General features: G+C 49.1%; 17 protein-coding genes, 5 long non-coding RNA genes and 1 pseudogene across 70 annotated transcripts in view; 12 read left to right on the top strand and 11 right to left on the bottom strand.

Annotated features, from left to right (window-relative positions):
• Nucleotides 1-5,899, bottom strand: part of KEAP1 (kelch like ECH associated protein 1) — a 9,062-nt gene extending 3,163 nt beyond the window's left edge. Inside the window, exons 1-3 of one of the 3 annotated variants that reach the window (XM_077121836.1) lie at nt 5,746-5,899; nt 3,103-3,788; nt 175-860 (exon numbers count right to left, since the gene is read on the bottom strand). In XM_077121836.1, coding sequence (XP_076977951.1) covers nt 175-860; nt 3,103-3,741 — 1,325 coding nt within the window. In that variant the 5' untranslated portion in view covers nt 3,742-3,788; nt 5,746-5,899. Of the gene's footprint in view, nt 1-174; nt 861-3,102; nt 3,789-3,930; nt 4,861-5,369; nt 5,448-5,745 lie in introns of those variants that run through there. The other 2 variants (XM_077121835.1, XM_077121837.1) reach the window with 2 other exon arrangements.
• Nucleotides 5,900-12,029: 6,130 nt separating this feature from the next.
• S1PR5 (sphingosine-1-phosphate receptor 5) lies at nt 12,030-18,197 on the bottom strand. Of its 3 annotated transcripts, none has more exons than XM_077119604.1 (2): nt 17,696-18,197; nt 12,030-14,450 (listed from the first exon to the last, which is right to left on the bottom strand). In XM_077119604.1, exon 2 carries the CDS (start codon nt 14,430-14,432, stop codon nt 13,236-13,238), a length of 1,197 nt encoding a protein of 398 aa, XP_076975719.1. In that variant the 5' UTR covers nt 14,433-14,450; nt 17,696-18,197; the 3' UTR covers nt 12,030-13,235. The 3 variants fall into 3 exon arrangements, with proteins under 3 accessions (XP_076975719.1, XP_076975718.1, XP_076975720.1); XM_077119603.1 differs by lacking the exon at nt 17,696-18,197 and adding an exon at nt 15,857-15,886; XM_077119605.1 differs by lacking the exon at nt 17,696-18,197 and adding an exon at nt 14,851-15,324.
• A 17,575-nt stretch (nt 18,198-35,772) lies between these two features.
• ATG4D (autophagy related 4D cysteine peptidase) lies at nt 35,773-41,274 on the top strand. Of its 3 annotated transcripts, none has more exons than XM_077121834.1 (10): nt 35,773-36,264; nt 36,780-36,863; nt 36,943-37,116; nt 37,342-37,618; nt 37,692-37,756; nt 38,770-38,900; nt 39,678-39,829; nt 39,902-39,994; nt 40,075-40,194; nt 40,750-40,887. In XM_077121834.1, exons 1-9 carry the CDS (start codon nt 36,033-36,035, stop codon nt 40,187-40,189), a joined length of 1,323 nt encoding a protein of 440 aa, XP_076977949.1. In that variant the 5' UTR covers nt 35,773-36,032; the 3' UTR covers nt 40,190-40,194; nt 40,750-40,887. The 3 variants fall into 3 exon arrangements, with proteins under 3 accessions (XP_076977949.1, XP_076977948.1, XP_076977947.1); XM_077121833.1 differs by having other exon boundaries at nt 35,775-36,264; nt 37,342-37,578; nt 38,770-38,862; ... (1 more) ...; nt 39,918-39,994; nt 40,750-41,274; XM_077121832.1 differs by having other exon boundaries at nt 35,776-36,264; nt 39,678-39,756; nt 39,918-39,994; nt 40,750-41,274.
• Nucleotides 40,943-49,329, bottom strand: KRI1 (KRI1 homolog). 2 transcript variants are annotated; one of them, XM_077121830.1, is made up of 19 exons: nt 49,235-49,329; nt 49,054-49,127; nt 48,273-48,378; nt 47,792-47,900; nt 47,487-47,541; nt 47,360-47,409; nt 46,995-47,091; nt 46,807-46,884; nt 46,414-46,541; nt 45,781-45,907; nt 45,568-45,663; nt 45,307-45,477; nt 43,983-44,058; nt 43,816-43,886; nt 43,610-43,736; nt 43,391-43,521; nt 42,521-42,585; nt 42,344-42,439; nt 40,943-41,813 (listed from the first exon to the last, which is right to left on the bottom strand). In XM_077121830.1, exons 1-19 carry the CDS (start codon nt 49,326-49,328, stop codon nt 41,474-41,476), a joined length of 2,091 nt encoding a protein of 696 aa, XP_076977945.1. In that variant the 5' UTR covers nt 49,329; the 3' UTR covers nt 40,943-41,473. The 2 variants fall into 2 exon arrangements, with proteins under 2 accessions (XP_076977945.1, XP_076977946.1); XM_077121831.1 differs by having other exon boundaries at nt 43,816-43,883.
• Nucleotides 49,330-49,765: 436 nt separating this feature from the next.
• Nucleotides 49,766-51,932, bottom strand: CDKN2D (cyclin dependent kinase inhibitor 2D). Its single transcript, XM_077119602.1, has 2 exons — nt 51,616-51,932; nt 49,766-50,705 (listed from the first exon to the last, which is right to left on the bottom strand). Exons 1-2 carry the CDS (start codon nt 51,754-51,756, stop codon nt 50,346-50,348), a joined length of 501 nt encoding a protein of 166 aa, XP_076975717.1. The 5' UTR covers nt 51,757-51,932; the 3' UTR covers nt 49,766-50,345.
• A 1,345-nt stretch (nt 51,933-53,277) lies between these two features.
• On the bottom strand, nt 53,278-66,493 carry AP1M2 (adaptor related protein complex 1 subunit mu 2). Of its 3 annotated transcripts, none has more exons than XM_077121827.1 (12): nt 66,365-66,493; nt 65,124-65,280; nt 64,825-64,892; nt 63,319-63,449; nt 63,045-63,192; nt 62,830-62,956; nt 62,272-62,420; nt 62,104-62,175; nt 55,162-55,320; nt 54,517-54,642; nt 54,121-54,196; nt 53,278-53,711 (listed from the first exon to the last, which is right to left on the bottom strand). In XM_077121827.1, the coding sequence occupies exons 1-12, from the start codon at nt 66,404-66,406 to the stop codon at nt 53,689-53,691; spliced, it is 1,278 nt and encodes a 425-aa protein (XP_076977942.1). In that variant the 5' UTR covers nt 66,407-66,493; the 3' UTR covers nt 53,278-53,688. The 3 variants fall into 3 exon arrangements, with proteins under 3 accessions (XP_076977942.1, XP_076977943.1, XP_076977944.1); XM_077121828.1 differs by having other exon boundaries at nt 62,272-62,414; XM_077121829.1 differs by having other exon boundaries at nt 66,328-66,438.
• LOC143650707 (uncharacterized) lies at nt 65,279-66,191 on the top strand. Its single transcript, XR_013159644.1, has 3 exons — nt 65,279-65,443; nt 65,558-65,680; nt 66,108-66,191. It is a non-coding gene; the product is annotated as an uncharacterized LOC143650707 (long non-coding RNA).
• A 10,050-nt stretch (nt 66,494-76,543) lies between the features above and the next one.
• On the top strand, nt 76,544-103,517 carry SLC44A2 (solute carrier family 44 member 2 (CTL2 blood group)). 4 transcript variants are annotated; one of them, XM_077121824.1, is made up of 23 exons: nt 76,544-76,640; nt 91,383-91,431; nt 93,712-93,785; nt 93,906-93,990; nt 95,233-95,317; nt 95,481-95,591; nt 95,687-95,747; nt 95,852-95,975; nt 96,064-96,147; nt 96,231-96,343; nt 97,638-97,769; nt 97,865-97,964; nt 98,057-98,149; nt 98,347-98,431; nt 99,052-99,314; nt 99,400-99,494; nt 100,096-100,199; nt 100,314-100,387; nt 100,473-100,543; nt 100,733-100,821; nt 101,955-102,039; nt 102,499-102,608; nt 102,924-103,517. In XM_077121824.1, exons 1-23 carry the CDS (start codon nt 76,610-76,612, stop codon nt 102,996-102,998), a joined length of 2,193 nt encoding a protein of 730 aa, XP_076977939.1. In that variant the 5' UTR covers nt 76,544-76,609; the 3' UTR covers nt 102,999-103,517. The 4 variants fall into 4 exon arrangements, with proteins under 4 accessions (XP_076977939.1, XP_076977938.1, XP_076977940.1 ...); XM_077121823.1 differs by lacking the exon at nt 76,544-76,640 and adding an exon at nt 90,676-90,806; XM_077121825.1 differs by lacking the exon at nt 76,544-76,640 and adding an exon at nt 90,677-90,806 and having other exon boundaries at nt 102,499-102,621.
• A 51,097-nt stretch (nt 103,518-154,614) lies between these two features.
• ILF3 (interleukin enhancer binding factor 3) lies at nt 154,615-179,511 on the top strand. 6 transcript variants are annotated; one of them, XM_077121819.1, is made up of 21 exons: nt 154,615-154,633; nt 164,406-164,503; nt 164,848-165,077; nt 165,211-165,388; nt 167,280-167,427; nt 168,772-168,863; nt 169,250-169,345; nt 170,023-170,134; nt 170,556-170,653; nt 171,223-171,334; nt 171,439-171,549; nt 171,900-172,099; nt 172,528-172,695; nt 173,032-173,157; nt 173,291-173,467; nt 173,567-173,720; nt 173,828-173,881; nt 175,901-175,923; nt 177,307-177,672; nt 178,534-178,662; nt 179,253-179,495. In XM_077121819.1, exons 2-21 carry the CDS (start codon nt 164,501-164,503, stop codon nt 179,370-179,372), a joined length of 2,697 nt encoding a protein of 898 aa, XP_076977934.1. In that variant the 5' UTR covers nt 154,615-154,633; nt 164,406-164,500; the 3' UTR covers nt 179,373-179,495. The 6 variants fall into 6 exon arrangements, with proteins under 6 accessions (XP_076977934.1, XP_076977932.1, XP_076977935.1 ...); XM_077121817.1 differs by having other exon boundaries at nt 173,020-173,157; XM_077121820.1 differs by lacking the exon at nt 175,901-175,923 and having other exon boundaries at nt 179,253-179,511.
• A 4,186-nt stretch (nt 179,512-183,697) lies between these two features.
• On the top strand, nt 183,698-185,545 carry LOC143649671 (small nuclear ribonucleoprotein E). The gene is made up of 2 exons (XM_077119601.1): nt 183,698-183,852; nt 185,194-185,545. The coding sequence occupies exon 2, from the start codon at nt 185,230-185,232 to the stop codon at nt 185,506-185,508; it is 279 nt and encodes a 92-aa protein (XP_076975716.1). The 5' UTR covers nt 183,698-183,852; nt 185,194-185,229; the 3' UTR covers nt 185,509-185,545.
• A 3,166-nt stretch (nt 185,546-188,711) lies between these two features.
• QTRT1 (queuine tRNA-ribosyltransferase catalytic subunit 1) lies at nt 188,712-222,352 on the top strand. 4 transcript variants are annotated; one of them, XM_077121809.1, is made up of 12 exons: nt 188,712-188,729; nt 213,699-213,806; nt 214,648-214,716; nt 214,819-214,957; nt 218,995-219,073; nt 219,162-219,277; nt 219,574-219,672; nt 220,872-221,010; nt 221,193-221,268; nt 221,418-221,527; nt 221,617-221,704; nt 221,811-222,352. In XM_077121809.1, the coding sequence occupies exons 2-12, from the start codon at nt 213,741-213,743 to the stop codon at nt 221,961-221,963; spliced, it is 1,134 nt and encodes a 377-aa protein (XP_076977924.1). In that variant the 5' UTR covers nt 188,712-188,729; nt 213,699-213,740; the 3' UTR covers nt 221,964-222,352. The 4 variants fall into 4 exon arrangements, with proteins under 4 accessions (XP_076977924.1, XP_076977923.1, XP_076977925.1 ...); XM_077121808.1 differs by lacking the exon at nt 188,712-188,729 and adding an exon at nt 213,026-213,329; XM_077121810.1 differs by lacking the exon at nt 188,712-188,729 and having other exon boundaries at nt 213,711-213,801.
• Nucleotides 222,353-224,879: 2,527 nt separating this feature from the next.
• Nucleotides 224,880-324,081, top strand: DNM2 (dynamin 2). Of its 12 annotated transcripts, none has more exons than XM_077121802.1 (21): nt 224,880-225,100; nt 252,719-252,792; nt 276,702-276,851; nt 278,050-278,253; nt 280,138-280,236; nt 283,510-283,670; nt 290,200-290,342; nt 292,378-292,513; nt 296,665-296,732; nt 298,473-298,611; nt 299,605-299,691; nt 302,168-302,238; nt 305,774-305,825; nt 306,602-306,613; nt 310,223-310,336; nt 315,026-315,135; nt 317,689-317,800; nt 318,258-318,422; nt 321,088-321,320; nt 322,104-322,355; nt 322,900-323,460. In XM_077121802.1, exons 1-21 carry the CDS (start codon nt 224,940-224,942, stop codon nt 322,964-322,966), a joined length of 2,610 nt encoding a protein of 869 aa, XP_076977917.1. In that variant the 5' UTR covers nt 224,880-224,939; the 3' UTR covers nt 322,967-323,460. The 12 variants fall into 12 exon arrangements, with proteins under 12 accessions (XP_076977917.1, XP_076977915.1, XP_076977916.1 ...); XM_077121800.1 differs by having other exon boundaries at nt 224,881-225,100; nt 322,897-323,460; XM_077121801.1 differs by lacking the exon at nt 298,473-298,611 and adding an exon at nt 297,242-297,380 and having other exon boundaries at nt 224,881-225,100.
• On the bottom strand, nt 323,609-327,249 carry TMED1 (transmembrane p24 trafficking protein 1). Of its 4 annotated transcripts, XM_077121814.1 has the most exons (6): nt 326,611-327,223; nt 325,952-326,049; nt 325,641-325,821; nt 324,896-325,063; nt 324,286-324,400; nt 324,054-324,166 (listed from the first exon to the last, which is right to left on the bottom strand). In XM_077121814.1, the coding sequence occupies exons 1-6, from the start codon at nt 326,791-326,793 to the stop codon at nt 324,069-324,071; spliced, it is 843 nt and encodes a 280-aa protein (XP_076977929.1). In that variant the 5' UTR covers nt 326,794-327,223; the 3' UTR covers nt 324,054-324,068. The 4 variants fall into 4 exon arrangements, with proteins under 4 accessions (XP_076977928.1, XP_076977927.1, XP_076977929.1 ...); XM_077121813.1 differs by having other exon boundaries at nt 323,609-324,400; nt 325,641-325,767; nt 326,611-327,249; XM_077121812.1 differs by having other exon boundaries at nt 323,609-324,400; nt 326,611-327,231.
• Nucleotides 324,935-342,991, top strand: C11H19orf38 (chromosome 11 C19orf38 homolog). The gene is made up of 8 exons (XM_077121816.1): nt 324,935-326,060; nt 333,956-334,043; nt 335,036-335,347; nt 337,025-337,111; nt 337,582-337,609; nt 338,296-338,339; nt 339,341-339,378; nt 342,413-342,991. Exons 2-8 carry the CDS (start codon nt 334,013-334,015, stop codon nt 342,560-342,562), a joined length of 690 nt encoding a protein of 229 aa, XP_076977931.1. The 5' UTR covers nt 324,935-326,060; nt 333,956-334,012; the 3' UTR covers nt 342,563-342,991.
• Nucleotides 342,992-344,310: 1,319 nt separating this feature from the next.
• On the top strand, nt 344,311-381,449 carry CARM1 (coactivator associated arginine methyltransferase 1). Of its 2 annotated transcripts, XM_077121787.1 has the most exons (16): nt 344,311-344,524; nt 365,583-365,708; nt 366,939-367,045; nt 367,906-368,010; nt 370,968-371,078; nt 372,042-372,219; nt 374,460-374,550; nt 374,763-374,844; nt 378,384-378,469; nt 378,660-378,749; nt 379,129-379,266; nt 379,350-379,439; nt 379,525-379,637; nt 379,732-379,809; nt 380,117-380,185; nt 380,342-381,449. In XM_077121787.1, the coding sequence occupies exons 1-16, from the start codon at nt 344,311-344,313 to the stop codon at nt 380,482-380,484; spliced, it is 1,821 nt and encodes a 606-aa protein (XP_076977902.1). In that variant the 3' UTR covers nt 380,485-381,449. The 2 variants fall into 2 exon arrangements, with proteins under 2 accessions (XP_076977902.1, XP_076977903.1); XM_077121788.1 differs by lacking the exon at nt 380,117-380,185.
• Nucleotides 381,442-385,466, bottom strand: YIPF2 (Yip1 domain family member 2). 3 transcript variants are annotated; one of them, XM_077121791.1, is made up of 10 exons: nt 385,058-385,466; nt 384,849-384,908; nt 384,329-384,486; nt 384,157-384,237; nt 383,165-383,252; nt 382,688-382,804; nt 382,442-382,608; nt 382,177-382,359; nt 381,961-382,080; nt 381,442-381,859 (listed from the first exon to the last, which is right to left on the bottom strand). In XM_077121791.1, exons 2-9 carry the CDS (start codon nt 384,877-384,879, stop codon nt 381,979-381,981), a joined length of 927 nt encoding a protein of 308 aa, XP_076977906.1. In that variant the 5' UTR covers nt 384,880-384,908; nt 385,058-385,466; the 3' UTR covers nt 381,442-381,859; nt 381,961-381,978. The 3 variants fall into 3 exon arrangements, with proteins under 3 accessions (XP_076977906.1, XP_076977905.1, XP_076977904.1); XM_077121790.1 differs by having other exon boundaries at nt 381,961-382,095; nt 385,007-385,464; XM_077121789.1 differs by having other exon boundaries at nt 381,961-382,095; nt 385,058-385,463.
• TIMM29 (translocase of inner mitochondrial membrane 29) lies at nt 384,737-391,631 on the top strand. The gene is made up of 2 exons (XM_077121792.1): nt 384,737-385,395; nt 385,470-391,631. Exons 1-2 carry the CDS (start codon nt 385,191-385,193, stop codon nt 386,156-386,158), a joined length of 894 nt encoding a protein of 297 aa, XP_076977907.1. The 5' UTR covers nt 384,737-385,190; the 3' UTR covers nt 386,159-391,631.
• A 4,631-nt stretch (nt 391,632-396,262) lies between these two features.
• On the bottom strand, nt 396,263-396,362 carry LOC143651073 (U6 spliceosomal RNA; annotated as a pseudogene).
• A 45,602-nt stretch (nt 396,363-441,964) lies between these two features.
• On the top strand, nt 441,965-450,916 carry LOC143649670 (uncharacterized). The gene is made up of 3 exons (XR_013159144.1): nt 441,965-442,072; nt 450,036-450,148; nt 450,764-450,916. It is a non-coding gene; the product is annotated as an uncharacterized LOC143649670 (long non-coding RNA).
• An 11,911-nt stretch (nt 450,917-462,827) lies between these two features.
• On the top strand, nt 462,828-556,363 carry SMARCA4 (SWI/SNF related BAF chromatin remodeling complex subunit ATPase 4). Of its 8 annotated transcripts, none has more exons than XM_077121783.1 (35): nt 462,828-462,935; nt 479,358-479,607; nt 480,226-480,358; nt 481,297-481,683; nt 481,881-481,979; nt 483,460-483,718; nt 485,687-485,813; nt 486,976-487,149; nt 488,562-488,735; nt 489,978-490,145; nt 490,651-490,698; nt 495,585-495,715; nt 495,904-495,961; nt 506,964-507,085; nt 508,179-508,329; nt 509,486-509,649; nt 514,727-514,793; nt 515,784-515,894; nt 518,196-518,438; nt 520,718-520,831; nt 521,148-521,255; nt 521,969-522,055; nt 522,763-522,809; nt 524,455-524,621; nt 529,041-529,204; nt 531,314-531,541; nt 531,843-531,941; nt 532,181-532,258; nt 533,522-533,740; nt 537,860-538,113; nt 551,825-551,933; nt 552,235-552,336; nt 553,413-553,545; nt 553,679-553,821; nt 555,855-556,363. In XM_077121783.1, the coding sequence occupies exons 2-35, from the start codon at nt 479,386-479,388 to the stop codon at nt 555,885-555,887; spliced, it is 4,923 nt and encodes a 1,640-aa protein (XP_076977898.1). In that variant the 5' UTR covers nt 462,828-462,935; nt 479,358-479,385; the 3' UTR covers nt 555,888-556,363. The 8 variants fall into 8 exon arrangements, with proteins under 8 accessions (XP_076977898.1, XP_076977897.1, XP_076977892.1 ...); XM_077121782.1 differs by having other exon boundaries at nt 490,648-490,698; nt 551,828-551,933; XM_077121777.1 differs by having other exon boundaries at nt 490,648-490,698.
• Nucleotides 488,063-492,370, bottom strand: LOC143650693 (uncharacterized). The gene is made up of 3 exons (XR_013159642.1): nt 492,113-492,370; nt 491,218-491,365; nt 488,063-489,626 (listed from the first exon to the last, which is right to left on the bottom strand). It is a non-coding gene; the product is annotated as an uncharacterized LOC143650693 (long non-coding RNA).
• On the bottom strand, nt 521,699-528,605 carry LOC143650694 (uncharacterized). The gene is made up of 3 exons (XR_013159643.1): nt 528,439-528,605; nt 525,489-525,620; nt 521,699-523,589 (listed from the first exon to the last, which is right to left on the bottom strand). It is a non-coding gene; the product is annotated as an uncharacterized LOC143650694 (long non-coding RNA).
• On the bottom strand, nt 552,526-560,367 carry LOC143650692 (uncharacterized). Of its 5 annotated transcripts, none has more exons than XR_013159638.1 (7): nt 560,242-560,367; nt 559,635-560,080; nt 556,642-556,713; nt 556,146-556,320; nt 555,104-555,260; nt 554,370-554,594; nt 552,528-554,122 (listed from the first exon to the last, which is right to left on the bottom strand). It is a non-coding gene; the product is annotated as an uncharacterized LOC143650692 (long non-coding RNA). The 5 variants fall into 5 exon arrangements; XR_013159639.1 differs by having other exon boundaries at nt 552,529-554,122; nt 554,481-554,594; nt 560,242-560,365; XR_013159641.1 differs by having other exon boundaries at nt 552,526-554,594; nt 560,250-560,365.
• Nucleotides 560,368-562,540: the final 2,173 nt, after the last annotated feature.

Genomic DNA, 562,540 nt, shown 5'->3' with positions numbered 1-562,540 from the left:
GTCTTAGGGGCAGTTTCCAGCCCCAGACACATCATCTAGGATTATGAATTGCAAATGTCCCCAGGAGTTTAGCATCCGCCCTGGAAAGCATGGAGCGGAGAGGGGCGCTGGACCCGGGCCCGCCCTCCCCCCGCCCAGCACCCACCCCCACCCCGCCCAGCGCCTCCCACTCGCCTCTCCACGCTGTTGTGGTGGATGCAGCCGTGGGAGCCGCCCACGGCATAGATGTGCCCGTCGATCACCCCGACGCCGATGCGGTTGCGCGGCACGCTCATGGGGGCGCACGGCGACCACTGGTTGGTCATGGGGTTGTAGCAGTCCAGGGCGCTGGAGTCGGTGTTGCCGTCGGGCGAGTTGTTGCGGCCGCCCACGGCATAGAGCAGCCCGCCCACCACGCAGCCCGCCAGCCCGCTGCGGGGCACCTGCAGGTCGGCCAGGCGCAGCCATGCGCCGTCGCTGGGGTTGTAGGCCTCCAGGTAGCTAAGCGACTGGCGGAAGTAGCCCCCGGCGGTGTAGATGAGCCGGCCCACCTTGGGCGCCCGGCAGGGCATCACCTGCGTGGGCTTGTGCAGGGTGAGCTCCTGGAAGATCTTGACCAGGTAATCCTTGCAGCGGGAGTCCGACTGCAGGATCTCGCACTTCTGCAGCTGCATCTGCAGGAAGTGCGGCGTGAGCGAGTGGCAGCGCACCGCCCGCAGCAGCGCCTGTATGTAGAAGCGCCTCTGCTCGCAGTCGTACTTGACCCAGTTGATGCACGCGTGGAAGACCTCAGACTCGCAGCGCACATTCAGGTCGTCACGGCTGATGAGGGTCACCAGCTGGCAGTGGGACAGGTTGAAGAACTCCTCCTGCTTAGCCACCTGCGGAGGCACGAGCGTGAGCTGCTGGCTCCTGGGGGCCGCCCCCACCCCTCTCCCGAAGGGGCCATGTGACCTTGGACAAGTCACTCTCAGTTTCCGATTCTGTAAAATGGGGATTCGAATAGCAGGACCCATGGGGGGTGGTGAGGAGGCAATGATTTACTGCCGTGTGCCAGGGACGGAGGACGTGTTCAGGTAAACAGGCAAGGATGCCATGTACCAGCTACCCTTTGGCTTTTGAACAGGAAGACTGCATTAAAAAAAAAAATATTACCTTTTAAAAAGGACAGGTTGTGCCCTCCCCCTCTACATGGCACAAGCCATTCAGGGGTGAAAGTCCCCCTGAGAGCATGGGGCATGACTCCCGGGGATGTGTCTGGCCCTGGCACTGTGGGATCTACACACTCTCCTGACCAAAGAGGGGGAAAGAAGTGCAATAAAATAAGGCATCAGTGGCCAAGAGAGATCAAATGGAGTCAAGAGGCTATTCTGGGGGCCGCTTTTATGCAAGCTTCAGTCAGACAGTGCTGATTGCCATGGTTGGCTAAACCTCAACCAGCACTGCTCCTGTTGACTCTTAAGAACACCCAGGGCTTGAACTGAGACTCTGTAAAGGTTTCATGCACTTGCATTGCTTTCCTGGAACATATAGTTAATTTCATTCCCCTATGCTGTAGTGTGGACACTCCTTCTCAACATGAAAAAGTCAGAACAGGCATTTCCCAAAGATCCCTATGGATCAGGAGAAGGATTAAAGGAAAAAGAGGAGGTATACGAGAGAAAATGAGATTTAACCTACGAGTATGGCTGCTGAATCTCTATATTAATATTCCTTCTAGCCTCCTGTGTTTCAGAGCAGCTAGAAGGAAAAATCTGAGATGGTGGAATAGTACCCATGACAAACTCTGGGATTTGTTCTGCAACTACATGTTGTAGCGTGCTTTGAAAATTATTACTTTTTTCTCTCTTTGCATCGTATATGTTATTTTTTTTACAATAAAAAAGTTTTTTGTTTTTAAAGTACAGGTTGGTTAAGAGGGAAAAAGCAACAGCAGTAGAATAGTCTGGGGGCAAAGGTGGGGGAAGTGCAGGCTCTGAAAAAACCAGCCTGAGTTGCAATGTTGGATCCACCACTTTCTAGTTGAGTGATCTTGAACAAATTTTAAACTCTCTGTGCTTTGGTTTTCCCCACTCTGTAAAATGTGGACTGTATTAATAGCTGTTTTAGAGCAGGGCTACTCCTAGGGGTCGCAGGTCCATGGGCAAATATGGCTTATCAGGAGCCTGTGACTACAGACAACGTCAGTCACCCCAAATCAGCAGGTCAGCACGTTCTTGTACCCCATTCCATGTGAAACACCACTCACACCAAATGGGAGCGACCTTCTTACCAGGTCACCCTCCTGGCACCAGGCCCCAGGACGAGCCTGGAGACGTCAGTGCTAGACCTCTTTGAGGCATCTGGTCAACCACTTGCAGCATAGAGGGAAGCAAAGCACCCAGAAGTGGAGAAACGGGAATGGGGCACCCTCAACCCCAGCTAGTCCCAGCCACCAGAAAACTTAGAAAATGTCAAGGAGGGCACCCCAAAGCCCGGGGTTCCCTGAGGCTTAGAGCCTGGACCACAGCCTGCTTAACCAGGTGCAAAGGTAGATGGCTGACGAGATTCAATGACTGAATTGAAAACAGGGGCTGGCACACAGGTAAGTGCTCAAAAAACGCTTAAATCAGCTCAAAGGCACAAGTGCTGTCGTTGCCTTGCAGGAATTAGGTCTCATCATCGAGGTTTTTCAAGAATCTTCCTGCCATTTTCTGTCGACGGCTTCCTCTACTTAAGAACAAAAATGAAATCATAAGCCATCAGAAGAAGGACCCGGCATGGGCCCCCCAAAAAACACACCTAAAAGTCAGTCTTGCAGTTTGCAGCTGCTCACGGGTGTTCATTAAATCTCTGCTGCCTGCCTGCAAGAAAGGGTCCTGCTGGGCACACCCTGGGGTGGGCTGGGGAGGGGGGAGAGTGTGGCTGCCGTCCTGCCTTTCCTACCCGGTCCCCAGCTTGACCCCAGAGACCCATGAAAACCTCACTTTCCCCAGCCCTTTCCCTACTGTGTGGCCCCGAAGCTCAGAAGCCCATCTCCCCGCAGCCACCTGCCTGACTCTGCACACACGACGGGGACACAGACCCGTGAGGAACTGCCCGCCATCCCGGAGCGCCCGCACGGCCCGGCTTCTCCGTGCTCACCTCCCCGAAGTGCATGTAGATGTACTCGCGGGCGCGCTGGTGCAGCTCGGCACAGCCCATCTGCTCGGCAAAGTTGGCGATGCCGATGGCGTTGCTGGGGTCCAGCTGCTGCACCAGGAAGTCGCTGCAGGCGCGGACGACGCTGTCAATCTGGTACATGACAGCGCCGTTCATGACGTGCAGCACGCACTTCTCGCCCACGGAGATGGACGCCGTGTAGGCGAACTCGATGAGGCGCTCCATGACGCTGGGGTGGATGCCCTCGATGGACACCACCTCCATGCCCTGCTCCCGCAGCCCGTTGGTGAACATGGCCTTGAAGACGGGGCTGGACGAGGCCAGCACCACCTTGTGGGCCATGAACTGGGCGGCCGGCGTGTCCTTGTACTTGACCTGCAGCGTGACGTCGCACAGCTGCTGGCTGAGCCGCAGCTCATTCATGATGCCGAAGGCCTGCTTGGTGTGGTCCTCCAGGGTGTAGCTGAAGGTGCGGTTGCCGTGCTGGGAGGGCGTCACTTCGGCCTTGCACTCGGTGAAGGCGTACATCACCCCGCTCCCGGCCCCCTCGGGGCGCTGTGACCACGTGGGCAGGAATCGGCTGTGGGCCCCCGCCCGGCTAGGCCCGGGTTCTGGCTGCATGGAGCTCCGGGCAACGAGGGACACCGCTGCCACTGGCACTCAGGGGCCTGGAGAGGGAGAGCACTGTGTTGGGGACGGGCCTGGGGCTTCCTTCCGTAAGCTAAAGCGATCCCGGCATGGGTTCCTTTCCCAGCAAACCAGGTGATGCAGCATCCATTTGCACTTGCTAACCGCTCTCTATAATCTCACCAGCAGGAGGGCCGTCTTAAAACACAGGTCGGGTCATCGACAGCCCCTGCTCAGAATCATTCGACAGCTCCCCGTGGCGTGCAGAATAAAACCAAACTCCTCAGTGGCCTGCAAGGCCCTGCCCATAAAGCCCCTGCTCACCTCTTCCCTTTGCCCCCTCTGTCCCAGCCATCTGTGGCCTTTCCCTGCCTCGAGCACACCAAGCTCTCTCCTTCCTTCACCTGTCACACATTTATTGAGCACCTACTGGATGTCAGGCAGTGTTTTAGGCACCGAGGACACATCAGTGAACAAGAGAGACCAACAAAACAAAAACAAAACCCTGCACTCTCATGGAGCTAACATTCGGAGAGGAAGAACCATAAAACCCAAAGCTATGAAGAACATTAAAACGGCCTCATGACACAGTGATGAGGGGTGATTACTTTAAACCTGGGGTTCCAGGAAAGGCTTCTCTGAAAAGGTAAAGTAGGAATAACTGTGAAGGCAGGAAGGGGAGTGGGCTGCAGGCAGAGGGAACAGTGACTGCAAAAGCTCAGAGGCAGAATGAAACAGACCAGCAGAAGCAAGGGAGGAGGAGGTGGGGCTGCATGCAGTGTAGACAATGAGGGATGGGAGTGTTAGATATAGCCTGGAGGGAGGACTGCTGGCCAGGAAAAGGGGTGCAATCCCTAAGAGTTTCTCAGCTCAGAGTCACCTCTCCTGAGGTTTCATTTTGATCACTGCACTTGTCAGAAACTGAAAGCACCTCCTTTGCTAGTTGGCTTCAGGATTAAGTGTCCCTCTGGCCACCAGTCCCCCAGGGATCTCTGTAGCAGGAGCTCTTGGTTAAGTCACAGGCTGTGTCCCCCACCCCATCCCATGTGCCTCCCCCTGGGGTCTGGCACTGCCCAGGGGTCAGGAAACGCGGGTGGCCGGCTGGCAGGCTGCCCACTCCCCTCGCCCCGGCCCGAGGCTCTCCTCCACCCGGGCACCACCGGCTGAGGCCGAGGCCCAGGACCTGCCTCTTCGCCTCCTGCTCAACTCCCCGCAACCCCGCTCCCGTGGCCCCCAAGAAGCGACAAGTGGGCACTGCGCATGCCCCGCCTGAGCCGCCGCCAAGGCCTGGAGAAGGCAGGAAGTGACCCCGCCGCCAGCCCCAGGGAGCGGACCGAGCCCCCCGCCCCGGCGCCAGCAGCAGCAGAAGCAGCGGCGGCAGCGGCAGCAGCAGCGCCCCGAGGTCCCCGGGCCTCGGTGCGAGCGACGTGGCCTGGGCCCCCCCGCCTACGTCCCTCCTGGGCCGCCCCGTCCAACTAGGGGATGGCACCCGGGCCGCGCCCTCCCGGCCCTTCCCCGGGCCGCGGGGATCCCCGGAGGCGCCCGGCCCGCGGCGGCCGGCTCCCCGACCTCCGGGCTCGGCCGCCGGGCTCGCGGGCCCCGGCACAGGCCGCCTCACTCACCCCGCCATGGTCGCGCTCGGGCTCCGCCTCCGCCGCCGGGGCCCCGGCGCCTCCATCGCGGCGCGCGCGCAGGTCACCATGACTAAGCAGAGCCGGGCGCCCGCGTGTCAGAATAAAAGTCCCCGCGGCCCGGGCCTCGGGCAGCCCCGGGAGGGGGGCGGACAGGGCGCGCTACCCGCCTTCCGCACCCTCGGTCTTCCCCCCTCCACCCCCCGCCGCGGCCGCGGTCGCCCGGGCGCAGCCCCAGCGCCCGCCCCTTCTGCGCGCCCAGGGGCCTCCGGCGCTCGGGAACCGGAGCCCCGGGGTTCGAAGCCCGGGCGCTCTCCTGCCCGCACCGGGGACCCCCGTGGGCAGCCCTCCCCGCAGCCGCGCTCACCTCGGGCCCCGCGTCGGCGCCGGAGTTCGCAGGTGCCACGCGCTCGCGGCGCTTCCGGGACCCGATGGGGGCTCCGGCCCGGTCAACCGCCGTCAGGGACCCGCGGGCACCTCCGCCGTCGGGGGGCCTGGGCTCCCGGGCGGCCTCGGGACGCCTGGGAAGGAGGCGGGGAGAGGGTGGGGAGGGCGCGCCTGGGCCGGAGCCGCGATTCCCCGCCCTTCCCGCAGGTGCAGGGCGCCGGGCCGGCGGGGACCTGTCCTCTTTGCGCTGTCCCTTCCATCGTCCCGGTTTGGTGGCAAGGGCCTCTGGGCGCGAGGCTTCCCTCCACCACCTGCTCTTCCTGTAGGCCCGCTGGGGGCCTTGGCCACAGGATCCGCTCAGAATTAGCTACACGGTTGGGTTTTCATTGGCTTTCTTCTTTAGTTACCTCTTCTTACAGGGAGAGCGGACCGAACTACTTACACTGACTGGAAAAGAAATAGACGATCTCAACCCACCAATAACGAGTAAAGAGACCAACTCAGTCATCCACACCCTCCCCAAAAAGAAAAGCCCAGACCAGGTGGCTTCACAAGTGAATTTTACCAAACAGTCCAAGAAGTAAGCCAGCCCTGCTCAAACTCTTCCAAAAAAATTAAATAGGGGGCCAACCAAAAGCATTATTGCCAATTCTAAGGAATACCTAGGGCATTATGTAAGATTCCACAAAGGTTCCATGCACTAGAGTAACTTTCCAGAAACCTTCAACCTCCAGATGGGTCTCTGGACCAGATAAGTCCTGAAACCTAGAGGCCCAGCCTCTCCAGAATGTCAGCTAGTTCCATCTCCCTACCCCATATTACTGACAGCCCCTTCCAACATGAAAAAGTTAGAATGGGCATAGCCCAAATACCCCTAACGAGTGAGAAAGATCAAAGGTGATGGTGGCGTTTATACAAAAACAGTCGGTTTTACAAATGAGTATGACTGCTGAATCATTATATTGATTTTTTTTTCAGTCTCCAATATGTTAGAGCAGCTAGAAGTAAAAACCTAAAATGGTGGAATTGTAAACCATACACCAAACTCTGGAATCAGTTTGACAACTAATTGTTGCAAAGTGCTTTGACATTTATTGCTTTTTTTTGTATATATGTTATTTTTCACATACAAAAAAAAGTTTTAAAAAATTTGAATGGGGGAACACTTCCTAATCCATTCTATGAGGCCAACATCACCCTCATACCAAAGCCAGGTTTTAAAAAAAAGGAGAGAGAGAAAAAGTTACAGAGCAATATCCCTTGTGAATATTGATACAGAAAGGCTCAACAAAATACTAGCAAACCAGACTCCACAGCACATTAAAAGAATTATACACCAAGACCACGTGGGCTTTATCCCAAGTATGCAAGGAGGGGTTGAATTAAGAAAAATCAATTGAAGAATGCACTGCATCAATTGAGTGAAGGGAGGGAAAACAAATGATCATTTCAACTGATATAGAAAAAGCATTTGACAAAATCCAGCACCTCTTGGTAAGAACACTTAAAATACTAGGAATCAAAGGAAACTTTCTCAACACAGTAAAGGACATATATGAAAAGCTCACAGCTAAAATTATACTCATTGGTGAAAGACTGAAGGCTTTCCCTCTGAGATCTGAAATAAGACAAGGCTACACCTGTCACCACTGTTATCCAACATTGGGCTGGAAGTTCTAGCAGGGGAATTAGGCAAGGAAAAGAAATAAAAGGCACCCAAATTGGAAGGGAAGAAGAAAAACTTTACTTATTTGCAGATGACATGGTCCTCTACATAGAAAATCCTGAAAAGTCCACAATAAAGCTACTCAAATTAATAAACAGATTCAACTGGTGAATACAAGATGAACATGCAAAATTCAGCACTGTTTCTATATACTGGTAATGAACAATCAGAACAGGAAATCAACCCAAAAAATCCACATACAATAGCAACTTAAAGAAATATCTAGTGAAGGACTTAAATATGGAAAACTACAAAACATTGCTAAAAAGAAATCAAAGAAGACCTAAGTAAATGGAAGGACACTCTGTGTTCATGGGTTGAAAGACTAAATATCTTACGTCAATTCTCCCCAAAGTGATTTACAGATTCAATGCAATCCCAATTCAAATTCCAACAGCCTTCTTTGAACACATAGAAAAGCCAATCATAAAATTTATTTGGAAAAGTTAAGGATTCCCAAACAGGCAAAACCATCGTGCAAAGAAAAACAAAGTTGAAGGGATCATACTTTCTAATTTTAAAACATATTACGCACAGAATCTAGACTATAGGTTACCAGGAAATAGAATGAGGCTAAAGAATAGGGAGCAGTTGCTTAAAATGTGCAGAATATTTAACTAGGGTGGACTTAAATGTTTGGAAATGGGTAGAGTTGATGGTAGCATGTTATCGCAAATATAATTATCGGTGCAGAGTAGTGTGGGAATGCGGTGAAAAGGGGAAGTTTAGGGTCATGTCGTTCACCAGAAAGAAAGCTGAAGGTTAAAATATGGGAATACATAATACAATGAGTCTGTGGTAGACGATGATTGTGATTATCAATACAAATATTGAAAAGTTCTTTCATGAACTAGGTCAAATGAGTGACACTGTTATAAGGAGTTAATAATAGAGTGGCACAGGGGGAAAGAAAGTAGCTACTGCAAACTGTGGACTAGAATTAACAGAATATCTTAATATTCTTTCATCAGCAGCAATAAATGTATTGACTCCAATACTAGGGGCCAATAATAGGGAGGGATAAGGGATATGGGATGTTTTGGGTTTTCTTTTTTATTTTCTTTTTCTTTTTTTTTGAGTAATGAAAATGCTCTAAAATTGTGGTGATGAATGCATAACTATGTGATGATATTGCCAGTAAATAGTTGTATACTTTGAATGGATCGTATGGTGTGTCAATATAGCAATAAAACTGCACTAAAAAATATTAGAAACCTACAGTAATCAAAACAGTATGGTACTAGCACAGAGAGACATGTGTATCAGTGGGAGAGAAGTGAGAGTTCAGAAAAAAAAACACCCTCTCATCTTTGGCCAATTTATTTTTGACACGAATGCCAAATCCACTCAATGGGGAAAGAGGAGACTCTTCAACAAACGGTGCTGGAATGTGTAAAGGGATGAAGTTAATATGCAAAAATTAACTCAAAATGGATCAAAGACCTAAACATAAGAACCCAAACTACAAGACTCCTAGAAGAAAGCCTCGGGGGAAATGGGCAAAAGACTTGAATAGACATTTCACCAAAGAAGACATACAGATGCTCAATAAACATTTGAAAAGATGCTGAACATCATTAGTCACTAGGGAAATGCAAATTAAAACCATAATGAGGGTGAGCCACGGTGGCTCAGCAGGCAGAGTTCTCGCTGCCATGCCAGAGACCCGGGTTCAATTCCCGGTGCCTGCCCATGAAAAACCAAACAAAAAACATAATGAAGCACCATTTCACACCCAATAGAATGGAAACTATTGAAAAAAAAATAACAGAAACTAAAAAGTGCTGGTGAGGACACAGAGAAATAGGAACCTTTTTGCATTGTTGGTAGGAATGTAAAGTGGTGCAGCCACTGTGGAAAATAGTTTGGCGGTTCCTTAGAAAATTATGTACAGAATTACTGCATGACCTGGCAATACCACTTCTAAGTGTAAACCCAAAATAAATGAAAGAAGGGACTCAAACATAATTGCATATTGATGTTCATAGCTGCATTATCTGCAAAGTCCGAAAGATGGAAGCAACCCAAGTGTCCATCAGCCGATGAATGGATAAACTAAATGTGGCATATACACACAATGGAATATTATTCAGCCGTAAACAGGAATGCAGTTCTGATACTTGGGACAACATGTGTGAACCCTGAAGACATCATGTGGAGTGAAACAAGCCAGAAGACAAAAGGACAAAGATTGTATGATCTCACTGATATGAAATAGCTAGAATAAGCAAATGTGTAGAGTCAGAGACTGGAAAAAGAGTACCAGGAACCAGGTTGGAGGTGGGGAATAGAAAGTTAGAGTTTCATTGGTACAAAGTCTCTGCTTGGGGCAGTGGAGAAGTTCTGGTAAGGGGTGGTGGTGATGGCAGCACTTTGTCAAAGTAACTGACACCACTGAGTTAAATATTTGCATGTGGTTGAAAGGGGACAATTGGGGTTGCATATTATGTTAGCAGAATAAACAATTTTAACAAAGAACCATGGGACTGAACACCACAACCAGTGACCCCTATGGTAAACTAGAGACTCTAGTTAATAGTATAATTATAATGGTATTCTCTCACCATACTAAGGAGAAGTGTTGATAACAGGAAAAGCTGTTAAAAAAAAAAAAAGGATAAGATCAAAAACAAAAACAAGAAAAAAAAATAGGGAAAGCTGTATGTGTGAGGTGGGGGTTATATAGGAACGCTGTGCTTTCTGCATGATTTTTCTGTAAATCTACAACTTCTCGAAGTAAATAAACAAATTTTTAAAAAATGCATGGACCTCGTCTGTCTCGGGTTGGAATCCCAGCTCTGCAACTGGCTAACACGTGTGAAACGACCCCATGCTTAATAACCTCCCTGCTAGATTATCCTGGCACCCAATAGATATAAACGATTGTTGTGTTTTCCAGCACGAGGGATACTGATTTGCCATTTATGCCAGTTAGGCTGTGAAGTTAATTTTTAAATAAATATTTCTAAGTTTCTTTTTAAGGCAGTCCATCTGAGTGGAAACATTTCATAGAAGTGAGGGAAGTTTGGGAAAGGCTGGGCTGAAGAGAGAGGCAGGTCTAAATAAGGATTCCGCGAGCCTCCGGGGGGTGAATTTGGAGGATAACCCTCAGCTCAGGTTTGACATTAAGCAGGCGCCTGGGGCTAGGGGGTGGGGTTGCGCCCCTCCCGGTGCGTGGAACTGCGGTTCCCGACCTCTCCAACAGGGGGCGCACAGCCCGGGAACACCCCGAGGCTGTGCGGCAACTGCAGGCAGCCTTCCAAATCAGATCCACATATTATGAAAACCTTGTGGCTGGCTCCCTTTATCCAGGGTATGGAAAGATGAGTAAAAAATAAATAAATAAGGACAATAAATAAATAAAAATAGGGGGATAAGGGGTAAAAAACAATTGGGGTAGATTGCAATATAGTGGTCAATGACAGGGAGGGGTAAGAGGTATGGGATGTATGGGTTTTTTCTTTTTGTTTCTTTTTCTGGAGTGATTCGAATATTCTAAAAATGATCATGGTAATGAATACACAACTACATGACGATGTTGTGAGCCACTGATTGTATACTTTGCATGGACTGTAGGTGTGTGAAGATATTTGAAAAAATATATATATATATAATCAGACCCACACGTCCTGTGAGGCCCCGGTGGGACTTGGAGGGGTTTATCCAAGACACACTCGCCGGGTGAACTGATTGCAAAGGATGGGTCGCATCCCTCCATGTCCCTCGGTATGGACGCTGGTTTAATAAGTGGTAGCACATCCACGCCATGAAATAGTATGCAGCCGGTTAAAAAGTGCACCGCATGTACTGTTTGAAAGCTAACCTCAATTAAATGAAAAGGCAGAACAAAAGGGGAGAGGGGATTGCAATACTTTCCAAGACATGCTATTGAACGAACAAAGCAAAATGCAGGGTGATGCTCAAGTCGTGTAAAAAAAAGAGGAGATGGTGTTTATATTTTGGCTCATTTATTTCACAAAATAGCCCTGTTTGGTTCCCAGGGATCTGGAGAGTGACCCTGGAGGAGAAGTGTAACTGGGTTTGGGAATTTTGAAAAATGTGACTAAGTCCATAAATCCTCTGGCACCATCAAACGAGCCACCAGTGGGGCCGGGGGGAGCAAGGAGGCTTCGGGGTTCCCTTGGGAGATTAGAGGAGCCGCAGGGAGGCCACCCCGGGCCGAGCGCCCTGGGACCGTGCGACCCCAGCGTGTTTGTGTTCTAGGAAATGGGTTGAATTCCCATGTGTGTGACCTGCAGGGCGGCAAGTGCATGGCCGGAGGAGGCTCGGACACACAGCTGGGGTCAGTCACGCTCCAAGCAACCGATTCCTCCCTCCCTGCCCCACCCCCCGGATCTTCGAGGAGGCCTGCAGTTCCGCAGTCTCCCGGAAGGTGGCGCTGCTCGCTCTGAGCCCAGTGCCACCGATCCCCTTACCCCCGCCCCACTCCACCCCTCCCCCCGGACGGCCCCGTGTCGCAGGGGTCAGGAATGCGCTCTGCGACACGCCCGGGGCCGGGACCAGCGCTCCTGGAGCTTTTTATGGGCACAGATGGGGTCTGGTAGTGTCCCTGGCCGAGAATGCAGACCCCCCGGGGCAGGGGCAGGAGTGTCCCCTCACGAGGGGACCAGATGCCACGCCTGCTGGCGTCTCGGGACCAGGAAGTCTCCCCGCCAGTGCTAGAATCCTGGAGGCACGCTGGGGCCAGTGACCCACTGCTTGGAGCCTCAGTTCCCACATCTGTCAAACAGGGGGCCCTACCCTTACCCGGCCAGGCTGCAGTGAGGGTGAGAAAAACAAGGTCTGTGTCCCAAGCCCAGGCACTACAAAGTATAAACACTATTATTTAAAAATTATGTTGTATATATATATATATTTTAATGAAGGATCTCATACTGGCGCTGGAGGAAATTTTGTGGTCAGACAGGACTTGGCAGAGTTTCCCAGAGTCAGAGTTTAGGGTCCCTTATCCTCTAAAAAAAGGGAAGTCGTTTTTTTGCCTCATACCCACACTCACAGGAATTCGGTCCACTGCCTCCAAAATCTATCCAGAATTCACTTGGTGTCAGCATTTTGGGGGTGCTCCATCGTCCCTTCCTTGGGTCTTCCCATCCTGTCCTGCCCTTCCCTTTCAGAAGCTGGTAAAAACCTGTGAACACTGAACTCCCCTGCTCTGAACCCTCCGTGGTTCCCACCTCATTCCCAGCAAAAGCCCAAGTCCGCTGGGCATCCCACGAGGCCCTGATCAATTTTCACCTCCCTGAACTCATGCCCTCCTGCCCTTGCCCTCACTCCCTTGCTCCAGCCACAACCCTTTTCACAGGACACACGGGCACCAGCCAGCCTCAGGGCCTTTGCACCTGCTGTTCCCTCAGGCAGAAATGTCCTTCCTTTAGGTGTTCCCAGGCCAATGAGTTCTCGGATCACATGTCACCCCTGAAGAGGCCTCCCCTGACCACCATTTGTAACTGAAATTATCTCCACCATTTCTTCACTCCATGGTTTACCCTGTCCCCAGCAGAACATCTGTTCTAGGAGGGCAGGGCCTTTGGTCTGTTTTGTGCACCGGTTAGTTCCTAGTGCCTAAACTAGGTCTTAGCACACAGTAGGCACTCAGTAAACGGAGTTTTTCATCAATAAATATATTTTCCCTGTTTCCGTCTTCTGGGGCTTTACCTACAACTTCTTTTGCTTAAAAGGATTACAAAACAGGTCCTTGGAGGCCGAGGATGGGTGGGAGGCCGTCAGTCCGCGGCAGATGCGGGGAGGAGAGTCCGGGCAGGGATGGGCGCTCCGGGGCCGCAGGTGGAGCCGCTGGTGTCCAGCCCCTCCCGTCGGGGCGACGAGTGCTCGGAGCGGCTGGAGCTGCCGTCCAGACCAGGGGGCAGCCACTGGTGCAAACCGCCAGAAGCCCCCGCCTCGCTCCCGGGCCGTGGGGGGCCACCCGGGCCCCGGCTGAAGGGCCAGCGGCCGCAGCAGATCAAACGCAGGAGCCCGTGGCGCAGGTCGCGGTTGGTGAGCGTGTAGATGATGGGGTTCAGAAGCGAGTTGGCCATGGCCAGGCCCAGGAAGGGGTCGGCCTGCAGGAGAACGGGGCAGGCGCGCGCCGGGCACGCCACGTCGAGCAGCAGCAAGAGGAAGAGGGGGCCCCAGCACAGAACAAAGGCCAGGAGCACCACGCTGAGCGTGCGCAGCAGGGCCAGGGAGCGCGGCGTCCGGCGCGCCCGGGCCGAGATGCCGCCACCAACCCGGGGTCGCGCCCGCAGCCGGCGCGCGTTGGCGCGCACCTGGCAGTAGATGCGCGCGTAGAGCGCACAGATGGCGGCCAGGATCCCCAGGAAGACAAGCACGCAGAAGAGTACGTAGGCCTTGGCGTAGAGCGGCAGCAAGGTGGAGCAGGCGTCCAGGCGGCCCAAGCAGTTCCAGCCGAGGGCGGGCAGCAGCCCAAGCAGCAGCGACGCGCCCCAGGCGGCGGCCGCCAGTGCCAGCGTGCGCCCCCGACGGGCAGCGGGCGCGAGGCGGCGGCGCGCCATGGTGAGTCGACGCTCGAGCGCGATGGCCAGCAGGCTCAGCACGGACGCGGTGAGCGCCACGAAGACGCCACCCTCGCGCGCGAACCAGAGCGCGGGCGACAGGCGGAGGGTGAGCGGCCCCGACAGCAGGATGTTGGTGGCGTAGGCGGCACCGGCCAGCAGATCGGACAGCGCCAGGCTGCCCAGGAGCAGGAACATGGGGGCGTGGAAGCGCGGGTGGCGTCCGAGCACGAGCAGCACGGCCAGGTTCTCCAGCACGATGAGCGCGCACACGGCCAGGCACACTGCGGCGTCAGCGCGCAGCCCCGCGCCAGGCTGGTAGCGCGCGCCTCGGAGCTTGCCGGTGTAGTTGTAGTGCAGCACCACCACGTCGCTCACCGGCGCTGGCCGCAGCAGCCCCGACTCCATGGGCTGCCGGCCCCAAGGCTGTGAAGAAGCCGGGCGCAGCGTCAGGCCGGCGGCCACCCCGCGCGCCCCTTCCCCGCGGCCCTGGGAAAGGAGTCCTAAGCCCTGCCCACCACCCCAGGCTCACACCGGACCTCGGGAGCGGGGAGGGCGGGGGGAGCTCGGGAGGGAAGGGGGGCTGGTGCCCGTGGAGACAGACACACACAAACACACAGGAATACTATCACAAGGCGACAGGGTGACGCACAGCCCTTGAGAATAAAGCGCCACAATGCATTCACACCCAAGCCAGAATATCCAGAGACAAATTCCCTCATAAGCAGAGACGCATACAAATACTGCCACACACAAAAACGGACACACAAGTACAGTGAAATGCGCACAAGTACACAGACCACGGCAAATATTCAGACGTCCCTACCGGGGGAACCTGCAGATACTTTCTTGCATGGACAGAGCGACAGGCGCAGAGAGGTGCAGGGACGCAAATTCAGCACCCTGCCGATGGGTGGGTGGGTGGTGGTGGGGAGGGGACCCACACAGGGGCGCAGGCCACAATTTCACAACTTCCACCCACACCATATGGTGTCATCCAGCCTGGGGCTCACAGCCCCACACTCTACAGGGCTCTCTGCACATAGGGTTGTTTCCGGCCAAAACTCCTTCCTCCAAGCCTGACCCCCGTGGGAAAGCTGATCGCATTAGCCCGCAGAACCCAAGGGCTGCAGACAGATCCCGGTAGCACAGACAGGCTCTGCGAACAGCACACACGTCATTAAAGTATAAACACACACACACACAACTGCACACATTAATCTCTTTGACAATGTCCCCTATTTCCAGTTTAGGGATGAGGAAACTGAGGCTCCAAATAGGACAGAGCAGACCCCCAGGTTTTCACACTCTTTGGCAAACACAGCCATGCAGAAATGGCTACAATCAAGCGAGTCCCAGTGAACCAATGAGAAAACCGAGGCCTGGGGAGGGGAAGGGACTTATTGGCACAGGGCAAGGACAAATGCATCCCAGAGGGATTCTGTCGCACACTGAGGAATCACACGAGGATACGAAAGAGCCACACTGGGGGTAAGGCACCAAACACACGCAGACACAGGCTACACTCGCTCTCACCAGGACACCCGTGCAGAGGTGCACAGCCTTCTGGCCATGGTCCGACTGCAGTAGGGAAGCTTGCAGGGTGCGAGGCCCGGCTATTCCAGGAGACCCCGTTCCACCCTGGGCCTAGCACCCCTCCAGGGCGCTGCCAACTTCTCCCTCCCCGAGGCCTCCGTAAAGGCCGGGGAAACCCCAGGTAGGGGCGCTGTGCCCTTACCAAATCGGGAGCGTGGCCAGGGCACCCCTCCCCCCACAACTCGTGGTCGGGCCGCACGACCCGCGTCCCCAGGGGTCCCTTGCTGCACACTCACCCCCGCGCCCAGGCAATGCTCCCCCGCAGCCGCGCACCGAGCTGCAGCGAGCCAAATGAGTGGACGCCGCGCGGGGGGCGGGACTGGAGGTGGCGAGCCCGGGGGCCGGGCCAGGCGGGCGGAGGGCCGGGCGGTCCCAAGCATCGCCCCCTCCGCTTGGGACCCGGGCATCCAGCCCGCGGCTGCCAGCCTGTGCCACCCGCCGCGGCACCAGAGCGCGCCCCGGCGGCGACTGGCACCGTCGAGCCCTCCGCTCCCCGCTCCAGGCTGGGCTCCCCTCCCAGGGACTCTCCGTCGGGGTGGGGGCACCCGGAAACGCGGGGCTCGGGGGTGGGTGGGGTCTCCAACGCGGGTAGTCCCAGCTACCCTGGCACAGGCCCCTTCCCATTTTCCGCCCATTTCCTGCCTGAGGCTGGACTGTCCCCAAGAATGCCCGGTCGGTGGAGAGCCCCAGGCAGCGCGCGGGAGGAGGGGTCTTCAGCAGGGGCGACCTTAGCATGATCTCCTCTCCCCGTAACAGGGTGGTCCCAACTGCCCCCGGAGAAGGGGACTCAGGCCCCTCCTTGTTTCCCCATTCCCACCCTTGAGCTGGGGCCAAGGCACAGCAGGTGGGAACTTCCCCCTCAGAGATAAGAAGGCTCCCCCCACCCCTTCTCACCGACCCCCCACCAGGGCCACTCCAGGCAATGTGATTTATTCTGCCCCCACTGGGCTGCCAGGTCCATGGACAAGGATTTGTGTCTGTCCTGGGCACTTCAATAAACTCAGCCAGGGCTTAATAAATGTCCCCTGAGTGAGCGAATGAATGATGCGTGTCTTTCACTTCCTGTATGCGTTTCTCTCCTCTGAGTCTCTCTCAGAGACTTCCCCTCTCTGTGTCTCTGCCTCTCCATCTCTGGTTCTCCCTGTCTCTCTCTGTCACGGTCTGTGTCACTCTCCCACGCCTCTCCCAGGCTGCCACTCCTCCAGTGAGCCAGTCCTAGCTGGCCCCGCACACACCCCCTTCTAGTTCCCAGGAACCTCCTCCCTGGGCCCAGCCCCCCCACCCGCACCCTGGTCCACAGCCTGGAAGGGAGGCTGGGCCTGTGTGCCGTCACCTCCGCTAGGACACTGCCCTGTGCACGATGCCCCAGGTCCTGTGGCTGCTGATGGGGGTGGGGGTGAGGGCGCCCCAGGGGCCCTCAGCCTCCTCATGGGAAGGATCGCAAGGCGTACCCAGCTGTGCACTCCCCGGGGGCACCCCCAGACCACACGGCTGTGTTAAGCTCTGTAGATCCAGTTATGCTGCAAAGTTATGTCTGGTATACAGCAGGCACCCTATAAGTCACCTCCTTTTGTGAAGGGGAAGTGGCATGCGGGATGACTGCTTCACACTTTCCGGGGGTGGAAATCTCACCTCCCACAGACTCTGCAAGGTCTGGCTTCTGCAGCTGCCAGTGGGGACCGAGCTCTGCCTCACCCCTCTGCCTCTTTCCCACGGACTGGGCCCCTGGGGACTAGAGGTCAGGCACCTCCCAGCTTCCACCACCATCCACTGTGTCACACACACAACCCCCCAGCCACAGCTCTTGAATCTCAGATCATGCCTCTCCCTGCTCCAAAGCCTCCCGTGGTTCCTGTTGCACTTGGAGTAAAAGCCAAGTCGTCACCCGGAGGCCACAAGGCCCTGCAGATCTGTCGCCCCCTCTTCTCCCACCCTTCCCCTGTCCCACTGGCCTCCTCGCTGCCAATCACACATGCACAGAGACTTCAGCCTCTTGGGGGCCCCTGTACTTGGTCACCTCCCTTTCCCATCCCCCCCGTCACACTCACAGGGCAGATGGCACCATTGGAAATTACCTCGTTCCATCATTTATTCATCTGGCCCCATCGTGCCCCAATTCTCAGCTCCAAGGTGTGTGACTCTGCCCAGAAGCCACCTAAGGATGAAAAGAGAAGAATCCGGAATCAGGTGCCTGGGTTCAAATCCCTGCTCAGCCACTTTGTGGTCTACTTTATCTCGGGCAAGGGGTGCCCTCTGCAGAGCCTCAGTGGCCTCATCTGTAAAATGGAGGTGACAGCCCACGCTCCAAGGTCTGTCCTTGAGAATGAAAGGAGCCTTTGGGACAGAGACTTCCTGGCACGTGGTGAGATTGGTAAGAGTTAGCCGGGGGTGCCAAAGCCCACTGCAGGGAGGAAAGTAAGAGGGGCCTCGGCTCCGGCCGGCCCAGCCCCAGCACCCCATCCAGACGAGCCTGGCCCTGTCGCAGGCCAAGCTTGCCCTGGCCTCCTCCACGCTGCTCCTGTCACCGCCCGCCCGCCAGCTGCATGTCTGGGCTGGTGCACCCGCCCGGCAGGTTATGCTTCCAGCTGCCCCCGACCACAGGAGCAGTCTGCCCAGGTGCACGCCTCTGAGAAGGCAAAGCACCAAAGCACCAAAACACCCGCCCCCACCCCCGGACCCACCCAGAGATTTGGAGGGCGGCCACTCTCTCCCCAGTGCCCCTCCATGCCGTCCTGAGGCTGGAATGTGAACTGACAACTTTCCCACGGCCAGAAACCAGAACAGGCTCCTTTTGGGGTTCTCGAACTGGAGGCCTGCAGGCCAGGTCCAGCCTTTCTTTGCTTTGTATTTATATTATATTATACAATAAAACAGTTTTAAAAGAAGAAAAAAAAAAGAAAAAAAAATCTCTCCGAACTGTGCAGATACACCGTACTCTTGCGCATAAATTTACTTCTTGCCAGGATACAGAAGAGCACTTCTGAAGCTACTCGGATGTTAAGATTGAATAAATAAGTCAGTTTCTCCTAGATGGCTACAGCCAGGTTTCTCAGCAGTAGAGAAGGAAGTTAGAAACAAGCAAAGAGGGAATTCTAGAAGGTATCTTGTGGGGCTGGGCTGGAGTTAGCAGCATGAACTGGTGTTTAATACACACACACACACACACACACACACACACATACACACACACAGAAAGAAAGTAAATGTAGACTTGTGTCTGTACCTGGGTTCGTATGCAAACACATTGCCTGGCTTCATTCACCAAGGGCCCAGAAGCAGTGACATTCCAGTAGGAAAGAGCACACTCAGCTCCCAGATCTTGGTTTCTAAATATCATTCTCCAACGGGAGGAACCAGGGCCCTTGGGAGAAATGGCTGATTCTAGAGCTGGGGCAGGGCAAGCAGATGAGCCTTGAACCACGTGGAAAGATGCTCAACATCAGTAGCCATTAGGGAAATGTGAATTGGAACTGCAAGGAGGTACCACGTCACACCCACTAGAATGGCTATTTTAAAAAATAATAATAATAAATGGAAACAGGAAATAACAAGTGTTGGTGAGGATGTGGACAAATTGGAACCCTCATACGTCGTTGGTGGGAATGTAAAATGGTGCAGCCAACGTGGAGATGAGTAAGTTGAACGTAGAATCGCTATACAACCAGGCAATCCCACTTCTCGGTGTATACCCTAGAGAATCGAGAGCAGGGATTCAAACAGATGTCTGTACACTGGTGCTCATAGCAGCATGATTTGCAGTAGCCAAAAGGTGGAAGCAACCCAAATGTCCATCAACAGGTGAATGGACAGACAAAATGCATTATCTTCACGAAATAGAATATTATTCAGCGTGGGAAGGAAGGAAACTGCGGTGCGTGTTATCCCACCCCAGGATGAGCCTGCAAGATAGCACACTGAGTGAAATCAGGCAGAAACAAAAAGACAAATATTGCATCTTTTGTCTAATATGAAATAGTTGGAATAAGTGAATTCATGGAGCCAGAAAGCAGAGTAGTGGTTCCCAGGGGCAGCGGGAGGGGGGAATGGGTGTTATTGCTAAATGGGTCTGAGGTTTGGTTTAGGATGATGAAAACAGTCTAGAAATAGGAGGTTGTGACAGTCACAATATCGTCAGTGTACTTAATGTCAAAGAATTGTGCACTTACAGTGGTGAAAATTATGTTATGTGTATTTTACCACAATTAAAAATAAAGACTTTTTTTTTTTTAAACTAGAGGAGGGACCAGGGACTAGTTTAGATCCAGTGAGCAGGAAAGGGTCTCTAAGACGGTGAAGGATATTCGTGGCAGAGGAATCTTCTTAGTGACGATTGGACCAGGCGCTGAGATGAGCGGCTTTGAGCTGGGAAGGGAGGCTGGACCAGGCGCTGAGATGAGCGGCTTTGAGCTGGGAAGGGAGGCGAGAGCAGGAGGAGAGGGAGGCACACTGTCCCCAGGGGCAGGGCACAACGACAGGGCGGTCTCTCACCTCACCCCTGGTCTGGAGCAGTGCCAGTGGAAAATCTGACCTCACCCTCCTGCACACGTCCCCAGTTATGCCCTGGGTTAAATCCCGGCCAAGGAAGGGGACTAGCTCTGCACACTGTCACTGTCTCGGTATTTGAGGAGCCAGGTCTGAGTGAAGTCAAGGAGGGGGGCCCTGAAACTCCTCCACCCCCTGCAAGCAGACTCTTTATGTGCTTTTAGCAATAATCCCCCCACCTTCCAGGCCCCAGGCTTGGAAACTTGGAGTCAGCACCTCCTCTTACCAGCCTCTTGACACTTAGACATTCATTTCACAGGGTAGGTGGGGAACTAAAGGGAAAGAGCAGCTGCGCTGAGGGATCAGCATATGCCAAGCCCTGGAGGCTGGAAAAAATATGTACACCAAAGAAATCGGAATCAAGGCAGCCGGGCAGGAGTTTGGCACACAGTAATGACAGAACAGGTGTGGCAGGTAAAATTGGGGATTGGGCAAGGGTCAGGTCTGCTGGGACCTCAAATGCCAAGCCTCTGGAGTCTGACTCCTCTGGAGTCCTCGCTGTGTGACGGTGAGCAGCTGGCTTAACCTCTCTGAACTCAGTCCTCCCACCTATAAAACGGAGACATGGTATATCCTTTCTCAGAGCAAGCCTGTGAATAGGTCATTGGTATTAAGTGGTTAAGCATTAACCCCTTAATAAATGTTAGATATTAATTATTTTTAAACATTTTATTGTGTTATGTTTCATATATCATACAACTCACCCATTCTAAGCATACAGTCCACTGGTGTTAAGTGTGTTCACAGTTGTACAACCATCAACACAATCGATTTTAGAACATTTTCATCATCCCAAAATGAAACCCCATCCCTACTGGCAATCACTCTCCATCCTGCCCTACCCCCATTACCTGGCAACACTATTCTACTTTCGGTCCCTAAGGATTTGTCTGCTCTGGAGATTTCATATGAATGGAATCATATAATAGGTGGTGTGCTGGTTTGAAAGGAAGCATGCCCCCTAAGAAAAGCTATGTTTTAATATAAATCCCATTTCATAAAGGTAGAATAATCCCTATTCAATACTGTATATTTGAAACTGTAATGAGATCATCTCCCTGGTTGATGTGATTTAGTCAAGAATGGTTGTTGAACTGGATTAGGGGATGACATGTCTCCACCCATTTGAGTGGGTCTTGATTGGTTTACTGGAGTCCTATAAAAGAGGAAACATTTTGGAGAAAGAGATTCAGAGAGAGCAGAACGATGTAGCAGAGAGTCCATGAGCCAGCAACCTTTGGAGATGAAGAAGGAAAACGCCTCCCAGGGAGCTTCATGAAACAGGAAGCCAGGAGAAGACGTTAGCAGATGACGCCGTGTTCGCCATGTGCCCTTCCAGCTGACAGAGAAGCCCTGACTGTGTTCGCCATGTGCCTTCTCCCTTGAGAGAGAAACCCTGAACTTCATCGGCCTTCTTGAACCAAGGTATCTTTCCCTGGATGCCTTTGATTGGACATTTCTTTAGACTTGTTTTAATTGGGACATTTTCTCTGCCTTAGAACTGTAAACCAGCAACTCATTAAATTCCCCCTTTTTAAAAGCCATTCCGTTTCGGGTATATTGCATTCTGGCAGCTAGCAAACTAGAACAGGTGGTCTTTTGTGACTGACTTCTTTCAGTTAGGATAGTATCTTCAAAGTTCATCCTTGTGGAATCAGTACTTCCTTCCTTTTCATGATTGACTGATATTCCATTTTATAGGTATACCACATTTTGTTTACCCACTCTTCAACTAATGGGCAATTGGGATGTGTGCTGGTTTGAAAGGATATATGCCCCCTAAGAAAGCCATGTTTTAATATAAATCCCATTTCATAAAGGTAGAATAATCTCTATTCAATACTGTATATTTGAAACTGTAATGAGATCATCTCCCTGGTTGATGTGACTTAGTTAAGAATGGTTGTTAAACCGGATTAGGGGATGACATGTCTCCACCCATTTGAGTGGATCTTGATTAGTTTCTGAAGTCCTATAAAAGAGGAAATATTTTGGAGATTCAGAGAGATTCAGAGAGAGCAACACTACAAAGCAGAGTCCACCAGCCAGCAACCTTTGGAGATGAAGAAGGAAGACGCCTCCCGGGGAGCTTCATGAAATAGGAAGCCAGGAGAGAAAGCTAGCAAATGACGCTGTGTTCGCCATGTGCCCTTCCAGCTGAGAAAGAAGCCCTGACTGTGTTCGCCATGTGCCTTCTCACTTGAGAGAGAAACCCTGAACTTCATCGGCCTTCTTGAACCAAGGTATCTTTCCCTAGATGCCTTTGATTGGACATTTCTTTAGACTTGTTTTAATCGGGACATTTTCTCAGACTTAGAACTGTAAACTAGCAACTCATTAAATCACCCCTTTTAAAAACCATTCCATTTCTGGTATATTGCATTCCGGCAGCTAGCAAACGAGAACAGGATGTTTCCTGTTTGGCTGTTTTGAATAATACTGCCATGAACATTCATATACACATTTTTCTCTGGGTTGCATGTTTTCATTTTTCTTGGGTAGAGACCTAGGAGCGGAATTGCTGGGTCATGTGGTAACTCCACGCTTAACATCTTGAGGAATGGCCAGGCTGTTTTTCAAAGTGATTGCAGCTTTTACATTCCCACGAGCTGCATATGAGGGTTCCAAATTCTCCATATCCTCACCAACACTTGTTATGATCTTTTTTTTTATTATAGGCATCCTAGAGGGTATCAAATGGTGTCTCGCTGTGCTCTTTTTTTCCATCCTTTAATTTTTTTTAATATACAGAATCACAATACTATTTCAATTTCAAATTATGGGGAGATCATATTCAAATATGTTTGGATTTGAGAAGTTGCTATTACAATACTGAGAAATTTCATGAAAAACATATTTCAGATAACTAAATATCTTTGTGCTATATTGGCCAACAAATTAAATGTAACTTGGAAAATGTAGTCTTTTGGACTTCAAATTATTACAAAAGGATAACCAAGGGTATATGGACAAACTTTCTGAATTACTCAAATTCATGCCATTTTGAATGCTGAAGGGAAATGTTTATGCAGCAGAACATTTCATGAGACCACTTCTCCTGCACACTTACCTGTAAAAGTCCGAACACTAAACCAACACTTTCTTAAAGATCTAGCTATTTCTAGAATACATTAATGTAATGCTAAAAGACTACTAGAACTGAATTATCACTCGATAGTAACAATTTTCACTACGACACATCTTTCCTAAGGAGACAAAAAAAATAAACACGGAAATTTGAATTTCCCGTACTGCACTTAACATAATAGAATTCCATATATCCTGGCTTTAACAAACCTCAACTCTTTTCCCAGTAGAAGCTACCTGGAGAGCACAGTGCTGCATAGAATTATTCCAGTGAGATGTATATTTAGATTTCATATATGATCAACTCAGAAGTACCATCCAGACTTTTTCTGCAGATACAAAATGCTACGAAAGACCACAGGTCACAGCAGGCAGTGGCAGACAGCACGTACACAGGAGACCACGGCTGCTGCTTAGATTTAGGAGACCACCCATTTCATTTTTTTTTTTTTTTAGCAATGGAAAAACAAAAAACATTTAGAGAAACATAAGAGTAGAAATATATAATTCCACTGTCAATAATGTCATTTTTCAGGTACTACTTTCTTAAACAGGCAAAACAGCTTAACTTCAAGTTAGAGACATCGATTTTAAGATCAGACTATGAAAGGTTTTCCTTGTTTGCTCAAAGAAATGCGCTAGGATTTCACAAGGATCTTTCTGATTCCTGTATCTGTAGGTCAACCAAATGCCCAGGATCTCTGTCAAACTGAGGAAGAGGCCAATGCTGCCAGCAAATCTCAAAATCTCTCCAGCATATTCACCTACTATCGGAGCGCACAAGAAGCACTGGAAACCACTTGTAGCACAGCTGGCTAGACAGGTGTCATTTTGGTGAAAACTTCTGGAAGCCACAGCAGTTTAAATTTCTTTGGACGTCATTTCGAGCACTGGCTGTGTTTTCCCCCGCCCCGCCCCCCCACCCAAGTTCAAGAAGCTGCCCCTACCTTCCTGGCAACGTGAGACAGAAATCCTAGAATGAGCTGGGACTCAGCACCAAGGGATTGAGAAAATCTTCTCGACTGAAAGAGGGAAGAGAGAAATGAGACAAAATAAAGTGTCAATGGCTGAGAGATTTCAAATAGAGTCGAGAGGTTATCCTGGAGGTTAGTCTTAAGCATTAAATAGATATCACCTGCTAGTTAAGGAGTAATGGAGAGGCTGGAGGGAAGTGTCTGAAAATGTAGAGCTGTGTTCTAGTAACCATGTTTCTTGAAGATGATTCTATAATGATGTAACCTTCACAGTGTGACTGTGTGATTGTGAAAACCTTGTGTCTGATGCTCCTTTTTTCTACCTTATCAACAGACGAGTAAAACATATGGAATAAAGATGACTAATAGGGGGAAAATGCTAAAATAAATTTAGTAGATGAAATGCTAGTGATTAACGAAAGGGAGGAGTAAGGGATATGGTATGTATGAATTTTTTTTCTGTTTTCTTTTTATTTCTTTTTCTGAATTGATGCAAATGTTCTAAGAAATGATCATGATGATGAATATACAACTATGTGATGAAAAAAAAGAATGTTCATATTGTATGTTGATTGGTTTTATTAATTAAAAAAAAAAAAAAAAAAGCAGCAGCAGCTGCAGCTGCCCCTGCAGGGCTAAACAAGCACAGGACATGGAAAACTGAACACTGAATACAAGTAAGAGAATAAGAACGTGAAAACACGGCAGCACCTGCTGGTGCTTTGCAGCTCCCACCAGCCCCACTACGGCGATCGGGGACGAGAAGATGCCCCGACCACGACCACCCCCGCCCCCACCCCCTCCCTGTGCTCTTGATCGATATTACTTTTGTTACTATTTTTATTACTGATTCCACCGTCCACATTTAAGTCCAGCCTTTACTGTGTCCTTCACCTGCTTACAATCCTCTATAGCTCCTCGGTGCCTTCCGGAGGAAGTTCCAGCTGTCCATGCCATTGGCATATGACCCTAACCCTGACCCCTCACTCTTACCCTCCTCTGGATCCCCAAATTTGGCAACTGCTGCTTATACTCAAAGACAGGTAGGCTTCAGGATCAGAGAGGTGTGAGTTGGAATCCTGGCTCTGATGAACTTGAGCAGATGGATTGACCTCTGTGAACCCCAGTTTCCTCGTCAGTTCAGTGAAGATCATAATTTTCCCCTCATAGGGTTAAATGAGACAATTCACGTCAACCTGTTAGCACAATGCCCGGCATTGAATCAAGGCTTTATTTATTTAGGATTTGTTCAGTTGCAAGTTCCAGAAAACAACAACAACTAAGTTCAACATCAAAACAACAACAAGGAAAACTCAAACTGGTATGAGGAAAGAAGGAAATGAATTGACCCACGTAACTGTAAATCTAGGAATCTAGGGGTGTGTTGACTTCAGGTACAGCTGGATCCAGCAGCTCCAATGTCACCAGGAATCTATTACTGCCTCTTGGCTGGGGTTTCATCTTATCAGACTTCTTTTGGGGTAGGGGCGGAGATTCCACCTGCCACTGTGAATCCATTATTCCCACTCAGTTACTACTTGGAAGTAGGGTTTCACCGGAAGTCCCAGTACTGAATCTCATCAGCCAGGCTGGGATCACATGTCATACCCAGACCAGTTAGTGGCCTGGGTGATGGACTGCTTTGATTTAGCCAGGCCTGAGTGTGGGAGAGATGGTTCCAAAACTGCTTGGGCACCTTCTACCGGACCATAAAGAGCCCCCAAACCAAGGAAGGTGGGAAGGTCGTGGGGCAGCAGGAAGTTTGGGAGCTCAGCTTGGGTAGTTCAGTTTGGGGCTGGCTGGGGTTTCTGATGCCCCACCCCCACCCCAGCCACCTCATGGCGCCATTGAAATAGCCTATGGACAGGAGGCACACACAGAACTTGTGGCTCTCATTCTTCTTATTGCTTTTGTGGAAATGTACTTCGTTACCCATGAAGGAGACAATCTAGAAATGTGATTATGATTTATCATTTCTCCACATGAAATCCGTTGCCTCTTTTGTCCTTTCTTAGAATCTCTTGCAACATCACCTCACATCTGGCAATGTTTCTCCTTCCAACATTCCATATGATCAGATCTATCAAATGATCTATAGGTAGCCTTTCTTTTTTCCTCCCAGGTTCTCTCTGCCGGGAAATTCCTCCTTCTACCCACTTTGGAATTCTCTTCATCTCTGTCCTATATTGGAATCCCTGCTTCCTTGATCGCTTGCTTTATTTTTTCTTGCTTTATCTCCTTATTTGGATGGAGCATATCCTTCAGTAGCTTTCTCAGAATGTGGGAGCATGGAAGGTAACATTTTTGAGACCTAGGTTTTGAATTTTCTTTACTTGTTCCTTACACTTAATCAAAATTTTGGCTGAAAAATAATACTCTGGGTCGAAAACACTTTTCTGTGAGAATTTTGAGCCCATGATTCCATTGTCTCTTTGTTCCCAGTGTCTTTGGACATGTTGTCTGTTCTATGAAGAATGCACTTCCTTCCTTTCTTTTCCTGGTAAATTCTACTCATCCTTTAGATTCCATGTTAGCCATTTCTAGTGTAGACCAATATCAACTGAATGGAAAACAACCCTTGGCAGTTAGGTGGCTCCCTTGACTAAATCTGGCCCTTGGCACATGAGTGGAGATAATGTACGTTCACTTTTAGGCAGATGTGCCAAAAAAACTCATGCCTGCTTCCAGATGGTTCAGCCACAAGATGGTGGCAGTCTCGATCAGCCTGGGCCCTGTATAGCCCCTGCAAACCCGTGTAGGCAAGGTGACTATCTGTGGGAGAAGGAAACTTTGATTTCATTAAGCCACTGACCATTGGGGGTTGCTTGTTACCACAGCAAAACTTGTCCTATGCTGACTAATACAGAACCCAACTTACATGTGGCTTGCTCAGGGAAGTCCCCCCAGCTCATGGGCCCCAAATTATGCTCCTTCCCTCTACTGCAAGCTCCAGGTTTCCTATAGTACCAGTATCAAGTTTTTGAGTAAGTTCTATCTCCCCCATTCTATCTCCAAGACTCCAAAAGGTGGCAACTAGGTCTGTAGTCCGTTGTGTGGCCCCACACCTAGCTTAGTGCCAGGCACGTATATTTTGTCAGGATCTATTTGTTGAAGGAAGGAAGCCTAAAAGAAAGCAACCTTTTGCTTTCTCCTTCCTGGAGCAGTTCTCCTTCCTGGAGCATCCTCTCTCCCCAGTCTATGGCATAACAAGAGCGTGCGAGGAGAGAGGAGCTGGCCCCATGGAAGCAGAGAATTTTGACAAGGAGACTGATCTATCGTGAGAAAGTGTCTACTGAGTCCTTATGTTTTCTTTAAGATTGTATAATTTATCCCAGCAACTGCTCAGCCTGGGAGGGATTTTGAAGGCATGATCTATTTTACCAAGGCCCATGGGAACTGGGTAGAGACACGCAGAAACATTCTTGGAATAGCTGAGAGGCCCGCGATAAAATATAATTAAGGTCGGTAGCCGGGAGAAAATCCTACTCCACTGAATTCTATTCAAGTGCAATTTTGCATTTATGCCCTAACGTCCCAGACTGATTTTTTTTCTAGATTTGTTGAGATTCAATTGCCATAGAGAAAAACTGCATATATTTAAAATGTTCCAGTTACTCCAAATCTTTGCCAACACTCAGTGAGCTCAGTTTTTTAAATGTTTGCCATTCTAGAGTTTGTAGAGGTATTTGTCATGCTGTTTTGCATTTCCCTGATGGCTAATGATGCAAAGCATCTTTTTGTGAGCTAATTTGCCATCCATTTATCTTCTGCAAAGAGTCTGTTCAAACCTTTTGTGCCCACCCCCCCTTTTTAAATTGGGTTGCTTTCTGAGTTTTAAATGTCTGGTGGCTAAAAAAGTATCACTAGGGATAATAGTATCTTAGCTTCAATAGCTGTATGTCCCTGGGGAAAATCCCTTCACCACTTCCAGCCTTCATCTCTTCATCTGCAAAACGGATGTATTATTACCTATCTCTTGGGCTGCATTAGAATTGACCTAGAGCCCTGGACAAGCCAGCTATGGAGACCCTCAGAAATAGCAGGGGGAGGACTGGAGGAAGGCTAAGTTCCATAATCATTCGTTTAGTCATTCAATAAACACTTACTGAGCATCTATCACATCCCAACATGACAGCCACGGGAACAGGGCCGGCTGGTTTTCCCCCGAAGTTTATATTTTGACTAGAGCAATTCCTAATATAACTCATGTAGATAGTTTGATTGAATGTCATAAGTACTTGGAATCTCAGGTAGGACATGAGATTTTGTTGGTTTGTCCAGAGTGATCCCCCGATGAATCCCAGAGTGATTTGATCAGTGACTGGAAAACTATTTGCAAGCCCCCTTCGGGGAATAGTGAGAGTGGGAAGAAATTCAACTTCCCCAAGTTGAATTCTTGATATTCTCACAAGCAGTGTGGACAACCAAAGCTATAGGCTGAGCCCCCAGTCTTGGGGTTTGTTCACATGAAACTTAACCCCACAAAGGATAGGTCAAATCTACTTAAAATTTAGGCCTAAGAGAGCCTCTTTTGTTGCTCAGATGTGGTCTCTCTCTCCAGCCAACATGACGAGCAGTCTCACCACCCTACCCCTCTCTACGTGGGACATGACTCCCAGGGGTGTGGACCTTCCTGGCAACGTGGGACAGATATCCTGGAATGAGCTGAGACTCAGCATCAAGGGACTGAGAAAAACCCTAGAATCATCTGAGAATTAACATCAAGGGATTGAGAGAACCTTCTCGACCAAAGGGGGAAGAGTGAAATGAGACCAAGTGTCAATGGCTGAGAGATTCCAAACAGAGTTGAGAGGTTATTCTGGAGATTATTCTTATGCATTAAGTAGATATCACCTTGTTGTTCAAGATGTAGTGGAGAGGCTGGAGGGAACTGCCTGAAAATGTAGAGCTGTGTTCCAGTAGCCATGTTTCTTGATGATGATTGAACAATGATATAGCTTTCACAATGAGATTCTGTGAATGTGAAAACCTTGTGTCTGATGCTCCTTTTAGCTACTATATCAACAGAAGAGTAGAACATACGGAATAAAAATAAATAATAGGGGGAACAAATGTTAAAATAAATTTAGTTTGAAATGCTAGTGGTAAATGAAAGCGAGGGGTAAGGGGTATGGTATGTATAATCTTTTCTTTTCTCTGTTATTGTTTTATTTCTTTTTCTGTTGTCTTTTTATTTCTTTTTCTAAATCGATGCAAATGTTCTAAGAAATGATGAATATGCAACTATGTGATGATATTAAGAATTACTGATTGTATATGTAGAATGCAATGATATCTTAATGTTTTGTTTGTTAATTTTTTTCAATTAATAAAAAAAGTTTAAAAAAAAAAAAAGAAGAAGCAATGACGGGTAGTGCAATGGTGGCTTAGCAGGTAGAATTCTCGCTGCCATGACGAAGACCCGAGTTCAATTCCTGGTGCTTGCCCATGCAAAAAAAAAAAAAAGAAAGAAGAAAGGAAGAAGCAATGACATTAGGGATTATTGTATTTGTGATCGGTGTGAGGGGAGGGGCAGCGAGACGAGTTGACCCCGTGGAAGCAGAGAATTTTGACAAGGAGACAGATCTACTGTGAGAAACTGTCTGAATCCTTATGTTTTCTTTAAGATTGTATAATTTATCCCAGCAACTGCTCAGCCTGAGCAGTTTCAGCTGAGGCCTGAAGGGGAGAAGGAGTGGACAGGCTAGCCTGGGACCTTTTTATTGAGAAATATTCACACACAAAAAATCCAACCATATTATACACTCAGTGGCTCATAATATCATCATATTGTTGTGTATTGTTCACCATGATCATTTTGAGAACATTTGCATCATTCCAGAAAAAGAAAAAATAAAACAACTCATACATTCCATACCCCTTACACCTCCCGCTCATTGACCACTAGTATTTCCATCTACCCACTTTATTTTACCCCTTACCCCCCCTATTATTTATTTATTTTTGTCCTTATTTTTTTACTCATCTGTCCATACCCTGGATAAAAGGAGCGACAGCCACAAGTTTTCACAATCATATGGTCACACTGTAAAAGCTATATAGTCATGCAATTATCTTCAAAAAACAAGGCTGCTGGAACACAGCTCTACAGTTTCAGGTACTTCCCTCCCGCCACTCCACTACACCATAAAATAAAAAGGGATATCTATATAATGTGTAAGAATAACCTCCAGGATAACCTCTCAACTCTGTTTGAAATCTCTCAGCCACTAAGACTTTATTTTGTCTCAGTTCTTTCCTCCCCCCTTTTGGTCAAGAAGGTTTTCTCAGTCCCTTGATGCTGGGTCCCAGCTCACCTGGGAGTCCTGTCCCACATTGCCAGGGAAATTAACACCCCTGGGAGTCATGTCCCACATAGGGAAGAGGGCAGTGAGTTCACCTGCTGAGCTGGTTGAGAGAGAGAGGCCATCTGAGCAACAAAAGAAAGAGGCTGTCTGGGAGTGACTCTTAGGCATAACTGTAAGTAGATTTCATTTCTGTCTTCTTTCACCCAATATGAGGTCTTCAAGTTTCACCTATGTGTGACATGTATCACAACAGCATTCCATCAAAGGACTAATTTATTTTTAAATAATTTGTATTGTGAATAATTTCATAATTATTACCCTAACCTAACCCTAACCCACCAATATATATATATTGGGTTAGGGTTAGGGTTATATATATCTACAGCAGCTCTGTCCAGTAAAAATAAAATATAAGCCCAGAGAATTCTCAATTTTCTAGTTGCTACATGAAAAGCAAGCAAAAAAAGGAACGGGTAAAACTCATTTTTTTTCCCTTCTTTTTGGCATGGGCAGGATCTGGGAATTGAACCCAGATCTCCCCCACATGGCAGGCAAGAATTCCAGCACTGGGTGACCCCTGCACTGCCCTAGGTGAAACACATTTTAAGCATGCATTTTATTTAACCCAATATATCCAAATTAGTGTCCTTTCACCTAGTAATAAATATTTAAAAAAAAACCACTGAGTGTTCTAGTTTGCTAGCTGCCAGAATGCAATATACCAGAAATGGAATGGCTTTTAAAAAGGGGAATTTAATCAGATGCTAGTTTACAGTTCTAAGGCCGAGAAAATGCCCCAATTAAAGCAAGTCTATAGAAATATCCAATCTAAGGCATCCAGGGAAAGATATCTTGGCTCAAGAAGGCCGATGAAGTTCAGGGTTCCTCTCTCATCTGGAAGGGCACATGGCAAACATGGCATCATCTGCTAGCTTCTTTTTTTCACTATTAATTAAAAAAAATTAACAACAAACAAACAAAAACTTTAACATTTCATTTCATTCTACATATATAATCAGTAATTCTTAATATCATCACATAGTTGCATATTCATCATTTCTTAGAACATTTGCATCGATTTAGAAAAAGAAACAAAAAGACAACAGAAAAAGAAATAAAACGATAACAGAAAAAAAAAAGATTATGCATACCATACCCCTTACCCCTCACTGTCTGCTAGCATGGTCTCCTGGCTTCCTGTTTCATGAAGCTCCCCGGGAGGCGTTTTCCTTCTTCATCTCCAAAGGTCGCTGGCTGGTGGACTCTGTTTCTTGTGGCTATGTTGTTTTGCTCTGCTCTCTCTCTGAATCTCTTGTTCTCCAAAATGTTTCCTCTTTTATAGAACTTCAGAAACTAATCAAGACCCACCCAAATGGGTGGAGACACACCTCTACCTAATCCAGTTTAACAACTATTCTTGATTAAATCTCATCTCCAGGGAGGTGATCTAATTACAGTCAAACATACAATATTGAATAGGGATTAGAAGAAACGGCTGCCTTTACAAAATGGGATTAAGATTAAAACATGGCTTTTCTAGGGTACGTACATCAATTCAAACTGCCTTTTTTTTTTTAACCATCTTCAAAACCCTACGTGCATTTTACACTTCCAGCATGTCTCAACTTGGACAGGCCACGTTTCAAATGCTCAGTGGCCGCAGGTGACCAGTGGCTACTAAATAGGACAGCACAGCTCATGGAACCGCTGCCCAGTTCAAGACATGAGATCTCCTGGGTGCAGCTGGATGGAGCCCAGGGTCCCCTCCGTCCCAGGCCCCAGACTGGCCTGGCCTGAATTGGGGTGCCTGGAGTTTCCAGGAACTGGACCTGGTGGCTTTGTTCCATGGATTTGACCCATGTCCTCCCTCCCCTGCTTCTCTTCTCTCTTCCTCACCCTCTGCCTGCAAAACCCACCTCCCGAGGCCAATTCACCTTCAGGAGAAACTCCGCACCGGGCTGTCCCAGCGTCCTCTGGCTCCAGCAAGGATCACGACTTCGGATGTCCTGTAACAAGAACCTTTCCACCTGACTCCGAGGACGAGCCGGGACCAGGCATCTAGGGATTGAAAAAGCCACCTTCACCAAAAGGGGGATGACACAATTTTGTGAATGCGATTGACGGCAGCGAATTTAACACACTGTAACCGGCCAAAATGTGAAAATTTGCCTTATAGGGATATCCCTTCAAAAACAATTTTTCAAAGTTAAAAAATAAAATAAATACAAATAAAAAATATATATTGGTTAGAGAAAGAGTGGATTCCAGGATAGCAGGGGTGGGGGTGGGGGATGGGGAGCGAATGCTTGGCACGAGCAGCCCTTCTGCTTGGGGTGGTGGAATAGTTTGCGGAACGGACAGTGCTGATGGGGGCCCAGCATCGCGAGCGTAATTAACAGCACAGAATTGTACGCTCGAAAGTGGTTAAAACAGGGAGTGTTATTTTGTCTGTATGTTACCCCAAGTTTAAAAAAATCAGTCCCTCCTGACCAAAAGGGGGGAAAGAAGTGTAACAAATAAGGCAACAGTGGCTGAGAGAGTTCAAATAGACATGAGAGGCTACTCTGGAAGCTATTCTTATGCAAGCTTTAGCTAGATACTGCTATTTATCATGTTTTGCCAGACCCCACCAAAACCATTCCTGCCAACCCTAAAGAACACCTAGGGCTTTATCTGAGATTCTACAAAAGTCCTTTCACTAGGGTCACTTTCCAGAAACCTACAATCTCCAAATGGGTCCCTGGACCAGATAAATCCTGAAACCTAGAGGGCCCAGCCTCTCCAGAACATCAGCTAGTTCCATCCCCCTACCCCATATTACCAACAGCGCCTTCCAACATGAAAGAGTTCGAATGGCTGTAGCCCAAATACCCCTAAAGAGTGGGAGACAGATCAAAAGTGATGGTAGAGTTATACAGAGAAGATAGTGTTTAACAAATGAGTATGAGTGCTGAATCATTATATTGCTATTTTTTTTAGTCTCCAGTATCTTAGAGCAGCTAGAAGTAAAAACCTAAAATTTTGGAATTGTAACCCATACCAAACTCTGAAATCTGTTCTATAACTAATTGTTGCGGTGGGCTTTGAAATTTATTGCTTTTTGTGTGTGTATATGTTATATTTCACAATTAAAAATAAATGTTAAAAAGAAAAATCAGTGCCTTGGGCTGTCGGGTAGGTTGGCACGGTCAGGGGTGGCGGCCAGGGAGCCAGGCTGTGACAACAGGTACTGGACAAGGTGCGAGCAATGAAGCGGTGGCAGTACTGTCACACGGTGACGTGTGTGTGACACTGTCCCAAGCATCTGACGTGTTTGTGTCATCCTCCCCACTACACCCTAGGAGGTGGGGGTAGTTACCACCCATTAGGTGGATGGGGAAACTGAGGCACAGAGCGGCAAGGCCCAGGCTGATGGGTGGGGGCTGGGTTGTGCGTTCAGGCTACCTGGCTGCAGCAGCACCTGCCTGCGTAGTCACGACTACTGTGCTGCTTTGGGGGCGGAGGGTTGGGGGGATGGGGACAATCAGGGACAGGCTGGGGGCCGAGGGCATGGACGGAAAAGCCAGCGCTGCCGAAGGCAGGAGCAGTTTGGGGGAGGGAGCAAGTCTGGGGAGACTGGGGGGCATTCCTGGAAGAAACCAGGTGGAGGCCAGCCCCTGGGATGGGGGTAGAGACTCAGGTGGGGAGCTGAGGAAAGGGGGCTCAGAGGCGATGCACCCCAGTCCCGCCCCCATGAAACACACCTACAGGAAGGAGGGCAGCTGGGGGGTGGGAGGGGGTGCAGTCATTAGCTCAAACAGAAGGGGGTCACCTGTGGCTGCCATTGCCCGTCTGTCCCCCATGAGACACCTCCTGGACCCACCCTGACCCCTGTGACCTCTGAGATCTCCCCGCCCCCCACCTTTAGGGGTGTCTTCCCACCCCTCACTCCTGACCTTCTCTACGTGACCACAGCCGATTCCTTCTTGGGCTCACGGTCTAGTAGCATCCCGCAAGCTCTCCCGGGAACCCTCTGGGGCCTCTTGTCCCCTCCCAGAAAAGAATCCCGGGTTCTCCTTCCACATAAGCTGTTTATGTGCCAGGTGCTGAGGGCTCTCCAGGCGGTGGCGACCTGGGTAATAAACACAAAAATAACATGTGTAAGAACAGGTTAGGTGACCGGCTCTGGGAAAAATATATATAGCAGGGAAGAGGCCCCAGGGGTGGGGTGGGGATGAATTTTTAGGGCCACTGTGGAATCTGAGGGGGTGGCATTTGGATAAAGACCCGAAAGAGTGAAGGGGACCACGTGGCGAGATGTCAGGCAGAGAGGATTGTAAGTGCAAAGGCCCTGCGGCAGGGCAAGCCAGAAAGGAGTGAGGGAGGGGAGGGTGAGAGGTGGGAGAGCCAGGGGGTAAGGCGTCAGGGCAGGTGGGGCCATGGTAGGGGGTTGCTTTCTGATCTTTAGCACCTTGTCCTGCCCAACTCACACCCTCTTCCAAGTCCTCATCTGACGTCCTTCAGCAGGTGAGGACAGAGCCCTTGGGCTGGCCACTAGAGACTCGCCCCCCTTGTCATTCACAAGGTCATCGGGCCTTCCAGAGGTCACGGTTAGCTTTTACACAGATAATCTCAGCCCATCTCCCAGTGTTCTTGAGTTAGAGGCATTGAAATGATTTTACAGTCTTTCGAAGTATAATTGACCTATAATAAACCACACGCCTTTAAAGTGGACAATTTGATGAGTTTTCACGCCCGTGAAACCGCGGGACAATCAAGATACTAAACATTCTCCACTTTCCATCACCCCAAAACGAAACCCTGCACCTATGAGCTGTCACCCCACCCAGCCCCCGGCCACTAAGAATCTGCGCTCTTCTTCTATGGGTTTACATATTCCGGGCACTTCGAATAAACGGAATTACACAGTACGTGCCCTTGGGTGTCTTGTGTACTCGTTTCGCCCGGCTTCTTCCCCTCCGCATCTTTATTAAGGATTCATGCAAGTTGTTGCGCGTCTTTAAACCCATTTTTCATACGAGGAAACTGAGGCGCGGAGAGGCACGGCCTCTAGCAGGGCTCTGCGCTGCCGCTAGGGGCGCTGTGGTACGCGCCGCGGCTGCCGCTGCACACCCACAGTGGGAGCTCAGCCGCGCGGGCTGTTTCCCGCACCTCGGTGGGGGCGGTTCCAAGGGCGGGGCCCGGGGTGGGGCTTCCCGGCCTCTGCGGCGCTCAGATAAGGGCTGGCGGGCGGGCCTCGAGTGCGCCTGCGCGTCGCGATAAGGAGGGCGAGGCCTTGGGCCCCTTCGCGAGCCCTCCATCCGGGAACCTCGGCCGTAAAGATGGCGGTGACGGCCGCTATAGCGGCTGGTACGGCACTCCGGGGTCTGGCGGCCAAGATGGGGGCTGAGTAGCGCCCTCCTTGGCCCCGCCCGTCCCAGGCTGGCGAGGAGCCCCTGGGGACGACGGGGTGGAGGCCGCAGCCCCCCGCCGGGCCCTCGGTCCTCCCTCCCGGCGCGTCCATGAACTCGGTGTCGCCGGCCGCCGCGCAGTACCGGAGCGGGAGCCCAGAGGACGCGCGCCGCCCCGAGGGTCGCAGGCCGAGGGGTTCCCGAGTCCCGGACCCCAACGGCCTGGGGCCCTCCGGAGCCAGCGCCCCTGTTCACGGCCCGCCTGCGGCCGCTCCCGCCGAACCGGACGAGGTGGACAAGTTTAAGACGAAGTTCCTGACGGCCTGGAACAACGTTAAGTACGGTGAGGAGGGGGCAGGCCCGCGAGGGCTGGGACGGGGTCGGGCCGGGAGCTCGGCTTAGGAGGGAGCTTCGTGCTCCGGAGGGGTCAAGGAGAGCCAGAACCTGTACCTGCCGATCATTCTGTCATTTGTTCTCCTGTGAGTCACCTGTAGGTCCCCTGCCCTGCCCAGCCCAGAGCCGACCTGTGGCTGTCGAGCAAGGAAGGTGTTTTCAAGTCCTGTCCCATTTCTCTCCGTGAGACCTGGGGCAAGCTCCTTTGCTTACTTATGCCTCTTGTTTTCTCACCCTGTAAAATGGGTACAATGATAAGAACTGCCTTAATTCATCCTCAGTTTATGGTTGGCACTCGTGGCAGTTACCTGGTGCCTGGCTGCAGCTTCAGAAGAAGATTGCACTGATTCCCTAGAACCACCTCTGAGATAGGACCTAGGATTGTCCCCACTTCACAGATGGGGAAACACAAGAGCTGTTGCTATCTTAACGCTTTTATTGTGTGTCTGCCCCACATCTGCTCAGGTTGGTCTTTCAAAAGCCGCACCAACTTTAGCAAGATCTCCAGCATCCACCTTTGCGGCCGCCGGTACCGCTTTGAGGGCGAGGGTGAGCTGGTGACCAGGGCCAGGGTTGGGGGAGACCAGCAATGTGTCCCTGGCAGCAGCTGACAGGCCGGCTCTCACAGGTGACATCCAGCGTTTCCAGCAGGATTTCGTGTCCCGCCTGTGGCTCACGTACCGCCGGGACTTCCCGCCCCTCGCTGGGGGCCGCCTGACCTCAGACTGTGGATGGGGATGCATGTTACGCAGTGGGCAGATGATGCTGGCTCAGGGCTTGCTGCTGCATTTTCTGCCCAGAGGTGAGCAGTGCCAGGAGAGGGAAGGGGCACTGGGGGTATTAGAATTGGTTGTCGACTAAAGTCATGTTATATGCCAAGAAAATTTTGGGGGAGAGTGAAAATTATAAATTAAGAACTTGCCAGGATTTTGAGAATTTAGGTAAAATGGGGTTCTCAGGAGCATTAGAATTGTGTGTTAGGGTCTCCACACTGGCACTGTTTGACAGTGTCCCCTACTCCTACCAGACTGGACATGGGCTGAGGGCCCGAGCCTGGGCCCCCTTGAGCCGTCGGGGTCAGTTTCTTCCAGCCGGTACAGAGGCCCTGCCCGCTGTGTGCCCTCACGCTGGGCCCAGGGCACTTCCGAGCTGGAGCAGGAGCGCCGGCATCGGCAGATCGTGTCCTGGTTTGCTGATCATCCCCGTGCCCCCTTCGGTCTACACCGGCTGGTGGACCTCGGGCAGAGCTCAGGCAAGAAGGCAGGTGACTGGTATGGGCCGTCGCTGGTAGCACACATCCTCAGGTGAGGGCTGCTGCAGGGAACACGGGAGCTGCTGGGTACCACCAGGAACTCAGGCCTCCCCTCCCGCCCCCAGGAGAGCCGTGGAGAGCTGCTCAGAGGTTGCCCGCCTGGTGGTGTATGTGTCTCAGGACTGCACCGGTAAGGAGGGGGCTGGCCCCCACAGTTACGGGATCTTCCCCTGAGCAAATCACTGCCCCATATACCTCTTGGGACTCAGGCTGAAACAAGTCTGGGGCAGTGGGATATACACAAAGAATTCAAGGCCTACATAGTAGGGGGGCTGAGGGTCTCTCCCCTTTGCCTCTCGCAGCAGAACCAAGAAAGGAAAATTCTGGGGCTTCTCCGTGAATGAGAATATAGGAGATCTAAGGTCATTTTCTCTGGGCCTGTTCATTTTAATGCTACAGCCAGTTTTAACATGCATGAAAGGCTCATCCCCTGTGTCTTAAGGTGTCATTGTAAGGATTAAATAAGTCAGTAATACATGGAAGACCCTTACAGTAGCATTTGTCACGTAGTAAATGTTCACAGAATACAAGTTATTACTGTTGCTATCCCCGACCCCTTCCAGATCTGTTCAGAAAGGGTTGTATTCCTGGTAGCCTTCTTGGATTGCTATCGGGGACTGTACAACGCTGTACAAATGTATATGCACAGTTGGAGGGGTTTGGGGCAGGGTTCCATTTTCAAAGAAAGTTGTGGCCCAAAAAAAGTTCTTTGGGAGATGGGAAAGCGGCTGACAGAGCAGCAAGGGGAGCAGTGGGAATATGGGCACTGGCAGACAAGGGAATCCAGGACTTTCAGTTTTGGGGCAGGCTGCTTGGCGCTTCTGTTTCCATATTGACAGACCAAAGCACTGCACCAAGCAGTGGAACTGGGGAGAGCTTCAGGCTGCGGGGAAGGTTTTCTGCCTCTTCCTGGTTTTATGCGTAGGGCCTTGGTTGCCCTTTCTGTAAAATAGGGATGTCTGCACTTGCCTGGAGTTGCAGGATTCTCGGGTCGTTTGGGGGGACACTGCAAAGATAGTCCTTTTCCATCACAACACATGGTTCCTGCTGAGAGGCAGCATGGAAGAGGTTTTGCCCCTGGGGTCAGAGGGCAGCTCACTGGGCCTTGAAGGGTGGGCAAAGGTAACCTGCCTGTCTCTACAGTGTACAAGGCAGATGTGGCCCGGTTGGTGGCCAGGCCTGACCCTGCAGCCGAGTGGAAATCTGTGGTCATCCTGGTGCCTGTGCGACTGGGCGGTGAGACTCTCAACCCTGTGTATGTGCCCTGTGTGAAGGTGGGTGCAGCCAACTCCACAGCGCCTCTGCCGGGGAGCTGTTACTTTCTCGGCTTGGTTTGGGACCCGTTTCAGCCTCCTCCATTCCTTCACCTGTTTATTCAATAATTGTGGAACTCCTGCTGGGATCCAGTGGTGGACAGAACAGGCAGAAATCTTACATGCTAGGAACAAACACTAATGGAGAAATGAGAAGCAATGTCAGGGAGAGGGAACAGCAAGGCAAGGGCCAAGGAAAGACCCTGGTATATTTGAACTTGGTAAAAACCCACGTTCTCCCTGTGGCCCTCCAGGTCTGGTACCAGCCGCCTCACTCCCTTGCTCTGCTCCAGTTGTGTCGGCCTCCTTGCTGTCTGTGGAGAACTCCAGCCACAGGCCTTTTGCCCTTGCTGGTCCTGCAGTTTGAACTGCTCCGTTCCCCATAAATCCATGTGGCTCTTTTTATCTCCTTCAGATTGTTGCTCAAACGTCCCACCTCAATGAGGCTCTTTCCGACATCCCCATTTAAAACTGCAAAGGCCCCGTCCCCACGACCCTGGATTGCCTTTCCTTGCTTTACTCGCTAGTGTTATCACCTTCTGACATGTGAGATAACTGATTCTTACTGCTCATTGTTCCTCTCCCACCATAGACTGTCAGTTCCACGAAGGCAGGATTCTGTCCATCTTGGTCACTGCTGCTTCGGGGCCTAGCACAGGGTTGGGTGGGTACCCAGTAGGCGGACTCAGGTTTTTGTTGAGTGATTGCCCAACAGCCTCTGCCCACTGTCCCCCACAGGAGTTCCTGCGTTCAGAGCTGTGCCTGGGCATCATGGGGGGCAGGCCAAGGCATTCGCTGTACTTCATCGGCTACCAGGGTAGGCCACACCCCTCCCTGCCCCGTCCTACCCCACCCTTCCCGCCTCCCATCACCTCTCCACACCCCCTCACCTCTCCACACCCCCTCACCTCTCCACACCCCCTCACCTCTCCACACCCCCTCACCTCTCCACACCCCCTCACCTCTTCACCCGTGCAGATGACTTCCTGCTATACTTGGACCCCCACTACTGCCAGCCCAGTGTTGATGTCAGCCAGGCCAACTTCCCCCTTGAGGTGAGCCTGGATCCCAGGCTGGGGCTGGGGGATGGCGAAGGCACTGGGGACCCCCTGATCCTCCCGTCTGTCTGCTCTAGTCCTTCCACTGCACCTCACCCCGCAAGATGGCCTTTGCCAAGATGGACCCAAGCTGTACGGTGGGGTTTTATGCTGGAGACAAGAAGGAGTTTGAGACACTCTGCTCAGAGCTGACCAGGGTGAGCCAGAGGAGTGGAGGGGTGAGATATAGGGGGCTGGGGGAGGGAGGGGTCCAGGTTCCTGGGGTCTGGCAGACCCAGGTCTGAGCTGTGTGTCCTCTAGAAAATGTAGACAGTGTCCACCCCTCAGGACCAGAGTGTGCCAGGCAGACCATCCCGATCATTCTGCCTGCAAGCCATGAAACCTCAGCTCCAACTGGATCCAAAAAGGCACGCCACTGCAATGTCAGGGGTCATTGCTGCCTTGGGGTACAGCTATCTCCAGGGGTCTCAAGCAGGATCCCTCTCTGTCCCTTGCCCCCGCTGTCCTGTCAGGTTTTGACCATTGTGCTCCTCTGGGCACCCATCCTCCCAGCTCAGGAAGAAGGGTGTCCCACCCTCCCTGGAACCATGGCTGAGTCCCCAGGTCTGCTGTCAATTGGCTGGCTGCCCTCATGTGCCTGTTCCCTGATCTGAACTCTGGCCAGGGAACAGGCTGGCCCTCAAGGGGCGGGTCCCAGGGGAGACAGAAACACTGGGTCAGGTTGTTGGCAGTCTGCTCCCCTGCTCCCCCAGGTCCTCAGCTCCTCCTCAGCCACAGAGCGGTACCCCATGTTCACCCTGGCCGAGGGCCACGCTCAGGACCACAACCTGGACAACCTCTGCCCCCAGCTTGCACAGCCAGCGCTGCGGCTCCCTCGTGCAGGGCGGCTCCTCCAGAACAAACGCCCCAGCTCTGAGGACTTTGTGTTTTTATAAAGGGAGGGGATGGGGGAGAAGATGCAACACTATTTATTTTTTTATTTATGTCACACTGGTGTGGAAGCCTGTAGTCTGGAGGTGATTGGTCACCCCTTCTCACCTCCTGGACGAGCTAAGCTGAGACCTGTCCGGGAAACCGCCAGGCTGGGGCTCTCAGCCAGCGCCTGCCTCCCTCCAGCTGGCCCCTCCTCATTCCCGGGCACTCACTCAGGGCCAGACTCAAGTACTGTAGTTTGCACTGGACTGTCCACTCCCCTCACTGGTCCTGAAACCCCCATCCTGCCAAGGGCAGTGGGGAGACCACAGGCACTGGGAGCTAATAAAGCTGTTTGGCTTGAACACAGCTGTGGACTCTCAGCACATGGGGGAAAGGATGGGTTTCAAGGTGAGAGTTCCAAGTTGCCTGGAGAAGCTTAAGTATGCCTCAGTTCCCACAGGTATAAGGGGAGGAGACTGTGCCATCCATGGGGGGATGCAGGGTTTTAGAGAGCGGACACTATTGTCAACAGGAACCTCGCACACTCACTCCATGCTGGGCTCAAGGGCCGCTCTTGGGCCTCCGCTGCTTTTTCCGTTGCCGGCCCAGCTGGCGGAAGTGCAGCCGTTTGGGGTTGAGGCCGAAGGCCTGCAGTCTCTGGCGGCTAAACTCCTGTCCACCAAGTGTTACAGTGGGGCCCAAGAGGCGTGCCTTCTTGCCCCTCCTCTGCCTCTGGGGGGCTGGCTGCTTGGTGGGTGACACACAGGCCGTCTCTTCCTGTGCTGGGGGCTTCTCAGGCCAGGGCTGCTTCCCACAGCCCCCATCAGGCCTGGGCAGCTGCCCCTGCAGGCCAGCTTTGTCTCTCTGTGGCTTCCCTGTGGTTTCCGTGGGTGTCTCCATCCTGGGGGGTGGGGCAGAAGTTGGGGTTAGTTCAGGCAGGTCATGATTAGACCAATTCCTGAGCACATGCCCCCCCCAGTTCACAGATGAGGATAAGTGAGGCTCAGAGAGGTGACAGCCTAGAGATTAAGGGGGTTCCTGGGATTGATGCTAAGGAAAGCAACTTGTCTCCTGAACCCGGTAGCTGCACCATGACACTGACGGTTCTGGCCCCCGTGCCTGGGCCTTCACTGAGCTATTAATGGCTTCAGCTGGCTCCTATAGAGCATTCACTGTGCTTGAAGCCTCCAGGTGATTAACTCATTTAATCCAATAACCCAAAAAAATACCAGCCAGTTTTCATCCGGTTTTATAGACAAGCCCAGGGGTGGGGAACTGATTACCCAGGGTCACAGAGCGAAGATGTGAACACAGAGCTCTGGAAGCCCAGTCCCAAGGCCTGGAAACAAGTGGCCCACATAGCAAGACTCAAACCCCAGCATGGTAGGCGCCCAAGCCCACCCTATCGTCCCCTCCCCTGGCCACACTCACTCCTTGGAGAGCGACTTAAAGATCTGCTGCTTTTTCCAGGAGTTCTGTGCCTTCTGTGTGTATGCTCGCTTGTCCCGCAGCTCCTCTTGCTCTGACCTGCAGATGCCCGACCGGCACACCTGTCACCACCTGGTCCAGGGGCTGCGTCCCTGCCTCCCGGGGGCTCCACCCTCTCACCTGTACATGCAGGTCTTTTTCAGGGAACACCAGCGGTTTAGCTCCTTGTCCTCAGCGGCAAGGATCTGCCCAGGAAGGGAGGGTGGGAGCCTGCTTTATGGCACCCCAGGGACCCTGAGACTCTTGTGAGCCTTCATCACCTCACTGGTCTAAGGAAGAGTGGGTGATGCCCGACCCAGCTGGGCAAGCAGGATGGGAGCCACCCATGTGGGTTATTCTGGGGGTGGGGCGGGGACACAGGCTCAGAGAACCAGAAGGTTCTGACTTCAGTTTCACTTTGGCCTGCCATTCCCGCAGCCCTCAGACCCAACGGCCAGCTTCCACCCTTCTCCCACCTCCTGAATCTCTCCTTCAGGCTGTTTCCTCACTTATGAGACAGGCACCCCCTACTGGAAGGCCACTGGGAGGAGTAAGTTTGTCAGTGTAGATGATATTGGCTCAACTACCATCAGCTATGTTTGCAGCCCCTAATTAGCCATCACTGCCTAAGGACGGGGCACACAGGCACCACGGGTCACAGAGCTCCACATCTCCCCTCTCCTGTCAGCTCCACCCCGGGGTGGTGGGAGCTGCTACTCGGCCCATTTATAAGACAGGGAAACTGAGGAACTGGTGGGTGTTAAGTCACTTGTCCATGGTCACACACACCTGGCTGAGTCAGGATTTGAACCTGGGTCATTTGGCCTTTGCACCCACCAAGAACTAAAAGTGGCATTTCCAGGGACCGTTCTGTGGCACAGGGTCAGGTCCTCCGCCTCCTAGAAATCCCTCGGGGCGGGTGACCGGCCCTTGTCAGCCCTGATACCAGCCACCCCTGCAGTGGCACTAGGGACACGGAGCCCAAGGCCAGCGCCCCCCACCAGGGCAGACCTCCTCGGTGCTGAGCCCGAAGTCACAGGGCACCACGGCACGGTACTTGAAGCGACAGGGGAGGTCATCGATGATGTCCTCGTAGTCCAGCTGGTAATATTCGTCCAGGTACTCCTCAAAGGTGGTGTCTCCTGCCCGGGGGAGCACCAGGCTGCTGGGGGAGCCGGTGGCAGCCTCACCATCCCCGCCCACGCACAGCCCGCCCGCCCTGGGCCTCACCGGGCTCAAACACGGGTTTTGCCTGGCCCACAGCGGCAGCGAAGGGCGACTTGCGCTTCTTCCTGCCTGTTGGGGGCGCCTCCCACGGCCTCCTCCACCGTTGGCTGGGGTCGTAGTCAGCGTCCATCTACCAGGACATGCGAGTCAGGCCAGCCCCTCGGGGGCCCCTGGACACCCCCACCCCCCACCCCATCCACGGCACCTACATTGAAGTTGGGGTCCTCGCAGTGCGGCTCCTGCTGTTCTGGCCCGTCCCAAGTGTCCCAGTTCCAGTCTTCTGGTTCCAGAGGACACAGATGGACGGGAGAGTGGGGTCAGAGTGGACCCCGGGTGTCACGTCCCCCACCACCACCCCCATGCTCACTGACCCCACCTTCAAGCCCTTCCTCTTCTTCAAACTGCGGCTTCTCCTCCTCCGTGGTGCCATAGTATTCATCCCCAAAGCACTTCTGCAGGGGCGGGGTGGAGGGTCAGCAGGGCCCCCCAGGGGCAGAGGGGCTCAGCAAACATGGGGCCTGGTCCCTGTCTCCAACCATGCCAATGTCCCCCTTCCTGCGTTTTACTCCTGCACCTTCTATGGCTCCCCAGTACCCTCATTGGACCTAGCTCCAGGTTTGAAGATCTCTGTCTGGGCTCCTCCACCCTTCCTGGCCTCCTCTCACCACCCCCACCCCACTACTCTCTGCCCTCCACTACAGGCTGCCATTCAGTCCCCAAAACCCAGTTCTCTCTGCCTGAAGGCCCCTGTCCCTGTGGTAGCCCATGCCTAGGGGACTCATTTCCTCTTTGGTCAACTGCTACGCAGGCCAAGTTAGCTGCCCATCCTTTCTTCCCCAGCCTGCCCTGCCCTCCAACACTGATCAAGGGTCTCTTCCAAGACCCCACCTCTCCCCAGATGCCCCCCAGGCCTGAGCAGATCCCACTGGCTTGTAACCACAGAATCATGTGGCTATCACTAGACAGTGATACTCTGGGAGGAAAGGGACTACTATGCTGCCTGGTACTTGATATACAGTAGGTGCTCAATGAAAGTTAGATGGCATCTCTCCAATCCGTGAGCAGAAGAGAACTGAGGCTCAGCTGGTCCCTGCTGGCCTTCCAACATCCAGCAGGGGTCTGGCAAAGGCAGACATGGCTCACTCTGTTGTTTATTGAGCACCTGCTATATGCCCAACCCTAGGCAGCATCTCCCAAAACTCTCACAACCACCCCAAAGGGCGAGAACAATCCTCATTCTGTTATGAAACTGCAGGTCAGGGCTGAGAAGCCTAGAAAGGAAAGGCTCAGCTACACGGCACCCTCCCACTCCAGTTTCCACCTGGCCTGCCTTTCCTGACCTTCCATCCTCGGTCATGGGCCTCCTTTCAGCCCTCTTTCTCCCACTGCCGCCCTCACGACCCTGAGTTTTCATGGCCTGATAATGTGCTTCTCCAACTACAACAATAAACGCTAACGGCATGATAAATGAGTTTTAAGGAAATACAGCAACTGCTATTCCTCATGCACTTATGTGTCTTTGTCTCAATCCATCCTTACACAGCCCTGAGGTACATGTTAGAACCGCTTTACAGACAAGGAAAGAGCTCAGAGAGGTCAAATCACACCCGAGGCCACACAGCCAGGAAACACCACCTGATTCCAAAGCCACGCTCTTGAGGACCCAGGGGTGGGGCTGAGTGGGGCGCGGGGGGAGGCACCTGCATGAGCTGGTCGTGTCGGGCAGGGTCAAAATCGTCCTCCAGGTCTCGCTCTTCAAGGCCCAGCATCTCGTTGCCTGTCACCTGCCGCAGCTTCTCCAGCTTGGCCAGGATCTCCTTCCTCTTCAGGTTCTTCAGCTGTTTCAGCTCCTCCTGTTTCTTGGCTTTCTCCTATGGGCAGCGGGCCGGGGACAGAGGGAAGGTGTGGGCTTGCCTGGGGGGCTCAGGGGGCCCTCCCCAGCCTGCTCCCTGTACACTCACCCTCCTCTTTCGCTCCCTCGTCTCCTCTCTCTTCTCCTTCCTCCGCTCATCCTTGCGGCGCACGGAGGATGTGATGCTTCGTGGATAGGTCCTGACCTGCGGGAGGGAAGGGCCCAGAAGGGCTCACCAGTGATTCCAAGGGCCCAGAAGGGTTCACCAGTGATTCCGGGGCTCTCTGGGCACCAGACTCCCCAACCCCTGCCCTGCACGCACCATAGCCGAGTCTGGCTCCTCAAAGCGAAAGTTATATTTGTGCTCAAAATCCTCCTGCTTCTTCAGAAACAGCTCCCCCTCATCTGAGGAGTCATCTACAGCCAGCTGGACTGGGGGGCCGGGGGCCCTGGGAGAGGAGAAGGGATGGAGCTGGGGGTTAGCTGAACTCAGGTGGGTCGCCCACTCCTGCTCTCTTGCATACCAAATGCTGCCCCCAGTGTTTCCAGGTTTTAGCTTTTTGATTCTCACAAGAACCCTACAATGCAGGGGCTACTATTATCCCCAATTTACAGATGGGGAAAATGAGGCAGGGATGGTTAGCAGCAGGGCCAGGATTTGAACTTGTGGTTCTCCCTCACACAAGACTTACTCTGCCACCATCTGGATACAAAGGAAAAAAAACACACTGTGGGCTTTGCCTTCCAGCCTGCGTCAGCTGCTTCGGAAGGGAACTTGAGACCCGTGTTCCCAGGGGCCACCCCTGGGGAAGGGCTGAGGGTCAGACTGGGGCTTGAGCCACCCAGATTCGTTAACTTTTGTTTGCTTGTTTTACCATGTTCGTGATTTCTCTCTTCACCAAACCACATGAGTTTTCCAAACTTTCTTCAGGACCCCGTAAGCACAGCTGCTCACCCCTCCTCCTCCTCCTCCTCCTCCTCTTCCTCCTCCTCTTCCTCATAGCGTTTGTTCAGGACATAATCCCGCAGGAACCGCTCGCCTTCATCCAGCTCTGGGTTGTTCCAATACTCTCTGAGGTGAGTCTGGGGTTAAGGGGGTGGCGAGGACCCAGGTCAGGGCCTCGGGGGCAGGAGAGGGTGGATTTAGGTAACTTAAGTTTCACAGCCGTGGTGGCTGGAATGACCCCTTTTAAGACTGGGGAAACTGAGACCCAAAGATGGGAGCCGATTAGAATTAGTGGTCTCCACGTATGCACTCTCGCCTCCCCTTTGAGGATCGGTTTCTGGAAAGTGGTTGAGTGGATGAAGGGCTGCTGGAGGCACAACAGGCTGTTTACTGTGAACTCACCAGTTCTCTCAGGGCCTCGGGGTTCGGAACCTCCTCCTGCCCCTTCAACCACTCCACATAGCTGGCCTCCTCCAGGGCCTGGGGGAGACCTGAGCTGAGTGCCTGCCATCCCGCAGGACCCTGTCTGGCTCCATCAAGGCCAGGACAGGTCCCAACCCCCCAAAGCCAGCCCCAGCTCCAGCCCTCACCTTCTCCTCCTCGGTCTGAGTGCGTTTCTGCAGCAACCCGGAGCCACCTTCCCCCGCACTGTCCTCATCCCCACTGCCCTCCACGAAGGCCCGGAAGCTGCCCACGCGGGGAAACAAGCTCAGGACAGGCAGCCGGGACATTGCTCCCTGCCCCAACACGGACCCCATCCACTGAGCCCTTGGTGACCCTCCCAACAGGCACAGAGCTGGGCGGAGACAGAGAGAACATCATTAACTCCGGTTTAAGCTGGCACAGAGACAGCAAGCGATATGCCTGAAGTCACACAGGCAGGAAGTGGCAGAGGTGGATCCGAACCCAGGCCCGTCTCTTCTCCACCTGGCCCCTGTGCCCTGGTCAGGCTCACCTTTCCTTGAGTCGTTTCTGTTCCTCCACATAGCTGCGGGACGCGGTTTGCTGCGGAGGAGAGAGCATCAGGGGTCTCAGCCCAGTCCTGGGCCCCTCAGCCCCTGCCTGGCGTCCACTTCCACTACCTGGAGCCTCTGACTGGAAGTCTCGCCATCTGAGTTCTCCTCATCAACGTATTTGCTGTGCAGGGAGGGAAGGAAGCTTCAGAATACACTCTCCACAGCCTGTTCATCCCTGGGGGGAGGGGAGCTGTGATGAGCAGCAGCTAAGGGTCCCAAGGGTGTGTGTGTGTGTGTGTGTGTGTGGGACCCAGAGGCTGCTGCTCTCAGGGGTTCCCTCCATCCTGTGTGTGTGGGGGTTGCTGGCTTCCTCTCATCCCCACGTGTCTGCCTGCCCTGGGAAAGCTGGGGTTACTTGGCTTTCTCCTCACCCTCCTTTCTCCAAGATAACTTTCCTTTCATAGTCCTTCAGGTACATGGGCCGCGCTCTCTTCTGCTTCTCCGTGGCTGCTGGCTCCTCCTCACTCTCCGAGGATGAGGCTGTGGGCCCACCAGAAAGCACCCACTATCACTCACAGCCCCCCCACCCCCACCCAAGCACAGAATCCCACAGGACCAGGCCTAGGCAGAGGTTTCAAACCCCAAAACCACCAATTCCCCGCCAGAAAACAGGTACCCCAATTGCTACAACCTTGGGGACGGGGGGCATATGTGATTATTCCATAAGTTAGTCACATTTTGAACAGAGTCAAATGTGTAAGTACTGAGCATATGGGAGCCGTCGTCGTTACCGACAACGGAAAACAACCAAAGATGCTCTGATAAACGCTGACCGATAACGTCAAAGTCTCACTAAACTGCTGCGGCACCCCAGAAAGAGACGAGGAGCCTGGGGCCCGGGTTCCCACCCACCTCCTTTCTGGTAGAAGGTGGCATCTTTCTGGTAAATGCGGGGGTCTTTCTTCTTCAGTAAGGAGAGTGTCCTGTAAAAGTCTCGCTCCTGCTGGGGGTCAAATTCCTGGGGTGGGGGAACAGAGAAGGGTGGGAGACAGACTTAGAAGGAGGCAAGAGTCCTGGTGGTTGGGTATGATGGCGGGCAGGTGTAATGGGAACGTGTGGGAATTGGGGGCCCGGCATGCATTAGGGAACAGGGGAGACCTGGCTCGGAAAAGGCAGGTGGGGAGGAGTTCCCTGTGGGTTTGAGGAAGGGGAGGGGGAGTCAGAGAGCCAGATGGGACAGAGAGGCCCTCCAGGGCAAGCAGAGAAGGGTCACACACAGGTATAAGACAGAGGAAGGTAAAGGGCCAAAGGGTAGGCACTTCCGAGTGAGGCTGGCAAGGAAGGGCTGCTGGGGGGGGAGGCAGAAAGTTGGGTGCTCCACGCCGCAAAGGGTGCCCCACTTTGGGGACAAGGCTGACACTGAGAGGTGTAAAGACTCGGGAGTGGGGGCTGTGGTGGGGCTGGGGGTTCCCGGTGTGGGGGGGGTTAGGATCGCAGCCCCCACATCAGGAATCCGTGGGGGGCGAGAAACAGCTGGGGGTCGGGCAGCCCCTGGGGAAGGTGGAGAGCTGACTGCCCCCCACAGAACTGGGGGGCAGGGGCTGGACGCTCCGGTACGTGGCGACGGGGACTGGGGCCTGGAGACCCCTGCACGTGGGATGTCGCACGTCCGGGCAGGGCCGGGGAGGCTCACCACGCGCTCGTCGCTGGAGTCGGATTCGGAGCTGGAGTCGCCGCCGCCGTCGGGGTCACCGTACCGATCCTTCACTGCGGGACACAGGCGGGACGCCCCCCACCCCCGCACCCAGGTCAGTCCCGGGAGGCGGCCCCGACGCCCCCACTTCCCGACCACCCCGCGCACGCCCCGCACTCACGCCGCTGCAGCTCCTCGCGCTCCCGGTAGCGGCCGTACCGCGCGGCGAACGCCGCGTTCACCCGCAACGGCGACGCCGCGCGCGGGCCCGGCATGGCGGTCGGCAGCCCAATGCGCACGCGCGTGGCGGGGCGCAGGAAGGGGGCTGGGTCGCGCTCGGCCCCGCCCCCCGCGCCGTTTAAAGGACGCGCCCGCTCCGGCCCCGCCCCCGGCTATTTCCGGGATTCCCCACCCCTCCCCGCCCCTTGCCGAAGGCCCCACCCCTACGGGGAAGGACGCGGCCGCCGCCCACGCCCGCCCCGGAGCTCCGGGCACCCAGCTGACATCTGGGGGCCCTTTCTCCACTCGCGGTTTCCTGCCTCCCTTCCGTTCCGACAGTGCAAACCGCGGCCCCACCCAGCTCCCGCCCCATCCCTGGTGCCCTGGGAATTATCGCTGTCACCCCTTCCCCGAAGCCTCCGGGCGATCGGCGACCGGCCCCCCACCCCGATCCTACCCCCTCACTGGACGCGCGATTCCCCACACCAGACTCGGAAATCAGAAGCTCAAGTTTTAATTTGAGATCATGCTCAAGTCTTAATTTAATGGATAAAAACATTAAATTATCACACGCAACATTTTCTTTCATAAAGCTTAATAAATAGAATTTTTTTTTAAACACTGTACAGGACACTGGAAAACAGGCCCCCAACACAATATAAATGAACCTCCTGCCACCCTTCTACTGATCTGGAACACTCCCCCCTCCCCAATGGCCAAAGCAGGGAGCATACTTCAGGGCTCTCTCTGGGCACAGGTGGCTCAGACCTGGCCGCAGCCTCACTCAGGGGCTGGTCCACAGCGCCGCCAGCCCGGGGCGCGGAGGAAACAACCGTTTAGGTAGCTGTTGTATGTAGGAGCCCCTCTCTGTCCAACACACCAAAGGGGGTGAGAAAAACCAACGAGAAATGCCCCCCCAAAAAACACACACCCCAGAAATCAACAACAAGCCACAAACTGGTGCCCCTCCCCGTTCAGTACTGGAGGAGAGGAGTGAGGGGAGAAGGTATCTCTTCCCTCCTCTTTCCCTAGGAACCCGTTGGGCTCCTGTGGTTGGAGCCGGCCTCCCGGAGTCACAGTGGGGTCACGGAGTGGCCCTGCAGGATGTCCGTGATCTCCTGAGACCCCCTCTGCCGCGCCAGCTCCATGGGCGTGAGGCCCCCGGCGTCCCGGTGACGGAGATCGGACTCGGCTGCCAGGAAGTGGACCACAGCTGCGTGGCCCTCCCTCACGGCCAGATGGATGGGGAGGGATCCGGTGGCGTCGGGTGCGTTGACATCGGCGCCGTGGTCCACTAGGACCTTCAGGGTGTCCAGGAATCCTGTGCGGGCTGCGTCGTGGGCTGGCGTGGTGCCGGAGGCGTCCTGGACATTGGGGCTGGCTCCTTGCTTCAGCAGCTCCAGGGCAATAGTGGGGCTGCCGAACATCATGACCTGTGTGAGGGCAAAGGGTCAGGGGGGCCCGGAGAAACACCAGGAGCACGAGGCCCCTGGGACTTGTTTGAGACCCCTGGAAAAAAAGGACTTCTGGGGGTCCAAGACATCCTCCCCCAGGGGGTAGCCCCACACCCCCGACACTTTCAGGGAGCCTAAGTCCCTCCCCCAAGGAACCAGAGCTCCCATCTCCCCCAAAATGGGAAATCACCAGGAAATATGAAACCTCTCCCAGAAGATGGGCCCCCAGAGAATGGGGACAGCCCCCCAAAGTATTTGGTGGCTCCCTCAAAGGGAACGGGATGCTCAAAGGGAACGGGATGCTCACTGGGGGATTGAAAACCACTTCTCCAGGGAATACTTCCCAGATAATGAGGTGCTCTCCAGAATACCTGAGACACCCCCCCCCATAAAATGCTCCCCAGGGAGTTAGGGACACTCATGCAGTCTGAAATTGTTTTCCCACTGGGACTCCCTTCCCCACATGACCTACCAGGGAACCTGCACACCACCCAGTAAAGTGAGATTCTCCAAGTAACCGGAGACCTCTCTGAGAACCCCCAGGAAGCATGAAACCCTTTTTCCAAGGACCCCGGCCCCACCCCCATTGCACGGAGAACCCCAAGAAACCTGAACCATCCTCATGAAACCCGGATCCTAAGTATCAGGTCCTCCCGACTGGGAAAACTGAACCCCCCGCCCCCCGGAAACCAGGGACTCCCCCTCCTCCCCCCAACCTCACCCCATCCACCATCCTCCCGCGAAAGGCGACCTCGGCGAACATCGTCGGGGCAGAGAAGGGGAGCCGGTCCCCAGTCCGGCCCCTCCGGGCCCAGGGGAGCGGAGGGGAGGGCTCGGGGTCCCGGTCCGCAGCCGCGCCCCTCCCCCGCCGCGGGCCCGCCGGCCTCACCTGCAGCGCCGTCTTGCCGAAGCGGTTCAGGGCGTCGGGATGCACCAGCTCGCGGTGCAGAAGGCGGCGCACCTCCTGCACGTCGCCGCGGGCCGCGGCCCCGCTGAGCCGGTCGCCTGCGCGGACCTCCTCCAGCAGCATGTCGACACCGGCGGCCTGCGGGACCCCCCGCGGTCCCCCCAGCAGCGCGTCAGTGCGGGCGAGGCCGCCGACCGAAAAGCCCTCCCAGCTCGAGCGGCCGGGCCCGGCCCCGGCCCGGCCGTCCTAGGGGGCGCCCCGGGGCGACCTCCGCCCTCCCAGCCCGGCTCCTCCCCGCCCCGTCAGCCGGCCGCCGGCGAGGGGCCGCGAGCCGGGCCCAGCCCTCCGCCGCCCGCCCCTTGGGGGCCGGGTCCCCCCAGCTCACCCTCCCTCCTCCGCGACGGGCGGGGTCTGTTCTGCGCCGCCGCCGCCGCCGCCGCCGCCGCGCCCGCCACGGGGGGCGGAGCCAGGCCCAGGCACCGCCCCTCGAGCGCGCCCATTTGTCGTCCTACCAACTCGTTACATTGTAGCCAGGCACCGCCTGCCCGGCGCGTGACCCTCTCCTTGCTCCGCCCACGAGGCCCGCGCAACCAATAGCCGCGCGTCGCCGGGGCGGCTTCGAGGGCTCCTGATTGGCCCGGACGCGGCGACCGGTGGGCCGCCGGCCCTGGCGGGGTTTTCGGTTTTCAAACGCGCGCGGCGGGCGGGAAGGCGGGCGGGTTTAACCGACCCGGGGGAGCGAGGCCCGGGCAGAGGAGGGAGGGAAGCAGGGCGGGGGCCGCCCAGTCCAGAATTCCGCTCCGTTGCCCCGCGATCAGCGTGCGTTGGCCCTTCCCATGCGCTGAGCGCTTGGGTTTCATTCATTCACCGCAGTCCGTGCAGGCGCTGTTCCGGGGCGCGCATTCCAACACTGGAACCAAATCGTTTCAGCCTGCAAGCGTGCAAACATTTACCGAGCTCCTGCCGTGCACTGTCGCCCAAATGGGCCCTGCGCATGGGGGAAAGGGCAATAACGCAGTCTTCTCTGAGTGGTGAAAGCTGGGAAGCTGATAAAACAGGACAAATAAGTGGTGGTTCCTTGGGAAAGGAAGAGCGTTGAAACAGGGAGGTCACGGAGGGCTTCCCAGAGAAGGTGACGTTTCTCTAGCGGCCTCCCTCTAGGGAGGGAGCCATGTGGCTTTCTCGGAAAAGGCATCCCCAGGCCGAGAGAACGACCGACGGGAGCGAGTCTGGCACGTGCAGGAACAGCGAAGTGGGGAAAGTGGGCGAAGGGGAGAGCCAGGAGGCGGCAGGGCAGATCAGGGCTTGTGGGCTGCGGCGAGGACTTGACTTTTACTTTTACCCGGGTGGGAACCGTGGGAGGATTCGGCGCAGAGGAGCGTGATCTGACTTAGGCGGTCTGTGGCGATCATGGGATTGGGGAGGGGAACACACTCCGGAAGGGGGGGGAACTGCGGGACCCGCGAACCCGCGTGGAAACTGCGGCACTGGTCCCCGGCAGCAGGCGGGTGGGGGAGCTCGGGTGTGTATGTCAGCTGCCCACTTCCCATCTCAATGTCCCGGGGCCGTTCTTGGCAGCCCAGTCCCTACTCCACCCCTACCCCACCCACCGCCCAGGAAGTACACCGGCAGTGGCTAGACACCTTTTAAAAATTTTTTTGGTAGACTCTTTTTTAATGACATCCTAAAATTCAGAGGAATGGGCCAGCGGGGCCTCTGGGCTCAGCAGCTGATGGAGGGGCTCCCGACACCCCCTAAGGCAGGTCACTGAAAGAAGGCACTCGTGAGGGGGGGGTGTCGAGCCCCTTCCCTATTTCTTCATATAAAATCGGGGGTCACCCCAAGCATTGGGGGGCAGGGAGAACATCCCTGCCAGCCCATGGGTAAAGGAAGGGGGCCAGGTACTGGGATCAAAAAACTGCCAAGTCAGGGGCCTGCCCTCACCGTCCTGCCCCTTCCCCTCTGGGCTCTCCCTCCCTCTAAAATTTCCAGCCTGGAGAGGGGGAGGCCCCCCTCCCCCTCTCCAATATCCAAGCCCCATCATCTCTTCTCCTTCTAGGTGGTCCGAAGTTGATAATCTGCAGGAAACAGGAAATGATGGGCAGAGACCATCTCAGAATTTGGGAGGGGGGGAGACAGAGAGGCAGCCCCCAATTCCATTCCCTGCCCCAGCGCTCCTGAGCCAAAACTACCCCACCCCTCTGTGTGTCACCAGGCCAAGCATGGAGCCAAAGGCAGGAAGGGTAACCATGCCTGTCTCCTGGAAACGGATGAGATGCTGTGTACCCAGCCCTTGGCCTGCTCCCCACGGCCCCCCAGGGCAGCAGTTGCTGCTGTTTTGAAGGTGGGCAAGGCCGGGTGGCTGGGTGACAAGGAGGGGCAGGCCTGTTGGGTTTGGGAGTGCTTCTGAGCCAGATGATGGTCAGGGTCCCCCCATCTCTTTGACCCCACTCCCCCCCACCCCCGCAGGGCGCGAGGCTGCCTTACCACCACTCTGGGTGATGTAGCGTACCCAGGGCAGGGCCTGGTAGCCGCTTTTCTCAATGATCTTCATGTATCGGACCTGGAAGGGAAGAGGAAAAGAGTTGGCAGTGGCTAAGAGGATGGGGAGGGACAGCTTGTGGGAGAGGGAGAGAGAGAAATGAACAAGCTGTGTGTGTGTGTGTGAGAGAGAGAGAGAGAGTGTGTGTATAGGGGGGAGTAGTTGGGACAGGCTAAAGGGAGAGGCAGAGGAGAGGGGACCCAGGCAGAGAGCGGGGGGAGGCATGGCAGGCAGGGGAGAGGTGACTCCAGCCAGGGAATGGGAGGTGGCCTGGGTCAAGAAGCAGGACAGAGGGGGACCTGCCGGCATGGAGGAGAGGCAGCTTCCTGCCCACACCCCACCTGGATCCCAGAGACCGTGAAGTAGGGGATCTCGAACTTGACCCCGATGGGGGGCCGGCCCTCCACCTCTTCCTTCTCCACGCTGGGGAGGCCGAAGTGGGCCCGCATCAGGTACTCCTTGCCGCCCTGCGGGCACACGAGGACATGAGACAGTCCGGGGGCCTCCCCCACGCTCCCAGTCCCACTCCCCATGGAAACGATGCTTGGAGCAGGGGTGTCTTCTGGGCCATTTTACAGACAAGGAACCAAAGGCCCCTGGCCGAGACTCAAAACCACTGCTTCTGAGCCCCCCAAACCTTATCGGGGACCATGACACCCCAGATGTGCTGGGGACAGGCCAAGTCCTCCAGTGGCTTGAGGGGGGAGGGGGGTGTTACACTCCTGCTTCACAGCTGGGCAAACTGAGGTTCCACGGGGAAGGGCGGGGGTAGGGGATGTGGGTTTCTCAATCCCACCAGCTCCGAGAGGCAAGGGCCTGGGATTCGAACCCAGAGCTGGGTTTCCTTGAGATGCACCAGGCTGGCCTGGTTTCCACCTTTGGCACCCCTAAAGGACGACGGTGCGTGTGGGGCCCCATGATTCTCTTCTTTGGGGTCAGGTACCCCCACCCCCACCCCAGAATCCCCGCCTGCGCCCAGTGCTAACCGGGAAGGATTTGATGCTCCAGATCACAACATTCTTCTCCGGCACGTATTTGGCGCTGCCCACGCTGGTCTTGAAGCGCGGGGAGTCAGCATCACTGGGGACAGGCACCGAGACCTCCACGCTGTTAGCCACCGACTGCTTCTTAAACTGTCCCTTGGCCTGTCGGGGGTGGCGGGGAGAGTGTGGGGCACCGGGGACTCACTCCTGCGTCCAGTCAGCATTCGCCAAGCCCTTCACGCACCACCCAGCCTGAGTTTGGGGTGGGGGAGGCATTATTTTGCCCCTTTGACAAATGAGGAAACCGAGGCACAGAGAAGGTAAGGCATCCACCCCAAGACGCCCAGCCCATAAGGGGCACGGTTGCTTCTGGACTCTGGAGGTTCGGCTCTTAGCACTTTCCATTGGGACGGTGCCAACCACCTTTGCCTGGTTCAAAAATAACACCGCTCCAAAAATGGGTCCATCAAAAAGGAGTTTTTGTTTGAAGCTGGACTCTCCTGGGCCCCTCCTGTGTGCCCGCTTCTGAGTCGAACACCCATTCACTAAGGTAAGAATCATCCCCAAGGCCCATTTTACAAGTGAGGAAACTGAGGCACAGAGAGAAAGAGCACTTTGCCCATTCTAAGCCAGTAGCTAGTAACTGGCTTGGAAGGGATTCGAACACAAGCCTTTAATCATCACGTGCCATCCTTACAAATGAATGACTGTCTAAATTCCAATATTATCTACATATCTAGCACCATGTGATACAGGGCAAGCTTTTTTTTTCCTTTGACCAAAGGAACAGAAACTTAATGCTCATGCCAAACATTTTATTTCAATACCCAGGTGTTGCAAAATCAATCAGGGGACAACTGGCAGTTTGATTCCCCGTGGAACAAAGAATTCTCTATTAAGAACACATCACATCATTTGCTTTCTCTGTCTCTAAAGAAGAAAACAATCTCTACAAAAGAAATCTTATTCCCTTGATAATATTCCTAGATATTTGATTTAAAAAGAAAGAGAAAGTAGTTTCTTCCTTTGCACCAGGAAGATAGAGTCCTCATAGAGGCTCCTCCCTTTACAGAGGCTCCTCCCTTTACAGAGGCTCCTCCCTTCACAGAGGCTACTCCCTTTACAGAGGCTCCTCCCTTTACAGAACTGTTTTCTAGACGTGACCAGCGATTGGACCCTGTGATTTCTCTACACTGACTGCAATCTGCGAGCCTTTTTGTAACATCCACAGCCTGCCTCCCAGATCTGAGGCTGGTAGGCTCTCAGGGGCGGCGCCCTCCCTGGCTGCTTCATGCCCTGGTGTTTAGAGACAGACAGAAATTGCTGTTACCAAGCCTGCTCTTTGCTTCCTGTCTCTTAGTGGCATTTCTTTCACTGAGCAGCGTATGCGTGTCTACCTGCAGACTGTGCTACAGTGGAGGAGTTTGGGTGTGCTGCCCTGCGTACACAGCTGTCGCCAGATTATGGTAGATTGCTGTAAATGCCCCGCCCAGATCCTCTCAGCACATTCTAGCTGGTGGAGCTGGACTTTCAACCACCTGGGGACTTCCTGGCCAGCAGGAGTGTCTACATGGCATAAGGCAGGAAGTTCCAGAGCAACAAGCTTCCAACACAGGGATGCCATGTGTCCCGTGCATTGCAGCTATTGTTACTATATCGTTACTGCTTTATTTATTAAGTGGGGGGTGGGGGCTGGGGAGGTAGGATCAGGGCCAGAAGACCTAGTGGGAAAGCAGGAGGGTCTTCTTTCTGGAACGCACCAGCTTTAATGGCCCCTTCCCCTTCCCCTGCAGAGATGGGGCTATTGAGGGACAGCCAGTGCCTCCCTGGTGACCACCCACCCTGCAGCCCAGCGCCCCAGAGACCCTGAGACTGGGAAGCAACATCGAGTCTAACAAAGCAGATGCTGGAGCCAGGCAGACCCCTGTTTGAGGCAGGGCCCCCCTCTTCCTGGCTGAGTGACACCTTAACCCTCTCGGCCTCTGTTTCCCCTTCGACAAAAGAAAACAAACGACATGCTCTGGAGAAGCTCTTGCTCAGGACACTGGGAGATGTGTACAGGCTATTCCTGTAGCATGAAGCACAGCGGTCAAAAGCTGGAAATAACACACAGGAGAATGACAGATGTGGCAGATACCATCACAGGAATATTAAACAGCTGTAAAACTCGGTGGATGCAACAGCAACTAAAAGAATCAAATACCTAGGAATATCATCAAGGATGTAAAGGACTTATACACGGAAAACACAAAACATTCCTAAAAGAAACCTAAGAAGACCTAAATAAATGGAAGAACATTCCATGTCCACGGATTAGAAGACTAAATATCTTAAAGATGTCAATTTTGTCCAAAGTGATTTATAGATGACATAATCCCAGATAAAATGCCAACCACCTTCTCTGCAGAAATGGAAAAGCCAATTATCAAATTTATATGGAAGACTAACGGGCTCCAAATTGCCAAAAACACCATGAAAACAAAGAACAGAGTAGGAGGACTTATACTCCTTGATCGTAAAAACTTATTACAAAGCCACAGTAATCAAAACAACATGGTACTCACACAATGATCTATATGTGTAAACCAATGGAACTGAATTGAGAGTTCAGAACAAAGCCACACATCTTTGGCCAACTGATTTTTGACGGGGGTGCAAAGTCCACTCAATGGGGGAAGAACAGTCTCTTCAACAAATGGTGCTGGAAAAACTGGAAATCTGCATGCAAAAGAAGGAAGGTGAACCCCTACCTCACACCATATGCAAAAATGAACTCAAAACGGATCAGAGACCTAAGTACAAACACTAAGACTATTATAAAGCTTCTAGAAGAAAACCCAGGGGTAGATCTTCAGGAACTTGTATTAGGCAATGAAATATTAGACTTTACACCAAAAGTACGACCAAAACAAGAAAATGTAAATTCGACCTTATCAAAAGTAAAAACGTTTGTGTATCAAAGGACATTATCAAAGTGAAAAGATACCTACAGAATGGGAGAAGATATTTGGAAATTCTGTATCTGAAAAGGGTTCACTATCTAGAATATAGACTTTTACTATTCAATACCAAAAGACACACAACCCATTTAAAAAACGGGCCAAGGAGTTGAATAGACATTTCTCCAGAGAAGACAGACAAATGGCCAATAAGCACATAAAAAAGATGACATTAGTTATTAGGGAAGTGCAAACCAAAACCACAATAAGATACCATTAGAATGGCTACTATTAAAAAAGGGGGGTGGGGGGGCGAAGATAATGAGTGCCGGCAAGGATGCAGAGAAATAGGAACCCTTGTGCATTGTGGGTGGGAATGTAAAGTGGTACAGCCGCCCGTGGAAAACAGTTTGGCAGTTCTTCAAAAAGTTTTAAATTACCATACGATCTGGCAGTCCCACTTCTAGGTGTATACTTCTAGGTATGTACTAGAAGTGAGAACCGAAAGCAGGCACTTAAACAGATACGTGTACATCAGTGTTCCTTGCAGCATTATTCACACTATTCAAAAGGTGGAAGCAACCCAAAGGTCCATTAATGAACAAATGGATAAATAAAACAAGTTGTTACAATGGGATGTTATAAAGCTGTAAAAAAAGGAAAGACGTCTCATGCATGCTACAACATGGATATTACAATATCGTGTTGTGTAAAAGAAGCCAGACACCAAAGGACAACTATTGTACGATCTGTCTGATATGAAATAATGAGGATATGCAAATTCATAGAATCTCTGACTCTGCAGGGTTAGAGGTGGGAAACAGGGAATTGATATTTAGTGGGTGCAGAGTCTCTGGGGTGGTGGAAAATTTTGGCGATGGGTGGTGGTGATGGGAGCATGATATTGTGCATGACACTGAATTGTATACTTGAAAGTGGCTACAATGGGAAATTTACTCTGTGATATATGTTACCACTATAAACAAAAAAAGTAGAACTATACAACCCAATGAGTGAACCCTAATGTAAACTGCAGATTATAAGTAATAATATAATTATTATAATATTGGTTCACCAATTGTAAAAAGGTACCTGCGCTGGTATGAAAGGATGTATGTACCCTAGAAAAGCCATGTTTTAATCCTAATACTATTTTGTAAAGGCAGCCGTTTCTTCTAATCCCTATTCAGTACTGTACGTTTGAAACTGTAATTAGAGCATCTCCCTGGAGATGTGATTTAATCAAGAGCGGTTGCTAAGCTGGATTAGGTGGAGGCGTGTCTCCACACATTTGAGTGGGTCTTGATTAGTTTACTGGAATCCTATAAAAGAGGAAACATTTTGGAGAAAGTGAGAGATTCAGGGAGAGCAGAGAATGCTGCAGCACTACGAAGCAGAGAGTCCACGAGCCAGCACTTTGGAAATGAAGAAGGAAAATGCCTCCCGGGGAGCTTCATGAAACAGGAAGCCAGGAGAGAAGGCTAGAAGATGATGCCATGTTTGCCATGTGCCCTTCAAGCTGAGAGAGAAACCCTGAACTTCATTGGCCTTCTTGAACTAAGGTATCTTTCCCTGGATGCCTTAAATTGGACATTTCTATAGACTTGTTTTAACTGGGACATTTTCTCGGCCTTAGAACTGTAAACTAGCAACTTATTAAATTCCCCTTTTTAAAAGCCATTCCATTTCTGGTATATTGCATTCTAGCAGCTAGCAACCTAGAACAGTACCCCACCAACACAAAATGCTAATGATGGGGAAAACTGTGTATGTGTGTATATGGGGGTGCGGTTCTGGGAACTCTGTACTTTCTGTACAATTCTTCTATCAACCTACAACTGCTCCTAAAAAAAAAAAAAGGATGAACCTAAGAACATCTTAGGTTCATCTCAAATCAATAATATATGAAACATATGCTTAGAACTGCAAAGTTGTAGCTTATTAAATTCCCCCTCCCCCTTTTTAAAATTTTTTTACATGGGCAGGCACCGGGAATCAAACCCGGGTCCTCTGGCATCGCAGGCAAGCATTCCTGCCTGCTGAGCCACCGTGGCCCGCCCTAAATTCCCCTTTTGAAAACCAAAAAATATATATATGTATTATATATAAAAGCAAGTCATATACAAAGATAGTCAAATAACCCATACAGCATGATTCCATTCACATGCTGGTCAAAACCAGGCAGAACGAAATATTTATGGGTTCCAGTAGGGAAAGCAAAAGTATAAAGAAAAGCAAAGAAATTAACCACATAAGATTCAAGCTGGTGTTTACCTCTGAGTGGGGGACAGTAAACTGGGGAAGGGACATAGGGGCTTCATAGGTTCTGATGAAGCATATCCGAATAAACTACGTGGTTTCTCATTATTCTTTATACCACATAAATATCATATAGTGTGCTTTTCTTTTACATATACTTGGATATGAAAATAAAATTGATCAGATGTCAGACAACAGTAAGTGTTAGAGGGATACAGAGCAAGACAGCAGCTGGGGAGTGCTGGGGGCTGCAGGTTTTAGTAGGGAGATCTGAGAAGGGCCCTCTAAGGAGCTGTGTAGCTATCTGGGCGGGTGGGTGGAGGGCAGCAACTCAGGGAGAGGAAAGAGCCAGTGCAAAGGCCCTGAGGCAGGACCTTGCTTGGTGTGCTCCAGGAAGAGCCAGTGTGGCTGGGGCAGAGAGAAGGAGGGGGAGTGGGGCAAGGAGGAGATGCGCAGGTTGTGCAGGGCCTTGGGGGCTGTAGGGAGAATTTGGGTTTTTATTCCAAGTGAAGTGGGAGCCATAAAGTGTTCTGGGCAGAGGAGGGACGTGCCCTGACTCAGGTGCTCGCAGGCGCCCCCTGGCGGTCATGGGGAGGACAGGCGTGGGGGGGCAGGGGAGGTGGAGTCAGCCGACCAGGTGGAGCTGAGCTTCCATGGGGGGTGGGGGGGGGGCGGGACCAGGATGGAGGCCCTGGTGGGAGGATTCGGAACCTATCTGGATGACAGTGCTGATGAGATCTGCTGAAGCTTTGCCTGTCTCCGCAACTGGCCTGTAAAGCTCCTTGAGGGTAGTGAATATATATTGTTTTCTTCCCTTAGATCCTGAACAAGCTAGGAGCTCATTAAAATCATAATAGGGCGGGCCATACTTGGATATGAAAATAAAATAGATCAGATGTCAGACAGCAGTGTTAGAGGGATATAGAGCAAGACAGCAGCTGAGGAGTCCTGGGGGCTGCAGGTTTTAGTAGGGAGATCTGAGAAGGGCCCTCTAAGGAGCTGTGTAGCTATCTGGGTGGGTGGGTGGAGGGCAGCAACTCAGGGAGAGGAAAGAGCCAGTGCAAAGGCCCTGAGGCAGGACCTTGCTTGGTGTGCTCCAGGAAGAGCCAGTGTGGCTGGGGCAGAGAGAAGGAGGGGGAGTGGGGCAAGAAGGAGATGCGCAGGTTGTGCAGGGCCTTGGGGTATGGCACCCATAAATATTTCCTTCTGCCTGGTTTTTACCAGCGTGTGAATGGAATCATGCTGTATGAGTTCTCGCCTGCCATGCCCGAGACCGGGGTTCCATTCCCCGTGCCCGCCTATGCAGAAACAGTAGCAACAAAAAATCATAATCGGACCAGCTAACACTTATCCCATATTCCCACATTATTGGGAGCTGAGCATGTGCCTGATATGGAGGCAAAGGTTGTGGGAAATAAATTCAGGGGTTCTGGGCTCTGAAGAGAAGTAAGTGCAGGGTGGGACAAAAGTGGGGTGTGTGGTGTGGGGAAAGGGGGCTGTTCTAGAGAGAAGCTGCTGAGCAGGGACCTGAAGGAGGGAAGGGAAGGAAAGCCGGAGCCATGAGTGGAGTTAGAGGAGGAGCAGTCCATGCAGATGCGAAGGCCTGAGTGGGAACCAGGCAGGGCACAGGGGGCCAGTGGGGCTGGATAAGGGGTCTGGATGGTGCGGGGAGATGAGCTCAGACAGGTGAAGGGGCAGGAGGGGCGCGGGGCAGAGCGCGCATGTGTGAACCATCCTCCCAGCCCACCTTGACCATGATCTCCACACGGCTATGCGAGAACTTCTCTATGACCGACTCGATCCATATCAAGGGTTTCACCTGGGGAGAGAGGAGAGGGCTGGGGCGGTGGGTCCTCAGAGGCTCTGGGCTCAACCCCAGCCACCCCCACGGGGTGCGCCCCTGCACCGCCCTCACCTGGGTGCTCAAGCGGTAGGACATGAGCTCGAAGTCGCCGTCGGGCGGGATGAAGGAGATGGTGCGGTCGTTGTCGAAGCGCGAGAGGCGCACACACTGGTGGAACTTCACGTCCTCCAGCTCCACCGACTTGTTCTTGCTGCCTGCAACTCAGAGCGGAGCAGGCGGGGTGACCCTCCCCCGCCCGGCACCCCCACTTTGCAGAGGAGGCACTCCCTGGAACCCAAGGGAAACCGGTTCCCACTGTCAGGCTTTTAAACACCACGTCTTACTCTACTCTCTCCCTTCCTCCTCCTAGAATGTTAGCTCAAGAGGGCAGGGATTTCTGTTTTTGCTGCACTGCCGCGTCCTCAGCGCCTAGAACCGAGCTCAGCACACAGCAGGAGCTCAATAGTTGCTGGCGCCAAGGGGGAAGGAGAGGTTGCCAGGTGGAGCAGCGGCTGCAGTACTAGCTATGAGCAGCAGAGGGCGCGCGATCTCCGCGTGCAGAACCGCCTGCTGTGGGCCGCGGTAGGGGTCCCAGGGTGGGACTCGGTGGCCTCCCCCGGGGACACTTACGGCCAGTGAGCTCGAAGAGCACGCGGTCATTGAGGCCTAGCCGCAGCTCGGGCATTCCCGACAGGAAGACCTTGAGCTTGATGGAGCCCACAATCTCGCTCAGCAGGACGCTGCCGTTGGCGTTGACCTGGGGGTGGGGGTGGGGCGGCGGGTGCCGGGGTGAGCCGGCCTGGGGAGCCCACCAGGGCGGGGGGTTGGTGGTGGTGAGGACTCACCAGCAGGTTGACCGACTCAATGACATCGATGAAGACCTCGTTCTTTTTGTACTTGAGGCCCTCGGAGCGCCAGGACACGGCATTGGTGACGGTGGGCGGCACCCGCGACTTGCCGGTCTCCAGCTTATTGCTTTGCTGCGTGATGTACCTGGTGGGTGGGGGACGGGTGGCTGGGCCTGGGGATACCTCCCTGGGCCCCTCCCGGGTCTCCTTCCAGCTGGGCCTCCCTGTGGCAGCCCCACCCCCACCCCCTACCCCCCCGGGGTCCACGCACTCCTGCAGGATCTTGCTGTCCGTGGTCTGTGGGAAACCAAAGTCCATGAGCTCGTCCAGCAGCTCGTACACGATGACGAAGTTGTCGCGGATGCTCTCCTCCTCCAGCTCTTTGAAGTACTCAGAGAACACCTGGGGGCCGCGGGCAGGACAGACACCCACCGTAGGTGCGGCTAGTGTGGCTGGGGCCACGGGCTGAGTCTCCACTCGTTCAGCCAACCAGCCAGCAAGCATTGATGGAGCACCTACTGTATATATATATATATATATGCCTGTGCTGCGAAATGAATGGTGATCAGACCAGACAGAGTTCCTGGTCTTCTGGAACAGTCTAGGGGGGGAGATGGACAAGTAACCAGAACCAGTATAATCCACCACGTTGGGGGCAGTGATGGGAAAACACAGGCAGCCCTGGGAGCCAAGAGGTGGAAAAGCCGAGAGGATTTCCTTCTGGGGGGGCCATGGAGCCCTGAGTTTCTGGTGATATGTGCATCCATTACAGAATAAAAGTTGTAAAGGCAGAAAAAAAAATACATGGGATGGGAAAGGAAACTCATTATAAGGAACCACATCCAAGTTCAGGGACTCTCTGGATTCTATCCACAGGTCCTTGGGGGGGGGGGGCATCTGAGGACCCCTGCTGGCAAGTAGGTATGACCCCAGCAGAGAACCCCTCACCGTCCAACACTGGAATAACCTTCCCCTCGCTCGTCCGGGCTACCTCAGGGCCTTTGCATTGGCCGTGCCCTCTGCCTAGGACGTTCTTCCCCCAGCTCGCCCCACAGTGGGCTCTTAGTCTACCGTCTGAGCCTCAGCTTGAATGCCACCTCCTCAATGAAGACCCCCGTGAATGTTTAGCACCCCAGCTAGTGTTTAACCCAATGTACTATTTAATTTCCTTAACGTCCTTTAATTCTTCAGGATGTTGTCTGGGTCGCTTAATTAAGTCTGAGAGCAGGTAGGAAGGGACTGTCCCCTTTCATTTGGCCGAGAGGAGGCAACTCAATATTTGCTGTTTGTTAAAGAATATGTACTGAGCGCCTTCTCACGCATCGAGAGTGGCACCCAGTAATTGCCCAATAAGTTACTATTACATGATGATGATAACTTTAGTGAAATGCCAACAGTAACAGTGAACATTTATCGAGCACCTACTGTATACTGAGCACGGTTTCAGGCAACTTCACAGGTATCAGTCAGATTAACCTTGAGGCAGGAATTCTTATTCCCAGTTTAAAGGCCCAGGGAGGAGCCTTGTCTTGCTTAAGGTCACACAGCCAGGAAGGAGGGGAGTTGGGACTGGTGCTCAGACCCTCTGACTCAGGACCAAGCCGGACCCTCTCTGCCAGTGAGCAGCCAATGAAAACACACTGTGATGGGGCTTTGATGGGGGCGGCTCAGGCAGCATTTCACCCAGAGGCCCCTCTACCCCCCACCCAGGGAGGACAAGGAAGGCTTCCTGGAGGAGGTGGCAGGACAGACAGAGCAGCCGGCCAGTAGCACCTACCTCCACCGCCTTGTAGAGAAAGGAGTACACGAGGGAGGCATTTGCATTCTTCAGGGTGGTAGCCACCACTGCAGGCAGCAGCGCTAAGGAAAAGGTGCTGCTGGCGGTGGGACATGCACACTCCACACACCCCTCACACCCCCCCACCCCCACCACCACCCGGATCACAGGCTCCCCATGCATGCGCACGCCTTGCCGAGGCCCGCCCAGGTGCTGTGTGGCCCCCGGCCGCATCCCACCCTCTCTGGGCCAGAGCCGCCATCACCCCCTGCCTCACGGGCCGGCGCCTGGCTGGATACAGTAGAGGTTGCTGTGTTTGATCCACAGGAAGTGTACGCGGCCGTGGCTCAGCAGCGGGGCCAGCACGCCCTCCTCCTCCTGCTGCATGAGCAGCGGCATGAAGTACTCGATTTCGCTCATGGCCACGTCACCTTTGTAGTTGCGGCTGATCAGAGGCTGGGGGCGGGCAGAGAGAGGGCCCGGCCACCAGTCACCACCGGGGTTCTGGAACCTTCCATCTGAGCCCGCTTCCTGGCAGAGGGGCCTGGGCAAGGCTCTGTCTCTCTGTGCCTCGGTTTCCTGCGCGGGTGACGTGAGCACGCCGTGGCAATAGCTAACGGTATGGAGCCCTCCTGGGTGTCAGGCTGGGCCCTAAAGACTTGGGGCCTGTTCAGTTATTTCCTTCTCACCCCTATGCTCTCCTGTTGGGGTCATCCGCCTCCCCATTTCACAGGCGGGGAAGTTGAGGCTCGGCCAGGTCAGGACCCGGAGAAAAGCTAGGAGCCTGCGAATGGAACCCAAGTGGCCCAGCTCCAGAATTCCTGCTCCTGCCTGGGAATTCATATGCACCAAACTGGTGAGGTGGGAAGAAGGGAAGGAGGAGTGGGCAGGAGGGAGGGAGAGGAGGAGGGAGGGAGGGAAGGGAAAAAAGAAATAAAAGATTTCACAGGTATAGGGTCCACCTGGGCCGGGCAGGAGGAAGCAGCCATCCTGCTAGTTACTTTCTAAGGCCGGGAGCTGCGTGTTTGGAGCAGGGAGCCCTCCCAGCAGGTCCTCACACACCTGACCTGTCCTGGTTACTCTCAGTGTCCTTCCTTCCACCAGCAGCATCATGACTGCTGCTACTGCATTAAGTGACTAGAGGGGTGAGGGGCTGGGGGGTGGGCAGGGCAGCCCCCAGGGGGAATAGGGCCTCCCAGCCAGGCTGCCTTCCCGGATTTCAGCGCCTGATGTTTGCAGCCGGGCTGCGCGCATGACACTTCCACTTTTATTCTTCTCGCTAGATGGGGACTTCTGTTACTCCCGTTTTTGTGAATGCGGAAACTGAGGCTCAGAGAGGCAAGCTCCTTGCCCCAGGGGCGCCACCGGTAAATGCTGGAGATGGGATTCGACTCCCCGAGTTGGGGTGGGGGAGGGAAGGCCCTGGCGCCCCAGTCGCTTTCTGGGGCCTCCCGGGCCTGCGCGGCGAGGCGGCGCCCCTGGGGTCCAGTTACGCGGCCTCACCTGTTCGCCTCCCCCTACTCCGCTCCATCAGCCTCACCTTGCCCTTGACATCGAGGATGAAGACAGCCGAGGCGGACATGGTGGCGGGCGGCTGACCCGGGAGGCGGGGAGGGAGCGCCGGGAGGGGACGGCGCCGCTGCTTCCTTCTTCCTGCGGAAGCACCCGCGCCCAGGTGAGCGCCCAGGTGAGCGCGTCTTAAAGGGGAGGCCGCCAGGTGCTCCGCGCTGTCGGCGGAGGGAAAGACTGCAGCTGAGAGCCAGGCGGGGGCGGAGCTTCGGACAGCTGTCCCAGCTCGCTTTCCATTTGCACCCAGAAGGGCTTATGAGTGAAGACGTCAGACCATCCCTCCAACCAACCATCCCTCCATCCAACCATCCAATCATCCATCCATCCATCCATCCATCCATCCATCCGCCCAACAATCGAACTATCCATCCATCCATCCATCCAACCATTCAACCATTCACCCATCCCTCCATCCAACCATCCAACCATCCATCCATCCATCCATCCATCCATCCAGCCAACCATTCATCCATTCCTCCATTGCTCCAACCGTCCATCCATCCATCTCTTCTTCCTTCTATCCCTCCATCCAACCATCCATCCAACCATCCATCCATCCATCCATCCATCCATCCAACCATCCATCCATCCATCCATCCATCCATCCATCCAACCATCCATCCATCCATCCAACCATCCATCCATCTAATTTCTCTCTTGTTCTCACCCACAAGCACATCAGCCCCAGCTGGGCAGAGACTATGTCCTGTGCTTGGCCATGTCCCCAGTGCCCAGCACAGATTGGGCACACAGTAGGTGCTCAATAATACTTACCAAATTCATTCTTTCATACAATAAATATTTACTCATTAATTTACTTCTTCACTCCAAGATTTAGTCACTAGTAAATTATTTCTCTAATGACAGGAATTGTGGGTTAGACTCTTCCTGTCATTAGAGAAATGCTTTCATTATTATTCCTAATTTTACACTTATTCATTCACTGAAAAAATATTAAGCTCCTATTATGTTTTAGCAATGCTAAAATGTTGATAGGATGTTGAAAAGAGAGCTGATCATGATTATGATGCTGGTGATGAGGATGACTCTATGATTACATATTATTATTCATTCAACAAATATTCATTGAGTGCCTACTGTGTACTGCACTGACCCTTTGGAAACTGCTTTCACCATGATGAACCGAGTGCCTCTGTTCCCAGTTGGTGACCAAATGGACAAGGTACTGCTCTCACTCTTGATAGGGCAAGAGACACACGATGTATAAACCAAAAAACAAGGTGATGCCCAAGGGTAAAGAGCTCTGGGGCAACTCAACCAGGCTGGGAAGGGGTATAGAGAGTGAGTGGGGGACTGGGAGATCAGAGAAGGAGATGGTATTTTGCAGAGGCCTAAGGGGCCCAGTAAACGATGACACAGTAAGGCGGCATTATTGCCAGAAACTCTTTGCCCAACCCTTTGCAGGTCTGGGGTTTTACTGGCTCCACATGCCTGAGTTTTGAGCTGCAGAGGGTAGTGGGGTGAGGGGCGCATGATGAGGGGGGCCTCTGCAGCACCTGTCAGGAAGCAGTTACTGGTATTGCTTTCGTTGCTATTGTTTATATGTGAACCTGCCAGGCGTGGAGTCCGCTGGCACCGCCCGCCTGGGCACCTGGGCTTCTCTGCCCAGGTCTCAGTCGGTGCATCTGTGAAAAGGGTTAATAACTGTCCTTCCCTCATTGGATTGCTGGGTGGGTCACATGAGTTATTATCTGCAACATGGCATGTGGAACAGTGCCTGGGACGTAGCTGGAACTCATTCATGTTGGCTAATATTACCATTATCGTTATGACTACATGGTGGTTAAAAAGCACAGGTGCTGGCATTCAGCCGTGTAAAGGAGTGATGCTCTGATACTGTATGATAACACAGATGAGCTTGGAAGGCAGCATGCTGAGTGAGAGAACCAGATGCCAAAGGAGAAACAATTATAGGAACTAATTGGGACATGCAAATTCAAGAGGAAGAAATGAAAATGCAGGTTATCAGGGCCTGGGGTGGAGCTGGGAAATGGGGAGTTAATGTTTCATATGTACAGAGTTTCCGTTTGAGGAGATGGAAAAGTCTTGCAATGACTCGGCATGTGAACTCACTGCCCTCCCCTCTACGTGGGACAGGGCTCCGGTGGTGCACATCTCCCTGGCAACGTGAGACAGGACTCCCGGGGGGTGAGCCTGGCTCTGGCATCACGGGATTGAGAAAACCTTCTTGACCAAAAAGGGGAAGCGAAATGAGACAAAATGAAATTTCAGTGGCTGAGAGATTTCAAGCAGAGTCGAGAGGTTATCCCAGAGGTTATTCTAATTTTTAAAAATATTTTTATTGAGAAATATCCGCACAGTAGAGTCCAACCATATTGTACAATCAATGGCTCACAATATCATCACATGGTTGTGTATTCATCAACATGATCATTTTTAGAACATTTGCATCTCCAGAATAAGAAGTGAAAAAAAAAAATCTCATACATCCCATGCCGTTTACCTCACCCTCTCATTGACCCACAGCATTTCGATCTACCCAATTTTTACTCTTTATCAACTCTCCCATTATTTATTTATTTATTAGCCTTATTTTTTACTCCTCTGTCCATACCCTGGGTAAAAGGAGAATCAGACCCAAGCTTTTCACAATCACACAGTCACATTGTAAAAGCTGCACAATCATCTTTAAGTTACACAATCATCTTTAAGAATCAAGGCTCCTGGCACTGGTCTGATTGTTGTGAGGACATTTTGTGGACTTAAAGCATCAGTTAAGTTGACTGCATCTACGGCTGATTCCATCTACAATCAACTGAGGATATTTTGCCTTCAACAATGAGAGAAGGCTCATCCAGTCAGTTGAGGACTTTAAAAGAAGTTATGGTTTCAGCAGTCAGAAGAGAGAATTTCCATCTCTGCTTTAGCTAGTCAGCTTCTCCCGGGGATGTTATCAAAAACCTTCATGGGAATTCCCAGTTTGCAGCCTGTCCTGTGGAATTTGGACTCGTGCATCCCCACAGTCACATGAGACAGTTTTGATAAAAATCTCATAATATTTACAGATGTGTCCTGTTGGTCTGTTTCCCTGGAGAATACAGACTAAAACGCTAAGTATTTCAAGTTTATTGCTATTGTCATTGGATTTAAATTTTTTTAAATTTCTGATTATTTATTCCTAGTATATAGAAATATAGCTGATTTTTGTATATTTTTCTTGTATCCTGAAGCCTTTCTAAGCTTACTTGTTTCTTCTAGTAGCTTCTAAAAATAGATTCTTTGGATTGTCTGTATAAATGAGCACGTGGTCTGCAAACAAACACAGTTTTAGTCTTTTCTTTCTGACTGTGTGCCTTTTATTTCATTTGCTAGCCTCATCGTACCGGTTAAAATCTCCAGTATGATGTTGAATAAGAGTAGTGAGTGTAAGTATCCCAGTCTTCTTGATTTTAGAGTTTTCAGTGCTTTACCATTAAGTATGATAACTATAGCTTTATAAGGTGAAATAAGGTTACTTCTGTTCCTGACTTGCTGAAAATTTTATCATGAATTTATATTGAATTTTGTCATATGCTTTTTTGCATATATTGGGTTTTTCATTTTTAGTCCGTTGATGGCATTGATATATTGATTGATTTTCAGATAAGTTTTGAATTTTGAACCAACCTTTATTTCTGGCATAAACTCCTTTTGGTCATGATGTATCATCCTCTTATGTATTTATAGATTAAATTTGATAACATTTTGTTAATGATTGTCTTCTTTTCTGATAATAGCTTTCTCTGGTTTTGCTATCAGCATAATCATGGCCTCATAAAATGAAATAAGAAATGTTTCCTCTTCTATTTTCTGAAAGAATTTGTATGGAATTAGTATTATTTCTTCCTTAAATGTTTGGTACAGTTTACCAGTTCTTTGTGAGAAAGTTTGTCGTAATTAATTCAAACTTTAATGAATAACAGACAATTTATTCTTCTTAAAAAAGAGAATCAAGGCTAAATATACCATAAACTAAGAAGGGATATTTGTATAATGCATAAGAATAACCTCCAGGACAACCTCTCGACTCTGTTTGAAATCTCTCAGCCACTGGGACTTTATTTTGTCTCATTTCTCTCTTCACCCTTTTGGTCCAGAAGCCCTTATCAATCCCAAGATGCCAGGTCCCAGCTTCATCCTGGGAGTCCTCTCCCACGTTGCCAGGGATATTTACACCCCTGGGAGTCATGTCCCACATAGCAGGGAGGGCAGTGACTTTACCTGTGGAGTTGGCTTACAGAGAGAGGCCACATCTGAGCAACAAAAGAGGTTCTCTGGGGGGTGACTGTGAGGCATAATTATAAGTAGGTTTAGCCTCTTCTTTGCAGGAGTAAGTTTCTTAGGGGCAAGCCCTAAGGTTGAGGGTGGAACCTATGGAATTGGTTATCCCCACTGCTTGTGAGAGTAGCAGTAATTCCCCAGATGGGTAAGTTAATATTTCCTCCTTTCTCCCAAGTTCCCCCAAGGGAACTTTGCAAATGCTCTTCTAATCTCTGCCCAAATTACTCTGGGGCTATCACACTAACTGTACAAACCAACAAGCTCTCATGCGCTATTCAAGATTCCATATAATTATGGTGTTTAAGGAAACTGACAATACAAGTTAAATTGGATAATGTGTTACCTAAAATATAATTTTTTTTTTTTACCAGATAAACATCTCTCCCTTTAGTCTTGCACAGAGGTTGAAGTTTGAAAATACGGGCCATATTATTCTTTACCACGTATTCCAATTTACTTTAGTCCCATCTAGATCAGCTTCATTCACATCTCTAGATGAAGTCTGATCACTTTTTCAGCCTTTTAACAGTTGCTGAATGGGGTAGAGCTGACTTTCACTGCTTCAGAGTTCTAACTCTGAGTCTCAGGTGTCACCTAAATACCCAAAGTTTCAGGGAATGACCAGGTTATACACAAATAGCTCAGTATCCCAGAATTTAGAAATATCAGGTGCAACCTCTAAATATATGTGACTGCTATAAGAGCTTACGGTCTTGGACCCTTTACAGTAGGTCCCAGCCTGATAACCCACGCTCTCAACTTCAGTTCTCTGAGTTTGTCTATTATAGATAATCCATATGAGTGAGGCATCACGATTGTCTGGAAATTATTCTTATGCATTATGTAGATATCCCTTTTTAGTTTATGGTGCATTGGAGTGGCTGGAGAGAAGTCCCTGAAACTGTAGAGCTGTGTTCCAGTAGCCTTCATTCTTTTTTCTTTTCTTTTAATTTAATTTTTTGAAATACCAAGAAACACCAAACAAACGCAAATATTCCTATTTTGATCATTCCGTTCTACATATATAATCAGTAATTCACAATATCATCACATAGTTGCGCATTCATCATCATGATCATTTCTTGGAACATCTGCATCTATTCAGAAAAAGAAATAAAATGAAAACAGAAAAAAATTATCCATACCATACCCCTTACCCGTCCCTTTCATTGATCACTAGCATTTCAAACTAAATTTATTTTAGCATTTCTTCCCCCTATTTATTTTTATTCCATATGTCCTACTCATCTGTTGACAAGGTAGATAAAAGGAGCATCAGGCACGAGGTTTTCACAATCACACAGTCACATTGTGAAAGCTATATCATTGTTCAATCATCATCAAGAAACATGGCTACTGGAACACAGCTCTACATTTTCAGGCAGTTCCCTCCAGCCTCTCCATTACCTCTTGACTAACAAGGTGATATCTATTTAATGCGTAAGAATAACCTCCAGGATAACCTCTCAACTCTGTTTGGAATCTCTCAGCCATTGACACTTTATTTTGTCTCATTTCACTCATCCCCCTTTTGGTGGAGAAGGTTTTCTCAATCCCTTGATGCTGAGTCTCAGCTCGTTCTAGGATTTCTGTCCCACGTTGCGGGGCAGGTCCACACCCCTGGGAGTCATGTCCCACGTAGACACCAGTAGCCTTAATTCTTGAAGACGATTGTATAACGATACAGCTTTTACAATGTGACTGTGTGATTGTGAAAACCTTGTGTCTGATGCTCCTTTTATCCAGGCTATGGACAGATGAATTAAAAAAATAAGAACAAAAAACTAAACAATGGGGGTGGGTTAAGGGGTAAAATGTTCTAAAAATGATCATGGTGATGGATACACAACTACGCAATGCAAAAAGAGAAAAGTCCAGGTAACGGGCGGTGGAGTGGGAGGGCAACAGAGCAACTGTAATCGGCACCAATGAATGGCGTGCTTGAATGTGGTTAAAATGGGAAATTTTATAACATGTATGTTCACCAAGACACAATTATTTATTTAATTATTTTTAGGGGAGTAGCAGCCACCAGTTCCCTTTTTTGGGGGGGTAGGGGGTGGGGGGGTGCATGGGCTGGAATCCACCTGGCTCTCCTGCATGGCGGGTGGGGCTCTCCCACGGCACCACCCCTTGCCCCGGAACAATCCAAATGTTTTAAAACCCAGCATAGACCTGCATAACCCAAACAGTGATCCCTAATGTAGAGTCTGGACTTTAGTTAATAACATAGATATAAGAATACTGTTTCATCAATCGTAACAGTGGAGCCACACATGCCAAATATTAGTTATAGGAAAAACTGGGTTATATGGGAACTCCGTATTTTCTGCATGAGTTTCTGGAAACCTATGACTGCCCTAAAAACAAACTAACGAACTAACACATAATAAAAAACCACAGGTGCTGGGTTCCAGTGTCATTCCAACCAAATACTGGCTGGAAGGCAAGGGTTGACTGCTATGCTTCCTGTGCCTCAGTTTCCATTTCTGTGAAATGCGCGTGAGAATCACTGTGCCCTGGTTGGCTAAGTTATTTAGGGTTGTTTGGGACCTACACTCCGGGTAGGTCAGCTGCTTTGCACAGCTGCCGTTGCTCAACCCCACGACCCCTAAATGGCTGCGATCTTAATGGCAGGGCATTTAAAGGGTTTTAAGGGTGGGGAGTGGAAGGAATCTAAACCTCAGCCGGGTCCTGCTTCAGTGGGGGAGGAAGGGAGAGGGCCGGCAGCGCCTCCAGGGGGCGATACTCAGGGTGCCCAGGCCTCATCCCTCCTTCCCCAAACCCAGTCTGAAAACTTTATCAGCTCCTGTGGGTGGGGTGAGGGGTCCCCTCAGGGGGCGGGAGGTGAGGCAGCAGCCCCGCCATCAGAATTGCCCACTAACCCAGCAGTAGAGAGCATTTTTGGGGAGCACTCTCCCACACTGTTCTCTTTAGAGAAAGAAGCAGAAGCACAAAGAGGTTAAGCCACTCACCCAAGGTCACCCAGCCAGGGGCAGAGGAGTTGGGTTCCAGAGCCTGGTCCCAGCCGGCTCCCAAGTGCTCTGCTGTAGGCCGGGTACAAGTGCAAGTATTGCTAACACAAGCAATTCCTGCTGGCTCTCTCCTGGCACTGCCCAAAACATCTAGCGAGTGGGAATCTTCACTACCAACCCCTGAGTTAGGGAACGCTTTCATTTCCATTTGACAGTGGGGGAAACTGAGGCTCAGAGAGAGTGAATAACTTGCAGAGGGTCACAAGCTGGGGTGTGAGTCCTGCAAAGGCTTTTATGCTGCCTCTGCCCAAAGGTGGGGTGGGGTTGGGGGGCTTACAGTCCTCTTAAGAGCCCCCCGCTCATAAAGCATCACAGGGCGATTTGGGCACCCTAAGTCTCCCAAGGAGCCCTTGTCCCAGTGCCCTTCCTTGATGAGCAATTCTTAGGCAGTAAATAGAACCCTAAAGTCTGGGCCCAGTGCCCTGGAACCTGAAACTCAAGACCTGTTTGGCTGAAAAATTCATGAGCCCAAAAGCTTCAGTGGGGCTGAGAACACAGTGCCTCTGTCTGGGCCCTGCCCAGCCCTGCCTGCCTCAGCTGCCACCTCCCCTGCCCCCCAGAGGCTGCGGCCTTGCCCCAGTTCTCCCCAAACCCCAGCCCCAGCCTCCTGTTCTGCCTGGGCCCCTCCTTCCATACCTTTTCCACGCCTTTAAGGGGGAGCTCCCTGAAATGCACACCCGGTAGGTCCTCACCCACTCTCACACCTTCCATGGCTCCCTTTTGTCCTGGAGCTCATCCCCGTCTGTCCCCCCACACACACCACCAAGCCCCTGCCAACCTCAGCCTCAGGGCATCGCTTGAACCTGCTGCCCCAGACACAGGTTCGCTTCCTTCCTCAATCCCTAATTTCAGTTCCTCTTTCTGTCTTTTGTTCCTCGGGCCCCTGATCTCTGTGGGCAGAATACCCACCGCTTTGCTTTCTTCACCTCCCTGTCTCTTGGCTCTCAGCCCTCCTCCTTGAAGAAGCTCTCTCTGACCTCCCATTCTCGGAACTCCCCCAGTGCCCTGTGCCTCCCGCACCCCACCCCCATCACAGCTGGGTGGCAATGTAAATTTTTAAATCTATTTTTTAAAATAGACTTTTCATTACCCAAGAAACATGAATACTTTCATTGAGAGAGAGAGAGAACATAACAGATCAGGAACAAGTTTCCTTTGACCTGCTTCCCCCTTCTCCATCCCAATGCATCTGACTCCACAGGCCACTGACACGCTCAGCTCTCTTTCTGCCCGGTCACATCTATTCTTCTGTTTATTTATGGCCCCCTCTCTCTTTTTCCCACACCATGCACCATAATGCCTAAATGCAACTTGCTATTTTGACTCAACATCCGCCTTGGCAGCACAGCTGGCCTGCTGTGGAAGGGCTCCGAGTCGTGGGTTGGGAATTTGGACCCATGGGTCGATTGCTCCATCTCTCCAAACTCTCCACATCCCTCTTCCCAACAGGAAAATGGTTGTAATGACTTACTACAATGCATTTGAGACCCTGTCTGATGCCTGCGAGAACTCTCCCTAAAATATTTATTTTCGTTATAACCCAGAGAGTCACCTCTTACATTCTTTTTCTTTTTAACATTTTTTTACATTCTTTCTTAAACTTTTTTTTTATAATCAAGGAGAAAGTCACACCACATTGAATTAACTACCTTAAAGGGAATGTATGCAGCAGCATTTAGTGCACCTTTACTCTTAAACTTTAGAAAAGAAATGTTAGCATGCATTAAGATCGGCAGAGCTCATGGACCTGTAAATGGAAGCGCCTGTGAGCCCAAAGTCCCGACTGCAATTGCCCAGAGGTCACCCCAGTGGCCTTGGAGGTCACTTCAGCCCCTGATGGCCATCAGTGACCTGCCTTCTGTTACCGCAGCTGCATGAGTGAGGCCTGTTCTAGAACGTCGCACAGATGTGTCCCGCCTCTTCTGCTCAATGTATTGCTTCCGCAGATTCAACTACGACGCTGCGTTTATCAGTATTTAATTTTTCTTAGTGCAGAGGAATACCCCCGGGGATGGATGGCCCCACAGTTTGCTGAGCCCCTGGGTGGACATTTGGATTGTTTCCAATCTGAGGTCCTTATGAAAAAGTTGCTATAAAACACTCGCCTACAAGTCTTTCTTTTTCCTTGGGCGCATACCTAAGGAGTGGAATGGCTGAGTCATAGGTCACGTGCTTGTTAAGCTTAATAAGAAAACTCATGATCTTTTTCCCGTCTGCATGTGCCATTTTACATCCCACCCCCAGGCAGTGTAGGAATTTGTTTATTTCCATCTGCACCCTGCCCTGGCCAACACTTGGCGGGGCCAGTCTTTTGAATTGTAACCACTCTGGTGGGTGTATGGTGGTAGCTGGTGGTTTTCATTGCATTTCCGCGATGACCTCATTCTTTTTTACCTCCTGCGTGCTTTTCCCTCCCCTGTTGCTGGACCACGCATGTTTTCCCCGACTTTTCAGCTCCTTTCTATAGAATCTTGCTGGCCAAACCTAGAACCCTTGATCACCGCCCTTGCTGTGAGCACATTCTAAAAATCCAGGCGGATCTGATGAATGAAAAGTGGCATCTTTGGGTCTGTCAATGGCCCGCCGTCGGTGCTCTGACGAATGCGTGAATGGATGGATGAATGAATGAATGACAAGCGGAGCGGCCCCTGCACGCCGCACGCGCCAACATCACCTCTCGGGAACCCCTCCCCTTCGCCCCGGGCCCCGCCCCCGGGCCCCGCGCCGGCCCGCTCGGGGCTCCTATTGGAGGGTGCGCGCGGGGGGCGGGCCCGGGGTCGGGGCCTAGGCCAGGGGCGGGGCGCAGCCGCCCCCGGAGCCTCCCGCCCGCCCGGGCTGGGGTCGCGCGGCTTGGATTCCCCTCCCCGCGGGCCGCGGCCATGGAGGACGAGCGCAAGCACGGGGCCTACGGTAGGAGCCGCCCCTGCTGCCTTGGGGTGTAGGGGGGGAGGGATCTGGGGAGAGGGGGACAGTTGAGGCGCCCGGAACACCCACGCTGCACCGGGGGCCCCCTCGGGGCTCTCCGGATCGCGCTACAAGGAGCCCACCCTCCCTGCTGTCGCCAGGTCCCCCCGCGACCCCTTCCCGGGACCTCCTGCTCCCCCTCCGCCGGATGGGCCTGGGCGCACGGCGCATGCTCGGCTCGGGGAGGTCCCGTTATCTGCGCGGCTCAGATGGCGGGCGGGGGAGGGGAGGGGAGGCGACCGCGGCCCGGAGAAGGGACGGGGCTCCGGCCTCCCCCAGGCCCCCTCCTTCTCCTCTTCCCCCAGTCCCCTTTGCCCACTTCTTCCTCTTGCCCCTCCACCCCCACCCCCAGAAGTAGTAGCCGCCCCGGGCTTTTGGCCAGATGGGGAAACTGAGGCAAGACTGGGCAAACCGAATGCGAGGGTGGGCGCCCCCCAGGTCTCGCCCGCCGCCTGGGAGGGGTGGAGATGAGGGCGTCTAGGGTGAAGGGGTAGGAAAGAAGCCGGAAACAATTGGGAAACTTTCCCCTCCCTGTGAAAGGAGTTGGGGGGCACCAGCCTCCCCTATGGGGATGGCCCAGCGCCCGGGACCCCTGTCGCAGGAACCCCTTGGAGCCCCCGCTGCACCCGCACCGCACGTTGCCTTCCTCCCCGAGGTTCCCACGGGCGTGCGGGGCGCTCAGTTTCCCCTCTCTTTTCTCCCTTTTGGGCTCCCATGTCTGAGGACATTGCCCCTGGGGCAAAGGGGCTCCCTGTCCCCACCTTGAGTGACAGGGACTTCCTGGAAACGGGGAGACTGCAGGGCACTGGGGAGGGGGCCGGAAACCGCTCATAATAACCAAGAAAAACAAAGTAGGCACCAGCTGGCCCCCATTCCCAGGGACTGAGGCCTCCCACTCCACCCCCTACCCCCTGAGACCCTCTCTGCCCAGCCCTGCCAAGAGGGGAGCCAAGAGGGGAGGCGCCCGGCATACTGCCTCCCAGCCGCTGCTTTTGCCCTGCTTGAATGCACGCTGCCAGCCCAGACCTCCTGGGGGCCCCTCTTGCCCTTGGCGGCGGGTGCTGGGTGTCCCCTGGGTGTGGCTGGCTATGACTCTCAGCTGGGGTCCTGCCAGGCCCTGCCAGCCTGTGGGCAGCAGCTGAGGGAGCTTTGGTCTCCCTGGGGCCTGGGGGGGGGGGGCAGAGGGGACAATGACCTGATTCATGGGGCATTGTGTTTGGCCAAAGGGAGCCAGCTATGGGTGGGATGGAGCAAACCCTCTCAGGGGGCCTCTGTGACTGCCAGATTTCTTTCTGGGTACTGAGACCACAGTGGGTCAACAAGTATGTACTGAGTATCCTACACTTGGCACATGGTGGCGAACAAACCAGAAAAATCCTTGCCAGGGTGGAACGACAAGGGAGCAAATAATATAATTTTAGGTTGTTGTACATGTGGAGAAGGAAACAACAGGATACAGTGTGGAGGGGACAACCGGCAGGGAATATTTTAGGAGACTGAGTGCTGGAAGTTGAACCTGTGGCGGGCTGGGGAGAAAAGTTGGGGGATGTGTCTTCCAGGCAGAGGGAGCAGCAGGCAATCAACACAGTTGCTCAGCTATTTCTCTCTCTGAGGCCGCCTGAGTTGGGTCCTGCAGCCAGGCCCTCGCCTCCTCCGGATGGGCCACCTGGCTTGACTCATTGCGGTTGGGGTTGAGTTTAGGTTGTCATCAGAGATTTCTCACCTACATCAAAAGCCCAGGGTCTCGGGCTGCCTGGTGAAGACCCTGCCAGATAATAGAGAGCTTTCCTATGGGGGTGCTGTGCAAAAATGACTCACATACCCTTCCCTCATACCCACAATCCCTTCCTGTTGGCCACCATGAATGTAGGGGTCTCCAAGCCTGGCTCTGACAACTTAGGAGTTGTGCTGCCCCGGGTGAGTTGGTTAACCTCTCTGAGACCATGTGTCTCTGTCTGTGGGGCCAGGCAGACCACATTCACTGATGGGAAGTGTTTTGCTGCATGCTCTGACAGCTCTAGGTGCTCAGGAGGTTTCTTGGGCTGATAATACCCGAGATGCAGATTTTCTGAGAGCCCATGAAGGGACGGCCCTCTCTGTGAAGGGAAAGACCTGAGTTGGACCAGGTGAGTCAGGCAGCTCTTTCTGAAGCAGAGATCCTATTTAGAAGCAGGCAACAGCTCACAGGGGGAAATTGGGAAATGGCTCTGGGCCCTGGCGGATATTAGCAACAGGCACTGCCCATCCTGCCTTGCCCACCCTTGAATGAGCAGCCTGAAAAGGGGTTCTAGAAACTCAGACAACAGATTCTGATCGGGGGCGAAAAAAGGAGTGCTTGTTTTAAATCAAAAAAAAAAAGAAAGAAAGGAAAAAGCAGATTCCCTGGTCCCTTTCCCCAAAGAGTTCTATGTCAGCCTGCCATGGGGCCCTGGCATGTGATTAAAAAAACACATGTTGTTAGGAGAGGGTATTTAATTGTTCATTGCATCTTTATTATTTATTTTATATTATTTTTAATTGTGGCAAGATATACATAACATAAAATTCATTTTAACCATTTTAAGTGGCAGTAAGTACATTGACACTAATGTGTAACGTTCTCCACTGTTACCTCCAGATTGTTTTCATCATCCCCAAACAGAATGCATATACCCCTTTCCCCATCCCCTACCCCTGGGAACCACTTGTTTGTATTTCCTTAGCTGCTCCTTGCCTGCAAATACCATGCGATGGGTTGGCTTAAACAATGGGATTTTACTGGCTCATGATTTGAGGCCAGGAAAAAATCCAAATGCGGGGGCGGGGGGTTGTTAAGGAGGAAAGTGGGGGGCTGGCTGCAGTGATCCTTGGTTCTGGGCCCCTCTGTCACAAGGCAAGGCACCTGGCACCCTTTCCTGGCCTCTCCCTTATCATCTGAGTTCTGTTGACATTCAACTTCTTGCTTCCCTGTCTATGGCACTGAGTTTCATTCTGCTTATAAAGGAGTTCAGTAATAGGATTAAGATCCATCCTGATTGGTTTTATCCACACCTTAACTGAAGTGACCTTATTGGAAGGTCCTATCAACAAGAAGTTTACCCTCACGGGAATGGATTTAGAACATGTTTTTCTGGAATACACAGCTCCAAACTGCCACGCCACTGATTGGCTTTCTAATTCTGTGAATTTGCTTATGCTCAGTATTTCATATAAGAGAAAATCTACAATAACTGTCCTTTTGTGTCTAGCTTATTTCACGCAATATGATTTCTTCAAGGTTCATCGATGCTGTAGAATAGCAGCACTTCATTTCTTGTTCTGCCTCAATAATACTCCGTTGTCTGTGTTTTAATTTCCTAGCTGCTAAAACAAAAACCCTACGATGGGTTGGCTTAACAACAGGAATTTATCCGTTCATGGCTTCAGAGGCTGGAAAACTGGCTTCCTCTCCATGCTGGTATCTCTGACTGGTCGGCCACCTCTGGGGTTCCTTGACTTTTCCATCGCATCTATGCTGGTTTGAATCTGTGGTGGAACCCGGAAAAGCCATATCCTTTCATCCTCATTCAGTATTGCTGGGTGGAATCTTTTTTATTGTTTCCATGGAGATGTGACCCACCCACCAGTTGTGGGTCATAACTTTTGATTAGGTGATTTCCATGGAGATGTGTCTCCACCCACTCAAGGTGCGGTTGCTTTCTAAATCCTTTTAAGAGGGAACCATTTTGGAAAAAGCTTTAGAGCCACCAGAACCAACAGACACAGCCCCTAGAGAGCCACTGAAGAGAAAACTAGCAAGTCTCACCGTGTGACTTTCCAGTTGAGGGAGAAACTCTGAATGTCATTGGCCTTCATGAACCAAGGTATCTTTCCCTGGGTGCCTTATATTGGACATTTTCATAGCCTTGCCTTAATTTGGACATTTTCACGGTCTTAGAACCATAAACTTGCAACTTAATAAATCCCCTTTTTAAAAAGCCATTTTGTTTCTGGTATATCGCATTCCAGAAGCTTGCAAACTAGAGCAGCATGGCAGTGCACATGGCAGTGGCTTCTCCTATCTCTTCTGAGTTCTGTTGACTTCCTGCTTCTGGCCACTCCCTGGGATGGCTTCTTCTTCCAGGTCCAGTTTCCTTTGCTTATCAATTTCCATGTACAATTTCCTTTGCTTCTTCCATATCCAATTTCTTTTCTGCCATAATGGATTAAGGCTCATCCTGGTTCAGTGTGAGCACACCTCAACTAATTACAACAAATTATGAAGGCCCTATTCATACACGGGTTCACACCCACAGGACTAGGGGGTTGGGATTTGAATACGCCTTTTGTGGGGGATGTGATTTAATCCCCAGCGGTATGGATAATTCCATAATTTGTTTATCCATTCATCTGTTGATGGACCCTTGAGTTCCTTCCACCTTTTGGTTCTTGTGAAAAATGCTGCGATAAACATTGGTCTACAAATAGCTATCCGAGTCTTGCTTTCATTCGTTTGGGGTATATACCTCGGAGTAGAATTACTAGGTGATATGGTAACTCTATGTTCAACTTTCAGAGGAACTACCAAACTGTTTTCCTTGGCAGCTGGATCATTTCATTTCCCCACCAACAATGTACAAAAGGTGCCTACTTTTCTGCATCCTTGCCAGCGCTTGCTTTTGTTTTCGTTTTTTAAAATAGCCATCCTAGTGGGTGTGGAGCGGTGTCTCATTGTAGTTTCAAGTTGCATTTCCCTACTGGCTAATGATATCTATCACCTTTTCGTATACTTTTTGGCCATTAGAATATCTTCTTTGGAGAAGTCCACTGATTTCAGGATTCCAGAAGCATTGATTCAGACAGTTCTTGCCAGTTTAATAGTTGTTTTAGTGGAGGGACCGATTCCTGGAGCTTCCAACTCTGCTTTTCCCACGATCCTCCATTTGTTTTTTCTTTTGAAAGAGATAATATGTTCTCATGGTTCAAAATAAAAAATACACAAGATTTTAGAGCTTTAAAAGGAAAAGACTCCTTCTCCATCCCTCTCCTTTGCATCACACTTTCCTCTTTGGAGTCCACTAGTGTTACAACAGCTCATGGTTTTTTTTCCACGTGGAGACCAGGCCTTAAGTTCACGAGCGATTTTATACATATTCATTCTTTAGTGGCTTTTTATTTTTATTTTTTCACAAAAATGGCAGTAAGTTACAAGAATGCTCACTTCTTGAGGGCAGGATGTATGTCCATTTTGTTTGATGGTGTTAGCAGGTTCTCAACAAATATTTGTTGAATGAAAAGATGTTTATTCTGCATCTCACTTGTGTTTGCTTAATGTAGCTTAGAGATGATTTCCCATCAGCCCCCAGAAAGCTTCCTTGATCTTTTTTTTAAAGTTTGTTTCTTTTTACATATTTTTTTATTTTATTACTTCGTTTTTGATGGTTGCATAAAGTAGAGCATTTATGCAACTACTATATATATATATATGATTGATGATATTATATTTAACTAATTAAGAGGGATATTTTAAGGTTTTTACTGAAGCAAAAAATGCATAAAGGGCACAGATCCTAAATGTGCAAAGCTCAAAGAATATTCAGATTAGGTCAGCCCTTCCTTATGAATAGTACCCGAAGCAGGAAAAAGATCACCAGCTCCCTAGGAGACCCTCAGGCCCAAGGAGGGACTATCACTATTATTATCATTTTTTTAGTATGTTAATTTTAGTTGAAATATAACTTACAAAAAAAAAAAAATGCACAGATTTTAGATGTTCTGTTTGTCGAGTTTTGTCAAATAATATGGAACAGGGGCCAGCAAGCTACGGCCTGTTCCAAGCCAACGTACTAAGAATGGTTTTAATATTTTTAAAAGGTTGTAAAAAAAAAATGAGAAAAGAAGAAGATACCGAAGAGTCTGCCTTGGCCTGCCAGGCAGCTATGACATATTCCATGCACTGGGTTGGTTTAAGCCATGGGGATTTATTGGCTCACCGTTTTAAGGCTAAAGCCCAAAATCAGGGTGTGGGCAAGATTTGCTTCCTCCATATTGTCTGCAGGGATCAGGAGCTGGCGGCCAGCCTTCCCGGGGTCCCTTGGCTTGTATCTCTGCCTCCCATCATTCCAGGATGCCCTCTCTTTCCTTCTGCTCTTCTGGTTTCTGCTGATTTCCTGTGACCTTCTCCAACCTCTGGCTTCCGGTTTCTTCTCTTTACAAGGCATCCAGTTGTATGGATGGAGACCCACCCTCACTCCCTTGGGCCACACCTCAACCAAAAATAACCTCTTCAAGAGGAAACTGTTTTCAATGGGTGCACACCCACAGGAACGCAGGTCAAGAACATGTGCGTGTTGGGCTCTAAGTCAGTCTCACGGGGTCCATATGTAGACTGCAAGCCTAAAATTGTTCATATCTAGCCCTTCTCAAAAAGAGTTTGCAAACTCCTGGTAGAGAATATTCCCGTCGTCCAGGAAGAGTTCGTTCCCACTCAATACCCAAAGGGACAGTTATTTTTAAATAGGATCTTAAACGTCTTTATAACAAAAGTAACATATTCTCTTGGGGTGGGATGAAAAAACCCTAAAACCTACAAATAAGCCCTGGACCCTACTGGTGTTAGCCTTTCTTATGTTAGCACCTTTCCAGAGGCTCCTTCCCAGAGGTAACACTGCCCCAAAACCTTCTCCAGACCTATTTATTTCCAGCTGTAAATATGCAGTATCTGTATGTTTTGAAAGTGCCTCACACTGGTTTCATGAAAAATGGTGCTGTTCCCACAAAGGAAAACATTGTAGCCACAGAATAAGATAAGGTAGATCTAACATGCTATTGGTACAATGTGCAATTTTGCTAGTCTATGAAACAGCAAACCTGGAAGGTGTGTAAGAAAACAGGGGTGGAGGTGGGGTAACGAGCTGCAAATCTGCGCGTTTATGTGTACTGCAGACCTCCTCTGGAAGAAGAAAGGAAGAGGAGGTGGAGGCTCTGGGCCAGGGGTGCTAGGAAGAGTGATTTTTCTCCCTCTAAAACTTGTTTCAGTTGATGTTTTGATCTTGATAAATATACACTGGTAACTTAATAGAAATATGTTCATTCATAACTTCCTTCAACAAATATTGATTGGGCTGGAATTGTATACTAGAGTCAGTTCTAGGTGCTGGGGACCCATTAACAAGCAGAACAGACAAAGAGCCTGCCCTCATGGAGCTGACATTCCAGAGAGGGAGGCAGACAAGAAATGAGATTAATAAAATAGGTATAATGACGGAGAAAAGTTTCTGGAGAAAAATAAAGCAAGGTAGGAAGTGGGGAGTGATCCAGAGAGCCTGAAGGAAGGGTTTAAAATGTAAAAATGGGAGTTCAGGAAAGGCATTGCAGGGAGGTGACCCAGAGGAGTGAGAGAGGAAGGGTTGAAGAGTACTTCAGGCAAAAATCACAGCCAGTGCAAAGGCCCTGGGGTGGGCCAGACTGGAGCTGTGAAGAGTCCTGGACTGGAGCTGTGAAGAGTCCTGGACTGGAGCTGTGAAGAGTCCTGTGCGGCCAAAGCGGGGTGAGAATGAGGGGGAGTGGAAGGAGGCGAGGGCAGAACAGTGGTGAGACAGCTTGCGCAGGGTCTTGTGGCCTCCAGGGAAAACTTTGGCTTTTGTTCTAAAAGCAATGGGAGCCCTGGAGAGGATGTACCCTGACTTAGGTGCTCCCAGGTTCCCTCTGGCCTCTGTCATCAGCTAAGGGGTGTGACGTGGAGGCAGGATGCTAAAGAAAAGAACATGTCTGCACCAAAGCTGCCCGCAGGTCATCTCGGCCAGGCTTCAGAACCCAGCCTGGGCTCTGCTCGAGTGCCAGCTCCATGCTTCCTCCCTCTGGACCCTCTGTTCAGTTTCCTCCCACAGAGCCTCGGTTTCTCCTTCCACGTGGACACCATGCTTGGGCCTCAGTAAACACCCGACCAAGGGGGTTCGTATAATACAGAGTTCAGGAGCAGGGTTTCCAAGCCTAGCTTCTGCTTGGCTGCGTGACCTTGGGCAGGTCACTTAACCCTCCCTGTGCCTCAGTTTCTTCATTACATCCTCAGAGCCTCGTTGGAGGATTAGCATTCCTAGAGGTCAGCTGTCCTGTCTGATGAATGGCAGAGTCAGGGCTCTTATCTTTTCGCCTTTGACATTGCAACTAGGAGCATCACCTTTAACTCCCCCCACTTAGAGGTTGTTCCTTAGTCCTTTAACGTCGGGACCTGCCTGGACTCACGGATGCCCAGTCCCCAGGCACAGGCTTCTGGGAAGGCAGCAGCAAGCTGGCCTGGCTGCGTGGGCAGGCCCTTGGGCCGCCACCACCCTTGGGGACTCAGTGGTGCCTGGAAGCAGTGGGGGCGGGTTGGAACATGGTATCCTGGCATGACTGGACAGCCTGCGCTGTTCCCTTATCTCCCACGCCTGCTGTGCCGGACCAGTCGTTATGCCCAGCAACAATGGGACCCAAGGGCCACCTCCCTGCAGCCCCAGCTGCTCTAACGCCCCAGCTCCCCCCACCCCACCCCCTGCCCACCTGCTCCCCTGTTATCCCAAGCTTCAGCCTGGCCTGGCTTAGGGCCACAGGCGTTGTGATTCGATTCCAGCAGGGGGCGGGGGGCAGGAGCTGGCAGTCTCGGCCTCAGTTTACCCATTTGGAAAAGGGGGGCGCTCTCCCCATTAGCCACAGACTGCGCTAAGTGCTCTTTGAGCATCAACGTCTGACCACACCAAGGAAGGAAATGCTAGAACGATTACTCCCATTTCCCAGAGAGGGAAACAGTGGACTGGAGACAGAAAGGGCTTCATCCAATGAGTCCTGGAGTTGTCGCTCGGCCTGACTCCCCCATTTCCGGACTGCAGGACCTGCTGGAACATTTACGTCCGCTCCCGGTGCCTCGATTTCCCCACCTGTATTGCGGGGGAGTAAAGGACAGGGCTTCCTGCTCCCAGTTGTTAGGAGATGAGCACGTGAAACAGAGGCTGGCACAGGCCTGGGACGTGAGAACCGATAGCCTAGAGATGGGGGTAGGGACATGAGAGGGCGGGAGGGGCAAGGAGGGGAGGGAGCAAAGTTTGGCAAAGGGCCCGAGAATAAATGTTTTCAGTTTGCAGGCCACGTCCAGCCTCTTATCGCGGTGGGTTGGTTTTGCTGTTGAAGCTGGAGAGCCGGTGTAGATGGTATGAAAATGCGTGAGATGCATGTGTCCCATGCAAGCTTTATAGCTTTATTTGTGCACACTGGCATTTGAATTTCAAATAATTTCCGCACCACGACGTATTCATCTCCTTTTGATGGTTTTCAACCGTTTGCAAACATAAAGACCCTTCTGAGCAGCGGGCCACAGGGAAATAAGTGGAGGGCTGGAGTTGGCCAGTGGGTAGTTCTTTAAAAAAAAAAAATTTTTTTTCTTTATTCAGATATCTTCATGTACATACAATCCATCCAAAGTATACAACCAGTGGCTCACAGTATTGTCAAATAGTTGTGTATTCATCACCATGATCATTTTTAGAACATTTGCGTCACTCCAGAAGAAGAAATGGAAAGAAAAAAAAACGCACATCCCATACCCCTTACCCTTTCCTCTCGTTGACCACTAGTATTGCACTTTACCCAATTTTTTTTTACATCCCCCCCATTCTTTATTTATTTTTTGTCCTTGTTTTTTTTTACTCATCTGTCCATACCCCGGATAAAAGGAGCATCTGACACAAGGTTTTCACAATCACACCGTCACACTGTAAAAGCTGTATCGTTATACAATCATCTTTAAGAATCGAGGCTACTGGAGCACAGCTCAGCAGTTTCAGGGACTTCCCTCCAACCACTCCACTCCACCACAAACTAAAAAGGGGATATCTATATAATGCATAAGAAGAACCTCCAGGATAACCTCTCGACTCTGTTTGAAATCTCTCAGCCACTGACACTTTATTTTGTCTCATTTCTCTCTTCCCCCTTTCGGTGGAGAAGGCTTTCTCTATGCCACGATGCCCGGTCCCGGCTCATCCTGGGAGTCCTGTCTGTTAGGTGGTTCTTTGCCAACTCCCCTCCCCCCTCCCCGTTCCCCATCCAAATTGCTAAAATTTTGCAGAAAGCCTGGAACCTGCAAATACCGTTATCTTATATGACAAAAGGGGCTTTGTAGTGACGATTCAGTGAAGGTTCCAGATGGCCGAGATTTCCTTGGACTATCGCGGTGGTTCCAGAGACATCACAAGCTCCTGGAGGGAACCAGGAGAGGCCGAGCAGGACATGCGATGAGACTGCGGGCTCTGAAGACGGAGAAGGAAGCCCACTGGCCCAGAGAAGCTGCAGCAGGCCAAGAGCCAGACTCTCCTCGGGGGCGCCCACAAAGAATGCAGGCCTGCCCACACCCCGATTTTAGCCCGGAAAGACAGGTTTTGGAGTTTTGGACCTCGGAACTGTCAGAGAATAAAGCTGCATGCTCTTCGGCCACCAGGTTCATGGTTATTTATTGCAGCTGCAGTAGGGAAACTGAGGCAGAGAGACACTGACCCAGGAGCTGGACGGCCTGGCCCAACTACTCACCGCCCGTGTGGTCCTGGGCACATCATTTTCCCGCTGTGGGCCTCAGCTTCCACCCCTGTCACATTGGGCTTATGATAGGACCAAGCTCACAAAGGGGTTGTAAGGGTGAAATGAGGTGAGCTGCAAAATGTTTTAGAAGAGTGCCTGGGATGTGGCAAAAGGTCCATAAAACTGGGGAGCGGGGTGGGGGGAGGACTTTTCTACTTTGCTTCTTATTTTGCAGCATTGTTGCAGGTTTCCATCTTACGGGGTTTAAACCAGGCTTAGTTAGCAGGAACCATTAGTGTTCTCCAATGCCCTTTCCTCCGCTGCCAACTGCTCACGCTAACGACAGCTAATGGAACCCAGCAGATGGGGATATTAGCGGTTCCCTCCTATATTTCCTGAGAGCCCACAGGACCAGGCCCTGAGCCAAGCCACTGCCAGAAGTACTTCCCTGCATCCTTGGTCCATTTCAGGAAAAGATAAGCCAGCAAGGGCGTGGCCCAGCTTTTCCTTTCTTTCACTGAGGGTTGTCCAAAAATCCTGCCCAGCCTGGCTCTGCCATGCTCCTGCTCAAGCTCCCTCAGTGGCTCCCACTTACCCATCACCTTCAGAGCAGGGATCATCCACATGCTGCTAGCTGACTGGACAAGCCTCCCTCTCCCTAAGCCTCAGTTTCCTCGGAAATAGGTCGATGATGTGACCTCTGCTGAATGGAGAGGACCAAGCCTGTTCAGAAAATTCATCCCGACTGTTTTTCTGTGGAAGTTTCCACTGCTTGTCTGTTTGTCCAGGAGAATTTCAGCACTCCCAGCCTCCCTTATCTCTCTTATCACCAGCTTTACCTGTTTCACCTCCTATCAGAAAGTAGAAGTATTCTCCTGTGTTTCTCCTTCATACCTGTAATAGTTTGGCTTTTTATATATTCGCATGACTAACCTATGTGGAATTCGTTTTGCATGTGACGAGTGGGGTGGGGAGGGGGTTAAATTGATTTTTCCCAAATGTACCTTCAGGCCTACTGACGAGTGATCTTTTTTCCACCAATGGGAAATGATCATGTATCAATTCCCTCCATGTATTCAATTCACAGATTTATTATTATTTTTTTATTGTACACAAATGGAAAACTCTAAACTGCCTTTTTATATTGTTGTGTTAGTGATGCACACAAGGCTGGCAAATTTTAGCTATTCACACAACAAACACTTATCAAGGGCCCGTGCTATGCCAGGAGCTAGGCTGGGTGCAGGACGCACAGCTGTAAACCTCCACCTTTATGCAGTAACCAAAGGCAGGCGTGGATGGGTGGGTAATCCGTTCATATGTATGCCATATGTCAGGGGTGATAAGGAACGATAAAATAGGGTGATGGGATAGAAAGGGAAGGGGTGCTGTCTTTGGTGTGGTCAGGGAAGGAGATGATATTTGAGCAGAGGCCTGAAAGAAATGAGAGTTGCATGTACAAAGGCCCTGAGGCAGGATGGAGTCCCATGTTCGAGAAGCAACAGGAGGCCAGAGTGGCTGCAGTTGGGTGGACAACGGATAGAGCAGAAACCATGGGACAGGGAGGTGAAGGGGGCAGATCTTGGAGGAATTGGGCTCTTCCTCCGAGTTCTGTGGGTGCCACGGAGGGTTCTGGGGAGAGGACAGGCATCCTCTGGGCGCTGCAGGAGAGCAGACTAGAGGTGGAAGATGGAGCGCCGAGGAGGGGCGAGAAGTGGGTGGATTCTAAAGACCCAGTGAAGAAAGAGAGGGCCCTGGGGTTTCTATCCTGAGCCCCCAGGGAGGAGCTGTCGTTGCTGAGGCGGGCATGTTGGGATACGAGTGTGGGGTGCCCGGAGGCGGGGGACACAGGGCCCTGCAACGTTTGGAAGCTGTCAGCATGGGGTTGGCGCTTCCCCGAGCTGCTGAGTATGGCCTGCGGCCCGAGCCCACTACTCTGCCCAGCTCGGGGTGGGGGGAACCAGGAGGCCTTCCTGTGGGTTGCAGGGGAGGGGCTCGGGAACCACAGGGTTTCTTGGGGAGTCCTGGTCACCCGAGGGCAAGGCTGGCACCTTGGGCCCTGCCTGTTTGCTGAGGCCTGTGGTTAGGGGTTCAGGCGGGGCCTCCTCAGCTGGAGGCTATTTGGAGGGAGGCGGTGGCTTTCTTGGGACAAGCTGAGTTAGTGATCCAAGCCCCATCTGGAGGAAGTGCTGGGGGAGGGGAAAATGACAATTATTGAGTGCCACCTGCATATAACTACAGTGACTGTGTAAGCCTGTGACAACACTCCTGCTGTCCGTACACCCCCCACACCAATTGACTGAGGCCAACTGTATAGTTGACTGTGCTTTAATGTATACAGTTGGCATCAAAGGGCTGTTGGGAGATGTAGTGAGACCAAGCAAGGAGCAAACAGTCAGCATGGGGGGGTGTAGGGTCAATGCAGGGGTGTAGGGTCAGCGTGGGGGGTATACCAGCCCACTGGCCTTGTGCCAACTGGTATACTTCATACCAGCTGTATACCTCTGTACCTACTGTATACCCCACGCTGACAAAACAGTACATCCCTTGCCACCTGAAAACCCCCATACCTACTTACTATATAACCCCTCATAGTCCATGCTGCTCCTTTGAGGCTGATTTTATACTTTAGCCCCATTTCACAGAGGGGGAAACTGAGGCTCAGGGAAGGCAAGCTGCTGGCCTAAGTGTCTTGAGGCTCAGACCAGGCAGAAGGAGCACTTGCACCCATGGCCCCGCAGTAGGATGGGGACTCCACGAGGACAGGGCTTGGGTGTCTCTCGGCCGCCACTGTTCCCGGTGCCCAGCCCAGGGCCTGCATCCAGTAGGTGCTCAATAAATACTCAACAACTTCAGGATTCAAGATTCTGAGTCTGCAGGGATGGCAGGCGTAGGTGTCTTTGGGGCCCACAAAGGTGCCAGGCAGGATTGTGGCATGGTGTGGGGGAGCTGCCTGCCTCTCTGGCCAGTTTTCAAGACACACTGGAGACGCGGAGTTTTATGTAGACTCTCCATGTTTACCTGTTGGCACTGGACTTTCAAAGAAACGCTGCCCAAAATAAAACTCCAACACTGGTTGGCCAATTTTCTGCCCACATTTCCATATCTGGTCCCCTGGCCTGGGCCGTCTAAGGGTTGGTTGTGCGGCTCTGGGCTAGGGACGGCCTCCCTGTGCCTCAGTTTCCATACCTGGAAAATGGGCCACACAGTAGACTGCCTCGCCCAGGGTGGGGCAGCGTTTTGGCCTGGGTTAACCGGGTGGGTGGAGGCAGGCCCAGTCCCCCACCCTCGTCCTGTGTCAAGCCCCCGGGGAAGCCTTCGGGTTTCCTGGGGTGGGGGGAGGATGGACAGGTGGGGGGAGCGGGGAGGGCTAAATCAGGCCCCTCCCGTGAGTGGCGGGAGCAGCTGTGGCCGGGCCCTCCCTCCCGAGGCCTTGGCTCAGTTCGGGCTGGTCCGACCGGTTTGGGCCGCCCCGCCTGGCTCTTAACTGGGAGGAGCCGCCGCCAGTCCGTCGGTCCGTCCCTCCCTCCGGCGCCCGCGCCTCCAGACCCCGGGCGGCCCGGGCAGCCATGGGGGCCGAGCGGCAACACTACTACGGGAAGCACGGTAGGCCCCGGTCCGCGCCCCCCACCCCAGGCTGGGTCTCCCCCCACCCGGCTGGGGCTGGGTCCTGGGCGGGAGCTGCAGGGGGACCCGGGAGGAGAGGGAGCCGGATTGCAGATCGCTGCCTGAAGACCCCCCCCCATTCTCCATCACCTGTGTGCACCCCAGCCCCCGTGCTACCCAGAGCTGCTGTCCACGCCCCTCCCTGCCAACCCCCCCTGCCCCTCACACGAAGGACCTGTGTAGGTCCGTCCCTAGGACTCAGGCAGGAGCTTTCTCCCTTAGGTCCCATCTCACAACCTTCCCCTTCCCTCCTTGTTCCTTGGCGCCTGCCAGCCCCTCCCCACAACCCCCCCCCCCCCAGTGGGTCCCAGGTGATAAATCCCCCACTAACAACACCGAACCACTCTTGCCTGTGCTCTGGCTTGCTCCCATGGGGGCTTGGACGTGGGTGCCACACTTGGTGGGGTGGACTGGAAGTCTCTGAATCTAAAGACACGCCTAGAAGGCTTCTGGGGGAGGGAGTCCCCCCCCCCCCCCCCAGCCTCTTCTTGATCCATCTCTCTTGCTGACTTTTAGGAACCCCACAGAAGTATGACCCTACTTTCAAAGGACCCATTTACAACAGGTAAGGGCTCTGGGGCTCCTGGGGAGAGGGGGAGCCCCTGCTAACTGCCCCCATCCCTGTTCCTTCATCCCTCCACCCCCTTCTACAACAGACTGGTGAGAAATACTTTGCAGTATTTCCTTCATAGACCAAGAGCTTCTACAAATGATTTTTTTTTTAAATAGGCAAAAGGCTGAAACAGATATTTATAGAAGGAATGCCAGTAGAGGGTGAACTTGAGGAAAGAGGCCCAGCCTTACCAGGCAATCAAGGAGTGTAATTTAAACAGCCACAAAGTTTGATTTTCCTCTGGCAGACTAGGAAAGATCTGAAAACAAAAATTTCACACAGAGTTTGCTTGTGAAACTAATTGGTACTGCCCTGTTGGAGGGGATTTTGTTATAGCGTGAAATTCTTTGACGGGCATCCTTTGTGCCAAAAATTAAAATTCTAGAAAGAAAATTCTCCCAGTGAACTTGGCACACATGGGAAAAACGTATAGTATTAGGGTGCTCGCCTGCCGTGTGGGAGACTCGGGTTTGATTCACACACCCCCAAATGCCAACCCCCCCAAAAAAAGTATGCTGCTGCTGCTTTTTTGAAAATGGCAAAACCAACCAACAATCTGAACATTTCCTCCCTGGAGGAGTTGGGGGACTCGTTTGATAAATTATAGTACATCCTTAGGTCGTAATAAGTTGTTAAAGGGTACATATGGTAGCCCATGACAAACTCTGGGATCTCTTCTGTAACTACTTGTTGAAGAGTGCTTTGAAAACTTGCTTTTTATTTCTTTGCTTTGTATATATGTTATATTACACGATAAAAAAGTTAAAAACATACTGTGGCATACAAATAATAAATTGAATAAAAAATTTTAAAAAATTTAAAAAAGGATACGTCTTTTTTTAACTTTATTTTAATTGTGAAATATAACATATATACAAAGAAACAATAAATTTCCAAGTACATTTTAATAGGTAGTTAATAGAACAGATTTTAAAGTTTGTATGGGTTACAGTTCCACGATTTGCTGTTTTTTCTTCTAGCTGCTCAAGACCCTGGAGACCAACAGAAATATCAAAATAATTGATTCAGCAGTCATACTCAATTGTAAATCCTATCTTCTCTGTTATAACTCCTCCTCTTTAAATAACATATATACATAAAAGCAATAAATTTCAAAATATATCGCAACAGTTAGTTATAGAACAGATTTCAGGGTTTGGTATGGATTATAATTCCGCAATTTTAGGTTTTTATTTCTAGCTGCTCTAAGGTACTGGAGGCTAAAAGAAATATCAGTATAATGATTCAGACTTCATACCCATTTGTTAAACCCAAATTTCTCCGTATAACTCCACCATCACCTTTGATCTTTCTCCCACTCATTAGGGATATTTGGACTATGCCCATTCTAACTTTGTCATGTTGGCAGGGCTGTCGATAATATGGGATGGGGGATGGAACTAGTTGATGTTCTGGAAGGGCTGGTCCCTCTGCATTTCAGGACTTATCTAGTCCAGGAATCCATCTGGAGATTGTAGGTTTTGGAGAGTTACCCTAGTGCATGGAACCTTTGTAGAATCTTATATATCGCCCTAGGTGTTCTTTAGGATTGGCTGGAATGGTTTTGGCTGGGGGTTGGCAAGTTATGATGCATAGCAATGTCTAACTGAAGCTTGCATAAGAGTGACCTCCAGAGTAGCCTCTCGACTCTATTTGAATACTCTCAACCACTGATACTTTATTTGTTACACTTCTTCTCCCTCTTTTGGTCAGGATGTCATTGTGATCCCAAGGAGTCCTTTTATGTAGGGACGTGGTGAGACAAAGAACAGTGGGTATATTATAATCATATTTGGGTTAACCAAAAAACATTTTTTTAGAAAACATTTATACCTAGTAAATAACCCGAAGGACTCACAAGAAATCATCAACAGATTCCTTATAGGAGGGGGTTGTAGAAGACTGATTTCTTTATGGAATCCATGCCTGTATGATTTTAAGCCTTACCACAGTTGCATTTACTCTTTTGATAATAAAAATAGCTTAAACTTAAAAAAATTTTAATATCAAGTGCTGGTGAAGATGTCAGGAAACAGGCACTTTGGGTTAAAAGAAGGTGAATATTGTTGAATATCATTGGAGGACTGGGTGGCATTACATATGAGAATTTAAAATGCATGTCCCCTTTGGAACATTGTTTCCATCACTCAGGAGCACATATCCAGAGAGTACAGAGATGCAGATAAGTGTGCAGGGCAGGGTCCCACCCCTCTGCTCCCCTCTGTTCCCCAGGGGCTGTACCGACATCATTTGCTGCGTGTTCCTCCTCCTGGCCATTGTGGGTTATGTGGCTGTTGGTATCATAGGTGAGTGGAAAAAGTCGGGACTTGGGGCTCCAGGGTAGGAGGGACAGCCACAGCCTCTGGGTCACAGGTGGGGTGGTGCTAAGGGGTAGTAGAGCCTCAGTTCCCTGGATCCTTCCACAGCCTGGACCCATGGGGACCCTCGGAAGGTGATCTACCCCACAGATAGCCGAGGCCAGTTCTGCGGGCAGAAGGGCACGAAAAATGCGTGAGTGTCATTCCCTGGGGCCTGAGCAGGCATATCCTGAGCAGGATAGGAGAGCCTCATGAGCCCTGGGGAGAAGGTTTTAGGCTTCCTCCTCCCTCCATCCATTCATCCACCCCTCCCCCCATCCAGCCACCCACCCATCCATCTACCCATCTACCTAGCCATCCATCCACCCTCCCATCCATCTGTCCACCCATCCATCCATATCTTTCCATCATTCACCCATCTGTTCATCCAACCATCCATTTATCCACCCATCCACCCATCTACCCCTCCACCCATCCAGCCGCCCACTCACCTATCCACCTATCCATTCATATATCTATCCACTCATCCATTATCTTTCCATCCATTCACCCATCTGTTCTTCCAACCATCCCTTTATCCACCCATCTACCTTGCCACCCACCCACCCATCCACCCATCCACCTAGCCATCCATGCACCCACCCACCCATGTAGCCATCCATCTATTATTCACCCATCCATCTATCCATCCATCATCCATCCATCCATCCACCCACCCACCCAGCCAGCCATTCATCCAACCACCCATCCACCTATCCAGCCACCCATCCACCCATCCACCTAGCCATCCATGCACCCACCCACCCATGTAGCCATCCATCTATTATTCACCCATCCATCTATCCATCCATCATCCATCCATCCACCCACCCACCCAGCCAGCCATTCATCCAACCACCCATCCACCTCTCCAGCCAGCCAGCCACCCATTCACCTAGCCACTCATCCATCCATATATCCGTCTACTCATTCATTTCCTTTCCATCCATTCACCCATCTGTTCATCCAGCCATCCATTTATTCATCCACCCACCCACCCATGCATCCACCCATAGGCCCAGTCAGCAAATATTTAGTTTCCACTATACTGTGCCTTGGGGACATAGCACACAAAACGAGACATGTTGAGTGTCCTGTCCACCAGTGGCTCAACTTTTAGAGGTGAGACAGAAGAGACCACGTTGAATCTGTTATGGGATGGGGATGATTGGGTGAGGTTACAGAGTGAGTTCAATCTGCACCCCAGCTGTGTAACCTGGGGCAAGTGTCTCAGCTTCTTTGGGCCTTATCTCTCAAGTACTGCAATATGTACAGGATTCAAAATAGCCCCTGAAGTTGCCACTGCAGTGACAGCATCATTATTTACCTGTAGGTATTTTACGTAGGGTGGTCGAGAAAGTCTTGAAAGTTTCCATCCCCTTACCCCCAACTCCAGGAACAAGCCCTACCTGTTTTATTTCAACATTGTGAAGTGTGCCAGCCCCCTGGTCCTGTTGGAATTCCAGTGTCCCACCCCGCAGGTAACTGTCCCCTCCCCTTCCCCTTTACCTGGCTGCAGGTCCCTTTCCTCATGCAGTGGCGTCTGCCTGCCTCCACAGTCAACATGGGATGGGACCTCGGTCCTGGGGGGGGTGGAATCTGCTGAGGTCCCACACAACCCCTCCCGCCTGCGCCACCCTCCAGATCTGTGTGGAGAAATGCCCGGACCGCTATCTTACCTTCCTGAGCGCCCGCAGCTCCCAGGACTTTGCATACTATAAGCAATTCTGCGGGCCTGGTTTCCAGGACCAAAAGGTGAGCAGGAGGCAATCTGGCGCCCAGGTGGGGGCAGGTGGGGGGGCGAGGGGCCTGGCCCGGGGGTATTCACTCCCTTCCCTCTTTCTTGGCAGAGTGTGGCCGAGGTGCTTCGGGATGGTGACTGCCCGGCCGTCCTCATCCCCAGCAAACCCTGTGAGTTGGTGGTCCCAGATGGGGGTTGGGGGGCTTGGGTGGGGCTCAGGAGGTGGGGGGGCCCCACCTAACTGGTTTCACCCCCTGCCCCCTGCCCCATGCAGTGGCCCGGCGATGCTTCCCAGCCATCCACGCCCACAAGGGGGTCCTCATGGTGGGCAACGAGACAACCTACGAGGACGGCCACGGGCACCGGAAAAACATCACGGAGCTGGTGGAAGGCGCCAAGTGAGGACTGCGCTTAGGATGGGGGTGATGGTGGGGGAGCCTGTGTGTGTGTGACCTGAGCCCCGTTCTCCTCCCCCCGCCCACCCAGGATGGCCAACGGGGTGCTGGAGGCCCGGCAGCTGGCCATGCGGGTGTTTGAGGATTACACCGTCTCCTGGTACTGGATTGTCATGTGAGTCGGGAGGCTGGGCCGGCGTGGCGGGGCTAGCGAGAGCGGGCTCCGGGATTCACGCGCCCACCCTGTCTCATCTCCAGAGGCCTGGTCATCGCCATGGTGATGAGTCTGCTCTTCATCGTTCTGCTCCGCTTCCTGGCTGGTATTATGGTCTGGGTCATGATTGTCATGGTGATTCTGGTGTTGGGCTACGGTGAGTGTCCTGGCGCCTGGCCCCTCTCCTGCCCCCAGGGCTGCACTGTGCCCTTTAACCCACCAAGAGTTTGTCATCTTTGTGAAGATGTGCATCATTTATAAGGGCGGACACTGGAAATAGCCTCCAGGGCAGTGGGTGTTGCCTTCTGAACCAGGCAGGGTCCGTGTGCCATCCACAGCAAAAGGCATCCTCCAGCATTCCGCTCGGCACAGGGCCTAAGGGCTCCCGTGCCAGCCCCACAAAGCTGGGGGCCCCAATCCCGGCTCTGCCACCACCTCCTAGCTCCGTGACCCCGGGCGAGTGAGCCAACTCCCATGCCTCAGTTTCTTCCTCTATTAAATGGGGATAATTCGTATTTACTGGTTGGGAGGCTCGATAAGGGTGAGATATTGGGAGGTCCCTGTTTAGCTCAGGCCTGTAGAAGCCAGAAGAGATTCTAAAAAAAATTATTTTCTCCCCTCTATATCTGTGTTTTGCAATTTTATTCTACAAAGAGTGGTGGGGAATGCTGAAAATCCCTACTGCTCCCCGGATGACTAATAACTGCCTCCCCTATGGCTCATGGTTACAGGGTGGCAGGGGGGCCAGAGGGGGCCCCAATTCACACAGCATCCAGACAGCCACTCCTTCCCTCCCTCCCTCCTCCTTCCTTTATTCCTTCCCTCTGTCCCTCCTTCTTTCCAACATGAATGGAAGTTTTCTAGGCCCTGGGCTTACTGTAGTGGACAAAACTGGGCAAACCTGGTTCTCTTGTGGAGCTTATATTCTTAGGGGAGTGTGTAAGATGGACAAATTCTCTAATCAGAAAATTCTTTCAGATGTGAGAGTAGGAAAAGGGTGTGAGAACCAAGTGTGGGCAGTAGGATTCTCGATGGGGGGCATCTAGGTGGTGGAGATGGAAGCCCAACATGGTGCATGGAATTAACCTCACTGAATTGCTGGAAAGGGGTTCAAATGGGAAATGTTAGGCCATATATATGGTACCACCATAAAAATTTAAAAATAACTCAGTAAGTGGAGCGTTGGTGGGGCAAGGATTCAGAAAGATCTCCTGAGAAAGTGACATTGAGCAGAGACCTGATCCTGCGAGGGGCCCAGATGTGGGAGGAGCAGGTCCAAGGCAGTGGGGACAGCGAGTGCACAGGTCCTGAGGCAGGTGCCAGCATCGGCAGCCTTTCTCGGCCTCAATCTTTGCTTCTGCCGAGTGGAGGTGGTCATGCCTGCTTTTGCCAGGCTGAGAGAGGTGCCAGCGGGCTGGGGTCAGCCTTTGCCTGGTGCCCCCCACGTGCAGGGATATTTCACTGCTACATGGAATACTCCCGACTGCGTGGCGAGGCCGGTTCCGACATCTCCCTGGTGGACCTAGGCTTCCAGACAGACCTCCGCGTGTACCTGCACTTGCGGCAAACCTGGATAGCTTTCAGTGAGCCCTGCCTGCCCCAGGGGGCCTGGGAGGCGGTGGGGGGCCTGGAGGGGGTGGTGCGCTCAGATCCCCCCCCACCCCATTGCCCTCTACAGTGATCATTCTCAGCATCCTGGAGTTGATTATCATTTTGCTGCTCATCTTTCTACGGAAGAGAATTCTCATTGCCATTGCACTCATCAAGGAAGCCAGCAGGTGGGGGCCAGGGGGCCGGGGGGTCGGGCAGGAGTTGACTCCCACCCTGGGACTGCCACGGCTCTGACACCTGCGTGTCTCCCCTTCCCCAGGGCCGTGGGATATGTCATGTGCTCCCTGCTGTACCCGCTGGTCACTTTCTTCCTGTTGTGCCTGTGCATTGCCTACTGGGCCAGCACTGCCGTGTATCCACCACTGGATGCTGGACGCACCCCGAGCCCTAACCTGGGGGGTGGCCAAAGGCCAGACTTGCCTGGAAGTGACCCCCAGCCTGGGGGCAGGGCTGGAACCGGGTGGTGGTGGGGGGAGCGACTGGATCCTTTCCCCACAAGCCCGTGTGGCCCCCTGATCCCCGACCGTGGGTTCCTTAACGAGCCGCCAGCTTCCTGTCCACTTCCAACGAAGCCATCTACAAGGTCTTTAATGACACTGCCTGCCCGGCTGCTGGGAAAACCTGCAACCCTGAGGTAGGTGTCCCCAGAACAGGAGCAGAGGCTGCCCATGCAGCACACATACCACCACCACCCCCCACTCCCCCACCCCACCCTCAGCTGATTTTAAACCTCTCATCCCCACTTGGGGCTCATTCAGCAAACACTTGGTACCTGTTGTCTGCTCTGCACTAGGTATGAGGGGCACAGAAGGGAAGCCACCCCATCCCTGTCCCCAGCAACATCCCACAGCAAGCTTGCTTCCCCTTGACAACTGCCCTGGGTGCTGACTTTCCATCTAATTTCTCCTCAACTTCGTTTCCTGCCCCATACCCCTCTCGTGAGCTGCATCAGAGCCAGGCTGTGCTTGTAAAAGCCCTTCCTTGCCTTTCACTAGCCCCTCTCCTGAGCCCACTGGTCCTGCTGACCCTGTAGTCCTCAAACTGACCGATGGCCCCCAGCAAGCCCCAGGATTCCTAGTCTTGCTTCTAGAGCCCCTTTCCCAAGACCCTCTCCTGAACCCCCAATTCCTTGCCCTAATTCTGTTCGCCCTGACTCCCCTCCTGCCCCGTGGGCTGCCGACCCTGGCCGGGATGCCCAGGGCACTCGGAAGCTCTGGCCGGATAGCCTGACCCAGCCCCATGTCCCTCCCGCAGACCTTCTCCTCCTCCAATGAGTCCCGCCTGTGCCCGGGCGCCCGCTGCCAGTTCGCCTTCTACGGGGGTGAATCGGGCTACCACCGGGCGCTGCTGGGCCTGCAGATCTTCAACGCCTTCATGTTCTTCTGGCTAGCCAACTTTGTGCTGGCGCTGGGCCAGGTCACGCTGGCCGGGGCCTTCGCCTCCTACTACTGGGCCATAAACAAACCCGATGACCTCCCCGCCTTCCCGCTCTTCTCCGCCTTCGGCCGGGCGCTCAGGTGAGACCCGAGCGCGTGGGCTTGGGGGCTGGGGTGCCAGGAGGGGTGCCAGGCCCTGACCCATTCTTTCTGCCTGGGCTGGCAGGTACCACACGGGCTCGCTGGCCTTCGGCGCGCTCATTCTGGCCATCGTGCAGATCATTCGAGTCATGCTGGAGTACCTGGACCAGCGCCTGAAAGGTGCGGCCCGCCCCTGAGCTGCCATTGGCTCCCGCTGGGGGCGCGGCTGGCGGGCAGACTGTGATTGGATTGTGCTGGGAGGAGGTGGGGCCAAGATGAGGGACTGTGATTGGTTGCTGCCTGGGTGGGAAGCGGCTGAGAGAGCAGATTAGATGGAATCCTTATGGCTCAGGGGGTGTGGCCAGGAAGCCTGGGCCGCTATTGGGTCCTCCATTAGAGGGTTGGGCGGGGCATTTGTTTGCCCTTGGGGGCGGGGCTAAGGCTTTTTTTTCAATTTGGAGAGGAGGAGCTGTGGGGCTGGGATTGGTTGTACTTTGGAGGTGGGGCCAGGAAGGAGACAAGCCTTGGTTTCTGCTTAGGGGGTGGGGCCTGCAGAGTAGTGTGGGTCGTGATTGGTTCCTGTCTTGGAGGCGGGTCTGAGGGTCTTCATTGATTCCTGCTAAGGCGTGGGGTGGGACCCTTGAGGGGTCTCAGCTCCTTGTCTCTTTGGGGGGCCGAGGTGGGGTTGCTTTGGGAGTCCTGTACTGAGGCAGGGGTGTGATTGGAAGGTGAGGCCGGCCTGGGTCACCCCTCAACTCCCCATCCTTCCTCCCTTTTCCAGCTGCCGATAACAAGTTTGCCAAGTTCCTCCTGGCATGCCTCAAATGCTGCTTCTGGTGCCTGGAGAAGTTCATCAAATTCCTCAACAGGAATGCCTACATCATGGTGGGTGGGCCTGGGACCCCCCTACCCATACGCCCTGGCTTTCTGCTGGGATGGAGGGGCCCCCACCCCCACCTCCACCCCCAGGCCTGATTCCCCCTTCCCACCCTCCTCCAGATCGCTATCTACGGCACCAACTTCTGCACTTCTGCCAAGAATGCCTTCTTCCTGCTCATGAGAAACATCATCAGGTCAGGGAAACCACCCCTCTCGGCGCTCCCTCTTCCACCACACTCTGAGCCGGCGCTCATTCCTGCCCCTTGCTGTCCCCCGCAGAGTGGCTGTCCTGGACAAAGTTACCGACTTCCTCTTCCTGCTGGGCAAACTTCTGGTGGTGGGGAGTGTGGGTGAGTGCCGGTCCACCCCTCTGCGTGGGTGGGCAGGGTGGAAGCCTGTTGGGGCTGGCTCATGAGCCCTGTCATCTTCTCCTCCTGAGATGGGTGACCCCCCTCCAGGCTTCTTCTTTTAGGGGGGGTGGGGAAAGCTACATCCCTTGATGAGAACCTCCAATGGTCTTACTTTCTTCTCCCCTCCAGGGATCTTGGCTTTTTTCTTTTTTACCCACCGAATCAGGATTGTGCAGGACACGGCACCACCCCTCAATTATTACTGGGTCCCTATACTGGTACGGACCTCCGGGCACTGGTGGGGGTCCAGGGAGGAGAAGGTTCCCAGGCTTGCTTGGCCTCCTTTAGACTGGGCAGATGTGGATGGGGGTCTGAGGTGGGGGTTGAGTATTTAGTCCACAAACATTTATTGAGCACCTACTCTGTGCCAGTCTCTTAGGGCAGGGTGGGAGGGGGTGGCTTCCCTCTAGAGGGCCTACAGTTGAGGGGTAGAACACACAGTGATCAAATAGTCATGTTGACGAGTGTGTGATTGCAAATTGGTGAGTGCTCCAGGGGAGAACTACAGGGGACTACAGGGGAGTAGAGGATCTGAGGATCTGGGGGTCCAGGTGGCTTCATGATGGAAGTGATGTTGAATTGGAGGGGATATCCAGGCCCAGGGAACAGCAGCTACAGTGGCCCCAAGGAGGGACAGTGCCACAAGCAGCAAGAAGCCAGTGTGGCTGGGGGGTGGGGGTGGGGGAGTGGGGGAGAGGGGAATGGAGATAAGGGCAGGGAGGTGACAGACCTTAGATGGTTGGGTCTTCATCCTAAGAACACACTGGTGTCTGAGCACAGGCCTGGGATTGATCCTAGCGACCCAGGTTTTTCATCTTAGTTCCCCTACTTTCCAGCTTTAAGATAAATGACTTTCAGCAAGTTATTTAATCTCCCGAAGGTCCACTTCAGTTAGCAGTTTCCTGGAAGGCTCCAGATGGCTAAAGATTTAGTGGTAAATTGGACAAACGTGATCTAGTGGGGACTAAACCTGCAGTGCCCTATACTCGCATGAAATTGAAACCAGATAAAGGCCTCAGACTTATGAGGGTATAAAATAGGGAACTTTCTGGATCTGGGGTGTCAAGAGGTGGCTTCCTCAAGAAGATGGTACCAGGGCAGTCAATGTTTCAGCTGGAAGCTGAAGGACAAGGAGGCATAAACTAGGCTGATCAGGGCCACAGCAGGTGCAAAGGCCCTGGGGTTGAAGAGAACAAGCAGTGCTGTGTGGATGCTGTGCTCTAAATCAGGGACAAGGGGTTAGATTGTTATTTCAAGTGCAGTGGGGCCAGGCCAGGGGGGAATGTGATTCTGTCCTGGGAAGTATGTGGCAGGACTGGCTGTCACAGCCGCCTCATTTCCCCTCACTCAGACCGTGATCGTCGGCTCCTACCTGATCGCCCATGGCTTCTTCAGCGTCTATGGGATGTGTGTGGACACACTGTTCCTCTGCTTCTGTGAGTGTTCTTTCTGCTTCCCTGCTGGGCCCTGCTTCCTTCTTCCCCAGACGAGGCCACAGATTCACCTGCCCGCTGTCCCCAGCTTTCCTGGGCACCAGCTGTCCCACTTCCTAGAGCCCTGGCATGCCCTCTCAGCTTCCTCCCTGCGCTCACGGCGGCTCCCTCCTATTGTCCCCTGCCCTGGCTGCCGCTGGAACTTCTGTCCCTGGGGCCCTTGGCTTTGGTGTCTCTGGCTTTATTGCGGGTGGGAGGGAGGTGATCTGTGGCTTCCACTAACTCTGCTCTCTCCATCTGTCTTTTTTTTTTCCTTCTACTTTCCTCCCTCTTTTCTCTTCCTCTCCTCCATGCCTGCTGGCTTCCCCGCCCTCCTCCTGCCTTCCTCCCTCTGTCCCTCCCTTCCTGACCACCACCACCCCACCCTCGTTTTCCCCCTGCTGGTTCCCGGGGGGAGCGCAGGTGAGGACCTGGAAAGGAATGACGGCTCTCAGGAGCGACCCTACTTCATGTCGCCCGAACTGAGAGACATCCTGTTGAAGGGGAGTGCGGAGGAGGGGAAGAAAGAGGCAGTTGAGGAGTAGAGTGAGGACCTGGGGGAGTGGGGTGGGCTGGGCTGGCCTCCTGGTTTCCTTCGTTTAGGCCACGGGGTGCATGTGGGGGAACTTCCTGGTGGGGGAACTTCCTGGCCGGGGAGCGTGCGCGTGCGCGTGCATGCATCCCCTTCCCGAGCCCACTACAGTCCGCCCCTTTCCTGGTCCCCAGTGCGTCTTGCTTCCTAACCCTCTGAGGCTTCTCTGTGGCCCTAAGCCCGTCCCTGGGGGGAGGGGCTTCCTTCCCCGGGGCTCTCCCCTTCACGCCGCCTGCTCCGGGGTCTCTTTCCGCAGTGGAGGACCTGGAGCGGAATGACGGCTCGGCCGAGAGGCCTTACTTCATGTCCTCCAACCTCAAGAAGCTCTTGAACAAGACCAACAAGAAGATGGCAGAGTCGTAAGGGGCTGCCGCCTTCCCCCAAAGCCTCCCACCGGGTGCTCTGCGGCTGGGTCAGTACCCCCCAGCCCCCTTGGGCCGTCACTGCCCCCACCCAGCCCCATCATCCGGTTCCCACTGGCTTACAGGGACCCAGAGGATTTGTGTATAAACCTCGATGTATACCTATGCTGAGGGCGGGCGGATATTCTCATGGCAGCCTCCCCAACCCTGCCCCGAGACTGTGAAACGAGTCGCACCTGCCCTCACCGGCCTGGTGGGGGCCTCCATGCGTCCTCTCCCCGTCTTTTGATGGGACTGTGTTGGTGTCTGAGGCTGCACAGGGCTCTCCAGGGCTGGAGCCAGGAAGTTCTCTCCCTCTGCTTTACTCTCTTGGGTCTGGCCGGGACTGAACCCCCTTCCCTGCTGCCCCAGTAGGTGGCTCCAGAGATGCCAGAAGCCCTTCTTTTCTATAACCTGGAATGCTATTAAAGTTCACCTTGTTTTTTTTCCATCTGTCTCCAGCTGAGGAGGGGCCCCTTGGAGGTGCCTTCCTTTGTCTGTCCCTCTTCCGGCTTGGGGTTGGGGGCGGGAGGCGGGGGCGGGGGGGAGCATGAGTGCCAGGGTGGGGTTGTTCCCAGTATGCATGTGGCGCTGTGTGCAGGGGAGAAGGGAAAGGGGAGAGCTTTGGGGGAGGGTGGCTGGGAAGAGCGTGCTAATTATTTGCTCCCTAATGGAAACCAGACGCACGAACGGAGCAGTTGGGCCCAAATCCTCCCCCTTCTTCTGCCAGTTATCAACACAGCTCCCTTTGTAAGAGAGAAAAGAAACTGAATCCACCCAAGGGATGTCTTGGGCAGGGGGAGAGGTGAGATGCCCTGGTGAAACCAGCCCCCCCCCCCTCTGCCCAGCCACCTCCCCTCCACCATCCCTTTGCCAAACTTGTCAAATGAACTCAGGGGCTGGGGTTTCCTGTTCCCCCTTGGCAATATCCCCGGCCCACCCCCACTCACAGCCCCAGACTCTTGTCTTTGTGCGTCAGCCGCCTTCCGGAAGCCCAGCGAGCTGAGAATTCACAGCCTGGGGTCCCCCTTTGCTGTGCCTGCCGTCCCCCATTCTGTCTGCACGCCCCCTCGTGTAAGTGCAATTCCAACTACTAATAAAGTGCCTATTGTATAGAAAGCACAGGCCTGGCGTGTTTGTGGGGGTGGGCGGTAGAAGGACCCTCAGACCCATTTCCCTGGGATGTTAACTTCCAGTGCTTGGAAGGCACGTGAGCAATAAATGCCCCTTGGTAGGCTGGGATCCCTGGCATCCACCTTTGTGGTCTCAAGGCCTGGACACATGCCCCAAGGCCGACTTTCTAATGCTGCCTGTGGGTCCACATATTTCCTGAGCCTGCAAAGCTGCACCAAGGGGCCCTGTGCTACCTGGGTGGAGATGGGAGGGGTGGCTCATGACTGTCCCCTGGTGGCTGCTACCAGTAGCACCATCTGCCGCGCTTTCCTGGAATTTTTTCTTAAATATTCAAATAAACCACCATTTTTTGAGTACTCCCAATCTGCTATACCCAATAGCGCACGTCTGTCACTCTCCCTGTTTTGCTGCTCGTGAAATTAAGGCAAAGAGGGTACCCTGTGAGTAAGGGGCAGGGGCATTTGAACCCGGGACTCCCTGACTCCGAAGTCCCTCTCCTCTGCCCTGGAGTGCCTTGTTCACCTCCACTCTTTGACTTAGCTCCTGTTAGCCTCCTAAACCTGCTCCCTTCTCACCTGGTCTTTAGCCCTTGCCAGCGTCCCAGCCCCTTCATGGCTGCCACACCCCTCACTACTGCCCACCCAAGTCTGTCTTCCCACTACAGCCAGTACAGCCTGTGAATACCTGAGGTTCCCTTTTCCTCTGCTCAGAACCCTCCATGGCTCCCACCTTCCTGGGGATGAAAACCAAAGTCCTCCCCACAGCTCACAAGGAGAATTCCAAGCTGGAGACGTGCCACTGGGATTCCCCAGTGTTCTGATGATATTTAAAATCACTTTCCTGGCCCTCATTGCCCCTCATTGCCCCTAACTCATGGGATCTAGCCCCTTTGATATCTGGGCTTGTATCCAAAACGCTCATCATCTAGCTCACCATCACCTCCTTAAGGAAGCCTTCCCTCTTCAACTAAGGTTGGCACCCATATTGCCCTGTTTATTTTCTTTGTAGCATTTACTGCCATGTGTAATTAAAGACTTCAGTTGTATGTTCACTTGCTAATTGACAATTTCCCCAGCCGGAATGTCAGCTCAAAGAGGACACATTTTGCCTCTCTTTTACCACCTTCTCCCAGGGTGGAGCAGGGTGCCTGGTCCACAGTGGGCGCTCCATACATGTGCACGGAGCAGCTGGAGATGAGTGAGAAGGGCTTAGTCCAGTGCCCATGAGGGGAGTGCACAATGCCCGTGATTGTTAGGAGTACATACCAGCATCTATGTTCCTGGTTCTTTTATCTCTGTTCAAAGCCCTCTGGCAGAGATTGGATGACACTGGGAAGAAGCAGGCAAACCAGTGAGGGGCCACTGCACCAGTCCAGGCGAGTGCTGATGGCAGCTAGACTCGAGTGGCAATGGTGTAGGTGAAAACAAAGTGTTCTGATTTTGGATATGATTTGAAGATGGAGCTGATGTTACTGAGTACATGTGGAATGTGAGAGAGAGCAAGGAGCCAAAATGCCTCCCAGAGTTTTGGCCCAAGATCAAGGATCTCAGACTGGGTTCCCTGGAAGCAGACCTGTGATGAAGATTTGTGTGCCAGTGATTGGGTAAGGAAGTGTTCTCAGAGAGAGAGAGAGGGAAGCAGGGTTGGGGAAGGGGAAAAGCCAGGCAAGGTGGCAATCAGGCCACGTGTACACTGATCCCTCAGGGAGCTCTGGGGTATGAGTTAAATTTGGCATTGTCCTGGCCAGTAACTCAGGGACTAAAGACTGCCGCAGGGGACATAAAGTCCTTGACAATTCTCACTTCTGAGCATGTGGGCAAAGGGCCAGGTGCCTCCAGAGCTCGAGGGCCATCTGCTGGAGGACATTTGCGGGTGTCAGCTATGGGAAGCAAAATGCAGAGTCCAGGGAAGCGTGCAAAAACCAAAGCAAACAAAAAACAACATGAAGCATGTGAAGGTGCTTGTATGAAAGTGTTTGGAGAAACATTATTCAGAATAAGGGGGAAGCACCCCAAGTGTCAGTCAACAGTAGACAAAACGTGGTATAAACACACAATGGAATATTTTTCAGCCGTAAAAAGGAATTAAGTTCTGATCCATGCTACAGTGTGGCTGAACCTTGAAGATGTTCTGCTGTGTGAAATAAGGCAGCCACAAAAGGACACATTGTGTGATACTACTTATATGAATGATCTAGAATAGACAAATTCATAGAGACAGAAAGTAGATTAGAGTTTACCAGAAGCACATATATTTGTAATTGTTAAATGGTCTTCATGAATTGACACATATCAACAAATAGTGTCCTTCTTTGTCCCTTTTATCAGTTGTTGAATAAAATCTACTTCAGCCACCTCTGCTCTCTTTTGGTTACTATTGGCATGAGTATTTTTTTTTTTTTTACATCCTTTCACTTTCAAACTACTAGTGTCTGAATACGCTGTGAGTTTCTTGTAAACAGTATATTGTTGGGTCATGCTTCTTTCTTTTTTAACTATTCTGCCAATCTATGTCTTGGAGAATTTAATCCATTTACATTTAAAGTCAGTAACGATGATGAATCAGAAGAAAGAATCAGAGCTTTCTTCTGATTCTAATTGGTCTTTGTAAGTCTTATACAGAAATTTTTCTCTCAGGTTTTCCATGACTGCCTACTTTTTTTTTTTTTTTTTTAGGAATAAGTAGTATACTTTATTAAACAGAGAAGTTTGTTAAAAGGAGAAAGTACATGTTAAAGAGGTTACCATGGACCTGCCCAAGAGAGGGACACACAATGAGTGGAGTGGACCAGCTTAGATTTATAGGAAAGTTTTATTGGTAGCAGGTTTCCATAGTAACATTTGAATACGAGGTCTTCTTTGTTCTAAGGGGAGACAGCTAGCAGAATTCTAGGCTTGTTGTCACATACTTAAAATTTGTCTTTGGGTAAATAGCTAGCAATCTTTATGACCCTGTGCTTCCTATTATAAGCTAAGAGTTTGCTTTGGGCCCAGAATTTTACAAATGTTGATGGTTTGGGGAGTCTTCAATAGTTTGGGGGCTTTAGGGAATTTTTTTGTGTCCCAGGAAGTCTGTAGTTCTGTATTAGTTTCTTTGGAGCTAGATAAGAAACAGGGACTTGCAGTTGTCTGTTAACTCTTCCAGAGTGGATAGGAAACAAGGGACTTACAGTTGTCCTATTTTATCCTGCTTCAATCCCCCCTCCCCAAAAGAGTTTAATCCCTTTGATCTTAAAAGGAGGCTGAAGGATAAATTTTTGATGTTTTCACAGAGTTGAGAGAGTACATGTAGGAATGTGCATAATTTCTGGCAATGTTGGAAGGGTTGGGAGATATTGGAAAATCTATAGTTACTCTGTTACAATCTGCCTCATCCCACCACTCTTAGAATCTTTCCACCACCTCCTCCGCATAAGTCCTGAGCAGGGGAGGTTCTAGGTTTACAGCTTGCAATGTGAGAAAAGAGAAAGCAATAGCATTTGGGGGAAGGCAGGTATGCTGTGGCTCGCTTAGAGCTGCTTTGCCCCCCTGCTCATTTATTTTGTCGAATAATGATGTGCCAGTCACATTTGAACGTGGACAGTCATCCTAGGTGCTGGTATGTAGTTGAATTGGGATTTCTGGTGCCCAGGATGTCACCTTTTGTGATTATCCAGATTAAGCTGTTCCAAACACATGTCACAGATGGGCAGGTCCTGTTTAGAGGTAGTCAACCATGTCTGGAGATACTTGGGGCTCCACAACTTGCATATTTGTTGGTGAGAACCAGGGAGCCATTGGCCCTGGGCCCCTGCAGCCCTGGTTGGGAGCAGCCAACAGGGTTTTCAGAGAGTCTTCGCTCTGCTATGGGGACCAGATGCCCTCTCGGGTCCAGGATCCTGCTGTGAAATTTGAACCTCTTGTGTCCCCTGGGAAAGGCATATCCGTTCATTCTCATTCAATATTGCTGGATGGTAGCTTTTGATTACCCATGGAGATGTGACCCACCCAATGGTGGGGGTGGCAACTTTTGATCAGATGGTTTCCATGGAGATGTATCTCCACCCATTCAAGGTGGGGTTGCTTACTGGAGCCCTTTAAGAGGGAACCATTTTGGAGAAAGCTTTAGAGCCCACGCAGCCAGAGACCTTTGGGAATGAGGAAGGGAAATGCCTCCAGGGGAGCTTCCTGAAACGAGAAGCCTGGAGAGAAAGCTAGCAGATGTTGCCATATCCATCATGTGCCTTTCCAGTTGAGAGAGAAACCCTGAATGTCATTGGCCTTCTTGAACCAAGGTATCTTTCTCTGGATGCCTTAGATTGGACATGTCTAAAGCCGTGATTTAATTTGGACATTTTCACAGCCTTAGAACATGTCAACTAGCAACTTAATAAATTCCCCTTTTTAAAAGCATTCTCTTTTTGGTATATCGCATTCCGGAAGCTTACAAACTAGAACACCTGCCTTCCTGCCTGGTGGACAGGGCTCTGGAGGCTCTCTTCATCTTCAGGGGCTCCTTTGGTCTTTGGAGGCACTCCTGCCTCCAGTGCCCCGCTCTCCACATCAATGACAGGCTCTCTGTGGCTTCTGCCCTGAGTGGTCCCAAGGTGGTTGGTTACCATTCATAGCTAAAGCTATGAGCCAGGCCTTATTCAGGTCTCCTCTTGCTTTCTCCTCCTTCGTAACTGAAATGCAGGTCTTGAAGGTCAGTGCCCTACTTGGAAGATGCTACTGTCTTGAGGTCTTTTGAAATCACTCCTGCCTGGCTTGCCAGAAAATGTAACTGGTGCCATGCTGACAATGTACTAGCTGAGTTACGATCCAGGTTTGATAGTCTCAGGACTAAAAGAATTTAAAGGCGAGAGGGCCAGTAAGCATAAGTAGTAAAGTTTATTAAAAGGAGTTTATTAAAAGGAGAAAGTACATGTTAAAGGGGCACATAGATGTGCCCAAGGGAGGGAAGTGGTGACTGCCTACTTTTTTTTTTTTTAGGATTCTTTAAAAACTTTTTTTATTGTATAGTATAACATATATACAAAGCAAAGAAATATAAAAGCAGTACTTTTCAAAGCACTCTTCAAAAAGTGGTTACAGGATAGATCCCAGAGTTTGTCATGGGTTACCATACAATCTTCTCATATTTTTCCTTCTAGCTGCTCCAGAATATAGGCGGGTAGAGGGCTTAAATACTTTTTTATCATCACAATCAATTTTTTTCCTTCTTTTTTTGTGAACAATAACCTATATACAAAAAAGCTATAAATTTCAAAGCATAGCACCACAATTAGTTGTAGGACATATTTCAGACTTTGATATGGGTTACAATTTCACAATTTTAGGTTTTTACTTCTAGCTGCTCTAAAATACCGGAGACTAAAAGAGATATCAATGTAATGATTCGGCATTCATATTCATTTGTTAAATTGTATCTTCCCTGTATAACTCCACCATCACCTTTGATCTTTCCATACTTTTCAATGGGGTTGTTTGGGCTATGGCAATTCTAAATTTTTGCTATTGGAAGGGTCTGTCACTAATACGGGGTAGGGAGATGGAACTGTCTGATGTTCTGGAGAGGCTGGGCCCTCTAGGTTTCAGGACTTATCTGGACCGGGGACCCATCTGGAGGTTGTAGGTTTCTGAAAAGTTACTCTAGTGCCTGGAACCCTTGTGGAATCTTATACATTGCCCTAGGTCTTCGTTAGGATTGGCTGGAATGGTCCTGGTTGGGAATTGACTGCCTACTTTTGTCTTCAGTTGATCTTTTGTGGAGCAGACTTTCAATCCCTTCTCATTTCCCTCTGTGCTTATTCTTCAGATAGTCTCTTTTTGTGGTTACCATAGGACTTAAATTCAGCATCCTAAATCTACAACAATCTCATTTGCTTTGAGACCAACTTCACTTTAATAGCACACAGATGATGTTCCTGAATCCCTCCGCCCCCCACCTTTATGTAGTTCTTATCACAAATGAAATCTTTATACATTGTGTGCCCGAAACCATAGATTTATTGCTACTTTTCCTTTGTTTGCATTTTAGATATGTAGGGCGTAAAAAGTGGAGTTACAAACCAAAGTGGAGTTACAAAATGCAATAGCACTATAAAAAACAGAGAGCTCTGCATCAAAAACAGTGGACCCTAATGTAAAGGGTGGGCTCTGGTTAATAATGTAATTATAATAACATTGTTTCATCAATTGTAACAAAGGTACCATGCTAATGCAAAATATTAATAACAGGGAAAACTGTGGGGGGTGGGGGAAGTATATGTGGGGACTCCATAATTTCTGCATGATTTTTCTGTAAACCTACAACTGCCCTAATTGAAAAAAAAATACAATAGTACTGGCATTTATATTTACCCATGTAGTTATCCTTACCAGATACCTTTATTTCTTTATACAGTTTCAATATACTATGCAGTGTTCTTTCCTTTCAATCTGAAGAACTCCCTTTGGCATTGTTTATAGGGCCAGCCTGATAGTGATAAGCTCCCTTAGTTTTTGTTCATCAAGAAATGTCTCAATCTCTAACTCATATTTCAAAGACAGTTTTGCTGTTTGTTTTTTTTTGTAATTATATTCATTTAATTTGGCATGCTCATGTAATAAATAGAAATAGTTCATATTCTTCTCAATAGGTGTAGAAAAAGGTTTTGTCAAAATCAACATGTACTCATGAGACAAATTGTGTCAAACTTGGTAGAGGTGGGAGCATTCTAAAATTAACAAAGATATCTACCAAAATCCTATAGCACAAAAAGATACCTAATAGCAAATTATGCCACTTTCCTTCCCTGCACCCATTCAGAAGAGGAAGATGAAGGAAAGTAAAAAATAAAATTTTAAGTAGAATATCTGATTTGAGAAATTCTGCATTGTGACTGAGATTCAGATAAATATGGCCATATAGAACTGGAAGGATTTAGAAGGTCTTAAGGGGATGCTGTCTGTTCATCAGGGAAGGAAAATATCAGAGTACGACAGAAAATCATCCTCAAATGTCCCCAGCATTTGAACTCAGACCCTTGGGGTGTTCCCTGGGCTTGGTGGGTCCTGGACACCTCTGAAAGCCCAGCCCTGTCCTGCTTTCCCTGCAGGAGAAGTTGGTATCTGGGCTCACACTGCTTTCCCTTCACTTGCAATTCCCACAGTAATACACGTCTGGGCCCTCATCGTTCATAGAGCTCAGCTGCAGAGAAAACTGGTTCTTGGGATTCCCTCTGGAGTCAGAGTCAGCTATAGCGTGACAGGTTGTATGCTATGCCACTGTCAACACCAGTGCATCCTACTTACTGAAGTCGCTTTTAGGGCTGGAGAACCCACCTTCAGCAGGAATTACTGATTCTGATGGAGAACACAGAGGCAGAGCAGGTAAAGAAAGGGATCTTTGAGGGATTCTCCAGTCCTGGACCTGATTTTTTTGCAGCTGAATCTACAACAGGATATCTTGGTTCAAGAGGGCAGATGAATTTCAGGGTTTCTCTCTCAAGTGAGAAGACATATGGCCAACACAGTCCAGACTTCTCTCTGGGCTGGAAGGGCACATGGCAAACATGGCATCATCTACTAGATTCTTCTCCTGGCTATTTGTTTCATGAAGCTCCCTAGGAGACATTTTCCTTCTTTGTCTCCAAAGGTCCCTGGCTGGTGAACTCTGCTTTTCTAGCGGCTATGTCATTCTGCTCTGCTCTCTCTGAATCCAGTTTTGCTGGTTTTAGAATTATTTTCTGTCAGCACTTTGAATGTGTTATCCCACTGCCTTCTGGCCTCCACCGTTTCTGATGAGAAATGAGCGCTTACTCTTGAGGTTTAGGTGTAGGTGACCAGTTGCTTCTCTTTTGCAGCTTTCGGGATTTTCTCTTTGTCTTTGGCATTCAGTGTGTCTGGGTGTGGATCTCTTTGAGTTCATCCCATTTGGAGTTTTTTCAGCTTCTTGGAAGTATCCATTCACGTCTTTCATTCGATTTAGGAAATAGTCTGTCATTATGTGTTTGAATACTCCTTCTCTTTCTTCTCCTTCTGCGACTCCTTTAATTCATATATTGGTTCCTGTGATGGTGTTAGGCTCTGTTCACTTTTCTTCATTCTTCTTTCTGCTCCTCAGACTTATTTTTCCAAGTTCACCGATTCTTTATGTGTGTGTCTGTGTGTATGGGGCGGGTGGGGGGAGAGAGCGAGAGAAACTTTACTTTTTGTGTATTTTTTTTCCATTTTTAAAGTTTTCTTCACATATCATACAGTCCAACCAAAGTGAAAAATCACTGGTTCCCGGCATAATCACATAGCCATATCTTACTTTTATAACAGCCTTTTCATGCTTTCTTGCCCTACGCCTTTGGAGCAGTTGCTTTCCTCAATGGAGCTTTCTGACCCTTTGTGTTAGTTAGATTCAGTTGTCAACTTGGCCAGGTGCGCATACCTAGTTTTGTTGCTGCGGACATAAGCCAATGGTACATGAACCTCATCTGTTGCTAATTACATCTGCAGTCAGCTAGGAGGCGTGTCTGCTGCAATGAGTGACATTTGACTTAATTGGCTGGTGCTTAAATAAGAGAACGCAATGTAGCACAGCCTAAGCAGCTTGGCATTCCTCATCTCAGCACTAGCAGCTCAGCCCAGGCCTTTGGAAATGCAGAAAGAAGTCACTCCAGGGAAAGTTGTTGGAACCCAGGGGCCTGGAGAGAAGACCAGTAGAGACCATCCTGTGCCTTCCACGTAAGAAAGAACCTCAGTGGAAAATTAGCTGCCTTTCCTCTGAAGAACCAACAAAATAAATCCCCTTTTATTAAAAGCCAATCCATCTCTGGTGTGTTGCATTCCGGCAGCTAGCAAACTAGAACACCTTTCTTGGGAGCCTCCACCTTCTGGCCTGCAGTGTTCTGGGCAGGAAATTTCTGGGCTGAAGGCTTCTTGCCCATAGTAATCATGTTTTTTTTTTTTTTTTTACATGGGCAGGCACCGGAAATCGAACCCGGGTCCTCGGGCTTGGCAGGCAAGCATTCTTACATGCTGAGCCACCGTGGCCTGCCCCATGTTTTTTTTTTACTGGAACTTTAGCAACAGCTGCTGTTCCCTTAGCAGCAGGTGCTGTTTGGGGAGGAGCTTTCAGAAGAGCTGCCTTTTGAAGCTGTGATTCAGTTTGCTAATGTTGGAATGCAATATAACAGAGATGGGTTGGCTTTTATAAATGGGATTTATGCATTTTAACTTTTTTTAAAAATAGTATAACATATATACAAAGCAAAGAAATAAAAAAAGCAATAGTTGTCAAAGCACTCTTCAACAAGTAGTTACAGGACAGATCCCAGAGTTTGTCATGGGCTACCATATGATTCTCTCAGATTTTTTTCCTTCTAGCTGTCCCACAATATAGGAGGCTAGAAGGCTTAAATATGTTCTTATCATCACAATTGATTTTTTCCTTCTTTTTTTTTTTTGTGAAAAATAATATATAATTTCCAGGTCAAGATGGCGGCTTAACAACGTGTGAGTTTTAGTTCGTCCTCCAGAACAATTGCTAAATAACCAGAAACAGTACAGAATAGCTCCTGGGGCCATGTCAGTGACCAGACACACAGCGTACCCCAGTCTGAACCAGCTGGACTGGCTGCGAGCACCCCCCGGAACCGTTGAGTTCCCAAAGCTGCGGCAGCCAGCACCCCTCCCCCACAGGCCGCTTCCCAGAGGGGAAAGGAAAGGACTTCACCAGCAGCAGGGACTGGGCACAATCAAACGCCAATTGTGGAACTAATTAACAAATTCTGACTACTAAAAATAGGCCCCCAGCTTAGGTGAACCTGATCAAAGTGGAGGTTGCTCATTTTTGCCCCAGCGCCAAGGGAGCAGGACTAACAGAAAAAGTGGGAGGGGGGGAAAGAAGGAAAGAGGTTTTTGTGGCTGTGTATCTACAAAGGCTTGACTGCCTCTGGATACAGCGGCAGGACTTTTCAGGCTGCAACTGCCCCAGGCATAGGCAGAAGTGAGCTCTTTTGGGGGCTTGTCTGGAGCCTGTGCCTTCCCCAGGGGAGGGGTGAAGCCGCACCCAGGTGGACTCCCTCCCTCAAGGAATTCAGACCCCAGGGCTTGGTAATTTGAAGCCATTAAAACCAGCCTACAACCTTTCCTCTGTCTCTACCACGCCCCCAGCAGGGAGAGTCTGCCAAAGTTAAAGGTACCGCATCATCTTATGCTGGTGGGACCTGCAGTCAGACAAGCACCACATACTGGGCAGGATAAGAAAAACAGAGTCCAGAGACTTCACAGGAAAGTCTTTCAACCTGCTGGGTCTCACCCTCAGGGAAAACTGACGCAGGTGACTCTTTCCTCCTGATAGGAGGACAGTTTGGCCTGGGAAAATCTGGCTGGGGTCTATAATATCTAAGTAGACCCTCCTAAGTGTGTGTGGGGGAAAGGCACCACATAAGCAGGGCAAGAAACAAGAAAACAAGAACTGAAAAATTCTCCTCTGTTAAACAAAAGTTAAGCGAAAGGTCCAGATAAAGCTGAACGGAATGTCAAAGAACAGATAGACAACAAATTCATCCAGCAAGAAAACCCTAGATAAAAGAAGTGAAAGCAATCTCCAGAATAAACTAATTAAGGTAATTAAATGCCTAGACACCAGCAAAAAAATAACAAATCACTCTAGGAAAACTGAAGATATGGCCCACTCAAAGGAACAAACCAACAATTCAAATGACATACAGGAGCTGAAACAATTAATTCAGAATGTACGAACAGACATGGAAAACCTCATCAAAAATCAAATCAATGAATTGAGGGAGGATATAAAGAAGGCAAGGAGAGAACAAAAAGAAGAAACAAAGTCTGAAAAAACAAATCACAGAACTTATGGGAATGAAAGACACAGTAGAAGAGATGAAAAAAAACAATGGAAAGCTACAATGGTAGATTTTGAGAGACAGAACATAGGATTTCAAAACTGGAGGACGGAACATCTGAAATCCGACAAGAAACAGAAACTATAGGGAAAAAATGGAAAAATATGAGCAGGGACTCAGGGAATTGAAACGCATATGAAGCTCATGAATATACGTGTTGTGGGTGTCCCAGAAGGAGAAGAGAAGGGAAAAGGAGGAGAAAAACTAATGGAGGAAATTATCACTGAAAATTTCCCAACTCTTATGAAAGACTTAAAATTACAGATCCAAGAAGTGCAGCGTACCCCAAAGAGAATAGATCCAAATAGACATACTCCAAGACATTTAATAATCAGAATGTCAGCGGTCAAAGAGAAAGAGAGGATCTTGAAAGCAGCAAGAGAAAAGCAATCCATCACATACAAGGGAAGCCCAATAAGACTATGCGCAGATCTCTCAGCAGAAACCATGGAGGCGAGAAGACAATGGGATAATATATTTAAATTATTAAAAGAGATAAACTGCCAACCAAGAATTCTATATCGAGCAAAACTGTCCTTCAAAAATGAGGGAGAAATTAAAACATTTTCAGACAGAAAACCACTGAGAGAATTTGTGACCAAGAGACCAGCTCTGCAAGAAATACTAAAGGGAACACTAGAGACAGATACAAAGACAGAAGAGAGAGGTGTGGAGAAGAGTGTAGAAAGGAAGACTATGAGTAAAGGTAAAAAGAAAGAAAATTAGATATGACATATAAAATCTAGAAGGCAAAATAGTAGAAGAAAGTACTACCCATGCAGTGATGACACTGAATGTTAACGGATTAAACTCTCCAATCAAAAGACATAGTCTGGCAGAATGGATTAAAAAACAGGACCCATCTATATGCTGTCTCTACTCAAAGGCACGAGGCCAAGGACACAAATGGACATTTACACACCAATGTTTATAGCAGCATCATTAACAATTACCAAGAGATGGAAACAGCCAAAATGTCCATCAACAGACAGTTGACTAAACAAACTGTGACATGTACATAAGGTGGAATATTATGCAGCTGTAAGACAGAATAAAGTTATGAAGTATATAACAATATGAATGGACCTTAAGGACATTATGCTGAGTGTGATTAGCCAGGAACAAAAGGACAAATACTGTATGGTCTCACTGATAAGAACTGACATTAGTGAATAAACTTGGAATATTTCCTTGGGAAAAAAAAAAAAAGAATTGTCAACTCCCAGGAGATGAAAGACTGCGTCTGAATAGTCAACTCTACTCTTTTGTGCATTTGATCAATTCATCATTTTAGGACACACTGTTGAACCTTCCTTTTACTTAGTTATTGGGTTTGACCACTGAAACTGAATTAACTGTAGATGCCTTTTGAATCTGATTAATTATATGTGCTGATCAGGCCTTCCTTTTCTTGCTACTAATCTACTTTTGCTAAGATAATTTGGCTTTCTTATTATGTATTCTGTATTGATCAAAGAAAGTACATACCTAAACTTTAAAAACATATATTTAATTAACATTTTATGTATGGACACTTTCTTATATATTAAAGAAATAAAATAGTAAGCAAAAAAAAACATATATACATAAAAGCAACAAATTTCAAAGCTTGGCCCCACAATTAGTTGTAGAACATATTTCAGAGTTTGGTGTGGACTACAGTTCCACAATTTTAGGTTTTTACTTCTAGCTGCTCTAAGATACTGGAGACTAAAAGAGATATCAATTTAATGATCCAGCATTCATATTCATTTGTTAAATCCTATCTTCACTGTATAACTCCACCATCACCTTTGATCTTTCTATCCCTCTCTTTAGGGGTGTTTGGGCTATGACTACTCTAACTTTTTCACATTGGAAGGGTCTGTCAGTAATATGGGCAGGGGGATGGAACTATCTGATGTTCTGGAGAGGCTGGGCCCTCTAGGTTTCAGGACTTATCTGAACCAGGGACCCATCTGGAGGTTGTAGGTTTCTGGAAAGTTACTCTAGTGCATGGAGCCCTTGTTGAATCTTATATATTGCCCTAGGTGTTCTTTAGGATTGGCTGGAATGGTCCTGGTTGGGGGTTGGCACGTTATGATAGGTAGCAAGGTTTACCTGAAGCTTGCATAAGAGCAACCTCCAGAGTAGCCTCTCGACTCTATTTGAACTCTTTCTGCCACTGATACTTTATTAGTTACGCTTCTGTTCCTACTTTTGGTCAGGATGGGATTGTTGGCCCCATGGTGTGACTCATCCCTGGGGGTCATCTCGCATGTTGCCAGGGAGACTTTTACCCCTGGATGCCATCTCCCACGTATATAAAGGGAATTTATGAAGTTACAAGTTTATAGTTGTACGGCCATAAAAATGCCCAAACTAAGGCATCCAATGAAAGATACCTTGGCTCAGGAAAGGCTGATGGCATCTGGAACACCTCTGACAACTGGGAATGCACATGGCTGGCATCTGCTGATTCTTTGGCTTCTGGTTTCAAACAGCTTCCTCAGGGACATTTTCTTTCTGCATATCCAATAATCTCTGTCTGGGTCAAAAATGGTTTCCTCTTAAAGAACTCCGGTGAGCTAAGACCCACCTTGAATGGGTGGAGGCACATCTCCATGGAAACCACCTAGTTAAAAGGTCCCACCCACATTTGGACGGGTCACATCTCCATGGACCAATTTAATAAAGAAGAGCCCCCCCTAAAATACCGAACCAGTATTAAAGAACATGGCTTTAGAGAAACTCAACATTTGGGCCTCTAAACTAAAACATAAACAGTAAAGACTCCCCCAAAAAGAAATATTTTTGAAACTTAAAAAGAACCTAGTTTATTTTCATCAGTCATTACTCAGCAAACATTCACACGAGCAATTAACATTTAGCTGTTTATTGGTAAGTATTACTCTAAATTTAATTTAATATGGAAAACATAAGTTAACAATTGTCATCAGAAGTGTTCATTTTTCAGATTTAATTGGTTATAAATAAACAAAAACTCATTCTAAAAAAAAAAGAACCTGGCTTTTCTGGGGTACACAACAGTTTCAAACTGGCACAAATGGCTTAACTTCAGGCTTAATTATTCCGTACCTCATTTTCTTTGCCTTTATGATTTAAAACAATCAGAATCTGTCATCTTGGTTTTCCTTTCTCTGGCTTCAATCTTCTTGGTCCATCTTGTGGCTGCAATTTTGTACTGATATCTGCTACGCTTGGAGCCAGATATGACTCTTTCTTCTGCCAGCTCCAATCTGCTGTTGAATCCCTCTAGGGAAATTTTTATTTCATTTATTGTGGTTTTCAGCTGCAGTATTTCTGATTTGGTTCTATTTTATAATCTCTATTTCTTTATTGAAATTCTCATTTTGTTCCTATATTGTTTTCCTGATATCCTTCAGGTCTTTGTTCATGTTTTCCCTTATCTTTTGGGGCATATTTAAGACCATTAAAAAAACTTTCTATTTTTAAATAATTTCAAACATACAGGACCATTGCAAAAATAATAAAAACCACACATAGAGGCCTCAAACCACCCCCCACTTCACCCCAGGCCCAGATACCCAGATCCACCAATTTTAACATTATCCATCTGTGGTAATTAGATTCAGTTGTCAAGTTGGCTAGGTGAAGGCACCCAGTTTTGTTGCTGTGGACATGAGACAATGGTAGGTGAACCTCATTTGTTGCTAATTACATCTGCAGTCGGCTAGGAGGCGTGCCTGCTGTAATAAATGACATTTGACTTAATTCGCTGGTGCTTAAATGAGAGAGCACAAGGTACCACAGCCTAAGCAGTTCGGCATTCCTCATCTCAGCACTTGCAGCTCAGCCCAGGCCTTTGGAGATGCAGAAAGAAATCACCCTGGGGAAAGTTGTTGGAACTCAGAAGCTTGGAGAGAAGGCCAGCAGGGACCATCCTGTACCTTCCCACGTAAGAAAGAACCTCAGTGGAAAGTTAGCTGCCTTTCTTTTGAAGAACTAACAAAATAAATCCCCTTTTATTAAAAGCCAATCCGGTTAACTAACAAAACATTTAGAAATCATTCCATTCTACATATACAATCAGTAATTCTTAACATCATCATATAGTTGCATATTCATCATTTCTTAGTACATTTGCATCGATTTATAAAAAGAAATAAAACAATAATAGAGAGAGAAAACAAAAAGCCAATCCGGTTCTGGTGTGTTGCATTCTGGCAGCTAGCAAACTAGAATACCATCTATCTATCTATCTATCTATCTATCTATCTATCTATCTATCTATCTATCTATCTATCTATCTGTCTGTCTGTCTGTCTGTCTGTCTGTCTGTCTGTCTGTCTGTCTGTCTATCTGTCTATCTGTCTATCTGTCTATCCGTCTGTCTCTCCATCTATTCTATTTTCCTGAATGCTGACAGCAGATTCCACACATCATAATCCTTCAACACGTAATATTTCCATGTACATTTCCTATGAACAAGGATATTCACTTTTTTTTATTTTTTTTTTTAACGGAAAAAAAAAGTTAACACAAGATTTAGAAATCATACCATTCTACATATGCAATCAGTAATTCTTAACATCATCACATAGATGCATGATCATCGTTTCTTAGTACATTTGCATCGGTTTAGAGGAACTAGCAATACAACAGAAAAAGATATAGAATGTTAATATAGAGAAAAGAAATAAAAGTAGTAATAATAGTAAAAAAAAAAAAAAAACCCTATAGCTCAGATGCAGCTTCATTCAGTGTTTTAACATGATTACTTTACAATTAGGTATTATTGTGCTGTCCATTTTTGAGTTTTTGTATCTAGTCCTGTTGCACAGTCTGTATCTCTTCAGCTCCAATTACCCATTGTCTTACCCTGTTTCTAACTCCTGCTGAACTCTGTTACCAATGACATATTCCAAGTTTATTCTCGAATGTCGATTCACGTCATTGGGACCATACAGTATTTGTCTTTTAGTTTTTGGCTGGACTCACTCAGCATAATATTCTCTAGGTCCATCCATGTTACTACATGCTTCATAAGTTTATCTTGTCTTAAAGCTGCATAATATTCCATCGTATGTATATACCACAGTTTGTTTAGCCATTCTTCTGTTGATGGACATTTTGGCTGTTTCCATCTCTTCACAATTGTAAATAACGCTGCTATAAACATTGGTGTGCAAATGTCTGTTTGAGTTTTTGCCCTTAATTCCTTTGAGTAGATTCCCAGCAATGGTATTGCTGGGTCGTATGGCAATTCTATATTCAGCTTTTTGAGAAACCGCCAAACTGCCTTCCACAGTGGTTGCACCATTTGACATTCCCACCAACAGTGGATAAGTGTGCCTCTTTCTCCGCATCCTCTCCAGCACTTGTCATTTTCTGTTTTGTTGATAATGGCCATTCTGGTGGGTGTGAGATGATATCTCATTGTGGTTTTGATTTGCATTTCTCTAATGGCCAGGGACATTGAGCATCTCTTCATGTGCCTCTTGGCCATCCGTATTTCCTCTTCTGGTAGGTGTCTGTTCAAGTCTTTTTCCCATTTTATAATTGGGTTGGCTGTCTTCTTGTTGTTGAGTTGAACAATCTCTTTATAAATTCTGGATACTAGACCTTTATCTGATATGTCATTTCCAAATATTGTCTCCCATTGTGTAGGCTGTCTTTCTACTTTCTTGATGAAGTTCTTTGATGCACAAAAGTGTTTAATTTTGAGGAGCTCCCATTTATTTCTTTCTTTCTTCAGTGTTCTTGCTTTAGGTTTAAGGTCCATAAAACCGTCTCCAGTTGTAAGATTCATAAGATATCTCCCTATATTTTCCTCTAACTGTTTTATGGTAGGATATTCACTTTTGTAATCACCTTAAGTCAGTTATCAAGTTCAAGAGATTTAACATTTTTATAGAGTGTAATTCCATACTTCAATTTTTTCTTACATCCCAGTAATGTCTTGTGGAGCCATTTCTCCTCCATTCTTAGATTTCACCCAATATCATGCATTGCATTTCACTGTCATTATCTCTTTAATTTCCTTCTTTTTTTTAAATTGTGGAACTATTTATAAAGCATAAATCTTCCCATTGCAAACCCTCCAAAGCACACCATTCAGTGGAATTAATCACATTCAGTATTGCAGTACAATCACCGCCATTATTACTAGAATTTCCCCTTCACCCCAAACAAACAAACAAGCAAAACAAACAAACAAACATAAAACCCTACACTCATTTTGTATTGCCTCCCCATTGCCCCACCCCATACCCCTGGCAACCTGTACACTACCTTCTATCTTTATACGTTTGCATATTCTCTGATATTTTCTTTGTGGTTACCATGATGCTTAAATCCAAATTCGGTAGCAATCTCATTTGCTTTGATACCAACTGTGCCAGTTTGAATCTCTTGTGGACCCCAGGAAAGTCACGTTCTGTAATCCTTATTCAACATTGCTGGGTGGGAGCTTCTTTTTTTCTTTTTAATTTAATTTATTTTATTTTTTTAAATATCCAAAACACCTAACAAATGCAAATGGGTGGGAGCTTCTTGATTGCTCCCATGGAGATGTGATCCACTCAATTGTGGGTGGTAACTTTTGATTAGATGGTTTCCATGGAGATGTGTTTCCACCCATTCAAGGTGGGGTTACTTACTGGAGCCCTTTAAGAGGGAACCATTTTGGAGAAAGTTTTAGAGACTTCACAGCCAGAGACCTTTGGGGATGAAGAAGGAAAACGCCCCTGGGGGAGCTTTGTGAAACAAGAAGCCTGGAGAGAAAGCTAGCAGATGTTGCCATATTCGCCATGTTCCTTTCCAGTTGAGAGAGAAACCCTGAATGTCATTGGCCTTCTTGGACGAAGGTATCTTTCCCTGATGCCTTAGATTGGACATTTTTATAGTCTTGCTTTAATTTGGACATTTTCACACCCCTACAACTATAAATAAGCAACTTAATAAATTCCCCTTTTTAAAGGCTGTTCCGTTTTTGGTATATCACATTCTGGCAGATTTCAAACTAGAATACCAACTTAACTTCAGTAACATACACCACGTTCCTAAACCCTGCCGCCCCCTCACTTTTATGTAGTTCTTGTCGCAGATTACATCTTTATACATGACAAATAAAAAACCATTGATTTATCATTACCTTTTATGCATTTGTCTTTTAGATCTTGTAGGAAGTAAAAAGTGAAGTTACAAATAAAAAATATAATAGCTTTGGTATTTATATTTACACATGTCATGTTTACCAGAGATACTTATTTATTCCTATGACTCCAGACAACTGTGTAGTGTCCTTTCCTTTCAACCTGCAGAACCACCATTAGCATCTCCTGTAGGACTGGTCTAGTGGTGACGTAGTCCCTCAGCTGTGGTTTATCTGGGAGTGTCTTAACCTCCCTCATTTTTGAAAGACAGCTTGGCCAGATATAGAATCCTTGTTTGGCATTTTTGTTGTTATTGTAAGTAGTTTAAGTATATCTTCTCACTGCCTTCCGGCCCCCTTGGTGACCAGAGAGAAATCAGGACTTAGTCTTATTGCATCTCCCTTTTATGTGACATGTTGCTTCTCTCGGGCAGTTTTCAGAATTCTCTCTTCATCTTTGGCATTTGAGAGTTTGATGATAACATGGTGCGGTGTGGGTCTATTTGGGCTTATCCTGTTTGGAGTTTTGTGAGCATCTTGGATGTGTATATTACTGTCTTCATTAAATTTGGGAAATGTTTAGCCATTGTTTCTTTAAATAATCTCTCTGCTCTTTTCTCTCTCTCTTTCTTCTCCTTCTGGGGTTTCCACTTTCTGTGTGTATTGGCATGTGTTCTAGTTTGCTAGCTGCCAGAATGAAATATACCAGAAATGGAATGGCTTTTTAAAAGGGGGATTTAACAAGTTGCTAGTTTACAGTTCTAAGGCCAAGAAATTGTCCCAATTAAAACAAGTCTATAGATCCGTCCAATCAAAGGCATCCAGGGAAAGATACCTTGGTTCAAGAAAGCCAATGAAGTTCAGGGTTTCTTTCTCAAGTGAGAAGGCACATGGCAAACATGATCAGGGTTCCTCTCTCATCTGGAAGGGCACATGGTGAACACGGCGTCATCTGCTAGCTTCTTCTCCTGGCTTCCTGTTTTATGAAGCTCCCCAGGAGGCATTTTCCCTTTTCATCTCCAAAGGTCGCTGGCTCGTGGACTCTCTGCTTCGTTGTGCTGCAGCATTCTCTGTTCTCTCCGAATCTCCCATTCTCTAAAATGTTTCCTCTTTTATAGGACTCCAATAAATTGATCAAGACCCACCCAAATGGGTGGAGACATGTTGTCACCTAATTCAGTTCAACAACCACTCTTGACTAAATCACATCATACAGGAAGATGATCTGATTAGTTTCAAACATACAGTATTGAATAGGGATTATTCTACCTTTATGAAATGGGATTTTGATTAAAACATGGCTTTTCTAGGGGGCATACTTCCTTTCAAACCAACCCAGCATGGTTGATGGGTTCCTGAGTATTACTGTCCCCTCTTCCCTAAAAACATGACCTCACAGTCCTGGACACTGCACTGCATATCCTACAATCAGAAACCCCTTGCCTCAGATATCTGCTAGACCGCTGTCTCACAGTGTTCTGTAGGAGAGCTCTGTGAGCCACCTTCTACGTGCAGGACAAGTTCTAGACAGTGAATCCTTCAGGCCACTACCAGACCGATTGGGTCAGGCACACATATTCCCAGGACACAAAGGTTACTCTGCTCCCTCTGGAACCAGGAACAGGGATTAGTACTGGAAGTGTGACCCAGCTCCATTCCAAGCCAGTGAGTGTGGAAGGGTTGGCCAGGATTCCATGAGCTCTTACCCCCTTTAAGTAGCCTTTTTCTTGATTTGGTGCTCACGGTGTTATTATGGTCCTTTCTTTACTGGATCTTTGAGAAAGATGTTCCTGGCAGTTCTTGCTGGTTGTTCAAAGCTTCCGACATTGTCTAGAGGGTTTTTACTCTGCCATCTTGATTGGGCTGGGACCAAGACCGTTATTAAAGATCTGTGCCAAGTATATTCACAGTTTTGTCTTCTTTGTTGATGGTTTCTGATTTTTCATCTTGCTCTTTTAATGGGCCATCATTTCGTATTTTTTTTGTATGCCTTGTAATTGTTCATTGAGCATTGAACATTTTAACATCTTAATGTGTTATCTCTGGAATTTAGCCCCTGAAATGTCTCATCATTAAGTTTGTTTCTAGCCTGTAATATAGTAGAGATCCCTTGCAGGCTAGGAGATAACAAAAACCAACTAACATAAAAAACAAACAAACAAACACCTTTTACAGTCTTTGCAGATTGACTCTGTGCTGGCTGGCACCCTACTCCAAAGCTCAGCCCCCTGTTCTAGTTTGCTAGTTATAAAATCATCATCTCACACCCACCAGAATGGCCATTATTAAAAAAAAACACACACACACAAAATGACAAGTGCTGGAGAGGATGTAGAGAGTGGCACACTTGTCCACTGTTGGTGGGGAGGCCAAATGCTACAACCGTTGTGGAAGACAATTTGGCGGTTCCTCAGGAAGCTAAGTATAGAACTGCCATATGACACGGCAATATCATTGCGAGGTATCTACTCAGAGGACACAAGGGCAAGGACACAAACGGACATTTGCACACCAGTGCTTATAGCAGCATTATTTACAATTGCCAAGAGATGGAAACAGCTCAAATGTCCATCAACAGAAAAGTGACTAAACAAACTGTGGTATATACATACTATGGAATATTATGCAGCTTTAAGACAGGATTAACTTATGAAGCATGTAAAAACATGGATGGACCTAGAGAACATTATGCTGTGTGAGATTAGCCAGAAAAAAAAGGACAAATACTGTATGGTCTCACTGATATGAACTAACATTAATGAGAGAACTTGGAGAATTTCCTTTAAGAACACTGATTATAGTGAATAAAAAAAGTATTTGCAAAGTCCCCTTCGGGGAATGGTGAGAAAGGGGTAAAACTCAACTTCCATAAGTTGAATTCTTGATATTCTCACAAGCAGTGGGGACAACCAAAGCAATAGGCTGAGCCCCCAATTTTGGGGTTTGTTCCTATGAAACCTAACCCCACAAAGGATAGGTCAAGCCTACTTAAAATTAAGCCTAAGAGTCACCACCAAGAGAACCTCTTTTGTTGCTCAGATGTGGTCTCTCTCTCCAGCCAACACAACAAGCAAACTCACTGCCCTCCCCCTGTCTACATGGGACATGACTCCCAGGGGTGTGGACCTTCCTGGCAACGTGGGACAGAAATCCTAGAATGAGTTGAGACTCAGCATCAAGGGATTGAGAAAACCTTCTCCACCAAAAGGGGGAAGAGTGAAATGAGACAAAATAAAGTGTCAATGGCTGAGATTTCTAAATAGAGTCGAGAGGATATCCTGGAGGTTATTCTTACACATTAAATAGATATCACCTTGTTAGTCAAGCTGTAATGGAGAACCATACCCCAGCAGGGAGAGACTGCCAAAGTTAAAGGTACTGCATCATCTTATGCTGGTGGGACCTGCAGGCAGACAAGTGCCACATACTGGGCAAGATAAGAAAAACAGAGTCCAGAGACTTAACAGGAAAGTCTTTCAACCTGCTGGTCTCACATTTAGGGAAAACTGATGCAGGTGACTCTTTTTTCCTGACAGGAGACCAGTTTCGTCTGGGAAAATCTGGCTGGGGTCTATAATACCTAAGTAGATCCTCCTAAGGGTGGGGGTGGGGTGGGGTGGGGAAGGCACCATACAGGCAGGGCAAAAAACAAGAACTGAAAAATTCTCCCCTGTTAAACAAAACGGAAGCTAGTGGTCCACAAAAAGCTGAACTGAATGTCAAAGAACAAACAGACAACAAATTCATCCAGCAAGAAAACCCTAGGTAAAAGAAGTGAAAACAATATCCAAAATAAACTACTTAAGGTAATTAAATGCCTAGACGCCAGCAAAAAAATAAAAAATCACACTAGGAAAACTGAAGATATGGCCCAGTCAAAGGAACAAATTCAAATGAGATACAGGAGTTGAACCAATTAATTCATAAGGTATGAATAGACATGGAAAACCTCATCAAGAATCAAATCAATGAATCGAAGGAGGATATGAAGAAGACAAGGAATGAACAAAAAGAAGAAATCAAAAGTCTGAAAAAACAAATCAGAGAACTATAGGAATGAAAGGCACAGTAAAAGAGATGAAAAAAAAAAACAATGGTTACTCAAAGGACTTAAGGGCAAAGACACAAACGGACATTTGCACACCAATGTTTATAGCAGCGTTATTTACAATTGCAAAGAGATGGAAACAGCCAAAATGTCCATCAACAGAAGAGTGGCTAAACAAACTGTGGTATATACATACGATGGAATATTATGCAGCTTTAAGACAGAATAAATTTATGAAGCATGTAATAACATGGATGGACCTAGAGAACATTATGCTGAGTGAGTCTAGCCAAAAACTAAAGGACAAATGCTGTATGGTCCCACTGATGTGAACCGACATTCGAGAACAAATTTGGAATATGTCATTGGTAACAGAGTCCAGCAGGAGTTAGAAACAGGGTAAGACAATGGGTAATTGGAGCTGAAGGGATACAGACTGTGCAACAGGACTAGATACAAAAACTCAAAAATGGACAGCACAATAATACCTAATTGTAAAGTAATCATGTTAAAACACTGAATGAAGCTGCATCTGAGCTATAGGTTTTTTTTTTTGTCTGTCTGTCTGTTTGTTTGTCTTTTTTTTCTTTTTCCTTTCCTTTTTTAAAATTTTTTTCCTCTATATCAACATTCAATATCTTTTTCTGTTGTTTTGCTAGTTCTTTTCCTAAATCGATGCAAATGTACTAAGAAATGATGATCATGCATCTATGTGATGATGTTAAGAATTACTGATTGCATATGTAGAATGGAATGATTTCTAAATGTTGTGTTAATTTCTTTTTTTTCTTTAATAAATAAATAAATAAATAAATAAATATTCATAATTCAAAAAAAAAACAATGGAAACCCACAATGCTAGATTTCAAGAGGCAGAAGATAGGATTAGTGAACTGGAGGATAGAACATCTGAAATCCAACAAGTAAAACAAAATATAGGGAAAAAATGGAAAAATATAAGCAAGGACCCAGTGAACTGAATGACAATATAAAGCGCATGAATATATGTGTTCTGGGTGTCCCAGAAGGAAAAGAAAAGGGAAAAGGAGAAGAAAAACTAATGGAGGAAATTATCACCGAAAATTTCCCAATTCTTAGGAAAGACTTAAAATGACAGATCCAAGAAGTGCAGCAGGCTCCAAAGAGAAAAGACTTAAAATGACAGATCCAAGAAGTGCAGCAGGCTCCAAAGAGAATAGATCCAAATAGATGTACTCCAAGACACTTACTAATGAGAATGTCAGAGGTCAAAGAGAAAGAGAGGATCTTGAAAGCAGCAAGAGAAAAGCAATCCATAAGAGACAAGTGAAGCACAATAAGACTATGCATAGATTTCTCAGCAGAAACCATGGAGGCAAGCAGACAGTGGGATGATATATCTAAATTACTAAAAGAGAAAAACTGCCAACCAAGAATTCTATATCCAGCAAAATTGTCCTCAAAAATGAGGGGGAAATTAAAACATTTGCAGACAAAAATTCACTGAGAGAATTTGTGACCAAGAGACCAGCTCTGCAAGAAATACTAAAGGGAGCACTAGAGACAGATAAGAAAAGACAGGAGAGAGAGGTGTGGAGAAGAGTATAGAAATGAAGACTATCGGTACAGGTAAAAAGAAGAAAAATTAGATATGACATACAAAATCCAAAAGGCAAAATGGTAGAAGAAAGTACTGCCCATACAGTAATAACACTAAATGTTAATGGATTGAACTCCCCAATCAAAAGACATAGACTGGCAGAATGGATTAAAAAACAGGAACTATCTATATGCTGTCTACAGGAAACACATCTTAGACCTAAGGATAAACATAGATTGAAAGTGAAAGGTTGGGAAAAGATATTCCATACAAACAACAGTCAGAAAAGAGCAGGAGTAACTATATTAATATCCAACAAATTAGACTTCAAATGTAAAGCAGTTAAAAGAGACAAAGAAGGACACTATGTATTAATAAAAGGAACAATTCAACAAGAAGACATAACAATCAGCAATATTTATGCACTGAGGGCTGGCCACGGTGGCTCAGCAGGCAGGAATGCTTGCCTGCGATGCCAGAGGACCCAGGTTCGATTCCCGGTGCCTGCCCATGTAAAAAAAAAAATTGTGCACTGAGCCAGAATGCTCCAAAACATGAGGCAAAAACTGAAAGGAGAAATAGACACATCTACCATAATAGTTGGGGACTTCAATTCCACACTGTCATCAATGGACAGAACATCTAGACAGAGGATCAGTAAAAAAACAGAGAATTTGAATAATACAATAAATGAGCTAGACTTAACATACATTTATAGAACATTACACCCCACAACAGCAGGATACACCTTTTTCTCAAGTGCTCATGGATCATTCTCAAAGACAGACCATAGTCCTTCAAAAATGAGGGAGAAATTAAAACATTCTCAGACAAAAAGTCACTGAGAGAATTTGTGACCAAGAGACCAGCTCTGCAAGAAATACTAAAGGGAGCACTAGAGTCAGATACGAAAAGACAGAAGAGAGAGGTATGGAGAAGAGTGTAGAAAGAAGGAAAGTCAGATATGATATATATATAATACAAAAGGCAAAATGGTAGAGGAAAATATTATCCAAACAGTAATAACACTAAATGTTAATGGACTGAATTCCCCAATCAAAAGACATAGACTGGCAGAATGGATTAAAAAACAGGATCCTTCTATATGCTGTCTACAGGAAACACATCTTAGACCCAAAGATAAACATAGGTTGAAAGTGAAAGGTTGGGAAAAAATATTTCATGCAAATAACAACCAGAAAAGAGCAGGAGTGGCTATACTAATATCCAACAAATTAGACTTCAAATGTAAAACAGTTAAAAGAGACAAAGAAGGACACTATATTCTAATAAAAGGAACAATTAAACAAGAAGACAACAATCATAAATATTTACGCACTGAACCAGAATGCCCCAAAATATGTGAGGAATACACTGCAAACACTGAAAAGGGAAATAGACACATATACCATAATAGTTGGAGACTTCAATTCAATGGACAGAACATCTAGACAGAGGATCAATAAAGAAACAGAGAATCTGAATATTACTATAAATGAGCTAGAATTAACAGACATTTATAGGACATTACATCCCACAACAGCAGGATATACCTTTTTCTAAAGTGCTCATGGATCATTCTAAAAGATAGACGATATGCTGGGTCACAAAGCAAGTCTTAACAAATTTAAAAAGATTGAAATCATACAAACCACTTTCTCGGATCATAAAGGAATGAAGTTGGAAATCAATAATAGGCAGAGTGCGAGAAAATTCACAAATACCTGGAGGCTCAACAACACACTCTTAAACAACAAGTGGGTCAAGGAAGAAATTGCAAGAGAAATTAGTAAATACCTTGAGGCGAATGAAAATGAAAACACAACATATCAAAACTTATGGGACGCAGCAAAGGCAGTGCTAAGAGGGAAATTTATTGCCCCAAATGCCTATATCAGAAAAGAAGAAAGGGCAAAAATGCAGGAATTAACTGTCCACTTGGAAGAACTGGAGAAAGAACAGCAAACTAACCCCAAAGCAAGCAAAAGGAAAGAAATAACAAAGATTAGAGCAGAAATAAATGAAAGTGAAAACATGAAAACAATAGAGAAAATCAATAAGACCAGAAGTTGGTTCTATGAGAAAATCAATAAGATTGATGGGCCCTTAGCAAGATAGACAAAAAGAAGAAGAGAGAGGATGCAAATAAATAAGATCAGAAATGGAAGAGGAGACATAACTACTGACCTCACAGAAATAAAGGAGGTAATAACAGGATACTATGAACAACTTTATGCTAATAAATGCAACAATTTAGATGAAATGGACGGGTTCCTGGAAAGACATGAACAACCAACTTTGACTCAAGAAGAAATAGATGACCTCAACAAGCCAATCACAAGTAAAGAAATTGAATCAGTCATTCAAAAGCTTCCTAAAAAGAAAAGTCCAAGACCAGATGGCTTCACATGTGAATTCTATCAAACATTCCAGAAAGAATTAGTACCAACTCTCCTCAAACTCTTCAAAGAAATCGAAGTGGAGGGAAAACTACCTAATTCATTCTGTGAAGCCCAACATCACCGTCATACCAAAACCAGGCAAAGATATTACAAAAAAAGAAAACTACAGGCCAATCTCTCTAATGAATATAGATGCAAAAATCCTCAATAAAATTCTAGCAAATCGTATCCAACAACACATTAAAAGAATTATACATCATGACCAAGCAGGATTCATCCCAGGTATGCAAGGATGGTTCAACATAAGAAAATCAATTAATGTAATACACCATATCAACAAATCAAAGCAGAAAAATCACATGATCATCTCAATTGATGCAGAGAAGGCATTTGACAAGATTCAACATCCTTTCCTGTTGAAAACACTTCAAAAGATAGGAATACAAGGGAACTTCCTTAAAATGATAGAGGGAATATATGAAAAACCCACAGCTAATATCATCCTCAATGGGGAAAAATTGAAAATTTTCCCCCTAAGATCAGGAACAAGACAAGGATGTCCACTATCACCACTATTATTCAACATTGTGTTGGAGGTTCTAGCCAGAGCAATTAGACAAGAAAAAGAAATACAAGGCATCAAAATTGGAAAGGAAGAAGTAAAACTATCACTGTTTGCAGATGATATGATACTATACGTCGAAAACCCGGAAAAATCCACAACAAAACTACTAGAGCTAATAAATGAGTACAGCAAAGTAGCAGGTTACAAGATCAACATTCAGTAATCTGTAGCATTTCTATACACTAATAATGAACAAGCTGAGGGGGAAATCAAGAAACGAATCCCATTTACAATTGCAACTAAAAGAATAAAATACCTAGGAATAAATTTAACTAAAGGGACAAAAACCTATATAAAGAAAACTACAAAAAAATTGTTAAAAGAAATCACAGAAGACCTAAATAGATGGAAGGGCATACCGTGTTCATGGATTGGAAGACTAAATATAGTTAAGATGTCAATCCTACCTAAATTGATTTACAGATTCAATGCAATGCCAATCAAAATCCCAACAACTTATTTTTCAGAAATAGAAAAACCAATAAGCAAATTTATCTGGAAGGGCAGGGTGCCCCGAATTGCTAAAAACATCTTGAGGAAAAAAAACGAAGCTGGAGGTCTCGCGCTGCCTGACTTTAAGGCATATTATGAAGCCACAGTGGTCAAAACAGCATGGTATTGGCATAAAGATAGATATATCGACCAATGGAATCGAATAGAGTGCTCAGATATAGACCCTCTCATCTATGGACATTTGATCTTTGATAAGGCAGGCAAGCCAACTCACCTGGGACAGAACAGTCTCTTCAATAAATGGTGCCTAGAGAACTGGATATCCATATGCAAAAGAATGAAAGAAGACCCATATCTCACACCCTATACAAAAGTTAACTCAAAATGGATCAAAGATCTAAACATTAGGTCTAAGAACATAAAACATTGAGAGGAAAATGTTGGGAGATATCTTATGAAACTTACAATTGGAGGCGGTTTTTTGGACCTTAAACCTAAAGCAAGAGCACTGAAGAAGGAATTAAATAAATGGGAGCTCCTCAAAATTAAACACTTTTGTGCATCAAAGAACTTCATCAAGAAAGTAGAAAGACAGCCTACACAATGGGCGACAATATTTGGAAATGACATATCAGATAAAGGTCTAGTATCCAGAATTTATAAAGAGATTGTTCAACTCAACAACAAAAAGACAGCCAACCCAATTACAAAATGGGAAAAAGACTTGAACAGACACCTACCAGAAGAGGAAATACGGATGGCCAAGAGGCACATGAAGAGATGCTCAATGTCCCTGGCCATTAGAGAAATGCAAATCAAAACCACAATGAGATATCATCTCACACCCACCAGAATGGCCATTATCAACAAAACAGAAAATGACAAGTGCTGGAGAGGATGCGGAGAAAGAGGCACACTTATTCACTGTTGGTGGGAATGTCAAATGGTGCAACCACTGTGGAAGGCAGTTTGGCGGTTTCTCAAAAAGCTGAATATAGAATTGCCATATGACCCAGCAATACCATTGCTGGGTATCTACTCAAAGGACTTAAGGGCAAAGACACAAACGGACATTTGCACACCAATGTTTACAGCAGCATTATTTACAATAGCAAAGAGATGGAAACAGCCAAAATGTCCATCAACAGAAAAGTGACTAAACAAACTGTGGTATATACATACTATGGAATATTATGCAGCTTTAAGACAGGATTAACTTATGAAGCATGTAAAAACATGGATGGACCTAGAGAACATTATGCTGAGTGAGTCTAGCCAAAAACTTAAGGACAAATACTGTATGGTCCCACTGATGTGAACCGACATTCGAGAATAAATTTGGAATATGTCATTGGTAACAGAGTCCAGCAGGAGTTAGAAACAGGGTAAGATATTGGGTAACTGGAGCTGAAGGGATACAGACTGTGCAACAGGACTGGATACAAAAACTCAAAAATGAACAGCACAATAATACCTAATTGTAAAGTAATCATGTTAAAACACTGAATGAAGCTGCATCTGAGCCATAGGTTTTTTTTTTTTTTTTACTATTATTATTACTTTTATTTTTTTCTCTATATTAACATTCTATATCTTTTTCTGTTGTGTTGCTAGTTCTTCTAAACCGATGCAAATGTACTAAGAAACGATGATCATGCATCTATGTGATGATGTTAAGAATTACTGATTGCATATGTAGAATGGTATGATTTCTAAATGTTGGGTTAATTTCTTTTTTTTCCGTTAATTAATAAAAAAAAAAGACAGACCATATTCTGGGTGACAAAGCAAGTCTCAATAAATTTAAAAAGATTGAAATCATGCAAAACCTTTCTCAGATCATAAAGGAATGAAGTTGGAAATCAGTAATAGGCAGAGTGCAGGAAAATTCACAAATATGTGGGGGCTCAACAACACACTCTTTAAAAAAAAATTTTTTTATTAATTAAAAAAAATTACAAGAAACACAAACATTCCCAACACATACACTCAGCAATTCACAATATCATCACATAGTTGCATATTCATCATCATGATCATTTCCCAGAACATTCGTATCAATTCAGAAAAAGAAATAAAAAGACAACAGAAAAATATAACAAACAGAAAAAAAAATTTTTACATGCCATACTCCTTACTGATCCCTTTCATTGATCACTAGCATTTCAAACCAAATCTATTTTAACATTTGTTCCCCCTATTATTTATTATTATTTTTTTTATTAATTAAAAAAATTAACAAACAAAACATTAAGATATCATTCCATTCTACATATACAATCAGTAATTCTTAATATCATCACATAGTTGCATATTCATCATTTCTAGAACATCTGCATCAATTTAGAAAAAAATAAAAAAGACAACAGAAAAAGAAATAAAACGATAACAGAAAAAAAAAGATTATACATGCCATACCCCTTACCCCTCGCTTTCATTTACCACTAGCAGTTCAAATTAAATTTATTTTTAACATTTGTTCCCCCATCATTTATTTATTTATTTTATTAATTAAAAAAATTAACACAACATTTAGAAATCATTCTATTCTACATATGCAATCAGTAATTCTTAATATCATCACACAGATATATGATCATCATTTCTTAGTACATTTGCATCGATTTAGGAAAAGAAGTAGCAAAACAACAGAAAAAGATATAGAATGATAATATAGAGAAAAAATATAAATAATAATAATAATAAATAAAAAAAATATATATAAAAAACAAAAAACAAAAACACAAACAAACAAAAAAAACTATAGCTCAGATGCAGCTTCATTCAGTGTTTTTTTTCACCCTACAATATTATTTTATTTTATTTTATTTTTAAACTTTTTTATTAATTAAAAAAATTATCAAACAAAACATTAAGAGGTCATTCCCTTCTACATATACAATCGGTAATTCTTAATATCATCACATAGTTGCATATTCATCATTTCTTAGAACATTTGCATCAATTTAGAAAAAGAAATAAAAAGACAACAGAAAAAGAAATAAAACGATAACAGAGAAAAAAAAGATTATACATACCATACCCCTTACCCCTCGCTTTCATTTACCACTAGCAATTCAAACTAAATTTATTTTAACATTTGTTCCCCCTATTATTTATTTTTATTCCATATGTTCTACCCTTCTGCTGATATAGTAGCTAAAAGGAGCATCAGACACAAGGTTTTCACATTCGCAGAGTCTCATTGTGAAAGATATATCATTGTTCAATCATCATCAAGAAACATGGCTACTGGAACACAGCTCTACATTTTCAGGCAGTTCCCTCCAGCCTCTCCACTACATCTTGAACAACAAGGTGATATCTACTCTATTATTTATTTTTATTCCATATGTTCCTCTCATCTGTTGACAAGGTAGATAAAAGGAGCATTAGACACAAGGTTTTCACAATCACACAGTCACATTGTGAAAGCTGTATCATTATACAATCATCTTCAAGAAACATGGCTACTGGAACACAGCTCTACAGTTTCAGGCAGTTCTCTCCAGCCTCTCCATTACATCTTGGATAACAAGGTGATATCTACTTAATGCATAAGAATAACCTCCAGGATAACCTCTCGACTCTGTTTGGAATCTCTCAGCCATTGACACTTTGTCTCATTCCACTCTTCCCCCTTTTGGTCGAGAAGGTGTTCTCAATCCCTCGATGCTGGGTCTCAGCTCATTCTAGAACAACACACTCTTAAACAACCCGTGGGTCAAGGAAGAAATTACAAGAGAAATCAGTAAATATCTCGGGGCAATTGAAAATGAAAACACAACATATCAAAACTTATGGGATGCAGCAAAGGCAGTGCTAAGAGGGAAATTTATTGCCCTAAATGCCTATATCAAAAAAGAAGAAAGGGCAAAAATTGAGGAATTAACTGTCCACTTGGAAGAAGTAGAGAAAGAACAGGAAACTAACCCTAAAGTAAGGAAAAGGAAAGAAATAATGAAGAAAAGAGCAGAAATAAATGAAATTGAGAACATACAAACAATTGAGAAAATCAACAAAAGCAGAAGCTGGTTCTATGAGAAAATCAATAAGACTGATGGACCCTTAGAAAGATTGACAGAAAGAAGAAGAGAGAGGTTGCAAATAAATAAGATCAGAAATAGCAGAGGAGACATAACCACTGACCCCACAGAAGTAAAGGAAATAATGAGAGGACACTATGAACAACTTTATGCTAATAAACATGACAACGTAGATGAAATGGACAACTTTCTAGAAAGGCATGAACAACCAACTCTGACTCAAGAAGAAATATACGACCTCAACAAACCAATTACAAGTAAAGAAATTAAATCGGTCATTAAGAAGCTCCCCAAAAAGAAAAGTCCAGGACCAGATGGCTTCACACGTGAATTCTATCAAACATTCAAGAAAGAATTAGTACCAATCCTGCCCAAACTCTTCAAAAATATCGAAGAGGAAGGAAAGCTGCCTAATTCATTCTATGAAGCCAACATCACTCTCATACCAAAGCCAGACAAAGATATTACAAAAAAAGAAAACTACAGATAGGAGTGGAGGAGGGGCCAAGATGGCGGCTTAGCAATGTGCACTTTTTAGTTCGTCCTTCAGAACAACTACTAAATAACCAGAAACAGTACAGAACAGCTCCCGGAGCCACATCAGTGACCAGACACACAGCGAACCCCAGTCTGGACCAGCTGGACCGGCTGCAAGCCTCCCCAAAACCGTGAGTTCCCCAAACCATGGTGGTCAGCGCCCCTCCCCCACAGACGGCTTTCCAGAGGGAAAGAAAAGAGACTGTAAACGTGGTCGAGCGGAGTTTGCTCATCGGGCTCACGGAAAAAGAGGAAAGGGGAGGAAACGGAGGTTTTAGTGGCTGTGTTTCTATGGAGACTTAGCAGCCTCTGAATTCAGCAGCGGGACTTCTACGGCTGCAAGTGCCCCAGGCATAGGCAGAAATGGCCTGCTTTCAAGGCTGTCTCCCACCTGTGCCTTCCCCAGGGGAGGGGTTAAGCCCAACTCTGGTGGAATCCATCTCTCAAGGAATTCAGACCCCAGGGCTTGGCAATTTGAAGCCATTAAAACCAGCCTACAACCTCTCCTCCGTCTCCACCACACCCCCAGCCGGGAGAGTCTTCCAAAGTTAAAAGTGCCACAATATCTTTTGCTGGTATGACCCGCAGGCAGACGTGCCACATACTGGGCAGGATAAGAAAAACAGAGCCCAGAGACTTCACAGGAAAGTCTTTTAACCTGCTGGGTCTCACGCTCAGGGAAAACTGATGCAGGTGACTCCTTTCCCTGAGAGGAGGCCAGTTTAGTCCGGGAAAACCCGGCTGGAGTCTATAATACCTATGTAGATAGACCTTCCTAAGGGTGGGGAGGGAAAAGTTACCATACAAGCAGGGCAAGAAATATGAAAACAAGAACTGAAAAATTATCCTCTGTTAAACAAAACCTAAACTAGAGGTCCGGAAAAAGCTGACCTGAAGGTCAAAGAACAGATAGACAACAAATTCATCTACCAAGAAAACCCTAGGTAAGTGAAGTGAAAGCAATCTCCAGAATAAACTAATTAAGGTAATAAAATGTCTAGAAGCCAGCAAAAAATAACAAATCACACAGGAAAGTTGAAGATATGGCCCAGTCAAAGGAATAAACCAATAGTTCAAATGAGATAGAAGAGCTGAAACAACTAATTCAGAATATACGAACAGACATGGAAAACCTCATCAAAAACCAAATCAATGAATTGAGGGAGGATATGAAGAAGGCAAGGAATGAACAAAAAGAAGAAATGGAAAGTCTGAAAAAACAAATCACAGAACTTATGGGGATGAAAGGTACAGTAGAAGAGATGAAAAAAAAAAACAATGGAAACCTACAATGGTAGATTTCAAGAGACAGAGGTTAGGATTAGTGAACTGAAGGACAGAACCTCTGAAATCCAACAAGATATTGAAACTATAGGGAAAAAATGTAAAAATATGAGCAGGGACTCAGGGAGCTGAATTACAATATGAAGCGCACAAATATATGTGTTGTGGGTGTCCTGGAAGGAGAAGAGAAGGGAAAAGGAGGAGAAAAACTAAAGGAAGAAATTATCACTGAAAATTTCCCAACTCTTATGAAAGACCTAAAATTACAGATCCAAGACGTGCAGCACACCCCAAAGAGAATAGATCCAAATAGACATACTCCAAGACATTTAATAATCAGAATGTCAGAGATCAAAGAGAAAGAGAGAATCTTGAAAGCAGCAAGAGAAAAGCAATCCATCACAAACAAGGGAAACCCAATAAGACTATGTGGAGATTTCTCAGCAGAAACCATGGAGGCGAGAAGACAGTGGGATGATATATTTAAATTACTAAAAGAGAAAAACTGCCAATCAAGAATTCTATACCCAGCAAAATTGTCCTTCAAAAATGAGGGAGAAATTAAAACATTTTCAGATAAAAAAATCACTGAGAGAATTTGTGACCAAGAGACCAGCTCTGCAAGAAATACTAAAGGGAGCACTAGAGACAGATATGAAAAGACAGAAGAGAGGGGTGTGGAGAAGAGTGTAGAAAGAAGGAAAATTAGATATGACATATAAAATAGAAAAGGCAAAATGGTAGAGGAAAGTACTACCCATACAGTAATAACACTAAATGTTAATGGATTGAACTCCCCAATCAAAAGACATAGACTGGCAGAATGGATTAAAAAACAGGATCCTTCTATATGCTGTCTACAGGAAACACATCTTAGACCCAAAGATAAACATAGGTTGAAAGTGAAAGGTTGGGAAAAGATATTTCATGCAAATAACAACCAGAAAAGAGCAGGAGTAGTTATACTAATATCCAACAAATTAGACTTCAAATGTAAAACAGTTAAAAGAGACAAAGAAGGATACTATGTACTAATAAAAGGAACAATTCAACATGAAGACATAACAATCATAAATATTTCTGCACCGAACCAGAATGCCCCAAAATACATGAGGCAAACACTGCAAACACTGAAAAGGGAAATAGACACACCTGCCATAATAGTTGGAGACTTAAATTCCCCACTCTCATCAATGGACAGAACATCTAGACAGAGGATCAATAAAGAAACAGAGAATTTGAATATTACAATAAATGAGCTAGACTTAACAGACATTTATAGGACATTACACCCCACAACAGCAGGATACACCTTTTTCTCAAGTGCTCATGGATCATTCTCAAAGACAGATCATATGCTGGGTCACAAAGCAAGTCTAAACAAATTTAAAAAAATTGAAATCATACAAAACACTTTCTCAGATCATAAGGGAATGAGGTTGGAAATCAATAATAGGCAAAGCACCAGAAAATTCACAAATATGTGGAGGCTCAACAACACACTCTTAAACAACCAGTGGGTCAAGGAAGAAATTACAAGAGAAATCAGTAAATATCTCGAGGCAAATGAAAATGAAAACACAACATATCAAAACTTATGGGATGCAGCAAAGGCAGTGCTAAGAGGGAAATTTATTGCCCTAAATGCCTATATCAAAAAAGAAGAAAGGGCAAAAATACAGGAATTAACTGTCCACTTAGAAGATCTGGAGAAAGAACAGCAAACTAACCCCAAAGCAAGCAAAAGGAAAGAAACAACAAAGATTAGAGCAGAAATAAATGAAATTGAGTACATGAAAACAATAGAGAAAATCAATAAGACCAGAAGTTGGTTCTATGAGAAAATCAATAAGATTGATGGGCCCTTAGCAAGATTGACAAAAAGAAGAAGAGAGAGGATGCAAATAAATAAGATCAGAAATGGAAGAGGAGACATAACCACTGACCCCACAGAAATAAAGGAGGTAATAACAGGATACTATGAACAACTTTATGCCAATAAATACAACAATTTAGATGAAATGGACAACTTCCTAGAAAGGCATGAACAACCAACTTTGACTCAAGATGAAATAGATGACCCCAACAATCCAATCACAAGTAAAGAAATGGAATCAGTTATTAAAAAGCTTCCCAAAAAGAAAAGTCCAGGACCAGACAGCTTCACATGTGAATTCTACCAAACATTCCAGAAGGAATTAGTACCAACTCTCCTCAAACTCTTCAAAAAAATTGAAGTGGAGGGAAAGCTACTTAATTCATTCTATGAAGCCAACATCACCCTCATAGCAAAACCAGGCAAAGATATTACAAAAAAAGAAAACTACAGACCAATTTCTCTAATGAATATAGATGCAAAAATCCTCAAGAAAATTCTAGCAAATCGAATCCAGCAACACATTAAAAGAATTATACATCATGACCAAGTAAGATTCATCCCAGGTATGCAAGGATGATTCAACATAAGAAAATCAATTAATGTAATACACCATATCAACAAATCAAAGCAGAAAAATCACATGATCATCTCAATTGATGCAGAGAAGGCATTTGACAAAGTTCAACATCTTTTCCTGTTGAAAACACTTCAAAGGATAGGAATACAAGGGAATTTCCTTAAAATGACAAAGGGAATATATGAAAAACCCACAGCTAATATCGTCCTCAATGGGGAAAAACTGAAAACTTTCCCCCCTAAAATCAGGAACCAAACAAGGATGTCCACTATCACCACTGTTATTCAACATTGTATTGGAAGTTCTAGCCAGAGCAATTAGACAAGAAAAAGAAATACAAGGCATCAAAATTGGAAAGGAAGAAGTAAAACTCTCACTGTTTGCAGATGATATGATACTATATGTCGAAAACCCTGAAAAATCCACAGCAAAACTACTAGAGCTAATAAATGAGCACAGCAAAGTGGCAGGTTACAAGATCAACACTTAAAAATCTGTAGTGTTTCTATACACTAGTAATGAACAATCTGAGGGAGAAATCAAGAAAAGAATTCCATTTACAGTTGCAACTAAAAGAATAAATTACTTAGGAATATAACTAAAGAGACAAAAGACCTATACAAAGAAAACTACAAGAAACTGTTAAAAGAAATCACAGAAGACCTAAATAGATGGAAGGGCATACCGTGTTCATGGGTTGGAAGACTAAATATAGTTAAGATGTCAATTCCACCTAAATTGATTTACAGATTCAAAGCAATACCAATCAAAATCCCAACAACTTACTTTTCAGAAATAGAAAAACCAATAAGCAAATTTATCTGGAAGGGCAAGGTGCCCCAAATTGCTAAAAGTATCTTGAGGAAAAAAAAAACGAAGCTGGAGGTCTCGCGCTACCTGACTTTAAAGCATATTATGAAGCCACAGTGGTCAAAACAGCATGGTACTGGCATAAAGATAGATATATTGACTAATGGAATCAAATAGAGTGTTCAGATATAGACCCTCTCATCTACGGACATTTGATCTTTGATAAGGCAGTCAAGCCAACTCACCTAGGACAGAACAGTCTCTTCAATAAATGGTGCCTAGAGAACTGGATATCCATATGCAAAAGAATGAAAGAGGACCCATATCTCACACCCTATACAAAAGTTAACTCAAAATGGATCAAAGATCTAAACATCAGGCCTAAGACCACAAAACAGTCAGAGGAAAATGTAGGGAAATATCTTATAAATCTTATAATTGGAGGCGGTTTTATCGACCTTACACCTAAAGCAAGAGCACTGAAGAAAGAAAGAAAGAAATGGGAACTCCTCAAAATTAAACACTTTTGTGCATCAAAGAACTTCATCAAAAAAGTAAAAAGACAGCCTACACAATGGGAGACAATATTTGGAAATGACATATCAGATAAAGGTCTAGTATCCAGAATTTATAAAGAGATTGTTCAACTCAACAACAAAAAGACAGCCAATCCAATCACAAAATGGGAAAAAGACTTGAACAAACACTTCTCAGAAGAGGAAATACAAATGGCCAAAAGGCATATGAAGAGATGCTCAATGTCCCTGGCCATTAGAGAAATGCAAATCAAAACCACAATGAGATATCATCTCACACCCACCAGAATGGCCATTATCAACAAAACAGAAAATTGCAAGTGCTGGAGAGGATGTGGAGAAAGAGGCACACTTATTCACTGTTGGTGGGAACGTCAAATGGTGCAACCACTGTGGAAGGCAGTTTGGCGGTTTCTCAAAAAGCTGAATATAGAATTGCCATATGACCCAGCAATACCATTGCTAGGTATCTACTCAGAGGACATAAGGGCAAAGACACAAACGGACATTTGCACACCAGTGTTTATAGCAGCATTATTTACAATAGCAAAGAGATGGAATCAGCCAAAATGTCCATCAACAGACGAGTGGCTAAACAAACTGTGATATATACATATGATGGAATCTTACGCAGCTTTAAGACAGAATAAACTTATGAAGTATGTAACAACATGGATGGACCTTGAGAACATTATGCTGAGTGAGACTAGCCAAAAGCTAAAGGACAAATACTGTATGGTCTCATTGATATGAACTGACATTGGTGAATAAACTTGGAATATTTTGTTCATAACAGAGACCATCAGGTGATAGAAATAGGGTAAGATATTAGGTAATTGGAGCTGAAGGGATACAGACTGTGCAACAGGACTGGATACAAAAACTCAGAAATGGACAGCACAATACTACCTAACTGTAATACAATTATGTTAAAACACTGAATGAAGCTGCATGGGAGAATGATAGAGGGAGGAGGGCTGGGGACATAAATGAAATCAGAAAGAAAGATAGATGTTAAAGATTGAGATGGTTTAATCTAGGAATGCCTAGAGAGTATAATAATAGCAAAATGTACAAGGTACAATTTTAAAAATGTTTTTGCATGAGGAAGAACAAAGGAATGTCATTATTGCAGGGTACTGAAAATAGATGGTAATTAATATTTTAAAATGTCACCTTCTGTGTGAGACTAAAGCAAAAAATGTTTATTAGTTACAAAATTTATATTTTGACTAGTGCATTTCCTAATATAACTTATGTAGATAGTTTGATTGAACGCCATAAGTACTGGGACTCTCAGGTAGGACATGAGATTTTGCTGGTTCATCCAGAGTGATGCCCCAATGAATCCCAGAGTGATTCGATCAGTGAGTGGAAAAGCATCTGCAAAGCCCCCTTCGGGAAGTGGTGAGAACGGGGAGAAATTCAACTTCCCCAAGTTGAATTCTTGATATTCTCACAAGCAGTGTGGACAACCAAAGCTATAGGCAGAGCCCCCAGTCTTGGGATTTGTTCATATGAAACTTAACCCCGCAAAGGATAGGTCAAGCCTCCTTAAAATTTAGGCCTAAGAGTCACCTCCAAGAGATCCTCTTTTGTTGCTCAGATGTGGCTCCTCTCTCCAGCCAACACAAGGAGCAGTCTCACCACCCTACCCCTCTCTACGTGGGGCATGACTCCCAGCGGTGTAGACCTTCCTGGCAATGTGGAACAGAGATCTTGGAATGAATGGAGACTCAGCATCAACGGATTGAGAAAAACCCTAGAATGAGGTGAGACTTAGCATCAAGGGATTGAGAAAACCTTCTGGACCAAAAGGGGGAAGAGGGAAATGAGACAAAGTGTCAATGGCTGAGAGATTCCAAACAGAGTCGAGAGGTTAACCTGGATGTTACTCTTATGCATCAAGTAGATATCATTTTGTTATTCAAGATGTAATGGAGAGGCTGGAGGGAACTGCCTGAAATTGTAGAGCTGTGTTCCAGTAGCCATGTTTCTTGAGGATGATTGAATAATGATACAGCTGTCACAATGTGACTGTGTGATTGTGAAAACCTTTTGTCTGATGCTCCTTTTATCTATCTTGTCAACAAAGGAGTAGAACATATGCAATAAAAATAAATAATAAGCAAAAAAAATAAATAAATAATAGGGGGGAAAATGCTAAAATAAATTTAGTTTAAATGCTAGTGATCAATGAAAGCAAGGGGTAAGGGGTATGGTAGGTATAATCTTTTTTTTTTTCTCTTTCTTGTGTTCGTTTTATTTGTTTTTCTATTGTCTTTTTATTTCTTTTTCTGAATTAATGCAAATTTTCTAAGAAATGATGAATATGCAACTAAGTGATGATATTGTGAATCTCTGATTATGCATGTTGCTTCATTTTGTTTATTTTTTATTAATAAATAAATTAAAAAAAAAGAAAACTACAGACCAATCTCTCTAATGAATATAGATGCAAAAATCCTCAAGAAAATTCTAGCAAATCGATCCAGCAACACATTAAAAGAATTATACATCATTACCAGGTAGGATTCATCCCAGATATGCAAGGATGATTCAACATAAGAAAATCAATTAATATAATACACCACATTAACAAATCAAAGCAGAAAAACCACATGATCATCTTGATTGATGCAGAAAAGGCATATGACAAAATTCAACATCCTTTCCTGTTGAAAGCACTTCAAAGGAAAGGAATAGAAGGGAACTTCCTCAAAATGATAAAGGGGATACATGAAAAACCCACAGTTAACATCATCCTCAATGGGGAAAAACTGAAAAATTTTCCCCTAAGATCAGGAACAAGACAAGGATGTCCACTATCACCGCTGTTATTCAACATTGTGTTGGAAGTTCTAGCCAGAGCAATTAGACAAGAAAAAGAAATACAAGGCATCAAAATTGGAAAGGAAGAAGTAAACTCTCACTGTTTGCAGATGATATGATACTATAGGTCGAAAACCCTGAAAAATCCACAGCAAAACTACTAGAGCTAATAAATGAGTACAGTAAAGTGGCAGGTTACAAGATCAATACTTAAAATCTGTAGTGTTTCTATATACTAGTAATGAACAATCTGAGGGGGAAATCAAGAAAAGAATTCCTTTTACAATTTCAACCAAAAGAATAAAATATTGAGGAATAAATTTAACTAAGGAGACAAAAGACCTATACAAAGAAAACTACAAGAAATTGTTAAAGAAATCACAGAAGACCTAAATAGATGGAAGTGCATACCATGTTCATGGATTAGAAGACTAAATATAAAGATGTCAATTCCACCTAAATTGATTTACAGATTCAAAGCAATATCAATTAAAATCCCAACAACTTACTTTTCAGAAATAGAAAAACCAATAACCAAATTTATCTGGAAGGACAGGGTGCCCTGAATAGCTAAAAGTATCCAGAGGAAAAAAATGAAGTTGGAGGTCTCACACTGCCTGACTTTAAGGCATACTATGAAGCCACAGTAGTCAAAACAGCATGGTACTGGCATAAAGATAGATATATTGACCAATGGAATTGTTCTAGTTTGCTAGCTGCTGGAATGCAATATACCAGAAACGGAATGGCTTTTAACAAGGGGAATTTAATGAGTTGCTAGTTTACAGTTCTAAGGCTGAGAATTAAAACAAGTCTATAGAAAAGTCCAATCAAAGGCATCCAGGGAAAGATACCTTGGTTCAAGAAGGCCGATGAAGTTCAGGGTTTCTCTCTCATCTGGAAAGGCACATGGTGAACACGGTCAGGGCTCCTCTCTCAGCTGGAAGGGCACATGGCAAATACAGCATCATCTGCTAGCTTTCTCTCCTGGCTTCCTATCTCATGAAGCTCCCCGGGAGGCACTTTCCTTCTTCATCTCCAAAGGTTGCTGGCTCGTGGACTCTGCATCGTGGTGCTGCAGCATTCTCTGCTCTCTCTGAGTCTCTCCGAATCTCCAAAATGTTTCCTCTTTTATAGGACTTCAGAAACTAATCAAGACCCACTCAAATGGGTGGAGACATGTCACCCCCTAATCCAGTTTAACAACCATTCTTAACTAAATCACATCAACCAGGGAGATGATCTCATTAACAGTTTCAAATATACAGTATTGAATAGGGAGTATTCTACCTTTAAGAAATGGGATTTATATCAAAACATGGCTTTTCTTAGGGGGCATACTTCCTTTCAAACCAGCACAGGAATCGAATAGAGTGCTCAGATATAGACCCTCTCATCTATGAACATTTGATCTTTGATAAGGCAGGCAAGCCAACTCACCTGGGACAGAACAGTCTCTTCAATAAATGGGGCCTAGAGAACTGGATATCCATATGCAAAAGAATGAAAGAAGACCCATATCTCACACCCTGTATAAAACTTAACTCAAAATCGATCAAAGATCTAAACATTAGGTTTAAGACCATAAAACTGTTAGAAGAAAATATAGGGAAATATCTTATAAATCTTATAGTAGGAGGCGGTTTCCTAGACCTTACACCCAAAGCAAGAGCACTGAAGAAATAAATGAATAAATGGGAGCTCCTCAAAATCAAACACTTTTGCACATCAAACAACTTTGTCAAGAAAGTAAAAAGACAGTCTACACACTGGGAAAAAATATTTGGAGACGATATATCAGATAAAGGTCTAGTATCCAGAATTTATAAAGAGATTGTTCAATTCAACAACAAAAGGATAGCCAACCCAATTACAAATGGGCAAAAGACTTGAACAGACACTTCTCAGAAGAGGAAATACAAATGGTCAAAAGGCACATGAAGAAATGGTAAACTTTCCTGACCATTAGAGAAATGCAAATCAAAACCACAATGAGATATCATCTCATACCCACCAGAATGGCCATTATCAATGAAACAGAAAATGACAAGTGCTGGAGAGGATGTGGAGACAGAGGCACACTTATTTACTGTTGGCTGGAACGTCAAATGGTACAACTGCTGTGGTAGGCAGTTTGGTGGTTCCTCAGAAAGCTAAATATAGAATTGCCATATGACCCGGCAATACCATTGCTAGGTATCTCCTCAGAAGACATGAGGGCAAGGACACAAACAGACATTTGAACACCAATGTTTATAGCAGCATTATTTACAATTGTGAAGAGATGGAAACAGCCAAAATGTCCTTCAACAGAGTGTGGCTAAACAAACTGTGGTATATACATACGATGGAATATTATGCAGCTGTAAGACAGAATAAAGATATGAAATATGTAACAACATGGATGGACCTTAAGGACATTATGCTGAGTGAGATTAGCCAGAAACAAAGGATAAATTCTATATGGTCTCACTGATATGAACTGACATTAGTGAATAAACTTGGAGAATTTCACTGGTAACAGAGACCATCAGGAGATAGAAATAGGGTAAAATATTGGGTAATTGGAGCTGAAGGGATACAGATTGTGCAACAGGACTGAATGTAAAAACTCAGAAATGGACAGCACAATACTACCTAACTGTAATATAATTATGTTAAAACACTAAATGAAGCTCAATGTGAGAATGATAGAGGGAGGAGGCCTGGGGGCACAAATGAAATCAGAAAGAAAGATAGATAATAAAGACTGAGATGGTATAATCTAGGAATGCCTAGAGTGTGTAATGATAGTGACTAAAGGTACAAATTTTAAAAATGTTTTTGCATGAGGAAGAACAAAGGAATGTCATTACTGCAGGGTGCTGAAAATAGATGGTAATTAATATTTTAAAATTTCAACTTATGTGTGAGACTAAAGCAAAAAACGTTTATTTGGTACAAATCTATACTTTGACTAGTGTATCTCCTAATATAACTTATGCAGATAGTTGATTGAACACCTTAAGTACATGGAACTTATGCATTACATAGATAACTCACATTCAGCTTCATTCAGTGCACTTATATTATTGTACTACAAGCAGGTAGTATTGTGCTATCCATTTCTGAATTTCTACAATCAGTCCTATTGCACAATCCATAGCCCTTCAGTACCAATTACCCAATCTCTACCCTATTTCTATCTCCTAATAACCTGTGTTCTTTATTTCAACTTTTTAAATTAATTTTTTAATTTTTAAAAAATATATAACAACAAACACAAACATTCTTAACTTATGATCATTCGTTCTACGTATATAATCAGTAATTCACATTATCATCACATAGATGCATATTCATCATCAAGATTATTTCTTGGAACATTTGCATCTCTTCAGAAAAAAAATAAAAAGAAAACAGAAAAATTCATACATACCATACCCCCACCCCTCCCCCTCATTGATCACCAGCATTTCAAACTAAATTTATTTTAGCATTTGTTCCCTCTATTATTTATTTATTTTTTTTTATTTATTTATTTTTTTTTATTAACGGAAAGAAAAAAAGAAATTAACACAACATTTAGAAATCATACCATTCTACATATGTACTCAGTAATTCTTAACATCATCACATAGATGCATGATCATTGTTTCTTAGTACATTTGCATCAGTTTAGAGGAACTAGCAACACAACAGAAAAAGATATAAAATATTAATATAAAGAAAAGAAATAAAAGTAGTAGTAATAGTAAAAAACAACAACAACAAACAAACCAACAAGCAAACAAAAACAAAAAAAAATATTATTTATTTTTATTCCTTATGTTCTACTCGTTTGTTGACAAGGTAGATAAAAGGAGCATCAGACACAAGGTTTTCACAATCACACAGTCACATTGTGAAAGCTCTATCATCAGCCATCCTCAAGAAACATGGCTATTGGAACACAGCTCTACATTTTCAGGCAGTTCACTCCAGCCTCTCCACTACCTCTTGACTAACAAGGTGATATCTATGTAATGCATATAGAATAACCTCCAGGATAACCCGTTGTCTCTCAAACCTCTCAGCCACTGAACTTTATTTTGTCTCATTTCTCTCTTCCTCCTTTTGGTTAAGAAGGCTTTCTCAGTCCATCATCCCTGGGAGTCAATGCGCCTGGTGCATGGCTTCCAAAGCCACATCCTCCTGCCTGCCCTGGACAGCCCATAGGTTCCCAGCAGACTAGAACCTGGCTCTTTACTGCTAGGCTTGGTCTTTGAGTTCTGTTGAGCAGCTGTAACAAAAGTACCAGCTAGGGGATATCCTAAAACAGAAATATATCATCCCTCACAATTCTGGAGGCAAAAGGCCCAAGGCAAGGTGTCGGGAAGGCCCTGCTCTTGTTGAAGCCCAAGAACCCTTCCTTGCCTCTTCTGGCTTCTGGTGGTTGCCAGGCCATCCTCAGTGCTCCTTGACTTGTGGCTGCATCTCTCCAACCTCTGCCTCCGTCCTCACAGGGCTCTCTCTGGCCCTCGTAATCTGTTGACTCTGTGTCCAAACTTCTCTCTACCTGTAAGGAGCAGCAGTCATATTGGTTTTAGGGTCCGTCCTTGCCCAGTAGGACCTCATATTATTTGATGCCATCCGCAAAGGGGCCACTTCCAAACTCAATTTATTTTAGCATCTGTTCCCCCTATTATTTATTTTTATTCCATATGTTCTACTCGTTTGTTGACAAGGTAGATAAAAGGGGCATCAGATGCAAGGTTTTCACAATCACACAGTCACATTGTGAAAGCTATATCATTATTCAGTCATCCTCAAGAAACATGGCTACTGGAACACAGCTCTGCATTTTCAGGCAGTTCCCTCCAGCCTCTCCCTTACATCTTGGATAACAAGGTGATATCCATTTAATGCATAAGAATAACCTACAGGATAACCTCTCGACTCTGTTTGGAATCTCTTAGCCATTGACACTTTGTCTCATTTCATCTTCCCCCTTTTGGTCCAGAAGGTTTTCTCAATTCCTTGATGCTGAGTCTCAGCTCATTCTAGGGTTTTTCTCAATCCCTTGATGCTGAGTCTCAGTTCACTCTAGGCTCTCTGTCCCACATTGCCAGGAAGGTCCACACCCCTGGGAGTCATGTCCCACGTAGACAGGGGGAGGGTGGTGAGACTGCTCGTTGTGTTGGCTGGAGAGGGAGGCCACATCTGGGCAACAAAAGGCTCTCTCGGGGTGACTCTAAGGTCTAAATTTTAAGTAGACCTGACCTATCCTTTGTGGGGTTAAGTTTCATATGAACAAACCCCAAGACTGGGGGCTCAGCCTATAGCTTTGGTTGTCCACACTGCTTGTGAGAATATCAAGAATTCAACTTGGGGAAGTTGAATTTCTCCCCGTTCTCACCATTCCCCGAAGAAGGGGCCACTTCCAAATATGGTCACAGCTCGCGCTTCTGGGTGGAGGTGAATTGAGGGGGGAAGTATTCAGCCCTGAGTAGTTGGCCTGAGTTTATCTTTCTGGTTTGCTACTCTTGTCCAGATGACACCTCAGTACAGATCCAGAGTACATGGAGGAATAAGACCAGGCTGTTGTAGAAAGGACGCACGGAGACACAGGTGTGCTGGTCCGTGACAAACTGACAAAAAACCCTCAAAGTGCCCTAGGGAAATGACAGACACAAATGGGTCTGCGTGAGATGCTTCCCAGTTCAAAAAAATTCGAGACATGAACAAATAAGTGAATCCTGGTGATGTAAGAAGAGTGGTCTGTCTGGATCAGAGACTGGAAAGGGAGGGCCCGAGGGAACTTTCTGGAATGGTGACAATGTCCTTGAACTTGACTGGGGTTCTCCAGAGACATGTTTAAGTCCTAATCACTGATGCCACGAATGTGGTCCCAATAGCTAATAGGGTCTTTGAAGATGCGATTGGGGTGGGCCCTGATCCCATACTACGGGTGTCCCAAGGGAAATCCAGACAGAGTCAGACTGTGGGGAGCAGGAGGAGCAGGTATGGGAGTGAAACGCAGTCCCAAGTCAAGGAATGCCTAGAGTCAACCGAAGCTTGAGGAAGCAAAGGAGCCTTCCCTAAAGGTTTCAGAGGGAGTGCGGCCCTGCCACCACCTTGATTGTGGACTTCTTGCTTCTGCAACCATGAGAGAAATGTATTTCTGTTCTTTTAAGCCACCCAGTTTGTAGCACCTTGTTATGGCAGCTCCAAGAAACTAAGACATAGACAATAAATAACTAAACATATAAATAAGTATTAATAAATACTTTGAAGGAAAATCAAGCAGAGTAATAGTACAGACCTAAGAAACGGGGGTCAATCCCAGGGGTGTAAACCTCCCTGGCAACGTGGGACAGAAATCCTAGAATGAGCTGGAACTTGGCATCAAGGGATTGAGAAAACCTTCTCGACCGAAAGGGGGAAGAACAAAATGAGACAAAATAAAGTGTCAGTGGCTGAGAGGTTTAAACAGAGTCAAAGGTTATCCTGGAGGTTACTCTTACACATTATATAGATAGCCCTTTTTTAGATTAAGGTGTATTAGACAGGCTAGAGAGAAGTGCCTGAAACTGTAGCGCTGTGTTCCAGTAGCCAGGTTTCTTGAAGATGATTGCATTATGATATAGCTTTCGCAAAGTTGACTGTGTGATTGTGAAAACCTTGTGACTGATGCTTCTTTTATCTAGGGTGTGGACAGATGAGTAAGAAATATGGATTAAAAATAAATAGGGGGAACAAATGTTAAAATAAATTGGGTAGAGGGAAATACTAGTGGTCAATGAGAAGGAGGACTAAGGGGTATGGTATGTATGAGTGTTTTCATTTTATTTCTTTTTCTGGAGTGATGCAGATGTTCTAAGAAATGATCATGGTGATGAATACACAACGATGTGATGATATTGTGAGCCAGTGACTGTATGCTATGTATGGAATGTTTGCATGTTAAGAATGCTTGTGTTTGTATGTTATCAATCAATCAATACATACATACATACATACATATATATATATATATATATATATAAAGAAATGGTGGGCAATCAAGGCAGACTTCTCTGAGGATGTGACATTTGAGTAGACCAGCAAGAGGATGAGAGGGCTCCGAATATCTGACACTCGATGTTTCCAGTGGCCTTGAGAAGGGAGGGTGCTAAAACTAATGGAGTAAGGAGTTAAAGGACCCATTAAGCTGCATCTCCTGGGCTCACGTCCTCCCAGCCCATCCTGCCCTCCAAAGGGCACCCCTCTTTCTCAGATGACCAGAGGCAAGTCCTAGAGCTGCCTGCCTCGTCTTGTGCCCATGTGGGTGACATGCTGTCTCTGAACCAATCAGAGGAGATGTGGTGTTCTGATTGCCACAGCTGGGGCAGAAGCTGTAAGTAAGGTGGCCTCACCTGGGAGGCACCAACAGCTATTATGCATGGCAACAGGACTGACCAGAGCATTGGGCTTCAGGGTGGGAGGGAGGACCCAGGCAAGGCAAAAGTGAGGCTAAGGAGGTTGCAGTCCTACTTGGGATCCAAGCGATAGCACCACTGTTTGTGGTAATGTGAATTTTTCCCCCAAAACTTCCTGGGGGGGGGAGAGGTCAATTCCAAACTCAGGGCCTGGTTGGATCCAAGGGCTCGAGGTACTGTGGCCACAACTTCGGCCTTGCTCTCACTCCAGCTTTTGGCTCTGCTTTCTGCTGGGTGGTCTCATACTCTCTCAGGCATCTTTCATGAAGGTGTACCTTCTGCCTCCAACCACACCTTCCATTTTCCCGGCTTCAAGATCAGGGGAACCAGAGCTTCTCTTGCACAAGGTTCTGGGCCTGATGCTCAGTGGCTCCAATGGCTCCGGGGTTGGGCCACTCACTTGCCCCTGAACTGATCATCATGGCCAGAGCATGGGTACAGTTTTGGAGTCAGGCAGTGGGGAGTCACCATACACACTACATGGATTGAGAAGGGAAGATTGGTGGTTCCTTAAAGCTCTGTGGTCACCCCGCCGCAACCCTGCTGAGAGGGTAGAAGGCAGGAGGCACTGACTAAAAAGCTGTCAGGTAAGTTCTTGGTGTGGTCTGAAGCGGGAGATGTCTCTGAAGACTATACACTGGGGAGGCTATTCATGAAACCCTAATGTCACTGAGGTCAGCAGAGCTGGTCTAGAGAGGGATAACGAGAAGGGATTTCTGACCTCAATCTTCCATCAGTGAGGGGGAGGGGGTAATAAAAGACAGGGGCACAGCCCGATATGAAGAAAGGGTCAGTTAAAGCAAAAAGGTGAGAGAATAGATGAACATACACTGAAAAGGTTTGGGTGGTGGCAGAGGTAGGGTCAGGGTAGAGATGGAGGACAAGAGAGGACACATGGCATCTTGAGATTTCCATCTCTTACAGTGACCAAGGAGATTATAAGGACAAGCATGATGGATTTTATGTAGATAGTCAGGAGGCTGGGCTGAAAACACGGGATCCAACAACTTCTGGTGGGTGGTGTGGGCCAAGACCTCACTTCTGAGGGAGTCCTGGTTTCCTTGTCACCTCTATTCCAGCCCAGGGGATGTCACTAAGGAACTAGGTTGGATAGGACAAGAATCCAGTTGGGAACAATCAAAATCACCCCCATTTTCCAAGCACTTACTCCATGCTGGGCACTCAAGTGACCCCTTGTGGTTGAATAAATCCCCAGTCACTCCTGGGCTTCTCAATGGAGGGTTTTTGAGCCAAAGCTTGTGCTTGTAATCTCAACCCTATCTGCCTTTTAACGTGGTTGGGGCCCCTTTGATAAGTGCTGCCTTGGGCGAATGAAACTCATAAGAGCAAGTCCTCGAGAAATGTAACCTTGGGCTCCTCCCAAGAAAGGTCTCGACTAGGGAGTCAAAAACTAGTATCTATCCCTGTTGTGCCACTTGGTAGCGCTGTTAGCTTAGGCAAGTCAACGTCCTTTATCCTTTCTGAGACAGGTTCCCTCAGGTGTCACTCTGCTCACAGCTTGGGGCCTCAAATGAAATCACAGGTATCAAAGCCTGTTATCACCATTATCTTCACCCATTAATCTATCTCCCATTAATTTTGCCAAACCTTTCTTGATTCTTAAGCTTTATTTGTATAAGAAAGATCTCTAAGGGACATCAAATAAAGATGAAAAAGCAAGATGCAGAAAGATATATGTATTACCCATATTAAAAAATTAGAAAAATGCATTTACACACCTCCGAAAATAACATTTCTCCGCAGAGATACACAGAACAAGAAGGCAGGGACTTGCGTGTTTTGGGGAGATGGACTTTGTTCTTCCTTATCCTTTTGCACATTAGACGCTTTACCGCATATGAATAGATCATCTATTCCAAAACCCGTAACAAAATGTAAATAAAAACAGTAGGTACAACGTGCATCCATTTTTTCTTGTTTTCATATCTCACCTTCTTAATAATAGTTACCATTTGGGGGCATTTGCTTTGCATAAAGAACTGTGCCAAGTGCTTTTAAAATCATCACTGTTTTGTAGCTAACGAAAGGAAGGCTGAGGAGATGCACTGTCCTTGGTCACTCAGGACGCAGGATTCTGCGCCGTCCCTATTTTTTTTTTGCAAGGAAGACAATTAGGCCACAGGTCTTGAATGACTTCTTCCCTCCTCCAGGAACGAGACTTTCAATAACTCCTCGCTCTTCTTGCTCCTTACCCCGGCAGCGTGTCAATAGCCTTGTGCCTGCCTGCCAACCTGCCTTGTGCGCTCAAACCCCATCCTGACAACGGAGAGAGCCGGGCTTAGTCAAAGCAGAGACCACACGTCGCGGGTCTTACAAAGCCGAACCAGGCTGTAAATAGAAGGCATTCGGCCACAGGCTTTACTGCTGAACCCGCGCTGTTGGCCCAAGGACCCGAGTTCCAGCCTCCGCTCCCCAAGGAACGGGCCCTGAACCCTCGGAGAGCATCATTTCCTTTCCTCAGACTCAGTTTCTCCTTGTGTGAGAAAATGGGCAGCTGAAGGATGCCGACCAGCTCGGCTCTGCCCTTCGGAGGCTCCGGCCCCGACGCTATATCCGGAAAGGCTTAGGGGACCACCGAGGCGCTCGATCCAGCTGTTTCTCGCACATGCACGCGACTCACTTGCGGGTCTTGCGGAGCGGAAGAAAGAAGCCCCGAAGAGCCCTCTCCGTGAGCCAGTGGAACTCCGAAACTGAGATCCCGCCACTAACGAACACTCCCACTCAGCCTCTCACAGTTGTTTCCGCCAACGTACTCATGGCGTAAGATGGCGGCCGCGCAGGCGTGCAAACTCGCTTCCGCAGAGAGGCTCCCCCCCCTTAGCCCTGCACCACGTGGTAATAGCGGCTTAAAAAAAAAAAAAAACCGCCATTGAAAGAAGAGCGGCGACCTGGTCCCATGACGTAGATCCACCAATAGGGCACACGAAAGGCGCAACAGTTCCCGTCACATGGGCAACAAGCCCTGGGATTTCGCCACTGTCACATGATCGAGCGAAACCTTCGAGAGGGGAGCGGAAGGCATCGCCCCCACGTGATCACTCACGCAGCACTCGAGCCCCCATCACGTGACCATGGCTCGCCTCCTTACCTGCCTTTGCCCCTCCCTCACGCCGCGGCCTGCCCTGCGTCGAGCGGCAACGCGGCGGCGAGGGGGCGGGGCTCCGACCAGTCACGTGTGCTCGCACCTCCTCGGCGCGCGCGTCCGCTCGCCCGCTCGCCCCCGGCCCGGCTCCTCCTCCTCCTCTCGCCATTGCAGTTGGACCCAGCAGCCCGGCGCGCACCGCGTGGCTTTTGGGGGGAGACCCCGGCGGGCTGTGGCAGGAGGGCGGTGGCGGCTGCGGTCGGGGTAGGGGACGCAGACGAGGTAAGCGCCAAGGTGGCGGCGGCGGGGCCCGCTCCCGCCTCTGCCCCTCCCCCGCCCGCCCTCCTTCTCAGCGCGGGCCCGGCCGGGAGGTCGCGGTGACAAGGCCGGAGGCGCCCCGAGACCCCCGGCTCCGCCCGGGTCTCTCACTCCGGCAGCCTGGCCCATGCCTCCCTTGCCAGCCTTGCTCCCGCGCTCGGCCGTTACTCTCCCCCATTGTGCCGAGGAAACAAAATGGCGGCGGCGGCGAGGGCCCGGTGCCGGGCTTTGTCTGTTGCGGCTCCCGGCGCGCACGCGCGCACGTGCTGGGCGCACACACCCCCTTCGGGCCGCTAGCATCCCGGCCGGCACCGCGGGCCACCCCCCTCTTCGCCCCCTCCTCCTCTTTGTCCCCTTCCCGCCCCGGGTTCCGGGGGGAGGGGGTTGTCCCAGGTTCCCGAAGCGGGAAACGTCGTCTCCTTTGTCCTTTGTGCGCACGAGGGGGCGGACCCCCTTCCTGGAACCCCCAGCCCCGCGCTGGCTCCAGAGAAGGCCTTGGTGCGTTCGTGGGGTTTCCAAATCTCTGGTTAGTTCATCCTTCCCTAGATCAGGACCCAAACTTGGGAGAGTTTCCGCTTTCCCTTTCTTGGGTTCAGGTATATCATTGATGGTGAGTTTTCTCCAGATTGCTTAGGATTTATTTACTTTCTCCCCCAAACCGGTGATCTGGTGAGAGATGTGGGATGCTCGTCGTTAAGTGATTAAGAGTCTATTCTGGTTAATCTTCCGTCTAGATGGAGTGTTTGGGAGGGGAGGGTCAGCATGGTTACTCCCAGTTTACTGTCCAAACTTGGGGAGGCCAAGTCATCTCTTCTCAGTGTTTCCGAAATTGGTAGTTGCTTGGGATCCTGCTTAGGGAGATGACAGATGGGCACGGAAGCATCAGTTTCGTTGATAAACTCCCATTTCCTCCACTGAGGGATTTCAGTGATTTTTGAGTCTCTCTGATTGCTTAGGCGTTCGCTGTCTTTAAAATGAGTGGTCTGATGGCATTTTTGGGGCCAGCGGGGAAAATGCTAGGTGCCGCCTGATGAAGTTAGGATTAAAGTTAGGTCTTTAAACTGTCCTTGTTCAGGTATTTGCGTTTGGGAATCTTCAGGGATTGCTCTGGGTGCTGCTACTGTATTTTGCGTGTGATCTCTTGGGATGTAGCTACAGCAACTCAGACTATGAATGAAGTGTGGGAACCAAAGCCTCATTCACAGCTGGAAAAGAGAAAAGAAGTCCCCAGGGGACTGGCAGGTGTTACTGTCCCTTCCCTGTCTTCCTGGGGTTCTTGTTCCTGAGCTGCCTCTTGGCCTGGTGGGTAAACAACTGGTCCCTGGGGTTGTCTGGAGTACTTTCTCATTCATTTTGGAGTCTGAGCGCATGTTGGCCTTGCCGACTCTGGGCACTGATTGAGCAGAGACTCCTTCACTTTCTGGCACTTGGACCAGCCTGGAAATCATCTTTGTGGAACAGAGAAGTGCCTAGTTGTTGGCAGTTTTTGTTTTAACTGATGGAACTCATGTAATGCCTGAAGGCAAAAATTGCTTTGCCTCCTAATGTGCTTAGCGTTTTGGAGACTCATATTCCTGAGAGTGAGGAATCCCAGGCTGTTTCTTGTTTTGTTTTGTTTTTAATTCACCCATCAGAATACCATGTTGGCAAAGGGAGGCTGCTAATATTTTGATCTTAGGAATGCTGTGCTCCTTTTCATGCTCTTCTGGTGACGGCTTCCAGGTAGGGACAGACAGCCAGTGATGAGGAAAGAGTTTTCTCTGTCAGCCTCTTTCCCCTCTTGGGTTAAATTTAGGCATCCTTTTGTCTTCTAGGGTTTTGCCAGATTTGGGAGCTGAGATTCTTTTTACTTCTGAAAAAGACTTTGGAAGTTTTGTTTGGACTCGAACAGATCCCGGTTATCTACCTTTTTCAGCCTCCCCAGTTTGTTTGAGTTCACCTTTCACCACCTCAGAAGAGTGATTCCTTTCCTGAAGAAGACAAAGTTTATGCCTCTTTGGCCTCTACATCCGCCATGTTTTGTTAGCCAAATTAACGTAGTTCTGGAAGGTGTGTAAACGTCATCTAGTATGAACACATATGGTTCCATAAAGTGAGACACCTTATTTGAAACACGCTTTAATTGAACTCTCTGTTCCTTTAATATCACAAGTATCATCTTCTTTAATATGAGGTCTCTATTTCGGATGCTATTTTTCTTCTTCACAAGCCCCTAGGAGAGAAAGATTTGATTTCTCTTTCCCATGGAAAGATTTGTAATTAGAGACAGATAATGGTTTGGCTGGCACCTACCTACAGTGAGGTAGTGAAGGAGGTTGGTGCCCTGCTGAAGCATTTGGCAGTTCTGTGCGAAACAATTCGGTTTACTCTGCTTTATTGTTTAGGATAAGCCAATATTTCTTCTCTGTGATGCTGGTAGCATTACAGAAAAAGACAGTGAAAAAAGAGTGAGTAGATGTTAGGGAGCCTCATCAGTGTACTGATTTTTTTAAATTGTCTCTTAGGGTTTATGTGATTTGTTAAATCCCTGGGAGATTTTTCCAAGATATCCCTTAACAGGTGATCCCATTATAAATAGTTGGAATTCATACAGAATTGTAATGTGTTATTTTCAGATGTCTTGTTCATATGTCTGAATTTGAGTCTGAAAGAGATGTCCAGTTGAAGTGTAATTCTCACCTCATATTAAATATTCACAAAGTGGAGAAATTGAGAATATAGCTGCTAGTTTTAAATTAAAGTGAGTTTACTCTGTAAGAGCTATTTTCTTGGGGGCCGTGTATGACCATCAAAGATTATTTAGTCACAAAGTTGAAATGTCCATCCTTTTATTAGAGAGTAAATTTGCTCCAAGTTTTTTTGGGGGGCGGGGGGGGGGGGGTGTGGTCCAGAAATCGAACCTGGATCTCCCGCATGAAAGGCGGGCATTTAACCATTGACCTACCCATGCACCCTCCAACTCCACGTGTTTTTTACATCTTAGTGTGAAGTATTTGCTTGGCCGTTTGAGGTCCATGATAATTTCTTTAAAGGTTCCGGTCAGTTGCCCTTGTTGACATCATTAAGATTGTGGTTCAAACTCGAGGTAAGGTCTTATTTGGGTATTAGTTTTCCCGGCCACTTGCTTTCCTACTGTTTCTCTTGGGATCACTTTCTCTTATCTGAGTGTGTTTTTCATTATGAAACGCTGCAAGTTAGGTTTACTTCCCAACACATTCAGGTTTTTTGCAGTTTAATGTCTTGTTATGGATTCGTAATTCCCCCCAAAAAATCTAAATGTGAGCAACATGGAAATACCAGCCAAGCCCCATGGCTCATAATGGCACTTGATAAATACTAGTTGAGTGGGTGGCTTGTGCAGAATCCTTCTAAGAGGAAGTATAAATGGCCTGTAGATATGGCAGGTCTGGGGGGCTGCCTGGTGAGTGAGCGCACTGTGACCTTGGCCTCACTGAGTGGGCATGGAAGTGGACAGGAGGGGAGAGATTGTGAAGTAAATTGATTTTGGTGAAATTGCTCAAGTTTTATTTTTAAAACCCAGGGCTTTGACTATGGAAAGCAGTTTAGCAGTTTTCTTCTAAAACTAATCAGTCAGTTGCCATAGGACCCAGCAGTTTCACTCTTGAGCGTGTATCCCAAAGAAATGAAACTTGATGCTCACACAAAAGCTTGCACGGGGATGTTCATAGCAGCTTTATTCATAAAAGGCAAGAACTGGAAACGCCCCAGGTGTCCTGAATGAAGGCTTAAACAAGCCATGATAACCACAGAATACTACTTAGCAATCAGAAGGAGCAAACTCTTGATCCTCGAGGTGATTTGTGTGGAACTTGAATCAGTTAATGCTGAATGAAACTAGCTAATCTGAAAATGTTACACACTGTACAATTCCATTTATATGTAACATTCTTGGAATGGCAAGATTATTGAAGTGGTGACTGGATTAGTGGTTGCTCGGGAAGGTTAAATAAGAGGTGAGGTGTGATCCAGGCTGCATTCTGGGTTTCTCGCCTTTTATCGATGTTAGTTACGTCGCACTCTTGTTTTGCAAGATGTTACATATGGGGAACTGGGTCAAGGACATATGGATTTATCTGCATTATTTCTGCATGTGTGCCTACAATTATCTCAAAAAGTTTAATTTAGAAAAAGGCACCCTTTCATACTAAAATAATTCATGTGTCTGCATGTTAATATTTAGTGTCCTTTGAGAGGTACCTTTTTTTTTAACTAGTAAACAACACCTTTGGGAGAAATAAACTCAAAATTAAATTGCACACTTAATTTTAAAAAAAAGGAAAGAAAAGAAAAGAAAAATCCAAGGCTTCACCTGACCACGTGGAAAGATCTCCTAAACTTGCATCCCCATCCTCTCACTGCCTGAAGATCTTTTTGGAAAGAATCGTCGATACTTCTCAGTTCCAGATAGGTTAAACATTGTTCTGGGATTTGATGTCCACTCATAGGCAGATTTATATATATATATTTATTTATTTATTTATTTATTGAGATATCTTCAAACATATAATTGATCAGAGTATGCAATCACTGGCTCACAGCATCTTCACACAGTTGTGTATTCATCACCATGAGCATTTTTAGAACATTTGCATCACTCCAGAGAAAGAAATAAAAAAGAAAAAAACTCATACATCCCATACCCTTTACCCATCTTTCTCATTGACCGCTAGTTCTGTCAGTCTATCCAATTTTTTTTTACTCCTTATAACCCCCCCCCCCCACTATTTTTTTACTCATCTGTCCACACCCTGAGTATAAGGAGCATCAGACACAAGGTTTTCACAACCACATGGTTACACTATAAAAGCTGTATAGTTACACATTTGTCTCCAAGAATCAAGGCTACTGAACAAAATTCAATTGACAGTATGTCCCTCCAGCCATGCCAGTATGCCATAAACTAAAAAGGAATAACTGTGTGGTGCATAAGAATAACCTTCAGGATAACCTCTCGACTCTGTTTGGAATCTCTCAGCCACTGAAACTTATTTTGTCTCATTTCACTCTTCCCTCTTTTTTGGTCAAGAAGGCTTTCTCATTTCCATGGTGCTGGGTCCCGGCTCATTCCAGCAGTCCTCACAGGCAGATTTTAAAGCATTTCTTCTAGTGGTTCATCCAAGAGCAGTTAAGATCATCATTCTCTTTGCTATATTGCATTTATAGTTTTGTTGTTTAGAAAACATCTTCCCACATTCCCAGCAGTCATACTAACTACCTGCAGCTCTTAGGTGTAGGTGATATTTTCATCTTCAGTTTTGACTCTGAAGGTCAGAATGATCTGTCTGAGGCCCTGCAGCTAGCTGCCAGGTTGGGGAGGCCAGGCTCAGACCCTCGGTTTCCGTCTTCAAGACCTGAGGGCCCTGCACCATACCAGTTGGTCCCAGAGTCCTGGGTGTCACAGAGCAAGTGGGAATTCCAGAATCATTTTGGGTAGCAACTTGAGTTTGCCAGTTGTTTATTTTGTCAAGTAAAAATTTTTTTTTTAAGTTGATTACTATAGTTGGTTCTTTAGAAGAAAGGATCAAAAATATAGGAAGAAAATGGACAGGATCAATTGAAGATATTTGTGAAAACCTTTATTCCCAGTTTTATTATCTCCTCATGACAGAAGTTGTAAAATACTGTTTAACATTGTTGCAGACAGAACAGGATTTTTGTATTTTGTAGAGTGCATTTGGTAACCAGATTTTAAAATTGGCATTTTCTGGCTAGATTGCTTTGTAAATATTATTTTCAGTATGTCTTGACGATGTGAATCTGTAAAAATTTAAGGAGTCACTAAAAGATCAGTCCATGTGCATCGTTTCACTTCACAACCCAGGACAGGTCAGGAAACCAAGGTCAGGGGTTGGATCAGTGTAATTCTCAAACCGAATGGGGTCTTTCTGAGATGAGAATTTGCTTCAGAACCATTCCTTGGAGTCTGTGGGGCTGCGGTGGGACTCCATGCACTACCCTAGAGGTGCTTGCCAAGTGGGCCTGCCACCTGCTTGGGTGAGAGTGCTTCCCAGCATCTCCTCCCCTCCCATCTCCATACCTGTTAGGGGTCGGGCACCCCACCTGTTCGTTCATCCTGCAGACATGCGGCGAGCCAGACCTGCTGTCTTGAGTGTCTTGTCTTTTCCAGCAGTACGTGCTGTGAACCTCGTGTTGTAATTAGTGAGCAGTCAGAAAGATGGTCATCGCATTACAAGCATAATGTTTGTGGTTTAAACTTTTTAACTTGGAATGCTGTGGGTGGGCTGGTTTCAGAAACAAAAAAAAAAATTGAAACTTGATCCCTGTGTGTTAGAAAATCCCAAAGCACACAGAGTCATATTTTAAAATCCTTGTATTTCAGTTTCCACTCACACCTTCCTTCAGTTTCTTTCCAGAGAGGCTGCAGGCTTTGTTTTTGCCCAAGTTTGAGTCTTCAGTGTGGTTACTGTACCAAATAAGTATCGTTGTTGACTTCTGGAGTTTTTTAACTTTATGTTGAATCAATTATAGGTATGTTTTTGCAACATTTTATTATGAAAACTTTCCAACACAAAGAAAAAGTAACAGCTTTACACTGAACGTCTGTATACACACCCAGGCGTCTGCCATTGAGATGTGTATACTTGTGTTTCATGTCTGCCCATCCATCTGTTGTCTGTTTATCTGTCAGTTCACTGTTTTTCGGATGCATTTCAAAATAAACTGCAGGCTTCCCTCAAAATTGTAACTAGAGTTTGGTGTTTACAGTTCTTGTTTTCTTTAGATGTAATACACATATCTTGAGTACACCATTTGGTGAGTTTTGACCACTGTACACTCCCCACCCCTATCAAGATCCACTCCTGTCATTACCACTAAGGGACCATCACCTGATCCCTTCCCAGGTGACCCCTGCCAACATCTTCCAAAGGCAGCCACTATTCTGATTGTTTTCCCCTCACTGAGTTGTTTTGCCTGTTATAGAATTTCTTGTAGGTGGAATTCTTTTTTTTTTTTTTTTTTTAAAGTTTAACTTGTTACACTTTGGAACATATCAAATAAACTAGGTTATATTGGAAATCATTTATCTGTCCAAAATAAGAGGCTCACTTATCAGACACTTCAGAGGGCCAGAGGTAAGAACACTGCAGCCCTGCATCCCATTTACCATGGGACCCTTGGGCAGGGCTCTTAACTGACAGCCTGCAGCTTCTGGGACCCCTATTTTGCTGATGACTCCCTGAATCTGACTCCTTCCTAAGCCTAAGGTTCGTCCATCTCAGTGGTTCTGTTAAATGTGCAAGAATAACCTGGAAGACTTGTTGAACAACTGCAGAGCTCAAGCCCAACTCCAAAAATTAGTATTTCTATCCTTTTCCATTAGTCTGTTTGATACGCAGATGTCCCAAATGCAGCAGTGGACAGCCTCAAGCCTGCTGCTGTGTTCTTTGGACAGTCCTGCTGATCTCTTTGAGCACTTGCTCGCTTTCTGATGCTGTACTGGCTTACCTGCACATTTCCTGTTTCAGGTGTGGAGTCCATTTTTTCTCCAAACAACTCCTTTAAGTAGGTTTTTAGACCGTCTTAATCCTAGAAAAACTTTTATAAAAAGGTCTTTGCCAGCTGCAACCTTGGTTTAATCTAGTGGGAAGGAATTTAAGATGAACAGGTTGTTATATGTACTTTAGAGTTCATACCACCATGTTGGACTTAGAGGGGAAAGAGTTTCTCCTTCAGGATGCACCAGACAGTCAAGTTCCTGGGAATGGGGACTTGTCTGTCTCATCTGTCACTGTCCCCAGCATCTAGCCGAGTGCCTGGTGCATAGGAGTGACAAGCTAAATACTTGTTGAATAAATAAGTACAGTTTTAAACATCAACCATCCTTACCAGATGGATGCGATTTCAGCATAGATAAGGCCAAGACTGGTGGCTTTATTACCTGTGTATATATAACTCCTCACTGTTCAGCACAGAGTGATTTCCTGGGCTGTGTCAGGAAGCAAGTTGTGATTTCTGCTGATCTGGTTCTTGTTAATTTAAAATTGTGTTTCCAGAACTTTGGTTTGATTTTTAGATTATCTACCACGGTTTGTAAAAGTTTGCTTAAGTTTTCTGTGCGTTAAAAAAAAACAAAAACAGCAAAACGCTTAATAGGGATGAATCCTAGTATATCCATCACCCAACTTCAACAGCTACCAGCATTCCGTAGTTTTCCTTTATCTTCCCCCTCACCACTCCCTACTTCACCTTTGCTATTTTAGAGCAAACACCAGGCATGTAATTTCAGCCATAAATGTTTAAATAGGCGTATAGTAGATGGAGATGTCCTTTTTAAACAGAACTGTGATGTCACTCACTCTTACCTGAAGGAATGGTGTCATTCCTTACTACAAGATGCCCTTTAGCACACGTGTCATTCCATTGTTAGCCCTCTCAGCTGGGCGGTCCAGATCCTGGGGGTGCTGTTTTTGAGGTTCTGAAATTTGTGCTACTTGCATTACGTAGGTTGACTCGTTTGTCGACCCTGGTGCTTCTGCAAAAATAGAGGGGCCATTCCCGTGTTGCAGATGTAGAAGGAAGCTCCAAGAAAACTTATAACGTGCCACATGGCTAGTGGCTGGGCAAATAGGGTGTCAACAGAGCGTCTCCGCAGATGCTCCACCATGGTGGAGACTGATGGGCTCACCAAGAGCCTCTTCTCACTGAGCAGCTGGGACTGCTCTTTCCTGCTTTCCACCCTTTGTTCCCTCATCGCTCCTCTATTACTGTGGGGATTTTTTACCTCACTGCTACCTCCTCTTTGGCTCTGCTGGGGCACTGCCTACGAGTAGACCCTTATGCTTTTAAGTTCAGTTTGGCAGCCTTTAAATTTGCCATTAGAATGGCAAGGTGGACCTGAAGCATTTGGGAAATTCATGTTTTGGCCAGTCAGGTCAGTTTATCCTTGATGCATTTGTCTTTCCAGGCTTAAGCAGGCTGCCCTGGCTCTTAAGAAAGTTGAGGTTCAAGGGGCTTGTTGGTATATGGAGTAGTAGGACTCTGTCATATGCTGTGCTCACTTTTGTGGCTGCTGTTTACCCATTTGAAAGGTTTTAGTATGGACCAGACTGTCTCCTGATTTTTCAGAAGGTTCTTATCTTCCCATTTTACAGGAACCTCCTTGGGCCCTCTGTCTCCTGCCTTCATGCCATCTCTTCTTTACCTCCTTTCAGGAGCCGGCAATCTTTCCCTCCCTTTTCCTTCTCCAGACACTCAAGATTTTGATGAACAGACTACATCAATTTTTGAAGGCTTGTTAATATCTTTTATATATGTATATATCTGTAAACATCTTACTCTAATATGTAAAAATGATGAAATAATAATAGAAAAGAAAGAAACCATCTGGGTAGGATCCTGCTGTCAGACCTGGCTTCCAGAAATTAGATGTTTTCATTGTAGGGAAACTTTGTAGCTAGTTGTCTAAGTGCCTTGGCAGGGCAGTGAGTACCTGGACATAAAGGCATGTCCTGCTGTGTTATGGGGCACCTTCATGTTACAAACTAATGTCAGTCAGACTGCTGAGTATCTGGCTGCTAAAACTAATCAGTCTGGGGCAGGCCACGGTGGCTCAGCAGGCAAGAATGCTTGCCTGCCATGCCAGAGGACCCAGGTTCGATTCCCGGTGCTTGGCCATGTTAAAAAAACAAACAAACAAAAAAAACCTAATCAGTCTGTGAGATATTTGCACTAACAGGATTTTCTGATCTTATAGATAGTTGAAGTGTTGATAACATCAAGGAAATCTGTTACAATTTGAAAAGATAAGCAAACATTTGATTTCCAGACACTACAGAAAAAGAAGTAAAAATGGTAAGAATATATATATTTTTAATCACAGCTGTTATGTTTTCATTCATGCACTGAGATGCTTGTATCATTTAATTACTGTTTTTCGTTAGAGTTTTTACACTGTAAAATAATGCATGTTGTTAAAATCCAAATAGTGAAGAAGTGTATAGTCAGTCCCTCATTCCCCTTGCTGTCCAAAGAGAACAGCTTTTAAGTTTGTCTGACTTCTCAGATGTCCCATTGTATTCTTATAGTTTCATGTTTACATGAAAGGTATAGCCTCATTCTGACTTGTGCAGTCTAAGATAAAAAACATATTGCTTGGTCTCTTTCAGTCTTTTTTAACATGGTTTTTGCATTTCCAGCGTCCAATGCGAATTTTTGTGAATGATGACCGCCATGTGATGGCAAAACATTCTTCTGTTTATCCAACCCAAGAGGAGCTGGAGGCTGTCCAGAACATGGTGTCCCACACGGAGCGGGCTCTGAAAGCTGTGTCAGACTGGATAGACGAGCAGGAAAAAGGCACTGGCGAGCACGCCGAGTCCGAGAACATGGATGTACCCCCGGAGGATGAGACCAAAGAAGGTGCCGGGTAGGTTGGGTTTTTTCCCTCCTCTTTCTAGTGAGATAAGCTAGATATCCCTTTTTCTAAGGGCTTTTCCTGGGGCCCAGGGTTCTGGCCATACTGCATCCCTCATTGTGCCATGCATTGGTCTGCCCCTCAGGGAACAGAAGACGGAGCACATGACCAGAACCTTGCGGGGAGTGATGCGTGTTGGCCTCGTGGCAAAGGGCCTTCTGCTCAAGGGGGACTTGGATCTGGAGCTGGTACTGTTATGTAAAGAGAAACCCACAACTGCCCTCCTGGACAAGGTGGCTGACAACTTGGCCATCCAGCTCGCTGTGAGTGACCACCTCCAACAAGTGGGGTGGGGCTGTAGGCAGGGACGCAGGCAGAGGACTAGGCACCCAACCTGTAGCATACACCAGGCTCCAAACTCTCCTTGCACCTGTGGTGCTCATGTCTCCTCATTACGTAGTGGACAGGGTGCCACAGAGCCACCAAGAGTTATGATGAGTGGCTGGCTGCACCTACACCCGAACTTGTTGCCAGCAGAGAGCAACCCAGGGGCTCTTGTATGCCAGACTGTCTGACAGTGAGTTTCTGGCATTAATTTCACATCCAAACTCCATTCTTCCCAGATCCAAACTAACCTAGACATGAACGAGAATCTTTAAAAATCAACTTCTTTTCTCATTACAAAAGTGTTGCATCATAATGGCCTCTGACATTTATTGAGTATTTACTATGCCAGGCCCTAGGCTGTAGGTGCTCTTGACATGGATTGTTTCATCTTTGTAACAACCCCAGTAGTGGGACTTACATCATCTAGATGTCATGGGTGACATCAGACACCGGAAGCCCCGGGTGAGGCTGAAGATTCAGAGCTTGCACGCCGTCCTGCTGTGTGCTGCTCCCTAGCACACGATGCCCTTCAGTTTGGCTGCAGAAGAAGCAAATAAGTGCCCATAAGTCTCACCCCTTAGAAAACCACTGTTAATTTCCATGTGTATTCTTTACATATTTAAGTATGGATCCTGTTGCATGCCACAGACAATGTATGGCCCACTACAAAGGTCGCAATTGAAATAGGGCACTAATGCAGTGCAGAAGATATTTTTGAGGAGATAAAATTTAAGGTGAAATCTTAATTTTTTATTTAGGCACTTCTAAATCATCATTTACTATAAAAATTTATTAATTGAAAAAAATAAAGTTAAGTATAAACGTAAAGGGAGGACAACTTTTGCCAAGAGTCACTCCTTATGATTTTTTTTAATCAGTTTCGATCAGTGGTTCTTAACTGGGGCAGTTTTGCCCCTCAGCGAACATTTGACAATGTCTCTGGAGGCATTTTTGGTTGTCTCCTCTAGGAAGTACTGTTAGCCTCCAGAGGGGGAGGCCAGGGATGCCACTGAAAGTTCTACAGCGCACAGGCAGCCCCCGCCACAGAGGAGGAGCTGCCCAGGATGTTAAGGAAACATAAATTTAGGTTTTTAAAAATGCGTTTGTTTCCCATCCTTCCCACATGTGATACTGTTTCCTTTAACAACAGCAACAAAAAAGCCTGAATTTTCCTTTGGCTTATCATGTAAACTGGTATAAAGAAGAAAAAAAATCAGTCTGTGGGGAACATCCTTAACTTACACATTTGCAGCAGATGCATACTTTTATGTGCATTTTATACATACTTTTATGTGCTTTTATGATGGGAGCTGTTTCACGGCTCACTGTTTTCATTCTGCATTCTGATTGCTGCTATGCTGGTGTGGAAATACCACGGGTCGGATGCTGCGCCCGTAGAGGACACCATGCTGTCTGTGTATAATGTCCAGTGCAGTCTGCCCACAGCCTTGTGTGGGGCATGTCATCAAGCCCACTTTATAGATCACAAGCTTCCATCTTAGATGATTTGTGCAGAGTTATACAACTGTTAAGAGACAAAATGGATTTAAACCTGATCTCCTCCCACATCCTAAAGTTTTGCCCATCATTGTACTATATAGCTTCCATGCGCCACTTCTTTCTGTGTGTAGTTAGTTACCCCCCATCTCTGGGATACCCAGAAAGTGGCCAGAGACCTGTTCAGCAAGAGGGAAATGCCTAACAGCCTAGCTGAAGGCACTTCCTGTCACCTCATACCCCAAGAAGTTGGCCTGTCTGCTGTAGTAACCAGGGAATTTGAATAGGACTATGGATTGGGTTCTTGAAAATTGCCATTTCTGTTTTTAGGCTGTTACAGAAGACAAGTATGAAATACTCCAATCTGTCGATGATGCTGCAATTGTGATAAAAAACACAAAAGAACCTCCATTGTCCCTGACCATCCACCTGACATCCCCTGTTGTCAGAGAAGAAATGGAGAAAGTATTAGCTGGAGGTAGGGAGACTGAGAAGGGCCAGCAGCCCTTAGGAAACTTGGTGTCTCCTCACTTTTCAAATGTGCTATTCAGTTTTAGACGGTTTTGATTAGAGGATATCGGTGTAGATTTGGCTTACTCTGAGATCCCATCTCCCGTTTGGTTTGAGTTACTGGGAGTTTGACAAAACAGTTGCACTAAAAGTGAGTAGCACTTTTCACAGGGGAACTGCACCATTTTAGTTGCTTTAATTCTTTGAATGTTATCCTAAGGTTTGAACTTGTTTTTCTGTTGAGCCATTCTCTGGCTTTGGAAAAATGTGCCCCTGGTATTTTATGGTTTTCAAATTGTTGAAGACAATCAGGTGGTTTCTGCATGAACGTCACGTTGGAGTCGTGCAAATGGCTTGTGTTGCAGCAAAACTGAGGGTGTCTTCGTTTGTCTTCTTCCACTGGCTGCTTTTATCAGCTGAAAGTTAAAGAGCTGATGCAGAGTTTTGGATAGAGTTCTAAACAGTTGGGCAGTTTTTCAAACTAAATCTTTGAACCTGAGAGATGGGTAATGCTTTCACAATTCAAAATCCACCCGGGCCCCTCATCTGTCTTTTCTGTGTGGATGTTTTTTATCACAAAACTCACCCTATAAAGTAAAGATAACAGGCCTCATCCAAACCCCTGATGTACACATGGCAGAAAAGACAAACCCTTCGGTTCTGCTGCAGCACAGGCTGACTGATCCCCCGGTTACTCTTATGTTGATTGCCTTTGGTTCTGATCTTTGACTCCGATGACCAGAGCCCTCCTAGTCAATCAATTCAGGGACGCTGGACCTTTGACCAACAGGACTCTCTCTGTCAAGGGCTGGGGGCTAGGGCAGCCAAGCCTCGTGGGTGGAAGTGGTCCCTGGCTGCAGATGCCTTTAGGGTATGGCTGTGGTAGAAGCAGAGAGGGAGTTCATTTCTGCTCCCCACACACCCCCAACTTTTTTTTTTCCCCCATTGAAGTTTTAAGCTGAGTTAATTTATGGGGAGACCGTGGGGAGGAAGCAAGGTGACAGTCTATCAGAAAATAGGATTCGCCTATCTGTCCCCTTCCCCCATGGGATTATTCCTATTAGAGTAACTTCCCTCTTTTGTTTTTGTTCTGTTTTGTTTTTTCTCTTTTTTGGAGGGAGCCTCCACTTTTTATGATTTCCTCTCAGGAAAGAGTCACATGTGCTCTAGCTGCTCCTTCCCTGCTCAAGGGTGGAGATGACCTCTCCTGAGAGCCTGAGCTGCCCTTTTAGGACACTGCCACATCCCTTTCCACCTGACAGAAACCCCTTGGTCAAACTGTGCCTTGTCTTCTTATTCCATCCATGAATAGAAACGCTATCAGTCAACGATCCCCCGGACGTTCTGGACAGGCAGAAATGCCTTGCTGCCTTGGCGTCCCTCCGACACGCCAAGTGGTTCCAGGTTTGCATTTTGTTCTTCTATTTGTCTTTCAGTAGAGAATTCCTAAGTTTTAACTTGGCTAACTTTGACCATAAAGTGTCTTTAACATTGATGAGAGCTGTGCTGAGCTTAGCACCTGCGGCTGTGCAGGTGCTAAAGGAATGCACGTAAACCAATTTGCTGTCCCCAAAGGGGGCTCGTAACCAAGGAGGTGGGCTGCTGCTGCTTTGTGTTAAGAGTAATGTTATTCTTGTACCTACAGGGATGCGACTGCAAACCACATGCTTGATGGTTGTAGACACGTACCGTTTACCCTTGACAAAGCAGCATCGCGAGACTTGTGTTTCATGTTTGCCTTGTGTTCAGGGAAGTTCCTTAGTCTAAAGAGCCTGTGCTTTGTTGTTTAGGCCAGAGCCAATGGGCTGAAGTCCTGTGTCATTGTCATCCGGGTTCTGAGAGACCTGTGCACCCGCGTGCCCACCTGGGGTCCTCTCCGAGGATGGGTAAGGATACCTTCTAGGTATGGCCTCCAGGGCCATGTGCACACACAGAGGTCTCACCCTAGATCCCCTCCCGTCGTACCCCAGGAAACCTGTGGGAACGGGATGAGTGGGTCCTTTGATATTTAGTAGATATGTCCTTATCAGAGCTGCTGGTGAGCAGCTCCCCTGTGCCACTCCTTGGAGGGTGGTAAGAGCAAAACAAGGACCATGACTTGAGGCTGCAGCTCAGTCGAGAGAGGGATGGAGGCTGGCCTGGCAGCACCTTTCAATGTGACATGATCCACTCTAGAAAGAAGTGGCTGTAGATGCTCTTGGGCAGGGGCCAGCAATCTGGCTCACGGACCACTTCTGGCCAGCTGCCTGAGTTTTTTAATAACAGCCTACAGTTTAAGTGTATAGTTTTTATATTTTACACTGGTCACATGTTGAATGCCAGCACCTCTGCAACATCTTCAGCTGGCCTTTAGGCCCAAGAGGCCTAAACTAGTTAACCTCTGGCCCTTGAAGATAAGCTGGCTGAGCCTTGCTCTAGCTGTTCTGCCTTTGGCTTGGCCCTTGTCCTTCACCAGAACTTGTGGACCTGGATGGCTGTGACCTTCCCCACCCCCAGTGAGAGCTCCCTGTGGTGGTTGGTGCTCTCTCGCCAGTGGTGGCTGACTGCCTCTCTTGCCTTTCAGCCACTTGAGCTTCTCTGTGAAAAATCCATTGGCACGGCCAACAGGCCCATGGGGGCGGGCGAAGCCCTCCGAAGAGTGCTGGAGTGCCTGGCGTCCGGGATCGTGATGCCAGGTGGGGCCTTCTGCTCTGCCAGGTGCAGGGAGAGGACAGGGACAGCAGCCCCGAGGCCAGTGCCCCGTGGGCCCCTGACTGGGTTAGGGCCGCAGCAGCCCCATGTCCCCTAGGCCGAAGCATGTGACTACCCTCTTGCACCATCATATCCAGCCCTGTGCCAGGTCCGCAGCTGTGATTCAGAGGGCGGATCCAGGGGCAGGGGTGACCCACTCCCACGTGAATTTCGTGCTCTGAGACACAAGTGCATTATTTCTCTCAAGGGCTGGACGCTGAGTGGGTCACCTAGCTCGGCGTGTTTTCCAGAGCTGGGTGTGGATGGGGCGTGGGGGGTAACGCACCCGATTCCCTCAGCCAGCACAACTCTTCAGAGACGCTCAAAGATAATCCTCTGCATATCTTCCTTGTTTCCTGCCTTCAGATGGTTCTGGCATTTATGACCCTTGTGAAAAAGAAGCCACTGATGCTATTGGGCATCTAGACAGACAGCAACGGGAAGATATCACACAGAGTGCTCAGGTATAGTCATCGCCATTGCAAACGTGAGCCCTTACCCAGTCTGTAATCATTGCTGGCTTCCAGTTCCGTTACTGGGTATTCTCAGGGTAGCACTGGACTTTAGGCTCAGGTCCGGGACTGAAGGCAAAGGGAGCGTGTCTGGTACAGGGCGCCCCAATCTGGGCTGCTTCTTTCCCCTGGCGCCATGCGTGGTTGCTGTCTGTCCCCTCAGTCTGCTCGAGTGTGGTTTTCAGACACCGAGTTCAGCGGGGAGATGTTTGCTGTTGGACAGCTCCGGGGCTCCTTCCCCCGCAGGTCCACCACGTGGCTCCGTGTGGCAACCAGTCCCCAGGTTGGGGTCTCCTGTATTCCTCCTGAGGGGGGTGGTCACAGGCTGGCCTTCCACCACAGCAAGGCTGGGCTCTAGCAGTCAGGCACTCCTCTGGCTGTTGGGGAACCCCTTGCTGTTGTAGGGGAGACCATTAGCAATACCCTCAGCCCCCACCCCTTCCAGAAGGCACTAGTGAGCACACAGCACCTTGGCGATGAGCACAGGGCAGCTGAGTTAGACACCTCTTCCCCTTCTCCAGCATGCACTGCGACTTGCTGCTTTTGGCCAGCTCCATAAAGTCCTGGGGATGGACCCTCTGCCTTCTAAGATGCCCAAGAAACCAAAGAACGAGAACCCAGTGGACTACACGGGTAAGTATGCACAGGCTCCTGGGGGTTGGGTGCCAGCTCCCAATTCCAGATTCTCAGTCACCTAGCAGACCTGATCACTCAGTTGCTTCTGTCCTGTCTTTCAGTCCAAATCCCCCCTAGTACTACCTATGCCATCACGCCCATGAAACGCCCAATGGAGGAAGATGGTGAGGAAAAATCTCCCAGCAAAAAGAAGAAGAAGATCCAGAAGAAAGGTGCGAGCTTTTGAGTGGTGCACTTTAGTGTCCCGTCTGGCTCTGATTATAAGGTTCACCTTAGAGTGGGGAGACAGTCACGTCTGCTTTTGTTTTACTTTTCTTGGACATGATATAAGTCCTTTTTTAAAATGTGAAATAATGGTAGTTGGGACAGAACCCAAGTAGGGATGTCCTTTAGCTGGTGACCACAGACTGCCTGGGAGAGATGCAGTGCATGTCTTGATGAGTGTGGCCAGATAATTGTCGCTTGGCAGGAAGCCTTTGGCAGTGACCCCACCCAATTTACACTTGACCAAGTTTTCTCTGTGGTATGCTTATCTAAAGCAATCTTGGTGTTTACTTTTTAGAGGAGAAGGCAGAGCCTCCCCAAGCTATGAATGCTCTGATGAGATTGAACCAGCTGAAACCAGGCCTGCAGTATAAGCTGGTTTCCCAGACCGGGCCGGTCCACGCCCCTATCTTCACGATGTCTGTGGAGGTAGATGGGAGCTCATTCGAGGCCTCTGGACCCTCGAAAAAGACCGCCAAGCTGCATGTGGCCGTCAAGGTGAGTAGCCTGTTGTCACCATCTGTTCGTCTCCATCCTCTGAACAGCAAAGCCACGTTCTTCATCTTGGGAGCCCATGGTTAGGCCTCATGTGGGGCAGCATGAGTTTTAGGGAGGGCTCGCGAACACTGAAGTGGTTAGAAGTATTTGCTGTATCTCTGTGGCCAGAAGTCCTTCATTGTTGAAGGTAAAAAGCAGAGGTTCCATGAACATGGTTCTGTATTCGAATCGCCTGGGGAGTTAAGAGAAAAACCTTCCAGGTTACTGGTCTCCACCCCAGAAACTACTGCTTCAGGATACCCCAGGGCAGGCTTGTGGGGGTGCAGCGCCTGCCAGACTCGCGGAAAGCCTGAGTGAATGACTGTTGGCCCTGACATGGTGCAGAGCCCTCCCTCATTGGGGTTCTGGGGGTCTTGTCTCCTCTGCAGGTGTTACAGGACATGGGCCTGCCTACGGGAGCCGAAGGCCGGGAATCGAGCAAGGGGGAGGACTCGGCCGAGGAGACGGAGGCAAAACCAGCAGTGGTGGCCCCTCCCCCTGTGGTGGAAACCGTGTCAACCCCCAGTGCTGCCTTCTCCTCAGACACCACTGCCGAGGTGAGCACGTGGTGGGTGCTGGGAGCAACCATCAAAGGACTGAGCAGGCATCCCTATGTCCTGGGGACCAAGGCAGTACTGGTCCAGGGTGGCCCATGGTGAAGAACGTGCTGCTTCCCAGAGGTGGGGTGCTGGATGCAGGTGGGAGCGTAGCATTGCTTTGAGACCCCACTAAGGAGTTGACAGAATCTTTGGCCCAGGAGAGCAGGGTAAATGGAGTGGAGGGCTCAGCCTTAAAACAGGAGAGTGGCTGCTGCTCCTCCGGCTTGTGGCTAGGAAGCCTGTAGCTAAGTTGGTTGGTTTGCTTTTTTTGTTTCCCCTGAGAACGTAAAACAGCAGGGGCCGATCCTAACCAAGCATGGCAAGAACCCAGTTATGGAACTAAATGAAAAGAGACGCGGCCTTAAGTATGAGCTCATCTCGGAGACAGGGGGCAGCCATGACAAGCGCTTCGTCATGGAGGTGAGCCAACGGGAGTACACCCCTGAGCTGCCACAGGGCTGGGTGGCTGTGGGGCCTGGGTGTCTGGAGAGATGGTTTTGGGATTTTGGGTCTCCACGCCCTTGCCTGCCTCACGTACATCCATTCTTTTCAGGTGGAGGTGGATGGGCAGAAGTTCCAAGGGGCCGGTTCCAATAAAAAGGTGGCAAAGGCATATGCTGCCCTTGCTGCACTAGAAAAGCTTTTCCCTGACGCCCCTCTTGCCCTTGAAGCTAATAAAAAGAAGAGAGCCCCCGTACCCGTCCGCGGTGGACCTAAATTTGCTGCTAAGGTAAGTGATTGTATTGAAGCTTAGCCTGAATTCACCCAGGGATGTGAGTTGTGCCGTTAAGGTGATTTAAGGTGACTTGACTTTTTCTCTCTCTTGCAGCCTCACAACCCTGGGTTTGGAATGGGAGGCCCCATGCACAATGAAGTGCCTCCGCCCCCAAACCTCCGTGGGCGGGGAAGAGGAGGGAACCTCCGTGGCCGAGGGAGAGGCAGAGGATTTGGTGGCACCAACCATGGAGGCTACATGAACGCCGGTGAGGGCCTTGTCCTGCGCGGTCCATCCCTATGTGTCCAGCCTGCAGGCGGGGCTGTGCAGACTCGCCTCCACCACCCCTGGTCACTTTGTTCTCTTCTCTTCTAGGTGCTGGGTACGGGAGCTATGGCTATGGAGGCAACTCGGCAACAGCGGGCTACAGTAAGTGCATTTCTCTCTCTCTCGAACTTGGGAAGAAGCTGCAGCTTAGCTCCTGGGCTGGAGTTAGGGAAGGGTCACCCAGCAGCAGCCTCCCTGAGACTTAGGAGTGGCACCCACCTTTTTTTTTTGGCGATTAGTTTAACTGTCCTTGAGCCCCACTCTGCGGAAGTGTAATTTATTCTTTAAATTTGCGTGACTTAAAAGTCAAAATTTTAAATTTCTCTGCTTGAAGCCATGTGAAGCACCAGCCTGTGACTAAGCTCTTCCTGCCAGTGCACAGTTCTTGTCTTGAGAAGGAGCCTTCATGGGGGGTGTGACAAGAGCAGAGAAATCTAAAACATGAATTTCAAATGTGGCGCTCTGTGCCATTTTTCAAAAGAATTCTAATTTTCTTTCTCTGCTCTGTCTCCCCCTTTTGTAGGTGACTTTTTCACAGACTGCTACGGCTATCATGATTTTGGGTCTTCCTAGAGCATCTAAAAGTATTGCACACAAAATCAACTTTTTACTCCAATTTTCTCGAACTCCAAAACCCAAAGTGTCCGTGCTGTGTCCCTGTGCTTCACTGGGTTTCTCTACCGTGGCTTTTCACCGCAGCTTGTCTGAAACTCTTAGCCTGCAGAATTTAAGACAATGGCAGTTTTTATCGTGATTTGCCTTTGAACTTGGTCACAATAAGTGGAAAACAATTTTCAGAAAATGTCTTTTTGTGCAGAATTGCACAGAATTCTAGAGCCAGCGTTGTCCAGCATCAAGGCAAAAGCCCACCTGTGCTTTTTATGGAAAGCATTACTTTATTTAAGAGACAGATAATGAAGCATTTTAATCTACCTTTGTCTTAATTTACAGCAGGTTTTGTATGAATTTTTAACCTTTTAACAATTCCCAAATCCGGTTGATGCCTTTGACAGTAATGGAAACTGTCTCACCACATCTGAATCCAGAGCAAGCTTTTTTTTTTTTTTTTTTTTTAAATAAGCATGTGAAACATTGAGAATGTTTGGGGAATTGTAAATTGTGCTAAGTTAGCTTCTCCGGCCTTTTGTAAACGCTCTGGTGGGTTATTGTCTGGGGATGTGACATTTTGTGGCTGGTTTATAGTATAGAGTGAACTTGAACTCTCAGAGGTATCAAAACTGTGCTTCCATTATTAGTGCCAGGTACAGACAGGCTCTAAGAAGTAGGCAACGGGAAATTTTGCAAGTCTGAGTCACAGCTGCAAGTGCATGGGATTCTGTTGTTTTTTTTGTTTTTGTTTTGTTTTGTTTTTTAAGTGGGACTTTAAAATCCAATCAAGCAGAAAGAGTCCAGCCTGTGTCTGGACCCTCCAGTAGAGAGGTGGTCTTAGCAGGGGCCGTGCCGTTGGGCACCCATCTGTGTCTGACACCACACAGCCTGGAAGCTTCCACCCTCTGATTTTGGGGGCAGACCCGTGATAATGGCATCTCGGCTATGTGCAGAGAGCCCACAGAGGTGGCATTCAGCTCTTTACTGAGCCCATTTCTGGGGAGGCCTTGTCGGAAGTGTTGGCCTTGTTGGCTTTGGGCTCTGGTCAGCAGTTCTTACTGCAACACAGCCCACCTCTGCGTTGACTTGCAAGATTTTGCGTTTATTCAGGCAAAGACTGGTCAAAACAATTACTAAATAATTTGTTCCCAGAGATTTGAAACATTCAGTGAAACTTTTTAAAACTTTTATTGCATGATGTATTTTTTTTTAGAAAGTTATTGTTTGAGAATAATGTCTTTTTATACCAGGAAATAGTTATCCTGAATGACGTTGAAAACTTCCCCTTCCCTTTATTTTTTTTTAATCAATACATGTTAACATAACAAGCCCTTGATACTTGGTGTCTTCATTCGTGTGGTCAGGAGGGGCGAGGTGGAGCCGCGTGCTCGCCCATGGTGCTCAGTGTAGGACACTGGCGAAGCTGGGGGCGGAGGGTCTGGGTGGGCCTGGCAAGGACATGTCTTCCTCCCAGTCTCCTCGCTGAGCCTGTGCATGTTTGCTTTCTTGCAGTGGGAGACACGTCCTCCTCTTTGGTGCTTTGGCTTTGTCATGGGGGGTGGAGGGTGGAGGACACCTGCCCAAAGAAAAGAAAGTGAAGCCTGCAGATCCAAATTCTTATTCAAAGGCTTGAGACATACTAGCGTGGGATACACAACTCCAGTGAGTGGAGGGCTTGTGAGGACTCAGATGAACAATCCCTCACCCCAAAAGGCACGGGTCACTTGGTGCAAAGTGTGGGAAGGAAAGATGGGCTATGTGGGAACTGCCCTTTCCCTGGTGAGCAAGGCAGACCAGGTGCCAGCACTACCCACCATCACTGGCCAGCCAAGGTGACTGTGGGCTCAAGCCTTCCTGGTCTGGGGAACCTGAACCCTGGTCACTAGCTGGCTGTGTGGAGAGCCACCCACATTCCCTGTTCTCCCCTTTTTCCAGCCTCGCTTGCCCACCAAGCCTTCCCATACTGACTGCTAGCAGGAGGGGGCTCTGTTGTAAGCCTGTGATTGACGTGTTGCTTTAACTGACCCACAGCCCCGTTGGCCACTCTGAGGTCCTGGCAGGGCCACTGTGCTGACCAGTAGGTTTCATGGGCTTTTCTGTGCCAGTCTCCACTTCAGAGCCTGAGAAAGGGGTGGCCTTGCTGCTCACTCGTCAGTCCTGCTGTGCTTGGTCCTGCCTGTACCCAGCAGCTGTGCTGGGAACAAGGAGGGGCTTCTGGGCAGCTGCCAAGGCCAGAGTTTTGAGACCCTGCTGTGGATACTCTCACACCTCAGTTTCCCTTTCCCCGGGAGGTTTGGAATCCTCCTTGGAATCATATCAGGAAGATACTACAAATGATTTGACTGATTCACAATTCATTCTACCAAGAAACAGATGAGACCATTTGGTCTTCTAAGATGGTTTTTAAGGAGCCTCATTAAAGAGCGTCTCCTGTAGTCACCCTGGCCCATGACTGAGCCTTTTCCCAGCACAGTATAGGATGAGAAGGGTGGCTGGCTGCTTCTCTGGGCTTTGCTTTTCCTGTCACCGTTGGGGACATCCGGGTAGCATCAGCTAGTCGTGAATGTCATCAGCGCTCGGAGCCCATCTCATTGTAATGTTGACATCCCCTGCAAATGCTGCTGGCAGCAGGCTGCTTGGCAGAGATCCATTGTTGTCATCAGCTGACGGGTGAGTGGAGCTGAAGGCTGGGCCAACCCCAACCAGGCTGCTTTAAGGAACGGAGCCACGGCCCTCTCCTTCCTCTTTCCCTCTGCCTCTGGCAGCCACCTGTGGATGGAGCAAGTGGGGCTTTGGGCTCACCTGGCCTGGGCAGGTGCTCGTGGGTCAGCCTTCAGGGCCTACAGCAGTGCTCTCCCTCTCCTTCCCTGACTTTTGCCTTCCTGGCCCCACACCTGACCTGCTGCCTTCCTGTTTAGGTCAATTCTATAGCAACGGAGGGCATTCTGGGAATGCTGGTGGCGGCGGTGGAGGTGGCGGCGGGGGCTCATCTGGCTACGGCTCCTACTACCAGGGCGACAGCTACAACTCACCGGTACCCCCAAAGCATGCTGGGAAGAAGCCACCGCATGGAAGCCAGCAGAAGCCTTCGTACGGCTCCGGCTACCAGTCCCACCAAGGACAGCAGCAGTCCTATAACCAGAGCCAGTACAGCAACTATGGCCCCCCCCAGGGCAAACAGAAAGGCTATAACCATGGACAAGGCAACTACTCCTCCTACTCCAATTCCTACAGCTCACCTGGAGGTGGGGGCGGATCAGACTACAACTACGAGAGCAAATTCAGTGAGTTGGCTTCCAGCGGCTCTGAGCAGTTCTCAGCCTGGTGGGGTCGGGCAGCACAGCTTCTGGAATGGCGGATGCGCACCTTCACCAGCCCAGACCTCCGCTTTGGGCCTGAGAGGACAGGATAGGTGGTGCTGGCTGCAGAGGTTGTTAGGAAGACGCAGGGGGTGAATTCTTTCTGAAGGCAGGCGTATCTAAGCCCTGATCTGAGCCTTTAGAGGCCATGGGTAGAGGTGGGGGCACAAGGTGGCAGGGGGTGGGGGTGGGGTTCCAGGGCCAGATAATGCCAAGGGGGGACCGCCTGAGCTGGGCTCTGGAGAGTATTGCATCCAGACCCTAGAAGAGCTTGGATTCTTTCCTCAGTGAATGGGGCATGTTGTACTGGCCTAGAGCCCCCAGCCCTATCCTCCTCATGCACACACACTGGCTACGGCTGTGCTGGTCATCTGGCTGGGTAGAAGAGGGAGGTGGCATTGATTCTTCACAGGGGAGTGGTGTTAGCAGCAATGCTGCCATGTGCTTGGGGATGGTTGGGTAACCATCGGTCTTAGGCTGGCCAAGCTGTTTCTGAGCTGCTGGGAAGTTTGGTTGGAGGAGCAGGTGTGGCAGCAGGAGAGACCCCGGTTTCAAAATTGGGTGAACAGCCCGCACCTGGGGTGAGGTGACCCTGCAGGGCTTCAACTGCCCCCTATACTGCCTTGTGGGGCTAACTCTTGCTGAACAGTCAGGAAAGGGATATCTACAAAGGTCTGGGGTCTCGGCCAAAGACCTGCCGAGTCCAGAGTGCATCTGAGGCCCCTTGACTTCATAGCCATGTGTCCTTGCCAAGGCCCCTTAACCACACTATCTTCTCTCCCCCAGACTACAGTGGTAGTGGAGGCCGAAGCGGCGGGAGCAGCTACGGCTCAGGCGGGTCGTCCTACAACCCAGGGTCACATGGGGGCTACGGCGGAGGTTCTGGGGGCGGCTCTTCCTACCAAGGCAAACAAGGTGGGCCTGGAGCCACAGGCGGCTTGGCACAAGGGGCTGACCCTCTGGTCGGTGGGGGCCCTGGGTGTGCAGGCAGCAGAGCAGTGAGTTGCAGGGGCATCTTACGTGGCATTGCGTGGGGTTCCAGTCAGGCGTGGTAATCCTGGGCACATGGGGTGCATAGCTCCCACAAACAGGGCTCTGGGACTCAGATTAGACCCCCAGCTTCCCAGGCTTCTCTGGGGGAGCCCAAAATGAAGATTTCCTCCCATAGTGGCCTTCCTCTTAAACAGGGGCAGCAACATTGACAGAGGATCCCATGAGAGCCATACAGCCTGCTCCATCTGTGCCCCGCGGCCAGGCAGCCTCTCATCCCAGCTCCTGCTGCAGATGAGTCTGTGGCTTGGCAAGTTGCCAGCCCCCACAGCAGGGCCACCATGGGCCCACCTTTGGGGTGACAGGAAAAGCAGCCCTAGCGATGTAGGAAAGGCACTTAGCAGAGTGAGGTGTGAAAGTGCAGGGCTCCCTTCTTACCTCTTGGCCATGGCGCTCCCTGGCATCCTGACGGGCCTGGCTGCCTGCCCCCTCTAACCCCCACCTCTCTCCTCCAGGAGGCTACTCGTCACAGTCCAACTACAACTCCCCTGGGTCCGGACAGAATTACAGCGGCCCTCCCAGCTCCTACCAGTCCTCACAGGGCGGCTACGGCAGAAATGCAGACCACAGCATGAACTACCAGTACAGATAAGCCCCACCGCGGGGTGAAGCTTGGTACCTTCTGCACTTGCACCCATCGGAAGAGGCAGTTTTATGCATCACAGTTAACATGTCATCTGGGCCCTCCAGGCCCTCTCGTCCCTGTCCCCACCCCGGTTCCACGTTGCCGTGTTGTGAGGTGCAGCTGGTCAGGCCATGACCCGTCCTGTGACCCATATTTAGCCGTGTTTGGGACTCCGTGTCTTCAGTGGTTTGTTAGTTGCCATTACAACTTTGTCCGAGTAGTTTTTTGAGTTCCTGCAGTTAAGTATCCCTCTGTCTATTTACAATTGGTGTTCGTGTTAACTCAGTTTGTCTTTAAATAGTTACAGAAGGGATACGTCATCTGTTAATGCTTTTGTGAAGTGAGTTAAACGAGCTTTCTGTATTTTAATGCTTTAGTGTTTCCGTTTTATAAGTGAAGATTTTATTTTAAAAACCAGTGGGAAAGAGTGGGTTTTTTTTGTTTTGTTTTTTTAATGTCTGGATCCTTCAGGCAGCACATCTGAATTAAGCTGAATGTAGATAAATAAATAAAAAGAAAACTCTTTGTCCCCGTCTGAGGCCCGGGTGTCTGCCCCACCAGCAGTCGAGGGACTGGTTCCTCGACTTTGTTCCCACTCAAGAGAGGGGAGGTGGGGCAGCAGGACAGCCCCGGGCACGAGACAGGGACCAGCTTCTGGCCCCGGAGGCCTTTCCTCTGGGGTTGGCCTAGGCAGCATCCCAGTTCAGGGCTCAGCCCCAGGCCTGCAAAGATCCTGGGATCTTACAGACCCAGTGGCCCAACTGGGCCTGCAGCAGGCCAAGCTAGTGTTGCAGTTTGACCACAAACTCCAGGCACATTCTGTTTTCTGCTCTGTGGATTCTCTTGTAGCTTCGATGCAGTTTCACCTGTCCATGATACCCCCAGCAGTACGTGCAACCTAATTTATGAGAGACTGATTCTGCCTGGCTCTTGAACCCCAGGATTTCAGTAGGCACTATTGTGACTTAGTGCGGCTCTCAGAGGGGTGAGCTTGGGGTTCTTTTTTATTGTCCAGCCCTGTTCTAGCTAGTTTCTCTATAATAGTGGTTCTCGACCTCGATTTTCTAATGTTTGGGGGACATGTGTGAAAACTAGGAGGTGCTCCGGGCATCTGGTGGGTAGAGGCCAACAGTGCTGCTAAACACCCTACAGTGTGTACACTCTGTTGTGGTCCCTAGAACAAGAGCTGCCAGTGTCAAATGTCCCTAATGTGCATGGAGAATCCTCTGGCCCTACCCTGAAGTGGAGACAAGGACAGCACTTAAGCTGGCCTTTAAGCTGTGGCACTTCCAATTCGATGTATCTCGGAAGAGTCCCGGGCGCCAGGCTTGGGACTGCAACTTTGAGCCTCAGGCTGCTCTAAAGAGCCCTCAGCTTGCCAGCTGCCCACAGCATCGGGGAGCTGCTGTGCTGTCCTCTCAGGCCAGGTGCTCTTCCAGCCTGGGTCCCAGGCTGCCCCATGGCCCCCTGTACTTGGTAAACCAGGGCCTGTGTGAGAAGCGAGAACTGTCCTAGACCCTGACCCCACTCAGCTGATGCAGAATAAGGGGGCCTTCAAGAGATGAAGATCTGCCTTCCTGGGGGAGAGGCAGGAGAAAGGTGTTCTGTGCTGAGGAAAAGAACATTGGAGGAACTCGGCTGTTGGCTGGAGCAGTGGAGGCTCTGGATACCCAAGTGTCCTGGCACGAGTCGAGGCGGGCAGAGGGGCTACAGGAAGTGGAGCTGACAGGTAGTCCAGGATGTGAACCTGGACCTGTTTCAAGTCAGCCTGCAGGGCCCTAGAGCCCAACAGGTGTGAGCAATAGTGACAGGACAAGAGGACAGACAGACCAAAGAAATGGATCCCAACCACCGCCTTGGATGGGATGTTTCCATGATCCCTCTTCTGGCCATATCCATGGGCTGGGATAAGAAGAGACTCCAGGAGCTCTCTGGTACCTGGTGTTTGAGATGAAAGAGTACAGGCTGTGGAGCCAGTCTGAGTCATTGAGAAGTGGGGGGAAGGAGCACTCACCCCACCTTTCCACATATGCTAACTCTTGACCAGCAGGTGGATTCTAAACCTGGGTCTTCAATTACTACGGTTTCCCAAGCAGTGACCAGCACCACACTGAACTTTCTGGGTACAGACGCACCACCAAGGAAAGGCTCAACCACCTCCTGCTGGCAGTCATCTGCAGGCAGCCAGGTCAGGTGCTGGGCTCCTCTGTCCTGGAGAGTGGCAGGGCCCCAGGGTGCTTGTCTGACTGGGCCAGTGGACTGGCTACCTGAGCTCATGGGCTGGCCTGTGTCCAAGACCAGGATGCTTCGTGCAGAGTACAGAGCAGTGTCAGGGGAAGCGGGTCATGACCCACACCTAGAAAGAGCTCAGTTTTAGGACTTTTCTCCACTCTCTATTGTAAGGTCATGTTTACAGGTCCTGGGGTGGGGATGGGGTAGTATTTGGACGTGTCTTTTTGGGGACACAATTGTACCTACTCCAGGGCTGCAAGAGGCTTTCACCACAGCTACTGCAGCTAGAGGATTGAGGGTTTGTCAGCCACAGCCAGGACTGCAGTGGTCAGTCAGGTCTAGGGACAACCTGGAGCCTGCATCCTGGCAGAACAGCAGCCAGGATGGTACAGTTCATAAGCACGGAGCCTTCCCCTCCCTCCGATGCTGATGGTGTATGTGATGTAGTTGCCCAGTGCTCAGGACCTGCCCCAGCAGGAAGCTGGTTTCAGGCAGATGTGCTGTCCACCTGGAGCTCAGAGAAGAGAAGGCCCTGGCAAGGTTGAAACCAACCTGGAGGAGGTCCAAGTTGAGCCTGATTTCTGGCTCCTGCTCCTTAGGCAGGATGGCCTTGTGAATGAGGTGCCATGCCCCCCGTACTGCTGATGGCTGGTGCTGAATGTCTCAATCGCCACCCAGTGCCCATCTTCCCTCCACCATGCAAGACATGACACCTGTGTGCCCAGGCCTGGTCCTCAGCAGCAGTCTCCCACGTTAGCCCCACACTGTGCTCTTTGCTGGCCTGTCCTGTCACCTACAGACAAAATTCTAGGCAAGAATGCAGTGAGCCTTCTTGGAGGCTTGGATGTTCAACCTAACCCATCCTGTAATAAATGTAAACTTCATTTGTTAATTGTTTCATTCACTCAACATGTAATTTATTCGTGATAAGTAACAGGCTCTGTACTGGGAATATGACAGCAAATCTGGCCCTGCCCTTGAGCTCCCAGGCCAGGCAGCAGTTAGAGCAGAGAGGGTCAGGAAAGGAATCCAGTGTTTTAAGAAAGACAACATAGGTGGAGCCAGAAGGTGTGTTAGGAGGGTGAGGGAACAGCATGTGTAAAAAATGCGGATGGCATAGGGAAACATGGTCGTCAAGGAACTGAAAATAGTGGGGTGGGGGGTGGGGGGCACCAGGTCTTTGTTTCTTAACGTTCTCTGGCTGTTGGGCAGAGAATAGGTGTGGAGGGAGGAAATGAGCTGAGAGACCTGGGAGGGGCCCGAAGTTCTGGAAAGTTCGGAATGATTTGTGCAGCACTCCACGACATTTGGTGAAAGAACAGCTAGCAGACCCGAGTGCAGGGGAAATCGCATGTCCCAAACAGGGCAGAAAGGGGGCACCGTCTCCCCTCAGGACATCTGGGGAGGAAGGAGCCCCTGATTTGCGGGTGCTTTCCCTCCTATGGAGAGAAAAAGGGCTGTCTAGAGTGACGGTGACGTCAGGTCACTAGCTGAGATCTCAAGGACAGCGTCCATCGCATTCCCCAGCGTCGCCCAGAAAGATGTGGGGCGGCGAGATCACAGAGATCAAGACAGGCTCGGGAAGGGCACTGGCCCCAGGGGAGCAGGGAGCAGGATTTCAACTTCGGGGCCTTCTAAGTCCCATCCGAGACCTGTAGGAGGTCTAGGTTGCCCTCTCCGAGCCCAGGAATCCAGCTGCCCGTTTGGTCCGGGCACTTCGGAGCCCTGTACCAACACACCCAGTCCCTGGTTTGGGGAACTCACCTGGGCGGCCTCGGTGATCCCCGGGAAGGATTGTCCGGGAACCCGGTCTCGCACCTGAGGCTGCAGGCCTCCACGTGGGGATCGCGAACGCGGCCCCAGGCCCCGCCTCTGCAAGTACCGTCTCTTCCAGACGGCCGCCAGCTCCGCCCCTTCAGCTAGGCCCGCTTCGTGCAGGCGCCGGTGGCCGACTTCTAAGCGGGCGCCCTCGCTAGCCCCGCCCCACGGCGTGCGTCCCCACGCACGCAGCGCGCCTCGCTCGTAGGACGCTTTCGCAAGCTCCGCCCCCGAGGGTGTTCGCTTCCCCGGTCTCCAGGCAACGCCTGTGGTGCTGTCCGCCGTGCTGAAACCGCAGCCACGGCTTCTTCGATGGCCCAGCGTCTTCACCGCCTCCGGGAAGGGCCCCGTGAACTCGGGGGCGCTTTCCTCTAAAGCAGGTATGGTTGACCCCGGGGCGATAGACAGCGCGCACACCCGCGCCCCGCCGAGAAACCCCCATCCCACCTGGCCTGGGCCTCTGCCCGACCCGACGCAGCCACCTGCCTGCCCCCACTCCCTCCAGCCAACTGACCTCGCTCTCCTGCAAACCCCGGCGCGTTCCCGCCCCAGGGCCTTTGCTCTTACTGCTCCCACGGCCTCCGAGGTCCTCCTGGCTGCGCCCTCTTCTCCTTCGGGCTTTAACTGGAATAGGCTCCTCACCGAGGTCGGCCCTGACCAGCTTGTTTAAAACAGTCGCTTCCCAACTCCTACTTCCCTAACCTGTAAATGTATTTCTAGCTTCTGAGACACTGAGCTGTATGTAGATCACTTGGTATTTCCCTGAAACTTTGAATAACTCTATGACACTTAAGTCCCAGAAAAGGAGTGCTGCAGCCCTGAAGGTTAGTGTAGCTATATACAATAACAGTTAAAGTACCCGAAAAAGAGATCAGACCTCAGTTAGAGATAAAAGCAAAGAAGTGTGGCTGGGACTAAGGTAAATCAGAATACATGGTAAAAGATAATAGGGTGTATACTCTAGACTTTCACATACTGTATGAGACCAAAGGCAGAGAGGTTTATTACGTCTAGAACCTAAATTTCCGGTAACACATCATCTAAATCAACCTATCTGGAGAGCTCATTTAAACCCAGACTCCTGAAGTCCAGGGCAGGAACAAGGCCTTTAATTCTGTATAGCTTAATGTAATACCAGGATACGTCTCAAGACTGTGGTGGGTTGATAATTAAAAAGTACTGGTAGAGTCCCTTGAGGTCCAAAGGAAAAATATATAGAGCTATTAACTTTCCCCAGTACCCTTTCAACCACTGGAATTCCCAAGAAAATAGGTCAAGCCCTTGATTTTGAGGTTGCCCTTATGAAACTTATTTTGTAGTGGAGATGCTAAGACTACCTATAATGAGGCCTAAGAGTTGCTTCCAGGAAACCTCTTTTGTTGCTCAGATGCTCCTCTCTCTAAGTCCAACTCTGCAAGGAAAAATCATTGCCCTCCCCACTACGTGGGACATGACATTCAGGGGTGAAAATCTCCCTGACAACATGAGGTGTGACTCCTGGGATGAGTCTGGCCCTGCACCATGGGCTTGATAATGCCTTCCAGACGAAAAGGGTGAAAAGAAGTGTAATAAAATAAGGTATCAGTGGCTAACAGATCAAATAGAGTCAAGAGGCTGTTCTGGAGGCTACTCTTATTCAAGCTTCAGTTAGATAGTGCTGATTGCCATAGTTTGCTAAATCGCAACCAACATCACTCCTCTTAACTCTTAAAAACACCTAGGTCTCGGTGCGTTCGTGTGATCCGTGAACTTCCACCATGGCGTATCGTGGCCAGGGCCAGAAAGTGCAGAAGGTGATGGTCCAGCCTATCAACCTCATCTTCAGATATTTGCAAAATAGATCCCGGATTCAGGTGTGGCTCTACGAGCAAGTAAATATGCGGATAGAGGGCTGTATTATTGGTTTTGATGAGTACATGAACCTCGTTTTAGATGATGCAGAAGAGATTCATTCTAAAACAAAGTCAAGAAAACAACTGGGTCGGATCATGCTAAAAGGAGATAATATTACCCTGCTACAAAGTGTTTCCAACTAGAAATGATTAATAAAATGAGAAGTTGTTGAGAAGACAATACTTTTTTTTTTTTTAGGTATCCTTTGTTAGGAGTATAGTTCTGTAACATTTGCTCATATTGTTTTGATTGCCCTTATGTTATTACCAGATCACAATAAATGCTGTAGGATTGTTTTTATTTAAAAAAAAAACAAAACACCTAGGTCTCCAACTGAGACTCTGTAGAAGTTTCATGCACAAAGTTTGCTTTCCTGGAAACTTTGTTTTATTAGAGAAGTTGTCGGTTTACAGAAGTCATGGAGACAAGTAGAGAGTTCCCATACTCAACACATGCACATACACACACACACACAGTTTCCCCTCTTATTAACACTTTGCATCAGTGTGGTATTTTGTTACAACTGATGAAACAATATAACAATTATACTATTATACTAGTACATTAGCATTATACTATGATAATAATATGTATTATACTATGAGCTGTTCCCCAGGATTCACTCTTCGTGTGGTACAGTTCTATGGTTTTTACAATTTTGTTCTAGAAATACATTTATATCCTAAAATTTCCATTCCAGCCACTTTTGAAAACCCCTTTTTAATACTTAGCCATGCGGCAGAAAACAATGTGTGCCAAGCCTCAAACCGAAATTCTACTTTCTTCTTCTATTGGAGCTTCGACTTTCCTGGAATCACCAATATTAATGATCCAAGGCCACCATTTCTCCTAAACCAACTTCTAATAGTAAACGAATGCTTCTCTTTCTTCTTGACAGTTTCACAAAAGCCACAGGAAATGGCAAAGCCTGGGAGTTTCTCCCGCAGCCACTGGGCCCCATGCTGGGGAGGAAGTGACCTAGAGCCCGACTGGTGGCATTGGGACACAGGTGACAGCGCCCTGGGGAGTCCCAGACCACATGGCAGGGGTTTGGGGTGTGCTTTCAGTTCCTCCAGGGGAGGGGGGTGCCTGGAGGAAATGAGGTGGCAAGAAGGGAGCCCCTGAGGCTGGAGCTTGGGAGCTCAGTGTACTATCCATGTGTCTATAATTATAGTTTTCCATAATAAAGTTGTTCTTTAAAAAAGAAAACAAAAAACTCCACAGGTTATTAGGTTTCTCCCGCCGTCCCTTGAAGAGCTTGTTTTTTTTTTTTTTAACTTGGGCTTTTATGAAGACAAGACATTTTATAGTTGATTAAATCTACTCTGGACTGAAAACTCCATATATTATACTATTAACTAAAATGTACATGCGATATGTTTTAGTGAATAGGCAGTCAGATTCTGCTATACTTTTTTTATTTTTCTTTTTTTTTACATGGGCAGGCACCGGGAATGGAACCCGGGTCCTCTGGCTGGCAGGCAAGCACTCTGCCTGCTGAGCCACCGTGGCCCGCCTGAGTCTGCTATACTTTTGCAGACACTTCTGTAATGAAGAGGAACTTGTAGTCGGGGTTTGACGGGGAGCTGCACCCCTTCCCCCAGCCCCACCTCCACATTTCTGGTGTTCCTTCTCCACGTGAGTCCCATCTGGTCTTCCCTCCTGCCAGAAGTGTCACTTTGTTACAACAGAGCCCATTTGCATTCGTTCTTAGCCTTTGCTAATGGGCACCCTGAAAGTTTTCTTGGCTTTCTTGGTGCCTGCTTCAACTCTGAGAGGGGGTTGTTCCATCCAACTGGGTGTAGCATGCCGGGCGTTTCGGTTTGCTAAAGCTGACGCGATGCAATATACCAGAAATGGGTAGGCTTTTACAACCGGGATTCATGCGCTTACAATTTATGGTTCTGCGGCCATGAAAATGTCCAAATCAAGGTGTCATTAGAAAGAGACCTTCTCCGGGAACACAGGGTGCTGGCACAGAGGACATTTCTGTCACAGGGGAAGGCACATGGTGACATCTGCTTGTCCTTCCTTCCCGGGTTTCATTGCCTTCGGCTTCTCTGGGCTTTGTCTGTCTTTGATCCTCTTAAAAAGAACTCCAGTAAGAGGATTAAGACCCACCTTGAATGAGATGGGTCATGTCTCAATTGATATAATCTAACCAAAAGATCCCGGGAACACAATAGATGTACACTCACGGGAACAGATTAAAAGAACGTGATTTGTGGTGCATTGCATGGCCGGAGGGAAGTAGCTGAAACTGTTGAACTGTGTTCCAGCAGCTTCAATTCTTGAAGACGATTGTATAACTATGTAGCATGCATAATTTAACCACGTGATTGTGAAAACCTTCTATCTGATGCTCCTTTTATCCAGTACATGGACAGATCGGTAAAAAACTAAATAAATAATGGGGTGGGGATAAGGGGTAAAAAAATGGGATAGATTGCAATGCTAGTGGTCAATGAGAGGGATGGGTAAGGGGTACGGGATGTATGGGTTTTTTCCTTTTTATCCTTTTTTTTTTCTTTTTCTGGAGTGATGGAAATGTTCTAAAAATGATCATGGTGATGAATCCATGACTATGTGATGATATTGTGAGCCATTGATTGTATGCTTTGGATGGACTATGTGGGTGAAGATATCTCAATAAAAATATATATACTTTAAAAAGAACATGATCTTTTCTGGGGTACATAGAGCTTCAAACTATCACACCGAGCAATTGCTTTACCTGCTAACCTGGGCAGGGTTCTCTGAAGGGAGAATGTCACTGTCCCTCTGATCTCAACACTCTGTCCTCTGCTCTTTGGGAGGCATTTTTTTTCTCTTACTGCAGCTCCTGGGGAGGGTTTCAAACTTCCTCTGCTAGGAAGAGGCATGCCTCTAAGGGGAAGAGGTCTGAGGGGAAGACAGAGTCTCAAAGCATTCCTTTTTGGAACATCCTCGATCATTTCTCCAGGTACATGTCTCAGGGTTTTTGTTGTACATCATCCTTGCTGTGATAAAGGCTACAGTTACACTCACAGGGAATGATCTTAATTGTATTTTTATTTACACAATTCATAAGATAGTGGTGGAAATATAGAACATAAAATCTGTCAAGTGCCATATAATTCTTATGTGCAGTCAAGGGCGACAGCAATTAGCTTCAACCAGTGGTTTGTAAAGTGTGGTGTGAACCAGAATTGCCTAAGGCTGTTGAAACACAGATATTTTTTTTGTTGCTAGTGTTTTTTTTTTAATTGTAGCAGGATGTATATAAAGCTTACAATTTGCCATCTTAACCATTTTTCTTTTTTTTTTTTTCTTTTTTAAGTATGGACAGGCATCCGGAATCGAACCCGAGTCTCTGGCATGGCAGGTGAGAACTCTGCCACTGAGCCATCATGGCCTGCCCCCAACCATTGTTAAATATACAAAATATTGTGCTACCATCACCACCTTCCATTTCCAAAACTTTTCCGTCATCCTAAACGGTAAGGGGTATGGTATGTATGAATTTTTTTCTGATGTCTTTTTATTTCTTTTTCTGAATAATGCAAATGTTCTAAGAAATGATTATGATGATGAATACAACTATGTGATATATTGTGAATTACTGATTATATATGTAGAATGGAATGATCATATGTTAAGAATGTTTTTGTTAGTTTATTTAAAAATTTTTTTTAATTAATGAAAAAGAAAAGGAAAACAAAAAGAAAAAGAAAAAAACATGGTTTACCCACAAAATGAACTATTCTTTTCTGATCCACGTTACTACATGGATGAACCTTGAAAACATTCTGCTGATTGAAGTAAGCTGGGCACAAAAGGACACATTCTGTATGCTTCCATTTATACGAAATATAGAGAACAAGAAAATTCATAGAGTTAAGGTATATTGGAGAGGCTGGAGGGAACTTCCTGAAAATGTGGAGCTGTGCTCCAGTGGCCATGTTTCTTGAAGATAATTGTAGCATGATATGGCTGTCACAGTGTGACTGTGTGGTTGTGAGAGCCTTGTGTCTGATGCTCCTTTTGTCTACCTTACCGATGGTCAAGTAAAACATACGGATTAAAAATAAATAAATAATAGGGGGAACAAATATTAAATTAAATTTAGTAGATTGAAATGCTGGTCATCAGTGTAGGGGAGGGGTAAGGGGTATAGCATGTGTGAATTTTTTTCTGTTTTCTTTTTATTGCTTTTTCTGAATTGATGCAGATGTTCTAAGAAATGATCATGATGATAAATATACAACTACGTGACGATAGTGTGAGTTATTGATTATATAACAAGAATGGAATGATCATATGGTAAGAATGTTTGTGTTTGTTTATGTGGTCATGTATCATAAATTAATTAAAAAAAGAAAGAGAGGGGTAAGAGATGTCTGAATTTTTTTCTGTTGTCTTTTTATTTATTTTTCTGAATTGATGCAAATATTCTAAGAAATGATCATAATGATGAATATGCAACTATGTGATGATATTATGAATTACTGATTATATATGTAGAACAGAATGATCATAAAAAATTTTTTAAATAAAAATACTTCAGCATTCATACTCATTTGCTAAACCCAACCTTCTCTGTATAACTCCGCTATCATCTCTGACCTTTATCCCACTCTTTAGGGGTATTTGGGCTACAGCCATTCTAACTTTTTCACTTTGGAAGCGGCTGTCAGTAATATGGGGTAGGGAGATGGAAATAGCCCATGTTCTGGAGAGGCTGGGCCCTCTGCATTTCAGGATTTATCTGGACCAGGGACCCATCTGGAGGGTGTAGGTTTCTGGAGAGTTACCCTAGTGCATGGAACCTTTGTAGAATTTTATATATTGCCCTAGGTGCTCTTTAGGACTGACTGGAATGGTCCTGGTTGGGGTTTGGCAAGCTACGATGGGTAGCGATGTCTAACTGAAGCGTACATAAGAGTGACCTCCAGAGTAGCCTCTCGCCTGTATTTGAACTCTCTCAGCCACTGATACCTTATCCTTTACATTTCTTTTCCCTCTTTTGGTCAGGACGGTATTGTTGATCCCACAGTGCCAGGGCCAGGCTCATCCCAAGGAGTCATCTCTCACACCATCAGGGGAGACTTTCACCCCTGGATGTCATGTGCCATGTAGAGGGGAGGGTGATGTTTTCACTTGCAGAGTTGGGCTTAGAGAGAGAGAGAGAGGCTACATCTGAGCAACAAAAGAGGTCCTCCAGAAGTAAATCTTAGGCATGCCTATAGGTAAGCTAAGTTTCCCCACACATACATAAGCTTCACAAGAGGCAAATGTCAAGATCAAGGGCTTGGCCTGTTGGTTTGGGTGTCCCTAATGTTTGGCACAGTATCTGGGGTTTCCCTGGTGGTAAAGTTTAATAGCTCTATATTTTTTCTCCCATCCTTCAAAGGACTTTGCCAATACTTTTTGTATCTTTTTTTTAATTAAAATGTTTAAAAATATAACAACATACAAACATAAACATTCTTACCATATGATCATTCCATTCTTTTTTAAAAAATTTTATTAATAAAACCAGCATACAATATGAACATACTTTTTTTAATCACATAGTTGTATATTCACCGCCATGATTTCTTAGAACATTTACATCAATTCAGAAAAAGAAAAAGAAAAAAGGAAAAAGAAAAAAACTCATACATACCATATGCCTTACCTCTCCCTCTCATTGACTGCTAGTATTTCCATCTACTCATATATATTTTAGCCTTTGTTTCCCCTATTTTTTTCTATACCCCATATCATTCTCTTTCATTGATCACTAGGATTTCAATCTACTAAACTCATTTTAACATTTGTTCCCCCTATTATTTATTTATTTTTCTTTTTTTATTCAATATAACAACATACAAACACATTCTTACCACATGATCATTCCATTCTTGATATATAACCAATAAAAATATCATCACATAGTTGTATATTCATCATCATGATCATTTCTTTGAACATTTGCATCAATTCCAGAAAAGAAATAAAAAGAAAAAAGGTCCACACCCCTGGGAGTCATGTCCCACATAGAGAGGGGAGGGCAGTGAGTTTGCTTGTTGTGTTCGCTAAGAGACAGAGGCCACATCTGAACAACAAAAAAGGTTCTCTGGGGGTGACTCTTAGGCCCAATTTTAAGTAGGTTTAGCTTATCCTTTGTGGGGATAAGTTTCATATGAACAAACCCCAAGATTGAGGGCTTGGCCTATTGCTTTGGCTGTCCCCACAGCTTATGAATATCAGACATTCTCCACATAGGAAAGTTGAATTTCCCCCCCCCCCCTTTTTTTTTACTTAAAGTCCAAATCTCTCTGGGATTTATCAGGGCATCACTCTGGACAAACCTACAAAATCTCGTGCCCTATTCAAGGTTCCACGTACTTATGGTGTTCAATTAAACTGTCCACATAAGTTATATTAGGAAGTACACTAGTCAAAATATAAATTTTGTACCAAATAAACATTTTTTGCTTTAGTCTCACACATAAGTAAATAACACACTCTTAAATAACCAGTGGGTCAAAGAAGAAATTGTTAAAGAAATCAGTAGCTATCTGGAGACAAATGGAAATGATAATACAACGTATCAGAACTTATGAGATGTGGCAAAGGCTTTGCTGAGAGGGAAATTTATTGCCTTAAATGCGTATATTAAAAAGCAAGAAAGAGCAAAAATCGAGGACTTAACTGCTCACCTGGAGGAACTTGAGAAAGAACGGCAAACTAACCCCAAAACGAATAGAAGACAAGAAATAACAAAGATTAAAGCAAAGTTAAATGAATGGGAGAACAAAAGAACAATAGGAAGAATCAATAAAACCAAAAGCTGGTTCTTTGAGAAAATGAATAAAATCAATGGGCTACTAGCAAGACTGACAAAGAAAAAAAGAGAGAAGATGAAAATGAACAAAATCAGAAAAGAGAAGGGGTGTATTACCACAGACCCTGAAGAAAGAAAAGAAATCATAAGAGGATACTATGAACAACTATATGCCAACAAACTAGACCACTTAGATGAAATGGACAAATTTCTGGAAACACACAAACAATCTATACTGACTCAGCAAGAAATAGAAGTTCTCAGCAAACCAATCACAAGTAAAGAGATTCAATCAGTCATCAAAAATCTTCCTATAAAGAAAAGTCCAGAACAGATGACTTCACAGGGGAATTTTTTTTCTTTGAAAAGCATCTTTATTTACTCCTGGCCAAACAAGTAAGTGGAAAAAGCCATCATTATAAACCTATTTTTTTAGTGTCTTATCCTTAAAATTGCCTGAGTACTTAGAACACAGAAAAACCAAACTTGAATGCATTTGCAATAGTTTAACAATTTACATGTTCTATAAGATTATTTTAATGGAATGTCTTGAAACCAAAGCATAATTCATTGTAAACATAAGTCAGAAAAAGACCATAAACTTTTTTTATCACATGGTTGTATATTCATCATCATGATAATTTCATAGAACATTGCATCAATTCGGAAAAAGTAATAAAAAGAAAACAGAAAAAAATTCAAGCATACCATACCTCTTACCCCTCCCTTTCATTGATCATTAGCATTTCTATCTACTAAATTTATTCTAACATTTGATCCCCCTATTATTTATTTATTTTTAATCCATATGTATTACTCATCTGTCCATAAGGTAGATAAAAGAAGCATCAGACACAAGGTTTTCACAATCATACAGTCACATTGTAAAAGCTATATCATTATACAATCATCTTCAAGAAACATGGCTACTAGAACACAGCTCTACATTTTCAGGCAGTTCTTCACAGGGGAATTTTTTTTTTTTTTGCAGCCAAATTTGCATCTTTATTTGTCACGGTTATGGTTTGTCATAGTTTATTTATTTATTTATTTATTTATTTTTATTAATTAAAAAAAATAACTAACACAACATTTAGAAATCATTCCATTGTACATATGCAATCAGTAATTCTTAGTATCATCACATAGATGTATGATCATCATTTCTTAGTACATTTGCATCGATTTAGAAAAAGAAATAGCAAGAAACAAAAAAAGAAATAAAATGATAATATAGAGAAAAAATAAAAATAAAAAATATATATAAAAAACAAACAAACAAAAAAAAACTATAGCTCAGATGCAGCTTCATTCAGTGTTTTAACATAATTACATTACAATTAGGTAGTATTGTGCTGTCCATTTTTGAGTTTTTGTATCTAGTCCTGTTACACAGTCTGTATCCCTTCAGCTCCAATTACCCATTATCTTACCCTGTTTCTAACTCCTGATGGTCTCTGTTACCAATGACATATTCCAAGTTTATTCTCTAATGTCGGTTCACATCAGTGGGACCATACAGTATTTGTCCTTTAGTTTTTGGCTAGTCTCACTCAGCATAATGTTCTCTAGGTCCATCCATGTTATTACATGCTTCATAAGTTTATTCTGTCTTAAAGCTGCATAATATTCCATCGTATGTATATACCACAGTTTGTTTAGCCACTCGTCTGTTGATGGACATTTTGGCTGTTTCCATCTCTTTGTAATTCACAGGGTAATTTTATCATACATTTCAAAAAGAATTAACACCAGTCCTGCTCAGATTTTCCAAAAAAATTGAGGAAAAAAGGGACACTACCTAGCTCATTTTATGAATCTTACGTCACTTTAATGCCAAAACCGGGAAAAGATATTACAAGAAAGGGGGGTGTGAGGGTCGTTCAGTGGTTGAATTCTTGCCTGCCATGCGGGAGACCCGGGTTCGATTCCCAGCCCATGTAATTTCCCCCAAAACAAACAAACAAGCAAGCAAACAAACAAACAAAAAAACCCAACCAAACAAAATTCAACAAATGGTGCTGCAATAACAGGATACTCACAAGGAAAAAGAATGAAATGTGACCCCACCATACAGCTTACAAAAAAAAAAGATGCTACAAGAAAGGAAAATTACAGGCCAACCTCCCTTATGAACATAAATAAAAAAATTTCAACAAAATACTAGCAAATTGAGTCTAATAGCACATTAAAAGAATTATACATCATGACCAAGTGGAGTTTATACCAGGAATGCAAGGATGGTTCAACATAAGAAAATCAGTTAATGTAATACAGCACTTAAACAAATCGAAAAGGAAAAATCATATGATCATCTCAATTGATGCTGAAAAAGCATTTGAAAAAATTCAACATCCTTTTCTGATAAAAACACTTCAAAAAGTAGGAATCAAAGGTAATTTCCTCAATATGATAAAGCGTATATATGAAAATCCCATAGCCAACATCATTCTTAATGGAGAGAGAGTGAAAGTTTTCCTAAGATCAGTAATGAGACAAGAATGCCCTCCATCACCACTATTATTCAACACTGTACTAGAAGTTCTAGCTAGAGCAATCAGGCAGGAAAAATAAATAAAGGGCATCCAAATTGGAAAGAAAGAAGTAAACCTTTCATTACTTGCATATGACATGGTACTATACTTGGAAAATCCTGAGAAATCTACAACAAAGTTACTTGAGCTAATAAATTCAGCAAGGTGGCAGGTTATAAAATTAATGTGCAAAAATCAGTAATGTTTCTATACATAAGCAATGACCTAGCTGAGGAGTCAATCAAGGAAAAAATTCCATTCAGAATAGCAACTAAAAGAATCAAGTATCTAGGAATGAACTTAATTAAGGATGTAAAGGACTTTTACACAGAAAACCGCATAGCATTGCTAAAAGAAATCAAAGAAGATCTAAATAGGTGGAAAGTCATTCCATGCTCATGGATAGAAGGTTAAATGTAGTTAAGATGTCAATTCCACCCAAATTGATCTACAAAATTCCAACAATCTACTTTGAAGACTTGGAAAAGCTAGTTCCCAAATTCATCTTGAAGGGAAAGAGACCCCAAATAGCTAAAAGCATCCTTAAAAGGAAGAACCAAGCGGAAGGATTAGCACCCCCACTTTTAAAACTTATTATAAAGCCAGAATGGTCAAATAGCATGGTACAGGCACAAAGATAAAAGTGTTGACCAACAGAATTGAGTTGAGAGTGCAGAAATAGACTGCCAAATATATGGTCAATTGATCTTTGACAAGGCCCCCAAACCCACTGAACTGGCACAAAATAATCTTTTCAATAAATGGGCATGGGTGAACTGCATATCAATAGCCAGAAGAATGAAAGAGGACCCTTACCTTATACACTATACAAAAAATTAACTCAAATTGGATCAAACAGGTAAATATAAGAACCTGTACCATAAAGCTCCTGGAAGAAAATATAGGGAAACACCTTCAAGACCCAGTAATAGGAGGGAGCTTCCTAAACTTCACACCTAAAGCACAAGCAACACAAAAAACGTAGATAAATGGGAAGTCCTCAAAATCAAATGCTTTCAGGCCTCAAAAAGACTTTGCCAAACAGATGAAGAGGCAGCCAACTCAATGGGAGAAAATATTTGGAAATCACATGTCAGATAAAAGTTTGATATCCTGTATACATAAAGAAATCTATAACTCAACAGCAAAAGAGCAAACAACCCAATTATAAAGTGGGATAAAGATATGAATAGACATTTTTCTGGAAAGCAAATACTGATTACTAAAAAGCACATGAAAAAGATGTTCATTTTCATTGGCTATAAGGGAAATGCAGATTAAGACTACAATGAGATACCACCTGTTCTAGTTAACTAGCTGCCTGAATACAATACACCAGAAACAAAATGGCTTTTAATTGCTAGTTTACTGTTCTAAGGCCGAGAAAATGTCCCAATTAAAGCAAGTCTATAGAAATCAAAGGCATCCAGGGAAAGATACCTTGGTTCAAGAAGGCCGATGAAGTTCAGGATTTCTCTGTCAAGTGGAAAGGCACATGGCAAACACAGTCAGGGTTTCTCTCTCATCTGGAAGGGCACATGGCCAGCATGGCGTCATCTGCCAGCTTTCTCTCCTGGCTTCCTGTTTCATGAAGCTCCCCATGAAGCGTTTTCCTTCTCCGTCTCCAAAGCGCTGGCTTGTGGACTCTGTGCTTTGTGGTACTGCAGCATTCTCTGCTCTGTCTGAATCTCTAAGTCTCCAAAACGTTTCCCCTTTTATAGGATGCCACTAAACTAATCAGGACCCACCTGAATGGGTGGAGACACGTTTCCACCTAATCCATTTTAACAACCACCCTTGATCACTAAAGATCACATCAAGATCACATCAAGATGTGACTCTCTAAGTCTTATCTCCAGGGAGATAATCTAATTACAGTTTCAAACATACAGTACTGAAAAGGGATTAGAAGAAATGGCTACCTTTACAAAATGGAATTAGGATTAAAACATGGCTTTTCTAGGGCACATGCATCCTTTCAAACCAGCACATCACCTCACACCTATAAACTGAATGGCTGCTATTAATCAAACAGGAAACTATAAATGTTGCAGAGGATGTGGAGAAATTGGGACACTTAGGCACTGCTGGTGGGAATGTATAATGGTGCAGCTACCATGGAAGGCAGTTTGGCGGTTCCTTGGGAAACTAAATATCGAGTTGGCCTATGACCCAGCAATATCACTATGCAGTTTATACCCAGAAGCACTAAAAGTAGTGAAACAAATAGAAATTTGCACACCGATGTTCATAGCAGCATTATTCACATTTACCAAAAGATGGAAACAATCCAAGTGCCCATCAACAGATAAGTGGATTAACAAAATGTGGTATATACATACGATGGACTATTATGTAGCAGTGAGATGAAATGACGTCCTGAAGCACATGACAAGACGGATGAGCCTTGAGGGCATAATGCTGGGTGAAATAAGTCAGACACAAAAGAATAGATACTGTAGGATTCCACTTTTATGACCATGGTAAAGGTAAAATCAGAGGCTTATAATACAGAATATAGGGGACCTAGAGATATACGGAAGCTAGAGATGGGTGAACGGTTAGCTAATAAGGTTGAACTTAATTGTAAGGGAATAGATAGAAGTGAAAGTGGTTCACTACTGGGTCTATAAGTAATATTACCATATTGAAAGGGAACATGATTGAAAGGGGTTATATGGACTCATGTGTTCCACCAATTAACACTACAAATATAAATAAATTCTTGCATGAACTACTGCAAAGATATGAATCTTGTACAAAGAATGTATAATTTCAGGGTATAGGGGAAAAGTGCTATCGCATGCTATGGGCTGTGTTTAACAGGAAAACATCAACAGTACTGCAGCAATACCAGGGATACATAATGGGGGAGGGACAAGAGTTAGGGGGAACGTTCTAGTTTGCTAGCTGCCGGAATGTGATATACCACAAAAATAACAGCTTTTAAAAACGGGAATTTATTAAATTGCAAGTTTACAGTTCTAAAACCTCAAAAATGTCCAAATTAAAGCAAGGCTATAGAAATGTCCAATATAAGGCATCCAGGGAAAGACACCTTGGTTCAAAAAGGCCGATGAAGTTCAGGGTTTCTCCTTCAACTGGAAAGGCACATGGTGAGCAAGGCGGCATCTACTAGCTTTCTCTCCCGGCTTCTTGTTTCATGAAGCTCCCCCAGAAGTGTTTTCTTTCTTCATCTCCAAAGGTCTCCAGCTGTGTGGACTCTTATGGTTCTCGTGACTCTGCCGCTTTTCCCAAAAATAGTTCCCTCCTAAATAAAGGGCTCCAGTAAGCAATCCCACCTTGAATTGGTGGCGACACACCTCCATGGAAATCACCTAATCAAAAGTTACCGCCCACAGTTGGGTGGGTCACATCTCCATGGAAACAATAAAAAAGCTCCTACCCAGCAATATTGAATGAGGTTTAAAGGACAGGGCTTTTTTGGGGTCTACAAATTCAAACCAGCATAGGGAGGTTTGGATGTTCTATTTAGTGAGGGCGTGTTTATTGTGCATTATACGTGATGCCTAATGAAACCCCGGGGCTGAAGTATGCACTGACTGAGAAGTAGATTCTCATGTCTTGGTGTGTACACATGCCCGAACATTGTGCTGCTGCAAAAAGGAACAAAGTTGTGAGGCATACAACAATGTGAATAAACCTGTGGGACATTTGGTGAGACAAAATAAGCCAGAAATAAAAGAGCAAATATTGTATGATCTCATTTGGAAAGTACTTATAAAAAAACTGGGGACTGGACTGTAAGCTCCTATAGTAGTCACATTTAGTCCAGAGTGGTAATTGTTGTTTCTGGATTTTGTTTTATATATGAATAACCTGGTTTTTAGAGATAAAAAAACTGAAGCCGACTATGTCGGGATTAAGGTAATTCAGAATACAAGGGTAAGGAAGACATTGTATTTTAGAGCTTCACTTACCCTTTGAGACCAAAAGAAGAACGGTTTATTTTGCCCAGAACCTAAATTTTCTGTAGCATATAATCTACCTCACCCTGTCTGGATAGATCATTTAAATAATCCAAACACAGGGAGCTCAAAATAAGAATGAGGGTCCTCTTTGTGTTTGATTTCTTTACCAGCTGAGGTTAATAGCCCTCTTTGTTGGTAAATTGCCCCATGTACGTGGGCAGTAGCAAAGGCATAACGGCTATCGGTATAGATAGTCACTCGTTTTTTTTTTTTGCCATTTCTAGAGCTTTTGTGAGGGCAATCAGTTCAGCTTTCTCTGGCACATAGATTAATGTTACATATATGACCCAACCATTTTGGGAGCCCTCCTTGACACCTGGGTACTTAAGTGGATCCTCAATATGAACTGACTATTTGGATTTAATTTATATTTGAGAACTTGTTATTGATGACTTATCTTACTTTTTTTGTTGTTCCCCCTATTATTTATTTTTATTCCATATGTTCTACTCCTTTGTTGATAAGGTAGATAAAAGGAGCATCAGACACAAGGTTTTCACAATCACACAGTCACATTGTGACAGCTGTATCATTTATACAATCATCTTCCAGAAACATGGCTACTGGAACACAGCTCTACATTTTCAGGCAGCTCCCTCCAGCTTCTCCATTACATCTTTTTTTTTTTTTTTTTTGTCTCCATTACATCTTGAATAACAAGATGATATCTACTTGATGCATAAGAACAACCTCCAGGATAACCTCTCGACTCTATTTGGAATCTCTCAGCCGTTGACACTTAGTCTCATTTCACTCTTCCCCCTTTTGGTTGAGAAGGTTTTCTCAATTCCTTGATGCTAAGTCTCAGCTCATTCTATTTTTCTCAATCCCTTGATGCTGAGTCTCCATTCATTCCAAGATCTCTGTCCCATATTGCCAGAAAGGTCCACACCCCTGGGAGTCATGTCCCACGTAGAGAGGGGTAGGGTGGTCAGACTGCTCGTTGTGTTGGCTGGAGAGAGGGGCCACATCTGAGCAACAAAAGAGGCTCTCTTGGGGGTGACTCTTAGGACTGCTGAATTATTTAAAAAAATTTCTTATGATCATTCCGTTGTACATATATAATCAGTAATTCACAATATCATCACATAGTTGCATATTCATCATCATGATCATTTCTTAGAATATTTGCATCAATTCAGAAAAAGAAATAAAAAGACAACAGAAAAAAATTCATACATAAAATACCCCCTTACCTCTCCCTTTCTTTTTTTAATTAATTTATTTGTGATACCAGACAATAAAAAGAAAACAGAAAAAAATTCACACATACTATACCCCTTACCCCTCCCCTTCACCGATGACCAGCATTTCAATCTACTAAATTTATTTTAACATTTGTTCCCCCTATTATTTATTTATTTTTAATCCATATGTTTTACTTGACCATCGATAAGGTAGAGAAAAGGAGCATCAGACACAAGGCTCTCACAACCACACAGTCACACTGCGACAGCCATATCATCCTACAATTATCTTCAAGAAACATGGCCACTGGAGCACAGCTCCATATTTTCAGGCAGTTTCCTCCAGCCTCTCCAATATACCTTAACTAAAAAGTTGATATTTATATAATGCATAAGAATAACCTCCAGGATAACCTCTCAACTCTATTTGAAATCTCTCAGCCATTGACACTTTATTTTGTCTCATTCACTCTTCCCCCTTTTGGTCAAGAAGGTTTTCTCAATCCCTTGATGCTGAGTCCCAGCTCATTCTAGGATATGTGTCCCACATTGCCAGGAAGGTCCACACCCCTGGGAGTCATGTCCCACGTGGAGAGGGTAGGGCAGTGAGTTTGCTTGTTGTGTTGGCTAAGAGAGAGAGGCCACATCTGAGCAACAAAAGAGGTTCTCTAGGGGTGACTATTAGGCCTAATTTTAAGTAGGTTTAGCTTATCCTTTGTGGGGATAAGTTTCATATGAACAAATCCAAGATTGAGGGCTCGGCCTATTGGTTTGGTTGTCCCCACTGCTTGTGAGAACATCTGGAATTCTCCACATGGGGAAGCTGAATTTTCCCCCTTTCTCACCATTCCCCCAAGGGGAGTTCGCAAGTATTTTTTATTCACTGTTCAAATCACTCTGGGATTTATTGGGGCATCACTCTGGACAAACCTACTAAATCTCATGCCCTACTCAAGGTTGCACGTAGTTATGGTGTTCAATTAAACTGTCCACATAAGTTGTATTAGGAGATGCACTAGTCAAATTATAAATTTTATACCAAATAGACATTTTTTGCTTTAGTCTCACACATAAGTTAAAGTTTAAAAATATGAATTACCATCTATTTTCAATATCCTACAGTACTGACATTCCTTAGTTCTTCCTCATGCAAGAACTTTTAAAAATTTGCACATTTAGTCACTATCATTATGCACTGTAGGCATTCCTAAATTGTACCATCTCAGTCTTTATCGTCTATCTTTCCTTCTGATCTCATTTGTGCCCCCAGGCCTCCTCCCTCTATCATTCCCACATTCAGCTTCATTCAGTGTACTAGCATTATTGTATTACAGTTAGGTAGTATTGTGCTATCCATTTCTGAGTTTTTACTATCAGTCCTGTTGCACAATCTGTATCCCTTCAGCACCAATTACCCAATATCTACCCTATTTCTATCTCCTGATGACCTCTGTTCTTAACTGAAATTCTCCAAGTTTATTCCCTAATGTTAGTTCATATCAGTGAGACCATACAGTATTTGTCCTTCTGTTTCTGGCTATCTCACTTAGCATAATATCCTTAAGGTCCGTCTTACAGCTGCATAATATTCTATCGTATGTATATACCACAGCTTGTTTAGCCACTCATCTGTTGATGGACATTTTGGCTGTTTCCATCTCTTGGCAATTGTAACTAATATTGCTATAAACATTGGTTCGTTTGTGTCCTTGCCCCCTCTGAGTCGAAACCTAGCAATGGTATTGCCAGATCATATGGCAATTCTATACTTATGAGTGCTGAATTATTATACTGATATTTCTTTTAGTCTCCAGTATCTTAGAGCAGCCAGAAGTAAAAACCTAAAATTATGGAATTGTTACCCATACCAAACTCTGAAATCTGATCTACGACTGATTGTTGCGCTGTGCTTTGAAATGTACTCTTTTTTTTATATATATGTTATTTTTCACACAAAAAAAGAAAAAAGTTGATTATGATGATAAAAAAATATTTATTCCTTCTAGCCTCCAATGTTCTGGGCAGCTAGAAGGAAAAATCTGAGAGGATGGTATGGTAGCCCATGACAAACTCTGGGATTTGTCCTGTAACTACTTGCTGAAGAGTGCTTTGAAAACTATTGCTTTTTACTTTTTTGCTTCATATATATGTTATATCATACAACTTAAAAAGTTAAAAAAAAAACATTGACTTAAGATGAAGGAAAATAAAGCAGACAGGAAGAGAAAAAATAAACAATGAAAACTCCAAAACAAACAAACAAATAATGGGGAGACACGGGATAAAATAAAGTTTAAAAAAAGAGAGAAAGTTCTAAGAAATCATCTTCTAGTTTTGTTTCTCAGCAGTCCTTTTTTGTTTGTTTGTTTGTTTGTTTGCTTTTTTGTTTTGTTCTGTTTTTGCATGGGTAGGCTCTGGGAATCTCCGTCATAGCAGGCGAGAATTCTGCCTGCTGAGCCACCGTTGCACTGCCTCTCAGCAGTCCTTTTATGGTTTAAAGCAGTCTTGTCTAAGGTTCTGTCAATGATAACAATATGTTCCAGCTTTGGCTTTCATCAGAGCTCAGCACGCCCACACCCTAATGGTGATTCTTGCAATACAGCAGCCTTTTACACAGAGGAAAACTGCCTTTTTGTGTAGGACTGGGTTGGATGTTTTAAAGATGAAATTTCTCTTTGGAGGTAAGATTTAGAGTAAGAATTCTTCAGCAGACTTGAAGGGCAGAACCCCAGCAATTAGCTCATCAGACATGGGGGGACTCTGGGTTTCGTTTGTGGAGGCTGGAGCTTCTGGTATGGGGACCAAGACAACAGAAATGCCTCGGAGGTTTTCTTAGATCTCTCTTCTCAGTGAGCTAGTGAAAGTAGTGAGAGTCAAGTTTATTTCTGAAAACATCACAGAATAAGACAGCAACTCTATTTCCAGAAGCCGACTGTGGACTTTGGATAAAAAATTGTTGCTCAAATGTTCTAAGAAATGATCATGATGATGAATATGCAACTATGTAATGATATTGTGAATTACCGATTATATATGTAGAACGGAATGAGCATATGTTAAGAATGTTTGTGTTTCTTTCTTGTAATATATATATATATATATTCTTAATTAATTTAAAAAATGAAAAAAGAAGTTGTCACTCAAAAAGCATAGAGACAACCAGATCACAAGTCGCAGGAACGTGATCCAGGCAAGGACCTCATCTGCGTGGGCTCAGGAAGGGTCTTTGAAGTGTGTTCCTGCCTAAAATAAGCCCAAGTCATGACACACCCAGGGTGGGGTAGTGAAAACACTTTGGCAGGTCCAGAGAAGCCGTAAGTTGGCGTGAAGCCTGGGAGTTGAGTGTGAGTCGTGGTGCCATCGTTCTGCAGACACACCGTACAGAGCAGACTCTCAGAGGAAGGTGCCCATCACCGCTCCCTCTGGGAGGCCCAGGCCGCTCCGGAGTCCACAGGAGCGCTGACGTGGCCAAGACAACGCATCCTCATAGCTCTGCCTCACAGCCAATCTCCAGTGCTGCGTGCGGAGGCATGCTTGGCGAGACCAGGCTGAGGGCTCTTAGCAGTATCTTGCAGAAAAGAGACCATAATCTCTCTCTCTCTCTCTCTCTTTTTGCCATTTGTTTATTTTACATCTTATGTGTTTTTATTGTATAATATATATATACAAAGCAGAGGGAAAAAAACAATAGTTTTCTCAGCACTCTTTTGACAAGTAGATACAGGACAGATCCCAGAGTTTGTCATGGGCTACCATACCATCCTCTCAAATATTTCCTTGTAGCTGCTCCAGAATATAGGAGACCAGAACGAAGAAATATATATTTTTTTATAATCACAATCAACTTTTTTTCTTTTTTGTGAAAAATAACGTATATTCAAAAAGCAATAAGTTTCAAAGCACAGAACCACAATTAGTTGTAGAACATATTTCAGAGTTGGACATGGGTTACAATTCCACAATTTTAGGTTTTTACTTCTAGTTGCTCTAAGATACTGGAGACTAAAAGAAATGTCAATCTAATGATTCAGCAATCATATTCATTTGTTAAAACCTATCTTCTCTGTATAACTCCACCATCACCTTTGATCTTTCTATCCCTCTCCTTAGGGGTATTTGGAATTCTAACTTTTTCATGTTGGAAGGGGCTGTCGATAATATGGGGTAGGAAGATGGAACCAGCTGCTGTCTGAGATGCTGGGCCCTCTAGGTTTCAGGACTTCTCTTTTCCAGGGGAGATCATTATCTTTAAAATGAGCTATGTTGGAGTCTTTGCTATGTGCCAGAAACTATGCCAGGTCTCTAATATTGATTCCTCACCACTACGTGTATTTTTATCTCCACTTAATGGGTTAGGAAACTGAGACTAAGAGAGGGTAAGTAGCTTAACCGTGGTTATTGTGTTATTTACAACTCCTTTATTGCAGATGCTAGAAAACTGCCCAGGTTACTGTAAACACAAAGGGGGATGTGTTTGTGGGGGATACTGAGGTGTCTCTGGAACTCCAGGGCAGGATGGTAAGGTGGAACGCCGGAAGGCCTGGATTTCAGCTCTGGGTCCTATGGGACCCAGGCAACCTCTCCCTGTCCACTTGTCTCTACCTCTTTCTCCCACCAGCCTCACTGGGTCTGCCTGATGCTTTCGCACAGCGCACAGCTCCCAGTGACCCGTGCAGCCAAAGGGAGCACCAGCTCTCATCTCTTTATCTGACCCGCACTCGTCATCTGACTCACCCTCTCTCCCCCTCTCCCTTCCCATCTGCTTCTTCTGATTCGGAGTTCCCAGGAAAGCAACTCTGATGGCATGAGTGGTCATAAGAGCCCTTCACGAGGCAGCTCATCCTAGAAGGAACTTGGCTACCATTTTTCTTTTAACAATGCTTCTTCAGACTAGAGAGAAATAATGAAGGCAATAAGAGGCCACTGAGGTTTGCTTTGGAACCAGGAAGTGTGGCCGTCCTGTGGGGAAAGCCCTAGGCTGGTGAGGCTGCAGTGTCACGTCCTGAAAGATGCAGCTTTGGACTCTTCATCAGTGTGCTCATCTGCTACATAGGCTGACATTCCCCTCCCTTCCTCAGAGATGTATGGTGAATATCCAATGTTAGCCCAGATGTAAAACTCTGAAAATATTAGCCGAACCTCAGAAATCTGGACCAGTTGAAATCAAACTTTGCACAGCCTAGCTATCACATTTACAAAGTGAAGAGTAACCAATCTATTCATGGGATAGGATTGTTAAGGGCAAACAATCTGTAAGTCTGTCCTGGAAGGACTATTATATAGAAAGATATTTCTAATCTTTACATAAGGATTCAACCGGTCTTTAGCTACCATTGCCAAGTAATGACAGTTATTTCTGCAGTTCCCATGTTAAGTCAGACTTGAGAACACTCCCCCAAAAGCGTGAGCTTAAAATACAAGACTGCAGTATAAATTTTGCTGATGATAGTCACACCAAGAGCTCAATGAAAATGCCAGCTGTAAATGTCTTTTCCAGTTTATCTAAATACATACTGCGTTGGAACTTGAGATTTTCTGTTAGTGTTAAATACTTTTAATTAACTGGGCCAGCATTTGAAAGAACGGTGCCACATTTAAAGTAAGGTGGTATGTTCATATATTGTGGTTTGCCCCTCTGTGAATGAGATAGACACAAGGAAAGAAGACCCCTGGACTTTTCATCTCAGTACCAGTTAATCCAATTTATTAGAGTTCGGTTTCTCTTTATAAAACCCCAATTCATTCATTTTTACCTGTAGAAGTTTAGGGAACAATTTGACGACTTCGTGGCTTTTCAGATTATTGTTCTCTTACAGTGCCAGTTGTGTTAAAATAGCGTTCTTGTAATTTTTACACGCTTTGGGGATGGAGTACTTTTTTGTTATATTATTTTGACTTCTGGATTGTTTCCATTTGCATTTGTTTACATATGGCTTCAGGAGGAAGGCTGAACATTGAGTCCTGGATAATACTAATAAACTAATAACCGCACAGGTTTAAAAAAAAATGCAAGGTACTTTTAACACCATCATCATAATTAATGTCCTTTAGACTGCCAATATTACCACTACCCGAACTGTAGCTGGAGGTGTGATCAGCAGTCAAAACAGTCGTTGTTCTTTTTGACGTGGCGTGTAGATGAATAAGGAACCCAGCCCCTGCTGGAGGGAACCAGAGGACTTTGCTTCTTCAGGCCCTGTGGTGAGGGCGGTTTTGCTGGGCCTGAGGTGACTCTGGCGAGTCCGCTACATTCTGGAGAACAGCCTCGGAGCCCATCTTGATGACTCTTTCCTGACATCGAAGTCGAATCTGTTCTTTCTGGGAGAACTGTTGCTTAAGACCCTTACCTCAGTCTTTGACATCTTAATTGCACTCTATGACCCTTCTAACATTTAAGAAAAGTATCCACTTAATCTTACTGTTAGCAATAAATGAACATTTATGGAAAAAAAGAATGAGGGCAAAATAAAGATTATTTTCAGGCAAACAAAAATTTGAAGAGTCTATCCACAAAGGATTTTTATCACTGAAAAATGTTTCAAAGATGTAGTTCAGGCAAATAGAAATTGATTTGAGATGCTCGATCTAGGTGAGGAGAAGTTACAACAAAGATATTGTAGTATATGTGAGAATTTCTATAAAATATTAATTGTGTAAATCAGTGATAACAATGCCTAATTTGTGGGGAAAAAACCCTGTCAAGACAGAAAAGTTTTTTGAGATCTGAATTTAATTGTCTAGGGGTCTTCTGTTGATTGGTATCATGGTAAATTTATATGATAATTTATTCTATCCCACTCGAAATTGCTAGAGCACCCACCAAAAGAAAAAAAAAAAAGAGGAACTACTTTAAGCCCACAAGTCCCCATCTGGTAGGAGGTAAAAATCAATTGAGAAATATTAAAGAGAGAATCTGATTGATTCAAAAGAAGGCAAAAGAGGAGGGAGGGGAAAATCAAACAGAAGAAACCAAAGAAGGCATGCAAATAGAAAACTGTAAGAAGATGGAATCAGATCCAAACATACCAGTAATCACTATAAACGTAAGCGGACTAAACTTTCCAGTAAAACGCAAAGATATTTGGAGTGGTTTTTAAAGTTGGAGCAGTTATTTTAATATTAAGGGAAAAAATTCTCACAAACACATAGGTTAAGGAGGGAGGGGAATGAGGATTAAAGAGAATAAGGAAAGAGAACAGACTATACTGATGGTCAGAACTATGAACAACTCAAACCTTTGCATTTGAGATCCAGAAAAAAAGGGGAATAAAATGAACTGTAAACCTCAACTGTAAGTCAATAAATCTGACAACTTAGATGAAACAAATAAAATATTAGAAAAATGCCACTTACCTGAATTGACTTGAGAAGGAAAAGAAAACCTGAATTGTCCTTTATCAACATTACAGAATTTAAATCAGTAGTTAAAATATTCCTTCAGGGAAAACAACATAACCAGATCGATTTACAGAGGAGGTCAACAAAATATTTGATAAACAGATAATTACAATCTTGCATGTTTTCATCCCAGGAATAAAATGAGCAGGAATACTTCAATTCTTTTGCATGGTTAGCACAATCTTAATACACCACCCCATGCAAAAATAGTACAAGAAAGGAAAATTGCAGACCAATATAATTTATAAGAGAGATTCAAACATTCCACCTAAAGTACTAGTAAACCTAAAGCAGCCATGTATAAAAAAAAATGCATGCCCAAATTGGATTTATCTCATGAATGGAAATAACCTTTAGAAAATAAGTGTATGCAACCTAGCACATTAACAGATTAAATGAGACAAATTATATGGTTATCTCAATAGATACAGAAAAGCCTTCATCAGACATTTATGAAAAAATTCTGTCTGTGGACTAGAAATTGAAGGGATCCTTCTGTAATTGACACAGCACATCTTCAAAAACTGTACAGCAGACGTGGTGCCTGGTGGTGAAATGTTGGAAGCACTTCCTTTCAGGTGTGCACTGAACGAAGTAGAGGACAGAAGCAGGAGTCCCGTAAGGAGGCAACTACGAAAGTCCAAACGAGAGATGCTGGGCAAGGGCTTTGGAGGAATTGAGAAGTGGTCAATTCTGGATAGATTTTGAAAGCTGAGTGTGATGGTTAGGTTCTGGGGTCAACTTAGCCAAGTGATTACACCCAGTTGTCTGGTCAGGCAAGCACTGGCCTGACTGCTGCTGCAAGGATATTTTGTAGCTGGCTGATAAATCAGAAGGCTGGTGTATTACATCATCAGTCAGTTGATTACATCTGCGATCAACTAAGGCATGTCTCCCACAACGATATAATCCGATCAGTTGAAGGCTTTTAAGGAAGAAGACTCTTTCACTGTTTCTTCACTCAGTGAGACTCTCCTGCAGAGTTTGTCCAGACCCTTCATCAGAGCTGCCGGCTCCCCTGCCTGCCCTGCTGATGTTGAACTCTTTCATTCCCATGGTTGTATAAGACACCTCTATAAATCTCATACTCACGGATATCTCCTGTTGGTTCTGTTCCTCCAGAGAACCCTGCCTAACATGCTGAATCTCTAGGACTTGCTGTCAGCTCAGCTGTAGGAAGTCAGAGTCAATGAGAGGAGCATCCAGAAGTTGTTGGTTTGCACTCCTGGAAAGACTGAGCTGCTCTTACTGAGAATGGAAGGTGGATGGAGGTGGGCAAGCCTGGGGCAGGTTGTGGGGTAGGCATAGGGAGCTCTGCTTTGAACACGTAAAGTTTGGATGCCTGTAGACATGCAGTGAAGATGTCATGGAGGCATTTGTAAAGAGGCGGTTAAGAGTCGAGAAGAGATGACCTGGCATGGCATAAAAATGTAGGCATTAAGAGTTATTTCCAGAGGACCTCTTTTGTTGCTCACATGTGGCCTCTCTCTCTTTTAAGCCCAACTGTGCAAGGAAAATCATTGCCCTTCCCCCTACATGGGACATGACATCCAAGGTGAAAGTCTACATGACAATTGTGACTCCCAAGGATGAGTCTGGCCCTGGCACCACGAGATTGACAAAACTTTCCGGGCCAATGTTTGACACAGTATCAGGGATTTCTCCAGGGATAAAGTTTAATAGTTCCATATTTTTTCTCCCATCCCTCAAGGGACTTTGCCAATACTTTTAAATTATCTGCTCAACACACTCTGGAGTGTATCCAGGCATTACAGTAATCTACACAGGATTACAAGAACTCATTCCCATCCTGGGCTCTGTGTGTGTGGGTTAAATGATGTTTAACAGGTTGAATCAGACAGGTTGAATTAGATTAGAAAACAAACCACTCTTCCTTTGGTGTCACAGAGTAGGTGAAGTTCTAAAATAGAACTTTCCTTTCCCCTGAGTTCTGATTTATCTCAGTCCTGACATGACTGGCTTCATTCTTCTCTCTAACTGAATTCTGATCTCTTTTTCAATTTCTTTAACAGTTGTTGCATGTGGCAATGTTGACCTTCAGAACTGCAGAACTCGTACTCTGAGTCTTAGCCATCACACAGGTACCCAAAGTTCCAGGGAAATAGCAGGTTATACGTATACAGCACAGCTTCTCAAAATCTAGAAATAATAATTACTGCTCTCGACTAAATGTGACTGCTATGAGAGTCCACAATCTAGGTCCAATGTTCTTATAAGAATTTTCTAAATCAGACCATACAGTATTTGCTCTTCCTGTTAACTCTTTTTATTTTATTTTATTTTATTTTTTATTAATTAAAAAAAATTAACAATAAACCAACAAAACAATAAGATGTCATTCCATTCTACATATATAATCAGTAATTTTTAATGTCATCACATAGTTGCATATTCATCATTTCTTAGAACATTTGCATCGATTTAGAAAAAGAAATAAAAAGACAACAGAAAAAGAAATAAAACAATAACAGAGAAAAAAAAAGTTATACATACCATACCCCTTACCCCTCGCTTTCATTTACCACTAGCATTTCAAACTAAATTTATTTTAACATTTGTTCCCCCTATTATTTATTTTTATTCCATATGTTCTACTCTTCTGTTGATATGGTAGATAAAAGGAGCATCAGACATAAGGTTTTCACATTCACAGAGTCTCATTGTGAAAGCTATATCATTGTTCAATCATCATCAAGAAATATGGCTACTGGAACACAGTTCCACATTTTCATCTTCCTGTTAACGCGTAAGAACACCTCGGACTCAAACTAAGACTCTATCAAGTTTCATGCACTCAGTTTGCTTTCCTGTAACCTGCAATTTCCACAGGATTCCTAGGTCAGATAAATCCTGAAATCCAAAGGGGTCCTCCCAATTAATTACGTTCCCCCGTCCTCTGGTGTCGACATCCCTTCTCGACATGAAAAAGGCAGAACGGACATTGCCTAAAGATCCCTATATATTGGGAGAAGGATCAAAGGAGAAGGAGGAGTTATAATAGTAAAAATAAGATTTAACAGACGAGCATGACTGCTGAATCAACTATATTGATATTTCTTTTGGCCTCCAGTGTTTCGGAGCCACTAGAAGGAAAAATCTGAAATAGTGACTGATAACCCATGACAAATACTGAAATCTGTTCTGTAAGCTATTCGTTGAAGTGTACTTTGAAAATTATTGCTTTTTCTTTGTATATCTGTTATATTTCACAATAAAAAACTTAAAAAATCTAAGTATTATCAATGTGGAGTGTTTTTTAAAAATATTTTTATTGTAAAAACTTAACATGCAAACATATATTCTTTTTTCAAAATTTTGATTAATAAAACCAATCAACATACATGCAAACATTCTTAATGTATGAACATTCCAAACGTAGTGTGTGATCAATGGCTCACAATATCATCACATAGTTGTATATTCATCACCATGATCATTTCTCAGAACATTTACATCACTCCAGAAAAAGAAATAAAAAGAAAAAAGAAACAACTCATACATACCATACACCTTACCCCTCCCTCTCATTGACCACTAGTATTTCAATCTACCCAATTTATTTTAACATGTGTTCCCCTTATTATTTATTTATTTTTAATCCATATGTTTTACTCATCTTTCCATACTATAGATAAAAGGAGCATCAGAACAAGGTTTTCACAATCACACACTCACTTTGAGAAAGCTATATCATTATACAATCATTTTCAAGAAACATGGCTACTGGTACACAGCTCTACAATTTCAGGCACTTCTTTCTAGCCTCTCTAATACACCTTAAACTAAAAAGGTGATATCTATATAATGCATAAGAATAACCTCCAGCATAAACTCTCAACTCTGTTTGAAATCTCTCAGCCATTGACACTTTATTTTGTCTCATTTCTCTCTTCCCCCTTTTGGTGAGAAGGTTTTCTCAATCCTTTGATGCTGAGTCTCAGCTCATTCTAGGATTTCTGTCCCACATTGCCAGGAAGGTTTACACCCCTGGGAGTCATGTCCCATGTAGAGACGGGGAAGGCAGGAGTTTGCTTGTCGTGCTGGCTGAGAGAGAGAGGCCACACCTGAGCAACAAAAGAGATTCTCCGGAGGTGACCTCTAGGCCTAATTTTTTTTTTTTTTTTTTTGCATGGGCAGGCAGGCACTGGGAATTGAACTCGGGTCTCTGGCATGGCAGGCGAGAGCTCTGTCTGCTGAGCCACTGTGGCCCACCCCCTAGGACTAATTTTAAGTAGGCTTAGCCTGTCCTTGGCGGGGATAGGTTTCACATGAACAAACCCCAAGATTGAGAGTTCGGCCTATTGATTTTGTTGTCCTCACTACTTGCGAGAATATCAGGCCTTCTCCAAATGGGACAGCTGAATTTTCCCTCTTCCTCACCATTCCCCCAAGGGGACTTTGCAAATACTTTTATATTCACTCTTCACATCACTCTGAGATTTATCGGGGCATCACTCTGTACAAACCTACAAAATCTCGTGCCCTACTTAAAGTTCCATGTACTTATGGTGTTCAATTAAGCTGTCCACATAAATTGTATTAGAAGATGCACTAGTCAAATTTTAAATTTTGTACCAAACAAACATTTTTTGCTTTAGTCTCACATATAAGTTAAAGTTTTAAAATATAGTACTACCATGTTTTCAATACCCTGCAATATTGACATTCCTTTGTTCTTCCTCATGCAAAAATATTTTTAAATTTGTACACTTAGTCACTATCATTGTACACTCTAGGCATTCCTAGATTATACCATCTCAGTCTTTATCGTCTATCTTTCCTTCTGATTTCATTTGTGCCCCCAGCCCTCCTCCCTCTAGCATTCCAACATTCAGGTTCATTCAGTGTTCTAACATTATTGTATTACATTTAGGTAGTATTGTGCTATCCATTTCTGAATTTTTACAGTCAATTCTGTTGCACAATCTGTATCAAACATATATATTGTTGACATAAAAACATTCCATACATGATGTACAGTCAATGGTTCACAATATCATCACATAGTATTATATTCATCACCATGGTCATTTTTTGGACATTTGCATCACTCCAGCAAAAGAAATAAAAAGAAAAAAGAAAAAACTCAACATTCCATACTCCTCACCCCTCCCTCTCATTGACCACTAGTATTTCCATCTACCCAATTTATTTTGCCCTTTGTCCCTCCTATTATTTATTTATATCCATATTTTTTTTACTCATCTGTCCATACCCTGGATATAAGGAGCATCAGACACAAGGTTCTCACAATCACACAGTCACATTGTAAACGTCATATCTTTATACAATTTTCTTCAAGAATCTAGGCTACTGGAACACAGCTCAACAGTTTCAGGTACTTCCCTCCAACCACTCCAATACACCATAAACTGAAAAGGGATATCTTTTTAATGCATAAGAATAACCTCCAGGATAACCTCTCGACTCTGAAATCTCTCAGCTACTGAAACTCTATTTTGTCTCATTTCTCTCTTCCCCCTTATGGTTAAGAAGGCTTTCTCAGATCCTGGCTTATCCCAGGCTTTCTGTCCCACGTTGCCAAGGACATTTACACACCTGGGAGTCATGTCCCACGTGGGGGCGGGGGGGGGGGGGAGGCAGTGAGTTCACATGCTGAGTTGGCTTAGAGAGAGAGGCCAATGTGGAGTGTTTTTAAAAAGCACAATCAGTTACAAGTCATGTAATATAGAGTGCTGCACGGGTGGAGGGTTCTCAAGACTTGGAGAGATTCAAAATGAGCATTATGAGGTAGCCAAAGGGAATTTAGAAGGAAGATTGTTGCAGACAAATGTAACAGCTAGTGTAAAGGTCCTGAGGAGGGTCTCCTGGGCGACTTTTTCAGGGTGTGGACTCAGTGAGGAGTCAACACTACCCTATGAAACTGGCATTGTTAAGACTTTATCACAGGATGGAAGGCTGAGGCTTCTACAGCTATGGAGAAACTTGCCCAGAGTTGAGGCTGTGCTTCCGAAAGGACAGATTCTGGGACAATGCCGCCCTCTACTGGCCAGGACAGGTGTCAGTTCTGTTTCCAGCAATAGTAATAGTGATCCTTAATGATCTTTAGCTGGTTAGAAATCCGCGACCCAGCCTCTCTCTATCCCGGGCGGCATGGAGGCTGAAGATGTACATGCAGGTGTATTGAATGAATGAACCAATAAGTGTGGCCAGGTTCTGGGCCTCAGCCTCCTCACCTGTAAATCTGTGATTCCTTCTTTCATTGGATAAACTCATCTTCGTTGAGCACTTACGATATACTAGGGACTGTTTAATCTCTCGGGAGAAGGCAGTGAATAAGATAGACAAACGTCCCTGCTCTCGTGGAGCCGACATTCAAGGGGGGAAGCTGAGAATGAGTAAATTAATATACCTGTAAAATGTTTATAGATGATGATATTCTGAGATGACATTTAACCCGAGACCTGGACGATGAGATGGGAATTGCTGAAACTAGAAGATTCCAAAGCGTGCAAAGGCCGTGAGGCAGGAGGTGAGGTATGTGTGAGAAGGTAGATATATTTAGTGATATTCACACTAATTGAGCATCACGTCTCAGGTACTGTGTAAAGATCTGTACATCCAACATTTTTATTCAATCCTCACAACGTCCTTATCTGGAGACGGTATTATTTGTCTCATTTTATGGAGGAGAAAATCATAGATCAGCGAGGTCTTGATTATGGAGCTAATAAATAGTAGGGATAGGATTCCAAGCCAAGGTAATTTTGATTCTTAGCGGTAGCGCGCCGCTTTCGCGCCTTCCTGGGACTAGCCAGCAGGGTCTGTTGCCATGGTTCCCCGACGCTCTCAAGGCGCGGTGCACCACGTGACCGGAGCCAACATGGCACCGCCCATGCTGTTCCTTGAGCCACGTGGTTCCGGCAGCCAAGATGGCGGCGGCGGCGGGCAGTCCGGTTTCTCTGGAGTCGGCCCCGCGGATCCTGCGGCTGGTGGCCGAGTGCAGCCGCTCCAGGGCCCGAGCGGGCGAGCTGCGACTGTCGCACGGGCCGGTGGCCACTCCGGTGTTCATGCCGGTGGGCACGCAGGCCACCATGAAAGGCATCACGGCTGAGCAGCTTGACGCGCTGGGTTGCCGCATCTGCCTGGGAAACACCTACCACCTGGGCCTGAGGCCGGTGGGTGGTGGGCTTGGTCGGGGAGGGGCAGCGGCGGAGCGTGAGGAGCCTTGGGCCGACCCCCAGGCCAGCGCACGGCTCCCAATGTCAATCAACAAACGCGTATTGAGCAACCAGCCCCGCTCAGGGCTCGGCCCCACAACACGGGCCCCAAGGGCCGCGCTCACCTCCAACCTGGCTCCTTCTTTCCCGCCATCCAGGGCCCCGAACTGATCCAGAAAGCCCACGGTCTCCACGGCTTCATGAATTGGCCCCACAACCTGCTGACGGTGAGATGGGAGTCAGGGCTGGGATCCGAGGGCGCCCCTCCGGGGTACGGATCCCCCATCCCCAGCCCTTGACTGCCCTGCGTTGGGGTTTCCCCCCCCCAGGACAGCGGCGGCTTCCAGATGGTGTCCCTGGTGTCCCTGTCCGAGGTGACGGAGGAGGGCGTGCGCTTCCGCTCTCCCTACGACGGCTGCGAGACCCTCCTTAGCCCGGAGAAGTCGGTGGAGATCCAGAACGCGCTGGGTGAGCCGGCCCGGGAGCCGCCCCTTCTCTCCGTGGGTGGCAGGTGGGAGGGGGGATCAGGGCTGCCTCTTAGGTGCTGCGTGACTGTGGGCGAGTCACTCCCCGCTCTGAGCTTCAGTGTCGCCAACTAGAACGGTAGAAGTAATATCAGGTACTTGGTAGTACTAGTGACAGCAATCAGCCAAGTCAGTTCCGTGCACAGTGCCTGGCAGGTAGTACCTTTTATAATAATAATATTATACAATATTGTAATATTATATAATAATATTATATAGTAGCGTTTACAATATTAGCGCTGTTGTTTTTCTTAAGTAACAAATTAAGGAAACAAATATCTGGCGAAATAATGGTGGCATCCAGAGGGAATTGGGGAGGCCATAGGCCCCTCCCACCTCCATCAATACCCCCATTCCTTGATAAGGGCAACTAAGTGCTGGTAGAACGCATTGCATGTTTCTGTTTGTATGGGAGAAGACCAAAAACACATATTGTATATGTAACATCAAACTTGCCATTTATTTTTCATGCATACCGTTACGTGGCGTTTTCATCACATTCAAAATATCATGCCGTCACCTCTCCATCCATTACCCAAACTCTTCTGTCATCCTAACAGAAACTCTGTACCCGTTAAGCATTCAGTCCCTATTCCCCCTCCCCCAAGCCCTTGTTAACTTCTCATCTGCTGACTCTTATGATTTAGCTTATTCTTGACATTACATGTAAGTGGAATCATGCAGGATTTGTCTAGTCTAACTTCTTTCACTCGGCATAATGTTTTCAAGCTTCGTCCAGGTTGTGGTGTGGATTCTTTCATTCGTTTTTCTGGTTGAATAGTATCCCATTGTATGGAAAGACCGCATTTTCTTTATCCATTTCTCCTCTGTGATGGATACTTGAGTCTGCACCCACAGGAATGGATTAAAAGAAACTGGCCTCTTCTGGGGTACATAACAGCTTCAAACCACCACACAATGATTCATTAATATCATCAAATATCTGGCCAGGGTTCAAATATCCAGTTGTTTCCTAAATGTCATATATATATATATATATATATAATTTTTGTTTTTACATAATTTTTAAGTTTAGTGTAGGATCCAATAGACTCTAGAAATGTGTAATTGGTCAAAAGATCTTTTAAGATAAACTACTCTTCTTATTTTACCTCCTCGTGTTCTTTGTTTTGTTATGTTTTTTTTCTTTGGAAATTGCTGCTTCAATTTGCCTGGTGTTTCCTACTGTCTGAACTTTGCTGGTTCCATCCCCATGGCATCACTTCTACCACTCTATGCACCTTCTGTGGGCTAGTAGTTGGATCTAGAGGTTTGAGTCAGATTGAAGTTCACTCTCTTTTTGGCAGAACTGTTTCAACGGATGACTGTGTCTGTTTCCATCATGGGGTGCCGCCTGTCTACCCATATCTCTCTGGGTTCATTATGCCATTAGGAGTTGGAAAATGGTGATGTCTTAATTCTGTCATTCTTTCTTCATTTATTAGCTAGATTATTTCTGCAAAGAGAAACATCTTTCATCTATTCTTAGGTGACCAAGTGGTCCAGGTCCTAAAGGAAAAGGGGAACGAATGTTTTTGTGGATTGATTACTAGCATCCTTTTAACAGTGATGAACTAACATTTAGTTTTTTTTGTTTATTTAGTTTTATAGGATCATCATGAATTCATGGAGTTAAGCATATTTGATGTGTTTCCATCCATTGCAGTCAAAATCCTTACTGATTCTCAAACTGTCCCATCTTTGCCTTGTGTGGTGCACTGTGCTTTTATCCTATAACCAGACATCTTGGTGATATTTCCTTGGGCTTTTTCAAGCCTTCTGTTTCCTTTTTGAACTCCTCTCTGTTGCTCTAGTCACTATAGAGAGTGCAGTATTGAAATCAACTATTATTGTTGAATTATCAGTTTCTCCTTTCATTTCTGTCAGTATTTGTTCATATATTTTGGTGCTCTGTTGTTAGGTGCATATATGTTTTTAATTGTTATATCTTACTGATGGATGGCCTGTTTATCACTATGTCCTTTGCTTCTTTTTTTTTTTTTGGTGGTGGGGGAGGTTTGCATGGTCCAGGAATCAAACCTGGGTCTCCCTCATGGCAGGCAAGCATTCTACCTCTGAACCAACCATGCACCCCTTGTTTGTTTCTTTTAACTTTTTGACATGTAGTCTATTTTGTCTGAGGCACCATACCTCTCCTGTGGATGCTTTTTCTGTGATATATTTATTTCCATCCTTTTACTTTCAGTCTATTTGTGTCCTTGAATCTGATTTTGTGTCCTGTAGACAACATATTCTTGGATCATGTTTGTTTATCCTCTGCCTTTTATTTAGATTGTTTAATTCATTTATAATTAGTATTTATTATGGATATAGTTGGATTTTCATCTGCCATTGGATATTTTTGTTTTCTATATGTCTCATGATTTTGTTGTTGTTTTTATTCTCCTTCATTTAGTGCTTTGTTTTGCATTGAGTGAATATTTTCTAATGTAGCATTTTAATTTTATTAATGACTTTTTCAATATATTTTTATCAGTTTTTTTTTTAGTGGTTGCTCTAGGGTTTATCATACACATATCTTAACTTGTCAGAATTTGTTTCAGATTTATACTAGCTTAATTATATAATATATAGGAATATTACTCCTACAGAACTGTTCCTTTTGGCCTTTTTCACAGTATTATTGTTATACATATTCTATTTGTTAATGTTACAATCTCAACAATACATTGTTATAATTATTGCTTTACCATCCGTTGCTATTCTCTGAAGCCATTACAGCTTTGTTCCCACCCACCTCCTTTGTGCTGTTATTGTCGAGTTTTATAATGCTATAAGCCCCAAAATACATTCCATACATAGTGTTATTTTTTTTTTGCATGGGCAGGCACCAGGAAACGAACCTGGGTCTCTAGCAGGCATGTGAGAACTCTTCCTGCTAAGCCACCATGGCCTGCCCCATACATAGTATCCTATAGAAATGCCTTTTAAATCCGTTAAAAGGACGAAAGAGAAAAATATGCACTTACAGTGCCTTGTGTAATTACATAATTATCTTTGTGGTGATCTCTGTTTATTAGTGTGGTTTCAGATGACCATCTGGGGCCACTTGCTTTCAGCCTGAAGGACTTCCTTTAGTATTCCTTATAAGGTGGGTCTCCTAGCAACAGATTTTCTCAGTTTTTGTTTCTCCAGGAAAGCCTTTATGTACCCTAATTTTTGAACGATAGCTTTGCTGGATATAGTATTTAACATTTTCCTTTTGAACAGTTTGAATAGTCATCCCACCACCTTCTGGCCTCCATTTTTTCAGCCGAGAAGTCAGCTGTTCATCTTATGTCTAAGTGACATGTAATTCCACTGTCCCTGATCGGAAATTCTCGAAGCCAGAAATGTGTTAGAACTCAGAACTTTCAGATTTTAGAATGCTAAACAAGGCACATATCATCTAGTATGCAGCACCCCAGTGGCGCCTGGGTTGTAAAACATTTTACTTACCACATTAACATTTATGAACCTTCCTACAAAATTGGATTTTAAAAAGATTATAACAACCATAAAAAGGGTTCTAACCATCCTGGTTTCTGTTCTGCTGCCATAGGATAAGAAAAACCCTTTGATTTTTGAGACGTTTCTGGAAGTCAGAATTGTAGGAAAGGAACATTCCATTAAGGGCAGGGTGTGGTTTATTTATCCAGAGTCCTGTTGGCAGACACCTGTTTTCCCAGTCTTGCTGTCGCACATCAGACAGTAAGATATAACTTCGGATGTAATTGTTTTATTCTTAAAGGGAAATTGGGCGGAAGTAAGATTTTCTTCTGTGTGCCAGGGCAGGTTTTTAAGCTGGAGGGAGGCAGAAGCAAATGTGCATATTGCAAAGCCCCCTTTGACTGCTGTGTAAACAGACTGGGAGAGCTAAGTGGGAGTCACAGAGACCTGGGGAGGGGCTTGTGGAGTCCAGCTTGCCCCTGCAGGGAGGCTGGAGCCTTCCCAGTGACGGTGATGTGTCTCTCACCCCAGGCTCGGACGTCATCATGCAGCTGGATGATGTGGTGAGCAGCACTGTCACGGGGCCACGTGTGGAGGAGGCCATGTACAGGTGCGTGTGTGTGTGTTTGCTGGGGGCTGAGGGGTCCTGGTCCTGCAGCCTTGTCTCCCTTCCCCTAGTGACCCGGACTCTCTTGCAGGTCAATCCGCTGGCTGGATCGATGCATTGCAGCCCATCGGCAGCCAGACAAGCAAAACCTCTTTGCCATCATCCAGGGTGGGCTGGACGCAGACCTGAGGGCCACCTGCCTTGAAGGTAGAGCCAGGTGCCTACAGGACCAAGGCTTGGCCATTGCTAGCAGCCCCTGCGTGGCCCTGGCATGCAAAGGGGCTCAAGTAGAGGTAGTTAATGGGCAGGAAGGTGTTCCAGAGAAAGGGAACAGCCTAAGCAAAGGTACAGAGGCAACATGGAACAGAATATATGTGGGTGGAGAATAGGAGTAATTCTTGCAGCTAATGGTTTTTGGGTGTCAACCAGGCACTGTGACAAGTGCTTTTAACAGATGGACGTCTTGAGGCTTCACAAGAACTGCCATGCTTTCAACTTTATAGGTGGGAAGCTGAGGCACAGAGCTGTTACATCACTCACTCTAGACCACACAGCTTGGATTGGAACGCCGGCCTTCGGGCCCAGGAAGCTACCATGGTCAGGTTAACTGCTGTGCTGCACTGTTCTTGCCTAGGGGAGTAGGATAGGCAGGGGCAGGGGCAGGGGGCTGGGGCTCTGTGCAGACAGCAGGGCCCCTGGGATCTGTACCAACACACTGGGGAGCCATGGAGGGCAGCTGAATGGGAGTATGACAAGAATCGAGGGATGTTGTAGAAAAGTCCCCGGGGAGACAGGAAGTAGGATGTGTGAGGCCCACCAGGAGGGTAGAGGCCTGAAGCAAGGCCATGGCCATGGAGACGAGGGGACACCTAGGTGGTTGCTTTCATTTAAAAACAAACAAACAAATGCTGGTCTCACCCCCATTAGATTCATTTCTTGACCACCTGCAGTTTGATAAGCTCTTCCCTGACCATGCTCTATGGCTCCCCTAAACAGAACCACTTGCTGGGCGTTCTGGCAAAATGCACCCTCTTGGGCCTCTTCACCCAGAACTGGAGCAGAACGGAGGAGGCCTGGGAATCTGCATTTAAGCAATGCATCCCCAGAGCTGCCCTCTCCAGTTTCCAACCTGACCCCAGACCCCACCTGCTTTGTCAATGCCGTGGCCTCCCCGGGGTCGAACTGGGCAGCTCAGGCCTGAGACGAGCCTGGGCTTTGGGGCCAGGTCGCACCTCAGGCCAGGGGTTTAAACTCTGTGCGCCTCCACTTCCTCCCCCGTCAGGTAAGTTCAGCCATGGTGCAGACCCCCGACGCCTGTCTGTGCGAGTCCAGAGCCTAGGTGCCCAATTGTTAACCCCAAGCAGCTCTGCAGTTTGCAGTGAATGTGGTGGCAAAACCGGAGGTTAGGAGCCTTCACGGATTTTGCTGTGGAAATATTATAGAATTGGGTGATGGGCTGTTATTCAGCATGCAGGGGGTTCACTGTCCTCACAGCTGGAACATTCTGGATTCTGAAACCCACCTGGCTCCATTGGCTTCAGCTGAGAGAGTGTGGGTCTGGGGCCAGCTCCTGAGGCTTGAGGGAGTTTCTTGTCCCTAGCAGCCCACTCTTCGTGATTCCAGCTGAGATCACCAGCAGCCTTCCCCTTCCCCCTGGAGACAGATGGACAGATACACAGGCACATGCACTCTCTCGTTCTGCCCAAGGGACTGTGGGGGACTGAGCAGGGGGTCTGCCAGGGTGCCAGGGGTTTGGATTTGCCTTTGCCTGGTCACACCTTACCCACCCCTCTACCCCCAGAGATGACCAAGAGAGACGTGCCTGGCTTTGCCATCGGGGGCCTGAGTGGGGGTGAGAGCAAGGGCCAGTTCTGGAGGATGGTGGCCCTGAGCACTTCACAGCTGCCCAAGGACAAGCCCAGATACCTGATGGGCGTCGGGTAAGTCGGGGAGAAGGGGAGATGGGGCCCCCTGCCCCAGGGGGATTGAGGAGGTCATACATGGCCCCTGCCTGGGGGTGATCCTGGGAGGCCGGAGGGTGGGGAGGAGGCTTGGGGGTGTGATCAGGCCCAGGCCGAGAGTTGAGGCCCCCTTTTCCCTCCCCCTACACCCCGGCCCCCAGCTACGCCACTGATCTGGTGGTCTGTGTGGCCCTCGGATGCGACATGTTCGACTGTGTCTTCCCCACGCGTACGGCGGTGAGGCCCTGGGCAGGGTGCAGACTCGGGCTGGGTGGGGTGGGGGGAGACACAGAGGGCAGGGGCAAGGAGGGGGCGTGGAGACTGGGGAGGGTGAAGACCCGGGTGAACCTCTCTTCCCCTGCCCTCCCCACCGTCCCCACCCACAGCGCTTTGGCTCCGCCCTGGTGCCCACGGGAAACCTGCAACTGAAGAAGAAGCAATATGAGAAAGATTTCGGCCCCATCGACCCCGAGTGCACCTGTCCCACGTGCCAGAAGTAGGCGGGGAGGGGGAGGAGGGGTGGGCGAGGGCAAGGGCGTGGCCCAGTGGGCGTGGCGCAGCTGAGCCCTGCCCCCCGGCCCGCAGACACAGCCGCGCCTTCCTGCACGCGCTGCTCCACAGCGACAACACGGCTGCCCTGCACCATCTCACCGTGCACAACATCGCCTACCAGGTGTGCGGCGGGGGGTGGGTGTGGGGGGCGGGCGGGCCCTGGGGTGGGGGGCGGACTGGGGGTCCCCGCAACGCTCACGCATTCCCCACACCACCCCTCCTCGCAGCTGCGGCTGATGAGCGCCATGCGCGCCAGCATCGTGGAGAAGCGCTTCCCCGAGTTCGTCCGTGAGTTCATGGACACTATGTACGGAGACCCCACCCTCTGCCCCGCCTGGGCCGCCGAAGCCCTGGCCTCCGTAGGCATCACACTGGACTGACGCCCCTCGCCCCCCCGCCCCGATATCGGAGGAGGGCAGGAGGGAGGGCATGGAAGCTACTGAAGTTTTTGGATTTTTTTATTCCAACGAAAGCGTGACTGTGTCTCTCTCTATTGAATAGACTTCAGTTTATTAAGCAGTTGTCAGTTCATGGAAAAATTAGGAGGTACAGAGTTCCCAGCACCACCCCCATTATGACCATCTTGCATTAGGGAGGTACATGTGTTGCAAGATTATTAGAGTTTATCTTATTAACTGAAGTCCGCAGGTGACCTTAGGGCTTTCTCATTGTATGGGTCTCTGAGTTTTTAAAAAATAATTTGTATTGCAGTAACGCATTTACATCAGATTTCCCATGTTCAAATATATGGTTAATTCGGTGGTGGTAATTATGTTCCCAAATTTGTGCTACCAACACCACCACCCATTACCAAAGCTTTTCCATCACCCCAAACAGACTCTTTACCCTTTAATCAATAACTCACCACCCCCCTCTCTTCAGCCCTTTGTGGGTTCTAATCTACTTTTTGGCCTTTTGCGTTTGCTTATTTTGCATATTTCAAATAAGTGGAGTCATACAAAATTTGGCCTTTTGTGCCTGTCTTATTTCACTCAGCAGAATGTTTTCAAGATTCATCCATGTTGTGGCATGGGTCAGGACTTTATTAGTTCATTAGACCACATGTCTTCTTGGGGAAGTGGTCTGATTTGGCCTTCTACCTGGTCTTGAGTGTCACTGCTGGATGTCCCCCTGCCATGGATAACAAGAAGTAACCATAGCGACAGTGGGTCACTGTATACCAGATGGTACAGCCCAGCACATAGCAGTGCCCCTAGTGTAGGAGCCCATTCCTTGTGGCTCAAGCCCCCTAGCCACCTTGGAGGTGGGCTCTCTTGGCTTCCCTCTTTTTACAGGTGGGGAAACAGGTCCATAAAGGGTCAGTAGCTTGTCCCAGGCCATCCATAAAGTGGTAGGCACAGGACTTGAACTCAGAACTCCTTGCCTCTAGGGGCACCCGGCTTAATCCCATCCTCAGTAAAGGCAGTGACATAAGATGGGTGAGCCAGCAGGTGCTTGCCCTGTGCCTGGCCCCATTCTAAACGCTTGTCAGGTGTATTTAACTCTTGCAACTTTTGATGCAAGGATAGTTGCAGTCCCTTCACAGAAGAGGAAACTGAGGCTCACAGCGGTTAACTCACTTGGTCATTATCACCCAGCAAACAAACAGGCCCAGGATTCTAACCCAAACATGGACCATTATAAAGCTGGAGAAGTTAAAAACATTTAAACTGAAAAAGTAATACGTATTTATGACCAATGATCGAAACAGTCAAAAACTGCAATTGCTTTTTAACGGTTTGTGTCTTCTTCCCGAAAATTTCCATGTGTACATATATACATATTTTTTTTTCATAAAACTCAGCGTCTTTCACAGGTGCTTCTATACCTTGTTTGGTTTTCCCCTTAAAAATTGTTCATGCGTCAGTACAGGAAGCTTCCTCATTCTTTTCACGCTGCTTCATGTTCCGTTTATTGAACCGACCTCCACGGACGGACAGTTAGGGCGTTTCCAGGTTCCTGCGATTCTGGGCAAGGCTGCTGTGAGCGTGGTCGTGGAGCAGACAGACAGCCTTGGCCGCCCCTCCTCCTCACTGAGTCTCCATCGCCCTGGGGGCCGCCTCGTGTCAGCCAGCCCCTCACCCCCTCCATGGCTGCTGCCTGCTCAGCGGGCTCCCTGCGCTCTGGCCCATCTGTGCCCACGGGGATCAAATCACTTTTCTTCTTAAAATCCTCCTTTCCCTCTCCCATTTCCCCTCTTCCTCTCCAAGAAAGGTCAAGGATCTCAGATCCCAGAAACCCCAACGTCCCGGCAAGTAGCGTTAAGTCTCCTGGGGAGGCGCCCCATTGAGTGTCACTGGTCGGAAAGTTTCAGGATCGCGCTGCGGTTGAACAGGCGGGGGAATAACCCTGAAGCCGAGGGCGAGAGCGGGACGTATTTCCAGGGAAGGACACGACATTTGGAAAAGCCTGGAGGCGCGACGGTGCAGGAATGTACACTGGAGACAACCGAGCGGTGACAGACCGTCTCTTCCGGGAAGCCCTGACGCCGTCAGACCCGCGCGTCCAGGTGCCCTGGGGCCGCTTTGCATGCCGGGAGCCGGGATGCATTCTGGCGCGTGTAGTTTTCTGTGGAGACAGGAAACAGACGATTAATATGACCACCGAGCCCAACCAGTAGGGGTCGCCCTTCGGCGAGTACGGATGGACCTTACCTTCTACTTCGGAAGACAGCAGACAAGCACAAGAACTTTGATTGACAGATACATTTGTCAATCATAATCAAGATTGGACGTTTAAATCCTCCCTCTTTTGCTCTGTTGGCTGGAGGAACGGAGTGATCTTTATAGAAACCAATGGGAAATTTTTAGGGAACCAGGTAGCGCGAAGAGACAAACCAGCATTTAAGTTTCGATCCCTAACATCATTGGCGGCTCTTTCGACTGGCGGGTCTTTCTGCCAATAACGCGGCGGAACGCCCATCAGTGGGCGGTCTTTTCCGGAGACACCGCCTCCCGGCCTTGACAACTCGGCTCCCGCTACTATTGGCTCTCGTACAACAGCGACAGTTCCCCTGTCCAATGAGCCCACGAGAAGGTCCCCAGGGGGGAATGCTGACCCAGCCGCAAGCCCGTGCTTCGCTCCCATTGGCTTGTGCGCCAGAGTAGCAGGGAGGCCCGCCAATCGGGGACGGCGCGGGGGCTCTGGGCTCAGCCCCGGGGGCCGGGGCCGGGAGGTCGCTAGGATCGGGTGTCGCCTGAGAACCGGATGAGGCGGCGACCGTGAGGCCGAGCCGGGAGCGGGGACGTCGCGCCGAGGCCCGGGCGGGCGGGGAAGCAACGGCTGCAGGACCGCGTCGTTGAGCGCCGGGGGGCGGGCGGGGAGCGCGGGCCACTCGGGCCGGGGCCGCCGGCGCCATGGGCAACCGCGGGATGGAGGAGCTGATCCCGCTGGTCAACAAGCTGCAGGACGCCTTCAGCTCCATCGGCCAGAGCTGCCACCTGGACTTGCCGCAGATCGCCGTGGTGGGCGGCCAGAGCGCCGGCAAGAGCTCAGTGCTCGAGAACTTCGTGGGCCGGTGAGCGAGCGCGGCGGGCGGGCTGGCGGGCGGCGGCCCAGGGCGCGGAGGGCGGCCCGGGAATGGCGCGTCCTGCGCGGCGGGCGTAACTACGCCGCCTGCGTGCCCGCGACCGGGCCGGGGCCGGGGCTCAGGTACGGTGTCCGGGGCTGGGGGGCGGGGGTGGGGTGGGGCAGGAGGAACGGTGAACCCCCGCCGTCTGTACGTCCGCTCCCCAGCCGTGAAGGGCGAACTCTGACATCTGGTTTGCGTGGGGGCCCGTGGGTAGGTCCCCCTTCCCCTCCGTCTGTCCTTCGGTTCATCTGGATGGACTGGGGCGACCCTTTCTACTGGCTAGCGGTCCATGTAGAGGCAGCAGCCCCCTGTCGTCGGACTGGCAGCCTGTGTGTTTCTCTGCCCCGGCCACAGTTTCACTGTCCATCTGTCCAGTCCCACTGGGCGGCCCCCTGCTGTCCGGCTAGCTGTCGAGGGCGATCTCTGCTGTCTGGCTGCCCATCCGTGGCCCTCGCAGACTTTAGCACTTAGCGGCCCCCCTGTCGGTTTACCTCAGCTGGACTCTGAGTGGTTGGCTGCCTGGTGCACTCCAGGGGGACCCTGTTGTCTGACTCTTCACTTCGGTCCCTGGTGAATCCTGGTTTCCCTCTTCCAATTGAATCCGACAGTCTGTCCTTGCGGACTCAATGTCTGTCCATCTCCTAGTCTGCCCACTACAGCCCCAGCAGCCCTGGACTGTCTGGACCAAGCCCTTGGGCAAGAGGAGGATAGAGGAAAGATGGAAAAAGGGGCTCCAGTCCCTCCCCTTCTCAATTAGAAGTAAAACCTTAGAGAACTTCCTTCAGAATTTTTTTCTGGTCCAAGTCAGGGTGCTATGGGACTCCAGAAACACAGGGGCCAGTCCCCCAAGCCTGCAAATTGGGTGTCTGCCCTGGAGCCTCTGGAGGGCCTCCTTGGTTGGTCAGGCTGCAGTGGCAAGAGGTGGGATCCAGCCTTGAGAAGCCTCAGTTTGCCCCATCTGTTCAGTGGGCACATTCCACTTTCTGGGCTGTTTGGGGGATCGAGGCAGCTAATGAATGAGGTCCAGGAAGGATGATTTTCCTCCCCTTCTGGCTTCCCCCGCTTGCCCTTCAGGCTCCTAGTGGGACAGCCACTTCCCTTTTTCCGGAAGGATTCCATTGGTGGCAGCTGTGTTGCTGCCAGATAACAGCACGGTTTTTCTTCTGTTGTTGTCGTCGTCAGTATGGGGATAATGTTCATCTAGCGGGCCCTGGGCTGCATCCTTTCTTGGTTTGGAGTCTTGAATTCCAGGATGAGCCGGTGCTTATCATCCCAATCTTAGCCATGGTAGGGAGGGGCACAAAGGACTCGCTGACTTGCTCAAGGCCACCAGGGCTGCTGGCCTGCAGCGGAGCCCAGCGGCAAATTCCCTCCTGTGCTGGACTGCCCCTGGTGCGTCGCCCTTTGTCTAGTGTGGCCAAAAGGTGGGCAGCCACAAAGCTCTGTCCGTTTCATTTGCCTCATGACCTTGTGCAGCTTGCTTAACTGAGCCTCAGTTTCCCCAGGTGATGGTCCCTCAACAAGGTGGATATGAGGCTGCAGTAACAGGGTGCACTGGAAGGGCTTGGTGCAGTGTCCGGCACACAGCCACGTCTGCACGGGCGGGGGTGGTCTCACTGGGCTGATTCTTCCTTTCAGGGTTTCATTTAAGCCTTAGGCTGGTCTTGCTGGGATGCCCATTTACAGAGCAGGAAACTGAGGCTCAGAGAGAGGAACAGGGGTTTGGGGTTGGGGGGGACCCCTGTCTCTCTTCCTCCCCCCATCTCCTCAGTCCTGCCCCTCAACCTTTCCTTCCTGCCCACCCCAGTGTCCCCGACCGCTTGCTTCTGTGGCAACCTCTGCCCAGAACCCTACAGTGCACACTTGGATTGTTAAGCCCACGGTCGGCGGAATTGTAAAAAGGCTTCTTTTGGGGTACGGGGTGCTCCAGTAGAGCTTAAATTCTTTTTATGTCTGGAATGTGGGTAAAAGCATCTCAGTTACAAAGCCCTGTTCTGAGGGGATGGCACTCTGAATCCCAGCCCCCACTTTCTTTTTGTGAATTGGGCCAAACCGTGCTGCAAGCTCAAAGCCTGTCTCTCCCTGCCACACACACATACACATGCACATTGTAGACGTGCACAGTGGTCGTTTGGCTGGTTTCAAGGAACAGATGAGAGAGCATGTGCTGGGGTTTGTGTCCAGCCCGGGGCCCAGGGCTTATCTGTTCTGCTCTGTATCATCAGCTCCTCTTATGAATTTTCTGAGAACATGGTCCAAGCAGAAATGGCCCAGTTGGCCCAGCCCGGCACCCGGGGTTGCAGATTGGGCCCAGGAGCCAAGGCGTACCTGCCGGCAGGGTCTTTTGTTTCCCCTTCCTGGTATTTAAAACAATTTTAATTAGCTGCCAATATTTAAAAATTAGATTTTCCCTGAAAATCCGCCTCGACGGAGAGCCAGGACTGATGGAAGCACGCAGGCTCCTCCTCCAAGGCGCCACCACAGTCAGTTGCGTCATTTGGTTTATCTGGGCCTCGGGCTCCTTTTCTGTACAGTGGAGGAGACGGGTGAGTTAATGCTGGTTGAGGAAGGGCTCTGGGCTCCTGGCTCATGCTGTCATAATCTTCGCTGTCTGTCCTTGCTGGGTCTGTATCCAGCTTAGCACCTACTTCCTGAATCTCAGAAGCAGCAGCCACTGCCTTGGGAGTGACTGCTTAAGTTGCCACAGTCCCCACCATTCCCTGGTGCACACCCAGGCCCACCTCATTGGCCCTGTAGGGCTTTGAGGTGAAGACCCCGGCCTGCCCCTCCTACCAGCAGTGAGACCTGTGGCCTGAGGGGAAGGCAGGGTGGCTTTCTAAGTGGTGACACTTGCCACTTAGCCCCAGGCAGTGGGAGAGGGCAAGAGGAAAGGGCTTGGGAATTTCTTTCCTCAGAAGAGCAGGAGGTGGCTTGGGACTTGAGCCTGGGAGGCCTCTTTCTCCAAGCCTCAGTTTGTCCAGCTGGGAAATGGAACTGTTAATAACATCCACTCACAGGCCCCATTCACATTTCCAGGTAAGGTGTGTTTCACCTCTCAGGGTAGATGAGATCACCAGGTACCCCTCATTTAATACATGTTAGGTGACCTGGGCTAAGGGGCTTAATCGTTCCTGGCCTTCTGTCTAAAATGGGAGAATGATGCTTCCCACATACGGTGGAGTGAGGAGTAAATGAGATTATGTTACAGTCCTTGGTTCAGTGTCTAGCAGGAAAAAGTCCAGGATAAAGGAGAGAGCTGATGTGTGTGTGTGTGTGTGTGTGTGTGTGCATTGCAGCTTTAAACAGGGGTCAGGGAAGGCCTCCCTTGGAAGGTGACAGCTGAGCTTGGTGCAGGTGAGGGAGGAGCCCCATGAAGATGTGCAGAAAAGGCCCTGGGCACAGGCAGTGCAAAGGCCCTGAGGCGGGAGCATGCCCAGAGGCCGGCATAGTAGAGGGTGGAGGGAGACCAGGTCAAGGAGGTGTCAGGGTGAGCCCAGAGCCAGTTACACAGACTCTCAGGGGCCAGGGCAGCCTCTGAGTAGAGGTGGAAGCTGCCTGTGCTGCTATCAAACGATCTTTCTGGGCCTGGGAAAGCTGGGGGTTCTCTCCGTGTTTAGAATAATCCTAATTTGAACACCTTTGATATCTAGTTTCACTCTTTTTTCTCCTTGAGCAGACCCCAGTGCCTCTAGGGGGCCTATGCCACTTTCTTTGACAAAAAGTGCAACCTGTGGGACTCCACTTTCTCCGTCTGCATTCCTGCTTGATCTTTGGTGATCTGTCCCTCTAGGGAGCCACAGCTGTGCCACAGTCTACTGCCTGGCACTAGATAGGCACAGACCAGTGCGTGCAGGACGACCGCCGGCCCATGTCTCTGCTGGACTGAGGGGGACCTGGGGCACCTCTGGGCTGCTTTGTCCTTTAACAGATTCTAGTTGTTTAAGTCCACTTGGAAATAATGGGTGCTGTCTCTGTATCCCCCCTCCTTTGGGGCAGACTCGAAGTCCATCTTTGAGACCCTGCCATGTGGCCTGTGGTACCAGGGCCAGCCGGAAGGGGTAGAGCCACAGGTGTCCTTAAACATGGCACCCACTGCTGGGCACTGGGTCAGCGACCTCACATCTCTGGGCTTCAGGTTTCTCATCTCGAAAATGGGGCCAACATGGTCCCTACATCCTGGGAGTGGGCTGAGGATCAGACAAGCTAATCCTGTCCAAATGTTGGGCCAGGGTCTTTTGTGATCTTGTGGTGGGGTCCCCTTTAGCCCTGGGTCAGCATTCTGATGATTCATTGTTGATTTTTTGTTCCTTAAGGGAAAGGACTGTATTATTGTTTTGCTCAATATGAGTAAGTCATCATTTTAGCACAAATACAAGTTGCAGTGCATCTCCGGGCAGGCATCCTTCTAGCTTGCTGGACATAGCTTGGGGCAGGACACCTGCAGCCTGTCCTCCCCAGGTCCTGAGATGTTGGCAGAGCTTATTGCCTGTTTGTTTCCACATGGGAGTGGTGACTGCAAACAACTGCTTGGCCATAGGCGTTCTTTACGCCCATCTGATGTATGGTGATGGGAAATGGGGAGCAAAAATGTCCAACGAGAGGGAACCGGTTAGACAAATAGCATTGCTCGGAAGCGGCTACTCAGAACGATCTAGAACAACCTCGGATGACCAGAAAGTTGGGTAAGATATGCTAGGTTTCTAACCGCCCTGGCTGCGTGGTCCCATTTTGTTGGAAACTGTTATATTTGTGTAGGAAAAAAACCACCCTTTCCTTTTGTAGGGGTTGTCTCCCATTTGATTCTTTGATTGATTTTGCTCATTTGGGGGTTCTGTTTATAACCAGGAAGACAGCTTTCTCTAAGGCTCGACTCTGGCTGCCCAAAGGCTTTTCTGGATTATTTGTACTGGTCTAACAGCCTCCCTAGAAGCACGAGACGTCAGTCCCCTGTAATGAGCTGGGTCATTTCCGGGTGAAAGTGGGGGGTGGCCCTGTGGACAGGTCTAGCTCCATTTCCGTTTCTCAAAGGTAGCCTGGGAGGAAGGGGCTGGTCACCGAGCAGAACCCTGTTTGTCCTCTGCATTTGCATCTGGCTCTGGGCTGCCTCTGCCAAGCCTTTGCCTGATTTGAATGAAAATGATGAAATTGCAGGCCCCTCAACTGCTGGGAAAAAAAAAACCAAAAAACGGAAACATCAGCTAACCCTTAATTTACTGTGGTTGCCAACTGCATGCTGTAATTAAGCCCTTATTGTGTTAAAGCATTGGAAAAATGCAACCCAATAATGAGGTATTTATGGGGCATTAGCTTCAATCTGAATAAAAGAAAAAAAAATGGCCTAGCTTCCGTAGCAAGATCGCACTTGGGAGTGAAGACTCCTGCTTCCCATGCATTCTGGATGCCTGTTAACATTGGCAGCTAGGTCTAGTGGATGGGTGGCAGGGAATTTCAGGGAGCCCCCACCCCACCCCAGGAATTGCCCTTGGCTTGAGTAGGATGTCTGACAGCTGTTTTGGTTTCCCCTGCTGCTGGATGTTTACGACAGAAGAGCTGACCACTGTGCAGAAATTGCCCTGTGCCGTGCTCAGGGGAGTTTTGTGTAAAATCTGACCATTTCCCTGCTATACAGGTGGGGAAACCAAGGCCAGAGAGGGCCAGAGCTGGGGCTTGAACCTGGGTTCCAGCTCCTCCAGGGCCAGACGTCCCGGGACAGTAGGGATGGGAGGGCTGGTGGATGCCATGCCCCCCAGAAGAAGTGAGACGTGGCTCAGACCCAGGTGTTGCTGTATGTTTGACTAAGATGCTCTCGGCAGCACCTACTGTGTGCCGTGCTGGCCGGGGAGCCGCAGGGCCAAGATGGCCAGAAGACAGGTGGGCAGCTGAATGAACGAAAACATTTCTGAAGAGCAAGAAGTTCAGTGAAAATGGGGGGCAGGTGAGAGAGAGGCTGGGGGCTGCTTCAGATGGGGCGAGCGGGTAGCTGCTCTGCCAAGGAGCTGGGGGAGGACCATCCCAGCTACCAGTAAGAGGGAAGGGAGGCTGCAGAGGCCTGGGATATCCTGCCTGCTGGGTGCCCACCACGGATGGAAAAGGAGACAGAGTCCAGAACTTCTGGGCACATGGGGGTCACAGTGCCCCCCACTAGCTGCCTACGTTCCCTGGATTTCAGTGACCCGAGTAGGACGTGAGGATGGTGTTCCTGTAAACAGGGAGATCACTACAGATGTGATAAGGATAAAGAACACACTGTCCTCCCTAGCTTGGCCCTAGCTCCAAGTGAGAACATTATTGTCAGCTTGGAGCATATCCTGCCAGAGCCCTCGCGTGTTTTTCTGTTTTTTTATATAGGTGCTGAGACCTATGGAAAAACCATAGTACTGTCATGGGTGGGTTCTTTTTCAGCATATCTTTCCAAAGCTGGGATGCCCCTCTTGGTAATATTTGACAACTTCTTTTCCAACCCCTGGCCCGTCTTGGGTTTTTCTGTGCTGCTGTATTGACAACTGCTGCTTGGAGCATCCTGACAGCTCCAAGAGGGTGAGGAGGAGGCAGGAGCCAGTGGGTAGTCAGTGGCTGTCCCTATGTCCCTCCACAGGCCATGACCCACACAAGGCTCCATGCCCCCTTTAGGCAGCAGCTTGATCTGCATTTACTTGTGGGGAAACTGATGGCACAGAGGTTGAGTGGTTTGTGCAAGGCGCTGGGGTGGCCTACCCCCTGGATCTGCTGGTCTGTACCTAAGGTCCTGCTGTAGTCTCTGGCTTTGTCAGATTGTCCGGCCTTCCTTTTCCTCTTTGCTTGTTTTCATGGCAATCTAGTTTTACAGATGAGGCAACTGACGGTAGGTGGGTCAGGCAGGTGGGGGCCTCTGAGCCCCCATTCTTCCACATGTGTTCATTCAACGCATGAATGTGTTATGGGCAGAGACTGGAATAGGGGTATGACAGCTGAGGAGATTGCAGTCTTATTCCAGGGAGAAGCGATGGAGCCGAGGCCACAGCAGGGAGCCTTGGGGCAGGAATGTGATCAGGGGGAGGTAGCTGGCTTGCCTGCTGGAGTGAGAAGCATGGATGGGGCCTGGCTGGAAGCAGACACCGTGCCCTTGTGCCCCTGCACCTTGGCTGTGGGCCCTGGCTTGTGGCTTGTGCTTCAGGGGCCACAGAGCACCTTCTTTGCTTTTTTACAGCTGTGTAGTGCTTCATTCTACAAAGGGGCACTCATTTGTTTACCTGCCTCTTGGTGATGGACACTGAGGCGCTTTCTGGTTGTATAGTCCCAGGTTTTGAACCTGGATACAGGAGACTCATGGGAAATGGAGCGGTGAGGATACTGGGGGGCCTTGCTGGGGTGGAATGAGTTGCTTTGGAGCTGGTCAGAGAGTCTTTGGCAGTGTTTCCCACTCCCCTCTATCCACACACCACCATCATCAACTCCTCCATGGGCGCCACAACCATTGCCTCCCTGGACCAGCGTGGGCCCCTTCTCCCTGGCCCCCGGCTTCTGCCCTCACTCCCCCACCTCTCTTTGCTCCTTAATGGCCAGAGGGCATCAGTGAACACCTGAGTCAGGGCATGTCCCTCCTCTGCCCAGAACCCTCCATGGCTCCCAAGTCCTCCAGAGGGCTCATGACCCTGCACTGTCTGCCCGGTCCTCCCCACCACCTTTCCTTGCCCCCCCCTCCAGTCCCCCGTCCCATGGCCCCTGCTGCTCCTGTTCGGGCCTTTGCTCCTCCTTTTACCCAGAGCTCTGCACAACTCGCCTCGTCCTCCATCTGAGCCCCTGCTCGCTTCTTGTTCTCACTGCCTGCCCTGATGTGCTTTCTTCAGAGCTCTTGTTAGCACCTGAAATCGTTGTGTTTGCTCTGCCTCCCCCTTTCCCCATCCCTGTTTCCCCGGTGTGCCTCCTCCGGGACAGAGAATTTTGTCTGTCTGTCCTTGCCGTACTGGCCCCCAGTAGAAGGAGCCTGTGCATTGTATGAACTCATGGCATTGCATCGACGTTCATTGAGGATGGGCCCAGAACACCTCACTTCCCTCTCTGGGGGAAAGAAGTAAGCATGTCCTCCTTACAGGGACCTGAGTTTGTGCCTTTTGGTATGAACAGTGACAGCACTGACAGGACGAGGGTGTGGTCATGGGGCAAGTGTGATGTCCCCTGGCTAGGCTAGCTTTCCCAGCTGTGAGTTGAGGCCCCAGGGCCCATCCCAGGCGGTGACATGAGGCCCTGTGCAGCTGGGCGCCCCCAGCCCACACTGTCCAGGGCACCCCTCCTCTTCCTCCTGGTTCCTGGTTGGGTGCCAGGTGGGTTGTGCAGGGCCCAGGTGCCCATGTCCTCACAGCAGGATTCGGGGGCTGGAAGGCACCCATGGGTGCCCGAAGTGCCCACCTAGTCCAGGGGAGAAGCTGGCACCCATTAGCATCCCCAGGAGTTGGAATAAAGCTCTGGTGCCTGGGCCTCGCCCCAGACGAACAGAAAGCTCCCCGGGGGGCTCCGGCACCGGCTGCTGCGGGGGCACCTCTGTCCTCGTTGGTCAGGAACTCTCTGGACCTGTGGGGCGTGGACAAGTGGCAGGTAGAGTCATCCAGGTCCCCAGGGACACCCCCATGCCCAGACACAGGAGGAAGCACCCGGGAGACGCTGGACTCTGCCACATTTTCCCGGAGATAAGAGTCCCTGGGCAGCCGGGCGCCACCCCAGCTGGGACTGTACCTGTGCAGTCGGCCTGCCCTCCGGCGAGTCACCCTGGCGCGGCAGGGACCGGCCTGGCAGAGCCCCTGGGCCCATGGAGGGTCTGGGACATGGCTCCATCTGACTGGGCCCACAGGCCTCTGTCTTCTGCGCTGATAGCCATGGTCCTAGAGCGCCCAGCCTTGCCCGCAGCGTGAGGAAGTTGTTCTTTTCCACCTGGGGGGGCGATGGCAGCGGCAGGAGGAGCCACTGGTCAAGGCCAAAGGTGGCACGCCCGGCTCAGCTCGCTGGGCCTGTCCCGTGGTCAGGCTCCCCAGCTTCTCCTCGGCCGGGGGTGGGGTGGGGTGGGGTGGGGTGGGGGGCTCCTCCAGCACCCAGCCCGCTGGCCCGGCCCACAGCGCAGGTGGCCCCGGGGGTGCGGGGCAAGTCGCCTTCCCCAGGTGCCTCCCATCCCTGCTCCGAAAACCACCTGTGGGCTTGTTCCTTTTTATTTTTTTTTTATAAGAATTGTTTTATGACTGTCTATTCATAAAGTGGAGATTCCTGTTGCCCTTTGTATGGAAACCACCTCTCACAGCCTGCTGCTCTTGGCATATCTTTTCCCCTGTATTTCTAGGTGTGAATAACCCCCCCCCCCACACACACACACCTCTATGTTCATCAACAGACCCTCTGGACAGACCCTCTGGGCCACCTGCGCAAAGTCTCACCACTGTGACATCCTCTCCCCAGGCCCTTGCTATTTAGTGTCTCAAGGGCAGATTTGCTGTTTGTTTTTGTTTTCAGTAACCTTTTGAGTTTGGAAGAATTCTAGATTTACCAAAAAGTCACCCAGATGGTGCAGAGAGCACCACCTAACCCTCACCCAGCTCTCCTGTCGCTCACACCTTACCTCACCCCAGGACGGTGGCCACAGGTGAGAGGTTAGCCTTGGGGTGCTGTTAGTGACCAGAGCCAGGCTTTATTCAGGTCACCGCAGTTTTTCCTTGAATGCTGTTTTTCTGGCTGGGACTTGCCTCCAGGATCCCACACCGCATCTAGTCCTTTTCTCTCCTCTGGCCCCCCCAACCCAGGACAGCCCCTCAGTCTTTCCTGGTGTCTCGTGGCCATGACACTTTTTGAAAGAGAACTGTCGGGCATTTTGCAGAATGTTCTGCAATTTGGGTTTGTATGGGGCTTTTTCTCATGATGAGACCCGGGCTTTTGTGGGTCTGGGGGGAGAAGGCCCTGGACGGGAGGTGCTCTTCTCATCACTGCAGACTGGGCACACGTGGTGTCGGCCGGCCTTCACCCTGGTGACGGCTACCTTGCTCTCAGTGAAGGTCAGAGCTGGGTGTCTCCGCTGGAAAGTTACTTTCCTCTGCCTCCTTTTCCTCCTCCAGCCTTTGGAAGTGCAGAGGGTGCTTTTAACTGGAGTTGCATGACGAGATTGTGTGTTCACATGACATGGCTCCAGGTTGGAAAAATGTAAAGGGTGTAGAGGAGCTGCCTGGCTTCCTGCCTGCGAGCATCCAAGGCCAGGCCCCCCCTTCCCCCCAGTGCTCACCACCCTTCGTAGTTTCTTGTGTGCCCTCCCAGTTTCTCTGGGCAAATAGAAGCCAATGCCAGTGGGTTCTTATTCCACCCCCCAGCTTTGCACTCTGTTTTGTGCCGAGAGATTGTCACTTCACAGTATTTCTTGGCTTGTTAGGTTTTTTGTTTTCGAGGTATAATTTGCATACAGTAAAATGCACCCTCATTAGCGTACAGTTCTGTGAGTTCTGACAAATGCAAGGAGTTGGGTAACCGCTGCCACCACCTAGATGCAGAACACTTCCCCTTCCATCGCCCCCAAAGTTCCCCCCACCCTGAACCCTTGGTGGTCACCCCAGCCCTGGGCCTCAGCCCCTGGCAACCACTGATCTGTTCTCCATCCTCATAATTTCACCTTCTCCAGAGGGTTTCACAAAAGGAACGCTGTAACCTTTTGAGTCCAGCTTTTGCCACTCAGTAGAGTGCATTTCAGTGCCCCCCACTTTGTTGCATTGCAACTGTTTGTTCCTTTTTCTGCCGAGGAGTATTCCCGTGGTTAAGACTGGCCCACTGTGCCCCCTTTAAAGAATGGTGGCTTGTCCCTGCGCTGAGGGCCATGATGAATAATGCAGATACAGATGTTTAGTGCAGGTTTTTGCATGGATCATAAACACCCCTGAGTTAACTTTTGAGAAGATATGAAATATTGGTAGAGGTTCTCTTTTCTGGACATGGGTATCAAATTTTTCCAGTACTGTTTGTTGAGAAGACCATTCTCTCTCCACTGAATTACTCTTGTACGTTTGTCAGGTATCAGTTGGCCATATTCGTGTGGGATTCTTTGAAAGCTCTTTTTTTGCTTCATGAATTTTCAGGTCTGTCCTTTAGTCAGAACTCCGACCATCTTTCTTGCTGCAGCTTCATAATGAGTCTTGAGTTCAGTTCTCGTGAATCCTCTAACTTTGATTTTTCTTTTTCAAGAAAAATTGTTTGGCTAGTGTTCCTGTTTGAAACTATTACGTACCCCAGGAAAGCCATGTTTTGATCCTGATTCAATCTTGTGGGGGGCAGCCCCTTTAATCCTGACTTAGCATTGCAGGCCGGAAACTTGATTAGATCATCTCCACAGAGATGTGACATGCCCAGTTGGGGCTGTGACCCTTAGATGGAGATGTGACTCCACCCATTCAAGGTGGATCTTGATTTCTTTACTGGAATCCTTTAAAGGGGGAGACATTTTGGAGAGAGCTCAGCACAGATGCAGACACTTGGAGAACAGATGGTTCAGAGCTGACTGAGCCAACACAAGACCTAGATGTTTGGAAATGCAGGGCCCAGCAGACGTCACCATGTGCTTTCCCATGAGAGGCTAAGCAAGCCAGAACCCAGAGTTGTGTCCCAGAGCAGCTAAGTGAAGGTCCATAGAAGCCAAATGAGGAACCCTCACAGGAAACAGAGGCTGAAAGCAATAGAACCCAGGAGCAAGGGATGGGCAGATGCCAGCCATGTGCCTTCTCAGCTGACAGAGGTGTTCTGGATGGCATCAGCCTTTCCTGAGCAAAGGTAACCTCTGTTGTTGCCTTAGTTTGGACATTTTCTTGGCACTAAAACTGTGAACTTGTAACTTATTAAATTCCCTTTTTAAAAGCTGTTCCATTTCTGGTATATTGCATTGTGGCAGCTTAACAAATGAATACAGCTAGTCTAGGTCCCTCTGCATTTACATATACATTTTAGAATCAGCTTGTGGATTGCTACAAAGAAAGATCTTTATCAGTTCACGGAGAGCTTCACTATTAGTTTTTGTATCCATGTGTTATTCCAGCCACCTGGGTGGGCCACCTGGACTAGTGCATCACTTCCGCTTTGGTCTTGCACCTTCTGTACTTGCCCCCTCTTCTCCCTGGTCTCTTCACCCTACAGTGGCCAAAGGGAGCCCTTTAAGAAAATGCCTCAGAATCTTCCATGGCTCCCAGCTTCCTCAGGGAAAAAGCGAAAGTTCTCAGCTCAAAGACTGTGCGCAATCTGTCCCTCCCCACCCTGATCCCCATCATTCCTTTCCTTGTCTTCCTATCCCCTTCTTCACTTGCTCCCTTTGCTGCAGCCACACTGGACTCCACGCTGTTCCTCCAATATGGCAGGTGGGTCCCACCACAGGGCTTTTGCACTGCTGTTCCCTCTGCCAGGAATGCCCTTTTCCTCAGAGAGAGAGCCCTGTGGCTTATTTCATTACCTCCCCCAGGCCTCTGTGCAAATGTACCCCTGCCCCACTTAGTTTTTTTCAGAAACACTTGTCTGCCTGTCATCCCCTGGTTTATTGTCCATCTCCCCTACAAGTACAAGGAAGTGAGTACCCCAGTGGTGGGCCTTGCCCCTGAGGTGCCCCGGCCCCTTGCACAGAGCCTGGCATGTGTTGGATGTTCTGGAAACCCCCCTCTCTCTGGATGAGCTCACCAGTGGGCATCTTATCACTTCAGGTGGGGCTCCCTCAGCCCTGCTTCATGTCAGCCTCTGACCCGAGCCGTGACCCAGGCAGAGCCAACTGGCCCGGTCACCCTTTGCAGAACTGATGGTGGGTGAAGCATGTGCTAGACAGACACACAGACACTCTGCCAGGAGAGCAGACTCAGGGGGGAGATGGGAGTAAGAGCATGTGGACTGAGGATGCCCTCTGGGAAGGGCATGGGTGGGTAGCCTTGGCTGGTTGATTTTTTTTTTTTTTTTAATATTTATATATTTTTTTAAGTATATAATTTCATAATTTTTAGTAAATTTACAAACCATCATCATGCTACAGTTTCAGAATCTCTCCATTACCCCAAAGCCCCATGGCACTGCCTTCACTATCCCCCCTGCCCCAGCACCAGACAATCACCAGTCTGCTTCTTGTCCCTATAGATCTGTGTTTTCTGGGCATTTCATATAGATAGAACTGTACAATATGTACTTTTTTTTTTGCTTAATGTTTTTAAGGTTCATTCGTGTTGTAAGATGTGTCAGTGGACCCCCCCCCCTTTTTTTTTCCCTCCCAGGCAGGCACCGGGAATCAAACCCGGGTCTCCAGCATGGCAGGTGAGAGCTCTGCCAGTGAGCCGCCGTGGCCCGCCTGACCCTTTTCTGTTTTAAGGCAGCTTTATTGAGATATATTCACACACCAGAGAAACCATCCTAAGTATACAATCACTGACTTACAGTATTGTCATATAGTTATGCATACATCCCATGATCACATTTAAAATATTTTTATTATTCTAGAAAAGAAATAAAAATTAAAAGGAACATCTTAATCCTCCCGTATGCCTTATCGCCCCCCATCATTGCCCCATAGCATGGTGTAGCCCATTTGACACTGTGGATGAAAGTGTATTAAAATATTCCTGTTAACTATAGTCCATCGCTTGCGGTAGGTACATTTTCCCCCATGTACCCCTTTATTATTAACTCCTTGTATAGTGCCGTATATTTGCTGTAGTTCATGAAAGAACCGGACATTGTCCACCACAAGATCCACCATTTTATGCATTCCCGTGTTTTAACCTCCAGTTTGCTTTCTGGTGACATTCATGGCTCTAAACTTCCCCTTTCCCCACATTCGCCTGTAGAGGGCCACTGTTAATTGTTCTCACAATAACATCGTACCATCACCTCTAACCGTTTCCAAATGTTTAAGTCCACCCTACTAAACATTCTGCACATACTAAGCAGCTGCTCCCCAGTCTTTAGCCTCATTCTGTATCCTGGTAAGCTATTTTTTATATTTTATGTCTATGAGTTTACATATTATTATTAGCTCATATCAGTGAAATCATGCAATATTTGTCCTTTTGGGTCTGACTCATTTCACTCAACGTAATGTCCTCAGGGTTCGGCCATGTTGTTGTGTGTTTCAGGACTTCATTCCCTCTCATAGCTGCACATTCTTCCATCGTGTGGATATATACCGTATGGATGTGTCCATCTGTCCATGGACACTTAGGTTGTTTCCATCTTTTGGGAATTGTCAGTAATGTCACTGTGAACATGGGTGAGGAAATGTCTGTTCGTACCCCTGCTCTCAGACTTTCTGGGTATATCCCAAGTAGCAGAATCACCAGGTCATGAGGCAACTCTAAACTTAGCTTCCTAAGAAACTGCAAAACCATCCTTCACAGCAGCTGTACCATTTTACATTCCCACTAACAGTTAATAAGTGTTCCAATTTCTCCACATCTTCTCCAACACTTGTAGTTTCCTGTTTGTTTAATAGCGACCATTTTAGTAGGTGTGAGATGATACCTCATGGTTTTGATTTGCATTTCCCTAATACTTTAATGAAGCTGAGCGTCTTTTCATGTGCTTTTAAGCCATCTGTATTTCCTCTGTAGAAAAATATCTATTCATGTCTATTGCCTATCAGTAGATCTTGAAGATGCTTCCCTCTACGTTTTCTTCTACAAGTTTTATGGTATTAGCTCTTATGTATAGGTCTTTGATCCATTTTGAGTTAATTTTTGCATAGAGTGTGAGGTAGGAGTCCTCTTTCATTCTTCTGGGTATGGATACCAGTTCTCCCGGGCCCGTTTATTGAAGAGGCTGTCCTGTACTAGTTTAGTAGACAATCAATTGACCATAGCCTGAGGGTCTATTTCTGAACCCTCAGTTCAGATTTCCACTGATCAATATGTCTATCTTTATGCCAGAACCGTGCTGTTTTGACCACTGTGGCTTTATAATAGATCATTTTGGGTAGAATTGACATCTTAATGTCATTTAGCCTTCCAGTCCATGAACACATGGAATGTCTTTCCATTTATTCAGGTCTTCTTTGATTTCTTTTTTAGCAATATTTTATAGTTTTCTGTATAGAGATCCTTTGCATCCTTGGCTAAGTTTATTCCTAGATATTTGATTCTTTTAGTTGCTACTGTAAATGGAAGTTTTTCCCTTGATTCCTTCTTCAGATAGCCCATTACTAGGGATAGAAACACTGTCACTTCTGTGTGTTGACCTTGTGTCCTGCCACTTTAGTGAACTTGTTTATTAGGGAAAAGCTATGCAATCATCTCACTGACGCAGAAAAAGGCATTTGACAAAATTCAGCATCCTTTCATATCAAACACTTCAAAAGAGACGAATCAAAGTAAACTTCCTCAACATGATAAAGGGCATATATGAAAAACCCACAGCTGACATCATATTTAATGATGAGCGGCTGGAAGCTTCCCCTTTAGGATCAGGAACAAGACAAGGATTCTGTTTTAATTTGTTAAAGCTGCCAACATGCAAGATACCAGAAATCAGATGGCTTTTATAAAGGGAATTTATTAGGTTACAAGTTTAAAAGTTCGAAGGCCATAAAAATGTCTGAACTAAGGCACCTAGAGAAAGATACCTGACTTAAGAAAGGTTGATGTGGGAAGACATGTGGCTGGCATCTGCTGGTCCTTTGGCTTCTAGTTTCAAGTAGCTTCCCTGGGGGCATTTTCTTTCTGCATTTCCAGAGGTCTCTGTCTGTGTCAGCTCTGAGCTCGCTCCAAAATATTTCCCCTTTTAAAAGACCCCAGTAAACTAGTCAAGACACACTTTAAATATGTGGAGTCATATCTCCATTTAATCAAAAGGTCACACCCTCAATTGGGTGTGTCACATCTCCATGGAAACAATCCCATCAAAAAGATCCCACCCTATAATATTAAAACAGGATTTAAAAACATGGCTTTTCTGGGGTACACAAGGGTTTCAAACTGGCACAGATGTCCACTGCTGTTCAATATTGTGCTAGAAGTTCTAGCTAGAGCAGTTAAGCAAAAGAAACAAAAGGCATTCAGATTGGAAAGGAAGAAGTAAAACTGACTATTTTCAGATGACATGATCCTATATTTAGAAAATCCAGAACAAAACCACTTGTTATTTTAATAGCATCCTTATTGTGAGCTAATTCATGTGCCATAAAACTCACCCTTTTGAAGTGTACATTCAGTGATTTTTAGAATCAGTGACAGAGTTATGCTACCATCTATGTTTAGGACATTTTCATCACCCCAAAAAGAAACCTCATACAGACATATTCTTGGAGAGTTTGCATGCTCAGTCCCAGACCACTGCAGTAAAGAAAGTCACACAATTTTTTTGGCTTCCCAATGCATATAGTAGATGATCTGTAGTCTGAAGTGCACAAAAGCCTATGACTTAAAAAAAAAAGAAAGTGCATACCTTAATTAAAATGTGACAGACACAGAGTGAACTCATGCTGTTGGCAGAGTGGCGGCCATGGACGTGCTCAATGCATCGTTTCTCTGCCTTTGAGGGAAAATCGAGTGTAGACCTGATCAGTGATGCGGGGTTGCCGCTCACCGTCAGGTCATAAATAAAGCACAGTATCTGGGGAAATGCAGCAAAGCAAAGCACAATAAAACGAGGTGTGCCTGGGCTCCTTAACAGCTGTCGCTCCCCTCTCTCAGTCCCGGGCAACCACTAATCTCCTTTCTGTTGCTATGAATTTACCTGTTCTAGATATTTTATATAAATGAAATCACACAATTTGTGGCCTTTTGTGTCTAGCTTCTGTTGCTATGAATTTACCTGTTCTAGATATTTTATATAAATGGAATCACACAATTTGTGGCCTTTTGTGTCTAGCTTCTTTTACTTAGCACCATGTTTTCAAGATTGACCCGTATTGTAGCATGCATCAGTGCACCAGTTCTTTTTTATGGCTGAATGCTGTTCCATTGTCTGGATGTACTGCATTTTCTTTAACCATTTATCTGTTAACATTTGGGTCATTTCCAATTTTTGGCTGTTGTGAATAATGTTGGTATAACAATTTGTTTACAAGTGTTTGTTTGGATATAAGTTTCTTTTTAAGTTTTATCAATTCTGACTATATATATATATTCTTTTCTTAGTTATTTATTTTTAATTGATGTATATTAACATACCATGCAGTCATCCAAAGTGTACAATCATTGCTTCACAACATCATCATGTAACTGCATTTATCATCACAATCCAATTTTTTTCTTTTTTGTAAAAAATAACATATATACGAAAAGGTAATAGATTTCAAAGCACATTGCAACAATTAGTTGTAGAACAGATTTCAGAGTTTGGTATGGGTTACAGTTCCACAATTTTAGGTTTTTACTTCTAGTGCTCTAAGAAATGGAGACTAAAAGAAATCACAGTATAATAATTCAGCAGTCATACTCATTTGTTAAATCTGACCTTCTCTGTATAACTCCACCATCACCTTTGAACTTTCTCCCACTCTTTAGGGTTATTTGGGCTATATCCTTTCTAGCTTTTTCATTTTGGAAGGAGCTTTCGATAATATGGGATGGGGGATGGAACTCATTGATGTTCTGGAGAAGCAGGGCCCTTTGCGTTTCAAGATTTATCTGGTCCACAATTCTGTCATTTTTGTAGACACTGAATATATGTTTTCAGTTCTCTTGGGTATATGCCTAAGAGTGGAACTGCTGGGTCATTTGATCACTCTTTTGTTTAACCTTTTAAGAAACTACAGGGCTGTTTTCCAAAGTGGGGCAGAGTTTACATTCCCACTGGCAGTGTCTGAGGGTTCCAGGTGCTCCTCATCCTTACCAAATTTATTGCTATCTGTCTTTTTAAAATTTTAACTTCCTAGGGGGGTGTGAAATACCATTTCTTTGTGGTTTTGATTTGCATTTCCCTAATGGTTAATGATGTGGGCATCTTTTCATGTGCTTGGCCATTCATGTATCTTCTTTGGAGAAATGTTCATTCAAATTCTTTGCCCATTTTAAAATTTGGGCAGTCTGAGTTATCTGTCTTTTTATTGTTTTGTTGTAGGAGTTGTTTTCGTATATTTATGTCTATGTATAAAACACACACATATATTTGTATATTCTCTCTTTTAGTCCGTTATGAGATATTTCAGTCTTTTAAAAATCGATAGGATCTTGTTTTATGCCCTGACATGCTCTGTCATGGTGAATGTTTTACGTGTACCTGATAAGAGCATGTATCTTGCAGTCATTAGGTGTAATGCCCTGTAGGTCCTGTTGGCTTATGGTGGTGGTCACAGTTTTGATGTCCTCACTGATTTTTCATGAAGTTGTTCTCTCCATTAGAAAGCGGGGCATTGAAGTCTCCATCTTGGTAGTTGGAGTGCCTGTATTTCCCTGGCCCTGGGCTTTTTATGGCTGCGTAGTATTCCACGGTCCAGCTGTGCCCCTCTTTGCCCAGCCACTCTCGACATGAGGTTTGAAAGCGTTTCTAGTTTCCCCCCCTCCTGACAGCTTTGTGTGGGGGTGGGGGGTCCTGTGCATCTGCTGCACACAGGGCTGGTCCCTGGAAGGAGGTTGCTGTGTTAGAGAAGAAGTGGATTTAAAATTACTTTGCCAGGTCTGCCAGGAAAGGCTGTGCCATGGTCATTCCCTGTGGTGCTGGGGGAAGGGTCCCCATCCTGCGGCAGGGGGGCCCTGCACCGACTGCAGCCAGGAATTTGCACCATGGGCTGGGCTTCACCCAACTCCTACTTCAGTCCCGGTGGCAGTCCGGCAGGCTGGGCACACACATCACCCCCACTTGGCAGGCGGAGACACTGAGAGGTAAGTGATGGCCCTTGACCACATTGCCAGGCTGCGGCCGAGCTTTCAGGCTGCAGACTCTGCTCTCTCCCACGACCTGCTCACCGAGCTGTCCCCAGGAGGGAACTAGAACAGCTTCCTGCCTTCAGAGTCCTGCACTGGGTTTCAAAGGCTGAAGCCGGAAAGGGGTTCCTTCCCATCTTTGTTCTGGCCGGGTGTCGTGGTGACCAGGGGTGGGGCCTGGTAGGCGGGTACCAGAACAAGGATGCTTGGGTTGGCAGCTACGTTCACCAACTCGCCACGCCACACCACGCTGGCCTGGCAAGTCCAGGTTGCCCTCCTGCCCGCGGATGCTCTGGGGGAGCAGGTGTGGGGCTGCTGTGAGCTGTGGCCTTGGTTGGGTGACTTAGCCTCTCCAGCCTCAATTTCCCCACCTGACAAGTGGGGTGGGAGAGGGTGAAACGAGAACCTGTGCACCTGCTGTGTACCAGGCACTGTGCTGAGGGCCTGGGAGCTCCTGAGAGATGGGAGTGTAGGTGCCAGGGTGAGAAAAATGGGAACGGAGCCTGCCTGTGTGTGTCTGGGGGGGTGTGTGCTTCGCAGGCATTGGGCCTGGGGGTGTGTTCTAGAAGGTCCGTTGAACCCATGGGTGCCATGTTGGCCCCTGAAAGAATGGTCTGGGACAGGGAGTCTCCATGCAGGGACCCCGGATGCAGAAACGGCCGGCTCAGTGCAGCAAAGAGGCCAGGGTGGAGGAGGGCGTGAGCGTGGGGCTGGGATGGAGGGGAGGCAGAGTGGCCAGGGCTTCTCGGGCCACTGGAAGAAGATGAACTTGTGTTTGACTGTGTTGGAAGCCTGGGGTGGGTTTGAGGCAGGAGTGTGGTATGATCTGGCTTGCACTTTGCAAAGACCTCCCTGGCTCTGGGTGGAGAACCTCTGTGCAGGGCCAGGAGACCGGGTGGTGGTTGCCATCGCCCGCGAGACTTGGCCTAAGAGGGTTGGGATGGAGCAGGGGGAACGGGTGGGCACAGAGGATTCACTGAGAGAGATGGGCTGTAGGGCTTAAGGAAAGGGGGGGGCAGCCTCGGGAGGTAGGTCTGTCCTGCCTCACGAAACACTGTGGGCCGTTCCACCTGGAAGTCCTTTGTGAAGTGGCACCCATTCCCCCAGGAGAGGCTCTGGGAAGGAGGGGGAGGGTGGGAGGGCATGTTAGGCTCCAGAAGCCAGCGTCTTCTCTGCTGTTTTTGAAGGAAGGGCTTATGTTGGAAGGCACTTTTGTTGTTACCCTGGTGACCAGATGGTTCTAGAATGCTGGGGGAAGAGGAGGCACCCCCTGGCTTTCTGTCCCATGTCCTGCATGTTTATGGACTTTCTCGGGGTGGTGATGGTCCCTGACTCATACCCAGAGTTGGGAATGCTTGTGTGGCCATCCGTGGTTCAGTGAGCACTCGCTATGTCCCAGGCGCTGTCTCCTCCCATCCTCACTGCACCCCATTTACAGATGAGAAAACCGAGGCCCACAGTGATATGAGGCCCTGTCCCCAGGTGCATACCGCTGGTGATGGCAGGCCATCTGCTGCAGGGTGGAGCAGACAGGAAAAGCTGCCGGCAAGGAGGAGAATTCTAGGGGACCCAGAGGGTCCCAGAATGCAGGCGGTTTCCCATTCCACTTTGAAAACGCAGTTGGGCTGACCCAGTTGCTTTGGAACTTCTTGGTACAAGTGGGAAGTTACCAAAAAAATCACAAGATAAATATTTGCTTGTTACAAAAGACTGAAATTCAAATCACATGGAAGATTATAAAACTGAAAGTGATATTGACCCCTTTCCCACTTTTACTCCACGGACAACCGCCCTCCAGGGCTTAGAGTATCACCTCGGAGCCTTTTCCGTGCAGGGCAGAAGGCGTGCACATGCATGAAACCCCCCCAGACTGAAGGACACGGTCCATTCTGTGCTTGGCATTTTGCTTTTGGCAGCATGACTTGGATCGCTGCCCAGGCTGGTTCCAGTGTTTATTGAGCCCACTTGCTGCCGATGGACATTTAGGTCACAAACAGATTTTCGTCTGGAAAGTCCAGCCACGAGGAAGGGCAGTCTTTGCCAATACAATCAGTGTGTTCCAGTGCGGAGCCCCCCCACATGGGATGGATTGCCCCGGCCCCCTGCCCTTGGGTTGCTGATATTGTAGTCGGAGATGACAGGTAGAGAGGCAGTGACCCAGTGAAATCCCAGCTAGTGGGCAGCATTGGGTGGAGAAACTGCGGCCAGCAGGCCTCTCTGAGGAGGTGACACTGAGTTGAGTGGGCTTGGGGACAGTTGTTCCAGGCTGTCTGTCCCCTCTGCAGGGGAACAATACCTGCAAAGACCCCGAGCCAGGAGGGGTTTGACCTCCTTGCTGTTCCTGGACCACCAGGGCTGCTGGGGGAGAGTGAGGAGGGGGAGAGGCCCAGGGCAGAAGGTGGTGGGGTAGACTTTGGAGCCTGCGAGTGTTGTGAGCAGGGGAGGGACAGGGCCTGACTCACATCTTATTGAGTTTTGCTTTGATTTCTGAGGGGTGAATGCGTTATATTGGGCGCTGAGGTAAGAACTTTGGAAAGCCTTCCGACTACTCTAAGGCGGATGGCATTGTCCCATTTAACAGATGCAGAAGCTGAGGTCGGAGCTGTGATCTGGGCCAGCCCAGATGATCCTAGAAAGGGAATGGCGGGACCTGGGTTCCATCTGGAGTGTGGAGGGCCCCAGAGCCATAGCCATTCATTGCCATAGGCTACATCCTTCTTTGCTCCTCCTGGCTGAGACAGGAGCTCAAGGGCGGGGCTCTCTGTGGAGGGATTCCTGTGCAGGGAGGAACCCATAGGTGTGGGGGTACGGGGGTGGAGCAGTGTCACAAGTGCAAATGGGACAGCCCAGTGGGCCCTGACCTGCACTCTGATGGGGAGTGGGGGTGGGGGCAGGGCCAGACCTTAGCTCCGTGAAAAATGAATCAGCTGGAAGATGCCAGTTAGGAAGATGTCACTTGAGACGGGTGGTAGTGAGGGAGGGTGTTTCATATTGGGGGTAGGGAGGAGGCAGCCGGTCATGCAGATGCTGCAGGAAGAGGGTTCCATCCTGAGGGTACCGCTGTGCAAAGGCCCTGAGGTAGGACTTTGCTTGGTGTTTGCGGAGCCTGGTGTGGTGAGACTGGAGGGAGTGAGAATTGGGGAGAGTGAGAGGAGGGGACGGGGCAGGTAGAGCAGCACATGATGGGCTTTTGCTCCAGATGAGATGGGAGAAATGGAGGGTTCTCAGCAGGGGAGGCCCGCCCCCCCCCCCCCTCAGGGCTTCACAGGTACTCGCTAGCTGCTGTGGGGCTGGGTGCCTGGGAGCTATGACTGTGTGGGTCCAGGCAAGCGATGATGGCAGCGATGGGGCCTGGGCTTTGGGTGATGGCTTTGTTTGTGGGGACAGTAGGCAGTTCAGGCTTGGTTTGCAGGTGGAACAGCAGGACCTGCTGTGGCTGGGGTGAGGGGTGGGAGGCACCCTGGGTCTCCAGCCTGTGTCAGGTTGTGCCCATCCTGCCTGCGCCTGGGTGGCCACGAGGGTGGGAGATGCTTGTCCTGGAGCTGCTGGACCCTAAGGCCTGGATTCCTGCAGAAAGGTGCTGGGAGGGTTGGGGTCTCAGGGGTGCATGACTGGAAGACCAGGCTCAGGAGGCTGAGCTTTGACCGCTACTCCTGTTCTAGCAAAACCAGAAAGGAGGCCCCTGGGGAGGCGGCGGGGGGAGTCAGCCTCGCTGATATCTCACCCATGTTCTCATCCCAGCTCTGTCCCTTCCCTACGAGTTTCCTGGGGAGGCCCTGGCCCTCTGAGCCTGGTTGACCCATCTGTGAAATGGGGCGGGGGGGGCGGCGTGTGATCCTGGCATCACCCCCTTGGGATTGCTTGAGGATTTCCTGCGCCATTGCCCAGTAAGGGGTTAGAACCCGGCCAGGTGGGCGGCCTGTGCCCTGAGTGGACTTCTCCCGTGGCTGTAGCTGTGCAGAGAGCAGAGCAGGCCATAGTAATGCCCCGTTATGCCCCCTCCCCCGGGCCCCAGCCCAGCCCCTTGGCTGGGTGTGTCCCACTGACTCATTCCTGGTTTCCTTATCTGTTTGTTTTCCCTCTCCTGGAAAGGGCATCCCCACCCTCCTGGGGACTAGAAGTCAAAGGCTCTTCGTGGGGCTTTGCCCTCTGTTCCACACAGCAACTAGACAGCCTCTGCTCTGCCTGCGGTGCCCCCTCCTGGCCGTCCTGGCCTCCCAGCAGGGAGAGCAGACCCATTTTACAGAGCAGGTAAGCTGAGGCTCCGAGAGGGCAACATAGCCCTCACCGGGTCACCCAGCCAGCTGGGCTCCCTGCAGGGATGGGCAGCGTCCTCCTGTCCCTCAGGCAGAGGTGGCAGAGCTGGTCTTGACCTGGCTGCCTGATTCCTGAGCCTGTGTTCATCCTGCTCATGCCCCAGCCACCTCCTGAGCACCTGCTACCTGCCAGCCTCGTCCTGGGAGCTGGGAATCCAGCCATGCCTGTCCCCAGGTGAGGGCCCATTGGAGGCCCTGCTGGTGGGCGTGGGGAAGGGGCCTGCACTTGGGAGAGAGGACTGCAATCCACTATATCTGTGCCTGAGCAGAGACAGGCAGGGCCTGTGGGGAAGGGTTTCCTGGCAGTGGGAAGAGCCCCTGCAAAGGCTTAGAGGCCAGAAGGAGGGCACAGAGACGTAGGGGGCAGGGGGCAGGATTGTGGGTGGTGTGGGCAGGGTGGGGCTGAGGATGAGGGAAGTGGTCAGAGCATGACTGGTCGTGTGGCCTTGTGGGGGCGGGCTGAGGGAAGAGACCTGGAGGCAAGGAGGCTGGGCCTTTTGGTTCAGAAAATAATGTGGAAGGAATCCTCCAGGCTGAAATGATTATAGTGAACACTTACTGAGTGCCTGCTGTGTGCTTGGCCTGTGTTCTGGGTCCTAGTACCCAAATGGGGGGGCGGGGTGCAGACAAGAGCATGCTCGTGCTGCGGAGGGAGTGGAGGGCAGAGAGGGGATTAGAACTGGGACCAGTCCAAGCAGCCCTCTGCCCACTGGGTCTGCCCTTCCTCACCTCCACAGGAGGTGGAGTGGCCCTGTCTGGTGCCCCAGAAACAGACAGGAGAGGCAGAGAGGCCAGCCAAGGTCGTGGAGCCAAGAGGCTGCCCTCTCAGGCAACCTGGCTGCTGTTTGGAAGGAGGTGAGGGGCTGGCCACTCCTGTCCCAGGAGGGTCCTAGGTAACCTCTGGGGCTGGGGGGCAGGGAAGAGGAAGCAGATGGCCAAGGCCTGACCGTGGCCTCCAGATAAGTGGACAGTCAGGGTTCTAGGCAGAGCTGCTTGGGGGGCAGCTTCCTCCCACGCCGGAAGCCCCAGGGTGCGCGCTCTTCTGCCCAGGCCTCTCTGGGCCCCTCGGTCCAGCTGTCCCCTCAGCTCCCCTCCCTGCCGCCACCCCCAGCCCCCCCAGACGGCCTCTCCTGCCTGGCCCCAGCGCTCTCTGGCTTTTCTTGGGCACCACCCGCATGCTTCTGGTCCTCCAAGGCTCCGATTGTCTGTTGTTCTTTGCTGGACTTTGGTGACTTCTGTGGCATCACCATTGTCCCCACGGTGCCTGGCACCACGGCCGGGCCCAGAGCAGTCACAGTGCAGCCCGTGCAGACGCCGGCTGTGCAAAGCCTCGTTGGTCTGGACAGCAGCCCGCGTCTCCCACCCAGCTGCTGGTGGCCCGAGGGGTCAGGTCCGGGGCCTCAGCTGCCCCCGGGAGATGGAGTTAACATCCGGGTCCTGGGGATTTTCGTCAAGGCCAAATGGGCCGACCCGCAGAAGGTTCTCTGCCCTGGGCCTGGCCCAGCGTGTGCTCCCTAGCTGTTGGTTGTGCTTTTTAATGTCATTTTATCTTTTCTTCTTTTGCTTTCGCTATTCTTTTTTAAAGTAATGTTTTGGACTCAGTAATCCACATGCATGCCGCAGAAAGATGTTTGAGAATGTGCAGTGAATCTCCGAGACCCGCATTGACAGGCTTTCGAGTTCTTCACACCTGAGCTGTTATTATTGGGTAACTAATAAGATTATAATCCATGGACAGATTTAACAGTGTGTTCATTTTTTATATTTTTATCTCCACAAGCATGTCCTCCTGAATTTGTTAGCGTTTGTGACCTTCTATTAAGAGTTTAACTTAGATGCAGTAAATCTCATAAATCTGAAGTACACACCTTGGTGGTGGTGGTGTTTTATGAATGAATTCTCATAACTACCAGACAGATCAAGGTAGAGAACTGTCATTGCGGAAAGTTTCCTTTGCGGTCATTTCCCCCAGGGGATCCGCTGCTCTGATTTCTATCACCTTAGACTAGTTTTGCCTGTTAAAGTCTGAGGCCACCCACCATGACTCAGCAAGAGAAACAAGGGCACATGGCCCTAGAAGGGTGCACGCAGGCATGTTCACAGCAGCTTCATTGGTAATGCCCAGAGCAGACAAGCTCAATAAAGCAGGGGCCCCCATGTGATGGACCCCAGTACCTGGCAGGGCACTTGGGACACAGATGCCATCTGGAGGGAGCAAGTGAAGCTGCCTTGGGCCAAGTAACGGTGCCCACCTCCTCGTTGTCTCCGCTGCAGGGACCCCCCATTCTCCAGATTGCCTGCGACTTGTGCCGCCTTGGTCCGTTTCTTCCTAACCCCCATGCCTGCTCACTGCCACAGTGCCTTCTTGGCTCCTCCTGCCCCGTTGCGCCCATCACACTGTGTGCGTCTGTGTCCCCAGTACCTCCACCCAGTCTGGAGGGAACGAGTGTGTGACCGTAGTCTGCCAAATGGGAATGATGGGCCAACTCCGAGTGTCAGCGTCAGATGCAGCACTTGTACCCTGAGCTCTCGGGAGCACACATGACCCGTTGCACTCGGGGTATGGGGGTCTGGCTGTGCCGCCCCTTGGGGCTTGCGTGGATTCTCCAGGCTGTCTCTGCCTTTGCTCAGTTCCTCTCCCGGTCTTCTCCTTCTGGTCCTCCCCCAGGTCACAGCTGTCCCCCTCCTAAACCACCCTCAGCTCTGTGCAGGGTCTGTCTATGTCCTCTGTGTTCCTGCCACTCTGCCCCAGTCCCCCCTCCTGGACCCCGCAGATGGCTTTTTCCTGGCTGCAGCTCCCATTCTCGCCCTTGTGGCAACCAGAGGGTCGTGATTAACACACACTCATATAATCTGTCTGTCTCTTAACCCCCATGGGGCAGCCTTGCTTTCAAGAATGTGACAAGCAGCCTTATCATCATGGCTGGACTCCCCCACTGGACCCCTGTCAGTTCTTCCCTGCGGGTCCTTCTTTTTCGGCCCCCTGCCTTGCTCATGCTGGCACTGCTGTCTAAGCATGGCCTATTGACCAGTAGGCCCGGGTACAAGAGCTGTGCCGGGTGGGGCGTGGGACAGGCCGGCCTCCACCCTCAGTCTGCCCATTGGTCCAACACGTCCCCAGGGTTCCAACACCTAGCCCAGGTGACACCCTCCATGGCCCACCAGGGGATCCTAATCCAGACAGGGCACTCCCTGAGGCACTGGGGCTCTCACGGTGCTGGGCAGGCTGCCCCAGCGGCACTTGGTCGGGGATCTGCGACTGGGACAGCACCCCGCCCGGTACCAGCCACCCTGGGGCAGCACACCGCCCGGTACCAGCCGCCCTGGGACAGCACACCGCCCGGTACCAGCTGTCCTGGGACAGCACACCGCCCGGTACCAGCTGTCCTGCATCGTGCACAGACTTCAGACAATCCGGATGTTCGTCCGGGTGCGAGCCCTGCCTGAAATTCCCTCAGCCTGGAAACTTGCTCCATTTTACATAAAATAACAAGGAGTCTGCTAGACTGGACAGGCCGGTTCTTAAGGTTTCCTTTCCTGCGGGACAGTGTGGCTCCTGGGCCTCCTCCGTTCCCTGGATCTGGGTGTATTCAGTCAGTGCACACTACTTCCTCACATCTTCTAGAGTGGTTGTGCTGAGTATTTACATAATAAAGAAGATATGTCATTAGAGGGCTTCACTGAGTAATAATTTACATGCTATGAAATTCACCCATTTCAAATTCATTGTTTTTTTAGAAAATTTACAGAATAGTGCACATATCCCCATCATCCATTTTTACGATGTTTCCATCACTGCAGAGCACTTCCTCTCGTCGGTTCACAGTCCATCCCCGTTCCCAGCCCCCAGTCACCACCCGTCTGCTTTCTGCCAATGTAGATTTTCTTTTCTGGATACGAAATACAGCATAGTTTATTTCCAATGACTTTCCTTTAATTCTGTTTTTGTATCATACGTATGGCATTATATTATTATGTTTTCATTTTTATTTTTTACCGTTAGTCGCTCTTAGTATGATCGTAGAGTTGTGCAGTCATCACCACAGTCATTTTAGAGTGTTTTCATTGCTTTAGAAAGGGTTATATTAATTAAAAATATATACATGTATAAAAAATACTGATCTTGTTTTAGTCTGGGGGAGATGGCCAAGATGTTTATGAAGGAAAGGGCCTTCTGGATGAGCTGGGGCCGAGCTCTCAGAGCAGCCCGGGCACAGCCAGCCGGAGGGAAGCAAGTCTGTTTCCACCCCGCTTCCATCAAGTCGTCTCCCCGAGGGACCCTCTGAGGCTAGATTGCAGCCTGGTCCCCGGCCGGGGTTGGTGTCTTTGCTGACGCTGCCCAAACGGCAAGAGGGTGGCCCCGCTGCCTGTGGTCACACTTCCTGCCCCACCAGCCAGACGCATGAGTAACTGCTCTTCCTTTCCCCTCACAGAGACTTCCTTCCCCGCGGGTCAGGCATCGTCACCCGGCGGCCTCTTATCCTGCAGCTCATCTTCTCAAAAACAGGTACGAGGGCGGCCTGCCGTCGGGGCGGGTGGGACTCCAGCTCCAGCAGCACCTGGTTGGGGGTTCCCGGAGGAGCCAGGGGCAGAGGCGGAAACCCCAGGTCCTGGGCTGTGGTTTGGGTTGAACACGCGTTTTCCACATGTGTAGGGAAGTTGAAGCACAGTTCAGTGACACCACGTATCCACACAAGAGGCGATGACTGTGACCCTCCAGGCTGCCATGTTCTCTGCCTATATCAGAGATGGCACATCTTACTGAACCTTTTGAAATGTGGGGCAGACGTGGTGACAGCTGAGCCCTAAATGCTTCAGTGAAATAAGGACAGTGTCCTTCCTTTGTCACAGGAACCACACTGAATCACGCCCAAGGAAATGAATCATTCCAGAATATTCTCAAACACCCAGCCCATAGTCACGTGCTTCCTGGACAACCTCAGACACCTTCTCTGGCGGGTTTTCCAGCTGCACATTCTGTGCTGTGCACACTGCCTGGTCAGGTGTCCTTTCTCTTAACTAGAGCAGCACTCCCCACCATTTTTTCATTACGATATTGGCTCTGGGAAGAGACCAAACCTTTGGCTTCGATTCATTTATGTTCTTCCCTGAATGACCTGGTATGGGCATTTGTTCCTGCCTGAAACCCTCCTGGGCTCCCTTGAGCATGCTGGCCTCTTCCTGTGGGGACCACTGTGGGATGCATGCCAGCCTCCCCAGAGGGCCCTGTTAAATCCCATCACTGGGGAGGCCACTGACACCTCCCCATTTTGCAGATGAGGAAATTGAGGCCAATCTGGGTTACCCATCCTCCCAGCCTGCCTGGGACATGCCACCAAGTGGCCCGACTTCAGAGCCAGGTCTCAGCCGCCAGCCATGTGCACTGCCTTGCTCTCCTGACTGCCCAGCCCAGCTGCAGGGGTGGGGGTGGGGGTGCCTGACTCCACCAAGAAGTGATAGCTAATTGGCTCTCCTCTTTGTGCTCTCATCAGTGTCACATGCCGTGGACGCTCCAGTAGGGTTCTGGTGTCCAATCATGGAAGGGGCCATGGTGGGGCCTTGTTTTCAGAGGTTTCTGCAGATCCTCTGAGTTGGGAGCTAGGTTGGCCATAGTTTTCAGCAGGAGTGTGGAGGCTGTGGAGGAGTGGGGTGGGGGGTGGGGAAGTGGGGGGCTGAGAATCAGCATTGCTGATGAGACCCCAGGTGTGCTATATCTGGCCCCTGTCCACACCAGGGAAACCTCTGCCCTCATGGTTTGGGGCTGGGAGCCAAGACTGCCCAAGTTCGAATCCAGGCCCCTGGACTGGGCCCTAGTGAGGAACCAGGCTCCTCCCCTGTTGGGACAGTGATGACAATTGTAGCCCCACCTCTGTCGGTCTCTGAGAAAATCACATTATCTCAGTACCTGTGCCTGACAATGGCACCTGGCCCATCTGCCAAACAGGGTGCCCTAAAACTGCCTGCTTGGTGACCAGCTGGCTTCCTGCACTGAAAGTTCACGCAATCGTGTCGTGGCAGGAGGCCACCCCTTGGCTGCCCGCCCAGCACGCCCATCAGTATGGGGCTGGGGTTGAGATGGTGTGGGCCCAGCAGGCCCCACCTTCAGAGAATGGGCATGCGCAGGTTGGGGGTGAGCCCCACTCACTGTGTCCAAGGGGTGAGGCATCCGGGCTTCTGAGGACGTGATCTCCCAGCTGAGGCTGGCAGGTGTGTTGGGATGTAGCAGGTGGAGGGGCACCCTTCCTGGCAGAGAGGGGCTGGCATGAAGATCCCGAGGCAGCAGTGCCCAGAGGAACTGAAATTCCCTTAGGGGGATGGCACGTGGCGTGTGTAGGCCCAGCCAGGCACCGAGGGTGGGGTTGAGGGTGCATAGCTCTGCCCAGGGCCTGGCCTGGGTTAGCAGTAAAATCTTCATTCCTGTTGTTCCACTTTAAAGGACAGGTCTCAAAAGTTGAAGCTACTTGCCTGGGAACCCAAGGAATGGTCAGTGGGGTGGTCAGCCTTAAAGCAAGATCTGTGCCTCTCAGCCACTCTTGGGGAGTATGGCCTTAGGCTGAGGTGGAGCTTGACCAGGTCCATGTGACTCCTGCTGGAGAGGGCACAGGGGCCAGGGCGGAGGCAGAGACAGGTACCCAAGTGCATGGTGGGGGCAGCTGGCACTGGGGTGGCCACGTGGAGATGGATACATAGTTGGATCCTGGGCATTTTCCCAAGGGCATGCCACCAGGACTTGCTGTTGGGTGCAGGGGAGGGGGGCAGGTGTTCAGGGGCATCCACTGTTGGAGTGCCCAGCCTCGCATCACCCTTCTTCCCACCTGACCCGACATTTCCAGTCTCTCACTGCTCCAGATGAATGCCTTCCTGCCTCGTGGCGGGAAGGCAGCTGGGGCCGCCCCGGGGGTGCTGAGAGGAGAAAGCACAGGGGTTGTAGGAGAGCATAAAAGGCATCAGATCTACATCTACCTTGGGGCCAGGGGCCCAGGAGAACATTCCAGGCAGGGGCTGGAGAGGCCAGGGAGAGGTGGTTATGGCACCAGGCAGGGGGGGATAGGGGCTGGCCTGGGGGGGTGTAGGAGTGGCCTGCTTGCTGGCTGCCGAGTGTCGGGGGAGTCCAACAGGAAGCCCTGGTGGGAGCACGAACAGCAGAGGTGGGTGGGTAGGGGAAGATGGGACGCCTTGCTAACGGGAAGTAGGACGTGAGTGCAGGGTGGGAGACTGATTGCTGGGGCTTGTGGGGTGCTATGCTGGGCTGCATTGATTGCTCCGAGTAGTTGGGATTTCACTGAGCCTGGCTGTTGGACAGGAAAGCCTTGGGTAAAGATCATGGGTGCCAGCCGGCTGCCTGCTTTCACTAGCCAGGATCCAAGGTGAGCGGCTCCCTCTGGGCCTCTGTTTTCTCATCTGTGAAATGGGGTGACAGTGGTTTTCCCCCTGTGGCCATGATGCCCCCCTTGGTCCCGGCATGGTAGCCTCCTCCTGTGGAGCCCAGAGTCCAGAGTCATGACCCTGACGCTGGGCCTCAGCCTCCCTGGGATTGCTGGGACACCACATGATCCTTCCAGGGCTGCTCCTGTTCAGACCGGTCTGGGTAGCTGTTACTTTTAACTGGCTTAGTTTAAATATTACCTATGACTGTTGCCACCAGGAAGTGTGGTGGCCTGTGGGTGAACCCCACCGCTCCCAGGGCCCTGGGCCTTGTCAACCCCGGCACCAGGGACTCGCCGGTGTGGAGTGAGGACAGCACAGGCATCCCAGGCCCATCCTTGTGCTCAGGAGGAGCAGGAGAGGTGATTTCAGTTCCTGGCTCCAGGGCTCCCTGTCTTCGGAGGACAGTTTAGCCTCCTGCTTGAGGCTTCCTGGCTTGCCTTCTGGGGCCTTGCCAACCTCTGGGACCTCCCCTCCTTGGCCTGGCCTCCGCCGCCATCTCCCTCCCTTCGCGCAAACCCAGCACGTTTGTCCCGCCTCCGAGCCTTTATGCTCACGGTCCTCCTTGCCTGGGACACCTCCCTGCTGCCCACCCACCAGGGCCCACTCCCCGTGGCAGCCTCCTTGACCCTGTGCCTGCCGGCCATGTGCGCCCTTCCTCCGCAGCCCACGTGACGTGGTGTGGCCCTTTCCCTACTAGAATGTCAGTGCCTCGCAGGCAGGGACATTGATCTCTTTGCCCAGTACAGGGCCTGGCATATAGTAGGTGCTCGATAAGTCTTGGCTCAGCACCTCAGCCCTGCTTCCCCGGTGGGATGTTTTTACCCAGCACCTACCCCTTTCTCTAAAACCTTGTGTACTCGGGCAGTCTGGGCTTTCTGTGAGGAAACCACAGCTTGGGGGAGAAATAAGATAGCCAGGGACCAGCTGGAATGCCAGCTGGGCTGTCGGCATCCCCCATGGCAGTGTGTCCCCAACTGGGAGATGCTCAGGACTTTAGGGGGGCTTCAGGGCCTCACAAGTGTGGGAAGTACTGTGCTCCCTTCCTGGTCTGCTAAAGGCTCTGAAAAGTCCCATGTGAACGGAGCCTGTTGAGCTGTGTGGTTCTCAGGGTTTCCCAGATGTGGCTGTGCTGAGCCCTTCCTCCCAGCCTTCCTGCCAGGACCAGGTCTGGGGATGGTGGAGCCCGTCTTCCTGCTGCCAGGAGTCAGCCTGGTGGCTCCACTCTTTGCAGAGGTGGGAGCAGGGTCGGGGAGACCCTGGGAGAAGCTGCAGGGCCGAGCCCCTCCGTACAATGCCCTAGTCCCCCAAGCTGGGCCTGTGGGGTTGGAGCGTGCCTCAGAGCGGCCCCAGTGCAGGGCTCTGCATGGTCCTGTTTTGTTTGTGGGGAAGTTTTGTTGTTGAGGGAAGGGCTGGAGCCTGGAACCCAGGGAGCCACACGAAAGGCTCCCCCTTTTCCTTGCAGTGCTGCCCGAAGCACTTTGTACTGTCTGGTTCACTCTCTCCTGGAGGAGGGGCTGGTGAAGGTGCGTTTTCTCGGCAGAAGCCCCCTCTTCCCCCGCCCTGTTTCTCCATCCTTGGAAGAGGCCAGCAGGCGTGTGACCTGGTCTGTGTGGGGTAGGGACTGAGGACTTGGAGACCCTGCGGGAGGCCAGGCCTGAGGGGACCCAGCCTGTCTGAGAGGTGCTGCTTCCTGGTGTGTGCCCGGGAGGTGGCTGTGTGTACCTTATGGCCCCCTTCTGTGACACCTCTGGGGGCTGAGGGTACGTCCGCAGTGGGGGATTTGCTGGTCACCTCAGGGGGGTCCTGTTTTGGGGTGGTAGAGCAGTGTACCCCTAGGCTGCAGCCCTTGATTCTTTGTAACTGCTCCTTGGCGGGTAGGGGAAGCAGTGACCAAACCAGGCCCTGCTGTCTTGTGGCTCTGGTTCTTGACCTGAGAGACTGGCAGCAGGATGTGAGTGTGGGTGACTGGGCAGGGGTCTGCCGGACCCCAAGGACTGGTGCTGGGGCCTCCCTGAGGAGCCCAGACCTCAAGAAGGCAGGAAAACCAGGTGGGTCCTAGGGAGAGAGCAGAAGCCCTCCAGAAGGAAACTGCCTGTCCACTCGCTGACCCCAGCTAGGCCCTGGGCGGAAAGGGGCCTAGGGGGACTGGCAGGGCCATGTCTGGATAAGGGCCCGTTTCATTCCTTCATTTGATGGCAGACGTCCTGGGAGGGCTTGCTGGGCCCCAGGGCCTGCCCACACTGCCTGAGCAGGGCCAGCAGGGCCTCTGGGCTGATGGAGGGGGTCAAAGAAGGCCTGTTGAAGGCTGTGACCTCCCCCCAGGGAAGCAGAACAGGCTTGGAGGCTTAGGGAAGGGTGTTTAGGCAGGGGAGCAGCGTGGTGAGGCCGGGACCCAGGAAACACACACAGCTTGCGTGGCTGAAAGGTGCACATGTGAGAGAGAGAGGTTTCACAGAGGCTGCTGCACGCTCTCAGGGAGTGAAGTGCTGGCTGCTCTCAGGGATGGAGCTGGGCCGCCTGTGTGGCTCTTGCCTCCTCTCCTGTCTTTTCTCCCACAAGGCTGTGCGTACTTTTGGCTGCTGCAGAAAATCTTTGTCCCTGGCAGGCACATGGCCCACTCCTGAGGATTCCCCTCATGCCAGCTCGTCCTCCTTGTCACCCTCTGAGGAGGGAGATGTGAGGAAACTGAGGCCAGAGCCTGCTACCCCAGCCCCCTCTGCCAAAAGGCTTCTTTTTCCCAGGGTCTGTGGGTGCCAGGACCCCAGCGCTGGGTGGGTGGCGGCAGGGAGGGCTCTCTCTGTGCTGGTGGGGGCCGGGTGGCTGCTGAAATGCCCAGGGCCTGCCAGAACCGGCTTTGGCATCTGCAAACAAGGAAGCTGGTCTGGGTTCCCAGTGCTCCCTGCAGCTGGGGAGGGGGCGCCGGCAGTGGGGAAGTCACCCAGCTCCGGGATGCTGAGGCTCGGCCTGGGCTTCTAGGGGAGGAGAGGGAGGAATCCAGCTGGTGGAGGGGCCCAGCTCAGCTCAGGGCCAGCCTCCTTGAATCAATGGATCCTTAAAAACGGCCCCTCCAGGAGTCTGGCGTGGACAGGGCTACGTGCCTCCTTGTCTCTGTTTTCTCTGTTGTGCAGCTATGTTCCATGTGGGAAACTGAGGCTCAGACGGGGCTTCCCCAGGCAGCCTGGCCTTGTCCAGCTCCCCTCCACCCTCCCCACTGAGAGTATCTGCAGGGCATTGGAAAAGGGCTTCTCTTCTGAGAGATGGTCAGGGGGTGCTGCTGGGCAGCCTCCCGGGGCTGATGCTCGTGGGGGGGGCACTCCTGGTGGCTGACATCTGAGCTCTTCTCTCTGCGCACCAGCAGGCACTGCCCCACTCTGCTGCGACCCGCGCTTATGCGGCAGGGTCTGCCTTCCCCTCCAGGACCCAGCCGACCTTGCTTCCTGCTGGGGCCCCTGGGCCCCACTCAGGGCCAGCCTGGCCCCATGTTGTCAGGAAGCGCCTGGAAGGAGGGTGCTGGGGGGTGGGCAGCAGGGGTCCCTACCAGATCGCAGCCCCGCTCAGCCACCCAAGTGTCCTGTGCTGTCGCCTTGTTGGGGGATTGGATTCCTCACAGATACTGAAGCCAGGGACTGTACCTCCTCTCTGCTGCAGTCACTCAGCTGTGCAAGTCACTGCCAAGCCCCTACTGTGTGCTCTGCAGAAGCCCCGGGGGTGCAGAGGGAACACCACAGGTGCAGGGCCCCACCCTGTGGGGTGGACATTCTAGTGAGGGGCAGAGAAAATAAGGAGGACAAGCAGGAAAATGATGTTAGAAGGCAGTGGCTGGGTGTTTAGGGGATGGTGAGGAAGGGAGAGGTTGAGGGTGTGGAAAGGTTTGCCTTTGGACTGTAGAGGGGGTGAGCTAAGTCAGGCATTGTGGGAAGGAGATTTTTGTAGGGCCCTACAGGTTGTGGTGAAGCCTTGGAATTCCCTAGGGCTAAGGGAAGAGGAAGTCACTGCTGTTGGGGAGAGCAGACCTGGTGTAAGCTTCTTAATCTTGGTGTGGAGTCCTGCAATCCGGCCTGTGCTTCTGGAGTGCCAAAGAGCCCAGTAAAGAAGGCAGGTGGGGAGGGATGTCCTGGGCGGCTGCCCCAGCCCTTTCCTTGTGCACAGAGCAGGGTGCAAGGGCTCGGCTGTTCTCTGACCCTCCTATTGAAGAAGCCCTGGCTTTCTGGTTCCCACCTCCTCCACGTCCTCACCCATCACTCACGTGACCAGCTTAGCAGAGAGTGGGAGAACCCCTTAAGGGAGAAAACAGAATGACACTGCCACCTTCCCTGCCACTGCCACTTCCCAGCCTCTGTGTGACATCTGGGCTGGGAGGGAGGCGTGTGTGGTCCAGAGCTCAGCTTGGGGATCACGCCTGGCCCAGTCCTGGCTCCCCGCGGTGCACCCAGGGCCAGGAGAGTGACTGGGCCGGGCAGACCATCTCTGTACACCTTGGCTCCCTCACCATGGCCTGCCCCCACCCCTGACCCCTGCCAGCCCTGCTGCAGCTGGCACGGCAGCTTCCTTGTGGAGGTCTGCTGCTCAGCTGGGGGAGCAGCATTTGTTCAACACAGGTGCCTCGAGTACCTCTTGGAAGATGGGCCCCAGACCAGCCAAGCCCTTGCCCTTGGGTTGAATGGTGTGAGTAGGCAGGACAGGAGATGGGAGAGAGTACTGAAGGAAAGGAAGGCATGGCTGGGGTGGTATAGGGGCAGGGTTGGGGAGCTGTAGGGAAGGGAGTGAGTGTGTGAGGGGAATGGAGAGCTGTGTGGCTGGTGAGCGCAGCTTGCCCTCTCTGGGCTCCCTCCTGTGCAAGCTGAGGAATGACAGGCCTCTGTGAGTCCGATCTTGAGTCCTCCAGCAGTCCAGTGGTGACACCCCTTTTGTAGGTGGGGAAACTGCAGCCTGGGTGTGCCCTTTAGCTGCAGAGATAGAGCTCAGAACATCACAACCTGCAGGGCTCTAGGGCACCATGGTGGGTAGGTTCTATCTCCATAGACAAGATCCAGGGTGACCTGGTTTTGACTGAGGGGTGGGGGAGGTCCTGAGATGCAGGAGGAAGTGGGGGTTGGGGGGTGTCAGGGAAGTCTCCCTGAAAGAGGCAGCCTAAAAGAGGAGAAGGTGGGGTTGGACCTTCCAGTGTCCTGACCCTCTCCACCCCTTCAATGGGGATATGTCTTACTGGCATTGAGCCTGGGGCCCGAGGCAGGAAGAGAACTGAAGTTGGCTGTGGTGGGCTGGGGGTAAGGTGGGGGGAGATGTTCCAATTTTAGTGATTACTGCAGGAAAGGGGGCCAAGTGTTTCCTTCTGTCCCTCTGGAGGGCCAGAGTGTAATTGCCCCTGGGAGCTGGATCAGCTGATAGCTGGGGGTCTGGGGGAGAAGAGGGGGTGGTTTCCTGGTCTCCTAAGTTTCAACCAGATGCTCCTGGGCAGTCGGGGCCACACTCTCAGCCCACTGTGAACCCCGGTTCCTCAGCAGAGGGCAGAGAGGGACTGATCCTCGTAAAGGCCAGCTGGCATCTGACTCGAGAGCCACGGTCTGGAGCCGAATTATCCAAGTCCCAATTCCCAGCTCTGTCGCTGAACTTGGGTCTCTGAGCCAAGCGTCTCTGAGCCTTGATTTCCCCCATGAAACAGGCTGTGATGGTGCAAGTGGAACCACACGCAGGGCCTGGCCAGAGTGAGCAAGGGTTGAATGTTGGCCGTAGTTTGTTAGATTATGGTGAAAAGATGGACGCCACCCCCTTGTACGCGTTTTGGGTAGAAATTCTGGACCTGCCAGGCCTCTGTGTCATCAGGGGTGCCTTTGCACCACCCTTTGTTCTGAGGCAGCTTGTGGGATCCCAGTGCGATGATTTATGTGACCAGCTCTCCTCCTGGTGGACGTTTAGGTTATATCCACGTTTCACTGTGACAAATGCAGCCGTGAATACCTTTCATCTCTGTGATGGCCCAGTTCTTTGGCCTGTTTCCAGCCTGACCGACTTCCTCTTCCTTCAGCGTCAGTGCAGGGACTGTCGCTGAGCCTTGTGGCCCCTTCCCCCAGCAGCTCACTTTACAAACGGAAGCGGTCGGTCGGGAAAGGTGAGGAATTGCACGTGGAGGCTCACCACCCACGCTCTGTGCTGGACTTGTTTTGCATTTGCTTTATCACATGTTGTGGGTTTTTCTGTTTGTTTTTCACCTTTTATTTCGAAACACTTCCAAACTTACAAGACAGTTGCAAAAATATAAATCCCATGCAAAGAACAGCAACATATCCTCCCGCTCCCCCCAAGATACCCAGGTCCACCAACTTTAACATTTTGTCATGTATGCAGAATCATTCCATGTTTCTGACCATCCAGCTGTCCGTCTGTCTCTGTTTTCTAAACATTTGAGAGTAGGTTGTATATTTCATGCTCCTTGAACATTTAATACCTCCGTGTACATTTCCTAGGAACAAGGAGGCTCACTTAGGTCCGCACTTCAAGTACAGTTATCAAGTTCAGCAGTGTAACACTGATACAGAGCTTGTAGTCTGCCTTCCAATGTGTTCACATGTCTCAATAATGTCCTTTAGGCCTTTTCTCCTCTCTATAGTTCCAGTCTTGGATAGTGAATTGCATTTGTTATTTTCTCTGTAGTCTCTCCCTTTTTGAAGTACGGGACCCTGTGTACAGCCTGGACCTTCTCGTCTGCCGCACTCCTGAGCACGCGGTTCAGTGGGGTTCACCGCCTTGTCAGTCCCCACCATCCAGGGCCAGAACTTTCCCACCACCCACAAAAGACAGTCCAGACCAGTGTACTTCAACTCTCCAATCCCTCTGTCCTCTCTGCTGGTGGCCTGTGCTCTTTCTGTCTCCATGAATTTGCGTATTTTAGCTCTATTCATCCACATGGAATCATATGGTATCTTTCCCTTTTTGTCTGGCATGTTTCACTCAATGTGATGTTTTCAAGATTCATCCATGTACAGCATGGTTCAGAATGTCATTGCTTTTTTTTTTTTTTTTTTAGGAAAATTTATTGAAGAGAAAGTATACCTTAAGGGGTTAGTGTGGGCATGCCTGAGAGAGACGTGCCTTTGTTCCTTTGTACAGCCAAGTAACACTCCGTCGTATGGGTAGACCACATCTCGTATTTCCATTCTTCTCTTGGTGGACACTTGGGGTGCTTTTACCTTTTGGGTACTGTGAATAATGCCGCATTGAACACTGGTATCCAAGTATCTGAGTCCCTGCTTAGGGTTTTGGGGGCTATATACCCAGAAGTGGGATTGCCAGGTTGTATGGTAATCCTATACATAACTTTTTGAGGAGCTGCCAAGCTGTTTTCCTCTGAACCTGCACCATTTCATGTTCCCCCCCAACGATATACCAAGGTTCCTATTTATTTCTCTGCATCCTCACCATCGCATGTTATTTTCTGTTTTTTTTTTCCATAATAGTCATTCAGGTGGGTGTGAGGTGGTGAGCCTTAGGCGTTGATTCCTCCAGCTTGATAAGCCCAGCCCAGCCTTCTGTTTGTTGCCCCTTCATCTCAGCCTTTTAGATACCTCAGGTTCAGGAGGGATAGAGGGGTCTGTGGAATCCATCCGAGGCCCTTCCCAGAAAGCCCATCTCCTGAAGCACTCCTGTCTAGGCAGGGGCCTCCTAAGCCAGCCAGCGGGGCAGGAGGTCAGTGAGATAACTTTGTGGAGATCTCCAGGTCGCCCTGGTCCCCACATCATGGGGTGCTGTGGAGAAGAAGGAGCACACATCTCCTGTGGGCTTGCAGGTGGGGAGCTCTCAGAGCTGGAGGGCCCTGGTGGCTCCCAGTTCCACCAGGACGTGCCTGCAGTGGCAGAGGCTGTTTGCAGTGATTCTGTAGCATGTGTCGCCCGAAAGTGGAAGCTTCATTAAACATGCTTAACACTCCCTCTGGGCGATGCATGCCGGAATTTCCGCTTCTGTCTGTTCAAAAAAAGGAAGAGGAAACACTGGTCACAACCCACCAGTTGGTTTATTTTTTTTGTTTTATTAGAGAAGTTTAGAGAAGTTGTTAAGTTTATAGAAAAACCATGTAGAAAGTACAGAGTCCCTTTATTATCTCACTCCTGCCCCTAACACAACTTTCTCTATTATCAACACTTTGCATTAGTGTAGTACTTTTGTTTGCATTGATGAGATAATATTTTATCATTATACTGGTAACTATAGTCGAGAATTTCCATTAACATTCACTGTGTTGTACAGTTCTGTTTTCTTTTCTTTTTTATTCTGGGAACATATATATATAACCTAAAATTTCCCATTTTGATCATTTTCAAATTACAAGTCAGTGTTAATTACATTCGCAGTGTCGTGCTACCTTTACCACCATCCTTTACCAAAGGGTGTCCTTGCCCCTGACAGAAACTGTTTACCAGTTAAGCATTAACCCCCTATTCCCTCACCACCCATGCCCCCTCCCCGCCCCCTGGGAACCTGTATTCTAATATCTGGCTATGAATTTTCATGTTCTCATTATTTCATATAAGTGAGGTCATACCATCGTTGTCCTTTTGTACCTGGCTTAATGCACTCAACATGATATCTTGAAGGCTCACCCATGTTGTCGGGTGCATCAGGGCTTCATTCCTTTTCACAGCTGAGTACTATTCCTCTTTGTATAAATATACGTGCCACTGTTTTTTTATGGCCTTGCTTAACAGGTGCTAGTTCTCTTTCCTTCTTCTTCTTCTTTTTATTTTTATTAGAGAAGTTGTGGGTTTACGGAGCAATGATATACAAAATACAGGGTGGTTCCCGTGCACCAGCTTATTAGCACCTTGCACTGGTCGGGGGCGTTTGTCATGACTGATGACAGCACATTTTATAATTGTACTAGTAACTATAGTCCACGGGTTCACTTAGGGCTCACTGTTTGTGTTGTGCAGTTCCATGGAATTAAAAAAGTGTTTTAGTCTGTTATCATATATACAGCCCCTTTTAACCACATTCAAATAGATCATTTGGTCTTGTTGATTACATTCACGAGGCTGTGCTCCCTTCACCACCATCTGTTGCCAAAACATTTCCATCACCCCAAATAGAGACTCTACCTTTTCAGTCTTAACTCCATGTTCCCCACCCAGCCCCTTCCCCTGGCAACCTGTATTCCAGGTTGTGCATCTATGAGTTTACTTATTCTAATTATTTCATATCAGTGAGGTCATATAATCTATGTCCTTTTGTGTGTGTCTGAATTACTTCACTCAATATGGTGTTTGGGGCGGGCCGCGGTGGCTCAGCGGGCAAAGTGCTTGCCTGCTATGCCGGAGGACCTCGGTTCGATTCCCGGCCCCAGCCCATGTAACAAAAACGGAGAAACAAAATACAATAAAACAAGAAAATGTTTAAAAGATGTTTCCCTTTCTTCCTCCCTTCCTTCCTTCTATCCTTCCTTCCTTCTCTCTGTCTTTCCTTTAAAAAAAAAAAAAAAAAAAAAAAAAAAAAAAAAAAAAAAAAATATGGTGTTTGGTATCAAGAAGGGATGCTGGATATTGTCATATGACGTTTTTTCATCATTTGAAATGATCATGTGTCTTTTCACCTTTATTCTATTAATATGCTATATTATGTTAATTGATATTGTTATGTTAAACCAACCTTGCTTACCTGGTGTTCTAGTTTGCTAGCTGCCAGAATGAAATATACCAGAAGCAGAATGGCTTTTAAAAGGGAGAATTTATTAAGTTGCAAGTTTATAATTTTTTCTGTGAAAAATGTCCAAATAAAAGCAAGTCTTTAAAATTGTCCAAATTTAAGGCACCAACAAGAGGTTACCTTCACTCAAGGGAGGTTGATGATGTTCAGGTTTCTCTCTCAGCTGGAAAGGCACATGGCAAATATGGCAACATATTCTTGCTTCATGAAGTTCCCCTGGGGGCATGTTCCTTCTTCATCTCCAAAGGTCTCTGGCTGCCTGGGCTCTGGGGTTCTAAAGCTTTTTCAAAAAACGCTTCCTCTTCTAAAGGATCCCAGTAAGGTAATCAAGACCCACCTGGAATGTGTGGCGTCATATCTCCCTTTAATTAAAGGTTAATACCCACAATTGGGTGAGCCACATCTCTGTGGGAATAATCTAATCAAGTTTCCAGCCAACAGGACTGAATAGGGATGAAAAGAAATGGTTGCCTCCACAAAATGGATCAGCTTAAAACATGGCTTTTCTAGGGTACATAATCCTCTCAAACCCACACACCTGGGATAAATGCCTCTTGTTCATGGTGTGTAATTATTTTAATGTGCTGTTGGATTTGGTTTGCTGGTATTTTGTGGAGGACTTTTGCACCTATATTCATAAGAGATACTGGTCTGTGATTTTATTTTCTTGTGTCTTTATCTGGCTTTGATATATGGGTGAAGTCGGTCTCAGAATGAATTAGGGAGTATTCTCTCCTCTTCAATTTTTTGGAAGCATTTGAGCTGGATTGTGTTGCTTCCTATGAAACAGAGCTCGAAAGATATTAAGGAATGGTGAGAAAGAAAGAAAGCCAGAAAAAAAGAAAGAGACAGACGGGTTCAGGGTGTCTGAAGCTTGGCCATAACAGACAACAGACAACTTTATTCTTAACTAGTTCCTGCTTATATAGTGCAGGGTTTAGGTGACTAAAAGCATGCATACATTTCGTGATAAAACAGAGTGCCTACTTATCAGTATATTATTCCCTACATAAAAGAGATAGCTAACAAGACCTTGGGGCTTAAGAAAAAACAAACATTGATCAGTGACTGGAAAAGTATTTGCAAGCCCCCTTCGGGGAATGGTGAGAGTGGGGAGAAATCCAACTTCCCCAAGTTGAATTCTTGATATTCTCACAAGCAGTGTGGACAACCAAAGCTATAGGCTGAGCCCCCAGTCTTGGAGTTTGTTCACATGAAACTTAACCCCACAAAGGATAGGTCAAGTCTACTTAAAATTTAGGCCTAAGAGTCACCCCCAAGAGAGCCTCTTTTGTTGCTCAGATGTGGCCTCTCTCTCCAGCCAATATGATGAGCAGTCTCACCACCCTCCCCCTCTCTGCATGGGACATGACTCCCAGGGGTGTGGACCTTCCTGGCAACATGGGACAAAGATCCTGGAATGAGCTGAGACTCAGCATCAAAGGACTGAGAAAAACCCTAGAATGAGTTGAGAATTAACATCAAGGGATTGAGAGAACCTTCTGGACCAAAAGGGGAAAGAGTAAAATGAGACAAAGTGTCAATGGCTGAGAGATTCCAAACAGAGTCGAGAGGTTATCCTGGAGGTTATTCTTACGCATTAAGTAGATACCACCTTTTTGTTCAAGAGGTAGTGGAGAGGCTGGAGGGAATTGCCTGAAAATGTAGTGCTGTGTTCCAGTAGCCATGTTTCTTGATGATGATTGAACAATGATATAGCTTTCACAATGAGACTCTGTGAATGTGAAAACCTTATGTCTGATGCTCCTTTTAGCTACCATATCAACAGAAGAGTAGAACATATGGAATAAAAATAAATAATAGGGGGAACAAATGTTAAAATAAATTCAGTTTGAAATAGTGGTAAATGAAAGTGAAGAGTAAGGGGTATGGTACGTATAGTTTTTTTTTCTCTATTATCATTTTATTTCTTTTTCTGTTGTCTTTTTCTTTTTCTAAATCAATGCAAATGTACTAAGAAATGATGAATATGCAACTATCGATATTAAGAATTACTGATTGTATATGTAGAATGGAATGATATCTAAATGTTTTGTTTGTTAATTTTTTTATTAATAAAAAAAGTAAAAAGAGAAAAAGAAAAAACAAACATTCTCTCCTTCTTAGACTGTCCTCCAATAAAGCAGATAACAGTCTCCACAGTTTATTGCCGATGCCACTCCGAAGCCAGTTGTGCCCAATAAATTCCGCAGGTTTTCCATTAACCCTGGCTCCTACAGGATTGGTGTTAATTCTTGATGCTGAGTCTCAGCTCATTCCAGGATCTTTGTCCCATTTTGCCAGGAAGGTCCACACCCCTGGGAGTCATGTCCCACGCAGAGAGGGGGAGGGTGGTGAGACTGCTCATCATATTGGCTGGAGAGAGAGGCCACATCTGAGCAACAAAAGAGGCTCTCTTGGGGGTGACTCTTAGGCCTAAATTTTAAGTAGACTTGACCTATCCTTTGTGGGGTTAAGTTTCATGTGAACAAACTCCAAGACTGGGGGCTCAGCCTATAGCTTTGGTTGTCCACACTGCTTGTGAGAATATCAGGAATTCAACTTGGGGAAGTTGGATTTCTCCCCACTCTCACCATTCCCCGAAGGGGGCTTGCAAATACTTTTCCAGTCACTGATTGGTAAAATTCACCAGATGTGAAGCTATCTGGTCCGAGGCTTTTCTTTGTTGGGAGGTTCTTGATGACTGCTTCAGTCTCTGTATTTCCGATTGGTATGTTGAGATCTTCTGTTTCTTCTTGGGTCAGTATAGGTAATCTGTGTGTGTGTGTTACTCAGGGTTCTCTAGAGAAACAGAAACAATAGGAGATACCTGAAAATATGAGATTTGTAAAGGTGTCTCATGCAGCCATGGCAATGAAAGAGTCCAAAAGCTATAAGAGCAGTCTGTGAAGCTGGCAGCTCTGACTGAGGGTCTTGATGAACTCCGTAGGAGAGGCTTACTGGTTGAAGAAGCAGTAAAAATGCCTCTCTTCTTCCTTAAGTCTTCAACTGATTGGATTATCTCATTTGCCCTTAGTTGATCCTAAATGTAATCAGGCACAGCTGTGGTCAGCTGGCTGATGATTTAATATATCAGCCTTACAGTTTATCACCCAGCCACGAAATATCCTTCCAGCAATGGTCAGACCAGTGCTTGCCTGACCAGACAACTGGGCATCATCACAAGGGGACACCAGAAGCATGACCATCACAGTGTGTTTCTAGGAATTTGTCCATTTCATTGTGTTGTCTAACATGTTGGCAAATAGTTGCATAGTGTCCTCTTAGAGTCCTTTTTATTCCAATGTGGTCGGCAGTAGTGTCTCCCTTTTCATTTCTGGCTTCTGTCCTCTTTTTTTCCTTCAGCATTCTTGCTGAACAATTTCATTGTTCTTTTTAAAGAACCAACTTTAGATTTTTCTTTCTTTCTTTCTTTCTTTATTTTATTTATTTATTTTTTCATTCAGTGTTTTAACATGATTACTTTACAATTAGGTATTATTGTGCTGTCCATTTTTGAGTTTTTGTATCTAGTCCTGTTGCACAGTCTGTATCCCTTCAGCTCCAATTACCCATTATCTTACCCTGTTTCTAACTCCTGCTGGACTCTGTTACCAACGACATATTCCAAGTTTATTCTCGAATGTTGGTTCACATCAGTGGGACCATACAGTATTTGTCTTTCAGTTTTTGGCTAGACTCACTCAGCATAATGTTCCCTAGGTCCATCCATGTTATTACATGCTTCATAAGTTTATCCTGTCTTAAAGCTGCATAATATTCCATCGTATGTACATACCACAGTTTGTTTAGCCACTCGTCTGTTGATGGACATTTTGGCTGTTTCCATCTCTTTGCAATTGTAAATAACGCTGCTATAAACATTGGTGTGCAAATGTCCGTTTGTGTCTTTGCCCTTAAGTCCTTTGAGTAGATTTCCAGCAATGGTATTGCTGGGTCGTATGGCAATTCTATATTCAGCTTTTTGAGGAACCACCAAACTGCCTTCCACAGTGGTTGCACCATTTGACATTCCCACCAACAGTGGATAAGTGTGCCTCTTTCTCCGCATCCTCTCCAGCACTTGTCATTTTCTGTTTTGTTTATAATGGCCATTCTGGTGGGTGTGAGATGATATCTCATTGTGGTTTTTTTTTTTTTTTTCCACAAGGGTAAATAGAAAATATTTTTAATTGAACAAAATGAAAACACATGATAAAAATTTGTGGGTGCAGCTATAGCAGTACACAGGGAGAATTTTTTTTTTTTTATTAATTAACGGAAAAAAGAAAAAAAGAAATTAACCCAACATTTAGAAATCATACCATTCTACATATGCAATCAGTAATTCTTAACATCATCACATAGATGCATGATCATCGTTTCTTAGTACATTTGCATCGGTTTAGAAGAACTAGCAACACAACAGAAAAAGATATAGAATGTTAATATAGAGAAAAAAAATAAAAGTAATAATAATAGTAAAAACAAACAAAAAAAACCAACCAGACAAAAACAAACAAAAAACAGAAAAACAACAACAACAAAAAAAAAAACCTATCCCTCAGATGCAGCCTCATTCAGTGTTTTAACATGATTACTTTACAATTAGGTATTATTGTGTTGTCCATTTTAGAGTTTTTGTATCTAGTCCTGCTGCACAGTCTGTATCCTATCAGTTCCAATTACCCATTATCTTACCCTGTTTCTAACTCCTGCTGGACTCTGTTACCAACGACATATTCCAAGTTTATTCTCGAATGTCGGTTCACATCAGTGGGACCGTACAGTATTTGTCTTTCAGTTTTTGGCTAGACTCACTCAGCATAATGTTCCCTAGGTCCATCCATGTTATTACATGCTTCATAAGTTTATCCTGTCTTATAATATTCCATCGTATGTATCTACCACAGTTTGTTTAGCCACTCGTCTGTTGATGGACATTTTGGCTGTTTCCATCTCTTTGCAATTGTAAATAACGCTGCTATAAACATTGGTGTGCAAATGTCCGTTTGTGTCTTTGCCCTTAAGTCCTTTGAGTAGATTTCCAGCAATGGTATTGCTGGGTCATATGGCAATTCTATATTCAGCTTTTTGAGAAACCGCCAAACTGCCTTCCACAGTGGTTGCACCATTTGACATTCCCACCAACAGTGGATAAGTGTGCCTCTTTCTCCACATTCTCTCCAGCACTTGTCATTTTCTGTTTTGTTTATAATGGCCATTCTGGTGGGTGTGAGATGATATCTCATTGTGGTTTTGATTTGCATTTTTCTAATGGCCAGGGACATTGAGCATCTCTTCATGTGCCTTTTGGCCATTTGTATTTCCTCTTCTGATAGGTGTCTGTTCAAGTCTTTTTCCCATTTTGTAATTGGGTTGGCTGTCTTTTTGTTGTTGAGTTGAACAATCTCTTTATAAATTCTGGATACTAGACCTTTATCTGATATGTCATTTCTAAATATTGTCTCCCATTGTGTAGGCTGTCTTTCTACTTTCTTGATGAAGTTCTTTGATGCACAAAAGTGTTTAATTTTGAGGAATTCCCATTTATTTATTTCCTTCTTCAGTGCTCTTGCTTTAGGTTTAAGGTCCATAAAACTGCCTCCAATTGTAAGTTTCATAAGATATCTCCCAGCATTTTCCTCTAACTGTTTTATGGTCTTAGACCTAATGTTTAGATCTTTAATCCATTTTGAGTTAACTTCTGTATAGGGTGTGAGATATGGGTCCTCTTTCATTCTTTTGCATATGGATATCCAGTTCTCTAGGCACCATTTATTGAAGAGACTGTTCTGTCCCAGGTGAGTTGACTTGACTGCCTTATCAAAGATCAAATGTCCATAGATGAGAGGGTCTATATCTGAGCACTCTATTCGATTCCATTGGTCGATATATCTATCTTTATGCCAATACCATGCTGTTTTGACCACTGTGGCTTCATAATATGCCTTAAAGTCAGGCAGCGCGAGGCCTCCAGCTTCGTTTTTTTTCCTCAAGATGTTTTTAGCAATTCGGGGCACCCTGCCCTTCCAGATAAATTTGCTTATTGGTTTTTCTATTTCTGAAAAATAAGTTGTTGGGATTTTGATTGGTATTGCATTGAATCTGTAAATCAATTTAGGTAGGATTGATATCTTAACTATATTTAGTCTTCCAATCCATGAACACGGTATGCCCTTCCATCTATTTAGGTCTTCTGTGATTTCTTTTAACAGTTTTTTGTAGTTTTCTTTGTATAGGTTTTTTGTCTCTTTAGTTAAATTTATTCCTAGGTATTTTATTCTTTTAGTTGCAATTGTAAATGGGATTCGTTTCTTGATTTCCCCCTCAGCTTGTTCATTACTAGTGTATAGAAATGCTACAGATTTTTGAATGTTGATCTTGTAACCTGCTACTTTGCTGTACTCATTTATTAGCTCTAGTAGTTTTGTTGTGGATTTTTCCGGGTTTTCGACATATAGTATCATATCGTCTGCAAACAGTGATAGTTTTACTTCTTCCTTTCCAATTTTGATGCCTTGTATTTCTTTTTCTTGTCTAATTGCTCTGGCTAGAACCTCCAACACAATGTTGAATAATAGTGGTGATAGTGGACATCCTTGTCTTGTTCCTGATCTTAGGGGGAAAATTTTCAGTTTTTCCCCATTGAGGATGATATTAGCTGTGGGTTTTTCATATATTCCCTCTATCATTTTAAGGAAGTTCCCTTGTATTCCTATCTTTTGAAGTGTTTTCAACAGGAAAGGATGTTGAATCTTGTCAAATGCCTTCTCTGCATCAATTGAGATGATCATGTGATTTTTCTGCTTTGATTTGTTGATGTGGTGTATTACATTAATTGATTTTCTTATGTTGAACCATCCTTGCATACCTGGGATGAATCCTGCTTGGTCATGATGTATAATTCTTTTAATGTGTTGTTGGATACGATTTGCTAGAATTTTGTTGAGGATTTTTGCATCTATATTCATTAGAGAGATTGGTCTATAGTGTTCTTTTTTTGTAATATCTTTGTCTGGTTTTGGTATGAGGGTGATGTCGGCTTCATAGAATGAATTAGGTAGTTTTCCCTCCACTTCGATTTTTTTGAAGAGTTTGAGGAGAGTTGGTACTAATTCTTTCTGGAATGTTTGGTAGAATTCACATGTGAAGCCGTCTGGTCCTGGACTTTTCTTTTTAGGAAGCTTTTGGATGACCAATTCAATTTCTTTACTTGTGATTGGTTTAGGAACCCGTCCATTTCATCTAAATTGTTGTATTTATTAGCGTAAAGTTGTTCATAGTATCCTGTTATTACCTCCTTTATTTCTGTGAGGTTAGTAGTTATGTCTCCTCTTCCATTTCTGATCTTATTTATTTGCATCCTCTCTCTTCTTCTTTTTGTCTATCTTGCTAAGGGCCCATCAATCTTATTGATTTTCTCATAGAACCAACTTCTGGTCTTATTGATTTTCTCTATTGTTTTCATGTTTTTAATTTCATTTATTTCTGCTCTGATCTTTGTTATTTCTTTCCCTTTGCTTGCTTTGGGATTAGTTTGCTGTTCTTTCTCCAGTTCTTCCAAGTGGACAGTTAATTCCTGCATTTTTGCCTTTTCTTCTTTTCTGATATAGGCATTTAGGGCAATAAATTTCCCTCTTAGCACTGCCTTTGCTGCGTCCCATAAGTTTTGATATGTTGTGTTTTCATTATCATTCGCTTCGAGGTATTTACTAATTTCTCTTGCAATTTCTTCTTTGACCCACTCGTTGTTTAAGAGTGTGTTGTTGAGCCTCCATGTATTTGTGGATTTTCTGGCACTCTGCCTATTATTGATTTCCAACTTCATTCCTTTATGATCCGAGAAAGTGTTGTGTATGATTTCAATCTTTTTAAATTTGTTAAGACTTGCTTTATGACCCAGCATATCTTTGAGAATGATCCATGAGCACTTAGAAAAAGGTGTATCCTGCTGTTGTGGGATGTAATGTCCTATAAATGTCTGTTAAGTCTAGCTCATTTATAGTAATATTCAGATTCTCTATTTCTTTATTGATCCTCTGTCTAGATGTTCTGTCCATTGATGAGAGTGGGGAATTGAAGTCTCCAACTATTATGGTATATGTGTCTATTTCCCTTTTCAGTGTTTGCGGTGTATTCCTCACGTATTTTGGGGCATTCTGGTTTGGTGCGTAAATATTTATGATTGTTATGTCTTCTTGTGGAATTGTTCCTTTTATTAGTAGGTAGTGTCCTTCTTTGTCTCTTTTAACTGTTTTACATTTGAAGTTTAATTTGTTGGATATTAGTATAGCCACTCCTGGTCTTTTCTGGTTGTTATTTGCATGAAATATCTTTTCCCAACCTTTCACTTTCAACCTATGTTTATCTTTGGGTCTAAGATGTGTTTCCTGTAGACAGCATATAGAAGGATCCTGATTTTTAATCCATTCTGCCAATCTATGTCTTTTGATTCGGGAATTCAGTCCATTAACATTTAGTGTTATTACTGTTTGAATAATATTTTCCTCTAACATTTTGCCTTTTGTATTATATATATCATATCTGACTTTCCTTCTTTCTACACTCTTCTCCATACTTCTCTCTTCTATCTTTTTGTGTCTGACTCTAGTGCTCCCTTTAGTATTTCTTGCACAGCTGGTCTCTTGGTCACAAATTCTCTCAGTGACTTTTTGTCTGAGAATGTTTTAATTTCTCCCTCATTTTTGAAGGACAATTTTGCTGGATATAGGAGTCTTGGTTGGCAGTTTTTCTCTTTTAGTAAATTAAATATATCATCCCACTGTCTTCTAGCCTCCATGGTTTCTGCTGAGAAATCTACACATAGTCTTATTGGGTTTTCCTTGTATGTGATGGATTGTTTTTCTCTTGCTGCTTTCAAGATCCTCTCTTTCTCTTTGACCTCTGACATTCTAACTAGTAAGTGTCTTGGAGAATGCCTATTTGGGTCTAATCTCTTTGGGGTGCGCTGCACTTCTTGGATCTGTAATTTTAGGTCTTTCATGAGAGTTGGGAAGTTTTCAGTGATAATTTCTTCCATTAGTTTTTCTCCTCTTTTTCCCTTCTCTTCTCCTTCTGGGACACCCACAACACGTATATTTGTGCGGTTCATATTGTCCTTGAGTTCCCTGATACCCTGTTCAAATTTTTCCATTCTTTTCCCGATAGTTTCTGTTTCTTTTTGGAATTCAGATGTTCCATCCTCCAAATCACTAATTCTATCTTCTGTCTCTTTAAATCTATCATTGTAGGTATCCATTGTTTTTTTCCATCTTTTCTACTTTATCCTTCACTTCCACAAGTTCTGTGATTTGTTTTTTCAGTTTTTCTATTTCTTCTTTTTGTTCAGCCCATGTCTTCTTCATGTCCTCCCTCAATTTATCGATTTCGTTTTTGAAGAGGTTTTCCATTTCTGTTCGTATATTCAGCATTAGTTGTCTCAGCTCCTGTATCTCATTTGAACTATTGGTTTGTTCCTTTGACTGGGCCATATTTTCAATTTTTTGAGCGTGATCCGTTATCTTCTGCTGGCGACTGGGCATTTAGTCAGATTTCCCTGGGTACTGGACCCAACAGTTTGGAAGATTTTTCTGTGAAATCTCTGGGATCTGTGTTTCTTATCCTGCCCAGTAGGTGGCGCTCGTGGCACACGTTTGTCTGCGGGTCCCACCAGTAAAAGGTGCTGTGGGTCCTTTAACTTTGGAAAACTCTCGCCTTCGGGGAGGTTCGCTAGCCGAAGCGGCTTGGAGGAGTGCCAGCTGGCCCAGGGTCCGAACGTGGGGAGGGACACCGGCCGCCACAGCCCGGGAGAGCGCCCGTCCGAATTTCCTAGTCGGCCCGGGGCGCCAAGTGTGGTGGAAGGGCGCCAGCCACCGCGGCCCGCCCAGGAGAGTGCACCATTCCCGGGGAGTCACGTATTTCAAAAGCCCCCCCCCCAGTCACCGTTCTCCGCGGCCTGGGGATTTCCGATCCAATTCTCTCAGTTGGTCCGTGTTGCTGCGCGTGGTGTGGGCGCCTGCTGCTGCGGCTTAAGGGGACCGCCTGTCCAATTCTCCCAGCCGGCCCGGGAAGGGGGAAGGGAGGAACTCCGGCCGCTTGCCACCCCGCCCGGTGAAGCCCCCCAACTTTAGATTTTGTTGGTCTGTTATTCATTTTCTGTTCTCTATTTCATTTATCTCTACCCTAACCATTGTCATTTCCTTCCTTCTGCTTGCTTCAGCTTTAGCTTGCTCTTCTTTCTTGAGGTCTTCCAATTTTGAGGTTAGGTCTGATTTGAGATCTTTCCTCTTTTCTAATGTAAGCATTTAGAGCTAAAAGTTTTCTCTGAGCACTGCCTCTGCTGCATCGTATAAGTTTTGATATGTTGTATTTTCGTTGTCGCTGACTTCAAGATAGTTCCTAATTTCCCTTGTGGTAGCCACTTGAACCCACTGACTGTCTTAGAATATGTTGTTTAATTTTAATATTTGTGCAATTTCCATTTCACTCTCTGTTATTGATTTCTAGCTTCAGTCTCTTGCGGTCAGAGAAGAAACCTTGTATGATTTCAATATGTTTTAAATTTATTGAGACTTATTTTGTTACCTAAGATATGGTTTATCCTGGAGAATGATCATGTGCGCTTGAGAAGAATATATGTTGTTCTTGTTGTTGTTTGTCATTGCCGTCTTCTATATGTCTGTTAGGTCTAATTGGTTTAGAGTATCATTCAAGTCCTGTATTTCCTTATTGATCTTCTGACTAAATGTTCTATCCATTATTGAAAGTGGTGTATTAAAATCTCTTACTAGTTAACGTAGAACTGCCAATTTCTCCCTCCAAGTCTGTCAGTATTTCCTTGATATATTTTGGGGTTCTGCTATCAGGTGCATATATATTTATAATTGTTGCATCTTCTTGTTGAATTGACCCCTTCATCAGTATATAACGAATAGATCTAGAAGTGGGATTGTTAGGTCATGCTAATTCTCTACTTAACTTTCTGAGAACCACCAAACTGTTCTACAGTTGCTCCAGTGAATAAATTTTTTTTGACTATGTCCTGCTGTGTAGTTAGAAGAAGGCTGCACTCCCAGCCTCGTTGCCAGTTTGTTCTCCTGGGTCAGGAAGGGCACTCAGTCTTGAGGAGCAGCTTCCCACCCATCCTTGCCATGGATGAATCCATCTTGCCCCGTATTCCTGGAGCGACCCTGACCGATTCCCCACTCTTTCCGGGTTTCAAAGCTCTTTTCCGTCGACTTCCAATGAAGAGAGCACTCATTCTAATGTTGAACTTCTTTCCACCCTTTTCAGAATATGCCGAGTTTTTGCACTGCAAGTCCAAAAAGTTTACAGACTTCGATGAAGTCCGGCAGGAGATCGAAGCGGAGACGGACAGGGTCACGGGGACCAACAAAGGCATCTCCCCTGTGCCCATCAATCTGCGGGTCTACTCACCACACGGTAGGCGCCCGGCTGGAACCTGCCGCGGAGAGGCCCAGGAGCTGCCCACTCTGCCTACCGAGCCTGGCAGGAGCAGCCACTGTCACGAAAATACGCCTCCTCCCGGTTTTCTTCACACACCCCCAGCCCTTTTGATTGTTGTCCCCCCACCTTTGATAGCTACAGAGAAATTGATCTGAGCTCTAAGGAAAAACATTACGGAAAGATTCTCTGGAGTGGTAGGGACGGTAGCAAATGGCAGCTGGATGGCCCTTTGAGAGGGGGCAGCCACCACCTGGCTCCCAGGCAGTGGTGGCCACAGATTGACACAGACCTAAGACAGCCAGTCCTCTGCTTCCTTGAGAGGGGCCAAAAGCCGGACTTGCACACCGAATGTCTTGGTTATAAAACCCTGCACCCTTTCAACAGAGCAGCCTCTAACCCCAAGGCCTGGGGTACCAGCTCAGCTGGCACTTGGGGAATATTTGAGTATCTGAACTGCTCTATATGGGTTCCTTGTAGTGGGTTTTCACATTTAATTTATTGTATTGAGATATATTCACACACCATACAGTCCATCCAAAGTATGCAGTCAGTGACTCAAATCTATTTTTGAATGAATAATGCCTGTACCTGGCTTACCAGTCAAAAATTACAAAAAAGAGTATGCAGTGAGAAACCAGCCTGCCCCTCTGTATTACAAATCTATTTCATGCCTTTCAAATGATTTAGAATACCAGCTTAAGCAATTATGAGTATATGTGTGTTTAGTGTATGTCTGTGAATAGCTGTTTTGCTCAAATTGTAGCATAATATAGAGATCAGTTTTGCCTCTTTGTATGAACACATCTGAGTGTGTTTCATATCAGTAAACAAAAAATACCATCTTTGTGTTTTTAAAGCTCCCTTAGTATTGGCTGAAATTTATTTAACTGTTTAAACTGAAACTTATTTAACTGCAAATGGAACTGTCCTGAGTTTAAAACTGTGTATCATCTAAATAGAGCAGGCCCCCGCCTAAGGGTATCCGTGGGGTGGGGTCCTAGAAGGGGTATGGCATCCACACGTGTGACCCAGTTGGCACACCAGGAGAAATCCTGAGGTCTGAGCCCTGATTGCCCGGGGCCCCTGGGAAAATCAGCCAGCTGGGGTGCTGCAGGGTCGGGCGCCTCCTTTCCCCAAGTTCTGACCACGCTGTGCTCCTCTGCTCTCCCCCCAGTGCTGAACTTGACCCTCATCGACCTTCCGGGCATCACCAAGGTACCTGTCGGGGACCAGCCCCCGGACATCGAGTACCAGATCAAGGAAATGATCCTGCAGTTCATCAGCCGGGAGAGCAGCCTGATCCTGGCTGTCACCCCCGCCAACATGGACCTGGCCAACTCAGACGCCCTCAAGTTGGCCAAGGAGGTCGATCCCCAGGGTAACTACTGCACCCAGAGCCTTGGCTCCCTCGTCAAGACGCCGCCAAGTGTTGGCTTGGAATACTTGGTGCGCAGGCACTGGTGTTCTCTCTGGCATGTGGCCTCCCTAGGAAATGTCTTCTGGGGTCACACTGCTTCCCCTGAGGACCGTCCGTCCCCTGGAGGCCACTGTGTGGCCATCAGGTATTCCTCCTTGAGCATGATGGTGCCCCGTTCACCTGCCCAGGATGCTCATGAGGGCAGTGGGATGAGCCCAGAGATCAAAGGTCGCAGGTACACACCCAAATTCTGCCTCTAGAAGTTATTTACCCTCCCTGGGGCTTGTCTCCTCCTCCTCCCACCCCCCACCAAAGTGGGAACAGCAGTCCCCAAGTATGGGGCTGTGGTGAGGGCTGCAGATTGTCTCCACGAACTAGTCAGCTCAAGGTTGAAAATTCAGATCTCCTGAGGGGTCAGCAAGCAAAGTAAAAAGTGACAAGTTAACAAAGCAAGGAAAGGCAAGAGGGAGGGTTGGGAACTGTGGTGTCCCTGGCCACAGGCACTCAGGGCCAAGCTTTTCAAATGGCCATTTACTCAGAAAGCGTTAGTTACGCACTCGCTCTGTGCCAGGCTCTGTTTTGGCTCTGGGATCCCTATAGGACAAAACCGACAGGGTCCCTTGCCACCTGCAGGAAGCTGCTATTCCAGTGGAGAGAAAGAATACAGCAGGGAAGGAAGCAAGTGAGATAATTTCGGGGAGCAGTAAGTGCTGTGAAGAAATGAGGACCTTCTGATTGTGCCTGGGGTGGGAGGGGGTCAGGGGCCTTTGAAGGAGGGAGATTTCAGGCATGACCAGAAGGATGAAAAGAGGTAAAATTGAAGAATATGGACAGTGGGTACTAAAATTCTGGGAGTGACTTGGAGCTCGGTGTATTTGAGATCCAGCAAGGGGACCCAGGTGGGCAGTGCAGAGTGCGCTCAGGGGAGCACCAGGGGCTGGTCGAGCAGGCCCTTGTAGGTCACGTGGGACTTGAATTCTACTCTGAGAATGTTGCGGATGTTTAAGCTATGTATAACCCAAACTGAAATTTTTGCAAAATGCCCTCTGACTGCTGAAAATCCACAGCGGTGTGGGAGGCATTGGGGACCAGGGAGGAGCTGGGTGAGTCACTGAGGCCGTGCAGTCTCTGTGACTTACGTCTTCTGGGTTGACCCTGACCGCCAGCCCCTTTAAGTTCAGGGCTCTGGGCTCTGCTTCGGTCACACTAGTGGGTGGGAAAGAGGCGGTGCCAACTTCCTCGCCACAGTCTTCCAGACTTGCTTTCCCAAGAGAGGCTGCCCTGCACTGTGGGGACCAGTTCCCAGGGTTCCCAGCCCCTCCCAGCTGCCCAGCAACCCCAGGCTGGCCCTCAGGGTTGGCTGTGGCAGTTGGTCTCTGGGCTTGGGCTGTGCTATGAGGATTTGCTTGACTCTGGATGATTTGGGGAGAGGAAGAATTCAATGGGTTGGTTACCAGAGTGGAATTTTGGTCATTCAGGTGGCATGTAACCCTGAAAACGGTTGCTGTGGATTCACATGCTCTTTTGGGACTCTGCCTGCAACTCAAAGGGCACAGCATTGGGGCCCTAACCTGAGATTGGCGTTTGTGTCAGTGCAGTTTGCCCCTGACCCAGCAGCAGCAAGATGCTGTCAGTGACAGTCCCAACCATGCCGATAGGGAAGACCTGCTGAGATCAGGGCCATTACTGATGCCATGTGGTTATGGGGTCCCAAGGAGGTGACGTATCAGTGCATCCCAGATCCCATCGCCTGGAAGTGGTGGGTCTGGCTGTACCCCAGGTGGCCTGTGGCCACCAGCCCCTGCCCCCTCCTGGTAGCACCCTCTGACATCTGGGCTCTTTCAGGCCTGCGGACCATTGGCGTCATCACCAAGCTTGACCTGATGGATGAAGGCACCGACGCCAGAGACATCCTGGAGAACAAGCTGCTCCCCTTGAGAAGAGGTGCGGCTGGAGGCGGGGGGGCCCTGGGAGGAAGGCAGAGACGTCCTGCTGGGACGCACACACCCAGTGCTCACTGTCCCCTGTTGCTCTGCTAACCCAGTACTAGCTGCTTTTACCCTTGGTTGTAAATCATTCTTTTTTTTTCCTATGCATGTGTCTTATTTTTCTGATTTGTATACATTCATTTTTTTCAATTGCCAGTTCACATCTGCTAACTTTTGGAGCATGCAGGATGAGAAAAGTAAAATCACCTGCAGTCCTAGTGCCCTGACATAGGCACTCTAGATCGCCTTCCAAACATTTTTTTTTCCCACTAGCATTTGTAACTTTTAAAAATTTTTTGTACTTCTAGTGTAAAAAAATTTTTCCAAAGCAGATAGAAGAGTTTGACAAGTCACCATGAAACTTTACCCAGCTTCAGGGGTTTCCTACCCTTTGCCAATCTGGAATTCCAATCCTGTCCTCTCCTATTGTTTGGTTTTTTTTCTCTCTTGGGAGTTTGAAAGCAAATCCAAAAAAATCATATAATTTTCACATAAGTATTTTAAGTGTCTTTTTGAGCAGTTCCCCCTCCCATCCTTTTTGTTTTTCCATCCCATTTGTTTGTGGACAAAACCAGATCCTCTGTCCTGTATAATATCACACATTTGGGATGTGGCTAGTTTGTAATTAGATCCGGATGGGGATCTCTCTGGGGTCAAGTTCAGGTTCAGGTTTTCTGATAGAAACAAAGTATATTTATTTGCAAAGATGAGACTAGGAAACCTTTATTGAGTATCTGTTACGTATCAGACCAAGCTCTTTATGTGGAGAGATGCATTTAATCTTGACAGTAACCCAGCAAGGTGACTCCCATCTCCATTTTATAAACAAAGAAACTGAGGCTCAGAGAGGCGAAATCCATGGCCCCAGCTCACAAGACTAGGAAGCAGCAGGGCTGGTTTTGCACCTGACTCTCCAGCTGCAGGCTGCCCTGTACCCTGCTTTTCTGTTTCGTTTTGCAGAATATCACAGTGCTTCCCCAGGACAGGCAAATAGTCTGTGGATAGTGGTGTACTGTACGGGTGGGTGCCTGGGCGTTTGTTGAACACTTCGTTGTTCCCTGCTTTTTACTGTGGTGCAGCAGCGAATATCCACATAGGTTCTTCATGTGTGTGTGTGTGTGTGTGTGTGTGTGGTTTTGTTAGGCCATTTCTTCCCTCTATGCTCTTTTCTCAGCTGTGGACATCTCGGCCCTTATACCTTGCCAGTATCATTTAGGTCTTTGCTCCCTGGGCTTCCCTCCTCAGTGCCTGGGAGCTGAGATTTGGAATAGACAGAGGGAGATTTTGGGAGCCTCATTGCGGCCTTACGCAGTGCAGCTGAGACATTGAGTGGTGGGGTAGCCCTGTGGTAGCAGGGGGCATGCTTGGGGGTGAAATTCAGAAACCCACTTGGCTTACAGAGCAGAGGCCAAGAAGCAGATGGGTTGGCCACAGAGATTTTATGAAGGAAATGTGGATGCTGAGAAAGAAAAACCTAGCCAGACACCTCCTGCCCCCTCCAGCACCCCCCACTGAGCCACCCTAACCTCCTTGCTCCCCTGCACGTGTCCATCTTAGAACCCATGGACGTTGGCATCTGGGAACTCTACTTCCCACCCTCAGCTCCTGAGTGGCTAGATGGCACGCACCTCCCGGCATTGTTTGACCCTGGCTCACTGTCATCCACCTCTCCCTTTTTTGTGCCTTCATTTCTGTTTCCAAGAAAGACAACTCTTTATTCTGCCTACTCACTTGGGTGCTGCTCCCATCTGGGGACCTCGGCTTCTTCCTCCCTCAGCTTTCTCCTCTAGTCATGTGTCTTCAGAATCCCTGCAAAGAATCCTTCTTCTCGCCAACAGGCTCAGATCTCCTAAACTGTTATAGGGACCAAAACCGTACCTCCTGCCTTTTCTCTCCTACCTGCTGTTTCCTGTGTGCGTTGTATGAGAGAGAGAGTTGGGGCTTCAAATGAATCTGGGCTCAGGTCGTGGTTCCCCTTCTGATTCTTTGTCTCGGGCCCCTCATTGTCAAATGGATGTAAGGATATCTATGGGGAGCTCGCAGTGCAGTCGTGTCTGCACAGCACCCAACAGGAAGGGCGTATGGCACTGCTCCCCTCCTTCCAAGAGGACCGTTATGTGACTCCCCACACCCACGAGGATGGAGGAGGCTGCACGTGGCTGTCACTAGAAGGCCTCTCCCTTCCCTACCTGCCTTTCCAAGTTTGCTATAACAAGGCCCATGTGTGCTTACTGAGGCCAGGTCCTTGATTTCCCTTTAATGCCCATTTGCACAGCTGTCCAGGAGGGGCTTCATGCCCATGCTTGGGGCACCTAGCATCCTGGCTTTGTGGAGTGCCACCCCCTGCCCTTCTCCTTTCCCAGTTTCTTCATGTCCAGTGCTGCAAGTCTTGTCCTCACACTAACATTTTACTTATCAAAATAGGTTTTCATGTTAAAAATAAATTCCCAAAGGGTCCCGAAGTCAGTAAATTGAGGCAGTTGTGTATCTCCCAGCCCCTTTCCCAAGAATGGTTTCTCACAACACTGTTAGCTGTTTCCTGGCCTTTGTTCCCGAAAACACGGATGCAAATATATATATATATATATATTTAATTATCCACGTTTTCTTGAAGTACTTCTTCCACTCCATGTGTTATGTGTAAATTAACAATCCCTCAAGAATTAGCTTTGGGTGGCCTCTAACTCGGTTTGTCAACATGGTCCGTTGAATCATCCACCTTTTCCCCTACTGAGTTTAAAGTGTTAACTTTTCAGTTCCCACTGTTTTCCGGGTATATTTTTTGGACTCTCTGTGCTGTTCTTCTTATTTCTATGGGCATGCGTGCCCTAGTATACCCACCTGTTTTAAACATAATCATGCTTTTTTTTTTAATGCAATTTTATTGAGCGGTATCCACACACCATACAATCCCTCCAAAGTGTATAATCATACAACGTAATCATAACCATACAAACTAAAGGCTTTTTATTAGGTTCGACTCCCTGGCAAGGTCCGTTGTAACACGTACTTTCCCTTGCCTGCCTGTAGAGCTCAGCTTGTGGACTTGAGCTTCCCCAGAGCGCTTCTCTGTCCCCCTCACAGCAGGCTGGTGGCAGCCTCTTCCTCCTCCCGACACTTCTGGGGCTCTTGGGGGCACCCCCACTGGTGTTTCCCAGTTGCTTGTCCCCAAGTGTGACCCAGGGGCGGGGGGTCAGCACCCCCGTGCGCTGACACCCCCTGTCCGCAGGCTACATCGGCGTGGTGAACCGCAGCCAGAAGGACATCGAGGGCAGGAAGGACATCCGCTCCGCCCTGGCCGCCGAGAGGAAGTTCTTCCTCTCTCACCCGGCCTACCGGCACATGGCCGACCGCATGGGCACCCCGCACCTGCAGAAGACCCTGAACCAGGTATGCGGGCGGCACGTGGTACCCTGGCCACGGGCCCGGCCCCTGGCCAGGGCAGCCCTCGTTTCAGCTCAGGGGTTCAGTCCCCTGGGTTCAGTCCCCTCATTTGATTCAGGGCCTGGTAGGGAGCGGGGAGTTCAGTGAGCAGGCGCCATTGTGACCAGGACCGGGTGCTGTTCCTTTCATTCCCGTCGTGGTTACCAGTAACCATGAGTCACGTGCCCGGAAGCCTGCATCTGCCACTGCTTGTGGGGTCCTGGGCTGGGTTTGGGGCGCCAGCCTGAGCCATGGCGAAGAGACCAGCGGCAGTACCCTGCAGCTGTGCGAGGGGGGCCCAGAGCCTCGGTCTCGGCCCATCCGAAGCGCAGCCCTGCCACACTGAGCCACCCTTCCTTGACAGTCAGGCAGCAGTTCCTGCTGTCCCTGCACCCTAGGGGAACCCAGCGCCTGTACCGCGTGACTTACTGCAAGGCTCAAGCCCTAGTACCTCCTGGGACTCTGCTGTCATTCATTTTTTAGTAGGTAGCATAGTCACAGGGTTCACAAACAGCTGCGGCATGCAGAGGTGTACAGGGACGCACCCCTTCTGTCGCCTCCCTCACACCCGCAGAGAAACACTGTCCTTACCCAATTTGTATGTCCCCCTGAGTTTCCTTCTGTGAATCAAAGCAGGACACACTAGAGAGAGGCATGCTCCCCCCTCTTATCATGAAATGTGATGTACTCACGGCCCTGCCTCCCACTTTTTTTACTCAAAAACGTATCCCTGAGCCCTGTGCGTGTGTGGGGTAAGAAAAACCCTTCCTCACTGGTTTCTGCAACTGCCTCCAAGTTCCCAAGCAGGTGGGCCCTCATTTATTTCACCAGTCTGCCTTGCACGCCATGGGATGCCCCTTCCTGTGAATAAAAGACTGCAGTTAATAGCGTGGTTTTGCACTTGCTCCTGCTTCTCTGTAGGTCGCGTCCTTGATGTGGGATCAGGTCAGGACACTGTGAGAGGCCGGGCCTGTGGCTGGGCTGCCCTCCAGTGGGATGAGGCCCACGCCCCCTCGCTGTGTGAGGGCAGCTTCCAGAACGGGGCAGAGCCGCAGCATACTGGGGACTACAGCCCCCTAGGGACACAGCGGGCAGTGAGAGCACGGCCTGTCCTCAGGGAAGCACGCTTCTCATGGGGGAGCCAGACGCAAACCAAGCTGGCAGCCCAATGCCTGATCCAGGACAGGTGGCGCTGGGGGCTGGGCACAGGCCTAGGCAGCAGGGGTCCCCGGAGAAGGCTGTCCCCTCCTGGTGAACAGAGAAGGAAGTTGGCATCCAGGGCAAGTGACCCCTGCCCAAGAGGAATCCCGCATCTGCTGGGGTCTGCCTGTGCAGAGGGCGGAGGGAGGGGAAGGGAAGGAGCGCTGCAGGCAGCGGGGCCCCCAAGAGCCTCAGCTCCATAGCGTCTGCCCCTCCACAGCCCAGACCCCGGCCTTTAAAGACTGCAGCACCCACAGGAGAGATGAGGGGCTGAGAGTGGGCAGGGGGAGCCTCTGGGAGACCCCCTACCCGGTCCACACCACAGGGCGCGGGTGCCTTGATGCCTTCTTCCCAGCCTGTTGGATACTTGGCAAATCCTTCCTAAGTGTAAGACAGACGTCACGAAATCTGCTTTCCACTTTTTGTGTATTTGCTACTTTCTGGCTTTTGTTTTACTGTTTGCTTTGCTGTTTTTTTTTTAAATAACTTTCTTCTGTCACAACAACAACAACAAAATCATGCCGCCCCAGTACAGTGACTGCTGACTTCCCCCCAGCCGGGATGCGCGCGTCCCTCCCGGGGGCCCCCAGCGGGCTGCCCTGCTGGGATCCCTTAGAGACCTGCAGGGCCTTGAGAGACATCTGGGGATGTAGAGTCCGCCTTTCTCCTCCCTCCCTCTCTCCCTCCTTTCAGACCTTCATGCCTTCCCTTTGCCTTTCGCTTTCACTTCCTCATTTCCTTCGTCCGTTCCTTCTCTTTTTAAAAAAAATATTATCTTAAACTTTTAAATGTGAAACACTTTAAAAACCTACAGGGCAATTTAAAAATGATACAAATCCAATACAGAGATTCCAACATACTGCTATCTCATTAGATACCCAGATCCGTCAGTTTTAACATTTTGTCCCATTTGCTTTATCATTCTATCTAGATCCATTTATGTGTTCTCTGTCTCTGTCAATTTTCTAAACATTTGAGAAGTTGTATACATTATGCTGTTTGAATACATAATGATTCCATGTGTATTTCCTAAGGGCAAGGATTTGCACTTACCTAACTACCTTAATACTTTTGAACTTGTAACAAGTTCAAAAACTTTAGCATTGACATAAAGCTGATTGTCTACAATCCAGTTTTTTCGTATGTCCCAATAATGTCCCTTTGAACTTTTTCTTTTCCATTATTTGATACCATTCAGTCATGTATTATATTAAATTGTCATTATCTCTTTAATTGCTCATTTTTTACTTGTGATTATAGGAACATATCTGCAACCTAAGCTTTCTCATCTCGACCACTCCCAAACACGCCGTTTGTGCTAGGACGGGTCACAGGCATGATGTTGTGCTGTCCTCACCATTATCCATTACTAGAACCTTCCTGTCACCTCTACCAGAAACTCTGTACCTGTTAAGCATTAACTCCCCATTCTTCCTGGGCCACCTACCCCCACCCTCTGTAGCCTGTATTCTACTTTCTGTCTCTATGTCTCCATAGTCTCCAGTGTTTTCTTTGTGGTTATGACAGCCTTAAATTTAACATCTTAACCTCTATAACAATTGCTTTGACACCAGCTTAACTTCAATGGTGTACACAAGCTGTATTCTCAAACCTGCCGTCCCCCACCTTTAGGTAGGTAGTTCTTGGCACAAATGACAGGTTTATCCATTATGAGTCCCAAACCACTGATTTTATCATGACTTTTTATGTATTTGCCTTTTACATCCTGTAGGAAGTAGGAAGTATAGTTAAAAACCAAAAATTCAAAAGTACTTGCATTTATATTACCTGTGTTATTACCTTTCCTGGGATTTTTATTTTCGTGTGTGGCCTCAAGTCAATTTTCAGTGCCTTTTTCTTTCAACCTGCAGAACTCTCTTTAGCATTTCTTGTAGGGCCAGTCTGGTGGTGACAAATCCCTCGGCTTTTGTTTATCTGGGAATGTCTTAATCTCTCCATCATTTCTTTTCTCTTTCTTTTTTAATAACTGGAAGCTTAATTATTTTTGTTAGAATAGTGGTTAGGACAGGTGGACATTTCATATTTTAAAATATACCAGACAAAGTTAAAGGATAGTTTTCACTATTTTTTAAAAGTATTTTTATTGAGATATTGTCACACATATACCGTCCATACATGGTGTAAAATCAGTGGCTCACAATATCATCACATGGTTGTGTATTCATAACCATGATCATTTTTAGAACATTTGCATCACTCCAGAAAAAAGAAATAAAAAGAAAAACTCATACATCCCATACCCCTTACCCTTCCCTCTAGTATTTCAATCTACCCATTTTTTTACCCTTTATCACTCCCCCCATTATTTATTTATTTTTTGTCCTTATTTTTCTATTCATTGTTCCATACCCTGGATAAAAGGAGCCTTAGACACAATGTTTTCACAATCACACTGTCACATTGTAAACACTCTATCATTATATAATCATCTTTAAGAATCAAGGCTACTGGAACACAGCTCAGCAGTTTCAGGTACTTCCCTCCAGCCACTCCACTATACCATAAACTAAAAAGGGATATCTATACAATGCATAAGGATAACCTCCAGGATAACCTCTTGACTCTGTTTGAAATCTCTCAGCTACTGAAATTTATTTTGTCTCATTTCTCTCTTCCGCCTTTTGACCAAAAAGGCTTTCTCAATCCCATGGTGCCGGTCCTGGTTCATCCCCAAGAATCATGTCCCATGTTGCCAAGGAGATTTATACCCGAGGGAGTCACGTCCCATATAGGGAAGAGGGCAGTGGATTCACCTGCTGAGTTGGCTTAGAGAGGCCACATCTGAGCAACAAGGAGGTTCTCTGGGGGTGCTTCTTAGGCATAATTGTAAGTAGGCCTCTCTTTTGCAGGAATAAGTTTCAGATGTCTTGCTCATTTCTGAAAGACAGTTTTGTTGGATATAGAATTCTTGGTTGGCAGTTTTCTCCCTTCAGCGCTTTAAATATGTCATCTCACTGCCTTCTTGCTTCCTTGGTTTCCAATGAGAAATTGGTGTTAAGTCTTAATGAGGCCCCCTTGTATGTAACATGTTGATTCTCTCTTGCAGCTTTCAGAATTCTCTTATCTTTGGCATTCAGCAGTTTGATTATAATATGTCATGGTGAGGGTCTATTTGGGTTTATCCCGTTTGGAGTTCGTTGGGTATCTTGGATGTGTTAAATTGGGGAAGTTTTCAGTCGTTATTTCTTTGAATATCCTTTCTGCCCCTTTCTCTCCCTCTTCTTCTGAGATTCTTACAATGCATATATTGGTGCACTTATTGGTCCCACAGATTCCTCCGACTCTGTTCCTTTTTCTTCATTCTTTCATCTTTCTCTTTCTCAGACTGAATTATTTCAGTTGTCCTAGCTTCAAGTTCACTCATTTTTATGCCCACTCTAATCTGTCTTTGAGTCCCTTTAGGGAATTTTTCATTTCTGTTACTGTGGTCTTCAGTGCAGCTTGGTTCCTTTTCACAATTCCCATCTCTCTAATGATTTTTCTCTTTGTGTTTATCTGTTGTTTTCCTGGTGTCCTTTAGTTCTTTGTGCATGTTTTCTTTTAGGTCTTTGGGCATATTTAGAACTATTTTTTAAAAGCCTTTGTCTTTTTCTTTTAATCTCCAACGTCTTGGAGCAGCTAGAAGGAAAAACGAAGTCTTCGGTATGTCCCAGATATGGTCCCCCTCACTGATGGTTTCTAATGCTTTAATCTTCTTCTTTGCCTTGGCCATCGCTTTTGCTTCTTTGTATGTTTTATAATCTTTTGTTGCAGCCTGAACATTTGATATTTTAATGCGTTATCCCTGGAATTTAGACACTGAGGCATATGTCCTTCAAGCTTGATGCAGCTAGAGTTATGACAGAGCTTTCCTTGAATGTCAGGAAGTAACAAAAGGAAGGGAAAAAAGAAAACTCCTTTCCCAGTTTTTGCAGCTTGGTCTATTGAGGCATTACCCTTCGGAGCTTAGCCATATAATTAGATTCCCCAGTCTTTTATGTGCATGTCTCAGACATGTGCATATGACCCTAAGAATTTCCCATTTTACACACGTAGAAATAGCCTCCTTCCCCCAGGGAATGGTGTTTCCTCACAGTCCCAGTGCTGCAGTATCTGACCCCCCAGCTGGCACTCTGTTGCACTGGGCTGCTGCAACTTGATTGTTTTCCCACAGTCTTCTGTAGGAGAACCCTGAGAGCCACTTTAAGGCTCAGGGTAAGGTCTGGATGGCAAGCCTCAGGCTGCCATGAGAGAGACTGACACAGGGCTCCGTGCACCCCATGTATGCACAACGGTTATTTTGCTCCCCCCAGGACTAAGACCATGGTGCCTGGGCGGGCTCCAGTCTGAACCAGGAGGGCAATAGGAATTCCCACCATCTTTAATTTGCTTTTCTCTTGACTCAACGCTTGTCAACTGTTATTATAGTCCTTTCATTGTTTTCTGGAGTCTTGAGAAAGATGTTTCTGCCAGTTGTGCTTGTTCAAAGCTTCCGTGGGGGAACCGAGCCCAGAAGCATCTCACTACACCATTGTGATCAGGATGGGGGGACACCCCTTTTTCTTTTCCAAGCTGAACAGTAGTATATTCTACCCAGCTTGTTCTCCCTCGTTCTTTCTCTAACAATCCATCTTTGGAATTGTTCTATAACCTTTTTGCTGTGCTACCTCCCTGCCTCTTTTGAAAATTTATGAATTATGACAATTTCACGTGGTTAGAAAGCACAGTAATATAGAGAAAAAAGGGTGCAGTGAAAGATCTCCTTCCAGCCGTCTGCTCCCCTTTTCCTTCCTGATTATTTCTTGTGACTCTTCTGTTTGCTTAAGCACATACAGACAAGCTAAGAAATACATTCTTGCTTTCTCTCTTTCTTTCACTGAAGGAGGCACATCATATGTGCTGTTCTGTGCCCTTTTTTAGGGAGAGGTTTTCATGTTTGTTTCAAAAGACCGTCCTGTTTGTTCAGCAGCCTGGTATCTGCCATGTGGCTGGGTCGGTGTCATACCTGGTCTCTCGGTGGGTGGACGCAGTGTCGTTTCCTGAGCTGTTAACCGAGTGGTGCCTATTAGAGATTGTTCTGGGACCGCGAGTGTCTCTCCACCTGGCCCTCATGTGGACGCACGATTGAATTCCCCAGTCTCTTGGAAGGACCCGTGGATTCGCTCGTGCCGCTGGTCCCTTGCGAGCGAATCCACGAGCAGGTCCAGAGCTGAGTCGTGTGTCTGTCGATATTCTTAACGATACAGGCATGCCATGCTGCCCCTCTCACCTCTGCTCTCCGGCCTCTCTCCTGCAGCAACTGACCAACCACATCCGGGAGTCGCTGCCGACCCTGCGCAGCAAGCTGCAGAGCCAGCTGCTGTCCCTGGAGAAGGAGGTGGAGGAGTACAAGAACTTCCGGCCCGACGACCCCACACGCAAAACCAAAGCCCTGCTGCAGTGCGTGCCTCCCCCCCCCCCCCCGCTCCTCGGCTGGGCCCTGGTCTCCATTCGTTCATCCGCTTGTGCATTCCGCATGCCCTGACTGAGTGCCTCCTGTGCGCCCTTTCCTGATCCCTCTTTCACAGCAGTGAATGGGGCAGGCACACATCCTGCCCTCGGGGTGGTCACCAGTGGAGTTCAGCATTCACAGAGTGTTCCACTGTGAAATACTATAGTGGGGAAGGGGTGATTTACAGTGGAGTCTTCAGAGGAAGCTGCCCTGAGAAGGCGAGAGACAGGCAGCAGGCCTGAAGGAGCTGAGGAGGGGAGAACCGCACAGGCCCTGAGGCCAGCCCAGGCCTGGCATGTTGGAGGAGGCAAGAGGAGAGCCCTGGTGGTTGGAGCAGAGTGGGCAGCTGGGAGGCAGGGGACTGGATAGGTCACCCAAGGCCTGGTGGGCCGCAAGGAGGACTTGGACTCTTGCTCTGAGTGAGGCGGGAGCCCTGGAAGGCCCTGGGGTGGGGGTGGCTGTGACCTGACTCAGGTGCTCCTGGGTGTCCTCTGATCTCCCTTGGAATCCTCACTGTGACCCTGAGTCAGTGCTGGCTGTCTGACCTGGGCACAGAGGAGTGGGTGGCATCCCCCTGTGAAATGGGGGTGCAGGGGTACCACAGGATACTGCCTATAAGGGAATCTGGGTTACTGGAAGCGCTTGGCGAGAGCAGGAGACCCAGACAGATGTAGAAGGCCACCCCACTGGACGCCAGAGAGCCAGTGTCCCCTTTGGCCATCAGAGTTCTGATGCCTGGTGTCCAGTACAGGTGGCCCTCCACATCTAGCCCAGGACAGCCATGACTGCAGCCTGGATTCTCCCTCCAAGGCAACAGCTGCACCCCACAAGCATCTAAGGCGATTCAGTCCAGTGGATCTGGCTGGAAGCATGTGCCTGGGAAGCCACATCCTGGGCTGACCCTGGGGCCACTGGGCATCCTTGGCCAGGTGACGGCACCTTTTTGAGTCCCCCTCTCCTCACCCTTAAAATGAGGACAACAGCAGCTCTCAACTCACACGGCCATCGGAAAATCTCAGAGTAGAAATGCTTCCCTTTGCCCCCGGCAGGGCGGGCCCCTCTGGGCACATGCCCTGCAGCACGCTGCAGCACATCAAGTGCCATTTGGGAGCAGGACTCTGTGATCTGCAGTCCCCTGGCTAGGGCGAGACCTTCCTTCTTTCAGATGGTCCACAGGCTGGCCAGAGAAACAGAGGTTTCCTTTCTGAGTCACCAGTGCTTGTCAGTCTGGTGGCTTGTCACCTAACTGCCTTCTCAGCCTTTATAAAGAAACGATTACCTTCACATGGGGTGGAATTCCAGGAGTACAGATAAAGGGGCCAACTGGGAATATTCTCCTCCCCTGCAGCCTAGCTCCCATCTTCCTACGTGATGCTCCTCCCCAGGAGAGTGCACGCCAGGGCAGGCCCTCCCCCAGCTCTGTGCTTTCTCACCCCCTTATCATGAAGGCCTCATCGTGAACCTTCCCCCACTTACCAGTGACCCCAGCATCTGTAGGGAAACTTCCGGGATTAGGGGCTTCCAACAGATGCTTGCTGCCTTCATTGTCTGAAGTGCCTGGGTGAGGATTTCTGTCTGACTGTCTCCTAGAAGAGGGGTCGCTGAGTCTGGGATGGGGCACATTTTTAATTTGGATAGCTCTTACTGACAGGGTTTCCAGGGGGCGTTGCCAGTGAGCAGGCCCACCTACCTGGGTTTGTTTCTGGGCACACACAGTGGGATCTGACAAAGGCTTTTTTTTTTAATTGTGCAGCAGGACAGCCTTTATAACCTGTAGTTTGGCAGAGCAGGCCAAGCCCCGGGGAAAAGTAACTAGCTGTGACCCCATGTCTGCCACCAGCAACTCTTGCATTTCATTTGGCTACTTGTTTTAACATTTGTGTACATTTTGCTGCTGAAAATTACAAAAAGGAACTGGCCGACTCCAGAGACCCTCTCCAGAGCTGTGTTGAAACCTCTAACGTTTGGGTTTTCTCCTTGTAGGATGGTTCAGCAGTTTGGGGTGGACTTTGAGAAGAGAATCGAGGGCTCAGGAGACCAGGTCGACACACTGGAGCTCTCCGGGGGGGCCCGAATCAATCGTATCTTCCACGAGCGATTTCCCTTCGAGCTGGTGAAGGTAGCACTGCCAGGGCCGAGTCCTCCAGAACTGGGGTCCAGGTGGCCTGGGGAGGTGGGGGCTCTCCTTCCACGGGTGTCCTTCCCAGAGGGGGCAGCAGAGAGGCTTCACCCAGAGCAAGATGGAATTTCTAATTTTGCAGTCTTACTCAAAAGCAGTGCATGCTCTTTGCAAAAATACATAGAAGAGGGCGGGCCACGGTGGCTCAGCAGGCAAAGGTCTCACCTGCCATGCCGGAGACTCGAGTTTGATTCCCGGTGCCTGCCTGTGCAAAAAAAAAAAAGCCATAGAAGATATAAGATACAGTTGATCTGGAAAGATGTCCCCAGCTCATTGTTGAAGGGCATCAAAGCAGGTTAGCAGGTTACCGAGCCAGCCTGTGTCCCAGGATGAGTAGGTCACGTGTGTGGGGCCTCCTCCTTGAATGGTTGTCTGTGAATTTCTAGACGTGTGTCAGCACAGACACATCTGCAAGGAAAGTCATGGAAACGTCATTAGGTCTGCGTGCTGGGATTTGGGATATTCTTTTTCTTTTTAGTGATTTTCTGGATGTGCTTCAGTATTCACTGTGAGCACCTTATTGTTTTAGAAGACAGTAAATTCTTTTCAAAAAAAAGAAGAAAAACTAAAGGAAAGAAACACCCATAATCTCAACACCCACAGACAACTGTTACCAGGTCTTGTGCACCCAGTCAGAATTGTTGCTGTGGGAAGACATAAATACAGGCATAGCGTTGTATAGTCATCCATATTTGGGTATGCCTATGTCTTTTTTTCATATTATTTTTTGTTTCAGTGCAATTTTATTGATATATTTTGTATAGTCACATACCATGTAATCATCCACAGTGTACAATCTGGTTCACAGTATCATAATGTAGCTGTGCATTCATCACAATCAACTTTTTTTTCTTTTTTTGTGAAAAATAACATATTTACAAAAAAGCCATAAATTTCAAGCACACTGCAACAATGAGTGTAGAACAGATTTTAGAATTTGGTATGGGTTACAACTCCACAATTTTAGGTTTTTACTACTAACTGCTCCAAGACACTGGAGACTAAAAGAAATATCAATTTAATGATATAGTAGTCACACTCATTTGTTAAACCCGACCTCTGTATAACTCCACCTTCTCCTTTGATCTTTCTCCCACTCTTTAGGGTGATTTGGGCTATGCCCATTCTAGCTTTTTCATTTTTAAAACAGGTTCTGTCTCTTTGTACCCTGCTTTTTTCACATGATGACCCTCTTTCTGAACCTGTCACCTGCATATTGTGGATTATTGGTGGCAGCACAGTTTCCCCTCATGTATTTAGCCAACCTCCTCCTGTGGGACGTAGGTCCTATTCACAAATGTCAGTATTTATGGATAGTTCTGTCATTGCTGCTAAATCTTCATTAATTCCTCAGGGTACATTTCTCAAGTGTTGAAACTACGAGGTGACAGCCCTGGTGTGATTATGGAAGTTCTTGATTAGTATTGCCAAGGAGAAAGTTTCCATGAATTCACACTCCTGTCCACAGATTGCACGGATTGGCTTTGCGGCTTCCTTGCCAAAGCTTGGTTTGAATTCCTTTTTTTAAAAAAAATTACAGTTTTATTAAGATATATTCACATACCATATAATCATCCAAAGTATACAGTCAGTGGTTCACAGTGTCATCCAATAGTTGTGCATTCATCATCACACTTGATTTTTTTTTTAATTTAAGGAAACAAACAATTCACTTGGAATCACCAAAAATGGAAATCTTAGTAAGCTTAACCATAGGTGTATTTTAATAAAGTATCCATATCATCATTGTAAAGCCTGTGTTTGTGCAGTAAGTTTCATAAACCGATTTAAAACTGAGACAAGGAAAAAATCTACATATTCAGATAGCAAAGTTCTTAAATTTTAAGTATTAGACAGTAACTTAGATACCAGTTGATCAGCTGTCGCAACTGAATGTTCTCAAAATACCAAGTAGAAAGTTCTTACAAATATGTGCATTGCTATAGTAATGACCTATGTTAATAAATATTTTCCTTATCTCAGGAAAATATGAAGATACAAATGTTTTAACAATTAACAGATGGAAATCTTAACCACCTAAAAGGAATATCTTAGCTTATCCATAGGCAAATTAAAAAATATATATATAAGTAATCATTGTAAAGCCTGTTTGAACAATATGTTTCATAAACCAATTTAAAACTAAAACAAGGAAGGAAAAAATCTATAAATGCAGATACCAGGGTTACTTGAATTCTAAATATTAAATAGTATCTTACCATTTGATTAACTTTCAAAATTGTACGTCATCAAAATATCAAGTAAAAAGTTATTACACATATCGACTTTGCTGTTGTAGTGAGCTATGTTCCTAAATATTTTCAATTTTTTAATTTCAGAATTTATTTTATCTAATATTATCATAACTGCCAATAGTTTTTTTGTTTCAACTGTTTTTTAGTTGTAAAATATAACATATATATATATATATATATATATATACACAAAGAAAAGAAAGAAAAAAGCAATAATTTTCAAAGCATGCTTCAAACGGCAGCTGCAGAACAGTTCCCAGAGTTTGTCATGCGCTGCCGTGCCCTCAACTCAGATTTTCCCTTCTAGCTGCTCCAAAACACTGGCGACTTTATCAGAGATCATTCCATTCTTGATATATAATCTAATAACTCACGGTATCATCACATAGTTGTATACTCATCATCATGATCATTTCTTAGAACATTTGCATCAATTCAGAAAAAGAAAACAGAAAAAAAGTCATGCATACCATACCCCTTACCTTCACTTTCACTGATCACTAGCATTTCAAACTAAATTTATTTTAACATTTGTTCCCCCTATTTTTTATTTTTATTCCATATGTTTTACTCGTTTGTTGACAAGGTAGATAAAAAGAGCATCCCACACAAGGTTTTCACAATCACACAGTCACATTGTGAAAGCTGTATCATTTATATAATCATCTTCAAGAAACATAGCTACTGGAACACAGCTCTACATTTTCAGGCAGTTCCCTCCAACCTCTCCAATATACCTTAACTAAAAAGATGATATCTATATATTGCATAAGAATAACCTCCAGGATAACCTCTTGACTCTGTTTGGAATCTCAGCCATTGACACTGTATTTTGTCTCATTTCGCTCTTTCCCCCTTTTAGTCAAGAAGGTCCAAACCCCTGGGAGGTTTGCTAGTATTTTGTTAAGAATTTTCACATCTGTGTTCATTAGGGAGATTGGTCTTTAGTTTTCTTTTCTTGTATTTATCCAATTTTGGTATTAGAGTGATGTTAGCTTCATAAAATAAGTTAGGTAGTGTTCCTTTTTCTTCAGTCTTTTGGAAGAGTTTGAGCAGGATTGGTGTCAGTTCTTTTTGAAAAGTTTGATAAAATTCTCCTGTGAAGCCATCAGGTCCTGGCACAGTTGCTTTTTGAACATTTTCATTAGTCCAAAAACAATAAAAATGAAAGTAAAAAAGGATACCCAAAACATCCCAAACCTCCCATTCCCCTATCTTATTTATTTTTTTGTCTTTATTTTCTTACTCATCTATCCATATACTGAATAAAGGGACTGTCAGTCCCGAAGTTTTCATAATCACACAGTCACATCTTTAAAGCTCTGTAGTTACTCAGACATCTTCAAGAATCAGTGGTTTCAGGTATTTCCCTCTAGCTACTCCAATACATTCAAACCCGAAAAGGAATATCTATATAATGCATAAGACTAGTCTCCAGAATGACTTCTCAACTCTATTTGAAATCTCCCAACCACTGAAACTTTATTTTGTTTCTTCCATCTTTTGTTCAGGAAGGTTTTCTCAATCCTAAGATTCCTGGTCCTGGCTCATCCCGGGAGTTCTGTCCCACATTGCCAGGGAGATTTACACCCCTCGGAGTCATGTCCCATGTAGGGGGAGGTAATGAGTTTATTTGCAGTGTTGGAGAGAGAGAAACAAAAGAGGTTCTCTGGGGATGACCCTTAGGCATATGAGTTTCTTTTTCACCTTGACCAATTGGAACATTCTGCCCGTGACCACAACCACACAAAGGAGATAACGTTCCCCAAGGGCAGACCTCTCGTGGGTGCCACGTATGCCTCCTCACGTGCATTTGGCCTGTTGCTCTCTTCTCAGATGGAGTTTGATGAGAAGGATTTGAGGCGCGAGATCAGCTATGCCATCAAGAACATCCACGGAGTCAGGCAAGTTCCACGGGGGGTGCCCCGGCTACAAGGCCTCGAAGGGGCTTTCTGCTAGTGCTGAATAGTTGCTTCCCTCGGGGGTCTCCCAGGGCACGTGAAGGCGGACATCTTTCCGTTCTCATGTGGGTCTCTGTTGACCACGGGGCTGTCCCCAGCCCCTGGGTCCAGGCCGCTGGGTTCCTGCCCATTGGGGTGGCCTGAGGCTGAAGAAAGTGCCCTATGGGGTTGCCCAGGGCCGGGGGGGGGGCAAGGCCACCTCCCCATCCGGGCCCCCTGAACCTCCTGGGACCCCTTCTGACAAAACTGGCCACTCTACTTGTCTGATTTCACATCACCCCCGGGTCCTCGGTCCCCCTGGGGACTTCCAGGCCCGGATGCAGGGGCCTGACCCCTAGACCAAACATGCCCTGTGCCCTTTGTTGGGGCGCAGCCAGTGCCTGTGAAATTGCTGACCATGCTTTGTTTCTCTCTGACTTATCTCCCCTGCCCCCGGGTATGGATGTTTCCAGGACCGGGCTCTTCACCCCGGACTTGGCATTCGAGGCCATTGTGAAAAAGCAGGTCGTCAAGCTGAAAGAGCCCTGTCTGAAATGTGTCGACCTGGTTATCCAGGAGCTAATCAATACAGTTAGGCAGTGTACCAGTAAGGTATTGGACCCTCCCAGGGCGACTCCTGGCCTGGTGGAAACAGGGGTACGGGGGTTTGGTATCAGGCTCCCAGTGCCCTACCGTCCTTTGCCCAGCTGGCCCCCTTTTCCCTCACGTTGCTTAGATCTCCAAGAACTTGGCTTCTGCCCGGAGGTGGGGGTGGGAGCATGTTGGCATGGGCCCACCCGGGGGTGCCAGGCCTTAAGAACTGGCCAGACTAGTGGGCAGGTCTCTCTGGGTCCCTGATACCAAGCCTAGCATGTGCCTGATGGAACTTGGGGTTTCGTTGGCCCTGTTGCTTTGCTGCCTTCTGGGAAGCAGAGGGGGAGCCTGCGCCGGCTGCTGGAAGCCGAGCTCCCAGAACCTCCCTGACTGTCACCCCTTCTTGATGAGTGCCCCGGGCCCTCCGGCTTCCCCGGAGCCAGCCATGTCTCTGTCCCCAAGGTGCCAAGAAAGGCCCAGACTCCAAAAACATAGAGTGCCCTGGTTGGCCTGGAGCCACCTTGGCCATGTCCCTGCCTCTACTGGCTCCCTAGTGCCCACACTGTCCCCCTCCACGCCCCTGTTGACGGGCACTGCCTCCTTTGCAGGTCATGCCCAGCTCCCTGGTGGCCTGCTCCCCGGGGCAGCACGCTTTGGCCCCACAGCTAGAGCGCCTCCCAGTGGGCGGTTTGTGCTTGTGCGTCCGGCGTGTCCGTAGGAGCTTGGGTTGGCATTCCAGCCAGGATGGTTGCTTACGCCCTCTGTTCTCAGTCTGGGAACGCCCACATTTGCTGCTTAAGCTTCTTCGATTGGAAAAGGGAGGAAAAAAGATGAACCCCAGATGGGCTAGAAATTATCGTCCCTGAGTCCATTGTCACGCACTGATAACCACCTGTGACACTTATGGCATGAAACCCGAAACCTGGCCACCCCCTTCAGGGTGCCTCTTTGATCCGAAGCAGCTTCCAGGGCAAATGCGGGCGCAGGCCCCTCGCCGCACGCCACTAACCTCTGGCTCTCGTTTCTTCTCTCTCCGTGCCTGTCCCACGTGTGTGGCCTCCACTGCCCCTGGGTGGCTCTCTACCTCGTCCTGCCCTCCGCATGACCCAGGACGGGGCTCTTCACCCCCGACATGGCCTTTGAAGCCATTGTGAAAAAACAGATTGTAAAACTCAAAGAGCCAAGTTTGAAGTGTGTTGATCTCGTGGTCTCAGAACTGGCCACGGTCATTAAAAAGTGTGCCGAGAAGGTAACAGGTTTCATTCTTAATCATCCACACATCCATCCCCCCACCTTCTCCTCTCCATTTGTTTGTCGTAACCCGAGTGTCTGGAACATGTTGCCTCGGCAGGAATCCCCTTCCACGGACCAGGGGCTACTTAGTGACATCTCAGCTCAGACCTTGCAGACAAAACACGGGGAGCTGCGTTGCATGCGTGCTGTGGCTCTCAGGGGGACAGGGGGCCTGTGGCATTGTCAGATTGACCGAGCAGACACGGGTGCCTTCGTGTCGATAGGAGATCCGCACAAACACGCGTGAATGATGAGATGGATTGCCAGCCATCACCAAAGCAGGGAAGCCCAGCGCCAGCGTGCAGACCCATGTTCTCTTACCTTAGGGGTCACTGAGGAGGCTTTCACGGGTCGTTCTGCTGGTCTGCTAGGTCCCCCCAGCCTGTGCGCTGAGCACACTGCAGAAAATGCAGCTCCCCGGCGAGCTTGGTTTAGTTTCTGCTGCTGACCAAGGTCCATGAGGGGCAGTGGGGATGTTAGAGGGGTGGGCTTCAAGGTGAAGGGATCAGGAATTGTGTTTCTCAAAGGGTTCCTTCCGAGGTGCATGGTCCAGGTACTGCCTGCATCATCCTAGAGCAGGTGCCTCACACCCCCGAACTTGGTGAGGCGGCTTGGAGCACATCTGTCCTTGGCCTTCACCTGGCACTGGGTGGGAAGGGGCCATCTGTAATCACCAGATACTCTACCTGCTCCCTCTGCCACCTGCCACCACTGGGTCGCGGCCGGAAACAGCAGCTGCGGGTGGGCACACTTCCTCTCGCTGTGTCAGGCTCACTGACCCCCTGCCATCCATTTCTGTCTCTGGGCTGCAGCAGCTGCAGTGGCAGGAGTGTGGTGGGGGCTCATTGGGCCCATCCCGTGTCTCTCACCACTCCCCCTCCCTACTCGTGTGATACGGCTTCCTGTGCCCAAGGCCCCAGCCGATGCTGCCACTCTGCTTTCCCCCCAGCTCAGCTCCTACCCCCGGCTGCGAGAGGAGACAGAGCGAATCGTCACCACCTACATCCGGGAACGGGAGGGGAGGACCAAAGACCAGGTATGGATTTGGATATTTTGGGAATATAATTTATGTGCGGTACTAGTCTCTCTGTTTAGGGTATAATTCTGTGAGCTTTGAAACAGATGCATACGATGACATAGCCACTGCCGCATTCAAGGTATGGAATGGTTCCTTCCCCCTAAAATGTCCCTTTCTAGTCCCCCTGTTCCCCTGCCCGCCGGCTCTGGCAAGCACTGGGCTGTTCACTGGCCCTGTCATTTCACCTTTTCCAGAGCATCACCTGACCAAACCCCTGTGTTGTGCGCTTTTTTTTTTTTTTTTTTTTTTTACATATGTAAAACTCTTAACTTAAGACAACAAGAATTTGTTGTCTCATAGTTCTGGAGGCCAGAAATCTGAAATCAGGGTGTCAACAGGGCCGTGCTGCCTTGGAAACATGTAGGGGAAGTCTCTTGCCCCTTCCAGCTCCTGGGGGTTGCCGGGTATCCTTGGCTTGTAGAATGCATCACTCCAGTCTCTGCCTCCAGCCTCACATGTCCACGTTTGTCTCTGTCCATATTTCCCCTTCTTATGAGGACACCAGCATGTGAATCAGGAACCCCTACCCCCAGTGCCAATTTGTCCTCATCTGAATATTCGCTTCTGCAAAGGCCCTAGTTCCAAATAAGGTCCCCGTCACCGGGACAAGGGTTAGCCCTTGGACATAACTTTTGGGGGGATACAACTCAGCCCATAACCTGGTTAAATGTTTTTTGATGCACTGGGGGTCGTGATCTGCCTGAGGGTCACCTTGCCATCGTGCGCGGGACATCAGAGTAGCAGGCCGTCTTTAAAATTGCCCTCTGTCACCCACCTTAATGCATTTGAGATCCACCCCCATTGTCTACTGGGTGTCTCAGCAGTCTGTTGCTTTTCTTTGCTGAGTAGTATTCCCTGGAATAGAAAGCTCATGGTTAGTTTACCCAAATGGGGTAACCCTGTCGGAGGGCTTTGGGGTGCTTTTTGGGTCAGAATGTCTTCTTGTGAAGGTATCCAAACAGGCACAAATGCAGAGATTGGGACAGTGCCACCACCCCTCCACGACCATCAGCTCCATTGCCAGTCCTGCCTGTCACCTGCCTCTTCTCTCCCTTTGCTCCTGGAGGAGCTCAAGCCAAGCCCAGGGGCTCACGGGACCTGGGGACATTTCTCTTCATAGGCCCAGTGCTGTCATCACACCTTCATACCTCAGCCCTGGTCTCAGGCCTGTCCCTTGCTTGCCTTCTGTGGTTTCTTGTAGTTGTTTGTCCATGCCAGCCTTGAAGCACGTCCACAATGTCGCATTCTGTCATCACATCTCTTAAGTGTCTTGATTTAGAACGGTCCCCTCGCGGCCCTCCTTTGTTGGGAAGGAGGCCCAATTCTCCTCAGTGGGTCCCACGGCCTGGCTCTGGCGATGGCTCCCTCGGGGAGGCAAAATCATCTGCACCTCCTTCCCTGGACGTTGTGGCAAAAGTTGGAGAGGTTCTAAGTCAGGTTTGGCGGGCCAAGGAGGTTGTGGTCTCCAACACGGCCCAGCCCCTGGGTGCCTCAGTCCGAGGGCTCTAGGGAGCAGGACTCAGGCCTCATGTATGCCAGCTGTGGTGACGCCCTCACACAGAGCTTCCGGCGTTTCCCAACACCTCTGTGAGGTCTGAATGCTTTGTCCCAATTTATGCTTGTAGGCACAGTTGGGTGAAGGAGCAGGCCCAGGTCCAGGAGGCAGGGGTGGCCCCAGAGGCCCTCCTCCAGGTGGCCTGGCCCATTCTTAGCAGGACCCAACCCAACCAGCTGTCTGGGCCAGCGATTCCCACAGGCCAGCCTTATCCTGGCCAGGAAGAGGGGCGGGGCTGGGAGTTCAGGAAAGCACTGTGCATTGTTTAAGGGCCTATTTCCTTACCGACGAGGGTGGGGGGGGTGTACATGGTGTGCCTGCGTATGTTGCTTATACTCACTTGGCCAAATGAAACATTTGAGCACGTCCAGCCTCCATCCAGTTCACCTTTGCAATTTTTTTTTTTTTTTTTTAAAGGAAAGACAGAGAGAAGGAAGGAAGGATAGAAGGAAGGAAGGAAGGAAGAAAGGGAAACATTTTTAAACATTTTCTTGTTTTATTGTATTCTGTTTTTTTAACAGCACTCTTAACCTGCCAAGCACTAGTCTAAAGATGTTACACATTGTAATTGTTTAGCCCTTTGAAGTAGGACCACCTGTTTTCCCACAGAGCCAGTAGGAGGCCAGGCTGGAACTCCAGCCCCAGTGGTCAGCCCAGTGGTAACGCTATGTGCCTGGCTCTGCCATGTGCCTGGCTCTGCTCCGTGCAGGCCCCGAGTCTGGACACACCTGTGCCCCCTCTCCCTGGAGAGCTTCTGGGCCCTGGGAAGCTGCGTGGTTCCCCGGCGCCCTCTGCTGGCGGGTGCGGGGAATAGTTTGGCCGCTACCCTCCGGGCCACACCCTGTCCTATACTCACAGCTGCTCCCGCGTCCCCCCCAGATTCTTCTTCTGATTGACATCGAGCAGTCCTACATCAACACGAACCACGAGGACTTCATTGGATTTGCCAAGTACGTACTTCTGGAGATGGCAGCTGGTGGGGCGGCACCAGGCCCCAGAGGGAGGTGGTCAAGTTGGGATTCCCCCAGAGGGCCAGGGCAGGATGGCTCTGCGCAGCATCTGTCAGGGTCCCGGGGGAGATGCGGAGCCAGCTGGGCGGCCTGTGCGTGGGGTCCGAGAGCTGGGAGGCTGTCCTAGGCTAACAGTGGGCCTGTGGCCCTGCCCTTGCAGTGCCTTCTGGGGCCTTTTGGTGGTTGAAGGGTGGTCCCCTGATCAAGCGTGCCTGGAAAGTGTGAAGTTAGCCAGCGTTGGTCTGCTGCTTCTCCTGCAGGACTTGTCAGAGCCTTTGATGGACTCTCGTGCAGTTGTCCCAGGCCCACCCACACTATGGCTGGCCTCGCTCCCACAGATGCCTTGAGGCAGGCCCAGGCGCTGCCCTCTGGGAAGGGCTGCTTGGCGCTCCTGTGCCTATGGGGCTCTCTGGCTTCTGGCTGAAGAGCGAAGGCTTAAGTCCATAGAATCGGAGTGAGGGGCCAGTGAGGGAAACTTCTGATTTCGGCAGGTTATAGATATAAATGCTGCTTGTGTCAGGTACCCCCACTCATTCTGTGGCCCCCTGGGCACCCTCAGCCAGCTTAGCTGTCATGCCAAGTGTTCTGGTGGCCTGTAGTTCTTGGCTGAGGCTGACCAATAACACTATTAGTAGCAACTTCCTTATGATCACTTACCAGATATTGCTGGCTGCCTTCTCTGTGCTGGGCAGAGGCCGCAGTCAGCAAGCACAGACATGGGTCCTCACCCTCAATGCAGGGTCCTGGACAAGTGGGTAGTTCTGATACAGTGTGGTCCGGTCAGGGGTGGGGGCCCTGTGGGGGCCACAGGACAGCCTTCTGGCCTGGCTTCAGGGTCAGGGAGGCTTCCTTGAGGAAGTCAAGTCTTGGCTAAGTAGCTACGGCGTCTTCTGTGCTGGGCACACAGTAGGTAAGCATGACAAATGAGTGAGTGAATGAATGAACAAACCCACAGAGTTCTTAAAGGAGCAGGCATGTGGCCAGCGGGTGTGATCAGAAGCTTCTCCCCAAGCCCGAACAATCCGGGGACCCTGGCTGGGTTGTCCCCACTGGGAATGGACTGGGGGGCCCTGGACTTGGCTGTCCAGGTGAGGGTTCGCACCTCAGGCGGGTCGGAAGAGCTCTGGGAAAGGCCGCCTGTCCAGCCCCTGTCCTCCTGGCGGCTGGATGCAGGGGGCTGACAGCACTGGTCCGCCTCGTCGGCTCGCTGCTGGTTTCCTCACTTGACGTCTCTGCTTCTCACACTTCATCCGCAGTTTCTTCTCACAATCTCTCCTGTTTTTCCTTTGACCACTCCACTCTTTCCTCTGGATTCCTGCGCCTTCCCATTGCCCCAGCTGTTACTATACTGAGCAGCTGGTGACTGGGTGGGTATTGCCTGCTGTGTGCCTTCCCCTGGTGTGTGAATGGGGATGCCCCAGCCGGGTGCAGGGCCCGGGGTGCCCAGGCTTCCCCCAGCCTGGCGGGAACTCCCAGGGGCCCACTGAGTAGGCACCAACGGCCTTCTCAGACCCAGATCCAGTACTGTGCCTTTGGGCTGGGCCAGGGAACAAGTCAGCCATTTCAGAGCCCACAAGTGGGTAGATGGGGGCATCGAGACTTGTCCTGGGGAAGGTGAGAGTAGGAGGAGTGGGTCAGTGAGAGGCCCTGGGAAAGGGGAGTAAAGGCGGTGCTGATGGGTCAAGCCGAGGGGTGAAAGCGAGGCGATGGGGATGGGAGGAAGGAAGAACAAGAGGCGGGAGCATGGCGAGGGCCTGGGCAGGGGAAAGGGGAGAGGGGCAGCCAGTCCCAGAACAAGGAGGGTCCCATGGGCTGAGGTAGGGATTTGTGCCGCCCACCCCCACCCTCTCCCACCCTGAGGACAGTGGGATGTCTCTCAGTGGGACCAGACCAGGGAGAGAGGTCAGCATGTGGCTGTTTGAGGGAATCAGGCAAGGGTAGAAGCCAGGTCTGTGGGCATTGGCTTGGCTCCTTCCCACCTCCTCCACACACCGCCACTCAGGCTCCTTCCTGGAGATAGATGTTCTAAGCCTCTCACTGCCCTCTGAGCACTTACTGTTCAAAACAGAGTCCCAAAGAAAAAGCCCAGAGTAAACTCATTGGATATCAGGAAAACCCAGGGATAAAATTCTTCATTCAGTCTAAATTTTTAAACCTTTAGTAGTCTAGGAACCGAGGCCCACCTTGAACACACACACTCTTTCTACCCTAGCCAGCAGCCAACTTGAATTTCAAGGTGAAGCATGAGAGTGGGCATTCCAGCAGAGAATGTGACAACGTGGTTTGCTTTTTCACATTGTTGTGTCAGCTCTAGCTAAGGCTGTAAGATGAGCTTAGAGAACAGGACATATGAGAAACAGGAGCTGTGAGTTGTTTGCAGGTGGTGTGATCATCTACCAGGAAGCCTGAGAGAATGAACAGGAAGAGTAGCTGAACCCACAAAGGAACTGAGTAGGTGGCCACGTGCAAAAAACACAGCGGCCTTAGTCTTTTTTTTAATGCAATTTTATTGCGATATGTTCACATATCGTACAGTCTTCTAAGTATACAGTGATTCACAGTATCATCCTATAGTTGTATATTCATCATCACAATCGATTTTTCAACATTTTCATTACTCCATAAATAATAAAAATAAACATCAAAGTAAAAAGCACCCAAGACATCTCTGATCCCCTACCGCCCTATTTTTATTTGCTTTTTGTCTTTATTTTCTTACTCATCTGTGCACTGATAAAGTGTCAGTCACAAGGTTTTCACAATCCCACAGTCACATAAAGCTCAATAGTTACACATTCATCTACAAGAATCAAAGCTCCCGGGATACGGCTCAGTATTGGTGTGTTGGAGTCGCTAGAGGGGCATGCCTGAAACTGTCAGCCTCGGTCTTCCCAGCTAAACTAGCCAGGACATATGGTGGATGGAAAAGAAAAGAGCCCTGTGGCTGGAGACAGTTACGAGACTGTATAGAATCAAGCCCTGATGAGCGGGACTGTCCCCTGAGTGGGGACATTCCACATTGGCCTGAGCTGGGCCGCCACCTCCCCGGCCACGCGGCCCCAGGGCCAGGCCTGGGAACAGGGGAAAGAAGCCAGGGGGGGTGAAGAAGCTCGGTTGTGGTGAAGCAGCCTGGTACTCCGGTTAGCCTGGGCCCACTGGGGATCCCTCCCGGTCGCCTGGGAATCCAGCCTCTCATCTCCCCTCTCAGAGGCTCCAGATTCCAGGGGCTTCCAGAAGTAGCTGGCGCTATCGGAAACGGCTGAGATCAGGGCCTGGAGATTGGGCTAACGAAATCTGTGCTGCCATCCCACATGTCCGAGCCTTGGGCCGTCCTCCTTGTGTGGGGGGCTTCTCTCTGCTTCTGCCCTGGCCCCTCACCTGATCCCTGAGGGTTCTGGCTTGCAGCGGGGAGCAGCAGTTCATCCTCCTTCCTGGTGTCTCGTCCCCAAGAGCCCTCTCTGTGCTTTGGTTCCAGTGCCCAGCAGCGGAGCACGCAGCTCAACAAGAAGAGAGCCATCCCCAATCAGGTAGCGCCCCCTTTGCGGCCCCTCGGCTCCATGGGGGGGGTGCACACTAGGGGACCCCTAACCCCTCCCCCACCTCAGTCTCTGAAGTCTGCTCAGGTTTTGATGTTTCAGGGAGACGATTTGGCAGGGTGGGGTGGGGGGCAGATATTGCGGAGCCCGGGAGGGCCTGCCTGGCGTCCAAGGCTGGGGCTAGGGCTTGAGTCTCAGGAGAGGATACAGAATAGTCACCCAGGCCTGTGCCACCAGCTTGGGCACAAGCTGCTCCATGAGTCAGGGTGATGGGAGCCACTGGTGCCATGCACCAGCCAGAGGCCTGTGAAATAAGAAACAGGAATTCCAGTGTCGGGTACCTTTTTAAAAAAAAAGAAAAAGAAAACATATCATCTTTGAGAAATTGCTCCCCAGGGTCCCCCTTCTCCTCGTGGGGTGGGGGCAGAGCCTCTGCTATTTATCTTACCCATTGGAAAAGAAAGGTGTAACCACTGCATGGTTTTTTGTTTTTGTTTTTGTTTTTTGTGCTTGCCATAGGTAATACATATTTTTTTTGCTTTTTTGTTTTGTTTTGAGAGATGATAATGAATTAAATATTAACACCATGAACATAATTAATAGCATGTAATTTTTTTTTTCTTTTGCTGTTCTCCCCCCTGCTCTTCTCTTCTCCCGTTTTTGTGCTTTTCCTGCTTTTTTCTCCGTCCCCTCATGTCCCTTACGTCTCTTTTCCTTGGCCTGCTCTTCCTTGATTTACCCACAATCCTAACTTTGCATTTTCAAAGGGGGAGATATTGGTAAGTACCCACCTAGCGTGGTAGCTGATGTTAGAGAACCTAGTACTGATGGAGACCCCCCCCACCCCATAACTATCCCCCCACCCTATCCTAATAACACAGAACTAAAACTCAAGCTAACACGAAGCCGCCGCCGCGTTGCCCTGGGCGTAAGCCAACTGACTCGGGCACTAACCTGGCCGTCACCCTCTAGGAGGCGCACCCCTGCGGCCAATCCCTGGCAGGTCTCCCTGGGTTCCTGTAGGTCAGGGATGGCAAATACTCGGCCTACACACCACCATTCCTTCCCCCATGTGTCAGGCCAGGGAAGATTTTGCTCAGGTCTTCCTGGAACTTGTTCTTGTCACTGCTGAACCGCCTCCCATCTCTATCGCAGAGGCCCACTTTTCCCTGTGCAAGAACTTCCCCGTCCTGGACCCGCAGCAGACAGTACTAATCGACCCAGCACATTTTGCCTTGGCCTTTCCCACCCCCTACATGTGCCTGTGGCAGACCTGGCAAATCAATCTGGGCTTGCTTTCTGAGCATGCCTCCCACTTGCATGGCAGATGTGACCACCGGATGAAGCAATTTATTTGTTTCTACACAATATCCTCACATGGTACCCCTCTGGTACCCATGATGGGCCTGACTAGTCAATCAAGGAACTCCTTCCTGGTAGCCTCCCCTGTGCTTCTGCCTTCATGGCAGAGAAGATACTGGGGGTGGGAGCAGGGGGTGCACTGTTCCACATGCCCCCTTCCCTTAGCCTTTGCCTAGGGCAGACATTGTCTGTCTGTCCCCCCCACCCTGTCCTGCCACACCCTGAATTCTTGGCCCCATGCCCAGGGCAGCTACCCAAGACGAAAGTATTTGCCATCCCTGCTTTAGGGACCACCCCCTCCCGTGTGTGTGGAGCCCTCTGCTGGCCCTGGTGGGGGTACCAGGAGGGTGAGAGGTTAACTTGGTCAGGTGGGGGCGGGAGCTGCTTGGACTTGAGGGCTGCGCCCATTCCAAGATGTTGGCCTCCAGTCCTCAGAGGCCGCGTCTCAAAAATACTCTCACCGATCTTCTGGCCACACTGGCATCTTGCCCACAGCTGAGCCGACCTGGTGTCAGGGCCATGAGGAGTGGAGGCCGGTGGCGAGAGGGACAGATCCATCTTGGCCATGGCTCCTGCTCTTCCCGCAGGTCGCTCCCAGATTCCTTCCCCCAGAATAGACCGGACAGGGGCCTGCTTTGCTCCCCTGTCCCCCAGAGGTTTAGTCCTCGTGCTTTTCCTACTGGGCTCCACCTGCATGTGGACGTGGCCTCTGGGTCCCCCGGTAATGGTTTCTGTCCCTACTCGGATGGCTTGGGCCAGGACACTCACCCCGAGGAGGCTGAGCTAGCCTCCCCCTGGGCCCAGCTTTGCTGCTTCTTGTCCACTGCCATCAGCGCCCAGAACCAGCCCTTCCTCCAGCCCCAGCTTACCCGCATGCCAGTTGCTGTGCCCCTGGAGCGTAGGCACCCTGCCCACCTGCCTGCCCCTCCTGTCTCCCCACTGTTTCCTTCTAAGCCCAGTCCCCATGAGCTGGTTCAGGCACAAATCGCCCTTCAGATGAGGGGCTTGGCCACGTCCTTCTCCTAGACTTAGTGCTTACATCTGCCACCCAGTGCTTCTGCGGGGCAGCTTGGGAGTGCCATTCCTGGCTGGGCACCAGCAGTGTGTCCCATGGGACCCCTGCCCCACGGCATGGCCAGGCTTCAGGGCTAGGGTGCAGGCCTTCTCTGGGTTCTGTTCTCTGCTTCTCATTCAGTGGCCAAACGGGTTTATAAAGTATCTGCTCTGTGCCTGCCCCTGGCCTCAGAGAGAGGAAGGGCTCTGGATAGATCTAGAGAACTCCTGGGCTTTGAGACTGGGGGCGGTTGCCAAGGAGGGGGTAAAGCAGCCTTTGTCCTAGTCCCCAGGTCCCTACAACCCCACTCCTTGGAGCAGCTGAGAAGCAGGCAGCCTGGTGGCTCCTGCCCCATGGCTCCAGAGCTCCCACTGTGCAGCAGGGCCCTTTCTGAGCCCTGAGCAGCTTGGCCTTGGGCTCAAATGGGGAGCTGGATCTCCCCAGTGATATAGTCGAACACCCCAGTTTGCCTGGGATTGAAACTCTTCCCAGCACGTGGGACTTTCTAGGCCAACACCGGAAAGTCCCACCTGAGCAAATGAGGAGCTGGTCACCCTGTTGGCAGGAGGATGCTGTCACCTTGTGGGGGCCAAGGGCCCCTCACCCACTGGACAGCCTGTGGTGAGCCACTGCCAGAGACCACCCAGACACATGCAACGGCTAAAGTGCCCCCCTTGCCATCACGGGGAGCCAGGGAGGGAGAATTGTGTGCTCTCAGCCTTAACAGTGGACACAGGTAGCGTCTCATTCTGTCCCCAGCCTACATGGGGCCTCTGTGGGGCACAGGGCGCTCTGTGACTGCCTTCCCCTTCAGGGCTTTCTGTGGCATGGAGCCCACATCTGGTGGCCGTGCAGATGGGACAGACCTGGGCCAGGTTGGGGAAGCCCCTGTGGAGACCCTGCCCACCCTCTGGGGCTTGGCTCTGTCTCTCACTGCCCAGGCCCTGGTGGCTCTGCTCATGCCTCTGTGTGCTTCCTGCCACCCTGGGCTCCACAGTATCAAGTGTTGGGGGGCTCCGGCCCACGCTTGCCTTTGTAGCCTGTGCCCTCCCCGCTTCTCCCAAGGAGCGCAGCCCAGCTCTGGGTCCACCCCCAGGCAGCATGTTTGCCTGTCAGGTGGGTGCTCCTTGCAGGCCTGGCTTCTGCCTCCCGTCAGATGACAGCTGTAGCCAGATAAGCCTCCCCACCAGCCCCCGCCATGGGGTCTTCCCAGCCCAGAACTCCCACCTGTCAGAGGAAAGGGGACCTCACTGTGCCTGAAGCCAGAGGGGGCCATGTAGCCCCAAGGACCCTCAGGGCCAAGGAGGCCCTTCCTCCTTAGTCTCTGCAAAGGGTCTGGGGCACTGGGAAGGAGCCTCTTTCTGGGGGTTGCCCGGGCCTGGCCAGAGCAGCCCCCTGCCTATGCCTCACACTGACCCCTGCCTTGCACGCTGGGGCACAAGTTAGCCGGCAGCATGGGCAACTGGGTCGAAACTGAGCTTGAGCACAGCATGCGGAGCTTGTGCTGGTTCCCCTTGGTGCCTGGGGCCCCAAAGAGCGGAGAGAGAGAGCAGCCACAAGGCAGGACGACCGCCTGCAGAGGGCATGGGGCAGGCTCAGGCCGTCCTGGTAACTGTCACCAGAGCGGGCGCGTGTGGTGCCACCAGCGTCATGCCCCACATGCCACACCCAAAGGCCAGCCCCAAACAGCCCCCTTCGGGTCTCCTCCAGCTATGGGCATTGGCCACTGCCCCTGCTGGCACTCACCCCGGCCCCTGTTGTTGGGGACTTGGGATTCAGTGCATCATGAGGCGGTCCCCCGCCAGCCCTCCGGGCCGGCCTCTGGGTGCCCTGCTCTGGCTTCCCATGGGAAGTGCTTGGGGCCAGGCGGAGCTGGGCTTGCTGGCTTTGGGCTGGCGGGGTCTCTGTCTGGGCGAGGGTCCTGCACCAAGGCGGCTGGGCCCTTCACCCTGAGCTGGCTTCTCTCTCCCAGGTGATCCGCAGGGGCTGGCTGACCATCAACAACATCAGCCTGATGAAGGGCGGCTCCAAGGAGTACTGGTTTGTGCTGACGGCCGAGTCGCTGTCCTGGTATAAGGATGAGGAGGTGAGTGGCCGGCAGGGTGGGAGCGGGGACCCTGGCTGTGCCGGGAGGCACACACCCATTCTCTCACAGTGCCAGGTACCCTCCCCATCACAGTTAGCATAGTCACGGCCAGGGCTGGAGGTCAGGCCCTGCAGAGGAAGAAGGGGCAATGGGGGACTTGGGGCAGGCACCAGCAGCCCGGCCTCCAGTGTCACAGTGTCCAAGAGGGGACCCGACTGGGAGGAGGAACCAGACTCTACACCCAAGCTTCCGGGGTTCAACTTTAAGGGATACAGTCTTGGGCCAGCCCCTAGCCCATCTGAGCCTCAGTTTCCCCAGCTGTGAAATGGGTATCATGAGTGGGTCCTGCCACACCCCCGTGCCCCCAGCATTTGTCTCTGGAACCTTCTGCTAATTTGCCCCTGGCAACTGCAGTGGCAGCTGGGTCCACAGGGAGCTGAGTGGCAGGGGCCTTGTTCACTTCCCCAGGCTGGGCCCAGCATGGGAGATGCCAGCCCATTTTGGGGTCTCAATGAACCCATCGGGGAGGGGGCTGGGAGTGAGCTTCCTTCACCTCCCTTGACAGTAGAGATGAGGCTTAGCTGCCTGGGAGTGGAGCTCCTTCCCTGCCGCTGATCTCGGTGCTGCCCGGGGCCAACAACCCTCTCATTTTCCTGGTTTCCCACGGGAGGCACACAGGCCCTCACTGTCCATCAAGGGTGCTGCCTCAGTGTCTTGGGGCTCCCATGACAAAGTACCCAAAACTGGGTGGCTTTAAACAACAGAAATTTATTCTCTCGCTGTTCTGGAAGTTAGGGGTCAGAAATCAAGGGGTCAGAGGCCACACTTCCTCCAAGGCTCTAGGGGAGGGCTCTTCCTCCCCTCCTCCAGCTTCTCTTCTGGGGGCTCCAGGTGTCCTGTGGCAGCTGCATCCCTCCCTTCTCTGCTTCTGCCACGTGGCCATCTTCCCTGGGCCTCTGTGTCTTTCTGTCTGGACGTCCTTCTTATTGGAACACCAGTCATTCGATTTGGTCCACCTTAATTCATTCCAACCTTGTCTTAACTGAACACACCTGCAGAGATCCTAATTCTAGATAATTCCTGAACGTTGTTGACAGGTTCAGAACTATTTTTTGCCGGGGGACACAGTGCAGCCTGTGACAGGTGGGACACTGATTTGTGACTGAGACCGAACAAAGGGACTTACAAAGACGGGTGTCAGTGGCTTGCTCACATCTGGGGGCGGAGGGCGGCTCTGTCCCATGGGGCAGTCCTGGGCCCGGGCCTCATCCCTTGCCCCCCATTGTCACCTGGCTCCTCCTGGTACCCCAAGATGCCAGCACCACATGCTCTCCCCTAGCCCGAAGGAGAAGAAGGGGCTGGCAAGGGAGACACATGCACCACCTCACTCGCTCCCTCCGACCAGAACGCAGTCATGCAGCCACTGCGGGGGACCCGCTGACAGTCCTGCTGGCCTGTAGGCGGGGAGTGGATGTTGGTGGTTTCTGGGCAGGAGCTGGGGCCTGCCCCCGCCCGGGCCTCCACCACAGCCCTGGGAGCTTCCCCAGGCCCAGCTTAGTGCAGTGCCTGGTGTGCTGAGGGGATGAGGGCCTTGGCCTGGTTGTCCCCCACATTGAGCCCTCCAGCCCCTCCGCAGGACCAGACTAGCGGCCTGGGGCGGGGCACTGGTTTTGTGGACCCAGGGCCTGACCAGGCAGGAACCCCTCGTGCCTGACCCCTGGGTCTAGATTCTGGCATGTTGTAGCTGCAGGGCCAGCTTCTCTGGTCCCCCTTTGGTCTGGGTGGATCCCTGTGACAGGCCACAGGACAGAGCAGGGAAGGGGGGCCTGGTGTTGTCACAGTCCCTGCCCTGTGGAAGGGCCCCAGGGACAGAGGGCCTGGAGGTAGAGCCCTTCCCCTCATTAGGGCCTCACGCTGTCTCCTCCCCACCCCTTGCCAGGTGTCACAGTGAGGGCAGGTCCATGGGGGCTCTGGGGCACCTTACCTGTGGGGAACCCACCCATGGGTGTGTGTGCACCTGTGGGCATCCGTGTGACCCTCCGCCGCGTGTGAATCCCACACCATGGCCTGGGCCTGAGCTTTCTCCCAGGAAGGTATTTGGGGGTGAAGTGTGATCCTCCTGCTCCAGCTGAGTCCAGAGACTCATCCCTGGAAAGGATGAGGAGCAGAGAAGCCCTCGGCAGGGTCCTGCCTGGCTGGCTGTTCCTAGACCCAGGGAGGTGGGTGCAAGACCCAGGACCCTACGCTGCCCTCCAGGGCTGGGGTGGAGACAGGAGGACGAGGTGGGGAGGACGCTTTGCATTTTCTCCCCTCTTTCCCCTCCTGAGGCCTCCAGCCTTCCACAGGGGCTCAGCCTGAAGCTTGGCTCCTCGGCCGGGTGCAAACCCAGTTTTAGGAGCGTCTCTTCTTTAGCGTGAGGGGAGCCCATTCGTTCTCCCTCATGTGGGTGCTGAAGGTGGGAGACCCCAGCCCGCATGGGGCCCAGGGGAGGCAAGGCCGGCGGCCACGAGCACCAACAGGCCTGGGACAGGGCCTGCCTGGGCCCCGACATAGCCCTGGGTTTTTGTTTGGTTCTTTTTTACCGTGCGAGAGAAAGTCCCAGTAGGGGCCCCCGAGCCACCCTGGGGCCCAGGCCCCTTAGAGACGCCTCGGAGAGAAGCAAGGTTATTTACGAACCAAACAGGAGGAGGCTGCTACAGCCCCCCAACCCCTCATCCCGGCATGTGTTCCCAGAGCCTCGCCTCCCACCCAGGTCCCTCTTTAATCCAGAACCTTCCACCCAAATGTCCACCCTCGTGGGAAGCGGGGTGGGGAGATGGCACTCACCTCTGTGTGGGGGTGGCGACATGTTGTGGGGCGGCAGGGGGCCCGCCCCGACGCACCGCTCTCCCGACCCAGCCTAACCAATGTACAGACTACTGTACACGCCAGAGCCTCCTGAACAGGTAGTCTGAACACTGGGCGGGCGGGGCCGGCTCTGCTTCCCGCGGGCCCCCAGCACCCCGGCCCCTGGCCCTCGGCACACCGGCACCCAGCCCCCCGGCCCTGCCATCCCCGCTGCACTCCTGACGTGGCCCGGCTGGGCCGGCTCGCAGCTGGGGAAAGTTGTGGGCTTTCAGGAAACCCAAGGCAGGCGGGAGGAGGGAAGAAGATGGGCGGGAGGGCCCGGGTCCGTGGGCTCCGGGGCCGGGGAAGGCCTCCGCGGGGGCTGGGCGCGCGTGCGAGCCTCCTGGGCGGGGTCGCGCTGTAAACAGTTCCAGATGTGGCGCCTCGCCTGGGACCGTGACTCTGGCTTGGCCTCGCTGGCCGACTGGAAGCTTCCTGCCTCATGACACGACAGGGTGGGGGCAGTGAAGGCCCTTCCAGAAAGTTCTGGGCAGGGGAGCTACAGAAGCCCCCGCCCTGGCCCCTTCTCAAGCCCCCATACCTCTTCCCCAAGAGACTGGAGGAACCGGGGCCTCTCGCGGCTGCCCGCCTGCCCCCTCCGGCTCTCGGCCTGTAGCGGGGCCTCTCCCTGCCTGTCACCCCAGCACAGCCTGGAGGACCCTTTTGCCCCCTTCCTTCTTGCCCAGACCCTGATGGCTGACCCTGGGGCCCTGAGAGAGAAAAAAGAAAGGAACGCCCCCCGCATCTGGAGAAGGCTGACTGCGTGGCGGCCGAGCCCAGCTCTTCTGCATGTTGTGTTAAGCCTCTCTGTGGCCCAAGGAGGGCAGAACTCATTGTGCGCATTTGTCAGATGGGGAGACTGAGGCACAGAGAGGGGATGTCATGTGCTTTTCCCCCACAGTGTGTTTGTGTTCTTAATGCCACTTCCTCTGGCCTTGGGCTCTCCTGGGCTTCCCTCCCCTTCCATTGCTGTGGCTGCCCTTGAATTTGGAGGCAGGGGCTGTGTTAGGCCTCGTTCTGCAACCTTTCAGCAGACAGTGTCAGGACACAGGAAAAGAAGCAGAGTGTAGGTGAGGGGTTAGCTTTTGTCTCTCCAAAGTTGGGTGGAGGAGACAAGCCCAGGCGTTGGCATCCCACTGCAGCTGCAGCCCATCGCTTGCTGGGTGGCCACTTCCCTCTTTGGTGACAAATTGGAGATGACACTTCCCTGGGCAAGTTCTGTACATTAATGGGCTAAGCTCACCGGCAGGCACAGGGGAAGCACCCTGCCACCCAGAGGTGCAGTGCAGGCGTCGGCGAGACCCAGTGCAGGAACCTAGTTAATGCTCCCCCGACCCCGTGTCCACCTGCAACCCCGCCTTGCCTACAGTGAGGCTAACGATGACACGTTCCCGGGCCTAGTCTGCCCCAGGCGCACAGTAGGTGCTTGGCTGATGGCAGTGGATGAGCATTGTGGTGGGGGGGCTGCTGCAAGGAAACAAGTGATGCTTTGTTGGCATCGGGGCTCAGCCATCAGCTCCTCAAAGCTGCCGAGGTCTAAATCCAAGCCCTGCCTCCACTGCCTGCCCCGCTCTGGGCCTCAGTCTCCCCATCTGTGAAGTGGGATCGTAGCTGTAGCCCCCAGGTGGCTGTGAGGGGGTAACTGGGGAGGAGCACTGGGATTCTGGGGAGGGTGGAAGCAGCTGGCTTAGTCCATGGGAAACAGCAGGGGCCGGCGATGGTCCTGGCAGGACTCCCTGAATTGGAGCACTCCTGCTGCGGTGTGGGAGCCCAGGGCAATGCCTCTCCCCCCCCCGCCCCCAGGAGAAAGAGAAGAAGTATATGCTGCCCCTAGACAACCTCAAAATCCGTGACGTGGAGAAGGGCTTCATGTCGAACAAGCACGTCTTCGCCATCTTCAACACGGAGCAGAGGTGAGGGGCCTGCTGGGAAGGGCCTGGGACCAAGACTGATGGTCTCACTCCCAGGCAGCCCCAGTGTCCATAAGCACTGGCCATGGGCGCTGCCCTCCGCCCAGCAGACTCATCAGTGACTGGGACAGACAGAGGTCCTGCCCTGGGCCTCACATTCCAAGAGAAACAGAAGCCGCAGGCACCCCTGATGCAGGGTCGGGGAGGACCTCTCTGGCAGAGACAAGGACAAAATGGGGGTCTAGTGAGGAGGAACCATGGGCAGGGCATGTCCTACACTGCCCACAGCCCTGGCTGCCGCTGGGGGGTGATGGTGGGAGCTGGGTCCGAGGTGGAGGTGACTGCACTGATCCAGGCAGGAAATGGCCTGGACCCGGAAGCCATGGACAGGTTTTGGGGAGAGTCAGACTGGACTGAGCAAACCCTCCTGCTGGAGGTGAGTGAGGGCAAGAAGGGAGTTGGTAGCAACCCTCAGAATTGGGGCTGAGCTGCAGGGACCAAGCTGCTGACAGCTGAGACAGGGAAGGTGGAGGCGGGGTGCTCTGGGTACAGTTGGCAGTGAGTCAGTGGGGCTGGTGAGGGAGAAGGACCTGTGAGATGCCCACATCAGGTGGTGGGGACGCAGCTGAGCAGGCATGAGAGCTGGTGGTCAGGAACCGGTCCTGGCAGGGGATGTGAATTTGGCAGCATCCTAATATGAATGGCATTAACTCATGAGACAGGACAAGTTCAACAAGGTAAGTAGGTGAGGGCTCAGGAGGCTCTACATCCATCACAGGAGGCATTGGAGGGCAACTTTGGCACAAGCAAAGATGCCTTTTTCAACTCACGAAGAGAGCCAGGGGATCGAGAGCAATGGCTGAGCATGGACCCAGGAGGGCTCCTCCCCAGGCAAAAACGCATTCCCTTGTCCAGGAGCTAAGACCCCCCTGAGTCAGGGTGACCTGTCAAGAGTTATGATGGTCCCATGTGACCAGCCACCGTCATTCAGCTCTTCCCTCACTGGCCCCAGGACCGCCTTCCCACTGCCCTCAGCACCAGCCATTCCCCTGAGCCTCCTGGTTTTCTCCAGGGCCATGTAAGAAACAGTCCTACCTGCTGTGTGCCCAGGCTGGCCCAAAGCTCTGTGACCCCAATTTGGCCAACAGCTGGCTCCAAAAACCTGTTTAGCTCCTCTCGCTTCACACCTTACCCCAGCCCTAGGGTGAGGGAGGGGACCTGGGATCGGCAGAGAACCCCGGCCTGGTGTGAAGCACTTCCTGGCCCATGACACTGGGTGGCTTCCGCATCTCCCTGAGCCCTGTGCTGCCCTGTGCAGTGGGCTGATGACATTACCAGATGTGTCACTTAGGAGCAGGTTCAGGAAACCTAGAATAATAGTAGCATAAACAAGAGAAAAGTTTGGTTTTTGATACAAATGAAGACCATGCTTTACCGCCGAGGGCATATAGGGCAGCTCAGGCCCTACTTGTTCTTCTACTTTCCTCGACATGTGGTTTCCACCTCTGTGTCCAAGATGGCTGCCCAAACTCCAGCCATTATGATGACATTCCAGCTAGGAGGAAGGAGGCACAGCAAATAGGGCATGGTCCTCCCCTCAGGACTCCTTCCAGAAGTCAAGGTGACCGCCCACTGACCACCCATTGGACAGGACCTGATCACAGGCCACACCTAACCTCAGACCCAGGTTTCCCACAAAGGCTTTAGGTCAGCTTGGCCATTTCAGCCATGCCTGCCCTGGGGAAGGATAGGGTGCATGGCATGTGGCCTGGGGCCTGGCCTACACTGGTTTGTGTCCTTTTGCCTGTCCTGCAGCCTTGGGGCGCTGAACCTTTTCTCACTCATTGACTCACCTTGCTCAAGGTTTCATGAGCCTTTGCCCTGAGTCCAGGCCTGTGCCTGGACAGTTTCCCACTTGCCTCACCCCCCACCCCCAGGGTATCAGGGCACATTCTAGACCTTCACTCTCCAGCACAGTAACCACTGGTCACATGGCTGTTGAAATTAACCAGAATAAAATGTAAAATGCTCTTTTTGGTCACATGGGCCCCACTCCCAGTGCACAGCAGCCTTCTGGCACACAGGAGCCACAGAGGACAAAACAGGCGGCTCATTCCCACCATCGCAACAAATGCTGCTGTGCCACGCTTTCTAGAGAACACTGAGATGGGAGTCACCCACTTAGAGGAGGGTTTTGTGGGACACACATCCCCTTCTGGAGGGTTCCAGCAATATTTGATCCCGAAAAGGAACCCAAAGGTGGGGGGTGTACTTCCCAAAGGAAGAGAAGACACGGCTGAGCCAACAACAACAGAAATGCAGATGTTACTGGCGCACACCCTCACTATGTGTGTGTTCGGCACTATTGGGGGGCTGCACACCCACAATATCATGACACCCGTCACCCCAATGGGGTGTGGGTGGTGGGGTCTGCTGCGTGCCACCCCCACCGAAGACCTCCCGGTTAGGTACTGACCCCCGGTCGGGCCGCACCTCCCTCAGCTGTCTGCCAGGGCCACAAGCAGGGTCAAGCCGGCACCCTCTCTCCTACTGCAGGAACGTCTACAAGGACCTGCGGCAGATTGAGCTGGCCTGCGACTCCCAGGAGGACGTAGACAGTTGGAAGGCCTCCTTCCTCCGAGCCGGGGTGTACCCCGAGAAGGACCAGGTAAGGGGCTGCCTTGCCAGTCCAGGATTCCGGGTGCCAACCCGACCCCACCTGAGAGAGGAAGGCTTCCTTGGGACAGGCTGTTTCCAGAACTCTGAAAGCATAGAGTAGACATGATTTGAACAATCAAAGCAAAGGGTAGTGTTGGTTATCAGGGCCCAGGAGATTCTGCAGCAGAAGCCAAGGACAGGGCTGGAGCATGGCCTGGGATCCTGTTTGCTTTGTTCTTCTTTGAACATAGCGGGCCTCAGCCCCCAAATTGACATCTTCCAATCCCCTGGCCCAGGCGGCTTAGTCAGGGGCAGGCTGGGCCGTGTGTGCTAGCATTGTCATCAGGGGCCAGCCCTGGAGGGTCAGTGGTTGATGGGCTGGAGAGAGTAGCTCCCGGAGGAGGGGCACCTGCCCTGCTTGCCTCAGGCCACAGCCATCCCTCACTGCCTCCACTTCCTCCTCGCAGGTTGAAAACGAGGACGGGGCCCAAGAGAACACCTTCTCCATGGACCCGCAGCTGGAGCGGCAGGTAGAGACCATCCGCAATCTGGTGGACTCGTACGTGGCCATCATCAACAAGTCCATCCGCGACCTCATGCCAAAGACCATCATGCACCTCATGATCAACAACGTGAGTGCCCGCAGCGGCACCCCCAAGGAAGCCCAGCACGTGGCCTCAGCCAGAGCTGGCGTGTGTGCAGTTCATGTAAAGTTAAAAGTAGAGGGCACTGCCCTCATCCCCATTTTACAGGCAGGAAAACTGAGGTCCAGAGTGGTCAAGAAACCTGCCTGATGTCATTCAGAGAGTAGGAAGAGGGACGTAAACCCTGGCTGAGAGAGGCGTCAGCTCAGCCTGATGTGGAGCCAGCCACTACTTCCCTTTGGCCCCGAGCCCAGCCCACCTTCCCTCAGGGGCTAATGTTGCCTGCCTCCCCACAGGGTCCTCCGACCCCCCTGGGGCTTTGGGCTCCTGTTGAGTGAAATGCATCTCTAATAGTGGCTCCCCACTCCAGGCTGCAGGTGAGGTCAGGCTTTCAGCTCAGCAGTAGGGACTCACCCACATAACTGGGCTTGGTTTGTGTTGTGATTGTAGAAGATGTGAATATGACCAACTGGGTCTAAGATAAAAGTCCCAAATCCCTGATCCTTTCACCCTGCTCCTCTCGGTCCCGTTCTCAGAGAGCAAGTTAACAGTTTTGGGGGATCCTTCCAGATCAATTTCCCTATATATATCCATGGGATTTGTGATACATGTGGTTCTGTGGCTGTGAGATTTAAGATGCATATATGCTTAGACCAAGCCATTCTCTCTCTATATATATATATATAGTAAAGAAGCAATACATTTCAAGGTACATTGTAACAAACAGTTGCAGAACAGATTTCAGAGCTTGGTATGGGTTACAGTTCCACAATTTTAGGTTTTTCCTTCTATCTGCTCCAAGACACTGGAGACTAAAAGAAATATCAATATGAATCAGCAGTCATACTCATTTGTTAAATCCTGTCTTCTCTGTTATAACTCCTCCTTCTCCTTTGATCTTTTTCCCAATCTTTAGGAATATTTGGGCTATGCCCCTTCTAACTTTTTCATGTTGGAAAGGGCTGCCAGTAATATGGGATGGGGGCTGGAACTAGTTGGTGTTCTGGAGAAGCTGGTCCCTCTGGGTTGCAGCACTTGTCTGACCTAGGAACTTATCTGGAGGTTATAGATTTCTGAAAAGTAATCACAGTGCACGGAACTTTCCTAGAATCTGAGAGCCCTATGTGTTCTTTTGGGGTTGGTAAGAATGGTTTTGGTTGGAGTTTGACAAACTATGGTAAATAGAAATATCTAACTGAAGCTTGCATAACGAGTAGCCTCCAGAATAGCCTCTCTACTCTATTTGAACTCTCTCAGCTGCTGGTACCTTATTTTGTTACAATTCTTTTCCACTGTTTGGTCAGGTAGGCATTGTCGATCCCATGGTGCCAGGTCTAGGGATGAGCCAAGCCATTTTATTTTGAGGAATTTCCCCACTGTTTTGTAGCAGCCAAAGATTGGAAAGAAAACCAAATAGCCATTTAATAGAATCCTTTTAATAAGTATTTATTTAACAGTCTAGGGCAGAAAACAAAGGTGAGGAAGCTTTCCAGGAGCAATAAGTGGGAAGAGTGTGGAACATAACAGAATACACAGGAAGCCTCCATTTGTGTCAAGAGGGAGGGAACATATATCTCTGTCATATATTTGCATAGAAATGTTGGAAAGTTTATACAAGAGTCTGGTGAGAACATTTGCTTCCTAGAAGGTAGACTTGGGCACTAGGGAGGCCAGGGAGGGGAAGAAGGCATTTTCACTGTACCCCTTGGTTCCCTGAGGTTAAGTTATCTTTTTCCTTGTGCCGATTTTTAAAAATTCAAGCTTTTGAATAGCCAGTGCTTTCACTTGTTTCACAATTCAAAGACTGCTGAGTGTGGTCATCTTTGCAGATGTTGAAAATGCATTTGGGAAAATTCAACATCCATTCTTTAAAAGGCAATTGAGTAGACAGGGCCTTCCTTTATGAGATAGCATAAGGAATCTGTGTATTTTGATCTCAAATCCAGTCTTGGCCTTAGTAAGGAAGCTAAACTTAGGAAAAAGGTGACCACTTCCGCTTTGATTTAATTTTCTTTTAGACTGATTGTATTTCAATCTGAAATCCAGTCTTGACCTTAATAGGTAAGCTAAACTCAAGAACAAAGTGGCTACTTTTACTTTGATTTAATTTCCTTTTAGAGTTATAAACCAATGCAAGTAGACAAGAAAAATAATTTAGAGATGTGAAAATTGAAAAAGAACAGGAAAACTGATACTTTAGAAGATGAGTTTGTGTACCTGGAAACCCCAAGAAGTATAACAAAAATTACCCTATGCTGTAGGATTATTTTGGGAGGGGACAAAGTCTCAAATATATTAGTTGGGGATGGGACAAAGTATAAAATTAATGAACAAAAAATTATCATTTTCAAATAAAAAAGAAGACAAGAAGGAAGTAAAGAGAACAATAAAAGAGATAAAATACTAGGTACAAGTTTAGTAAGAAACTTGTGAGATCTGTGGGAAGACCTGAAAGCCCCCCTGAGGGACCTGGAAGGATCACCTGCATTTTAAATGCATTACACGTTCAAGGTCGAGTGAAAAACAAAGCACCATGGTGTGTGGAAGGTGCTCTTCCAGCCAGTGGCAGTGGCCAGCTGAGTGCTCTGTGGTGTCTGGAGGAGGCAAGGGATATGGCCCTGCCCCAACCTGACCTCCCCTGCCCCTGCCCCAGACCAAGGCCTTCATCCACCACGAGCTGCTGGCCTACCTATACTCTTCGGCGGACCAGAGCAGCCTCATGGAGGAGTCGGCCGACCAGGCCCAGCGGCGGGACGACATGCTGCGCATGTACCATGCACTCAAGGAGGCGCTCAACATCATCGGGGACATCAGCACCAGCACCGTGTCCACACCTGTGCCCCCGCCCGTCGACGACACCTGGCTCCAGAGCACCAGCAGCCACAGGTCCGGGAGGCCAGGCACTGTGCCCAGGGGGACCCTTCAGGAAGCCTTCTGGCAGGAAGCCCAGGACAGCCCAAGGGAGGGTGGGATTAAGGGAGCTGCCCCCAGCAACATCTGCAGGGATGAAGGGCGAGAATATAGAAAGGCACACATGGCAGAGCAGGAGGAAGCAGCAGAGAAACACCTGTCTTTCCTCCTGCCCTGCCCCTGGTGCCCTCCTTTGGTGAAGCCCAAATTGATGCCAGAGGGCATGAGGGGAGCTCTGCCAAGAAGGGTAGGGGGGACCCAGAAGGGAAATGGGGGGAGTCAGAGCCTCAGCAGGGATACCTGACCAGTGACGGTAGGTGGCCTGGAGCAGAGAGGGCTGGTCAGGCGAATCTCACAGAAAGTACTGGCCCCGCTCAGGCCTCAGCGGTGCTTTAGGGACGGTGAACAGCATCCAGGATAGGAAGCAGCAGGTGCTGAGGCCCAGACATGCGTGCTGTTGGGTGCCCAGAGTAGAGAGAGGGGAGGCAGGGCCTCTGGAGGCATTTGAGCTTCATTTAGAAGGTGAGGTGAGGTCAGGGGAAGCAGGGCGCTGGTGGAGAGGGGGCTGTGACTGCAGAGCTTTGGGGGAAGGGTAGAGAATCCCACTGTCCAGGACCCGGTGCTCATGTGCAGTTCCCTGGGTGGCAGCTGGTGCCAGCCCGTCTTGCCAGGTCACTGCACTAGCACTCCCCACCGAGTCCTGTGGCCCATGGGCCTCTGCCCAGCCACTCCAGCTCAACCCTTCTCCTTCCTTCACAGCCCCACCCCACAGCGCCGACCTGTATCCAGCGTGCATCCCCCAGGCCGACCGCCAGCCGTGAGGGGCCCCACTCCGGGGCCCCCCCTGATTCCTATGCCTGTGGGCACAGCAGCCTCTTTTGCAGCACCCCCCATCCCATCCCGGCCCGGGCCCCAGAGTGTGTTTGCCAACAATGACCCCTTCTCGGCCCCGCCTCAGATCCCATCACGGCCGGCTCGGATCCCACCCGGCATCCCCCCTGGAGTGCCCAGGTAAGGCTGGACCCTCCCTACCTCCCACTCCACCCCAGGGAAGACCATCAAGAGCCACCCCAGGACCCCTGGAGTCGCAGTTCACATGCATGTCTCCCTCCTTCTGTGCTCTCACCGTGTGCTGAGTGGGGTTGCGGGGGGGGGGAGGCTCACAGTCACCTCCCTCAGGGGGAACTGAGGCCCGAGGGGCCATGTCGCTTACCACAGCTCCAGGAGACCCCACATCCGGCTCTCCCCCTGGTCTCCCCTTACTTTCCTTCCTGAGCCTACATGTGGGCTGCTCAGCAGTGGCACTCCCTGCTGCACCCCCTGTGGCCCACTACCCCCATGAGGAGCCACAAGCCCAGGGAGGTTGGCAGTGAGGGTTGGGGTTCTGAGCAACCCCGAAGCCCTGCCCAGGGCCAGAGTGGGCACCCTTGCCCCCCGTGCCACCTCCGGCCTGGGATGGCCATCAGGCAGGCCCTGGGAGGGGAAGGGCTGGTCCTCGCCTGCCCCCTGCCTCACTGCCTGCCCCCTCCCGTTGTCTCTATTCTCTTTGCAGCAGAAGACCCCCTGCTGCACCCAGCCGGCCCACCATTATCCGCCCTGCCGAGCCGTCCCTGCTCGACTAGGCTGGGGGGCCTGGCCCCGTTCCTGTGCCAGGACCAGCCCCCCCCCTCCCCCCCCCCCGCGGGCAGCCACATCCGGGCCTGCTGGACCCTGAGCCCAGGACACAGGGCCTGGGAGCCCCAGGGCGGGGGCGGGGCCGGGGCCTCAGCCGTGGAGGTGGGGCGGGTGCCCAGGGCAACCACTACGGATGCAGGGCCTGGGGCCTGGGGCGTGGGGAGTAGGGCCGTACCAGCGGCTGGCCTCGGTGGCACCGCCCGCCTGTGCTGTATATAGTCCTCGGCCGCTGCACTAACCGCCCGGCTGCTCCGCTCTTGGGGTGCCCAGCGAGCGGGGTCTGGCTAGGCTCAGGGGCTCTTGGGCTCGCTTCAGGGCCCCCTTCACAGTGGGCCCGGCCGGCCCCTCCGAGCAGCCCTTGCCCGCACCCCCTCGGTGTGACCACTGGAAGTGCCTGCACTCTGTAGCCTCTTAATGAACTAAAATAAAGGGAAGAAGCTTCTGGTGGCTGCTGTGTGGGCCTTTTGTGGTGGCATCCAGGCTGAGGACATGGGGGGGGGGACCTTTCCGTTCTCCCCTGCAGCAGGCTGCTCCCCCCACCGGAGCCCCCCCCCCCCGCCCTTCCCACCAGGGGCACCATGCATACCGGGTGGCCAGGGAGTGCCCGCTGTTTCAGCAGGCTAAGCCCTGCCCTAGTGGCTGGAGCTTTTTACTTCGCTTCACACCCGTGGAGTGGGGGCACCGCCACACAGCCCCCCTCAGGCCTGCTGCTGCCCCTGTCAAGCGCTGATGAGCATGCAGGCCACCGTGGCCTGAAATAGCTGAGGGGGGAGTGAGATCCTTGCCCTCCCAGCCCCATCGTCCTCCATCTCTCACCCTGTCCGAGGCCCAGGCCTTCAGGCCCAGCCAGGGACACAGTGACATTCTGCTCTCTGGTTTCTCTCTTGTGCCCAGGCGACCACCTCCATCGGCACCCACCCGGCCTTTCTTCTGAGCTTCGTGGGAGACCCCTTCCGTCTGCCCGACCACCCTGGGCCCAGGGCCTCAGAGCCAGACCCGCCCCTGCTTGTCCCAGCCCCAGTCACCAGCCTCTGATTTTCTGACCATAATTTATTGACTGCGGCTCTCAGGCCATAACTCGCTTTTTGTTCCTTGAGGCTTCTGCACAGGCCTGGCCCAGGGCCACCCCTCAGCCCTGTGCAGGGCCCCTGCAAAGAAGAGGGAGGGATGTGGGGTCTTGCAGGGCCCCCTCCAGAAGCTCTGTACCCAGACCCACACCCTCCCCCCCAGCCTGTGCCCCCACTGGGCTGCAGGGCCAGGTCCCTACCTGTCTCATAAAGCGACTGTCCTGGCAAGAATACTGCTGTGGCATCTCCTTCTGGGCTCCTGGCAGGCACCACCACCCCCAGCTGGGAACTGCCCACAGCATCAGCACCATGCCTCTGATGGGGGTGGTGGGAGAAGGAGGGGTGGGCCTGCAAGCAGCAGGCCCTTCCCCCCTGGGCCTTGTCCAACACCAGACAGCGCTGTGCCAGCTGGAAGACTTGTGCTAAGGCACATTTACAGTAAGGGACAGAGGCAAGGGGCAGGGAGGAAAAGCTAAAGGCTGCCTTCCAATGCCACCGGCCTGCCATGCACAATTTCCAGGAAAGCAGCGAGGCCCTGGCCCCTGTATCTCCTCCCAGGAGGCCCCTGCCTGCAAGGCACTGATGTTCCCTTCCCAGCAGTCAGGTCACACACAGGGGCCACACTGGGGACACAGTGGCCTGGCCTCCCTGGAAAACTTAAGTTGGGGAAGGGACTCCCCTCCCATTCCCCCCAAGTCTCACACTCACATACCATACCACCCCTCTTTCCCCTGCTCTCCATTTGGGGAGGGGCAGGGGCTACGTAGGCACGGGGCGCTTATCCTGGAAGAAGCGCTTGAGCGTGCAGACCTGTGCCACGGCCACGAGCAGCAGCACAGCCACATTGACCGCCGACCAGAAGTTGACGCGCTCCAGGTTGCCCTCCTGGAGGTTCCTGTCCCGAGCCTCAAAGGCCCGCAACAGCGTCAGAATCTGGATGCTGCGCTCTAGCCGGGTCCGCATGGTCTCCATGGACTCCTGTTGGCCAGAGGGCAAGCAGCAGGGTCAGGCCTCCACCCTGCGGGGAGCAGAGTCCAGCAAAATCGGGGGAAATGGAGTGAGGCCATGTTGGGCACTGCCGAGAATACAGGCTGCGGCCAGGCTACCTAAGTCCGAATCCTCCCTCCAGTACTCACTGGCTGTGTGACTGTGAGCAAGTTAATGAACTTCTCTGGGCCTTATTTTAGTCCTCTATCAACCTCAAAACTTGTGAAAATAAGAAGCCTAAGTATATGGAGAGCCCGTACTTAGAAGTGGTTAGTAGAGTCACTGGGGCCAGACTGCCTGGATTCAAATACCAGCTCTGCCTTGGGACAGTTATTTATCCATCCATGCCTCAGTTTCCCCAATTGTAAAAGAGTAATAAGAGCACAGGTTCTGCTTCATGGGGTGGTAATTTAGGCCCTTAGAACCAACAAATGTCCTATACTGTAACTGTGACTGCTACTGTTATTATAATTAAAGTTGGGGTCATCACTCTCTTAGGGGAGGCTGTGTCAGGCAAGGGGAAGAACCCCAACAGAGGAGGAGAGGCCCCAGGCCCAGCCGGACGCACCTTGATGTCCTCCATCTTGACATCCAGCATCTCCTCCGGCTCCACAACCTCAGCCCAGCCCTCCTCCTCCTCGTCCTGCAGGCTGTCGAAGATGAGTTCGAAGAATACCAGCTTTTCAGAGATGGTGCTGAAGGAGTTATCGAAGCACAGTTTGTAGTCCCCGGCCTCTGTGGGCTCCACCCTGCACAGACAGACCCACAGACCTGACCCTGAGCCAAGGGCTCTGCAGGGGCAGGCAGGGCCGTAACCCGAGGCCGCAGGGGCGGGACAGGGCTGTAACTGAAGCCGGGCAGCAGCGGGCCTTAACTCACGTGTGCACCCCGTCGGCCTTGCGGGACTCGCTGACCAGCAGCTCGCCCTGAGGGCTCTCCAGCGAGAAATCCACGTCCAGCCCAGCACCACCGATCACCTGGGGGACAGGTAAGAGGGCACCGTTCCTGGGAAAGCCAGGGCTGGCTCAACCCGCACAGAACCAGACCGACTACCAGGAGTCTACCTGGGCACTCACACTTAAACGTGCAGTCCCGTTCCCCACCCACTCATTCTTCTACATGCGCCCCTTCCCTTAACTCTGCCCTCACTGATGTGACAGTTTGGGGGTCTGCTCTTTCCGCTGTCATACCACTGTGGAAAGACCTGGATCGACTTTTACCTGGCCACGCCCCTTTATTTGACCACGCCCCGAACGAGAAGACAGGGCCGTTTTCTTAAGCCAAGTCCAGAGAAACCCTCAAATTGACCACGCCCCTTTGGATACTGATCACGCCTACACGCGTCCATCTTGGGTCACGCCCACTCGGAGCCCAATCCCCCTTGCCCTCACAGGGTTCTCGCTCCGCCCCCTTGGCCTCGCCCCCGCACTCCCAAGCACGTGCTCCTCCTCCCCGCCCGAAGGCAGGCCTCCCCATCAGGGCCATGGCCACGCCTCCTCACCCCCGTTCCGCTCGATCCCAGGCCTCGGACCCGTTACCTGGTACTCGGTCTCCAGGCTTGCGTTGGCCGGAGCGGACTGGTAGAAACACTGCTTCCTCCCTGCGGGCAGCAGGAACGTGAACTCCCCGTCCTGGATTGGCGGGGGTCCCACCCCTCCCACCCCTACTGGCGGCAGTAGTAGCCACAGGGCCAGGGCTAGGGCCGCTCCGGCCGCCATCATCCGGTCACCCTCCGGTCTACAGACGGGACGCGGCTCCTTTAAGGGCTAGCCCTACCCCTCTGCTGCTCAGCTTTGCTGATTGGTCGCCGCTTCTGTTCCTTTGCCGATTCCAGCAGGAGTAAAGGACCCACTGAGTTCCTAGCTGTCCGAATGAATGCCTGATGGGCCTAAAAACGGTCAACTTCCTTGAGCGTCTTTCCTAGAAGGACTCCATGCCTACTGTCAATCGCTGGTGGGAGAAAATGAACAAAAATAAATGGCATGATGGCCCATCTTTCACAGGCAAAAGTTAAGACAACTAACGGGTCTTTCTGAAGCACCGCCCCGCGGTTTTCCCAGAGTGCGCCGCGCTCAGTGACCATTAGGTGGGCCAGACTGGAAGGGGCGGGCCAGAAACGTTCTGGGCGTGGCCCTGCACGCGACCCGTAGTGCTCGCCTATAAAAGGGCTCACCTGGGGCGGGGACTCCATGCTGTTACGTGTTTTGTTTCTGCGTGAACTTGTGAGGGTGGCCCCAAGATTCGACGCCCGACCCCTCCTTCCCTTTGCGCCTTAGAGCCACCGCTTTATCAGTTTCCTAGTCTGTAAGTTGGGGGGTGAGGGATGCACGACCCCGCAAGACAGCTGTGAGAATTGACCCCTTGCTTCTCTTGCTGAGTCAGGATAGGAGCGTGCCCTAACCCGCACCCAGGGTTGTCACACTCGAGGGCCAGACAGGTAAAGGAGTGATGCAAGTGATGGAAAAATCCAAAGCCCAGGTGCTTAGAGGCAGCAGAGAGGAGAGGTAGAGGGTGTGCCGCCGGAGCCAGGCTTCAAACCCCCACCGCTTCCTTGAGGCGGCCCCCCTGCTGAGCCCAATGTCCTCATCCGTAAAATGGGGGCAGTGACGGCCCTACCCCTTTTAGCTCGTGGTGGTCCTCAGCAGATGTCTGCTGTTATTCGGTTCGTGGTGTGTCGCCCGCCAAGGGGCGGCCTGTCACTGACCCTCAGCGCCTCCATGCCTTCAGTGTGGCTAGAATTTGGAAGTAGACCTGGCAGCAGACAGGAAGGCAAAGAAGTTATCGGAGAAACAGTGGGGCTCTGTGTGGCAATTCTATCTAAACACACAAAAATGTGGAGGTGGAGATTTTTCACGAGAGGGGCTGGGAGAGGTTGGCAGGTGGTCGCAATCAGTCTTCAAAGAGAGCTGGTGGTTTCAAGAATTTGGGGAAGCCACACCACTTTGTACCCTTAAAGCATGTGCACAGTCAGGTTTGCTGTTTATTTTCCACTCCACAAGTTTTCCCATTATTCTGCCTGGTTGCTTTGATATTTTGAAGTCGTTGTGGAGACTGGGGAGATTCTTTTATTTTTATTTTAATTTTTCAGTTGAGGTGAAATTCATATAAAATTATGTTAAAGGGAACAATTTGTTGGTGGCATTTAGTATACTAATAGTGTTGTGCAACTGACACTTCTGGTTCCAAAACATCTTCATCACCCCAAAAGGAGACCTCGCATCCATTAGTAACTCCCCATATCCCGTCACTTCAACCCCTGGCAACCACCAATCTGCTTTCTGTCCCTATAAATTTACCGGTTCTGGATGCTTCATATAAATATAATCAGACAAATATGTAACTTTGTTGTGTCTTCTTTTCACTTAGCATAATGCTTTTGAGGGGCATACACATCCTAGCAGGTACCAACACTTCATTCCTTTTTGTGATTTAATAATCCACTATATGCGTATACCACAGTTTTTAATTTCTCTGTTGATGAACATGGAGTTGTATCCACTTTTTGTCTCTTGCAAATAGCGCTATTATAAACATACACTTACAAGTATTTGAGTGCCCGCTTTCAGTTACTTTAGGTAAATAACTAAGAGTAGAATTGTTGGGTGATATGGGAATTTTTTAGGAACTGCCAAACTTTTCCACAGTAGCAGCACCATTTTGCATTGCCACCAGCAATGTACGAGGGGTCCGATGGCTGCAAATCCTTGCCAAGACGTGTTATTTTCCATTTCTGTAAAAATAATAATTATCATAGCCACCTAGTGAGTGTCAAGTGGTATCTCACCGTGGTTTTAGTTTGCATTTCCGTAATGACTAATGATGGTGTGCATCTTTTTATATATATGCTTGTTGACCATTTGTATGTCTTCTTTGGAGAAATGTCTCCTCAGGTCCATTGCTGATTTTAACAATTCAATTGTTTGTCTCTTTGTCATTGAGTTGTAACATTTATTTGTATATTCTGGAGGTGCAAAATAGAAAACACTCATAGTCTTTCTAGATAGCTGCTATCCTGGGGCACTTCTTTAACTCTGCTTTAGCCTTCTCTTTATTTACGCATTGAACCTAGAGCTCAGCCAGAGGTGAAAGCTTTGGGGCTTTTCAGGTGTTTTCTGAGTGCTGAGCATCACTTTCTACATTCCCCTGTAAACAAGGTCACTTTTGAATGCACTGCCTTAATCATCCAAAGAAACTCAGCCCAATTTTTCCTCCCAGGCTTTCTGCTCTTCCTTCATTGAATTTAGTGTTTGCCTCAGTTGTACTTTTTTTTTGCTCCAGGGAGCTGCTGGTTGTTCCTTTGCCTTACAGTGTTTTGCCTTACGGTGCCCGACATTTTTCCATGCTGATTTCTGAGCTACATAAAGCAGAGAGATGAGCTCCTTGCAAGTCCTTCAGATGGCCCCCAGACAAGTCAGAACAAACAAACGTGATTCTTCGAGAATAGGGTCTGCTCTGCTGCTTCCAGAACCAGGGACCAAGGTTCTGTGCTAGGAGCGCCAGTTGCCATGTTCTAGACCGTCACTGGTCCAGGGAAGTGGGGGGAGAGCAAGTGAAAAGACCACAGAGCCTTCCTACTACCTTGTTGCCATTCTTGTCATTTGTAAGTGGCTTTTTTCTTAATTCAGTATTTGCTTGGTTTGTATGAACCTCTGTTTTCCAGAGTTCTGGCAAAGTTGATTCTGACAGTTTTTGCTTGTTTTGTTTTTTGCTTTTTTAAAAATTTCTGTAGAAGGAAGGGCCCTGGGAGTGCCCCATTGTTCCTCCATTAAACGAAAACAAAAGGTCTCCCTCTCCCAGTTGTCCCAGTAACGTTTGCTAAGTGTCTGTCACTGTGGATAATGTGTATCGCCCGTGTCCTCATGGAGCTGACATAGCCAGTCCATACACAAGCAAGTTCAGCACTGAGGTTACTCTAGGCAGCGGTAGGTGCTGAGAAGTAAATGTGAGGTGGGAGAGGGGACGGGTGGCTATTTCGTCCTGAGTGGAGTCAGGGAAGGCTTCTCTGTGGGCATGCCATTTAAGCTGAAACTTAGAGTAGGAAGAAGGCCCAGAGAACAATGCCTTGAGGTCAGGAGGCAGATAGAGAGTTAGGGGTGCAGAAAGGAGGCCAGGATGTGGGCTGGGGGTGAGAGGAGTGACCCGCAATGGGAACAGTTAGCTAGGGTCACATCACACCAGGCCCCTCTTCCCTTGCAGCGTTGGTCTAGAATCTTAGCCTTGGGAGGTCATAGAGAAGCTTCTGGAGACTGGTGAGCGTCTTGAAATTATTCCTCTGAGAGTGTGTGCTGGGCAGTTTGTTTGTCCCTCCATGGCTGCTCGCTCCCCTTTTCTGCAGTGCTCTGTGCATTTGGCCAACACAGCTGCCTTTTCCTCTCACTTCATCAGCTTCAGCCTGAGTAGGAAATTGGAGGACTGGAGGAGAGGGAGGTCTAGAAACTATTCCCTGGTTCCCGCACTGTCAGGCCGGAGGGAATAGTAGCTGCTGCTCTCTACCAAAGCTTGCAGTCGCCATTCCTTCTGCATTCCATAACTGCTTCCTCCCTGCAGCTTCAGTTAAAGGCTCCCTGACCCCCTTGTTGTCTCCCTTGGCCCTGCCCTTGACACCTCTATCATGCCTGCCTGAATGTGCCATCCAAGAGAGATGCACCCAATGCAGTACAGACAGATGTTTTTCTGAGCAGAGGGTCCACTGAATAAAAAATACAGGTTACAGACTCCTGCACCCTATTAAATGCTCCCAGGATGAAGTCCTTATATTACACGTACCATTCCCTCTGCCTAGGACACCTTCCTTGTTTGTCTTCTCAGGCTTTTGGAGTCAGAGGTAACTTCGCTTAGCAGCCTTCCCCAAATGCGCTGAAGCTGGGTTAAGAACCCTTCTGTGACTGCTCCTGTCATCCCTTTATCTGCTGGACAATAAACAGTTACTTGCCTCCCTCGCTCCTGAACTTGGAGTTCAATGAAGGCACAAGTTGTTGTGTCCATTGCAGAGCCTCTGGCACTGGTGCAGTCCCGGGCCACTGGTGACATGCAGTGGACAGCTGTGCAATAAATAGGTCATGCCTCCGACACACCCAGAATCGAGCCAAAGAAATAAAGTGAATGTTGTCCTGGCTTCCAGGTCAACTCAGGACAATCAAGAAATACTTAGGGTTCACTATGTGCCAAGCATAGTCGTGTGGTGGGCCTAGCAGGAGGCAACCCACACCCCGTCCCTGCGCTCCTGGAGAAACAGGGTTATTTTGAGAAATCATGAAGGACAAATACAATAGATTCAAACATGTTCTGTGAACTAGCTTGACCTAATTCAATGTATAGTTATAGGATTTTACCAAACAACTGTATAATGTACTTTTTAAGAAAATATTTTTATTAATAAATCTTAACATACAAACATTCCATGTGTAGTGTATAATCAGTGGCTCACAATGTCATCACCCAGTTGTGTATTCATCACCATGATCGTTTTTTGAACATTTGCATCACTCCAGAAAAAGAAATAAGAAAAAAGAAAAAATTCATATATACCATTCCTCTTACCCCTTCCTCTCATTGACCATTAGTATTTCCATCTACTCAATTTATTTTAACCTTTGTCCCCCTATTATTTGCTTATTTTTTATCCATATTTTTTACTCATCTGTCCATACCTTGGATAAATGGAGCATCAAAACAAGTTTTAATCACACTGTCACATTGTAAAAGCTATATGGTTATACAGTCAACTTCAAGAATAAAGGCTACTGGAACACAGCTCAAGAGTTTCAGGTACTGCCCTCCAGCCACTCTAATACACCATAAACTAAAAAGGGATATCTATATAATGTGTATGAATAACCTCCAGGATAAGCTCTGGACTCAGTTTGAAATCTCTCAGCCACTGACCCTTTATTTTGTCTCATTTTTCTCTTTCCCCTTTTGATCAAGAAGGCTTTCTCAATCTCCAATGCCAGATCCCTGCTCATCCCAGGAGATTTGCACTCTTGGGAGTCATGTCCCACATAGCGGGGGAGGGCAGTGAGTTCACCTGCTGAGTTGTCTTAGAGAGAGAGGTCACATGTAGAATGTACTCTTTTGATTTTATTTTTTTGGCATGGGAGGCTCCAGGAATCAAACCTGGGTTTCTGGCATGGCAGGTGAGAATTCTACCACTGAACTACCATTGCTCACCCATAGAGTGTACTTTTGTTTCTAGTGCATATAGAATGTTCATCAAGATATAGTGGGCTAAAAAAAAAAAAAAAAAAAGCTCTAATTTCAAAGGAGTATATTCTTTGACCCCAGAGTAATTAAATTAGAAATCACTAAGAGTAAGCTATAAAAAAAGCCCAAACATTTGGAAATTAGGCGACATACTTTTGAATAACCTATAGTTACAGAAACAACTCACAAAGGAAATAAGATTTTCCCAACATTGAGAATGATAGATTTTTATATCAAAATGTATGATGTTAAAGCAGTACTTAGAGGGAAATGTATAGCTTTAAATGTTTATATTGGAAGAAGTAAAAAAAAAAATTTTAAATCAATGATCTAAGGTCCAACCTAAGGAAGCTAGAAAAAGAAGAGCAAATTAAACATAAAAAGAAGTAGAAGAAAGAAAAGAATAAAGAGCAGGAATCTTTGCAATAGAAAAGAGAAAGTTGAAAAAAGCACAAAGCCAAAACTTGGTATATTGTAAAGATTAATAAAACTGACTAACCCCTAGCAAGACAAGGGGAAAAAAACAAAACAAAACTTACCATTATAAGGATGAATGAGGGGACATCAGTACAGATCCTACAGACATTAAAAGGATAAAAACGGAAAAGTAGAACAACTTCATACCAATAACCTTGACAACTTAGATTAGATGGACACATTCCTTATAAATGCAAGCATGCTAATTGCAAATCAAGGAAAATTACAAGACACCCTGGGAGTTTTGAGCAATGGAAGCTTTCTAAGTCTAGGAGAGTCTGTAATATTGAAGCTGCAATCCAAAGAATGGGGGGGGGGGATTCGACCAGGTTGGTAGAAGTGCATCCCAGGCAGGGGAAACAGGATGTGTAAAGGCCCTGAGGTTATAAAGAGCTTTACATGTCTGAAGAATAAAAAGTCTACCCCGATGGCCCTTTTTGGGGTTCAGTGACCACACACTTACATCCCTCCCAGGTGTAAACCTCCGAGTAAAGCTGCTTGCCTTGAACAGAAGTGTTTAGAGAGACCAAAGCAAATCCATTTGTAGGACTGGCTGTTGGAACTTTCCAGACTATAAGCAGGAGGCAACTTATCCTGCAAATTAAAAAATTAAATCCTTTAATTTCCTCCATTTCTGGAGCCAACAGTCCCTTTCTCCTGCGGCTTTCCTTCCCAGCATCTTCACCTGGGGAGCGCTCACAACCTACTAGGCATTGCATCTCTTACTGTGGCTTCTTTGGATCTACTCTTGGCCCTGTTCGACAGAGCTGCAACCTGACACTTCAAAGGAAGGGCCCTGCCTTGCCCAAGGTCACGAAGGCCAAGCCCTAACCACCAAGCCCTACTGCCCTTGTTCTGTTTTTCCATTTTGGCCCTTCTTGGGCGGTGGTTTGTGTCCGGGGCGTGGGTTTCTGAAACAGCCTGCTGCCAGGGCCCCTTCCTCATACCCAGGGGTTCTCCTTCAGGGGGAGAAAAAAAAAAACATTAACATCCAACCCCCTTGTCCGTTTTTGTCCCTCCAGCCTGCAGGGCCACAGCCTCCGACTCACAGAGAAAGGGCCCACGGTTGGATGTGCATTTTTGAAAGGGGCGGGAAGGGGAGCGAGTCCCCTTCAGTGCCCAAGGGTGTGCAACTTCCTACCAGTGACGAAATCCTTGGCTCCAGCCAGCCCTGGTTCTCCTTTACCCACTCTGGCCCCACAGGAGCAGCTGGCGGTGAGCCGTGGGCCGCCCTGGCCTCGGCCAAACCTGGCAGGAGTGATGACCTGGGCTGTGCTGCTGCTGGCGGCCGGTGAGTGTAGCATCCCCACCCCCATGCTCTGTAGCACCCCACTCTCCCCCCCACCCCATCCCACCCACTTTGCCTCTCGGGGGTGGGGGCAGAAACCACGGCAGGGCTGTCCTTCCTGGGTGATGGAGAAGGCTGAGCCCACAGATTTGGCCAGGAACCTCAGAGAACTCCCCAGAACTGTTGCTTTCTCTTGTCGGACTCCTCAGCACCCCAGAGTCAAGAGTATCAGAAATATACCCCCACCAGAGGCAGCCGTACCCACACTCCATGACTCAGCTCTCCTACCTCCAGGGCTGGGGCAGCAGGAGCGTGCGTTGGGGGTGGAGGGCAGAGGCTGGACAAGGGAAGGCTTGTGTAGCCCCCTCCTGAGGCTGGGGGAGAGGCTGGTCCCTGGGAGAATCTTCCTCTTGCAGGAAGCCAGATTCCTAAACCCATGTGCCTTTCTACTGCGGCCGAACTGGCCCCTGCTGGCCTCCACCCTGCTCCTGGCACCCCATGTCCCTTCCATCCTTGGCCCCTGCCTTTGGTTGGCCTCTGCCCGGAGTGCCACCTCCCGCCCCTAGTGCCTTACACAACTCCTCCCAAACCACATCCCTCCTTGTCCCCTCGAAGAGAACATCAGCTCCACAAGGCAGGTATGTCCGTCTATCTGGCATGCTGCTGTGTCCCTAGAACCTAGAGCAGAGCCCAGAGTATAGTCACTGTGGAGTTAACTGTCAATTGGAGTCGCAGAAGTTTTACTGTGTCATTGCACAATAACCACTGCTACTTTTATAGCATGACTTCTATGCTGACGTACGCACCGTGAGCCCTCAGCCTCACTGCGGGGGAAGGAATCACTGTCTGCCTGGTGCATGTAAAATCCAAGGCCCAGAGAGGTTGAGCTACTTGCCCAAAGCCATGCAGCTTGGTCAGGCACAACCAGGATTCCCCAGGGTCCCCTCCGCTCTAACCACCCACCCAGCCGGCCTTCCCTTTTTCTGCCCCTGCAGGCTCCTTGGCCATCCCGGCGCCATCCATCCTGCTGGAGCGCCCGTACCCCAGCAGCCAAGTGGACCCCATCCACATCACGTGCATGGCCCCCGACAGCTTCCCAGGGGCCAACTTCACACTGTACCGCGGAGGCCAGGTGGTCCAGTGCCTACAGGCTCCCCCGGACCAGAGCAGGGTCACCTTCAATATTAGTGGCAGCCCTGGCGGCAAAGCCGCGGAAGACATGTTCTACTGCCAGTACAGTGTGATGGGGGAGCACAGTCTGCCCCAGCTGTCGGATCTCAGCCTGCCCATGCATGTCACCTTCCCAGGTTTGGCCTCCCCCAGAGCCCTTGCCGCCGTGCCTTTGCACGCCCTGTTCCCTCTGCTTGCACCTTTGCGAGGTTTCTCTGCCTTGCTTTTTTTCATCTCGCTGACATTCCACAAGGCAGGGAAAAGGAATCTGAGACACAAGCAGTGAAGGGACGGGGCCAAGTCACACAGCTAACAGGTGGCAGAGCTGGGATTTCATCGGCCTCCAAAGTTCAAGCACCTTCCCCCGGCGGCCCCAGAAATGTCTGAGCACCTCGTGTCCTCGGCCCTGCAGAGTCAGCAGTGGATCAACTAGACCAGGCCCCTGCCCTCGTGTAGCTGACATTCCAGGGGTGCTAAACCAGCAGTCCCTGAGTTATTCAGTAGGCCAGTGGGAAATAAGCCAAACTCAGGAGCCGAAATACGTCCTGGTGCAGGCTGTTCTTTTAGAGCGGGAGTAGGGCAGGCAGAGCAGGCGCCCTGAGTGGGAAGAGCTGTGCCAAGGCCCTGGGGCAGGGCTGAGCCTGCTGTGTTGGGGGACATGGAGGAGCCCAGTGTGGCTGGGACGGATGAGGGCAGCAAGGTGATGGGGACAGACAGTCTGGGCCGCGGCAGGGACTGTGGCTTTTCCTCTGAATAGGACAATGTTTTCTCTGGTTTCTCCAGGATCCAGGGCGGGGCTTGGGTTCTAGATCAACAAGCGGGAGGGCAGGATGATGCTTCCCCTGGGGTCCAGCCTCCAGGGGGACCTTGGCGTCACCTTCCAGCAGCACTTTCCCGCTGCCCGTGGCGATGACAGAGCAGTCTCTGTGCTCTCCCTCGCCTAGAGCTCCACCATCAAAGGCCCTCTTCTCTCGCCTTGGCCTTGTGGTCTCAGAGTGGGGCAGTGACTTTACCCCTCCTGCCCCAGATGAATGAATGAACAAGGGCTAACACTGGGAGAATACCACGTGGGCGCCTTTCTCCTTCCCCGTCCTGGATTGGTTCCTGGGATCAGGGCAGCTCCTCCCGGCTCACTGAGAGATCTCCCTCTCTCCAGGGAGGGACAGCTGAGTCCTCTGTGGAGAGAACTCTGGACCAGGGGCTTCCGTGTCCTTGGTGTTGACTTCTGTGTGGCTAGGGTTGGATGTCCCTGACCCCCTGGTGCCCAGGCTGAAACCACCAGGACCCGACGGTGCAGGCACCTGAAAACCTGACCCAAAACTCACTTAAGCAACCAAAGATGATTTGTTGGTTCACAGAGCTGAAGGACCCAGGAGCAGGCTTGCTTCAGGCATGGCTGGATCCAGGTGCTCAGAGACTGCATGCCTCAACTCCACTCCGTTCTGCAGAGGGTTTTATTCTCAGCAGCCTCCCACCTCCTGCAGAGCAGCTCCAGACGTCTGTCCCCGAATTATTCAGTAGGCCAGTGGGAAATAAGTCAAACTCAGGGGCTGAAATACGCCAGAGTCCCACAGTTAGCTCTCATCGGCTCACAGTGCCTGTCCCTGAGCCAGTGGTGGTGGCCAGGGGGAGGGACTCTGCTAATTGACCAGCATACCCAGGGTCCAGCTGCACTCAAGCCGTATGTTTGGGGAATATGGGGGAGGCCCAGCCCCCTCAGGTAGCCTGGGGGAACGGCAGTTCTCCCCCCTGCCTCCGTACCAGCCCCCCAGCTCCATGACCTGCCTTCTTTCTCTTTTCCCATTTTCCTCTAGTCCCCATTTGGATCTTGGCGCTGTCTCTGAGCCTGGCAGGGGCCTTCCTGGTGGCGCTGGGGACCACTGCCATGGTGATCAGGAAAGGTAACATGGCCCGTGGGCCACCAGTTTGTGATGTACTCACACCCGCTTTTGGGGGGAGCCAATGGGGAGACCCCTTGGGAGAGGGCTCACTGCAAAACTTAGCAGCCAAAGAATCTTCCAGAAGGGAGATGATGGTGGTGGGCAGGAGACATTGAACATTTTAAGCAACAACAACAAAAAACCTTTGCATGCTTGCGCATTGTCTGAGGTTTTCAATGAACACACATGACTTCGGTCATCGGTGGAAAAACATGTGTGCAGGGGCTCTCCTGTGGATGGCAGATCTGGCAGGGGAGAGGGCAAGGGTGCTAGCGAATGTACAAGGGAGGTAGGGAGGGGATGCGCTTAGGACCGAGTCGAGGCTGTCTTTTGGGGTGGGGGGGGTGGGCTTTCGTTTTCCAGAGCTTAGAAACTTGCCCGATCTGACCAGACCCAAAAGCTAATGCACGTTTTTCTCTTTTCACCTCCAGTGAAAGCCAGAAACCTGCAGAAGAAAAGGTGAGACCGCCCCTGGAAACCTTCAAGGGGTGGCTTGAGGGCAGGAGCGGGGACGACACTCCATCCCAGCCCAAGACTTCCTGAGGGGCCTTAAAGAATCTGTTGCTAAGGAGCTGGGCCTGGTTCTTAGGGCAGAGGGCCCCAAATGCACCCCCTGGTGGGAGGGGGCCTCATCTGCCTCCTGCAGCCGTGAGACTTTGCAACAGGCTCACGTATGTTTTAGGAACAAGCCCTTTATCTGAGTGAGAAATAACTCCAGAAATCCATAATGAAGGGTGGGGCGCCCCTGGGGTTGTGCAGCGCCCAACTTGCACCCCTTTGAGAGAGGGCTGGACACCTAACTTTCTGATGCCAGGGAGCTAGTGGCCTCCTGGGGTTCAGATCCCAGTCTTACCCCATCACAGGGCTCAACCAGGTGAATGTCCACCTCTTAGTCATCTGGTCGACCCGGCTAGGCGGCAGGGAGGCTTCAGGATATGGGAAGGGTTTCACGGGGAACAGCAGCTCCACCTTATTGCTTTCCCTGCTCGGGACACCTGTGGGGAGGGGAAGATGCATGCAGTGGGTAGGGGATGGCGGGTGGGGCAAGTTAAGGCCAAGTACTGGGTTCAGTTCAAGGCCAAAGCTTTGGGCAACAAGCCTGCGGTCCCCGGTGAGTCACAGCTTCCTCCCGAATCCCTTTGTAGAGAGCAAGAATCGTGCTGGGCCCAGATGAACATCGCCACCACAGGTTCGTGCCTCCCTGTCTCCCCTGGCCTGGGCAGGGTCACTGAAGCTGCTTCTGTGGCAGGTCACACCCCTAAGGGTTGAGAAGCTCCCCTCTGTCCCCTGGTCCTCCAGGATTCACCTCTCACCTCCTCTGCTTTGTGCCTTTTTCACTCACTCTGCCCTCCGCCCGGAATGCTCTTCCCCCTCCAGTCTCAGCCCGAAGGCCACCTCCTCAGGGAAGCCTCCCCTGACTATCCAGGCAGGGCCCGAGCTTCCTAGTGATGTGCTCCGAGCACTCCGTAATTCTCCTTCTTACCCCTCGGCCGAAATACTGTAACTGTGCGCTGTGTGTTTAGAATTCACTGCCACGGGGGCAGGGCTGCGTCCCCAGGCGTGTGACACCTGGCACACGCTCGGAAAATAGCGCTTCAACGGAGCCCCGCTGGTCTGCCAGAACCTGCCGTGCTGCTGCTCCCCTCTAGGGGGCAGCAGGAAGGCAGTCTGCGAAGCGATTTTCTGTGCTGGATTCCCTGTCTGACACATTTATTGAGCGCCTACTGTGTCCTAAGATCTGTCTGCCCATGAACCCACACCCCAGGGGGGCTAGACCTTGTTGGGGACAAGGTTCCCAGAGGAAGTGAAGTTTGAGACAGAGAGGAGAAGGGAGTAGCTGGGTGGCGAGTGGGCGATAGAGCAACTGGGAGAGAGTCCGGCGAGGTGGGGGAGCTGGGAGGTGGTCCGGAAGGTGCCAGCCCGAGGAAGGCACGAGTTGCGATGAGCCACCCATTTCCCTGAGGGCAGCGAGAAGCACCCAAAGGAGGGCGGTGAGCAGGGGAGGGGCCTGGGTCCGTTCTGGGGGCTGTGAAGACGTCCTCCTGGGTGATGAGTTGGAAGGGAGCAAAGGAGGATGCGGGGAGACCCTTCCTCAAGTCGGCTCGGGCCCTCGTGCGGGGAGGGCAGGGAGCAGGGAGCAGGGAAGCTCTAACCGGCCCCCGGCCTGGTCTTCCTCCCTCTCTCCTGCAGACATGTCCTTCGACAACTCCCTGTTTGCCATCTCCACGGTGAGTGCTTGCTCTTCCCGGTCCCGGCCGCCTGCTCAACGTCCCAACCACGGGAAGGAGAGTCCATCCCTGCGCTGGGTCGACCTGGGGTCTCGGAGCTCCAGGGTGGGGGGCCAGGCCGTGAAGCCCCAGACCCGCTGAACCAGGCCTCGTTGGCGAGTTGAGAGTTGGCTCTGAAAACTTCCCAGGAGGCGAGAGGACGTGGGCGGCAGCGTGGGCTGCACGGGTCCACCGACAGGCCCCCGCCACCCGCCTGCTGTCGTTGTCAGCGTCACCGCTGCACTCCGACGGGATGGGCTCGTGGTCCGGGTGGCCTGGGGGAGAGGAGCGGCCTCGCTGGGGTCCTGGAGGCTTGTGTGGGTGCGAGGCACGCTGTACTCCTCTCCCGGCATGAGGAAGGGCTACCTTTGGCCTAGGGGGCAGGCAACCAGAGCTGGCATTTGAACCCCGGGCTGTGGGACTCCACTGTGTGGCTGCAGCTGGGGTGGCCTTGGCATTTGTACCTTTTAATGTTTGTTCATTGGTTGGTTTTACACTAAATCAGACATATCTTTGGCCTTTGAACACCACGGATAGAGGAAATGTTCAGCCATCTCCTCCCCACCCAGAGGACAGGTGACCCCACAATGGTGACCCCAGAAATGGATGTTTCCATTTGGCCATTGGGGAGCACTGGGTGGGCAGGCAGAGACTAGGCCAACAGCATCCCGGCAGGGCAGTGTTTGACCCACACTTCTCGGGCATGCGGGCGTTGGGGAGAATGGGACAAGGCTCTCGCTTCCTCCCCCAGAGCTTCCGGTGCACGGGAGAGACGGATGGTGCCGTGGGGAATGGAGCGACAAGTTAGGGAGCGGCCAAGAAGCGACTTAGATGGGAGCTCAGGCAAGGCCTCTCTGAGATGGGGTAGTAAGGAGGAGCGAGGAGGTGAAGGGCCAGTTTGCTTGATTCAGGCTGAGGAGCTGTTCTTGGCCTGGCCCAGGAATCTGAGGTGGAGTAAGGAGTTGGGGAGGACTTAGGCTTTTGCTCCAAGTGAGATGGGAGCCATGGAAGGTTCTGGGCAGAGGAAGGACGTGCCCTGACTCAGGTGCTCACAGGTGCCCTCTGGCTGCAGTGGGGGGAACAGCTTGTGGGGGTAGGAGATGAAAGCAGAGGCAGCTGCACTGGTCCAGGCACACAAGGTGATGGATGTTTGGGGTCAGGGTGCTGGCAGTGGAGGTAGAAGCAGCAGAGGGAGGCAGGTCACGGTGGAAGCAGGACTGCTTTGGGGTTGGATGAGGGAGGCCAAAGGAGAGAGGGAAGTGTGAGACAGGGCAAGATTAGGATGGCTCCCAAGGGAGCTGCCCTTTCCCGGGGTAGGGAGTCCTGGGGCAGAGGCAAGCTTGCGGGGATGAGACCACGGGATGCATCACCCCACCCGGTAGTACCCAAGAGCAGATGGAGACGTGAGTCTGGAGCTCCTGAGAGGGGTCAGTTCTGGAAACCCAGACTCAGCCACTCATCCACAGATGGACAGGAAGGGGCCTTGCCCAGGCTGGCCCCAGGCCTGGCACATTCTAATACTTTCCACCACAAGCCATTCTGCTTCACATACCAGCCTAGTGAATTTTTCCTTGGTGACTTTGGGAAAAAGTTATTTATTAATTTTTTTAAAATATGATATATAGTCATCTGTATTTCACTGTATTACAGTAAAACAGTAAATCTGTTTTCTAAATATCATGCTCCTTGAACACATACAAGGTAGGCTTTTTTTGTTGTTTTACTAAGGAGAGACTTTATCAAAAGGATTATTGTAAAGGGGGAAGGATAGACTTTAAAAAAAAATTTATTTATTAAAAAATTTAACAAACCAAATAAAACATTAACATATATAATCAGTAATTTACAATATCATCACTTAGTTGCATATTCATCATTTCTTAGAAAATTTGCATCAATTCAGAAAAAGAAATAAAAAGACAATAGAAAAAGAAATAAAACGTAAACAGAAAAGAAAAAAAAAAGATTATACTTACCATACCCCTTACCCCTCGCTTTCACTGATCACTAGCATTTCAAACTAAATTTATTTTAGCATTTGTTCCCCCTATTATTTATTTTTATTCCATATGTTCTGCTCGTTTGTTGATAAGGTAGATAAAAGGAGCATCAGACACAAGGTTTTCACAATCACACAGTCACATTATGAAAGCTATATCATTATACAATCATCCTCAAGAAACATGGCTATTGGCAGCCTCTCCATTACATCTTGAATAACAAGGTGATATCTACTTAATGTGTAAGAATAACCTCCAGGATAACCTCTCCACTCTGTTTGGAATCTCTCAGCCATTGACACTTTGTCTCATTTCACTCTTCCCCCTTTTGGTCCAGAAGGTTTTCTCTAAGTCTCAGCTCATTCTAGGGTTTTTCTCAATCCCATGATGCTGAGTCTCAGCTCATTCTAGGATTTCTGTCCCACGTTGGCAGGAAGGTCCACACCCCCTGGGAGTCATGTCCCATGTAGACAGGGGGAGGGTGGTGAGATTGCTTGTTGTATTGGCTGGAGAGAGAGACCACGTCTGAGCAACAAAAGAGGCTCTCTTGGGCGTGACTCTTAGTCCTAAATTTTAAGTAGACTTGACCTAGGAAGGATAGACTTTTGAGGGAGTTTGGAATGGGAAGGGAGAGGAGCTATCAGTAATAGATTTGTTCACTTAATGAACAGCACTTACAATGCACCAGGCTGCTGTATTTAATAAGAGGTGGGTACTAGCATTCTCCCCATTTTGTAGAAGGGGAAACTAAGGCCCAGAGGGGTTAAGTCACTGGGCTGAGGTCACACAGCCAAGAAGTGGTGGAGCTGGGATTTGAACTCAGGCCATCTGGTCCTGGGCTCAGGGCAGCGGGACTGAAGCCCAGAAGAGGGTGGAAGTTGGGGGGGAAGGCAAAGTGGGGGGTGGGGTGGGGGAGGCTCAGAAAGGGAGGGAAATCCGAGATCCTGAAACCTTTAGTCACCCTGTTCTCTCCCTCTTTTCTTTCTGGGATGAAGAAAATGACTATGGAAGATGACACAGCCACTTTGGAGGCCCACCCTGGCTCTGCCGCAGCCCCCGGCAGCTCTGGGCCCCGGAAGAGGCCCACGTCCACCTCGTCATTCCCTGAGCCCCCTGAGTTCAGCACTTTCCGGTCCTGCCAGTGAAGCCAAGGCTGGAGCCTCTGGAGTCTGAGCACCCTCCCTTCAGCCCTTCTCCCTCCAGCTGGCCCAGCCTGTTGGGGGCCTGAGGTCCCCACCGCCCTCAGCTCCTCTGGGGAGCTCAGGCTACTGCTTTCTCAGGGAATTGACCAGAGATGATGGGGCCCCCCCAGGCCTTGGCGCCTTCCTCATGGGGGGGCAGGGGCCTGGGCACTGGTCTGGAGGCTGGATGGAGCAGGAAGGCTCTCTCTGGATTTCCAACTTCTGAATACCACCAAGGAAGGAGACCGGAGGCCTGGGCTCTACACACATACACACATACCCCTCCACTTGGGCACTGGACTCCTGGGCTTTTGGAGCATAGGTACCTGGGTGTGCCCTGTGTGCCTGCCCTGCTGGCACGCCTAAGTTATTATAACACGTTTTGAGGTGTTTCCAAGGCCCCCTGTAGGATGTGATCCTTCCAGCCTGGGACCTTGCGGGTGGGTGTGGGGAGAGCATGAAGGGCCCAGGCGTGTGCGTGTGGCCTGGGCTGCTGTCAGGGTGGTGCACGCGGAGGGGTCTCCCTAAGGCGCTCGCACTGGTGGGGGCAAGAGAAGGAATGATGGGGCAGGGGTGGGGTGGGGTGGGGTGTAGGACAGGGGTGGATTGCGGCGAATGAGGAGTAAATGAGAAGGTGCGGGTAAGGGTGGGCGCTTCGGAGGATCGGAAGTGACTACAGGCCCCCTCGGACCTCCCCAAAAGGGGTGTGGCCGCCGAGCAGTGGAGGGGGCTCGGAAGGAGTGGGGGGGACGCTGGACCCACCCTGCGGGATGCCTCGTCATTGAGGGGGGAGGGTACCTGGGGAAAGGGAGAGGCCAGGGGACATATAGAGGTGGGAGTTGAGGTAATCTTTTTAGGGGGAAGGAGAAACTGAGAGGCCCGGAATGGAGAAAGGGGCTGTGGGGAGGGAACGGAGGTGATGCGGCAGCCCGGGGAGGAGGGGACGGGGTGCGGCCGGTGCTGGGAAGGGGGCGTCGGGACCCTGCGCCCACCCAAGCCCTTCTCAATCTTCTGTTCCAGCCGCCGGGCTGGAGGCGGGGCCACGGGCAGGGGGTGCGCCCCTAAACCCTGCGCCCGCTCCCCACTGCCGCCCTCCCGGAGCGCCTCAGGCCTCACAATGATGGGCGGAGCCCAAGCGCGGGGGCGTGTCCGGACCGCCCAGCCCCACCTCCGTCCAGCCCGCGCCGGGCGAGCCCCTTCACGAAGCGTGGCCGTTGGGGCGGGGCGGGGCGGGGCGGGGGCGTGTCCGCACGGGAGAGCCCCGCCCCCACCTCCCCGGGGCACCCACGCCACCGGACAAAGGGCGGCCGTTCCGGCGAGGCGGGGCCAAGCCTCGCGGGCGTGACGGCGCGGCTGAGCCTCCGCCCCGTGACGCACGCTCCCGCCCCGCTCCGAGCCACCTCACAAAGCGGCGACCGTCCGCGGTGGGCGGGGCCCGGTGCGCGTGCGTGAGGCCCGTCCCCTCCACCCCCACCCCGCGGCGTGCTCTCTCCTGGGCCCGGGGCCGCCGGCAGGGGGCGCTGCGCCACGGGGCCGGGCCGCGGCGGTGGCAGCGAGGCGGCGCGTGGCCGGCAGGCGGCGCTGCCCGGCTCGGCCTCGGCTTCGGCCTGCGCGGCGGCGGCGGCGGCGGCGGCGGCACCGGCGGCGGCGGCGGCGGCCTGGGCCCGGGCTCGGCGGCGGCGGCGGCGGCGGGGCCTGGAGCCGGATATAAGATGGCAGCGGCGGCGGCGGGGCCGGGCGCGGGCGGCGCGGGGGCGGTGGGCGCTGGCGGCGCGGGGCCCTGCGCGGCCATGTCCGTGTTTCCCGGCGCCCGCCTCCTCACCATCGGCGACGCGAACGGCGAGATCCAGCGGCACGCGGAGCAGCAGGCGCTGCGCCTCGAGGTGCGCGCCGGCCCGGACGCGGCGGGCATCGCCCTCTACAGCCGTGAGTGCGGGGCCGCCGGGGCCGGGCGATCGCGGGGGGCGGCGCACGAGGCCGGGCCCGCCGCGGGGGTCCCCGAGCCGGAGGGCCGGGCCGCGGTGCCGGGCCAGGGTTCCCCAGGGCGCGGGGCCTCGGGCCGTGAGGGCCTCGCGCCGGGGTGGGGTGCGGGGTCCCGAGCGGAGGGGTGTGGAGGTGGCCGGGGACGGGGAGAGCCCGAGGGCGTGCGCGGTGGCCCGAGGCGAGGTGCCCGGAGTGAGGAGGCAGGCGGGAAACGGGGGCGTGTGGGGGCCTGAGACTTGGGAGGGGGTGGGCAGGAAGCGGGGGCCCGAGAGTGGAAGGGGAATGGGGGGGCAGCTGGGCGGGTGGGGACTGGGGGGCAGAGGCGCGCCGCGGCGGTGGGAGAGGTGGGAGCCGCGGGGCCGGGTGTGGCCGCCTAAGGGGGCGGAGGGTGGGCTGGGGGGCGACCGGCCCTCTCAGGGGGCTCCGGGTGGGGGGCCTGCCGAAGACAGTTGGAAAATGTCTCGCACACTGGTTCCTGGAGCTCAGTTCCTGGGTTGGGGCATGACGTTCAGGATCGAGGAGGGGGAAACTCCTAGGTCCGGGGAGGGGGTCTCAGGAGGGGCTCCTGGTGGGAGTGTGCACCGGGAGGGCCCGTCCCAGATGGCAAGTAAGAGGTAAGGGGGCCTCCTCGCTCCCTGCGGTCCTCTTCTCTTCTCCTGGGGGTTGTGAGAAACTGGATACAATTTCAGAAGCCGGTTTCAGAACTGACATTTCAGTGGGGGCGGGAGGGGGGAACACAGCAAATCACAAAGGTGTTTGCCAAGGACCCTGAGTCTTTGTAGTTCATCCTTTTTCTTTCTCTTGTTACTTTCTTTTCTTCTCTGCCAGTCTTCCTTCAGGTTTTGCTATTCTGTTTCATTCTGCTTTGTCTGCCAGGGTCCTTTGGCCTGCATTGGTCTGTGTGACTTTATTGCCACTTTGGGGACCTAGTAGTCATTCCAGAGAGTGGTAGGCTCACACCGTGGCTTTGAAAAAGAAAAAACAGATCAAAGGAGCTGTGCCTGGTTCTCAGTTGTCACATCTATCTTCTCTTGGACAGGGCTGGGGTCTTCTTGAACCAGACGAGGAGAGGGGAGGAGAAGGTGTAGTTAGTGGGCATCGGAGCTCAGTTGGACAGACATTGGAGCTCCATTTTAACCTGGGCAGGATCCCCAGATCATAAGCAGATCCATTCATTGGGCAAGCACTTGTGGCTAACTCTGTCCTGAACAGAAAAAAGTAGGGCTGCCTTCCTCAAACTAGAGTCCCAGGACTTATCCACAAAAGGCTTACTGTCAAAGAGTCCCAGGAGAGTTTATCTTTCTTTTTTTAATACTTTTTTTTTAATATTAGAATGGTTTCAGATTTATAGAATAATTGGCAAGATAGCACAGAGCATCTTCTACAGCTGACATCTAATCACCTGGATTAGTGATATCTTACTCCTGGAGGGTTTCCTCATCTTGTGTTTTAGTCTTGTTGGTCCTTTTTAAAATGTTACTAGTTAGAAAGATAACACTTCTCTTTTAGAGATAATCCCTAGCTAAGAAGGCTTTTAAAGAGGAGAAAGTCTGTGTTTCTCAAACTGAGTTCCTTGGTTCAGGCTGATACCTTTTCATGGGGTTTGAAAGAAGCTTTTCCCTGTCCGTTCAAGCACCGTTGGTATGGAACAGAGAACCTGGGTTCAGAGTTGGCCACACCTGGGAGTGTTAGTTTCCTAGGGCCTTCAGGACAAGGTAATTCAGACTTGGTGGTTTAAAACAACTAAAACTGGTGGTTGTGGAGGCCAGAAGCCCAGGATGGAGGTGTTGGTGGGACCGTCCACCCCCCACCCCCTGCAGGTTACGGGGGGTCAGGGGTTCCTCCCTGGCTTTGTGCAGCTTCTGGGGGCTCCAGGCTTTGCTTGGCTTGTGGCCACTTCTCTCCATCGCTGCCACTGTCTTCCTATGGTCCTCTCTCCTGTTTCTCTGTACGCTCACCTCTTATAAGGACTACCGTCACTGGATTTAGGGCAGCCTCGTCTGGAAATCCTTCATTACATCTGCCAAGACCCATTTTCCAAATAAGGCCCCCTGCACAGGTTGTGGGGGTGAGGGCTTGGAGCTGCTTTTTTTGTGTGTGTGTAGGGGGGGCACCATTCAGTCTGCCCCATGTGTGAGACCCGTGTCTTGCCGTTTTTACTAATTGTGTAACTTTGTGCCTCACTTTCCTCATTGATAAGATGGAGCCGATGACGAGGTTGGGTGAGCCCATGTGTTTGCTCGATAAGCACATGCCTTTACTTTGGAAGTAGCATCTGGCCCCCTTCTGGGCTGTGATGGGCACGAAGTTGGCTGGGTTTCTGCATAGGGTGAGGTGGCACTCATCCCTGAGATGACAGAAGAGTACGGGACCCAGGGAAGAATTGCTCTGAAGTATGGCAGGACGGTTGCAAAGTCCCAGGGCTGGGGCACGGGGCCTGCATGTGGAGGATTGGAGAGCAGGCCCGGCCAGCTGGGCAGGGAGGGCAGGCTGATAGCCCTGGGAAAGCTCAGAGGTCGTCCAGCCCCTGGAGGCTGAGGCATCTGGGGTGGGGGGGGGCTATCACCCACCCCAGTCCTATGACTTGGGGGGTGAACCTGGCTTCGTGGAGCTTTAAGCCTTCTCTGGAGATGTACTTTTTTCCCCACTTCGCAGCATTTTCCCATCTGGATCCTCTGGCGCCATCGAAAAAGCACCAGGAGCCCTGTTGTGCACTCTCTGCCCATCGTGAGAATTCGTTAAGGAGAGAGAGACAGGTGTCAGGTGGCATGCTGGGAGCCACTTAGGTTTCCTGACCCTCAGAATTTGAGTCTGTCACCTTGGTGGGGACACAGGGTATCTGCACAAATCCCCCAGGTGAGGCCCTCTCACCTGTGGCAAGAGGCTCAGAGCACCTTTGGCTCTGGCAGGTGTGGACCACCAACTCTGCTGCCTCAGGCTAGCCGTTTCATCCCCCCCCACCCCCACTCCAGTGTCCTGTTTCTTCACCTGTACCCACACCGGCCTGCTCGCTGCCTGGGTTTCTTCAGGCTATGCGATGGGAATGTTACCACTTGGATCCCAGGCATGTGGGTGGCTTGGAATGACGACATGAAGCAAACATTTGGTCAATGTTGGACATTGTCATGGCTGTAACGGACAGCGGTGTGGGTTGTGAAGTTCTGACTTTGCGGGAGGGCACCCCTATGTGGCAGGAAGCCCGGCTGTCCTGCAACCCTGGGGCTGGGAGAGGGATTCCTGGGCCCGGACCTCTGCCTCACTCAGCAGGGCCAGGAGAGGGCTGTGGGTGGCAGGACACACAGCTCCATTCCTTGACGGTGGCACCTCTGAGTGGGAGATGACAGCTGCAGAAGGCCCTTCCTGGTCAGTCAGCAGTGAATGGAGCTCCCCCCACCCCCCACCCTTTGGCCACTTCAAGTCTTCCTGGCTGGTGTTCATGGGACTGGCCAAATGACAGCCACCAGATCCAGGCCATTGCCCCTGCAGAGGTGGCAGGCCTTTGGCGTGGGCTTCCCGGGCCTGCAGGAGATTTGGCACAGCCTCTGGGGTTTCTGGACTCAGGCTGCCCTCCCCCAACAGGCAGCAGCTTCTCTAGAAACCCACCGTGAGATAGCCGGGGCTGAAGGCAGCATGGACTCTCAGTTCCTCAGCCTGAGGCATCCCTTCTGGATATGACTGTGTGGCTTTTCTGTTTTGGTCAGCACCATTCAACCTGGTGGCTTCTCTGGACTCTTTCCACCCCTTTGCTGAGAAGAAACCTGCGAGGGGCCTTCCAGTATGCAGAAACCCCAGCAAAAAAATTTTTGAAAGCAAGAGGGAAGGGTGGCCTGCCACCACAAGTCAGGAGCCCTGGGGACTTCCTTTAGTCAAACTCATGGGAGTCTTCTGACACCTGGGTGGCGGGGGGGGGGGGGGGCACAGAGGAGCTGGTTATGGGCCCAGTCTTTAGGATGCTCTCTGTCAAGCTGGGGTGATAATGGGACAAGCTCGTAACATCCTAAGGGCATTTGTGTCTCCAGGGAACCTGCAATTTGCTGCTTGCCATGTCATTTAATTGAGCATTTGCTATGTCCTAAGCTTTGCCTAAGCCTGTACTGATCTACTCAAGCACTTGACCTTGGAAGCAGCTGGGGAACAGAGTATAAATCAGGGGTCGGCAGACTTCAGCCTGTGGGCAGATGAGGCCTACCGCCTGTCCTTCCACTGTGAGGCCTAAGAGAGTGGACTAGATGTTTGGAGGGGCCGTAAGAAAGTACCACAAAGTGGATGGCTGAAAACAACAGAAATTCATTCTCTAGGTTCCAGAGGCCAGAAATCTGAAATTGAGGTCCCAGCGGGGTGAAACCTGGAGGGTTTCAGGGATCCTTCCTTGTATCATCCATTTTCCAGAGGTTCGCCTCAAGACCTAGGCATTCCTCGGCTTGGAGACACTGCACCCCCACCTCTGCCTCCTCTCCACATGGCTGTCTTCTTCCCGTGCCTCTCAGCCTTTACGTGGCTTCTCCTCTTTCTGAGCTGTCTCTCTCCTCTTCTGATAAGGCCAGCCACCCGAGTAGGTTAAGGACACTGGCCTAACCCATCTTCATCTTCACTCGACACATCTGCCGACACCCTATTCCCAAGTCGGGTCCGTTCACGGGGAGCTGGGATTAGGACTCAGAATCTCTCCTTGAGCGATACTCAGCCTGTAACAGAGACATGTGTATATTTTTGAAGGGATGCTTTTAAAGAAAGAATAATCTTCAATGGGCACCAAAGTTAGTGGCACACAAAGCCTAAAATACGTACCTACTGACACTTTTTGGATGAAGTTGCCAACCCCTGGGATAAATGAATGAAGCAGGGGGTAGGAGGAGGGGGCCTGAGCTGCTTGGCTCCAGCCAGTGTTACCAGTTCTGCCACAACACTAAGAGAAATCAGAGATCCTTTCCTTGTGCATGTCTGACTGGACCGTGAAGTCTCCTACGTATGCCAACCACATCAGGTGCATTTTGGGATGGTATGGACCTGTTCGCTTTCTAGCCATGCCCCTCGCCATGTGTCACTGCCAGTCCTCAAGACCATTCTGAGGTCAAGGGTATCTACCAGTCCCATTTCACTGGTCGAAAAACAGATGAAAGGGCTGGATGCCATCACGTTGCTGGCAGGCAGCAGAGCCAGCCTGGGGGTTCGCGCCCACCGGGGCCTCTCACCTCCTTACCTCTGAGGGATTTGAAGAAGGAAAGGTGGTCAAGGATCCCTTTATTCTGCATAAGAGAGACTCAAAGAAATGGTGGCTTAGATGGCTTTGGAGTTCTTTCTCTTGCTGATGTCCAGAGGTTGGCAGTCCAGGCCCGGGGCGGGGACTCTGCTCCAGGAAATCCTTCCAGCGAACATCCCTCCCCCATTCCTGGGCTGTGGTCTTGTCACTGAGGTTCAGCATGGCAGTTGGAGTCCCATCATTAGGCCCTTATCTGCAGACAGCCCGGTGAAGTCAGGGACAAGGGAAAGGATGCAAAGGGCCAGGTTACCTTTAAGGGATGTTCCCAGAAACTGCTGCAGGTCGTGTCAGCTTTCACCCTGTGGCTAGAATGCAGTGGCATGGCCTTGGCAAGTTGCAAGGGAGGCTGGGAAATGTAGTCTCCAGCCCAAGTGGCCATGTGCTCAGTTCAGTTCAGGGCAGCTATTCCTGTAGGAAGACCCAAGAGCAGAAATGGGGAGATGTTGGGCACCTGGACTGTGGTGACAGGGTGTGGACCTAGCCAGAGGGGCGGGGAAGGGCATTTCTTGGGTATGGAGAGGTGCTCAGCCTGGCTTGGCTTTGCAAGAGGTCCCTTCTGGAGAAGGGAGGAGTTTTTGGGAGATGAGGTTGGCCCAGGCTGCAGGACGTTTTCCCTGATGCCTTCTGCAGCCGCAGGCCACTCTGGACAGAAACCTAATATAAAAATTTGGTACTTTAAGAAAATTCCTGCAGCCACAGGATGCATGACAGTTTGCAGCAGGGAAAGAAGCCTGAGTTATCCTCCGGACTATTGGACATGACAGGAATGTAACCCAATATTTCACCTTCTCCAGAAGTGTGTCAGAGGCTTCAGAGTTGAGTCACGGGACAAAAGGTGACTTCCGTCCAGGGCATTGGGGACAAGGTGGTGAAGGCTCAGTCCTGTGGCCGGAGGGCGTTGGGACTGACCTGCCAGTGGGGTCAGCAGCATGGGGGGCAGGCTCAGGAAACACTTGCCGTCAGCAACAGGTCCTTTCTTGGGGACCCTGCTCTCTCTTTCTGGAGTCAAGAACCTGGGGAGGTGGCAGGTTTTCTGGAACATAAGGGCCAACCCAGGGGGGAGTACTCACCCTGGAGAGAACATGGGGAGGAAAGGCTAGGCCTGGGAGCTGCTGCCCGTGGTGGAGAGTGGAGGCCACCAGAGTGCTCAGTCAGCTCCAAGCTGGGGTTCTCCATCTGCGGTCCGTGGCTGATCCCCCTCCGTCTTGCACGCAGCCGTGGGTAATGCTGGAGGCCTCCATGCAGGGTAGAAGGACCCTCTCTTGGTCTGTAGACCTGGGGGTGCAGGGTGGGAGAGTAGGTGGGGGTGACCGTGGCATCTTCCTGGAGCCCAGAGGGCATTGTAAAATGCTTCTCACCCTCAGCCTGCTCTAAGCTGGCGTCCCATGAACTGGGCCACTGTATTTATTCTCTGGGCGTGATTCTGGGGAGAGGTTCCCCCAATTTCATCAGACCCCCAAAGTAATATGCACCGGGCTGTGGACTGAGTGAGGCCCCTTGGGAAGGGTCAGGAGCCGCGAGAGGCAGGGAGAGCGTGTGGTCACCGTGTCAGTCACTGCGAGGGGGCCCGCAGGCCAGAGCCCTGGGGGGGGCCCAGCCAGATGGCGGCTGTGGGGAGGGGGTGCCGAGGAGGCTTGGGGGAGCGGCCTTTCCCATGAGTCTGACAGCTCAGCAGGCCCTGTGCCGGCTCCTGGAAGGTGGTGTGGCCCACAGGAGGTGTGCACCAAGGATGGACTCGCTGCTGTTTAGCAGCAGCGTTATATAACGCTGGCGTTATATTCGTTCACTGAGCGTCCACTGTGGGCTGCCTCCTGTTTTAGGAAGTGAGGGTCCGAGGATGGGCAGGATAAAGGTACAGCCCCACTTTGGGGGTCATGATGGCCGAGGGCTTTGGCCGCAGATACTTGCCAGTGAACACATATACAGGATGGTTCCCAAAAGTGAGGAAGGCTGTGGGGAAAGGAAAGTTAGCCGAGGGGCTTGAGACTGTTTGGGGAGGGCCCTGGTGGGGAAGGGGAGGGAGGGGAGCAGGCGGGGGTGGGGGGCATCAGGGATGGCATCCCTGCTCAGGAAGGACAGGTGAGGCCGAGGGAACAGAGGGACTTAGCTGCTGGTGTGTGCCCCCGCTCCATTTCTCCCCACCCAGCTGTGCTTCAATTTCCCCAATTGTCCACCTGAGGGAGGTGTTGTGAGTAAACTGCTTCAGATAGCCTCTGGTCCGTGGGGAGGATGCCGGCAGGGCAAGGCGCTCCCCAGGCCCAGCTGAGGGTCTGCATTGGGGGGCAGGCTATGGCTCCAGCCTGGCCAGGGCAGCTCGGTCTGGGGAGAGGATGACAGCTCAGGCACCCTGGGGGGGCTCAGCTGTCACTTCCACAGGAAGGCGGAATCTGGTTCTGCCCCTGTCCTTCCCTACACGTGACCCTGGGAAGTGGCTTTTACCTCCCTAAACATCAGTTTCCACCGTGGGAAGGTTCATTGAGGGGCTTAGCTGGTGGAAGGTGGCTTTGGCAAGGGGGCAACTGTTCCTGGACCCCGTGGCACAACTGTGCACAAATCAGACCTGTCCCCCACTCTCGGCGCCCTCCCAGGCTGGGGGAGCAGTGGGAAAGTGGCCAAGGAGCCCCTTTCACCCCATATCAAGTCACCCCGTCAAGAGGATGGTAGCTGAGGTGCTAAGGGAGGGAGGGGCAGGAGGAGGGGACGGCCTGGCCATAGTTGAGGGGACAGGAGGGAACTTGGGGGGCGGTTGAACCTCTGATTTGCACACCACCATTGCAGTCCTTCTGCGCCCCGGGGTGCGCCCCTCTTCTTGGCCTCTGATTCTTCTGGAAAGTGTGGGGGGCAGCAGGGGGAGGAATGGCTCTGAGACCCACCGTGTCACGGAGCACCCCCAGCACATGGTGGGTGAGGGACAGATGGGGTATCATGGCCCGAAGAGAGGCTGTGTCCTCCGGCCTCACAGAGCCTAGCGCCGAGGGCTGGGAGGGGCCCAGAGAGGGCCTGGGGCATCCTGACACCCTCGTGGGAGCCCTTCCCTGCTGTGTGGTGGCCTGGTTCCAGGGCTCCGGGGCCTTATGTCCGGGACTTGCTCTAAGTCGCTGGAAAGGGCAGGGTGGGCCCAGCCCCGACTTTACGAGGGAGTGTGGCGGGCCCTCCCAGCCCCCCTCAAAACAGTTCTCTGGAGACGGTGAGGACCAGACCTGAAGCAGGCCGGGGGAGATGGGTCTGGGGGTTCTGTGGGCCTTGTGAGTCTCCTCCGGGGTGCGGGTGGGGTGGGGGTTATTCTTTTCTTTGTTTATTTTAATTGTGCCATTGTCACGCCCCCATACCTGGCCCTGAAATGTTGTGTTCGACATGCTGGACAACTGTGCACCCGTGTCACCGCCACGCAAGCCAGATACGGACCTTGCAGGGCGCCTTGGGTCGTTTTTGTCCTGCCAGGCCTGGTTGCCTTCCCCACTCGGGCCCTGCTGCCAGGTGGCAGGACCTCCGTGAAAACAGGTCCAGGCCGGGGGCAGGCTCTCCACCCCCCTCCTTGCATAGAGATGGGAGAACCCCCTTTTATTCCTCTTTTTGTCTGTGTCTTTAAAGCGTTTTATTACCCGCAGCGTTGGCAAGAGTGGGTCTGGGCTGTTTTTCTGTAAGGTTGTTGGCAGATTTTCTCCCCTGCTAATTGGGTTCGTTTTTGCTGGATGCATTACACATGTGACGCAGCGTGGAAGGGCTTTCTCCATAGGAGCTGGCCTGCAGCGTGGGTCAGGGCGAGGATGAGGGGCCCTGGCAAATGAGAAAGGGGTGCTCCGGGGGCCTCCTCCCCTGCCAGAAGGCATGTGAGTAGGTAATCAGAGACAGAGTGGGGGGCCTTGCCTTGGGCAGACCCGAGTGGAACATTCTAGAGAGTTGGCCACCTTCCCCCTTGAGTGGCAGGGAAAGCAGAGCAGACATGGGTAGGCTGGAGTTGGGGGACTGAGTTTCCCTGGAGCTGCCAGGGTGGGGTTCTTTGTACAAGGCATTCAGTAGTGTGGGTGGGGGTGAGACCAGCCCTGGGTGGGGGGTGGGGGGCACAGTCCATCCTCCCACTTTGTAAATGAGGAAACTGAGGCAGTGGAGTGGTCGGTGGTCTCCCCTCGGCCACTGGGTACCACTTCTCGGAGCTCTAGACTCCTCCACAGCTGACCTCAGATGAAAGTCCGCTCGTGCCTGGCCTGTTCCCTGGGAGGGCAGGGGCCCCTTGGACTCTCCCGGAGCTCACCAGAGCCAGGCTTGCCACATCCCTGCCTCGATGTTGATTCCTTGGTGGCGTCAGGCAGCATCCACCCCTCACGCTTGTGCCACATCTGCAGCCACATGTGCTGGGCCCCCCTAACCCAAACATCCTGTTTTCCCGGGGCCTCCCGAAGCCTGGCGCCTGGTCGAGGCCCTTCCGGCAGCTGCCTGCGATGCAGGCCCCAGAACATCCGGTTTCTCCCTAGCCAGCTGGGGGTCAAAATCGTCCCAAGACATGCTAGGGACCACAACTCCCAGTCTGCCCCAGTCCCTGGAGTCCCCTGCCTCTCCCAGCTAGGGCAGCCCCCTTCTGGGAGCTCATTGCAGCCCCCGTCAGTATCTCCTCTTCCTGGGCACCCTGCCTGCCAGGGTCTGAGGTGGTGGAGCCCTCAGGCCCCCCCTTCCCAGCTCTCGGGGGGCAGCTCGATTTCCTCCTTGTCAGGGCGAGGCCTAGCCTGCCATCCCACAGCCTGAGCCCTTGCGGCTTCCTCAGCTGTGCACCCCTCCCCGAAGCCGCCCTGGGGACCCACTGCTGGCTGAGCCGTTCTCGGCAGGTCCTCTCTCTGCCTCAGTTTCCTTTCCTGAAAGTGAGAGGCTCCTGGAGACAGTCGGGAGCCCCAGCCAAGGCTCTGCGGGGCCCAGGCCTGAGAGCGCTGTTGCCTGCTCCATAAATCACAGCTTCCCCCATGAGGCCGGAGGAGAAAGGCTGGTGAGGGGCTGGGAGCAAGGGGCTGAGTTCTTTTTTGTCCCCCCACCCCCACATTTCTTAATTATTCTCTAAGCCCCCGCCTTGCTGGCCGAGGAACCCCAGCACACATCTGCCATCCCTTTTGTAGCTCATAAAGCCTGGGGCGGCGGGCTGATTAGCATGGTTGGGGGGGGGGGGGGCAGTTGCCTGAAATCGGTGTGCTTGTCAGAAAAGCCAATCCCTTTCTTTGTCTCCTTCTTCTCACTGGGTCACCTCCAGACACAGCCCTGGTTAGACCCGTCACCCCAGATGGCAGGTCCCTGCCCCAAGAGGGCCTCCTGAGTCTGACCCACCTGGGACCTGCTGCCCCCACCCCCAGTGTTCTGTACTGGAGCCCTCCCGGAATCCTGTACCCCTCCTGCAGCAGAGTTTGCCAGCAGCTATGGCTGTTTAAATCACAAGGAAATGTCTTAGGGGACTAAGGCTAGCATGGCCACTGCTTCTGCACGTCCATCCCCTTTTTCAAGAAAGGAAACATTTTGGTGGCAATCAAGGGCCATCCCCTTCCAGAGAGGTCACTGTGTCCTAAATTGGTGGCCCACCTTCAGAAGGGGCCATCTTCTGAAAGGGCCTGAGAATCTGGCCTCTGTAACTTGGAAGTTAGCAGTGACGCGCCTCCCCATGCGGTGTGGGAGGCTGACCTCACTGTGTCCCCCGACCTTTGCGGAGCCCATGGTCCTGGGCCTGGATACCTGCGGGTCCCGTCAGGCTGGGTCCTGCCAGGTCGGGCCTGATGCCTGGTGTGGCCTGGTGGCCTGATGTTGGGCGTTGGGAGGGCATCACCTACTGGGTGCCAGTAGGTCTCGGATGTGCCAGATGATTTTCCTTCTCCTGATAAGCTGAGGCTTGGGGATGGGGGCAGAGTCAGCCGACTCCAGAGCAGGGCCTCTGTAACTGCACCTGGCCTGATACTTTCCTGGCAGGGGACAAGGGTTTCCCTGGTGGCAACTGCCTGGAAGCCCGGCTGAGGCATCGGGCCGCCCTAACTTAAAGGAAACTGGGCCTTTCGTGCCCGTTACCAGGCCCGTGGGGACAGGTGCCCTGGGAGATGCAGCAGTCGAGAAACCCATGTCCTCCGCCCTCCGGCAGGAAGCACCAGGTTCTGGTTCCTGGTCATGCAGTGGCATCCAGCATGTCCGAGAGGGAATCCAGGCTGTCCTCAGACCCAGTAACTCCTGGGAAGGGCACAACCAACCTGGGGGGCAGGCTGCTTGCTGACTTAGTTGTCTTTTGCTTACAGAGTAGAAATGCAAACAGTTGAGGGGGTGTGACATGAACTGTCCATTTCAGTCTCTTTCTCCTAGTCCCTGGCTTGTCCCATGCTTCCGGCCTGGTGCTTGCTGGGGTGGCGCTTAGCATGAGCAGTGGGAGCCCCTGTCCTAGAGTTAGGCGCGTGGGAACACTGGGGCAGGAGGCCACCCCTTGCAGTGCTGCTCTCCACAGGCTGTCATGGTCATTTTCTCTGCTTTTTTCCTGGAGGATTCTGATCAGGCTTGACCCTCCGCGCCTTAACGGTCACACCTCTGGGAAGTATGTTTTAGTGGGTCTGCCCCTCACTACGCCCTTGAACATGGTGACCGTCACCGTCTACGGATGGCATTCATTTAACCAGCTCCCACGTTGGTGGGTGTTCACCAGGGCTGCGCTCACCTGTGGGATGTCTTCACAGAGGCTTGCACGTGGAGCTATAGAATAAGGGGATTTCTGGGTCAGCATGGGAAATTGCCCTGAATGGAGGGGGGTGGGGCGGTGCCCCCAGGCCTAGGTGCTAGGCACAGGGGAGGGGAGGGCTGGCCAGAGAAGCCCAGGGTGACCTTGTGGGCCTCAGATGCCCGGGGCTGGGCAGTGTGGGGCTGCAGCTGCTTCGGCTTCTCTGGGGACGGCACAGAGCAGCAGCTTCGGTTACGGTGGGAGAAGAGGCCAGGCAGGCAGGGTGCCAGGTTAGGGTGCTTTGCAGAGACAGGCCTTGACAGGCGCCCTCCGGGTTCTGAGGCAGCTACTCCGTCATCTCCTGGAATCTGCACACAGGGTGCGGTGGTCATCCCAGGGTACAGGTGGACTCCTGAGGTCGGGGACGGCCACCAAGCCGGCAGGTGCAGGGTGGGATTGGGGCGGGAGCAGACCAGGGCTCAGAGGTGTCTGGGGCTGGCACACATCCCCAGCTGGAGAACAGAGAGGCTGGATTTGACCCCAGGTCTGTCCTTTTCTTTTCTACACTGTATGGTGTGGGTCACATTTCATTCTTTTTTTCATGTGGCTGTCCCTTTATTGTAGCACCATTTGTTAAAAAATTTTTTTTTTTTTTTTTTTTTTTTTTTTGGTGAGGAGAAGTGCATAGGGCCAGGAATCAAACTCGGGTCTCCTGCATGGCAGGCGAGAATTATATCACCGAACTACCCTTATACCCTTTTCTTCAACTTTTCTATTGTAAAATATAAAATTTATATAGGCAAAGAAAGAAAACAGCAATAATTTTCAAAGCACACTTCAACAAGAGGTTACAGAACAGATCCCAGAGTTTGTCGTCGCTACTATTCCACCATCGCGGATCCTTTCTTCTAGCTGCTCCTCAACACTGGAGGCTAGAAGGAATACTACTAATACAGTGATTCAGCAGTCACACTCGTTTGTCAAATCACATTTTCTCTGTTTACCTCCTCCTTCTTTAATTTCCCAATTTATAGCGATCTTTGGGCAATACCCATTCTGACTTTTTCATGTTGAGAAGGTGTGTCGACCGACACTAAAGAACAGGGAGATGTAAATAGTTGATAATCCTGGAAAAGCTGGTCCCTCTGGGATTCAGGGTTTATCTGACCTACGAACCCTCCAGGAATTTCCAGGAAAGCAAAGCTAGTGCATGTATAGAGTCTCAGTTCGAGCCTCAGGTGTTCTTGGGAGGCAGCGTCCCAGGTCTTTCTTGACACCACTTGATCATTTTATAGACCTGTTCACCTTCCAGAGAAAATATTCCACAGTGAAAGTAGAGAGTTGGGTAAAAAGGGATAGACACCCGGTCTTGGCCTTCCCTGCTGGGCCACCTGAGAGTGACCTCTTCCCTGTCTTTGCCTCCGTGTACCCCGTAGTGTGGAGACGCGGTCGATGCTGCCAGGGCAGGAGCCCCTCCATCTTTGGTTCCTTTCCGTCAGCCCCAGCAGTGGCCCTATTATCCCTTCTCGTTGCACGTCAGGTGCCACTAGCCCGCCTCCCACTCGGTCACTCCTGGGTCCTCGCATGGTATGTGGTTGGCAGAATTTGCTGGATAATCTGGCAGCCCCAGGCGGTTCAGGGGAGACTCTGGAAGACCCTGGAAGTCTCCAGAAATCTTCCTTTTCTGGCCTGGGTGTCTATCCCTTTTTACCCAACTCTCCACTTTTACTGTGGAATATTTTCTCTGGAAGGTGAACAGCTGATGTTTTATGTGGCAGTAGGAGGCGATTTAACAAAACACCTCACATTTGGACAAGCATTTCTGTTCCTTACCTCCCATCTGCCCAGTAAAAGAGCTTTAATTATTCTTGTGTGGTGGCTGTAGGAGTTCTCCTGCTGGAGAAGCAGGGGCTCAAAACATGGCCTTTATGCCCTCGATCATTAAGCTTACTCTTGTGAAGCGTATGTAAGTAGCGGAGAAGCTTAGACTACCTGTAGGCATGCCTAAGAGTTACTTCTGGAGGACCTCTGTTGTTGCTCAGATGTGGCCTCAGTCTAAGTCCAACTCTGCAAGTGAAATCATTGCCCTCCCCCCTACATGGGACATTACAATCAGGGATGAGGGTCTCCCTGGAGAGGTGGGAGATGACTCCCAGGGATAAGTCCAGGCCTGGCACTGTGGGATCAACAATTACATCCTAACCAAAAGGGAGAAAAGAAGTGTGATTAGTAAAGTATCAGTGGTAGAGAGAGTTCAAATAGAGTCGAGAGGCTACTCTGGAGGTTGCTCTTACACAAACTTCAGGTAGACCTTGCTACCTATCATAACCTGCCAAACCCCGACCAGGACCATTCCATCCAATCCTAAAGAACACCTAGGGCAATTTATAAGATTCCGCAAGAGTTCCATGCACTAAAGTAACTTTCCAGAAACCTACAACCTTCAGATGGGTCCCTGGTCCAGATAAACCCTGAAACCTAGCCCAGCCTCTCCAAAACAGCAGATAGTTCTATCTCCCTACCATATCCCATATCAATGACAGACCCTTCCGATATCAAAAATTTAGAGTTGCTATAGCCCAGACAACCCCAAAGAGAGGTATGGAAAGATCAAAGGTGTTGGTGGAATTATACATAGAAAATAGGACTTCACAAATGAATATGAATGCTGAATCATTAAATTGATATCTCTTTTAGTCTCCAGTATTTTAGAGCAGCTAGAAGTAAAAATCTCAAATTGTGAAATTGTAACCCATGTCGAAGTCTGAAATATGTTCTATAACTAATTGTGGTGCTGTGCTTTGAAAATTTATAGCTTTTTTGTATATACGTTATTGTTCACAAAAAAGGAAGGAAAAAAAGTCGATTGTGATGATAAAAAAGTATTTAAGCCCTCTAGCCTCCTATATTCTGGAGCAACTAGAAGGAAAAATATGAGAGGATATTATGATAGCCCATGACAAGTTCTGGGATCGGTCCTGTAACCACTTGTTGAAGAGTGCTTTGAAAACTATTGCTTTTTTATTTCTTTGCTTTGTGTATATGTTATACAATTTTAAAAGTTAAGCAAAACAAAACAAAACAAAACAAAACATGGCCTTTATTTTTTCCTGAAGCGGCGGTTGCTTTCCCTGTCTCACCTTCCATCACCTCTCTGTTCTTCACCTGGCAGAGAATAACACCCCCAGCTTGCATGCAGATGGCAGTTTCCAGGAGAGGAGGGGATTTAACCCCCAGCATTTGTCCCCTGACCCAGGTCACCTGCTTGCACCATCGCTCAGCTCTCCAGCACACACAGCATCCCTGCCTCGTGCCCAACGCCATGTTAAGCGACTTTGTGCAGCCACGAACGCAGCCAGAGGCAGGCTGGCAGGCAGGACTGGCACCCGGGCAACCACATCCTCAGCCACCTGTGCTCTGGGAGGAGCCTCAGCCCCCTCCCCCGACCCCATGGTGGGGGGCTCAGGTCAGCGTTTCCTAGGGGCCCTCGGTGCAGGTGTGGTAAGGCTCACCCTGAGCCCCAGGTCTGTGTGTCGTTGGAACTTGGGGTGGCCACCAGGCAGGCGTTAAGTAAGAAGCTCCCACAGTGTCGGGTGCTGGTCCGGGAACTACCGGCAGACCTCCTGCAGGAGGTGACGTTGAAGCAGGAGGTGAGGCGGAGGGTGTTCTGGGTCAAAGGGCTGGGGGAGCAGAGGCCCCCGTGGCTTGACTTAGAGGGATGGGGGCCACACCAAGGCTGCTGCTGATGGCTGGGGCCTGAGAGCCCGTGAGGAGTGTGGGTTGTTCTAGGAGCCTTTTGGAATCAGTGAAGGGATTGTAAGCAGGCAAGGGACTGCAGCTCATGGGCTGCTCCGACCCCCGCTGTGACCTCGGTCATCTCCTCCCAGAGGTGCTCAACCCTGTGGACCCTTCGGCATCTAATTCTCACCCATTCAGCCCACTTTGTTGACGCTCTCCTGGGTGCAGATCACTGGTTTCGGTCCACGGACAGAAGGGAGAACAGGACAGACAGGGCTCCTGCCATCACTCCCACCATGCTGCCAGTCCAGTCGGCCACCTGGTTTTGCAAATAACGCTTTAGTGGCACGCGACCCTGTGATTACCTGTGGCGCTGCCATGTACAGCAGCAGAGACCCTTGGCCTGCATGGCAGGAACATTCGCTGCCTGGACCTTTATAGAGAAAGTGGCCACTCTGCTCTAGGAGCCCTGGAGCCCGCAGTTCTGCCGCCCATAGTGAAATACGAACCTCCCGAGCCCCGGGTGGTAATGGAGTATTTTCACAGAGGTCGTGTGGGGAGTGTGTGGGCGTCCATGTCAGGGGGCTGGGAGAGAGCCTGAAAGTGTTCTTACTCACGTTAGGACACCCCAGCCCCAGCCCCAGTAGGGGGAGCAAAACCACACTGCCAGAAGGGCGATTTTCCCACCCGAGCCATGGAGATTGCACTCGCCCTGGTTTCCTGGCCCCAGAGCTTCACAGCAGGCTCTGTAGTGCAGTGAGGGTGGTGGCAGGTGGCACTGGGCACCCAGGGCTGCTGGCCTTCCTCAGGCTCCTCGGTCTGCATGTGTCTCCATGTGTTCCCCATTCTGTTGTCCTGCTTGCCCCATTCTTTTTACTGCGGGGAAAGAAATCCCAGATCTGCTGACCTCGGTCAGCGAGAGGCAGCACGGCCTCCTCCCTGCCAGCTCCCCTCTTTTGTCACCCCCTCCTGCCCCTAGTTCTCAGGCCATGCAGACATAGTCCCCGAGTGGGTGCTCGTGTGGCCGCGGCGGCACACTCTGGGCTGGTGATAGGAAGCACAGAGACCCTGGGGGCTTGAGAACTGAAGCTCCTGGGAGTTTCCACTTCCTGTCCTGGGCTCACCCACTGACTGATAAATGAAGTGGCTGCCACCCCTTCAGTGTACAGGAGGTTTCCTGGTGGAAGGAGTCGTGTTTGGAGGGACCTTGTCACAAGGCTGGATCCCGGCCACTGCGGTCCTTGGCCCTGAGACCCCTTTGTGGGACCCCCTCTTCTTGAAGTGTCATCCCCCAGCCAGGTGGCAGGTTTTATATTCCAGCTATACCCTGCCTGGCTGCGGGTGACTCTGGGAGGGACAGGCATGACCCCACCACCCTCCCCCATTGTCCTGAGGGCCCGCCGTAGCAGGCCAGGGGAGCAGGTGGAACATGCAAAGGACATGGCGTGTGCAAAGCTCTGTGGGTGGCCACGGGGAGGGACTTGCTGAATGGGAGAGCCTTGGTGGCCAGACTGAGGATTTAGACCTCTCCGGAATGTTCGTAAAAGCAGGGGGGACATGGTCCAGCTTTATTGCTTTGTCAGCTGTTTGTTGAGTCACCATGGCGTGAAACTCAGAAAGTATAGGTTCCTGGGCTTTGACTGCTGTGGTGTGATGGACAACTGCCCCACCCTCATCCTGGCGTCCCAGCCCAGCCCAGCCCCTGCTGGACGCAGCCACGCTTCTCTCAGCCACGGGCCTGTGGTCGCCTGCCTGGCGCCAGGTGGGATGGGGAACCTCAGGCCACTGTCAGGGTGCCAGGCTGCTTGGTAAACAGGCACCCTCCTGGGCCTGCCTGCTATCGCCCAGGCACAGCCAGGAGACTGGCTCTATCTCCCACCCTAGGTGCGGGCACAAGGCCAAGATTTGGAGTCTCCCACCGGGACCCAAGTAAGACTGGGCATGGCGTACCTTGTCTGGCATCTCTGTGGCTGCAATGTGGCCGTGGTCAGGAGGCTTCTGCCCTGCCCTCCCCCTCGGGGTGGCACCTCGCTCCTGGGGTGAGGGGTCTGCAGAGTCCTGGCCTGTGGCCTTGCCCGGGCCCAGGGCTCAGACCGCACAGCGCTGACCAGGGGCCCAAGCTGGACTCCCTGACAGGAAATGAGCCTTTAAGTCGAGGTGAAGTTCATGGAACATAAAATAGACCATTTTGAAGTACACAATTCAGGGACATCTAGTATGGTCTCCTGTTTTGCCGCCATGACCTCTGTCCAGTTCCAGAACCTTTTCATCACCCTAAAGGACTCCCGTCCCCCCTGCCCAGCCCCTGGCAGCCACTAACATGCTTTCTTCTCGATGGCTTGACCAGTTCTGGGCCTTTTGTGGCCTGTTATGTCTGACGTCTTTCCCTCGGCACAATGTCCTCAAGGCCCATCCATGTTGTGACATGTTTCAGAGCGTCATTCCTTTCTATGGCTGAATAATGTCCCACTGTATCAGTGTACCCTGTTTTGCTGATTCATCTATTGGTAGACATTTGAATTATTTGCACCTTTTGGCAATTGAGATCAGTGCCGCTAGGACCAGATATTTGTTGCTGTTTTCAGTCCTTTTGAATGTATGAGTGGAATTGCTGGATCATCTGATAATCTGTGATTAACTTTTTGGGGAGTCACCAGAATTTTCCACAGCAGATGTGCCATTTTACATTCCCACCAACCCCGCACCAAGGTTCCAGTTTCTCCACACCCAGGTTAACGCTTGTCCTTTTCTTTTTTTTTTAAATAGGCATCCTGGTGGGTGTGAAGTGGTGTCTCATTGTGGGTTCAATTTGCATTTTCCTGATGACCAATGACATTGAGCATCTTTTCGTGTGCTTTTGGGCCATTTGAATTTTTTTTTGAGAAGTGTTATTCCAGTCCTTTGCCCATTTTTTTTTCACATTTCTGTTTTTTTTGTTAATTTAAAAATGTTTTTTTAAATACCAAAAAACACCAAAAGCAAACATTTGTAATTTTTGATCATTCCATTCTACATTTATTAAATCAGTAATTCAGAATATCATCACATAGTTGCATATTCATCATCATGATCATTTCTTGGAACATTTGCTTCTATTCAGAAAAAGAAATAAAAAGAAAACAGAAAAAAATTCATACATACCATCCCCCACCCCTCCCCCTCACTGATCACCAGCATTTCACTCTAAATTTATTTTAAAATTTGTTCCTTCTATTGTTCATCTTTATTCCATATCTTTTACTCATCTGTTGATAAGGTAGATAAAAGGAGCATCAGACAGAAGGTTTTCACAATCACACGGTCACATTGTGAAAGCTATATTGTTATATAGTTATCTTCAAGAAACATGGCTCCACATTTTCAGGCAGTTCCCTCCAGCCTCTCCGCTACATCTTGACTAACAAAGTGTTATCTGTTTAATGTGTAAGAATAACCTCCAGGATAACCTCTCGACTCTGTTTGGAATCTCTCAGCCATTGAAACTTATTTTGTCTCATTTCACTCTTCCCCCTTTTGGTCCAGAAGGATTTCTCAATCCCCTGATGCTGTCTCACTTTATCTATTTTTTAATTGCATTGCTTATCTTTGTTGTTGGTTATAGGAGTTCCTTAAATATTCTGGATATTAACCCTTTTTGTATATATGATTTGCAAACTATTTTCTCCCTTTCTGTCCATGAGCTGTCTTTTCATTGTCTTGAAAGTGTCATTTGATGTAAGAAAGTTTTTCATTTAAATTGAGGTCCTATTTATCTGTTCCTTCTTTTGTTGCTCGTGCTTTTGGTTTCATTTCTAAGACTCTATTGCCAAATTCAAGGAAGGACACAGGGTTCTCCAGTTTTCTCCTAAGAGTTTTATGATTTGAGCTTTTTAATGCATTGATATATTTTGAGTTAATTTGTGTATATGATGTGAGGTAGGTGGGGCTCAGTTTCATTCTTTGGCATGTGGATTTCCAGTTGTTGGTGAGACTCTCCTTTCTCCACTAAGTGCCCTTGTTGAAGGCAGCTGACCACAGATGTGTGGGTTCATTTTCCAGACTCTCACTTCTATTCTATTGGTCTGTCTGTCTGTCCTCAGGCCAGTACTGTACTGTTTTGGTGTCGGTAGCACTGTAGTAAGCTTTGAAATTAAAATGTGATTCCTCCAACTTTGTTTTTAAAAAGTGGCTTTTGACTCTCTGGGGTGATGGGGAACTCTGCCATATTTTGCACTTGTGCTTCTCTGTGTACATATATTTTGTTGTGCTGGTTGTTCGTTTGATGGACCATTTGAATGTAAGTTGCAGATATCCTGAGATGTCACCCTAAATGCTTTGCTTTTTTTTTAAGAGAAGGGCATTCTCCTACAGAACTACACTGCCATCACATCCACGTGATTAAAAGTGATCTCACATGTAGTCTGCATTCACATTCCCCCAGTTGTCCTTTATAGCTTTTTAAAAAAATTTGAAGAGGCTCCAACCCAGGATCCCAGGCCCCCGGTGATGGCAGGTTTCTTCACTCCCGAGTAGCTTGTAGCAAGTGTTTTGTCTGTCCCGACCCTGACCGTTCTGAAGAGACCTGGCTAGCTGGCTCCATTTCCTTGTGATTAGACCAGGTTAAACCTTTTTGCCGGCGATGCGCCGGGGCCCAGCCTGCCGGTCTGTCCCGCTGCTGTCCCAGGCTGGGGTGGCCGCATGCACATCATAATGCTCCTGAACGAGCAGGGACACTGACTCAGCCTCCTCACCCTGCCACTGCCCCACTTGACAGGACGAGCAGACAGAGGCGCGGAGAGGGTAGAGGCTGGTATCTGAGGTGGAGATGGGGTGTGAACCCCAGCGAGCTGGCCCCAGCAGCCTGGCTCAGGACCACCACCCCGTATAGACACCCCAGGGAAAGGCCTTGCTTGGCAGTCATTTCTGGGACCGCCTCCTGTGTGAGGCAGTGGGACTGCTGAATGAATGCATGACTCCCATGCCCCAGCCTGGGGGTCCCGCCAGGTTCCTGTAACCCATTTGGCCTGACTGTTGTCGCTCTTTTCTGCCCATCTTCTTGCCTTGGTGCCCACAGGGCCTGGCACCAGGAGGGGCTCCACTGGGAAGTGTCCTGGCTGAGGTGCCCTGTGCAGTCCCCCAGTCACCCTACAGTCACATCCCTTCTTCCCCTTGATGGCAGCCACCAGGCTGGCCCCTGGCCTCTGCATCCCTGCTTCTGCTGTGCTCTCCTCTTGTTCCCTGTGCTGCTGGGCAGCCTGGGTGCTGGGCTGCGCCTCCACGGTGGGTCTTATGTGCCTAGGAGGCCCCAGGGGTACCCAGGATCCTGCCAGCAGCTCATGCCCGGACTCTCTCCTCCCCAGATGAAGATGTGTGCGTGTTCAAGTGCTCAGTGTCCAGAGAGACGGAGTGCAGCCGTGTGGGCAAGCAGTCCTTCATTATCACCCTGGGCTGCAACAGCGTCCTCATCCAGTTTGCCACCCCCAACGGTGCGTCCTGCCTCCCCTGTCTGCACACAGCCGAGGCCCTGGGCCTCAATACCGGGGCTGTCTGAACCAGCAGGTGCTCCCCCCACAACCCGGGGCAGTAGGTCCGCACCGAGAAATCCCTGCACACTGTCTGGGAGGAGCCTGTCAGGTGGGGTCTGGGGCCCAGGCCTTCCCAGTGAGCGGGCAGCCCCGGGCTTGCTGCGGCCAGAGCTCCGTGGAGGAGGGCAGAATGAGGTTTCGGAAAACTGAGGCTTTCTGAGTGCAGAGAGAAGCGATGGGGGGCCTCCATCCAGGTGGGCCTGGCTTCTCGGGGGTGGGGGGCCACATGTGGACATGTGAGATTACCAGGGGGCCTGGGGAGCGCCCGGTATACACTGCTGGTGGGTGGTTCACGAGGGGGAGCAGGGGTGTGGTGAGAGACGCCCAGGCCAGAGACCATTTGGCAGGGGGAGCTGCAGGGCCTGGTCACCCCAGAACCCTCACTGGAGAGCCCCGCTCCAATGGAGGGGTCTCCCCAGGGCCCAGATAGAGCCCTGCCCACCCTGCCCCTTGTACCAGGCTTCCTGTCACAGACGTTGTGTTACCCACAATCTGTTTCTTTCTCTAAGCACACAAATAATCCAAATTCATTGTTAAAAACAAAACAAAGCACCATCACCAGGAATGAGGAGCACTAGGTGTTGTAAATCCTTCCGGACTTTCCTGCTTTATGAATATTTAAATATTTCAAGAGGTCACCTTCCATCCTCCTTTCTCACATGATGGCATTTGGTGGTCTCACCGAGGGTTAATCAGCATAGACCATTTGAAAGGCCTGCCCTGCGCCACGCCCTATACCGTGCCTGGGCATCCTCCCTTTTACTGGCTGTCAAGGGGTTGGTGCACCCCTGTGTCCGCAGCCTCACCCACACGCTGCCCGCAGCCTCCTGGTGGACCTGTGGCCAAGCTGCCCTTCATCAAGGGGACGCCCAGGCCCTCTCCCTCGGGCTGCTCGCAGCTCCCCTCCCCCAAGCACAGGGACCCCAGCCTGTTGACAGGCCCAGATGCCCTTCTTCTTTCCCTTAACATTTAAACACTGTTTGGGGGAAGAGACTCACCAAGTCACACACTGCCCTGCCCACCTGAGCCCCCCCACCACTCCGGGCCAGGGCTCTGCTCCCTCCCTCCACGGCCCTACCTGCCAGCCTCTGGGGCCGGCTTTGCCAACGGTGACCGGGCTCCCCCTTCCAGATTTCTGTTCCTTCTACAACATCCTGAAGACCTGTCGCGGCCATACCCTGGAGCGCTCTGTCTTCAGCGAGCGAACAGAGGAGTCCTCAGCCGTGCAGTACTTCCAGGTGGGCGCAGGGCCGCTGTTGGCTGTGACTCCTTGCCGCGGTCCTAGACCCCTTCCTGCCCGCCTGCAGGAGTGTGATGTTCCCCAAGAGGCCGCAAGGCATGGGCCAGACACACCTGGGCCAGGACCTGGCTCTGTCCCTTCGCAGCCCCGTAAGCATGGGTACGGGTCCTCCACCTGCTTGGCCTCAGTTTCCTCATGTGTGAAAAGGGTTGCTGCAAGGATGCAACTGCAGGTGAGGCCCATACCACAGGAGTTGTGGAGGATAATGCTAGAGAAGTCAGAAGGTGCTGGGCACTGCCCGCTTGCCTGGCACTGGCCTGAGCATTTGTACGTCTATGGAGGCAGTCGCATCTGTCCAACTACCCTAGGAAGTAAGTGCTATTATTGTCCCCATTTTACAGATGAGAAAACAGGCTCAGAGAGGTTAAGTGACTTGCTTCCAGTCACACAGCTATTATACAACAGAGCCAGGATGGGAAGCCAGGCCTGCCTGATGCCAAAGCCGGTGGCCCTACCTGGGTGCCACGTTGCCTCCCAATGGACACCACAGCCCACTGGCTGGGGGCTCTGAGCCTAGGGCTCTGATCTCTCTGCCCCTGTTCTTCTTTGAGGTCCCCAGGACAGGCCAGGTGGTCTCTGATCCCAAAGCCCTGCCGTGGGCAAACTGGTGCCCTCTGGGTGGCTTTAGGCAGCGCCAGCTAGGGCCTTCCTGCGGTGTTGGCCTCACTGTCCCTCCCCGGGGGCTGCCCTCTAGACTCTACTCCCTCTCCTGGGGCAGCTGGCAGGTGCTGGGGGTCCCAGGCTGGTGGAGGATGGCTGTCTCGCATGTCTCCTGCCACGGGCACGCCTCTGTTGCAGTTCTACGGCTACCTGTCCCAGCAGCAGAACATGATGCAGGACTACGTGCGCACGGGCACCTACCAGCGGGCCATCCTGCAGAACCACACCGACTTCAAGGACAAGGTGAGCGCCCCACCCGCCCCGTGCCCTTACCACGCCCCCGCCTCTACCCTCTTCCACTTACAGAAGACAGACCTGCTCATTGTAAAAACTCACGGAAGAACTCTACACTCAGCGGCGTCATTTCCCTCAGTCTCCGTCCGCAGCCCTGGGGCTCCGGGTCCTCTTTTTCTTTTAGTCCCCTTTCCCTCTCTTTTCTCGCTGATTAAAAACCAGCTTATTCTTTTTTTAACCTTTTTTTAACAATATTTTTCATTGATGAAACAACATGCAAGCGCAAGCATTCTTAACACACAAACATTCCATACATGTTGTACAGTCAGTGGCTCACAGTATCATCACATAGTTGTGTATTCATCCCCATGATCATTTCTTAGAACACTTGCATCACTCCAGAAAAAGCGAAAAGAAAAGCCTCACACATCCCATACCCCTCACCTCTCCCTCTCATTGACCACTAGTACTTCTGTCTACCCAGTTGAAACCAGCTTATTCTTAAAGGCCGGGACGTAGGTGGGTCCTCGGTGGGGTTTCTTTTTTGGACACCTGGGTCCTGTTTGTTCTTCGACTGTGAGGATTTCCCCAGTCCTAGCCTCGGATGACAGCTGCTGTCCTCTCCCCTCTCCTCAGCTCTTGAGTACACCCTAAGGGAGGACTTACATAGGTTACTTTGTTTTTGTTCTTCGATTAAAATACAGTTTTGTGGGAAAACATACATAATAGAAAATTTGCCATTTTAACCATTTTCAAGTACACAACCTGACGGCATCAGTGACATTCTCCCTGCTGTGTGCCTCCATCACCACCTTCCGTCACCAAAACTTTCCGTCCACTCAAACCCAAACTTGCCACCATTCTATGTTCACTCCCCAGGCCCCCTCCTGAGCCCCAGCAACCCGTAATCTGCTTTCTGTCTCTCTGAAGGTGCTTATTTTAGATATTTCATGTAAGTGGAATTGTACAGTGCTTGTCCTTCTGCTGCACACTATGTCTTTGAGGGTCATGTGTCATTACAGGGATTCGGAGCCTAGTTCCTTTTACATCACGTGGGTGATGTGCCCTCACGTGCGTTTACCACGTTTTGATTATCCCTTCCTTTGCTGGTGAACACTGTTGTTTCTTCTTTTGGCGATTGTGAATAATGCCACTATATGTCCCGATTTTTTCCCCATGCATATCCAAAAATTTCTTAGGGCTACTTAATTTTAATTTTTTCAAATCATATTATATATATTTTCCTGCAAAACATTTAAAAAAATAGTGGTAACATATGTACAACATAACTTCCCCATTTTCGCCATTCTTAAGTGTAGGGTTCAGTGGTGTCACATCACAGTGTTGTGCCACCCTCACCCCCACCCAATCCCTAGACTTTGGGAACAATCCCCTGCCCCTCCTACTGCCTAATCTAGTCTCTCCTCCTCCACATCCAGCTCGTCTGCTGTGTGGCCCTCCATCACGGGACTGCACTGTCATCTCATCATTTCCTTAGTTCCATTTAAATCTTTTTAATATCACCAAGTATCACATACTCATGATTAAGAGGAGGTGTTAGAAGGTGACCATCTGACCATTTCACCCTGTTGCCCGTTGACCAGAGTCTCTTTTCACTTTCTTACCAGATAGGAGCTTATGGTTTTCCTTGATGTGCTTTGGGGTTCCCTGCAAGTCCTGGGCGTGCCCCCAGCAATGTCAGGCACCCTCAGGACCCTGCACCCCGGTCCCCGGGCCTGCCCCTTCAACCTCGCCTGTCCGCTCTGCCAGGCTTCCCAGTGCCCTGCATTCTCACAGCCGCTGGTCTCGCCTGTGCCAGAGCCGGGCTTGGGGCCCGGGAGGTGCCTGCTCCCCCTGGCAGGTTCCTTCAGTTCTCCCAGGACAGAGATCCATTTCCAGGATTATCTAGGGCTCTGAGAGGCACCCCAAGGCCCTATACCTTACAGTCCCAGCCGTCCCCTGTTGGATGCTTCCTCTGGGCCAACTCCATGCACAGACCTCTTCTCTAGAAAGCTCATGCACCTCCCCTCCCATGTGTGCCCTTGCTAGAACCTTCATCCTTGTTTGACTCCCACAGAACTAATCAGACAAATCTCAAAGGTGGGATTTCCTACCAGACTCTGGCTGGGACTAAGAGTCAGCGTCAGGGGCCAGCAGCCCTGGAGAGGAAACCCTGGGGCTTGGGTGTGTCACCTGCCTAGCTGAGCCCCCAGATGTCTCTCCAGGGGCCAGCGTGGGCAGGGAGGTACTGCCACTAGCACCCCCTGGGACCCATGAGTCTTTACCAGATCATGCAGGGGCCTGCCGGCTGCAGGCTTGGGGAGAAGTGGGTGCTTTCCCAAGAGGCTTTTCCCGGGTTGCTAGGAGGCTCCCACAGCCTGGGCTCAGGGGCTGTCCCTCCTTGCCTGCCACCCAGGCCTGGCTTGTCCCCCTGAACCTCTGTTTGTGGTTGTGCCAAGGGGCTAAGGTGTCACCACCCAGCAAACCCTTATTTCCAGAGAAATGCTGGGGACCCTGTGCTTGCGGGTGGTCCTCAAAATCTGTCCTCAGTCTGTCGGCACTGAGGAGAAGCAGGCTGTGGGGTGGGGTTCCGAAGCTGAGAGCCTGTGTGTGGTCCACAAGGCAAGGCACTCAGGCTCAGCACTGGCTCCTGCTCTCCTCGCCCTGGGCACCCGGCCCTGCGCTGCCCCAAGACTCAATGACATGCTGCACGTCAGGGCTGGGCCCCCGGCTCGGTTGGTACTCTCAGTTTCTCCTTTTGCCTGTGAGCCTGAATGAGGGACGCAGAGAGCAGAGGCAGGCCTGGGACCACTGTGACCATGGTCTCAGCTGGGCCAGGCAGCATTGCTAAGTGTGGCTGAGCCCGGAAAGCGCTCTGGCCAGGGGTCTGAGCCTGGTGCACGCGCAGCCTTCACGACCAGCATCAGCTCCCTCGTGTCTGCTTCTGACCGCCTCTCCACCCTCAGATCGTTCTTGACGTTGGCTGCGGCTCGGGAATCCTCTCGTTTTTCGCTGCCCAGGCCGGAGCAAGGAAGATCTACGCGGTAGAGGCCAGCACCATGGCCCAGCATGCTGAGGTCGGTGGCACCCACACCCCATCCATGCTTTTCAGCTCTATCCACTCCAGCCTGGTAGCCACAGGGAGCCCCAAGTTTCAGGAGACATGAAACCCTGGCTCCAGGGGAGCCTGAGATGACCCTTTTGTATTTTGGTCTCTCTGTTGTCCCCAAAGCAGAGTGGTCACAGTGAGGAGGGCCTCATTGCGCTGTGGTGCTGTTACCTCCTCGACTGGCAGCATGTCCCTAGGTCCAGGGTCGTTGGGGGGCTCTGGAGGTTGGATGGCCTGGTGCCTCCTGCAGCACTGTGAAGCCACGCAGACCAGTACTTCCCGGCCCCAGGCGCACCTCTCTGGACCCCACTTTCCACAGTTATAAAATGTTATAAAATGTGGTTAACACCAGTGTTTTATTTGATAGTTGTGTTATCTGCTTAATATTTTTTCTTTCACTTAAATCTTCATTCCTGGCATTAAAATTTAAAAGCTATGAAAGGGTCAGTAGTGAAAACACTTCCCTCCCTGACCCCTGGCTCCTAGCCACCTCATCCGTCTCACTGGAGGGTGATAACAGGTGTGAGATCTTCCCAGAGCTCTCTTGGGGTGCTGTCCTGAGGCGAGCCTGTGCTTCTCCCTCAGCCCGTCCCGCCCACCAGGTGGCTCGTGCTGCGCTGCCCCTCCCAGTAACTGAGCCCGGGGGCTGCCGTGCAGCGCTGGGAAGAGCTGCGTGGCTGCAGGGCACCCGCTGCCAGGATGGCACTCAGACCGCACGGGAAGAGCTGCATGGCTGCAGGGCACTCGCTGCCAGGATGGCACTCAGACCGCCGCAGGCAGTGCTGCCCCGGCCCCCAGCCCCCAGGGATGTTTCTGGCACCAGAGCTGCCGGGCTGGAGGGGGTGGCAAACGTGCCCTTTGGCAGCTGCCAACCAGGTTCCCTGTGCCCGCCCAGGAAGGCACTGAGCTCTAGCCGCCTGCCTACCCACAGGTCCTGGTAAAGAGCAACCACCTGACGGAGCGCATCGTGGTCATCCCCGGGAAGGTGGAGGAGGTGTCACTGCCTGAGCAGGTGGACATCATCATCTCGGAGCCCATGGGCTACATGCTCTTCAATGAGCGCATGCTGGAGAGCTACCTGCACGCCAAGAAATACCTGAAGCCCAGTGGTGAGTGCCCCACTGTCCCGCTCTGCCAGCCGGGGGGGTGCCGGGGCTCAGTGGTCAGGGCCCCTGGGTGAAGCCCCTGCCTGCCATGTGCTCTGCCCCTGAGCTGGTTCCCCACTCCAAGCCAGCCGGCTGTGGCTCAGCATCTGCCCACCCAACTCCTCCAGTTTCGGTAGGGAGGGGTCCCTCAGGCTCCAGAGGACCCCCCGAACTGCCCCTGCCATCATGTGGCTCCCCAGAGGACGCCCGGGCTGCCCTTGCCATCATGTGTCCCCTCAGCTCCCCAGAGGATCCCAGGCTGCCCCTGCTGTCAAGTGTCCCCTCAGCCCCCCAGAGGACCCCGGGCTGCCCCTGCCGTCAAGTGTCTCCTCAGCCCCCCAGAGGACTCCAGGCTGCCCCTGCTGTCATGTGCTCTAGTCCCCCAGTGCCTCTGGATCCCTCTGGCTGGGAATAGGGACTTTGGGGGCACGGAAGCCTGGCTTCTTGAGCTCTCAGCAGTATAAACCCTTCCCTTGCCCTGGGAGTGGCATCCTGACAGCCCGGCTCTCCTCAGGGGGAGGGACTAGGGTTTCGTGTGCATGCAGGGCTGGTGGGGGGTTTGTGTGGGTGAGCAGGGAAGCCCTGTCGTCTGGGTCTCCACCTGCTGCCTCCTGTCATCTGGGCTGCTGTGCCTGTCAGTCCACACGTCTGGGCCTGGGCCTGGGTCTCTAAGTGGTTGGGTGGCTGTTGGCCCATCCAGGTCACAGGGGTCCAGGTGTGGCCTGACCAATTGCCAGCCCTTGTCATAGCACATACCCTTTCTCTGCTCAGGTCTGGGCATGTGTTTGGGACTGAGCATCCTGAACAGGCCAGGCTGTACGTGTGCACGTGCGTGTGTGTGTGTGTGTGCGGCCTTGGGGTTGCTGGCCTGGGTAGCAGCCATGGCTGAGTGTGGGAAGCCACTGGATTGCTGGGCCCCTGGCAGGTGAGTGGCAGGCTGTCCGGTGAGAAAGCAGCCACAGGATCCTCTGGCCTTCCTGGATCCAGGCTGCAGGGACTGGCCGCAGGCTCTCCTGGCCTTGGGAGATGGCTGCCGTTTCCCTGCCTCTGGTCCCACGCCCTATGTTAGAGAGTGGGAAACCCTGGAGGTTGTGCGGGTGGGCCCAGCCTGCAATAGGGGTGGGGGGTAATCACAGATGAGTGGGCTTCTCTGGGGGCTGGGTTCTGGTGTGCAGTTGTGTACCCCCCTCACTAGCCAGTGGCTTGCTCAGGACAGGCCTGGGGCCCGCTGCCTGCCCTCCCCAGCCAGCCTGACACTGCCTTTCTTCTACTTCAAGAAGGTCATTCTGCAGCTACCGGGAACTCTTCCCCGAGCCGCAACCCTCCTGGCCAGTAGGAGCCAGGGGTGCCTTTAGGGCTGGGGGCACGTTTCCCCATGATTTCTGCCCCCAGGGGTCTGGCCGGATCTTCCAGGCAGGTGGCTCAACCTGTGGCCTTGGAGCCAGAGGTGCACATTGCTAAACTTCTCTAGCTTCCCCTGTGGCCAGGCTTGGGGTGAGGAGAGGCCAAGACTCCTGTGGAGGAGGGTAGGGAATAGGGAAACCAGCTGACCAAAGTCCCTGGCTCTCTGAGGCCAGCCGGGGCCTGCAGAGCCCTGGGTCTCCCTGCTGCCAGTCCTGACTCATCTGTCACAGATGGAGGACCCTGTCCCTGCCCCTTCCAGGTCAGGGGTCAGGCCACGTTGACTATGGGGCCCACCCTGATGGCTTGGTGTCTCTGCCAGAGCCCGGGCAGGTCTTGTGGGGATTCAGCTTAAACCCCTATCCAACCTCTGGCCTCAGCTGAGGCCTTCAGATGCAAAGCCCAAGACATGGGTCCAGCCTGGGGGCCACCCTCGTTCCCCCAGACTGCATGTCGACAACGGTCAGTGCCTGATGGGCATCACCTAGCTGGTGGGAGCAAGCCCTGGAGGTCTGGCATATCCAGGCCCCTGTGGCATTGCCTTGTCTGTGATGCTGGGCCCTTCCTGCCTCCTGGGCCTAATATCAGGACAGGATGCCAGGCCCACCTCCTCCTGGGGTCCAAGAGACTGCACCTGTCACGCGCTCATCATGGCCACTGGCTTAGAGTAGACGCTCAGTTCCTCTGCATAAATGAGTGAATGAATGGAAGGCCCAGGGCTGAGTGTTCCCTTGGAGGTTCTGCCAGGCCCTGCGGAAGGTCCCACCCTGACCCCAGCACCTCTCCTTACCCCTGACCCCCAGGAAACATGTTCCCCACCATTGGTGACGTCCACCTCGCACCCTTCACGGATGAACAGCTCTACATGGAGCAGTTCACCAAGGCCAACTTCTGGTGAGTACCTGCAGGGGCCTGGGGTCCCTGCCAGCTTGGGGATGGCCCACAACCCTGAGGTGTCCTTGCTGGTCTCCTTCTGTTTCCTTAACTCCTCAGTAGCACCTGAAAGACAAGGCCTGGACGAGGGCTGGCCGGGAGTGGGACAGGGCTGCCCCACCTGCCTCTCCTGCTGCTGGTGACCTTGCCATGGGGGTGGGGGCTCTCCACAGGTACCAGCCTTCCTTCCACGGGGTGGACCTGTCGGCTCTCCGAGGCGCTGCTGTGGACGAGTATTTCCGGCAGCCGGTGGTGGTGAGTGAGGCACCCAGGGCACTGTCGCCTTCAGCGCGTGCCAGGCCTCCAGGGTAATGGAAGGGGCCTCCAGGCTGTGAAGCCCTGAGGAAATGACTGTCCCTATCTGAGCTCTGCGTGAACTTTTCTCTCAGCTCTTGGGAGTAATGTGGCACTCGCACACAGAGCACTCAAACACAGAGAGCACACATGACCCACAAACTCTTCTTCGATAATTGATCCTTGGAGAACTGGTTGATTGATTTCCATGTTGAGATTTTTGAGCTGATATTCACATCCCTGGTTCAAAAATAAAGAAATATTAAAGTGAAAAACCCTCCCACCTCAGTCCCCAGCCCACAGTTCTCCTTCCATAGGCACAGTATTTCTTGTATATCTTTCGAGAGATTTTATACCTCAATATGCATATATAAATTCATATATTTTTTAACCTTTTTTTCCCTCACAAAATATAACAAAAGCAACACGCTGTTCCTAATTTCTCTGTGCCCAGAGAACATGACTGCACAATTTCAGTCCTTCCAGATTCATTGAGACTTGCTTTATAGCTTACTGTTGTCCATTTTGACTTATGCTCTATGTCGGCTTAAAAATATATATATACTAAACTAGGGCAATATTGTATTAATGTCATTTAGGTCACACTTGGTAATCATGTTGGTCAGATCTTCTCCCCACTGATTTTTTTACTCTGCTTTTCCCAGCTCTTCCTGATTATTTTTCCATTTAGTTCTCAAAACTTTTGCTTTATACGTTTTGAAACTGTTTTATTGGTTGCATGTAGACAGATAGATTATGTCTTCCTGTAGAAGTGACCCTTATATCATTATGAAGTGTGTCTTTTCTTTTTTAATTTTAAATTTTTTGATTTTTTATCTCTAATAACACTTCTTGCTTTAAAAATCTATTTTTTTAATAGTAATTCAGCAGTACTGGCTTTCTTTTGGTTAATCTTTGCACAGTGTATCTTCTGCATCCTTGTATTTTCACCTTTTCGTGCCCTTATACTTAAGATTTGTCTCTTGAACATAGCATGTAATTATTTTTTTAACCAGATTGAAATTTTTGTCTCTTAATTAGAATATTTAGACCATTTACATTTAATGTAATTACTGACATCTATGGGTTTAATGATTTTTTTTTTTTTTTTTTTTTTTTTTACATGTGCAGGCACCGGGAATTGAACCCAGGTCCTCGGGCATGGCAGGCAAGCATTCTTACCTGCTGAGCCACCGTGGCCCACATCTATGGGTTTAAATAGTAAACCTTGCTGTTTTTCTGCTGTATTTTGTTTCATTGTTTTCTCTTTTCTTGCCTTCTTTTGGCTTAATATACCTTATTATTTGTTTCCTTTCTCTTAATGTCTTTTGCTAGATTGGGGATATTTGGGGGCAATATCTCCTTAAACCCTCCCTTTGCACTGTTCTGTTTCTCCTTCTGGGACTCTGGTTATAAGTACATTAGGCCTTTTCACCACTGCTCAGGTGATTCTTAAGACTTGTTTTTGTATTTTCCATCCTTCTCTCTGTCGTTTCATTTTCATGTTTTGTACTGATCTGTCTTCCAGTTGACTCTTCCTCTTTGCTATGTCTTATCTGCTATTCTACCCATCTACTGAATTCTTAATTTGTTATTGTGATTTTTCAGTTTTGGAATTTCATTTTCATTACTTTTATTATCCCAGATCTTTGTGACATTGTCCTTTTTCTTTTTTCCCTTGAGTATATTAGTTATATCTCTGATGACTTCAGTATTGGGATGTGTTTCTTTCGTTTAGTCTCTCAGTTTTTGGCCTTGATCCTTTCTTTGATCCTGTCTTTTGGCATGCCTGGTCATTGAATGCCAAAATAAAATATTGTAGATGCTGTGAATGATGTCCTTCTTTCCAAAGAGGATTTGTTTTTTTCCTCAACAGTTCACTTATCTTCTCAGGCCTAAACATCAGATGAGAGGTTTCAGATTCTGCAAGGCAGGTCTAATCCTTGGTTTCCCTGTAGGACAGTGGTTCTCTAACATTTTAGTCTCAGAACCAAACCTTTTACATTCTTACAACAAGTTTTTGTTTATGCATGTTATAGCTATTGATTATCCTATTAAAGTTAAACCCAGGAAATTTAAAAGTATTAACTTATTTTCTAAAATTATTTTTTAGAGCAGTCGTAGGTTTACAGAAAACCATCCAGAAAGTAGCGTTCTCATATATGCCCCCCCATTTTCCCTGTCATGAACATTTTGCATTAGTGTGGCATTTCTTCATTTTGAAACAATAAACCCATCTCTTATTAGCGTAAATAGCATCTTTTATGAAAAATAACTCCCCTCACCCCAATTTTTCATCTAGAAGAGTGGAACTGTTTTACAGTTTACTAATTTTTAGGCTTACTTGGAGACACCAAGTTGTCATATCTGCTTCAATTTGCTGTGATATCACAGGTGTCAGAATATGAACGAAACAGCCAAAAAACTTAGGAAAATGAGTGGATGGCCTGGAAGGAACAGCCGTTTGAGAACCGGTGCTTTAAGGCATGACCTGCAGTGGTCTCAGTGCAAGAGCGGTGGCTTACTGAGCCCCTCTCCCAGCCTCCCTGGCACCGGTTCCCTGAGGAGCAGGCCGCCAGCTTTTTAGTCTCTTAGAAACGGCTTTTTGTTTGGTTTCTTTGCCTACAGCCCCCGCCACACACGCAGCTCAGGGTTGGCAAATGCCTCCAAGTGAAAGTGTGGGCAGGTCATCTCACTCTCTGCCTTTAGCCTCTTGGCCTCTTCCCCTCTGCCTTGGCTGCTCTGAGCTCCCATTTTGTCTCTCTCCTCCACCCTAGAGGCTGCTCAGTGGTATAGGGAGCCTGAGCCCACGTGCTCTGCAGGCAGACAGGCAAACACCCCATGGGAAAGGTGGACACCAGAAAGGGCTTCCCCTGTATGCATCTCCCTTTTCTCTGGGATCTCAGCCCCAAAGCCCTGGCTGCTGTGGTTGCTCTCTGACGCTTTCATCAACAAGCGGCTTTTTTCTCTTCATATTATATCCAGCTTGTATAGTTCCAGGTTGGTGTGTTAGCCTGATGCCAGATCTCTGTCCTCCCTAGGAGTGGACATCCACCCAGCCCTGCGACCAGCTTTTCTCACTCACTAGCTTATCTTGGCGATCGGCCCCCATCTGCCCATAGCGTCTTCATCCTTTTTCATACTCACGCGTCTTCCATGGGTGGGCCGTTGTCGGCTTAACGAGATGGTTTCCAGGGTGTCACTCCTACATACCACTGTAATTACACGTGTAAGGGTGTACAAGCACGCGTCTGCCTGCGAGTCAGAGTCCCAGAGGTGGAGGGGCCAAGTCTGTGAGGCATATGGATACTTGTCATTTTGAGAGCTGTCACCCTATTGCCCTCCACATGGGTTGTACTGGTTTATCCTCTCAGCGGGTCTGAGCACCATAAGCTGGTTTGAGCCCTGTGGTTCTGGAGGCCAAGGCCAGACTCGGACTGTAGGACGGGGTCTCCCCACCCTTGCCCCCCAAAGTCAAGTCCCACCTGTGGTCTCTCCAGGACACATTTGACATCCGGATCCTGATGGCCAAGTCTGTCAAGTACACGGTGAACTTCTTAGAAGCCAAAGAAGGAGATTTGCACAGGTAGTGACCCCTGCACTCCCTGCTCCCAGGCCTGGCTCAGGCCACTGGTCAGTGCCGCCCCAGCTCTCTCTGGCGTTCTGCTGCCTCAGAAATTAGGGGGGCACCAGGACTCTGCACGTGGCCACCCACCTCTTCTCTCCCAGCAGCCACTGTTCGGTTTCCGCAGCAACTCCTGCCCTTTGCCTTCCAGGATAGAAATCCCATTCAAATTCCACATGCTGCATTCAGGGCTGGTTCATGGCCTGGCTTTCTGGTTCGACGTTGCTTTCATAGGCTCCATGTGAGTGCAGCAGAGTGGGCTGTGCTGTCTGACTCCTAGAGGTTCCCTGTGGGGTTGCTGAGTGGGTGCTGGAAGGGTGGGATGTGATTCCTCCAGGTGCCACTGCCCCTTCCAGCAGCCAGTGAGAGGCCCACGTGAGAGGCTGCTGGGTGACTGTCCATTCTGGGACCTTGTCTGTCTCTCGCTCTTGGCACATATGTGTCAGGGCGAATAGGTGCCCTGTGGCCGTGGGCCCTGTGTACCTGGCTTCTCTCGGCTCCCAGGGCCTCAGGAGGGGCCCGTTGGGGGTACAGGTGCCCAGGGGAGCTCAGGGTGTGCAGGGTGGTGGCCTGAGCAGTGGCTCTGGCCTGGTCGAGCCACTCCTCTCCCTGCTCGGCAGAATGACGGTGTGGCTGTCCACGGCCCCGACGGAGCCCCTGACGCACTGGTACCAGGTGCGGTGCCTGTTCCAGTCCCCACTCTTCGCCAAGGCCGGGGACACGCTCTCAGGGACATGTCTGCTTATTGCCAACAAAAGGTGCGGTCCGCCGACTGGGGCTGGGGGGGTCAGGGGGCCACCGGCTGTGCCAGGCTCATGGCTGACCTCGTCCTCACCCCCAGACAGAGCTACGACATCAGTATTGTGGCCCAGGTGGACCAGACGGGCTCCAAGTCTAGCAACCTCCTGGACCTGAAAAACCCCTTCTTCAGGTAGGGCGGGCCTCATCTGGTGTGGGGGGCACCCCCAGCCCCACAGGCCCCTCGGCCCTGCCCACGTCGGTCGTGTCCACTGCAGATACACAGGCACAACGCCCTCGCCGCCCCCTGGCTCCCACTATACGTCCCCCTCCGAGAACATGTGGAACACAGGCAGCAGCTACAACCTCAGCAGTGGGATGGCTGTGGCTGGTGAGTGGGGGACCCTGGCCCACGTGTCCCCCTGCCCCCACCCCCTGCATGTCGATGCTGCCCCCAGCCCTGACATCTCCCTCTCTGGGCACAGGCATGCCGACGGCCTACGACCTGAGCAGTGTTATTGCCGGCGGCTCCAGCGTGGGCCACAACAACCTGATTCCTTTAGGTGAGCGGCCTGGGACCTAGGGGTGGGGGTGGGGTGGGGGTGGGGCTGAGCCCAGGCCTGGCCTGGGCAGAAGGGGCCAGTGGTCAGGCCGCAGGCCTTCTGCTTGATTCTTTGCACCACCGTTGCCATCAACCTTTCCTCTTCTTGGGGGCTCTTATGAGGCCCTGGGACCCTCTCTGCCTTGCTCTGCCGCCTCTGTCCCCCCACCCCGGTGTGACGTGAGAGCGCGAGTGTGAGCGCCCACCCGGGCAAGGGCAGGTGGGGGCGGTGACGCCATCTCCCTTCCTTCCTCCCTCTTGCTGCGCAGCCAACACAGGGATTGTCAATCACACCCACTCCCGGATGGGCTCCATAATGAGCACGGGGATTGTCCAAGGTAACAGGGAGGGGGCGCGGGCTCCCGTGGTGGGGGGGTGACAGCGTGAGTGTCGTCCACCCGCCCTCTCGCCTGCTTTCTCTCCTCTGACTCTGCTGCGGGTCCGGCGGGCGAGGGGGCAGAGCTGGCCCCTGAGCGTTGACCCCCACCCCACAGGGTCCTCAGGTGCCCAGGGCAGCGGCAGTGGCGGCTCGAGCACGCACTACGCGGTCAACAGCCAGTTCACCATGGGTGGCCCCGCCATCTCCATGGCCTCGCCCATGTCCATCCCCAGCAGCAGCGTGCACTATGGGAGCTAGGCGGCCTCGTGGCACCAGGAAACCAAATGAAGACCCGCCCACCCCTCTCCGAGGTGGCTTCACCCTGTCGGGGGGAGCCTGGGCTCCAGGCACAGCCCTCTTTGCTATGGGAACTTGGACACTTTTTTACACAATGTTGCCGCTGCCCCCACCCCACTCCCCCACTGCCCCACCCCTGAGCGCGTGTCGCTGCCATATTTTACACAAGATCATGTCGCGGGAGCTCTCGGCCCCCTCCTGCCTGCTCCACCCTGACCTGGGTTTGACATCGTCCGGAACAGGCATGTCGGCCTGACAGCTGTACCCTGTACCCGGAAGTGTGGGCTGAGGAGGGGGCGCTGCCCCCCAGGTCCCCTCCCTGTCTGGCTGGGCAGGGCCTCCCTTCGACTACCAGGCCTTGGTCACAGTGGGCGTGGCATGCTGCTTTTTTTAATTTTATTTTTTTACGGAAAGAACCAGTGTCAATCCACAGACCTTTTGAGAAACCCGCCGGCCGGGCCGAGCCAGCAGCCCCTCTCCCCAACTCAGAGCTCAGCAGTGAGGGGCAGGCGGCCCTGCCTAAGCTTTGGGGTGGAGGCCAGGCCTCTGGGGCACCTGCAGCCCCCTCCCCACCAAAGGGTTCACCTCACACTTGAATGTACGACCCAGCCCGGCTGTCGGGAAGGCCCTCCGTCCTTGGCCCCTGCCTCCTGCTGCTGTCCTGTCCCTGAGCCCCTGTAGATCAACCTCACCCTCTCCACCCCCACAAGAGCTAGGACAGGTGTCCTGCAGGCCCCGGCCTCAGCCGCTTGTATCTCGGGAGGGGTGTGGTGGAGGGCAACCTGGGCCCGCAGCTAACCCTAGGCCTGTGTTTCCGTTGTTCTTGTGGACGCCCCCTTCTAGACTGGGGAGGGGCCTCACAGGGACTGTTCCCTCCATAAAACCAAACAAAACACAAAATAAACCAACAAGGAAATGTTTCAGCACAGGCAGTTTTCTTCTCCTTCTGCTCCCCTTTTTCTAACATCCCAAACTCAGACGTGGTGGAGCTCAGGATAGGCCCCGAGGCCTGCTGACCACCTGGAGGAAAGGGAGCCTGGGGTGCCTAAGGTAGGTCCCCAACTGCCTGCAGTGGCGTCAGGGCCAGCGGGGGCAGTGGGCAGTCTGTAGGCGTGGGCACTGCTCCCTTGGCTGCTGCCTGCCACCACACCGGACGCGCCCTGCTCGGATGCCCCCCCCACCTTTATATAAACTCTCCAAATCACCTTTGCATAGAAAATAAAAGTGTTTGCTTTGTAAGAAAAGTCTGGCAAGTAGCAGAGTGGTCTCGAGGTGCCAAGGGAGGCTTCATCATCGTCTGGGGGTGGGGGCCAGAGGCGTCTCTTACACAATTTCCCTGAAAGAGAACAGACACCAAGAAAGGCCCCATAACTCCTAGGCTGGGTGGCCTGGACAGTAGGTGCCCTAGCCCCAGCCCCAGCCGAGCAAGGAGCTTACCCATAGGTCCAGGGTATCCTAGGAGACTGCGGTAGACCGTGACAGGGAGGGCGGCAGCAGCGTGGTGGGGGGCAGAAAAGTGGCTTGGGGTGCAGGGACCACATGCTCCAAAGGCAACGGCTGGAAGAAGTACAACTGCACGACGTCCCTGGGGTCAGCACTGGGGCCGTGAACGCCCCACCCAGCCTGGGACCCGGCCACGCCCCTGCACCCTACCTTACAGCCCAGGGCCAGGAGAGCATGGAGCAGCACCACGGTGGCCAGCAGTGCCACAGCTGCCAGCCTGGTGTCCTCACGGACCACGGGCCACAGGGTCAGCACCAGGCCCGTGGCCGAAAGGGCCAGGGCCAGCGCCCCCAGGAGCCACTGCAGCCACGGCACCGGGATGAGCCAGAGGACCTGAGGTGGCACAGGCTGCTGGTGACCACTGTGTCGGGGCCCCCAAGGCGTCCACCACACCCCCTGCCCGGGCCCCACTCACCACAGTGGGGATGAAGACGAAGAGAGAGTAGCCGTAGACACACACTGTCTCCAGGAAGCTGTAAGGCCCCATGCGCTCCCGGGTGCCCGCGCGCCACCGTAGGAAGCCCCATAGTGCCAGTGGCACCAGCCAAGCATAACAGTAGATGGCAGTGCCAGCCACGGTCACTGTGGGGAGGGCCACCACAGCTAATTAGCCCCAGGCCTCCCCTGGCCCCCACCTGCTGGGCCAGCCTGCCTGCCTTACCCTTGTGGAACTGGGGGCTGTAGTGGATAGAGGGATCCCTCCTCTGGGCCAGCACCAATGTCAGGTTGCCAGTGATGGCCAGGACGAAGGCCAGGGTGGCGCAGATCCAGAAGGGACCTAGGGGCAGGGCAGGGTGCCATCAGGGTCCCCGGCCCAGCGCTGTTCACTCTTCCTGGAATGCTCTTCTCTGGATCCCCCCACTGCCTCCTCCAAGAGGCCTCCCCCCTGACTACCCAGGCAAAGTAACGATGCTCTGTACCCTCTCAGCTGCTTGGCTTCTCCTCCTGCCACCTGGCACCCGCTACTTTCCATCACCCCTGCAGTCTTTTATGTCTCCGTCTCCCTAAACAGGAGATCTAAGTTTCATACTCTGTGAACGACTGCTTTGTGCTCAGCTGTACCCCCAGGGCCTGGGGCTCAGTCCTCACTTGTTGAGTGAATAATTCCATGAACTGAAGAAGGCACAACCTCACTCACCATACAGGTCCGGCCGATTCCGCAGATGGTGCCGTACAAAGTTGTGGCCAGGCCGGGGCAGCAGCGAGCCTCGGATCCGGTCCAGCACCTGCGGGGAACAAGGCCAGCCCAGATGGGGAAGCCTACCAGTGGCTCCCCACCACCCTCAGAAGGAAGGGGCCATCCTGCCCCCTTACAAACCCCCAATCTCCTCTCTCCACACCCAACCTGAAAGAGGTCACCTCTGCCTTCTGGGCTTCTACAAAGACTGTTTCGTGGTCTGGAGCCCCTTCCCCTGGCCAGCTCCCGCCTCTTCCGGGCCTGCCATCTTCCCGTTTGCTTCCCCTCCTCTTGGTTTGGCTGCTCTGAACTGCTCTCACTGCCTCCCCTCCTACCCAGTCAGGTCAGTCAGCGAGTCCTAGGCGTTTTCCTTCCCACATCTCCCTCCAATAGGTCCCCTCCTCTGCAGCCCTGCTTTGTCATCACCCCCTCCCTAGCCTCCAATCCATATTCTGTGGCATGCCTACTCATCCCACTTTTCCTCTAAACCCTTCCAAATGCCTCCTCACTCTCACGATAAAACCTGGACACCTTACCCTAGCTCACAAGGTCCTCTGTGATCTGACTTCTGCCTGCCTGTCCCACTTCATCTTGCAGCACCGCCTCCTACTTCATACTCTCCAAGAAGATTCAGTGGCTTGCAGCTTCTGCAACTGTCCATGCATTCACTCACCCCTGCCCCTCTGCATAAGCTGCTCCCTGTGCCTGGATTCCCTCCACTCTCCCCCAGTAAATTTTTCTTCTTTAAGTCTCAGCCAGTTCCTCACCTCCAGGGAGCCTTCCTTTGACCCACCCAACCATGAATGCCAGTCACCCTCTACCAGTCCCTGTTCATCCATGTCAGTGTCGTCAGCACCCTGCCTCAGGCCTGGTGTATGGGAAGTCCTCAATGAGTACCAACTGAACCCCAAGCCTGACTCCAAACCCCCTCCCTCCAGCTTTCCACATCTAACCTGTGAGGTGTCCACATCAAAGAAGCTCTGATAGTAGCTAAAGGTCCAGAATCCCGGCTGTTGCTTCTCCTCCTGCAGAAGCTGCACAACACGGCCTTTCAGCGCCTGCCCTTACCGCCTGGGTCAGCAGGCACGGCTTGAGGGCAGGACATGAAGGACTTGGATGACTCACCGCGGTCTTGTCACTCTCCTCCATTTCCTCCTCAGCTCCATAGCTGCCACCTGAGCCTACGGCCACTGCCACGTGCCCCGGCGGGGTGAGCTGATCGCTCCTGCTGACAGTGGTTGCGTCTGGGGTCTCCGCCAGCAGATCAGTGGCTTCCTCGAACTCTGTGGAGAGTTCCAGAATATGGAACACAGGCATGTTTTGGGGTCCAGGGCAATTCAACTTGGCACTGTGCTCCAATCGGCACCTCCTCAGCGCCCTCCCCCAATGCAAGAAGGGCCTGAGTTGCAGACATGGGACTGCAGTGTAGGGCCTGGTTTGCTTCTGGGATGGGGCCAATGATCCGGGAGAGAGACTCTAGTTTGAGGTCCGAGTTCGGGGCCGGACAGGGTTCGAGTTAGGTCAGGGCTGGGATTAGGGTTCACAGCCGACTGGGGTTTGGGTTGGGTATGAGTCCGAAACCCACAAGGGAAGTTCTGGCCCCGGGCGGGAGGAGGAGCTCGGGCCGGGTCGGGGCCGCACTCACCGTGGAAGGCCAGCTCGTCGGCCGCTGCCATGGCAGTCCAGGACGTCACCGCATCCCGCTCTGAGAACAGAGACCGATCAGGCTCGCCTCCCACCTGTGTCCCCTCCCGGACCCTACCCCTCAGTCCCCAGCCCAGTCTGGCCGCTAACGGCACCCACCGGGAATTGAACTCGCCGCCCGGGCCGACAGGTACACCCCGCCCCCCTCACCTGAGGGTACCTCGGCCCGCGCGGTCCGGCCTCTCTGCGCCTGCGCGGCTCGCCTACATGCCAGGTAGGACGCCAACCCCGCCCCTGCTCTCTCAGCAACATCCGGCGCCGGTCCGTCTTCACTCCTCTTCCGATGGGAAGCCACTTCCGGCGCTGTAGGCGCCTTGCACAGAAGAGCTGCCCGGGCCTTTTATTTCGCTTACGGACGTTTCTCTTCGGAGAACGGACGCCGAGCAGGAAGAGAATGGCGGCGGCCGCTTTGAAGAGGCTTTGGTCCCGAGGCGGCCAAAAGGTGGGCGACGGGGCGGCCGGGAAGCCGAGCGTGTGGACGCGACTGGGTGAGTGGCGGCGGGAGACACCGAGGGGAGGCCGCAGCGGCCGGGCCGTTCTTACCGCGTTCCTCTCCCCTCAGGCATCTGGGCCCGCACGCTGCTCCAGGACTACGCCGAGGCTTGCCGGGACGCGGCGGCGGCGGCGCGGGCTCGGCCAGGGCGGGCGGCCGTGTACTTGGGGCTGCTGGGCGGGGCGGCGGCCTGCTGCTCACTGGCGCCGAGCGAGGCGGCCTTCGAGGAGGCGCTGCTCGACGCGTCCGGGACCCTCCTGCTGCTGGCGCCGGCCACGCGCAACCGCGAGTCCGAAGCGTACGTGCAGCGGCTGTTGTGGCTGCGGGGCCACGGTCGCCTGCGTCACCTGAACCTGGTGCTGGGCTCGCTCGTGTACGAGGCGCCCTTCGACGCCCAGACCAGCCTCTACCAGGCCCGCTGCCGTTACCTCCAGCCCCGCTGGGTCGACTTTCCTAGCCGAATCCTGGATGTGGGCTTCATGGGCCGCTGGTGGGTGCTGGAGGCCCGGATGCATGACTGCGACATCAACGATGAGGAGTTCCTGCATCTGCCGGCGCATTTGCGCGTGGTCGAGCCCCGCCAGCTGCGCTCCGAGACCAACGAGAGGCTCTTTGACGAGAAGTACAAACCTGTCGTGCTCACGGAGGACCAGGTGGACCAGGCGCTGTGGGAGGAGCAGGTTTTGCAGAAGAAGAAGAAAGACAGGCTCGTCCTCAGCCAGACCGACTCGCTGCTGCAGCCGGAGGTCCCAAGATGAGGCTCAGTGAGGCCTGGCTCCAGACTGGGTCCGCAGCCCTGGCAGACTGTTTGCCTGGGATTGTGCAGTTGGTGTGAGGGGGCCTCAAATGCAGAGTGACTGAAATAAATTATGTGCAGTGTTCTCTCACTGGGTTTTTACAAATCGGGGAGACTCTTCCTCACACCTTGTTCCTTGTTAGTTGAAGCTAACACAGCTTTCTTAGTCTAGGAGTTAAGGAAAGCAGAGGATGTGAACATGTAATGTTTTCCACTGCCAGAGCTAGTAATGATAAACCTTTTTTATTTGCCCTCACAGCTCCACCCCTGCTGAGGTACCACATTAGTTGTTAGGTGATTCCCAAAGTCACCTATGACCATTCAGGCTCCTCTTTTTAAAATTGAGCTGGGGGTGGTGCAAGAGTAATTCAGTGGTAGAATTCTCTTTGCCTGCCATGCAGGAGACCTGGGTTTGATTCCCGCTCTGTGTACTTCCCAAACAAACAAACAAAAAAACCTACCAAACAAAAATTCAATAAATGGTGCTGCAGTGATGAGGTACTCACATTGAAAAGTAATGAAATGTAACCCAGCCATACAGCATACAATAAAAAAAATTGAGCTGAAACATTTTTCTCCTATGATCTGTTCTCCTTTTAATTTTTATAACAATTCCTGTTTTAACTTTTTACTTGTTTTGAAATAATTCTCTCACAGGAAATTGGAACAATAGTGGAGACAAGCCCACATACCTCAGGTGGTAACATCTTCCAGAACTAATGCAGTAACAAAGCCAGGTCATTGACATTTATTTGGCCATTTGGGTTTTTCAGAGAAACTTTTTTGCAAAAACAATCTTTTTACCATATGTGTATTGACAACAACTTTAAAGTGGCTTTGAGGGACAAAGCATTTTCTGAAATCTATATGGAGTCTTAGATTCTGATTGCCTTACTCATGGTAGCCTTGACAATACAGAATCCTGTAATGGGCAAGGAGTAAGTTAGCATACACAGCTGGTAGTGACTCTATCATACTTTTTTTTTGGACATGGGCAGGCTCCAGGAATCAAACCCAGGTCTTTGGCATGGCAGGCAAGAAGTCTGCCACTGAGTCACCATTACACCGCCCTAATCTGTCATACGTTTAAAACTAAAATGTTAGGGGAGTGAGATTCTACCACTATGACCCAGGTGGCCTGTGGCTAGTTCATAAAACTAGGAGGTGAAACAGCCGTCTCTGCAGTGATGTCCGTGTTGGTGTGTTTTGCTGCTTTTAAGTTTTGGCTCTTTGACCCTTAGTGCATAGCATAGGTATTCTGGACATGTAATTTTTATATCCTTCTTTTATGGGCAAGGGATGCATCTTGTAAGTCAACAACCCTATTCTAGAGAGGAAATAGCTGAGTTTCAGAAACTTTCCTTTTCCATTGCTGTGGGAGAGCCATGAGCCAACCTCTGTAGCTCCCAGTCCTGTAACTTAATTCTCAAGCTTTAGTCATGTAATACTGTCTTCATCTCAACAGTGTGCTGCTGGGAGTTATTACATGCTCCTATCGCTTGTCAGAAAGAAAACATGAATTCAGACACAAATAACAAAAATGCTATGAAAACAAAGATGTGATTCAGAATCCTAATCCTGTTACCTACTGAATGCCCCAGACCTGAATCCTGCCATCTTTGTTCAAGAGCGAGATCGGCCACTTCAGAGAACAGTTTAAGATATGCTGACGTTAAAGCAAGACTTGTTCTTCGCTGTCATCAGAAATATTGAAAGGGGACTTGCACATCTTCATTGCTTGAATCAGTTATTAAATACCACTTCTGAGTTCCAGCCAGTGTGTCTTTTATGCAGACCTTCTGCAGCTGCAGGAAGCTCTGAAGCTCTGAGCAGCAGCAGGCTGCTGTTTAGTTTCTTGGCTATTGAAACAAACACTATACAGGGGGTTGGCTTAACAGGAATGTATTGGCTCACAGTTTTAGAAACTAGAAGGCTTATTCCAGATTCTTCTGGCTGGTCAGCAATCTTTGAGGCCTTAACTTTTCTGTCATGGCAGTGCACATGGTGGCGTCTTCTTCTTTGGCTATTTTCCGTGGCTTCCCTTTCCATGTTCAATTTCCTTTTATTTGTAAGGACTTCAGCCGTATTGAATTAAGGCCCACCCCTAATTCAGTTGGGTGCACTTGAACTGATAATATTTTCAAAGGTCCTGTTTACAAATGGGTTCACATCCACAGTACCTGGGGTTGGAACCTGAACATGCTTTTTGTGGGGAATGTGATTCAATCCCTAACAGCCACAAATGGAATAACCCAAATCTCTTTGTGGGTTTTGTGGGAATTGTAGTGCTCAGTGTGGGCCTGGAGTACATGTGGCTTTCTTTGCTCAGAGGGTCAGCCTTTCCCAGAGCAGAGCCCATACCGTATTATGGCCACGGTCCTGTAGCACCATTCTCCTGGGCCTGGTGTAGGGCATGAGGAAGTGAGCTGGTGCATCGCAGGAGCCTGGTGGATCCTGTGCTTCCTGGGGTGAATAGGCTCCCTGAGGAAGGATCCAGGTCTGTTCACTGCTGAACCCAGTGTTGGCCTCTGTCAGTGCTGAAAAGGTTAACACACTGCGCCACACGTGGCGGGTGGAAGCTGGTGTGGGAGGCAGGCTGACATTGGGTGCCCGTCCGTGGGCCAGCCCTAGCAGTGAGGCTTTCGGGCTCTGCTCAATGCCAGAGAGCAAAGCGAGGGTACTGCCTTTGATCCCGGAAGGGCACTGAGGGCGAGGGGCAAAGAAGTGGGCTTTGAAATTGGTTCAAATCTCAGCTTGTACATTTATTCTTTCTGTGATTGTGATTTCTCTGCATCTCAAATGGAAATGCGGATGATTCCTTTTGGTGTAGTCAGAAAAAACGAGAAGCCACATCAAAGCACTTACTGGGTCCTCGCAGCCCGTGGTGTGGCTGTGTGGGGAAGATCCTGGCCCTGAGTCCTGTGTATCTTTTCCTGTGTCACCTGGGATGAGGGGCTCACTGTGCGCAGCTTGTAGGGATTGTAGGAATGGGGTGCAGGCTCCATGGTGGAGGGGTGCTTGTCTCTCAGCTTCGGAAGACACTTCAGTCTAATATGAATATTTTCAAGGTCTCCTTTTTCTTAAAATGTATTGATTAGCTTTAATCATTCCAGCTTGGTAGGCCTGTGCCGGAACTGTCTTCCAGTTAGACTCTGTGCTGCGAGTATCTTTCTGGCTGTTGTAAATTGAAAGACCAGTAGAGGGCAGCAGAGATTCAGAGGCGTTAGCGGGATCCTCATCATCCCCGCCGAGGAGTGGCTAGGTGCGGTTTTCTTTCTTTGAGGGGGCGGTGACTGTAGTACAATGACCACAGGGACCAGTTTGCTGTCCTTTGGAACCAGGTAGATGACAGCAGAAGTCAGGGAGGGAGCCACGTCCATCCTGGGAGGGAGCTCCTTCACCTTATTAGCAGTCAGAGGAGGTTGTGAGTCGCGTTTGGACAGGCAGTTCCTTCCCTTTGAGGAGACCTCCCCTGTGTCCTTCCCAGAGCTCCAGAGGGGGCAGGATCCCTAGTGTGCTGGGTGTTGTGTTGAGGCACCCAGCACACTAAGGCCAGGACCAGGCTGAGGCAGGTGAGGTGCTTGGAGCACAGAACTGATGGAGTTACTGCCTCCAGGGATGTGCAAGGATGGGGGCGGTGCCTGCAATTCTGCGTCCTAAGTGCCTCGCTTGCCTCACCCTCGTTCCGGCCTTGCATCCTCTTGCTGTGTTTGCTTCCTGCCCAGCCAGATCACCCACATGTGCCACCAGGACCAACAGCACCCCGGAACCACCAGCTCTTCTCACACCAGAGGCAGGAGGGCCCATGCGAGCATCTGAAGCCCTCCAATGATGGCTAGATTTTGAACTCTCAGCCAAGTACCCTCCTCCCTATTTGGAGGGCAGAGGAGTAAGGGGAGCAAGAATCAATGAGACTTTCCAGTTTAGGAACAGCTAAAGGCTTTTTTATGTATGAAAATTTTCCAGCATTCACAAGTAGGAGAGTCTAACAACCCCCATAGACCCATCATCCAGTTAAACAATTACGAAGAATTTGCCGCATTTGCTTCATCTGTCCCTTTCCTATTTTTTCTTTTCTCTGCTGAAGTAGTTAAAAACAAATCCCAGGCATCATGTCATCTGACCTCTGTACTTCCAGTATGCATTTTCTTACATAATGACAATATCATACCTAACAAAATTCATGGTTCTTTGGTATCTGATATCCAGCCCTTGATCACATTTCTCTGGTGGTCTCAAAAATTGAGTCAGTTTCTTTAAATCAGGATCCAAACCCTCCACATGAAATATTCGTCTTCAGTCTAAAGAAGTCCCCTCTCTGCCACACCTCTGATTTGTGTCTCAGTTCGTTAGGCTGCTATGATAAATACCACACAAGAGGTTGAATTAAACATTTATTAGCTCACGTTATGGAAAGCTAGAAATCCAAAATCAAGGTGTTGACAGTGTCATCCTTTCTCCCCCAGAGTCTGGCACTGGGTTGCCACAGTCCTTGGCATTCTCTGTCTTGCCTCTCTGCCTCCCTTCAGATGGAAGTTTCTCACTCCTTGTGTCTGCTCCTGGCTTCTTCCTGTGTGGCCTTCTATGGTCTGAATTTATTCTGCTTATAAAGGTGTCCAGTCATAGGAGGAAGGCCCATCCTCATTCAATTGGCTGCATCTCACTAGGACCTCAAAGATTCTGTTCACAAATGAGTGCACACCCTGACTCAAACTTGATTTTTCAAAAGTTTACAAACGGCTTTACACGCACAGGAACATAGATTAAGATTAAGAACATGTCTTTCATTGAGGTGGTGCACAGCTCAGTCTCCCATAATTTGATACAAAAAGTAACAAATTTCAGGAACATCCAGCTTCTGGGTTTTGCAGTGTGTTGTGTGATTTAACTCGTTCCTTTATTCCCCATAGTTGTGAAGTCAGTAATTCCCAACACCGACTGTGCATTGGGTCCCCCTCAGGAACAGTAAAACCCTAGGCCTGACTCCAGACCAGTTAAATCAGTGGCTGGGGGTGGGGCCCAGGTGACCACAGGTTCAAAATCTCCCCTGGCATATCAATAAGCAGCAGAGCTTTAGCGCCACCGCTTAAGAGGTTTGATCTGAGTCAAGTTTGGTTGTTAAGCTAGAATCCTTTCTGGGTGCTTACTGCTACATCACATGTCCCTTACCTACTCAGTGACACAGGCACTGCCTGACCCCTCCCCTGTGAGGTTCCCTGTCAACCCTTATCTAGTAGTTGCATTATTTTTGAGCAGTGCCTGAGTCTCTCACTTCCTTAGGAGCTGTGGAACAGAGCCCAGTACTTCTGTGGTTGTCTGGGAAGGGCTGAGATGGGAGGGGAGGAGGATCGTTTCAGGGATATATGCATATGTCAAAATTTATCAAATTGTATTGTATGTCAATAAATAAAGCTGTTTTTTTTTAATTGGCTTTATATTTTAGACTAGTTCTGGGTTTACAGAAAAATTGAGCAGATCTTATAGATGCCCTTCCCGACCCCAAAGTTTCCCGTTATTAGCATCTTGCATTTGGTGTGGTATATTTAGTACAACTGATGAACCAGTATTGATTGATACATTATTATCAACCAAAGACCATACTTTATATATTTTTTGTAAATTAGTTTACATTTTTGTATTTCACTCTTTGTGTTGCTCTGTTCTACAGGTTTTGGCAAAAACATAATGTCATATATCCATTGCAGTACATACAGAAGAGCTTCACTAAAAATCCCCCATGTTTCACCTATTCACACCCCTCTCCTTGCAAGCCCTTGGCAACCATTAGTCTTTCTGCTGTCTCTAGTTTTGTCTTTTCTAAAATGTCAGATAGTTAGAATCTCAGCCTAAGTGTACTAAGAGTCATGCCACTTTGTAGCAAGTATCAAGAGTTCATTTCTTTTCATTGCTGAGTAGTATTCCACTGTAACTCCCAGGTAGCACCTGTTGAGGGACGTTACTGTCCACCTACCTGAGGCTCCCTGGAGACTCCATCTCCTCACCTCAGGGACTCCCGTGCTTGGCTGGGTCCTGCCTCCCTGCACCAGGGCCTGTGGACCCTCGAGGCAGTGTGCTGGGGCAGCCTGGGCTTACCTTGCCTGCTTCATCCTTGGGCATCACCATCCATCAATACCTGAGGTCCAGTCTCTTGAAAACTTTTTCATATCCTTTGCCCAATTTTGAGGGTTGGGTCAGGAGTTTGGAAAAGTAAACCATCCCGTCTTAGACTTCTCAAACCTCCTCTCTCAGCTCTGGAACCTCCTCCTCCCTTCCCACTTCCCATTCTATGCACCCCCCCCCTTTTACTCCCTAGCCCCTCGTGTGCTACCAAAGCATCCTGGATTCCAAGGTTGGCTCTTTAAATATTTAACTTTTATTATAGAATTACATAGTCAATGTAATATTCAGGAGATAGTGATAAGCAAAAAGAAAACATTAAAATAACCCATTCTCCCACTATCCAAAAGTGCTCATTGTTAGCATTTTGGTTTGTATATTTCTAAGCTTTTTTCTAAACACCTGCATACTTACAAACGAAACCACACCAGATGTTCTGGGTGACAACCCCCTCCTTTCCTTTATTTGACGGTGTCGTTCTGCACTGAGGCTGCACCTCTGTTGGGCTGGCCCCAGCACTCTTCAGGTGTCCACAGCATCCACTACAGTATTGGACCTGACTGACACAGCTGATACTGCCTCGCCTTGTCCCCAGTCAGGACTCCTCCCTCTCCTCATTTTAACACACTTTATTCCCAAGGGAAAATCATTTCATTGCCTTGGGAAATTTAATATTCTTGGGTAGAGTATCTCAGAAAATTTAGTGAAAGATCAACCAAAGTTCTACACACCTCAGGAATACCCGAGAAGCTTCCTATCCTAGCTCCGGAAGGAAGGAGAAGGGGATTTTTCACATAGGGTGAACCAGGGTCACGAAGAGAAGGTTTAAAGGTCAGTATGTGCTCTCCTAAGGCATGCAAGTGTTTCAAGCCTCGTATATGATTTCTCTCCCTTACTGGCATGTTTCAATTATTATAGGGCTAGGAAAACCTAATAGTCCCAGGTTACTGATCCTCCATCATCAGGTCTTCCTTAGAGGAGTCTGTTTCACTGTGCAAATGATGCATTGAAGAGAATTCTTCGTAACTCATTTTACCAGGCCAGCATTACCTTAGTACCAAAACCAGAAAAAGACATCACAAGAAAAGAACACTCTTATGAATACAGATGTAGAAATCCTCAACAAAATATGAGCAGATTGAATCCGATGGCACAGTAAAAGGATTATTCACCATGACCATGTGGAGCTTATCCCAGGAATGCAAGGATGGTTCAACATAAGAAAATAAATCAATGTTAGACCACATTAGCAGGATGGAGGGGGAAAAAAATCACACTATCAATTTATGCAGAAAAGGTATGTACAAAACCCAACATCCTTTCATAATAAAAGCACTCTGAAAATTAGGAACAGAAGGTGACTTCCTCTACATGGTATAGGGCATATGTGAAAAACTTATAGTTGATGTTATACTCAGTGGTGAAAGACTGAAAAGCCCTGTGTTCCCCCTGAGGTTGGAACAAGACAAGGATGTCTGTTTTCATCACTGCTGTTCAACACTGTACTGGAAGTTGTTGTCAGAGCAATTAGGCAAGGAAAAGAAATAAAAGTTTCAAAATCTACTTCAAAGCTGTATTGATTAAACAATGTGGCACTGACCTAAGAATAGACCTATAGACCAATGAAATAGAATCAAGAGACTAGAAATAAACCCACACATCTATGACCCGTTGATTTTCAACCAGAACACCAATTCCTTTCAATGGAGATAGAATAATCCCTTCAATAAATGGTGCTGGGGGGCCATGGTGGCTCACAGACAGAGTTCTCGCCTGCCATTCTGGAGATGCGGGTTCAATTCCTGGTGCCTGTCCATGTAAAAAAACAAAAAATGGTGCTGAGACAACTGGAAATATATACGCAAGAGGCTGAGTATTTATGCACACCTCTCACCATATACAAAAATTAACTAAAAGTGGATCAATTACCTAAATATTAGAGCTAATGCTAAAAAATTATTAGAAAAAAAACGTAGGGAAGTATCTTCAGGACCTTGAATTAGGCAATAGGTTCTTAGATATTATACCAATAAGATTTTATACCAATAGCATGAGGAATCGAAGAAAAACAGAGAAATTGAACTGTGTCAAAATGGAAAATTTTTGTGCATGAAACATCAAGAAAATGAAAAGACTACCTACAGGGTGGGGGAAATATTTGGAAGCCATATATTTGGTAAGGGTTTAATATCCAGAATGTGTTTTTAAAAACCTACAACTTAACAGCAAAGAGACAAGCAACCCAATTAAAAAATAGGCAAGTATTTGACTAGATAGTTTTTCCAAATAAGATCTACAAATGGCCAATAAGCACAAGAAAATATGCTCAAGGTCATTAGCCATTAGGGAAAGGCAAATCAAAACCATAAAGAAATACCACTTCACACCCACTAGAATAGCTATTATTATAGAAACAGAAACCAACAAGTATTGGTAAGGATGCAGAGTAATAGGAAACCTTGTACTTTGTTGGTGGGACTGTAAAATGGTGGCATACATTTTGGCAGTTCCTCAAAAATTTAAGTATAGAATTACCATATGACCTACGAATCCCACTTCTAGGTATAAACCCCAAAGAATTGAAAGCAGGGACTCAAACAAATATATGTATGCAAGTGTTTGTGTTGCTATTATTCACAATAGCCAAAAAATGGAAACAATTCAAATGTCCATCAACAGATGAATGGACAAACAAAATGTGGTATATCATACAATAGAATATCTTAGTCATCTTTAAAGAAGAATGAAATTTGGATACAACATGGATATACTTGAAGACAGCATATTGAGGGAAATAAGCCAGGTACAAGAGACAAAATATTGTATGATTCAACTTATATGAAGTAAACTGGATATGCAAATTCTTAGAGAAAGTAGCTTATGGATTGCCAGGGGCTGTGGGGTGGGGTGGGAGAATTGGGAGTTATGCTTAATGGGTACAGAATTGCTGTTTGGAGTGATGGAAGAGTTTTAGTAGTGGATGCTGGTGATGGTAGTACAACACTGTGAAGGTAATTAATGCCACGAAATCGTATGTTTGAAAATGGTTAAAATGGGAAGTTTTATGTTGTATATATGCTACTGCAATTAAAAATATAAGGAAGCATCACTAGACGATTTGGAAAATTCTCAGCCACACAGGTGGCAAAAGAAGAAACATAACAGTCTGAAGAGAATACAAAGGGTTTGGCTGGACAAACCTTTATCGACGAAATTAGTTATGTGACTCAGGAATCCAATCATCCATCTTTGCATAAGTCAAATATAAAGATGGAGTCATCAGAAAAGGTCAGTGGAGGATATTTTTTTCTTTCTCTCTTGTCTGATGGCATGGACCTCATGAATTGCACAGGAGACCTGCAGTTTTTTGTCTGTTTGCTTTTATTTTTTGAGAATTTTATACCACCAGACACCCTGCCAGCCTGCCTGAAAGGGATAGAGACTGGAGGAAATGAAGGAAAAATGACTCTGAGGATCCAATGAGTGGACCTGCTACTACCAGAGGGTGTAGCTGTGGGTCCAGAGATCAGAGTGTTGACTGAAAAAGGATTACTCTATTTTCAGGAACTTGCCATGCTGGATTTTGGACTTGCTTGGGATTGGTGACCGCTGTTTCCCATCCAACTTTTCCTTCCAATTTGGAATTGCAATGTCTACTTTCTGCCTGTCCCACACAAATTTGGAAGCAGATATCTTTTTTAAAAACTTTTTTTGTGAAATACATATACCAAAAAAAGCGATATATTTCAAAGTACTTTTTGTTTTTGCTATTTTTTGTTTTGTTTTGTTTCATTTATTTTTTTTTGCATGGGCCAGGCACCGGGAATCGAACCTGGGTCTCCAGCATGGCAGACAGGAACTCTGCCTGCTGAGCCACCATGGCCTTCCCTCAAAGTATGTTTTAACAAGTAGTTTTAGAACAAATTTCAAAGTGTGGTATGCATTACAGAAAAATATGGAACACTTCACGAATCTGCATGTCATCCTTGAACAGTGGCCTTACTAATCTCTGTCTCATTCCAGTTTTAGTATATGTGCTGCTGAAGCAAGCATGCAGATACCTTTTTGTATATAGTTTTGTAGGTCTATAAATGGAAAGGAATTCTCCTCCAGGAGGGACCATATCCAGAGTCTCACTGATACCTGATTTAGATGATGAAATTTGGGACTTTTTGAGTTGATATTTAGAAATTTGGTACAGTTGATGATGGGATGGTTAAGACTTGGGGATGTTGGGATGGGGTACAGATATCTTGCATGTGGGATGGACATGAATTTGGGGGATCCAGAGGGTGGAATTTAGTGGGCTGAACAGTCTCTCCCAAAAATCTTTGTTCATCCAGAACCTCAGAATGTGACCAAATGGAAATGGGGTCTTTGCAGATATAGTTGAGTTAATATGAGGTCATACAGAGACAAAGAGGAAGAAAGTCATGTGAAGACAGGCAGAGATTGGAGTTATGCAGCCACGAGCCAAAGGTCACCTGAGGCCACCAGAAGTTGGACAAGGGAAGGAAGGATTCACCCCTAAGGGCTTTGGAGGTTTTGTGCCCTGCTGACACCTTGATTTTGGAGTCTAGCCTCTAGAACTCTGAGATGATAAGTTTCTGCTGTTTTAGGCTACCAAGGTTGTGGTACTTTGTATTGGTATAAGTAATACACCATGCTCACTTTAATCGAAAGAAAGCTGGATGGAGTAGCTATATTAATTTTAGACACAGTAGCCCTCAGAACAAGAGAAATTATCAGAGAAAAAGAGGGACATTATGTAATGCCAAAGGGGCTAATTCTCCATGAAGACGTAACAATCCTTAATTTATGTGCACCTAAAAACAGAGTGTTAAAATTGACAAAACCGACTTTAGCCCAGAGGGACTTCCTGGAAGATGGCGGCTTAGTAAGACGCGCGGATCTTAGTTTCTTCTCCAGGACACCTACTAGGGGAGTAGAAATGATACAGAAAGCGCCCAAAGCCACAACAGAGATAAAAAAGACAGCGTACCCCATCCTGGAACGGCTGGCTGGCTGAGAGAAGCAGCTCGGGTGAGATTGCCGAGGCGCGCGGGCCTTACCGGGCGGGGTGGCAAGCGGCCGGAGTTACTCCCTTCCCCCTTCCCGGGCCGGCTGGGAGAATTGGAGAGGCGGTCCTCTGAAACCAAGGTGGCTGGCGCCCACACCACGCGCAGCCCCCGGACCAACTGAGAGAATTGGATCGGAAACCCCCAGGCCGCGGAGAACGGTGACGGGTGGGGGAGGCCCCTTCCAAACCCGTGACTCCCGGGGAACGTGCACTCTCTCGGGCGGGCCGCTGCCGCTGGCGCCCTCCCGCCACGCTTGTTGCCCAGGGCCGACTAGGAAATTCGGACGGGCTCTTTCCCTGGCTGCAGCGACCAGCAACCCTCCCTGCGTTCGGACCGCGGGCCGGCTCAAGCCGCTTCGGCTAGCGAACCCCCAGGACGGCGAGAGTTTTCCAAAGTTTAAGGTCCCACAGCACCTTTTACTGGTGGGACCCGCAGACAAACGTGTGCCACGAGCGCCACCTACTGGGCAGGATAAGAAAAACAGAACCCAGATATTTCACAGAAAAATCTTCCAAACTTTTGGATCCAATACCCAGGGAAATCTGTCTAAATGCGCAGATGCCAACAGAAGATAATGGATCACGCTCAAATAATTGAAAATATGGCCCAGTCAAAGGAACAAACCAATAGTTCAAATGAGATACAGGAGCTGAGACAACTAATGCTAAATATACGAACAGAAATGGAAAACCTCTTCAAAAACGAAATCGATAAATTGAGGGAGGACATGAAGAAGACATGGGCTGAACATAAAGAAGAAATAGAAAAACTGAAAAAGCAAATCACAGAACTTATGGAAGTGAAGGACAAAGTAGAAAAGAAAGAAAAAACAATGGATACCTACAATGATAGATTCAAAGAGACAGAAGATAGAATCAGTGATTTGGAGGATGGAACATCTGAATTCCAAAAAGAAACAGAAACTATCGGGAAAAGAATGGAAAAATTTGAAGAGGGTATCAGGGAACTCAAGGACAATATGAACCGCACAAATATACGTGTTGTGGGTGTCCCAGAAGGAGAAGAGAAGGGAAAAGGAGGAGAAAAACTAATGGAAGAAATTTTCACTGAAAATTTCCCAACTCTTATGAAAGACCTAAAATTACAGATCCAGAAGTGCAGCGCACCCCAAAGAGATTAGACCCAAATAGGCGTTCTCCAAGACACTTACTAGTTAGAATGTCAGAGGTCAAAGAGAAAGAGAGGATCTTGAAAGCAGCAAGAGAAAAACAATCCATCACATACAAGGGAAACCCAATAAGACTATGTGTAGATTTCTCAGCAGAAACCATGGAGGCTAGAAGACAGTGGGATGATATATTTAAATTACTAAAAGAGAAAAACTGCCAACCAAGACTCCTATATCCAGCAAAATTGTCCTTCAAAAATGAGGGAGAAATTAAAACATTCTCAGACAAAAAGTCACTGAGAGAATTTGTGACCAAGAGACCAGCTCTGCAAGAAATACTAAAGGGAGCACTAGAGTCAGAACCAAAAAGACAGAAGAGAGAGGTATGGAGAAGAGTGTAGAAAGAAGGAAAGTCAGATATGATATATATATAATACAAAAGGCAAAATGTCAGAGGAAAATATTATCCAAACAGTAATAACACTAAATGTTAATGGACTGAATTCCCGAATCAAAAGACATAGATTGGCAGAATGGATTAAAAAACAGGATCCTTCTATATGCTGTCTACAGGAAACACATCTTAGACCCAAAGATAAACATAGGTTGAAAGTGAAAGGTTGGGAAAAGATATTTCATGCAAATAACAACCAGAAAATAGCAGGAGTGGCTATACTAATATCCAACAAGTTAGACTTCAAATGTAAAACAGTTAAAAGAGACAAAGAAGGACACTATATACTAATAAAAGGAACAATTAAACAAGAAGACATAACAATCATAAATATTTACGCACCGAACCAGAATGCCCCAAAATATGTGAGGAATACACTGCAAACACTGAAAAGGGAAATAGACACATATACCATAATAGTTGGAGACTTCAATTCCCCACTCTCATCAATGGACAGAACATCTAGACAGAGGATCAATAAAGAAATAGAGAATCTGAATATTACTATAAATGAGCTAGACTTAACAGACATTTATAGGACATTACATCCCACAACAACAGGATACACCTTTTTCTCAAGTGCTCATGGATCATTCTCAAAGATAGACCATATGCTGGGTCACAAAGCAAGTCTTAACAAATTTAAAAAGATTGAAATCATACACAACACTTTCTCGGATCATAAAGGAATGAAGTTGGAAATTAATAATAGGCAGAATGCCAGAAAATTCACAAATACCTGGAGGCTCAACAACACACTCTTAAACAACGAGTGGGTCAAGGAAGAAATTGCAAGAGAAATTAGTAAATACCTCGAGGAGAATGAAAATGAAAACACAACATATCAAAACTTATGGGATGCAGCAAAGGCAGTGCTAAGAGGGAAATTTATTGCCCTAAATGCCTATATCAGAAAAGAAGAAAAGGCAAAAATGCAGGAATTAACTGTTCAATTGGAAGAACTGGAGAAAGAACAGCAAACTAATCCCAAAGCAAGCAAAAGGAAAGAAATAACAAAGATCAGAGCAGAAATAAATGAAATTGAAAATATGAAAACAGTAGAGAAAATCAATAAGACCAGAAGTTGGTTCTATGAGAAAATCAATAAGATTGATGGGCCCTTATCAAGATTGACAAAAAGAAGAAGAGAGAGGATGCAAATAAATAAGGTCAGAAATGGAAGAGGAGACATAACTACTGACCTCACAGAAATAAAGGAGGTAATAACAGGATACTATGAACAACTTTACGCTAATAAATACAACAATTTAGAGGAAATGGATGGGTTCCTGGAAAGACATGAACAACCAACTTTGACTCAAGAAGACATAGATGACCTCAACAAACCAATCACAAGTAAAGAAATTGAATTAGTCATTCAAAAGCTTCCTAAAAAGAAAAGTCCAGGACCAGATGGCTTCACATGTGAATTCTACCAAACGTTCCAGAAAGAATTAGTACCAATTCTCTTCAAACTCTTCAAGAAAATCGAAGTGGAGGGAAAACTACCTAATTCATTCTATGAAGCCAACATCACCCTCATACCAAAACCAGGCAAAGATATTACAAAAAAAGAAAACTACAGACCAATCTCTCTAATGAATACAGATGCAAAAATCCTCAATAAAATTCTAGCAAATCGTATCCAACAACACATTAAAAGAATTATACATCATGACCAAGTAGGATTCATCCCAGGTATGCAAGGATGGTTCAACATAAGAAAATCAATTAATGTAATACACCATATCAACAAATCAAAGCAGAAAAATCACATGATCATCTCAATTGATGCAGAGAAGGCATTCGACAAGATTCAACATCCTTTCCTGTTGAAAACACTTCAAAAGATAGGAATACAAGGGAACTTCCTTAAAATGATAGAGGGAATATATGAAAAACCCACAGCTAATATCATCCTCAATGGGGAAAAATTGAAAACTTTCCCCCTAAGATCAGGAACAAGACAAGGATGTCCACTATCACCACTATTATTCAACATTGTGTTGGAGGTTCTAGCCAGAGCAATTAGACAAGAAAAAGAAATACAAGGCATCAAAATTGGAAAGGAAGAAGTAAAACTATCACTGTTTGCAGACGATATGATACTATACGTCGAAAACCTGGAAAAATCCACAACAAAACTACTAGAGCTAATAAATGAGTACAGCAAAGTAGCAGGTTACAAGATCAACATTCAAAAATCTGTAGCATTTCTATACACTAGTAATGAACAAGCTGAGGGGGAAATCAAGAAACGAATCCCATTTACAATTGCAACTAAAAGAATAAAATACTTAGGAATAAATTTAACTAAAGAGACAAAAAACCTATATAAAGAAAACTACAAAAAACTGCTAAAAGAAATCACAGAAGACCTAAATAGATGGAAGGGCATACCGTGTTCATGGATTGGAAGACTAAATATAGTTAAGATGTCAATCCTACCTAAATTGATTTACAGATTCAATGCAATACCAATCAAAATCCCAACAACTTATTTTTCAGAAATAGAAAAACCAATAAGCAAATTTATCTGGAAGGGCAGGGTGCCCCGAATTGCTAAAAACATCTTGAGGAAAAAAAACGAAGCTGGAGGTCTCGCGCTGCCTGACTTTAAGGCATATTATGAAGCCACAGTGGTCAAAACAGCATGGTATTGGCATAAAGATAGATATATCGACCAATGGAATCGAATAGAGTGCTCAGATATAGACCCTCTCATCTATGGACATTTGATCTTTGATAAGGCAGTCAAGCCAACTCACCTGGGACAGAGCAGTCTCTTCAATAAATGGTGCCTAGAGAACTGGATATCCATATGCAAAAGAATGAAAGAAGACCCATCTCTCACACCCTATACAAAAGGTAACTCAAAATGGATCAAAGATCTAAACGTTAGGTCTAAGACCATAAAACAGTTAGAGGAAAATGTTGGGAGATATCTTATGGATCTTACAACTGGAGGCGGTTTTATGGACCTCAAACCTAAAGCAAGAGCACTGAAGAAGGAAATAAATAAATGGGAACTCCTCAAAATTAAACACTTTTGTGCATCAAAGAACTTCATCAAGAAAGTAGAAAGACAGCCTTCACAATGGGAGACAATATTTGGAAATGATATATCAGATAAAGGTCTAGTATCCAGAATTTATAAAGAGATTGTTCATCTCAACAACAAAAAGACAGCCAACCCAATTACAAAATGGGAAAAAGACTTGAACAGACACCTCTCAGAAGAGGAAATACGGATGGCCAAGAGGCACATGAAGAGATGCTCAATGTCCCTGGCCATTAGAGAAATGCAAATCAAAACCACAATGAGATATCATCTCACACCCACCAGAATGGCCATTATCAACAAAACAGATAATGACAAGTGCTGGAGAGGATGCGGAGAAAGAGGCACACTTATCCACTGTTGGTGGGAATGTCAAAGGGTGCAACCACTGTGGAAGGCAGTTTGGCGGTTCCTCAAAAAGCTGAATATAGAATTGCCATACGACCCAGCAATACCATTGCTAGGTATCTACTCAAAGGACTTAAGGGCAAAGACACAAACGGACATTTGCACACCAATGTTTATAGCAGCATTATTTACAATTGCAAAGAGATGGAAACAGCCAAAATCTCCATCAACAGAAGAGTGGCTAAACAAACTGTGGTATATACATACGATGGAATATTATGCAGCTTTAAGACAAGATAAACTTATGAACCATGTAATAACATGGATGGACCTAGAGAATATTATGCTGAGTGAATCCAGCCAAAAACTAAAGGACAAATACTGTATGGTCCCACTGATGTGAACGGACATTCAAGAATAAACTTGAAATATGTCATTGGTAACAGAGTTCAGCAGGAGTTAGAAACAGGGTAAGACAATGGGATACAGACTGTGCAACAGGACTAGATACAATGGGGTAAGAAGGGATACAGACTGTGCAACAGGACTAGATACAAAAACTCAAAAATGGACAGCACAATAATACCTAATTGTAAAGTAATCATGTTAAAACACTGAATGAAGCTGCATCTGAGCTATAGGTTTTTGTTTTGTTTTGTTTTGTTTTGATTTTACTATTATTACTTTTATTTTTTTCTCTATATTAACATTCTATATCTTTTTCGGTTATGTTGCTAGTTCTTCTAAACCAATGCAAATGTACTAAGAAATGATGACCATGCATCTATGTGATGATGTTAAGAATTAAGGATTGCATATGTAGAATGGTATGATCTCTAAATGTTGGGTTAATTTCTTTTTTTCCGTTAATTAAAAAAAAAAAAAGAGAAGGGATAATTGGAGCTGAAGGGATACAGACTGTACAACGGGACTGGATATAAAAACTCAGAAATGGACAGCACAATACTACCCAATTGTAATGCAATTATGTTAAAACACTGAATGAAGCTGCATGTGAGGTATAGGTTTTTTGTTTTTGTTTTTTTTGGTTTTTTTTCTTTCTATTATTGTTTTAATTCTTATTCTGTTGTCTTTTTATTTCTTTTTCTAAATCGATGCAAATGTACTAAGAAATGATGAATATGCAACTATGTGATGTTATTAAGAATTACTGATTGTACATGTAGATTGGAATGATTTCTAATTGTTTTGTTAACTCTTTTTTTAATTAAAAAAATAATAATAATAAAAAAAATTGACAAAACCAAAACAGTGTTAAAGTATGTGAGGCAGAAATTGATGGAATTGCAATGAGAAATAGACAAATTCACAGCCATATTTGGAGACTTCAAAACCCCTTTATCAGTAATTGACAGATCCAGCAGGCAGAAAATGAGTAAGAGAATAGCACCATCAATCAACTGGATCCAACCGACATATAAAGAATTCTTCATTCAACAAGAGCAAACTATACATTCTTCTCAAGCTTACTTGGAATGTTCACAAAGGTTAATTACATCCTGAGTGATAAAACACACCTTACAAATTTAAAAGAATAGAAATCATACGAAGCATGGTCTCAGACCACAATGAAATTAAACTATCTCAATACAGAGAGATAGTTGGGAAGTTCCTAAATATATTACAAAAGAAGAAAGCTCTGATATCTATGTTAAGACTCCACCTTATAAAACTAGAGAAGTGAGAGCTATATAAACCTAAATGAGGCAGAAGAAATAAATATTAAAAATTATAACAAAAATCAATGAAATTGAAAACAGGAAGATAATAGAAAAAATCAACTAAACACAAAGCTGGTTCTTTGAAAAGTTCCATAACATTAATAAATCTCTAGCCAGGCTAACCAATGTGAAGAGAGAAAAGGCACCAAATTAGTAATATTGGAAATAAGAGGGGCCATCACTACTGATCTCATGGATGTTAAAAAGATAATAAAAGAATATTTTGAATAACTCTGTGTCCACAAATTTGTTAACTTAGATGAAATGGACCAATTTCCCAAAAGACACATCTACCAAAAACTCATAGAAAGAGAATGGGCCCATCCTCTCTCTGAGCCCGACTCTGCAAGTAAAATCATTACCTTCCTTCCTACGTGGGACATAACATCCAGGGTGAAAGCCTCCCTGGTAACGTGGGATCTGATCCCCAGGGATGAACCTGACCCTGGCACCATGGGATCAACAATGCCTTCCTGGCCAAAAGAGGGGGAAAAAGTGTAACAAATGAGGTATCAGTGACTGAGAGATTTCAAATAGAGTAGAGAAGCTACTTTGGAGGCTACTTTTATGCAAGCTTCAGTTAGATACTGCTATTTATCATGGTTTGCCAAACCCCACCAAAACCATTCCTGCCAACCGTAGAGAACACCTAGGGCTTTATCTGAGATTCTACAAGGGTTCCATGCTCTATGATTACTTTCCAGAAACCTACAACCTCCAGACTTATCCTAGGCCAGATAAGTCCTGAAATCACCCTCTCCAGAACATCAACTAGTTCCATCTGTATCTCATATTACCAACAGCCCTTCCCAACATTAAAAAGTTAGAATGGACATAGTCCCACTACTCCTAAAGATTGGGAGAAGGATTAAAGGAGAAATTGGAGTTATAACAGAGAAGATAGGATTTAATAAATGAGTATGACTGCTGAATCATTATGTTGATATTTCTTTTAGTCTCCAATGTGCTTTGAAATTTCTTTCTTTTTTTTCTCTATATTATTTCTTTTTTAAAATTATTTATTAATTAAAAATATAAACAAAATAAAACAACATACATAATCAGTAATTCACAATATCATCACTTAGTTGCATATTCATAATTTCTTAGAACATCTGCATTAATTCAGAAAAAGAAATAAAAACACAATAGAAAAAGAAATAAAATGAACACAGGAAAGAAAAAAAAAAGATTATACCTACCATACACCTTACCCCTTGCTTTCATTGATCACTAGCATTTAAACTAAATTTATTTTAGCATTTGTTCCCCCTATTATTTATTTTTATTCCATATGTTGTACTCCTTTGTTGACAAGGTAGATAAAAGGAGCATCAGACACAAGGTTTTCACAATCACACAGTCACATTGTGACAGCTGTATCATTATTCATCATCCTCAAGAAATATGGCTACTGGAACACAGCTCTACATTCTCAGGCAGTTCCCTCCAGCCTCTCCATAATATCTTGAATAACAAGATGATATCTACTTGATGCATAAGAGTAACCTCCAGGATAACCTCTCGACTCTGTTTGGAATCTCTCAGCCATTGACACTTTGTCTCATTTCCCTCTTCCCCCTTTTGGTCGAGAAGGTTTTCTCAATCCCTTGATGCTGAGTCCCCATTCATTCCAAGATCTCTGTTCCACATTGCTAGGAAGGTCTACACCCCTGGGAGTCATGTCCCACATAGAGAGGCGTAGGGTGGTGAGACTGCTCGTTGTGTTGGCTGGAGAGAGGGGCCACATCTGAGCAACAAAAGAGGCTCTCTTGGGGGTGACTCTTAGGCCTAAATTTTAAGTAGACTTGACCTATCCTTTGCGGGGTTAAGTTTCATATGAACAAATCCCAAGACTGGGGGCTCTGCCTATAGCTTTGGTTGTCCACACTGCTTGTGAGAATATCAAGAATTCAACTTGGGGAAGTTGAATTTCTCCCCATTCTCACCCCTTCCTAAAGGGGGCTTTGCAGGTACTTTTCCACTCACTGAATGAATCACTCTGGGATTCATTGGGGCATCACTCTGGACAAACCAGCAAAATCTCATGTCCTACCTGAGATTCCCAGTACTTATGGCGTTCAATCAAACTATCTACATAAGTTATATTAGGAAATGCACTAGTCAAAATATAAATTTTGTAACTAATAAACATTTTTTGCTTTAGTCTCACACAGAAGGTGACATTTTAAAATATTAATTACCATCTATTTTCAGTACCCTGCAATAATGACATTCCTTTGTTCTTCCTCATGCAAAAACATTTTTAAAATTGTACCTTGTACATTTCACTATTATTATACACTCTAGGCATTCCTAGATTATACCATCTCAATCTTTAACATCTATCTTTCTTTCTGATTTCATTTATGTCCCCAGCCCTCCTCCCTCTATCATTCTCCCATGCAGCTTCATTCAGTGTTTTAACATAATTATCTTACAGTTAGGTAATATTGTGCTGTCCATTTCTGAGTTTTTGTATCCAGTCCTGTTGCACAGTCTGTATCCCTTCAGCTCCAATTACCCAATATCTTACCCTATTTCTATCTACTGATGGTCTCTGTTATGAACAAAATATTCCAAGTTTATTCAACAATGTCAGTTCATATCAATGAGACCATACAGTATCTGTCCTTTAGTTTTTGGCTAGTCTCACTCAGCATAATGTTCTCAAGGTCCATCCATGTTGTTACATTCTTCATAAGTTTATTCTGTCTTAAAGCTGCATAATATTCCATCGTATGTATCTATCACAGTTTGCTTAGCCACTCCTCTGTTGATGGACATTTTGGCTGTTTCCATCTCCTTGCAATTTTAAATAATGCTGCTATAAACATTGGTGTGCAAATGTCCATTTGTGTCTTTGCCCTTATGTCCTCTGAGTAGATACCTAGCAATGGTATTGCTGGGTCATATGGCAATTCTATATTCAGCTTTTTGAGGAACCGCCAAACTGCCTTCCACAGTGGTTGCACCATTTGACATTCCCACCAACAGTGAATAAGTGTGCCTCTTTCTCCACATCCTCTCCAGCACTTGCAATTTTCTGTTTTGTTGATAATGGCCATTCTGGTGGGTGTGAGATGATATCTCATTGTGGTTTTGATTTGCATTTCTCTAATGGCCAGGGACGTTGAACATCTCTTCATGTGCCTTTTGGCCATTTGTATTTCCTCCTCTGAGAGTTGTCTGTTCAAGTCTTTTTCCCATTTTGTGATTGGATTGGCTGTCTTTTTGTTGTTGAGTTGAACAATCTCTATAAATTCTGGATACTAGACCTTTATCTGATATGTCATTTCCAAATAGTGTCTCCCATTGTGTAGGCTGTCTTTTTACTTTCTTGATGAAGTTCTTTGATGCACAACAGTGTTTAATTTTGAGGAGTACCCATTTATTTCTTTCTTTCTTCAGTGCTCTTGCTTTAGGTGTAAGGTTGATAAAACCGCCTCCAATTATAAGATTTATAAGATATTTCCCTACATTTTCCTCTAACTGTTTTATGGTCTTAGACTTGATGTTTAGATCTTTGATCCATTTTGAATTAACTTTTGTATAGGGGGTGAGATATGGGTCCTCTTTCATTCTTTTGCATATGGATATCCAGTTCTCTAGGCATCATTTATTGAAGAGACTGTTCTGTCCTAGGTGAGTTGGCTTGACTGCCTTATCAAAGATCAAATGTCCGTAGATGAGAGGGTCTATATCTGAACACTCTATTTGATTCCATTAGTCAATATATCTATCTTTATGCCAGTACCATGCTGTTTTGACCACTGTGGCTTCATAATATGCCTTAAAGTCAGGCAGCGTGAGACCTCCAGCTTTGTTTTTTTTCCTCAAGATACTTTTAGCAATTTGAGGCACCTTGCCCTTCCAGATAAATTTGCTTATTGGTTTTTCTATTTCCGCAAAGTAAGTTGTTGGGATTTTGATTGGTATTGCGTTGAATCTGTAAATCAATTTAGGTAGAATTGACATCTTAACTATATTTAGTCTTCCAATCCATGAACACAGTATGCCCTTCCATCTATTTAGGTCTTCTGTGATTTATTTTAACAGTTTCTTGTAGTTTTCTTTGTATAGGTCTTTTGTCTCTTTAGTTAAATTTATTCCTAAGTATTTTATTCTTTTAGTTGCAATTGTAAATGGAATTCGTTTCTTGCTTTCCCCCTCAGATTGTTCATTAATAGTGTATAGAAACACTACAGATTTTTGAATGTTGATCTTCTAACGTGCCACTTTGCTGTACTCGCTTATTAGCTCTAGTAGTTTTGCTGTGGATTTTTCAGGGTTTTCGACATATGGTATCATATTATCTGCAAAGAGTGAGAGTTTTACTTCTTCCTTTCCAATTTTGATGCCTTGTATTTCTTTTTCTTGTCTAATTGCTCTGGCTAGAACTTCCAACACAGTGTTGAATAACAGCGGTGATAGTGGACATCCTTGTCTTGTTCCTGATCTTAGGGGGAAAGTTTTCAGTTTTTCCCCATTGAGGACGATATTAGCTGTGGGTTTTTCATATATTCCCTTTATCATTTTAAGGAAATTCCCTTGTATTCCTATCCTGTGAAGTGTTTTCAACAGGAAAGGATGTTGAATTTTGTCAAATGCCTTCTCTGCATCAATTGAGATGATCATGTGATTTTTCTGCTTTGATTTGTTGATATGGTGTATTACATTAATTGATTTTCTTATGTTGAATCATCCTTGCATACCTGGGATAAATCCTACTTGGTCATGATGTATAATTCTTTTAATGTGTTGCTGGATTCGATTTGCTAGAATTTTGTTGAGGATTTTTGCATCTATATTCATTAGAGAGATTGGTCTGTAGTTTTCTTTTTTTGTAATATCTTTGCCTGGTTTTGGTATGAGGGTGATGTTGGCTTCATAGAATGAATTAAGTAGCTATCCCTCCACTTCAATTTTTTTGAAGAGTTTGAGCAGGATTAGTACTAATTCTTTCTGGAATGTTTGGTAGAATTCACATGTGAAGCCGTCTGGTCCTGGACTTTTCTTTTTGGGAAGCTTTTTAATGACTGATTCCATTTCTTTACTTGTGATTGGTTTGTTGAGGTCATCTATTTCATCTTGACTCAAAGTTGGTTGTTCATGCCTTTCTAGGAAGTTGTCCATTTCATCTACATTGTTGTATTTATTTGCATAAAGTTGTTCATAGTATCCTGCTATTACCTCCTTTATTTCTGTGAGGTCAGTGGTTATGTCTCCTCTTCCATTTCTGATCTTATTTATTTGCATCCTCTCTCTTCTTTTTGTCAATCTTGCTAAGGGCCCATCAATCTTATTGATTTTCTCATAGAACCAACTTCTAGTTTTATTGATTTTCTCAATTGTTTTCATGTTCTCAATTTCATTTATTTATGCTCTAATCTTTGTTGTTTCTTTCCTTTTGCTTGCTTTGGGGTTAGTTTGCTGTTCTTTCTCCAGTTCTTCCAAGTGGAAAGTTAATTCCTGTATTTTTGCCCTTTCTTCTTTTTTGATATAGGCATTTAGGGCAATAAATTTCCCTCTTAGCACTGCCTTTACTGCATCCCATAAGTTTTGATATGTTGTGTTTTCATTTTCATTTGCCTCAAGATATTTACTGATTTCTCTTGTAATTTCTTCCTTGACCCACTGGTTGTTTAAGAGTGTGTTGTTGAGCCTCCACATATTTGTGAATTTTCTGGTGCTTTGCCTATTATTGATTTCCAACTTCATTCCCTTATGATCTGAGAAAGGGTTTTGTATGATTTCAATCTTTTTAAATTTGTTGAGACTTGCTTTGTGACCCAGCATATGGTCTATCTTTGAGAATGATCCATGAGCACTTGAGAAAAAGGTATATCCTGCTGTTGTGGGGTGTAATGTCCTATAAATGTCTGTTAAGTTCAGCTCATTTATTGTAATATTCAAATTCTGTGTTTCTTTATTGATCCTCTGTCTAGATGTTCTGTCCATTGATGAGAGTGGGGAATTGAAGTCTCCAACTATTATGGTAGGTGTGTCTATTTCCCTTTGCAGTGTTTGCAGTGTTTGCCTCATGTATTTTGGGGCATTCTGGTTCGGTGCATAAATATTTATGATTGTTATGTCTTCATGTTGAATTGTTCCTTTTATTAGTACATAGTATCCTTCTTTGTCTCTTTTAACTGTTTTACATTTGAAGTCTAATTTGTTGGATATTAGTATAGTTACTCCTGCTCTTTTCTGGTTGTTATTTGCATGAAATATCTTTTCCCAACTTTTCACTTTCAACCTATGTTTATCTTTGGGTCTAAGATGTGTTTCCTGTAGACAGCATATAGAAGGATCCTGTTTTTTAATCCATTCTGCCAGTCTATGTCTTTTGATTGGGGAGTTCAATCCATTAACATTTAGTGTTGTTACTGTTTGGGTAGCACTTTCCTCTACCATTTTGCCTTTTGTATTTTATATGTCATATCTAATTTTCCTTCTTTCTACACTCTTCTCCACACCTCTCTCTTCTGTCTTTTCGTATCTGTCTCTAGTGCTCCCTTTAGTATTTCTTGCAGAGCTTGTCTCTTGGTCACAAATTCTCTCAGTGATTTTTTGTCTGAAAATGTTTTAATTTCTCCATTATTTTTGAAGGACAATTTTGCTGGGTATAGAATTCTTGGTTGGCAGTTTTTCTCTTTTAGTAATTTAAATATATCATCCCACTGTCTTCTCACCTCTGTGGTTTCTGCTAAGAAATCTACACATAGTCTTATTGGGTTTCCCGTGTATGTGATGGATTGCTTTTCTCTTGCTGCTTTCAAGATCCTCTCTTTCTCTTTGACCTCTGACATTCTGACTAGTAAGTGTCTTGGAGAACGTCTATTTGGATCTATTCTCTTTGGGGTACGCTGCACTTCTTGGATCTGTAATTTTAAGTCTTTCATAAGAGTTGGGAAATTTACAGTGATAATTTCTTCCATTAGTTTTTCTCCTCCTTTTCCCTTCTCTTCTCCTTCTGGGACACCCACAACACAAATATTTGTGCGCTTCATATTATCATTCAGTTCCCTGAGTCCCTGATCATATTTTTCCATTTTTTTCCCTATAGTTTCTGTATCTTGTTGGATTTCAGAGGTTCCGTCCTTCAGTTCACTAATCCTAACCTCTGTCTCTTGAAATCTACCATTGTAGGTTTCCATTGTTTTTTTTATCTCTTCTACTGTACCTTTCATCCCCATAAGTTCCATGATTTGTTTTTTCAGACTTTCCATTTCTTCTTTTTGTTCATTCCTTGCCTTCTTAATATCCTCCCTCAATTCACTGATTTGGTTTTTGATGAGGTTTTCCATGTCTGTTCGTACATTCTGAATTAGTTGTTTCAGCTCTTTTATGTGATTTGAATTATTGGTTTGTTCCTCTGACTAGGCCATTTCTTCCATTTTCCTGGTGTGATTTGTTATTTTTTTGTGGAGATTCCTTTCACTTCACTTACCTAGGGTTTTCTTGCTAGATGAGTTTGTTGTCTATCTGTTCTTTGACCTTCAGTTCAGCTTTTTCCAGACCTCTAGCTTAGGTTTTGTTTAGCAGAGGATAATTTTTCAGTTCTTATTTTCTTGTTTCTTGCCCTGCTTGTACAGTGCCTTTTCACTCCCCACCCTTAGGAGGGTCTACATAGGTATTATAGACTCCAGCCTGGTTTTCCTGGACTAAACTGGCCTTCTATCAGGGAAAGGAGTCACCTGCATCAGTTTTCCCTGAGGGTGAGACCCAGCAGGTTAACAGACTTTCCTGTGAAGTCTCTGGGTTCTGTTTTTCTTATCCTGTCCAGTATGTGTCGCGTCTACCTGCGGGTCACACCAGCAAAAGATGTTGTGGCACTTTTAACTTTGGAAGACTCTCCCTGCTGGGGGCATGGTGGAGACAGAGGAGAGGTTGTAGGCTGGGTTTAATGGCTTCAAATTGCCAGGCCCTGGGGTCTGAATTCCTTGAGAGAGGGAGTCCACCTGAGTTGGGCTTCACCCCTCCTCTGGGGAAGGCACAGGTGGGAGACAACACTGAAAGCAGCCCGTTTCTGCCTATGCCTGGGGCAGTTGCAGCCCAAGAAGTCCCGCAGCTGAATCCAGAGGCTGCCAAGTCTCCATAGAAACACAGCCATTAAAACCTCTGTTTCCTCCCCTTTCCTCTTTTTCCATGAGCCCAATGAGTGAACTCCGCCTTGATCAGGTTTAGAGTCTCTTTTCTTTCCCTCTGGGAAGCTGCCTGTGGGGGAGGGGCGCTGGCCGCCATGGTTTGGGGAACTCATGGTTTTGGGGAGGCTTGCAGCCAGTCCAGTTGGTCCAGACTGGGGTTCGCTGTGTGTCCGGTCACTGACGTGGCTCCGGGAGCTGTTCTGTACTGTTTCTGGTTATTTAGTAGTTGTTCTGGAGGACGAACTAAAATGCGCACATTGCTAAGCTGCCATCTTGGCCCCTCCTCTCTTTCTTTTTTATATATATTTTATGTTTCACAATTGGAAAAAGAAAGAGACCAAGCCCATATCAAAGAAATTGAATCAATAATAACCTTTGTGCTGATTTGAAGGGATATGTGTCCCCTAGAAAAGCCATGTTTTAGTCTAAATCCCATTTCATAAAGGCAGAATAACCCCTATTCAATACTGTATGTTTGAACCTGTAATTAAATCATCTCCCTAGAGATGTGATGTAATCAAGAGTGGTTGTTAAAGTGGCTTAAGTGACGACATGTTTCCACCCATTCGGGTGGGTCTTAATTAGTTTCTGAAGTCCTATAAAAGAGGAAACATTTTGGAGAATGAAGGAGATTCAGAGAGAGCAGAGCAGAACGACATAGCCACGAGAAGCAGAGAGCCCACCAGCCAGTGACCTTTGGAGATGAAGAAGAAACATGCCTCCCGGGGAGCTTCATGAAACAGGAAGCCAGGAAAAGAAGCTAGCAGATGACGCCATGCTCGCCATGTGCCCTTCCAGATGAGAGAGGAACCCTGAACTTCATTGGCCTTTTTGAACCAAGGTATCTTTCCCTGGATGAATGCCTTTGATTGGACATTTCTATAGACTTGTTTTAATTGGGATATTTTCTCGGCTTTAGAACTGTGAACTAGCAACTTATTAAATTCCCGTTTTTAAAAGCCATTCCATTTCTGGTATATTGCATTCCAGCAGCTAGCAAACTAGAACAATCTTCAAAAATAAAAAAGGCTATTCCCCTATGTTTTCTTCTAATAGTTTATAGTTTTAGATCTTAATCTATTTTGAGTTCATTTCTATATGGTGTGAGGTAGGGGTCCACTTTCATTCTTTTGCATGTTGATGTCCAGTTTTCATAGCACCATTTGTTGAAGAGACTATTCTTTCCCCATTGAGTGGACTTGGTTCCCTTTTTTTTTTTTGCATGGGCAGACACCCGGAATCCAACCCAGGTCTCTGGCATGGCAGGCAAGAACTCTGCCTGCCAAGCCACCGTGGCCCGCCCAGTTCCCTTTTTAAAAAAAATATTTTTATTGAGAAATCTTCACACACATACATTCCATACATGGTGTACAACCAATGGCACACAATGTCATCAGATAGTTTTATATTCATCACCATGATCATCTTTTAGAGCATTTGTATCACTCCAGAAACAGAAACAAAAAGAAAAAAAACACATATTACATACCCAGCCCCTCTCTCTCATTGACCACTAGTATTTCCATCTACCCAATTTATTTTACCCTTTGTCCCCCCTATTATTTATTTATTTTTATGCATATTTTTTTACTCATCTGTCCATACCCTGGACCAAAGGAACATAAGACACAAAGTTTTCACAATCATACAGTCACATTATAAATAATATATCTTTACACAATCGTCTCCAAGAATCAAGGCTACTGGAACACAGTTTCAGGTACTTCCCTCCACCCACTCTAATACACCATAAATCAAAAAGGAATATCTGTACAATGCATAAGAACAACCTCCAGTACAACCTCTCAACTTTGATTAAGATATCTCAGCCAATGAAGCTTCTATTTTGTCTCTTTTCTGTCTTCCCCCTTTTGGTCAAGAAGGCTTTCTCAATTGCTTGATGCCGGGTCCTGGCTCATCCTAGGAGTCCTGTCCCACATTGCCAGGGAGATTTTACACCCCTGAGAGTCATGTCCCACGTAGGAAGGAGAGCAGTAAGTTTACCTGCATCTGTTAGCTCCCTTTTTGAAAATCAGCGGGCCAGATTTGTGTGGGTTTATTTCTGAATTCCCAATTTTATACCGTTAATCTATATAAATGTCCTTGCTTTCATCATTTTAGCTTTGCAATAACTTTGAAATTGGGAAGTGTGAGTGAACTTTATTCTTTTAAAGATGTTTTTGGCTATTCAGGGCCCCTTGCCCTTCTGTATGAATTTGAAGATTGGCTTTTCCATTTCTGCAAAAAAGAAAATAAAAAAAGGCTGTTGAATTTTGGTAGGAATTGTGTTGAATCTGTAAATTGCTTTGGGTAGTATTCAAATCTTAAAGGTATTAAATCTTCCTGTCCATGAACATGGGGTGTCTTTCCATTTATTAAGGTCTTCTTTAATTTCTTTTAGTAATGTTTTTATAGTTTTCAGTATTCTGAAATACATTCAAATTTGCAAGACAGCTACTGTTCTAGTTTGCTAGCTGCTGGAATGCAATATACCAGAAACAGAATTGCTTTTAAAAAGGGAAATTTATTAAGTTGCTAGTTTACAGTTCTGTGACTGTGAAAATGTCCAAATTAAAGCAAGGCTACAGAAATGTCCAATCTAAGGCACCCAGGGAAGGATACCTTGGTTCAAGCAGGCCGATGGTGTTCAGGGTTTCTCTCTCAGCTGGAAGGGCATGGGGCGATATCTGCTAGCTTTCTAGGCTTGTTTCATGAAGCTACCCCGGGGGCGTTTTCTTCTTCATCTCCATAGGCCTCTGACTGTCTGGACTCGTGTGATTCTCCTGGCTCAGCTCCTCTCTCCAAAATGTTTCCTCTTTTAAAGGATTCCAGTAAACTAATCAAGACCCACCTGGAATGGGTGGAGTCGCATCTCCTTTTAATCAAAGGTTAATACCTATAATTGGATGTGTCACATCTCTGTGGAGATAATATAATCAAGTTTCCAACCTACAGTGCTAAATAGGAATTAAAAGAAAAGGCTGGCTCCACAAAATGGATTGGGATTAAAACATGGCCTTTCTAAGGTACATAATCCTTTCAAACCGGCACAGTTACAGAAATTAGGCAAACGCCATACATAACACTCCAACAACCCCTACCCCCACCCCAGATAGTCAGAACAACTGATTTTAACTTTTTGCCACATTTACCTTCTCATTCTATCTATCCATCCATCCATCCATTTTCGGGACACATGAGTGTGGCGTGTAGGTTGTATACGTCATGCCCTCTCAACACTGAATACTGCCATGCACATTTCCTAAGAAGAAATATATTCACTTTTGTAACCACTTTTAAGTGCAGTTATCAATTTCAAGCAACTTAACATTGATATAAACTGAAAAAACTATATTCTAGTTTTTTCATGTATCCCAATAAAGTCCCTATGAGCCTTTTTTCTTCCCTTGCTGGATCCCACCCAAGGTCGTATATAGTCTTTCTTATCATCTCTCTAGTTCTTCTTTTAGTTGTGGGAATATATTTTTAAAGTTACCTTCCACTTAATACAAAAGATGCTTATTTTCCATTTATCGTACTGGGATATTTTGCTTTCTTTGCATAACAATTTTCAGTTAGTGATGCTCTAGTCACTTGGTAACTGCACCAGTGACCTCTGAAAGTCCTCGGCTGTCTTCGCTGTGACAGCCATTGTGGCTGCCACTTGTGAATGTGGGGTTTTACGTCTGTTTTAGAGGTTTTTTTGTTTTACGTTCTAATCCCTGTTTGTTTCTCTGTAGTTACAACCGAAGAACCACTTGTCTGCGGGAACTGTGTGTGACAGCAACTCCAGAGCCGACTTGGGGTTAGGGGTGCAGAGGGTCTCCCAGCCGCGTGTGCCGCAAGCAGCGGACAGCAGGGGGCGCAGGAGGTGCCCTCTCCTCGCTGCTCGGAGCTGCCCACCTTCGCCCGGAACTAGGGTTGATCTGGAAACCATTTGGGAGAAACACTAGGTTGAACTTGCTTCCTTTGGAATAAAAGCCAGGTTATCATGACTAGTTGTTTTCCTGGGAATTGAAGGGGTTTTTCTTGCTTCGGGGTTTGTGGGGCTTTCTGGGAATAATGGGCTAGCGTTCACTCAGGTTCCAGCTGGATTGTCCCTCTGTGGTGGCTTAAGGCTCTGCAGGGAAGGCTTGGACCTTAAATTCGGATAGATTTTTTCTTTTTGTATCGTGACAAAATTCACAAAAACCAACCATTTAAAAATGAACAGTTCAGTGGCATTTAGTACATTCACATTGTGCCTCTAATTCCAAATGTTTTCATCACCCCAAAAGGAAGCCCTGTCCCCATTAGCAGTCACTCCCCCTTCCCCTAGTCCCTGGTTAACCTCCAGCCTACCTTCTGTCTCTATGGATTTGCCTAGCCTGGATATTTCATATAAATGGAATCACACAATATTTGCCCTTTTATGTCTGGCTTCTTTCACTGAGCATGATGTCTTCAAGGTTCATCCATGTTATAGGACTTTAGTCCTTTTCACGACTGATTAATATCCCATTGTGTATATATACCACATTTTATTCATCTGTTCCTCTATTGATAGATATTTGGGTTGTTTCCACTTTAGGTGATTGTGAAAAATGCTACTATGAACATCCACGTACAGGGTGTTTTTTTACACTTGCTTTCAAAAAAAAAATTTTGGGGGGGGGCTATATACTTAGGAATGAAATTGCTGGGTCACATGGTAATTCTATATTAAAGTCGTTGAGGAAGCACCAAGCTGTTTTCCACAGTGGCTGTACCATTTTACATCCTCCCCCCAGCAATGCACAGGAGTTCCCATTTCTCTGTGTCCTTGCCAACACTTGTCATGGCCTTTTTTTTTTTAAATATCACCATCCAGGTGGGTGTGAAATGGCTCATTTATTTATTTTTAAAAAACATTTTTTATTGTGAGATATAAGATGTATACAGAAAAGTGATAAATTTCTAAGTTCAGTTTAACAATTAGTTATAGAGCAGTTTTCAAAGTATGGGATAGTATAATATGGGTTACGGTTTCAAATTTTCAGGGATTTCCTTCTGGCTCTTCTAATACACTAGAAACTAAAAAGATATGCTATACAATAATTCAGTAGTGGTAAGTGCTAACTTCTCTGTTACAACTCTTCCCTCTCATTTGATCATTCTCTCACTCTACAGGGATATTTGGGCAATGACTGTTCTAGCCTCTTCATGTTGAAAAGGGGTGTTGACATTATGGGGTAGGGGAATGCAACTGGTTGATGTTCTGGGAGACACTGGTACCTCTAAGCTTCAGGCTGATTGGTTTTTTAATGCAATTTTGTTGAGAAATATTATATATTCACATACCATATAATCATCCAAAGTGTACAATCAGTGGGTTACAGTATCATCATTTAGCTGTGCATTCATCATAGCGATAGACTTTTAACATTTTCATTATTCCAAAAAAAGTAAAAATAAGAATAAAAATAAAAGTTAAAAAAGAACACCCAAAACATCGTTTCTTCCAACTTCCCTTGTTATTTATTCATTTTTTATCTTTATTTTCTTACTCATCTGCACATACACTGGATAAAGGGAGTGTCAGTCACAAGATTTTCACAATCGCATGGTCACATTGTAAAATCTATATACTTATACAGTCGTCTTCAAGAATCGAGGCTACTGGATTACAGTTTAACAGTTTCAGGCATTTGCCTCTAGCTACTCCAGTACATCAAAAACTGAAAAGAGATATATCTATCATGCATAAGACTAACCTCCAGAATGACCTCTCAATTCTATTTGAAATCTTTCAGCCACTGAAACTTTATTTTGTTTCATTTCTCTTCCCCCTTTTGGTCAAGAAGGCTTTCTCAATCTCATCATGACAGACCCAGACTCATCCCCGGGAATCCTATCCAGGTTGCCAGGGAGATTCACACCCATGGGAGTCATGTCCCACATGGGGGGGAAGGCAGTGAGTTTACTTACTGCCAGGCAGCGAGTTGGCTTAGAGAAAGAGTTCACATCTGAGCAACAAAAGAGGTTCTCTGGGGGTGATTCAGGTATAATTCTAAGTAGGCTTAGCTGCTTCTTTGTAAGAATAAGTTTCATAAGGGTCAACTCCAAAATTGAAGGCCTGGCTCATGAAATTGACACTCCCTAATGCTTACTGGAATATCAGGTCTTCCCCAGGTAGGGAAGTTAAATATTTCCACCTTTTTCCCCAGTCCCTCAAGGAGACCTTGCAAATGCTTTTTTATCTTCTGCCCAGATTACTCTGGGAAGAATCAGGGCATCACACCAACCTGTACAGACCAACAAGATCTCACTTGCTATTCAAGATTTCACGTAATTATGGTGTTCGAATAAGCTAATCATACAAGTTAAATTAGATAGTGTGCTACCAAAAATATAAATTTTGCACCAAATGAACGTTTCTTCCTTTGGTCTCATACAGAAGTTGACATTTTAAAATACAGTCATTATCATTCTTTACCCTTTAATCTGATTTACCTTAATCCTAACCAGATCAGCTTCACTCATATTTCTAATTGAAGTCTGATATCTTTTTCAGCTTTTTTTAAAAACAGTTCCTATATGGGGTAATTATGATTTTCATAGCTGCAGAACTCTAGCTGTGAGTCTCAGGTGTCACACCTGAGATACTCGAAGTTCCAGGGAGTGCCCTCCAGAGGGTCTGCACCATTCTACTTCCTTATCAACACTGAATAGGCGTCTCTCTCTGTCCACATTTTCTCCAGCACTTGCATCTCCCTGTTAATTTTTAACAGTTTTGTTCACACACCACACACTCCAACCTAAGTGCACAATCAGTGATCTCCAGTATAATCACATTGCCATGCATTCACTATCAAAATCTGTATGAGGACATTGCCATTTCTTCCACAAAGAAAGAAGAGGGGAAAGAAAGACAAAGAAAAAACAAGAAAAATAAAATAAAATAAAAGGAGAAACAATGACAGCAAGAATCCCATGCCCCGCCCCCATATCCCCCACTTAATGACTTTTAATTTTGGCTTAATGCCTTTGTTACATTCAGTGGAAGCATATTACAATGTTGCTGTTAACTATAGACCCTGGTTTCCATTAATTGAATTTCTTCCCCTGTACTATCCCATTTTCAACACCTGGTGGCATTCATTTGTTCTACTGCATGCAGAAGCATTCTTATATTTGTACATTTCATCACTGTATTAGGGTTCTCTATAGAAACAGAGCCAACAGGAAATATCTGTAAATATGAGATTTATAAAGGTGTCTCATGGCTGGGAATGGAAGAGTACACAATCCGCAGGGCAGGCTTTGAAGCTGGCAGCTCTGATGAAGGGTCTGGATGAACTCCACAGGAGAGGCTCGCTGGATGAAGAAGCAGTGAAAAACTCTCTTTTCTTCCTTAAAAGCCTGCAACTGGTTGAATTGTCCCACTGGTGGGAGACAGACCTTAGTTGAATGCAGATATAATCAGCCACACACTCAATCAACTGATGGATGATTTAATACACCAGCCTTCTGGTTTATCAACCAGCCCCAAAATATCCTTGCAGCAATGGTCAGGCCATCACTGGCTAGTTAGTTTGCTAGCTGCCGGAAGGCAATATACCAGAAACAGAATGGCTTTTAAAAAGGGGAATTTAATGAGTTGCTAGTTTACAGTTCTAAGGCCGAGAAAATGTCCCAATTACAACAAGTCTGTAGAAATGTCCAATCAAAGGCATCCAGGGAAAGATACCTTGGTTCAAGAATATTGAGGAAGTTCAGGGTTTCTCTCTCAAGAGAAGAAGAAACCATGGCGAACACAGTCACGGTTTCTCACTCATTTGGAAGGGCATATGGTGAACACGGCGTCATCTGCTAGCTTTCTCTCCTGGCTTCCAGTTTCATGAAGTTCCCTAGGAAGCTTTTTCCTTCTTCATCTCCAAACGTCGCTGGCTCATGGACTCTCTGCTTCGTGGTGCTGCAGCATTCTCTGCTCTCTTCGAATCTCTTTCATTCTCCAAAATGTTCCCTCTTTTATAGGACTCCAGAAGTTTATAAAGACCCACCCAAATGGGTGGAGACATGTCGTCACCTAATCCAGTTTAACAACCACTCTTGATTAAATCACATATCCAGGGAGATGATCTGATGACACTTCCAAACATACGGTATTGAATAGGGATTATTCTGCCTTTATGAAATGGGATTTTAGATTAAAACATGACTTTTCTAGGGGACATACATCCTTTCAAACCAGCGCACTGGCCAAGCTGACACCAGAGCCTGACCATCACAATCACCATCATTGTCCACTCTAGACATCACTAAGTTATACTATCTCAGTCTTTATCCTCTATCTTTCCTTCTGGCGTCATCCACGCCACCAGCCCTTCTCCTCCAATTATACTCAGCTTCATTCAAATATATTATATTATTGTGATACCATCAGATAGTATTATACCACCCATTTCTGGGTCTTTGCAATCAATCCTGTTAAACATTCTGCACCCCTTCAGCATCATATGCCCAATCTCTACCCTCTTTCTATCTCCTGATAACCTGTGCTTTCAACTTTAACTCTCAAAGTTCACTTCATGTTAGTCCATATTAGTAAGACCATACAGTATTTGTCCGTTTTTTTCTTTTTTTGTGAAAAGTGACATATATACAAAAAAGCAATAAATTTCAAATCACATTGCAACAATTAGTTATAGAACAGATTTCAGGGTTTGATACAGGTTACAATTCCACAATTTTAGATTTTTACTTCTAGCTGCTCTGAGACACTGGAGACTAAAAGAAATATCAATTTGCTTCAGCACTCATACTCATATGTTAAATCCTACCTTCTCTGTATAACTACACCATTACTTTTGATCTTTCTCTCACTCTTTAGGAGTATTCGGGCTATGCCCATTCTAGCTTTTTCATGTTGGAAGGGACTGTCGATAATATGGGATGAGGGATGGAACTAGTTGATATTCTAGAGAAACTGGGCCTCTGCATTTCAGGACTTATCTGGTCCAGGGACACATATGGAGGTTGTAGATTTCTAAAAAGTTACCCTTGTGCATAGTACCTTGTAGACTGTTATATAACGCCCTATGTGTTCTTTAGGATTGGCAGGAATGATTTTGGTTGGGGTTTGGCAAGCTATGATAGGTAGCAGTGTCTACCTGAAGCTTGCATAAGAGTGACCTCCAGAGTAGCCTCTTGACTCTTTTTGTACTCTCTCAGCCACTGATACCTATATTTGTTACACTTCTTTCCCCCCTTTTTGTCAGGATGCCATTGTTGATCCCATGGTGCCAGGGCTGGACTCATCCCTGGGAGACATTTCCCATGACGCTAGGGAGACTTTCACCCCTGGATATCATGTCCCATGTAAGGGGGAGGACGATGATTTCACTTGCAGAGTTAAGCTTAGACAAAGTGAGGCCACATATCTGAGCAAAAAAGAGGTCCCCCAGAAGCAAATCTTAGGCATTCCTATAGGTAGGCTAAACTTCTCCACTAGATACATAAACTTTTCAAGAGCAAGCCTCAAGATTAAGGGCTTGACCTATTGATTTCGGTGTCCCTAATGTTTGACACAGTGTCAGGGTTTTCCCTGGTGGTGAAGTTTAATAGATTCGTATTTTTTCTCCCATCCCTCAAGGGAGTTTGCCAATACTTTTTGATTATCTGCTTAATATACTCCGAGATATATCTGCACATTACATTAAGATGTACAGGGTTAAAGGCCCTCATTCTTTTTCTGAGCTGCCTGTGTTTGCATTGTTTAAATGATCTATCCAAACAGGTTGAGTTAGATTATATGATGCAGAAAATTCTGGACAAAATAAACCTTTATTCCTTTGGTCTCAGAGAATAGATGAGGTTCTAAAATATAGACAATGTCTTCCTTACCCCTGTATTCTGAATTATCTTAATCCTGATCTGATTGACTTCATTCTTATCTCTAAATACCAGGTTATACATATACAAAAAAGCCTCTCAAAATCCAGAAATAATAGTTACCGCTCCAGACTAAATATGACTGCTATAAAAACTTACATTCTAGGCCCCTGTTTTCTTATAAGTATTTTCTAATGAGATCAAACAATATTTGCTCTTTTGTTTCTGGCTTATTTTACCTCATCAAATGTCTCATAGGTTCATTCACAATGTTGCATGCCTCACAACTTCATTCCTTCTTTTAGCAGCACAATATTTGATCATATGTATCATTCACCAATCTACTTCTCAGTCAGTGCATCCTTCAGCCACCTACGTCCATTGGGCATCATATATAATGATGTCTTATTTTGTTATACTTCTTTTCCCCCTTCTGGACAGGATGGCGTTGTCGATCCACAGTGACAGGGCCAGGCTCATCCCTGGGAGTCATCTCCCACATTGCCAGGGAGACTTTCACCCCTGGATGTCATGTTCCATGTAGGAGAGAAGGTAATGATTTTCCTTGCAGAATTGAGCTTAGAGAGAGAGAGAAAGAGGCCAAATCTGAGCAAAAAGAGAGGTCTTCTGGAAGTAATTCTTAGGTGTAACTATAGGTAGGCTTAGCATCTCCCCTGCAGAAATAAGCTTCATCAGAGCAAGCCTCAAGATCAAGGGCTTGGCCTATTGACTTGGGAGTCCCTAATTTCTGAGACAGTATCAGGGGTTTCCCAGGGGGGAAAGTTTAATAGTTCCATATTTTTTGTCCAGTCCCTTGAGGGATTTTGCCAATACTTTTTAATTATCTGCTTAACATACTCTGGGATGTGTCCGGGTATTACATTAAGCTCTACAGAATTACAAGCCCTCATTCCCATTCTGGCTTCCATGTGTTTGGGTTGTTTAAATAAGCTATTCAGACGGGTTGAGTTAGATTATGTGCTACAGTAAATTTAGGTTTTGGATAAAATAAACCTCTCTTCCACTTATCTCATACAAAGTAGGTGATGTTCTAAAATACAAATAATGTCTTCCTTTACCCTGTATTCTGATTTACCTTAGCCAGGACTAGATAAATTTTGTTCTTATCTCTAATTAAAGCCTGATCTCATTTTTGATTTCTTTAACAGTTGTTGCATGTAGCAATGCTGACTTTCAGAGCTGCAGAAATCCCACTCTGGGTCTTAAATGTCACACAGGTACCCAAAATTTCCAGGAAAGTACCACGTTATACCTATATAGCACAGCATCTCAAAGTTTAGAAATAACATTTATGGCTCCAGATTAACGTGACTGCTATAAGAGCTTACAATCTGGGCCCCAATTTTCTTATAAGTATTTTTTAAGAGACCATACAATATTTGTTCTTTTGTTTCTGGCTTATTCTGCACCACATAACGTCTCCAAGATTCATTCACCTTGTTGCATGCCTCACGACTTGGTTGATTGAAATTTTTTTTGTATGCTGTGTGATGGGGGCCACATTTCATTCTTTTTCCATGTGAATATCCACTATTTCAGCACCATTTGTTGAATTTTCATTTTTATTTTTTGGAAGTGCATGGGCCGGGAATCGAAACTGGGTCTCCTGCATGGCAGGTGAGAATCCTACCACTGAACTACTCTTGCACCCCCTTGATTGATTTTTAGGAGTGCATTCACTAAGGGTTTAGAACTATAAGGGCTAAGAATCTTAGGTTGCAAATAGGTTTTTAATTATTAATTCGCGATGAATTAGTATACACTGAATCCTCTTGAGCAAAAACTAGATGTTTAAACAGTCTCAGTGTTTCCATGGCAACTTGAGTGACGTTGGAACTCTCTCATTCCTTATTTCCTAGTCATTCTTCTTCATCCCTTTTGAGGGAAATGACATCAGGTCATTTTGGTGAATTCAGAACAACCTGCTCAAGGATAAACTAAGTCAAAATAAGATTTAAAAACAAAAAAATGTTCAGTTCCATCCATGCCTGTGCTACCTCAGACCCTCAAACCACATCCTGCTGAAATCACCACCTGCTTCCAAGATCTTGGAGTACAGCCTTTCATGAAAGGGGAGATTGCAGGGGAGCCCAGCTTGGGGACCGGGGAAGACCTGAAGGATCAACTGGGGCGTCCGAGGCAGAGGGAGCAGTGTGTGTGCAGACCACCAGGTCACTGGCCTTGAGTCCCAGGACAGAGCTGAACTGGACTCTAGAGGTAGTTGGGGTGGGCCATGCATGGTCGCACTCAGCTCTGAGCTCCTCTGAGCATCTCCAGAATGTACCCCACCTTCTTCTCCGGTTCCCAGCCTCAGGGCCTTTGCTCCTGCTGGAGCCCGGCTGGAGTACCCTCCCCACCCCATCTCTGCCTGGCCAAGTCCAAGTTTCAAACTTCCCTCCCACGTCACTTGCTTGTCACTAAGACACACCTTGCATCCATCCTCACATCGGACTTTAATACAGGAAACGCAATGTCCCTGGTAATGCCACTGGGTGCCGTGGCAGAAATTGAGCGGGGGAAGAGTGTAGCAGGAGGTGAGGGCGGGGTTTTGGGAAAGACACAGACAAGGTTGTTTCCTTTGGCTTCCGGCATCCTGGCTCTGCTGTACCACAGTCCCGAGCTGCAGGCCTGGGCTAAGCCCTGCCCCTCCACTACTTCCTTTAGTCCTTCTGCAGGTTTTGAGGGGTAGGGACTCTTGCCGTCCCCTTGTCCCAATTTTGCACGCAACTGGCAGGACCTGAGTTCCAATGCTGGCAGTCTGGTTCAGGCCCCCTCTACCTTGGCAAGGGCCGGTCCACTGGTTCACATCTGTGGTCACATCACCTTCCTGAGCTCCTTCCTGGTTAATTAGTGACTGCCTGGGTCTTGCTAAACTGCCATAACAAATACCACAGACTGGTTTGGGCTTAAACAACAGGAATTGATTGGCTCAGAGCTTCAGAAGCTGGAAGTCCAAAATCAGAGCTGAGCTTTCTCCCGGAAGGCTGTGGCGTTCTGGCTGCCCGGCCCTCGTGGGGTTCCTTGGCTTTCCCGCCACATGGCGATGGCCTCCCCTTCCTCTTTCCAGGTTCCAGCTGGCCTCCGGCTCCTCCCTGTGGCTGTTTCTCTCTGTGTCTGGATTTCATTCTGCCAAAACAGGACTCTAGTAATCTGGATGAAGGCTCAGCCCCATTCAGATGGGCCACACCTGAACTGAAACACCGTCTTCGGGAGCTCATATTTACAATGGGTTCCAGGAATGTGAATCAAGTCCAGAACATGTCGAATTCGGGATCCCTAATGCAACCCCCCGCACTTACCCTAGAGGACACAGAGGCCAGGGAGAGAGACACTGTCGGATAACCTGAGTTCAGGTGAGACCATGTGCCTTAGCCTCAAAACCAACAAACGAAACAGCAACAGAACCAAAACCTTCCTCTACCTTGTTCAGAAAGCCTTTAAGGCAACTAATTCTCAGCAGTGGAGGGAAAACCCCAAGTGGCCCCCTTTCCTCTAGTCCTCATGCTTGTGTGTTTCCCAGGAACCTATGCGGGCAGCCCAGATTGCCTAGTGGTCACCAAAGTCCTTCTCAAGGCCCACAGTTGCCTCTTGGGTCTTCGGCTGCTACTCTCCCTCTTGCCCAGGCCACCTTGTCCACAGCCGCCACCAGGCTCTTCTCAAATGCAAACACACCAAGCTTGGTCACACCTCAGGGCCTTTGCACTTGCCATTTCTTCCACATGAAAGCTCCTTTCCCAGATGCCTGCCTGGCTCTGTCCCATCCTTCTCTGCTGTGCTTAGTACCACCTTATCGAAAAGGTCTTCTCGGAACCTCCTGCCTGAAATATCAAGCTACCCTCTCACCCGCCTGGCTCTATTTTTCTGCCTAGCACTAGATGTGGTCTCTGTCTGTCTCTACCATGGGGGAGTCTAAAGGAGCAGGGCTGTGTCTCTTTTGCTCACTGCCACCTCCCCTCTGGTGCCCAGGTCATAGTTGACACTCAACTGTTATTTGTAGTTAATGAATAAGCTTACGTTACTAATACTCACAACAACAGTCTGATTTGTTGCAAACCTGAAATCCTGCACACTCATTGAGCAATGATTAGCACCTACTGAATGCCAAGCATTAGATCCAGCCATAGATTATGTTTAGGCTTCTAACTATCATAATGTCTCCCCTCCTTGAGAAAGAGACTCCTAAATGTCCCATCTCTTGAGACTGTAGCTTGAAGGCTATTCCACTTTGGCACATGGTCAGTGGAATGACCTTTTGCCAGCCCAACTTCAGGCCATTGCTCCTGAAAGGAACTTTGAAAGGCTGCCTTAGAAAGCAGCCAGGGCTCGTGATGAGTCTTTCTGTACTTTAAAAATCATTCACTGAATCTACAGAGGTGGGAATTGCTCAAGCAGAGATAAACAATGGACCAGCACCTTTTCCCTCCTGCCTCGATCTTGGTCCCTGTGCAACCACGTGCTCAAAGAACAGAAGTGACACTGATAGGGTACAGGGTTGCTATGGAGACAGTGGACCTGGTCCTTGCGAGACCATATTCTTGGGGGATGAAGGTGACATTGCTAGGGGACACAGTTACTATGGAAACAACAGCCTGACCATGTGCTTGAAGTGACACTGATAGGGGACAGCATCGCCATGGAGACGGCTGGGCCTGGTTTTACCAGCTATAATCATGCCAGCTATTTTCCTGGCAAAAAGAGTGTGAAGAAATTAATCTACCTGCAGCTCATGGGATACATGACTGCTACAGAATCTATTATTTTGTGCTTCTGCCAACGGACTAGCAGATATCTCCTGAAACAACCATGAAAGCAGAAGATACAAAATCACCGGAAGGGACGGCCAGAAAGTCTTCTTGCTACCTGCCACATCGAAGGTTCTGTTCCAAATTAATAGCAGGATAGAGCAGAAATTAAATTAGAAATTAGCTTTAAACACACATGCAAGAGAAAAAACAAAATAAACAAGAAAGCAAAGAACATTAAGAAAGAAACCCACCTGGAAAGTTCATTTTTGACCAAAAAAGAGACGTGGGGGGCCACACCAGCCTTTGCTGGGGCCCGTCAGGGGTCTGCAGCTCGGCTGGGCCTAGCTGGGTTTCTCAGTCCTGGTCTGGCTGATGTCCCAGCGCTCTGAAATCTCTCGGCTCCATCTGGAAACAACTAGGCATTTGGGCTTAGGCTTTTGGAAGAAAATGATAAGCCTCACCTTGGAGGGGTTTTACAAAAGCCGCTACAGAGAAAGAAGGCTTTCCAAATATCCAGGGCGAGGAAATTGTAGAAAACGGAGCTGCTGAGAGGTGCCCACGGGTCTGGACTTGAGCTGGTCCCCGTACACCCGGGTCAAACCAAAGGCACCATCCGCGAAGGAGGGCTTCAAAGCACAGCCCGATGGAGAGTGGACGCCGGCTCTCAGCTCATAGCCATGCACTTCTGCCTTTTGATCTTTCTGCTCTGCAACTTCTGGACATCCGGTTTGGCTTGGAGGCAACTGTGGAGGACACCTGAACGATCCTTCCACTCTGCATGCTTGTGCGCCAGCTTCGCCTTCCATGCGACTATCCTGTTATTGCAGCACCATTTGTTAAATTTTTTGTGTCTGTGTGTGGAAGGGAGAGTGCACAAGCCAAAATCAAACCCAGGTCTCCCACATGGCAGGCAAGAATTCTGCCACTGAACTACCTTTGCATACCCCTTTGCCCATTTTTAATTTGGGTTATTTGCCTTTTTGATGTTCTTTTTTCTCCCTCTACCCAATTTATTTTAACATTTGTTCTCCCTATTATTTATTTATTTTTAATCCATATGTTTTACTCATTTGTTCATACTGTAGAGAAAAGGAGCATCAGAACAAGGTTTTCACAATCTCACAGTCACTTTGTGAAAACTCTATTATTATACAATCATTTTCAAGAAATCTGGCTACTGGAACACAGCTCTACAGTTTCAGGCACTTCTGTATAGCCTCTCTAAAATACCTTAAACTAAAAAGGGGTTATCTATATAATGCATAAGAATAACCTCCAGGATAACCTCTCAACTGTATTTGAAATCTCTCAGCCATTGACACTTTATTTTGTCTCATCTATTTCTTCCCTCTTTCAGTCAAGAAGATTTTCTCAATCCCTTAATGCTGAGTCCCAGCTCATTCTAGAGTTTCTGTCCCACATTGCCAGGAAGGTCCACACCCCTGGAAGTCATGTCCCATGTAGAGAGGGGGAGGGTGGTGAGTTTGCTTGTTGTGTTGGCTGATAGAGAGAGGCCACGTCTGAGCAACAAAAGAGGTTCTCTGGGGGTGACTCTTAGGCCTAATTTTAAGTAGGCTTAGGCTATCTTTTGCAGGGATAAGTTTCATATGAACAAACCCCAAAATTGAGGCTTTTTATTGTTCTTAAATTTAAATATACCACAAACATCTGGTTCTAAAAATTCCCACTAAATAAATATATATATATATATTTAACTTTTTACTTTGAAATAATTTCAAATTTACAGAACAGTTGCAAAAATAATACAAATAATACAAAAATAATACACAGAGAACTCCAACATTCCCTCCACCCGCCACCCCCAAATACCCAGATCTACCAATTTAACATTTTGCCACATTTGCTGTATCATTCTATCTATCTGTCCATCTATCAATCCATCCATCTACCCATCTTACCTGCCTGTGCCAATTTAGAAGGATTTATGCACCCTAGAAAAGCCACGTTTTAATCCTAATCACTCTTGTGGGAGCAACGGTTTCTCTTAATCCCTGTTCAGTACTATAGGTTGGAAACTTCATTAGGTTATCTCCATGGAGATGTGACTCAGTCAATTGTGGATATTAAACTTGATTGGACGGAGACGTGACTCGGCTCATCCAGGTGGGTCCTGATTAGTCTCCTGGAATCCTATAAAAGAGGAGACATTTTGGAGAGAGCAGGAGATTCTCGCGGAGCAGAGCAGGATGACAGAATGACAAGAGCCACGAGAAGGCCATGGCAGAGCTGAGCAGAGCCACGAGGCTGAAAGAACACAGAGTCCACCAGCCAGCGACCTTTGGAGCTGATGAAGAATGCTTCGGGGGGAAGCTTCATGAAACAGGAGGCCGGGAGAGAAAGCTAGCCGACTTCACCAAGTTCACCAAGTGCCTTCCCCGTTGAGAAACACTGAACCCATCGGCTTTTCTTGAGTGGAGGTACTCTCTTCTTGGTGCCTTAATTTGGACATTTTAATCGCCTTGCTTTAATTAGGACATTTTCTCGGCCTTAGAACTGTAAATTGGCAACTTATTAAAATCCCGTTTTTTAAAAGCCATTCCGTTTTCTGGTACACTGCATTCCAGCAGCTAGCAAACTGGAACGCTGTCTATTTGTCAATCCATTTTCTAAACACTTGAGTGTAGGCTGTACACATCATGCTCTTCAAACACTGAGTACTGCCCTGTACACGAAAAAAAATATTTTAAACTGGGAGTTATTTCACCCCCACTGAAAAATACCCCAAACTGCAAAACAGACAGCCACGTGCTGTCTTCACGGATGACAGCGGGGCTTGAAGGCATTCTAACCCACCTGCAGTCACTGGAGCACAGCTCCTTTCTTCCTTAGGAAACTCAAAACCCCAAATAAAATAACGGCAGACACCCCTCCCCTCCCCCATGCCAGCAGCTGTGCGTCTAAGCAGCCTGGGCTGGGCTTTGCCAGCGGAACACTGCAGGACAGCTGTCCCGGAGGGCAGGCGGGAAAACCGCCCTGGGGTGCAGTGTGTTGCAAGTGCAAAATTTTCATTCCCACAGAAACCCTTAGGGCCGGGGGTCCAACTTTCTCTACGCAATCCCCAGCCCAGGTTTCTCCGTATCTCCAAGTTCTCCTTCAGGTCTCATCTGAAGCGTCAGTCTAGGGAGAAGGAAGATTTTCCCTGGGTGCTTTCACTCGTAAGACGCTCTGACTTCATAGCACTTGTCACGACCTAATCCTGCAGTTCCCAGTCTCACGGCCACCGTCCGACACAAAAGCATCAGACGCCACATCTGCCTTCAGTGTTGCTAAGTCCCCACACTCTGGCCACTGTCTTTGCAGGAGAACCATTTGTTCAACTCTGACCACCAGGAATTTCTTTTCTTTTCTTCTTTTTTAGAGCACCTGTAGGTTTGCAGAGACATCATGCAGAAAGTGCAGCGTTTGCACAGACACCCCCCACACACACACACTTACATACAGTTTTCCCTCTTATTAACAGTTTTGCACTAGGATGTTACATTTGTTGCAATTGATGAACCAATAGCATTGTAGTTATATTGTTAACTAAAGTCCTAGGTTTACGTTAGGCTTTCCTTTTTGCTCTGTACAGTCTGTTTTACATTTTTATTGTGGTAACATAGTCACAATAAGATGTCCTATTTTAACCACTTTCAAGTATACAATTCAGTGGTGTTAATTACATTGTAATATTGTGCAGCTACTACCACCATCCCTTACCAATATGTTTCCATCCACCTAAACAGGGAGGCACTTTTGAAAAAAAAATCAGTCCTACCATGCGTGGGACCCGGGTTCGATTCCCAGTGCCTGCCCATGCCAAAAAAAAAATCATCCTAACGTCTTTATTTTTCAACTTCACAATACTTAAAATTAGGCCTAACAGTCACCCCCAGAGAACTGCATTACTGCTGCTGTTTTAAGGTCAGCATTCATTTAGATTTGCCCACAGTTACTTTCTCGGATATTAGAACTTCCATCTAGGATCACTTTTCTCCTCCTTCAAGAGCATCCTTTAGAATCTCCTTTAATAAAGGTGGCAACAAACTCTGTTTTTATTTGACTGAAAGTGTCTTCATTTTACCATGGCCTTGAAAGCCGTTTTCAATGCAGAGTTGATTTTTTGGTTTTAGTCAGTGTATCAAAGAGACGATTTTCTGGCTTCTGGCTTTTATCATCATTCCTTTGAGGATGAACTGTCTTTTTAGTTTGGCTGGTGGTGAAATCACCTCTTTGCTTTTGATGTTCTACAGATGTATTGTAATTGGTCTAGTCGTAGACATTCTTTGTGATAACTTTAAAATCGAAATGTAGCATGCATTCAGAAAGCCATGGGTCATAGATATACATATATATTCAATGGCTTAGAAGACACCTTTGCAACCTTAGACCCAGGTCAAGGAAAAGGACATCACAAACACCCCAGAAGGCCCCTTCCTGTGCCCTGCCAATTATTACCTCTCTCTCCTCTTCAGACATAACCGCCAGGATGTCTTCTAGTACCATAGGTTAGATTTTCCTGCTTTTGAAGTTTAAGTAAATGGACTACAGTTGGCATCGAGGAGTAGAATTATTAGATCACCGGGTATACAGGAGTTCACCTTTAATAGGTCAGCCAGCTTTCCAAAGTGCTCACATCAGTTTTCACTGTCCCCAAACAATGGACAAGAGTTCCAAGTGCTCACTCTATCTTCCCCAACTTAGTATTGTTGACTGATTTAGTATTGTCAGTCTTTTACATTTTAGTCATTTAGTTAAGTGCATGGTAGTATCTTGTTATGGTCATTTTCATCCCCCCTGGTTAATTTTCATTTGTCCACTGGCTATCTGGACCATCCTTTTTTCTGAAGGTCTGTTCAAGTTTTTTGCACCCTTGTTGTTGCTTTTCCTATCTTACTGATCGGAAGAAGGTGTTTACATATGCTTACATACAGAATAATTGCTCGCACTAAGTGGTTTGCTCTTTTGCTTTCATAAGGGTATCTTTTGGCGAACAGAAATTCTTACTTCTGATCTTCAGTTGTCCAATCTTGACCTTTATGTTAACTGCTTTGGGGGTCCAGTTTAAGAAAACTTTCTCTATTTCAAGGTCATCCAGATTTTCCCATATATTCACTTCTACAAGTTTTATAGTTTTATTTTTCTCATCCAGCTCTACAGCTCACCAAGAATTTGTGTATGGTGTAAGGAAGTCTCATTTTTTCTCCTCCTATTGATCTCTCCAGTTGACCTAGCACATCGGTTTAAAAGACTATTCGATTTCTAACTGCTCTGCTCTGCCACCTTTGTCATAATAAAGTATCAATCCATCCATGTTATTAGACTGTCCGTTCTTTTTCATTGGTCTATTCATGTGTTCTCTCACAAATACCACCCTATCTTAATTTCTACCATTTATTAACAATTGACATAAAGTAAAATACCCCCCCCCCAATTTATTCTTTCTCTGAATTGTCTTGGACTTTCTTAGCTCTTTGATTTTCCATATAAATTGTAGAATCCCCTTGTCAATTTCCATAAAAATATGCTGGGGTTTGGTTGGACTTGGATTAAATCTATGGATCAACAAAGGAAAAATTTTTATCTTTACAGTACTGAATCTTCTAATCCATGAGCATGGTATATCCCTCCATTTATTTAGATTTTCTTTAATTCCTTTCAACCAATTTTTACATTGGTGTGGTAAGATATATCACAGCATAAAAATAATTTTAACCATTTCCAAGTGTAAAATTATGTGACATTGAGTACATTGACAATGTTTTGTAACTTTCACCACTATTTCCAAACTATTTTCATCATCCCACACAGAAACTTGTACCCATTAGAGCATAGCACCCCTTCTTCCCTTCCCTTTGCCTCTGCAAAACACTGTTTTGTTTTCTGGTCTCTATGAATCTGATCATTCTAATTATTTCATATAAGAGAAATATTTGTCCTTTTGTGTCAGGCTTATTTCCCTCAACACATCTTCAAGGTTCCCCCATGCCGTGGTGTGTGTCATCAGCACTTTATTCCTTTGCATGCCTGGGAATGACTTTAACCAAGGAGGTGAAAGACTTATACACTGAAAACTATAGAATATTGCTGAAAGAAATTAAAGAAGACCTTACTTCACTTACTTAGTGAAAGGACATCCGTGCTCATGGATTGGAAGACTTAATGTTGTTAAGACGTTGGCACCATCCGAAGCAATCTACAGATTCAATGCAATCAGGGCAGGCCACAGTGACTCAGTGGCAGAGTTTTCGCCTATCATGCTGGAGACCCAGGTTCAATTCCCAAGGCCTGTCTATGCAAAATAAATAAATAAATTTAAAAAATTTAAAAAAATTCCAGCAACCTTTTTTCATTTGCAGAACTGGAAAAGGCGATCCTCAAATTAATATGGAATTGCAAATGGCTCTGAACAACCAAAACCATTGGGAAAAAGGAACAAAGTTGGAAGGCTCATACATACTGGTTTCAAAACTTATTGCAAAGTTACAGTTGTCAAAACAGTTCAGTGCTGGCATAAGGCTAGACATACAGACCAATTGATTTTCAACCAGAGTGTCAAGTCCAAGCAGTTGAGAAAGAATAATGTCTTCAACAAATAGTGCTGGGATAACTGGAAATCCACCTGTAGAAAAATGAAGTTGGAACCCTATCTCACACCATAAATAAAAATTAACTCAGAATGGCTCAGTGACAAATATAAAAGCTAAAACCATAAAACTCTTAGAAAAAGACATAGGCGCTAATCTTCATGACCTTGGATTTGGCAGTGGATTCTTAGATATATAAGCAAAGGCATGAACAGCAACAATCAAAATTAGATTAATTGGACTCATCAAAATGAAAAACTTTTGTGCATGAGAGGGTATTATCAAGAAAGTGAAAAGACATTCCAGAGGATGGGAGAAAATGGTTGTGAACCATATACCTGATAAGGGTTTAATATCCAGGATATACAAAGAACTCCCACAACTGAACAACCAAAAGACAAACAACTCAAAAACTGGGCAAAGCACTTCATCAGACATTTCTCCAAAGAAGATATACGAGTGATATAACAAGCATGAAAATATGCCCAACACCATTAGCCATGAGAGAAATGTAAATGAAAACCACAAGATACCATTTCACACCAACTAGAATGGGTATTAATTTTTTTTCTGCATGGGCAAGCACCAGGAATCGAACCTGTGTCTCCAGAATGGCAGGCGAGAACTCTGCCACTGAGCCACCATAGCCCGCCTGGTTATTAATATTTTTAATGGAAAATAAGTATCTGAGAGGATGCAGAGAAGTTGGAACCCTCTTGCATTGTTTGTGGGATGTAAATGGTGCAGCTGCTGTGGAGATCAGTTTGACAGTTCTTCAAAAAGCTAAGCATAGAATTACTATATGACACAGCAATTCCACTCCTAAGTATGTAACCAAAGGAATTGAAAATAGTGACTCAGATAGATACTGTTCACCAATGTTCATAGTAGCAAATTATTCACAAAAGCCAAAAGGTAGAAACAACCCCAGTGTCACAATAAATGAATGGATAAACAAAATACAGTATATACACAGTGGAATATTATGCAGCCAGAAAAAAGGAATGAGGTTCTGATATATGCTACAAGATGGGTAAGCCTAGAAAACATTATGCTGAGTAAAATAAGCCAGATACAAAAGGAGAAATATTGTATGATTTCACTTATTGAAATATCTCAAATAATCAAATTCATCTAGCAGAAAGTAGACTAGAGATTACCAGGAACTGGGGGAAGGAATTAATGGGGAGTTATTGCTTGGTGGGTACAAAATTTCTCTCTTAGGTGATAAAAAAATTGGGGTAATGGATGGAGATAATGGTAGCAGTGTGAGTGCAATTAACGTCACTAGATTGTACAAAATGTTAAAAATGGCTAAAATTGTTAAATTGACAAATTTTATGTTAAATATATATGTATGAAACTGCAATTTAAAAATACCACAGAATGTTAGTACTGTAATTGAGCATCCTCTTTCTTCATTAATTATTCCCTGATTGCTGTAACTTTTTGTTAGATTCATGAGTTCCAGAAAACTTGATTCTGACAGGTTTTTCCAGCTTAAGCTGGAAGCTCCCATCCTTGGAGGTCCCTGCTCTGCCATTTTCTATACCATCACTCCTTTCTGTATTTTTATATTTAAAGTAAGTCTTATTGTAAGTGATAATCTAGTTGCTTTTTTATTCTGTCTGACAATCTGTGTCTTTTTACTGGAGAATGTACTTTTAAATTTTCTGTAATAACTGACATAGTTGAGCTTACATTTTCTCCATTAATTTTTTTCGTTTTTTCCCCAGTATCCTCTTTTTCTTCCTTTCTTGCCGTGTTTTGGATGGAATTTTTTATTATTTTGTTTTCCCTTTTCTTGTTGAGTTATGTACCTTTATTATCCTTTTAATAGTTACTCTAGAGATGACATTTATTAATTTATTAAAGCCTAATATAAATCCATATCTTAATGTATTTTACTTCCCAGAAATTCAAATACTTTGCTATTTACCCCTCCTGACTTTTGTACTATTGTGTTGGATATCCATGTATGTGTAAAACCATTAAATTATTGGATATACATGTGTTAGTTAGATTCAGTTGTCAACTTGGCCAGGTGAGCATATCTAGTCTTGTTGCTGCGGACATAAGCCAATGGTACGTGAACCTCATCTGTTGCTAATTACATCTGCAGTCAGCTAGGAGGCGTGTCTGCTGCAATGAGTGACATTTGACTTAATTGGCTGGTGCTTAAATGAGAGAACGCAATGTAGCACAGCTAAGCAGCTCGGCATTCCTCGTGTCTGCACTCGCAGCTCAGCCCCAGCCTTTGGAGATGCAGAAAGAAATCACCCTGGGGAAAGCTGGGCCTGGAGAGAAGACCAGCAGAGACCATCCTGTGCCTTCCACGTAAGAAAGAACCTCAGCGGAAAGTTAGCTGCCTTTCCTCTGAAGAACTAACAAAATAAATCCCCTTTTATTAAAAGCCAGTCCGTCTCTGGTGTGTTGCATTCCCGCAGCTAGCAAACTAGAACAATACATAATCCAACATTTTAATGGTTTTTCCCTATCAATGGGCGTGCAAACTGACCCACCGATTCACCCTTCCCTGTGCTCTTCACTTCTCCCTGCATTTCTGTCCTTTTGTCTGGGATAGCTTTCCACTTACCAGAAGCTCTCCCTTTAGTATTTCCCTTAGTGTGGGTCTGCTGGTGATTACTTCTGATTAATCTGCAAATATCTTTATTTATTTCTCTGGACATAGAATTTAAGTTCACAGGCCATTTTTATTTTTTTCCTTTCTTTTTTTCCCCCCAAACAACAGAGATTTATTTGTTCAGAGTTCTGGAGCCTTGAAATCCAAAATCAAGGTATTAGCAGGGTCAGTTCCTTCTGGGAGCTTGAGGGAGCCCGTTCCATGCCTGTGGCCAGCGGTCCTTGCCTAGCAGACGTGTCACTCGGGTCTTTGAGGCAGGTGTGCGGGTTTGAAAATGTCATGGACCCCAGAAAAGCCTTGTTTTAATCCTGATTCAATCTTGTGGAGGCAGCTATTTCCTTTAATCCTGATTCAAGACTGTAGGTTGGAAACTTTTGATTAGAATATCTCCATGGGGATGTGACAGGCCCAATTGGGGGTGTGACAGCCTCTTGATTAGATGGCGATGTGGCCCCGCCCATTCCAGGTGGGTCTTGATTAGATTACTGCAGTCTTTAAAAGGGGAAACACTTTGGAGAAAGACACAGTCTACAGAAACGACTAAAACCTCAGAGCCGACAGAAACTTCAGAGCAGAGCTGACACAGATGTGGACATGGAAAGAACAGAGACACGGATGTCTGGAGATGCTTGGAGCCCAGCAGACATTGCCATGAGATGTTAAGCAAGCCAGAACCTGGAGAGAGCCAAAGGAAGCTGAGAGAGGAAAGCCAGCCCTAGAGAAGCAAAGCGAGGAACCCCCACAGGAACAGAGGCTGAAAGCAACAGAGCCCAGGAGCAAGGGACCAGCAGATGCCAGTCACGTGACTGCCCAGCTGACGGAGGGGTTCCTGACCCATCAGCCTTTCTTGAGGGAGAGAAACCTCTTGTCGGTGCCTTAATTGGGACACTTTCACTTCCTTAGAACTGTAAACTTGTAACTTATTAAATTCCCCTTTTGAAAAGCCGTTCCAGTTCTGGTGTACCGCACATGGCAGCTCGCACACTACCACACCAGGGGTTGGGGGAGGAGGAAATGGGGGAGGGACCGTTTCATAGGTGTGGGGGTCATGTTTCGGATGATGAAAATGTTTTGGAACTAGACAGAAGTGGTGGCCGTACAACATTGTGACTGTACTAAAACGCCACTGAGTTGTCCACTTCAAAATGGTTAATTTTGTGTTCTGTGAATTTCAGTTCAATTTAAAAGTAATAAATTGCAGGGTGGGGTAGGGGGAGCCCTTGGCTACCAGTGGAGAAAGGACTGTGAGGAGACAAGGGCTGAGCACTGAGGAAGTGATGGCAATAATTTGGATGAGAAAGGATGGTGGCTTTGGCACGCGCTGGACCAGGCAGTGGTGAGAAATGGTCAGATTTAGGGTGTACTTTGAATTGAGGACCATTAGAATTTCCATGCTGTGGTGGCTTGGAGCTATGTAACCCAAAAAAACATGTTCTTAAACCTACTCCATTCCTGTGGGTGTGAACCCGTTGTAAGTAGGACCTTTCGATGAGGTGACTTCAGTTGAGACGTGGCCCACCTCAGTCAGGTTGGGTCTTAATCCTGTTACTGGAGTCCTTTATAAGCAGAAGGAAATGAGAGACAGACAGACAGACAGAGACAGGGCGAGAGCAGCAGGGAGCAGCCAGAAGCTGGAAGAATCCAGAAGAGAAGGAAGAAGCCAGGAGAGGTCACCATGTGCACTGCCGTGTTCTAGAAGAGCCAAGACCAAGGATCACTGGCAGCCAGCCCCAGAATGCCAGTCTTCTGGAAGGAACCATGGCTTTCATGATGCCTCGATTTTGGATTTCTCCTAGCCTCAAAACAGCGAGCCAACAAATTCCCATTGGTTAAACCACCCCGTTGCATGGCATTTGTTTTGGCAGCCAGGAAACCCAAACACAGACAAATTGGATGTGGGGGTAAATGAAAGTGAGGAGGTGATGATGACTCTGGGACTTTTGAACTGAGTCCCTGGAGAGATGGAGCCGCCATTGACCGATACGTGAGTTGTTGTTATTGTTTTATAACATAGTAACTTAAAAATGAAATAATTTAAAGTGATTCATGTGAATAGTGCTCAACATCTAAACCAATGTGTCGTGGTGGTGGCTCAGTTGAATTCATTCATCCATTCAATCTGTGCTTTTATTCAGCACCTACTGCATACTAGGTATGCAGGATACATTGATGAACAAACCAGAGACCCCTGCTCTTCTGGAATTCACCTCCTCGTAGAGTGTGGCAGGTGGGGCAGAGACGACAGAAGTGGTATCAGTGTAGGAAATATGTAAACCAGATAGTGCGTTCAAAAGGAATCATTTTCACAGAAAAAACTGAAAAGCAGAGCTGAATAAGGGGGCTGGGAGAGCTGAGTGCCGAAGGATGATCTCTAGTTCTAAATGGGGGGGGGGGGGTCAGAGAAGGTGATATCAAAGCAGACACCCAAAGAAGTTCCAAATAGCAGGTGCAAAGGCCCTGAGGCAGCCCAGCAGAACAGCCAGCAGCTCAGTGGCTGGAGGGGAGTGAATGAAGGGGTCCCAGGGGAGGTGAGAGCAGGAGTCTCTGAGTGCCATGGGTAAGGACTCTAGTTAGGAACATTCAGTGACTGGTCCAAGCCTCCTAGCCTCGAAAACTTCTGCAGGCTCTGATTTCCAAAGCAAGAAACGCTATCTTCACCTCGCACTAGAAAAAAAAAATTATTTGTGGCTTCTTCTACTTTGTTCTGCTGCAAGTGTTAAGCATTGAGATGATTTTAAATCTGGGCATCTAGGGGACTCTGTCATCGCCAGTCGGCAACTTTGAAAAGCTTGATAGGTCCACAGTGAGCACGTGATTGTTAAAAGGAAAACCGGGCCTGGAGCTGCTCAGAGTGCAGCCTTCCTTCCTTTCCCCTCTCACCGAGCAAGGTCTCTTGGCATCAGTTAGCCCATGTATGACTCACTGCCTGGCTGGCAGTTTCTCCAATCCACCCTCTCAAAGCATCCAAGATGGCCTCCGCATTCCTTCGGTTTCAAAACTACTTACAAATCCAGCCTTTAGGATCTTGGTGAGATGCATATAGTCTGGATTCCGTGGTGACCAGATGAGCGAGTCCATTCTCAATTATTCAGGGTCGGTTCTTCCAACTTGGGGGCTCTTTGCACCTTCCAGGTCAGCCAGCCTCTAGGAAACCCTCAGTAGAGGTCGGCTGTATAGTTTGGGCTTACGGTCAGTTGTGAGTTTTAAGAAGTTGCTTCTGCCTTCGTGGAAGTGGAGCTTGGATTTATAGTCATTAGAACTGGTGAGCAGCCCCAGTGGGGGAAGTAACGCCCAGAGAAGGACCAGGGAGAAGCCCCACCACCACCACCATGGTCACTGAGCCCTTCCGGCAGCCGCCTTCTGACAGGACTGTTCCACAGAGGATGCTCGTTGCACAAAGCTGGGGCTAGGAGCTGCTCTCTGTCTTCTCCCTTTTAAAGTTGGGCAACCTGTTCTGCCACAGTCCCCCAGCTGCCACGCCCAGGCTTCATTTGGGCTCCAGAATGAGGTCAGTGGAAGAGAGAGAGGAGAATGCACGAGAAGCCAAGAGAAGGCGGGAGGCAGAGGGCTAGGTGAGACAGCTGCTCACTTCCAGCAAGCCCACACACTGCTCCAGGGACGGCCCCCCACAGGTTTGGGGGTACACCTGAACCCCAGGGTTGGACAATGAGTCTTTCCTGTTCAAACCCTCCCAGGGGTGTATAGCTGCTCCCTGGCACGTGGGACAGGACGCCAGGGGATGAGCTGGGACCTGGCATCATGGGATTGAGAAAGCCTTCTCAACCAAAAGGGGGAACAGAGAAATGAGACAAAATGAAGTGTCAATGGCTGAGAGATTCCAAACAGAGTCGAGAGGTTATCCTGGAGATTATTCTTATGCATTATACAGATATCCCTTTTTAGTTTATGGTGTATTGGAGTGGCTGGAGGGAAGTACCTGAAACTGTTGAACTGTGTTCCGGTAGCCTTGATTCTTTTATTTATTTATTTATTTATTTATTTATTTATTTATTTATTTATTTATTAAAAAAATAAAGAAACAAAATAAAACAACATACATAATCAGTAATTCACAATATCATCACTTAGTTGCATATTCATAATTTCTTAGAACATTTGCATTAATTCAGAAAAAGAAATAAAAAGACAATAGAAAAAGAAATAAAATGAACACAGAAAAGAAAAAAAAGATTATACCTACAATACCCCTTACCCCTTGCTTTCATTGATCACTAGCGTTTAAACTAAATTTATTTTAGCATTTGTTCCCCCTATTATTTATTTTTATTCCATATGTTCTACTCCTTTGTTGACAAGGTAGATAAAAGGAGCATCAGACACAAGGTTTTCACAATCACACAATCACATTGTGACAGCTGTATCATTATTCAATCATCCTCAAGAAACATGGCTACTGGAACACAGCTCTACATTTTCAGGCAGTTCCCTCCAGCCTCTCCATTACATCTTGAATAATAAAATGATACCTACTTGATGCATAAGAGTAACCTCCAGGATAACCTCTCAACTCTGTTTGGAATCTCTCAGCCATTGACACTTTGTCTCATTTCCCTCTTCCCCCTTTTGGTCGAGAAGGTTTTCTCAATCCCTTGATGCTGAGTCTCAGCTCATTCCAAGATCTCTGTCCCACGTTGCCAGGAAGGTCCACACCCATGGGAGTCATGTCCCACGTAGAGAGGGGTAGGGTGGTGAGACTGCTCGTTGTGTTGGCTGGAGAGAGGGGCCACATCTGAGCAACAAAAGAGGCTCTCTTGGGGGTGACTCTTAGGCCTAAATTTTAAGTAGACTTGACCTATCCTTTGCAGGGTTGTTTCATATGAACAAACCCCAAGACTGGGGGCTCTGCCTATAGCTTTGGTTGTCCACACTGCTTGTGAGAATACCAAGAATTCAACTTGGGGAAGTTGAATTTCTCCTCATTCTCACCACTTCCCGAAGGTGGAGATACTTTTCCACTCACTGATCGAATCACTCTGAGATTCATCGGTAGCCTTGATTCTTGAAGTTGATTATAACTATATTAAGCTTTTACGGAGTGACCACGTGGTCATGAAAACATCGTCTTTATCCAGGGTATGGACAGATGAGTAAAAAAAAAATGATAAAAATAAATAAATAATGGGGGGATAAGGAATACAATAACTTGGGTAGATAGAAATACTAGTGGTCAATGAGAAGGAGGGATAAGGGGTATGGGATGTATGAGTTTTTTCTTTTTTCTTTTTCTGGAATGATGCAAATGTTCTAAAAAATGATCCTGGTGATGAATACACAACTATATGATGATGTTGTGAGCCACTGATGGTATACTATGGATGGACTGCATGTGTGTGAAGATTTGTCAATAAAAAAATTTAAAAAAAAGAACAAGTTAAGGGTACAAGTATGGTTAGAAGATACCTTATGTCAGTGGTTCTTGTTGTGGAATGACTTTGTCCCCCAGGGGACATTTGTCCAGTTGTGGGGGTGCGTCTGTTTTCTGGGGGTCAGAGGCCAGGGATGGAGCTTGGCAGCCTGCAAAGCATGGGGCAGCTTCCACCACACAGGATTAGCTGAGAACTTTGCCTTCGATCATCTTGTAATAAACTCTCGAGAAAACGGGCCGACGTTGGTGAACCCCCAGCTCAGACTTGCATATTTTCCCAAACAGATCAGGCTAAATGCTACTTTTTCTTTTCTTTTCTTTGGAGCTTCACCTTGGCAAAGGAGAGAAACAAAGAGAAGGTGACTGTGATGGGGTCAAAACCAAGTCCTCTACCAGCTGCAGGGACGACGACTGAATGTGTCATTATGTTCACGCCAAGGGATCTGGAGCGTCCAGAGGACAAGTGCAGGCACCCGCGTGCTTCTGGTTCATCTCGGGGTCACGAGACCGTCTCAAAGAGCAGAGCCTGGCACTGTCTGTTGTCATCCCTGGAGCCCAGGTGACAATGCTGCCGGAGCCCGGGATTCAGGGCTTCCCACCGCGGCTTCCCGCCTCCCCTGCCAGCAGCCCTTGCACGCCTCCACGTTTTCCTTCTAGTTCCGTCATTTGAGGTCAGTCGCGGACTGGCAGGGTTGAGGGCCTGGACTTTGGAGTCTCCCTGCTGTGGTGCCAGCCCCAGCTCTGCCACCGCTGTGCTGGCCTTGGGCCGGCGATGGGATCTGTCTACGCTTCAGCGCCAGCTAGGAAGCGGACACGGTGGTGTTAGAGACAGCAGACGGTGTGGTGAGGGCTATGGAAGCGTGTGCATCTGTTACATTATAAAATACAGAGCCATATTATCTACATAGAGGTGCAATTAATATACTTATATATAAACATATATTCACATGCAAATATATTTTAAACATACATATTTGTAATAAATGCATTTACCTATGATTTTTAAGTGCTTATATAATTAGAACATATAAAATATAATAAAACATACATTAAACGCATAGATGTTAGCTTTTAGGGCAGTTTCAAGTTTGCAGAAAATTGAGCAGACAGTATAGAAAGTTCCCACATACCTCTCCCCCGACTCCTCCCACATGTATCTTGCATTAGTGTGGCACTTTTGTTATACCTGATGAGCCAGCACTGATACATTATTATTACTGAAAGTCTCTAGTTTACATTGGGGTTCACTCTTTGTGTCGCACAGGTTTATGGGTTTTGGAAAGTGCCCGTCACGTGGCCACCGTGAGAGGACCCTTCAGAAGAGTTCCAACGCCCTGAAGCCCCCTGGATACCGCCTATTTGTCCTGTCCTCTCCCTCTGTTCCTTTTCCCCTCGCAATCACTGATTTTTTTTTTATCTCTTTTTTTTTTTATTAATTAAAAAAAGAATTAACAAAACAATTAGAAATCATTCCAATCTACATGTACAATCAGTAATTCTTAATAACATCACATAGTTGCATATTCATCATTTCTTAGTACTTTTGCATCAATTTAGAAAAAGAAATAAAAAGACAACAGAATAAGAATTAAAACAATAATAGAAAGAAAAAAAACAAAAACAAAAAACCTATACCTCACATGCAGCTTCATTCAGTGTTTTAACATAATTGCATTACAATTGGGTAGTATTGTGCTGTCCATTTCTGAGTTTTTATATCCAGTCCCGTTGTACAGTCTGTATCCCTTCATCTCCAATGATCCCTTCTCTTTTTTTTTTTTTTTTTAATTAACGGAAAAAAAGAAATTAACCCAACATTTATAGATCATACCATTCTACACATGCAATCATTAATTCTTTTTTTTTTATTAATTAAAAAAAGAATTAACAAAACAATTAGAAATCATTCCAATCTACATGTACAATCAGTAATTCTTAATAACATCACATAGTTGCATATTCATCATTTCTTAGTACATTTGCATCGATTTAGAAAAAGAAATAAAAAGACAACAGAATAAGAATTAAAACAATAATAGAAAGAAAAAAAACAAAAAAAACAAAAACAAAAAACCTATACCTCACATGCAGCTTCATTCAGTGTTTTAACATAATTGCATTACAATTGGGTAGTATTGTGCTGTCCATTTCTGAGTTTTTATATCCAGTCCCGTTGTACAGTCTGTATCCCTTCATCTCCAATTATCCCTTCTCTTTTTTTTTTTTTTTTAATTAACGGAAAAAAAGAAATTAACCCAACATTTAGAGATCATACCATTCTACACATGCAATCATTAATTCTTAACATCATCACATAGATGCATGATCATCATTTCTTAGTACATTTGCATTGGTTTAGAAGAACTAGCAACATAACCGAAAAAGATATAGAATGTTAATATAGAGAAAAAAATAAAAGTAATAATAGTAAAATCAAAACAAAACAAAACAAAACAAAACAAAAACCTATAGCTCAGATGCAGCTTCATTCAGTGTTTTAACATGATTACTTTACAATTAGGTATTATTGTGCTGTCCATTTTTGAGTTTTTGTATCTAGTCCTGTTGCACAGTCTGTATCCCTTCAGCTTCAATTACCCATTGTCTTACCCTGTTTCTAACTCCTGCTGAACTCTGTTACCAATGACATATTTCAAGTTTATTCTCGAATGTCCGTTCACATCAGTGGGACCATACAGTATTTGTCCTTTAGTTTTTGGCTGGATTCACTAGCATAATATTCTCTAGGTCCATCCATGTTATTACATGGTTCATAAGTTTATCTTGTCTTAAAGCTGCATAATATTCCATCGTATGTATATACCACAGTTTGTTTAGCCACTCTTCTGTTGATGGAGATTTTGGCTGTTTCCATCTCTTTGCAATTGTAAATAATGCTGCTATAAACATTGGTGTGCAAATGTCCGTTTGTGTCTTTGCCCTTAAGTCCTTTGAGTAGATACCTAGCAATGGTATTGCTGGGTCGTATGGCAGTTCTATATTCAGCTTTTTGAGGAACCGCCAAACTGCCTTCCACAGTGGTTGCACCCTTTGACATTCCCACCAACAGTGGATAAGTGTGCCTCTTTCTCCACATCCTCTCCAGCACTTGTCATTTTCTGTTTTGTTGATAATGGCCATTCTGGTGGGTGTGAGATGATATCTCATTGTGGTTTTGATTTGCATTTCTCTAATGGCCAGGGACATTGAGCATCTCTTCATGTGCCTCTTGGCCATCCGTATTTCCTCTTCTGAGAGGTGTCTGTTCAAGTCTTTTTCCCATTTTGTAATTGGGTTGGCTGTCTTTTTGTTGTTGAGATGAACAATCTCTTTATAAATTCTGGATACTAGACCTTTATCTGATATATCATTTCCAAATATTGTCTCCCATTGTGAAGGCTGTCTTTCTACTTTCTTGATGAAGTTCTTTGATGCACAAAAGTGTTTAATTTTGAGGAGTTCCCATTTATTTATTTCCTTCTTCAGTGCTCTTGCTTTAGGTTTAAGGTCCATAAAACCGCCTCCAGTTGTAAGATCCATAAGATATCTCCCAACATTTTCCTCTAACTGTTTTATGGTCTTAGACCTAATGTTTAGATCTTTGATCCATTTTGAGTTAACTTTTGTATAGGGTGTGAGAGATGGGTCTTCTTTCATTCTTTTGCATATGGATATCCAGTTCTCTAGGCACCATTTATTGAAGAGACTGCTCTGTCCCAGGTGAGTTGGCTTGACTGCCTTATCAAAGATCAAATGTCCATAGATGAGAGGGTCTATATCTGAGCACTCTATTCGATTCCATTGGTCGATATATCTATCTTTATGCCAATACCATGCTGTTTTGACCACTGTGGCTTCATAATATGCCTTAAAGTCAGGCAGCGCGAGACCTCCAGCTTCGTTTTTTTTCCTCAAGATGTTTTTAGCAATTCGGGGCACCCTGCCCTTCCAGATAAATTTGCTTATTGGTTTTTCTATTTCTGAAAAATAAGTTGTTGGGATTTTGATTGGTATTGCATTGAATCTGTAAATCAGTTTAGGTAGGATTGACATCTTAACTATATTTAGTCTTCCAATCCATGAACACGGTATGCCCTTCCATCTATTTAGGTCTTCTGTGATTTCTTTTAGCAGTTTTTTGTAGTTTTCTTTATATAGGTTTTTTGTCTCTTTAGTTAAATTTATTCCTAGGTATTTTATTCTTTTAGTTGCAATTGTAAATGGGATTCGTTTCTTGATTTCCCCCTCAGCTTGTTCATTACTAGTGTATAGAAATGCTACAGAATTTTGAATGTTGATCTTGTAACCTGCTACTTTGCTGTACTCATTTATTAGCTCTAGTAGTTTTGTTGTGGATTTTTCCGGGTTTTCGACGTATAGTATCATATCGTCTGCAAACAGTGATAGTTTTACTTCTTCCTTTCCAATTTTGATGCCTTGTATTTCTTTTTCTTGTCTAATTGCTCTGGCTAGAACCTCCAACACAATGTTGAATAATAGTGGTGATAGTGGACATCCTTGTCTTGTTCCTGATCTTAGGGGGAAAGTTTTCAATTTTTCCCCATTGAGGATGATATTAGCTGTGGGTTTTTCATATATTCCCTCTATCATTTTAAGGAAGTTCCCTTGTATTCCTATCTTTTGAAGTGTTTTCAACAGGAAAGGATGTTGAATCTTGTCGAATGCCTTCTCTGCATCAATTGAGATGATCATGTGATTTTTCTGCTTTGATTTGTTGATATGGTGTATTACATTCATTGATTTTCTTATGTTGAACCATCCTTGCATACCTGGGATGAATCCTACTTGGTCATGATGTATAATTCTTTTAATGTGTTGTTGGATACGATTTGCTAGAATTTTGTTGAGGATTTTTGCATCTGTATTCATTAGAGAGATTGGTCTGTAGTTTTCTTTTTTTGTAATATCTTTGCCTGGTTTTGGTATGAGGGTGATGTTGGCTTCATAGAATGAATTAGGTAGTTTTCCCTCCACTTCGATTTTCTTGAAGAGTTTGAAGAGAATTGGTACTAATTCTTTCTGGAACGTTTGGTAGAATTCACATGTGAAGCCATCTGGTCCTGGACTTTTCTTTTTAGGAAGCTTTTGAATGACTAATTCAATTTCTTTACTTGTGATTGGTTTGTTGAGGTCATCTATTTCATCTTGAGTCAAAGTTGGTTGTTCATGTCTTTCCAGGAACCCGTCCATTTCCTCTAAATTGTTGTATTTATTAGCGTAAAGTTGTTCATAGTATCCTGTTATTACCTCCTTTATTTCTGTGAGGTCAGTAGTTATGTCTCCTCTTCCATTTCTGATCTTATTTATTTGCATCCTCTCTCTTCTTCTTTTTGTCAATCTTGCTAAGGGCCCATCAATCTTATTGATTTTCTCATAGAACCAACTTCTGGCCTTATTGATTTTCTCTATTGTTTTCATGTTTTCAATTTCATTTATTTGTGCTCTAATCTTTGTTATTTCTTTCCTTTTGCTTGCTTTGGGGTTAGCTTGCTGTTCTTTCTCCAGTTCTTCCAAATGGATAATTAATTCCTGAATTTTTGCCTTTTCTTCTTTTCTGATATAGGCATTTAGAGCAATAAATTTCCCTCTTAGCATTGCCTTTGCTGCGTCCCATAAGTTTTGATATGTTGTGTTTTCATTTTCATTCGCCTCGAGGTATTTGCTAATTTCTCTTGCAATTTCTTCTTTGACCCAGTCGTTGTTTAGGAGTGTGTTGTTGAGCCTCCACGTATTTGTGAATTTTCTGGCACTCTGCCTATTATTGATTTCCAACATCATTCCTTTATGGTCCGAGAAAGTGTTGTGTAAGATTTCAATCTTTTTAAATTTGTTAAGACTTGCTTTGTGACCCAGCATATGGTCTATCTTTGAGAATGATCCATGAGCACTTGAGAAAAAGGTGTATCCTGCTGTTGTGGGATGTAATGTCCTATAAATGTCTATTAAGTCTAGTTCATTTATAGTAATATTCAGATTCTCTATTTCTTTGTTGATCCTCTGTCTAGATGTTCTGTCCCTTGATGAGAGTGGTGAGTTGAAGTCTCCAACTATTATGGTATATGAGTCTATTTCCCTTTTCAGTGTTTGCAGTATATTCCTCACGTATTTTGGGGCATTTTGATTCGGTGCGTAAATATTTATGATTGTTATGTCTTCTTGTTTAATTGTTCCTTTTATTAGTATATAGTGTCCTTCTTTGTCTCTTTTAACTGTTTTACATTTGAAGTCTAATTTGTTGGATATTAGTATAGCCACTCCTGCTCTTTTCTGGTTGTTATTTGCATGAAATATCTTTTCCCAACCTTTCACTTTCAACCTATGTTTATCTTTGGGTCTAAGATGTGTTTCCTGTAGACAGCATATAGAAGGATCCTGTTTTTTAATCCATTCTGCCAATCTATGTCTTTTGATTGGGGAATTCAATCCATTGACATTTAGTGTTATTACTGTTTGGATAATATTTTCCTCTAACATTTTGCCTTTTGTATTATATATATCATATCTGATTTTCCTTCTTTCTACACTCTTTTCCATATCTCTCTCTTCTGTCTTTTTGTATCTGACTCTAGTGCTCCCTTTAGTATTTCTTGCAGAGCTGGTCTCTTGGTCACAAATTCTCTCAGTGACTTTTTGTCTGAGAATGTTTTAATTTCTCCCTCATTTTTGAAGGATAATTTTGCTGGATATAGGAATCTTGGTTGGCAGTTTTTCTCTTTTAGTAATTTAAATATATCATCCCACTGTCTTCTAGCTTCCATGGTTTCTGCTGAGAAATCTACACAAAGTCTTATTGGGTTTCCCTTGTATGTAATGGATTGTTTTTCTCTTGCTGCTTTCAAGATCCTCTCTTTCTCTTTGACCTCTGACATTCTAACTAGTAAGTGTCTTGGAGAACGCCTATTTGGGTCTAATCTCTTTGGGGTGCGCTGCACTTCTTGGATCTGTAATTTTAGGTCTTTCATAAGAGTTGGGAAATTTTCAGTGATAATTTCTTCCATTAGTTTTTCTCCTCCTTTTCCCTTCTCTTCTCCTTCTGGGACACCCACAACACGTATATTTGTGCGGTTCATATTGTCCTTGAGTTCCCTGATACCCTGTTCAAATTTTTCCATTCTTTTCCCTATAGTTTCTGTTTCTTTTTGGAATTCAGATGTTCCATCCTCCAAATCACTAATTCTATCTTCTGTCTCTTTAAATCTATCATTGTAGCTATCCGTTATTTTTTCTATGTTTGCTACTTTATCCTTCACTTCCATAAGTTCTGCGATTTGTTTTTTCAGTTTTTCTATTTCTTCTTTATGTTCAGCCCATGTCCTCTTCATGTCCTCCCTCAATTTATCGATTTCATTTTTGAAGAGGTTTTCCATTTCTGTTCGTATATTCAGCATTAGTTGTCTCAGCTCTTGTGTCTCATTTGAGCTATTGGTTTGTTCCTTTGACTGAGCCATATTCTCAATCTTTTGAGCGTGGACAGTTATCTTCTGCTGCTGGCGTCTGGGCATTTATTCAGATTTTTCTTGGTGTTGGACCCAGCAAGGTTGTAATATTTTTCTGTGAAATCTCTGGGTTCTGTTTTTCTTATCCTGCCCAGTAGGTGGCGCTCGTGGCACACGTTTGTCTGCGGGTCCCACCAGTAAAAGGTGCTGTGGGACCTTAAACTTTGGAAAACTCTCGCCGTCCTGGGGGTTTGCTAGCCGAAGTGGCTTGAGCCGGCCCGGGGTCCGAACGCAGGGAGGGTTGCTGGTCGCCGCAGCCAGGGAAAGAGCCCGTCCGAATTTCCTAGTCGGCCCTGGGCAACAAGCGTGGCGGGAGGGCGCCAGCGGCAGCGGCCCGCCCGAGAGAGTGCACGTTCCCCGGGAGTCACGGGGTCACCGTTCTCCGCGGCCTGGGGGTTTCCGATCCAATTCTCTCAGTTGGTCCGGGGGCTGCGCGTGGTGTGGGCGCCAGCCGCCTTGGTTTCAGGGGACCACCTCTCCAATTCTCCCAGCCGGCCCGGGAAGGGGGAAGGGAGTAACTCCGGCCGCTTGCCACCCCGCCCAGTAAGGCCCGCGCGCCTCGGCGATCTCACCCGAGCTGCTTCTCTCAGCCAGCCAGCCGTTCCAGGATGGGGTACGCTGTCTTTTTTATCTCTGTTGTGGCTGTGGGCGCTTTCTGTATCGTTTCTACTCCCCTAGTAGGTGTCCTGGAGAAGAAACTAAGATCCGCGCGTCTTGCTAAGCCGCCCTCTTCCAAACCCTTTATCTCTTTATCAATCACTGATTTTTATTCATTTATTTATTGTCTTACTATCTGTATAGCATTGCCTTTCCAGAATGCCATACAGGCGGAGTCATACAGTATGTAGCTTTTTAAGACTGGCTGCATACTTACTGAGATGCATTTACGTTTCTTCATGTCTTTTCATAGCTTGCTTGCTTGCTTGTTTCTTTATATCCACTGTATGGATGGGCCACAGTTTGTTTATCCATTTGCCTATTTATGGACATTTTGGTTGCTTCCAGTTTTTGGCAATCATGAAGAAAGCTGTGAGAAACCTTTGTGTCCAGGCTTCTGTGTGAAGGTATTTTCAACTCATTTGGGTGGATCCCTAGGAGCTCGATTGCTACATCGAATGGTAAGATTTTGTTTAGCTTTGTGAGAAACTGCCAAACTGTCTTCCAAAGTGGCTGTGCTATTTCACATTCCCACTGTGTATATAATATTATAATGTTATTGTGGTAACATATAGAGAACATGAAGTTTGCTATTTTAACTATGTTAAGTTTATGATTCAGTAGCACTAATTAATTACATTTGCAGTGCTGTGCTCCCAGCACACCGTCCATTACCAAAACTTTTTCATCACCCCAAACAGAAACTCTGTACCCATCACTTTCATCTATTTTCAATAAATGAAGCATCAGCTTCACATTCTCTGCCGTTATTCTATCTCCTGGTAATCTATATTCTAGATTCTATGTCTATGAGTTTACGTGCTATAATTAGTTCATATTTAGTGAGATCATACAATAGTTGTCCTTATGTGTCAGACTTATTTCACTCAACATGTCCTCAAAGTTCATCCATGTCACACGCATAAGGACTTTATTCCTTTTTATTGCTGAATAATATTCCATCATGTGTATTTAATATTCCATCATGTGTATTTATGTCTCCATCTTTTGGCAATTGTGAATAATGCTGCCGTGAACATTGGTGTACAAATGTGCACTTGCGTCCTTGTTTTCAGGTCTTCTGAGTATATACCTACTAGTGGAATTGCTGCATCATATGGCAGTTCTATACTCAGATTCCTGAGGAGCTGCCACACTTCCATAGCAGCGGTACCGTTACATTCCCACCAGCAGTGAAAAAGTGTTCCAATTTCTCCACATCCTCTCCAACACTGGTAATTTTCTGTTTTTTTTTTTGTTTTAATAGTTTTCTCATTTTTTAATTTTGGCTATTCTAGTAGGTGTGACATGATATCTCATAGTTTTCTTGTTTAAATATTTCCTTTGAGATATCTTCACATAACATGCAGTCCACCTAATATCTCATAGTTTTGCTTTCCATTTATCTATTAGATCATGAAGTCAAACTTCTTCTCATGTGCTTTTTAGCCATTTATGTATCCTCTTTGGAAAAATGTCTATTCCTGTACTTTACCCATTTTTAATTGGGTTGTTTGTCTTTTTATCATTGAATTGTAAGTTCTCTTTATATAACCTGAGGATCCTAATATATTTTAATTTATAATATATTTAATTTATATATTAATTTATTAATGCATGGTTTAGAATAATATCTGGCACCCAGGAAGTGCAATAGAAGTGTTGGCTCTTGTTACTAATATTAATAGCCAGTCCCTTAAAACTCACCACCTTTAGCACGTACTCTTTGGCTTGCTAAACTTACCCCTTCAACTCACTTCAGAAAGGATTCTTTGACCTGCAGATGCCCTTACAAGAGATCAGGGGATCTAACCCAGTCTGGGAGCGGCAGTGGAAGTTCAGTCTAAGCCCAGACTTCTGTGAGGGGCTACGTGCACCATGGAGTGAGGAAAAGAAGGCAGAGAGAGAAGACCCAGGCTGGAAGGCCAGAAAGGACAGAAGGGAGGAACTGCAGCTCGTTCTGAGAGGCTGTTGTTTGAAGCAGGTAGAGGAAGAAACAACAGGAGGGAGGCTGGAGGGGACAGGTCCTTATGAGCCACATTAGAAAGTCTGAGATTCATCGTAAGCCATCTAAAGACTTATTTAAATTAAACACTAGTACATGCAGCCTGCCCGAGGGGGTGTGGGAATCTCCCAGGCCCCTTCCTCCCATCAGCGATGAGACCACCTCCGTGCTTGGCGAGGGCCTGCCACCTCCTGGGTATGTGATCGAGGATGAGCTTCCAGAGCCCTGGATTCAGTTGTTTAACTTGTGCAGACAGCACTGTGATGACAAGAGCCTGAACGTTTACTGGGTTGCTGTGACGATTTTGCCACCTAACACAGTGGTCCCAGGCCAGCAGGGACAGCTTCACCTGGGAGCTTGTTAGAATTGCTGGTTCTCAGGCTCTACCCCAGATCTACTGCTTCAGCCACTCTGTGAGTGGGGCCCAGGCATCTGTGTGTTCACATAACATAAAACCTGACTTATGTGTCGTAAACAAATAGGCGTTTATTTTTCTCACCAACCAGAGCAGAGAGGTGGATAGTTGCTGGCTCAGAGAGGCTCTTAGAGACTCTGGCTTTTTCTGCTTTCATTCTCCTTAGCATGTTGGCCTTCATCCCTGTGTTTTGGTTGGTTTGCATAATGGCTCATGGTTGCATAATGGCTGCTATTCCTCCAACCATCACATCCACATTTAGAGAATGAAAAAGGGGCACTCAGTGAATCTGTTCCCAGGAGACCTCATATCTCATTGGCTAGAACCATGCCATGTGGCCAAGCTTAGCTTTGAGAAAGTCTGGGAAGTCAAGGAACAGGATCTGGTTTGGATTACTTACAATCCATTAGGCCAGGTACACTGTCATCATAGAAAACTGTGCTTCTGTTACAAGGAAGAAGGGGAAGGAGAAGTCCATTTAGGTGTGGCAGCTGCCATGAAGCTTTCTGCCATAAGGCTTGGGGCAGGTGTTGATCAGCTTGGTGGGGGAAATAAGTTCAGATTCCCTGTGTCAAGTCCATTCCAGAGAAGCCAGGCAGCCCATTCACTGGTGTTCTGCTGCAGGACTCGTATAAATCTCAATTTATGATAAGACACTGAGGCTCAGAGACAATAAGTGACTTGCCCACGTGTGCCACTGAGAATTGTTACAGTCAAGCCCCCTGATAACACCGGTCATATTGGCCTTAGTTTAAATCTACTCAGGCAACACAAAAGTTGGAGGGCAGCAGACTCCACAAAGCCACTCTTCCACCTGCAAGCCCAAGACCAGCCTCAGTTTCAACAGTTTGCTAGGACTGATGGAACTTCTGGAAAGCTGTTATACTCACAGTTACAGCTCATACGGGGACAGGACACAGATTAAAATCAGCTGTGGGAAGAAGAGGGTAGGGCAGGGACCAGGAGCGTTCCAATGTGGAGCCTCCTGTTTTCCTTCCAGGAGCCCTGAGAGTGCTGATGCCTCCGGTAACAACGTTCGACAATATGGTCACAGTGTTGTCGACCGTGGAAGTTCTCTTGAGCCTTTGTGTCCAGAGGCTTTATTGGGGTCTGGTTACATGGCCACCTGCATGGTGGATCTCAGTCTCCAGACCCTCCAGAAGTCCAACTGATACTGCATAACCCAAAACACCCAGCTCTATATCACCGTGTTGGTGTTTCAAAGGTCCACCCTAAATCCTATCTGGCTGTCCAAAGCCTAATTCCAGGAAAATTTTTTCCATAGTTTTCAAGGACCCTTCATTTTACTCACTGATATTTGTCAGTTAGATCTTATTCAATTCTCCTACCCCAAGGCTATTCATATTTTAATTATGATCTGATTACCATGGTTACCTTTGCAAAAGTATTATTGGAAAAAAATAATTTTAACTAACATGGCCTATTCTGCATGATTTTCCGTGCATATCATTTTTTTTTTTTTTGGCTTTTTAACAAGGGGAATTTAATCAGTTGCTAGTTTACAGTTCTAAGGCCGAGAAAATGTCCCAATTAAAACAAGTCTATAGAAATGTCCAATCTAAGGCATCCAGCCAGGGAAAGATACCTTGGTTCAAGAAGGCTGATGAAGTTCAGGGTTTCTCTCTCCAGTGAGAAGGCACATGGTGAACACAGTCAGGGCTTCTCTCTCATCTGGAAGGGCACATGGCGAATGACGTCATCTGCTAGCTTCCTCTCCTGGCTTCCGGTTTCATGAAGCTCCCCGGGAGGCGTTTTCCTTCTTCATCTCCAAAGGTCGCTGGCTGGTAGACTCGCTGCTTCATAGTGTTGCTCTCTCTGAATCTCTGCATATCATTTTTAATCTCCAGGTCTAGTAAAAAAGGATTCTAAACCACACCTTCCACATCTTTCTGCGCACAGTCCTTCCCCCATCACTGCTTTAGGTGGTTAGGCCTTGCGGGAAGGGATAGATGAGACAGGAAGAATGAGACCTGGCATGTTGAACTTGGATTTAAAAGTTTTAGGTGAGGATGGAGTGGGATTTGAAAGTTCCCACACTCCTCTTTTAATTATTTCCAATTATTACATTTATTTCACTTAAGGCAGTTACGTAGATAATTGAAAAGTTTTTTGTCTTTTCCAGAGGCAGTCCTCTGGCAGCCTCTGTTACCTTAGAGAAATTCCAGAGACTTTTTTTCCTAATGACCATGTTTGTTTATAGTAATTACAAAACTAAGGTTTCAACCCTGCTGCTCATAGGGGTTTTCTCTTTTTTTTTCACTTTAATGTACAAATTTATGTAATTATATAAGGGTGCCTATTTATTTTTAAGCAATTCAAATCGAGCACATTAAGAATTTTTCTGTCTGGAGGTATGAGAATAAACATTGAATAGGCAGGCAGACACACACACAAGCAGAAAGTTAGTTACACAGAAACACAAAAGTACTTTTTTTTTTTTTTTTTGCATGGGCAGGTACTGGGAACCAAACCTGGGTCTCTGGCATGGCAGCTGGGAATTCTGCCACTGAGCCACCATCACACTGCCTACAAAAGTATTTTTGAGAGGGACAAATAGAGGATTTGATATACATCATTTCATCCCATTTCTGCCCTTTTGCAGAACAATTTTAACTGTAATATTTTAAAAATATTTTATTGAGAAATCATCATACACATAAAGCCCACCCATAGTATACAATCAGTAGCCCACAATATCATCACATAGTTGTTATTCATTACTGTGATCATTTCTAGACCATATGCATCACTCCAGAAAAAGAAATCAAAGAAAAAGAAAACTCAAACATTCCTGACCCCTTCCTCTCACCGATCACCAGTATTTCAATCTACCCATTTTTAACCTGTTATCCCCCCTATTAGTTATCTATTTTTATCCCTATTTTTTTACTCACCTGTCCATACCCTGAATAAAGGGAGCGTCAGTCACAATGTTTTCACAATCACACATTCACATTGTAAAAGCTATATAGTTATACAATCACCTTCAAGAATCAAGGCTATCAGAACACAGCTCAACATTAACTGTAATGGTAGGTAGCTTTCTACAGAGCCATTCTCAGGCCATTTCTCTGCTGATTCTAAACCATGTTGAGGCCAGATTATGTAACAGAAATAAACCTTTATGTCATAGATTTATAACTAAAATCTTTTAGATTTTCAGTACAGCCCAAAGTTTCCCTTTTTAAAGACTTTCCGTAATTAGTAACCAATTAGGAAGATGCAATATAAATGCAGGGATGTACCAACTAAAAAATTTAAACAGATACTTAGCACTTACTATATTTAAGTAACACACCAATTAATAACTAGACTGAACACACCAACCAACAATTTTAATAGGCATCAAATGCTTAAGACATTGATAAACCATTAAACTAGCATGAAACACTTACCATACCTAGGTAACACACTGGCTAGCACTTAAACAGGCTTACTTAATTTCATTAAACATGAATTAATTGATGGATTACTTATTTTCCAGGAGTATACCCAACAGACAAATTTAGGTCAGGACTTTAAGCCCTGAACAGCATGGCACTCAAAAAGCAGAAAAGTGTAGAGGTCAGAGGAAGGGGGATTGTTCTGGAAGCAAGACCAGCCCTTAAAGCCAGGTCCACAGGGACTCGAGCTGCCATATTAACTCCCCAAACCACTTTTTTGTTTGTTTATATTTGTAAAATGTCTTTCTTACTTGTAAGGTCGAGCAGATTTACATATATTTTTGGCTATGTTTACTTCTTTCACAGAATGCTTATTTAGACTTGTTCTAGTTTGCTAGCTGCCTGAATGCAATCTACCAGAAATGGAATGGCTTTTAAAAAAGGGAATTTAATAAGTTGCTAATTTACCATTCTAAGGCCGAGACAATGTCCCAATCAAAGCAAGTCTATAGAAATGTCCAATCAAAGGTGTCCAGGAAAAGATACCTTGATTCAAGAGGGCTGATGAAGTTCAGGGTTTCTCTCTCATCCAAGAAAGCACATGGTGAACACTGTCAGGGTTTCTCCTTTAGCTGGAAGGGCACATGGCGAGCACAGTGTCATCTGCCAGCTTTCTCTCCTGGCCTCCTGTTTCATGAAGTTCCCTAGGAGGCGTCCTCCCTCTTCATCTCCAAAGTGCTGGCTGGTGGACTCTCTGCTTCGTGGTGCTGCAGCATTCTTTGCTCTCTCTGAATCTCCATTCTCTAAAATGTTTCCTGTTTTATAGGACTCCAGAAACTTATCAAGACCCACCCAAATGGGTGGAGACATGTCGTTACTTAATCTAGTTTAACAATCACTCTTGATTAAATCACATCTCCAGGGAGATGATCTGATTACAGTTTCAAACATGCAGTATTGAATAGGGACTATTCTACCTTTATGAAATGGGATTTTGATTAAAACATGGCTTTTCTAGGGTACATACATCCTTTCAAACCAGCATGTTCCACCTCTGGACCCTAAAAAAAAGACATGTTTTCCCCCTATACAAAATACATTAATTTCATAACAATATCAGAAATCCTAAACCATTTCAGTAGCAACACAAAGTTAGAAACAGTACAAACTCCTATCAAAGTTAGTCGCAGGCATGGTCTGTTCTAAGGCAAGGTTCTCCTCTGGCTCTGGACCTATAAAAACTCAAAACAAATTATTTTCTGCCAACATACAAAGGAGAAACATTCATAGGATACGTATACCCATATCCATAGGGAGGAAGGAACACAGAGGTCACAGGACTTAAGCAGTTCAAAAACCCACAGAGCAAAGTCCATTAGATTTTTTTTTTTTTTTTTTTTTACATGGGCAGGCATCAGGAATCAACCCAGGTCCTCAGGCATGGCAGGAGAGCACTCTTACATGCTGAGCCACGGTGGCCCACCCAGTCCACTGGATTTTCTAGAGTCATTCATCTTCTGGGCTTTAGAAAGAGGCAGTCCCGCCCTTTCCAAGGGCCTGCGGTGGCCTGCCTCTCTTTGAATGCAACCTTGGGGGACTTTGGGGAGACCACCTTTTTCTCGGCTCCACCCTCTCCAAGCACCTGGGCTGCACCCGGGCTCTCTGCCTTCTTCGAGGCACACGCTCAGCCCCTCCATGTGGTGGCAGCCAGGCTCTCCCCAAACCCCAAGGAATATAATGCTTCACTCTCTCCAAGGCCTGAGGCGGCATGACTCTTCCCAATCCATTCTTTTTTTTTTTTTTTTTAACTTTTTTTATTGTATAGTATAACATATATACAAAGCAAAGAAATAAAAAAGCAATAGTTTTCAAAGCACTCTTCAACAAGTGGTTACAGGACAGATTCCAGGGTTTGTCATGGGCTACCATACGATCCTTTCATATTTTTCCTTCTAGTTACTCCAGAATACAGGAGGCTAGAGGGCTTAAATACTTTTTTTATCATCACAATCGACTTTTTTTTTCCTTCTTTTTTTTTTGGTGAACAATAACATATATACAACAAAGCTATAAATTTCAAAGCACAGAACCACAATTAATTGTAGAACATATTTCAGACTTTGCTATGACTTCACAGTTTTAGGTTTTCAAAAACCTAAAACCCCAGCTGCTCTAAAATATGAGACTAGGGCAGGCCACGGTGGCTCAGTAGGCAAGAACGCTTGCCTGCCATGCCAGAGGACCGGGGTTCGATTCCTGGTGCCTGCCCATGTAAAAAAATTAATTAATTAAAAAATAATACTTAAAAATAAATAAATAAAATACGAGACTAGACGAGAAAAAGAAATACAAGGCATCAAAATTGGAAAGGAAGAAGTGAAACTATCACTGTTTGCAGATGATATGATACTATATGTCAAAAACCCTGAAAAATCCACAGCAAAACTACTAGAGCTAATAAACGAGTACAGCAAAGTGGCAGGTTACAAGATCAACATTCAAAAATCTGTAGTGTTTCTATACACTAGTAATGAACAATCTGAGGGGGAAATCAAGAAACGAATACCATTTACAATTGCAACTAAAAGAATAAAATACTTCAGAATAAATTTAACTAAAGAGACAAAAGACCTATACAAAGAAAACTACAAGAAACTGTTAAAAGAAATCACAGAAGACCTAAATAGATGGAAGGGTATACCGTGTTCATGGATTGGAAGACTAAATATAGTTAAGATGTCAATTCTACCTAAATTGATTTACAGATTCAATGCAATTCCAATAAAATCCCAACAACTTACTTTTCAGAAATAGAAAAACCAATAAGCAAATTTATCTGGATATTTCTTTTTCTAAATCGATGCAAATGGTCTAAGAAATGGTGAATTGCAACTATGTGATGATATTAAGAATTACTGATTGTATATGTAGAATGGAATATCTTAATGTTTTGTTTGTTAATTTTTTTAATTAATAAAAAAGTTTAAAATAAATAAATAAATAAAATATGAGACTAAAAGAGATATCAATTTAATGATTCAGCATTCATATTTATTTGTTAAGTTCTATCTTCTATGTATAATTCCACCATCACCTTTGATCTTTCCACCCCTCTCTTTGGGATTGTCTGGGCTATTGCAATTCTAAATTTTTTATATAGGAAGGGTTTTTCACTAATATGGGGTAGGGAGATGGAACTGTCTGATGTTCTGGAGCGGCTGGGCTAGGTTTCAGGATTTATCTGGACCAGGGACGCATCTGGAGGTTGTAGGTTTCTGGAAAGTTACTTTACTGCCTAGAACCCTTGTGGAATCTTATATATTGCCCTAGGTATTCTTTAGGATTGACTGGAATGGTCCTGGTTGGGGGTTGGCAGGTTATGACAGGTAGCAAGGTCTACCTGAAGCTTGCATAAGAGCAACCTCCAGAGTAGCCTCTCAACTCTATCTGAACTCTCTCTGCCACTGCCACTTTATTAGTTACACTTCTTCCCCCCCTTTTGGTCAGGATGGAATTGTTGATCCCACGGTGCCAGGTTTGGATTCATCCCTGGGAGTCATCTCCCACGTCACCAGGAAGACTTTCACCCCTGGATATCATGTCCCATGTAGTGGGGAGGGCAATGATTTCACTTGCAGAGTTGGGCTTAGAGAGAGTGAGGCCACATCCGAGCAACAACAGAGGTCCTCCAGAAGTAACTCTGAGGCATGCCTATGGGTAGTCTAAGCTTCTCTGCTACCTACATAAGCTTCACAAGAGTAAGCCTCATGATCAAGGGCATGGCCTATTGATTTGGGTGTCCCTAAAGTTTGACACAGTATCAGGAGATTCCCTGATGGTAAGGTTTAATAGTTCCATGGTATTTTTCCCCTCCCTCAGGGGACTTTGCCAATGCTTTTTGATTATCTCTTTAATATACTCTAGGATGTTTCCAGGCATTACAGTAATCTATACAGGATAAAAGACCGCTTTCTTATTCTGTGCTTCCTGTGTTTCAGTTGTTCAAATGAGCTATGCAGATAGGTTGAATTAGATTATGCACTACCAAAAATTTCAGTTCTAGACCAAATAAATCTTCCTTCCATTGGTTTCAAAGAGTATGTGTGGTTCTAAAATACAGACACTGTCTTCCTTACCCCTATGTTCTGAATTACTTTAGCCCCAACCTGTTTGATGTCATTCTTATCTCTAAATATAGGTTATATATATATGTATAAAACAGTCTCTCAAAACCCAATCCACTTTTATCCTGATGACCCACTCAAACAGTCAGATGTCCGGACATGGATCTGTAAATGGTTTCTTTCTCTGAAGCTTTGTAAGGTACCAAAAGGGTCTGTAGTGCCTGCAGAACAGAAAAACCTGATTGCTTAGCCTCTAGACTGAAAACAGTCCAGCAACCGCAGAAGCCTCGATTTCCTCTCGTTTGTTACCGTACAAAGGCAGTGGATTCCTTTGCCCAAAGCACTCAAATGACAATTCCTGAGATACTGGGGTTTCAGAAAGAAAAAATTTATTGCTAGGCACGAAGCAAGAGATCAGATGGCCCATTGGCCCAAAAACCTGTTACCCCGAACTGCACTCATTCTGATCATTTTACAATGTTAAAAGATGGGCAGGTTTTAGGATAATGAGCACAATGATCCCAGCTGATATAATAAGAGGTGATCTAATTATTAAGCATGCGCAGATCCATTACATGCTTAGTCACAGAACGTATGTAAGAAAATGGCAGTCTTAATATGATGATGGGTGTGGGGTTTTTTTGTTGTTTTTTTGTTTTTTATTTTGGCATGGGCAGGCTCTGGGAATCAAACCCGGGTTCTCTGGCATGGCAGCTGAGAATTCTGCCACTGAGCCACTGTTGCACTGCCCAATGGGTGTGATTTATTAGTATTATAATGAGGTACAGGTGACATAAGTTAAAGTCTAAGGTACTGTGCATGTCAGGTGGGCCTAGGGGGTTAGATCCAGTCTCAGTTTTCAGGAAAACTCTGGACTTGCGGTGGGTTAGTTCTGGGCTGACCCAGGACCCTTCATTAATAAACATTAGGTGATGTCTTTAATAATCGCAAGACTCTAAAGTTGAGAAATTGGATAAATGGGTACAAGTGAGGTGAGTCACAAGGTTTTTACAACCACAGAGGCACAACATAAAGGTTAAACAATCATTACCAGCAATCAAGGCAGCTGGATTACAGTTTAAAGATTTCAGGTATTTCCCTCTATCTACTCCAATATACCAAAAAGCAGTATCCATGTAATGATTTGATAACCATACTCATTCCTTAAATTCTCATTTCTTGGTTACACATTTACTGTGCATTACTCTTAACAACACTAGCTAAGGTAGGGAGAGCTATAGGGGCCTGCTCTCCCAGATTCCCCATCACCAACCTTTGGAGTGGGTGCCACTTCTCCTTCTACCAGGGGGAAGAAACCCAGGTGTATACCGCTTCAGGAAACCTGCCTGACTTCACCAGCTAACAACATGCAGGTGGGTTTTGTTTTTTTAAATTTTTATTGTGAAATAGCTTACAGGAAAGTTGCAAGGATAATTAAAAAACAATGCATAGAACTCTAATGAACCCCCCATTCAGGTTCCCAGATTTACTTTTAGCATCTTGCCACATTTGTTCTACCTTTTTTTGTTTTGTATGCTGCATGGTGGGGTCACATTTCATGCATATGAGTATCCCGTTATTGTAGCACCATTTGTTGAATTTTTTGTTTTGCTTGTTTGTTTTTTGGAAAGTGCATGGATCGGGAATTGAATGTGGGTCTCCCGCATTCCGTCTTTAAATATTTGAGAGTACTGTTGCATATATCACACTCCAAAACTTAACACTTTCAAGTATATTTCCCAAGAACTCTCACTTATGTCATCACCTTAAGTACAGTCATCACGTTCAAGAAATTTAACGCTGATGTTAAGTTTATAGCCCACGTCGGAATTTTTTTCAGTTGCCCCAGTAACGTCCTTTTGAGTATTTTTCTCTTCTGTTCATATTAGTTTCCAGTGCATACTCATGTTTTGCAATTAATTGTCATTGTCTCTTTCTCTTTTTAAATCCTGGAAACATATACAAGGTAAACTGTCCCATCTCAACCACTCCCAAGCGGACGTATTCAGGGGCATTAACCACATTCACAATTTGTGTTAAGGAGGCAGGTTTTAAACCTAGATCATCTGACTCCAGCATGAGATGTCACCTGCTGCTCTACACTGCAAACCAGCCACTTTGGCCTTGGAAAGAGCCCAGGAGCTGATGCAGGTGCGGTCCTCTAACTCATCAGGCAGCCTGTGTCTACTATGTTTCGATACAATTTTCTTAAGTATCTGTCGTGAGGCGAAGGGGTGCGCCACTACTACATGTTGACTCAAACGGGTTTAAACGAGAGAGTCAGGCGATATAGCGGCGTCCAAGAAATAGCTAGGAAGGGAAGAGGAGGCCCTGATTCACACCGAGGAAAGGCGTGAGGGGGTCAAAGCCAGCGGAGACCAGGAAAATAAGCCAGTCCCGGCCTGAGGGAAGCAGGGGAGGGTCGGTACAGGCTATGGGGCGTGACCTTGGGGGGCGCTTGTCCTGCTCGGGAGACCAAACGAGGCAGCTCTGGAGCTACTATTTTACAAACACAGACGGGCCTTACTTGCAGACCCTTCGCTCGGAGCAGGCTCTCTCCCTCCCTGATTTCCTAACTTTACTCAAAGGTCTTCGCCGCGAGGCCACCCCCATCCCAAGCCCTCGACCCTCCGTGAGTCTTCCGAACAGGCTATAGATTCTCCTTGATTTGGCTTATGTCTCTCCCCTGCTAGACCGTCAGCGCCACGACGGCTGGACCTCTGTCCGTCCCGGGCCGCAGGGCAGGGCCCGGTGCAGCCCATGAATACTGGCCGAGCTAATGAATGGCCCCAGAGGAGACGGCCACGGTCAGGGCCTGCCCAGCCTCGCCGCGCGGGCCAGGGATGAAGACGGTTCTCAGCCCCGGCCTGCCTGCGTCCCGCCCTCCCGGCCCACCTCGGGTCTCCACGTCTGAACCCCCAGACCCGACGGCCGCCGCGGACCACACGCCGCCGCCCCCATCCCAACCCATCCCATCCCCCAATCGCCCGCCGCCCCCGCCTCCGTGGCGGCCGCTCCGCGCATGCTCGGCGGCGTCGGGACGCGCGGCGTGCGGAGGAGGAAGACTGCTTGGGCGCAGGCGCAGAGCCAGCCCGGCCCGAGAGGGGCGGTGCGTCCCCTGCGCGTGCTACCCATGGGCCCCGCCCACCAACCGCGGCTCTCGCGCGGGCGCGCACGCGCACGGGGAGCGGAAGGGCGGGGGCGCGCGCACGAGGCTGGCGCGGGCGGCGGAAGCTCAAGCGACCGCCCGTGGTGGGAGGAGGGGAGTCGGCGCGTGAGCGCGCAGCGGGACCGCGGAAGGCGTGTGTGGAGGGGGGGCGGCCGAGGCGGACGGGCGCGCGCGCGAGGCTTCCCCTTGCTCGGTGACGGCGCCGGCGGCGGCCTCTTTGTTTGGTGAAGAGAGGCGAGACGCCCACTCTGCCCCCGGCCCCGCGCGGAGGGGCGGGGGCGGTGCCGGGAAGGCGACGCCGCCGGCGGCTCCCGGTAAGGAACGCGGGGTGCGGGGAGCGGCGCCGCGCGGGGCGGGGGAAGACGGTTTGAATGGAGCCGGGGCGCCGCGGGGGGAGGGGGCCGCTGGCGCCTGGAGCGGGGCCGGAGTACGGCGGCGCCCGAGGGCCAAGAAGCCCTGGCCCGCAGCCGCGCGCGCGGGCCCGGCCATAGCGGAGCGAGGCCGCGGTGGCTGCAGCAGCATCCGCGGGCGGGCGCGGGGGACTCCGGGCCGCGTGGAGACTGCGCGTCCACCCCCCCCGTGCGCGCGCCCGCCGGGGTCGCTGGACAAAGCTCGCCTCCCGCTACCGTCCCGGGGTCCAATCCCCCGTCTTCGCGGCTGCAACAATAGCCAGGCGTCGGGACTTTTCTGGCTACGTTCTAACCTGTCGGACCCCAGTGCGATCCGGGAAGAACCCAGGTGTGCCCGCTGCCGCCGGGACGCGAGCATCAGTAGCCCCCTGTGTAGTCCCAAAGCCGGCCTAAAAATGTATTTAAAAATCACGGCATTCTAGGTGTTCCAGGAAAGGTCAATGACTCCCCCAGTCCCGCGGAGGTAGCGACTTGAAAACGTTTGCCCCGAAGTGGGGGAGTTGGGGTGGCGGCGGCAAGTGCCTGGCAGCTCGGAGGGAAATGTTTGCTGTTGAAAGCATTGTTTTGTTTGGCACCCTTTTTTTCCCCCCTCCCTCCCAATTTATTTTCAACGTTTAGGCTCTTTTTAAATCGTGAACCTTTCCGGGAGTATTTTGGTGTCCGTCTTGATTTTTCTTTTTTTTTTTTTTTGTTTAGAGGGTGGATCCTGCGGGAAAGTAGAAAGTGGCAAGAGCCACTTCCCAAGCGTTTGAAACAAGTTTTCAATGTAAATTGTCAGACTGGATTCCACTGAGTGTGATTCCTGGCGCTGACAGTCGCCTGGCTGTGTGACCTTAGGCAAGTAGCTTGATCTCTCTGAGTCTCTGGTCTTCTCCCTAGTGAAATAGGGATAATATTACAAATGGAGTTGTGGAAGCCTGTAAAATGGTTCGTGGCGGGTGGAAAGCACTGTTTATTGTCATTTGTCTGGTTCAATCCCCTCTTTCATGGTTCAGCAAATAGTGGTTGAGTCCCTACTGGGTACCACATGGTTTGGGGTTGGATGCCCCTCTTTCATGGTGTAGCAAGTATTGGTTGAGTCCCTGCTGGGTGCCAGATGGTTTGGGGTTGGGTGCTTTCAAGACCAGTCTTGTAGAGGAAGCCGACCTTTAAATAGATGTGGGTGGTATGGGAACAAATCACTTTGGCTTATCGTTTAATCATTTAACAGCCTATCTAGAATCTGGGGGAGAGGGGAGAACCAGGGTTTAGGGAGGCTGCATGGAAGAGATGACATTCACACATACTCAGGGAAGATGCTCAGGGCTGGGTTTTGACTGGCAGGGATGCAGCTTTAGGGGCACCTTCCCTGACTGCCTGGTCTGGGTCGTTGCACCTGTCTGCTGCCCATGTTGCTTCCCCGTGTAGCAGTCACCCCGATTTGTAATTACACATCCATCCCACTCCAAGCACTGTTGGAAGGAGCCACGCCTTCCTGGTTCCCAGTGGCAGCCCAGGCTTGGCATGGTGCTGGGACCGGGATGTAAGCAGTGAGTGCTAGTTGCTGGTTTCAGTGTTTTAAGTTTCCAGGCCGGTGTTTGCCAAACTGTGGTCCCTCTGGAATTGAGGGTGTGTGGGCATCTTGGGCTGGTGATTAGTGTGGGGTAGTGGTGAGGAGGGCTCAATCTGGACTCAGACTTCCTGGGTTCACATTCACCCTACAAATTCCCAGCTTGACCTCGAGCAAGGCGCTTAACAGTTGATCCCCCAAATTGTGACCCTGTAAACGGTTGTTGGGGAGGGGGAGTGAATGAGATAGCAGGGGGAGTGCCTGGCACGTAGTAAGCACTCAGTTTGTTAGTCTTTATGTTTACTTCATCTTGTGTGTGTGTGTGTGGTCAGTCATCTGTTTTAGAAACTAAAAACATAGAGTCACTCTACACCCCAGAAGCCCCAGGTTTGCTGTGCTGATTATATAATGTGTGTGTATTTAATTCCTTTAAAATCAGCGCACATGCACTTATAAAGGAATAAATATCCCTCCCTCCGCCTCAGTCATCATTTCGTGTCCATCCTTTCTGGGGATGTTGCTGTTGGAGGTTGTGGGGCAGGGGAGTAGCATCAGCAGAGTCTGCTGTAGGGCTGTGCCGTGGTTCCCAAACTCTTCCTGTTGGTGAAAAGATTGATTTAGGTGAGCACCCTCACAACAGGAATAATTCTTTACAAATTGTTTGCATACACCTGCCCCTCCTTGGGGAGTAACCCTGGCCTACCCCTTAACACCTAGCCGTTTATTATACATGGAGAGAGGGGGAGGGATGAGGTATGTCGAGTGAGTGTCCACTTGAGAAAACATTCTACCAGCGAAGAAGCAGAGGTCCAAGGATATTTCATCACTGGGGGGCTCTGAAGTCAACCACCAGGTTTGAATCCTGGCTTCGCCACTTCTCCTCTCTGTGCCTCTGTGCAGTGGGGAGGGCAGGACGGCAGGTAGTGCAGCCTCACCCATGCTGGCCGTGCTTGGCCTCTGCCCTCAGTGCGACCCTGGCACAGAGGTCACCTCAACCCTAGACAGATGACAAGCAAGCGTGGCGACTCCTGGAGCTTGCGGGAAGGGACCCTACCACAGCTTCCCGGTTGGTGGAGTGGACGAGTGTCCTGTCCAGGGGACAGCAATGGCACCCCCTTGTAAGATGGTGGCCAGGACTAAGCAACACAGATATGACATGTTAGAAGAGTGGCAGGCGCATGGTGAGTACTCAGCAGCTGGTTGCCGCAGTCATTTGTTACAGTTCTAGAACATTCTGGTAGGTAGAGAGAGGGAGAGAGAATATATTTTTGTCTTACTACAATAGGTAGCATATAGCTACCAAAGTGGTAGCGCAGGAACCAACTCCTTTCTTTCGTCCTTTATATTTAAAAATGTATGCTTTGTAATTTTGCCACAAAGCCCTGGAATGGGGTGCGAGTGCTTGGCGGTGTAGGTTTTTAAGAATACTCACCCTTCATTTTCCCTGACACATATTTCTTCCCAACTTGTAACATTGAAACACTTAAGAGTGGAAAATTAAAAAAAAAAAAAAAGATCAGAATGTAGGGGCCGCGCAAAACCTTCTAGTATAGGCAGAAAGTAGCAGCTGCTGGGAAACTGGGGACCGTGCGTGAGGAGGAAACGTCAGAAGGGATTTAGGGCCCAGGTGAGCCGCCGATGCTGTTGGCCTTATAGATGTTGTCCCCCAGGAGGGGGATTAGGGCCGTTTCTGTGATCCGTGACTTCTTCCTTGGAGTTTCCTGTTGACTGCAGGTTGTTGGTAATTTTTGAGGGCGCAGGATTTCACGGGCCTGTGAAGTTCGGCCTCGGTCGCCTTCGTCCGTGGCAGGGGGCCGTGGGGAAGCCCCAGGCATAGCGAGGTGGTTGAGAGGTTGAATTTCACAGGGCAACAGGAAGGGAGACCCCGAAGCCCCTCCTTCTCCCTCATGACAGTGTCAGCAGGGCATAAACCACGCCCGGCCCCTTTCTGTCCTTCGAACTGGGGCTGCTTTCCAGAACCTCGCTCTGGGCCTGGGCATCTCCCACGTCTGTACCTGAGCCCTCGTCTCTGGGGACAGCCTGAATTTTGCTGCTTGGGAAATTCACCAGCCACAGACCTAACCAGGGAGTTTAGGCCCATTTTGAACAGCGACGGACGTGCATGTGGCCCTGTGGGGTGTTTTAAGTTCTCCGTTCACTGGCAGGTCCTGCCCGCTGGCTCAGGAGGCAGGTGGTCATGCGGCCGTCACCGCCTCACCTGCTGCAGCGGGATGTGTACCCGCCCAACCTGCACCCACATTCCCGCCGAGGGACGTCGCGGATGGTCTTGTCCCATCGCGAAGCTGAAGCCACCTGGCGAATGTGGCGAATGTGGGCCCTGGTGACCACCACAGGCAAGTCCGTCACCAGCTGGACCCCCACGAGAGCTGAGTGGCCTTGCCTACCTCCCTGGAGCGTCCCCTGGAGGCTTCTCCATGGCAGTCCTTTTCCCTGTTCACAGCTCCTGCCGTTCCTCAGCCTCTAGGGCCCTCTTCCCCTACCTGTGGATCCTGCCACAGTCGCGTGGGCCTTGGCGTCAGGCAGGCCTGAGGTAGAGCTCTCCCCTGGACATGACTTGGGCAGAAGACTTTATTTTCCAAGCAGCACCTCTCCGTTCCACCATAGGCCCCCCCGCCTCGGTCAGTGGTACCTCCCCTACCAGGCCTGGACCCAGGGCATTTCGGCCCCAACGGCAGGTTCGCAGGAAGCCGCGTGATGCCTAGCGGCCCTGCTGGCCACCTTAGCCGTCCTGGAACCCTCTCTTCGTTTCACTCATGCATGGATTCCACCCACCACCAGAGAAACCTTCTAAAAACATCGTCACACCAGCCAGGATTCCCACTGCGAAAATGTACCAGGCCACTAGCTGCAGTTGCCACCATTGTAGCTACAACTTGAGTCATTGTCCCGGGGTTGGAAGTGTCCGGCAAACATTGGCAAGGCAAAGCCACCAAGAACGTGCCCTAGGTCTCCAGGACAAATATGGCAGTGCTGTAGTAGCTAGCAGGCCCTGGTGTGGCTGCATGGATGGGCGCAGCAGCCCCCGCTGGAATGAAATGGAACCCGGGACACAACCCTGTTGGCATAGTCACCCCAAGGAGGGAGAGGTCAGTAATCACCCTGGCTGGGGTAATACTGAATTGATTAAAAACCAACTCGTAATTGCTACCAAATGCACGCATTGGGTACCCATCGAAACAGGGCATTATTGAAGAAATAAATACGTTCAAAGGCTTAGACGATAAAAAGATACCTTCTCAGGCCTTGTCACACCCCTTGCCCGGAGCTTTACAGTGCTTCTGGTGGCAGCTAGCATGGATTCCCACCTCCTTACTAACTCCCTCGAGGCCTGTGACCTGCCCTCCCCTCTCCACCTCTTCACCTGCTGCTTCACTCCTGCACCCTCTTGGCTCCAGCTGTGCTGGCTGGCATGTGTGCCTTGGATGCGCCAGGCATGGGCCCACCCCAGGGCCTTTGCAGCTGCCGCTCCCTCTGCTGGAACACTTTGCCCATCGATTTTGCTTTGGCCTCTGCTCAGGCGTCTCTACCACCGCAAGGCTGTGCTTGGCCAGATGATGGGACATGTGCACCCTCACAGCTGCATTGTCTCCCCGCTTGATTGCTTTTTCCATAACTCTCATACCCCTTATGTGACATCGTGACATTTTTATTGGCTTGTCTCTGCTGCTCTGTTGTCAGCTCCACTAGGCAGTGACTCTTGTGCATTGGATGCCCGGTGCCTGGACCCGCTTGGCACAGGGTTGGCACCCAGCTGGTGTTTCTGGGATGATTGACCACGTAGGCCCTGGGACTGTCGTCAGCTTGTCCTCAGCCCCGGGCAGTCCTGCAGACCCTTCTCGAGTCATTTCTCGGTGGGCATGGGTGCCACGCTTCACTGCCTTCTCTTGGCCCCTCTTGGACTCTGGATATCCCCGTCGTGGGGAACTCCCTCTCCACCCCCAAAGTGTCAGGTCTGGTGCTGGGTGTAGGTATCCTGCAGGGAGCATGGAGGTCCTGGGTGTTTCTTAGCATCCATGGAACTCCTCTTAACCAGGCTTTGGAAAGAGAAAGAATAGAAGGTATCAGTGTAGCATAGGGCGTGTGGGTGAGGGCACATTTGTGAAACGTGTTACAGTATTTTTAACAAACTAACCTCCCTCTTCTTCAATCCTCATCCTCCCCCAGTAACCTCTTCTCTACCTTCTGTTTCCACGAATTTGCTATTTCTGGTCATCTCTTGCAAGTGCAGTTGTACATTTGTCGTTAGGCGCCTTGTTTGTTGCGCTGAGCCTGATGGTTTTCCCACGTGGCGGCATGTCAGGACTTCATCCTTTCTTTTCGCCCTGTGATAGGGCGTTGTGCGTCTGTACCACCTTTCATTTGTCCATGCAGAGTGACTTGTGCGTTTGTGCTGTGTTACATCATGAATGCATCATGGTCAAGGAGTTTGAAAAGCAATGGTCCAGTGGGTAGATGGGCTTGTGTTTGCATCCTGGCCGTGTAGACATCTCCCTGTCCACTCAGAGTGTAAGCGCCTGGAGGGCAGAGAGCTGTCCTGATTGGTCTTTCTCTCTGAGGCATTGTAGGTGCTTTTAAATATTTTTCAAGTGAGTGAAAATATAAGAGGGAGGCAGGTTGTAATTAATGAAATCATGTATAATTCCTACTGCTAACAGAATGCTTGGTAGCAGTTTGGCTTGTCTGCCTTGTAGGTAGAGCTGAAAAGATATTGTAATTTATCAACCTAAAGTGATTTTTTCATTGCTGAAATGCACTTCCTTTTTTTTTGTATTTTTTAATTTATTAATTTTAAAAAATTAACAACCGAATGAAAACATTAACATATGGTCATTCCGTTCTACATATATAATCAGTAATTCACAATATCATTGCATAGTTGCATATTCATCATCAAGATCATTTCTTAGAACATTTGCATCAAATGTTCTAAGAAGTAAAAAGGAATAAAAGAAAAAGAAATAAAAAGACAACAGAAGAAGAAATATAACGAAAACAGAAAAAAAAAGATTATACATACCATACCCCTTACCCCTTCCTTTCATTGATCATTAGCATTTCAAACTAAATTTATTTTAACATTTGTTGCCCCTGTTATTTATTTTTATTCTGTATGTTCTACTCATCTGTTGGCAAGGTAGATAAAAGGAGCATCAGACACAAGGTTTTCACAATCACACAGTCACATTATGAAAGCTTTATCATTATTCAATCATCATCAAGAAACATGGCTACTGGAACACAGCTCTACATTTTCAGGCAGTTCCCTCCAGCCTCTCCATTACATCTTGAATAACAAGATGATATCTACTTGATGCATAAGAATAACCTCCAGGATAACCTCTCAACTCTGTTTGGAATCTCTCAGCCATTGACACTTTGTCTCATTTCCCTCTTCCCCCTTTTGGTCAAAAAGGTTTTCTCAATCCCTTGATGCTGAGTCCCTATTCATTCCAAGATCTCTGTCTCATGTTGCCAGGAAGGTCCACACCCCTGGGAGTCATGTTCCACGTAGACAGGGGGAGGGTGGTGAGTTTGCTTGTTGTGTTGGCTTGGAGAGAGGCCACATCTGAGCAACAAAAGAGGCTCTCTTGGGGGTGATTCTTAGGCCTAAATTTTAAGTAGACTTGACCTATCCTTTGTGGGGTTCATATCAACAACCCCCAAGACTGGGGGCTCAGCCTATAGCTTTGGTTGTCCACACTGCTTGTGAGAATATCAAGAATTCAACTTGGGGAAGTTGAATTTCTCCCTGTTCTCACCCACCATTCCCCGAAGGGGACTTTGCAAACACTTTTCCACTCACTGATGGAATCACTCTGGGATTCATCAGGGCATCACTCTGGACAAATCAACAAAATCTCATGTCCTACCTGAGATTCCAAGTACTTATAGCGTTCAATCAAGCTATCTACATAAGTTATATTAGGAAATGCACTAGTCAAAATACAAATTTTGTACCAAATAAACATTTTTTTAATGCACTCCCTTTTACATGTAGGGCAAGACTTTGCTTCTTAGTTATATTGCAGGAAACTCCCAGCCTAGGGGGAGCAGGGTCACCCTGGGAGTCAGCCATCTGCAGCGCTCCCAGCGACCACAGATGCCCTGTCTCATGTTGTTTCAAGGTTCACCAAGGAGAGCGCCCGACGCTGTCAGGTCCCACGTGGAGGGGTTTTGTAGTAACATCCTAGTGGAGATGTCGTTTTGTAATTCAGTTGTAATACATTGGGGTTGGTGAGTTCCTCCCAGGGACCTGCCATTACTTGACTTCCCTGTGGCCTCTCTGCAGATGAAATGTATCCAGGAAAGAATTTCTCCAAGCTCAAGAAGTAAAGTAACATATCTTAGAGTCAGGCTTAAGAATGCTGGTTGGCTCTGTTTCCTAGGTTTGCTAAAACAAATGATCCCGAACAGAGAATTACTCTCTCAGATTCCAGAGGCTGGGGGTTGGAAATCAAAGTGCGGGCAGGGCAGGGCTCTCTCTGAAGCTCCAGGGAAGAGTTTGTTCCCCTCTTCCCCTTCCGCCGGCCTCCTGTGGTTGTCTGCCCTCCGGGGCCCGCGGACACCTCACTGCAGGCCCTGCCTCGGTCCTCAGGTGCCTTCTCCATGTGTGCTGTGGCTCTGGGGCCGCATTTCCCCCTTCGGAGGACCCCACTCATTTTGGATTTATCCCCCGCTCCCCAATCAAGCATGACTGCGCCTTAGCTAATTCCATCCGCACAGACTCTCTTTCCAAATGAGTCCACGTTCATAGAGTACTGGAAACATCTCTTTGGGGGCACACTTGGCCCACTGTGGTTCTCTGGCGAGATTAAAAGCCCCCTCACCCCACAGGCAGATTTCACAGGGTGTCCGGTCTCCTGGCAGCCTCCCGGCCACGGAGCCAGTCACTTTTTTATCGTGTAAGAGAAACGCTAAGGGTGGTACGAAACAAGAAACCAAGTCTGCTTCCACTTTTGACCATCAACAGGTATTTCTATTTTGAATGATATATTTTTTTAATTTTAATTTAATTTTATTTTTTATTAATTTTTAACTTTTTAAAAAATATATAACAAATGCAAACATTCTTAACTTATGATCATTCCATTCTACATATATAATCAGTAATTCACAATGTCATCACATAGGTGCATATTCATCATCATGATCATTTCTTAAAACGTTTACATTAATTCAGAAAAATAAATAAAAAGACAACAGAAAAAAATTCATACCATACCCCTTACCCCTCCCTCTCATTGATCACTAGCATTTCAATCTAAATTTATTTTAACATTTGTTCCCCCTATTATTAAATGATAATTTTGATGAAGTCGAAAGTAGGTGGAAAACAACTCCGTCCTCAGATCCTTAAATCTTTCTCTTTTGTTTCTGCCGAAGGACTTCAGTGAATATCTCTCTGGATATTAATCTCATGGATGTTTTTCTGAACTAGGTTTTTCCCTTTAAAAATAAAGAAAAAAAAAGCCCGATTGCAACCATACTAGATGATTTTTTTTTTTTAAAGAAACAAAACCAAAAAGCCACCAGAGATCTGTGATGTGCAAAGTGCCCATTGCCCTCGTCAGCCTCTGGAGAGACGCACCACCGGGTGTCGTCTTCGGGCTGCTGCATGGGGACCCCCACGTGTGTGTGTGATTCTCAGCAAAACGGGGCTCCAGCTAAATTTTGTCACCCTTCTTTTCCCTGCTTTTGTCTTGGGTCATCCTCTGTGTCTGAGTGTACGAAACTACCTCATTCTTTTTTTTTTTACATTGTGGCAAAGTATACATAACCTAAAATTTACCACTTTTAACTGTTAAAAAAAATCATGTGAAGCTTGTGACAGTTTAAAAGAACAGCTTCAGAATACATCTGTATTTTAACCGTCTTTCATGTGAACAGTCCGGTGGCATCAAGTCCTTTCACAAGGCTGTGCAGCCATCACCCCTATTTCCAGAACTTTCTCATCATCCCAAACAGAAACCTTCCACCCATTAAGTGGTAACTCCCCATCCCCTAAACCTCCAGCCCCTGTTCTAACCCCTTTTTTTTTGGCTTTTTTTTTTTTTTAACTTTTTTTTATTAATTAAAGAAAAATTAACAAACAAAACATTAGGTATCATTCCATTCTACATATACAATCAGTAATTCTTAATATCATCACATAGTTGCATATTCATCATTTCTTAGTACATTTGCATCGATTTAGAAAAAGAAATAAAATGATAATAGAGAAAGAAAACTATACGTACCATATCCCTTACCCCTCGCTTTCATTTACCACTATTTCAAACTGAATTTATTTTAACATTTGTTCCCCCTATTATTTGTTTTTATTCCATATGTCCTACTCTTCTGTTGATATAGTAGCTAAAAGCATCAGACACAAGGTTTTCACATTCACAGAGTCTCATTGTGAAAGCTATATCATTGTTCAATCATCATCAAGAAACATGGCTACTGGAACACAGGTCTACATTTTCAGGCAATTCCCTCCAGCCTCTCCGCTACATCTTGAACAACAACGTGATATCTACTTCATGCAGAAGAATAACCTCCAGGACAACCTCTCGACTCTGTTTGAAATCTCTCAGCCATTGACACTTAGTCTCATTTCACTCTACCCCCTTTTGGTTGAGAAGGTTTTCTCAGTCCCTTGGTGCTGAGTCCCAGCTTGTTCTAGGATTTCTGTCCCACGTTGCCAGAAAGGTCCATACCCCTGGGAGTCATGTCCCATGTAGACAAGAGAAGGGTGGTGAGTTTGCTTGTTGTCTTGGCTTGGAGAGAGAGGCCATATCTGAGCAACAAAAGAGGTTCTCTTGGGGGTGACTCTTAGGCCTAATTTTAAGTAGGCTTGACCTATCCTTTGTGGGGTTAAGTTTCATATGAACAAACCCCAAGACTGGGGGCTCAGCCTATAGCTTTGGTTGTCCACAGTGCTTGTGAGAATATCAAGAATTTAACTTGGGGAGATTGAAATTTCCCCCGTTCTCACCATTCCCCGAAGGGGACTTTGCAAATACTTTTCCACTCACTGATCAAATCACTCTGGGATTCATCGGTGCATCACTCTGGACAAACCAACAAAATCTCATGTCCTACCCAAGGTTGCATGTACTTAGGCTAACCCCGTTCTTTTAAAATGGTGCCTGGGGTTTTGTGGGGGTTCTGGTAGCTGGGTGATTCAGTGCTTGTCAGAGAAATGGAGGGGATGTGGCTAAGTCCCTCTTAGACCTTTTGATCCTGGGGACCCAAGACCCTGTCCTCCATTTATGGCCTCCCGGACATTTGCTGAAGCATCTTCGCTTTCAGCTTTTAGCTTCTTGTCCCTGAGCGGAAGCTTTGCCTTCTATCATCACATCCCAAGGCCTGGGCACACCAGACCAGTTCAGGCTCACGCTGACTGACTAGCTCCAGGCTCACATCCTAGTGGTTTTGCCATTGCAGCCCATGTTCCCTTGTCCTTTGCTTCTCTCATCTGCTTAGGTGTGACCTCCAGGTTTGCTGCATCTTTCGAGTTCGTAAATCCCAGCCGGGCTGCCGTTGGGACTTGGAGCGAAGGGATGTATTGCAGAAGTCCAGGCAGCAACACTGAAACTATCGGAAAACCCCGAGGCCTTAAGGAATTTGCTGGAAAAGCCAGCTCCTTAGTCTCTTGTGTAGAAAGGGCTGGGGGTGCTTGGTGACAGGGGAAGTAGGGGTGGGAGAGAGGGGTGTGCTTTGCCCTCAGTGCCCCCCCCTCCTGGGACTGTGCATCCGGCCCTCCCTGTGCCAGCCCCTCACTGCAGGGCTGTGGAACCCGGCCCCCTGCCGTGCAGCTGTCAGCCCTCCAGCCCCTCAGGACGGGCTGGTTGGCTGAGGGGAGCCTGATGTGCGCCATGAACAGAACATTCAGGGAATGTGCTGGGGACCAGGGGGAGGGGAGGAGGCGGGTGCAGCCGCCCGGCCCTGGGCCCTCAATCGCCAGGCGGACCGCGGCCCCTGTTGCTGGCCCCGCTTGCACCCAGGCCTGTGCCACACAGCCTCTGCCTTCCCAGGGCAGAAGCAAGCCTGTTGCCTCTGAACTGCGGGTGGGAGCCTTGATCAAGGTGTGGGGGGTAGGAGCTGAGCTGAGGAAGGCGGCTGCGCAGCGCAGAGCCTCGGGCTGTGCCTCGGCCAGTGCTTCGGGGTGCCCGCATCCGTCTGCGGGGAGGAGCCCCTACTTCGGGGGCTGGACGGGGGACTGAAGGCCTCGCTCCACTACTTTGCACTACTCCTGGTGTTTTCCTTTTGTACCCCATTATTATTACTTTTTAACTTGTCTGTCTGTACCGTGGATAAAGAGAGCACCAGACACAAGGTTTTCACAAGCGCACAGTCACATTGTGAATGTTTTGTCTTTATACAATCGTTTTCAAGAATCAAGGCTCCTGGTACACAGCAGTTTCAGGTACTTCCCTCCAGCCTCTCTAGTACACCATAAACTAAAAAGGGGCTATTTATGTAATACATAAAAATAACCTCCAGGATAACCTCTCAACTCTGAAATCTCTCAGCCACTGAAACTTTATGTTGTTTCATTTCTCTTTCGTGGTCAAGAAGGTTTTCTCAATCCCATGATGCCCGGTCCCGGCTCACCCCCAGGAGTCCTGTCCCACGTAGGGGAAGGGCAGTGAGTTCACCTGCCAGGTTGGCTTAGAGAGAGAGGTCAGGCCCCCTTCCTGTTACTCACCACGTCGTTCCATCCAGAAATGAGCCTGCTGGTGGTGGCCACGTACGCTTAGCCACCCAGTCGAGCCTGACGCTGCAGAGACAAAAGCTTCTGGAGCAAATGCCATTTTGAAAAGCCCACCCTGGAACCCCGTGGCTGTTCCAAAACAGATGCTGGTGCCTGAACTGAACTCTTTGGCCGGCTGCTTTGCATGGTCATGGTGAAGCCGCAGTTGGGAGTAGAGTAGCCAGTAACCACAGGCAGGGGCGGCTCCGTGGGTTTCTGTGGAAGGAGGAGGGAAGGGGCCCAGTGCCCAGGGTAAACCACCCTTGGAAGAGTACAACTTGAGTCACCTTCCAGTGGGTGCGCGTCACCCTTGCTACTGTTAAGAAAAGATCCATTTTCAGAGATGGTGAACATTTTATTTGGCTGTCCGTTTAGTTGGCTTGACTTAGAATAGAGACCTCTGAGTGAGAGAGACACCGTTAAGTCACCAAACGCTGCAGGATTCCTTTAGTATTTTTCCCTCCCTGCTGTGTTCTGGGGGCTGGAGGGCCGAGGCAAGGGGGCAGGGGGAGGCCCAAGGAGCCGGCCCCACCCGCCCTGGCGTTGTCCTCTTCTCCGGCTCCCACCTGGGAGGTATGTGGCAGGTGCCCAGGCCCCATGGGCCAGCGCGTGGCAGCGCTTCCGAGACCCAGAATTTCCATCTCGGCAAAGGAGATGCAGGGTACAGGTACTTTTACCTGCACCAGAGGCCAGGGTGGCAGCTTGTCATCATCCCAGCACCGGTTCTGTAGCAAAATGGGAGGTTTCACAGAGAGCAGAGTCGGGTTGGATTTTACTTCCCTGTGAATTTGCCTCGCTTTCATTAAAAAAAAAAAGTTTGGTTTCTGCAAACAAAAACAGGGAGCCCTGACATAAGCCATTGTTGTATGGCTCATCGTATTGTCATAACAATGCTCTCCTTGGTTGTAAGGAAGGGACCACACTAGTTCAGAGTGTTAAAAACGGGGGCTGGTGTACGGGACCTCTGATTTCCTGCATGATCTTTCAGTAAACCTACAACTTCCCTAATTGAAAAAATGCCGGGGAATTCCGTGAGTGCCTGGGGGGTGCACCCTAGAGGCAGGTCCAGGATTGTGACTGGGGGGTCCCCCCTGCAGTCCTGGGCAGCTCTCTGCATCCCTGAGGAACCTCCAGCCTCCTACCACCATGGACGCCCACCCCCTCCAGGCCAGGGGACCTGACCCGCCGCCACCGGTCCAGGAGGGTGAGGCAGGGCTCCAAGGGTCCCAGGCGGCCAGCACTTACCTCCATGTGTGGCGGGAAGGTGGGCGGTTGAAAGTTTCCGTATTCTTGTGTTCTCCAGATTTCAGCCGTGAGAATGTCCGGCTTTCTTCTCTTTTTGAAAACTAAAGAAAATTTTAGTTTAAGGCTATATAACTATACAACAGGCTCAGGGTTACCTGAAAACAGACCCCTTACCATGTTTACCAACATTGTTGTTATTTTAATTTTTATTGCGATCTCGTCACACACCACGCAGTCCATCCAAAGCGTACAATCTGCGGCTCACGTTGTTGTCACATAGTTGTGTATTCATCACTGTGATCACGTTTAGAACATTTGCATCACTCCAGAAAAAGAAATAAAAAGAAAAACCCTATCCATCCTGTACCCCTTACCCTTCCTCTCATTGACCACTAGTGTTGCAGTCTACCCAGTTTTTTTTTTTTTAACCCCTTATTCCCCTGCCATTGTTCATTTTTTGTCCTTATTTTTTTACTCACCTTTCCATACCCTGGATAAAGGGAGCATCAGCCACAAGGTTTTCACACTCACACAGTCACCTTGGAAAAGCTGTATGCTTCTTCAGGAATCAAGGCTATGGGAACACAGTTCAACATGTTGGTGTTTTTTTTGTTTTGTATGCTATTGTGCCTGGGGTCACATTTTATTCTTTTTCCATGTGAGTATTCCCTTATTGCAGCACTATTTGTTGAATTTTTGTTTGGTTGGTTTTTTCTTTCTTTTTTGCTTGTTTGTTTTTGGGAAGTGCAAGGGCCAGAAATCAAACCTGGGTCTCCTGCGTGGCAGGTCAGAATTCTACCACTGAACCACGTGTGCACCCTTCACGTTGGGTTTTTCTTTTCCGTCTTTTTTTTTTTAACATGGGCAGGCACCAGGAATTGAACCCGGGTCTCTGGCATGGCAGGTGAGAACCCTGCCTGCTAAGCCACCATGGCCTGCCCTACACTGGGTTTCTAAAAGCTGATTTTTAGATTTCTGTAGAGACTCCAGGCTATACAGTTCTGGATATTGATTTTTAGGTTTTTTTTAACAGCAATATTTGTCAAACATCAGATATTTGACTGTCACTCCTAAGTATTTCAGGTATCAGAGTATCATTATATAATACTTCTCTTTATGTGACTCCACTTTTTAAACTGAAGTTCCTTTATTTTAAAGGAAACTCGGTCTCACTGCCTTACATGGAAGACCAGTGTCACCTGCCATACATATGTGTTTCTGTTGAATTTATGAAGGTCCCATCAGAGGCTGTGGTGTGCTGAAGCTTTGAGCCTTTGTCTTGCCCTCTCCTTAAATTTGAAGGTTAGCAGATATGGGAGCCGTGTGAGGGGCATATTGGCTCCACGCTGAGCACATTCTCCTTGGTGTGATCAGACATCCGGAGGAGGGAGGCTCAGGTGATCCCTTGGCCCCTGCCTCCGCGGCCCTGACTTGCTGAGATCCATGCCTTGCTTTTGTAGGCTCTCTGATTAGATTTTTGAATTGTGGTCACATTTATATAAGCATGAAGTTTGCCATTTAACTTTTTTGTTTGTTTGTTTTTGCATGGGCCAGCACCAGGAATTGAACCTGGGTCTCTGACATGGCAGGTGAGAACTCTGCCTGCTTGAGCCACCATGGCCAGCCTAACCATTTTTGAGTGTACAGTTCAGTGGCATTAATTACTTTTACAATGCTGTGCCACCATCACCACCTTCCATGACCAAACGGTTTTGTCACCTAAAACAGAAACTCCGTACTCTGTAATCAACAACTCCCCATTCCCCTGCCCTCAGCTCCCCCGTCCATAACCTCTGATCTACAGTCTGTCTCTGATTTTGCATATTCTAGATACTTCATACAAGTGGATTTGTACCATCTGTCCTGTTGTGCCTGGTTTACTTTACTCAACGTGATGACTTCAAGGTTCATCTTTGTTGTAGCATGGATCAGAACTTCATTCCTTCTTGTAGCTGAATAATATTCCGTTTCTGTGGCTGGATCACATCTTGTTTATCCATTCACCTGTTGATGGACGCTGGGGTTGTGCCCACCTTTTCGTGTTGTGCATAGTGCCGTGATGAACATTGGTGTAAAGTATCTGCTTGAGTCTTTGTGTGTATCCCTCAGAGTGGAATTGCCTCTGATTCTGTGTGTTAACTTTTTGCGGAGCCACCAGGCTGTTTTCCAGCGGTAAATAAAGGTTCCGGTTTGTCTGCATCCTCGTCAGCACTTGTTGTTCTCTGTTTATAATAATAGCCGTGCTGGGGGCATGGAGTGGTATCTTGTTATGGTTTTGGTTTGCATTTCCCTATTGGCCAACAATGTTGAGCATATTTTTGTGTGCTTTTGGGCCATTTATTTGGAGAAATGTCTATTCAGGTCCTTGGCCCACGTTGTAGCTGGGCTGTTTGTTTCTTGTTGTGTGTGTCTGATCTGATTCTGTGTCCCCGAGATTACTCCCTCCAAAAAGGACGGAGGAGCAAGGCTCGGGCAGTCGGGAGCTGTCACTGCCTGGTGGTGACTCCGGCCTGACCTTGCATGGGCCTCCGTGACCTGCCTGGCTGTGGCCGCGGTCCCCAGACTGACCGAGACCTCTTTCCAGCAGGAGACCACTGTCCGTGGCTACCGTGAAGATGTCCACATCGGACCCACCCCTGGGCGGGACCCCACGACCAGGGCCTTCCCCGGGCCCTGGCCCCTCCCCTGGAGCCATGTTAGGCCCCAGCCCGGGACCCTCACCGGGCTCTACTCACAGCATGATGGGGCCCAGCCCGGGTCCTCCCTCAGCCGGACACCCCATCCCGAGCCAGGGGCCTGGAGGGTACCCTCAGGACGGCATGCACCAGATGCACAAGGTAGGCACCCCGCACCCCCTCCCCTACGAGTACCCCCTGTCTGAGCTGGGGTTCTTGCTGGGGGTGGGGCATGGGGGAAGCCAGCCCCTTCCCCTCCCCCTGGGGGTCACAGGCTCCAGGCCACATATGGGCCGACCCCTCCTAGGGAGGCCAACAGAAGGGTCTCCATGTGGCCTGGCCTGGCCTGGCTCGGCTCCGACACCCAGCCTGGCCCACAGCCTCAACCTGAGGAGGGTTCGGGCATGTGGGGCCCCCCCTACCCAGCCTGCGCTGGGCCCACACACTTGGCGTTGGGAGGGGAGAGGTCACAGTCCCCTGTCCTGCCTATCAGGCTCCCTGCAATGATGAACGGGCAGCCCAGCCTCCAACTGAGACCACAACTCGGCCGGGAGCTGCTGCTCGCATTCTTCCCAGTGCATCTGGCCATCTCCCTGGCCGCTCCGCTCGCCCTGTCTGAGCCCAGCTCAGCTGGCCCCTGGCTACCAGCTGCGCAGGGGGCCCATGGCCGGGGCCTGTCTTGCTCGCTCGTGCTGCGAGAACTGCTGTGTGCCTGTTTCCGGTGGCCTGGCCTCTCGTCTGCCCCACGCTGACTCCGCTCTCTCCCGTCTGTTGTTGCAGCCGCTGGATTCCCTGCACGAGAAGGGCCTGTCAGATGACCCCCGCTATGGCCAGATGAAAGGCATGGGGATGCGGTCGGGGGCCCATGCAGGGATGGGGCCGCCCCCCAGCCCCATGGACCAGCATTCCCAGGGTATGATTTGTTTGTTCCCCTCCTGCCTGGCCTTCATGGTACATTAGGGAGATCCAAGCTGGGTTTCACCCTGATGGGTGCAGGTGGATCCAGGGCGGTGCAGGAGAGGGAGGGGAGGTGCTGCCCTGGGGACTGTCTGGGGTCCCTGGCTGGCCTTGTCCTGGCCATAGTGGCTTAGAGCAGCCCTGTGGGACAGAGTCGCGACAGCGCCATGTGTCAGGTGAGGGCTGGTCACAGAGCCTGCGAGATCTGCCAAAGACAGATGGCTGAGGTGGGGCCTGGGACTCTGTTCTCACCAGCCCTCCAAGTGGCTTCGATGTTTGGGAAGTGAGGGTGTGGGTGACTCACCACCCTGCCCTGTCAGGGACCAGAGACTCAGTTTCCTCAGGGTTTCTGCAGGTCATGGAAGTGGGGGGCTTAGGCTGGGCCAGGCGGAGAGGGCACAACTTATGTGAAGGCAGGAGGGAAAAGGAAGCCGAGGAAAAAGGCTGGATTTCTGTTGCCCGTCTCAGCCATAAGCATTGGCAATTCCCTGAAACGCAGCTGGAACAGAGCTGACTGTACAGACTGGCAGGCCGTGACTGTGTGTAGACCAGCAGGCCCTGGCTGTGTGCAGACCGGCAGGCCGTGGCTGTGTGCGGACCGGCAGGCCCTGGCTGGTCGTGGTGGCCCACAGCCTTGGGGTTGCACCTGCAAGCGCAGCAGAGAGGTTGCCGGCACTGCCTCCGCCTTGAAGGTCCCAGGGAGAAGCTTTGGCAATGGTCAGGAGTGATGGTCTCATGGCAGTGAGAGTGCAGCTGACACCCCTGGGCTGTGCATGTGGAAGTGGCTGAAATGGGCTATGTTTCACTGTGGAACCGTGACCACCGTGAGAGTATAAAGGAGAAAGTCCCGGAAGATGTGCTGCCAGGTAACCTGTGGACTGTGTCTCCCCACAGGCTACCCCTCACCCCTGGGCGGCTCTGAGCACGCCTCCAGCCCGGTTCCGGCCAGCGGCCCATCCTCGGGCCCCCAGATGTCGACTGGGCCAGGAGGCGCCCCGCTGGATGGTGCTGACCCCCAGGCCCTGGGGCAGCAGAACCGCGGGCCCACGCCGTTCAACCAGAACCAGCTGCACCAGCTTCGGGCGCAGATCATGGCCTACAAGATGCTGGCCCGGGGGCAGCCGCTCCCCGACCACCTGCAGATGGCCGTGCAGGGCAAGCGGCCCATGCCTGGGATGCAGCAGCAGATGCCAACGCTACCTCCTCCCTCTGTGTCCGCCACTGGCCCTGGCCCAGGCCCGGGCCCAGGCCCGGCGGCTCCTAGTTACAGCAGGCCCCACGGTAAGGCCCCACGGGCGTGGGGAGACCCAGGCAGGTGGGCGGCATCCTGCCCTCCAACCCTTGCTGGGGCCTGGGCCGCGGGAGGGGCTTGCTGCTTGGTGTTTCCCGTACCCCTAGAGCCGCCTGCCCCAGGCATGGTGCTGGTCCACACCCTGGGTGCGGCTAACCCTCTCTTTGTGTTTCTCTCTTGCACGTAGGTATGGGAGGACCCAACATGCCTCCCCCGGGACCCTCAGGTGTGCCCCCCGGAATGCCAGGCCAGCCCCCCGGAGGGCCTCCCAAGCCCTGGCCCGAAGGTAACTTCCTACTCATGATGGGATGGGCATGTTTTGGGCTTGCTGGCTGCACACCGAGGTGAGCCCGGTGGAGAGAGAAGGGACAGCCTTTCTCAACAGGGCCTGCAGCCTCATCCTTTACCTCACCTGTCACTGCTTCTTCCCAGAGGCTGTGTTTGACTCCCCGCCGCTGTTCCTGCCCACCAGGGTCCTGGGGGTTGTGGTTATTCTGGGGTCTCTTCAAGAAACCCCAGAGTGGGAGAGAGTGAGGCCAGTGCACGCGCCCACTGCAGGGCCCCCGTAGTCCCTTAAAGACACACCCATGCCCACCCCTCATTCTGGGGTCCCAGCGTCTCCTCCCCCTGACTTGGATTTGGAAGCTCCCCCTAAGCAGTCCATCCGCTGCCAGACTGGTTCCCCACGGGTCCATCTTCCTGGGTCCTCCCTGCATTTAAACTCTCAGGGCTCCCCTGACCCTCAGAACAGAGTCTGCACTCCTTTACAACCTGCTGGCCTGCTGGTTTTCTGTCCCCACTGTCTGCTCTGACACCACCTTCACTGGGCTGTGCAGTCCCTTGTGCCCCATGCCACGTGGCCTCCTGGCCCAGGCCTCGGAGTACGCTGCCAGCTCTGCCAGGGTTGCACGCGTCGGGCCCTTGCTCCCTGGCCCAGTTAGACCACCACGGCCTCTTCAGCATCTCTGTGGAATGGTCACTTTCTGTGGGCCCCCTGAGGACATGAACTCAGCCACCCCATGAGCGCCTGAAGCCACCCCCTGGGTTTTCTGTCCCCTGCTGGCGCCTCCTGAGAGATATCAGTATTGCCTGTGAGATGGAGGACACACAGTTTGTCTGCCTGTGCATGGGAGGGTGGGCTTGGCTTGACAAGGCAGTGGGCAGCAAGGGGATATAGAATTTGTGCCCTTAGAAGTTTCAGCTCCCTGGCTTCAAGTGGTTATGCACTTTTGTTGACTTCAGGATGTTTCTCTGGCCAGTGGGAAGCCTCTGAGGATCTTTTATTTACTGGGGTCATAACAGTGGTTAAAATGGTCCTACCCCTGCCCTCTTGGAACCCGGGGCTTAGCCAGGGGCAGTTAAGTGAGAATCTCCACTTGGGGTTGGTGAGAGCTTTACAAATCAAGGGCAGGAAAATGCTGGTCCTGTGAGGCCACAGCCCGGGGGACCCTGGGCCGCATAGTACTTTGGGAGGGAAGGCCTTGAGGTTGAGATCCAGATGAGGCTGGAGCTGAGGCCTGAAGGAAAGAGAAGGGCCCCTCCATGAATGGGCGGTCGTGTGGCTAGAGCGGAGGAGTGGGCAGGGAGGGAGTAGCGGGCAGAGAGGGAGTAGCGGGCAGGGAGGGAGTAGTGGGCAGGGAAGGAGTAGCGGGCAGGGAAGTGAGGGTGCTGGTGTGGGGCTTATCGGCCTGGGGCCAGATGGGCAAGGGTCTGTCTCCCAGGGAACTGGCCCAGGAACTCACCTCTGCCGCTTGGTTCTAACCCAGGACCCCTGGCCAATGCTGCTGCCCCCACGAGTACACCCCAGAAGCTGATCCCTCCGCAGCCGACGGGCCGCCCTTCCCCTGCACCCCCAGCCGTCCCGCCCGCCGCCTCCCCAGTACTGCCGCCCCAGACGCAGTCCCCAGGGCAGCCTGCCCAGCCTGCCCCCACGGTGCCGATGCACCAGAAGCAGAGCCGCATCACGCCCATCCAGAAGCCCCGGGGCCTGGATCCCGTGGAGATCCTGCAGGAGCGGGAGCACAGGTAGGGCCGCTGCCCGGGGGGCCGAGGGCACAGCTCCCCACACCTACCTCCAGCCTGCGGGCCCCTCGCTGCTGACCAAATGCCCACAAATCCTGGGGGCTTACCCTCACTCCCTCGGTTTCATTGGAACGACTCACACAACTCAGGAAAGCGCTGCCCGGAGGATACGTTTCATCCACAGCAAGACAGATATGACTAAGGTGGAGCCAAAGGAAGGAAGTCCTAGAGCAAGGGCCGGGAGGGTCTCCAGTGCCCCTGGCTCTCACTCTGTGGCATTGGTGCCTCCACTCCCAGGACATTGGTGTGCATCAGGATCCCAAGCTCGGGTGTCTGGTGTTTTTATTGGGGTGTCTGGTGTTTTTATTGGAGCCAGTGCCCTGACTAAACTGAGGTTCACTTGTTTCTGATCTTTTGTAACAAAGATTGCTATAGTCAGTATACTCATAGCTCTTGAGTCCTCACGGCACACATGTCAGTAAATCCCTAATGCTGGCGTCACTAGGTTCCACGGGACTTGTGCTTGGAAATTTCATGGATTCTGCAACGCCAGCGTTCCCTCCCTAGAGATTACTAGGGAGGGTCCACACTGCAGACCCTCCTCAGACCCAGGCCTCTGGCTCCCGTGACCCAGGCAGGGTGTCGGGCGCTCAGCAGGTTTGGTAATGCTCTCCCAAGCTGCTCGGTACCCCCAAATTCCGTGTCCGAGCCCCTTGCCCTTCTTTTCACTTCCCATGGTACTGGGGACTCACTCCTTCAGGGTCGGCCCCACTTGCTCTGTCCATGCTCCCTGAGGGACCAGCTGTTCCTCGCACATGGGCACAGGCCCAGACGAGTCAGTGCGTCTTTGTCAGATGATTGTCTGTAAAGCGGGTCTCCAGTGCGGACATGCCCTGAGCTCCAGCCCCCATGCCCGTCTGCTTCCTGCCAGCTCACTTCCCCATCTGTCCCCATTCCCTTGGGTCCTCCCTCCAGCAGCTTTCCAGAACCCACACCCTGCTCTCCCTCTCTCACCTGCCATGTCCCAAGGACCCTTTCAGCTCCTTTCACCCCAGAAAATAGTGCCCTGTCCCCCCATTGCTGCCCACCCACCTGGTCTGTACCTCCTTCCCTCCTTGTTTCTGCTGTTTCCTATCTAGTCTGTTTCCCACAGCAGTTTCCAGAAGTTTCTTTTTTGAATTAATTTTTATCACATCTGTTCCCCAGGTTAAACCTTCCATTAGCTTCCCATTATCTTTCCATTAAACTCCTTTCTGTTCACCCCCTGCCTGTTGCCCTATTCTTGCCTGTTCTACTCTCCCAGTTCCTCTTCCTGTTTGTTTTACAAGTTAGGCTCCTTCCTGCCTCAGGGCCTTTGCACAGGTGGCTTCCAGGCTCCTGTCATCCAGGCCTGGTGCTGAGCTCATCTCCTCATGGAGGCTGTGCCCCCCCGCCTGCCACTCTCTGGGATGACCCCAGGGACTTAGTTTTTAAACTCCTTCGCAGCCTTTCTTCCTGATGAGGCTGTGAGCAACTTGAGAGCCTATGTGGCCTGCCTGTCAGATGCTAGGGCCCCACACCTGGATCGATGCTGGACACGCAGCACGTGCTATTAAACGTGCACTGAAAGTCTGAGTCTGAGTGAGGGGTTGTCCTAGTGAAGCTTCAGAATAAGACTGTAGGAAGCAAGGACATGAGGCTCAGCAGGCCAAAGGGAGGCCCACAGCCACACGTCTCCACCACCTTGGGGCAGGATGGGGTTCCTGGTTGGCCTGAATCCAGAGGCCATGCCCACCTGCCCTGGGGGCTTCCCCTCTGCTGCGGCCCCAGGCCCAGTCCTGGGGGCCTTCCTTCCCGGCTGCCCAGATCTGCCCTGGTGACCATCCTCCTCTGCCTCCCTTGAGGGATGGGCTTTCCTGAGGGGGACCAGGTAGGCTCTCTGTGAACCGACACAGTCCTCACCCCTGTCCTTTTTCTGTCTTTGCACCGCAGGCTGCAGGCTCGCATCGCACACCGAATTCAGGAACTTGAAAACCTTCCCGGGTCCCTGGCCGGGGATTTGCGAACCAAAGCGACCATTGAGCTCAAGGCCCTCAGGCTGCTGAACTTCCAGAGGCAGGTGGGGCTCAGGCGTGCCCCACTCTCGGGTGGGCTCCCCGCCTCCTCTGAGGCTTAGGCGCACAGGCCTGGCCCCTGGGCACTTGTTAAATGGACCCTGACTTCACAGCCACAGCGGGGGCCTCACTCAGTAGCTCCTGGCCCTGTCCCCTCTCCACGTCCAGCCCCATCAGGGGTATTGGCCATTTGGGTGATGAATAAGTGTGCCCCTTCCCTGAGGAGGCAGTTGCCAGCTGGAGGCAGGAGCTTCGAATGGGTCCATTTCTAGGGTGTGGTGTGGTTTTGAATGACTCTAAGGAATTGTGTATGTGGTTGAGGGAAGACAGCGACCGGCCTGTACAAGGGGACCACCTTGCTGGGTTTCCAGATGTGAGTGTCCCTTGACTGGGCTCATTCTGCCACTGGTCACCTGCCCGACAGCCTCTCATCTCATCAGTTTGGTGCTTTTGGCGTTTAAAAAGCGTCCTTTTGGAAGCAGTGGCATTCTGTTTTTTGGATTCCCTCACACTTTTTATTTTGAAATGATTTCAGACTTGCAGGACAGTTGCAAAAATAACGCAAAACTCAGGGAACTCTGGTATACCCCCCTCCCCACCCAGCTGCCCAGAGCTACCAATTTTGACATTTTGCCACATGTGCTGTGCTGTTTTTTCTATGCAGCCCTCCAACCATCAGTCCGCTACCCGCCTACCGACCCGTCCGTCTGTTTTCTGAGCGTCTGAGTACAGGTTGCACACGCCGTGTCCCTTGAACACACAGTACTTCCGTGTACCTTTCCTAAGAACAGGGACACTTATTTAAGCAACCACCTTAAGAGCATTTAAGTCCAGGAAATTTAGCGTTGACTTAAAGCCCTACAGTCTATATACTTTTTGCACATCCCAATAATGTCTTTTTGCACCTTTTCTCCCATTATCCGTTCCAGCCCAGGGTCCCTTATCAACTGTAAGCGTCTTTTCGGCCACTCCCTTGTTCCTTTAGTTGTGAGAACACACGTGCAGCCTACACTGTCCCGTGGCATCCCTTCCCGAGTAGGCCGCCGGGCGGATGCCGTCTGCCAAGTGGGAGCGGCTGCATCCCGGCCGTCATACCCGGGCCACTGTACGTCGTTGCGGGCGTCCCAGCGTTGGCACCTGCAGCCGTGTCCCTCTTTCTCCCCAAAGCTGCGCCAGGAGGTGGTGGTGTGCATGCGGAGGGACACAGCCCTCGAGACGGCCCTCAACGCCAAGGCCTACAAGCGCAGCAAGCGGCAGTCCCTGCGTGAGGCCCGCATCACCGAGAAGCTGGAGAAGCAGCAGAAGATCGAGCAGGAGCGCAAGCGCCGGCAGAAGCACCAGGTGCGTCCCGGGCATGCGGCCACAGCCTGCTGGCGAGGCTCCATGGGCCTGTGTGCAGACGCGCCATTTGTTTCTTTTCCTCCATCGTAGCAGAGCGCCAGGCAGCAGGAAGGCACAGGTGGGCAAAAGCAATGCCGCGCCCCCATGGCAGGGGAAAGACAGGCCAGAATCAGAGCCACGTGTATCATGCTGGTCGTGGTGCATGTGAACAAAACTTAAGCAGGGCAAGCGGGTGAAGGACGTGCCGTGTAGACAGGCGGGCCTGGGGAGGTCTGTCCCAGGAGGCGAGAGCTGAACAGGGACCCTGGGAGGGAGCTGCGTGGGTTTGTTGAGGGCTGGGGGCTGTTTTCCAGGTAGAGTGACAGGAGCAAAGGCCCTGGGGCTGGGATGCACTGGTGCTTCTGTGAAAAGCAAGTTACTGGTGTCACCAGAGCAGAGTGAGCGAGGAGGAGAGGGCAGAGAGGCGATGGGCGGGCGGCAGGAGGACCTTGGCTCTTGCCCTGGGTGGGAGCTCTGGAAAGTTCCGAGCAGAAGTGGTGGTGGTGTGGGTGGTGTGCCCTAGCTTAGGTCTTTACCCGTTTATTACAGGAGATGCGTCTCTTAATTAAGTTGGGTTTGAGGGTGATTCTGTCTACCATTTGCTTATTTATATCTTCTAAAGATTTTCTACTATCAGTATCTGTTACTGGTAAAGTGTAAAGTAGCATGGAAAAGGAAGGCCAAAGGGCAGGCGATGGTGGTGGGTGGTGCATGGCACAGTGGCAGAATTCTCGCCAGCCAGTTCAGAGACCCGTGTTCAATTTCTGGTACCTGCCTATGTAAAAAAAAAAAGGGGGGAAGCTCAGAGCTCACCTCCATTTGTACATCTCTCCAGGGTTTTTTCTGTGTAAGTACATTAATCAAAATTGGGGTTTCGGGTATACACAAACAGCATTCTTTTTATTTTTAATTTAGCACACATTTTCTCATTTTTAAATATTGTCAGAGCATTGTGCTTGGTATCTGCTGTGTGTTCCTTCTTGTTCTGTCCAGCCTCCAGTAGCCCACAGAGCCGTTGCCCTGTGGGGTGATGTGCAGCGTGACACTGGGCTGAGCCTCATGGTCTGGAGTTTCCTTAAAACCAGTGCCCAGGGGAGAAGTAACCCGGGGGGAGTGTGTGGAAGCTGGGAACATACACGCCAGGTTGGCCCTGCAGAGTGTGGTGTGCATGTGGTGCCTCCTCATCGCCCTGTGCTAGTGTTGAGTCTAACAGTGGCACCCATACAGCCGACCCCGAGCATTGCCTCCCTGTGGGCGTACCCTTGTGCTCTCGTTTCCGTCCAGCTCCCTTCACAGCCGTGCAGGCCTCACCTGGGGAAGCTGGCATGATCCCCATGGTGGCTCAGTCTCCCCCTCCATGTATGTCCCTGCAGGAATACCTCAACAGCATTCTGCAGCATGCCAAGGACTTCAAAGAATATCACAGGTCGGTCACAGGCAAAATCCAAAAGCTCACGAAGGCAGTGGCCACATACCATGCCAACACGGAGCGCGAGCAGAAGAAAGAAAACGAACGGATTGAGAAGGAGCGGATGCGGAGGCTCATGGTGAGTTCTGACCTGCAGACCCCAGTGCTGTGGGCCTCAGAGTCCCCCGGTGCCACCCAGAGCCATTGTGTGGCTCTGAGGCAGAGGCCGGGTGCTGGTCTGGGAGGCAGTGGCCTGGGCTCACCTGTGCCTGGCCCCTGTTCCTGCATTGTGCGGTCACTGTGATCACAGGCCCCTGGGCTCGTCAGTGGCTGGCTCATGTTTGGGTGTGGAGGCGGCACCACCTCTATGGCTGCAGGAACCATAGGTAGTGGCCTGGCTGCACCCCCGTCCCCTTTTCATCCGACCTCTGCTTCCTGAATGCATGCTGTTCTGGCCAATATCAAGAGCCTGGCCACAGAGTATGGGCAGGGGGCACTGCAGTGAGCAGGACAGGTCCCTGCCCTTGGGCACATGCTTGCACTGCAGGTGTAACAGCTAAGGTAGTTGTGGAGAGTAGAAAGTGCAACGAAGACAGTGAAGTAGAGTTGCGGGTGGCACAGACGACTCTGAGCAGAGGCCTTGGGCGGGTGTGACCCAAGGAGGCAGGATCCCAGGAGGAGGGAGACAGGGCAGGGACCTAGCTGGGAGGGGCAGCAGGTGGGCCCGGGCCCCTGGGACACCCTGGTGAAGGGGTGGGAGGTCCAAGAGTTGGGCAGGGCGGGCCTTGGATGCTGTGGGAGGGCTCACCCCGGGGCGACGTGACATGATGTGTCCTTGGAAAGCAGAGGGAGGCTGCTGCAGGGGCTTGAGGGAACAATGTGGGTCAGGCCAGGCAGAGAGAAGGATGTAGGTTTGGGTGGGTTTTGTGGACAGAGAGAACTTGCTGGCAGCCTCTTCAAATGACTCCATGGATCTGGTCTTGGAGCTGGTACCCACAGGGTTTGTGCTCAGTAGGCATGAAGGAAAAACCTAAAGGGGGGTAGTTGATAGTTACTGAAGGGCCTTTGGGGTGGGGTACTGGTGAGGGGGCCAGAGCTCCCTAAACACACCCGGCCACTAGTTAAGAACACCAAGTGCTTTTGATTGTTAAGTTTTTCATTATGCTAACATGTATCACAAAAGCTTCCTTTTTAACCATTTTTAAGTACCCAGTTGGGTGGCATTATTTGACCTTACCGTGTCGTGACCAGCCCCACTTTCCACGGCCGAAACTTCCTCACCCACCTGGGCGGCGCCCCCTGTCCCCTGTGCCCAGCGCCTTTGGGTGGCGGGTGCCAGCCCCGGATGCGCGGCGCCCTGACCTGCCCCGCACCCTCCCAGGCCGAGGACGAGGAAGGGTACCGCAAGCTCATCGACCAGAAGAAGGACAAGCGCCTGGCGTACCTGCTGCAGCAGACGGACGAGTACGTGGCCAACCTCACCGAGCTGGTGCGGCAGCACAAGGCTGCCCAGGTCGCCAAGGAGAAGAAGAAGAAGAAGAAGAAGAAGGTGGGCCCACCCGGCCCTGCCCCCCCTGCCCCCCCTGCTCCCCCTGCTCCCCCTGCTCCCCCTGCTCCCCCTGCCCCCCCTGTCCCCCTGCTCCCCCTGCCCCCCATTCCCCCCCCGCTCCCCCTGCGCCCCCTGTCCCCCCTGCTCCCCCCGCCCCCCCTGCTCCCCCCGCTCCCCCTGCCCCCCCTGCTCCCCCTGCCCCCCTGCTCCCCCTGCCCCCCCTGCTCCCCCCGCCCCCCCGCTCCCCCTGCCCCCCCTGCTCCCCCTCCCCCCCCCTGCTCCTCCTGCTCCCCCCCGCCCCCCTGCCCCCCTGCCCCCCCTGCTCCCCCCGCCCCCCTGCCCCCCTGCCCCCCCGCCCCCCTGCCCCCCCCGCCCCCCCTGCTCCCCCTGCCCCCCCTGCCCCCCCTGCTCCCCCTGCTCCCTCTGCCCCCCCGCAGGCGTCTGCGCGGCCGCCCCCCCTCGCCCCACCTCCTGCCCTGACCCTGTCTCTCTCCACTTCCAGAAGGCAGAGAACGCGGAAGGACAGACACCTGCCATCGGACCCGATGGGGAGGTGAGGAGGCAGGGGCTCTTCTCCTGGAAGTGCCACCCAGAGTGGCTTGCGTTTGTTTCACCCTTCAGAAATTTAATTTTTTTTCTCACCATCATCTGGACAGGATGCTGGTGAGAAGTCATATCCGTCCCCTTGTCACCCCCTCTGACCCCCTCCTCCATGCTCTTCCCCAGAGGGAACACAGCTAACTCATGGGCGTGTTTCCGTCCAGCCTTTCGTCTGTGCGTGTGCCACGTCATTTATCACTGTTGCTGTTATTTTATTTTTATTTTTGTGTGTACATGGGCTGGGAACCAAACCCGGGTCTCCCTCTTGGCAGGTGAGCATTCTACACAGAATGCTCCCCCTATCATTCATTCATTCATTCGTATTTTTTTTCCCTGTCATTTATTTTTAAGTTTTCACTCTGACATAATGTCAGATTTCTGGGAGCATTGCAACGACAATCTAGAGTTCTGGTTATTTTTCATCCCAGATTTCCCATTTTCCCATTATGCAGCAGACGAGCCATCCTTTTACCTTCATGTAGTTCAGCATTCGTTCCCTCAGTACAAGGCCGTTCTCTCCCGTGGCACCGCAGTGACCACTCAGCTCCTGGGCGTTGATGCAGTGCTGTGCTCTAATGTGCAGGCCGAGGGAGGCCCTGCCAGCTGTCCCTCAGATGTCCCTGGGCAGAAAGAGGTCGCAGATCCCCCTAGCCCTCGGTTTTCGTCTCTCATCTCTGATCTTTTTCTTTTCTTTTTTTTTTTTTAATCTACCCCTCCAAAAAAAAAAACAGTGGCATGAGGTAGACTATTTCTAGGAAGGGATCAATTATAGAATGACAACAAAACAGTCCAAGCCTTAAAATTATTGAGTCTATAGTGTGTACAATTTCTAATTATAGTGACTTTTCATTTTCAGGTTTCCAGTAGTTGATTGGTTTACTATTATAATAGAAATAAATACAGATTGCATTTAGGTATCTGTACATACATAAATTTAAGAAAAAAATTGATTTCATTCAAACTAGTGTGGTATAACATAGAGATGATAAAGAGTATTTCATTGAATTTCTGGGTAGATTAAATGAAATAATGTATAGTTTCTGACCCAGCGCTTGGCCTATGGTATTTTATCCCTGGGGGGAAGACCTGTGATTTAGAGAGGAGAGCAGAAGGGGGTGTAGGAGGCTGTCAGAGATACACTTAGGTGATTTTAGAAGATTAAAAGCCTTGGCTCCAGAAGAAGGGAGCGTATCCCATTATACAGATGAAGAAATTACAGCCGAGAGGTTAGTAGCCTACTGGAGATGACATGCCTAGTAAGCCTGGTGCTGAGATTAGAACCCAGGTCTGCCTAATGCCAAAGTCTGTGCTTCACCCACCGTGCAGCAGTGCCCTTCTCACCCCGGCAGGCAGCCATGCTCTCTTACCCTGAGTTCATCCATCTGTAATAACTGAGATGTACGCATCTCCTCCCGTCTTGACTCGTCCCTCCCTTTTTCTTTGCTGTTTGTTACCTTGACGTTCTGAAGGGCTCAGGCCAGGTCTTATGCCCTGTGCCCCTCCACTTGGCTAAGGTGGCGTCTGCCTGGCTTCTCCACCATGGCGTTTCCGTCTTCCCCCTTGTAATGGTCCAGTACCTGCTGGGGGCGTCTTGAGGCTCTGTGAAGGCACAGGGTCTCCCAAGGCCCCTCCTGCACATTCTAGAATCCACCGGTTGTCTTCACCCAGATGAGCGTTTTCAACCACGGTTACCGTAGATGACTTTCTACAGTAAGGGAAAGCTTTCCTTTCTCTACTGTTTATTTACACCCTTCAGAGACCTGGGGTTGGCACACTCTTCTGTAAGGGGCTGGATAGCACAAACTTTATACTTTGTGGGCCACTTCTGGTCCCTGTTGCTTTGTTCTGTTTTTGGTTGGTTTCTAAAGACTGTTCTTAGCTTGCCGGCTGTTTGGAAACAGGCTGTGGGTCTGGATTTGGCCTAGGGCTCCTTGTTTGCTGACCCCAGGGTAAACTCATGGACTCTTATTCAGTTTCATGGATTATAACCCTTTACTGTCATTATTTTCATGTTCTAATTGTTCCAGTTTGGGCCAGTTAGGAGCCCTTCGGTTGGCTCCTACATCCTTTTGACAGGCCCCTGTCATTTCTCTGAGCACTTTCTTACCTTCTGGCACAACAAGATGTTCCAGGTACACCTGCGCTTTCTCTGTCCCAGCCTTGGGCAGCCATTTCTTCAAGCAGCCCTGACTCCTTTTGTTAGAGAAGAATATTTAGAAACCAAGATCTGACTTTAGGTCGGCTTTCTGCTGCTGAGGGTACATACATAACTAAGATGTACGCATCAGTGCTTCCAGGCCCTCTTCAGTGGGCAGAGCTACGAGAGGGGTGTGTATATACACACACGCACTTCTTTGTCCCTCTTTACATATCTGTCAAAAGCTCCAATTCTAACCCAGCACACAGGGCTGTCCTTTCTGCAGCAGTGAGAAGCTTGGCTCCTCAGTGTGTTTGCTTGTCTGCTCAGTCCAAGAACAGATAGAGAGTAGTGTGAGAATTGCTGTGGAAAAGAAGCCTCTGGCGAGAGGTCACTTAGGTTAGAGCTCTTTAGGGTAAGGAAATGTGCTCTAAACTACTGTGCCTGAAGTTCTCCCCTAGCCTAACTGGCTTTATGTATCAACTCATCTCTCTATTTCTTCAGTGTGTGAAGCACCAGAGTGATTCCAAAAGCCAGAAGCTTGCAAAGTTGCGCCCTCAGAGAGAGAGGGTCACCGTCCCTCATTCATTCTGTCCTCTCCACGCCGTAACTGCCCTTTTCTTCAAACATACTGTCAAGTGTATTCTCACTTAATACACTCTCTTGAATAAAGAAGTGTGAAGCAGGATGTACAAAATCAGAAGCATTTTCTTTTACTGCCCCGCGCCTGTCCTGCTTCCCCAAGAAAATCCAGGACTCACCTTGGGGTGTTTGCTCTAGGACCTTTTTCTGTTCATCTGTCACTTGATGTTTGTTCATTTCCCACCTAGCAACATATCTCATCCGTCTTTCATAGCTTTCCCTGGTTCTTTCTAACGTCACCGTATTACAGAGGTGGCCTTTTGCTCATTTGAATCATAAATACGAAGCTTCTGATAGAAAAGTCTAAATGGGCATATGCACAATGAGAGTGCCTATGGCGCCTGTTCTCCCCCAGCCCGCCTGCTGGCCCCTGGTTCATGTTTTCTCCTATTCAGAAATCTCGATGCACACGTCATCTTTGTTTTAGAAGCATTTGGGTTCATCTAGTCTTAGCTAGATTTTTCTTTTTCACTTAGTGGTATATCTTGGATAGCCTTCCATCTCACACCATTTTCATTTTATCATGTTGACTTTCGTTGATTTCACCATTCAAATTGATGGCTGTTTGGGATGCTTCCAGTGTTTAGCTGTTACGAAGAGCATCGCACTGAGCGGCCCTGATGCACTGCCGTTCACCTCGCCTCTTGACAGATGTTTCCCTCGTTTCCTGTCACAACATTGCATCTTATGTTCTCGCTCCCACTTGGAATCAGGCCTGATTCCTAGATCTGAACAACTGAAGGATTAACCCGAACACATTCACTTTTAGGGATTTTATTCAAAATGTCACCTTGAATTCTTCCAGAAGAATGTGTGTGGGCACACCGCTGCCATGCAAACCCTCCTCAAGGCCACAGGGGTCTCAAGGGAAAAGATGCAGAGGGAACGCCCAGCTCAGGGAATTCCACTGGGTCCTTCCCAGTTCCTAGTGGCAGACACCCTGCTGTGACAGTGTGGGTTTTCCTTTCTCTCGGCCAGTGCTTATCAGCCTTGGCTGCACATTCGAATCATCCAGGAAGCTTTTAACAGACTGCGGGCCAAAGGGGGGGTGTTGGCGTCCTCCTTATGGGTTTTGTATTATTTTTATGACTATCCTGTAAACTTGAAAGGATTTCAAAGAAGTTTTAAATAAAATAGAAAAAAGTAGAGATGCCCGAGTTTCGCTCTGGAGCAGTGAGAGCCGAGTTTGGCAGGGGTGGAGGGTGTGATAGCTCGGGTGGGTGGTGGCGGCTGCAGATGCAGCACTGTGGAGGGAGGGGGTGCTGTAAGTTTCCAGAAGATGTAAACACATTTTAAACAGAGGGCTCTGCCTCCATCCTGAAGGTTTTCTCTGGGAGATCTGGAGGAGTCAGTGAGAGGGGAAATAGTCATCCAGAGTTGCTGTCTCAAAAGTGAGGAGTTCTATATTTGTCACTAAGATGAAGATAATTGTTTTATTTTTCAGATATTCCAGGTAGTTGTTTAACAAAAAAGAATTAGGGCCCTTGATAAAGTCTCAAATACCAGTAGAAATGGAAAAAATCCAGGCTAGGAGAGCTTGAATATTATAGTCATTTATATAAAATTTGGGGGGTGGGGTGGGTAATACCCAAGTCCCTGTGCCTTATGTGTTGATCTGGAAGGATGCAGAGAGAGACCATGCAGGTGGTGCCCGTGAAGAGAAACTGACAGGTAGGAGGGCTGGGAGAGGCAGGAACAGCCCCCTACACCCCCTTGAATTTGGAACTATGTGAATGTCTTACTGATTGGAAATTTAGGTGTCTCCATCAGGTTCAGCACAGTCAGAGAAATAGCTGTCCCGGGCCAGGCCCCGGGGGTTCGGCTTTACCGCCTCATTGCTGTGCGGTTTGGCCACCCCCCACCTCTGGCCATGTGCGGGACCCTCTTCCCTGTCTGGACAGGTCGCTGCCCTCCCCCACGCGCTCGCTGCCCTCCCCCACGCGCTCACTGCCCTCTCCCACGCGCTCGCTGCCCTCTCCCACGCGCTCGCTGCCCTCTCCCACACGCTCGCTGCCCTCTCCCACGTGCACAGCCTGCAGCCGCCGGTGCGTCTTTTCCAGCCTCTGGACGAGACCAGCCAGATGAGCGACCTCCCCGTGAAGGTGATCCACGTGGAGAGCGGAAAGATACTCACCGGCACAGATGCCCCCAAAGCAGGGCAGCTGGAGGCCTGGCTTGAGATGAACCCAGGGTAAGCCGCCGTCTCCCCCCCCCCCCCCCCCCCAGCAGGCTTTGGCATGGATGGTCTGTCTCCTCCCGGGGGTGCAGGCAGCTGGGAGGGATTTTTCTCTGCTCTTGGAGACTAGCCAGGTTGGCTAGGGAAACACCCCTGCTGGTTTGGGGGAAATGCACGTGCATGCGTGAATATTGCTTTTCTAGGTATGAAGTCGCTCCGAGATCTGACAGTGAAGAAAGTGGCTCAGAGGAAGACGAGGAGGTAAGAGTCTGTCTCTGCCCTGGTGTCCCTCCCCACAGAGGGCTGTGACCCTGCCCTGTTGAGTGGGCCTTGTGTCCAGCAGGGGCTGGGGTGGGCTTCAACTGAGACCCTGGCCTGGCCTGGAGCCCAATCTCTGGAGCAGCATAGTCCAACGGTGCCCTCTGGCCACGGGAGACTGTGTAAGTTTTAAATCAAGTTGGATTAAATGCAGTTCTGCACCACGTTTCAGTTGCGCTGTTGCCCTTTCCCCCAAGGAGGTGGTCAGCATAAAGTTACATGTTGTATTCCTTTCAACTAACACATCACATACATGCCTGACCATGTAACACACCCTTTGAAAGCATATAAATGGCTGTACTTGCTCATTTGGTTTTGCCCACATGCGGGTGAGCACTCGCTGCTCCCTGGTTGACAGAGTCCTCTCGGTGTCTCCTGGAGGTGGCTTCCTGGGGGCCGGCTTCAAGGGGTGCTTGGGGAAGGGGGCTCTGAAGGTCTCCGTCCTGCTGTCAGCCTCATTTATTTTTTTTAAACATTTTTTATTATGAATTATAACATATACACAAAAAAACGATAAATTTCAAAGTACATTGTAACAAGTAGTTACAGAACAGATTTCAGAGTTTGGTGTGGGTTACAGTTCCACAGTTTCAGGTCTTTCTTTCTAGCTGCTCCAAGACACTGGAGACTGAAAGAAATATCAATTTAATGATTGAGCAGTCATACTCATTTGTTAAACCCGACCTTCTCTGTGTAACTCCACCTTCTCCTTTGATCTTTCTCGCACTCCTTAGGGGTATTTGGGCTATGCCCATTCTAGCTTTTTCATGTTGGAAGGGACTGTCGATAATATGGAATATGGGGATGGAGCTAGTTGATGTTCTGGAGAGGCTGGGCCCTCTGGGTTTCAGAACATAACTGGGCTCAGAACCATCTGGAGATTGTAAGTTTTTGGAAAGCAGTCTTGATACATGAAACTTTTGCCTCTGCGTTTTTTTGTTTGTTTGTTTTTTTAGATCATTCTGTTCTACATATATAATTAGTAATTCACAATCTCATCACATAGTTGCATATTTATCATCATGATCATTACTTAGAACGTTTGCATCTATTCAGAAAAAGAAATAAAAAGAAAACAGAAAAAAATTCGTACATTCCGTACCCCTTACCCTTCCCTTTCATTGATCACTAGCATTTCAATCTAAATTTATTTTAACATTTGTTCCCCCTATTATTTATTTGTATTCCATATGTTTTACTCGTCTCTTGATAAGGTAAATAAAAGAATCATCAAACACAAGGTTTTCACAATCACACAGTCACATTGTGAAAACTATTTCATTATACAATCATCTAAGAAAGATGGCTACTGGACCACAGCTCTACATTTTCAGGCAGTTCCCTCCAGTCTCTCTATTACATCTTGAATAACAAGGTGATATCTACTTAATGCCTAAGAGTAACATCCAGGATAACCTCTTCACTCTGTTTGGAATCTCTCAGCCATTGACACTTTGTCTCATTTCACTCTTCCGCCTTTTGGTCGAGAAGGTTTTCTCAATCCCTTGATGCTGAGTCTCAACTCATTCTAGGATTTCTGCCCCACGTTGCCAGGAAGGTCCACACCCCTGGGAGTCATGTCCCACGTAGACAGGGGGAGGGTGAGATTGCTTGTTGTATTTCACCTCTCCGTTTTTAAAGGGAGATTTTAATGTGCATGTCTTTGATTCCTGTTAAGTTTGAGCATTTTTTCAGGTGTTACTGAACATTGAGATTTCTCTCGCTAGGGCTCTGCTTCATTCGCCTTTTCCTAACAAGTTGTGAATGGTTTTCAGTGATGAACTTTTACTGCTCTTAATGTATTTACCTTAGCCCGAAGTCAGCTTAGCATTCACCTCTACCTTTCTTTTGGTTTTCTAGCTTTCACCCTCTCCTTATTTAGTTAGTACATTTACCACTTCAGGTTGTCTGGAGTTTATGGGTATAGGGCAAGAGGTGGAGCTCTAGTTTTTCTTTTCCCTCCCAGTACTAAGTGCCGTTGTGTACCGTTTAATCCAGCCTTTTCCCATTGACTTGTGCTGTTTTAAAAATATAATCTATTCAGGGCAGGCCATGGTGGCTCAGCAGGCAGAGTTCTCACCTGCCATGCCAGAGACCCGGGTTTGATTCCTGATACCTGCCCAAACAAACAAACAAAAAGATAATATATTCAATTTATATATTAACTTGAGTCTTTTTAACAATCTAATTAGATTCTTTGAACAATACCACTTTGTTGTAAATTTTTAACAGCTTTATTGAGGTATAATTTGCATGTCATAAAATGTACCCAAAGGGCGGGCCATGGTGGCTCAGCACGCAGAGTTCTCACTGCCATGCTGGAGACCGGGGTTGAATTCCTGATGCCTGCCCATGCAAAAAAAAAGAAGTACCCAAAGTATGCCATTCAGTGATTTTTATTGAATTTATAGAGTCTTGCAATCATTACCACACACATCACCCCAAAAAGCTCCCTTTTGTTCGTCTCCAGTTAGATCCCATTCTCTCCTCCTGCCCAAAACTCCAAAAACTGATCTGTTTTCTGGACATTTCTTATAAATGGAGTTACCCCTTTCCATCTGGCTTCTCTCAGCGTGGTGTTTGTAAAGTTCACCTGCGTTGTGCATTTTGTTCCTTTTTATTGCTGAGTCGATTTTGCATCAATATACCACTTTTTTTTTATCTGTTCGCCATCTTCTTTTTCTTTTGGCTATTATGAAAAATACTGTCGTTAACATTGGATGCTTGCCTTTGTGTGGACATACGCTTTCATTTCTCTAAGATTGTATGGTAAGTTTATGTTTAACTTTTTAAAAAAGTGTTTTCCAAAGTGGCTGCATCTTTTCATGGATTCTAGGTTTCTCCACATTCTTACCAACACTTGGTATTGTCTGTCTTGAGTATAGCAGTTCTGGTGGATGTGTCGTGGTATTTCATTTTTTATTTTAATTTGCAATTTCCTAGTGACTAAAGCTGGTGGGCATCTTTTCACATGCTTATGCACCATTAGTGTATCTTTTCTGGTAAAAGTCTATTCAAATCTTTTGTCCAATTTTTGACTGTGTTGTCATTTTGACTAAGTTGTAAGAGTTGTTTTTATCTTCTAGATGCAAGTCTTTGGTCAGATAAATAAATTTTCAGATATCTTTTTCCAGTCTGCCCACCTTTTCATTTTCTTAATGGCATCTTCTGAAGTACAGAAGTTCTTAATTTTGATGATGCCCATTCTATCAATTTTTTCTTTTATGGGTTGTACTTTTGGAGACATATATCTAAGAACTCTTTGCTTCACAGTTGGGCATGAAGATTTTCTCCTGTTTTTCCTTCTGAAAGTTTTATAGTTTAAGCTCTTGCATTTAGGACTGTGATCCATATTGAGTTGACTTTTTGTGTGTGGTCTGATAAAAGGATCTAAGTTTATTTTTTGGAATGTAGATACACAATTTACCCAACAGTGTTTGATGGAAAGACTATTTTCTTTAATTAATTAATCTTTTTTTTTAATAATCACAATTGACTTTTTTTCTTTTTTTGTGTGAAAAATAGCGTATATTAAAAGCAATAAATTTCTAAATACATCTCAGCAGTTACTTGTAGAACACATTTCAGAGTTTGGTATGGGTTGCAATTCCACAATTTTAGGTTTTTACTTCTAGCTGCTCTAAAAAGTCGAGACTAAAAGAAATATCAATATAGTGATTCAGTGATCACACTCATTTGTTAAACCTAACCTTTTCTGTATAACTCCATCATCACCTTTGATCTTGCTCCCACTCTTGAGGGGTATTTGGGCTATGACCATTCTAACTTTTTCATAATACGGAATGGAGGAAGGAAGTAATTGATGTTCTGGAGAGACTGGCCCCTCTGCAATGAAGAGACTCTTTTTTCCCTATTGAATGCTCTTGACACCTTTGTGTTAGATCAGTTGACCATTAATGTAAGGGTTCATTTCTGATTCTCAGTTCTTTTCCAGTGAACAGAACTTGTGAACTTGCTAAACTCCTTTTTTGGTTTTGATAGATTTCTTTTTGGAGATTCGATAGGATTTTAGCATACCATTCTAACTCCTGTGTTTTGTTTTGTTTACTATACTTTTTTTTTTTTAAGCACTTTTATTGAGATGCATTCACATACCATACAGGCCACCCACGGTGACTGTTAGTATAATCACAGAGTTGTGCATTCCTCACCACAATCAATTTTAGGACATTTTTATTACTTCGAAAAGAAAAGTCCTGTACCCCTTAGCAGTCACCTCTCAATTACTCTGTCCTGTCCCACCGCTACATAACCACTACTCTAATTCTGTCTCTAAAGATTTATTTAAATTTAAAGAATACTAAAATGTCATTGTTTGCTGTAGTCCATAGTTTGCAGTAGGCGTATTTTTTTCCGTGTCCTGCCCTCTTATTAGCACCTTGTAACTGTGATGTCCATTTCCTATGGTTCATGAGAGAACTTTCTGACATTTGTACTGCTCACTGTCCAGCACACGGATCTTACAGTCCCATGTTTTATCCTCTCACTTTCCTTCTCGTAACACAGCGACCTAAAACTACCCCTTTCGTCCTCACCCACACACATGATGCAGTGTGTTATATATACGCACAGCAGTGTGCTGCCATCACCTCTGTCAGTTTCCACTCACTTCCAGGCAACCTAAATGAAAATTCTGCACAAAGTAAGCATCGGTTCCCCATTCACTACCCCCATTCTGTCTCCTGGTAACCTGTATTCTAACTTTCTGAGTTTATTATACTTGGTTCATATTAGTGAGATCATGCTATGTTTGTCCTTTTGAGTCTTGCCTATTTCACTCAATGTAATATACTCCAGGTTCATCCATGTTGTCACGTGTGTCAAGACTTCATATCTTCTTACTGCTGAATAAGATTCCATCGCATGTATAGACCACAGTTATTTATCATTCATTGGTTGATGGACACTTGGATTGCTTCCATCTTTTGGCAATTGTGAATAATGCTGTTATGAATATCAATGGGATTTTGATTAAAACATGGCTTTACTAGGGTCCATATATCCTTTCAAACCAGCACATATGTATATACCACGTTTTGTTGATTACTCGTCTCTTGATGGGCATTTTTTGACAATTGTGAATAATGCTGCTATGAGCTTCAATGTGGAAATGTCTGTTTGTGTCGTTGCTTTCAGCTCTTCTGGGTATATACCAAGTAGAGCTATTGCTCAGTCATAGGGCAGCTTGATATTTAGTTCCCTAAGGAACCGCCAAACAGTCTTCCATAGTGGCTATGCCATTATACATTCCCACAAGCAATGCATAAGTGTCCCAGTTTCTCCACATCCTCTCCAACATTTATAGTTTCCTGTTTGTTTAATAGCAGCCATTCTTATAGGTGTGAGGTGGTATCTCATTGTAGTCTTGATCTGCATTTCCCTTATAGCTAATGAAAATGAGCATCTCTTTATGTGCTTTTGAGCCATCTGTATTTGCTCTTCAGAAAAACGCCTATTCATATCTTTAGCCTATTTTATAATTGGGTTGTTCTTTTGTTGTTGAGTTGTATGATTTCTTTGTATGTACGGGAAATCAAACCTTTGTCTGATATGTGATTTCCAAATATTTTCTCCCATTGAGTTGGCTGCCTCTTTACCTTTTGACAAAGTCTTTTAAGGTGCAGAAGCATTTGATTTTGTGGAGTCCCCAATTATCTATTTTTTCTTTTGTTGCTTGTGCTGTTTGGATGTAAAGTTTAAGATGCTACCTCCTATTACCAGGTCTTGAAGATGTTTCCCTACATTTTCTTCTAGAACCTTTATGGTGCTAGTTCTTATATTTAGGTGTTTAATCCACTTTGAGTTAATTTTTATGTAGGGTGTAAGATAGGGGTCCTCTTTCATTCTTTTGGCTATTGATGTCCAGTTTTTTCGTGCCCAATTATTGAAAAGATTATTTTGTCCTGGTTCAGAGGATTTGGGGGCCTTGTCAAAAATCAGTTGACCATAGACTTAGTGGTCTATTTCTGCACTCTTGATTTGATTCCATTGGTCAATGCTTCTATCTTTGTGCCAGTACCATGCTGTTTTGACCACTGTGGCTTTATAATAGGTTTCAGAGTCAGGGAGTGTTACTCTTCCTACTTCGTTCTTCTTTTTTAGAATGCTTTTAGCTATTGGGGGTCTCTTTCCATTCCAGATGAATTTGGTAGTTAGCTTTTCCAAATCTTCAAAGTAGGTTGTTGGAATTTTGATTGGTACTGTGTTGAATTGGTAGATCAATTTGGGGAAGATTGACGTCTTAACTGTATTTAGGCTTCCTATCCATGAGCAGGGAATGTCTTTCCACTTATTTAGATCTCCTTTGATTTCTTTTAGCACTGCTTATGTAGTTTTCTTTGTACAAGTCCTTTATGTCTCTAGTGAAGTTCATTCTTTAAAGTATTTGATTCTTTTAGTTGCTATTTTGAATGGAATTTTTTCCTTAACTGACTCCTCAGCTAGCTCATTGCTTGTAACATTTCTCTAACATTTATAGAAATGTTACTGATTTTTGCACATTAATTTTATGACCCGCCACCTTGCTAAATTTATTAGCTCAGGTAACTTTGCTGTAGATTTCTCAGAATCTTCCAAGTATAGTATCATATCATCTGCAAATAATGAGAGTTTTACTTCTTCCTTTCCAGTTTGGATTCCTTTTATTTCTTTGTCCTGCCTGGTTGGTCTAGCTAGAACTTCTAGCACAGTGTTGAATAATAGTGGTGATAGTGGGCGTCCTTGTCTGGTTCCTGATCTTAGAGGGAAAGCTTTCAGTCTTTCCCCATTGAGTACTGTGGTAGCTGTGTGTTTTTCATATATGCTCTTAATCGTGTTGAGAAAGTGTCCTTCTATTTCGATCTTTCAAAGTGTTTTTATCAAGAGTGAATGCTGGATTTTCTCAAATACCTTTCCTATGTCAGTCGAGATGATCATGTAGTTTTTCCCCTTTGATTTGTTAATGTGGTGTAATACATGAATTGGTTTTTGCACCTTTGCATGCCTGAGATCAAACTGATTGCTCATAGTATATAATTCTTTTGATGTGCAGTTGGATTTGATTTACAAATATTTTGTTGGGATTTTTCATGTATATTCATTAGAGCAATTCTATAATTCTTTTTATTTGTGGTGTCTTTACCTGGTTTTGATATTAGGGTGATGTTGGTTTCATAGAATAAGTTAGGTAGGGTTCCTCCTCTTCAGGTTTTTGGATAAGTTTGAGCAGGATTGGTGTTAATTCTTCTTGGAATGATTGGGAGAATTCACCTGTGAAACCATCTGATTCTAGGCTTTTCTTTCTTTTTTTTTTTATTTTTTAATTTTTTAATTGAGATGTCTTCATGTACCATACAGTCCATCCAAAGTATAGTCAGTGGCTCACAGTATCATCACATAGTTGTGTGCTCATCACCTTGATCATTTGTATCATTCCAGAAAAAAAACATGCGTCCCATTCCCCTTACCCCTCTTTCTCATTAACCACTAGTGTTGCAATCTACCCAATTTTTCTAATCCCTTATCCCCCTCATCCATTATTTGTTTATTTTTTGTCCTTATTTTTTTATTCATCTATCCATACCCTGGATAAAAGAAGTGTCCGCCACAAGATTTTCACAATCACAAGGTCACATTGTGAAAGCTAAGTAGTTATACAACCTCGTTTATAAAGATGAAATAAAGGAACTATATTCAGAGTCATTTGTACTGGTCCCCCTATTTACCATTTATTTGTTCTTGTGGATTCTACTTACTGTTAGGTATCATTTCCTTTTAGCTTAAAATAAGTCTTTTGTTATTAATTGTTAAGAATGTCTTTTAGTAGTAATTTATGTCTAGAAATGTATTTATTTAGCCTTCATTTTAGAAAGATAGTTTATCTGGACATAGATTCTTTTTTTTTTTTTATTCGTGAATAATCTTTATTCTTTTTGCTGCAATTGCCAATACAATCTATTTAAAAATTTCCTCTAAGAAGTTATTGATGGTGCATGAGAGTCCCATTTATATATTTTTTTAAAGTTTTATTACAAAACCAATCAATATACAATATGAACATTCTTTTTTATAATTGTATATTCATCATCATGATCATTACTTAGAACATTTGCATCAATTCAGAAGAAGAAATAAGAAGAAAACAGAAAAAAATTCATACATACCATACCCCTTACCCCTCCCTTTCATTGATTACTAGCATGTCAATCTACTAAATTTAACATTTGTTCTCCCTATTATTTATTTATTTTTAATCCATATGTATTTATTCATCTTGGACATAGATTCTTGGTTGACTTTTTCTTTTTCGTCTTATATCCTTCAGCTTTTATTCTTTGAGTGTCATTTGAATGCCTTCTGGCATAAGAATCAGCGACTCATAGCGATATCTGTCTGTACTCTTTCTGCTTTCATGATTTTCTATTCGTCTTTGGCTCTATGTTTGATGGTGAACTGTTTCTTTGTGTTTATTTTCCTTGGTGTCTGACAGCTTCTTGACTGGCTAGTTTTAGTTTTTTTCCATCAAATTTGGGAAGTTCATCATTTTTCTTCTTATTGATATCTCGCATTTGTTGATTCAGGTGGTCATACCATCCTTAAACATGGTTTTCATTAGTTCTTTGAACATGTAAAAAATAACAGCTGCTTTTTAGGCTTTATATGTTTATTCCAACATCTGGGAGCAGAGACAGGTTCGATTCACTGCTTTCCCCCCGGGTATGCAAACACACTCTCATATTTCTTGGCTTGTCTTATGGTGTTTTCTTGCAACCTGTTTTACCACCCTGGATTTTGGTTTGTACTCCTGGGGGGGTTGTCTAGTGGTCTGTCTGGTTAGTTATTTCCCTGCATTAAATTTGTTCCTTGGTGCCAGTGCTGCCTCTGGTGTGTCTGCTCAGTTTTGTTCTGTTTTGCCTGTTTGTTTTACTTTTTTATTTTTAAACCTGGCTTTCCAGGAGTGACCCACATGTCTTTGCAACCTGGTGTTCACTCAGTGATTGAACAAAGATTGTGCTCAAACACACTGGGCCTGTCCACTTCTCTTGCTGATGGGTCACTGTGTGCACAGAGGGGCACATGCAAAATCAGGGCTGTTTCCAAATCTGCCCTGGCTTGTACTTCCTGTTGGGCCCTTTCTTCATCTCTTCTGTACACGTGTGCAGCCTCAGCCAGTAACAGAGGCGTAAGCATCACCCGCTGATAGAGGAGAGCACGCTCCCATCAGCCACAGCTGCCAGGCCTGTCGCCTGCCCATCCTGCAGAGCCTTCACTTTGACAGAAATGGAGCCCCAAGAAAGAATGCTAAAAAATCCCATTCTTCTTGCCCAGAGTTGAGCCTTTTTTCAGGAATTAAAGCATTCATTTTCATATGCTTTTGGCTGTTTTCCTGAACTCTGAAAGAGTTGCTTTTTCCAGATTTGGCTAGCCTTAAATTTGCATTTGGGGGAGAGAATTTGCCGTGCTTATCCTTCAAATATAGCCAGAAGTCCTACCCTGTTTCAGCCTCTGATATATTATTGTGATTAGGATGTCTGTACCAGTTAGGATTTTTTTGTTCCAGATGTTATTATCCCTTTTTCATTTTTTCCAGTGTTCTTTAAAATCATTTTGCCTGTTCCAAGATGTATCCCACTGGATTTTGACTGGAATTATGTAGCAGACTAATTTCACATAATTTTTTCCTAGCTTTGTAGTGATTCCATTATAATAAGGAAAATAATCCATTGTCGTGGTGTCTGATTGATTCAGGACTACAAGGATGGTTTACTGTTGGAAAATGTAGCAGTGTGTTTATTTTGTCAGTGTTTCACTAAGTCCCACCATCTTCTGTTCAGGAGATCCTGTAACACCCTTTAACAAAATGCAATCCTTGTATTTACTTTACAGGTTTACGAACAACCTCTTAGTAAATTGGGATGCCTGTTTGTACCAGTATTATCTGACATGCTGTAGACGTTCTAGCCTTGTCAATAAACCTGAAACGAAATTCAGAGCAATAAATACTGCAAGATGGCTATAAAATGTGTAATACTTAAGAAACTCAGAGAATCAGCTGAAAAGCTACTTAAAAAGTTTGGGCTAAGAATAAATGTGTAATGTCCGTTGTGTAGTGGGGTATGGGCCAAAGGTGTCTACTTTAAAAATAGTAGCCAAGGGACAGATTGCCCCAAGATGACCTTCAAAAGAGGTCCAAATCTGTGCTAGGAAAACTGAAGATGATTTACTGAGCAATGAAGAACCCATATTCTGGGATAGGACGAGGGAGTGAGGGTTGTAAAAAGCAGCACTTGCTTCCAGAATTGTCTTCTCCCCCCTGGAGCCCTGGCTGTGTGGGCTGTGTGGGTGGGGCTGTGTGGGCTGTGTGGACCTGCTTGTATGGACTGTGTGGGCCTGGCTGTGTGGATCTGCCCATATGGACCAGGCTGTATGGACGATGTGGGCCTGTCTGTGTGTACCAGGCTCATGGGCTGTATGGGCCTGGCTATGTGGGCCTGGCTGTATGAATCAGGCTATACTGGCTGTGTGAGCCTGCCTGTATGGGCCTGGCTTTATCGTCCTGACTGTATGACTGGCTGCATGGGCTGTATGGGCTCTGCGGGCCTGGCTGTGTGGTCCTCACTGTGTGGACTGGGCTGCATGGGCTCGATGGGCATGGCTCTATGGGCTCTACAGGTCTGGCTGTATGGACCAGGCTATATTGGCTGTGCGGCCCTGGCTGTATTGACTGTGTGAGTCTGGCTAAACGGGCTGTGTGAGTCTGGCTAAACGGGCTGTGTGAGCCTGCCTGTATGGGTATATGGGCCTGGCCGTGCGGTCCTGACGGTATGAACTGGGCTGCATGTGTGTATGGGCTATGTGGGCCTGGCTGTCTGGACCAGGCTGTACGGGCTGTATGGGCCTGGCTGTGTGTCCCGGGCCGCGGTAACACTGGCTGGTCTCCTGCTAGGAGGAGGAGGAGGAGCAGCCGCAGCCAGCACAGCCTCCTGCCCTGCCCATGGAGGAGAAGAAGAAGATTCCAGACCCAGACAGTGACGACGTCTCTGAGGTGGACGCGCGGCACATCATTGAGTAAGGGTCCCCCCTCGTCAGCCACCGTCCCTTCAACTGGCCCTGGCAGGAGCAGTGAAAGCTCCTGGCCCATCAGTTCCACCACTCTCTGCCCTCCACAGCAGCACGGACCATCCTCCAGCTGGCAGACATCATGGGAACATGAACACACAAAAGTTATTTGTTCAAAACTTCCTTTATTTGTATAGAAATCTGATATAGGAAATACATTTGCAGGGGCCACATGGGTTGAAAAGGCACAATTGGGTGTCCAACAAAAAACCAGCTCCTTACCGTGTTCGCCAACTGCCCTCCCCACCCCTTCCCTTCCGGGGGTCCTTCTTGGTGTCAGTAAGCACAGCCTCCGCAGTCGCGCTTGCATTCAGACTCAGGTGTGTGGGCGCACTGGTCTGCTTTCTCCACCAGCAGCCATCCTGGAAAGCTCTCGTGTCTGTGCAGACGGCCTTCTCACTCCCCTAGCCAGGGGCCGTGTGGGGGAGCCCTGAGCCTCTGCGGGTGTGAGCGCAGTTACAGCGAACGTCCGATTTCCTCTCCCTTGTGGGAAGAAGTACGTGGCTACTGCCGAAAGACATGGGGGGTCTGAGGGTGCTAGGTACAGATGTGAAGGTAGTCACTGCAACAAAAACAGGCCCTTTGCAGTCATCAGAAGAAACCTACAGGAAAATAAAAAAACTTACAAAGCTAAGAAATCACAGAGCATACTGAGGAAAAGTTGAAATAAGACACAGAAGCAGAAAGCATGACATAAAACAAGTCAGATCAGATCTGTCATACCAATAAATGTAGATCATTTAAAGTCACGTTTTAAAAGACAGTTTCAGGAGAAGGGCTCGGCCATTATGACAAGTTTCCTGCTAGAAGGAAAGTGTCTTTATATGAAGCAACAGGCGACATCGTTCTTGGTCTGTGAAGGCGAGTGGGGACCCAGGGCACCCAGGAGTCCAGTCTGGGGTCCCCTTGTTTGACCCCAGACTGCCCAGCTACACTGCCAGGTTTCATGCCACAGCACGTGGGCCCGAGGACCCACTCCCCATAGCTTGTTGTCGCAAGCAAGGATGTGTGTCTTCACATGCGTTTGCCACCTCACCCGCAGGAATGCCAAGCAAGACGTTGACGATGAATATGGTGTGTCCCAAGCCCTCGCCCGGGGTCTGCAGTCCTATTATGCCGTGGCCCACGCCGTCACCGAGCGTGTGGACAAGCAGTCGGCACTGATGGTCAATGGTGTCCTCAAGCAGTACCAGGTGAGAGGGCGGTGGTGCGGCCACGTCCAGGAGAACAGTCTCAGGCGAGGGCTCCCAGGTCCTGGGTGGCCCCATGGGTCCTTGCCCCTCTGGGTCCTTGGGCACCTTACCCTTCCTCTCTGAGCCTCAGTTGGCAAAGCAGAGGCGTGAGCTCTTAGCTTAGCCCGGAGGCTGAGATGAAGCTGAGCAGGAAATTGATACCCTGGTTGCCTGGTGGGCACCAGGCAGAGAGGGACAGGCCCTAAGCTGTTCTCTTCTGAGGCCTTAGCAGCCCTGGGTGGTAGGTGCTGTTATAATTTGCATTTTACAGGCAGGGATGGGAAGGCACAGAGTGATGCAGTGATTCCTCAAAATCACGTGGCTCTTGTGGCCAAGTGAGGACCTGAGCCAAGCCCAGGCACACGTATGCTCAGCACCCCATTTCCAGAACCCTCCTGTGAGGCAGGCTGAGCAGGATAGGAGTGTAAATGTCAGAACTGCACTTCACCCTTTTGTCTGTAAAATGGGGTGGCAGCCCCTCCCGCCGATCTGAGCTCAGCGTCAGCAGCCTCCCTAAAGGGAGCTGGTGTAATTCCAGCCAAGGCGTACACCTCCCGCATTTTCTGTTGGGCTGTGACTGGTCTCTCCTGCTTCCTGTTCCCCTCCTTTCCTTAAATGGACTCTCAGACCCTCCATTCCATCATCAAACCCCAAAGAGGAGAATCTGGTAACCAGAGGAAATCCAGAGGGCAGTGAGTGCCATCCAGAGAATCACAACTTGGCCAGAGCTTACTTCCTTCCTCTGTTACAGAAATTCCAAGTTATATTCAGTTCTCTCTAATGCCTCCATTTCCAGATGCTCACAAGCTTTGGAAAGCTCTCAGTTAATCCTTCACAAATGAAGGCTAGGCAGCTGCTGGTGGTATGGCGGAATCATCGCGTGGGCCCCTTGTCCCTAAAGCCTCCTGAATTGGAGGCATGTTGCTCCAGGCATTGCTCGGAGGGTGTCTGTTAGAAATCGGGGTCCAGTGTGTACCCCAGAAGCAAAGTTCCGTGGACATAGATTATCGGCCCAGCAGACCTGTCACATCCCAGACACGACTGCTAGGGGTGAGGCCGGGTGTGAAAGGTGTGGGATGAGTCGGAGATGGTTCCCAGCCCAGCCCTCCCCCCGCAGATCAAAGGCCTAGAGTGGCTGGTGTCCCTGTACAACAACAACCTCAACGGGATCCTGGCCGACGAGATGGGGCTGGGCAAGACCATCCAGACCATTGCGCTCATCACGTACCTCATGGAGCACAAGCGCATCAACGGGCCCTTCCTCATCATCGTGCCTCTCTCGTGAGTATGCGGCCGTGCGCCCTCGGGCTTGGCTGCAGGGACAGGTGTCCAGCGTCTGTCCCGGCTGGGCCAGGCCTGCAGGGCGTAGCAACTCCCCACACCCAGGAGCCACAGGAGCCCTAGACCCTCCCGCTAGAAGAGTCAGGTGGGGCTGGGGGAGAGGCTCTGGGCAGACCTTGCACAGCTCTTATGGAGTGCCTCTGGGGCCCTCAGGGTCTGCTCTGTCACAGCCCAGCCTGTTCTGCACGGCACAGATGGCAGCACAGATGGCAGGCACGCGCATCTGCTTCCCTGAGCTAGGCCCCTGCCGTTCAGCTCCGCTGGCCTCCTCCCCACGTGGGGCATCCCTTGTCCCAGCTCAGCACCTGCCATACCACGGTTCACCTGCCACAGGGTTTTTCAGAAATCCCAGGGCTGGCTCCTCCTTGGCCCAGCTCAGGTCCCACATCCAGCCCCAGACTGATGACTGGCTGGAATGCGACTGACCCTGCCTGGCCAGGCCTCTGTGACTTGGGTAGCCCTGGAGTGCGGCCTCCCCACCTTTGCCAGGCCCCCCAGCTGGGGCCGCTTCAGCCACAGATCCATACTGGAGAGGGAGTCTGGGAAGCTGAGTTCCTGTGCCCTGGTCCCATGGGAGAAATGCCCTCCTACCTTTAAGATCCAGGCCTCTGGAGCCCGGGCACCACAGTTTTGGGGCTGGGGGCCTCCAGAACTCTCAGAGTTTACTTGGAGATATTTTTCTTCTCCCTTGCCTTGTGAAGTAGGATACCTTGGCAGGGCAGGTCTCCACTGAGGGAAATCTACTTTCATGGCCCAGCAGGAGCCCTCATGATCGGGCCCAGCTGCTGCTGCACCTGCCTGTGCTCTTTCTCCCAGCCCCTCCAGCTGCTGAAGTCCCTTTTCTTCTAAGACTCCCCAATTCCTACAGTCTCTGGTCGTCCTCTGGCCATAAAGGTGGCCAGATCGGTTCAACCTTTACCAATCAAGCAGCACCCTCCATTCCTTCCTTTCCTTTCCTTTGACTTCACACCTCTCAAACCACCTTCATCTCCTCTTGGCCCCGAGCTGTGGGGCTTCCAGCTCCACCGAGGCAGCTCTTTTTCCAAGGTGCTATTTTAACTTTTCATTTTGAAGTTATTTCAAATGTATTAAAAAATTGCAAAAAATAGTATGAAGAATTCCTATGTACCCTCCAATCATCTTCCCAGATCTTAACAAAATCTGTGGACAGTCATTCAAACTGAGAAACCACATTGACTTGATATAAAACTAGTCCCACATTACCAGTTTCCCCACTGATGGCTTTTTCCTGCTCTGAAATCTACCCCAGGACCCCAGGACCTTTAGTCATCAGGTCTCCTTGGTCTCTTCCTGTCTCCGACAGGTTCCAGTCTGTCTGTCCTTTTCCATCTTGGCTCTTTTAAACAGGTTCTCATAAGATGTCCTCAGCGCAAGTTTGTCGAATGTGTCCTTGTTAGGAAATTCAGGTTATGCGGATTTTGTGAGTCTTCCGAGAACAGTGTCACCTCAGGCTGCATTGCTGGGCAGGTTGACCTGGGTCACCTGGGTTATGTGCTGTCTGCCAGGTGTCCCCGTGCAGCCCCCAAAGTTCTCCTTTGTAATGAATAAGTATCTCCTGGGAGGCACTTAGGAGCTTTGTAAATATCCCGTTTCCCATTGTACTTTGCCTAGTAATCTCAGCCGCCAATGGATGAGTCCTGCCTGAAGAGATGCCCTGTTTCCCTTGTGTTTAGCATCTCATGTGACCTTGGGGCATTTGTCACAACTAAGGAACTAGCGTTGGCACATAACTATGAGCTAAAAATCCAGGGCTTATTTGGATTTCACTTGTTTTTCCCAAATGTCCTTTTCCTGTTTCCAGATCCTTTCCAGGATCCCACATTGCATTCAGTCATTGTAAGAAGTCCTTACCCTTCTCTGGTCTGGGTTAGTTCCTTGGACTATTTGTATTTTTTTTAATTTACTTATAGGTAGGATAGTCTTTATCTTTTAAAGCAGTTGTAGGTTTACAGAAAAATTAGACAGAAAGTATAGAGTTCCCGTATTAACCTCCCTCCCAACACACACACACACACAGTTTTCCCTATTAACATTTTGCATTAGCTTGGCACATTTGTTACAACTAATGACTAATAATATCAGAATTACATTATTACCTCAGGTCCATAGATTCCATTAAGCTTCACTCTTTGCGCCATTCAATTCCTTTAAAAAATTTTGGTTGTGGTCACATACACAACCTAAAATCTCCCAGTTCAACTGCTTTCAAGTGTAGAGCTCACTAGTGTCGACTGTATTTGCATGCCATGCCTCCACCACCACCATCCGTCCCCAAGACTTCTCCCCCTCCCCAGGACTTCCCTCAACACCAGTGATCCTGGCAGTTTCATGGCGTCTGGGCCGGTGTTCTCCCCGCTTGCCTGTGGCCTGGGCCCGTCTGATATTTCCTCCAGATAAGCTGGAGTGGTGGGTTATGAGGAGATGACAGGCTACCTGGTCACCTCGGCTGCGTGCGACCAGTGCAGCTCTCTCTGGTGCTGTGACCCTGCTCGCCTGGCTGAGGACAGTGTCAGGTGGACTCTGCCATGAAGGGCACTGCCTTCCCTTCCCGGACTGTGCTCTTTGGAAGCAAAGTCTTCTGAGCTCAGCCCACACACGAGGCAGGAGAAGCTCAGCCCTGACTCCTGGAGGCGGGGGAGCGGCATCAATTATTAGGAATTCTTCTGTAGAGAAAATGGGTCCTTCTTCCCCTGTGAATTAATTTATCCGATCATTTAGCTGTATCAGTGTGGACTCATGGATATTTCTTTTAAACTTTGGAGTATGTGCTCCAATGTTGCTTTGAATAGGTAAATTCTTTGTTACCATCCAGCTTTGGCCACTGGCAGCACTTTCAGTTTGGCCACTCTGCCCCCTTGGACGAACCCCATCATTGTTGGGGGGGCTCGGGGTGGGGGTGGCTGCAGAGCACTGCAGCATGTTCCCAGCTCAGCGCTCACTGCTGACCTCACCAGCCCTAGAATTCGCTGCTCCCAAAGTAGCGCTGGTCTCTCTGCACGGAGCTCGGAGTTAGAAACCATTCCGGGCCCCGGGTGCTTGCTGCCCCCAGCTTAGGGTTTCCCGGCCCCTCTCAGCCAACAGAATGGGCAACACGTGCACAAGTGCAGACCCACATCTCCACACAGATGTCTCCAACTCGACATCTCTGTCGAGTTGCCTGTACCCAGGTGAAGCTGAACCTGAGGTGTGGTGCCGCCTCCACCTCCAAGCCGTGACCGCAGGGGTCATTGTAGCACTTCCTGCCTCACTGCCCGGCAGCCCCAGTAGTCAGCAGCCCAGCTCCTGCCGTCCTCCCTCCATGGGCTCATTTGTCTAGTCCCAGTGTCCACGTTGGGTGCACCCAATGTATGTTTCAGAGTGGTTAGTCCCCGCCAGTGAGAAACGGTAAGAAACCAGCCAGAGCACAGTGCTCATGTCCACCTCCCTTTTGTCTTCTGTCTTAAAATTTCCATTTTTCCCGAGGTTGTTTAGGTCGGCTCCTTTTTCCCCCCACTGCCTTCCGTGAGGCTGTGCTGTACGCTCATCTCCAGCCTTTGGGCGCCCGGGCCAGAGGGACTGCCTGTGCCCTAGTGGCCGTGGACAGGGTGCAGGTATCCAGCTCTCCCATCCTGCCCCTTGGGACTTGCTGCTTTCTGCCACAAGCCTCTGCCCTGCCTCTGTCTTCCCAGAGCCCCTCATGGCCTGGGCTTTGGCCCTTGGCTTCTCTCTTTGTTTCCCGACCTTCCCCCCTCGCTTCCTTCCAGATGCTAGTCCGAGTCATGGTCTCTAGGGGAGTGTGTTAGGCTGTGTGTGATTGTGACCCCAGTGACCAAGCCAGGGAGGGCTAAGGAGAAGACCATACCCAGGCCGTCTGGGGCAGGCCTGGCCGCCCCAATGTGTCACCAGGGCCCAGTCTCCTGCTGTTTTCTGGTCCATCATCCTCAGTGTATGGTTGTCCTCAGGCTTTCTGCCTCATGGTTGCGAGATGGCTGTTCTCCCCCCATCATCTCATCAGGGTTCCCAGGACACTGGGCAGGGCACATGGCCACAGGTACATATGGCAGCTCAATCTGCTGGTCCTAAGAGGGCTGCATACCCCTCTCACCCTGGCAACCCAAGCTTCTACCTTACTTGCTCAGACTCATGTCTGCCTGGTTGGCCCTGGTTGTAGGAAGCTTGGTAGGTATGGGATTAAGCTGGGTGCAGCCCCACCCTCAGCGGAGCTTCTTGGAGGGTGGAGCTAGGTGAGTGACAAGCAGCCTCTTCCACTCGGGCTTTGAGTTCTGTCTCTACAGAGCACCCAGCCTAGACTTCCTGAGTGAGTTCCCTCCCCACCAAGAGCTTGTGTCCTGATCTGAACCAGTTCCCTTCAGAACCTGCTCCCTTAGGAACTTGGCCCTTTTGCTCTCACCATCCTTTCCTGAGGCTCCTGGCCAACTTGTCCTCTCCCCACATTTTACCTGTCTCCCTCCACCTCCGTGCATCCTGGCTGTGGTCACCCATCGAAGCACAGCCTTGAGTCCTTGTCCCCCCTCTCTCACACCCCTCCGGTCCCCCACCCATGTCCAGCTTGGTCCACCTGCTCTTGATGTCTTTGTGTCCCTTACTAGACAGGCGCCTTCAGCAGTGGCATTTTCATGTTGATAGTGACAGAGGGCACACTGGGCCCTCAGCGTCACCTCTGCACAGGTTCCTAAGGTCCGGGCCCACACCTGGCGCCATCCCCTCACGTGTCTGTGGCTGCACTGTAATGACTGGGACCAGTCCCCAAGGTCTGGCTCCTGGGGCTGGGCCACCCCTGCCCAGAGTGATCTGGGCAGCCGTTCCCGGATCTTTGTGTGGGCACCCTTGGTCCATACTGACCCACCCCTCCATTCTGCCACATGGGAGATGGCCAGACCCCCCGCCAGCTCCGGGTCCCCCAGCCTCACTTCCCCAACTCCAGGTCACATGGGGGTGGACGCTGAGCGGCTGATGTGTGACGTGGAACCTGACTGTCCCTTCCTGTTTCCATCAGCACGCTGTCCAACTGGGCCTACGAATTCGACAAGTGGGCCCCCTCCGTGGTAAAGGTGTCATACAAGGTACGTCATGGCCTGCGGAGGCGATCTCTTATCTGTTCCAGAACTCAGGCGTGTGCGGGCAGGGCGGAGGAGCAGAGACAGGGAGGTAAACAGGTGTTAGTATATGACGTGTTGCCATTTGCTTCTTCTGTCCATGCAAGATCATGTGATTAATGCAAGTTTGGGATCTTATTTTAACCTTCTTTTCAGGGAAATGTTTATTTTTTGTAATTAAAGGTGGCCTCAGTTTATAGAATCTGGTAGCATGACTGCCCTCCCTGGAAGATCCCATTATTCCAATCTGAGCTTGGGTTAAAACTTGTTCTCTGGTACTGAGTTAATGCCACCCACTGTCACCTAGGGCCACCCTGCTGCCCTGGTGAGGAAACCGAGGCAGGAGAGGCTCTGGGTGACTGTTCGAGCTCACACAGCTCCTGGGTGGCAGAGCTGGAGATTCAGACCTGCCAGCTGGGCTCCTGGATCCAGGCTTCTCCCCTGCCCTGTGACAGGATCAGCATGTCCAGATGGAGGAAATAGCATGTGCGGGGGCCAGAGAGGCATGGAGGCTCCATGAGCTCAAGAAGCCAAAAGTACTTGAGGCCGAGTGCCGTGGTGCTTGCTGTGGGTCAGTGCGTATGGCGTGAGCCTGGCCATGCAAGCTAGGGCCTTGGGGTTGGGTTGTCACCTGCCTGATCTTCTAACTGAGGAGAGGTAAAGAGCCAGAGTGTAGAGGTGTGCTGGAGCTGCTGTCATGAGCAACCACAGTGGCCTGCTCTCCTGTGGCGGGTCGGGGGGGTGCATCGCAGAGAGCTTGGGGCTTAAGGCCTGGGCTGCAAAGAGGAGGAGAGGATGGTGGTACGGTCAGCATGGCTTTCCAAGGTCCAGGACACCTGCATCCACCCTCCTGGCACCCCAGGGACAAGCTCCCCACCCCGTCAGGAGAGCTGTCCTGGGGCTGTGCAGGGCCACCCGGCCTTGGGGGACTAAGCTGTGTGTGCCTTTCCCCCACAGGGCTCTCCCGCAGCAAGACGTGCCTTTGTCCCTCAGCTCCGCAGTGGGAAGTTCAATGTCTTGTTGACAACGTATGAGTACATTATCAAAGACAAACACATCCTCGCCAAGGTAACGCGTCCTTGTATTTATCAGCCAGGACGGGGCCCTGGGCTGCCGGGAGATGCTGTCTGTATTTCTCCAGCCGGCCCTCTTCTCTAGAGCTGCTTGCTCCTGCTTCCCCAATGCTTCTCTGCATGTTTGTGGAAGGACAAGCTGCCCCACCTGGCTGACTGTGGCTGGCCTGGGGCTGAACTCTCACGTTAGGCACAGGCTGGGTCTGGGTCAGGGCAGGGACCATTTGTGCAGGATGTTGCCTGGCTTTGCTCGGGGCTTCCACCGGCACCAGCTTGTCCCACATGGGGTCTCCCAGCGGCCCCACCTGAGGTTCACCCGAGTGTGGCTGTGCCGAGGCCGGGCTGGTCGCCATCTGTCTCTAGTGGCCTTGGCCCTCTCTCCCTGGTGGCCACACCTCGGGAAACAAGCCCGCGAAGCTGCTGGCCTCGGTGTTAGGGGTGGGGACTGAGGTCCTGCGTGGCCTGTGGGCTTGGCCACTGGGTGCTGTGCTCGGTTGAGCTTCACCACCCTGGAAGCCTCTCGTCTGCTGTGGTTGGACAGGTGGCTCTGGAACCCTTCCCTTTGGCTGTTGAGTCACTGAGAGTGTGCCATTACCTGGATATGAAACCACAGGGTGATCTTTTCCCTCCAAAAAATGTATCTCGGGGTTAGTACTTTCTAACACAGCCACTCTTGAGTGCAGCAAACGCTGAGCCGGAGAGAGCTCCACCCAGGGACGGAGCAGACTTCACAAGTTGCACTCCTCCCAGCACCTGGCTGTGGTGCTGACATCGTGGGGCTTTGAGGGTGACCCTGGACCTCGAAGGAGGGGCTCAGATGAGAAAACACAGGCGTGGAGAGCTGGGTCTGCAGAGGGCAGGCTGTTTCCCCCAGGCCATGCTGCAGGAGCCCCTGCGTGTCCTGTGCCTGCCCGGCAGGGTGCTTGTGCCCATGACTGCTGAGCCAGGGGCAACGCCAGCACTCCCTGCTTGTGCCAGGTGCACTGGGTACCTGGGTCCTCACTGTGTCCTGAGACATGCATGACGTCCCTGTCATGAGGAGTCAGAAGCCGAGCAGCAGGGTGGGCCTGAGGGTTGTGGGGTCGTGAGGTGTGAGCCAGGTTGAACCTGCAGAGCTCAGGGCCGTGGGACAGTCAGTGTAGGGCACGTGTTTATGGATATGTGGCTGCAGGCAGGCCCTGGGAGCAGCTGGGGTGCATGAGAGTCCCATCCCACTCAGACCTCCATGCGTTGCTCTTCTGCCTCCAAAAGCAGCTTGAGCTCACTGGGAAATGCGCCCAGTGCAGGACCAAGTCCCCAGACCCCTGCCTTGGGGCGACTCTCGTCAGTGAGGTGTAGCGTGTTACTTGGGATTTGTTTCTGCTATCGTATATAACTTTTGGGGAAGAAGAAAGCACAGTTGATCCTTGTCATTCACAGATTCTTTATTTGTAAATTCCCCTGAATGCTGAGATGTATTTGTAGCTCCCCGTCAATACCCTCGGCACTGGTGGTCATTCAGAGATAAATGCAGAACAGCAAAATGCTGTAGTCATCTGACCTGCCGGTTCCCAGCTGAGGTCACACGAAGGGGAGTTCTGCCCTCTCGTTTCAGCTCTCAGCCCGTAAACACGTGCCCTTATCATGGTCTATTTAGTGCCACGCTTCATGCGTTTCGAGCTTCTCTCTGGGTGAGTTCAGTGGTTAAAATGCCCCTAGCGTAGTGGTGAAGTGCGGGTCTTGCATTGTGACCCGCAGGAAGGCTGGGGTGGGACATGGGGAAAATACGGGTGTGAGAGGAACTTCCTTCGGGCAGGAGTTCCGGCACTGTTGGCTGCAAGTTCAACGTTAACGAGTCCATGATATGTATTCAGAAAGGTGGCTTAGACAGAAATGCACATGAAACAAGGGTGTGCGGGACCCGGAGACCCGGTGGGACCTAAACCGCTTCCCCCCCAGGTACGCTGGTTCAGATTTACTGACTCAGTGCCTGCAGCAGCTTTGCAGAGCATAAGTGCCACCACCGCAAGAATCGACCGGTTTTCTGCACCTTACTTCATGGCCCCAACCCCATGTCACGGGCACGTCCCCATGGCGGCATCCCCATGTCCTCCCAGGCTTTGTGGCGGCTGCTCCACGTGGACACGGCTCTCCGAGCCTGTCCGCGGCTGGTGACGTGTCACGCCCATGCCCTCGACCTTGGCATGGTCTTCTGCTTGGCGCCCCCGTAGCTGATGCCTGGGTCGGGCCTCGCTGTCACGGTCAGGGCTGGTGACGCCTCCCCCCCCCCCCCACGCACCTGCTCTCGGCCCCACAGATCCGCTGGAAGTACATGATCGTTGACGAGGGCCACCGCATGAAGAACCACCACTGCAAGCTGACGCAGGTCCTCAACACGCACTACGTGGCCCCACGCCGCCTGCTGCTGACTGGCACGCCACTGCAGAACAAGCTGCCCGAGCTCTGGGCGCTACTCAACTTCCTGCTGCCCACCATCTTCAAGAGCTGCAGCACCTTCGAGCAGTGGTTCAACGCGCCCTTCGCCATGACCGGGGAGAAGGTGCGCGGGCCGTGGCAGGGCGTGGGGCAGCTCTGGGCCCAACCGGCTCCTGGGTCCCCGTGTTCACAGCTAGAACGCCAGCGGGCAGGCCCCGAGCTACGTCCGGGGGGCAGATACGCAGCACCGGCTCAGCCGCATCCTCGTGGAGAACAGCCCTGCAACCAGGAGCCGGAGGGGCCGTGGGTTCCTGAGGAGGAGGGCAGAGGTGGAATCAGGGGTCGCTCAGGGTCTGCTCTGATCCAGCCCCAGGCCCCGGGAGGGGGCAGTGAGGAGAATGGCCCTGAGGTGACCGCAGGAACAAGGGTGCAGATGTCCCCCCTAGGCGCTGGGGGGCTTTGAAGGTTCTAAGCCAGGGAACAGCGAGGCAGATGGGTTGGTATTTTTTTCTTGGAGTGCGCTGTGGCTGCAGTGTCTCCGTGTCTGTACATCCATGTGTGCACTGTCAGTCTGAAACCCACACTGGCACAGCAGCAGCCAGGGGCCAGGCCTTCTGAGAGCTTTATGGCTTCGGCTCTCATTTTTGGTTGTTGACCCGTTTTGAGTCATTAACACGCACAGTTGAGCTCGAGGTCCTGCCTCATTGTTTGGCACGTGGAGGGTCCCCATACCCCCAGTCAGCTCAAGCCAGCTCACGTGCGTTCGGGGTCGAGATAGCTCAGAGCTGTGTGTGCTCTGGGAGCCTCTGCCTGAGGAGGTGGCCAGAGTCACAGGGTTAGCGAGGGGCACGCCCTGCCTGCAGTTAGCTGCGCCCACATTGGGGCTGCTGAGAAACCGGCTCTGTATGCAGGACCTCTTCTCGTGTGTGCACAGGGGCCTCACCAGCACCACCCCAGGTCCCCACCCTCCTGTGCCATCGAGGCTAGGGCCCCTCTGAAAAAGAAACCCTGGCCGTTTCCCAGAATCTCCTTATCAAGGAGCCCCCCCAGAGTTCAGGCTCCCTCCCAGCTGCCCCAACCTGGGAGCTGAGGAGCAGGGGCTGCTCCCTGATCATTTATTCTTGAGTTGAGCCACAGCTTCACCAAATGATAGTCAGAACAGGAGAAAAAAAGTTCAGCATGGTTTTATTTTCCTTTCACTTTTTTCTTTTCCCCAGTTCTTTTTTTAAGAGTATATCACCTTCTATTTTAAATTAAAGCATCAAAACTGTCTTTAATCCAAAAAACTCCACATAGATCCATCATTTACATCTAAAGTCAACCTATTTATATAATCACAGAGTTTTTCAAATCCCTGATTTTCCTTTACCCTTGTGATGGACTGACAGTATAACTTTGAGAGCAACAGCTCTGCCTTGTTCCTGACACATTTCTCTTTATTAATATAGGAGATTTGAAATGTAAGCACAACCAGCTGTTTTCAAAGGAAAGCAGCTTTGTGCATATCAGGGCCTTGGCAGACAAATTAGGGAACTGGTTTTTCCCTTCATAGAAGCATATTCAACAAGTAATTTGCTTTCTTTTAAATACAGTTATCCCCTTCTATCAGCTAGAGAAGTTCAAATTAAAATCACTATTCGTCAATTACTCTTGGAGGTATTTGGCAATAAAGCTCACCCGCTGTAATTTTATTCATTGTATCTTAGAGCTTCTCAAAGGGAACAATTTGCGGGTAAAGGGGCCACTGAAAATCCATAGTTGTGACTGACACAAAGGCAGATATTACTGAGGATTTTTAATTTATTTAATCAATCATTAATTTTTTTCAATTAATTTATTTTTTTCCCTTTTTTTCATGAATATTTGCTCTCCAGTTTTTTGTTTTGTTTGGGGGGGGGGGTACATGGTCCTGGAATCGAATCTCAGTCACCCGCGTGGAAGGTGAGTGTCCTGCCACTGAGCCACCTGTGCATCCTCCCCCCAGTGTTTTAAATTTAATGTTTTAGCCAAGTTCCAGAGTCCTGGGAGAGCAGCGTTTCTTTTGCTATTCATCTCACGCAGGCTGGAGGGAGAGAGGGCTGGGGCTCCAGGGCACAGGCCCTCCTCGCAGATGGTCCCTCACCAGCTCCTGTTTTGTGCCTGGGGCCCTGCCGTGCTGTGGGCTTTGCTATGAAGGCATCGGCGGGTCTGCAGACATGTCCGCCTGATCCTGGTACTTCCGGGGGCAGCGTGCTGTGCACGTCTCCACAGGCGTGCACAGACCTGGAACTGAGCCCGGAGGGTGTTTTGCCAAAGGAGGAGGGGGCTGTGTCAGTCCCAGAGCAGCGGGCGTGCCCCCGGGCAGCCCTGTGTGCCCACCCCTGCCTTGGAGCTGACCGGTCCCCGCATGTCTCGGGGTGGCAGGTGGACCTGAACGAGGAGGAGACCATCCTCATCATCCGGCGCCTGCACAAGGTGCTGCGGCCCTTCCTGCTCCGGCGGCTGAAGAAGGAGGTCGAGGCCCAGCTACCCGAGAAGGTAGCTCAGAGGTCGGGAGTCTGGGCGGGGGCTGCCCATGCTGGGGTCTGTCTGCTCTCGCCTCCGTGTCAGGTTCAGCCGCTCCGGGCGGTGCCTGGTGCCCCCTGCTGTCGGGTGGGCAGGGGCTGGGGCCCAACCTGCTGGTGGCGGGAGCTGGGCCTTGCCCCTCCTTGCCTTGGGTCTCTGTCCTGGGGCATCACTCGTAGCCCAGGTCCACCAACATCTGGGGGTCCCCTCACCTACCCCCTCAGGGGGGACGCCTCGGGCATGGCCGGCCCTTGAGCAGCCCCTGAGCCCACCGTCCACCCACATGCAGGTGGAGTACGTCATCAAGTGCGACATGTCGGCGCTGCAGCGGGTGCTGTACCGGCACATGCAGGCCAAGGGCGTGCTCCTGACCGACGGCTCCGAGAAGGACAAGAAGGTCAGGTGGCCCTGCCTCCCACCCGGGGACTGGGTGGGGGCCGTGGCCACCTGGGCCCGAGCTGGCTGTGGTCTGGGATGTTGTGGAGCACAAAGCTGGCGTGAACAGGGCCAGTTGGTGTTAACAGGAGCCAGTGGCCCCGTTTGGGACACATCGGTCACGCAGACCCCACCGCTCGGCTGCTGCTGGGATCCTCTTTGCGTATAAAGTATTGGCTCCCATAGGTGCCTCAGTTGGCAGCGTGGGGCCCAGTGATAGCCCCAGGAGGGTGGGAATATTCTGAGGAGAGCGGGCCAGCTCCCTTACTTTTGCTTCCAGTGCCCTGAGCTTACCCCTGCCTGTACATCCACCCCCTTCTAGAAGTTTTGTGGGGCCCCTGCTTACCTCAGCTGCTGCAGCATCAGGTTTCCTGGTTGGCTTCCCAGCCTGCAGTGTGCCCACCCCACCCTACGCCCCCAAGTCCTTTCTTCACCCAGTAGCCAATGAACTCTTTCTGTGCCCTTGTGGCTGAAACCCTCCAAGGGCTGCCCCAGGCACCCAGGATGAAGTTGGCGTCACCCAGTGTCTGCGACCTGGCCTTGGCTCTGCCACTCTCGGTTCCCTCTGTCCTGCTGTCCCTGCCCCCTCGGGATCAGCCGACTCCCTTGCCCCTGCCTGGGCGGCCCGCCACACCCCCAAGACTAGACCTGATTGGGCCCCTCCCTCATCCCCAGGGCAAGGGCGGCACCAAGACCCTGATGAACACCATCATGCAGCTGAGGAAGATCTGCAACCACCCCTACATGTTCCAGCACATCGAGGTGAGCCGGGCCTGCCTCCAGTTCCCGAGGGCCTCCCATGGCCCCCATCCCAGGCCCCTGGTGGAGCTTTTCACAAAAAGAGCATAAATGACTGGGTTAGGCATTGCCTGTACCCCCCCACCCCTTTACCGATTGTCTCCGAGCAGTTGGGGGTTACAGTAGAAACAGAAGCCCCTGCCAGCTCCCTGCTCGATGGCCAGGGAAGCACATACAGATGGTAGCTGGGGGTCCCCCAGTGGGTGAGCTGCTTTGCTTCCAGGCACGCTTGCTCTCTACCCCGAGGGGTGCAGGGTGGGAGCCATGTAGGGTGGGCCCTTGGGGAATCTGGATTCTCACTTTGGAAAGCACATGTTCGTTGTGCATCCGTGCATTTCAAAGTAGCTGTCAGTTGTTGGAGACACCACCCCCAGCCCAGGCCTGTCCAGTTCCAGCACCACTTGGGGCCTCGGGCACACACTGTCCTTGGGCAGGCTGGCCCCTGGCAGTCAGGACTGTTAGGGGCCACTTCCTTCCTTCACTGGAGCTCGTGGGGGGCGGGGGAAGGTGCTGGGCACGGAAGGCTGTGTGCAGAATCCATCTGGAGGCCACTGCCAGGGGAGGCCCTGGCCATCCTCTTGGCAGCAGAGCTATGGACACGGGGTGGGGCCACATCCCCTCCACCACTCACATCCCCTCGGCCCGCACTAACCCTCTCCCCTTCCTTGCAGGAGTCCTTCTCCGAGCACCTGGGGTTCACCGGTGGCATCGTGCAAGGGTGAGACGCTCCCCGGCCGGCGCGGTGGGGGGCAGCAGCCTGCTCACTTGCCTGGCTGTGATGCCAGGGCCTAGGATCGTCTGATTTCAGAGGCACCCTGTGCGCTTCAGGAAACCTAGAAAGCGTAGATGAACCTGCAGGAGAGAGTAAACGCCCCTCCCCCCACACCCTATCAGTGGCTGATGGCCATCAACCCAGGAGGCAGGATGCAGGGGCAGATCTGACTTCCAGGCCCCCACTGCCGCCTCCAGGCTCAGGGACCCTTGCAGCTCCCGTGGCCTCTCAAGACCTTAAACTCCATTCATTGGCTGAGAGATGCGTGCCTGTTTATGCTGTTTTTGTGATTTAATTCCAGAGATATATTCTATTTAACCCAAGGTCTGCAAAGTGTCATTTCAACATGTAAAGCATATAAGCATCCTTAATGAGATAGCTCACGTTCTCGTTTGGCCCAGAAACTTCAACTCTGGTCTTTGTTGTATTCACGGACTCCCGCACTGCTGGTGTGGAGTAGCCACAAATACTGTGCTGCTTGCAGGGCAGGGGCTGGCCTACCCGGGATGCCTCTCCATGGTGTCCTGATGAAGTGCGGCCTGGGCAGCTGCTTTCTTTACATTTAGCTGTTTTAAAGAGACTTTATTCTTCTAGTGCTATTGTAGGTTCATGGGAAATCACGCAGAAAGTATGGAGTTTCCATATGTCCCCGCTCGCCGTGCCCTGCGGTTTTCCCTGATAGTGCCATTTTGCCTTAGTGAGGTAGCTTTGTTATAATTGCCGCACCTATAGGGTTATAATTATACCCTTAGCTAAAGTCTGTGGCTGATCTTAGGTTAGGCTTCACCCTTGGAGCTGTACAGCTCCGTGGGCTGGTTTGTTGGTTTTTTTTACTTTATACTGGTAGCACCTATGCCACGTAACACTTCCAGTTTTAACACTCTCAAACCTACAATCCAGCAGGCCAGTCACATTTACGGCGTGTGTGCCATTGCCACCATCATCCATCAGCCCCAACTTCCTTGTGTCCCTGCACTGGGCCTTGCTGCTCTCTCAGCTCCACCTTTGCCACTGGCCTTGCTAAAAGCATCTTACAGCTCAAGCCACTGTTAATCCTCTGAGCTCTCCAGCCATTTCTGTGGGCAGAGGGACTGAACAGGAGAGCTTCTTAAAGGCCTTGGTCAAGGCTCGTCCCCCAGCCTCTGTTTCCACATCTGTACCCGGGGATTGGTTTCTGGAGTGACTGGGGGAGGCTGCTGTGGCCCCTGGCTTGGCACCCAGCCCCAAGCTGGTGCCCTCCAGCATGAGCGAGCCTTTCCTCCTGGAGGTTCTGTAATCTGCCCTAGGCAACCGCCCTGTTGTCCTGGGATGACTGTTGGCAGCACCTCCCGGCACTCCCATGAGAGTCCAGGCTGAACAGTGATTCCACAGTCATCCTGGCTCTTGACCAAGGGTGGCCTGAGTTTCTGCTGGGCTGAGACGGACTTACTGAAACCGGGGGGGGGGGGGGGGGGGTCTGTTCCCTTGAGCCCAGTGACCAGTCCCCAGGCCTGGCCGTCGGCGTGGGCCTGGAGGCAGCTTCCTCCTCTGCCTGCTGGAAGGGTTTCGTGCTGCTAATTGCATGCTCTTTCTTCCTCCCCTCCCTCACCAGGCTGGACCTGTACCGCGCGTCGGGGAAATTTGAGCTTCTCGATAGGATTCTTCCTAAACTGCGAGCCACCAACCATAAAGTGCTGCTGTTCTGTCAGATGACCTCCCTCATGACCATCATGGAAGACTACTTTGCGTACCGTGGCTTTAAATATCTCAGGCTCGATGGTGAGTGTTGCAGAGGGGGAGACGTGTCACAGGGTCTTTTAAAAGTCTGCTGTTGCCGAAGCCTCCTGCCAGTGCGGCCTCCCCAGGGGGCGGGTAAGGCCCAGGGGCCCCATCCAGCAGCAGGAGGGGCAGCCCTGTGGTGCCGTGGCTGAACTGAGCCGACATCAGGCCCCCCCAGACGCCAAGCTGGGGGGCTTCCCGCTGTCACGAGCAGCCCTGTGGGGATGGGTGCCCAGAAATCCTGTTCCAGTTGGAAGGGACAGAAACCCATGTTTTGTGGGTGTGAGAATAGAAACACGAGGCGACTCATGGAATGACAAACTCCAGGGATTATTCCTGCATCAGACACGGCTGGGTCCTGGTGTAGCTTGGGGGCTTTTCTTTCCCGGTTTCCTGTGCTTGCAGGCTTCCCTTAACCTGCCCAGCACCCCACAGAAGCCCGGGGCCTAGCTCTCATCAGGGGGCCGGGGAGCTGACACTGGTCAGGCCTGGAGCTAGAATTGACCTGACCCGTGTGCACTCAAGGCTGCAGGACCACAGGGAGGGGCAGTGGGTGCAGCCCGTGCGAGAGCAGCTGATGCCCGGAGAGGTGGCAGCCCCCGCGCTTGGGGGGTCCCTCCTGGAAGGAGGTGGGCAAGGCTAGTGAGGGCTTGTCATTGTTCAGAAATTAGGCATCTTCTGCGAAGGCACCCCCCCACACACCGCCCCTCCCCTGTTGGGTGTGTGCAGCCCTGCATGGGCCGGGACACGCCTGAAACAACATAGCCGTGATGATGTGGGGGGAAGAGTGGAGCAGCCCCCACCAGCTGGGGTGCCCTCCCAGCACCGGGTTCCGGGGCTCCTCTCCTGTCTGCTTTGTGGCCTCACCTCCAAGATTGACGATGGCTCCCCACATGTCTCTGTCCTTGCCAGCAGGGAGGCGAGAGAGGCAGGGAAAGACAGACTGCTTCCTTTCTCTTTTCCTTTCTTCCTAATTAATTGTTTTAGTTTGTTGATCTCCTGGAATGCAATATACCAAAAACGGAGCGGCTTTTAAAAAGGGAACTTATTAAATTGCAAGTTTACAGTTCTAATTCCATGAAAATGTCCAAACTAAGGCATCTAGGGAAAGATACTTTGATTCAAGAAAGGTCAGCTGGGAAGGCACATGGCAACATCTGCAAGCTTTCTCTCCTGGATTCTCGTTTCATAAGGATTCCCTGGGGTTGTTCTCTATCTCCATCTCCAGAGGTCTCTGGCTGTATGGACTCTGTCTGTCTCTGATGACTCTGAGCTTTTTCCAAGGTGGTTCCCTCTTGAAGGGTTCCAGTGAGCAACCCCACCTTGAATGGGTGGAGACAATGTCCCTGGAAACCATCTAATCAAAAGTTATCACCTACAATTGTGTGGGTCACATCTCCATGGAAACGATTAAAGAGACCCCACCCAGCAATATTAAATGAGGATTAAAGGGCATGGCTTTTCTGGGGTGCACAGCAGATTCAAACTGGCACACAAATTAACTCATTTTTAAAAACGGAGGTGCAATTCAGTTTATAGTCAGTTGGTGGCATTTAGTACACTTGCAGCGCTGGGCAGCCACCACTGCTATGGATGTTCAAAACAGTCTCATCACCCCAGAAGGAACCCCTGCACCCATGGGCATTCGCTCCCCATTCCCCCATCCCCCTGCCCCTGGCAACCACCAGAGCACCTCCTGTCTCTCGTTTATCCCATTCTGGATGTTTCGTGTAAATGGGGTCGTATAATACGTGACCTTCTGTGCCTGGCTTCTTTGGCTTAACATGTTTCCAAGGTTTGTTCATGTGCAGCGTGAAGTAGTGCTTCATTCTATTTTTTTTTTTTTTTTTACGAGTAGACTTTTATTGTTTAGAGCAGGTTTAGGTTCACAGATAAACCCTCCCCCTCCACTGCACACAGTTTCCCTCTTACTAGCATCCTGCATTTGCATGGCGCATTTGTAACAGCTGATGAAGCAACATTGGCACATTATTATTTGACAAATACGTGATGTCACGTGTCCACCGTTACAGTATCCTTGCCCTAAAAATGTCCTGAGCGCCCTCTCTTTACTGCCTGCCTTCCCCCCCCCCCCAAGCCCTGGCGTCTTTCACTGATTGTAAGAAGGTTTTCAAGGCTCACCCATGTTGACACGTGTCAGCTCTGGCAGAATAGTACCCCCTGTGTAGGTGGGCCCCATTCTGTTGACCTGTTCATCTGTCAGTGGACACCTGGGCTGCCTCCACCTTTTGCCTGCTGGGAGTAACACTGTGATGGGCGTGCTTGTGTATGTATTTGCTCGATTATCTGGTCTCAGCTCTTTAGGCATACGCCTAGGAGTGGAGTGGCTGCGTCATACCGTTACAGTCTATTTCACTTTTGAGGAACGACCACCCTTTCCCACGTACACCATTTTACTTGGCTACCAGTAGAGTACAAGGGTTCCAGCTGTTATTTTCTGTTGTTTTGTTTTTGTTTTTAATTCTACCTTTCTAGTGGGTATGAGATAGTATTTCATCGTGGCTTTGATTTGCATTTCTCCAGTGGGTCATGGCATTGAGCATCTTTTCATGTGCTTATATCTCTTCTTTGGAGAGAGATCTATTTTTCTGAAGTCCTTTCACCATTTTTTAAAAATAGGGGTTGTGGGTTTTTACACATTACATGTCTTAGAGTCTTTACCTAAGCTCACATGTGAGGTGCATCTCTGTGGCAGGGATGCCCCAAAACTCCATGCCCACCTGTCTCAGTTTTCTCTGTGCATCATGTGAAACTGTTCCTGGACCCTGGGCCCTGGGCCCCGGGCCCCGTGGTTGCTGGGCTGATCTGTCCATGGGCTCTGCCCACCCCAACCTACCCCAGAACCTGCCCCATCCACCCTTGCTGCCTTCCTTTGGTCTGTTTTCTGAATGCTGTCCAAGACCTTTACAAGACACAGGTGGGCTGGCATTTCTCCCTCCTCCCTGCCGTCCCCCCCGGGGTCCCCCACAGCTTTGTGGTCCAAAACCAGTCTCCCTGGCAAGGCCCACATGGCCTCATCTCCCAGCCTTCCTGCTCATATACTCAGGGTCTCCAGAGAAACAGAACCAGCAGGAAGTACATAGCAAAGAGACAGATAGATACAGAGATAGTAAGAGACTCATTTTAAAGGACCAGCTCACACAGTGGTGGGGTCTGGCAAGTGTGACGCCTGCAGGGCCGGCCATAAACTGAACCCTCGGGCAGGAGGTGAGGCTTCCAGTCTTGGGGCCAAGTTTCTTCTCTGGGAAACCTCATTCTGCTCCGCAGGCCTCGTCTGGAGGGCCCACCCCAGTAATGAAGGCTTGTCCCCTTGGCATAAAGCCACCTGAGTGTAGCTGCTAAGCCCTCCTATCAGCCCCTCCATGGCAGCCCCTGGCCAGGCGCTTGCTTGAATATCTGGGTGCTGTGACCTTGCCAAGTTGGCATGATGGCTGCCACCAGCTGCGCCTCTGCCCCCAGAGGCCTCATTTGTGTTGCATCCTCTGTCTGGGCCACTGACCCCACTCCCTTGAGGAGCAGCAGGGCTCCCAGGGGGCCACTGATCCTCGGTAAGGCAAGGACTTCTGTCTGCTTGACCCCTCCCGCCTCCCCAGCACCTTGTGTGGTCAATACAGGCTGGTGGGAGTGAGGACACTGGCCAGGCCCTGGGTTGGGGCAGAGCGGTCTGGAGATGGCCAACCCCTCTGCCCAGACTTGCCCCCTCTGAGAGTTCCACCCTCCTTGGGCTGGGGCAGCCGTGGGCACATCTGAGGTCCGAGGGAGAGCCCAGGCACCAGTGGGAGCTGGCCTGACTCACGTCCTGGTGCGGTGCAGGCAAGCGGCAGGAAGCACTTAATTCTCATTCCATCTCTGAAAATGACTCCGGAGTGTGCCAAAGGCAGTTGCCCAGGGAGCAGTGGAGGGGGTCCCTGTGAACACCTCACTCGCTGCCCCCCTGCAGGGAGACGCGCCTCCATCATGCAGCATCTGTGCACCTGTCTGTGATGTGGCCCTTTGTGAGCCGAGGCCCCCAGCCAGCAGGGTCCCTTGGCCCGCCCCAGGCCCCTCTTACGTTGTGGGCAAAGTATTATGCCCTGTCTCCCGCCAGCTGTATGGGAGAGAGACGGGCAGTGGGGGGATGTCTTGAAGAGCCCATTTGTTGTAAGGACGGTGGCAGTGGTGGCTCCTGGCTCCTGGTGTGTGTCGTGTGCCAGGTGTCCTGCTGTAGCATCTGCTTTTACTTCTCCCTGCAGCCCACTTTATAGGGAGGCAGGGCAGCCCCTCGGGGCCCATCACCGAGACTTGGGTCACTCGCTAACCGCACCCCACAGACCGCGAGCTGGTGCCCTCTGTCTTCTCACCACCACTCCCCACCCCCCTCAGGTCCCCCACTGACCCCTTTCTCCCCTGTGCCGTCAGGAACCACAAAAGCGGAGGACCGGGGCATGCTGCTGAAAACCTTCAATGAACCCGGCTCCGAGTACTTCATCTTCCTGCTCAGCACCCGGGCTGGGGGCCTCGGCCTCAACCTCCAGTCAGCTGACACCGTCATCATTTTCGACAGCGACTGGAATCCCCACCAGGTAAGGGCAAGCTGGTGCCTCCGAGGGGCCCGGAGCCCCAGGGAGGCATGTGCACATGCACACGCATGCACACACACGCTCACACTCACTCACTCCCATGCCCACCGGCCTCTGACACGTGCGCCCAGCCCTAAGCTGGAAGGAGCAGCACTCCCATCTCCTGAGGCCTCTGGGGAGAGGACCGGCAGGGATTGCTATTCCTTTGTTCCTCAAAATAAAAATAGCTTTCTTTTCTCTGATAGCAACAGCAATATATTTCATTCTTATAGCAGAAAATCCCAGCATGACCCAAACACGTTAAGAAAGTGGGTCTGCCCCTGCTGGGTCATGTGGTAGAGGCACGTTCTCTTCCAGCCTGCATGCACATTCCTGGCTTTGTAAAACTAAATTGGGCACATCTTTATGTTCTGTGCTTCCTGCCAGCTTCTGCTGCTTAGCACACCTCACATCCAGTTCTGCATCTGTGAGTGTAGGGGTACATTACTTTTACAGCCCCCACCCTCACCCCCCACTGTGCTGTTAGTGGATATGACAGTTTTTAAATGGGGGGGGGTAGGTTTTCATCATAAGGGTAACCTGTTCCTGTTCTGGTTAAATGCAGACACAGATAGCCCAGGGCATCTGATGGCGAGAGCCCCTTCCAAACTGGCCCCGCTCTTCCCCGAGCAGGAGTGACGTCTCACTGGAGGCACGCAAGGACGTGCTGTTTTTGCCACAGCTGCGGCGGGTTCTGCCACTTGCTTTTCTGTTTGCTGATCTGTGTTGATTAGCTGTCCATGTGTGGACACACCCACCCAACCCTGTCCTTCCTTCAGCTGCCAGGGGCTCCCACACACGACACCTGACAGTGACTTGAGCAAACCTGGGCTGGCTGGCATCTGGGGTTCGGGCTGTTGGCATCAGCATGGGCACCTTGGGGAGCCCCTGTGTGTGAGGACCCGGGATTAGGGTCAGCACATGCTGGCCAGGTCATCCTGAGAACAGGGTGCTAGGTTCATGGCCTCCGGGGGCCGTCCCAGGCTTCCTTCCCCCAGCTGGGTGCAGGCGGGCATTGTCAGTTTAGGATCCTAGGTCCCCGTCGGTGAGTGACCTGGGAGATGGCTCAGTGTCCCCTCTGATGATCACTCTAGTGGTCAGTTTCCCCTCAGACCTCAATGACAGGCTCCTGGTCTGAGGGGTAGTGGGGATGAGTCAGCAGCTGGTGCGGGGACAGATGGCCACGTGGATGCATCTCCTCACCCTGCTCTAGGTCTTGGGGGTGTGGTCAGCTGGGGCACGCTGCTCTAGGTCTTGGGGGGGGCAGTCAGAGGGGGCGCGCTGCTCTAGGTCTTGGGGGTCCAGTCAGCTGGGGTGCACTGTCCTCCACACACGAGGTGGCCTTGGAGCCCCCACTGCTCCCTGCAGGGCAGGGTTGTGTCCTCAAGTGTTTGCTCTGCCAGGAGCCCTGGAGCTGAGAAGCCACTCAGGAAACACAGGCAGTCTTGCATCTGGGGCTGCCTTTGCTGCCCCATGGGGTGCAGCCTCGAGTTTAGGTGTGTTGCTGGTACCCAACCTGGTCACGCAGCTTTCCTGCCCAGAGACAGGATTCTGGGGGAGCCTCCCATTCTAGGGATGGCAATGAGGGTGACAGTGCAGTCTACACCCGTAGCCATGGCTGCCTGTGCAAGGAGAGCTCACTCCGCAGCAGCCCCAGCCAGGCATCCAGCACCCTTTCACCTAGCTCATCGTCCCAGCAGCTGTGAGAGGTATTTGTGCCTCCAGACGGAGACCAAGGCTCAGAGAGGGGAAAGCTAGCGTCCCCATGGAGCTGCCTGGCAGGCCCCCAGCCTGTGGTCAGTGCCAAGCTCTGCAGTCCAGCAGGAGCATCTGCGCAGCCGTGCTGGGTGCTGGCGGGGAGGCCCTGAGTCCGCCCTCCTAAATGCTGCACCTCCCGAGTCCCGTCCAGCCTCAGGCCCATAGCGAGCGGCACTTACGAGGGGACAGGAGGGGAAGCCTCCCCGGCACCCATAGCCGGCACAGCCGAACCCTAAGCGCTCGGCCTGGGGTGGACGGGCCGGCGAGGACCCGGGGCCCCCACACGGCGGGGCGCTGACTGGCCACCTCCCCCAGGACCTGCAGGCGCAGGACCGAGCGCACCGCATCGGGCAGCAGAACGAGGTGCGCGTGCTGCGCCTTTGCACCGTCAACAGCGTGGAGGAGAAGATCCTGGCCGCCGCCAAGTACAAGCTCAACGTCGACCAGAAGGTCATCCAGGCCGGCATGTTCGACCAGAAGTCCTCGAGCCACGAGCGGCGTGCCTTCCTGCAGGCCATCCTGGAGCACGAGGAGCAGGACGAGGTGAGCCCCGCGCCGGCCCCCGCCCTCCCCAGCGTGAGTGCGGAACGCGTGAGCCGCTTCCTTTCATTTTTGTTTTTTTACCTTTTTTGCACTTTTTTTTCTTTTTTCTTTTTTTTTTCTTTTTGCATCCCTTTGGAGTAAAGGGAGTGTGGGCTGAAAGGAAAGAGGATGAGTACTTGCTTTTCCTTTGAAGTGGTTTTTTTTTTTTTATTTTTTTTTTATTTTTTATTTTTTCCTCAACTGCTGGTGAAAGATGCCGGATTGACAGCTCTGGAGACTGAAGTCCTCTATTTATCCACAGAGCAGACACTGCAGCACGGGCAGCGGCAGTGCCAGCTTCGCCCACACTGCCCCTCCGCCAGCGGGCGTCAACCCCGACTTGGAGGAGCCACCTCTAAAGGTGAGAGGGGTAGTTCAGTCTCCACGCCCCTTCAATCCTCGGCTTCCCACTGAGACGCCAGCCAGGGGCCTGCTCCCCGGAGCGTGCGTGTGCGTGTGCGTGTGTCCCCCGCCACCCTGTGGGCCCCTGCCCGCTGCCGCCAGCTCGCCGCCCAGGGAGCGCCGCCGCTCACCGCCGAGCCCGGCCGCCACCCAGCCCAGCGCCCCCACAGCCGCACTAAGTGTCTGCCCGTCTTATAGGAGGAAGATGAGGTGCCCGACGATGAGACCGTCAACCAGATGATCGCCCGGCATGAGGAGGAGTTCGACCTCTTCATGGTGAGCTCCAGGGCCGGGTGGGGGCCGTGTGTCCCCCGCACACCCCTGACCAGTGCTCATGCCGGTCCACCCGTGTGCTGCACAGCGCCTCAAAGGGTTCAGTGCCCCCCTTCCCTACATCCCCGATAGGGCACAGGCCCCCTTTCCCTATGTCCCCAATGGGGCACAGGCCCCCCTTCCCTGCGTCCCCGACGGGGCACAGGCCCCCGTTCCCTACGTTCCCGACAGGCAGAGACCCCCCCCCCCCTTCCTTACATCCCCAACGGGGCGCAAGCCCCCACTTCCCTACGTCCCCGATGGGGCACAGGCCCCCCCCTTCCTTACATCCCCGACAGGGCACAGGCCCCCACTTCCCTACGTCCCCGACGGGGCACAGGCCCCCACTTCCCTACATCCCCGACGGGGCACAGGCCCCCCTTCCCTACGTCCCCGACGGGGCACAGGCCCCCCTTCTCTACGTCTCCGACGGGGCACAGGTCCCCGTTCCCTACGTTCCCGACAGGCAGAGACCCCCCCCTCTTCCTTACATCCCCGACGGGGCACAGGCCCCCCCTTCCTTACATCCCCGACAGGGCACAGGCCCCCCCTTCCTTACATCCCCGACAGGGCACAGGCCCCCACTTCCCTACGTCCCCGACAGGGCACAGGCCCCCACTTCCTTACATCCCCGACAGGGCACAGGCCCCCACTTCCCTACGTCCCCGATGGGGCACAGGCCCATGGTGGGGGTGGCCCTGGCCGCTGGGGCAGCTCCTGGTCTGGCCCTGTCCAGCCTCCGAATGGATGCACCTGTCTCCTGGAGGACACCCCTGTCCCGTTCTGATCTTACAAACCTCGGTCCAGCAGGCCCACTGAGCACCCTGCTGGTGGGACCTCGAGGGCTTCTTTCTCTGGGAGTTAACGCTGTCCAAGTCCAAGGACCGAGTTTCAGACTCCCTCACCCCGGGGTGAGGAGCACAGGGCAGCTTGAGGTCAGGGAGGGGCCTGTGCCTCCCGCCACGGCTCCCCACAGGGCAGCCACCCCCTTTTCCGCCCAGTCTTCTGCCACCCTCGTGTCTCCCCCAGTCCTCCCTGCCCCCAAGGGTGAGCCCCTCGCCCAGGTCCTAGGTCGGCCACTGCAGAACCCGGAGCTCTAGGTTCACTGCCGCTGCGGCATTGGTCCGCGGGCAGTCGGGCCCCTGGGAGCGCCACTGTCCCCCCCGGGCTGCTCCCGGGCCCCGCACACCCTGCCGGCCCTGAGCCCGCCCCCCGTCCTGCCCGCAGCGCATGGACCTGGACCGCCGGCGCGAGGAGGCCCGCAACCCCAAGCGCAAGCCGCGCCTGATGGAGGAGGACGAGCTGCCCTCGTGGATCATCAAGGACGACGCCGAGGTGGAGCGGCTCACCTGTGAGGAGGAGGAGGAGAAGATGTTCGGCCGCGGCTCCCGCCACCGCAAGGAGGTGGACTACAGTGACTCGCTGACTGAGAAGCAGTGGCTCAAGGTACTTGCCGGAGAGGGCCGGACCGTCCCCATGATACACTCAGGCTGGGGGTGAGCCTCCGCAGCTGCACAGTTCAGGGCACTGTCCGCACGCTCGGCCGCCCTCGGGGACCTCCTGCCTGGGGTCAGGTGCACGCAGGGCCCGGGCTGCAGGCAGGAGCCCAGGGAGGACACAGGGCCTGCTGGTGGGTGTTGCGGCCTTCCAGGTCTGAGGTGTCACCTCTTCATTAGGGCAGCTTCCGCCTACTGGCAGGAGGAAGTGTCCAGAGACTATGAATCACATCACCACCAGGTGGTAGGAGCACCAGCTTGGGGGTCAGGCAGCCCTGCTTTGAGGCCTGGCTGTCCTGGGCAAGTGATGCCACCTCCCTGACCTGGGCTCCTCACCCATTGCAGAGAGGGAGGGAAGGAGGAGCTGGCCCAGCCCCACGTGAGGGTCCAGAGGTGCCCCTGGTGCAGGGTGGCACCAGCACATTCTCAGCAGGTGGTGCCTGGCCCCAGAGCCAGGCTGTCCCTCCATGGCCCTCCAGTCTCAGCCTCCTTCCCTGCTCGCCCCCCTAGCCAGAGCACACTGCCCCCATCTTCATGCCAGGGAAGTCTCTCTGTCCAGCAGAAGCCGTCTCAGTTCCCTGGGGCTGCTCTAACGAAGTACCCAAATCTCTTACCCCAAACCAAGTGTCTTAAGGCCACAGAAGTTTAGTCTTCCAGGAGTCCGAAGTCAGGTTGTTGGCAGGGCTGTGCCCGCCCCCAGAGACTCTCGGGAAGGGCCGTCCTGGCCTCTTCCAACCTCTGGTAGCTGCAGGTGTGTCTTGGCTTGAGGCTGCATCGCTCCCTTCTCTGCCCCTGTTTTCACGCAGCCTCTCTTGAGCACATCCCTTCTCAGGAAACAGAGCACACTGACCCACCCTGATCTGGTTTGGCCTCATTGGGTCACATCTTCAAGGGCCCTGTTTCAAATAAGCTCTCATTCTGAGGTTCCAGGTGGACATGAATGGGGGGGGGGGGGGCGTACACAGTTCAACCCATAACGTGCTTCCCAGGGGTTAGCACTGGGTTCAGAGGGACAGATTAGGCCGCCCCGTGAGCGGCTTTGAGTGCAGAGGGGATGGCTGAGTACCCAGCTCTGAAGTAGTTCATAAAAATGGCCCTGCAGCATCGAGGAGGTGCCAGCAGCTTCCAGCTGCTCCGTGCCCCACATGGGCCACAAGTGATCCTGCCTGCTGAGGGCCTCTGCTCTCATACCCTGGGACCCTCCTATCAGCTTTAGCGCTGGGGGGGGCGGGCCCCCTCCTGCAAGCTCAGAGCACAGCCCTGGAAGCTTGCCCTCCAAGCAATGCACAGGGCACAAAGGGGTGGGAGGTGTTGAAACACACCAAAGGAGGAGAGAAAACATTGGGTGGCTGCGCCCTCCCCCAGCCACCAGCCCATTTTTTAAGCAAAACATTCCTGGGGTAAGAAGGGAATCCCTGAAAAGAGGGAGCCAGGACCCCAGCCCCATGCAGCATTGAGGGCAGTAGGTGCCCTGGGAGTGTCGCCAGCCTCTCAGGTTCTGGGTGGCGGGTGCCTGTTAAAACAGGGCTGCCCAAATGCTGGCGTTTCATGCGTGTTTCTATCTTTTCTGACAGCTTTACTGAGATACAGTTTATGCCGAGCAGTTCACCCTTTTAAAGTATACATTATCTGTTTAATGTACTCCAAGAATTGTACAACCATCGCACAATTTTAGAACATTTTCATCAAAAGAAACCCTATCCTGGGCAGTGTGATGGTGGCGCAGTGGCAGACTTCTCACTTGCCATGCCGGAGACCTGGGTTCGATTCCCTGTGCCTGCCCATGCAAAAAAACAAAAACTAAAAACCCTGTCCTCTTTACCTTCTCCCTCTGTTCTCTTTACCCGTCCCGCCTCTGCAGCCACTGACCCACTCCCTGTCTCTGTGGATTTGCCCGTCCTGAACACGTCACAGGAGGGGACTCAACAACACGTGTCCTTTGTGGCTGGGTTCTTGCACTTAGCATCATGTTTTCAAGGTTGTGGCATCAATGCATTCTTCGTTCCTTTTTACTGCCGAGTGGTACTCAGTTGTCTGGGGATGGCGTGTTTTGTTTGCCCTTTCTCCAGCTGTCGAATGTGGATTGTTTCTCCCTTTTGACTGTTGTGAATAATCCTGCCGTGAGCCCTCCTGTGCAGGTATCTGCTGGGTCTTGTGGCCATTCTCTCTTCAGTCTTTTGAGGAAATGTCAGACTGTTTTCCAGGAAGGCTTCCCGCTTTCCCGGCAGCAGTGTGTGAGGTTCTAACGTCACCTTACCCCCGACAGCACTCCTCACCCACTGTCTGTTTGGTTACAGCCATCCTAATGGGTGTGATGCGGGAGCCCGTGGTTTGACCTGCTTGGTGGCCCTGGTTGTTGGCGGTGTTGAGCGTCTTCTCGTGAGCTTGTTGTCCGTTTGTCTGTTTGTCCGGGTCCTATGGAGAAGTGTCTATACAGATCCTAGTCTTTCTTAAAATGGGTTGTCTTTATTTTTGAGTTGAAAGAGTTCCTCACAAAGCCCTTCTCATTCATATGATGTGCAGATATTTCCTCTCATTCTTAGGTTTTCTTTTCAATTTATTGAGTATTTCTTCAAGTATGAAAGTTTTTAATTTTCCTAAATTTCATTTTATCTATTTTTCTTCGGTTGCTGGTGATTTTGATGTTATGTGTAAGCCATTGCCAATTTCAAGGTCGTAAAGATATACCTCTGTGTTTTCTTCCAATAGCGTTGTGGTTTTAGCTCTTCCATGCAGGTCTCTCATCCATTTTTATTTCATTTTTGTGTAAGGTGTGAAGTAGGGGCCCCCTTGATTCTTTGGCACATGGCTCTCCAGTTGTCCCAGCACCATTTGTTTAAAAAACTATTCTTTCCCTAGTGAGCATGTCTTTCTTTTTTTTCTCAAATTATAGTCAATAACTTTTATATTTAAATATATATATATACAGTTTTCCCGAAGAGGCCTTCTCTGACCATGCTGACGATGCTCATGTAATGGTACCACTTTTCTGGTGGCCACTCTGGTGTGGAATGTACCAGAAGCTCCACAGTGTACTTTCCCGTACCACCCATGGGGCCTGAGACCTCATGTCCCCTGCTCGGGGGGGACCCGCCCTCCCCCAACAGTCCCTCCTACCAATCTCCCTCTCATGCTTTTCTTTTGGGCGAACCCCCTGCCCCTGCCTCTGCCCCTGGCCCAGCCTTACCTCCGCGGCTGTGCACTGCTCGTGTCATCTCCGCCGTGCTCCCTGCAGGGTGCTGCCTCCTCAGCACCAGGCTCGTGCGAGTGGGAGACTGTCAGCAGGACCCCCTCCTTTTTCTAAGCCCAAGTTCCCGCCCCCCCCCGAAACCCGCCTTCCCCTTTGCTTTCAGGAATGAAACATGCAAGTTCAGTGAAAATGACTAAATTGGATTATTCTTACTATTGTCAGTGTTTATGTCTGTCAATTCAGCTGTTTCACTTCTAGGAACCTGTCTTAGAGAAAGGCAGATGTTGGTCAGGTCGTCTCTAAGAATACCACACCCAGGGTGGAAAGCACCTAGGTGCTCAAGGCCAGGGATGGGCACATCAGGGCGCACAGCCTGCAGTGAATGCTAACCTGGCATTACCATCCTGTGCTTGAAAAATGCAGGAAAAACACCTGTGAGGTACAGTAAGCCAAAAAGGAAAAAAGAGTTACCATCTGGAGCATAGACCGCACTCTGATTTGGTTTTCAGTTGTGCACATGTGCATTAAAAAGATGGGAAAGGTCTAGAGCAGAAGCGTTGGTGGTGTCCTCTCCAGGGGGGCAGTTTTCTGTCTCTGTGTGGTGACAGTGTGACTAATTCGCAAACAGGGACACTGGCTTGTTTTCTCCAGACAGGCTTGGGTGGGGTGCCCTGGGGAGGCAGTGCTGACTCCTGCCGGGGTCCCCGTGTGTGCTTAGACCCCAGGTGGGCGCAGCTGTGTCCACACAGCCCCGGTAACTGGACAGAGTCTCAGGGCAGGGTGGCCCGCCCCCAGCCGGGGTCCCCACAGGCTGGCGTCGCGCTCTCTGCTGTCAGCCCCGGTGCTGGCTGTCCTATTTTTCCACTATTGACCCTGAAGGCTATCGAGGAGGGCACGCTGGAGGAGATCGAAGAGGAGGTCCGGCAGAAGAAGTCGTCACGGAAGCGCAAGCGGGACAGCGACGCCGGCTCCTCCACGCCGACCACCAGCACCCGCAGCCGTGACAAGGAGGACGAGAGCAAGAAGCAGAAGAAGCGCGGGCGGCCACCCGCTGAGAAGCTCTCGCCCAACCCACCCAACCTCACCAAGAAGATGAAGAAGATTGTAGATGCCGTAATCAAGTACAAGGACAGGTAAGCCGAGGCACGGGGTGGGGGCAGGGCCTCCGCGGGGACGCGCCACGCTGGGAGCCGCCCGGCCTCTGCTCTGGGCAGGGCTTTTCCTGCCGTCCATTTGGCCAGCCATGCTCGGGGCTGTCAGCCGGTCGATCGTTCATTCGTTCAACAAGCGTGTGTTGAGTTTCTGTGTCCGGGCCCTGGGGACAAGACAAGCAGCGACCCTGTCCCCAAGGGCCTCTGGTCCTGGGAGAGGGAAGAGCACACATCGACACTGTGCAGAGAGAGACTGAGGCGCTGCAGGGAGGTGGAGGCTGGGATCCATCTCGGGTGCACTGGGGAAGGACCATTCCAAAGCCCCCAGAGGAGAGTTGGCTGGCAGGGGCGCCAGCTCTTCCCCTGCCCTCGCCCTGAATGCCATTCAACATGCCCAGGGCCAGCTGGCCCCTCTCAGCAACCTGTGCCATCGCCGTCACCCCCGTGCTGAGAACACAGGCCAGGCTGTGCCCCAGGCGTGCCCCCAGTGTGGGACAGCGCACAGCAGGGTCGCCAGGCTGTCCTCTACCAGGGCCACATGTCCTCGTCCCAGACTCAGCTCCCCAGTGTCACAGCTCATTTCCCATCTTTCCTGGCCAGTGGGACTTCCCATAATGGGAGTGACTGCTCACAGTTAGCTGTGGGGCAGATCAAGGCGGTGAGTGCTCTGTCGCAGGACCAGGTGTGAGCCCTGAGTGCCTGTTTGGAAAGAATCTTATCCAGTATGAAGTTTGGTAGCTTAGCTACAGTTGAAGTCCAACAACTGAAAGATACAAATTGCCCTTAAAAATGTATCTGTTGTTCTCAGAGGAGAAACAAATGATGGGGGGTGGGGTGGGGAGTTACATTCAGATTCTGCTGCTGGAAAATGTTGAGTATTGTATTTGTTTGCTAAACGTTGCCAGAAAGCAGTAATACAACAGATGGAACAGTTTTTAAAAATGTTATTTATTAAGTTACAAGTTTATAGGTCTAAGAGCATAAAAATGTCCAAACTAAGACATCCAGAGAAAGATACCTTGACTCAAGAAAGGCCAATGTCTGTCACGTGGGAAGGCACATGGCTGGTGTCTGCTGTCCTTGTTCCTGGTTCTCTTGCTTCCAGTTTCTTATGCCAGTGGTTTCCTCTCTAAGCATCTGTGGGCCTTCACTTAGCTCCTGTGGGACACAACTCCGGGTTCTGGCTTGCTTAACATCTCATGAAAGGTACCTGGCAACATCTGCTGGGCTTGCATCTCCAAACATCTGTATCTAGGCATTTGCTCTAGAGATCTGTCCGCACTCCAAGCATCTCAAAATGTCTGCGTCTCCGTTGATTCTCTAGCAACTGTTCTTCAAGCATCTGAGCTTCCTCCAAAATGTTCCCCCCTTTGAAGGACTGCAATAAACTAATCAAAACCCACCTTGAAAGGGTGGAGTCACATCTCCTTCTACCAGGTCACACCCACAGCTTAGGCGTGCCACACCCCCACAGAGCTGTCCAGCCAGTTTCCACCGAAACAGTAGGGCTGCCTCTGCAAGATTGGATCAGGAAAAAGACATGGCTTTTTGGGGTACATGACAGCTTCAATCCAGCACAAGCAGTATCAGTATAAAGGAAAAATATTGACTGATTTGCAGATTTCATCTTGGAGGCATGTTCCACAAAGAGAAAAACAGACAGAAGCCTGACGCATATTTAAAAACATGGCTTTATGAGATGTGCAAAATACATGAAAATGACAGACCCTGATGTTTTTCCCTAATGAAATTCTTGTGAGGGAGACTTAAATTTATCAAAATGGGGAGGACTCTTCTCATAAAGTCCTGCTGCCCAGTTGGATGGACATCTGCAAAGAGAACTGGATGCTGACCTGCCTCCCAGCATATGTGGACATTAATTCGAACTGGATCATGGATACCAGCACGATGGGTAAAGCAAAGCTCCAGGAGAATACACAGGAGAAAAGCTTCATGACCTTGGGACAGATGTAGGTTTCTTCAGCCGGACACAAAGACCACTAAGAATGGGACTGGCATGTTGGGCTGTATGAAACCAAGATGACTGTTAATCCAGCGTGGTGATGGTGGCTTGGTGGTAGTGACAGAATTCACGCCTGCCATGCCGGAGATCCCATGCAAAAAAAAAGTCTGTACATCCAAGGATCAATAAGACGGTGGAAACTCCTGCCCCAGGCTGGAAAAAGACAACCCAGTTTGCAAATGGGCAAAAGTATTGAACAGACACTTCTTGGGGAAGCTGTCCAGCCACTGCTGACATGTAGGGGTGCAGGGGGACAGGCCATCAGCCTCCTCAGGACAGGAAACCGCACTGTCCCCCAGAGGCTGATACTCGTCTGCGTGCTGGCAGAGCTTTGGCAGAGACGTGCAGCCATCGTTGCAGGCACATTGCCTGTTTGATGGTGTCTTCTGAAGTGAAACACATGGATGCTCTGCCCTTGCAGCCCCACTCCTAGTTATTTACCCCCAGAGAACTGAGCAGATATGTCCCCCTGTGCTAGCTGCTGGAATGCAACATGCCAGAGACGGATTGGCTTTTAATAAAAGGGGATTTATTTCATTAGTTCTTCAGAGGAAAGGCAGCTAACTTTCAACTGAGGTTCTTTCTTACGTGGGAAGGCACAGGATGGTCTCTGCCGGCCTTCTCTCCAGGCCTCTGGGTTCCAACAACTTTCCCCAGGATGATTCCTTTCTGCATCTCCAAAGGCCTGGGCTGAGCTGCGAGTGCTGAGCTGCGTGTGCTGAGCTGCTTGGGCTGTGCTACATTGTGCTCTCTCATTTAAGCACCAGCCAATTAAGTCAAACGTCAGTCATTGCGGCAGGCACGCCTCCTGCCAACTGCAGATGCAATCAGCAACAGATGAGGTTCACGTACATTGGCTCATGTCCACAGCAGTAGAACTAGGCGCCTTCACCTGGCCAAGCTGACACCTGAATCTAATTCCCACACCCCCTCAGAAGACACGTACAAGAATGTCGACAGCAGCTTTGTTCACCATGGCCCCAGGCTGGAAGTGGCCCAGACGTCTATACATAGAAGGTGGGAAAGTGGGGGCTTGATTGTGCAGTGGAACTCTAACGGCCATGAAAACTTCCGCACGCTGTGACATGGAAGATGCTTACACATTTTGAAGACCACCTACTGCATGATTCCAGTTACATAAAGTTCAAAAACTGCTCTGGGGAGACAGATGTCAGGGTAGCAATTGCCTTGACCTGGGGGGGGATGGGGGACAGGGACGACAGGTCTGGAGCAGGAGCTAAACTTCCAGAATGTTCTGTCTGTGGATCTGGGTGATGGAAACTGAGGTGTTTACATAAACATATGTCAAGATGTAGAGACTGGTGGTTCCTGTGCTTTCCTGTATGGTGTTGTGCCTCCATTGAAAACAAAGGCACCAGTTAACAGCGTGCTAAACTTGTTGACGAGGCCTTCCGTGTTTTTACAGAAAAAAATTCATCGTCAGTCCATTTAGTTAGTCATTCTGCAGCTAAAAGAGCCTTGTTGGCATCACATTTAGCTATATGATACACGGCGAAGGAGAAAATGGCTCACCTGCTGAAAAAAGTCATTCTCCTACTTTTATAAGACTTGATGGTGAATCAGCCAATAAATTAAAATGAGCTCTTTAGAAGTGACGTGACCCAGTCCTGTTTAGGAACAGTCTTGATGGTCGCTGTAACTACAAGGCTGGTCCAAATGCCAACCACCCCTTATTTTGTCACCTTTTTCTCCAAAACTTCCCCAGGCCCCTGCTCCTTTCCAGCTCTGCCAGAGCTGCACTCAGGAGCTGCCTTCTTGACTCCTGTGGGGCTAGAGCAGGATGTCCTCAGCGGTCAGTTCCCTGGGTACATCCCTCCGCAGGGGAGTCCTCTCCGCCCCCAGGGAGAGCTGCAGGCCAGGCGAGGCACAGCTGAGCCACTCTTCTCCCGGGAGCACTTTATTCGGGCAGAAAATGTCCTGCCACATTTGTCTGCCTCAGCTGGAGTTTTCTCTACTGTCCGCTAGAAGCCGCCACCCTCATTAAAGACAGCGGGGAAAGGCCATAAATAAAGACAGACAGACTTGTAGTTTATTTTGTTTTTATTTTTAATAAATGTACTTTATAGTAAAGAAAGAAAAAAGAGAGAGAAAATTATGTGACCACCTCGCCAAGAAGTTCCATTGCAGAACTCTGAGCTCCTGGAAGGGACTCCCAAGATCCAGTGTGGTGGAAACACCAATGTCAGAGCCACACGACTGTACCTTAGCATATGTTGGATTCACGTGGCAAGACGCTGCCACAGAGGCTTTAGCCTCACATGTTCCTGGATAGGTGGCTTCATAGAACTGGAAAATGTCCACCAGCCTGGAAGGAACTGTTGGAGAAAATGCAGGCAGGGCAGCCAGTGTGCTTCTTAAAAAAGGGAGCCTCCCTATGAGGGAAAGCAACCAGGTGGCAGTATTTCTTGGAGAAACTGCTCTTCCCCCACAGAGTGGACCTGGCTCCCTTGTCACAAATCAGTTGGCCAGTATGACTTGGAGAAACATCACTCACCATGACAGCCTCGGATTCACTGGTGATCCCCCTGGGCACATAAACTCAGAAAGGACAGTCACATTTTTCTGGGTGAAAACTACCTTGTGGGCAAAGATTTCAAAGCTGATGTTTAGGTCCAAAATGGACATATTTAACTGATACAGGCATTCTTAGCAGTCTGAATTTGAAACTATGAGGGAAAGCAACGATATGGGTCAGGTGGTTGTGAGGTCGGGGACAGCCAAGACCACCTCCACCTCTGTCATCAGCATGAGTTTGGGGGTCCCAGGACCACCCTCATTTCTGATGTCACTGGAGGGACTCAGAACTCACTGAAAGCCTCTGCTCAGGGTTCCAGTTTATGACAGCAAACCAGGAAAGGTTAAACTCACCAAGGGAGGCGATGCAGGAGGCTGGGGTCAAGAAGGGTCCACGCTATTCCTTTTGTCCTCTCCCGGAGGACCTGGGCAGTGCTGATGCCCCCAGCAGTGACATGTGACAGCCAGGGAAGCTCGCCCATACCCCGGTGGCCAGAGCCTTCCTTGGGGCTCGGTCACGAGGACATGGTAGCTACCCACATAGCCAGCCTCAGTCCCCAGCCCCTCCAGCCAGCAAACTGATGCACAGAAACTAGAGCCCACCCTAAATCTCATCGTCAGACCACCTGGCCGGCCGAGACCCCCAGGTGAACAAGTCACTCCTCGGGCAGGATGTTCCCAGGCTGAAGGACCCCTCCCGGGAGCCCAAGGTGAAGGCCAGCCCTCTCTGTCCCGGCGAGTCCTGAGGCTTTACTACACGCCCCCACACGCTAGGAAGGGGTCCTAGGTGGAGCTCGGGTTCTGGCCGGGACGGCTACGCCTCCCTGAGAACTCTACTGGGATAAGATCGCATCATAATCCCACTTTTTTGTCTCACTCAATCAGTCCTTAGCAGAAGGGGAAATGAAATATTAAAGAGAAAATATTTTGATTTTAAAAAAGAAAATCTGTTTGCTCTCCAGACCCCTCTAATGGATTAAGGCCTGCGGCTGAGTTAGCCTTGCAGCCTGGGGAGAGAGTGAATTGTTACAGTTCTGTTCTCCTGGATACCCGAGGGCCCTCGCAGGACACTGGTGTCACCTTGGATTAAACATTAGAAACCCGCCTTGCGCAGAGCATGTGCTGCTGCTGCCCTGCCCTGAGGCTCCTGGTGGCCCCACCGTGGCCCAGGGACTTGGGGGGTCAGGCCAGCGTGGCGTTGCACCTGCCACCACACCTGAGCCGGGCGGCCTTGGGGAGAGGCTGGCGCACACCCCCACCAAGCGGGCTTGTCTCAGCATTGCCTTCGATTATTTATCTGGAGGATTTTTCCCCCATGTTACGTTTGGAAATCAGCGGTGTTGTCTTTGATCGTATTTCTGTGTTTCCTTCGACCCACATGTACAGGTTTGCCTTGTTGGGGAAACTTCTGGTCTCTCCCAGCATGTTAGAACAGGCCGCCGTGGTCAGCAAAGCTCGCAGAGCCTGCGGTGCCTCTGGGAATGGGGCCCGTGAACAGGGCCTGGAGGACGCATGGGCCCATGTGGGGGCAGGGGAGGGGAAAGGAGGAGGCACAGGAGCGCGCGGAGGGACCTGGGGGCGCTGAGCCGTTCCACATGGCTTTGCAGGAAGGGGACTGAGGCACCAAGGGTGGCAGGGGGTGGGTGGGTGGGCCTCACACCTGCTGGGCTTCTCAGCTGGCACCTTCTCGGTGGTTTGGAATCTCAGACTGCATTGGGGACCCGCCCTCCAGAGCCAGACTTGAACCCAGCACTGAGAAATGATTGGGGAATTTTTACTTGAGCACCCAAAGTTTGTTGATAAAGAACGTATAAAAAGTTAGGCACAGGCTGGGCGGCCCTTGTCAGCAGCCGAGGGCACTGCCCCTGACCCTTCAGCCTCACGGGTCAGGTGCGCCATCCCAGCCCCGGGCCAGGCGTGGCATCCTAGACCACATTTGCTCCTGCTCTCCAGGCTTCACGTCCATGTCTGCAGTCAGGACCAGAAGGCTCCATAGGATGGAGCAGGGTGGGTGCCAGGGCCATGGCCTGAGGCCCCAAGCCCAGCTGCACATCCCCTGCCACCCCCACACATAGAGAGCAGGGTGGTAAGGCTGTGCTTGATATGCAACAGAAACCAGCACAGCAGCTCCCAGCCCCGGTGCCAGCCGTAGCATCTCCAGGAGAGGGTGTCCAACTGAGGGCGGCAGGAGGCAGCCGGGACCTGTGAGCCATTTCTTGCAGGGGCAGGGGAGGAAGGAGTGGCCATCCCCGCGGGGTCAGCTCTTGTGTCAGCACCGTCCACTGTGCCCAGCCTGGAATTGGGCGCTCAAGGCTCAGGCAGAGGCGGCCCTGCCCTGTGCTGGGCCAAGGCAGGTGGGCACCTGGAGGAGAGGGGTGCGTGCCCACAGAGGGCCCACAGGCTGAGGCCGAGCTCACCCAGCCCCCAGGCTCACCCACTGCTGATGGGTACCACAGGCAGGACAGATGGACCTGGAGAAAGCAGGGCAGTCTGTCAGAGGTTTAGAATCATCTTAAAACTGGAATCCCACAAATCCCTGCAGCCTCAGGAGAGACAGGCCCACCTGCAGCCCCCTTCCCTGCCCCACTGGGTGAGGAGCAACCCTGCAGTTCTGGGGGAAACCTGCCCGGTCTGTCGGGCATTTCAGCCAGCACAGGAAACCATTACAGAAACGTGAGAAAGTAGTAGAGGACAGGAGATCTAAAAGGGAATGTTGCACACGGCTAAAAACACAGTGGAAAGGCAGAAGAACTAATATGAGATCAGAAGACAAGGCCAAATAAATATGAAGTCACTAAAAACAGGTAAAACTTAGAATAAAGCCAGAGGGCAGCTGGATAAAAGAATAGAAAGACAAGTTGAGAGATGTCAGATCTTGGGGATAAACTAGTTTAAAAAGTTGGTTAACTGGGGTTAAAAATTAGCAACAAGGGAGAGAGAGCCTGGGTATGAGGGGTCAGGGAAGTGTGGAGGGAGGTCTGGGGTCCCTTTTCTTCTCCCAGTGTGGCCACTGTCGCCTCACCCCCCACCCCATTCCCACAGGACAGCCCCTTGGCCCGGGGTCAGCACCCTGTGACCCCTGCCCCTTCAAGAGGGGCCTGGAGGCAGCATGGAGCTGCTGGGCATGCAGGGGCTGCTGGGAATGATAGTGGGGACCAGGCCCAGGAAAGGAGGCCCTGGCCACTGTCCATCCATCTGTCCCCAGTGTTGGCCATGAGGCCCTGGGCCCTACATCACTCTTCTCCAAAGGTCTCACCTCTGTAACAAGGGCATTGAACTAAGTGGTTTTCCAACTTGGGTCATGCAGTGGGGTGTCCCCATTAAAAGTGCAATTTGGACTTCCCTGTTTAATGATATTAGACCTACACGTGGCCCTGGATGTGTCATGCCCAAATGTTGGCTCCTTACAAACTGCCAGCCTTGCCATCCTGCAGCAAGCCAGGAGCACGCACCCAGAATAGGACTGTTCCCACATTCTCTACTGGAAGAGTGTACCAGGGTTGCGGGCAGCTGGCTGGCAGACCACTTTCATTGGCAGCTCCTCACCTGACAGAATATTTTTCCATACTGCACAGCCCTGTGTCCAATACTGAGCTCTTAGATGTGTCAAAAGATAGAGCTTAGAAAATAATCCTGGACTGTACAAGTACCTCTTCATCTGTTTTATTTTTGGGGTGTCTTATGAGGTTTTGTTTCAGACAAATGTTCTGCTGCTAAGTCAGTTTGAAAATCCTGATGAGCCATTCATCACAGAGCACCTTGCCAGCTCAGGTCACTGATTTTGAGTCAAGAGAGAAGGCCCAGAATGAACTGGAAAGTTGAAAGAGGGTGTCATGGGAAGATCTTTTAGAACTGGGCCCTAGGAAGGAGAGTGGAGTAGGAAAGCGACTTCTTCCATCCTGAGATGACTAGGCAGATCAGGACAGCGTCCGTGCTTTGCCACTCTGATGAGGGGACAAGGCGGTTTGGCTTGGCGAGTGGGCTCTGTCTTGAGCCGCATCTCCAGTTGATTGCTTCTGCCTGCCTAAGCACCTTGTGGAGAAGCAGCCTGAGCCCGCCAGAGCAGAGGGACAGTGCTGTGCTCGACTGGCGATGCCTGCTATGGTCAGAGGAGGCGGCGAAGTCACCAGGAAGGATGTTTCCCTCCCTGATACCATTGCTCTTTCTGTGGCTTTCAGGACGCAACCTCCAGGCTCAGTAGACTTGGGCCCATAGAGCCTATTCATGTACAGCCTGTGAATTAAGAACGTTTTCACATTGTTAAATGGCTGAGCAAATGTGCTCGAAAAAAGACTATTTCATGGTGCAAAAATTCTGTGAACTTCACATCTCGGTGTTTATAAGATGACTCGGTGCATAGCCAGAGTGCATCCACTCCCGTATCATCTGTGTTGGCTCTCGCATGTGACCGTGGGTTTGAGCAGCTGCAACAGAGCCCATACGGCCTGCACAGCTGAGGATACACTGTCTGTTCACGGAAGCAGTTTGCCAGGCCACTATTCTGAGCAGCCCACGAGGGAGAGTGGACACGACCCCGTACTCGTGGCCTGCAGCCTGTAGCCGTCTCTTGCGCGCTGACGGCTGTGGCCTGCCCACTTGCTTGGGACCTTGGCGTCCTCTGACCCTCACTGTTTCCCTCCTTGAGTGGTGGTTTTGCTTTAAGGACAAACCCGATAACAGGCTGGAAGAGAGGATCAGGACTTGTGGCTTCTGTCAGGGAGACAAGTCAGACTCCTTCAGTCGGGTCAGGGTTCTTTTTTTCAGCTTGGCCGCCACAGAGGAGTCGTTACTGGCCCCCTGGACAGCCAGCCGCCCTGGCACCTCCTCCCCCCCTGCAGCCCGCAGTCCTGGCCTCAAGAGCACTGCTTCGCCAGCTCCTGGTGGGAGAGCCCAGGGCAGGGTTCTCGGGGGCTGCCATGGTCCCCTCCCAGCCGCAGACTGTCCCTGGGATTCAGCATGGAGAGGGGCGCCTTCCCCCAGGGAGGCTGCAGTGGTCTGGCAAATTACATGAGGGTCACCGCAGGCTCGGGGACTCCAGAGGGAAGGGCTTGTAGAGCCCATTGAGACCGTTCCCCTACGTGTGTCAGTCCATAAGAAACGACCGCTGGGCCCAACCCCTCGGGAGCAAGAGGGGGCCCCAGGCAAGGCCTTGGTCAGTCAGCCGCTGTGGTTCATCGTGCCTCATTCCAGAGGCGGGACGGGGCAAGGTAGAGGAAAACCCCTGCCCTGGGTGTTCATACCCAAGTGGCAGGAGAATCGTCATTGTTGTCACCAGCTACCATTTGCCAAACCAGTGAGAGTCTGGGCTGGGAGTGAGTGAGGGCTGTCAGTGAAGGCAGCTGATCCTGCTGCCTTAGGATTCTTCCGGATCCTTCTGTCCCGTCCCCAGTGCTGCTCGGGCTGGGTGCTTTTGGGCGGGACTCCAGAAATGGGTTTCCCAGTAGTTCTTGGGCTGCAGAAGCTTTCCTTCCAGTCAAGTCTCCTGAACACCCAGGACTGCCTTGGGGTGTGCATTGTACTTTCTCCGGGTATAAGGCTCTCAGGAGTTACTTCTCCAGAACTTTTCTGGAACAGGCTGGTAGGTAGATGCCCACTGAAACGGGGAGCAGCCAGCCCCCCAGTTAGAGAGGGACCCCAGTCAGATGCGGCTCATATCTCTGCTGTATGATATTCCCCCAAACCACCTTCATTTCTTCCTTCAGTCAACAAGTGTTTATTGAGCACCTGCTGTATACCAGGCTTTGCTCGAGGTGGCAGGGATGGAGGAGGGAATAAAGCAGGCACAGCATCTGCCCTCAAGGCTTATGTCCTGGATGGGGAGACAGAAGGTACAGCCCAGGAGGAGTATCGCTCGGGAGAAGTGCGTCAGGGGTGACCCCCTCTTAACATTGGATAACGAGAAGAGGTGAACCACACAGCCTCTGGAAGGAGATGGAATATCTTTGTGCTTTGGGATGGGCAGACATTTATTCCACAAGACAGGAAAAGCACAGTGTAAAAGGCAATACTGATAGCTTGGACCTCATTCAAAACTAAGAGCTATTCGTCACCAGGAAGCATTAGGAGAGTAAGAAGAGAAGCCATAGACTGGAGAAGGTGTTTACAATAAACTCGTCCAATGGAGGATGCTGCAGGGGGTGTAGGGAGTGGCCTGAGCAGGCGCAGCCTGAAAGGGTGTCGGGCCAGTGTGCCCATGGGCAAGTGCCCAGCTCCGTGACCCCTCGAGGAGTGGTGGCTGAGAGCACGGTGAACCTACGGTGGGGCTGTTGCTGAGGTCAGGTGGCAGGTCGCGGGGCCCCTGGCCTGCTGTCCCCTCATGGCAGGGAACAGGACCAGCTCGGTGTCTGCCTGCTGTGACCAGGTGGCTCCCGGGGGCACCGCAGACCCGAGGCCTGCACCTGGACGTCCAGGGCCCAGACGCCCATCGGTTGGAGATGCCCGCGAGGGCTCACCACACGTCCACAGAGCCCAGCTGCACCCCACGGGTTGGTGGGTCAGGGACCAGGGGAACAGTGGCCTCAGGGTGGGACAGGGACAGTCTCTGGAGACCCATGTCTTTGTTAGGTCTCAGTAATTCTTGTCTACGAAGAGGAATGAGGGAGACAGGTCAGGGTCGGGTGCTCTGAGGGGTAGGGTGGGGTGACCGCGAGGGACCAGAGGGGTGAATGTGAAGAGCTCGTGTGGGGTGCTGGCGCCCGATGGGCCGGGCAGCGGGTCCTGGAGGGCGTCAGGACCTGGCGTTTGGCTCGGGGGAGGTGGGAAGCTATGGCCTGTCCCCTAGCGTGGTCAGAGGGCTGTGGGGGTTGGGACATTTTTAAATTGTCCCCCAGTAGCCGGAACCACCTGCTCTCACAGCCTCTGGCACCAGAGAGGGGCTGTCAGGGTGGGTGGGGAGCTAGTTTTGCCTCCCAAGAGGGGCCCGTGACTCCCCACTCTGCTCCCCAAAACAAGTTATGACTAGCCCAGTGGGGGTGCGAAGTTTTACCCTAAAACAGCAGGAGCCAGCTCAGGGTGGGGGTCTTGCCCGCTGTCTGCACACCGCCCGCCAGCCCCAGCCTTCCTGCCGGGCTTTCGAGCGGAGAGCCCGGCCCCTCCTTTAATGGCAAAACAAATTCGGTGGCTCACAGCTGGCATTTCTGAAAAACGAAACCGATGGAAGGTGTCCGAGTGCCTGGTGAGGAGGCAGTCGCATCAGGAAGCTGCCCCTGTAGCTGAAGCTGTGCGTCGCTGCCCAGCTCTTTGCCGTCCTTGCTGAGAAAATCCAGTCAAGGGGAAAGCAGGTCAGCCTTGGGTTTGGGAGTGCAATCTGGGGCTGCCTGAGCATTAGGGCGGTGGTTTCCTGAAGCAGGAAAGGAAAGGGGAGGCCGCCTGCCTCTTCTCCCATCCCTCAGCTCTGCTTATCCTGGGTAGAACAGCAAGCACCTTTGGCTACACCTGCTGTTTTTCAGAGCATGGAGCCATCAATTCCAGCCGGTCTGTGAGGAAATGGGGAAGTGGCGTGTCCCAGGCACCCGCCAGGCGTCCCACAAAAGCCACGGGCCCTGGGTTAGGGTGGGGAGGGCTGGCTCGGCGGACAGAGGCCTGCGGCGGGCTGTGTCAGGGCCAGACATGCTGAACCTCTCGCCTGTTTCCTTGTGGGAACACTTGGGGTGACAAGTGCCTGCTGCAGAGTGCTCGGAAGAGAACTGTGTGTAAAGAGCTCTTGGCTCGATGCCCGATCCAGAGCAACGGGTGAGCAGTGAGCGCGGGGAAGGGCCAGGGAGGTGCAGGCACAGGTTTAGAGCCCCCGTCTCCGTCCCCGAGGTGGGTGCGTCTCAGCCGGCTCCGTGTGCAGGATGGGGAGAAGGTGCTGGACTTGGTGAGACACCAACACAAGGCCAGGGCCACTGCCCCCAGCCACACACAGTGACTCACAGGCCTGGCCAGGTTGGAGCGAGACCCACGAGGCCGTCACATCACCGTGGCATCTCCCAGAACAGTAAACAAAGATGAGGGTTGGGTGCCCCCTCAGCCCTTGGACAACAGCGTGGCTGGGTGAACCGGCACCACTCTGTGCTTTGAGAATTTTCTTGAAAAGCAAAGGTGAGAAACTGTCGACCTCAGCCAAGGTCTCCGAGAAGCACGGCTCCGCTTCTGCCGAGGAGCACAGAGGAGGCTGTGGCCAGCCGGTCTGCATTGCTGCCGTCTCCAGGGCCTGGGGACGTATGAAAGCCACGGCCTGCAGTGTTGCCTGAGTCACCGAGGAGCCGCAGGAGCCAGGCACCACATCCCACGTTTGCAGTGGGACCCAGACAAAACCACAGCTGGAGCACAGCAGCCCGGCTAGAGTGCGACATGTGGCCCCCTGGCCCCCCTCCCAGGCTAGACCCCACTGAGGGGGCCAGCCAGGGTGCCCACTTCTTTGAGATAGAATCCCAGTTCTCGAGGGTGTTGGAGCAGATGAAATTGCTGCTGAGATCTGCTCCCTCAGCCCGTCCACATGGCCATCTTTCTGCCCCGGAATCACCCTGCTCGCGCCAGGCTCAAAGATGGCCGTGGTGCCTTGGCCCAGGGAACGGGTTTCCCCACCAGCAGCGCCCGGAAGATGAGCACAGAGGGCACATCTGATTCTCGTGGGTCCCAGCGCTCTCTGCTGCTTTGCAGAAATCAAGCACATCCTCTGTGGAGAGGGCTGGAAAGCAGCCCCTGTCTCTTCCTCTAGCGTCTTGCCAGGGGCACCTTCTCAGGTCTCTGCCAGATTCTCTCAAGTTCACCACCTCCTTATGCCACGTGCTTGGGAGACGGGGGTCACAGCTCCAGAAATGCTTCCATTTTAGGTTCCCAAATTCACGTCTCTATCAGCATGGCCACTTGGCACTGGGCTGGTTAGGTGGTGAGGTCGTGCCCCTTCTGGGGCTGGGCACGGGGATGCCACCTGCTCTCCGCTTGGGTCCGGGGCCCTGGCCTCGGCCATAGTGTGCAGCTGTCTCTCAGGAATGTTCTGAAAGTCACAAGATAGCAGCAACATGGGAAGTGACTCCAGTGTCTGCTGTGCATTTCTCACCTTTTCTGCCTCCGAACTGTGGGGGGTGGCTGGAGGGGGCTGCTGGGCGGGGGCCGGGCCCACGAGTGACGCTGCCATGGCCTGCCTTGCAGTAGCAGTGGACGCCAGCTCAGCGAGGTCTTCATCCAGCTGCCGTCCCGCAAGGAGCTGCCCGAGTACTACGAGCTCATCCGCAAGCCCGTGGACTTCAAGAAGATCAAGGTAGCCCTGGCCGGGGTGGGCTTCAGGGCGCTGGGGGTGCCGGCAGTGCAAGTGGACACCCCCAGCCCAGAGCCCTGGGCCACCAGGCTGGGGGCCTCATCATGGGCTTTTGGGAAAGCTCCTGGAAGATCCCCCCAGGGGGGCGGGGGCGTGGGCAGGGCGGCAGGGCTCCTCTGAGGTCACCCCCCTGGCCTCAGGCCTCAGATGTGCGGCTCAGCCGGGTACCCGTCAGGCTGTGGGACTAGGGGTGGGTGGGCTGCAGGGCCGGGCCCCCAGGTAAGGCTGCCCCCCCTCGCCACAGGAGCGCATCCGCAACCACAAGTACCGCAGCCTCAACGACCTGGAGAAGGACGTCATGCTGCTGTGCCAGAACGCCCAGACCTTCAACCTGGAGGGCTCCCTGGTGAGGGCATGCCCGCCGCGGGGAGGGGGAGCCCACTCCCGGCCTGGGCACCACAGCTGCGCGCCTTCGGTGCCCTGGAGTCAGGGGGATTGCAGAAAATCTCCCCCGAACTCAGAAGCAGTCAATGCTCATTTACCCCTAACAAGCTGCAAATGGAGACAAGGCAGGTAGAAGGCCTGGGAGCGGTTCAGCATGGGCTGGGGTTCTATTTTCAGTTTGCCGGGAGGTGTTCTTGAGAGGAATGCAGTGGCACCATCCTCTCCCCTGTCTGGGTTTGCTAAAGCTGCCAGAATGCAACACACCAGCAACAGGTTGGCTTTTACAACAGGATTTATTAACTCACAAGCTTACAGTTCTGAGGCTGTGAAAATGTCCACGTCACGGCTCCTGCAGTGCGCCCCCCCGGGACCCCGAGGACCGGCTGCGGGCACCCTCAGCCCCGACCCACGCCAGGCACACGGCGTGTCTGCCCACCTCCCCCTTCTTTTCTCTCCTGGTTTCTTGGCTTCTGGCTTCTGGCTTCAGTGGCTTCTTCTCTGAGCCGCTACATGTCTTTCTCTGAGCTCCTGTCTCTCTGAGCTTCTGTGTGTCCTTGCTTCCATTTCTCTGGCTTTTCTCTTTGAGCTTCTGCATGTTTCTCTTCTAAAGGACTACAGTAAGAGGATTCACCCCCACCTGGGGCAGTCTCAGCTGAAATAACCATGCCAGAAGGCCCCACCCCCAGCAGGCTGTGCCCACAGGGATGGGTCAGCCTTAAAAACAGGCTCTCCTGGGTTCTGTTCGGCCTCAGACCACACCCTCCCCACCTGCCCTCCACTTAGCAGAGTTTTCTTGGGTGTGTTCAGGGAAAAGGTGTCCTGGGCAGATTGGTTTGGGGAGCACGCTGGGCGAGACAGTGCACTTGCTTTTCTGACACGACACTCCCGTCCTCAGAGCTCCAAGCGCTGGTGTGCACCCCCACCCTTCCGGGCCGGGAGGAGCGCTCCACCGGCCCTGGGCAAATGCCCTGCACCTGGAAGGCCCGCGCCTGGGGCCCCTGCGCACTGCGGCCCCTCAAGCCCCCACTCTCCCCCCAGATCTACGAGGACTCCATCGTGCTGCAGTCGGTCTTCACCAGCGTGCGGCAGAAGATCGAAAAGGAGGACGACAGCGAGGGCGAGGACAGCGAGGACGAGGACGAGGGCGAGGACGAGGGCTCCGAGTCTGAGGGTGAGTACTGGGGCCGTGCGGGGGGGCTGACAGGGCCAGGGGCATGGGGCCCCGCATGTGGGCCCAAGGACCAGAGCCCCCCCGCCCGCTCATGGGCGCCGAGACCTGACGTTTCCCTCTCGCCCCACCCCAGCACGCTCGGTCAAAGTGAAGATCAAGCTCGGCCGGAAGGAGAAGGCTCAGGACCGGCTGAAGGGGGGTCGGCGGCGGCCGAGCCGGGGGTCCCGGGCCAAGCCGGTGGTGAGCGACGACGACAGCGAGGAGGAGCAGGAGGAGGTGAGGCGCCGGGATCTCGGGTACTCTGTGCCCAACTAGGCTGCAGGAGATGAGGCCCTGGGGGGTGGGGCAGGTGCCAGATCCCGGCTCTGATGGGACATAGAGGACCCTGAGGTGCAGAGGGTTTGCCCCGGGTCCCACCCCAGCCCGTGGTGCAGCCAGCACACAAGCCAGCCCCGAGACTCCAGGATACCCCTTAGCACCAGTGGGCATCTGGGGCTGAGGCCGTCCCCCTCCTGCTGAGCTTGTGGGATGCACAGGACCCCGGGGTCTTCCTTGTGGGCAGGATGGAGCCAGGTCCCTGGTGAGGGCCGGGGCAGAGGTGCCGGCTTCAGTGAGGCCCCCACAGAGGCTGGCCCAGCCCCCTGCCCGGGCCCATCCATGTCCCTCACTCTCTGGCCTGCCTTGGGCAGGAGGATTTTGTCACACCACCAGTGGGTCACAACACAAAGTAAATCAAGGCATGGGGCTGCCGCCATGTGCTGGCTGGCCAGGCCTCATGCTGCAGCCCCACGCGCTGTGTCCAGCTGGCCCGGGGAGCCGCTCACCTGCTGTGTGGCTCCGAGCCCACGCGGTGGCTGTGCACCTCCCTGGGATTACTGCCCAGGACCTTCACCCTCCGCCTCTGGCCCCGAGACCTTCCTGGGCCGTTCACTCACTTCTTGGGCCTCAGCTTCCTTTTCTGCAAAGCAGGGCGGCGTGTGGGTGATGGGAAACCCAGCAGGACCTGGCTCCTGGCAAAACTCCGCTGTTTTTTGGTAGCTGTTTTGTGTCTTATAGCCATTTGCAACAGCAAACAAAAAGACAAAAAAGTGACAGTCTCAAACTAAATCCAACACAAGATAAGTTGTGTGTGCACATCTGGGGGCGGGCATCCCTGAGCGCAGGAAGGGGAGACCCCTGCGTCTGGTTGCAATGGCCCCCTCTCCACCCAGCCCAGTCCAGCAGGCTGGCCCCCGACGAGCTGTTACGGCATTTACATGGGAGAGGGAAGAAGTGCACCCAGCAAGGAGGGGCTGGGAGCCTGGCCAGACATCCCAGCCAACCTATGGTGTGACTGGGCCTCGGTTCAGGGCCACAGAGAAAAGCAAATAGCAGGGGACACGGAGGGCAGGGCCGAGCATGCGTCCTGACCCCAGGAAGCCCTCAGTGGGGGCGGGGGGGACCCAAGGTCAGTCCTGGAGGGAAGTGGAATTGCGTCACTGCTGGGACAGCAGGTGAGGCCAACAGCCGCCTCCCTTCCCTGCCCCCCAACCTCTTAGCCCCGTGCTCCTCAGCTCACCTGGGGAAAGAGGCTCTTTTGCCTGGGTCTGTTCCACCTAAAAGCCACGTTTTCTGTGGTCCTAACCGAATGTGGTCATCGTTCCTTCTGGGTCTTAACCAGCCCTCTGAGCTGTGCCCTGTTTTACCCTGAGACTCTCTTCCAAGGGCTTTCCTGCCTGGAGGATTGGAGAAAAGGTTCTATCAGGGGAGGCCCAGGTCACCGCTCTGTTTCCACCAGAACCCCTAAAATACCCCAGCCCTTCAAACCAGCAGCAGGGAGGGCGACAGAAAGTGCCAGAGATGACCTCACAGAATTCTGCATCTTTTAGTAATATCAGTGAATCGACAGGAGAACTTCATTCCCCAGAGCTTGAGTTGGAGCTGGAAGGAGTGAGGAAACAGTATCTATATGTCCCATTTCCTTTGAGTTTCTAGAAAGAACTTGAACTTTTGAGAGGCAGGGTGAGCTAGACCTTTCCAAAAACCCTTCCACCACAGAAACCCAAATGCTGGATAAAAGAGAAAAACATCATTAAATGTACTGCCGAGAGTGTGTGAAAAGGAAAATTCCCACGTCCCCACCCATGACCCCCAAATAGGAAGGGAGCAAAGAAAGAAGGTGCAGGGACCCGGCTGGGCAGTGCCTTCCCTTCAGAAGAGGCACAACCTGCGGGAGCTGGTCAGAACTGCTCACTGCCAGGGAGCCCCCATGGGTGCCACAGCACGGCGGGGTGTCCTGACTCACCCCTCTCTCCTCCCTCCCCTTCCAGGACCGCTCAGGAAGCGGCAGTGAGGAAGACTGAAGTCCACATTCCACGGCCTCGCCCACTAGCCCTCGCCCCTGCGCCCAGACGGCGCAGCCCTTAGCAGTAACGGGTAGCAGCAGATGTAGTTTCAGACTCTTGGTAAAACTGTATAAACCGAAATCTTCCATATTTATACGGCAGAGAAGATGTAGGACTGTTCGTGTCTGGCCCTGTCCTGGCATCAGTAGCGTTTGTAACAGCATTAACCATTTAAAAAAGAAAAAAAAAAACTATGAATTGGGGAACACGCGGTACCGGTTTTTTTTTCCTCCCCCGGCAGTCCTGTGGCCACCGCAGTTTGGAATCACTGTAGTTTTAAGCTGTGGATGCATGTTCGTAGCCGTCCACTCCTCGTACTGTATTTCTTCGGACAGGTCAGATGCGCTGGGGCCCGGGGCTGCACAGGCCCAGCGGGGGTATGTCAGTGTCACTGGATGTCAAACAGTAATAAATTAAACCAACGACAGAACTCACAGCCTGGCCTCCTGTGGACTCACTCGTCTCCCGGTGCAGCCGTGGCCACCCCCTGCAGCGGGAGCAGAAAGGGGGTACAAGGCCACATGGGACTGCTCCCCCACCGTCCAGCCATCCACAGAGGCCCAGGCACACGGGCGGGTCCCAGCCCTCTGTGCCCCCGGGAGCCTGTAGTTGGGGGGTGCGGGGATGGCTCCCAAGGCCAGAGCTTACCCTCTGGGCTGTTTCTGAGGTGGATTAGAAACCCTATCTGATGAGTTATTGTTGCCACACTCACCTTTAATTCTTTAACCGTTATGCCTTTTGTCATCGCTGCATTGACGTAGTCTTCCAAATCAATACCCAGACCCTGTCAGAGAGATTCTTTTATTTATTTCAGTTTTTCTAATTAATGTTTTTATTGAGGTATCTTTATGCACATGCAGTCCGTACGTGGTGTACAGTCCATGGCTCACAATATCATCACATAGTTATGTGCTTATTACCGTGATCATTTTTTAGAACATTTGCATCACTCCAGAAAGAGAAAAACTCATGCATACCACACCCATTACCCATCCCTCTCATTGACCACTAGTATGTCAATCTACCCAGTTTATTTTACTCCTTATCCCCCCTGTTATTTATTAATTTTTTATCCATATGTTTTTACTCATCTATCCATACCTTGGACAAAATGAGCATCAGACCCAAGGTTTTCACAATCACACAGTCGGATTGTGACAGCTGTATCGTTCTGTAATTGTTTTCAAGAAACGAGACTACTGGAGCACAGTTCAATGGTTTCAGGTACTTCCCTCCAGCCACTCCAATATACTATAAACTAAAAAGGGATATCTGTATAATGCATAAGAATAATCTCCAGATAAACTCTTGACTCTGTTTGAAATCTCTTATCCACTGACACTTTATTTTGTCTCGTTTCTCTCTTCCTCTTTTTGGTCAAGAAGGCTTTCTTAATCCCTTGATGCCAGATCCCAGCTCATCCCAGGAGTCATATAGAGGGGAGGGCAGTGAGTTCACCTGCTGGATTGGCTTAAAAGAGAGAGGCCGTATCTGAGCAACAAACGAGGTTCTCTGGGGCTGACTCTTAGGCATAATTATCAGTCGACTTTGCTTCTCCTTTACAGGAATAAGTCCCATAGGGTCAAGCCCCACTGTGGAAGGCTCAGCCAATTTTGGTTGTCCCCTCACTGCTTGTGAGAATATCAGGAATTCTCCAATTGGGGAAGTTGAATCTTTCCTCCCTTCTCCTCAGTTCCGCAAGGAGACTTTGCAAATACTTCTTTACTGACTGGCCATATTATTCTGGGATGTGTCAGGGCATCACTCCAACCTGTACACACCAACAAGATCTCAAGCCCTCTTCAAGATTCCGTGGAATTATGGTGTTCAACTAAACTGACCATACAAATTCGATTAGATAATGCGCTAGCCAAAATATAAATTTTGCACCAAATAAACATCTCTCCCTTTGGTCTCACGTAGAAGTTGAAGTTTTAAAATATGGACATATCATCCTTTATCTTGTATTCTGATTTACCTTAGTCTTATCCAGATCAGCTTCATTCATATCAGTAGTCAAAGGCTGATCCCTTTTTCAACTTTTTAAACAGTTCCTGTATGGGGTACTGCTGACTTTCATAGTTTAGAGTTCTAAATCTGAGTCTCCTGGACACAGGGGGCCTCCTGTGGACCCCTGAGTGGGTACCAGTCCCCAAGGACTCGGGGAGCCTCCCCAGTCTGGGTTCCATTCAGTGTAGCCTCGAGCAGGTGCCTCGACATCTCTGAACCCATGTGTGGCATCTGTGAAAAGGGAACGGGGCCCTCACCCCTCAAGCTTGTCGGGAGAGATCAGGGAAAAGGCACCGGCCAGTAGGGCAGAGAGGGAGGGGAAGGCGCACCCCAGGGGAACAGGGGCTGAATGCAAAGCCTGGGGGTAGGGAGCTCCCTCCAGCAGCCCTCACTGGCGGAGGCCCTGGTTCACGGCCAGTGTCCACACCAGGACCTCAGGCAAAGGATGAGGTGGGAGAGCCTCTTGTCATGGTAGGAAATGCCCAGGGAAGGAAGTGGAGGCCACCCTGAGCTTGTTCTGGTTTCTCCCGGGGAGCCCAGGGAGGTGCTGAGACCTGCCTGAGGTCACGCAACCTGGAAGTGGCAGGGGTGGGATTTGAACATGACCACCCAAGGTGGGAGGAAGGCTAGTAGGCCTGAAGAGAGCACCAGTTCCACAATTAGCTATGTGGCCTTGCTTTGCTCCTCTCTCCCTCAGTTTCCCCATCTGAAAACCAGGGAGAAACCCTGAAGGGAGGCAGTGAGCTCACAGCCATTTCCTGCATCTTTTTTGGCTCCCCCATGCCTGTCCCTCTTTCTTTCACAGCAACAGCACCCAGGACTTAAGCTGGACACCCATAGTATAGGCTGCATTACCCAGCTTCCCCTCCCTCCTCAATATGGTCTTAGGGCTAAGTTCTGACAAATGGGCACATAAGAGAAAGGGGTGTGTCAGCTGCTAAGGAGAGTCTCTAAAGGCTAAAGGGTGTATGCGTTGTCCTTCTCCTCCTCCTTGCCTGCTGCTGGCTGGAATGTGGATGCGACAGATGGAGCCTCAGCAGCCATCTTGGACCATGAGGTCTGGGAGGGTAAGTCCCTCCCTAGAGTGGGTGTTGGGCGATCAGGACAGTGGTGTGGGACACATCTCTTTCTCCATGGAGACAAGGGGGGTCTCTACACACCACAGGTGAGCAAGGCCTTAAGGCTGGGGCAGCTGGTGGTCCTGGGATGCTGCCCGGCTTGGGAGGGGGCCCAGCCGGGAAGAGTGTGGAATATGCTGTCTGACCAGTGGCCCCCAAACCATCTCCTGTTCTACACACTGTCATCTGATTCTCCTTCCCTTGAGTCTGGGTGGGCTTGGGGCTCACCAGTGACCTCAGAGGACAGTGGGAGTGACCCAGCGGAAGTTTGCGGCTTGCATCTTGGTCACTTGATCCCTTGATCCCAAAACCACCAGCTGCCCAAGGCCGCCGGGCTCTGGGGAAACCCCAAATGGGCCCATATGGAGATGCCATACCTTGTGAAGAGAGGGCGTGGCTGGCCCATCCCCGGCAGCTCCGGGTCCTGCTGCCCAGCGCCAACCACCAGCTGACCACACCCGTGCAGGACACGCCAAACCAGAGAAGCCGGCTGAGCCCTTCCCGGAGTCCCGTCCCTTGAAACCAGAAGCAAGCGCTGATAAAACAATCGCCACCGAGCCCAAAGCCACTGACTCACCTTCCATTTAGGCAGTGACAGTGAGTGGAGCATCGTGTAACAATTTTTGAAAGGACATGACTCCAATTGAGCTACCACAGGAAGGCCTTCTGGACTTTATCAAGGGCAGAGAAGCACGAACAGGGCATCCAGCATCCTTGGCATGCCCAGACATTTGCACTAGACCGTGTCTCTGCCACACACACACACACACACACACACACACACACACACACACACACACACACACACACACACACACTCAGAGAGAGGCTTATCAGGGCGCACCCCAAACACACTACATCCGGAACAGCTGTGACCCATGGCGTGGGGCAGGACAGAAGCGTCCCTAAGCTGGTGAGCTCCTGGACACGCGTCCCTTTTCCAAGCCCCTTCCTGATTCCCAGCCGATGTCTTAAGTTGATGGAGTCTCTTTCAAGTGAATGCCACAGTCTCAGAGGTTTCTCCTGCAACGAGACAAATCATATTTACGCAGCGGCCAACGCCCAGCTCAGCACATCCTGCCACGCCGCATGCTACCTCTGCAGCCCCGCCTTGCACCCTCCCGCCCCCCAGCACCCTGTCCATCCCAGCTCCCCGCATCCCCCCTCCCGGGGCTCCCTTTAACCTGTATACCCGGGTGGGCAGCTCCTCCCTGCCCCTGACCCCCCCAGCAGCTGTCTTTCCGCAGGTTCCAAAACTCCTGCAGTTCCTGAGAGCGCAGGAGTCTCTGACCGCGTGGCAGCCGCCTCTTTCCCTCCCGCTGGACGCCTCACCTGGCAAACTCTCCCTCTTCCCCCCACCCCCCCACCGCGTCTGCTCCTTCTCCCCCTGCCCTGATAATCCAGGAGAGGAACCCCCCACCCCAGCGAAGGGAGTGCTAAAAAAAAAAAAAAAGATTGGTCTTAAAAACCCATTTCCATGACAACCAGGAAGGCAGCTTGATAAATAACCAACAGGAAACGGGGCTTGGTGGAAACTGAAAGCGAAATGCTAGTGGGTTTGCTGAATGCATGATCACTTTCGGGAACCCACAGAGGAGAGGCTCCCTTTGCATACTATTTATCCTCAGGGGCCCCACGGAGGGACTGCCAAGCAGAAACGCTAATGTGTCAAAAGGAGAAAGGAAGGAACAAAAAGGTTTAATCCTGGTAACGATCGAGGAAATGCAAAATTAAAAGCAATGATGAAATAGTTGGTGTTCCATCTCTGATTTGGCTTGGTACATTGGGAAAGCTTTGTTCAACGAGCAGACACCCAGCTAGCTAGACAGGCTGCAGGCTTCGCAGCCCTGGGACTGGACATGGATAGATTGTTCTAGAGCTTGACGAAGTGCCTTAAAAATGTATTTCCCTTTTTCTTAGGAAGTTTATCTTAATAGTTCACTAGTGCTGCAAAGATAGGTGGGATGGGAGCTCCTCAAAATTAAACACTTTTGTGCATCAAAGAACTTCATCAAGAAAGTAGAAAGATGGCCTACACAATGGGAGACAATATTTGGAAATGATATATCAGGTAAAGGTCTAGTATCCAGAATTTATAAAGAGATTGTTCAACTCAACAACAAAAAGACAGCCAACCCAATTACAAAATGGGAAAAAGACTTGAACAGACACCTGCCAGAAGAGGAAATACAAATGGCCAAAAGGCACATGAAGAGATGCTCAGTGTCCCTGGCCATTAGAGAAATGCAAATCAAAACCACAATGAGATATCATCTCACACCCACCAGAATGGCCATTATCAACAAAACAGAAAATGACAAGTGCTGGAGAGGATGCGGAGAAAGAGGCACACTTATCCACTGTTGGTGGGAATGTCAAAGGGTGCAACCACTGTGGAAGGCAGTTTGGCGGTTCCTCAAAAAGCTGAATATAGAATTGCCATACGACCCAGCAATACCATTGCTAGGTATCTACTCAAAGGACTTAAGGGCAAAGACACAAACGGACATTTGCACACCAATGTTTATAGCAGCGTTATTTACAATTGCAAAGAAATGGAAACAGCCAAAATCTCCATCAACAGAAGAGTGGCTAAACAAACTGTGGTATATACATACGATGGAATATTATGCAGCTTTAAGACAAGATAAACTTATGAACCATGTAATAACATGGATGGACCTAGAGAATATTATGCTGAGTGAATCCAGCCAAAAACTAAAGGACAAATACTGTATGGTCCCACTGATGTGAACGGACATTTGAGAATAAACTTGAAATATGTCATTGGTAACAGAGTTCAGCAGGAGTTAGAAACAGGGTAAGACAATGGGTAATTGAAGCTGAAGGGATACAGACTGTGCAACAGGACTAGATACAAAAACTCAAAAATGGACAGCACAATAATACCTAATTGTAAAGTAATCATGTTAAAACACTGAATGAAGCTGCATCTGAGCTATAGGGGTTTTTTTTATTACTATTATTATTACTTTTATTTCTTTTCTCTATATTAACATTCTATATCTTTTTCTGTTGTGTTGCTAGTTCTTCTAAACCGATGCAAATGTACTAAGAAACGATGATCATGCCTCTATGTGATGATGTTAAGAATTACTGATTGCATATGTAGAATGGTATGATTTCTAAATGTTGGGTTAATTTCTTTTTTTCCGTTAATTAATAAAAAATAAATAAATAAAAAAATTTTTTAAAAAAGTAAATGGTAGAAAAAAAAAGATAGGTGGGGAAGATGTGCACTTCACTGTTTTTTAGTGGAAGTGAAATTGCACAAAAGGGAGGGGCGGCCCCTGCTAAGTTTCATCCAGGAAGCATCAGCTCATTGGGTGTGAGAAAGGGCCTTCTATTCACAACAGGGGGAAGAGGAGCTACGCGCTGGCATGTGTCCATGAAATCTGAGCAAGTTAAGTTAGTCCAGTTAGTTGTGTTACGCTAATGTCAATTTTCCTGTTTCAGTGGTTT

The sequence above is a fragment of the Tamandua tetradactyla genome, chromosome 11, assembly GCF_023851605.1.
Source record: "Tamandua tetradactyla isolate mTamTet1 chromosome 11, mTamTet1.pri, whole genome shotgun sequence".
Classification (NCBI taxonomy): domain Eukaryota; kingdom Metazoa; phylum Chordata; class Mammalia; order Pilosa; family Myrmecophagidae; genus Tamandua; species Tamandua tetradactyla.
Note: the sequence above shows the minus strand (reverse complement) of the source record. Positions and strands in the feature narration are given on the sequence as shown.

What these genes read in the sequence shown, in the direction of transcription:
- S1PR5 (XM_077119604.1), bottom strand. Translation starts at nt 14,432, where the DNA reads ATGGAGTCGGGGCTGCTGCGGCCAGCGCCGGTGAGCGACGTGGTGGTG.
- ATG4D (XM_077121832.1), top strand. Translation starts at nt 36,033, where the DNA reads ATGAACTCGGTGTCGCCGGCCGCCGCGCAGTACCGGAGCGGGAGCCCA. An exon ending in CTGGAACAACGTTAAGTACG is followed by an intron (nt 36,265 to 36,779) that starts GTGAGGAGGGGG and finishes ACATCTGCTCAG; the next exon opens with GTTGGTCTTTCAAAAGCCGC. An exon ending in TCTGCTCAGAGCTGACCAGG is followed by an intron (nt 40,195 to 40,749) that starts GTGAGCCAGAGG and finishes CTGCTCCCCCAG; the next exon opens with GTCCTCAGCTCCTCCTCAGC.
- KRI1 (XM_077121830.1), bottom strand. Translation starts at nt 49,328, where the DNA reads ATGCCGGGCCCGCGCGCGGCGTCGCCGTTGCGGGTGAACGCGGCGTTC. An exon ending in AAAACCCGTGTTTGAGCCCG is followed by an intron (nt 43,522 to 43,609) that starts GTGAGGCCCAGG and finishes TCCCCCGGGCAG; the next exon opens with GAGACACCACCTTTGAGGAG. An exon ending in AAAAAGACCTGCATGTACAG is followed by an intron (nt 42,440 to 42,520) that starts GTGAGAGGGTGG and finishes GGGCATCTGCAG; the next exon opens with GTCAGAGCAAGAGGAGCTGC.
- CDKN2D (XM_077119602.1), bottom strand. Translation starts at nt 51,756, where the DNA reads ATGCTGCTGGAGGAGGTCCGCGCAGGCGACCGGCTCAGCGGGGCCGCG. An exon ending in TCGGCAAGACGGCGCTGCAG is followed by an intron (nt 50,706 to 51,615) that starts GTGAGGCCGGCG and finishes GCCCTCACACAG; the next exon opens with GTCATGATGTTCGGCAGCCC.
- AP1M2 (XM_077121827.1), bottom strand. Translation starts at nt 66,406, where the DNA reads ATGTCCGCCTCGGCTGTCTTCATCCTCGATGTCAAGGGCAAG. An exon ending in TCCTCGATGTCAAGGGCAAG is followed by an intron (nt 65,281 to 66,364) that starts GTGAGGCTGATG and finishes GCCCGCCCCCAG; the next exon opens with CCTCTGATCAGCCGCAACTA. An exon ending in GGAGCATCAAATCCTTCCCG is followed by an intron (nt 54,643 to 55,161) that starts GTTAGCACTGGG and finishes GTGTGCCCGCAG; the next exon opens with GGCGGCAAGGAGTACCTGAT.
- SLC44A2 (XM_077121823.1), top strand. Translation starts at nt 90,770, where the DNA reads ATGGGGGCCGAGCGGCAACACTACTACGGGAAGCACG. An exon ending in CAGAAGGGCACGAAAAATGC is followed by an intron (nt 93,991 to 95,232) that starts GTGAGTGTCATT and finishes CCCCAACTCCAG; the next exon opens with GAACAAGCCCTACCTGTTTT. An exon ending in TCTGGTGGTGGGGAGTGTGG is followed by an intron (nt 100,544 to 100,732) that starts GTGAGTGCCGGT and finishes TCTCCCCTCCAG; the next exon opens with GGATCTTGGCTTTTTTCTTT.
- ILF3 (XM_077121817.1), top strand. An exon ending in GGAGAAAGTATTAGCTGGAG is followed by an intron (nt 167,428 to 168,771) that starts GTAGGGAGACTG and finishes ATCCATGAATAG; the next exon opens with AAACGCTATCAGTCAACGAT. An exon ending in GAAGAAGATCCAGAAGAAAG is followed by an intron (nt 171,550 to 171,899) that starts GTGCGAGCTTTT and finishes TTTACTTTTTAG; the next exon opens with AGGAGAAGGCAGAGCCTCCC.
- LOC143649671 (XM_077119601.1), top strand. Translation starts at nt 185,230, where the DNA reads ATGGCGTATCGTGGCCAGGGCCAGAAAGTGCAGAAGGTGATGGTCCAG.
- QTRT1 (XM_077121807.1), top strand. Translation starts at nt 214,202, where the DNA reads ATGGCGGCGGCGGCGGGCAGTCCGGTTTCTCTGGAGTCGGCCCCGCGG. An exon ending in ACCACCTGGGCCTGAGGCCG is followed by an intron (nt 214,448 to 214,647) that starts GTGGGTGGTGGG and finishes CCCGCCATCCAG; the next exon opens with GGCCCCGAACTGATCCAGAA. An exon ending in GGAGATCCAGAACGCGCTGG is followed by an intron (nt 214,958 to 218,994) that starts GTGAGCCGGCCC and finishes CTCTCACCCCAG; the next exon opens with GCTCGGACGTCATCATGCAG.
- DNM2 (XM_077121794.1), top strand. Translation starts at nt 247,952, where the DNA reads ATGCCCCGTTATGCCCCCTCCCCCGGGCCCCAGCCCAGCCCCTTGGCT. An exon ending in AGACCCATTTTACAGAGCAG is followed by an intron (nt 248,221 to 252,718) that starts GTAAGCTGAGGC and finishes TTCCCCTCACAG; the next exon opens with AGACTTCCTTCCCCGCGGGT. An exon ending in GCGGGTCTACTCACCACACG is followed by an intron (nt 276,852 to 278,049) that starts GTAGGCGCCCGG and finishes CTCTCCCCCCAG; the next exon opens with TGCTGAACTTGACCCTCATC.
- TMED1 (XM_077121812.1), bottom strand. Translation starts at nt 326,793, where the DNA reads ATGATGGCGGCCGGAGCGGCCCTAGCCCTGGCCCTGTGGCTACTACTG. An exon ending in TCAAGATGGAGGACATCAAG is followed by an intron (nt 325,064 to 325,640) that starts GTGCGTCCGGCT and finishes TCTGGCCAACAG; the next exon opens with GAGTCCATGGAGACCATGCG. An exon ending in TGCTCGTGGCCGTGGCACAG is followed by an intron (nt 324,401 to 324,895) that starts GTCTGCACGCTC and finishes CACCCCCATCAG; the next exon opens with AGGCATGGTGCTGATGCTGT.
- C11H19orf38 (XM_077121816.1), top strand. Translation starts at nt 334,013, where the DNA reads ATGACCTGGGCTGTGCTGCTGCTGGCGGCCG. An exon ending in TGCCATGGTGATCAGGAAAG is followed by an intron (nt 337,112 to 337,581) that starts GTAACATGGCCC and finishes TTTCACCTCCAG; the next exon opens with TGAAAGCCAGAAACCTGCAG. An exon ending in GATGAACATCGCCACCACAG is followed by an intron (nt 338,340 to 339,340) that starts GTTCGTGCCTCC and finishes TCTCTCCTGCAG; the next exon opens with ACATGTCCTTCGACAACTCC.
- CARM1 (XM_077121787.1), top strand. Translation starts at nt 344,311, where the DNA reads ATGGCAGCGGCGGCGGCGGGGCCGGGCGCGGGCGGCGCGGGGGCGGTG. An exon ending in GAAATACCTGAAGCCCAGTG is followed by an intron (nt 372,220 to 374,459) that starts GTGAGTGCCCCA and finishes CCTGACCCCCAG; the next exon opens with GAAACATGTTCCCCACCATT. An exon ending in CTGCTTATTGCCAACAAAAG is followed by an intron (nt 379,267 to 379,349) that starts GTGCGGTCCGCC and finishes CCTCACCCCCAG; the next exon opens with ACAGAGCTACGACATCAGTA.
- YIPF2 (XM_077121790.1), bottom strand. Translation starts at nt 384,879, where the DNA reads ATGGCAGCGGCCGACGAGCTGGCCTTCCACG. An exon ending in AGGAGAGTGACAAGACCGCG is followed by an intron (nt 384,238 to 384,328) that starts GTGAGTCATCCA and finishes CGTGTTGTGCAG; the next exon opens with CTTCTGCAGGAGGAGAAGCA. An exon ending in TCGTCTTCATCCCCACTGTG is followed by an intron (nt 382,360 to 382,441) that starts GTGAGTGGGGCC and finishes GTGCCACCTCAG; the next exon opens with GTCCTCTGGCTCATCCCGGT.
- TIMM29 (XM_077121792.1), top strand. Translation starts at nt 385,191, where the DNA reads ATGGGAAGCCACTTCCGGCGCTGTAGGCGCCTTGCACAGAAGAGCTGC. An exon ending in GAGCGTGTGGACGCGACTGG is followed by an intron (nt 385,396 to 385,469) that starts GTGAGTGGCGGC and finishes CTCTCCCCTCAG; the next exon opens with GCATCTGGGCCCGCACGCTG.
- SMARCA4 (XM_077121777.1), top strand. Translation starts at nt 479,386, where the DNA reads ATGTCCACATCGGACCCACCCCTGGGCGGGACCCCACGACCAGGGCCT. An exon ending in CCATCGGACCCGATGGGGAG is followed by an intron (nt 490,699 to 495,584) that starts GTGAGGAGGCAG and finishes CGTCTTTTCCAG; the next exon opens with CCTCTGGACGAGACCAGCCA. An exon ending in TGGCTTGAGATGAACCCAGG is followed by an intron (nt 495,716 to 495,903) that starts GTAAGCCGCCGT and finishes TTGCTTTTCTAG; the next exon opens with GTATGAAGTCGCTCCGAGAT.